Raw genomic sequence first — 576,716 nt, forward strand, 5'->3', positions numbered from 1 at the left:
CTTAGATAGGCACAATATTACGATTGATCTTTTACAAGAAACACACCTGGCCCCGGGACCACCCCTCGAGATGGGCCTCGCATTGTTGTTTTGATCCTACTCTAGCTACTCTAGGGGAGTGACCATACTAATTAAATGGGGGTGGCGTTTACACCCAGCAGGTCTGAACCTGATGTGGGTGGTAGGTTCTGTCTGGTCTGGGGGAGACTCCATTCGTATGACATGGTATTCGCCAATTATTATGGCCCTAACACTGATAACCCGCATGCTCTCCTCCTGTTGTGGAGAAAAATCCAAGCGTTAGGCATCACTTACGTTATTTGGGGAGGAGACTTCAACACAGCACTGCAACCCCAGATGGACAGATCGCGAGCTTCCCCAGCCCACTACACGACTACACAAAGGACACTAAGAGATATTGTGGACAGCAACTACTTGCTGGACTCCTGGAGGTACAAACATCCTGCACTTAGAGAGGGTACACATTATTCAGCGGTCCACTCCACCTGGGCTAGGCATGATTATATGTTCATGTCTGCAGGTATGGCGCATTGGCTAGGCCGTGCGCTCCATTTGGCCCGTACGTACTCGGATCATTTCCCTGTGGTCGAGGAGCTACAGACCCCGCTAAATAGCTCCCTGTATATTAATTGGCACCTCAACCCATCTCATCTTTGTGATTCAGCGTTCAAGGCTGAGGTAGAACAAGATATACAGGACTTCTTTGAACACAATATGTAGTCTGTCTCTAGCATTACGACGGTTTGAGAGGCATTTAAAGTTACGGCACGGGGATGGTGCATATCCAAAGGCGGAGGCGTCCTTAAAACGCTACGCAATTACCTCCTCAAATTGGAGCGGGAGCTCCATGATCTAGAAAAGGACCTTGCTTGCAGTCCCGATGACAATACAACTAAGGCCCACATGCGAGATAAGTTAACGGAATATTAGCTGATTGCGGACATGGAGTGTAGATTTCGGGGGAAACCGCACATGGCACGTATATCTATGGTTAAGGGGATCGCCCGGGGAAGGCGCTGGCGAGTGTGACTAGGCCCCCTAAATTTTCAACTATATAACTATATAATGGAAATACAGGAAGCACACGGTAGCACGCATAGGAACCTCCCAGACCAACTTAACCCTTTCAGGGAACACTATAGTAAACTTTATGCTTCTCAAAGAGGTGCCCTGCTTGATTAAAGATACTGCACTTGCCTGGCTGGGTGATACCCAACGGAAGTTCCTAAACCTAGACCTGGAACTAGACAAAATCATGGACGCCATCATGCAGATGAAGTCAGGTCAGGCCCCGGGATCAGATGGGCTACCAATTGAATTTTATAAAACCTACGCTTCCCTACTGGCTCCTATCCTGAAGGACGTGTTTTATGCGGCATTGGAAGAGGGGTGCCTGCCCCGAACTATGCGTGAGGCGCTTATAACCTCATTGCTTGAACCAGGTAAATCCTCACTGTTGTGTGATTCATATCGTCCCCTGTCTCTATTAAACTGCGATACTAAAATATTGGCAAAGGTCCTGGCAACCCGCCTTAACCTACTGATGGAGCGACTGGTGTTGCCCGATCAGGCGGGATTCATCCCCAATCGTGCCACATCGCACAATCTTAGAACCGTGGCAGTATTCCTCAACGCCACTAAGGCGTTTGACATCCTGGAGTGGGACTACTTGTTGGGTACACTGGGGTATATGGGAATGCCTCTTACTTTTCTCAACTGGGTACAACTACTGTACTGTCAGCCGACAGCTACAGTGCTACTGAATGGGGCCAGATCTTCCCCCTTTAATATTTTCAGAGGCACCAGGCACGGCTGCCCATTATCCCCAATCCTATTTGCATTGGCCATTGAATCCTTAGCTGCCAAGCTTAGGCAACACCATAATCACAGAGCATTGATCTATCCAGCCAGACAACTGCTAATTTCTCTATACGCAGATGATATGACTCTGTATGTTAAAAAACTTCAGGACAACCTAAACCCTGTGTTGCGAGAGATCACAAAATGTGGTGGTATATCTGGCATACAAATTAACTGGTCTAAGTCTGCTATATTCCCCCTTACTGATAATACCCTCCCGCCCAACTAGACTACCCCCTAGTCTGGGAATCTGATGAACTAAAATACCTAGGCATACGAATTACGAGAAACAAGGATACATTGATGAGGAGTAATTATGGGATGGCCATTGATAAGATAACTGACAACATCACTAGATGGATCCATCTACCACTTTCCATGGAGGGCAGAATCTCTCTTATCAAGATGGTATTACTACCCAAACTATTATACCTGTTCATCAATATACCATATCACCCAGGGAGTTTTTTCTTCTTTAGCACACTTAGGACCCAACTCACAAGAATCATATTGGCAGGGAAACAGGCACGACTCAACGTAGCTACACCAATGCTACCATATCACCAGGGTGGATAGGAGGTCCCCAATTTGAATATTATTATTACTGCGCACAGGCCCACTTTGCAACGTACTGGATCCATCCGCCGCCGTTTATGCCCTATCTGGCAGTAGAGGATGGCTATATGGCCCAGACGCCTCCGGTGTGCTACCTTTTTACAACAGTGAAGGAGCGGGAGCAAGACCCGTCACCTGTCGACTGCACAGTGATGGCATGGCGACAGCTCGCTCGAACTCTTGGGAACCCTTTTTTGTACTCCCCCAGAATGTCTTTATTGCATGATCCCAGATTACAGGTGACATGTGAAGAGATATGCCGCAGGATGCTACTTGGACTACAATACCATACCTGGGGGGACCTTTACACCGGAGGTCAATTCCGCTCCATAGAGCAATTTTTTGGAGCGCGCACACCCACGATAATGGACACATTCCTATATAACCGTCTCAGGCAAAGTGTCAGAGCTGCCACCCCCGCATTTCCCGAAGAACCAGACACACTTGCACCCCTACACGCTTTATTGCAAAAAGAGCCCCCCCCCCCGCCATGTCATATCCCTCTTGTATAGACACACACAGAGTGTGTCACCTACTCACACCTTGCGGGCTAGGCAGGCCTGGGATGTAGACCTAACAATACCCTTAACGGATGACCAGTGGGAACTTAGCTGTGTACAGACAGAAGCAATTATGAGCAATAGCAGGCTGTGCCTCATCCATTTTAAATTCTTACATCGTTTGTACCACACCCCCGCCAAACTACATAGGTTCCATCTCAGAGATAATGCTTGTGTGAGCGTTGTGGGGGAGAGGGAGCAGATTTTATACACTTGGCATGGACCTTCCCCCAAGTAGAAAACTACTGGGCACTGATTTTTGAAGGACTATCGGATATGTTGGGAGTCAAGATTGCACCATTCCCACTTGTGGTCTTATTGGGCTTGTCACAAGAAATTAAAACTGTCCATAAAAAGTTTTTGGCAATGGGCTTGCTTCTGGCCAAGTGCCAAGTGGCATGCAGGTGGGGAAGAAGTCGGGCTCCCAAATTCAAGACCTGGATACACACTACGTCAACTTGGCAGGATCATATACATTCCTACGCAGAACTACTGCCCACTAAGTCACGACCGAAAGATATCTGGGGCCCACTCACCTCTTATCTTCTTAGGCAGGAAGCGGACGGGGAAGGGGGGGAGGAGCAAGAGGATCAAGTGGCAGATAGTGAACACCAAACCCCACAGGCTGCACCAGAAGTGTATAACTCTGGGGCAAAAGATAACTTTGCTGAAATAACTCACTCGGACTGAATGTGCTGTGGGTGTTGTACTGTGAGAGTACTATAGCTGAGACTGAGGTATCGAAGCTTAGACCTAATGGAAGTTGTGTTATCTCTAAACCACGTATTACCATGATCTTGCTATTACTGTAACGTGCAACTATTAGAACAATGACCCAATTTGTTGCACTGCTATGACCTAGACTGTATTTCACTGTTATGTCTTAACTTTTGAACAGCACGCAAGTTGTTTGAGGGGGGTAATTTTCTCAACACAATGTGACTGTGGACACGGGAAGGTGTTATTTCTCTGCCTAACATTGTGACAGCCGATTTGATGACTGTATTACACTGATGTACCGTGCTAATAATCAATAAAGGTTTTTGAAACTTTAAAAAAAAAGCATTTCTGAGTAGTTTTTGGGTAAGTACAATTTATCACAAGTGCTACACAGCACAGGCCAGGAGGATGACATGCGTTGAATAGGAGTCCCATGTTGAACAGAATTCTACTCCAAGGCCAAGGAAGTTTTCAAATTTATGGCTGAACGGTGAATGGGGCAATCACAAATATAAAAGCTGAAACACAAATTTTTGCTTGAATGTTCCTTTATATCATGAAAGTAGAAAAGAACCTGATGTGCTGACTTAGAGCCTGATTATGACTTTTGGCAGTGCAGGAGTGGGCAGTCAGTGGCTCAGAATATGCTGGTGGTGCTGCTGCAGCACCACCATGCATATTTTGAGTTTTCCAACTGGGCCACCATTACCACAGGGGGAAGAGCGGGTCTGGAGAAAGACTGAGCAGCATATAGTAATTGTAGAGGTAGATGACTGCCAGTTTCTATTTCTCTATGGGCCGTAAACATAAACAGTATTCTTTTGTGAATGTCTGACGGTTCACACCAAAGCTTAAAGTACTTGTTTGCTGCTATTTCTTTTCTGTTTAATTTCTAGCTTATTTGGGATAACCACTAGAGAAATGTACATATTTTGTTCTCAAATTTTTTGCAGCAACGCTTAAAATGTGGTGTGCTAGTATCTCAAGTGAAAATATCAAATTACCACACTCAAAAAAGTCATGCAAGTTACCGACAGGAGATGACTGGAGCAGGTGCTTCTCAAATAAACAATATCTACACAATCTAGTCTCCTGCAGTTAGAAATTAAGTAATGCAATGTTTTGATTTCCGCGCAATATTGAAAGGCTACTTAAAATTTCACCCAGGTCTAATAATAACATTCACAAAACACTTCATTCAAAAAAATGTACAACACATATCATATATATAATATATATTTCACAAAAACTTTACCATAAAGTAACCCAAATGTGAGGCAGTTGATAACATGGAATACTCAGCTAGAGTGTGCTGACTGTATTATTTAATAACAATTGCAAAATCATGTTAGTTGTATGGATTCAACGTGCATTGGTAAACTCCATAATGTTAATAACGCCCCATTTAACAACCATGCAGGGTGCTTTCCTTGAATACCCATATTTACCGCCATGGTGTAACACAACCTCCTAGATTGCCCTATAACAGCACAGTGGACAGTCTCTCAAATTACCATCGCCCCGGAAAAAGGTGCAACATTTATCACACTCAATATATTCTGACTTCATAGGGGACAGAGTTTATCCGGTGTGATAAAAACCATCGACTTTTAGTTTCTGTCATGGAAACTGGATAGAACTTGTCGATTTTGTTGGATAATGCATCAAAATGTACAAGTCCATTTATTCATCAGGTAGTTTACACCAAGTATATTTCTCGGTGTTTAGTTTTTGCCACACAAATCATAACTGCGATAGTTACTGCACATTTCACAATTAATGGGCCGACAGTAATTGGAGAATCAGCTAGTTTTAGGTTAATACGTTCGTTCTGCCTCAGCATTATTCGGAGTTACCAGGTTGCCTTTAGCCTCTCGACAGATATCTAATTCCCTTTGCCTCGCAGTCCTGTACAGAACTCTTTTCAGTCTGTAGTTAAACACACACCACTGCGATTACAATAAGAACACGTCCACGTATCCGACCCTCCCCTAAATTACCCCATCCCTTTATTTGTACCCAGAGCACCAGATCTCCGCTTCCGCGCACTAACTGACCACTTCCGCACGACTCTGCTTCTGTTTTCCCGCCCAATGGCCGTCTCAACCTCCGCGCTTGCGCACGCAAACTGGCTTCAGTCTTGACTATGTCGCACTGTTACAAATAGACCCTCCCTCGCGCTGCAATACCAGACGGAGCACTGAGGTACTGAACTAGAGTACGAACCTTGCGCGCGCGTGTTTGAGCGCCATGCTGCTAAACAAAACAACATTGGAGTATTTTACTTTCTTTGCAGCGGGCTGAACTTGAAGGAAAATTGCTGTTTTCGATGTTCCTTCAATTTTTAGGGTGGGAAGGTCACGAAAAACGTTTAGTGTAAGCTTAAAGGATATTATAAAACTAAAAGATATCATACAAAAGCTGTACTTGTTCTTTGAAAGAGCCGTCAGTGACACATGTACACTAAATATAGTTATGTTACAATAACCGCAAACATGAGATTGTAATAGGAAATAGTTTACTGCGTTTTAAGTTTCTTTCCTGGTCTCTGCAATTCCTAAATTGTGACTGCTAGTAAGGAAATGAAAAAGTGGGATATTTGTTAGGATGGCTTACACTATATAAGTAGGCTTACCCTTGCAACTTGTCCTTTTTCTTTCATCAATACACACAGTTCTGGAAATGGAAAACATTTACTCTGGGATCCCATACAGTTGAGATCAAGGTTTGGCTGAAAAAGGGTGGTGTAGTCGAGGGATGGGTCATGACGAGAAATCTGACAGTTATCTAACACATTTATTATTTTAAACTCTGACTCAAGGACATTTGCAACACAGTCACATGCAACAGGTCTCCTTACTTAGTCACAAACAGGCAGCATTTTAATATGTCTCGCTGCCAGCGAGACATATTAAAATGCAGAGCTATTTGTGTGGCCAGCCATTTCTTGGGGAGATCTAAAACACAGATCTAGCCACTGTGTTCACTCATCATAAAGCAGCATAGAGGATTAATGTACATGCTACAAATCATAGATTTGTATTTTATGTAGCTAGCTCGGTGGGTTACTGCTTTTGACACAGAGATACATGGTTTACTTGCAGTTCATAAGTTACAATCCTTCTAATACAGCACAATGAGAAACGTACCAGCATCACAGATCGTGGAGATGCATGCAAACTGCAAGGCACAGGTTGAGAATCTTGGGCCAGCTGTGAGAAACATTGATTGAAATAATGGTGGCAAATTGTGGCCACTGTGGGATTTTGCAAACCGAAGACTAATAGGTCAGTTCATAAAATTTGAATCACAGTCCAACCTACCTCACCAATATTGATGTGTTAATTAGTAAATTGAGACTCACTACAATTGTTGGTTGTATGGTGGCCTGCTGGAGTCAGCAGACCTGCATGTTTGTGATTACTTAAACCGATTTTTTAAACGTTGCAGCCCATTTTCTTTCCCCTGGACCACTGCCCACTCCACCAACAAACAGTTGTTTTGCTTTCACAAAGGATGCCAAGGGAACCACTTCCATTTTGTGAAATCCTTACCATACCATGTTGGGAATCAATAACATTTCAATGTTTTGCAGTGGTATTTTGGTCACAAAACATTAATACATACCATAACAAAACACTGTTTGGAAGAGGCGCTCTAAACACCAAATAGCATTTCTTTATACCCTTCTAAATACATTTAATAATTCGATAACCTCTTACAGAATCACAAAATGGGTTAGGTACATTCCAAAAAGCCATTTAGCTGTTGAGGTACCTATGATTTAGTGAACCACATGGTTTGTGACCACTAGATAGCTTTATATACCTAGTCCCTTACTTTTTTTACCAATCTTTTCGTTATTCTAAGGTTGCTCAAAATTGTTCCTTTGGGTGGAGATAAGGTCATATTAGTAAAGACAACCCTAATCACCATGTTACGTTTTAAATCCAGACTTTGTGTTTCTCCTATTCAAGCACTTTTAACGTAGGATACCTACCAGTATGTATGATGAGAGACTCCTACACTCTGTAATCCTCATGTTTTTATATAACATTTCCCACATACATTCCTTACATAGTTGTATTAATTATTATCTCTGTATAATGTGTGTGAATTAAGTGCTCTTACACCCTACCTTGGGCATGGATGTCATTTGGCGGTAGTCAGGGGTCGCATCTGAGACTTCGAGCTAGCACCCTGCTTCTCCTGGCACTTCCTTTGCGACCCCTGGCCGCAGAGGAAGCAACTTTTGCCTCCTCTGAGGCCAGGAGTTGCAAAGGAAGTCCCAGGAGTAGCAGGAAGCAAATTAAGAGATATCAGCTGCGTCCCCTGACTATCCCCAAATGACATCATGGCTTTGGGGTGAGTAGCAATATAAACAAAAGAAAATAAGAGACTCTCTATGGGCAAGGGAGAAACTGTGGGCCCCAGTACACATCGCGGCAGGAGCTGCCAAACACGCACAAGCTGTGTGCCTCTCGGCACATAAATTGCACTGGCCATTCCCTCATCACAGGAGACTGTCTATTGGCACAAGAGAATCTACGGGCCCCAGCACACATCACGGCAGGAGCCGCCACACCCATACCAGCAGCACGGCTCTTGGCGCATAAATTGCATCAGCCTTTCCCACAGATCAGGCCATGCTCAGCCAAAGCCCGGGGAAAGGGCGGGCACGCCTGAACCTGTCAGAGCCCTGAAGATGCTGGTCTGGGCCACGTCCCTTTCATTTGGCCTAAGATAGGTGCTGTGAACCCCTGTATTTTCTATTCTTGCTGTTTGATATTCAGTGTGGCCCCATGGGGAAACGGAAGGTCACAGGGGAGGTTCAAAACCCACCCCTGCTGTCACCATCGAGGGATTTGTCAGTGTAATTGGCAAAGAAATCTAAATGGTTGAGCGTCATTTGTCAATCCATACTCCTCCTCCACCACTGTCTCCAGTGCTTTGCCCTGCCTACCTTCGGACTTAACTTTATTTATTTATTTTTATTTATAAGTTTAATATAGCGCGAACATGACCCAAGTCGGTATCAGAGCGCTTTACATACGGTTGAAGAAGACATAGGAACACAGCTCAAGGAGACAAATCAAGGTACAAGTAGGTCAATGTGCAACAAGAGCAAAAATGACATAATGGTGGAAAATAGGGGGAAGGCTAGGGTGGAAAGAAGATTAGGGCAATATACATCAAGAACAAAAGGGACATTATGGCAGGCGACAGTAGGTCGTAACAAAATACATGTAATATTTAGGATAGCCAAAAAGTCTCGAGGTAGGAAGAGCAAACTTCTAGATCAACGCATTGTTCATTAGTAGTGCTTTCACTTCCCTTTTGAAGGCAAATGTGGATGGAGTAAGCCTTGTCTCCACTGGAAGGGCGTTCCAGATTCTCTGGGCAATGCCCAAGAATATACGATTGTAGGTTTTAAGCTTATTGAATTTCTTTGGCTTGAGCAGCAAGGTGCCGGAGCTCCTTGTGGACCAGGAGCCCCAAAAAGTTCCAGCTTATTTGTCAGGTAGAGTGGGGTATTAAAGTGAAGAGCTCTATGGGCCATACAAGCAATCTTTAATTGGATCCTTGCCTCAAAAGGAAGCCAGTTGAGTGATTTCAGGTCCGGCGAAATGTGATTGGTCTTCTTGAAACCCGTGATGAGTCTCGTAGCCGCATTTAGAGAAGCTCTGATAGGGGCTAAACTGAGTTTTGGCTGTCCGCATCGAGTAGCACTGCCATATTCTAGTCTGGAAATGACCAGTGCTTGCACTGCTGATTTGAAATCCTCATGGGGAAGGTAGGGTTTGAGTTTTCTTAGGATGCACAGCTGGAAGTTTGCTCCTTTGGTAGATGCTCGGATGTGCTCTTGCATGTTTAGGTTCTTATCAAGCAGAATTTCAAGTGATTTCAGGGAGTCAATGAGATGTGATGTGCAGTTGAGCGCAGTGAGATCAGAGAGATATTTCACAACAGTGGGGGTTTGCCTAGCCGGTGCAATGAGGAGAAATTCCTTCCTGAGGGTGTTTAGTTTGAGATGGTTGGAGGTAAGCCTGTTTAGGGTTTTGAGCAGGGTTCCGTTCAGACCATTGATGTCTTCCGGGGTGGATATTTTCATATACAGTTGGGTGTCATCAGCGTACATGTGATATTGGATGTTAGAGGCTTTAAGAATTACTGTCATTGGTTCCAAGAAAAGGTTAAAGAGTGTGGGGGTGAGTGAGGACCCTTGTGGAACACCCAGCATGCAGGGACTGGAGTTGGATAGAGTCTGATTGGATTTGACTCTTTGAGTTCTATTGTTGAGGAAAGAGGCAAACCATTTAAGGGCAGTGCCAGAGATTCCCATTCTGCGTTCAAGAAGGTGGAGAAGATTGTCATGCTTGACAGTGTCGAATGCAGATGAGAGATCGAGAAGAATTAATAGGCAGGCTTCATTCTGCCCAGTAAAGTGAGAGCGTCGTCCACTGTGTGAGTAATGACCGTTTTGGTACTGTGGCCAGTGCGGAAACCCGATTGGAATTGGTCGAGGAGCTGGAATTGCTCAATATGTCTGCGCAGTTGTTCATGAACACATTTCTCCAGTAGTTTAGCCAGGGTAGGAATGTTTGTGATTGGTCTGTAATTATTCAGGTCTTCAGGGTCAGCCCAGGGTTTTTTAAGGATGGGGAGCACTAGGCCCTCCTTCAGGCAGTCCGGGATCTCGCCTTGACGAAGAAATGCGTTGATGATCTTGGACCAGAGCGGTGCTAATTAGCCTATCATTTCTTTATAGAAGTTGGGGGGAAGGGGGTAATTGAAGTGATTTGACGGTTTAATGGTCGAGAGAGTGTTGAGGATGGTAATGTCATCGAGGGGTGTGAATTAACTCCAAGAGGCACTGTTTTTGGGAGAGAAAACAGGCGGGCTGGGAGGGGGCATGGAGAGGGAGGAGGTGAGAGTAATTGTGCAGCAGACCTTAGATCAGATTTGATCTTGTTCGACTTTTCTAGGAAGATGTCAGCAACCGTTTTGCAGTTTGGCTGCGGACATGCGCAGGGCTGAGATTGGGTGGGTGTGTTGTTGGATTGTGTTTTAATCAGCTCAAATAGTCTTTTCGGGCGATTTATTGCTTTGTCAAGTTGGGTTGTGAAGAAGGAGAGTTTCATGGTTCTAATGAGTTTGTTGTATCTACTTCTTTTGAGTCTTACGATTTTTAGAAGATCCGTGGAGGGAGTGGATCTCCAAGTGCGTTCAGCTAGTCTAAGGCTGCGCCTGTCGGCATTTAGGCTGTCATTGAACCAAGGTTTGGAATCCTTGGCGGGTATTCTTTTTAGTTGTAGGGGGGCCGTAGCATTCAGGGCCGAGAGCATGGCATTGTTATAGTGCTCAGCGAGGTCGTGCACGTCCAGTCACAGGGAAGAATAGATTCAAGATGAATGGTGTTGGGATTGGAAATGATTAGATCAAGTGTCAAGCCTAAGTTGTGTGTTGGGTTGTCGCAGAATTGAGATAGAGAGATGTCTGTTAGGAAGTTCTTGAGTGTGTTAACTGCCTGATCATGAGGGTCATTCCAGTGGAGATTGAAGTCACCAAGGAAGATCTGTGGGCAGTGTCGGCCCTGGTTGGAGGAGATGGTTTCCATACTTTGTTCAATTAGAGGGAGATTATCACTAGGGGGGTGGTAGAAGATGTGAAGGGAGCATAAGGGTCTGTGTGCACTAGTGATGTCTATTCCTAAGTATTCACAGGAAGAGAGAATAGCTGAGGAGGATTGTTTTGCTGTGAGAGAGTTGCGGAAGATGCAGGCTATGCCACCTCCTATTTTCTTGACCCGGTCTAGTCTGATAATATTGTGGCTGGGAGGAACAAGTATGTCAAGGATAGGACCAGAGGAGTTGTTGAGCCAGGTTTCTGTGAGGATAAGGAGGTCCAGTTCTTGGGCAAGATCTGCAAGGTCTGCAGCATGTTTAACCACTGATCTGCAGTTAAGTAACATGCACTTAGGTGCGATTTGTGCAAGCTGTCAGTGAGTGGTGGCTGTGTGGAGGGGAGCTGCATGAGATTATTAGTGTTTAGGGCATTGTTGTTGAGTCTGGGTGCTCTGTGAGGGTTGGGTGCGATGCTTTGGATGGGTTTGGAGAAGCATTGCTTAGGACGGTTCGAGCTGGTGGCAGATAGTGGGGCTGTTTGTGCTGATCTAGAAGGGACTGAGATGAATGAGTGTGGAGAGGTGTCTCATCGGAGGAGAGAGAGAATATCTGGTTCTGAAAAAGGATTCATGGACCTGGAGGGTCTAGATGGTGCGTTAGGGTAGGGTTGGTATTCCAGTTCTGGACTTGGGGTTTCAACTGAATCCTATGCGGGGTCTCCTGTGAGAGCTTGTTGGAGGAGAGATCAAGTGCCAACTCTTCGGTTGACTCAATGAGTTTTTGAATGACAATTTTGAGAGATAGAAGTACTTGGTTTATTTCCTTGAGTTTTGTAGCAGGCTCTGAATGTGGATTATGTATCACGTGGAGGGGAGGCGGAGGATTGGACAGTGGGAGTGGTGGGGGAGACCAGGGCTAGTTGAGGGGTGAAATCAGCAAGAGGGGAGATCTCTTTGTGATGAGCGGGAGTGCAAGGAGAGCGAGCAATGGGATGGAGGTTGGGAGAAGGGGGTTGGGAGATTTCCCACTGTGATGTAAGGGATTGCCAGAAGAGTGGGCAATGGGATGGAGATTGGGGGAAGGGGCTTTAGGAGGTTTCCCAATGTCATGTAAGGGAGTGCCAGGAGAGTGGGCAATGTGAGTGAGGTTAGGGAAAAGGGGGTTAGGAGAAGGGAGGTTAGGGGAGGGGAGGTTAGGGGAAGGGAGGTTAGACGAGTTTCTGTTGGAGCACGGGCTAGTCGGCTGTTGAATGAGGAAGTGAAGTAGGAGGGAAATGGTGAGAGAGGAGGAGGTGTAGGAGAGGAGGTCGGAGCAGGGAATGAGCTGTGCTCCTGCGTTAGTGGCAGGTGAATGGTTTGATCGGTACAAGTTGGATGAATTTGGGGCACCTAGTGTAGATGGAGGTAAGGTCCTGTGTGTGTTGGTAATGGTATGATGGGCAGTCCTCAGGTTGAGACCCATTGGGGAGGGATCAGGATCGTCTTGAGACGGGGTAAGGGGATGCCCGCTTCTAGGTTGAGTAGGGGAGACATTAGTGACCAACGAACCTTTAAGAAGGGCAAATCTGTCATCAAAGATATCTAGGTTGAGATCGGACGCCTGAATTAGAATTGTCCCATTGTTGTAGATGGATATTGTAGCCTTTGCTCTAAATGTGGGAGAAGTCGTAGCCAAGAGTCGGAGACCATGAGGGAACTTTTTAGTCGAGGAGATTTTGCGTGAGGAGTGGAACATCAATCTCCATTGAGCTCTTCTTTTAGTCTAGAAGATCAGGTCGCTAGTGATAGTACCTTTTTTGGACAGACGTAGGGGTCAGAGATAAGGGTATCAGGATTAGATTTGAGGAGTCTGTGTTTCAAAGCTTTTGTTGCATTTTTGGAGAGGTTGGTCGGATAGTTAATTGTGTAGCTATTAGTGCCAAATTGTTCTAGTCTGGAATCCATTTTGCACTATGGGAGGGTGGTCGTGAGGGGGCGTGCTTTGGAAGGGTGTAAAGCAGAGAGGTCAGGAGAGGGGAAGAGACCACAGCGAGTTCCTCCCTGATGGTGTGTCTTGAGAATGTACCGTAGATCAGTTGCGGTCAGTGAGGATATTTTTGGTGGTGTGGTAGAACGTGCTCATACCTTCGTGCGAACATCATGTTGTTGGCGCTCTGCGGGAGCTCAGCTGGGTGAGCAAATTAACACTATAACCAGGGGTTGCCACTTTGGGCTGGGAGCGGCAATGATAGTAGTTGACCCAGAGGGATGTCTTGTTAGCAGTTATCCAACACCTATAAGAGCAGGCCTCTATCAGTTTTAGAGTAAGAACAGATAGTGTAGTCAAGCAGTAGGTTCTGGAAATACATTGATGAGCAGGAGGCGGGCTTTAGGCATCCCATGTGTCCAGGGAGCAGCCTATTAGAGAGTTCAGTGATCTGCTGAGTCCTGCTCAGATGCTAGGACCAGTTATAGTGTTCCTGATAGTGTGGGATGGGGGTCAAGATATCAACCCTGAAATAGTACTGATGAGCAGGTCGCATCCATTAAACGTCCATTATGACCAAGGATTAGCTTGTAGGATAGTTCAGGAAAATGCAGAAAACGGCCCTGTGCTAAGTCATGTGCTGAGATCAGGGATGCATGGTACTGGGTTCATGAGAGTATGCCCAGCTATAGCACTGCTGAGCAGGAAGTGGCCATTTTAGAGGGTTCATAGCCCAGCTATAGCACTATTGAGCCGGAATAGGCCATTTTAGAGGGGTTCCTGGCCCAGCTATAGCACTACTGAGCAGGGAGCGGCTATTTTAAAGGAGTTCCTGAATAGTGAAGGCGGTACCCTGCAATAGGCGAAGTTATTCCAGATAGGAGCAGGGAGTGGCCATTTCAGACTTGCTGGGAGATTGGGAGCCGGTAGTCTTTCTAAAGTCAAACAAGCGTGTAACTATGGGCACTTACCACAGCATCCTTAAGTGTAGATAGTTAGGCACAGCAGCCAACAGGATTCAGCGCAGACAGGTCCCTTCGTCAGTATGCCGGGCCCCGGGGGAAGCAAAGTCTCAGACTAGTCTTCCCAGGGGGTCATTCGCGCGAGATAGGACAGGCAGGGGAAGGGGAGGAGTTAGGGGGTGGGTATATAGGTGCAGGGGAGTAAGGGAACTTCCTCTTCCTGCGCCTGGCACCATCGGGAGGGAAGAAAAGAAAGGGAGGTTAGTGTAGAGCAAGTTTTTCGGAAGTGTAGCGTAGTCAGTGGTTCTGATTCAGTTTCCTTCAGCGCCGGGGGCTGTTTGCATGGCAGCCGTTTCCTTTCACACGCCTGAAGCGTGATACTTGGCACGATGTCGGGCGTGACTTCCGAGGAGGTCCGGGCGGCCTTGTTGCTGCTCGCGCGGGCTGGGCGCGAAGATCTTCTCCAGCCAGGTGTGTTGGGACAGGCGTGGGTGGGGGCCACCAGGGGCACGCGTGCTGCCTCGGCCGGGGTTAAGGCTGCGGTTGTGGCCTGTCAGGAGGACGAGCCTGACGCTCGGGGGCAGGGGAGCGATCGGAGGGGGGGGCGGAGCGCCCAGGGACCCGGCGAGGGGCGGGAAGCGCAAGAGCCTGCCCCCGCGGGCCTTCCCTCCGATCGAGTTTCTGCCTGGGCCCACAGGGGCTGTTGTGAGGGCTGCGCCCCCCACGCCCCAGCTTCTGGGGCCTGTTCACGTGCCGGCCGGTGCAGTGCAGGGGGAGGGGCAGGGGGACAGCCTTACACGGCCCACTTTAACATCGGAGGGGGCTTCAGATGGGCACATGAACCCAGAGTTGGACGGGCAGTCTGACCCCCCCACCCTTGGGATTGACTTGACTAGGGACACTGTGAGGGAGGATGATGGGCAGAAGGAGGAGGCCCCCATCGACCTGTCCACTAGCTCCAGGGCGGGCACTCCTGCCCCGGTGGGGGACCCTGGGGGTCGGGGTGGGCCGCCCGCCCTGGTTTCCATAGGAGGGGGGCCTGGCTGGGTACCTGGGATGCCCCAGGTGGGCTTCTTCCCCCCGGGGGCTGAATTTTTCGGCTACTGCCCGCCCCGCCCCCTCAGATTTGGGGCGCACTCTCCTGGGAGGATAGGGCCAGGGAGGAGAGGATCCTGGAACAGATCCGGGAAGTCAGGTGGGCGGAACAGACCAGGGCCTGAGTGGGTGCTGTATGGGGCCATGAGGTTGAGGGCCCGCCCACCCCGACCTCTGAGGAGGAACGGGAAGCGGAGCTGGAGGAGGAGCTGAGGAGAGTCAGGGCCAGAAAGTCGGTAGAGGTCCCCCCACCCCAGAGAGTTATGGCGGGAGTAGGGACGGCCAGGGCGGCTCTGAGGCCCGATGTTGCTGGGGCCCACTCAGGCTGGAGCGACCTGAGGGGCGGGAGGGGATCCAAGCCGGCGGCTGTCGGCAGAGCCCGGGGTGCCTGGCGGGGCGCAAGACGGCTCCAAAATGCAGGACGGAAGCAGCAGGGCAGTCTGCGGCGGCTGTCCCTCCAACGAGGGCTCGGGCTCCCGCGGAACGTGTTGAGACTGGCATGCGTGTGCAGGGTGGTGTGCAGAAAGGTGTGAAGAGAGCTGTGAAGGAGGTGGAGAATGTGCGTTTGGGTCTGGAACCGGTGCTTGAGTTGGATTATGGCGCTGAGAGTGATGAGCTGGAGGACGGGGAGGTGCGGGATGACTTTGAAGGCTTAGGGGGCGCTGCGGACAACGGCGACCTTGGTATTTTGCAGGCCCCGGCGTCGACGAAGACCAAGGCCGGGACGGCGGCGGTCCAGGTGGCAGTACCCAGAGGACGGCCCAGGGATCGGAAAGCGGCACTCACAGGTGAGGGAGCCTGGTGGGCAGCCTGGGATGACGGTCCCCGGGGTGGGGAGGGGCGTAAGAGGACTTGCAGGTCGGTGGGAGTTGGCGATGGTTCAGTGCGGGAGAGGGAGAAGCCATCGGGCGGTCCACCTGAGGATGGTGTGAAGGTGGACGGTAAGTCAGTGACTTTGGGGGTGCAGACGGACAAAGGTGAGGGTAAAGAGGAGAAGAGAGTGAACGTGCCGAAGAAACTGCCATATATGGGGCTGGCTATGCCATTGGGTTTGCATCTCTCAGAGAAACTAAAGGATCGGATTTGGAGGCATGAATTTGTGGATGTCTTTAAGTTACTAAATAGGGAGGTGCAGGCAAAGGAAGGGTCCAAAGAGGAGGAGTGGGAGCTGATGAGGCGCCCTAGGGTGCCGGTGACGATGGAGAACTGGACGTCAGCGTTCTTGATTTATGCCAGTATCTACTGCAAGAAGTATTTGGACAGGGCGATTGCGCTTTTCAAATACATGGATATCATTCGCAAGGCCCAGATGCAGTTCGGGGGTTTTGCCTGGCTGAGCTATGACGAGGAGTTTAGGGCCAGGGTCAGTGCAAATCCTGAGAAGTGTTGGGGGGAAGTTGATCAGGAACTCTGGGTTCAGTGGATGGCGTCTATGCACTCCACTGCATCCACACACACGGCCAGTGGCCTGCCGGTTGTGTATCGGTCTTTTCCGCCGCGTCCCGCCCAAAGCGGGGCGGGTGGAGGAACGGTGCCCAACACCATCGTCTCGGGGCAGCAGTCCAAGCCGGGGGGATATTGCACGGGGGCCTGTTGGAGCTACAATAAGGGGTATTGTTCCCGGTATCCCTGTAAGTTCAAACACGAGTGCTCGAAATGTGGTGGGAAACATGCCCTTACGCAGTGCCTCACCCTCACCACACCCTCGGAGCAGTGGAGGAACGCCAGAGGGCGGGGCCACCCTGGACAGAAGGGCACCTACACCGGTTAGGGTGGAGGCGATGTCTCGTGGCTCTCGTGTTACCCAGATCAGGAGGCGGCGGCGCGGCTCTTCTGGGGTTTCACAGAGGGTTTTAGAGTGGGCTACAATGGTCCCAGGGAGCGCCGTTGGGCCGACAATTTGAGATCTGCAAAGGAATTGCCGAGTGTAGTGTCTGCTAAATTGAAGAAGGAGGTGGAAGAAGGAAGGGTGGCTGGCCCGTTTACTGACTGGCCTTTGGAGGATCTGATCATCTCTCCATTGGGGGTGGTGCCGAGGAAGGAGGAAGGGGAGTTCAGGATGATACACCATCTATCATGGCCAGAGGGCCAGTCAGTAAACAACTTTATTGCAGAGGAAGATTCTAGAGTGCTCTACGCGTCGGTGGACGATGCGATCCGTCTGGTGAGGGTGTGTGGGACGGGAGCGGAATTGGCGAAATGCGACGTCAAGTCAGCCTTCCGTTTACTACCTATTCACCCGGCGGATTTTCCGCTCTTGGGTATGCAGTTTGGGGGGGCCATCTACGTGGACAAGGTTTTGCCCATGGGGTGCGCCATCTCCTGCACTCTTTTCAAGCTATTTAGCACTTTCCTGCAGTGGGTCATGGTGCGGGTCAGTGGGTGCCGTGAGGTCACTCACTACTTGCATGATTTCCTCTTCCTGGGGAGGGCAGATTCCGGGGATTGCGGCAGGGCCCTGTCGCGATTCCAGGAGATGGCCTTTCAGTTTGGGGTACCTCTGGCACCGGAGAAGACGGCTGGTCCCAGCTGTTGCCTCACGTTCCTGTGGATCGAACTGGACTCGGTGCAGTGGCTGGCGCGCCTCCCTGCGGCCAAAGTGGCGGAGATACTGGCATGTCTGGACTGGGCGGTTGGGGAGAAGCGGATTCCTTTGCGAGCGGTTCAGAAACTTCTGGGTTTCCTCAACTTTGCGTGTAGGGTAGTGCGGGCAGGGAGGACGTTCTGCAGGCGGCTCGGCATGGCCATGTCGGGGGCAGTGCTTCCACATCACAGAGTCAGGATTTCCATGGGAGTGAGGGCTGACTTGAGGACCTGGATTACATTCTTGCAGGTGTTTAACGGTGTGTCCCTGGACTTTGATGAGGAGAGGGCGGTCTGGCAATGCCAAATTTACTCTGATGCGGCTGGATCAGCGGGGTTTGGTGTTTTCTGGGACGGGAGGTGGTGCGCGGAGAGCTGGCTGGCTCCATGGCTCAAACAAGGGAGGAGCATTGCTTTCTTGGAGTTCTTCCCTTTGCTGGTGGCGCTGGAGGTCTGGGGGGAGGAATTTCGAAACAGGTCTGTGCTCTTCCATGTGGACAACATGACGGTTGTGGAGCTGGTGAATCATCAGAGGGCGAGGGACCTGAGAGTGCTGCGGCTGTTGCGGAGGTTCATGTTAGCTTGTCTGCGGTTGAATGTGGTGTTTCAGGCTAAGCATGTCCCTGGAGCGAATAATGACATTGCGGATGCTTTGTCTCGTTCGCAGTGGCAGCCGTTCCGGCACCTGGCACCGGGAGCGGGTACATGCAAGACCGAGCTGCCGGCCGGCATCTGGGCCTTGGGGGAGTGAGGATGATTGGACTGGTGGAAGGTTCACTTGCGGAGACCACGAGGAGGACGTATCGTCTGGCATGGTCTGAATTTAGTACTTTCATGAGCTGGAATCTGGATGGTGTTGTGGGCGTTGAGTCTGAAGTGGGACAAGGGCTGAGGCGTTTTGTGTTGGATTGTATTGACAGGGGTTTGACTGCGGCTACGATCTCTGGTAAATTGGCAGGGATATCCTTTTACTGTGTTCTGTTTCTAGGTTTTGATCCGACCAAAGATGTGATCGTGAGTAGGATGCTGCGGGGTTGGGGCAGGGAACACGGGAGTGGGGGGGGGCAGGCTGCGGGAAGCAGTGACTTTTGAGTTATTGGTCCGGCTGGTTGGGGTGTTGCCGGAAAGTTGTTACGACCTGGTTGAGGTTGGCCTTTTTCGTCTGTGCATGGTGTGGATGTTTTCGGGGCGTTCAGGGTGTCTGAGTTGTTGGGTACTAGGAGAATGGCTGGCAGGTTGTTTGAGGAGATTCGGGTGGATGGGGGTCGCTTGGGTATTTGGTTGCGGTGCTCGAAGACTGATCAGTTAGGCAGGGGTAAGTGGGTATGGCTGAACGAGACGGAGGGCGGGGCGGTGTGCCCTGTGTTTGAATGGCATTCTTTCCTGGGGACGGTGAGTGTGGCGCGTGGGGAGATTTTTTGTCACGCATCTGGCGCGAGAGTGACGGCAGGCCAATTATTGGCAGTGTTGCGCAAGGCTTTGCGACGATTGGGCTTGGATGCGTCTGGCTTCGGGGCTCACTCTTTCAGAATCGGGGCGTGCGACAGCTGCGGCCAGGTTGGGGTGGTCCTGGGATAGGATTAAGAGGATTGGACGATGGAAGTCCCGCTGTTGTGAGAAGTATGTGCAGAAGTGAGGTGTTCCCAGGCAGGTCGTTGGTTGAGTCATGTTGTTGTTTCCTGTTTCTAACATCTTTTTCTTCGTAGGTTGCGTGGGTGGACCGGGCAGTAAGACAGTGACATGGATTGTTGGGCACTCCTTCGTGCATTGGGCATCCAAATATGCGGAGCAACAGGTTTACGGCCGTAACCTGGAACTGAAAGGACACTTGCACGAGGTACAATGGTGGGGCAAAGGTGGCATGCGATGGGGGGCACTACTGCCATGGCTCGCGAAGATGATCCCACAGAGGGATGCCCTGATTTGTTGATAATACATCTTGGGGAAAATTACCTGGTGCAGCTGTCCGGATTAGCACTTTTACAACTCATGCAATGGGACCTGGATGTGTTGAAAGCTAGGCTTGCAGGGACCTGCATTGCCTGGACAGAGTTGGTCCCCAGGAAAGTGTGGAGAGGGGCTATGAAGCATGGGGCGATCGAGAAGGCACGAAGGAAGCTTAACAGGGCAATGAGACTTTACTGTGGTGACAAGGACATCAAAGTGATTGCACATGGGGGGATTCGACTCGAGGAACCTTTAGTTTTTAGGGATGACGGAGTACACTTGTCCCAGCTTGGCAATGCTTATTACATGATGAAGATGAGAGAGGTGGTGAGCAAGTTATGGAATGAGGCTATTTGGTGCCGCAGGGAGTGAGTGCGCGTGTGTTTGGTGCGGGCGAACTGACCTGAGAGGGGCGGTGGGGCAGGGAGCCGCCCTATAGGGGGTTCCCTGGTTGGCGGTACTTGGAAGGGACAGGGGGGTCAAGAGCGGGCACACCCATCCCTGGGGGGGGGAGTTCGAATGGTGGATAGAGGCATGACTGGAAGGACGCAAGGAGCGGGCTGGATGACAAGTGATTGAGGGGCAGGAATAAAGTATGGTATGGAGCTTCTAGGGGTTTGTGATGAGGTGAAACGAGTGAAACGAATGAGAGGGGAGTGTGAGTGGGGGTTTGATGTTATTTACTGTTTATGTTTATTATTATGTACAAATTACGCAGCCTGGTCTAATAAAATGGCCTTTTACGCTGACACTGCGTGGTCTGTTTATTGCGCGATGCCGGGCCCCGGGGGAAGCAAAGTCGCAGACTAGTCTTCCCCCGGGGTCATTCGCGCGAGATAGGACAGGTAGGGGAAGGGGAGGAGTTAGGGGGTGGGTATATAGGCGCAGGGGAGGAAGGGAACTTCCTCTTCCTGCACCTGGCACCATCGGGAGGGAAGAAAAGAAAGGCCGCCCACCCACCTGGCAATTGGAGGTGTAGTTTTTGGGTCGGTCTATAGCGTTGCCAGTTTAGGCCAGAGCTGCTCTAGGCGGTACTTGGAAGGGACAGGGGTTCAAGAGCGGGCATACCCATCCCTTGGGGGGGGAGTTCGAATGGCGGATAGAGGCATGCCTGGAAGGACGCAAGGAGCAGGCTGGATGACAAGTGATTGAGGGGCAGGAATAAAGTATGGTATGGAGCTTCTAGGGGTTTGTGATGAGGTGAAACGAGTGAAACGAATGAGAGGGGAGTGTGAGTGGGGGTTTGATGTTATTTACTGTTTATGTTTATTGTTATGTACAGATTAGGCAGCCTGGTCTAATAAAATGGCCTTTTACGCTGACACTGCGTGGTCTGTTTATTGCACGAAAGTGAGCTCCGTGAACAACCAGTAACAGGAGCGTCCGAGAACATCAGACATCCGCTGATGTCCTTGTGCCCTACAGCTACTCTCTGTAGCGGCCAGCAACAAGCCGACGGCCTCCGGTGACCAGCGGAAAGCACGCTCGTAATCAGCCCATTTGTGAAAACGGTTGATGGCATCAGCGTTGCCGGAGGGGGGCCAGAGAGCAGGGGGGATGGTTGAGAACACAGTCGGCCTCCGGTGAGCAGAGGAAAGCCCGATCGCGAATTAGCACCGCTTTCGTCAGCATGGTCAGAGGGGGGCCAGAGAGCAGGGGCGAGAGGGAGATCCGGAGTAGACCCGTGCTTAAGGCAACGCACAGGGTTGGTGCAGGAGTCAGCTGCAGCAGTCTCCAGAAAGCAGCTGCAAAATGGGGATGAGCTGCAATCGGAGATCCGGACTATTGTTAATAGCACCATAGTGGCTTTCCAGAGTACGGCAGATCATTAACACTACTCTTCCAGAACCCTCTTTAAATGTAGAGTCAACAGTAGAGGCTGATTCACCCTGGGTACAGCTGCAGCCCAGTAGCAAGTTCAGCAGCGAGTCAACTAGGGGTCCCATGGTTAAAAGGAAGAGGATTGAGTCTCCTACTAGGTCTAAGAAGCAGCGAGTCAAATGTCCTACTGAAGGGAGGAGCTTAGATGCTGGGCTCAAGGATTTTTCATTCCTGGAGTCCTTCAGGGACCTGTGCAATAGCCTCAATGAAGCCAAGTTGAGCAAACTGGAGTCTATCTACAGTCGCCTGGCTCCCAAGCGTATTGATTCCGAATGGACCTCGTTCATAGGGAAGTATGATGTTTGTTTATTACAAGATATGTGGGCGGTGGAGAAAATGTTTATAAATGGCTATGTTTCATACATTGTGGAGGCGACGCTCCAAACAAAATGTGGGCGGGCGGTGGGGGGGGGCTTTTGGATTTGGTAAAATGTAACATTGCATGTTCACACACAGAATTAGGAATAGTTTTTCCCTACCTAATGGGGCTTCTGCTCAAATTTCTCCCTGGACTGGTTATGGCACTTTTTAATGTTTATACCAGATCAGTACCTGGCTGTAACAAAGTACCTGCTTTGGCTCTGCTGAACGAATACATAGAAAGGTATCAGTCGCAAGCAAAAAATAGTAGTTGCAGGAGATTTTTATGTATCTTTTGAGCCTCCATCTTCTATTAATGTGTTAATTGAGCAAGAAGATGAGCAATGGGAAATACCAGTGGCAGCTCCTCCGCTGAGGCAGAGGAGCGCTCCCCACTGCTCCCGTAACATTATTATCATTTTCTTTTTCCTACTGCAGTGGCTCCATTCTTTCCTGGGGGCAGGCCTGGGGCCCATGACGCCAGAGCACTGCAGGGGGGGAGTGGTGACACTTCAAGTGTGCATGACATTTTGACCGGCACTCTTGGGCTGCCCAAAACAGACATGTGCGCTTGCCATGTTCTCCATCCAGCCATTCCCCATTCTCGTGTGCCAGAGTCTATGTTAGCCAATAACTATAGGAGAGTATTCTGGCCCGAGTAATGTCAGAAATCTATCAGTGGCTTGTATTCTACCTGTCTGATTACAAGGGAACTCATGTCACTCAGTCCCATTTTTATGGCAACGTTCTGTTTATTGGAGTCCGCAAGTTAGATGCCTACAACCAATGGCTGGCCGTGTAAACAACTTAGGAAAAGTAATGTACAGCTAAATGCCTACAACCCGGGGGCTGTCAATGATGAATGGACCATTTTAAGCATAAAAGAAGAAGAGAGAAAGAAAAAATTTAAGAAAAAACAAACAAAATAACAATTCCCACCCTCCACCACCCACTCCTCCACATCCGGTTCACTCAACATTATCATGCATGGCTGGGGTATACTCCAAGGGGCCAATTGTCTGAATCCAACACTAAACGGGTGGTCTATGTAGTTTCCGTGTCATCTGGGGGAGCAAGCGATATCTGGAAGTATTTCGGGCAGGACACTTCCCTGAATTCTACCGAAAGGATTCAGATAAAAGGGACCCACAAATCAGTATAGGCGACCGCTCTGTCCTCGACAGTGAGTGACAACGCTCCATCACTAGAGTAAACCATAATTTGTGTAACCATGAGACATGGTCTGGGATTTTCTTAGTCCCCCAGTCTGAGAGGATTACTTGGCATGTTGCGCTCAATGTTAGGGCCATTTGCCTACCCCTAGGTGAGCATAACGGGAAAGGGGCTGCATAGCCCAATGAGAGTATAGGTGGGGAAACAAGGTATAGCAGTATCGAATACAGAATCAATGTTGTTCAAGACCTGCTCCCAAATCTAGCCAATTTGGGACAAATCCATAGGAGGTGGAGAAGAGAACCCGTCTGCCCACATCCCCGCCAGCATTTCTACGAGCGCCCCTTATTCCATCTGTGTGTTCGTATAGGTGTGAGATACCAGTAGGAGGCTACTTTATAGGCCGTCTCCATACCAGCCATGTTGTGTGCAGTGTGAAATACTCTATAGTAAATGTCATTCAATTCTTTGGTGGAAAGAGAGCCCCCCAGTTCCTCTTTCCAGCGCAACTGGCCCTTTAGATTTAGAAGCAGAGCTGCTGTCCGAGAGTAAAACATAGAGTTCAGTAATGAGGTGCTTAGCAACATCTTTATGAACCAGTCATTTCTCAAAGTTGGGAAGGGGACAAGAGGAACCAGGTTTGTAGCTCTGGGAAGTCACCCAGTGTCGCAGCTGTAAGTGATGGAACGCGTCTGACAAAAAAAGAGAGTAGTCCTGCTTGAGTCAATCAAAGGGGATAACCCCCGAAGGGTCAAAAAGCAAGCCCAACCGTTCACAGTCCTTTTTCTGCCATCGGCTAAAAACTTCTGAGTTATACCCTGGAGCGAAGTCGGTGGTTGTCAATAATTGGCGTGATTGGGGAGGGAAAAGTCATCAAACCATGTTTAAGGGCTATGGAGTCCTATACTTCAGTGTTGTGGTTGTCACCAGTGAGGAATTCAGCCCCCAGGCCCTGTGCTTATGATGCAGCCAGACCTCTTGCCAAATATTAACACCAGCAACCATCTGGTCCATGAAAAACCAGTATTTTAGTGTAGTGGTGTTGCGGGCCTGGAAGTAACAGGCGATCATAGTGAGCCCTAAGCCTCCGTTACCCGTTGTATGAGACACTTGTTTATGATGTAGGCGCAGCTTCTTGCCACTCCAGATGAACCGATTAATGGCGATTTGCAAGGAGCGCAACACAGGTGGTGATGGTATCAATGGAATGGTCTGGAAGACAAACAGTATGCCCGGGAGCACTGTCATTTTAACTGCGGCTATGCTGCCATTATAGGCCAGTCGCAGGCGACTTCACGAGGATAGTGTCTTATTTGTCTGGTCGGGGAGTGCCCCGTAGTTCAACGCCATTGTCTTCACCAGCATGGGGGCTAGCAGTATACCCAAGTATGGTATAGTCTCTTTCGTACAGACGAATGGGAAGCGGGAATGCAGGACAGACTCATACGGAGAGGTGAACAACAGGTTCAGAATCGGGGATTTTTGGGGATTGACTTTAAACCCTGAGATCTCACTGAACAACCATAAGTCATTGAGTAGGGACAGCAGCAAGGTCATCGGGCCCATTAACGACAGGATAATGTCATCAGCATACAGTCTGATGATGTAGCTGTCAGCGCCAAATCGAATGCCTGAGATCTGCGGGTTGTCCCTGACTCTAAGTGCCATAGGTTCCATGAATAACACAAAGAGAAGCAGAGATAGGGGGCAGCCCTGTTAAGTCCCACATGCTATAGAGAACATGGAGGATGACGTCCCATTGACACAGACGGAGACTCAGGTAGTGCTATAGATACAGCATATCCATTTTTTTAAAATACATTTTTATTAAATTTTCCACAAGGTACATTTTGATCACATATGACTTAAGTTCATTATTAACAGTCCTTTCTTACGGTCCTTTAAGTTGAATCACTTATCTCTAGCGTACATTCAAAAACCTTGTTATTATCATGGCAGGGCCGGTACACAAAATACTAACCTATAACATAAAAGAAATAAAAAAACAGCAGTTAATAATACGGTAATACGGCTGAGCCTATTACATTATATATATATATATATATATATATTTGTTTTTAAATCGTCAGGGCTTATCCCATTCCTTTCCTATTTACTGGCTCAACTGATCCTTTTTTAAACCAGTTGGTCAAAGGGCCCCATATCCTATGTCCCTTCTCTCTTGCACACCAACCCTTGTTATTATATAATGCCGTTTCCTGAACATGAATATTTAATACTCGATAAAGCCAAGCAGTATATGATGGGGGTTCTGCATCTTGCCATAATGAGGCTATCAAAAGTCTGGCTACTGTAGTTGTAATGAACACAAAATCTCTATGAATTGTAGATAGTTCAGCCAGGCTATCATATCCAAATAGCATCATAGATGTGGTGATAGTAATCATATGATTAGTTGTTTCTTGCCAAAAGTTCTCAATTCCCTTTTTTAATGAGCTGAGGGAGTTACATGAAAAGAACATATGAATAATATCAGCGGGGCCCTGGCGACATCTAGGACATTTATCCGATTCTCGTTTCCCCCACTTATAAAGCTTGGCTGGGGTATAGACCAAATCAAAGATAGTTTTATAATGTTGTGTCTTTAAATTGGCCGCCAGGAGAGTATTTCTCCCCAGTTCCAAGGACATGTCTAGATCTACCTCTAGATATATTAGATATGTTATGGGCAAATAATCTCGACCCTATATTTAAGGATATCAGCGAGGAGCTTCGGTGAATAGATAAATTCCATGTAACTATAGTTGGTAGGATAAATGTGTTAAAAATGAAAATCTTTCTTAGAATTTTGTACCTGTTTCGTTCCATTCCCCTCAAACTGCAGCCTAATATAATCCAGAAAATGAATGCTATTTTCTCGAACTTCGTTTGGAATTATCATAAAATAAGACAGGTTTTGAGAATATTAACTCTCCCCCGGGAGAGAGGCGGTTGGGCTGCCCCAAACCTACTTTTTTACTACTGTGCAGCTTTTTTACAACAGATGGGTACTCTCTTGGTGGAGGAGAGGATGGGTAGAGAGGACGACCTGTCTTCTATATATCAGCTTGCCATAGGAAAGGAAGCAGAAGGATTATTTCTTAGACAATGGGAGGTGAGCTACTATAAGAACATCTGCTTTAAATGCATTAAAGAAGCCAGGTCGGTCTGGATAAAAGTCAGTAAGACTTTGAAAGTTCTCAAACTTAATAGATATACACCGTTATGGGGGTCATCACTGTTTCCAGCAGAAATAATGGATGGTATGGCTAAGGACTGGGAGTAGGCAGGTATAATACGGGCTCTGGGTTGATATAATGACGAAGCACAGATAATCCCCTTCTCAGATTCAGTAGAGGAGTTTGGAATTGATAAAGGGACTTTGTTTAAGTATATCCAAATGAAGGGGTGTCTAAAAAGCTTGGAAAGGGGATCGTTTAGCCTAGGAGCAATACCTGTACTGGATAAAATACACCGGGGGGCGCCCGGATTGGGGATTTCCATAACATACTGCTGGAAACTGTACCAGATGATTTAGGCAAAACAGAGACACGATGGGCCGAGAAACTCGGGATGCAGAGGTAGATCTAGACATGTCTTTAGATACAGTATATCCATGTGATAAATGTATTTCCAAACCCAAATCAGCGGAAGGTTTCAAGCAAGTATGGCCAGTGAAAGCGGTCACAAGCCTTCTCTGCAGGCCCGGACTGGCCGTTGCAGGCACCGGGCAATCCCCCGGTGCGCCGCAAGGGTGGGGGCCGGTTTTGGGCCCTGGGGGCCATTTTTGTTACAGGGCCGTTTTTGCAGCATAGCTGCAAAATGGCCCTGTAACAAAATCGGCTGAAAACCGGTCCCGCCAAAGAGCTCGATCGCTCCCCCAGGGGGCCGCCGAGCACTTTGCCAGGGCCGGTTTTGGTTCTCAGTCCGGCCCTGCTTCTCTGTGTCAATGGATAGGAAGAGAGCCTGTTTTTGCAATCGTTGGATGATATCAATGAGGTGTAAGAGTCTTTTAGTATTGTCCCCACATTGTCTGGTAGGGATAAAGCCAGAATGGTCGAGATCGACCAAACCTGGCTTGATTGGCTTGAATCAGGAGGCCAGAATTCTGACGAAACGTTTGGCGTCTACGTTGAGAAGAGAAATAGGTCTATATGACCCGCAATCCCCAGGATCTTTAGATGGCTTGAGTATCACCAATATAGACGCCTCCAGCATCGAGTATGTCAGGGTGCCGCCCATGTCAAAAAATGAGTTAAAGTCGAGTTAAGATAGGAGCTAACTCCTGACAGAAGATTTGATCAAATTAGGTGGTGAACCCATCTGGCCAGACACTTCTGAAGGTTTGAGGCAAGCAATAGCTGCAATTACCTCTTGGATACATATTGGTTGGTTGAGTTGGGATGCGAGCTCTGGCGGTTAACATGTCAGGGAAACACTTTGCAGATAAGTCATTGGGTCGCCTTTGGAACTGTCCTAGTCAGAATACAGAGAACTATAAAAATAATTGAAGGTTGTGGCTATTTCTTCATCCATGTGGCCTTCCGCCCCCGCACCTTTCGGATTGAGTTCACAGAGCCGGAAAGGATTTTGTTGCGGAGTCTATGAGCTAGCATGCACCCACAGCTGTAGCTACTTAAGTGGAATTTATGCTTGAGACACAAAAGGGTGTACTCCGCCCTATCAAGGTCAAGGCGCCTCAGAAGGAGTCATTTTTTCTCCAGGTCTCGCCAAACCTTGTGGGCGACTGTACATTTATGGATCGACTCTAGCTCAGAGACTGCCTGTTTTAGTTGCTGGCTGTTAAACCTGTCAGCCCTAGGGTGCTCTACCCCGTTTTTTGCCCTTTTGCCTTGTTTTTTTCACCATCTTTTTTGTTGGACCTAGGTCTCTGGGTGCCTTAGCACAGCCAATCAGTGCTGAGGTGCAGGTGCTCTCTCCCAACAACATGGCTGCCACAGGCTGCCGCTACTGCGGAGTGGCCTTTTTAGACACACACTAGTAGTCAGTAGCAGGCTGGGACATTAGGATACAGTAACACTGCCATCCCGCCTTTTCTGCCCATAGCCTAGAATGTGGAAGCTCCTGGAACCTTCCGAAATAGGGGAGGGATTACACTTTGCCGCCTTTGAAGAGTGGTCACCTGACCTAGGGGTATAAGGGGAAAGAAGGGAAACCTGCCTGTCAGTTGGGGCACCACTGGACCTGGGGGAACCTCTGCAGGAGTTTAGGCGGTTGGGCCTAGGGAGAAACCTACACCACTGGAACTGACTGGGCCTAGGCACTGCTTTCAAAGTTAGGTGAGGGACTCTGCCAGCCCACTGTTCTGGCCCAGCGTTGAGGAACCCAGGGAACCACCTCCAGTGAGCCAAGGGAAACCATTCTACCTCTGAGCCACCAACTCCACCCCACTTCTTCCCCCTCCCAAGAAACTACCCCAGAAGGGTGCTGAAACCATCAAGCGCAGCGAGAAAATACCTACCTACCGTGAGGACTGCTGGGGGATCAACGAGGTAACAGCGCTGCACCATCCAAGCGCTTCCCTGCCAGAACTGTGCCCCCGGCGCTGTCCTGCCTAAGCTGTCTTGCCTTGGACTGCCCAGAACTGTGTTCTGCCTGAACTACTGTCCCCCAAAGCGCTGCGCTGCTAAAAGCGCTATTGCCATCCCCGCAGCTGCAGGAGGCTGCCTTTGTGTCCCACAACGCTGTACTGTTCCAAGCGCTGTGCTTTCTAAGCACTGTGCCTACAAATCACTGGGCCCCCCAAGAGCGATAACTTGCCCTCACCGCCGCCGCCCGGTACCTGCTTTACAGCGCTGTTAGAATTGGAGGTCTCTGGTTGGCACAGGTATGCACTTGTGACAAGCAGGGACCCTCTCCTCTAGTCAGGGCAAGGGACTTACTCCTAGGAACAACCCCAGCTCACCCTCTAGGCGGCGTGGTGCAAGCACACCAGGCTATTCCCAGAGCGTTCAGAGTTAAGCATTTGTAATAACACACACAGTGACCAATTGATACACTACAGATGGACACAAGGCTGGTTTTATGTAAAAATTAATTCTTTTATATTCAGGCTTAAGCAGACTTAATCACAAGTTCCAATAACTCAGAAAAGTTTCCACAATACTAACTGCAGCTTTCAGTTCTTTAGCAATGTCTTTTAGAAAGGTTCTGCGCGTCGTAGCGCTCCTGTACGCTCCTTGCGGTTCGAAATAGAAAGCCTTGCTGAGTCTCACGCGCCTCGCGGACACTCTAGTCTGAAGCATTGTGCTTGGTGCGATGCGTACAGCGCTGCAGGCTCACACTGGGGTACGAGTCGTTGTACTCCTGTGCGACGCGTACAGCGTTTAGAGGGAAAGGTTTTACCAAATTGTACGCGCCTCGCGGACACTGCAGTCCGGGGCACGGCGTACAGCACGACTTGGTTACAATACCTTTGTTCTTGGGGAGTTCGAGGCGAGCGATGCGAAGGCCGGTCAGACGTCCCACCTCGCGGTGCCTTCTTTGTGTTGCGAGCTACGGCTCGAGGGCTCAGTAGTCTCGGTACATTGGGCAGCGATGCGTTGTGGGGTGAAGGCTCTTCTGGCAGAGTCTGCTCCGATCCTGAAGGGGGGTTGATGACAGGGGCGGTGCGCTCCCAAGGTACGGGACGTACACCAACCGCACCACGCGTCGCAGTTGCTCATTCACAGCGGCGGGGAGCGTACAGCAGGACGCCACACGGGGGAAGGCGAAGACAGGGCAAGTCCGTCTTCATGTTGCGAGCTACAGCTCGGGGGCCACAGGATCGTGGTGCTTGGACTGGACAGGTCCGTTCTTGCGTTGCGAGCTACGGCTCGGTGGGGCAACAGTCACGGTGCTCGGACCAGGCGGGGCTGGTCCTTACTTTGCGAGCTGCAGCGCGGCCAGGCAGAAGTTGCGTTGCTCGGCGGGACAGGGGTGCACAGGGTCACATCGCGCGACGAAGGGTCACAGCACACTCAGCTTATCTCGATCAGTGCTGCAGGGACAGGCAGCACAATCAGCAGCTTTTTCTTCAGTGGGGTAGCGCCCAATGTTCCTGGGGCGCAGTTCAGGGAGCAGGCTCACACGCAAGCCCTTGGAGATCTTTTTCAGAGATTGCACAAGTTTGAAATAAAAAGTCACTTCAGTCTTTTCTCCTCCTTGCAGCAAGGCACCCACCACAGGCCAGTCTCTCAGGCTAGAGACAGTAGTCCTCCATGCAGTTTTCCCAGGTCCTTCTCTTCGGGCAAAGTTTCTTCTTAGCGCAAACAGGATCTGATGTTTAGGAGCAGGGCTCCTACTTTTATACACAAAATCCTTTGTTCTTGCAGGCCAGGGGGCCTGAGCCTGGTTCAACCCAGTTTTGGAGCACTTTGTTTTGGAGACTCTTGCTGCTTCTTTCAGGGTGCAGGGCAGAGACATCAGACACTCCGCAGGAGATGGAGCCAGCATTGTGGTGGCAGAGTACAGCCCTATTTAAGAGTCTTGGGGCACTCCTCCCACCCATCCTTGTATAATCTCTCTATTCTCCACCTGGCAGCCCAGACTATCTCCTGGAATCCCCCAGCTCTGTCACTCACAGAAACCAGACAGAAAATACACATCCTAGCAGAGGCGGCCTAAAATGGTTAGGCAAGCAAATGCTAACTTTCTAAAAGTAGCATTTGCAAACACAGGATATTAAAATAAACTTTACTAAAAGAAGTATTTTATTATTCTAAGTTCAGGCACACTAAACTTGACTTTCTACCATGCTCTCTGAGTCTGTTAGGATTATAGAGTGTAATAATTCCAGCAGCCCATTCTGGCCTATGGAGAGCAGGTTGCCTTACAATAGTGAAAAACTAAAATGGCTGTAATTCACTATTAGGACATGTCACACATATCAGGGCTTGTCCTACCTTATGCTTACAATGCACCCTGCCCTTGGGCCTACCATAGGGGTGAATAATATGAAGTTATGGGAAGGTTTAGGGACTGGCAAGTAGGTGCACTTGCGCAGTCAGCATGACAGTACCAGACTGCATGCAGGTTCTGCAATGGCAGACCTTAGACATATTTTACCAGGCCGCTTCTGTGGGTGGCACAACTAGTGCTGCAAGCCCACCAGCAGCATTTGTAGTCACAAGCCCTGGCACTCCTGGGGCACTTTACTGGGGACTGACATAAACCAAATAAGGCAATCATGGAAACCAATCAATGTATACATTTTTCTTATGAAGCACTTGCACTGTGGCACTGATTGGCAGTGGCACAGTGCCCTGAGCAGCTAACACCAGCAAAACATATGAGGCACATCAGCAAAAAGTGGAAGGGAGACTCAGGCCAAGGTGTCAGGTCTAACAATCGCTGTGTCCTGGGAAGCACTAGACTGCCAAATCACCGCTGTGACCCGGGCTCTGCAAGTCTCCCAGGCTGCTTGCATCACTGTTGAGGGAGCGCTGTGCCTGCCAGATCACTGCTGCGGATCGGGGTCTCATCTGCGAAAAACTGCTGCTGTCTGCATCCCCGCTGCGGCCCCCTTCTAGATAAATGTTTTTCGGAGCTGCGCCAACATCTGGTGGACCGCAAGCTGGCCGATCCTCGGGGACTTGCGGAGGAGGCGGATACCTGGGTTAGCTCTCAGGTGTCCCACAAGGGACCCGGGGGAGACGCCCCAAAAGGTGGACAGGGTTCTCCCCAGAAGAGAGAGGGGGGGAGATAAAAGGAAGGAGTTCTCTAGAGGCCAACAAAATAGACCACCTGGGAAAGGGGTAGGTTCCCCACCCCATCTGGTTTCCAGAATTCCCCTTACCCTGACAAGAGTCAGCAGCCCAGAACTGTCCGGTGCTACAAGTGTGGGGAGGTTAAGACACTACAAGGGGGATCCCCAGTGTCGTAAAAGGACCTTAGCCCCCACAGGTGGTAAGAGCCCCGGGGTGGCTAGTGTAGCACTGGGGGAGGAGTTCTCCCTAGATAAGGGAGGGGAGTGGACAGGCTTGACTCTGGTCTCAATCGGAGATAGAGAGATGGTCCCAGTGACGCCGTTACCCTCGAACACTGCCAAATACCAGCAGAGGGTGCGGGTTAACGAGGAGGAGGTGGAGGCTCTGAGGGACACGGGTGCTACCATGACGATGGTGCAGAGACGGCTGGTGTCCCCGGAGCAAGTGATCCCTGACGTATTCCATCCAGCTGTATGGGCTGATGGCAGTGTGAGTCACTACCCTGTGGCTCAAGTTCCCTTTGAGTGGGGAGGAGTCTCGGGCCAATTGAGAGTTGCTGTAAGTCCTGCCTTGCCAGTTGAATGTCTGCTCGGAAATGATCTGTAGTATACCGCCTGGAAGGAGGTGGAGTTCCAAGCTCACACAGAAATCCTGGGGTTACCAGGATGGACTTGCGTGGTCACGAGGTCCATGGCTGTCCTGCTAGGAACTCAACCCGGGTTGGAGCCTGAGACAACGGCCATACCCAATGCTGGACAAGAGGATGTTGTGGAGGATACGCCCGTGAGATGGATGGGGTACCCGCGGAGGTAACCCCGGAGTCCGCGGAGGTGGATGTTGTTCCCTTGGGGGACTTGCCGACCCCTGCTGAGCGCAAGTGAAAGGAGGGCCTACCCAGGAGGAATTCTGTCGGGCACAGAGAGAGTGCCCCACGCTTGAAGGCATGCTGCGGCAGGCCGAAGCCTAAGCGACCAACCAAGTGACCGGCAATTACAACATTTACTGGGAGGATGGCCTCCTCTACAGTGAGCCTAAGGCTCCGGTGCATGGATCTTCAAGGGCCTTAGTGGTCCCCCAATGCTACCGAGCCTTCCTTGGGATCAGCTTTCGCCGTCAGGCATTGCCTTTCGGTGTTTTTTTATACAAAAAAAGGCACGCGATTGGGCAAAGGCGGGCGCATGCCCTGCCTTTGTAACGCCCATTTCCGATGGTGGCTAGCACGCGCAGCAGCGCGCGTTCGCCTCGCTGCCGCGCTCCATGCCCTAGCTCCTCTGTGGTGCGCGCGTACCACTAGTTGCATTTGCAAGAATCCTGCATTCCTTGCAGGATTGCACTTTTAATACAGTGCCTTTTCCAATTCCTAGTTTCACTTGCGTTCAATGATTTGTGTAATAATATGTAGAAAAAAATACCCGGTAAGTGTGAATTTCATCAGCCAATGTAAAAGAACATTCTAAATCTATTAATATTTTCGAAAAATATTATCTTTCTGCTTCCCCACTGCTTCGTGACTTGTTATATCAGCGATATTGTTAGCCTTCAAGCCCCATCGTAGTGTGTTTCCTCCCAAGCAGGCAGGCTCTTCCGCAGCCTTCACAAGGCACGCCTGCTGCTCCCCTGCAGGAGGAGCAGGGCTTCATTACCAACCGGGTGCACGCTCTCCGGCGGCAGTCATGTCCGGGCCGCCATGTCTACCGCCCGCCTGCCTACCTCCCATCAATATTCAGGACCTGTCACTGCTCCGGGAGCCGCGAGGCTCCTCGTTACACCGCCGCTCTCCCGCCACCCCTCGCAAGAAGCGCTAATTGCGGCGCTGGTGGCTTCCAAAGGCAAATATGTAATTTAGCAAAATAATGTACCATGCTGATTCATTTAATGTAGCCCCTGACTAATTATGGTAATTCATTACATCTACAATTAGGCTAAGTAATTTATGGCACTGCAGTCTCTTAAAGCGGAGGATTTATATCGAGTTTTGAGGACGTTTCTGGACTTCGCTGAGACAAGTGTCCTCCCCTCTCCCCTCACTCACTTTGCTCACACACCTCCGCCATTTTGAATGTTTGGTTGACCTGCAGACGGGAGGCATGGATTAACATCGCTGGCAATGTCGTATTCTCATTGGCCACATTTCGGGTCCTTCTGAGGACATTGAAATGCTTTTAACTACACACTGTGTCTTTCTCCAGGCTCCTTTCCAAGCCATGGTGAGGCATTGTTCTGTAAACGTGCCCGCACCTGTCCCAGTAGATAGTGCGTGCCTAAATGCTAGTGAAGAAATTATCCATGGAATAACGCTATCCTGTGGGATTTAGCTAGTCACAATGCACACATGATGTCAGGGCTACCGATTTCTGCTCCTATTTCTTCTTTTTTGCCTCTCATAAAGGATAAAAAAACACAAAGTTGTGGCATTATGGTGACATACAGCCTCGCCTGCAGCAGGGCCCGCTCCAGCACCCGTGCACTTCTGAGACCAATTTGTTTAGCTGAACACTGTGTCTTGTGGCTGCAAATGTTACCTCTCCTTTCCAATCAAAACAAGCATTTGCAATGCAATAGGCCTCGCATTATTAAAGTTTGAGCTATTGGTGTTGCATTATTTAGCAATGCCAATAATTCATACTTTAATAATGCGAGAACTATTGCATTGCAAAGGCTTTTGAACAAGCTGCAGTGCTTTTTTAATACGAAAATAGCTCACAAACAGACATCCCACAGGAGGATCCTACTTGGTTTAATGCAGAATGCAAATTGATCAAAATAATTCTGATAGGGGCGTAGCCAAGATGGCGGGGTGAGCGGACGCTTCTTCCCGCAGCTCCCCCGGCCCGACTGAGCCCAAACCCTTTTTCGTCAGCTTCTCTCCCCCGCTGAAGCTTGGCGGCCGAGAGAAAGGTGGCGGAGACCCTGGGGCACATTTTGATGCAACTTTGGTCCCGATCGCTCCGGCGGAGGCACGCTTAGAAACCGATAACCTAACTGCGGAGCGCCACGGAGGCGGAGCGGTGCGGAGCGCTGGCCGAGAAGCTACAAGAAAACCATTTGCTATCACGGGATTGTCACAGGATGCGCTCTACTAAATTCCCAACTCAGTTTTTCTCCTCTGCTGCTTCTAAGACTGCGGGGGTGGCCATTCTGCTAGCGAGTTCCTTCAGGGGGGAGGTGTTATACAAATTTGCGGAACAGAAGGGGAGGCTATTGGCGTACCGCCTCCGGCTGGGGGACACAACGTTCACTGTTGGCTCAGTATATAGCCCAAATGACCACCAAGAGCGCTTTCTGGACATTGGTGTTGGTGGACGTGACTGCCTCTCCTGATCGACATGTCATTCTAGGGGGCGATTTGAATATAGTTTTTGATTCTACACTCGATAGGTCAGCGCAGCGATACCCGCAAACTGGGGAACTTTCACAGGCTGGGAAGGCTCGCATCACTGACATGGATCTGCATGATCTTTGGCGCACGCTCCACCCCACGGATAGGGACTATTCCTATTATTCACATGCGCACCGGACCTATGCACGGCAGGGCTCGACAAATTCACTCGACCGCTCGCATTTGCGAGTGAGATTGATTAAGGACGAGCTATTTTTAGGTCCTACTCGCCCTTTCTGGCGAGTAGGAATACAAACTTGACACTTGACCTCTGCCTCTGAAAGCAGAGGAAATGTGACAAGATAGCAAGATTTAAAGGCATCTTTATTGCTCACGAAGTAAATGAGCAATAAAAATGCTTTTAAATCTTGTTAACTTGTCACATTTGCTCAGTTTTCAGAGTTTGAGGTCAAGTTCATTTAAGTTAGGGCGAGGAGATTTTGTAGTTTACTAGACCTGCAGGTCTAGAGCTTTTTTTATGATTTGTCGAGCCCTGCACGGTTGGACTACTTCTTGGTTAGTGGACCGATGTGTGCTGCGGCTACGGCGGCGGACATTGGTGTCCTGTCGCTGTCTGATCATGCGCCGATCGTGGGCGCATTTGTGCTGCCGACGGCCTCCCCTTCTCGGGGGGTGTGGCGCCTTAGAGACACCCTCCTACACAAAAAACCGGTGGTGAAGCATATTGAGGAAGCGATTCGGGACAACCAGGCACCTCGCCAGCGACACAGTGGGCGGCGCTGAAGGCGGTTCTTAGGGGGGAGTTCATTTCCAACTCCTCAGCAGAAAACAGGGAGCGACAGCGCAAGAGGGAAGAGCTGACTTCCCAGGTCCGAGAATTGGAACAGGTCCATCGCCGTACCGGAGCTCCTAGGGTGTGGCGGCAGTTGAAGGCTGCCAGGAAGCTCCTGTCGGCATTGGACATGGATAGGGCGGACTACGCGGCGCTGCGTCTAAAACATGCGTTTTACACGGGAGGGGATAGGTGTGGCAAACTCTTGGCAAATAGGCTCCGTATCGTGCACCAACGTAACGTGGTGAAGGAACTGCTCGGCGCTGACGGGGTGGCGGTCTCTGATGACGCCACGGTGGCAGAAACGTTCTGTAGTTTTTATGAAGCGCTCTACGCGGGGGAACCCCCCTCGCCACAAGATGCCACGGACTATTTGGAGTCAGTAGCCCTTCCGGGGCTGGACCCAGCACAGGCGGAACACCTCGAACGTAACATCCACGTGGAGGAGGTGATATCAGCGATAGCCAAGCTTAAACACGGGAAAGCTCCAGGCCCGGACGGTTACACGTCCTTGTTTTATTAAACTTTTTGGCCGGTCGTGGCCCCTATTCTCACCCGCCTGTTTAACTCCTTTTCCAAGCCGGGAGCCATCCCACCGGACCTGTTAAGGGCAACGGTCTCAGTGATCCCGAAACCTGGGAAAGACCGGGCCCTCTGCGGCTCTTACAGGCCTATCTCGCTCCTGAATGTCGACCTTAAGCTGTATACAGGGATTCTAGCATCTAGGCTGGCCCTGCATCTGCCGGGTCTGGTTGAGGCTGATCAAGCTGGCTTTGTGCCTGGCAGACAAACCGTCGATAACACTAAGAGAGTAGCACACATTTTGGAGAAAGCTTCGCGGATCCCGGGTGAACGGATGTTGTTGGCGGTGGATGCCGAGAAGGCATTCGACCGGGTTCACTGACCTTATCTAGAGCAGGTGCTCCGGAAACTGGGCGTTGGAGACAAATTCTGTTCGATGGTCTTCAATTGCTACAAGTACCCTTCGGCGACGGTGAGGGTTAATGGGTGCAGCTCCCGCAGTTTTGCGATCGAACGGGGCACTAGGCAGGGATGGCCGCTTTCCCCACTTCTCTTTGCTCTCTACATGGAGCCGTTTGCCCAAAGAATTTGCCAAAACCCGGATGCGATTGGGATCAGGATGGGGCAGTATGTCCACACGGTCAGTCTTTATGCGGACGACGTCCTGTTGACCTTGGACGATCCTAGACAGGCCCTCCTCGCTTGTATTCAGGAACTAGACGCTTTTTCGAAAGTGGCTGGTTTTAAGATGAACATGGCCAAGTCGGTGGCTCTGGATGTGTCCCTGGCCGCGTATGCTAGACAAGATCTGCAGCGGCTCTTCCCCATGCAGTGGTCATCTTCCCTGGTGCCGTATCTGGGGATTCTGCTAGCGCCCACGTTGCCAGCGATGGTAACGGCCAACTATGCCTCTCTTAGGAGGAAGATCAAGGAGGAGCTGGGCCGCTGGAGTAAAAGCCTGCTGTCCTGGCTCGGCAGGATTGCGGCGGTCAAGATGACGGTCCTGCCCCAGATCCTATATCTCTTTCGGGCCTTGCCGCTCCAGCCTCCTGTGGGCTGGATTAGACAGACACAGGCCGACATCGCTCGCTTCGTCTGGCAAGGCCGCAAGCCTAGGTTGAAGAGGGTTCTTTCCACGATGGCCCCGGAGGCGGGGGGTCTTGGTATCCCGGACCTCCGGAAATACTTCCAGGTGGTGCAGTTGCGCTACCTTGTGGAGTGGAGCAGGTGGGAGTCCGACAAACACTGGCTCTTTCAGGACCAGGCAGTGGCGGGACGCACCCTCCAGGAGGTTCCATTCTTGCGCCGGATTCACCGCCCCCCCAACCTCTATGCTTCTTTCGTCACGCGAGTCCCCTTGAGGGTATGGGACGCAGTTAATGAGGTTCGCGAACTCACCACGTTCCCTTCGCCTTTCACACCGATAGCGGACAACCCTGATTTCTCCCCCGGGATGGAACCAGGCGCTTTCTCCCACTGGAGGGCGGCGGGCTGCCGAGCGCTCTTCCAGGTATATGGACCGGAGGGGGTGGTCCCCTTTCAGCAGTTACAACAGGAGTTCCAATTGCCCGAGTCAGATAGGTTGCGATATATGCAGGTTAGGCATTGGGCGCTTCAATCTCAGGTGCGGGGCTCTGCTGACCGCCAGATAACGCCATACAAGCGGTGGTTGGTGACCCGCACCTCTGATGCCAAGCTCATCACCGATCTTTACAAGTTCCTGCAGCCCCCTCCGTTTCATTTCTATAACCCGGGCAGGGAGCATTGGAATAGGGAACTAGGACGGACACTTAGTCATAAAGAATGGGATCAAATTGCGCACCGAGCGAGACACTCTGCATATCACACAGGTCTCACAGAAACACTCACCAAAGTGTCCACGTACTGGTATTACACCCCGGAGAGGCTACACGAGATGAATAGGCATATCGAGAAGGAGTGCTGGAGGGGTTGTGGTCGGGTGGGGACCCTTACACATGTACTTTGGGATTGTCCCTTGTTAGAGGCTTACTGGAAGGAGGTTCTTGACGAAATTGATGTACATTTTGAAACTGAATTGCCACGCTTCCCGGCATATGTATTGCTGGGCCTCCTGAATGGCCTGATGTACCCGCTGAAGTCCCGCAGGGGCAGGCAAATTGCGATAGCGCTGGGCTCAGCGATTCAGAACATTTTGATCCACTGGCGTACCGCCACGGTCCCCTCCATCACAGGTTGGCTGCACAGGCTTTGGCATGTGCTGGGTATGGAGAAACTATCGCTTATGGTGGCGGGGGACGTGGCCCAATTTGATGAGCTATGGCAACCATTTCACGCGCTTTTGACTACAGAATTCAGGGAACTCACCTGCCCGAGGTACCTCAGACTTCTGAGCTTAACGCCACCGGTGCTTTCACCTGACTAAGGGGACACAAGATCTGGGCTCACGGGGAGGGGGGTGTGGCGGGCGGGCAGGTTGCGTTATAGCCGAGCATTGGACGGGGGGAGGAGGGTGGGGGTTGGGGCGAGTTGGGGTGTTTGGAGGGAGGGGTTCTGGGGGTTGGTGGGGTTGGTTTATTGCATTGTTGCCCTTCCTTTTCTAGTTTGCGGCATGGTATCGACTGTACTCAGCTTTTATCATTTGGCCATTGTTTTTCTTTCCTCTGCAGTAGCTTTGTCCGCTATCGCACTTGTAGATCTATGCTCAGCTCATCACTTGAATGTATGTAACCCTACTCCCCATATTTCCTTACCTCCTATGTTTTGTCTTAATAAAAATGCTTTAAACCTAAAATAATTCTGATAGAGACTGTTAAAGGGTGCAGGCGCACAGACATTAGTGAAACACGACTTAAGTATAAGATAGCACTTGCCAAAGCAAAGCATGATTGGGAGGAAAGGAACTTCCAGGATCTGCTACTGGCTATTAAAACTAATGACAGCAGATCTTTCTGGCACATAATTTCACATGGAAGCCTAGACAAAGTGAATACCCACTGCTATCATATTGAGCTTGAGAAGTGGATACAACACTTCTCTGCATTGTATGCCCCTGAAATTCCAGACACTCCACCTCCCTGTTCGGAATCAGGAGGCCCTAATGAAGTTTCGTTATATCTAGCCCATTGGACGACTACTGAGACGTTATTCTTCAGTTTAGTAGACGCACTCTCTGCAATTAATAAACTTAAGTCAGCAAAAGCTACTAGGCCAGACCGAATACCAGGTGATTTATTCAAATCTGAACTGCAGATATGGACTAGCTATGTTAATCCTCTGTCTAATGCAATAGTTGCTGGGGAGAAATACCAGGCATTTGGCAGTGGGTGGAAATAATTCCTGTTTTTAAGAAGGGAACGCCTGTAGACCATCCAATTATACGCCTATAATCCTAATAGAAAACTTGCAGAGCGTTTTCGTAAGAGAGATCTTTGATAAACTGCAAAAGTGGATAGATAGTGAACTGGTCCTGTCCCTACTCCAAGCAGGTTTTAGAGCCAAAACAAGCACCTCTGATCAAGTGTTTAGGTTCACTCTTATAAATTAGAAATACCCCCTGCTCAGCAACCAAAGATTATACATGGCTTTTATTGACTTGCCCCTCGTGAGAATCTCTAAAGGGTGCTCGCAGAAATGCGGACCCCTGGTAGCCTAGTTAGTCTCATTGCTAAACTACATGACAAGAACTATGGCCAGGTCCACTAGGGTAGCGGGGGTGTTTTCCACCTGTGCATTGGCATGTAGGTTTTAGGTTCCAGATAGCTTCCAGCAGGATGAGATTCCAATCTAAAGAGGGATGATGGTGTTTTGAGTGAGCTCCTTGTTTTGGGCACAGCTGAAAGTGAAAAAAAAAGAAAGCCCCTAGAGCCCCTGCAAGGTGCTGCTGAATGTGTCCTAGTTATGACATGTTACATCGGGACAAATTTTGCATATTTCACAAGAGCTGGCCTAGATCCTGGATTCTATATCAGGATTGGAGGCTTCTGATTATGCTGTCTCCATTTCTTCACTGAACTCACAGCAGCCAATGAAAGTAAAACTACACAAAGTAAAAACATCATTACCCATGAGGCTTTGAACCACGCCTCCTTATCACAGACAATGACAACATCACAAAGTATACAAAATAGAGAGGCACCATCCTGGCTTCCTCTTTCTTTGCTGCTCCGCAGCCTAGATAAGTGCCTCTCTACTTTGTATACTTTGCACTACTGCTGTGATATTACTGTATGCTTTAATTATTATTGGCTTTACAATAGTATTGTGGGGATTGTTGATTTGTGCCTTGGTGTGCGCGTTATTGGCTTTGCAGCGTGACTGTTTAATTTTTCCCCTACCAGAGCGCTGCTCCGCTCGGTTTTGGTCATGCGCTCATTGCCGCTTACCTCCCCGAGGATACAAGCGCGTATTGCTCTTTAGGGTGTGCCCCTTGTTCTGCCCAATACCGCTGTCGCCAGCTCTTTGGTGTTTGTGATCGTGGCTCGTGATCGGCGGGATTTGGCCCCCCCGCTGGGAGTGAGACGCACATCGGAGCCCGGCCGGGCCTCCAGCGCGCACCTCGGGAGCTCGCACGCGCCCATGTGCGCGCGCAGCTCCTGTTCTCTGCCGGATCGATGCCCTGCCCCAGGCTGAAAAGGGGAGAACTATGCAGCAAATCCAGGTGCCTGTGCGGGCCGTTTTCAAACAGATAAGGCAGCATTTCTATACAATACACTTCAGGCTTTGATATTTGCCTTTTCAGGACTCCTGGAAACGAATTTCTGGTGCCCCTATTCTGCCTGCAGCAAGGGGTTATTCCCTCCATTAGTCCTAGAGTGGGACTTTATATTGCTGAATTGACTTTTGGTACTGATTTACTGGCTCCTGGGCCCGGCATTACTCCCAACCGATGCCCTAGCTTATTGTGGGCTGATAATTGTGCTTCCCTCTGGGGAATTTTCTGATTGAATTCTCATATTCACCTGGATTATGGCAGATTGCTAATTCTTATCAAAAACAATTGAGGGAGGTAGAGCAAGTCGTTGGATTCGTGCTCCACAGGGATAGTTACATAAACAAAGTGAATCCAACAGGGGAAGGGGAAAGAGTGATCAATAGTGATTGAAGCACTCAGAGTTTTGAAAAATACCCCTCACACACCAAAAGGCCCCTTGGTGTCATGCTTCATCATCGGGGTCTTCGCACCCCTCTACCGGGATGCGGCGTGCTGCGACCTACGACTACGCGGGAGCACTTGCAATGTTGACTATGTGTGGTGTCCAGTGTGTGGGGTATATTAAGAGTGAGTGGGGGGTGTGTAGTGAAAAATATTAAAAAGTACCTGGCACTGGAGTATAAAAGAAAATTTTTTTTATTCTGAACTCTGGCTGGTACTGTTAAAAAGAAGTGCAGGTCGAGGTCTAAGTTGTATAATGAACTAGATCTCTGGTGTGCGTTGTTGTCGACATGTTTCGGAGACAAGCTCCTTCCTCAGGACGGGGGCACAACCTCCCCTCCCTACTCACGTCTTGTTAAAAAAAGGTGTATTTACAGAAAAGTGAAATTTTAATTATAGGCTAAGTGTGCCTACAGCGGTCTGCTACAAGCACAATGACCTGTAGAAAGACAAAAATCACAACTAATGGTTACCCATGTAGCGGGTAGTTCAAACAGGTGCAGTCACCAGGAACCAAACCATTTGCTTATTTTATAAGCCTGTTAAAAACGGACTCACAACACATACAACATAAAACACATAAAGTACTAGGGTGTACTGTAAGGTGTATTCCTACTTGTGAAGCTTCTTTGTAGGCTTCATGAGCATAGTCAGGACGTCGGGGTGTTGCTTCAATGGCTATCTGTGGTGGAGAATGATGTAGCTGTAATCATTCATTCTATCACACTTACGTTTGTAGAGGATTATCACTGGTCGTATGTTCTGTATCATACTCACAAGAACAGGACTCGCTGGTCACCGTCTTACCCCGCACGCTGCTCCGCTGATGTGGAGTGAGGATGTGGTTGAGGATATTTATACCTTTTCATCCTAATTGGCGCAGGTAAGGGTGTGTTAATTAGGGGTGTTTCCTGCCACTGATTGTATGTCCATGTATCCGACCAGTGATAATCCTCTACAAACGTAAGTGTGATAGAATGAATGATTACAGCTACATCATTCTCCACCACAGATAGCCATTGAAACAACACCCCGACGTCCTGACTATGCTCATGAAGCCTACAAAGAAGCTTCACAAGTAGGAATACACCTTACAGTACACCCTAGTACTTTATGTGTTTTATGTTGTATGTGTTGTGAGTCCGTTTTTAACAGGCTTATAAAATAAGCAAATGGTTTGGTTCCTGGTGACTGCACCTGTTTGAACTACCCGCTACATGGGTAACCATTAGTTGTGATTTTTGTCTTTCTACAGGTCATTGTGCTTGTAGCAGACCGCTGTAGGCACACTTAGCCTATAATTAAAATTTCACTTTTCTGTAAATACACTTTTTTTAACAAGACGTGAGTAGGGAGGGGAGGTTGTGCCCCCGTCCTGAGGAAGGAGCTTGTCTCCGAAACATGTCGACAACAACGCACACCAGAGATCTAGTTCATTATACAACTTAGACCTCGACCTGCACTTCTTTTTAACAGTACCAGCCAGAGTCAGAATAAAAAAAATTTCTTTTATACTCCAGTGCCAGGTACTTTTTAATATTTTTCACTAAACCCCCCCCACTCACTCTTAATATACCCCACACACTGGACATCACACATAGTCAACATTGCAAGTGCTCCCGCGTAGTCGTAGGTCGCAGCACGCCGCATCCCGGTAGAGGGGTGCGAAGACCCCGATGATGAAGCATGACACCAAGGGGCCTTTTGGTGTGTGAGGGGTATTTTTCAAAACTCTGAGTGCTTCAATCACTATTGATCACTCTTTCCCCTTCCCCTGTTGGATTCACTTTGTTTATGTAACTAGATTGCTAATTCTACCAGGAGGAGGTTGCTATGTGTGAGGAACATGGTGATGAAGAGTACTATTACGATGAGTTCATGGAGGACATTATTGATAAGAGGCTTGATGCCAAACTAGATAAAGCCCTTTCTTCTGCCCTGTTGCTGATAACAGAGAAATTGGAGCTTCTGTTTCCCCCTGCCCCTACACTTCCTCCCACAAGATCATCCTCGGTCCCAGGTCTCCTCCCTCCCTCGGAACCCCTGGGTCTCTCCTGGCCTCATGCACATACATATTCAAAGATATGCAAGTCCAAAGAGAACACCCAAGATGGTGCCCCTGCCCCTCCCCCTCCATGATCCTCTCCTATTCCTATTCATGATACCACTACAGATACAGACATGGACACGGACTCCTCCCAGGAGTCTAGACCTCACAAGTGTGCTACAAAGCGTAAACACTCTTCCTCCCCTGTCCAAGCCTCTCCCTTCATGTTTGATCCCTCTGACATTTTCCACCATTGGGCCTCTGACTGGATCCCTCCCCCTGCAGTGGCAGAATACATGCAAACTCACTTACGTAAGGATTTTGATAAGGAAGTTAAAGCTCGTCTGAAATCGGAATGCCCCCGTCAAGACTTGGCTCACAAGGTGGTGCTAACTCCGGACATAGACTCTGCTATGACCACCTTCTTAAAAAAGTACAAAAAAGACCCTAAGAAGGGGATTGATTGTGCCCTGCGGGTGTGCCAAGATAAAGTTCTTGACCTTTCGGGCCCTTTAGCCAAAATTCTTGAGTTAGCCCTCCAGGCACAGGAGACAGTGGCCGCTATTCGCCCCGAAGTCCGGGCTGGTTGGGCGCGAAGGGCGATTTGTATGTTGGGTAACGCTAACTGCGCTTTGGCCTCTGAACGGCACAAGTCTGTATTGCTTAGAATTGATCCTCAATTGGTGGAGTTGGCCTAATCTGAACCGGGCCCTTTGGCTGAAGGGCAACTTTTTGGCAAAAGGTTTGTGAATTACATTGCCAAATTTGTGAGCACCTTCACCTCCCTCGATAAATCACAAGCTTCCCTTAAGAGAGTGCTCCATCAGGTCTCTGGTAGGGCCGGACGTGACAGAGGACGCTCGACCGGCCGCTACACCACCCCAAGTGCTCAGAGAGGCTTCACCCCCAGACACAGAGGTTTCACCCAGGAGCCTGAGCAGGCCGAATTCTACCCCTCCAGGTCTCGTGGTTACAGGGGTTGCTTCAACAAAGGTGTTATGGATACAAAAACTTCGACTCCCAGTCGTCTGATAAGTCCTGTATGTCCGTCAATCCCCCTAGTGGGAAGGTTGTTGCACTTTGTTGTCAATTGGTCAAGTCTCATCACAGATGTGTAGGTCCTTCAGACTGTTCAGGGCTATCAGATAGAATTTTTGGATTCCCCCTGTCAGATGTCCCCCCTCGTCCTATCCTTTTTTCCCTTCAAGAACAGATTTTTATAGACTCCGAACTGCAAGAGCTTTTGGCCAAAAGGGCTTTTGCTGTAGGACCCTACATCCCCAGAGGATTTTGCAGCAACGTCTTTTTGGTTCAGAAGAATGGAGGAGGTCAGCGACTAGTCTTGAATTTAAGACCCTTATGTAGTCTACAGGCATTTCAAGATGGAGGATATCCATCTTCTGAGAGATCTCCTGCTGGAGAGGGACTGGATGGTCTGGCTGGACCTGAAAGATGCCTATCTTACAGTACCAGTTTGCCCCTCACATCAAAAATTCTTGCAGTTTCAATGGAAATGGCAGTGGTATTGCTATCGCACTCTCCCCTTTGGTCTATCATCAGCCCCGTGGGACTTCACCAAGCTCCTGAGACCAGTGGTTTCCCGCCTTCAGGAAATGGGTGTGCGCCTCATTGTGTACCTAGACGACATGTCATTTCTGGCGCACGATCAGTCTCTTCTCCTCACCCACTTAGAGTGGACGATGTCCCTATTACAGGATCTGGGCTTCGTCATCACATCAAGAAGTCAATGATAATCCTGAGTCAACAGATAGAATTTCTGGGTTTTCTGATAAATTCAGTTTCTGCCCAACTTCTCCTTCCCTTGAGCAAGATCAGGTCTATCAGGAGGGAAATAAAGTAAGAATTGTGGGCTTGTTGGCTTCATCGATCCAAGCCATCTTCCTGGGACCCTTGCATTACCGGGCCCTTCAAAGACTCAAGATTTATTAAATTCAGAAGAAATTCCACTACAACCATCTCATTCCCTTATCCCCTGAAGCTCGAGAGGAGCTTTGTCGGTGGCTGGAACACTTGGCCGCCTAGAATGGTTGGGCAATCTTCGGCACAGCCCCAGACGTGGTTGTCAAGTCCGACGCCAGCCGATGGGGCTGGGGCGCTCGGTGTGGAGACTTTGCCACAGGCGAATGTTGGTCCGCAGATGAGTTAAAGTTGCAGATAAACTGCCTCGAACTGTTAGCCGGCTCATTTGCGATCAGGTCAATTTCCCCTCTGAAGAGCAATTGTTGCATCTTCCTCCAGATGGACAATGTGTCAGCGGTGAGATATATCAACCGCCTAGGGGGAACGAAGTCCCGTATATTGGTCAACATAATGAAGGAGTTCTGGCATTTCTGCCTGGATCACAAGATCACTGTCATAGCAGAATACCTTCTGGGAAAGCTCAATCAGGTAGCGGATTGGAACTATAGGTTCCTCAGGGACTACAGCGATTGGAGGCTTTACCCCACTCTGTTTGTCCAGATCATGATTAAGCGAGGCCCATGCACAATAGATCTATTTGCCTCTCGCCTCAATGCTCAGCTTCCCTTGTTCCTCAGTTGGAGACCGGATCCCAGGGTGATGGGTACAAATGCATTTCTTCACCATTGGTGGCCGCAGAGGAACTTTGTGTTTCCTCCGTTCGCCTTGATCTCAAGTGTGGCGGATCCTGTCCGTCGGCAGACGGCTTCAATAGTGTTGGTGACACCGTTGTGGAAGACTCAGTCATGGTTTCCCACACTATTGGAGTTGTTTGTGGATCTTCCATTTCAAATCCCGATATTCCCAATGCTTCTCCAGGACCCAGTGGGGGCCTGCCACCCTCTGGCCCTGCAGAACCAACTAACTCTGATGGTGTAGACGCTCTCAGGAGACATGAGAGCATTGCAGGCCTTTCACAAGCAGCTGCCAATTCATACGGCAGGTTTGGGCTCCATCCACCCGAAAGCGATATTCAGCTTCCTGGAAGAGATGGGTGGGTTGGTGCCTTCAATGGCAGGTGGATCCAGTGGGATCAGATGTGACTGCGATTTTAAACTTACTTTCTGAGTGTGCAGAATCAGGCCTGGCCTACAGGTCAGTTAACAACTTCAGGTCCGCTATCTCAGCAGGCCACGATCATATTGATGGCAAACCTGTGGGGATGCATCCCCTGGTATGTAAATTGCTTAAGGGTGTCAGGGTGGCTAATCCCCTCGTCCCAGGTACTATACCCTATGGGATGTTTCCAAGGCCCTTTCTCTACTTGAATCTTGGCCGAATAATACAGATCTTTCTTTGAAACAATTATCTGCCGAGCTTACCATGTTGCTATGTCTAATCTCCTGTCACAGAGTTTCTGATGTGCAAGCTTTGGATTTAGCAGGCAGAATGTTTTCTCCACAGGGTGTTTCTTTTGTGATCACGAGATGGACGTAAACTATGTCACGTTCGGTGGAGTGTCCTTCTTTCCCTCATAATAATAAACTATGTGTTTTGCAATGTTTGAAATGTAATGAAGAACATACTCTGGCACACAGGTCTGACCCATTGGGTCAGTTGTTAATATCGGTTCAGAAACCGTTCAAACCAGTCTCTGCTGCCACATTAGTTAGATGGGTTATGTTAGAAGCAGGTATTGATATTTCAGTATATGGTGTCCATTCTGCGAGAGGAGCTATGGCCTCCACAGCTTCCATGTTGGGATCTCGTTTAGAAGATATCCTGAAGGCAGCTGACTGGTCTACTGATTCTATGTTTAAGGTTTTTTATTATAAGCCTATATCTCATGTTTCTTCTGTTTTTATTGATGAGCTTTGAACCAGCATAATCAGAAGCCTCCGGTCCTGCTATAGAATACAAAATTTTCCAGCTATCGCATCAAGAATTTTAGATTCTATTGAGGACAAGGAGGCGAGAATTATCCCACCCGTTGGGACAGTTTATTTCAACTGTTAAGATGTTTGATGGTTATGTTCATAACAGTATTAAATGCCCACCCTATGAGAATCAAATTTGTGGGTTCCCTTTCTCAACCTTGTTTCTGTTTTAGGAAATGATTCCAAGAAGAACTGAATGGTTACTCCAAATGGAGACAGGTCATCCCCGTGGGAGAAGCGGATGACCTTAAGATTTGTGGATTATATTCTCCATTGAGAATGGAAAAAGAACTGTTTACCTCTCCATTGAGAGTTGAGACGTTGTTTTAGTTTGTACTTATGGACTGAGTTTGCGCAAAGAAAGAGGAAGTCAGGATGGTGCCTCTCTATTTTGTATACTTTGTGATGTTGCCATTGGCTGTCATAAGGAGGCGTGGTTCAAAGCCTCATGGGTAATGATGTTTTTACTTTGTGTAGTTTTACTTTCATTGCCTGCTGTGAGTTCAGTAAAGAAATGGAAACAGCATAATCCTCGCCTTCGTGTCCTTAATAGAATCTAAAATTCTTGTTGTGATAGCTGGAAAATTTTGTATTCAGCTCAATGATAACAGCAGAATTCATCGAAGTGCCCTTGAGGGGCGTGGCTAGTCACTGAAGTAGGAGGAAGCGGGCTGCGGAGCTCTGCCCACAGAGTTCCCCATCCAAAACAATACTGTGCCCCAGCCTACCTCAAAATTGGCTGGAACTGCAGGGGAACTGCTCCGGAGTAGTGCCCCACCAGCTTGGATAGATCCCGAGCCGAGGTTCAAGTGCGGCTGGCAGAGGTCGGCCGCGGGAGGTTGAGGACAAAATGGCGACACACTGCTCAGCGGTCTCTGATGTGGTGAGAGAGAGAAGCGGAGATCTGGGAAAAACCGAGGAAAGCTGCCGGTGACGTCGACTTGAGAAGACTCTGACCAGGTGCAGATTGTGACCGGTGGAGCAGATTAATTACTGCTGAGATACAAATCCAGCAGTCCCAGCTGTTGGCGAAGAGATCACGGGTCCCCACGATTGGTCTCAGCGCTGGAAGAGAAGTTAGGCAGCTGGGAGTGCCCAGCGAGGTCGAGCTCCTGAGTGGTGCGGGCCGAGGGGGCTCTGGGGCTCCCCTGCGGTGGCAGAGAACATGAGGGCTTGGGAGGACTGCAGAGACAATACTCTACTGGGAACGGTCCACGACGAGAGGTGCTGTAGAAAGGGGTCAGAGACACCTGAGGATCCTGAGGGGGCATAAGCGGCGGCCCGCCAAGACAAAGACAAGTGCAGCAACTGCCCAGTGCAGTAGCAGAGAAATAACGTCTGAAAGGGGCAGCGGAGACCGAGCTGCAGGTATCAGGTATCAGGAACAGCGCAGCAGGGGAATCAGTGAGAGAGGACGGGAAGCAGAGACACAGGGGCCTTGGGTATAGCAGAAGGAGAGGTTGGAAGAAAGTGAGTTTCTGTTGCAGTACCCCCCACTTTTTGCCTAATACCTGATGCACTTTTTCCTTGGTGTGACCTGGGTTCCTGCCAATCAGGTACCCAGGGCCTGTGTTCCTTCTTCAAAAACTGTACTAAAGCCTAAACCCAATTGGCATCTCTGGCCACATGTCAGCCCCTAGTAAATGGTACCCTAGGTACTCAGGGCATTGTGACCAGAGAGGACCCCTGAGGGCTGCACCATTTATTGTGCCCCCTTAGGGGCCCTGTACCCTGACACACACACATACTGCCTTTGCAGGCTGAGTTTCCTGGTTCAGAACTAAACAAAGAGTCGACATGGCACACATCCCTGTGTGCCATGCCCACAAACCCACTGCCCTGGCATACATCAGCCACCCCTCTAGCTGGATGCCCCATGCCAGTGGTGTGGGCACAGGTGCATGAGCCCTGTGCCCCTACAGTACCCAGGGCCATTCCTGGGCACTGTAAGTGCAGTGATGCCATTAAGAGTATATGGTACTGGGAGGTTGTCATTACGAACTCCACAGCACCATAATGGCTACACTGAAGGCTGACAGTGTAGGATTTAATGTAAAAAGCACTACAGAGGGCATCCTAGAGATGCCCCCTGAAACCTAACCTACAATCCACGTCTTGTCTGAGAGTCTGCCTAGGCTGCCACGCAGCAGACATGTTGCTGGACCCCTGGGTGGAGATCTCCTGCTCTCCTGGGCCTGCAACAATGCACATCCTGGGACGAGGTGCCAAGCCTCCTCCCGCTGGATAGGCAGGGTAAGCTTCAAAGGCATTCCGTCTTTTTGAGCTTATCCAGACCACTTGCTGTACTCAGCAACTGACCCCCACCAGTTCTGACCCCAACTCTGGCTGGAAGACTGGCGGGAAACCCTACGTCACACAGGGGGGTTTGCCAGCCTGTGCCAACTCCACCCCTCAGGTGGAAGAGGCAAGGTGATGCACGACCCTGGGCTCCGGCCATCTTGAAGATGGGGAGCCCTGCCCAATCACAGATAGGCTCCTGCCCCCCTCCCACAGGAGAGGAGCAGGCTAGGGGGTGTACCCACCCCAGGACAGGGACCCATTGGTCCCTGCCCTTGCCCTACCTGTAATGCCCCTAAATGTAGTATTTAGGGGCACTCTGAACCTATTTCCACAGATCTAGATTCCGAAACAAGAAAGAAGAACAAGGAACAAGAAGACCTGCTGTGCAGCTGCTAAAAAGAGGAAGACACCAACTGATTTGGCCCCAGCCCTACCTGCCTGTCGACCCTCGAACCTGCTCCTGCTAAACCCTGGCGTCTCCGGTGGTCAGCAACCTCAAAAACCCCGGAGGACCTGACTGCCTTGTGACTCTGACTCTGACTACCTAGGTCTCCCACGAGCAGTGGTACTGCTCAAAGCAAGTAACAAGCCCTGGCATCAGCCCGGAACCGCGAACCCTGCACACTCTGCATCCGCCAAGCCTGGCCTGTGTTGGAGTGGATCAAGACCCTGAGGACGTCCCCCCGGCGATTCTGACCTGGAATCCAGTGCCCAAGGACCCTCCTCGATGACTCCGACGAAGCCTGCAGCCCCAGGACAAAGGACCCCTCCAACCACGACCAGCAGAGGGTAAGATTTCCCGACCTCAAAAGACACCCCGGCACCCAGCACCCCACTGCCCCCTGTGCCCAACTCCTGGGTGCCTACCTATCCTCCAGATCCCAACTTACCGCTCGAAGTGTTGTTTGCTCCAGAAGATCCTCCATCCCCGAGCCTGCAGCCTTTGTTCCCTTTTCAAGATCTCCATTGAATAACATTGAGCACCCGACAGCTCGAAGGCACCCTCCACCCAGCCACCCAAGTGCCCCTGGCAGTGCAACCTGTACCCTATTCTACTTCCCCATTTGCCCTGAGCAAGTGACCAGGAGCCCAGCTCCCACAGCCACGTGGCCTGCTAGCCATCAGCCACCAACCGAAGGCCCCCTGCCTCTCATTGGATAACATTGGGCTTAACTACCTCTGCACCCGGCTGCCCCTGTGCCGCTGAGGGTGTACCAACTGTACCTACCTGACCCTGGGGGACCCCTGAGTCTATGCCCAGAACCTTAACTTCACCAGTCGAGTACTCACCTGAAAACCGATGACTCACTTTCCTGCCATAGGATAACATTGACTGGTTTGACTCGAAAAAAATCTTCCAAGTGTGACGTTTTGAAATGTTAAAATATTCATTTAAAATCAGCCGAATAACGAATTTTGAATTACTCACCTGTGATCAGGAGAGAAGCCAGTACTGTACCTTGTAGCCCAGTACTGAACCGCAAAAGTAACCACAACCGTGTTTGCTAGTAATCTAAATTTCTTCCAAAGGAAACCATTGACTGTTTCTCTGTGAAATTTCTTCTGTCTACTTTTAAAAATTACAAATATTCCTTAAAAATCGTACCAACTACTAAAACGTAATTACTTACCTGTCTTAGGTATAGACCCCACTGCTGAACCTAGGAGTCCAGTACTGGATTACAAAAGTAACGACAACCTACTTTACCTGTGCTTTGAATTTCCTTCCATTGGATAACATTGCTTGTTTTTAACTGAAAAGTTTCTAAGTGTCAACTTTTAAAACACCTTTATATTCCTTAAAAATCATTGCAATAACTAAACGTTTTTACTAAACTGTTTTCAGCTTAGACCCCAGGACTGAATGTAGGATCCAGTCCTGAAGTTACAAAAGTAATCTATAAACTAATCAGCTGCATTTATGCAGAAAAACTGTTGTACTCAAAGAGAAGATGGATACTTCAAGTTGGATAGATCAAGTTACTTTATTTAAGTTAGTTAGTTAAGATATAAAGGAAACCCCATCAGGAGCAGCTGTCCTGCTGCTCAGCCCTCACTCAACTGACATTCACAGCACAGCAACATTCCAATCATCCAACAATCCATATGACATACATACCAGCTGAGCAGCAGGGAAACACAAGTTATAACATATCTCCCTTCGTTATGGGTACAATTGCAAATAAGCAATAAAATGGTTGTCAGTAAAATGCACACCAGTACAAATAGTCAGAAATATTAACACAATGCACCAAAGTACAAATTAACAACACATACAATAAATTTTAACACATCCCGCACCGCATTACTTCCTGAAATGAACAACTATCTTCATCCTACATCCTTATGCCACTAATTATACAAGCTGGCCAGACCAGTATAACAAGCAGGACACAAAGGAACCAACTTAATGCAACAAATATCAGGAAACAACGCGCACACCATAAGTAACAGTACTCGCATGACACATCCATACTACGGGAAAATACACAATCACAACAAGCACACCTCAGCACCACACGTGCACACAACAAGCACTTGGGTAGCCGGGAAACCAGGTGCACACAACAAACCCAAACAGGACATATGCGACAAACAACTTGTGCTAATGAGTGGCTCAACAACCTGACGCCAACTCACACACAAGATCCATTGGGAACAAACACAACCAAAGGGTGACCATATACCACATAGCCCCCACAAACATGAGTAATGAGTGGCCTAACATCTAGAGACACTCACACACAACACCAGTTGTGTAACAACTCTTTGGTGAAACAATCACCGACACCAAAACAAAATAACCAATGAGTGACCATATACAGCATAGCCCTCAAATAACTAATGAGTGACCATATACTGCATAGCCCTCAAATAACTAATGAGTGACCATATACAGCATAGCCCTCAAATAACCAAGTGACCACATAGCCACTACAAGCATGAGTTAATGAGTCGCCAAACATCCAGACACACTCACACACAACGTAAGCTGTGTAACAACTCTTGCTAAATTAACTTCAACACTCAAACAACACAACCCAGGGGTGACCATATACTACATAGCCCCCACCAACATGAGTAATGAGTCGCCTAACATCTAGAGACACTCATACACAACACCAGTTGTGTAACAACTCTTGGTGAAACAATCACCGACACCCAAACAAAATAACCAACGAGTGACCATATACAGCATAGCCCTCAAATAACCAAGTGACCACATACTACATAGACACTACAAACCCTCAAATAATACGCACACCAGAGAACAAATGAATGGCTTAACACCTTGACACCACCTCACACAGCAGTAATGAGAAACCCATCCTCATGCTCCATTAGCATTGCACTAAACTAATTCTCAGACAAACATCCTAAACACTGCAACCAAAATATTTTCACCCTGTAGTTTGTCAAATACATCATCACTTGACTCATCAAAGTGTCCCCAGCGTGGATCCTCTTCATCACTAGGACAGTAAAGTTCTTCATTGCAGATTACTCTTATTTTTTTCTTCACAGGCAGAGTCTAATATTTTCTCCAACTCGCTTCTTAAGCTGAGACTGATTCCTTCCTCTTCCAACACGGTAAACAGGACTTATAACCGCTACACTCACCAAGATTTGAGTCAATATCGCGTTCCTTCACAGAAACGCGATGCTTCAGCAAGACGCTGCAAAACGCGTTGCTCCTCTTGTTACCGCTTCACTTACCGAGTTTTGCGTTAATAACACGTTCCTTCTCTGAGACGCGATGTTCCTGCAAGTGACTGTAAGACGCGACGCGATGTTCCTGAGAGACGCGTTGCTTAGCAACGAAATGTTTTCCCAAAATGGCTGCCACGTAGCGTTGTTGCATCACTGCCGCTTCCTGCTGTGACGCCTACATCCTGCTCTCGACTGAATAACAATACTGAAGGCCCGATTCGAAAGATGTCATGGAGAAGATTCCAACTGTGAGTAAGGCTCGCGTTTCTCTGCTCGAGCCACAGTTTATCATACTTTCAAAAGATGCATTTGGTTGATGTCACCGTTTCTACCGCTCAAGCTACGCTTTAATTTAACTTCCAAAAAGGCTTTTCCTCACAGTTTCAATCGGTTTCGGTCCATTCTCTGCTTGGAGCACACTTTCCTTTAAACAGAAACAGCGCTAATCTCTTCAGCCTTGCCACAGTTTTATTTTCCTTTTAACAATCACAGAGCACAGTTTCCTTTAAACAGTAACAGCGCTAATCTCTTCAGCCTTGCCACAGTTTTATTTTCCTTTTAACAGTCACAGAGCACACTTTCCTTTAAACAGTAACAGCGCTAATCTCTTCAGCCTTGCCACAGTTTTATTTTCCTTTTAACAGTAACAGAGCACACTTTCCTTTTAACAGTCACAGCGCTAGTTCTGCCTCTGCCTTGTCAAAGTTTTTTTTTTTAACTGTCCCAGCGCTAATCTCTTCTGCCTTGACAACATTTTATTTTCTTTTTAACAGTGACAGTGCTAATCTCACTGCGCTAATCTCTTCCTTTTTGACAGTTACAGCGCTAATCTCTTGTGCCTTGTCAAAGTTTTATTCTCCTTTTCAACAGTCACAGAGGTAATATCTTTTGCCTTATCAAGATGCCAATACTTTACTCCACACTGCCACTGGTAAATTAAACACATCCAATCTGGCAAACTTGGTTTCAGGGCGACCGATGTTTGGGTCACTGATGGGGTTTGTTTGCCAGCTAGGGTTACACACGTACTTTTCATCCAAACCTAATTTTTTTTTACCTTTAGTCTTCTTTCTTCCTCTTCATCAGTACCTTTTCCCTTCTTTCCTTGGTCAGAATAAAGTTTTCATATAGTCTTTTTCCTTTGCACGCGTTGATTCTTTTCAGAAAAGTCTCCAAATGTCGCCAAAATGCTGTACTCAAAAAGAAGATGGATACTTCAAGTTGGATAGATCAAGTTACTTTATTTAAGTTAGTTAGTTAAGATATAAAGGAAACCCCATCAGGAGCAGCTGTCCTGCTGCTCAGCCCTCACTCAACTGACATTCACAGCACAGCAACATTCCAATCATCCAACAATCCATATGACATACATACCAGCTGAGCAGCAGGGAAACACAAGTTATAACAAAAACCCATTGGGCTCAATGTTAAATTGTGTTTAGAATTGTGTTGCCTACTGCAACCATTGTAACTACTGTATTTACAAAGTTTATATCCTTTTTGCAAAGTAATGACCTGAGAGTACTCTTATTGAGAAAAATATATTTTGATACCTGTTGGTTCTAAAAATAAAACAACTATATCTTTTGATATAAAAACAATTGGCCTGGAGTTCATTCCTTGAGTTTGTGAAACCTTTTGCTGACTGAATGTGTACAACAAATGCTTTACACTGTCCTCTGATACTGCCTTACTGCTCGACCAAGCTACCAGTTTTGAGAGCAAGGCCAGCCCTGACTTTAACCTCTGTTATACCTCTGGGGATTGCGGACTCTATACACACTGTACCTTACTTTGATCCAGTATATATAGAGCCACTTTCTCACAGAGGTTGAGAGCGGCCTGCAAGAACTGAGCTGGGGAAGCTCAGGAAGACTGACTACTCGCGAATAGTAGAGGAGTGGAGAGAAAGTAATCTGGGAAGACACCCCTGGGGGGACAGAGGCACCAAGAAGATAGCACCCCCAGGATTGTCACTTCACACTGCCAGTATCGGGAGATTGGAGTAGAAGATGCGAGAGACCACGGCAAGCCTGAAAAATAGATCTGGAGCATAGATCTTGCGGAGTTCCTGTGCTCCCTGAACCAACCTGAATTTAGATGAAGAGCAGGGAGACGGAAACAGTTAGACTAAGTGCAGAAGACTCACCGAAGGCACAAAGGAGCTGGTAAGGCCTGGGGATACATTGCCCCATTGAGGGAGAGAGAGAACAGGTGCAGACGAAACCTGTGTTACTACACTACACTGCTGGGCAGTCCATGAGAACCTCAGCACTCAATGGCGATACCGGGCCAAAATGCAGAGAGCAGAGTGCCTTCAGTATGGGGGGGGGAGGGGGGGATGGCAGCGGCCAGCGGCAAAACAGATGATGATGAGGACGGCCCAGAATTTGGGAAAACAAAGCGATACCAAAGGGGATGATGGATGGAGCGTTTGAGCAACTAAAACACTCACCCCCAGTCTACTGATATGGGTTTAATCCATAATCATTCTTTAGCTCACTCCACCAGCCCAGTTCAGACATGACCATATGCAAATCAGTCTGACCTTGTGCCTCATGGGACCAGTCCAGCCCGAACTGCCAAACCATGTCTTCCCTGGACCGGAAACAAGCATCCTGGGACCGGTTTCTGGCTAATCAGCTGTCATCAGCCAGGTTAGCTTGAATCCAGTGGCAAAGTGAGCAAGGGACCCATATCAGGGCATACCCTGCCAATTTAGGGCGAACAAAGCAAAACCAAAGGGGATGATGGATGGAGCGTTTGAGCAAATCAAACACTCACCCCCAGTCAACTGATCTGGGTTTAATCCATCATCATTCTTTACCTCAATCCACCACTCCAGTTCAGACATGACCATATGCAAATCAGTCTGACCCTGTGCCTCATGGGAACAGTCCAGCCCGAACTGCCAAGCCAGGTCTTCCCTGGACCGGAAACAAGCATCCTGGGACCGGTTTCTTGCTAATCAGCCGTCATCAGCCAGGTTAGCTTGAATCCAGTGGCAAAGTGAGCAAGGGACCCATATCAGGGCATACTCTGCCAACTTAGGGCGAACAAAGCGAAACCAAAGGGGATGATGGATGGAGAGTTTGAGCAAATCAAACACTCACCCCTAGTCAACTGATCTGGGTTTAATGCATCATCATTCTTTAGCTCACTCCACCACCCCAGTTCAGACATGGCTATATGCAAATCAGTCTGACCCTGTGCATCATGGGAACAGTCCAGCCCGAAACCGGTCCCAGGATGCTTGTTTCCGGTCCAGGGAAGACATGGCTTGGCAGTTCGGGCTGGACTGTTCCCATGAGGCACAGGGCTGAGTGTTTGCGTTGTTCAACACTCCGTTCATCGTCCCCTTTGGTATTGCTTTGTTCACCTCAAGTTGGCAGGATATGCCCAGACGTGGGTCGCTTGCTCACTTTGCCACTGGATTCAAGCGAGCCTGGCTGATGACGGCTGATTAGCCAGAAACCTGTCCCAGGAGGCTTGTTTCCGGTCCAGAGAAGACATGGCTTGGCAGTTCGGGCTGGACTGTTCCCATGAGGCATAGAGTCAGACTGATTTGCATATGGCCAAGTCTGAACTGGGGTGGCGGAGTGAGCTAAAGAATGATGATGGATTAAACCCAGATCAGTTGACTGGGGGTGAGTGCTTGCATTGTTCAACACTCCGTCCATCATCCCCTTTGGTATTGCAGAACTGGGGAAAGACGCCTCTACTGTGTGGCCCAACCTGAAGAACATTATACAAGCTATCACGGCCTCCCGGGAGGCCCTAGAAATGAAGGTTGATGGCATAGGCACAGACATAAACCTTCTGAAGGATGATCACTGCTGATTAACAGAGAGAGTAACGACCAAAGAAAAGACACTCTCCAACCTCCCCACAGAAGTGACAGAACTGTGGAAATCCCTCAGGGACATTAAAGCCTAGGTACGGGTCCTAGAAGTGAGAGCAGAAGACAGTGAGGGGGGATCTCGTAGGACTAACCTACACATAGTGGGGATGCCAGAGAGAGAGGAAGGAACAGCTATGGTGCAGTTCCTGGAAGACTGGATCAAGACAGAAGTTGCACTAGAGGGGCTTTTACCATTTTATGCACTGGAGCGGGCACACAGGGTCCCATCGAGGATCCCCAAGCCGGCAGCTCTCCCACTATCCATAGTGGCTTCTTCACTTTAGGGACCGGGACCACATCCTCAAGCAGGCTCGCCAGAAAAATAACCTACAAGTGGGTAACAGTAAGGTAATGGTATTACATGACTTCACTAGAGAGATGCAAAGACAGAGAGCCTCATTCATAGCAGGTTAAAATGAAGCTGATGCAGCTACAAGTCCCACATGCAATGCTGTTCCCAGCACGACTGAGAGTGGTTGGCCAGGCGGCGGTGCAGTTTTTTCACACACCACAGGAAGCATGGGATTGGCCACACACTGGCCCGGGATGGAACAGACGGGGGAGCTCCCCGGGATCAGTGCCGAAGAAGAAAGACAGCGGATCAGTCAAAAATGTGGCACCCACCTCAACAGAAGCTGGAGAAGAGCGGCACAAAGCTCTCGAAGCGGAAGCAAAACTTAATCATACGTGTCCAGCCCGAGATCGAGTAGAAGTGACCACGATATGGAATGCTCAGATGATTCACAGGCAAAAAATGCAGCTGGAGACTTGGAGACAGATATCACAAAGATAACACCCAAATCTGTGGATGAAATCATCTAAGGGAGGAAGGAAGAAGCAGAGAGGACACGGATCCTAATGGAAGATATCCTTTTGGAAGCAGAGTTGGGAATGGGGCAGGGTTTAGCCTGGAGGCAAGATCATGGACGGGGTGCGAAGCTGGGGATGAAGATCCTAAAGGAAGATATCTAATGGAAGATATCCTTTTGGAAGCAGAGTTGGGAATGGGGCAGGGTTTAGCCTGAAGGCAAGATCATGGACGGGGTGCGAAGCTGGGGCTGAAGATCCACATATGAAAGACGGGGGTACTTCCAACTTGACAGGGCCCTGGACTGTGTTGGATAACGTGGGGATGTAGGTATAAAATTCTTGCAAGGCTGGCCGTTGTATTGAAATAGCAAGGTAAGTCGATATGTGGGAAACACAAGGGTGCGTTGAGATTCGATATGTAGAGATCTTGTAAAGAGTGGAGGTGTGCGTTTCTCCACACAGAGCGACAATCTGGTAGGTCGGTAAAACTTACAAATCGTCTCTTGAAGTATTTGATGTGTATGTCTCCACGGTGCTACGGGTGTGCGTCTCTAGCAGCCTGTCGCTCTGTGTACCGGGTACACAGAGTGACAGGCTGCTACAGACGCACTTGTCTGAAGATCAAGGCACAACCTTTTAAGAGATGGGATCCAACCTCTTCCCGTAGCACCGTGGAGACACACACATCAAATACTTCAAGAGACGATTTGTAAAGTTTTACCGACCTACCAGATTGTCGCTCTGTGTGGAGAAACGTACACCGCCACTATTTACAAGATCTCTACATATTGAATCCCAACGCACCCTTGTGTGTCCCACATATCGACTTACCATGCTATTTCACTACAACGGCCAACGATGCAAGAATTTTATACCTACATCCCCACGTTATCCAACACAGTCCAGGGCCCTGTCGGGTCGGAAGTATCACAGACGGAGCGACTTTCCCTACGACACTTCAAAATTCTATAGCCCTGAGGAGTCGCGGGAAGATTGTCCCATACGCGACGAAACACGTGTCGGCTGGTTTTCTTTTTAAGAACATTGAAGACACCATATGCCAACGACCGATTCTAAGAAAATAATCTTTTTTGTCCAATGACAGGCTTTGTCTCCGTTGTTTAAAGTATCTACACTGACATTACTGTTTACACATTATTAGAGTGTGCATGGGTATTCTGTCATTTAATATACGCAGTGTTAGCCTCGGCTGACACTTCATGGACGGGTTATAGGGCTTATCCCCTCACCCTTTTGCACCTCAAATTCCACTGAGAATCGCCTAATAAGATTGCGCTAACACTTAGCAGTGCACCCTTTTCTTTTAACCTGACTAAAAACCCTTTTTTCAGACCATGAAAGACGGGGGACCCGGCTAGCGGGCTCCTGAGCCTAGTCAATAATCTCCACAGCCCAAAAGTTCCTAGGAATTTTGCCTTTTTTATTCTCGTTTGGATGGGAACTGGACTACCTTTACCTGTCCTGGGGAGGGGAAGTTGGGGGTCTGTTATGGGGGTTACTTTCAGGGGCCAGGCATGTCAGGGGTAGGAAAGTAGATGGGGAGTTGTTATTACAAGTCCAATGGCACCCCCCATAGACCTTAAGTGCATCTTGTGGAACGTGCGAGGGATGCACACCATGACAAACCGCCACAGGACACATGCATACTTAGTGAGGAGGGGGGGCCGAAATTGCAATGTTGCAGGAGACATATAACTGCGAAAGAAGGGGCGGTGCTACAAAGAAAATGGCGGAGACAAGCGAACTACACAAATAATTCAGCATTTGCTAGGGGGGTCCTGACATGGGTGAGAGCGGGGGTCCCATTCCAATGCACTAAGCAAACACTCGACCCCGAAGGGAGATATGTAGTCCTGTTAGGTAAACTAGATGGGAAGGATGTGACGATTGGTAGCATCTATGGGCCAAACATTGATAACATTTCGTTCATAGCACACCTTTCTAGGATACTGGCACTGGTACTGACTGGAACGGTGATTCTGGCGGGGAAATACAACTGTATTGAAGATGTGGTGCTTGATCGATCCCACCCCCCCTACCAGATCCACCCATAGGTAAAGCAGCGGAAGTGCACAGGAACTGGCAGCAGCAATGGGGACTGATAGACACTTGGAGGGCACAACACTCGGGGGACAGAGATTACTAATTTTTCTCGCACCTACACGAGCTACATGTGAGGTTAGACTCTATGCTGTGCTCCCCAAATGTACATGAGTGTGTGCAGACGAGTGATTATCTGCTGAGGACGATCTTGGATCATAACCCTCTGTTGGTGTGACTTTTCTGGACGAGGAGTAGGCCGAAAATTCCAACATGGCGCCTTAGACCGGAGGCATTAGAGGACCCAGTATTTCAAGCAACAATACGCACAGCGATTGGGCATGTAAAACGGTTGTGTTGTTTTGACTATAAAAGTTATATGGCGTGAGCTCACACAGAAAGGGATAAGCCTTGGGTGCTGCTGGCCTGGCTACCTAGCCGGGCTAGGAGAGGGTCAGTTATCCTGGAAATGAGAGAAGAGCAGGGAGAGGTTTGACATCAACAACAGGATATAAACGACATATTCCTGAGGTACTATACCGGTCTATATAAAAGTAGGGTATGCCACACAACCGCTGAGATAGACGATTTCATGGGAGATATTAAATTGCCAGCAATATTGGAGGAAGAGGTGGAGACACTAGGGAGGGAAATATAGCTGGGAGAGGTGAGGAGAGCCATCAAGGCCATGGCCAGAAACAAAACGCCTGGGACCGACTGGCTCCCAGTTGAGTTTTACTCTACATATGTCGAACTCTTGGGCCCCCAGTTTATGGAGATATATAACCAAACAAAAGCAGATTGGGAAGCTACCAGAGTCCACAAGGGAGGCAGTGATTATCCCGTTTAAACCAGGAAAGTCGCCATCCGATAAAACAGCGTACAGGCCACTTTCAATGCTCAATTTGGATTATAAAATTCTGAGTAAGATCTTAGCCACCAGTATCCTGCCACATATGGTGAGTCTAATACACCAAGACCAAGCAGGATTTATACCATCCCGGAATACTGCAATGAATGTTCGGAGACTATTATGCCTACTTGAAGCCGACTCCTACTGTAAGGAAGAAGCTGTCATCTTTGCAGTAGACATAGAGAAGGCATTTGATAGCCTTGAATGGCCTTACCTGTTGCGGGTGATGAGAAGGTTTGGGTTGGGGTCTGGATTTGTGGCATGGATTGTCTACTTGACATGGAATCTACATCCAGAGTTAGGGCGGTTATGCTCATATCACACTGCTAGAAGGTGGAGCGAAGAACACGGCAGGGGTGCCCTTTCTCGCCCCTGCTATTTGCCTTGGCCATGGAACCCCTAGCTGCTAGAGCTAGGAAAGGATGCTTCTACTGTGGGTTGGAGGTGGCAGGCCAAATAAACCACATTGCACTGTACGCTGATGACTTATTATTATTCCATCGCAAAACAAGGGAGGACCTTCAGGGAGCCAGGGAATTGCTAGCTGTGCTGGAGAGAGAGGCAGTCCTTAGGGTAAATTGGACAAAGTTGTGCCTCTTCCCCACCACAGAGGGTAGAGAAAGACCACTGATGATGGAAGTAATCCTGAGGGAAAATTGATGTTTGTCGTACCTGGGAGTCCAGATATATCATGACCTGGCAGACCTGCTAGAGGGAAACCTGGGGAGTTCATTAAGGGGAGTGAAAGCATGTTTAGATTTCCGGGGGACACTTCCCTTATCTGTAGCAGGCAGGGTAGCCTTACTGAACATGATAACCTTGCCGAGACTATTATATTATTTCGGGGTGCTCCCAGTTTGAATCCTGGTGGCGATTTTTCGGCAGCTCCAGGCATTGATAATAGCATTTATTTTAATGGGGAACGAGGAGACGCAGCCTAGCCCTCACAACACTAATGAGACCAAAAACAGCCGGAGGAGTGGCGGTGCCAGACTTTGAATATTATTATATAGTGGCCCAGCAGCAATGGCTCACGAAATGGATAGCGAGCCGCTTGAGAGGGACGGCGCCACAAAGTGATGCTGCACCAAGCCTGCGTCTCCTGTTGCAGGTGGTGCTGAGGCTCCCCATTCAGGAGGGAGAACTCACAACTGAGCTGAAAGTAATTTGCAAATGCTGGAACAAAAGCCTGAAGTGATCCAAGACTAAGCGCCCATATGCCCCAGATATACCACTGTCTATATGAGACGTATTCCCGCATGGAGAAGATTGGCGAGGTCTAGCGGACTGGATAGGCGCAGGGGTGACCACTGTTGTGATGTTGTACGAACGATGAACCTTCCTACCCTTTAATGACTTCAGGGAGAGATATGATATACCAGGGAGAGACTTCCTACTACATACTACCCTCACAGCAGATATATGCAAAGAGTAGGGAGGGGGAATCTCGAAGCCACCTACGTCAGAGGGGTGTCAATATGTGGTATGCGCGGTGGGGACTTATAAAGCAGTCATCTGTTTATAGAGCCGGCTCAGCCATATGACATTCCCTGTCCTCAGTGAATTACACCAGAGATGGGAGGAGTTTTTAGGGGAACCAATCACCAAAAAAACATGGGGAGAACTGGTAGAATGAGCAAGCAAGGGCACCAGAAACACCAGATTTCAACTTCTTCACTTCTATGTCCTTCATAGAGCATACCTCACACCAGGTCGCTTTTTTAGATATTTCAATATAAGAACGGCAGTATGCCTGTGCTGTAATGAAGAGGGGGCGGAATTACTCCATATGTTCTGGAGTTGCACAGGCATTGGTGACTTCTGGGGTGAAGTGACCACAGTGCTGGAGGAAGTGACGGAAAGGGAAGTAGCCACAACTCTGGGGTACTGTCTTCTGCATTTGTTTCCCCACACTGCTAAAAATAATGTGACAAGTAAGTTCCAGGACATGGGCCTTATATTGGCACAGGAAAGCACGGGGGTCCTAGTGTACTATAGATGGAAGAGGCAGTTTATAAAGTGGGCGGACTGTGAGGGAGCAGTAAGGTTACAGATAGCCAAGAAAATTGGCAGTGAGAAATCGCTAGACTCAGCTAGAGTGTGGACAGCTTTGGTGGAACTGCTAAAGAATCCAGAGGCTGAGGAAATGCAGCAGGGAGAAGCACCAGAAAGGGAAGCAGGAAATTATTGATTATGAACCATTAAGATTAGAGGTGGGAAGAAAAGGGTGGGAACAGCGGAGAACACCCGCACACAAAGGCATGAGGGCTAGAGAACAACATGCTATCCTGAAGGACTAAGAGCAGGCAACACACCTCGAGTAAGGTCCGACAATTGCTATATATGACACGCCTGGCAGGGGTGGGACGGGAAGGGGGGAGTTATTGGCATCTTGCAGGAGGCAGGTAAGATGATGCAGCAGACTTGAGCTCGTACCCCACTGAAGATCATCGATGTTACTAGGCGGTTCGTTTGTTGGTGGTGGGAGTACTATACAAGCTGTGCTGCCAGGACATTAGATTTGTCCGAAGAAGTGACAATGGGATGCAGCAAATCTCTATTATACTTGAGTCTAACTATATTTACATTGCTGATTGTAGGATGCCCAGAGTAAATGTTCAATAACATTTGTTTTAAAAAAAAGGTAAGTTGCATGAAATGGAGCAATACGTCAAATTGATTTTTTGTAAAAGGATTTTATGGTGAATAAAAGTTCTTGTTTATGAAAGAAAAAAAAATCCAGCAAGTGGCCCCTCATTTTCTGAACCGAGTTTCTAGGTGATTTAATTGCAGACATGTCACTATTTAATATTTCTCTCAGTTGGCATTCTTGCAGTGAAATCCCAGATGCATACTTGTCAACTTAACCGCATATGGAGAGAGTTATATCCTGATTGTATTTTTTTTTTTTTTTTGTAAATATCTTTTTATTGCAGCTATGATGGATAAATACACAGTACAATTTATGCCATTCCCCTTGATGCTCAGTGTAAGTTTTGCTCCCACTCCCCAGTATCACACAGCCATTCAGCTCGCACCCCGGAGGTCGAGCGGCAAAGTCGTAGGTACTTAGGAAACTGCGTTAGAACATTCTGTGCGTGGCTACAGCCAACAAGTGGATGGGAAACGGCAACGCTGCTTTTCGGACCTAACACTCCCTCTCCTCTGTCCCAAGTCCAGTTGAGGCCAAGAGTTCCTGTGCAACTCCCTTGAACATATCCCCCTCCCCTTCCCCTAAACCCCCTCAACTTTTCCTACCCCGCCATCCCCGTCCAGGATTCCCCCCCCCAACTTTCCCTGCCCCCTACCCAGCCCTCCCACCCCCCCAGGCGTGCCAGAGTATCACCTAATTGAACTCTCAACCTTGTCACCAAGATCAGACCCGAAGCATGGTACCAGGATCCGTCTGCAATCATCCGTAAAACATCTCGATGGAACGCAAGGGCAGTGCAATAGCCGAGCGGGTCTATGCCGCCCCCGTCAGGCGGGCGTCCCTCTGGAGCCGGGCTATGTACCGGGGATTCCTCCTCCTCCTCGTCCAGGAGCGTGAGATCTAGGACCAGCCCCTCCCACGCCCTGGCCCTCTCCAGTGCCAAGTCATTGTCTATCCTGAGCGCAGCTCGCAGGCGAAGCTCACCCTCACACCTAGCCCATTTAAGCAGTTCAGCCTTCCAGCGCTCTACTACTGGGCCCCGGGATGCCTTCCACTGGGACGTAATGGCCCGCTTCGCCAGGAGAAGCCCCAAGTCCAGGAACTTGCTAGTGACTTTGTTCTTTGATGTGTGTGGGAACCAATGTAGTATGCAATGTGCCATGGTGAGTTGCAGGTCCCTCTCCGTCACCTCCCTCAGGACCTCCACCACCTCCCCCCAGAAGGGCCCCAGCTCGGGACAGGACCAGAACATGTGTCGGAAATCTGCGGGATCCGCCGGGCAGCGCGGGCAGGACGCTGGGTGTGCCGGGAAGTACTTATGTAGTTTATCAGGGGTCAGATACGCCCTATGTAGGACATAAAAGTGCACCAGCTGGAACCTTGCGTTGCGCGTGCCGTTCCGGGCCCCCTCCAGTATACCATTCCAGGCCTCTTCGGGGATCTCAGTCGCCAGGTCGGCCTCCCATTTCGTCTTCAGGGTCAGCAGCGGAGCGGTGGATTCCGAGACCATGCGTCGAGTCAGGCACGTGACCGCTTTGACCGTCCCCGCCATCATTACGACGTACTGACATCCCAGGGACAATGGTGGCTCCGAAATGCCCGCCCCCCAGTGTTTGCGGATCGCCGCCGTTAAAGCCGCATGAAGAAGAAAGTCCCCACCCGCCAGTTCGAAGCGGTCCTGCAGGAGGTCGAAGGGCAACATCACTCCATTTTCGTACAGGTCGCCTATGGATGACAGCCCCTGCTGGTCCCAGCCGCTCAGCCCGCGCCACGAGCCTCCATGCGGAAGCGCCCCGCAGAGTCTAAGCGGGATCTCTGGTGCGTAAGGAACCGCAACACCGCATCTCCGGCGATATCTGTTCCAGCATTTCCGGGCCGTCGCAAACTCCTGGGTGAGGTGGAAGTCCCCCATCGGCAGTCCCAGGACAATCCGGGACAACACCTGGACCGGACCCGCCGGTTCTCCTGCTCCATCCTCCCCCCTCCTGGCCCGAGCCACCCACTGTGTCAGCCATTGCAGCTGCGTCGCTAAGTAGTAGAGCTCGTAGTCCGGCACCGCTAGACCTCCTTCCGCCCTAGGGCGGAGAAGCGTGGCATGGGCCACCCTGCGTCTTCCCGACCCCCACAGGAAGCCGATGACCATCGATCGCAGCCGCCGAAAGTAGCTCGCCGGGATCCAGATCGGGAGGGTCCCGAAGAAGTAAAGCAGCCGCGGGAGGGTTACCATCTTGAGCAACGCCACCCTGCCCATAAGTGACAGTGAGAGCGTGCCCCAAAAGTCGAAATTCTCTCTAGTGTGCCGTATCGCCGTACCGATATTGCCCTCAAGGATATCGGCTCTGTCATGGAAGATCGAGGTGCCAAGGTATCGCAGGCTCCTCTCTTCCCAGGTCACTCCCTCTGTAGTTTGCGGGCATGCCCTCCGTGGGCGGGCCGGGAATAGGTGGGACTTCTCCCAGTTCACTCGGAGGCCCGAGATTCTGCCCAGCGATTGCAGGAGGGCCTTAGCTCCTCGCAGGGAGTCCGTCGAATCCGCCAGGAACATTAGCAGATCATCTGCGTATAGTGCGATGTGGTGGTCTTGACCATAGACGTCCAGGCCCCGATACGCCTGCCCCAGCCGGGCCCGAGCCGCCAGCGGCTCGACGGCCAAGGCAAACAGCAGGGGGGAAAGAGGGCAACCCTGACGGGTGCCCCTGCCCACTCCGCACATCTCAGAGATGATCCTCCCCGTCCTGACCCTTGCCGTCGCGTTCGTATAGAGCAGCCTCGTCCAATCTACGAAGCCTTCGCCCAGGCCCAGCGCTCACAACACATGGAAGAGATACGGCCATTCCAGGCTGTCGAAGGCCTTCTCCATGTCGACAGCAAACACCACTGCCTCATCCCCGTCGTAAGTGTCGGCCTCTAGTATGTGCAGGAGTCGCCGCACGTTAAGCGCTGTGTTGCGGGCCGGGATGAAGCCCGATTGGTCCGCATGTACCAGCATGGGCATGTGAGGGAGCAAACGCGTCGCCAAGATCTTGCTCAGAATCTTATAGTCCAGGTTGAGCATGGACAGCGGGCGATACGCCGACCTGTCCCATGGCTGCTTACCCGGCTTCAGTAGGGGGACTATCAGCGCCTCTCTCGTGGACGCCGGGAGGCAGCCTAGCCGCCTCGACTCGTTGTAAACCCACGTCAGTCGGGGCGCTAGGAGATCCGTGTAGGTGAGGTAGAATTCCGTCGGGAATCCATCGGTGCCCGGCGTCTTATTTCTTGCCATGCTTTTGATGGCAACCCGTACCTCCCTCTCCTCAATCTTGTCCCCAAGTCGCTTTGCGATCCCCTCCTCCAGCTCCGGTAGGTCAAGACCCTCCAGAAAGGCCCTAAACTCCTCCGCCGACGGGAGGACCCTGCTGCGGTAGAGCTCTGTGTAGTAGTCATAAAACAATGCGTTAATTCCCTGTTGATCGAACCTCGCCGCCCCCGCCTGGTCTCGGAGCTCAAGAATGACCGAGCTTCGACGGGACGGGTTGGCCAGCCAGGCCAGGAGAGCCCCCGATTTGTCGCGTTCCGAGTGCGCTCGCGTGAGGTAGGCCTTGTAGTCAAAGCATCGGAGACGCTCCACTGTCGCCGCCACCGCCTCTCGCGCCCCTAGCAGGGCCTCGTGAGTGTCCGGCCGCTCAGGTCTCGCCCTCTCTAGTCTCCGCAGGGTCTCGTCCTCTCTCTCGATGTCTTCCAGTAGCGTTCTCCGCACTCCCGAAGCTGTTGCAATGCACTGGCCCCGAAGTACCGATTTGAAGGCGTCCCATTCCGTCGCGGCCGACCCCGCCGTACCCGCGTTCTCCTGGAAATATGCCTCAATGCCCGTGGCAATCGTGGCACGGAAGAGCTGATCGTCCAGCGCCTCAGGGCGGAGCTTCCAAGCCGGGATCTTCGGGCGGAGCTGCGACCAGCGCAGCCGCATGAGGAGCGGGTTGTGGTCCGAGATCGAGCGCGTGAGATACTCACTGTGGCACACCTCCGCGTGCACGTCCTGCGAGCATAGTAAGGCGTCGATGCGGACATGTAGTTCGTGGAGAGCGGAGAAGAAGGAGTAGTCCCTGTCCGACGGATGGTTAGCCCTCCAGGAGTCAACCAGTCCCCACCGGCGCTGCCAGGCCGAGCGCGCGAGTGCAAGTTTACCAGCTGGTGCATTCGGAAGGGGAGGGTGGGATCTATCCAGGTTAACGTCTGCCACGCTGTTAAAGTCGCCGCCCAGGAGCAAGGGTTCCACCAGAAACTGAGCTAGTTTATTGGACAGTTGTGCGAGGAATGCAGGTTGGTCCACATTTGGGGCGTATATGCAACCCAGGTTAAGGTCCCTCCCGTCCAGCTTGCCGCGCACCATTATGTACCTCCCCTCTGGGTCAATCACCTGTTGTGTGCATTGGTAGGGAATCCCCGCCCGCACCCAGATGGCCACCCCCCTAGCATAAGCGGAGTAGCCGGTGTGAAAGACCTGCCCCCTCCAGCGCCGCTGCAGTGCCCTCCCTTCTTTGTCCAGCAGATGGGTTTCCTGAAGGAAGGCAATGTGTATGCCCCGCCTGACCAGGTATGAGTGGATCTTATGACGCCTGTGCATCGAGTGCATCCCCCTTACGTTCCATGTGAGACATCTATAGCCTAAGTCGGATCCCATGGCGAAGTCTGCCAAGCCCCATCCACTCCATTCACTCTCCCGGCAACCCCCCCAGCACGCCTAGGTCCCCCCCCCGTCCCCCCCCGTCCCCCCCCCAACCTGCACAATCAAACTACCCCAACTCCCACACCCCCGGACAGACAACCAACGTGGAAACCCCATCCAAACTCAAGAATCAAAAAGCGTATCACTACATAGTAGGGCTGGAGTGGCAGCGATACCGGCTCCAGACAGGTCCGAAGCCCCCCGCCCCCGCCCCACTACCCCTAACAACAATCAGGAGAGGCCCCCCGACTCACCCCGTCCCCCACGGTGCCAGTGCGAAGTCCCGGGGGGGGGGCATCCGCATCCCACTGCAGAGCGTCCAGAAGCGGTCCCCCCCCCCCCACCTACATGTCCCATTATCTTACTTGTGCGGCCTAGGTCTCACGCTCCTCCTCAGCCAAGGATACCTTCCGCTGTCTGGGGGGTCACCACCGGCAGGTCCGTCTCAGAATGTTCGTGCCCACTGCTGGAGCCAGGGCTGAGAGTGCTGTCCTTCGACTGCTCAGATGCGCTGCTGGAGGGGCTGGCGTCCCCCTGGCTGATGGCCGCCACCGCTTGCACCGCCTTGGCTCGCTCCTGCTGCCAGCCCGTTGGGGAGCCAGATCGTCGCGTCGGTGTCCCTTCGGCGGAGTGTCTCCTGGGGGGGGCCTGCGGCGTGGGGCCCGCGCCCGGTTCCCCTCTCGCGTCCAGCCAACTCCAAGCTTCCTGCGGCGTCAGGAAAAAGTGAGTGCGATCCCCATCGACCACCCGCAGCCGCGCCGGGAACAGCATAGCGTAGGGCAGGTGCAGTGATCTCAATTTTCGTTTGAGCGCCAGGAAGGAGGCACGCTGCTTCTGCACATCTCTGGTGAAGTCCGGAAAGACCATGACCCTGCTGTTCTCTATTCTCAGGTCCGGGATTTCCCTCACCCTCCGCAGTATATGGTCTCTGTCTCTGAAGTGCAGCAGCCGCAGCACAATCGGGCGCGGAGGCACCCCCGGTTTGGGGGGACGCGCAGGGACCCTGTGTGCGCGCTCAATGGCAAAGAACGGCGAGAGTCCCTCCGGGGCCACCTCGGATCGTAGCCAGCCCTCCAGGTAGGTGACCGCATCCCGCCCCTCTGCGTTCTCAGGGACCCCCACCAGGCGGAGGTTATTGCGCCGAGAGCGTCCTTCACTGTCCTCTGCTCGGAGCTCCAGGACCCGCACCTTCTGGGCCATTACCGCCAATGACGTTTTGAGCTCCGCCACGTCCCCTGGCAAGGTTTTCAGGGCCACCTCCGAAGTCGTCACCCGCTCCTTCAGTTTCCTGTGGTCGTCCTTCAACAGGCTTAGGTCCGACCCGATGGTGTCCATGCGCTTCTCAAGTGCCTCCCGCGACGCCACAATCGCCTGCATTATGTCCCCCAGAGAGGGATCCAGTGGGCGGGTCGAGCTCCCGGCCCCTTCCCCCGGCGGGTCGTCCTCGGCGAGGTGCCCCGGGTCATCCCGCCTCAGGGCCTCGAAGCCTTTCTTCCTGCTGTTGCCCCGCACCATCCTGCCGGTCGGTGATCGTCAAGCGCCCCTGCGGTGGCCACCGATGCTCTCCCTCACTCCGTCCTTGGTCCGCCTCCGGTCCGCCGTGCCTTCCGACCACTGGGACTGCGTCTCGTGGGGTCCAGTTCAAGGGCCAGTCTCCGCCGGCGTCGTGTGGCACCAGTGCCCCTGGTCCGGGCACCTAGAAGGCTAAGGCAGGGTAGGCACCGATGAGAACCTGGTCCGCTGTGCTCGGGCGCCCCCGGTCAGGCCGGCACCTCTTTCCGCCCGGAGCTTCAGGGATTCATGGGGGTGGGGAGTCAGCACCCTGTCTCCTGTTCCCCTCTTCGCCCCCCGTGTGCGCGTGCTGCCAATCCACAGTGGCACAGGCCCCCTGGCAAGGCCGTCACCGGGATATCAGGACAGGTGCCCCTCGTAGGTCCAGGCCTCCACTCGGCCCCTACAGCCCCGCAGACAGTCACCCAGCTCAGGTAGGCGCCTCGTGACAGGGGGGGGGAAGGGCAGGCAGTCCCTCAAACTCCGCTCTCCCCAACGCCACCACCAGGGGGTCGGGTCGTGCGTTGTGCGCTGGTCCAGCGGTCCACGCAGCACCAGGAGCTCTGTCGCCGGCCGCCAACGCGGTCACTCGGTCTCCGCCGGCGCCATCTTAGGGTCAGGCAAGGTCGCCGACTCCCGTCCTTCAGCGTCGCCCGCGAGTGTGCCAGCCAGGTCCCCTCACCTTTGTCCGGTCTCCGGGGGCTGTCCGCCGGCCAGCGGTCAGTCGTCACCGCGTCAGGGGGTCCTTCCTCGCCTCCTGGTACCAGCCGCCAGGCACTTCAGGTCAGGACGGCGGCCGCCATTTTGGGCGCTCTCCTCTCCGGGAGCCGCGCTCGAATCCTTAAGTCCAGGGGGGGTGTACACAGGGGCCCCCAGTCCACCAAACTCACCCTGCGTGCCCCCGTTGCCCTCCTATGTACTTTTGGGGGGTCTGGGTGCGAGCCGGGGTTCAGGATATGCGGTGGTGCGAGGCGGGCACGGAGGAGCTCCGGAGTCCCGCTTCCACCTACATCGGCGCCTTAGCCACACCTATCCTGATTGTATTTATGTATGCTTCCCAGCCTAGCAATCTCCTAGCTGCTCAGCCAGAGTGAGAGTTGGTAGTGGAATGTTGGTGTGGCTGTGATGCATGGAATGCTTGGGTGCCTGTGTGGATGAGTGGTGACAGTTGGTGATGGCTGAGCAGCAGGCAGGCTGCTCCTGGTGGGGCTGGCATAAGAGCTGAAGAGGCTGGTGTAACAGGATTACCAGGATAAAGACTAATGTACCTATTTACTATCCTGCAACCAAGAAGTTAATAAAGTTATTCATAAAACTCAACTCGTTTACGTCTGGTAAGACACAACAGCGAGTGTCAAACTCTTTTATGTCTATTCACCCAGCTGACAACAAAATGCCTCCATACACTTTATATTGGCCTCCAGCATTTCAGACCTATATTGCCCTTCCAAGAAGTGTTCTTTCTCCATTTACCTTCATGAGATCACCCTCCTAAACAACTAATTTCACCAGTGGCAGCTGGCATCTACGGTGGGAGGCAGGCATGCCCGCAAAATAAAATAAATATAAATAAAACTTACCTAATGTGACGCCCTCTGCTAAGGTCCGCTGCTTTCCACAGGAACTGGATGCAGCAACTCCTTTGACCAATCCTGGCATGCAGCATGAGAGCAGCACCCTGATTGAAGGGAGCGGCCTCACTTGGCGCTACACAGCACTCTGTAGGCATGCACTTGCTCTAACCCACGGGTACCCATAGTACGGCCCGTGGGCCACCAGCGGCCTTGTAAGCTTTCCCTGGCGGCCCGCGGACCATGCAGACATCGTACCTGTGTTTTAAAAAAATAAAATAAAATTGTGTAAGCAAACACTGCCGTTTGCAGCAGCCCAGACTCTCAGAGACTCTGCTCTGTGGGGGCCTGGGGATTCCACTGATTGTCAGAGTGGAGATGCAGGGGCGCTAATAGGTGAAATACAACAAACCTTAATTAACATGTAAATGGTCTTTTAAAGACCTGTGAAGTACTGGGGTGCGGCTGTGTGTGTGCGCCAGGAAGCTGTCTCAGCCCGGGCTGAGTGCTGACACACACATGGGGTGAGATGACAGAGGGAGACAGAAGGAGAGGGAGGGAAGGAGGGAGGGAGGCAGGCAGAGGTTGACAGAGGGAGGGAGACAGAAGGAGACAGAGAGAGGCAGTCAGGGGAGACAGAGGGAGGGAGACAGAGAGTGACAGAGGGAGGGAGAGGGAGAGAGAGGGAAGGAGAGGGAGGGAGTGAGGGAGACGGAGGTTGACAGAGGGAGGGAGAGGGATACAGGGAGAGGTAGAGAAGGAGAGGGAGGGAGGGAGACTGAGGTTGACAGAGAGAGGGTAACAGAGAGAGAGAGAAAGAGAGAGGCAGTCAGGGGGAGACAGAGGGAGGGAGACGGATGTACCATGTTACAACGCATACCGTTACAACTACCTACTATTACAACGCGACCATTACAACGCATACCATTACAACGCATAGCGCTTTGAGGTGCTGGATAGTGGTAAGTATAATTTACTATTCTAATTCCAGTCCCTGTGGACCCTAGGGAAGGTGTTGGATAGTAAATTATACTTATTCCCTATCCTAGAGCGCCCCCCAGCGCAATGCCTTGTAATGGTATGCGTTGTAAAAGTCGCGTTGTAATGGTAGTGCGTTGTAACAAATGCGTTGTAACAGGTGTATACCGAGGGGAGACAGGGAGTGACAGAGGGAGGGAGAGGGAGAGAGAGGGAAGGAGAGGGAGGGAGTGAGGGAGACAGAGGTTGACAGAGGGAGGGTGAGGGATACAGGGAGAGGTAGAGAAGGAGAGGGAGGGAGGGAGGGAGACTGAGGTTGACAGAGAGAGGGTGACAGAGAGAGAGAGAAAGAGAGAGGCAGTCAGGAAGAGACAGAGGGAGGGAGACAGAGAGTGACAGAGGGAGGGAGAGGGAGAGAGAGGGAAGGAGAGGGAGGGAGTGAGGGAGACAGGTTGACAGAGGGAGGGAGAGGGATACAGGGAGAGGTAGAGAAGGAGAGGGAGGGAGGGAGGGAGACGGAGGTTGACAGAGAGAGGGTGACAGAGAGAGAGAGAAAGAGAGAGGCAGCCAGGGGGAGACAGAGGGAGGGAGACAGAGAGTGACAGAGGGAGGGAGAGGGAGAGAGAGGGAAGGAGAGGGAGGGAGTGAGGGAGACAGAGGTTGACAGAGGGAGGGAGAGGGATACAGGGAGAGGTAGAGAAGAAGAGGGAGAGAGGGAGGGAGGGAGGGAGACGGAGGTTGACAGAGAGAGGGTGACAGAGAGAGAGAGAGAAAGAGAGAGGCAGTCAGGGGGAGACAGAGGGAGGGTGACAGGGTGAGGAAGGGAGACAGAGGGTGACAGAGGGAGGGAGACAGAGGGGGACGGAGACAGAGAGAGGGAGACAGAGAGAGGGAGACAGAGAGAGAGAGAGACAGAGAGAGACAGAGGGAGGAGGGCAACAGAGGGAGACAGACAGAGCGAGGAGGGCGACAGAGTTAGGAGGTCGACAGAGGGAGGAGGATGACAGAGGAGGGAGGGAGACAGTGGAGAAAGACAGAGGGATGTATACAGAGGGATGGAGACAGAGGGAGACAGAGAGAGGGAGACAGAGAGGGAGACAGAGAGGGAGAGGGAGAGGGAGTGAGACAGAGGGAGGACGATAGAGGGAGAGCAAAAGAGGGAGGGCAATGGAGGGAGACAGACAGAGGGAGACAGACAGAGGGAGACAGATGGAGGAAGACAGACAGAGGGAGACAGGCGGAGGTAGACAGACGGCGGGAGACAGATGGAGGGAGACAGAGGAAGAGAGAGCGAGGGAGGGAGAGGGAGGGAGGGAGACAGAGAGAGGGAGAGAGAGAGAGATGTGTGTATGCCAGGTCTGGTGGCTCAGTGGACGAAGGCATCTGCTTCAGGGACCTGTGTTCAACCTCATGGTCACATTTATTTTGTTTAGCCCCGCCCCTCACCCTCTGACCCCGCCTCCACCGGTGCAGCCCTCAGCCACAAACCACACTATAAATTTGGCCCCTGAGACAAAGTTTGTGAGTACCCTTGCTCTAACCCAATTATCTTAAGACTGTTGGGTTAGAGATGTTTAAATTGTGTATGTGTGGCTGGCCATCGCAAGACAGCCAGCCAAAAAGAAATGCAGACTTCGGTCACTCAGCACAGCCCGCCCCCATCCTGACGCTCTCTTCGGGGCAGGGGATGAAAAATAAAATGCTAATACATTACCATTTTATTTTCCAGCTCAGGGGTTTTGGGTATATTTTGAGTGGGGTGACGCTCCTCCGCTCCAATGAAGGAGTCTCCTTTGCACATCACTCATGTTTTTGAGTCAAGAAGTTGACAGGTTTGCAGATAGATTTCTGAGTCTCTCCTCTCTGCAGAGGACATCTCCCTGGTCCTGTTGTTTTAGATTTTACTTGAGTTCTCAAATTGCAAATTACACATACATACACATTAAATGTTGCTGTCTGTCAAGCTGAAAGAACCCCCTGCATTGCCATGCATGTTAGGCACTGTTTCAAGACAAAAATGAGTTTGACATTTTTAAAAAGCTGCAAACACCCTCAGTGGGTTGTATAGGTACTAGTGGTTGATCTTTGATCCGCTAGTGGAAATTGTGTTACACAGGTTCTGCTATAGTCTTTCTTGTCTATGGATTCATGCACAAACCGAAATGTCTTCGCAATTTTGAAAAGTATTTTCATTACCCTTCACTTGCTTAATGCACTATGGTTTTTATTCACCTGGGATAGGCAATATGAGAGGTATTGCTCACTGGTTAGAGCAGGCAGACCCTGAAGCAGAGGTCAGACCCGGGACCAGGGTTCAATTCCCGACGCGGCAGGGTCTTGAGCTCAAATGTCGATGGACTCGATAATTCTCGCTTCAGTGCCTGATCTAATCATGGGTTCACACTCTGCAACTCTGGGCATTAAGCTTGCTTAATCTCCACAACGGCCCCCCGCGGCGGGATGCCTGGCTTTCACCTTGGGGATGCCCTGTAGGGTCTATCTCACAGGGAAAAGCCTGGACGGGTTCCCAAGGCAAGCGCTTAGAGACCCCTGGGTGATAAGCGCTATATAAATCCAGCATACAATACAATACAATACAATTGCACACAGGTCCATACAGAGAGTTTTAGCCAACTGAACTGTCATGTATAATGTCTGCAAAGGCATTGCTGCAACCAGAACACCTTCATAGTGAACGGCTCACTACTCATGAGCTCTGCCGCTACCTTGAAAGTACGGTAACTTCACAAACCAAATGACAATGCAGTGACTACAATTCGCCCGCCCAGAGCACTGTACACTATTAACTCTCTTGGAATTGTAAGGAAGACCTTTTCTATGACATCATCGAGCCGTGATAGAAGAGTCCATCTCAAATATAAGGCAGAAATCCAACTCTTGGGAATGGTAGGGTGTTTAAACCTGATTGCAGATGATACTTATAAACTGCAAGTAACTCCCATTCTTTTTATGTTTGGAATAGTCTTGCTTTGTTTTGTGCTGGCATGGGCATTCTGTTTCTCTCCATTCTTGAAGTACTAACATATCTGATAGTGCTTGCTGTTTGCCACCAGGCCCCAGATGCATATCCATATCTTCTTTTCCCTCTGGCTTGAGGCTGCTCTTTTTTTTTTTTGTTGACATTTGTTTTATTGTTGCATTAAAGTATACAAGTACAGTGTAAATGATCTACTGACGTGGCCTCAACATTCAGCCACGAACAGCCAAGCGCGCAACGTTTTCTTGTTTTTATACAACTGGTGCAAAATTACAATTTCCATGGGTAATCAGTGTAAATCGTACACACTTGTTCGCAGGTCGGGAAGCAGCGAGTCTGCACTCCTAATGGGGCAATGGGTAACTGCAGGTATGTAGGGTCCCGCCTCGAAAGCGTAGGATCGAGGTCTGTACTGTTCACACAGCGGAGGCACCTAAGAACAAGGGGGACAAAACTGTGGGAGGGAAGCGTGTGGGCGCTAGCAGGGTCCAAGCAGGGGGTTACTGGCGACGGGCGTCGGGGGGGGGGGGGATTTTCACGGAGCCAGTCGGTCTACGCTCCGAGGGAGGGGGGGGGAAGGAGTGGGGCCGGGGGGTGAACACCCCACGTATATGCGGGCATCGAGGTGGGTGACATGTAATATGAGAGTTTGATCAAGAAGTAGGAGGTACCGGGGGACGGTCCCAGGAGGGTAGATACCAGGTAGAGGCTACTGGTTCTCAGGGGTGGGGGGGGGGGGGGGGGGGAGGAGTAGGCGGTTCTTCTACATGTGTGGACTGCCGGAAGCTGTGGAGGAGCATGGCCCATTCCATGGATATGGGAATTTTACGCGCACCCCTGGCTTCTTCCTCTCTAAGGGCATCTTCCTCTGCCGCCGCCCATTTACCAACCGCGCCCCTCCATGCCGCTACAGAGGGACCCTCCGGGGAACGCCAGCGCATGGTTATACATCGGTTGGCCAACAGGAGTGCTAGGGACACGAAGCGCCTGTGTACCGGGTCTCGCTTAGGACCATGAAAGATGCCTAGTGCGCTGGACTCCCAGGTAGCTAGGGTAGTGAGGCCCGTTAATCCCGTCAGAGTGTCGTGCACCGCCCGCCAAAAGGGGTGAAGGTTGGGGCAACTCCAGAACATGTGTCGGAAATCTGCCGCAGGGGAGCAGCATCTGGGGCAGGGAAATGGTGTGAAGGGATAGAACTTCTGCAATCGCGCTGGGGTGAGGTATGCCCTGTGTAGGATATAGTATTGGATGTTCTTGAAGCGGGCGTTTCTAGAGACGCGTTTTGGGGCTTCAAGTGCTTTAGTCCATTCAGAGTCGTGCAGTGCGCGGCCTATGTCCTCCTCCCAAGTAGCCCGCAGAGTCGTAAGAGGAGCGAGTGAGAGTTCCCGGATGGATTTATATAACCAGGTGATTAAATGGCGTCCCACCCCCATATGTAGGATTGTATGTATTACTGGATGCGTGTCTGGCTCGCCAATGCAGAGATTAAAGTGGGGCCGGTATCCATCGAGTAGCTGTCTATATCTAAGGAATTGGCCTGGGGAGAGTCCGTATTCAGCGATCAGGCGGTCAAGCGATTTTAGCTGGCCTTCCTCGAAGAGCGATTCCAGATCCGTGATGCCACAGAGGGACCACTCAGCGAACAGCGGAGCGGTGAAGTAGGAGTCCTGTCTAGGGCTGCCTATCAGTGGTAGCAGCGGGGAGTACGGAGGTCTACCGGGGGACAACCGGTGGATCCGCATCATGCACCGGCGCGCTATCGCCACTTGAAGGGGGTATGTGCGCCGTGGCTTGGTGCCCGGGAGGAGAAGACGAGTGAGTTCTGGGGTTGCGATTCTGCCGGTCGGAGTGACCGTCTCCTGAGGGTAGCGATCCGCCGTCCAATAAGATAGCCATTGGAGCTGTGCCGCGAGGAAGTATGCCTCGAAGGATGGAGCTCCGAGCCCTCCCTGTGTTGTGGGAAGTTGGAGGGTTTTCAAGGCAACCCTGTGACGACCCTCGCCCCAGATAAGGGTCCCTAGGAGGGAGTCGACATCGCGGAAGAAGGACCTGGGTGGTATAACCGGCAAGTTTGTGAAATGGTAAAGGAGTCGGGGGAGCATCACCATTTTAGCCAGGGCTATCCGTCCTATCGGGGCCAGCGGGAGTTTATTCCAGAAGGCGACCGTAGGGCGCAGACTAGCAAGTACTACGCGGTGGTTGCCCTCAAACATGGCTGCTGGAGAATGGTACAAGCGGACCCCGAGGTACCGGGGAGCCTCCGCGGACCACGAGAGCGTGTGCGGACCGAGCTCGACTTCTCGGGGGGGTAGGCTCGGGTGTAGAGGGTAGACTGTGGACTTGTCCCAGTTCACTCGGAGACCCGAGGCATCTGCAAAGTCCGCCAGCGTCGCCCCTATGGGGGCCAGGTCCATTTCGATGTCTCGGACATATATGAGGAGATCATCCGCGTACATGGACACGCAATGTGTGTCATCCGCGAGAGGAATACCCCATTCCGCACCCTCCAGGCGCAGCCGAACCGCCAGCGGTTCGACCGCCAATGCGAATAAGAGAGGCGACAGGGGGCACCCCTGCCTTGTGCCCCGCCAAACTCCGAATGCCGGTGATATGCGTTTCCCGATACGAACCCGAGAGGTGAGATCGGTGTACAGGAGGCGCGTGTACGCCATGAGTGTCGGGCCGATATTGAGTCGGCGCAGGACAGAAAAGAGGTAGGGCCAGGTGAGGGTGTCAAACGCCTTCTCCAGGTCCATGATGAGACAGGCGGCGCGAGGAAATCGGTCACGCACCTGATCCTGAACATGGAAAACGCGGCGGAGATTCTGGGAGGTGTTCCTTCCCGGCACAAAGCCGCATTGGTCGGGGTGGACCAAGGGGCGAATGATCTGCGCGTATCGATCCGCAAGGATTCTCCCCAGGAGTTTACAGTCGGCCGACAGGAGCGTGATGGGGCGATACGACCCCATGTGAAGTGGATCTCTGTGGGGTTTGGGGACGGTGACGATCACGGATTCTCGCATTGAGTGGGGTAGCCTACCAAGATGAAGAGATGCCCCGAACACCCGTGAGAGGCGGGGGACCAACAGGGGGGAAAAGGACGAGTAGTATTCTAGTGGGAAGCCGTCCAACCCCGGCGCTTTATTGCGGGACATGGCCCGTATCGCCTGGGTGATGTCGGACGGGACAATCTTGGCGTCGAGGGAGCGCTTGTCGATGTCCGATATTGTGGGTAAAGTCAGGGGGTCCAGAAAATTGTCTACGGAGGGTTGGGACCTCGTACACCTGTGCATAATGACGTTGGAACGCCAGAAGGATCTCGGCCTGTGAGCGCACCAGCACACCGTCCGGGTTGATAATATCCGTGATGGGCTTGATTTTGGTGTCCTGTCTTGCCATCCAGGCTAGCAGCGCCCCTGCCTTGTCCCTGTCCTTATGCACTCTGGAGGCGTAAGCCCTAAAATTGTACTTCCGGAGGTCAGCGCAGGCGGCCTGGTATTCCGTCTTAGCCTCGGCCGTGAGTACGGCGTGTTCCTCCGAGTCGTCAGGTCGCTTAGTGAGTGCGGCCAGAGCCTGCTCCGAGGTTAGGAGTGTCCGCTCCAATACCCCCACCACCTGTTTGATGCATTCTCCCCTGGCCACCACCTTAAACGCGTCCCACTCCACTAGTACCGACGACGCCGTGTTCGCATTATGTGTGAAGTAGTCCTGTATGCTGGTTTTGTGTGTGTCTCTGAAGACTGGGTCGGTCAGGCAATCCTTAGGGAGGCGCCAGGTGGGGACCGGCGGGTGGGGGGGGGCGCCAGGTTAGGCGTATGATGTGGGCGTCATGGTCCGAGAGGATCCGGCCTAGGTATTCTGTAGATGTGATCTTAGGGAGAATTGGTGTGGAACAGAGGAAGCGGTCTAGGCGGACCCGGAGGTTGTGTGGGATCGAGTGGAAGGAGTATATGCGAGCCAGTGGGTGTAGGTGTCGCCATGCGTCAGTGAGCGCCCAGTGTGTGACCCATGTCCTAAAGAGTTCTGCCTGCCGGGGGGCCGGGGAATGTGCGGGAGGGGGATGGGAGCGGTCTAGGGTGGGGTCCAGCGTGCAGTTAAAGTCGCCTCCTAGTACCCATGGGACCGAAGTGAATTGGGCCAGGACGCCCGTGAGGTGGTCCCAGAATTTATCCTGGTCCACATTAGGGGCGTAAATGCTGCCAAGGAGTATTCCCTGCCCGTCCAGAATTCCCTCTAGTAGTGCATATCTGCCTTCCTTGTCCACCACCCGTCGAAGCACCCGGAAGGGAGTGCCCGGCCTGACCCAGATTAACGCGCCGCGTGCAAACGCCGAATATTGTGTGGCACAGAAGGTCCCTCGCCATTTAGACTGTAGGCGAGTGAGTTCAGTAGCGTTTATATGTGTCTCTTGTAGTAGTGTGATATTGGCTGACATGCGTCTAATGTAGGCGTAAACGGAGTAACGTTTGCTGGGTGTGTGTAGGCCCGCACGTTCAATGTGAGGACGTTAACGTCTGAGCGTGGGACTGCCATTCTTGGGGTGTCGCGGTAAGGGTGAGGGCCCCCCTAGAATACCCGAAAGTCGCCAGCATGTCTGTGTCATGTGTGTTCCTGCGCGCCAAGCTTCCACAATCGTAGGGGAGGGACTAAGGGGAAAAACAACAGATAAAACCTTGGGTGGGCAACAGTCCCAATACTGAGGATATATCACCGGAGGTGGCATATCCAAACTAGTGTCCCACTAGGGGAGAAATACAACAGGTAAATGCGGGGGTGGCAGCACATGTCGCTGCTGGGCCTGTGCGCGGATCGGGCTCTTGTAGGAGAAGAGTCTATCGCTCGGTAGCGCACACAATAATCAGACAAAGCAGTCTAGGCTCCTAGACGTCGCGCAATACAGCGGGCAGCCATTGGAAGGATACGGCAATCAATAGTTCAATGTTCATGACGAGGTGTTAGATTGGCTGGCCAGGGTAGCGTCCAGTGCAGGTGCCGCCAGGAGGGGGGAAGAGATTGGGCCAAATCCTGACATCGTTCCATCGCTGTCTCGGTCTTTCTCTGGAGTGAACAGGTGTGGGTGACCTTCCAGGTCTGATGCTGGGGGTGACTTGTGCAGTTCGGTCACCGCTCGTAGGGCGTCCCGTCGTTCTTGCATGATTTGCGTGAGGTCGGGTGACCCCGTGGGGGAGGACCCCTGGCTTTTGGGGCGGCCAGATCGGGCACGGCTCATGCCCCGTCGTCTAGATCTCCTGGAGTCGTTGTTGCGGGTCTTCTGGGGTCCGGGCTTAGGAAGAAGTGGGCAGTGGAATTCAGTCCAATCTTGTGCTTCCGCCGCCATGGTGAAGAAAAGGGCTTTCCCGTTGTGTAGCACTTTAAGGCGGGCTGGGAACAGCAGGGAGTACTGTAGATCGTTGGCGCGAAGGCGCCGTTTGATTTCCAGAAAGGTGGATCGCCGCTGCTGGACCTCCCGGGCGTAGTCTGGGAACACCATAACGTGTTGATCCTCCACCTGCAGGGGGCCCGCTGTCCGGGCCGCACGGAGCACCGCATCTCGGTCACGGAAGTGCAAGAATTTAGCCAGCATGGGTCGTGGGGGGAGGCCGGGTTTGGGTGCCCGGGCTGGGACTCTGTGGGCCCTTTCGATGGAGAAGTACGGTGATCGCTCGCTCTCTGGGGTGAACGATCTAGTCCAGGATTCCATATAGGTCAGAGGATCCGAATTTTCAATCCCTTCCGGCAGGCCCAGAACGCGGATATTACATCTTCTCGAGCGTCCTTCCAAGTCCACCGTGCGTTCTTCCAGGGCTTCCACTCGGCGTAGGACCTCTCTCATGTCTTCCTCCTGCATCTTCACCACGGGTTGCAACTCGGTCACAGCTCGTTCTCCTTCCTTCACCCTGTCCGCCAGTTTACGATGATCGTCGCGGATCAAGCCAATGTCCGTCGTCAGGGCGCCCAATCTTTCTTCCATGGAGAGGCGAGACATTTCGATCGCCGCCAACACCTGGTCCAGTTTCGCCGTTAGCGTAGGGTCTGTTTGCGATGCATTGGCTTGCGTCCACGTCCTTGTGTGCGGCATCTTTTCGACGGCCGTTTCAGGGACAGCCGTCATCTGCGAGGCTTTTGTCTTCCCCATAGGTGCCGGTAAGTGGGCCACCGGGCCGCCGTGCACTCTGGGCACAACAGGCCGACGTAGCTGGGCCACGGGCAAGTTCAATGGCAGCCGGTCACTCCTGTCTCCCCAGGCTCCGGGACGGCCCCTCCTCGTCTCGGGGAGCGTCTTCTGGTTCAGGGCGTCAGAGGCGGTCCGAGGCCATCGGGGCCGGTGGTTCCGGTGTCAAAAAGGCCCCGTGGGCCCCCCCTGGTGTGTGGCGCGGTGTCAGTGGCGGCCGGGAGGGCCAGAGGTCAGGTGGTGGGAGTTCAAAGGGGCTCCGGAGTAATGGGCGGCCGCTGGTAGCGTCTCGAGTTTGGGAGGGGCCACCCCTGCTCCCGTGGTGAGGCTCGCGCTGCTCCTGGAGTCTAGGACTCTGTGGGCGCCATCTTAGGGTCAGGCACCTAGATCCGGCGATCGGCGCGGGGTAGTGGAGGCGCTCTGGGTCCTCTGGTCAGCCAGCGGCGTGTGCCTCGTCGCCTCACGGAGCCCCCGAGGTTGTAGGGGGGGGGCCACAGGCGCCGAGATCTCTGAGGGAGGGGGGGAGGGACGGGCACTCACCGCCCTCGCTCGTGCATTGTTGGCCACTGGATGGCACACCACCACGTCTACAACGCGTCCGTCGACCTTCCGCGCCTGGTGGGTCGGCCGATGCCGGGGGGACGATCAGGCCCTCGGTGAGGCCACAGTGCCGATGTAGTGGAGCCCCGGTCCGGCGGCCGCCATCTTGCGCGCCGGGATGTTGGATCTCGGGAAGGCGCCGTCCGGCGCGCACTCCGGGGGGGCCGGTCTCGTTGTTGCTCTGGGGCCCCTCGTAGGCGCCCGTCAGCTCTGTCTCTTGGGGCCTCTGATCACTGGGTCAGCTCCCGGCGGCATGAGTGCCCGCCGGAAAGGGTCGCGCCCGCCATCTTGGACCGAGGCGCTCGGCTCCGGATTTGCAAAAGTCAGTCCGTGCTGTTCGTCCGCCGCCGCCGGAGGTCGTCCAAGTGGCGCCCCAGTGCACAGGGGGTCCCAGGTGTCTTATCAGTGGGCTGAGGCTCCCGGCGATCTCGGGTACTGGGCTGGATGCTAGCCCGATCGCGGAGCCTCAGCAGGACACAGCCGCCATCGTGGCTTGCTAAGCCACGCCCCCCGGCTTGAGGCTGCTCTTGTGTTCGATTGCAAACCATGTCCAACATTATAGGATTGTCACCTACCCAGTATTTAACCAACACGGCTGTTATTTTCAGGACAAGGCCAGTAAAAATATTTGGAAAAATTGGCAAGGCCAATATTTTTCCCTTTCAATCAATCAATCAATCAATCAATCAAATGAATACAGAGCAGCCCATAAAAACTATAATCACCTTCTATCTCCTGGCTCGTCCAGATTCTCAAAACATGAACAAGTGGCTGGTATTTTTCACTGGAAAATGTGGCAACCCTGAGGCTCTGTTAATAGTCCCAGGCAGACCCTCCAGGATTTCGCGATTTGCTGCGAAATCGGCACTTTTGTAAAAATGCAGCGATTTTTACAAAAGTGCCCGCGAAATTGGCAGTTTTGTAGAAATCGCGCAGCATTTTTACAAAAGCCGCTATATCCTGGGGGGTCCCACGCTCTGTGAGCCTCGGCACAAACATACCTCAGACTTACAAACAGGGCACGGAGGCAGGGGGCAGCCAGGCCCCCTCGCGTGCTGATGGTTTCTGCCCTTCATTTGGGGAGAAGCGCCCCCCCTACTCCTCCGGTTCATTTTTAGAGCTGGTTTATTTCGGGCTTTTCTTTTTTCGTGCTCTAGCGTATTCTATTCTATATTAGAAGTGTAAGTATTGTTAATGCGCATAGCTCAATAACTGGAGTTTGCACAACATGACGTTTGCTTAATATAAATTACGTACAAGCCTAGCTAAAACCTGAATAAACAGCATGCACTACACCCCCCCCCCTCCCAGCATCAGGGTTGGATTTCCCGCCCGCCTGTTATCCTCGGCTCTGGCAGGTGTCAGGGGCTTGCAGTGGTTTTGGGGTCAGTGTGTGTCATTGCACGAGAAGCCAACCCCCTGGGTCCTCCCATTAGGGGCATATTTTTCTTTTATGGCTGGAAGGGGGGGCCGCATTCTTTTTATCCTTTCCAGGCCGGGCCCCCTGGTTACGGCCTGTGAAGCTCCTCGTTGTGGGTGTCGTGAGTTGCACGGGGGGGCCCCGTCCGCAGTCTAGACTCGCAGCGGGGCTTCTAAGCCCTGGCACGGCCCTCCCTAGGAACAGGACTCATTTCCGCATCATTTGTACTCTGCACCTGCCCCTCGGATCCCAGGCAGGAGCCATGACTTCAGAGGCAGGAGAGTTTTGGGGGCAGAAACCAGACATGCAGGGGGGGTCAGGTGTGGGTGAGTGCCTGTCACTCAATCCCTGCATTGCATCCGCTGGTGCGGCCCTGATGGAGACAGGGATGTTCTCCCCGATTCTGGGTACACGGATGGAGGAGGCCTGTTGTCTTGTTTTGTCTTTATTTCACTTCTTAGGAGGGCACAGGTCCTAAGAAACAGAAGTGGGGGGGTCTAACCAAGTTAGGCAGCATAGCGCGTGACATCACATTGAGTGACATCATTGAGCGCGACATGGCACGTCGCATCACAGGAAGTGGCATCAAGACCCATGACCTCACAGGAATTGACATCACAAAATGTGACACAAAATTTTAGACCTCACACTTCTGTTTAGCCCAACTGGCAGATGAAGAATTGCAATTCCAAGGGATAACAGCCTTCACCTGTGGGCTGCTTTCTCTATTCCATATTCCACATTGCCTAATCAAAGTGGAATACTCTGCTAAAACAGTTTCCATTGATTTAAGTCTGAAAATGAATGCTTATGAGTAAAATAAAGTGCAGCTAAAATGCAGCTAAATTTCCATATTTGTGCCGCTAAATTTCCATATTTGTGCCGCTAAATTTGCGGATCCATGCCGCTATATCCTGGGGGGTCTGCCCAGGGTCCCAGTTCACTAACAAAAATGTAAATTTACTCTCATTGATTTATGACACCATTTGGAGTTCATCTGACTTCTGTGATTGGGAAAACATGAATGTACACTTCTAAATCAAGTCGTTTGTATGCTCTGTTCAACCGTGATGTGCAAATTGCTTTACCAACCAGGATGTCAGGGTCTCCTGCTATGCACATCTGTCTGTGATTGAGTACCAGACATAAATTAATAACAGATGTGTTGGCTGTGGTGAAATAACTATATACATCCCATTCAGGATCGTATGGCTCACATTCATACATAATATGGAAGTACTCTGATTGTTGTGATATGGCTACCATTTTGTGTGGCCTGCTGCCACTACAATGGGGTGGGGGAACACCCCCTTCAGTACAGTTTGCTGTTCCATGAGTCTCACTAATCGTTTGAGTGACTACACACCATGAAATGGGGTATCGGCCATTTGACTTCCTCTTTTATTTTGTATTGTTTATTAGCACTTTTATAGTGCATGGTCTGCCAGTAGTATGGCTTTGCAGCACCTTTCAGTAGTCCAGGATATGTTACATTTCAAAACATTTTTATTACAGACCAATATCTAATTTGGATTTGTTGATGTGTGCAGTCAGTATAATGAGTGTGTTCATTTTAAGGAGTTGTAGGTACAAACACTTTGCCAGTTCATATCTGCATGTTTTAAAACCTGAGTTTGAACTCCTGCTGTTGGCAGAAAGTAAAGGACCTCGGATACTTCATCCCCTAATTTTCATACGGTTACGTGGTGATCGCTGATTGGTCATGTTAGACTCCCTTAACAACTCCATCAACATCTGCCACTAAACTCATTGACTAGCACTTTCACTGGCCGAATGTCTCTTAACGGTCAACACTGCTGTCTGAAAGAAAGTATTCATTTCCATATGCCCCCCTAGCCCTCCAGCTCCTTAGGATTTCACTTGTAGACTGAGCCTTCTTCTTTTCTGTATGTTTATGTAAAATAAACAAACGCATGTTTAGTTATATTGACGTTATCAATAGATTATTCATAACGTTGTGCAAATACCATAAAACCCCTAATTAGGGGATTCTTAGATATTGTATTGTATTATATTGTATTGTATTGTAATTGCATGTATATAGCGCTTACTACCCCTGACGAGGCGTCAACGCGCTTTTTCGGCAATTAGCACACTACTCAGGGACCCATAGAGCATTAGTGTTGAATTAGTATAGTGAAACATGCATTGCCAATAACACAATATGGTTCAATACCTGATTAAAACATAACTTTCTTTCCTTTTTGAAACAACAGGTTTCAAACATGCATAGACAAACACAGAGTAGTTACAATATATATTTTACTTTTTCCTGCAGCCTGCTGTGCACAATAATATGTGAATCCCAAAACTCCAGTTTCAGCTGCATGAAAGCCATGAGCATCTCATGTTTGTTCAATCATCTAAATATAATGTTATCACTTCAGTTTTCTTTTATTAGAATACTGATTTTATTGGAACCCTATGAGCAAGAGTGACATGGGTGTAGGTGCAGCAGATATTCTCAGATAGGAACAGTTTACTAAAACAAAGAGGAGTGGGAGATCTTTGACAGGCTTATTAATATGACATCTTTCTTTGCCATCTCATTTGGAGAATACGAGGAAGAGCGTGACGATTGACACGAGACTCGCCTGCGTTAGAACCAAAATATTTATAATTGTCTACCTGGAAATAAACAGACCAGGATTAAGACATCTTTTTCTGTTGAATGAACCCTGGCAGAATCTCCTTCATCATATGATCACGACTGTGGAAGATCAGCTACTGACACCAATTCCCTCAATGGGGTTTTTTCCTTGATGAAATATTAAATCCTGAAGATGGTCTTACATAACTAACAAGACAAGACCGAAACGTTGACCTGAGTCATCAACTCCCCAGTTTTTATACACTGAAGAACACCTTCATACATATGTTGTGTTTGGTTTTCTTTGCTTAAAATTGTTTTTGGAGCTGATGAAATGTTATAAATTGTTAAGTGAATCTTTTAAACACTGCCTTTCATGACTTTTATTTTAGTTTTGTTCTATTACTTGTCCCCATGATTTACTCTTTGTGATTGATTCAAATACAATTGATTTTTAACCATAACTTCCTTTTGCTGTGTGCTTTTTCGCTTCTCTTTTTCTGTTTATAATTACTAAAGAGATTATGTATACTCTGCCCTAAGAAATAATACAACTAATCTTCTAGTAATCCTGTGGATACATTTGGCTCAATTATTTAATGAGCCTCTGATTCAAATTTCTACAAATTCATCTAAACTATTTGTGAAACAAAATCCCTTGTAGTCACCTTTCACTTAAACCAACCATTGCCCAAGCCTACAAGGTTTTATTGAGTTCCCCACGTCCTTAACACATCTTTCTTTGAAGGCAATGTCTCTGTTGAAGGTGAGTCCAAATGGCTTTATATTAGCTGCTGACTGGGGAGAAGTTTTCTAGGTTCATTTCAGAAAGCCAATCTCGATCTGTGTTTGGTGTTGTTGGTGGTCAGGAAGAATTCTGTCTTTGTGAGGTTGAGCATTCCAGTGTAACCCCAGCCACTGCTACTCTGAGAGTACAGCTGAAGAAAATAAGCGAAGAATAGCACTGAACACTGGTGTTTCTAGTTCTTAGTGTTTAATAAAATAGTCTTTTAGCATAGCATTCTTTTCAGATTATCCTTAGGAACAGTCAGGCATTCCAAAAACCCTGATTAATGCAGGAGGCACACAATTTTCAATTCTTCTTGTAGGCGTTCCCAAATGGAAAGGGGAGACTTCTCAGTCACCCCGAACGTATGGCTGGGTGCCCCGATCACCCGGGAAACCTTTGCAGGTGGGGGGCGTGTCCCCAGCCGGTATGCCCAAAGTGGCGTGGTCGGAGCATGCCCCCGCCGCCTAAGAGGGTTGTCCTAACACCCGCCCGGAAGTCCGTGCACTTTTGGGCGGGATGGGGATGCTGCCCTGCCTCCCCACTGTAAGATAAAAGATGCGGGAATCCAGGCAGGCGTCCTCTTGTTCCTGCCCTCTGAAGGCTGCACCACTCATCGCTCGTGAGCACTCAAGGGAACAAGCTGAAATTTTTTGAACGTTGTAATCGTTGTTTTTCTGTTTCAGTCGTCGAGGCGTATCTGGGATCCGAGGAGCTGCTGGAAAACAGGCAGAGGGAAAACAGAACGTCGGATATGCCTGGAAAGAAGAGTGGAAAGAGCTCTGAGATGGAACGGATGCTTCGCACACTGGTAAACCAAGTGTCGGCGATGGACAGAAAATTTGGTAAAGTGGACCGGATGGGTCGCAGCTTAGCGGCGCTCCAGAAGAAAGTGGAAGCTCAGGCGGGGCCCTCAGGGACACCTAAGAGGATTGTGGGGCCTGCTTTGCCGAACCTTACTCCAGGGGGGGATAAGGGGAAAAAGATGAAAGGAAAAGGGTGTCCTAGCGAGGCCCCGGTCCCGATTGAGGCTCCACTGGTCCAAGTAACCCCAGCAGCCAGCCCGGTACCCGCACCGGATGGGGGATTGCCAATCCCTGTGATTATCACACCACTGGATAAGGATCAGGTACCCCCCGAATTGGCGATACATCTAGCGGCGGTGTTGCCTTCGTTGAAGAAGGGAGCAGGGGGATCCGCGACTACGGAAGATCCAGCTGAGGAGGCTAGGAAAATTATTGACCAGCTCAGGCAGGCAAGGGGCTCAGGTGCAGCGAACGTGCCTTCTACTCCTCTACAGGTGGCGGACCCGGCCGTGGTCGAGAATCGGAATAAGTCGACGGACACGACCGGAGGTACGACAGAAAACGGTAAGAGGTTGCTCCCAATAATGGGGGAGGGCGCTGTACCCTCAAGGCGGGAAAGCCTGGCACAACATGTTCCGATGGCCACTAAAGAGATGGTGTGGGCAAATAAATACTTTAATAGGTTTTCATTATTGATGGACAATCGTGAGTTAGAATATGCCAAGACCAAGAAAGATTTGTGGCACCCCAGTGAATGGAGGGCAAAAATGGCAGAATTCAGGGTGGAAGAGTCTATGATGAACTGGATCAGGGCTTATTCTGTTTTTGTAGCAATTATGGGTGAGCGATCACCAGAACTGTTGGGAGACCTTGCTTGCTACCAGAGCAGGATCACGGGCTTCCATGAGAAATATGGAGGGGACGCATGGAAGGGATATGACGTATCGTTTAGAAAAGCGAGGGAGTTTAACGAATCACTGACTTGGGACTGTTTGGACACTGTATCTTGGCATGCGCAGTTCACGCCGGGCTCGGCGGGTGGATCAGGGTCGAGTGCAAACGGTTTCAGGGCTTTGCAGCAGAAACATCCACAGCCCTTTCGACCAGCCCATGGGGGAGATACTCAGTCTAAATCAGGCGGGAATGGGAATAAGCGAGGAGTATGTTGGGGTTTTAACAAGGGAACGTGTAGCAGGCCGCAGGGAACATGTAGGTTCAGGCACGCCTGCGCAGGGTGTGGTAACATCTCCCACCCCGAAACTAGCTGCCGATCCAGAGGCAATGGTGTGAGAAGTTGGCCCGATATGCAACGTTCGCTATTCTAGCGACCTCTATGTATCGTTCCAACGACCCTTATGGTGTTTGGTTGTAAGTCAACCTATAGACCAGCTATCCTAGTAGCGTGGATACGAGCAGTCTAAGGCTAAAGACTCGAGAGGGCGAGTTAAGCCAGCTGTTTACCACACATGTACCCCTTGAACACCCAGTGAAAGGACACCACACAAGTGTTATGAAAATAAACAGTATATTTATTAAGAATCACAACAGCCCTGTACTCTTTATGAGGACAGGGTACTAAGCACAAACCAAATCTCTTTAGTAAATACTTCAAGTGCACAGTTTAACACAAGTGTCCGGGGACACGGAAAGGTTAAGGCAAGTCGGAAGCGAGGGACTCGGGACCCTAGAGTAAGGAGGCTATGCAGGCACCGAAGTGCCGAGTTACCTAGCCACGAGGGCTGCGGCTGCAAGTCTTACAGGCGTCGGGGTCTTCGCTGACGAGCCAGGAGCCGGAAGAAAAGGAGTTGCTGGCCGGCGACCAGTGATGAATAGTTCGTAGAGATCCAAGCCTGGATCGGAGATTGATGAAACCTGAAAGCAGAGGGGACCAAGTTCGTACTACTAGCCAGTAGTCAGAGGGTACCAGGAAGGCACCGGTTGGCCGTCACCTCGACCAGGTGAGTGGGCGACGCTAGGCTCTGCAGTCTCTCGGACCAGGAGGCGTTGTCGGCGACCACGGTGGAGGTGCGAGCTGTCCCACGACGGATGTCGCTGTCGGCGTCTTGAGTGGACCAGGAGGGTCCGGGGTGCTTCTCGAAAAGATGGAAGCAAGGGCCAGTCTGGAGCAACCAGACCGGCAGTGTTGATTCTCGGATGTCGTCACAGAAGGACACGAGCCAGCGGCTAGTGACCAGACAACGTGCTGAGCAGCGAGCAGAAGGGCCCCACGCAGATCGTGGAGATGCTGGGAGGCTGTACTTCGGTGCTGGAGCGGCTCAGGGTCGGGGCTTCTCGGACCCCAGAGCACTCACCAGAGAGTTACCTCGATGGTCGTGCTGGTTTTTAAGAGCGTGCAGGTTCTGATGATGGCCGGTCCCTCGAGGTCTCGTCGCACCCACAGATCACAGCTGAGCTGATGACGTGGGTAGAGGTCAGAGGTGCCAGGGAAGCCGGTTCTCGTCGAGCTGGGCCGTCGGATTCCTTGAGGAAGGACTTACAGCAAACCGCAGAGTTCTTAGATGGTGCCCGCTGATGCAGGGTGACTACTCCTTAGCCACAAGGGAGAAATCTTGAGAAGAGTCTTGAAGGTCCTTTCGTAGAAAGTAGTTCTTGATTCAAAGATGATCTAATTTGGAAGGGTCCCCGCTCCGGCCTTTATCCTAAAGAAAGGGGTGGGTACATGACTAGGTCCTGCCCTAAGGGTGGGACCAGGAAGGGGGGTAGTTACACCCCTCTCCCCTGCCGGACTTTCCCCAGGCCAGGGCTGTCGCCCCTGGAACTGGTTCTAACCGGCAGATGCGTAGTGAGCACCGGGGTGCCACTCCGCAGTCACCTTCTCGCAAAAGCCCTACCTACCCAGAATACACAAACCCTGTCTGGGACGGTGCGAACACCGCCCTTGACAGGAAACCCTTTGTCCAAGTGCTCCTCGCTGGAAGGACTCCCAGCAGCAGGAGGTCAGACTCGTGTCTGTGGTGGCAGCATCCATTTTGTGGAGCTGAGGCTTTCGTTAACTTTAACCGGGGTTCACAGTTACGTACATGTCGTGTCCCTCTAGAAGGGCGGAATGCTAACCTCGTCGCCAGAGTTGGTGAGAGGGCAGCATCCCGATTCGTATGACACCTTACTCGACATGTCTTGATAACGCGACACCGAAGTTACCGATATGGTACGCGTTATCATGGAACAGCCATTGGGTCTTGATTCCGCAAGCTGCAACCGGGCTCGGCTCGGGCCAGAGCTTAGTTCACACGAGCCCATGCACTCTGCCTTCAGGATTGTCAAGGCCTGCCATAGGAGTGACTGATAGGAACTCGGGTGTCCATTGGAGGGTTAGATATAGGGCTACTATATCTAAAGCAAAGGGTGATTACACGACTTTGCCCCAGCTGTCATGCAGCCAGTTGTGTCAGATTTAGGAGGCCAGCCAGGGGTGGCATAATACATGCTGCAGCCCCTGGCGGCCCTGGGTACACCTATGCCCTGGGTTACAGGGTCTGATAAGGTGGCCCAGTACCAATTGGTAAATGCACCTGGGGCACATATCGTAATTTAGAGAGAGAACAGCCAGGCTGTGGGTCTGATTGGCAGGCCCACAGCCAGAGAAAGTCGTAAACCAGTGAAACAAAAGCAAAAAATCTGGGTGATCATAGGATTGCAGACCCTACTCTCCTACAAATGGTACTGGGGGAAAAGGGGGTACCAAGCAGGATTGACACGGTGCCCCAGATGTCCAAACAATCGCCCATGGATATTTTGGCTTTGACCCCCTGGCTGAACAAATACCCTGATCATGTGTCCGCCGGGATACTGCGAGATGGCTTCTCATATGGCTTCAGGATCCCGGTGGGTGATTTTAGGGGGGGCCCCCTTATGCAAAAACCAACTGTCCGTTACACACAACCCGACGGTGGTTGCCACAAAAATTGCAAAAGAGGTTCGCTTGGGGCTGGTTGCAGGACCGTTCGGTGAACTACCAACGGCCAATTTTGTGTGTTCCCATTAGGGGTAGTTCCCAAGAAGGAGCCCAGAGAATTCAGGCTCATTCATAATCTATCTGCGCCAAGGGGGGCTTCCGTGAATGAGGCAATCGATGCAGGCATTTGCAGTGTGAGGTATGCATCATTCGATGACGCGGTGGTAATGTTGAATCGCCTAGGCCCTGGAGCATTGTTAGCAAAATCGGATATTGAATCCGCATTCAGGTTACTACGGTGCATCCCCACGATCAGCACTTGTTGGGTTTCGCATTTCAGGGGAAGTACTACATGGATATGTGCATGCCGATGGGTTGTTCAATTTCTTGTGCTTATTTTGAAATCTTTAGCTCATTTCTGGAGTGGGCATTCTCGAAGGCCTCAGGGCACCAACATGTGATGCATTATCTCGATGATTTTCTGTTTCTCGGCCCGGCGGGCTCTCGGGACTGTGCACTGGCATTGCAGGAATTCTGCGTGCTCATGCGGGGTTTGGGGGTTCCGTTGGCACCAGGTAAGACAGTGGGCCCAACTACCTCCCTGGAGTTTCTGGGTATTGAACTAGACTCCGTGGAGGGTTGCTTCCGTCTGCTGGTGGAGAAGATTGCCAAATTCAGGGCCTCCTTGTTGCAATGTCTTCGGAATGACAAGGTGACACTGCACCAATTACAGCAAACAGTGGGACAGCTGAATTTCGCACTGAGGGTTATACCGATGGCTCGCCCTTTTTCCCGATCCATTGCCCAGGCCATGGTGGGCCTCAAAGAGGGGCACCATCGTACGAGGCTGTCGGCAGAGGTTCGCCAGGACATGCTCATTTGGCTGGCACTCCTGGCGGATTTCAATGGCCGGGTAGTCTGGAGAAAAGCCCCGGCCTCGTCAGCAGAATTAGGTTTATGGACCTACTCTGCGGGCAGTGTGGAGTTTGGCGCGATCCTTGGTAACCGATGGTCGGCCCAGAAATGGCCAGCATGGTGGGAAACAAGTGGCCTGACGAGCAACATTGGTTTCCTAGAGTTATTCCCCATCTGGGTAGCATTGTTGGCCTGGCCAGAGGAGTTCCGAAACCGCTCGGTGATATTTTGGTCTGATAACATGACTGTGGTTGAGTGCATTAACCCGCAGGCAGCACGCTGCAAGTGGATATTGCGATTGTTGAAGGAAATTGTGTTGCAATGCTTGAAGCTGAGTGTACAATTCAGGGCAAAACATGTGCCGGGAGTACTGAATAATGCAGCTGATGCGCTCTCTCGTTTCAAAATGCAGGCATTCAGGGATTGTTTACCCTCAGCGGAGCTAGTGGCAGCGCCATTTCCCGAAGCATTATGGCAAATCGGCGCCCCGGACTACAAAACCTCGTGGCAGCCAGTTTAGTGCCCAGGACAAGAAAAGCTTATGAAGGGGCGTTCCGCTCGTACTGCGCCTTTTTGGGACCTGCATGGGAGCATAGATGGGGTCAGGAGGGGGCCTTTACCCAATTTTTAGTGGCCCTTCATGAGGAGGGCCGGTCGGCGGCAACCGTCAGTCGGTATAAGGCCGCCATATCGTTTATGGCTCAGCTCCAGGGGATCAGGGACCCGACGGCTGGCGGCGCCTAGAGGGGCGCAAACAGGATACCAGGCATCCGATAGGATTTGACAGGTTGACCACTTTGCTGGCTAAACTAGAGGAGACATGCTCCTCACCTAGTGAGGTTGTCCTATTCCGGGCAGCATTTGCGTTGGCATTCTACGGGGCCTTGCGGGTAGGCGAACTAGTGGCTGCCAATAAAAAAGGGATGCCGAGGTGGGTCTGCGCAGGGACCACACGCAAGTGAGGGCGGATTCCCTGCTGATCACGATTGCCAGGTCCAAGACAGACCAGGAGGCCCAGGGAAGTAGCATTGTGTTGCAGCGCGCTCCGGGTAGTCCCTGTTGTCCAGTGAGTCATGTTGAGGCCTACTTGTAGCAAAGGGTGACGACGTGGGGGGGGCCTTGCTGCGGCATGCTGACGGCACCCCGTTAACAAAGTTTCAGTTCCAGAGGGTGCTGGCGATCACAATTGCAGCTGCGGGCTTGAACCCAAGTGATTTTGGAACTCATTCGTTCAGGATAGGGGCCGCTACAGAAGCGACGGCCGGGGGTCTGCAGGCAGACAATGTTAAACAGTTGGGGCGCTGGTCTTCAAATTGTTTCAAACGTTACGTGCGGTTGCACATGTTTTAATTTACTGAAGAAGTGCACTCACGCTTGTTGTCTTTTTTTTGGATTACAGTTTCACGAGCCTGTGACGCAGGGCGGAAATTGGGACCGGCCCAGTATCAGCTAACCACCACTTCAGGAACAAGGAATGGAAGACGAGTGGTCTGGGTCGTGGGCCACTCATACGTGAGGCGTGCCGCGGACATATTCAGGGCAGGTGATGCGATCAACACATCTGAGGAATATGGTTTCAGGGTGTCGTTCCATGGGAAGGGCGGCTTGTGTATTGACCGACTGCAAAGTTTTGTGGAAGAATTGTTAGGGCGGCACAGGTCACCGCCATCAGTAGTCATAGTGCACATTGGGGGCAATGACTTGGTGAGGTTGGGCAGGCGGGCTTTAATCGAACACATACTTACAGTAGTTAGTTGGTTGGCGAAGACACTCCCGGGTCGCACGATAGCTTGGTCACACATGATTCCGAGGAGGGTTTAGAGGGGTGGGCGTCCACGACAGCATTGAACCATTCGGTAAAGAGGGTCAACAATAAAATGGAGAAATTGTTTTGATCTAACCACCTTCAAAGTATACCTCACGGGTGCATCTGGGGGGACCACTGTTATTCAGACGATGGGGTACACCTGTCTAGGGTAGAGAATGACATATTGATAGGAGACATGATAGCTTGGCGAGTGGGATTGAGGAGACATGACCTACAGGAGTTGTGGGGGGGCCAGATAGTCGGTCAACTATCTGGCCTGTGGCGGTAAGGTCATGATCGGTGAGCAGAATGGGAACCGACTGCAACTATAATCCCAATCCACCCAACCACTCTCGTCCTATATATTGCAGGACTGGGGTTAGAAACGCAAAGATTCTGTCCTGAAATGTACAGAATAAATGTAGTTATATACCCTTATCAAGCCTAACAAATCCATACATGTCAATGAAATGTATGTATTCTAGGAGAAATAAACATTTGCTTTGATTATCTTGAACTGGCACAAACAAGTTCAATGACACTGAATCTAGAGGCTCCCAAGTTCCATCGACTTGTGAAGGAGTTGCCACACACAGGAGGACAAACCTTGGGCGAAATCTGCACCTTAGCAAGTAATGCATACATTACAAAAAACATTCTCTTAAGTTGGAAAGACCATCATGTCATCTCTTTCCCTATCAACCTCCCAAACACAAGAGAAATGGCCTATCGCAATAGTGCAAACGTACACTGGAAGAAAGAAAACGTCTCAGAATTTGGCTTACACCTCATCAAGACTTCACACAATAAATCACAAAATGGGTGGATTTCTACAACTGGCTTATCAATAGATTGATCAAAAAGCCAGCAAGGACTTCCACTGGCCTTCAACACAGACAATAACCCCTTGGATCAAAGAAATGGTAAAGAAACGAAACCAGGCTTTAGTGCATTACAACACCGATGGAGTAAGACAAACAAGACTGACAAAATTGTACTACTACACCAGAGCAGGCCATACAAATCCCAATAAAAACGTGGAGATTCCATTACTCTGTAAGGATCACAAATGCAGAATGCCCCTCAAACGTCCACATAAGATTCTCTCACCAGCAGTGAGATACCACATTCAGATGTCATCTGTTACTCAATCTCCAACAAGCTTGCTTCCAAAACAAAGAAGTCAGAAGACAACATAAGGATTTAAGCAACCAATGCCCAAAATACAAAGAACTGAACAAAGAGGGCATAATGTCTAGAGCACCAACAGTCACTAACCTCCTTCAAACACCTGCCTGGCCCTGAATTCAATGAACTGATTAAGGCAAGCAGACCATCTTGATGTTCGTCAGACCTTCTCCGCTATAATTTTCAAAAACATCTCCCTAATCATGCAAATTGAATATGCATCAAGGAACTTACTGAACAACTCCCTAAACTCTCTAACTCATTTCCCTCTGAACTCAAGTGCTCCTTCTACAGACCCTGGTTAAAAAGCAGAACACTTGACCCATCTAAACTAGCTGACTCTAGGCCAATTTACAAAAGTACTTTTCTAGGAAAGGTGATTAAAACATCTGCCTTCTCCCAGACAGATAGATTTGTGAAGAAACAAATCTAATATTAGACCAGCAATCTAGGTTCCACCCCAGGTATAAACATAGAATCAGTCTTGATAGCCATTTGGTATACCCTGAAACAGTGGACAATAATGCATATATATAGTGAGCGGCAGCACTATTACTTTTGAACCTATCAGCAGTCTTTGAAAGAGCATGCCACCAAATCCTACCATGCAGTCTAGAAAAGCTCAGTGTACTAGAAAATACCATAAATTGGATTTCCTCCTACTTCGGAGCTAGGCAGTCTGGTATCAATCCCACCATTCACTTCATGTTCCCTCACTCCAATCTGCAGCGTCTTTCAAGTCTCAACCCTCTCTCTATTCCTGTTCAACACCTACCTTATTCCATTACAAAACATGCAACATAACATGGCACAACTACACAGACTGGAATGGACCAAATGTTCACACGTTTTCCCTAAACATGGTGATAGAGCAGTTGATAATTGTGTTTCAGATACTGACTTCTATAACTGATCTAAGGCGAAGTTGTTTGGCTACATATTTATAATGACTATTTGTATAACAGGTTAGCTGATATTCAAAAAGGAAAGCTGTTCGTTTGTTTGATTAATGGCTTATGTTGAGCTATGTTTTTTCTTTGTTTGATTAATATATTTAATTTTTCTTTATTGTAGCAATTGAGGAAATGATAAATACATGTATTCCCCTAATGAAGGACTACATATATATAATTCTATGTCAGACCCCTTTTCAGAAGGCTACAGTGCACACAGGGGATACTGGGCCTAACCGTAGTTGTTGAGGCCTTTCACTCCTGATGTCCTGTAGCCCGACCTACTATGGATCCTGAGCAAGTATCCGTCTGCACTTGACTCTCAGTGGTAGCTATGGGTAAGCAGTCATAGGCTCCCCTGCGGGGAAGTGTGGATACAGGTTAGGGAACACAACTCCTAACTCAAGAGCACACAGCAGTATCAATAAATCAATGTCCAGTCAAACACTCATTTTTACATTAAAAAGAAGTATTTTATTTCTAACTCTACACATTCAAAGGCAGGTACTGACATGTATAGAAAACAACACATTTCCCCCTTGAGCTCAAGGCTCTTGTGTGTCTTCGGCAAATCCCTATCCCACTAGCACCTCACAATGTGGTTGAGGTTATTCCCCATTCACTGGTGGCTGCATCCAGGGAATGCTCACTAGTAGGCCTTAACTAAAGAGTCCACTCTGACACTTAGAAAATAGTCAAAAGTGGCTTGTGCCCCAGCGCTCTTAGCCGCAAGTCCTCCAGGGTCTGGTAGGCCAATTACCAGTGTTACTCACTACTGTAGATTTTTCAAACCTGTCTTTCGTTTTTCTGTACAACTGCACAGATGGCATGCAGCTTTCCATTAAACTGAACAACCCTAAAGACTTATACTTGTCTAGACTTGACAAAAGAAGGAATGATGACTAACTACTTTAAACTAAATTCTTCTAAAAACTGAGATTATGACCTGTGGGCAATGGACAAACTGCTTAACCACATCAATCTGGCACAAAGAATTGGCAACACCACTAGAAACATCAAGGAAGGTAAGAAATCTTGGTGATGCCACAGACTCCAACCTATTCCTGTTATCACATTTGAATGAAGAGGAAGTCAGAAGGAATGCACTGTACACAACATGGTCATTGTATGGACTGTGCTCAGTATAGGCCTTGCACAAAAATATAGGTCACCTTGGTGGTCCTGTTAAAATATCTAACCAGCCCACCTGTTCCAGGGCCAGAACTCTCAGGATTCCCAGGTCCATGCATGAGTAGCTCATTCAGTTAATTTGTTTATTTACATTCTAGGATTTGTATTACTGTTTATCCAATTAATACAATCTGGACTATAAGTTCCAGAACTCAAAGAAGAAACCTGGAATATAAAAGTCACTCACACAAGCAGGTTGGAAACTTGAGAGCTCTATGGACCCTAGTACTCTGCCCCAGATTGGACCCATAGAACATTCATATCAGGGCAACCTGCTAATCTGAAAAGCCACGGGACAAGACCTTACATTCAGGTGACGACCATCCACCTTCCCAACCAATTTCAATCCACGCAGAGAGGACATATAACAGATGCAAGAAGAGATATATCATCCACCACTAAGCCTGGATATTGTTGTGATTATTTACTAGTAAGATTCATCATTAGGAATATCCTTCCTCCTTCTAGTACTTACTTTAATGAGGTGGGCACACCTGCCACCTGACAATATGTGACTAAGCTGAACAAAAATTTCATCCAGCAAACACCTTCCCATTTTATTTCCCAGGCTCCACCTACTCACCTAGGATCAAAAGAGGAGGGAGACTGCATAAGGTTCTGTTATCCTAAAGCCAAAAACATCTAGTTCACAATGAAGGGATGGAGAGTAGGAGATAAGTACTGGGGCATGGAAAGGTAATCAGAATAATGAAGATTAATGGTATGTAATTAGGACATTGCCTCTTCAATCCTACCTCATCCCAGCCCTTACTTATGACGTTATACCGAAAGCTAACGACATTGTGACCTGACATAAAATGCCAACTTGTAGGTAATGCTAGCACATCTATATTTAATCTAAAATGAATCATAGCATTACAGAAGAAAAAATCATTTTACAAAGCAGCATTTTACCTTTAGGCCTAAAGTTGTTTAAACATTTTTGATTCATTAAGACCAAACAATAGTGTTTCACAAAAAAACACTCAAGCTGCTGAATGAAATGTCTTGAATAGAGGCTTTTTCTGTTTTCACACAAGAAGCTGCCATTCCACGAGTTGATCACCCCTGGACAGATTCTTGTAAGGACATTCCTTGTGATTGATAAGCAAGAGCGATAAGTCGTAATCCTTCTGCTTAGGTAAGAAGCAGATAGTATACCACCCTGTTTAAAAGGACCAAAGTTAACAAAGAGATTATCGCTCAATCTGAACACAGCTGAACCATAGGTAGATTTTTATTACCCAGTCACATCCAAAAGATGTAACGTCTCTTCCTCAAAAGAGGAAGGATGAGGGAAAAAAGAGTGAACTATTGCCTGGTCTGTATGTAAAGAATGGCCACTTTGTATCACCAGTTCAGACACAAATGAGGAACTAACCTGTCTGGAAAGAACCACAGATAGGGAAATATTATAGATAACAATCCTACCTTTCCCAAATTGCTTCGTGTAGTAATGGCCAATAGAAAGAAAACTTAATTTGTAGAAATTTTAAAGAAACCTCGAGTGGCTAAAAAGGAGGTTACAATACCCTGAGAAAGAAGGGTAAATTTCAAGAAGGTATAACTAGTCTGAAAAGTGGATGCTGAAGACAAAAACCCTTAAGAAACTGATTTCCCAATTGCTTCATATTAGAAACCTCACCCTGTCCCTCAAGAAGCTCTGACCATCTTTATTGCAGCCCCTTGAACTCAAATGGGGAAACAGAAAGTTCTCAGGGAAACCCATCCCGTAGAAAATGAAGAACCACTTGGGCTGATAAGTACAGTCAACCTGAGATTTGCCTAAACACCAGAAGGTACATAACTTCCAATGGTGGTCATATGATTGTCTAGTAGAACAATGATGAGATTCCTGAATAGATGCTGCAAGATGTTGGAGACCCAGCCTTTCAGCCTCCAAACAGACAGTTGAAGAAGTCACCAAAACAAGAGGACTCTGCTGCGGCGATGGGTCTAAAGGTAAAATGTTATGTTATTTTGATTTGTATAGTGCACTTTTCACCCAAAAGGGTACCCAAGCTCTTGGGCAGGTGTGTAGGTATGTTGTTGCCAAAGTACTTATACAAAGATCCATGTCTTCAGCTTTACTGTCGAACTCAAAAGTGAGGAGGAGGCTTTGATGTGTTGAAGGAGGTCTTTCCATGTCTTGGGTGTGATGTAGTAGATTGAGCAACCTCTAATTTTGCCTTTGCGGATGCGAAGAATGTGTGAGAGTGAGGCAGAGCATGGGTGTCTGGTGGGTTGGCCATAGGTGTATATGGCTGTTCAAGTATTCTGGTCCCGTGCTGTGTAGGGCTTTTTATGTGTGTTTGATAAGTTTTAATTACCTGCGCTTGTGAATGGGAAGCCAGTGATCCTTCCTGAGGTTCGATGTGATGTGGGTGCGGAGTGGGAGGTTGAGGTCAAGTATGAGTCTTGCAGTGTTGTTCTGGATGGTCTGGAGTCTGTGTAGGAATTGTTTGGAGATTCTGGTTTAGAAAGTGTTGCTGTAGTCGAGCCTGCTGGTGATGATTGCCTGTGTGACTGTCCGTCTGAAGTTCTGGGGCAACCATTTGAACATCTTTTGTGGCATGCATGTGATGTGAAAGCTGGAGGTGTATTTTGTGGTGAAGTGAGCTGCCATGTTGAGTTTGTCATCTAGGATCATCTTTAGATTTCGTGCATTGTCTGTGAGTGTGAGTGTTGATTCTAGCTCCGATGGCCTCCAAGTGAAGTCCCATTGGGAGGTCTTCAGCCGACGACCGTACTTTTGTCTTGTCGGAGTTGAGCTTCAGGCAGTTGGTTCGTATCCAGTCTGCTTCTATGATCATTCAGTTGGTGAAGTTGGTTCTAGTTGTAGTTTGTTTTCTCCTTCTGGGAGAGGACGAGTTGGGTGTCATCGGCGAAGGAGATGGCGTGATGTCTTGTGATGAGATGATGTTGGCAAGTGGTGTTATGTATATGTTGAAAAGGGTGGGAATGAAGAATGATCCCTGTGGGAATCTGCATATCAGTTACATGGTCTTTGATATGGAGGGTGGCAGGCTGAACCTTTGGGTTCTTCCCGTAAAGAAGGAACCAATCCATTTGAGAGCGAATCCTTGTATGCCAATCTTGTGGAGTCTTCTGATGAGAGTGTTATGGAAATCCATTCTAGAGGCTGGGCCATCTGTCTCAACCGGGGAAACAGGTCATTCCGGACCAAAATGGGACCACTAAGATCAGGTTTGCCTTTTCTTTCCAGTACAATGTTGCTGGTTGCTGGTTGATATGCTTTATTTCGATACATGAAAATATCTTAAAAGCAGTACATACAATAAAAAAGATATACAGCAATATCCATAACAATACATCCAAGAGATTAAAAAGACAATAAAACATTAGGATATGTACAGTTAAAAAAGAGTTGAATTGCTATGTACAATTAAAAAAAAGAATTAAATTGATACAGAAAGCCAATTCGATCGGATCAACCAAGACCATTTTAAAAATTTTGAGGCGCCGCAAACTACAAGGGGGGAAGTGTCTGTTAGTAGAATGCGTAGGACCACTGAATATTGGCGAGTGCCAAATGATCTGCACACAGGTTTAAGCCAACGCTTTCTTGGGTTGCAATAGTCTGGACATTCAAAAAGGATGTGGGCAACCGTCTCCACCCTCGAAGAACATAAGGCACAATAGGGGGAGTGTTGGGAGGTCAATTTACATCTCGATATCAAATATCCTACTGGTAAGGTACCAACCCTAAACCTAAAGTACAGAGCCCTATCAAGTGAGATGGAAACCAAATCAAGATAGGGTTCGTAAGCCACCACGTCTTTAATTCGTAAGAAAGCTGCGGTGGAATTACAGTGTCGTGGGTTACTAATGAGTTTAAAAGAGACCCAGTCCCAGTACAGTTTCTTCAGGGTGGCTTTGGGTGGGGCGGAGTGAGTAACCCACGCTTCGCCCAATCCCAACTCCCCCAAAAGACTTTTAACATCCCTAAACCACTTTATCCTGTCCCAACCCCCCATGGCCATCACCTCGGTCAGGCCCTCAGCGTATGAAGAGAGTTCTGGGACCCTCCACAAACGAGCCCACAACAACAGGGGCCGTAACCGTGCCTGATCCGCGATTGATCTGCATCCCAGGTCCAGTAGTACAGGGACTGTGGGTGTGCTCAAAGGAAGAGCCATTAGGTCTTTCAAAAATGTGCTCTCCACTTTGGCTAATACCTCCAAATTGCAAGTACCCCACAGCTCAGCCCCATATAGTGCAGCGGTGACCCCTCTAGCTTTATAAATGTCAATAACAGGGGCCATACAGTGTTTAGGGGAAGAACGATGTTCCCTAAGTAACACACTGCCCACCCTTTTGTGGCTGAGTAACATTTTATTAATATGCGGGGACCAGCTCATGGAGTCACTAAGCCGGATTCCGAGGTAGTCAAACTCTGCTACCTTCTCCAATGGACAGTTATTCAGGACTGGTGGACGCCCTAATTTCCTGGGGGGATTCATGACCAGATATTTGGTCTTATCAATATTGATCACCAGTCCCCTCAGGGAGCAGAACTCCTGGAAGCGGTCGAGAAGCTTTTGCAGACCCTGGGGAGTTTTTGAGATGAGGAGGGTATCATCCGCAAACAGCAGAGTAGGGATCCGGATGCCCGCCAGGGAGAGTGCATCAGCCGGTTCTTGTTGCAAGTGCTCCACCACCTCATTCACATACAAGGAGAATAGGGTGGGGGCTAGCACATATCCCTGTCGGACTCCCCTGCACACCGTGATCCTATCAGTCCTCCCCCCCCCTGTGCCCCACCGCACCTGTGCATAGTTCCCTGAGTGTAGTTTAGTTAGGAGCAACAAAAGGTAGGGGGGCAACCCCATGTTCTGCAGGACCCTCCATAATTCCTCCCTAGGTACCAGGTCAAAGACAGTCTTCAGGTCTATAAAGGCCAAATAAAGACTGCCTTTGCCCAGCACCACCACCTTCCAGTGCAGGAGCATTAATCTAAAGGCCTGCTCAATAGTTCCAGTTCCCGACCGGAAACCCGCCTGGAGGTCTGACAGGATCATATTATCATCTACCCATTGGAGAAGCCTCCCCAGGATCGCCTTCCGTTCCCTGCCACCTTCTGGGAGGAGTCTATAAGGCTTATGGGCCTATAGTTGGCAGGGCTGTCCCAACACCCCTTTTTGAATATCGGGACAACCTCCGCCCCTTTCCAGGAATCAGGTACCGGACCTCCCCCCAAGATTGCATTCAGCAGGGAGGCAACCAACTTACCCCATTCTTTGGGGAAGGCTCGTAGTAGGTCGCCAGGAATCCCATCTGGTCCTGCAGCTTTTAATGGGACCAGAGTCTTTATTACAGCTTCGACCTCCTTAGCGGTGAAGGCATCAGGGACACCAACCACTGCCTTGACCACCGGGAATAGGGTGTCGCTATTGGCCCTGCCAGGTAGGGAATAGAGGGCCTCAAAGTGGTTGAACCAACTCTGGGCTAGAATATTACATGTGACCAACGTGGCTACCGGCCTATCCCTATTCCTGACCAGGCTCCAAAAACCCCTGGCATCCCTTCCTATACTAGCTGCCAAAAGGTCCGCCCAAAACTTTTCCTCCCACTCCTTTTTCGCTACCTTCAAAGTTTGATAGTAATCCTTTCTAGCAAGCCTAGTAGCTACTTGAGATTTAGATTTAACTGCTCCCACCAAGCCTTTTTTTCATAGCCCTACATTTTTTTGTATACCAAGCCTGTTTGGTAAGTGGTCTCTCCCTAGTATGAGCTCCCAGACTCCTACCAGGAAGAATAAATAAATTGCTTAATTCCCTAGTTAAGTTGCAGAAGGTCAACGAGACCTCTTCAGACACTTGGGAAGACAGGTCTAGTTTGTTTGAAGCTGCAAGCAGGAGACACCCTACGGCTGCCACTTTCTCTGGGGATAAGGTAAAATTAGCCCACTTCAACCGTCGACCACAGTTGGAAATAGTGACTGCCTGGGAGTTGGGGGCCATATGTGGGAGGGGTTTCTCCCTTCCCTTGAGCCACTGGGGAGAGAGAACAAGAGAGAGGAGATTGTGATCACTCTCAATGGTCGAAATGATCTCCATATCCCTTAGATCACCCCATAATCGTACATCAAGAAGGACATAATCTATTCTTGATGTATGATTTGGCCTATTATAGGTGTGGGCCCCTTTCAGGTCTGATTTGGACCTCCCATTGACTGCCCTCAAGTCAAATTCCATATTGAGGGAATTAATCTGTAGAGCCACTTGAGTTCACCTCTTGATGGGGGGCAGGTCAGAGCAGGAATCCCCCGCCTTGAATCCTCCTCATCTGTGCATAATACATCATCCGTATTGTTAGACGGACCGGGAGGGTCGGCCGAGGATAAGGGGAGAGGTCTCCGGGGAGAGCCGTCTCCGACGATCGTACAGACAAGTAACTTCCCCCCCACAGACGGACACCACACAAGGGTAAAGTTCAACGATACTTTATAGGCAATTCTTTAAGTACGATGAATGGTACAAGGAGGTCTGGACTCAGGGGTCCCCTCGATTCTGGTCTCTGGTTTGGGAGAAGGGTAGCGGGACAGTCTTGTTACCAAAAGATGGGAATAGCTCTCAATCCTCGAGCTCGGCGTTCTAGATGATCGGGCCGCGGCGGAGCCAGCAGGTCCCGAGATGGACGAAGGAAGCGACGGTCCGCGGCGGAGCCAGCAGGTCCCGATGAAGATGGTAGTTACAAACGGTCCGCGGCCACGCCAGCAGGTCCCGACGACGATGAAGGTTTACGAAGGTTACGAAGGTTGCGGCAGCGCCAGCAGGCAGGACGATGATGCGCAAGGCAGGGCTACGGCAGCGCCAGTAGTCCGTCAAGGATGAGTTCTTCTCTGCGTCTCTCGACTCCAGGATACAACTGCCTTCCTGCTCTGGAGCTGCCCCAGTTATAGGGCTGGTGCCCTTTGATGTCCGGACCCTCGCACTTGGAGGTCGGGAGGTCCGGGATGAGGGAGTCCAGACACCCAGCAGGGGGGTGGAGCCAGCGCCCGGGGAGGCGATGGGCGAGCGGCACTTGGCGGGGGAGAGCCATCGACGCCTCTTTCTCCCATTGACTTGCCAAGTAGCCCGCTCACCTCCTGGGTGGATGGTGGTGCCGGGATGTCTGAGGCCTGGCTAGGCCCAGGGTTGAGGTCGATCGGGGGCCAGGCGGCCTCGTGGTGGAGTGTCCAAGATGGCGCCCAGGCTGGGCGCGCGGGCCAGTAGTGGGTCGGGCCCACGAGGTCGATATGTTCAGGGGCCGGGGTCCCGGAGGGGACGGAAGACGAGCAGTGGTGGTGTGTGGCACTTGTGTGACCGGGCTCGGGCCTGGTCGGGCCGAGGGGGGAGCGGCCCTTCATGTGGCCTGTCCAACATGCGTCCCCCCCAGCTGAAGGCGGGGAGAGTCACCCATCCTCTTGGGGACTCTCCTCGTCGAGGCGGAAAAACCGGGACAGGCCATCTGCGTTGGCGTGATCTGGCCCAGGCCGGTGCTCCACAGTGAAGTCCATCCCTTGTAGGGAGATGGACCAACGTAGTAGTTTCGGGTTTTCCCCCCCGCATCTGCATCAGCCACTGCAGGGGTCGATGGTCGGTCTGCACCCGAAAGTGTGTGCCAAAGAGGTTGGGCCGGAGCTTTTTGAGGGCCCATACCACAGCGAAGGCCTCCCTCTCTATGGTGCTCCAGCGTTGTTCTCGGGGTAGGAGTCGCCTGCTGATGAAGGCCACGGGCTGATCAAGGCCTTCGGTGTTCACCTGAGACAGGACTGCCCCAATGCCATGGTCGGAGGCATCCGTCTGGACGACGAACTCCCGGCTGTAGTCGGGGGCCTGGAGCACAGGGGCGGAGCACATGGCGGCCTTCAATTGTTCGAAGGCTGTTTGACAATCCGAGGTCCAGTTGACTTTCTTGGGTTGATTTTTGGACGTGAGTTCTGTGAGGGGCCCCACTATGGTACCATAGTCTTTCACGAACCTTCGGTAATAGCCCGTGAGGCCCAGAAAGCCGCGTACCTCGGTCTGGGTGATGGGGGGCTGCCAGGACTGGATGGCGGCAATCTTGAGCTGCAGAGGGGCCACCAGACCGCTTCCCACCTGGTGTCCGAGGTAGGTTACGGACCCCTGGCCAATTTGGCATTTGCTGGCCTTAATCGTGAGGCCAGCCCGCTGGAGGGCCTGTAGCACCGCTTGGAGGTGGTGGAGGTGCTCGGGCCAATGGTGGCTGTATACAGCGATGTCGTCTAGGTAGGCGGCGCTGAATCCTTCGAGCCCTGCCAGGACCTGGTTGACGAGCCGCTGAAATGTTGCTGGAGCATTCTTCATGCCAAAGGGCATGACCTTGAAATGGTAATGGCCATCAGGGGTGGAAAAGGCAGAACGTTCTTGGGCCCGGGGTGTGAGGCCGATCTGCCAGTAGCCCGCCGTCAGGTCGAAAATACTGAGGTAGCGGGCAGCTCCCATGCGGTCGATTAGTTCGTCTGCCCGGGGGATGGGATGTGCGTCTGTTCGGGTGACCGCATTCAAGCCCCGGTAGTCGACGCAGAACCGGAGTTCTGGTGTGGTGCCGGGAGCGGCTGCTTTGGGGACCAGGACTACAGGGCTGGCCCAGGGGCTGTCTGAGGGCTCGATGACCCCGAGCGTGAGCATTTTGGTTACTTCTTCCTGGATGCAGGCCCGTACCCGATCTGGCACGCGGTAGGCCCGGTGGCGGATAGGGGGGTTGTCCCCCGTGTCCACGTCGTGCACACACCAGGAAGTGACACCTGGGGTGAGGGAAAACAGGCTGGCGAACTGCAACAGAAGGTCTCGACACTCCTGGCGTTGTTCCCGGGTGAGGGCCTCCGAGAGTCGGACCCCATCCACGGAGCCGTCTTTCTCCCGAGTCCGTAGGAGGTCAGGGTGGGGCTCGGAGTCTTCTTCGGCCCCATTGTCTGTGGCCATCAGGAGGCTGAGTTCTGAACGCACAAAGTGGGGTTTCAGTCTATTAGCATTGTCCCAGTAGATCCAATGTGTTCCGGAGGTATCCCCTGCGCTTTGGGCGAGGGCTTGTTGGCGGAGTCCCTCGAGGGAGGGACAGGTCTTCTGTTCTTGGCGAAACTGTTCTTGCGTGGGCCCCCCCTCTTGAGGCCACTGGTCGAGGTTAGCGAGGTCTGGAGGTTGAGCTGGTTCTGGGGGGACGTCACGGTCGGTGGTTTCGGCTGGGGCGACCGGAGGCGGAGGCGCCGGCCATTCGGGTTCCTCGGGTCGGGGTTTGGCACGGGCGGCCATGGACCGGGTGGTGACGCATGCCCGGTCCGGGATGCCTAACATCCCCAGGTGTTCTCGTCGTTCTACGGCTGCCCACGGAGAGCTTTCAAGGTCATTCCCCAGGAGGCAGTCCACGGGGGCATCGTCTCGGACCGTTACTTTCAACATGCCGGAGACCCCTCCCCATTCGAAAGGGACGCAGGCCATCCGACACAGACTCTCTGAGTTATCGGCTGAACGGACAGGGCAGAGAATGTTTGGTAGGAACTGTTCTGGGGCCACCAGGTGACAGCGGACGGCTGTCACACTGGCCCCGGTGTCCCGGAGGGCTTCGGCCCGGCGTCCATTGATGCTCACCCATTGGCTGTACTTCTGGGTGTTAGCGGGTAGGGGGACCCGCGGGACCATGTCTTTCCCCCCTAAGCAGGCTAGAGCCATGGCGGCTGGCTCCCATTCTTGATGCTCTTGCTCATATTCTTCTTGTTCCTCTGAGATCTGTTCCTCCCCCAGAGCAGCAGCGGCTACTTGGCGGGGTCTTGGGCTCTGATACTGTGGGCAGTTTGGGTCGTTCGCATAGTGGCCGACTCGTTGGCATCGATGGCACGTAACATTGGCTCGATATCCCGGTCGCGCCGGGGTGCTGCCCCGGTTGGCCGGGGGGGTGGTGCTGGTAGCGGGGGCGACCGGAGCGTTGTCTCTTCCACGTCCTTGGCCTCCTCCTCCTCCTCGGGGACGGTGCTGACCGTTGTTGTTCCGGCTCTGTTCATAGGACCCATTCCGGCCCACTCTGGTGATTTCCCACCGGTCAGCTTCGGCTGCGAGCTGCCGGGGATCGGTCAATCTGCTGTCCAGGAGGTGCTGGCGGAGCTCAATTAAGCAATTGTTCGATAGATGCTCCCATACCATGAGATTGAAGAGTTGTTCGTAAGTTGTGACCTTGCTTCCTTTGATCCAGCCCTCGAAGGCTCGGCTAAAATAGTTTACATAGTCCACCCAAGTTGTACCCGGGATGCGGGTGCAGTCTCGGAACCTCTGACGGTACATCTCGGGTGTGAGGCCATAGCGGGTGAGGAGTGCAGCTTTCATATGGTCATAGGAGGTCATCTGGTGGTCCGGGAGCTGTAGCAGGGCGTCGCGGCCCTCGTTGAGGAATCTCCCCCATAGACCGGCTCCCCAGTCGCTTCTATCGATCCGGTGGGCGGTCATAGCGATTTCGTAGGCCTTAAACCATTGCTGGATGTCGTCCTCTCGGAAGTACTCTCGAACGACATCCTTGGGGATGTGTACCTTTTTCTCTGTTGCCCCTGGGGTGTGGGGTTGCTCGGGCACCCCTACTTCTTTATTCTGCTTGCGTAGGTCGATCTCAGCTAATTTTCGCTCGTGTTCATATGCCAATTTCTTCTCCTCGAGCTCCCTTTGTCTCTGTTTTTCCTCTCTTTCTTCTCGGAGACGCAGGTGCTCTAAGTTTATTTTTTGTTCGGCCAACTTAAGTTCAACATCCATTTTGAGCCGGGCCATTTCCAGCTCGTGTAGTCGGGTTTTTTCTCGTTCCTGGATCTCGTCTTGCGAGAGACCCGTTCTTCGCTCTTCAGGGGCTGTGGTTTGTTTTTCTATTGCTGCGATGTTTTGATCGGGGGTTCCGGCAGCCCCGGTTTCTGCCCAAGACTCTAGGGCATGCTTGAAATCGTCCTTGGTACTTAGACCGGTGGTAGCGATACCTAGTTCGATGCAGAATTGTTTTAATTCACGATGGCTGTACTCGTCCAATTTCTCCATCTGAAATTTCTCGGTGGATCCGCTTTCTTTGTTTGACATCGTGATTTCGTCGTGGGGTGAGCTACTCTCTGTACGATAATGCGGTGATTCGGATCGCGCCGCTGGCCACCAATGTTAGACGGACCGGGAGGGTCGGCCGAGGATAAGGGGAGAGGTCTCCGGGGAGAGCCGTCTCCGACGATCGTACAGACAAGTAACTTCCCCCCCACAGACGGACACCACACAAGGGTAAAGTTCAACGATACTTTATAGGCAATTCTTTAAGTACGATGAATGGTACAAGGAGGTCTGGACTCAGGGGTCCCCTCGATTCTGGTCTCTGGTTTGGGAGAAGGGTAGCGGGACAGTCTTGTTACCAAAAGATGGGAATAGCTCTCAATCCTCGAGCTCGGCGTTCTAGATGATCGGGCCGCGGCGGAGCCAGCAGGTCCCGAGATGGACGAAGGAAGCGACGGTCCGCGGCGGAGCCAGCAGGTCCCGATGAAGATGGTAGTTACAAACGGTCCGCGGCCACGCCAGCAGGTCCCGACGACGATGAAGGTTTACGAAGGTTACGAAGGTTGCGGCAGCGCCAGCAGGCAGGACGATGATGCGCAAGGCAGGGCTACGGCAGCGCCAGTAGTCCGTCAAGGATGAGTTCTTCTCTGCGTCTCTCGACTCCAGGATACAACTGCCTTCCTGCTCTGGAGCTGCCCCAGTTATAGGGCTGGTGCCCTTTGATGTCCGGACCCTCGCACTTGGAGGTCGGGAGGTCCGGGATGAGGGAGTCCAGACACCCAGCAGGGGGGTGGAGCCAGCGCCCGGGGAGGCGATGGGCGAGCGGCACTTGGCGGGGGAGAGCCATCGACGCCTCTTTCTCCCATTGACTTGCCAAGTAGCCCGCTCACCTCCTGGGTGGATGGTGGTGCCGGGATGTCTGAGGCCTGGCTAGGCCCAGGGTTGAGGTCGATCGGGGGCCAGGCGGCCTCGTGGTGGAGTGTCCAAGATGGCGCCCAGGCTGGGCGCGCGGGCCAGTAGTGGGTCGGGCCCACGAGGTCGATATGTTCAGGGGCCGGGGTCCCGGAGGGGACGGAAGACGAGCAGTGGTGGTGTGTGGCACTTGTGTGACCGGGCTCGGGCCTGGTCGGGCCGAGGGGGGAGCGGCCCTTCATGTGGCCTGTCCAACACGTATCAAGGGGTTCGAACGTGCAATTAAGGTCACCCGCCACCAAGATGTGGGATTTAGGGGCACGCTGCCTAAGCAGAACTTCCAGAAGAGCAATGGTGGCCGATTGTGTACCACCCTTCGTTCCTCTAGCGTAGATGTTAAAAATGTCCAAAAGCAGGACACCCCTAGAGTCCTTTAGGGTGATATTAAGGAGGTCGGGAGAATTAGTAGAATGCTCCTCCACCTTACACTCTAAAGAAATCTCAACCCAAATAAGGAGACCGCCCGAAGGGTGTGCCTTCCCTGCCACCGGGGGAACAGCTGGAACAAAGTGGGTTGAATATCCCACCTTGTGACAAGGCTCCCTGCACCAGGTTTCCTGGAAAATACAGATGGAATAACCCTCCACAAGGGTATTCCAATCCGGCAGGCGCAGCTTCCTATCAATACCCGCGACGGTCCAGCTGCAAATCCTAAGGACTGGATCCGCCACAGCTCTCTCGCCACGGAATACGGGACCTTCTCCACCCTCCAGGTGACTTAGGGTTCCTATTCCGCTGCCCCTAATTGATATCCCGCAGGACACGTTATCGCCAAGTACAGTAATAGGTGGCGTTGGGCTGTCGACCAGGATGTTGCCCGCTGCTGATACTTTAAGGGCTGTGCCAACTATACCCATACTCTGTGCCCGGGTAGCCTCCCCATTGTAGACATCGGTTCAGTATCCTGGAGGACTCCAGTCAAATCCAGGCCATGTAACACATGGGTGGAACTGGGGGCCACCTGGATTATCAAAATATGATGGACCACTACTCCAGCCCCTTCCAGGATATGGGCAAATGGGGATTACAGCAGGCCTTGGGTAAAAAAAGGTCAAATCTATTACACCAATGCTGGGACCCCCATTTGTGTCCCTGTGGTTACAAATAACTTGAGCTACTCTACTGTCTTTGAAATTGACTATCAAACAGTCCCCTTCAAATTGCTTTTTGCCATAACCCACCCACCCTACTCTTCTTACTCCCAGGATCAGCCCGTCAACACCCCTTGGAAGTGGTCTATTGGTTTTTAACCAGTGTAAGGTTTTATTTTTGAGTGTTTGGTGAGATTCGTATTGTCCCTCCTTCAAGATTGGTACATTTGTAAGGATGGCAACATAGGGATGGCAATCAGGGAGCAAATTAACCGGGGGGCACTTTGGGAAAGTTTTTTTTTTTTATAAATCTTTATTGTTAGGAAGGAATAGTGGTTAGTCAGCTTCATACAGTCATATGGTATTGGTTACAGTTTGTACATTTTAACTTTACGTATGCAACAAGAAACATCATTATAGTAAGGACTGTGCTGCAGTAAACCATTGAAGACTTGTAGATACATCAACAGGCGGTCCATTCACTTGTATTGTAGTCTTCTATTTCCCCCCCTTTAGTATACGATTCATCGTTAGTATCACGTTTTATAGTATAGAAATAACAAACTTCCCTTCCCCCCCCCAACCATGTGTCATCATTGCCATTGTGTCTCCACCCACTTCCCGCAACAGCATTTTCCCAGCGTGCACTTCGGTACATAGCCAGGTCCAGGCCACCAATGCCGTAATGTAGTTTGAACAAGGTTGACACCCCCTATCCGCCTTGCTACTCCTCCTCCCCCTCTGAGTCCAGGTCGTCTCCCTCCGGCAAGGGGTCACAGATATCTCCTCTGTATACATTCCACGCCGTCCATACTTTGTTCCACTTGCGGGGCGCCGCGCGCAGGACATACACTGCCCTTTCTGTTACCATTAGGATGTCCATGTTCTTAGCCCATCTACTTGCGGTGGGTAGTTCTGGTGCGCCCCACTTCTGTGCTATATCCCGCTTGGCCACTGTCATTGCCAAAGTTGCCCAAATCAGGTCATATCTACCCAGGTCATTGGGGTCCCAGATGTTCAAAAGGCACTTGCGTGGTTCTGGTAATATAGAGAGTTAAAGGGCTTGGGAGATCGAGCGCATTATCTGTCTCCAGAATTCTCGTATTTGTGGGCATTCCCATAGTGTGTGAAGCAGTGTCCCCTCTTCCCCGCAGCCTCTCAAACAAAAGGGATGTGGTGCTCTCAGTATTTTATGCAGCAGTGTCCTGGTATAGTAGATGCGGTGCAGGATTCTAAGTTGCACCAGTCTGAGCTTACTGGAGATTCCAACCTCTTTCGGGGAGGCCAGCGCCTCATTCCACTCAAATTCATCTGTCTCACCCAGTTCCCCCTCCCATCTTTCTTTAAGTTTCAGCGTTGGGTCTTTGAGATTATTGACTTTGGGGAAGTTTTTAGCTCAGGAACTTCCGGTTGAGTGGTCCCGGATATACTGGTGGAGATTGGGACAGGACGTACCCGATCAGGACCCTTTCTAGAGCCCTTCCCCCTCGATGTGCTCATAACGTTGCCAGAGCCCTTCCCTCCCAATGGCTTGACCTTACTAGACTTCATCGCCTGGGGTTCAGGGGGTTTGGGAATACTCGTGGGTGCATTGGCAATCAGGGTAGTGCTCACTGGATTATCCACAACACATATTGCAGGAGCATTTTCAGACGCCTGTAAAGTTACTGTGTTTGCTGTGGATGTTGTTGTGGGAATTGACTGCGGGGAATCTGGGGGCACCCAGTTTCCATCTACCCCTCCCTGACCGTCCTCCCTCATCCTAGAGTGCAATTTGATGAGGGTTTTCAAGGAAAAGAAGTTATCCAGGGTTGTCTGTTCAAACCTGTCCACCCTTTCCCCTAACCCCCTTATTCTATCAGCTATCGGGGACAGTAGTGTTTTCATCATATTTCCAATTTGTGCCAGTGTTATCGGGTCATGGCTGGCAGCCAGTTGACAATTAGGAGGGGGGCTACACATACTTCCTTAGCTTTGGTACCGGGAGGGTGGCCCCTGTTTTCACTAACGTTATTATCCGTAGCTAAAGCCTCCACCATTGTGTTCCTGTACCCCTACTTCCAAGCTTCTTCGGTCTCTTATATAATTTAAAGAAGCTACCTTTACGCGGGCTTGCAATCCTTTTCCTTTTGGCGCGGGAAGGATTCTTAGTTTCCAACACCGGTAGGGCCAATGGAGAACCAGAGCCACTAGGAGAGGATGCCGGGCGTGGTGAGGGGGCTGGAACAACCTGGGAACACAAGTCCAGTCCACTACCACCTATTGGAGCGGGGATGGGTTGCGCAATAGGTTCTCCAGCCTATCAATACTGTCCCTCAAAGAAGCAATTCGTAACTGGTCAGATGTAGGCGGGATGGAGTTGAGGGGACCAGAGCTGCATACTGGTGACTTGACCTGGGCTAATAAGCTTTCTCGATAACTGCAGCTACCCGTGTAATGAACTGGTCCATAGTTCCTATAATAGTGCTAGGCCCCGCCTCTCCCCCTCCCCTCAGGATTTTCCCCGAGCGTGTGGACATTGGTAGTATCAATGGGGGTATGTTAACACACTATACCTGAGTCCAACACTTATAGCCGGGAGTAGCAGATGACAGGGGGGTGTCCCAGCCAGCCTTGGCCAGCCCCGGACTGCCACAGACTGCCCGCCCTTTGCTCGGGCTTTGCTCGGCTTCCCGCTCGCATCCCGCGAGACGTTAGACGAGCTGTTGAAGTAAGGGGCGTTGCAGGCAGGGGGCGTGGCGCACCACCCCTGAGGCTACTGCTGTGCTCCCCCTCTCCACAAAGTCCGCTGCCACAAGTTCTCAGATCTTCCCTCTGTCCTCAGCGCGAAGCGGCACCCGCAAAGCGGGTGCTGCGAGCAGCAGCGCCGGCTCCAGAAACCCACACAGAAGTACAAGCAGAAGGGTCCAAAGTCAATATCCCTGCTCCGTTGTGGGCCGGCAAGGTGAGCGTCCCACAGGCTCACGGGAACAGCCTTACTTTAAACACCTGGACAGGCAGGGGGCATGGCTACCAGGGGGCACGGCCGCAATGTTCCTGGCTGTGCAGGGACTCCTGGCAAACAGAGTCCCTGCCGCGCACCACCCCTGAGGCTACTGCTGTGCTCCCCCTCTCCACAAAGTCCGCTGCCACAAGTTCTCAGATCTGCCCTCTGTCCTCAGCGCGAAGCGGCACCCGCTTCGCGGGTGCCTCGAGCAGCAGCGCTGGCTCCAGAAACCCACACAGAAGTACAAGCAGAAGGGTCTAAAGTCAATATCCCTGCTCTGTTGTGTGGCGGCAAGGTGAGCGTCCCACAGGCTCACAGGAACAGCCTTACTTTAAACACCTGGACAGGCAGGGGGCGTGGCTACCAGGGGGCGCGGTCCCGATGTTCCTGGCTGTGCAGCGACTCCTGGGAAACAGAGTCCCTGCCGCGCACCACCCCTGAGGCTACTGCTGTGCTCCCCCTCTCCACAAAGTCCGCTGCCACAAGTTCTCAGATCTGCCCTCTGTCTTCAGCGCGAAGCGGCACCCGCTAAGCGGGTGCTGCGAGCAGCAGCGCCGGCTCCAGAAACCCACACAGAAGTACAAGCAGAAGGGTCCAAAGTAAATATCCCTGCTCCGTTGTGTGGCGGCAAGGTGAGCGTCCCACAGGCTCACAGGAACAGCCTTACTTTAAACACCTGGACAGGCAGGGGGCGTGGCTACCAGGGGGCGCGGCCGCGATGTTCCTGGCTGTGCAGGGACTCCTGGGAAACAGAGTCCCTGCCGCGCACCACCCCTGAGGCTACTGCTGTGCTCCCCCTCTCCACAAAGTCCTCTGCCACAAGTTCTCAGATCTGCCCTCTGTCCTCAGCGCGAAGCGGCACCCGCGAAACGGGTGCTGCGAGCAGCAGCGCCGGCTCCAGAAACCCACACAGAAGTACAAGCAGAAGGGTCCAAAGTCAATATCCCTGCTAAGTTGTGTGGCGGCAAGGTGAGCGTCCCACAAGCTGACAGGAACAGCCTTACTTTAAACACCTGGACAGGCAGGGGGCGTGGCTACCAGGGGGCGCGGCCGCGATGTTCCTGGCTGTGCAGGGACTCCTGGGAAACAGAGTCCCTGCTGCGCACCACCCGTGAGGCTACTGCTGTGCTCCCCCTCTCCACAAAGTCCGCTGCCACAAGATCTCAGATCTGCCCTCTGTCCTCAGCGCGAAGCGGCACCCGCAAAGCGGGTGCTGCGAACAGCATCGCCGGCTCCAGAAACCCACACAGAAGTACAAGCAGAAGGGTCCAAAGTCAATATCCCTGCTCCGTTGTGTGGCGGAAAGGTGAGCGACAATGTAGGATTCAGAGGATTCGTAGAGAAGGTGTACACAAGAAGAGAATGCCAAGGAAGGGTTAATGCATTTACTTCCCACTCACCCAACTCTGGACACTGGGGGAAATAACATGAAAATAGAACATCGTCGGGACTGCAAATAGAGCCGTCATTGGAGTACCATAATTTCTGCAAATATCTAGAAAAACTAGAAGATACATTGATATTGTGAGAGAGAGGAAAGATTTTGCTAAGGTGATCCACTCTCACATTCAGACTTCCTTGAAGTGGGAAGGCAGCCATGGCTAAACAAGTTCCTTCTGCCCCAGAGCAGATGTGGACAGCTAAGTGAAGTAGGAAAGCTGGGCCTGTTCCTGTTTGTTTGCAAAAGACTTGGCTACTGTAATGTCTGTTTGAATCAGAATTGCGGGGTTAAATGGGAAAACCAGAAAAGAGCTTTTTGAATTGCTGCTAACTCCAGTTGGAGGAGTGGCACAGTCAGTTCTCACTGAGGCCACTTCCCTTGGGCCAGGGACAGACTGATTTGCATATAGCCAGGTTCTGAGCTGGGATGGTGCAGTGAGATAAATAACGGTGATGGATCAAGCCCTGATCTTTGGACTGGGTAAGAGTGGTCTGCTTAATTCAGACACTCTGTTCATCACCACCCCCTTTTCTGAATCGTTTTTGGCCACTATAGGTGTGGCAGGGTATACTCAGACATGAGTCCCTTTCTCACTGCACCATCAGGATTCAAGCAAGCTGGGCCGAAGACAGCTGAAATGCCAGAAACCGGTCCCCGGTAGCTTGTCTCCTTTCTGGTGAAGAATTGGCTTGGTAGTTTAGTCTGCCTTGGTCCCATGATGCACTGGGCCAGGGACAGACTGATTTGCATATAGCCAGGTTCTGAGCTGGGATGGTGCAGTGAGATAAATAACGGTGATGGATCAAGCCCTGATCTTTGGACTGGGTAAGAGTGGTCTGCTTAATTCAGACACTCTGTTCATCACCACCCCCTTTTCTGAATCGTTGTCTGTTTGAATCAACTTCTCGCAACTTGATGTCCCTGAGTTCCCTTGGGTAAAGTACCTGTCAGCTTTCCCTTTTGAAAATGTTAATGTGGATTTACGTCTTATCTGAACCGTGAGATTAATATCAAAAAGTAAAGGTATAAGAATAATTATTGAAAAGTTTACTTCTGAACGAGACGATATTAAGAATGTAATTTGTAACCGCATACATGTCAACAAGTAGATGGAGTGAAATTGATTGTACTGAATTTTGAACCCTGCTAATAGATTTAGAGAACCTGAAGAAACTTTTATAAAATCAATGGCATTTTTCTAACCTGGTGTAGAGTCATTCTTTTTCTGGTGGATAGACGCTGAGTTACTGTTCATGGTGTGATGCAAGCTGTACACAATTTGCTTCTGAGTTTAGCCTTACCTACTCTGCGCCAGGCTACCCAATGTGGACTGGTAACCCCAGGTCCAACATAATTGGTGATCAGTGGTGGGATTAGAGCTTGTGCTTGCATCCACCCAATAGTAACGCAGTGAGTACCACAGGCCTACACCTAGAGTTTTCTCCTAGCGGACTTCCTAATTGATAATTTTTGCTTTTCCAAATTTACTCCTGGTGGTGGGTGGAGGTAACTCTCACTTTACCCCTTTTCTTAACTTCTTCCAAGTGGCTGTCCCTGACCCTAAGTGACAAAATGGAATTTGATCTGGAAGAATTGGAGACCTATACTGCGGCCCAAATCAGAGACTTTTGCCAGAGAGAGAGGGTGTACTTCAAGCGAGGTGCGAAAAAGAGTGAACTTCAAACTAGCTTGAGGGCATGGGGGGAAGCGCACAGAGAGGGGAAGATGGAGGAGGAAGAGGGGGACCGGGACACTGTTATCGAGGTTGATGGTCTGTACTCACCGGAGAGGGGGAACCTACTAACAGGTCCTAGGACACTCTCAAGGGAGGGCAGCAGTGTTTCCGTGAGGAGTTTAACTGAAGCTGAACTAACGAACAGGAGGGAGGAGAGGCAGTTAAAATGGGAGTTGGCAAAGTTAGAGAAGGAGAGGGAGGAGAAGAGGCTGGCTCACGAACTGAGTATCAGAGAGTTAGACCTTAAGGCCTTGCAAAAAGGGACTCCCAGTACTCCTAATGGTGGCAGCGAATCCAAAGACACCAGCAGAGAACCCAGACCCTACCTACCCAAGGACGTAGTCACCAGCTACAGCGCAGGGGATGACATTGCGAAGTGGCTGGCTGCCTATGAGGTCTCCTTAAGAGCCCATGGGATATAGGAAAAACACTGGGGGGTGGTTTATACAAATACATGCCTCCTGCAGGAAGGGATACCCTTTTGGCCCTAGAGCAGGGAGAGCAGACCCACTACCCCACCATGAAAGTGGCGCTGATAAAAAAGTTTGGGCTGACTCCGGAAAAATACCGACAGAAGTTTAGGAGTAGTCATAAACTAGGCACACAGAATTGGGTGGATTTCCTAGACTATGCAAAGAAGCCCCTAGAGGGTTGGGTGCAAGGCAGCAAGGTGGGGGACTACGAGGGGTTGTATGACCCTCAAGGAGCACCTACTCGAGAAATGTTTTCCCGAGCTGCGACAACATCTGGTGGACAGCAAGCTGACCAGCCCCCGGAAGCTTGATGAGGAGGCGGACATCTGGGCCAGTACCCGGGTGTCCTCGAAGGGGACTGGAGGGGATTCCCAAAGGACTGGACAGGGCACCCCCCAGAAGAAAAAAGGGGGAGATAAACAGAGGGAGTTTTCAAGAGGCCCCCAAAACAGATTCCAGGGAAAGGGAACAGGATTCATTCCCAAGGCTAACCCACCGAGAAACCCTCATCCTGACCATAGTCAGCAGCCAAGGGTTGTCCGCTGCTATGAGTGTGGTGGGGTTGGGCACTATAAAGGAGATGTTAAGTGCCCAGAGAGACCACCCCCTCCCACTGGAGGAAAAGCCCCGGGAGTAGCTAGTGTAGTGCTCGGGGAGGAGTTGCCCTTAGATAAGGGGGGGAGTGGGCGGGTGTGCCCTTAGTGTCCCTGGGAGATCGGGAGATGGTTCCTAAGATCCAGGTGCCCCCAAATACTACCAAGTATGGGCAGTGGGTCACCATCAATGGCCAAAGAGGGGAAGCTCTGAGAGACACAGGAGCCAGTATGACTATGGTAAGGAGTCAACTGGTGTCTCCAGAGCAGGTGATTCCACATGTACTCCACCCCGCCGCGATGACTGATGGCAGAATGGGCCACTACCCAGTGGCCGAGGTTCCCTTTGAGTAGGAAGGGGCTGCAGGTCTACTTCGAGTTGCCGTAAGCCCTGCCGTGCCAGTTGACTGTCTGTTGGGGAATGATATGGAACACAATGCTTGGAAGGAGGTGGAATACCGGACTCATTCTGATATGCTGGGTACACCTGACTGGTCCTGTGCTAGCACAAGGTCCGCGACTACCCGGAGGGGGAGTTCGCTTGGGCTGGAGCCTGGAACAAAGGCACAGCCAGCTGCCGGAAAGGGAAAGATTCGGGGACAGGAGAAGCCTGCCTCGGCATCCACGTCCCGTGAGACGGATAGGCCACCTGCGGTAGTGGACCAGGAGTCCACGGAGGGGGATGTTATCTCCCTGGAGAACCTACCCATCCCTGCCGAGTGGCATGTGGAAGGAGGGCCTACCAGGGAGGAGTTTTGTAAGGGCCAGAAGGAGTGCCCTACCCTTGAGGGACTGAGGCGACAGGCCGAAGCCCAGACAGCAGTTAACGTTACGGGGAATCACCATATTTACTGGGAGGATGGTCTCCTCTACAGTGAGCCAAATGCACCAGTGCACGGTTCGTCACAGGCCTTGGTTGTCCCTCAACGTTACCAAGCCTTTCTTTTAGAACTGCTCATGAGATACCCTTGGCAGGACACTTAGGTCAGGACAAGACCTTTGCCCGGCTTGTCCCCATTTTTATTGGCCTCAGATGAAGGTGGCGTCTGACACTTACTGCCGGACATGTGTGTCTTGCCAAGCCAGTGGGAAAACAGGGGTGAAGCTGAAAGCTTCCCTGGAACCACTTCATGTCGTTAGCACCCCCTTTGAAAGGGTGGGCATCGACATTGTGGGACCATTGGATCCACCAACTTCAGCTGGTCACAGCAGGTTTATCCTGGTTCTGGTGGATCACGCCACACGGTACCTAGAGGCAATTCCTCTGAGAACCATCACTGCACCTGCAGTGGCTAGGGCCCTGATGGGGATCTTTACCCGAGTGGGTTTCCCCAAGGAAGTTGTGTCCGACAGGGGAACCAACTTCATGTCAGCACACATGCTGGCTATGTGGAAGGAGTGTGGGGTTACCTACCGGTTTACCACTCCTTACCACCCACAGACCAATGGTCTAGTGGAAAGGTTCAACAAAACCTTGAAAGGTATGATAAGAAGTCTGCCTGAGAGCCTGCGGAAGAAATGGGACGTCCTCCTACCCTGCCTGTTGTTTTCCTACAGGGAAGTGCCACAGAAGGGAGTGGGCTTCAGCCCCTTCGAACTTCTGTATGGGCATCCTGTGCGCGGACCTCTCAGCCTGGTGAAAGACGAATGGGAAAAGACTCCCAGGAAGCTTCCCCAGGATGTGGTGAGCTATATGCTGGCCTTCCGGAGCCAAATGGCTAAGTTGTGGAAGCAAGCTTCTGACAACTTGGAAGCCAGCCAGGCAGTGATGAAGGAGTGGTATGACCACAATGCTCACCCTGTGGAATTGGAGCCTGGCCAGAAAGTGTGGGTGATGGAACCTGGAGAGCTTAGTGCCCTTCAGGATCGCTGGACAGGCCCCTTTGAGGTGATTGAGAAGAAGGGTAAGGCCACTTACCTCGTGGATCTTAAGACCCCCCGGCAGCCCCATCAGGTGCTCCATGCCAATCGCCAAGGTCATCTTGATGATGGTGACTGATGGAGCAGAGGAAGAGGAAAGCGAGCCTCTCCCTGATCTTTTTTCATCCCAGGAAAAGGATGGGTTGGTGGAGGGAGTGATTCTCTCACCATCCCTGACTCCTGAACAGCGGGAGGACTGCGGCCAGGTCCTGGAGCAGTACTCCTCGCTGTTCTCCCTTGTCCCGGGAAGGACCCACCTGTGTACCCATGATGTGGACACAGGAGACAGCCCACCTGTGAAGTCTAAGATCTACCGGCTGTCAGACAAGGTGAAGGCCAGCATCCACAGTGAAGTCACTAAGATGCTGGAGCTAGGAGTAATTGAACCTTCAAGTAGCCCCTGGTCCAGTACGGTGGTTCTGGTACCAAAAGCTGCCCCACTGGGCACCACTCCAGAACTAAGGTTCTGTGTGGATTACCGGGAACTGAATTCAGTGACCAAGACTGATGCTCATCCGATCCCTAGGGCGGATGAACTCATTAACCGGCTGGGAGCTGCCCAATACTTGAGTACCTTTGACCTCACCTCAGGGTACTGGCAGATCTCCCTTACAAATGGAGAAAAGGAAAGGTCAGCTTTCTCCACGCCTGAGGGCCACTACCAGTTCTGTGTAATGCCCTTTGGGCTCAAGAACGCTCCTGCCACCTTTCAGCGGCTGGTGAACCAGGTCCTCTCCGGGATGGAGGCCTTCTCTGCTGCTTATCTGGATGACATTGCTGTCTTCAGTAGCAGCTGGGAGGACCACTTGTGTCATCTACAAGCTGTTCTCAAGGCCAGTAAATGTCAGATCGGGCAGAGGTCGGTTGTGTACCTAGGCCACTTGGTGGGCAGGGGAACGGTGCAGCCCCTCCAGGCGAAGATTGAGGCTATCATGGCCTGGGAGCCCCCCAAGACTCAAACCGAGGTCCTAGCTTTCCTGGGCCTCACAGGATACTACCGTCGCTTTGTGAAGGGGTATGGCACCATTGTGGCACCCCTAACTGAGCTTACATCCAAGAAGCAACCCCAACGGCAAGCCTTTGATAAGTTGAAACAAGCAATGTGTGAGGCCCCAGTCTAAAGGCCCCTGATTTTTCCAAGGAATTCATTGTCCAGACGGACGCATCAGAACATGGCATTGGGGCAGTGTTATCGCAACTCAATGAAGAGGGTCTGGATAAACCTGTTGCCTTCCTGTCCAGGAGACTACTTCCCCGGGAACGGAGGTGGAGTGCAATTGAGCGGGAAGCCTTTGCGGTGGTATGGGCTCTGAAGAACTTGCGGCCAAACCTGTTTGGCTCGCACTTCCTGGTTCAGACTGGCCACCGACCCCTTTGTTGGCTGATGCAAATGAAGGGAGAAAATCCCAAGCTGTTGAGATGGTCTATCTCCCGAGGCAAGATGGCCGCTGTAGACGAGGCAAGATGGCCGCTGTAGTTCTGTAGAGAGTAGTCGCACTCTCACTCTCTCCCATCCGAAAGATGCTGTAGTACTGCTGAACCAGGGATGTGGGGTCTGGTTAACCAGCTTCAACATACTCCGCTAGACGCATTCAACTCAGAGTGGTGGTGGAGCCTCACACCAAAGAAAGCGCCAAAGAAGGTATTGAAGTGGCTGACTTGGTGGAAAAGGGCGCTAAGCTCTGTGAAGTCCGCTGTCAACATGGCTCACAGAGTCAAGACAGATAGAGTGAAGCCTAATGCAGGACTGTTTAAAGCCTCAGCCACTGCAGCAGCGAGAGAGGGAGCGGTCCCGAAGGTTAGCTCTATGAAGAAAGATGCGGAAAACCCTAGCCGTTCCTTCAAAAACACAGCAGCAAAGAAGAATGAAAAGCTAGAAAAGAAATCCGAGGCTGGCCCGGAGACTCGCTCGGGAGTAACAAAATCGGCGAGGGAGATGGCATTGGAAGGGAAAGCGCAGCGAGCGCAAACAGGACAATCAGCTTTTATGAGAGACCAGAAGCGGCAAGCAACTCTACCTGAGTCTTTCACGCCGAGAATTCCCTTAGCGGTACCACGGATCGAGGTCCAGGAAGCTGATCCTTGTCAGGAGAAACCGCTGGTCGAGGTGGTGCTGCCGGTATCAGTTGACGGCGTCCATGGAGATGCATTGGAGGAGAATGCGGAAGCAGCCGTAGGAGCAGGTTCGCCACTCCGCGAGGACGCAAGCGTCAGAGTCGGCTTGGTTGCTGGGCAACCAGCGAGTGTTGCAGAAGCCGGCAGTCTACGAGCAGAGGTTAACGCGGAGGCGAACACAGAAGCCGTAGAAGCGGCAGGAGGCAGAAAAGCGAGCAAGGAGTCGGGTAAGAACTGCAGCCCTGACGATATTGTGTCAAACTCGATAGAGGCTCAAAATAATAAACTGATGCTTGATGCTCTGATGGCTGTAGAGCTAGAAGCACGTAGTAGTTCTATACAGGATGCAGGACCAAGCTGGGGGAGCACCCAGAGCTTAACGGAGCAGAGAGGGCTGTCTAGGAGCAAAGTCGCTAGCAGGAACACAGATAATATGGACAGAAGTGCAAGAGGAGGCTCGCCTGAGTTTTTTTCAGTATATGAGGAGACAGATACATCAAGTGTTAGTGCTAGTGCTACTACCAGTGAGCAGGAGTCAGTGGAATCTGAGAACGAGGAAAGCAATGAGCACACTTTTGACTCAGATACTAGTAAGGGCCCTAATGATCCTGCAACGAAAAAGAAGAAAGGTCGTGGCAGTGGCAAAAGAAGAAGTGGTAGAGGATCAAGGAGCAGTATGGCGAAGAAACTGTCGTGGGACTATGCCGCTACTTCAGAGACTTACAATGAAAGCGAGCTGGATGGAGCAAAAGAAGAAGGGGGGCAGAACACGCAGAATGTAACACTTGAAATGCTGTTTGGAACATTAAAACAAATGCAGAAGGAGGCAAGGACTGAGAGCAGAAGGGCAAAAAGAGACACTAAAAAGCTTCAGGCGTCATTAAGGAAAGTAAGCAGAAAACAGGAGGAGGTTGAAGGAAGAGTCTCGCAAGTCGAGGAAAGGACAAGCAGGGTTGAAGATGAAGTGACAGACTGGCAATCTTTCCAAAAAGAGCAAGTGAAGGTGGTTGAAGATCTCCAATGGAAGCTGGAAAGCTTTGAGAACCGCCAAAGGAGAAACAATGTGAGACTGTTGGGCCTTGAGGAGGGAAAGGAGGGGCAAGACCCCAGGGGGTATGTGATTAAGATTTTGGAAGAGGCCTTTCCCGAGTCAAAATGGCATTGGGATGTGGAAGTGCAGAGAGCACATAGGTACCCACTTTTCAAGAAGGATAGGGGAGGGGGTGAAAAGGGGTTCCCAAGAGCTATGCTGGTTTTTTTAGGCAACTTCCTAGCGAGACAGGAAATAATAGATAAAGCTAGGCCTGACGCAAGGAAGATAGCCGACGGGAACACTTTTTTCTCCAGGCCGGACTTCTGCCACGTCACAGTGGAAAGGAGGTGGAGGCTAAGGCAGCTGATAGGGCCCTTCCAAAAGCAAGGGGCAGAAGCATACCTATTGTTTCCGTCGAGGCTGAAAGTGATTAGGAAAGGTTACACCAGAATGTTTACTTCAGAAGTAAAAGCAGCAGAATACCTAGCAGAAATTTCAGAAGGGGGTAGGGGTATGGAGAGTAGAACCAGATCAAGAACCCCACCAAGGTCTCCCACGAGTCCCCGTAAGCAGCAGTAGATAAGTTTTAATAGTAAGGAATCAGGATGGGAGAGAGTAGCGACTCTGCAGACTACAGGAGGCTACACATAGGCCAGGATTGGCCTATTTGCCTGTAGTAAGGGGGGGGGGGCTCCTAAGGGGGGGGGGGCAAGGGGGGGAGAGGGGTGGGTGGCAAGGGGGGGAGACAAACAGGTTGGTTTTGAGCACAAACACGGTGAGGGAGTAAGTAGTAGGAAGGTACGCAAAATACACCAAAAGATGCATGGTCTAAAATATATAAACATATTCAAGGAGGAAAATGTGGGGGAAATGTTAAGGATACTCTTCAAAGCTTGTTGGGGCAAATGGAAATCTGGATTAGGAAAATCTTTGAAACATAATGACCTGTAGAATAGTTTCATTAAATATATGTGGTCTTAATGAGTTGAATAAGAGATTAAAAGCTGCTGCTTTGTTAAAGTCATTAAAGCCAGACCTGGTGTGTCTTCAGGAAACTCACATAGAGGGCACTAAGGCTTATTTATTAGATCAATTGGGTTTTAATGTCTTAGCAAAAACCAACCTGAATACTAAGACACGAGGGGTGGCAATCCTGGGCAAAAGGCAGGATACACTAGTCAAGAGAAAGTTGGAGGATCAATGGGGAAGATGGGTGATAGCAGAATTAACATTTGTGGGAGAAACTTTTACCCTTGTCTCAGTGTATGGGTCCACTGGTGATGATCCTGATGTTTTTCAATTTTTGGATGCAGAACTTGCACAGTGGCCAGAGCCTATTATTTTATGTGGAGATTTGAATCTGCATGATGCAGATAGTAGTTTTCTAGACTCCAATAGGAAATACGCAGGGAGGAAAAAGAGAACCTACAGGGCTTTGGCTGACATGGTAAGAAATAACTCCTTAGAGGATCCATGGATAAAGTGTCACCCGAATCTGGATGGGAGTACTTTTTTTTCAGCTCCACATCAGACCTTAGTCAGGTTGGATTATTTTTTGATCACACGAGACGTAATAGATGGGGTAAAGATAGAAAGAGAACCTAGGATTATTTCTGACCACAGCCCACTAGTGCTAAGCGTAAATCTGGGGCAAAAGAGAAATAAGGAGCCGCCACAATGGACATTTGATAGAATGCTGCTTCAGGACCAAACATATAGGGAAAAAATGTCTGAATGGATTAAGGAATATTGGGAAATTAACAGAGGTACCTCAACACCAGGGATGGAGTGGGATGCTTGCAAAGCTGGGATAAGAGGAATGACCCTGAGTTATGGTATTTCTGCACAGAAAAGGGAAAGGGAAAAAGTGGTGAGAGACAATGAACTAATTAGAGAGGTAGAAGAGGAGCTTATGATTGCTATAAATATGCATTTACCACTCGAACAGATTTTACTGAGACTAGTTGCACTTAGAGCGGAAGTTATGGACGGGATGGCAAAAAAAACAGTGGAGAAGTACATGGCTAATAAAGAGAAGGCTTATGAACTCAGTGAGAGAGTTGGTCATATACTTGCGGTAAGAGCTAGACAAAGAGGTGGGGTAGCAGATATTAAAGAGATTAAAAATGAACAAGGAGTTAAAGTTAAGGGTCCAGAACAGATTAGAGAGGTCTTTAGGCAGTTTTATATGGCATTATACCAACTAGAAGGAGATGGAGGAGAAGAGGACATAAGGGCATACTTAAGGGAGATAGAGTCGACAAAACTGGAGGAGGCAGATAGGAAAGAGTTGGAAGAGAAATTCAAAGTGGAGGAACTGACTGAGGCCCTGAGAGAGCTGCCATCTGGGAAGGCCGCTGGTCCGGACCAGATCCCAGTTGAATTTTATAAAACCTTTCAATCCTCTCTGTTACCAGATATGTTTAGCATGATGCTGTTAGCACAAGTAGGTGAGTCGGTTCCGCACTCTTGGGGAGGTGCAGACATCATTGTTATCCCGAAGAAAGGAAAGCCGGCGGATGCCCCGGGCGCTTACAGACCTATCACGTTAATGAATGCCGATGTCAAGGTGTTCTCCAAGATGCTAGCAAAAAGACTGTCCAGAAAAATTGAATCCCTAGTCATTCCCTCTCAGCATGGGTTTATCCCCGGCAAGGGAACAACCCACCATACGAGGTTAGCAATTACGGCATTTGATGTTGCAGATACCTTAGAAGATCCAATGGCAGCGGTATTTCTCGATGCCGAAAAAGCCTTTGACAGGGTCTCATGGAGATATCTTTGGGAGGTTTTGAGGTGGCACGGTTTAGGTCCAGGATTTATAAAGGCTTTACAGACACTATATATTAATCCGACAGCCAGGATAAGAGTCAACAGAGGTCACTCGGCTGTAGTTAGCATTCAAAGGGGTACAAGGCAGGGATGCCCTTCTTCTCCTCTGCTTTTTGCCTTATATTTGGACCCCTATATAAGGAAATTGGAATTCAATCAAGAGATAGTACCATTAGTACTAAATGGCTGTAGGATTAAATCATTAGCCTATGCGGATGACGTCGCTATCTTAACTCCAGAACCTTCAGACGCCATTAGGGTAATTGAAGAAGAAGCTGAGAGGTTTGGTCAGTTCTCAGGTTACAGTTTGAATACTACAAAAACACAGATAGTTAAAAATCAGTGGGCTATCTGCAACGATGATAGAGTAACGAACATAGCAACCTATTTAGGGGTACAAATGACAGCGGAAGTAAGTAGAATTGTGGAAAAAAATATGGATCCATTGATTGCTCAAACAAAAAATGATTTGGAAAGAATGAATAATTTACACCTCTCGCTGGTTGGATGTACAAATATAATCAAAATGATGATTTTACCGAAATTTTTGTATGTGTTCAGGGCTGTACCCTTATTGATCGAAGCCAGCTGGTTTAACACTATAGAGGCAATATGCAACAGATTTATTTGGGCCCAAGGTAAGACCAGGAGGGCCTATAGGTACATGACGCTTCCTAGAGAAAAAGGAGGGTGGGGGGCACCAGATTTTCGTTTATATTACATGGCTACGGTGCTCCAATACATTCAAGGCCTTATTGGCGGAAATTCTGATGATGTAGGTTTGCAGCAGATGTCGACAGAGGTTTATGCTGTCGCGTTAGGGGTAAACGCTGAGAATTGCTTTTTAAAATGTATTGACTATAGTTATTTCAAACGGACTAAATTTAAAACCATAAGGGCGGCAGTGACGGTTTGGAATGCATTTTTAAAGAAAGTAAAGATGGGAAGATATAATAGGTATGTCCAATTATTTAATTATAGTTCACTGCCTAAGGAAATTTTTGCTGATTACGTTATGGCAGACTGGGCTACAAGGGGGGTCAGGCAAATTGGTGATTTACTATCACAGGATGGTTTCAAGCAATTCTCAGAGCTGAGAGATACATACGGCCTAGATAATAGGGGATTTTTTAAATATCTCCAGGTCAGAAGCTTTCTTAACAACAAAGTCGGAGGTCCAGCGGGCTTTAATAAAATAGGGATTATGGAGAAAATTAAACTGATGGGGGATTGCTCTATTAAAACTTTTTATGCAGCATTGGTGGAAGAGAAGCAAGATGATTTAGATAAATTTAGTAAGAAATGGGAGGATAAACTGGGAATTGATGGTAGCTTGTTTTATGATTCTCTAAATCTGGGATGTACGATAATCTGCGCGGCCCCGTTGCAATCGCAGCATTATAAAACATTGTATTTCTTGTATTTTACGCCTGCAAAGATTGCAAAATGGGGGGGGAATCAAGGCATCAACTGCCCTAGATGCAACGAGCTGGAAGCAGATAGTGTACATATTTTTGCAACATGCCCCAAGCTGCGATCACTGATTAGTGGAATCGAGGGGTTTCTGGCAACCTCACTGGGTATTGAGATATCCCTTACACCGACGTGGATCATGTTAGGAGTGAATAATGAGGAGCAGGTTCATTATGCTGAATTTATGTTTCTAATAATGGCGGTTTATAGGCTCACAATAGCAAGGGCCTGGCTAGATAAAAGCCCTCCGAGCTTGCAATGCTGGCTAGCAAACACTCTGTATGCATATAATATAGAGGAAAAAATGTACGCTCGAAAGGGGAGAAATGGAAGAAGACTGGGGAGTAGAATTTGGGAGCCAATATGTAATTGGAAAGAGAGACAAAGAAGGAGTAACTAGGAGAGGGGGAAGGAGAATGTTGAAGGTATCGTTACCATCATTGTCTTTGGCTTTCATCTTCTTTATTTTTCTATGATATTTTTTGTGATTGATTGATTATTTTAGATGAATATTTGTATGCGTAAGTTTTCTTTAGGTAGATGTAGTATATAAGCGGTTTGTTCTTATTAATTAATGTTGGTGTCTAAAGTTCTATATTATAAATCAATGTATAAAATTGTGATATATGTAATGCTCATAACAATATGTTGTAGTGAAGGAAAATAAATAATAATAAAAAATATAAAAAAAAAAAAAAGAGATGGTCTATCTCCCTACAGGGAATGGACTTCCGGGTGGAACATCGGCCTGGAGTGAACCACGCCAATGCAGACGGTCTCTCTAGGTATTTCCGCCTTAGTGATGAGAACTCCCAAGGGGTTGGGTAGCTCTCCCCACTTTCAGCTGGGGGGGGACGCGTGTTAGACCTGTCGGCCCTTTGGGTGGTCCCTCCTATTATTTATTTATTTTGTCCCATTTTTGCCTCTTAGTGTTTTCATTTTTATGTTCACTGAGAATTTTTTGGGTGTTGTCCTAGGGGATGGGTGCTTCCTTGTCCCTATAATTTTTTTAGGCCTAGGTGTCCCTTGTAATGGTGGAAATTTAGTCACACAAAATGGTGGCTAGTAACTGCCACAACTGATTACCTCAGGAACTGGCGCCATAGGAGAGTATGGGAAAAGCTCCAGAACCTTCCAGCTGGTTCTGGTAGCCTGAGGTCAGCCTATATAAGGGTCAGAACCAGGGCAGCCATTTGAGAAGTGTCCAGAGAGTGTGGAGCGGGGTTGGTGAGGAGTAAGGCGACTTGGTGAGGAGAAACGCGCACTGTGAGGGGATAGATCGACCTGTGGGCTGGCTGCCTCTCTGCTTTGATGTGACCCCTTTCCTGTCGACCAAACCCTGCCACTGTGGTGACTCCATTAGCGTCAAAATCTATACTTTTCCCCCTTTCTGACTCTGCATGCCCAGTGGGAGTTAAGGAGTGAGGAGAAGCTAAATCCGAAGGAATAACGAACCTTGCGGTGTAACCAGGCTTCCCCTAATATTGCCGGAAGAGGACTAGTCGGCAGAGCTCAGACCCCAACTCGTTGCTGGCACGCTGAGTGAGAGAAACGAGGACCGGCCCCTGGTTACAAGAAGACAGACTTACCGAGCGGAGGTCACGTCCTGCCAGCTGTCATCTCTTCTGTTGGGAAGTGCCCCCCCCTCCTCATCTCCCGACCGCGGATCCCTTCTGTTGAGGTGCGGGCGTGGAGTGCAGCCGGAGGGCAGAAGGGGCTTCCGGAGCTCTGGGGACGAGGCTCCGGTGACGTCGGAAGAGGCGTCGAGATGCCAGAAGAGGCCGGACAGAGGCGGAGCTCGTCAGGGGTGGAGTTGGAGAGAGAAAGCTCGCGTAAGTCGGCAGAAAGCCTCAACGCTCCAGGGGGAAGAAGAATGTCTAACTCCCGTCCCAAAAGAAGAGGGAAGCGGGGTAATCCAAACTTCAGCGGAGCCGTCCCGTGATTAGGGGCAAAGAACAGGCAGTGACCGGGACTCGAAGTCAACACATCATTACGAAGTAAGCAGGGAAGGTGGGGGCGGCAAGAACAAACGTGACTGGGCCTTAATTGGTGGCAAGCCGGGGAACTAGACAATAATAAGCAAGCTGGGGACGGCAGAAACCAGAACATTGACTTTACGAGCAATACTCCCTAAGAACTGGACCGGCTCATCCCAGTGATTATTTGAGCAAGAGTGTCTTTTGTGGAAAGGATTATACCAGATCTTTGTTCAGAACTCAGGGAAAGTACCAGAGGGGAATCCCTAGGGCATGGCTGTGTTCTTATGAAATACAGGTCCTTCACTACAAGTGAGGAGTAAAATATATGGCTAAAGTATATGTATAGATAACCTGCCTGTTTTCTTTTAATCATACAGCTGATTGAGTCATTCTACATGTGTGCCAGTGGGGAAAGGTTTGCCGAATTGTTGTGACTTCTCACAACTTGTTGTCCCTGAGTTCCCTTGGGTAAAGTACCTGTCAGCTTTCCCTTTTGAAAATGTTAATGTGGATTTACGTCTTATCTGAACCGTGAGATTAATATCAAAAAGTAAAGGTATAAGAATAATTATTGAAAAGTGTACTTCTGAACCAGACGATATTAAGAATGTAATTTGTAACCGCACAGATGTCAACAAGTAGATGGAGTGAAATTGATTGTACTGAATTTTGAACCCTGCTAATAGATTTAGAGAACCTGAAGAAACTTTTATAAAATCAATGGCATTTTTCTAACCTGGTGTAGAGTCATTCTTTTTCTGGTGGATAGACGCTGAGTTACTGTTCATGGTGTGATGCAAGCTGTACACAATTTGCTTCTGAGTTTAGCCTTACCTACTCTGCGCCAGGCTACCCCATGTGGACTGGTAACCCCAGGTCCAACAGGCACTATAAATCATTAAAAAATCTATTTCTACAATAAAGGCTGGCAACGGGGATAATTGTAACACATACCAGCTGGGAGGGTCTCTCTCCTCTCTAATCAAGTCAAGTCAAGTCAAAAATACTTTTATTGATTCTTTAAAAATCGTAAAAGGATGGCAAACCATCATAAAACACAAAAAATTAAATGAACATATATATTTTGTTTTAAACATAGGAGAGGAGAAAAAACCTTGGAGTCGTTACCACAGTTAAAGGGCTAACAAGTAGTGCAGTACATTTATGAAAAGTCAGCAGCCAGGTTGTTTATTGGCTGCTTAGCTTAGTTCAATTTTTCCAGTTCCTTTGCTGCTATTTTCCAGAATGTTATGGCATTACAGGAGAGGGGAATAGATAGCCCTCCGAGGCACCGGATGACTGCAGTTCTACATGTTCTTATCTGTTCATTCCTTAAAATCTCCCGAAGAATGGATTTACGGGTTTTCAGTAAAAAGGGACATATACATAGTAAACGTAGTAGTGACTCCTCACCTTGACAACAGAGGCGGCATTCCTTAGAAGGCCATATAAATTTCCATTTTGGGGTCAAATCCTTTGAGGGGAATGATACCATTCGTAGCAACATAAGGTAATGCTTTTTGTGGTAGGAAAAGTGTTCAGTCAAATACTGTTGCGGTTTTAGCCTCTGGTAGGCCTGTATCACAGCCCAGGCATGATGATTTTTTGCAAAAAATTTTTTTATCGGTTAACAAAGAGATCCGCTTGGTTGTGGCGTTCCACGCGCTTTTGAATCCAAAATACGTTACTGATGTAGACCAGGCCACCTCTAGCTGTGATGCCGACAAAGATTCCTCTCTAATCTTTCCACATATTTAGAGTATATAGAGTGTGTCTTACTGCATCATACCTTTCAAACTCTTGCCTCAAAAAAGCAGAAGGAAAATGGGAATTAATACTTTTTAGAGGGTAATGTAGACTTGTAAAACTGGTGACACACTAAGGTCTACGAAGGAATATTGTTCATGAGACGGATGACTAGAAGTAAAAAGTGGTTGGCGCCCACCAAATGCAGTTCAGTTGACAGGTATAATGCATAGAACGTGGATGATGGCTTGGCAGTCACTTCAAATTAAGCAGCATGTAAATGCAATTACTATTTGCCTCATAATTCATACCAACTATTTAAAACAGAGAAGGCGACTTTAAAAAAAAGGAGAACATTTAATTTCACCTTTGATCTGCGATTAAGTGGAGGATTTTTTAAGCAGGAAAACCCTACGATAAAAATATTTTGGGCTTCAAAAAACTGTGATTGCCCGCCCTGGGGTGGTTACTGGCATACAGGCAACTCACAATTTGAATATTTGGGGGGTTGGATGCCAGAGTGAGGGATGTAGCCGTGCTTATTTTGCCCGGTAAGACATTAAAGAGAATATTTTGCTTTCGGGAAGTCCTAGGTGACAGTTATCGTCCCTCTTTTATGCTCACTTTGCTTCCTGGTTTCCGACACTTGCTGCTTGATGGTCGCGTTTGCGCCACTTCGGGCAGAAGCCGAGGCCGGAAAGCAAAACCTTGTTGATTAGCGACGGGAGAAGGCGGAAGAGAGGTAGAAAGGCGAAAGGGGATGGATCGAAAGCAGCGGGGCAGGGGGGCTGCTCGAGGTCAGGGGGCCGCCCGAGCCCGGGAGGTGAGCACGTTGAAGAGGGAAGGACGAAAGAGGGAGTAACGGAGGAACCCGAGCGGTGAAGAATGTAGTTTTGGAGGAAATAATATTGAACCATATGACGGGTTGGATGTTGTTATGGGGAGTGCATTTAGAAAGATCTCAGTGAGAGGGTGGGTGTGCGATCTGAGGGGCCGTGGGTGTACCTACGAGGCATTTTCAGGGGAGGAGGACCACACGTGAGAAAGTTAGCGATCGAAGTCAGGAACAAGTGAAGTTGCAACAATGGTGGGAGATGGCAGTGACAACTGTGGGATGGTGGCAGGGAATAACTGTGACTCGGCTGTCCCAGGAGGGAAGCTGTGACAGGGGAGTAGGGGCGACGACAGGTGACGTAAGACTATAACAGTTGGAGGGCAGTAACAGATGAAACCATCAGTGCGGTTTAGGCAAAGATAAGGGGCGTAGACAAGTGAGAGGATGACAGGTGCCTTTCAGGGGCTGGTCGTAAATACTGACAGAACCCGGTGAGGAAGGGCAGTATCATTTGTGTATGGGCGTGCTGGCTGGTTAGAGTCTGTGTAGGCTGTTACCGAAAAAAGGTAGTTAACTGGCGTGTCACCGGTAAAGCTAGAATTGGTGAATAAAGACAGTGACATGTGATGGGATTGTGACAGACAGGGGCATAGCTTAGTAAGATTCGAGGGGCGTGAATCTCAAATCTCGCTACTAAAAATGCAGTGAGTTGCAGGGTGGAGGGGTGAAACTACCAAGGTTAGGGATGGACTTTTTCCATGAAGAACAGAGGCAGTACTGATTTGCATTCTCTATCTAGAGTGGCACAGTCGATGAAAAGCGATCGGTTGGAATGCTACCCCAAGCGATTGCCACTAGTTAAACTATTTCAAGCATTCATCCCATCACCTTTTCGGTGTTTGATTGCCAATAGTATGCCAGGAAATCTGAGGCCGGCACAGCTTTCCAAGCCAACTACTTCCGTTGACTGTGAATTCTAAAAATTATTACAGATTTGCACCTTTTCAAGGACAACTTTTATGGGTGCAGATTTACTATTTTTAGTTAACCAGTCATCATATGGGCTAATTCAAAAAAGGTAAATTACCCTTTTGAGTAATATACACTTTTAAATATGGTTAATACTTTTTGGCTACTCACAAAATCCTAGTGTAAGTTTACTCAAAAAGTGTACCTACAGTTCTCCAATAAATTGAAGGGCCTGTGGGCTAGTTATCTGCATTTTGTGGAAAATTTTGTAGGACTACAATAGTACTAAAGACGTACTACAAAATGCTATTCACAAACTGCTCTTCTAAAGTACTACTAAAAAAACAGAAGTACTTTAGAAGTGCAGTTTGTGAAGAGCAAACTGTGCAAATAAGAGTGAGCTCGCCAGCAAATTAATAGTGTGAGCCGAGGGTCTGGCTTGGCTGTAAGAGTCCGTGTATAAGCCAAGCCATGAAAACGTTTGTCATGTATACCGTGCAACAAACATAATGTAAAAATATGATAGTCTCTTCAGAATTCAAAAAAGTGTATTTCTTTTAACATGCAAAAGCGTTTTACCTTAGTAAGTAAGTAAGTTACTTACTTAGTACATCAGATTATATCGCGTCATAGACGGGCACTTATTAAAAGTAATAGTTTTTAACATGAACTTGGAAACATTAATGGCTTGACCCCACACCGACAATGCCATTAGTGAACTAAGACAAGTCAGAAGTCATGTAAACCCTAACGTGGCCTAGATTCTTATTGTAGATGGAGTAACATTATAGTTTATTCAGTCAGTAATAATAGGTGCTTATACAGCACACATCCTGAACTCAATTTATTAAAAGTGCTCTCATATTTGATAATAGAGAAAAAGAAGGCTCTGTGAAATAAAATGTTTGTCTAGCATCACACATTTTAGAGAAGCAGAAAAGCTGGTATTGATTTCAGGTTATCTGGTTTCAGATGTAGAAATTCAGCCACCAGATGTATATCTCTGTCTCTATCCTGTTTTACATCAAAGGTCACTGTTTTGTCTTTTATTTTTGGCGCGCAATGAGAAAAAAAAATAGGCAGCAGACGTGACTTGGGCCTCCTGACCCAACTATCAGGCTAATAATACATTTATTTGGAGGGTGTCGCACCCTAAAGACCCCCCCCCCCCCCGAAGCTATTCCTCAGGTGACAGGGATCACATGGAGCAGTAACAGGTGGGTTGGGGCTACAGCAGGTCAAAGAGGATGCTGACAGGTGACTGCACTTCACTGGTTGGTTATTGACTGGTCAGATGAGGGAGGGCAGTGATGGGGATGTCGAAAAGTGAGGGAGGGGCTCAGAGAGATCACAGGTGAGGATGGCTGTACCATGCCAGGGAATGCAGTGGGAAGCTGTAACACGGAGGGAGACCGTTAAGCAGCAGGTCACATGTAGGTACAGAAACATGCGAGACAGTGTGGGCAAGGAATTGTGTAGGAAAATGCCAATGGTGGGCAAACTGTGGCTGGGCACTAAGGTTATGTAAGTCCATGTCAGGGGCTCCCAATCCGCTTTGTTCGAAGGTGAGTGTCATAACCTCCCAGGAAATATGCGGCTTTCCACCTGGCTTAGCTAAGGAGACGAGGCGCGACCTAAGTTGCAGACGGAAATAATGTAGTAAGGGAATTGGCAAGTCGATAAAGGCATTTTGGAAGGATGACCATTTTTGTGATTGCCTGTCATCCAGTCAGCAAGAATGGGAGCTTTCGACTTGCTCGTCCAGTCGTGTAAGTAGGCGTCCACAGTTGGATTTCCACAAGGCATCAACATCTCAACTGAGCCAAATCCGAGGTATTTAACAGGGCCATCTGCCCAGGCAAGCAAAAATTCAGGTGGGAAGGGTGACGTCTTGTCAGTCAATGGAAAGATATTTGACTTTGCCCAGTTGAACTCAAATCTGTTAAATTCCCTGATTAGGTGATTTAGGTGTATATGCTGGTCTCTGACATACAAAGTGACGTTGTCCGCATACATTGGTACCAAAATTCTGCGAGGAGTGAATGCAAGTCCGCGATGAGCATGGTGTTGGCGTAGCCGGGCCTCAAGCGTCTTCATCGCAATCGCAAATAGTATCAATCAATCAATCTATTTATAAAGCGCACTACTTACCCGTGAGGGTCTCAAGGCGCTGAGGGGAAGGGTGTGCTGCTACTGCTCGAAGAGCCAGGTCTTGAGGAGTCTTCTGAAGGTGAGTAGGTCTTGGGTCTGCCGTAGGTGGGTAGGGAGGGTGATCCAGGTCTTGGCCGCAAGGAAGGAGAAGGATCTGCCGCCGGAGGTAGTTCGTTGGATGCGTGGGACCGCGGCGAGGGCGAGGCTGGCTGAGCAGAGCTGGCGGGTGGGGGTGTGGAAGCTGAGTTGGCCGTTGAGGTAGGCTGGTCCGGTGTTGTGGAGGGCTTTGTGTGCGTGGGTGAGTAGCTTGAAGGTGATCCTTTTTGGGGAGCCAGTGTAGGTCTCTCAGGTGGGGGGTGATGTGGCTGTGGCGAGGGATGTTGAGGATCAGTCGGGCGGAGGCGTTTTGAATGCGTTGCAGTCGTCGTAGGTGCTTGGTCGGGATGCCTGCGTAGAGTGCGTTGCAGTAGTCTAGTCTGTTGCTGACGAGGACCTGGGTCACCGTTCTTCTTGTTTCGGTGGGGATCCACTTGTAGGTCCTGTGAAGCATGCGGAGGGTGTTGTAGCAGGTGGAGGAGACGGTGTTGACCTGCTCCAACATGGAGTGGGAGGAGTCGAGGATAAATCCCAGGTTGCGTGCGTGGTCGGTGGGTTTTGGTGCTGTTCCCAGCGTGGTTGGCCACCAGCTGAGGCTGAGGGGGTAGTTCCGAGGATGAGGACCTCCGTCTTGTCCGAGTTCAGCTTCAGTCGGCTGTTCCTCATCCATTCGGCGACGGCCTTCATTCCCTCGTGGAGGTTGGTTTTGGCGGTGTGCGGTTCTTTGGTGAGGGAGATGATCAGCTGGGTGTCGTCGACGTAGGAGATGATATTGAGGTCATGCTGGCGGGCGACGTGTGCAAGGGGGGCCATGTAGATGTTGAACAGCGTCTGGCTGAGGGATGATCCCTGGGGTACGCCGCAGATGATGTCGATGGCTTTGGAGCGGAAGGGTGGAAAGCGGACACTCTGGGTTCTGCCTTAGAGGAAGGATGTGGTCCAGTCCAGGGCCTTCTCTTGGATTCCGGCTTCTTGGAGGTGTGCCTTAAGTGTGCGGTGGCAGACCGTGTCGAAAGCGGCTGACAGGTCCAAGAGGATGAGGACTGATGTTTCGCCGTTGTCAAGCTGGATCCTGATGTCGTCTGTGGCGGCGATGAAGGCAGTCTCGGTGCTGTAGTTTCTTCGGAATCCTTACTGGGATGGGTCTAGGATGTTGTTGTCCTCGAGGTAGCGGGTCAGTTGCGTGTGGATGACTTTCTCAATGACCTTTGCCTGGAACGGTAGTAGGGTGATGGGCCGGAAGTTCTTGAGGTCCTTGGGGTCTGCCTTGGGATTCTTGAGAAGGGGGTTGATCTCTGCGTACTTCCAGATTTCCGGGAATGTGGCTGTCTCGAGGGAGCGATGGCTGCGTCTGCTTTGTTGAGTATGTGGTGTGGGCAGGGGTCAGACGGTGAGCCTGAGTGGATGGAGTTCATGATCTTGCATGTTTTGTCATTGTTGACGTTGGTCCAGGAAGTCAGGCGGTTGGTGCTGGTAGGGTTCGAATGGGGGGTGGAGTCTGGCTTTGTCGGGGCGGTCGAGATGTTTAAGCTGCCGTGGATGTCAGCGATCTTGCGATGGAAGAAGGTGGCCAGCTAGTCGCACAGTTCTTGTGAGGGCGGGATGTCATTGGTGTTGGCGCTGGGGTTGGAGAGTTCTTTCACGATGCTGAAGAGTTCTTTGCTGTCGTGAGCGTTGTTGTCCAGGCGGGTTTTGAAGGACGATCTCTTGGCTGATCTGATGAGGTGGTGATGTCTGCGGGTGGCGTTCTAGTGGGTTGCGTGGCTGTCCGGTGTTCGTTCGTTGAGCCATTTCTTCTCCAGTTTCCGGCATGTCCTTTTGGAGGTCTGGAGCTCTTCGGTGAACCAGGTGGCTTTCTTGCTGGTGCGGCTGTTGGAGGGTTTCTTGAGTGAGGCGAGAGTGTTGGCGCATTCTTCAATCCATTGTTTGAAGTTGCGGGAGGCGGTGTCTGGGTCGGTGGGGTCGGTGGGTGTAGGAGACAGGGGCATTCCTGACAGGTACCCCTGGTCATGGAAAAAGGGGCTGAAACTTTTCCATTCACATGCAGTCGGGCCACCTGTCGGGAATACAGCAGAGGGATTAGTCTAATAAATGTAGGGCTCAGTCTGAGGCACATCAACAAGGCAAGAGGTAAGGCCAGTCGAAAGAATTTAACTCCTTTGTGGCGGTTAAGAATATAGCCGGGGCACGCAAGGTCAGGTCAGTGGTGTGGAGTAGTGCAAAAAAGGTGAGCAGGTTATAAGACATTGATCTATCCAGGATAAAACATGCCTGATCAGGCTGCACAATGGTTGGTAGAAGTGGAAGGAGACGTGAGGCGATGAGTTTGGCAAGGATCTTGTTGTCAATGTTGATCATAGAAAAGGGGTGGTATGATTCGCAGAGGTGACGATCCTTACTGGGCTTGAGGATTGTTGCTATGAGGGCTTAGTACAGAGACTGGGGCAGAACTCTGGAGGAAAGTGATTCTTTATACATGGCAAGCAAATGCGGGGACAGAAAGGGGGCATATTTCTTGTAAAAGGTGACAGTGAGGACTTCCAGGCATAGCACTGATGTCTCTAATGACCTCTTCCATTGAGAAAGGTTCATCAAGATATCGTCTGTGGCCATCTTCTAGCCACTGAAGCTGGATTGATTCCAAATAATTATTGAGGTCTAGGGGAGCAGAGCATTGACTGGTCTGATACAGGGATGAGAAAAATTCAATCATCACCCCTGGTACAGCCTGTGTGCACCTGACAGAGGTCATCGTGTCGCTTGCCCATGGCTTATGGAGCAGTTGGGCAAGAGACTTGCCCGGTCTGTCACCTTCTTCATAGCATCGGGCCCGGGCCTTCATTACGAGGTAGTGCATCTCCTGCTTCACAGCGTATTCCGCCAGCTTGCTACAAATGGACGTAAGTCTGGAGTCATTGCGATCTGCAAAAATCAGAAGTTCACGCTCCCTGATCTCCTTCTGCAGGCACACAAGGTCACCGCACAGTGCATGGAGTACGCCCACCTGCTTTGCGATATATGCCCCTCTAATGACGACTTTGTAGGCCTCCCAAAGTGAAAACTGCAATATCTCTGAGTTGTCATTATGTTCAAAATAGTCCACTACTGCTGTCCTGATATCTTCCCGGAATACCTGATCATGCAGGGCTCCGTCAGGAAGCCTCCAAGTGAATGCGCATTGGGTGCTGTCTGGGAGCTGAAGTTCTAGTAAGACCGGAGCATGGTCGGTCAGTGTCCTCGGTAAGTGAGAAATCCGACCTGTCCAGGTAAGAAAGTCATGAGATGCCAGCCAGAAGTTTATACGTGACCATGATGCATGGGTCGACGTTATACACATGTCTTCCTTGTTGACAGCATGACGGACGCGCCAGAAATCCGTCAGTCTTCCATAATCAATTGTAGCTGGGTAGCTGTGCGGGGGTGTCTGGAGTTGTTTGATCTGTCCATCTCGGGGTTAAGTATCGAATTAAAGTCCCCTCCCCATAGGATTGCGCCGGGCCCTAACGTCCCGGTCAATGACCATACCTCAGCAAAAGCCGTGGTTGTTGTTATTGAAACCTTATACAGAGTGAAGTTTGACTGGATGGTCTTGCAGGATACCATAAAGAAGAACAAATCAGCCTTGCGTGTCACATAGGACCCGGCGCATGCACCATGGCAGCCCCTTTCTGATGAGGATCACAACTGCGCGAGCATAGCTGAAATAGTAAGCTGTATGATGTTCCCCAATCAATCCAGATCAAAGTCGTTCTTGTGTTCCCTCTGTGAGATGCAGCAGATGTCTATAGAGTGGCTTTGCAGATGTGCAAAGACTTTGTGCGCCTTGCGTCGGTCATTTAGGCCATGGATATTCCAAGAACCAACTTAAATTGCCTGCATGAGTGGTTAGGAAAGGAGCAGTAGAGCAGCTATTTTCCTTAAAGCTGTGGGCAGCATCAGTTAAATGTTCCGGCTGAGTGACACTAAGAAAGAAAAGCGATAAAACATTCAGCAGCCAAGTGGTCACAATCGACAACATGTCCTCCCATCACCCACTTTGGTTCCCCAACTGAACCAGATACCCCAACCCCCCCTCTACCACAAAACCCAAACAGCATTGATGTAATACATTACCAGGACTCATCCAGTGGGGGCGAACTAAGGGTCCGGCTTACTTACCAAACCTGAAATAGCTGGGTGACTTGAGGTACAATTTGGAGAAGAGCATATTCCCAACCAGGTATTAGTAGCTAAACCATCATGTTGCATGGGCTATCATCAGTCTTTAGGCAACATCCACAATAGGGTAATAAGAAGGAGATTTTGTACGGCTGCCATCTACCACTGGCCGATTCAGCCCTACAAGGGAACTCCCATGGGTGTCGCAAGTCTCAGTGTTTCATCATGTGGACCATGCATGGTCAGGTAAGTATCCAGAGAGTAGTGATCTGAGATGTGGCAGAGTGCTGTAATTATTAATTGAGTAGGTTGGTTGAAGTTAATCGGTTTCACTGAAATGTGCAGCTTCCTGCTCTCGATCCTTCAGAGGCAATCCTCCTGCTCTCAGCTTGATGGTTATGACAAATTTTGCGGCCTCTTTAGAATTAGTGGAAATGAGAGTTTGCCCCTGGTGTATAATCCGCAGCTTAGCAGGATATAGGAGCGAGTACTTAGCATCAGTGCGCTGTAGGGTGCGCTTGATCAGTATAAAGTCTCTGCATGCAGTTTGCACTGACACAGTGAAGTCAGGGAACATGGAGATCTTGATCCCTTTGTAGCTTAGTGGTCGTGGTTCCCTTGCCAGATGTAGTGCCCTATCTCGATAATTCAATAATCGAGCAATGATGAGGCGATGTTCCAAGTGGCGGCCTAGGACCGAGCGATCTGTGGGCCCTCTCAACCGTGAGCATGGCAGAGAGGTCATCTCCAAAAAGCTTGCGTAGCATGTTTTCCACATAGTCTTCCATTTTGCCCATGTCTGTTGACTCCGGCAGTCCAATCATTAGCAGATTGTTCCACTTGCATCGGGCTTCCAAATCTTCATTTTTACTTTGAATTACTTCCAGTACCTTCTCTATGCTTCTCCCTGGCCCCGGAATGCTCATCTTCGACTACAAATGTGTGATGTTCCAGTTGATCAATGCTGTCTTCATGCTTGTCCACCTTTTCGTAAAGCCGATCAAACCTGTCCCGAAGTAGATCAGTTTTGGTGTCGATGGCAGCCAGGTTCTACTTCAAATCTAAAAACATGGTGTGGATATCAAGGTTGGTAGACGGACTCCCCGCACCCAGTGCCGCTCTCTGTGCATCCTCAGGGGCTGTTCCAATGCATGTGTTTTCCTGCGGTTATCAAATGAGAATTTTAGTTGCTTTGTGTCACGTTTCCCCTTCTTCTGATGTAGGGCACGCTGGATGCAGAGGTGCCCACTCAGTGGCTCTAATGGCAATCAAACAATCGGAGTATCAATGCTGGTAATGGTTATTTACTATTTCAAAGCATAGACCGGAATTGTGAGACAGTTCCTCACTCGCACTGCGACACGTAGTGGAGTCTGGGCATTCTCAGCGCAGTTCTCCAATTTCCCCAGCTCAGTTTGAGAGTCAAATGCAAAGTACAGAGCCCACCATTCCCTGAGTAGCTGCAGGGGGCTTGAACAGATTAGAAGTAGCTCTGATTCAGAGTATGTGGGAACAATGCACTACAAGGCCTAGCCAGTCCGATGGCTGCAGTTATATAGTATTCCGCAGCACACTGGCAGTCATTCCACTTCACCATGTGCCATTTATGCCAAGATTCAGACTCGTGCCTGCCCTCCATGGACCATTTTGGCACAGCACTCCCCCGTCAATCAGTCAATTAAATCAATCAGGGTTTGTAAAGCACGGCTACACACCTGTGAGGGTCTTAAAGCGCTGTGGGGGTGGGAGGGTGCAGTGGATAAGACTAAGTGTTGAGTTCATCCGAAGAACTCATCTTGTTGCCAAAACCCTCAGGCAGCCAGATGATGCAGTATTCTTAGGCTGAGGCAGCAGTGTCCACGCCACAGGCCCTCCCAAACCGCAGCGCTGTCTCTGTGCACTCGCCAGGCAGTTCCAATTGGCCTTTCGCCACGCAGATCTCGGCAGGGGAGACTGCGCCACGGTGGAGCTACAGTCTGGTGTATCACGGGGGAACCATGCCCGCAGGACCACTGTAGGCTATGGCAATTCATCGTGCCCTGTGTAGGGGATAGCAGTTATTGCAACAGCGTGGACGCCTCTTCAATATGGCGGCCTTGGTTGTTGTCCCCTGTAAAGTGCTGAAGGTCTGCTTCCCCGCTAAGCGGGCGGAGTGAGTATAGGTGAGGCGCCACTCAGGAGAGTCTGCTAGGGGATGCAGCCGATAACACTGCAACTGGTAGCCCGGACATACCAGTCCACAGACCAGGGAGGCCGCAAGCAGCTGCAACCCCAGGATTAGGCCTCAGCCTGGGCCATGACGTCAGCAGCACTAATGTTGCCCACCAGTGTCTGTTTCAGCGGGGAGAGCGATCAAAGGATGCAACCTGTAGCAGGGACCTCAGAATGAGTCCGGGGGCTTCGATGTCCCCTGGAAGCGAGGATAAATTACGAATAATTATCTCTGACTGGCAGAGCCTCATATGAGAGAGGCCATCTTGTGGCAGGGCACTCTATCGCCCCCTCATTCTTGGATACAGGTAAAGGGATTGCTTATAGGCAAGGGGGTTGCAGGTGAGATTGATGGTACAGAACAGCTAGAGGGTAGAGACAGACTGGTAATGATGGCCTTGCGTGAGGGGTGGCAATTATGGGTGAGACACTGTTTCATAGAAATGAGTGAAGTGTTGATGACAAATAGGAGCCGGAATCTCAGACAGAAGTGGTCACAGTTGAGGCCATAGTGTCTAGTGATGTGGTGGGGAAAGTAAGATAACTAGAACAGTGACTGTTCTGGTGGTTGCGACAACTGGGGGACATAATGAAAGCTGTCTCCGTTGGGATTGTATGGGGTAATGTTTCTCCTGCTCATAGACTGAGGTCCTCACAGACCTCTCTCTGGGTGGATGTGATCAATGTCTGTTCGCATGTGATCTTTCCTTTCCCTTCTTTTTCATGTTTTGTATTTTGATTTTTTCTTCTTTTTTTGGCCACAGATGGGCCTCCTCATAGATTTCTCTCCGGGTGGAATGATGGTGGGCAGTACTGCTGCTGATGATGATGTAGAGAATGACGCTGATCTAGAGGCAGAGCTACTAGCTCTCACTGGAGGAAAACCACCAGGTGGAAGGGAGAAACCCAAAGGAAAAGGTAGGACTAGTTTGAATTGAATGGGTTTTTGTAGAATGCAAACTGTCACCCGAGCAATTGATGGCACTGACTAGAATCAATAGTAATTTACCAGTCGATTCAACATAAGAGTTGTGCTTTGAGTGCGTAAGTGCATTGTGAGTTTTAAGTGAATTGGCACTAGTCTGTCAGAGCCACTATGTGCGCATGCAGCTTGCACATGCAGGGATGTCTGATCTGAATTAGCCTGTTAAGAGCGTGCACAGCAAAGCATTTTTTTGTCAGTAGAGTTCAGTTTTTACTTGTATGGTCTTGAAATTGCATTGATTTCTCCCCCCTTTCTGCACATATCCGTGCTTTCTGCACACTGCATCTTGTTATTTCCCTCACCTGACACGGCATTGATTGCTTGTTTTTCTTGTTTCTAGTCCCGCTGCCAATGGAGCACATCGAGAGAATGGCAGCCATGTGCATGAAGGATCTGGATGAGGAAGATGGGGAGGATGATGAGGATCTGGAAAATGACGATGATTTACTGGTAAAATGAGGCATCAGTAGGTTACTAGCACAAATGTATCCTGTAGAGATGGTGGTCTGGGCTTTGGCTGCTTCTTGGGGCTCCTAAGGAAAAACAGCCCTAGAAAGTTCTGCTATCTTTCTGCTGAAGAAAGAGGAAGAAGCCCCAGTAGATGCTCGTTCTTGTCTTACGGGATGAAGACCTCATTATTTCTGAATGCTTTTGATGAGGGAGGTGTAGGGTGCATGCCCACTCCAGGTGTTGTAAGGGACAGGGGGATTTGGGTCTTCAAGTGAGTAGATGGATGCCATGACAAATTCTGTTGCTCTGGCGGGAAAGTCATCCAGTGGCTCCTGTTGCTGCCTGGTCAGATGGCTGTCGCAAGGGCTTGTGTTTTTTTAGTTGAAGGAGGTCCTTGGAGCACTCAAAGTTCTATGAGTGTGGAGTACAAGTTATTCGGTGTGCTTGCAGAATGGATCGGTTCCCAATGGGCTCCTAGATGTCTCTTTAGTGGACTAAGAGTCTCGGGCTTATTCTGTGCTATCTGAAACAATTGTGGCTTTGTGTTGTCTCCTGTGTTGTGCTGTGAGGGAGGGAAGGCCCCTGGACCCCTGGCAGTGCTTTGAGAATGTGGGGGTCCACAGTAGCTGCTGTTGCTCGTTAAGAACATTCTCCTCTCTCTTGACCTTGACTGCTTTCTGTGGATTCTTGCTTGGAATCCTGGTGACCCTCCAGAGGCACGCTTCCAAAAGCACTTTCAGAGTGAAAATATTCCCCATCTTAGGTTTTGGGATTTGGAATGCTCACTTGGTACTCTAAAGGATCTTCAACGCACCTTCCTGTTATAAACCACCAATAAACCAATCTAATCTCTTTGCATAATACTCCTCTTTATTTTTCTCTACTGTGTTCTGGCTGTTTCACATTTGCAGATGATTTTTACAGAGGCGATACAGTACTGTAATAAAACCAGTTAATCAGGAGATCTGTACCTTCTCCACTTCTTCAACTGAAGCCTATCGCTCTCCGGAGGAGCAAAGTTCTGCAGCTTATCTATTTCCTGCTGCATCAAACAAGATTAAACTCAACAACTAGGAGGAAGAGTAAAGTGACTGGATTGGATTGACTGGGATGGGTTGCTAATCGCGGACTCTCTCTCTTTTAGGCTGAACTAGATGATGTACTTGGTGAAGATGATGCACCCATTCCCGCTAAGCCTATTGCTTCTCAGGTAATGTCCCAATTTTAGATTTCCTGAGTCTTGGGTGAATGTCAGGCTCCAAGGTGTGATGTCTTAAGACTTGTGGGCACAGTCTGAATGTGACATCTTATTACAACAAACCACAATACAAAGGAATGGAGTAAGAAGATACTCTCTTGAAACCCCTTTGTCAAGAGTAACTTTGAGTGCTCCGATAAGCTGTGTTTTTCTGGGGTGCTTCCAGTTAGCTGGACTTTGTTTGGCCAGTTGGTTCAGAGAGGTAACACTAATCACCAACATCTGGTCTGATCTGCAGGTTACAAGTTAAAATCTGGCAAGGCCTTTTCGGCCTTCTGTCCTTCTGAGGTTGGTAGCATAAACATGGGTAATGGTAAAACATGTTAATTAAGTGGTTAGAAATGGCATAAGTGCAGTATGAACTACATTATAAAACTAAGTTTATTTCAATTTCACTGTTGCGCTACACGATTCCCCTCTCCTTTTGTTAAGATTCCTGACATTCCTCAAATGTTAGGTCTAGCGCTCGATTGACGCTTGTTTGACATCCATGCAACGGTTCAGTCTCCCCCTGTATCCTGCATTGTAGTGCAAATAAGTCCCCTAGAAAGCCATCTCCCCTCATGCATATCAGTTGCTTCCGATGTAATAGTCTGTAACACCTCTTTCAGAATTTGAGAACTATTTCCCCATAAACCGTATTCAATATTTTAATTGAATAAAGACTTATGTGGATCTCTAGAGAACAAATCCAGGTTTTATCCCTTTCCATATTTGCTCCTCTCTGCAGAGTCTAGATACATAGTTTATTTACCCTATGCCAGGTGGCCTGAATTCCGTAAAAGAGAAACAAGACAGACAAAAAAGTCTCCAATACATAACTTTGTCAAACATAGCTATACATTCCCCCCAGCTACAGAAACGCATTTCTGGTGGCACTTGAAAACGATTGTATATTCCAAAACTGCTTATAATCTATGAACGTCTGTGACTTTGAGTGTCTGACTAAGACAACTGGCTGCCTCATGGCCCTGACCATAGCATGGAGCGGTGCTCAGTAGGCTGTTTCTGCTTCAGAACTACAAACAATTTCATAGAGGCATAGTACTTCTCCATAGGTCTTTTCTTTATCCCCCCCCATCTTCCCCCAGTCATCTCAGATTTCCAAACCCATTATCTCATCTCGCCCCCAGTCTTCTTTCCCAGGCCCTGTAGTTTTAATCTGGATGAGCCTTGCTCTAAGATTTGGGGCCGACTAGACATTTATGTTGTAATGTTTTAGTGGAATTGCACTCATTATGAAAATGTTTATGGTTTCAATTTCTGTGTAAATTTTCCTTCCACTTGAATGGAGTGCGCGCTTTGAGGGACATTGTTTACTCATGCTCCTTTAACTTGCAGACTCATAAGAGGAGCATATGTTGATACTTTTTTAAACAATGTATTACAACTTAATCATTGACTTTCTCATTTCCCAGCTGATCTCGACCCCAGCAGCCTCTGGTAGCCTTGAATCCACAGTCATAGAAAGGCTTGACATGTATAAAACCGCCATCACCAATGCTAAGCAGACTGGGGAAAGTTCAAAAGTTCGTCGGTATGAGAGGGGCCTAAAGGTAAGAATCCTTAATTGTGCGATCATCTATGCTCACCATTCCACAGTCCTCATATTTACAAAATCTGTGAACTAATTTTCTATGAAATATTTTCCTCATAGTTTTGCAGCACAGAAATATTTATTATGAAAGTATAGGGTAATGGTAAGCCATTCTGAGATTGTCATTAAAAACTTAAAATGGAAAACTTTGTGTTTATCTACTTCCACTAGTTGCCTGTGACTACCAGCATTCATTTCCACATTCTGTAATAAAAGTTGTCTTGAACTTGGTTTGTCGGTTTAGTTAGAATTTTCCCAAATTAAGATAAACTAATTGGACTAATAGTCTTCTTTCAAAGTCATATGCATCATATGACTCCACAGATCATGATGGAAAAACATAACAGTTTTGAGCTGAAATTAATGTGTTTGGGTCGTAGCTTGATTAAATTGTCCTTTTCAATCTCAGACTCTTGAGAGTATGCTGGCCTCAGTACGGAAGGGGAAGTCTATTAACGAGGAAGAGCTTCCACCCCCAGTTGCACTGGGAACGAGTAGGGGTGCTGAGGAGACCCCAGAAGCATTGCAAGGAACCCTGGTGGAGCCAGCGAGGAATGCTGCTCCCTGCCAGCAGGTGAACTCGCACAGCAGTCTTCCAGCTGAGCCACCATTGCCCATCAGACTTCCGCCAGCAGTGTTACCAAAGGCAAAATTACCCCCTCCTGTACCTGCCAAACCAGTTGAGCCTCCTGTGGCGATACCAACCCCAGCAGCTCCCAGACCGTCCTCCACTAATTCAGGTAAGTGGAATACCATATTCTCAAACTATTGGGTGTCCTCTGGCCTCGAACGCCTTTGAGAAAAAAGCAGGAGCTGCCATTCCCCACCTCCCCAATGTTCCTGGTATCTGCGTAGCGATTGAATTGTTAGTGAAAGTAGCAGAATTGCAGTTTGGGCTGGTGGGGCAGTCGCGGTGCTAGCGGGAAGAAGGGAAAGAGCACTGTACTGCAAAAAGGATTCCGGCTATGCTAGCTATGGCTACAGCAGGATAGCAGGACAAATGGGGTAAGGGCAGATTTAGGGAATGTGCCAATATTGTCTGTAAAAAGAGTAGCAAGGCTGGCGACCATAAAAATTAAGTTGCATAAAACACATCAAGGGAAAAAGTCCTTCTTTGTAATGGACTATCCATTTCTTGCCTCAGGCCCGAGGCTGTCACTTGCTAAGACTCAAGGCAGTGTCCTCCCATTGATGTATCATTAGTGGAATATGATGATTTCTGAACTGAACCTCAGGAACTCTCTTAACGCCTCAAACCAGGTACCTGGGTAACCTCTTTTCCTTCTCACTGAAGCTCTGAGCTGATCCAATCCCAGCCTTGTCCCAGACCAGATCAAAATGAGAATCTTTGCCAGTTGGTCGTTTGCTTTGTTCTGTGTGATCTATGAATGCTCACACCCCCTCACACTGATGGTGAAAATGCCAGCAGGACCCTAAGTTTGCAGGCTGATAATTTAATTAGAAGACTGATCTGAATTTTCTCATACCTAAGCACTGTATTACGTTGATACCTGCCAAAGGCAGTATGGGACAGCCTCCGGTCGGTGCTTCCAGTGCTAGGGTCTCCTTTCTCCATTCTAAGGTGTAGTCGCTATTGGACTCAACAGACACTCTTACTGTCACTTTCTGTTAGGTTACCTGTCATCAGGCTGCGAAAACATAATCACCTTTTATGCATATTCCTTCAAATCTTGGTGAGTATGCCTTCCTGAATGTCACAAGTCAAATCTCCCTTCATGGTTTGTACACAGTCTCAGCAGGTCTGCCTCCTTTTGTGTTATGGTAAGCTTGCCTCGTGCGTAGCTGTAAAAATCTCTCCTCTAGTAACTGCATGCACTAACATACACAGTAATCGTCCAGGCCTTCCTATCTTTGTATTGTTCAGCAGTCTTGTCTTCTCACCATGGGAATTTAAAAGATTAGCTTTTCTGACAAAGTTAAACATGAGCATACCTAACCAAAGACCTTCTGAAGCAGGAACTAGGAAAGGCAATTTCATCCTGAACAGTTAATTATAAGGGTAAGCAAGGACTCTGGAAACATGTTGCCACTTAGTGCTCCGGTTCTTGAGAGAGAACTTTGAACTGCGCTGCCCACTTGGAAGATGTTATGGCTGGATTTTCTGAGTAGGTGGGATCAGCCCCTAGGGGCCCCTCCAACCCAGCCAGAACGTAATCACATCCCTCCTCAGGACCAACTATCCAGGCACCTGGTACCTACCTGAGGATGGGGAACTCGCAATATACAAGCTCATATTATTAAAAACACCACTAAATCTATAGGGATACTAAGAATACTCACTGATTACTAGGGATATCCATACCCTACACCACACTTATTCACATCAGTTGGTCTCGCGGCCACCCTGACCCAGACCGTTCTACCCTAGGGCAGATATGACACACAATCCTGTGCGTCTACACATGGGCCTGCAGAACCCAATGCTCCCTTTTCCAAACTGTTCACAATCCTGCGAAACTACACGCCAGTATCCTCCCTGGCGTTCTCACTTATTCAAGCCACAATCCAGTGGGTATAAGCGTTGGTCTCCCACCCAACGTTCTCACTAACGCCGCATATCAACGACGACCACATTCCTATGAACACCTATATATATATATATATATGTAAGTCTCTTCACTAAGGGTCTGCTACTACAATAATATTATGGGATGGTGTACTAACTTAGTCCCTTAGTTGCAAGTCTCCTCTCTCCCTCACTATTACTTACCTGATCAGGGGTAGCATCTGTTCAAACAGCAATACCTACCAGGAAAGATTACCCTTACTGTATGAGGACAAAGATATACACACTATGTGATTGAGTTATTTCTTGATTTAAGCGCTCCTACTCCCTTTTGATCCATCAGTGGCTCAACAGCAACTGGCTTGAAGCCAGGATAACTTTATCATAAAAGAACTCATGCACACTAATTCACTAATTAATGGGGTCATTTATTATTAGTACAATATAAACCTTTACACAGAACTGACAAAGACTATAGGTAGGACACACCGCTGAAAGAGAAGGATTAAACATAACAGGAACACTCCGCTGAAAGGGAAAGGATTAGTTAGACATCCTAGGGAATAAGAACAAGATTAAGGTGTTGTAAGTGTAACTAATTCAGACTACCTCACCTATTAGAAGGAAGATTTCTCTCTCTGCCTCTGGTGGGATTAGGGCTTTCTCTCTGCCTCTGGTGGGATTAGGGCTCTCTCTGTCTCTCCCTCCTTCACCAAGCCTCTGGTTCAGTTGCTCCAGCTGACAGCCTTCTTTGATGCTCTCTGCACTGCTTTCTCTCTCCTCATCTTCAGCAATCGTCTGCCTTCTTTCTCCATTCAAGAACTGCACTCTATTCTGCAGCTCCAGCAGACATTCTCTCTCTCTCTGCAAGCTGTTCTGAGCTCCAAGCTGTTCTGTGCTCCAAGCTGTTCTGTGCTCCAAGCTGTTCTGAGCACTACGCTGAACTGCACACCATGCTGAGCTGCACTCCAAACTGAACTGAACACCCCTCCTCTCCTGTAGCTCGCTAATATGGAAGCTTGTCCTTTCATGGAAAGTTACGGCCAGTAACCTGCCGCCCACCAAATTCTTGTACCTCCCCGTACCAAGGACACGTTCCCAGCTGGCCAGCCTGAAGTTGTGTCTTCGGAGTGGAGAAAAATACATTCCTTCGATAGGGGCCAGCCTGAACCGGTTCTCTCCAAGCGAACAACAGCCTTAACTATAAACTTTGCCTTTGCCCTGAAAAGCCTCTCAGCTTCATCAAGATGGAGTCCCTCTAGCTCTAGGCCTGTAGGCCTGAAAGGGGTGAAATGCTCCTTAGCTCTGTCAGAATACCTACATAAACTATACCAATGTGTCTAATATGTCAAAGCCAATAGGCAATAGACAGGTTAAAGTCAAGAATAAAGGCATATTAAGCAGCTATCCTCTTCTAGATCTGGAAAAAGGGCTTAAAAGGGCCAACACAGGCTAAGAATACCTATACTAGATGCGAGCAAGACTAATGATCTATATCACTGCTAAATAAAGCCCAAAACTCTGCCATAACAGAAGACCAGAGTGGGAAATGCACATGAAATTTGGGATTGATTTGGGTATCAGCAAGAGGACATGCCGAATGAGTAAAGAGCTAATTTTCAGACCCACTGATCAGTTACCAGTTAACATTTCAAAGTGATGTCATGCAGCACATTCAGTTTAGCCAACAGAGTGCATCTGGAGTCCCAAGCCCTAGGCCTACAGAGACCCTGTCAGTTCACATGGGTGCCTAATATGTCAAACAGTCCATATGCAACAGAGGTTGGCAAATAAAATCATCCTTCGGGTAATTTGCTAGTCTGCAAAGTCATTCGCTCATTGCCTGACATAATTGTTTGGCATGTAGTACTGTCACTAAGCTGTATGTATTGTACATATTTAGACACAAAATACCACATTTGGGTTCCAGATACATTTGAACCGCAGGCAGGCTGATTCAGCTTGTGAAGTTGCTGCTCAGACAGTCATAAAGTAGTAAAAAGCAGTTCAATAAAGGGGTGGGTCTCATATACACGTGTTCTTATTTTCTTTAGGTTCTCAGGACTCTAGCACAAAGGCCCTCCTTTTAGGGAGGCAACGTGAGTACAAACTGGCAGCGTTGAATGCCAAGCAGAAGGGTGACACAGAAATGGCAACTCAGTACTATCGCATTGCAAAGGTGAGTGTGTCTGGGAAGAGCACCCATGCCTGATTAAAAGTATCTTTCCCTGTACTCCATCTAAAAGGCAGGGGGAAGAAGATCAACTTTTGTCCTGCATGCCGGAAAGCTGCACCTCCTTTTGATCTTGGTACCACAGTCTACTCCATTCAGTTTGATGTAACAATATACTTCAACCCTGCTGTATCTGTCTGAATGGGTTCTCCATTCCTCCCCAGTGTTAGAGTTCATTAATGCCCCTTCGTCATTCCTTTGTTACACTCATATACTTTTTTGTTGGTTTTTGATGCCTGTGCATCTTGTACTCCTTCAGGGCATGGATTCTATCTTAACAGCACTTGAACAAGGAGAGACTGTGGATCTGGGCAGCTTGCCTCCTCCGCCAGGTAAAGGGTGAAATCTGTGTTAATGTAAGGCACTCCCATGCTCTCCACAAAAAGTCAGTTTTGTACAACGGATCTAGTGTACTGTCATTTTCTCACCTCCACACCTTCTCTGTTAGTCTGCCCCTTTCATGCCCTCTCTTCCATGCTCTTCGTGCCACAACCCCCCAGTATAACTTTCAGTATCTCTCTATCCTAATGCCTCACTCTTTTGGCCACAACCTACATGCTGCAAAGTGTCCTGTTAATGTCTGTCCTTCTTCAATCCTGCCACATCCTCCTGGCCGTGGGCTTAGAGACAGAATTACACCACTGTTTGGCCTTTCATCTCTCACTATGGTTCCTCTTCCTTTATAGCATGTATAATTGCCACAATGTCAATCCAATTTTCTTTCCTGACTGACCCTGTGGATGGTCTACTTCGATATATTTTTCTGTAAAACCAATGCTACCCGACTGTTTGTCTTAGTTGGATATATCATTCTTTGCTGTGAATAGGCTTTTTGACTATTTTGATTCTATTATTTCTTGAAGGGGTACATATAGTCCAGCTGTCTTGGGTTTCTTTTTTGCAGGAGGTACACCTAGTCTGCATAACTGCCTATTCTTGATCTGTTCCTAAAATTTGTTTTAATATCTCTTTCCATTTTTAGAAATGTAAAGATGATTTTGTTACGTGTTTTTTTCTCTCTAGTGCATAAGCAAGCAATCTGTTTTATGATTTCCCCCTGTGAACTGTTAGGTTGTAATGACATCCGGGTTTTACAGTGGCGCAAATAACTGATTCACAAAGGTTATATACGTTTATTTGTATGTAATTGAAGGACAGTTGGTCATGACGATTAGTAGGATTTATTCTGGATTCAGAGTGAGTTATTGCAATATGAATAAATATAACATCTAGGAACCAGTTATTTGGGCCTCCATTAAACTTTACATTTGTTGCATTTCTCGTTGCAATTTTGCATGTGCAACTGTTCAGTGATTGTTTCCATCTCCTGCTTGGCTTTTCCCAGATCAGCTCCCAAAGCAGAAATTATCTCCATCTCCACAGCACTTAGTTCCAAGCCCTACAGCAGTGATTCCAGCTGGAAGTGCAGCACCTCCAGGTGTCTCAGGTAGGAGCGTTTTTTACTGAGTAATGAGTGAGGTGCTGCAGCACCAACACCTCTTCTGGGAATCCTATCCTGATTATGAGCTCTCTTCTATTCCTCTCAGGAATTCCCCCACCTCCCCGGGACATGTTAGAGGCCATGCAGCAGAGGATGGACAGATACAAAACTGCAGCTGCCCAGGCCAAAGAGAAGGGAGATGACCGCAAGGCACGGATGCATGAGCGCATTGTAAAGGTGAGGAATTGAAGCCATGACCTCATCTGAGTCAGCAGAAGCCTAGAAATTTGTCTGAGGTGGCAGTAGTAGGGGCAAATAATAGATTGAAGAGTTTAAGTGTGAAAACTCAAATAAGAACACAATAAGCATGTAAATTATCTGACAAGCAAACACATTGGCCACATATCTCACCTGGAAGAACAGTGGAATACAACCTTATGTTAAGCAAGAGAAGTAGGATAGATAAAACACACGAGAGATACCAAAGGTCTTAATTTTAATTAAATTGCTATATAGAACCTGTAAAGTGTCCTACATAGGTAGTAGAGCCAGAAGGTTCCTACAAGGAAGAAGAGAAGGAGAGACACAGGAGAGAGGGAGTCGTGAGATATAGTTCAGAGTATGGAACTGTAAAAATGTATATACCCATCAGCCCACTCAATAGTGGAACTTCGTCATCTGGGATTTCACGTTGGAAAATGGTGCCCAATAAGCCCTTCCTCAAGAGACACTTGAGGCTAGCTATTGATGGACCCACTGGTTAAACCTTCAACCAACAAGGATGACAGAATGTAGGCTGAAAAGGTTTAGTTGCAGTGCTTAGAAATATGTGAAAGAAATGAAGGAAAGAAAATTATCCAAGTGATTAAAAATACCTATCTTGATGGCATAAGAAAACTTTAATAGGTCTGCCCATCAAGGTGGTATCATTAAAAGCAGAGTGATGATAGCATGAAAAAATTGCTATTTACCATAGATGTTATGTGGTCATCATGTTTCAGCCTTCATAGGCTTTCGTCAGGACCTATGATTCACTACTGCAACACTTACTTTATGTGCTGTGAATTACAATCTACAGACAATATCCCAAACGGTGTATCATCTGTTGGGCACCATTTTACTCTGAACTATATCTCACGACTCCCTCTCTCCTGTGTCTCTCCTTCTCTTCTTCCTTGTATGAACCTTATGGCTCTACTACCTATGTAGGACACTTTACAGGTTCTATATAGCAATTTAATTAAAATTAAGACCTTTGGTATCTCTCGTGTGTTTTAACTTTACAGTTGGGGGACAAGGTACCAATTGGTCTATAAATAAGTTTTCCCCTCGGGCCCTCCACTACTCTTCTGTTTTTCTTGTTAAGTAGGATAGATAACCTACTGGGCCGGGTAATATATTTTTGAGTGTAGTGAACAGGTAACCTTTCTAAAGAGAGAGTTTAAGCATGTAACTCCCTGGATGGAGAAGAGAGGGTCTCACCCTTGTAAAGCAGAACTGTCAGGAGGCACACCTGTGATGATACACGACTCCCCTTCTTTCTACTGATGTTACTTTCTTTTCTGGTATGCCAATTGCAGGTATCCTGGTACCTTGTTTGGAAGGCCTTTTATTAGGAAAAATTCTCTGTCTCTCTTCTGACACTTCAACTCTTTCCCAAGAATATATTGCTGATTTAGGCCAAAGGCTACATATTTCTGGGCATTGTTCCACTGCTCCCCATTGGTGGCATATCATAGCTCTGCACAACAGGAATTTAAAAATTATCTAATGGATTTGCAAACAGTATAAAACTGTTATTAGTCTTCTGGGTCTCCCCTTCAAAAAGTATAGCAGATGGGTTAACACTTAATGGTGCTATTTTCAAATTACTTCCTTGACCCACCTGCTTACATGGCTTCAAGCTGGCTCTGAAAATACTACTAGTAGTGTCCAGTGTGTCCCTGCATGAGTCTGTACATCCTATTTAAGCATCTCAACCCCCTTGAGTTTTGTTTTATTTTGCCGCATTGCTTGCAATGATATTCTAATTTGGCCTTCTAGTCCACGCAGCCCGAGGCAAATGAGGCCATTTTAATCTATAGCGAACCACCAAAGCCTAGCAGCTGGCCTGGCTTCAGCCACTCCTAACCTCTTGCTGACAAAAAAAACTACAAGTTCCCAACTAAGTGATCAGCTCCTGCAGCTCACTTCCAACGTTACCAACCCACACATTTTAGAATAAGCAAGCAAAGAGACCATTAGAAAGCCAAAAAGGTGAGAAAACAATTGTGATGATGCTGGGTGAAATTCTGAGTTCAGGACCAGCGTATCATTCGTCCACCAGTTCCTCCTTTCATATTTTGGGGTAGTATCTTGTTGCCTAGTCTCGGAGTGAGGAATATAGAACAACAGTCTGCGAAAGCTTTTCTTACTGCATCATTGTCTCTTTCAGCAATACCAGGATGCCATCCGTTCCCATAAGGCAGGGAAAACGGTTGACTTTTCAGAGCTCCCAGTGCCACCTGGTAAGCTACAATGAACTTTAAAGAAAATTAAAAGCACAGTTTGTCTCTTGGTTGTTCAACCTGAATGAAGCTTCTTATTGATTGCCTGTGGAAAGGAGCTTCTTTTTTGCTATGTTTTTTTGAGTGTACGTGGTGTGCAAAAACTGGAGGAAGCATATGGTTGATACCATCTATATCCTGTTGGTAAGCCAATAGCCGTGGTGAGGATAGGAAAGGGAATGAGAAGATAGTTTAAAGAGGGCACTGTGCATGTAGCCTCCAGATTGGTTTATTGTTTCATCAGAATTGTATAGGGCCATGCTGATCAGACCATGTGGAACAACTTCATTTGGTTGTTCCTTTGGTTCCCTCTCTGTTGTGATGTTCTTATAGGTTGTTTTTAGGCCTCGCCGGAGACCATGCATGCGCTGTCCTTTGCAAGATATTTTGTTTACTTACAGGAGGCTTAGAGGCCTGTTGCTTACCATTCGTTGGCTTTACCATTACTCTCATTTGTGTGCTTCTATTTAGTCAGTTCGTGCTGGATTCCATTCCTCTTCTTGTGTTCAACCTTCTCCTGAAGTATGGCCTAAGTCCTGCTTCCTTGCCCAGTGTCTTTCCACTGCTTGATCTTTGGAGCTACTTTTCTCTTGTTGTGGAAGCACTCCATGCTTGTGTTTGTTCTGTCTGCCCCGTCTCGCTGTCAGTTGCGTTACTTACCCCTCTCACTGTCCATTGTGTTGCGTGCCCACTCTCCTCCCATTGTCCACTGTGTAGCTTACCCCTCCTGCCCCCTCCTGCTGTCCATCGTGTTCCCTACTCCCTCTGTTCCCGTTGGCCCGCCCCCAACCACTGTAAAAAAGCTATGACCTGGCCAGAGCAGACTGCACCATAACGTTTTTTTTTTTACTTCCAGCCATGCTGCTGTGGAACATGGCTGAAAAAACATTGACAAAGCCCTCTCTATTGGCAGGAGTTATTAGCTTTGTCAGTACTTGAAGAGTTTTCCTATCACCGTAAATCTACATTTATGAGAAACATGGCTGTGCAGCGACGCATGTACTTCTTTTAAAAAGAAATCTTTTTATTATAAGAAGTATAATCAAGGCACAAGTTAATCATACAGAACGTATAATCATTATATCCAGACATCCACAATTTCATGACAATTTGCATAGCAATAGTCCACACATCATAACCAAAGACAATATTCCATCCATTAAATTTGTGACTCCCCGTCATTTTCGCCATCTGACTCCTCCTCCGCCCGCACCTTAGTGGCTCACAGATGTAACCCCTGAATTTATTCCATTCCACCCAAACTCTGCCCCACATTTGAGGACAGCCTCGATTGACAAACACTGCCTTCTCGGCCACCATATCTGCGTCCATATCTTTGCACCATGCTGCAAGTGTTGGTGTCTCTTCCGTCCCCCATTTTTATGCGATGTTGCGCTTTGCGACTACTATCCCCAGTGTGGCCCGACCAGTGCTGGGCGAGTAAGATCATTTAGCTCCCACACATTTAACAAGCATCTCTTGGGTTCTGGTACTAAAGACACCTCTGTCGTTTGCGATATAGTCCTCATCACCTTTACCCAGTACTTCATGATCTTCGGGCACTGCCACACAATATGATAGAATGTACCCTCCTCCCCGCATCGCCTCAGGCAGTATGGGTGCGATGTTGTTTCTATTTTATAAAGTGTGAGTCTCGTATAGTAGGTTCTATGTAGAATTTTGGCTGCACTAATTTGAATCTGGAGGGTATACCCACCTCCTGCGGGGAAGCCAGCGCCTCCTGCCATTTGGAATCTTCAAAATCACCTACTTCCTGGGACCACTTTTCCCTGAGTGCCACATGTGGGTCAGGGAAATTGTTGACTAATTTTCGGTAGGTGGGAGAAGTGGCCTGCTTATACATGCAGTCCGATAGCAGTCTGTTCTCCAGTGGGATGGCCTCTGAAACCTCAGTACTGGATGGTATGGCCGCCTGCAGCGCATGTTTTATCTGCATGTATCTAAATATTTCTGAGTGCGCTAGTTCATACTATGCTTGAAGATGCTCGAATGTAATTACCTCCCCCTTGTGCCACATGTCACCCACTATAGATATACCAATTGCGCCCCACTGAGCGAATCCCTTATAGTTCCTAAAACCACCCAATCGTTGTGTATCCCATAGAGGAGTGAGTTGGGTTATAACTCTCCTCCAGCCTAATTTAGTTTGCGCCTCGTGCCATATGCTGACCGTCTCCTTTGTGGGTCCGAGAATAGCTGGAGTTTGCCTCTTATTGTAAAGTGCAGACATCATGCCTTCCACCCCCAGTCCATACCTGCCTGCCCTGAATGCGGGGTCCATCTGTGGGGCATGTATCTACTGATTGACGACCTTTAGCTGGGCCGCCCAGTAGTATAATTGTATGTTTGGGAGTGCTATTCCGCCGTCGTACCACCCTTTTACCAGTTTGCTCTGTGCTATGCGTGCTGGTTTATTCCCCCATAACAGCCCGGAAACCTGACCCGCTATCTTTTCGAAATAGCTTGGTGGCACTGGGAATGGGGTATTTTCCAATGCGTACAGGAATCGAGGGAGCACCATCATTTTAAAAGCGCTGCCCTTCCCAGAAGTGTCAGTGCTCCCCAGTGTGTCACATCCCTTTGTAAAAGTTCTAGGGGAGGTATGAGATTTCTTTTTAACAAATTTATCCGAGTCTGCCGTAATATAGAGGCCCAAATATTTAAACGTGTCTCCCGTGATCTGTAGTGGACAGTCCTTTGGAAGTTTAGGAGGCGGGCCATGAAGTACATATAAGATCGACTTGGACCAGTTTATGGTGTATCCTGACGCCCTACCAAAAAGTTCACATATATTTCGGAGCACTAAAATGGATCCTCTGGGGGAGGCCATGTATAATAGGACATCATCCGCATACAACGAGATGCGGTCTTCCCACCCTTCCGTCCATCTAAGTCCCTGGATCATGGGCTCCCATCTAATCCACGCTGCAAACGGCTCCAGCACTAGGGCAAAGAGAAGCGGCGATAGCGGGCAGCCTTGGCGTGTGTCCAGAGTCAATGGAAAGTCTTGGGATATTTGTCGATTAGCCTTCACATGCGTCAGTGGCTTTGTATATAAGAGACGTATCCAGGCGCAGAACTTCGGGCCAAAGCCAAGGTGAGTTAGCAGGGCAAACAAGAAGGGCCACTCAACCATATCGAATGCCAATCGGGCGTCTAAGGAGAGGAGAACGGCTGGTTCCCGAAGATATGGTATACGGGCCATCACTCCATGCAGACGCCTCACGTTCAATGCTGTGTTTCTGCTTGGCATGAAACCGGACTGATCCGGATGTATCAGGGTTGAAAGGTGTGGGATCATTCTGTTCGCAAGGAGTTTCGCAAGGATTTTAGCCACTGCGTTAATTAAGGATATGGGGCGGTATGAGGTACATTCCTCCAGGGGATTTCCCGGCTTTGGGATCGTCACTACAGTGGCTAGGTGCTGATCCGGTGGGAGCTCGCCTATGCGCAGACTGTCACAGTACATACTTAACAGGTGCGGGGCTATTGTCCCTGCCATTTTTTTATAAAGTTCTATGGGTATGCCATTAGGCCCTAACGCCTTCCCAGTTTGCAGCGAGCCAATCGCTACCTGTAGCTCATCCATTGTAAGGTCGGCCTCCATTGTGCGGGCCACCATTGGGGCAAGCTTGGGCATAGCAATATCTTTTATATAGGTCAGCGCCTCTTCTATGGTCATGTCTGATAGTGACGTGTAGACTTGTTGGAAGTGTCGCGCTAACGTGTGTACTATTGCTCGCGGGTCAGTTACTACCTGATCGTCCCCCGTTCTGAGCTGTGTTATCCACTTTTCCTCTTTCTCCCTTTTATCAAGCCATGCCAGAAGTTTCCCGGCCTTATCGCCGGTTTCATATATCTTATGTCGTGTGGCTGATATTCGCAATTTAGTCGCCTCCCTCAGATACTCCCAATGCTCTTGTTGTTTAAGGTGCAAGCATTGGGCCGTGGCCGGAGTTGGGTCGTGGGTATGTTGGGCATCGACACTATGTAGTTCTAATTCAATAGTATTGAGTTACTGCTGCTTTTCATGCTTATGACCTGCAATGGAAGCAATGGCCTGCCCCCTAATAACGAATTTGTAGGTCTCCCACAGAGTGGTCGGAGTTTGGACCGACGGAATGTTTTCCTGGAAATAGTGTTGTGTTGTAGTGACCATAGCTTTTATGATCTTTGGGAACCCGCAAGTATCCAGGAAATATGGAATATATTCGCGGCCGCCAGCTGTGGTAGTATGTGTTCGATAAGAGCACTGGAGAATTGTCAGAAATGCCTCTGGATCTGATCTCAATCTTGTCCACATTTCTCAAACTATCCGGGGATGCAAGAAAGTAGTCTATTCTAGATAAACTATTATGAACCCCAGAATGAAAGGTAAATTGTCGTGCGGTGGGATGGCGATGCCGCCATACGTCAGTGAGCCCTAGCGTGTCCAGAAAGCTCCCCAGCCGAGACACACCCATGGCCTGTGTCCTGGCAGGGTGTCGGTCCAGGGTCCCGCCCACTGTATCATTAAAATCTCCCCCAATCAGCAGTTCCCCCTCCGGGAGATCAAGGAGAAAGTCACTAAGGGCTGGGAATGTGGCGGCATGCAGGGCTGGAGGAATGTAGACTGACACTATATTAATAGGGCGCCCTTCTCATTGACCAACGAGATTCGCGAAGCGGCCGCCTGCGTCTGTCTTCGTTTTATGTATTACTAACAGCCCGTCCCGACGTTGTCCGGGTATGAATTGCTGCCGGACAGTAGTATATTGTTTTGTAGGATTTCGTTTTGATAGCATTTCTTATCTGTGACAGGCCTGTGAAACGCTCCGATTCACAGTGCACTGCTGATGCACTTAAGAGTGCGCGTTCAGTAGTGTGTGAACTCGAGTTTCCCTACTTTATTTTTCCTTGTAATCTTATATAGCGCGAACTCGACAACATGGCATGAGCACAATTTACATTACAGAAGAACACATTCATTTGTGGTAGGCACGGGAAGACAAAGCGATTTGTCTGGAATCACAGGATGTTGAGCTGATGCCGAGAATCGAACGTAGCTCCCCAGCTGTAAAGTTCGCAATTCTAGAACTTGTGGCGGGAGGTGTGTCTAAAAATGTATGTCGGTGCTGGCCATCAATGAGAGAGACCTGTGCATTTTTCAAATGGGTGGTGAAAAAAGATGAGTATGTTGCTGGAGATGTTGGCTGCCGTGCCACCAATGTACTTACCGAGGGAGGGTAAACACCCATTATTCCGCAACTTTCTTTCCGCATACCAAGACTCCGCATACTTTCATTACGAAAGTACCATGACTCCGCAATACCATTATAACGCATGGCATTACATTTTATATGCTTTTACCACGCATACATTTACAACGAAATTCGTTGTAAATGCATGAATGGTAAAAGAATGTTTTTTTTTATGTTTGGATAAGGTAAGTATGGGTATAGGGGTATATGGTTTGGGGAACTGAGGTATATGTTTTGGGGTGTTTGGGTATTTTTAGGGTTCAGGGCTAGGTTTGGGTTTTGGGGTACAGGGTTATTTTTAGGGTTCAGGGCTAGGTTTGTGTTTTGGGGTACATGGGTATTTTAGGGTTCAGGGGAAGGTTTGGGTTCTGGGGTACAGGGTTATTTTTAGGGTTCAGGGCTAGGTTTGGGTTTTGGGGTACAGGGATATTTTTAGGGTTCAGGGGTAGGTTTGGGTTTTGGGGTACAGGGGTATTTTAAGGGTTCTGGGGTAGGTTTGGGTTTTGGGGTACAGGGGTATTTTAAGGGTTCAGGGCTAGGTTTGGGTTTTGGGGTACAGGGGTATTTTAGGATTCAAGGGTAGGTTTGGGTTTTGGGGTACAGTGGTATTTTTAGGGTTCAGGGCTAGGTTTGGGTTTTGGGGTACAGGGGTATTTTTAAGGTTCAGGGGTAGGTTTGGGTTTTGAGGTACAGGGGTATTTATATGGTTCAGGGATAGGTTTGGGTTTTGGGGTACAGGGGTATTTTTAGGGTTTAGGGATAGGTTTGGGTTTTGGCGTACAGGGTATATTTATAGGGTTAAGATGGGTTAGTGTTTAAGGGTGTTGGGGTATTTTAAGGAGTAAGGGTGGGTTATGATAATGGGGTGCAGGTGTATTTAAAGGGAGCAGGGTGGGATTAGCACACGATATGAGACTTGGCATGAAGGGCGGAACGTACCACACGCCCCCAGCATTTGTCAAGCCCCCAGCACACGCCCACAGCACAACGCAGACACGCCCACAAGGGACTACTTTGCTGGCACGGTTCTTTTACCTTTTAAATGTATATGGTGGGCGTCTGCATAGCCTATGTCCTTCTGCTGCAACTGCCCTTTCCAACGCTGTATTGGGTGTTGTGATTGGTTCTGTGATTCCTGAGATTACCCGCCTCAAAGGTTTGGGCTCTCTCTTTATTATATTAGTACTAGCAGCCCGTCCCGACGTTCTCCGGGAGCAAACAGGCTTCAGGGCCCCCGCCCTCCCCAACGTTGTCCGTGGGTCCCCCGGAGCCTTCCTCCATATATTGCAGTATTATACCTCTATGTTTCCTTTGTACGCTTTTGTAACCTGCACACGTCACTTGCTACCTCTTGTATTTGTTGGCTCACAATTCTCACTCTTGTAATGCACTCACTTTTGTAATGCACCGTTTGCTACCTCTTTTGCTTCATTTAATGCTCACCGCTCCTCCCCGCCTGTATTTCACCTAAGCTCACCGCTCCTCCCCGCCTGTATTTCACCTACGCTCACCGCTCCTCCCTGCCTGTATTTCACCTACGCTCACCGCTCCTCCACGCCTGTATTTCACCTACGCTCACCGCTCCTCCTCGCCTGTATTTCACCTATGCTCACCGCTCCTCCCCGCCTGTATTTCACCTATGCTTCCCCGCTCCTCCCCGCCTGTATTTCACTTACGCTCACCGCTCCTGCCCGCCTGTAGCTTTTGTATTTCACCTACCTCATCCTCCGCTCACCGCTCCTGCTTTATTCAGTCTTTACAGCACCACTGCATTCTCCCGGTTTCCTCCTAACGTTTCGGCCTCCTGGCCTTGCTCACAGGTGGGAGACATGACGTTCAAGGCCCCATTGTGCTCCTGTGGTGCTTTTAAAGTTTGTAGAGTCACGTGGCTGCATGTAAATATTACAACTCCCAAAGTGCACCACTCATGTTGTTAATATGCAAACAGAAAGTTCTAATTTTAGTAAATATCGACCCTTTAAGTTCATACCTTTGAAGTGGTGCACTGTTGTTGGTGTGGAATAGTACATCCGGGGCAGCCAGGTGAGTATTCCTCGTAGCACATTGCTTCGTTTTTTTTTTAAGTCTGTTTAAAACTCCATTTCACCAGCACGATCAAAGAATGAAATAATCAATTTTTTAATTCCTTCCAAACGCACGCAGTTGATTTCACCCTTTGGCATCTCCTAAGTAGGCTGGGTGTGTTCGTGGGTCATGCTCCTCGTAAATTACGACACACAGCATCTCCAGTTACCGGAGCCCCCGTCCCTTCAGGGCAGCCTCTAAAAAATGAGCATGGAGCAGCTCATTATATTTATAACAACAAACAGAGGCCCAATACAGGTGAAGGTTTGCTTTATTCAGTCTTTACAGCACCACTGCATTCTCCCGGTTTCCTCCTAACGTTTCGGTGCACTCCAGACAGATGCGCTGCCTGCATAAGGAAGACACAACCGGTGATCAGAGACACAGCGCCTCCGTGGGACAGCGGAGCACTGTGTGAGAGCAGAGACAGACGCAGTGACCATCGCTGGAGACACGGTGTGTGGGGAAGTGTCTGCGTGTTAGGGAGGCTCTGGCTGAGGAACTTGTCACCGCCGGCCTCGGGCCTGAAATGGAAGTGTGAGGAGCCGGAGCCCTGTCCAGAGGGAGGCGGGGGAGCGTGGCCCGGCCAGGGCGAGAGGAGAAGGAGGAGGAAGCAGCAGCAGCTCCCTGGCTCCTGATGTCAGCACGCACGTCGCGGCCGGCCGGCGCTACTTCCAAGGGACTACTTTTTTTTTTAAAGTAAATATTTTAAATAACGTATTTTTTTAAATTTTATATAGCCTATGTCCATCTACATTCCCTGCCAATTAAAACGATGTATCGGGTGTTTGGATTGGCGCTGTGGTTCCCGAGTTTACCTTGCCAAAAGGGTTGAGTTCTCTCTTTATAATAGTAGTATAGATGAGCGGCGACTGCTTTCGAACTAAGATACCCACTCCTCTCGATCCCAAGGAAAACTCCGAGTGGGCTACCATCTTAAACCCCCACCTGTCCAGCGCTCTGCAAGTGGTACCAGTGAGATTCTTCTCCTGTAGTAGGGCCACCGTCGGGGAACATCGTTTTAGACACCACGGGACCAAACCCCTCTTAATTTTGTCACCCAAGCTGTGTACGTTCCACGTAATCAAGGACAGGGGAGCCACCCGCGCGCCGGGGAATTGTTGCCAGTCAGATGTCTGTGGGTCTTTTGCTGCCATGACTGTCAGAGTATATAGAGTGCATCACAGAGGTATGCGAGCAATGCAATTTCCGACCAACGTCTGGAAAAATGTCATTCATGAGTGCCTTTTTGCTGTTTATAAACAAGAAAGAACATAACCATAAAAACAATCTGACTCCCTCCACCCCCCTCCCTGCCTCAATGCTAGACGGACTTAGAACTACCCGCCACCCCAACCTTGCAGAGTGGTCAATAGCCAATCCCATTTAACAGTACTTGCATGTAGGGGGGTGAATAGTCTGTGGAGTACTGTAGTCTACCCCCTCCTTGAAGACCAAATATCAGCAGAGTCTCGCCGCGGCTTCTCAGTAAGTCCCACTGCCGCAGAACCCCAGTTAGGGGGAGATGGCCATGTAAGCCAGTTACCAACTGCCGACGTGTCCGTTACTCTTTTGCGGGCGAACCTCAGGTGTGCCATTAAAGTTCGGTGAAGTCCATTCGTGCCATGGCTTTGTCTTCATTCTTTAGCCTCTGACCGCTGCGTGCTGTCATTCTCTTGCTCCTTTCTGTGATCTTTGGTGTCTTCTTCCACCCTCCGCTGTTGCTGGCGTCACTCCGACCGCCTGGACCCCTCCACTCGCCGCCACCCCTCGAACCAGTAATGGGCCTCCTTCGGCGTGTCAAATATCTAGGTCTTTCCATCCGCTACCACTCACAACTTCGCAGGAAATAGCATGAAGTAAGGTAATTCTCTATGCCGAAGTTCTATTTTAACCTCAAGGAAGCTCCTGGGACCTTTAGAAACCGCCGCTGTGTAGTCCAGAAAAAAGAATACCACTGAGTTTTGAATGCGAATCGGCGGGGCCACTCTTTACTGTCTGTAATATCTCATCCCTGTCGCGGGAATTAAAAATCCGGGTCAGGGAGGTGCCCCAGGCCTAAGCTTACCACCCGGTACCCTGTGTGCCCTTTCCACTGAGAAGAAGGTGGAGAGACCCCTGGGCTGGAGTCTAGTCTTTATGATATCCTCGACATACAGGTCCATGGCCGGACCCTCTTCACTTTTGGGAATGCCTGTGATTCTAACGTTATTGCTGCGAGAGCACCCTTCCAGGTCATCCAGCTACGCCGCCATCGTTCTATTTTCAGCTTCTAAATGGTTGACTTTTTTAAGTAGTGTGGCAGTGTCGTTAGACAGGGTTTTTGTAACTTGTTCCACCTCTGCGACCCTTGCGGTCATCTTTTGAAAATCTGCCCTTAGGAAGGACACATCTGTAGAAATGGTGCCCACCGTCGACTGAACATTAGTTAGCGCAGCCATAATGTCACCTAGCGTCACTTTACTTGCCCCTTCTCCTTCCAGGGCCTTGTCCGGCATTTCTTTGTGGTCCGGCAGGGAAGGAAAGTCTGTGGCATACGCATATTTGTCCAGTTTGCCCTGGGAGATTGTTCGTGGGCCTCTGCCCCCCATTCTTATCGGTTGAACCTGGCGCCGGTTGGTAGTCGCCACTGCCTGCCGCGGGATCTCACTCCACGCGCTGCCTGACGGTTTTCCCACCCGCCACAAGCTGATAGGCACTAAGGCACCGGACCAGTAATGCCCGCACGGCCAAGCTGAGCGTTTTTTCCAGGAGCATCCCGTTAGGCCGAGGGACCCCTTTCCACTTCTCAGGATCCGTAATCAGCTGGGATGTGTGTAGATGAGGCTGCAGTCAAGGGAACAGCGTTCATAGTATCATGTTAGATACGGGCGCTGGGAGCAGGATCAACAGGATTTCCCTGGGGCCATCGCTCTTCAATTTAATCCTGCCGGTAGTTGCTCAGTGCTGCCCCAGGCTTAAAGGCACCCTCCAGGGGCTGTGTGGAAAATGTGCAACTTTAGAAGGAAGGACCCCACCACGAGGCCATGGGGTCTAGCGCTTTGGTCCCTGGAGCGGAGCATGTACCAAGACGTTTTTTTCATGGAGGCCCAGACCCCTGCTGGGCTCTCCGGGCTCTTCCCTTCACAGAAGCTGACAACGCTGCTTCTCCCTCACGGTCCGCTCCTCCCTCCAGCAGTTTCTGACCGAGGTTGAGCCCCGTGCACCTCCAGGCGGGAGCAGATTCACCTCTGGTCCCGATTGTATCATTAACCGCCCCTCCTGTGTTCGCCTTGGGGCGCGCCGATGTCTATGTCGGGCAGGAGCCGGCACTGGGGGCGTCCCTCAGCTCTCCGGTGCCAGAGCAAGGGGTGGGGGCCGGGATGATAGGTGGTCGGCGCCCGACAGAGCCGACCGGCCCCCACTCGCCGCCGACGACTTTACTCAATGAGCCGGCCTATCCAGCCGCCGTGTACTTCCGCCGGGCTCAAGGAGCAGGCCAGTCCCCGGCTGCAGCCACGCGTGTAGGCCGTGCTTCTTCGCACGGTCCCTCCGGCGTACTGGTGGCCTCCCACGCCTGAAAAGCAGCTCAATCGATGCCCAGCTGGCTCCGCTCTCCTCGGCTGCCTTCAAGGTCGGATGATATGCGGATCGTTGAAGGAATCTACACCTACCTCGGAGCTCTTCTAGGCTGCGGCCATATTAAACGGCTGCAGGCCATGCCCTGACGCATGTACTTCTTATTGAGGCCAGCCCTTTCTATCAAGATGTGAACTTTTTGTGATATGTCACAAAGGGTAATCACTTTTTTTGCTTCTATCGATTGTTATAAAACTTTAATTTTTAATGTGAACATAACAGTTCCTTACAACCCCTGCTGTGCCTTGTGTCAGTATGTGTGTTTTCCTGCAAGCTTTATTTAAGTTAGCACTAATAGTCAGTTTGTAAAATTCTGATGCACAGTAATGTCTTTCACATAAAAGCAATGTTACGTTGTGTTTGGAATGTAGATTTTGTTCCTTTCACTGTTTTTTTTATTTTTTATTCAAGCCAACATTATGAAACAAGTTAATGAATCTTTTTGAATTTCTGTGCAGGAACATGTGCCTTAGATATGAATTCTAAGTGCCACCTAGAGGAGAATTGCTGCATAGCATAGTTTTTTATAAAGCAAGTTGAACGTGGGTTTGAAATCTCTTTTTTGGTATTTGATGATCTTCTTTGTCACCCCCTAGAATACTGCATTCTTTTAAAACCAAGTAACTGCTTACTACACCTAAATATTGGTAAAATTTGCCAGGTTGTGACTCCAACCGGTAAGGCTGCTATCATAACTTCCAAAGTATTGAGAAGCAACCTTGTGCCATATTTTCGTGTCTATAGTGCTGCCCACCACATAACCCGCTGTCTGCTGTGTTGTTTGCCCCGTCCCGCTGTCTTTTGTATTACTTGCCCCCCCATCCTCCTGCTGCCCATTGTGCTGCTTGCCTCCTTCTGCTGTCTTATTTGTTGAGGTGCTTGCCCCCTCCTGCCCTCCTCCCACTTTTCTTTGTGTACCTTGCCACCTCCTGCCTCATTATATCGTTTAATAAAAATCTTTTTTGCTTTGAGCTGTGGTGCCCTGATATGTCCTTTGTAATTGTTTGACCACTCCTGAGTTGTTAGTTGGCCGCCCGATAGTCCCGCATTGCTTCTTACCCACTCCCTTCCTCCTGCCTTGTATTTCTGATTGCCCACTGCCAACCTCCCAAGTTGATGCTTGCCCCCTCCCATCCCAGTACGAAAAACAACACTGACAAAGTAGTTGGGCTTGCCTACACAAGAGGTATTTAGCTTTGTCAATTTGTGCTGTGCAGCATGACTGAAAGTAAAAAAGAGAGATATGATGTGGCCGGGGCTGACTACATCATACCAGTTTAAAAAAAATCTTACAGTCATGCTGCACAACAGCCACGCTGCTGTACATTATGGCAAAAACAACTTTGACAAAGCCATATAACTCTCACATAGGTGAGAACTGTTGGCTTTGCCAACGCCTGTTCTGGATTGAAATTTGTCTTTGGTTACTGGCATTCCAGCTACACATCCATTGATTTTTCTAGTTTTCCTTTAGGATGTATATGATGAGAATTTCCATTGTTTATATGTATATGACCAAGATTTGAAGTGGTTTTAGTATTTGGTTAGGGGTTATGTTAGTTTCATCTATGTAATGAGGTTTCCAAATCATTATATGTAGTTTGGATTCCTATTGGTTCTTGTATGTGACAAGGATTTCAAGTAGTTGTTTTCATGTGGATATGAATCTCAAATTATTTTCATATTGTTTGGATTCCCAATTAGCTGCCTGTATATATAAATGGAGATTTCCCTTCAGTTTATGGAATAAGATTAAAGTTGGTTAGTTGTATATCGCAATGCTTCCCATAGGTAGGTTGTGACTGAATAAATTGCAATTTGTTGATTGTGATGACTGGCATTCCCATTGACTGGCTTTGCAAGATGAGGGATGCAATTTGTACTTTGTCTGCATTTAGGGTCAGGTGTATCGGAGGGTTTTACCCATTCTGTGTTTGTGGTAACATGTGTTTATCCATATGGTCCCTAGTTCCTACTCCCATTGCTTAGGCGGGAGTAGAGAGATTTCTTACTGGTTAGAGGTTGTAATGAGATGCTGTCCCCCACAACGAGGTAATTTGCGACTAGGTTTTCCATTAGGTTCTTTGGATGAGGCTTTCTATTGGTTGAATTGGAATGATGGCATATTCTTATTAGACAACTGAATTAATGTATTTCATAACTTTGTTGTGTGTCATGGAACCTCCTGTTGTTTGGCTGTGTTCATTAAGGCCTGCGATCAGGTGTTTTTTTTAGTTTTGTTTAAATTTGCTATGAGCTCTCCAGTTGGCATTTGAATTGAGGTATTGAGTTAGATGTTGGGGTTAGAGACTTCAGTCAAATGTTTTGGGTATGGACTATACTCATATGGGTGGGGTGCTAGTTGTAGTGGCTGCTTGTGAGGAGCCCTGTTGAGTTTTGGTAACAGTCCTGCAGATGGTGTTCGGGAGGAGACTTCTAGGTGAATATTTGGAATGAGGACCTCCGCAATTTCTTTTAGAAGAGGAGTTTAATTGAATGTTTTGCTTAAGCGTTTATATTGGTTTTTGGTATGATATCTAATAGTGGTAAAAATGGCCACTCATTGATTTTTTCCCCTCAGGTTTCCCCCCATTGCAGGGCATGGAGCATCCTGCTGGAGATCAGAGCATTGCAGGGGTTCTTGAATCTGCCATGAAGCTAGCAAAGCAGGATGACCACGACGATGATGAAGAGGAGGATGCAGAGGACGCGCAAAAGGTCTGGCAGGATTAGGTGACAATTTTCTCTCATCTGTGCATTAGTGCATGCAATGCCATTGGCTGTTCAGTTGTAGCCTACATGCTTTTCCAGATTTTTTCCTCAAACCCATTGGTTTGAAATTTGCATGTATTTTCTTTACTTCACATTTTACTGTCTTTCAGATGCAAATTAATTTTCACGTCATCACAGTATTTCCATTTTATTTTTTTAATTCCTTTTTCTGTTTTAGTATTTGCCACAGGTTATTCCTGTCACTTTATTTTTTTAGAGGCGATGTTCAGTTTTGCTTTAGTTGTTACAGGAATTTCTTGAATTGATGCCGTATTTTGGAATATCTAGAATACCCTAGTTAGTTTGTGACTTCACCTGGTGTCAGGCTCCTTTCAGAGGGCTCAGGGCAGAGAGGAGCTAGTGGGTCACAATCATAGTAGTTGGGTGTGTTTGTCACTGGCGTTCTGGGGTCCATCTTACTGTGGCTCTGCAAACTGGACCAGGTATGCTTTTTCCACACTTGACTCTCAGGGTAGTAAGGATGAGCAGTCAAAGGCTTCTCTGGCAGTTAGTAAGGCGGGCAAGAGCTCAGAACTCAACAATCAGACAACAGACAGGCATAGGAAAGGGCTTGTTTAAAACTAATGTTTCCCATGATAAGCTATCAATCAATCAATCAAAAACATTTATATAGCGCATTACTCACCCGGAGGGTCTCAAGGCGCTCGGGGAGGGGTGGTCCGCTACTGCTCGAACAGCCAGGTCTTGAGCTGCTTCCTGAAGGCGAGGTGGTCTTGGGTCAGGCGGAGGTGGGTCGGGAGGGAGTTCCAAGTCTTGGCGGCCAGGTAGGAGAAGGACCTTCCTCCTGTTGTGGCTCTTCGGATGCGGGGGATGGCGGCGAGGGCGTGGCTGGTCGATCGAAGCTGGCGTGTGGGAGTGTAGAAGTTGAGGCGGCTGTTGAGGTATCTCGGGCCTTGGTTGTGTAGGGCTTTGTGTGCGTGGGTGAGAACCCGGAAGGTGATTCTCTTGTTGATCGGGAGCCAGTGCAGGTCTCTCAGGTGTCCGGAGATGTGGCTGTGTCGGGGGATGTCGAGGATGAGTCTCGCTGAGGCGTTCTGGATCCACTGGAGTCTCTTCTGGAGCTTGGCGGTGGTTCCGGCGTAGAGGGCGTTGCCGTAGTCCAGTCGGCTGGTGACGAGGGCCTGGGTGACCGTCTTCCTGGTCTCGGTGGGGATCCACCGGAAGATCTTACGTAGCATGCGCAGGATATTGAAGCAAGACGAGGAGACGGCGTTGACTTGTCTGGTCATGGAGAGGGAGGAGTCCAGGATGAAGCCCAGGTTGCGTGCGTGGTATGTCGGTTTGGGTGCGGTGCCCAGGGCAGGGGCCACCAGGAGTCGTCCCAGGCGGAGGGCGAGGAGCCCAGGATGAGAACTTCCGTCTTGTCTGAGTTCAGTTTCAGGCGGCTGGTCATCATCCACTCAGCAAGGTCTGTCATCCCTTCGTGTAGGTTGGCTCTGGCGGTGGCGGGGTCGTTGGTGAGGGAGAGGATCAGCTGTGTGTCGTCGGCGTAGGAGATGATGTTGAGGTTGGGTTGGCGTGCGATGGTCGCAAGGGGGCTCATGGAGACATTGAAGAGGGTGGGGCTGAGCGAGGAGCCCTGAGGAACGCCGCAGATGACTTCGGTGGCCTCTGATCTGAACGGGGGTAGGCGGACTCTCTGTGTCCTTCCAGCGAGGAAGGAGATGATCCACTCCAGTGCCTTCCAACGTTGCTGAGGCGCTGCACTAGGGTGCGGTGGCAGACAGTGTTGAATGCCCGGAGAGGTCTAGGAGGATGAGGGCCGCTGTTTCTCCGTTGTCGAGCAGAGCTCGGATGTCATCGGTGGCTGCGATGAGGGCGGTCTCGGTGCTGTGGTTGGCCCGGAAGCCAGACTGTGAGAGGTCGAGGGATCCATTCGTCTCGAGGAAGGCGGCCAGCTGCTTGTTGACGGTCTTTTCGATGACTTTGGCTGGAAACTGGAGGAGCGAGATGGGGCGGTAGTTTTTGAGTTCGGTGAGGTCCGCTGTTGGTTTCTTCAGTAGAGCGCTGAGTTCGGCGTGCTTCCAGCTCTCCGGGAAGGTAGCGGTGTCGAAGGAGGTGTTGATGATGTCCCGCAGATGGGGTGTGATGACAGCGTCGGCCTTGTTGAAGACGTGGTGAGGGCAGGAAGCGGTAGGAGATCCGGAGTGGATGGAGTTCATCGTGCGGATGGTGTCTTCGGTGCTGATCGGGGTCCAGGCGCGGAGGGTAGTGGTAGGGGGCGTTGGTGCGGTCGTGGGGAGCGTTGGTTGTGTGCTGAAGCTGTTGTGTATGTCAGCGATCTTGTTGTGGAAGTAGGAGGCGAGGGAGTTGCAGAGGTCTTGAGATGGGGTGATGTCGTTGTTTCTGGCGTTGGGGTTGGAGAGCTCTTTCACGATGTTGAAGAGTTCCTTGCTGTTGTGTGCGTTGTTGTCCAGTCGTTCCTTGAATGCGGTTTTCTTGGAGGCATGGATCAGTTGATGGTGTTTTCGGGTGGCGAGCTTGAGGGTGGTCATGTTGTCCGGTGTTGGGTCTCTTCGCCAGGCTCTCTCGAGGGCTCGGCAGTTCTTCTTGGAGCTCTTGAGTTCGTCGGTGAACCATGGGGCTTTCTTACTGCCGGGTCTGTTAGGCGGGGTCCTCAGTGGGGCGAGGTCGTCTGCGCAGTAGTTGATCCACTTCGTGAGGTTGACGGCGGCCTGGCTAGGGTTTGCAGAGCTGGTGGGAGGGTGCTGGCTCAGGGATGCGGCGAGCTGGTCGGCTGTGATCTTGTTCCAGCTTCTACGTGCAACCTGTTGCTGGTGGTGGTGGGTCGTGGATTTTCTGAAGCTGAAGTGGATGCAGCTGTGGTCCGTCCAGTGGAGTCCGGTGGCGTGGCTGAAGACGATGTCCTTGCTGGATGAGAAGACGGGGTCGAGTGTGTGTCCGGCGTAGTGGGTGGCGGTGGTCACCAGCTGCTTGAGACCGAGGTTCACGAGGTTGTCCAGCAGGGTGGTGGTGTTGCGGTCGTTGTTGTTCTCCAGGTGGAAGTTGAGGTCCCCAAGGAGGATGTAGTCAGCGGAGGGGAGGGCGTGCGGGCTGATGAAGTCGGCGATGTCTTCGCTGAATTGTGTGTGTGGTCCCGGGGGTCTGTAGATGAGGGTGCCTCTGAGGGTGGTCTTGGGGTCGGTGTGGATCTGGAAGTGCAGGTTTTCGGCGGTGGTGAGGGTGTCGTCGGTTTTGGTTGTGATGCGGATGGTGTTCCTGTGGAAGATGGTGATGGCTCCTCCCGTCTGGTTGGCGCGGTCCCTCCGGGTGATCTTGTAGCCCTCCGGGATGGCGATGGCGATGTCGGGCGCTGAGGAGGCGTTCATCCAGGTTTCCGTGAGGAAGGCAACGTCTGGAGATGTGGTGTCGAGGAGGTTCCAGAGTTAGACGGCGTGTCTGTGGACGGAGCGGGTGTTGAGCAGGATGCACTTCAGGTGGTTGCTGCTGGTGTTCGGCTTGGTGGGTACTGGTGTAGTGTAGGTCCGGTTGCAGGTGTACTTGCAGGAGTGGCAGCTGAAGGGTCCGTGGGTGCGTCTCGGGGTGGCTCGGTAGCATCCCGGGATTCGTCCGGTGTTGAGTGCGTTGAGTTCGGTGGAGTTGTAGGTCTGGCGGGTGGGCTGCTGTCTGCGGGGGACAGGGGTCCTGGCGCTGGGTGCGGTCCAGGTGCGGACGGGCGCAGACGGGCTTACCTTTGGCGCACCTTCGGCGCTCAATCGGTGCTCCCGCTGCGCGCTCCCGCTGCGTGCGTCCGCTGCGCGGTCGCTCTGGGGGCGTCCTAAGTAAGGAGCCGGGAGGGCGGGTCAGCTGGGTGGCGGGAGCGGGGCGGCGAATGGGCTGGTGGTGGGCAGGGAGGCAGCGGCGGGAACTCTGGACGGCAGGCGGCTGGGTCGCTCTACCAGGTAGCAAGCGTGGCAGCAGGAGGGGTGATCCGGGCGGCCCAGCGGCAGCTGGGTCGCTCTACCCGGTAGGAGGCGTGGGCAGCAGGAGGGGTGATCCGGGCGGTCCGGCGGCGGCTGGGTCGCTCTACAATGCAGCAGGAGACAGCGGCAGGCGTGGGAAGCAGGAGGGGTGACCCGGCCTCGTCAAAGGCGCAGTGGCTACTGCCACCGATTTATGTGACCAACCCAGGACATGGGCAGTAGTTCCAATACCTGCTATAAGTGCACACTTTGTGCGTCCCTTCAGGTCATAGAACAGGTTCTTGACCTCATCTTACCATGGACATGTCTAAGCCCCAGTGCACATGCTAGATTAACGTGATTGCAGTGCAAAAAAAAGTCAAGACTAGTTTCATATGATGCCCACACATGTACAACATGCAGGGGACATTCCCGCCCCAACACCCATGCTTACTCTTGTTGTTAGTTTTTAGCCTTCTAACCTGTTCATTTGATTGTTTGTTGGTGCTAAACAAGCTATTTGGTGAATGGTTAAAAAAAAAATACAAAAATAAGGTAAATTGTATACTGGTCTTCCTCCAAAAGGATCTGAAATTAAGGGATAATTGGTCAAACTGATTGAGTCTCCTCTTCTAAACCCTTGAAAGTTCTCAAAGGACTTTTTAAAATTTGTTTTTGTACAGCGTACTCATGACCCTCTAATAAGGGTAACAGAGCACTACTCAAAATAAAGGAACAGATCAGTTGTGGTACATAGCAGAGTAGTTCACATTTAAAGGGATCAAGATTAACAGATCAATAATGATGAATTAACCGCTAATAGCCAATATCATGACAGTTCATTATGTTACTTATATGGTTGTCTATACCATATAGTGATGACATGTAGAATAATGCATTATTGTGCTGAATCATGCTTACTCAGGGTGGAGATAATTGAGTCAGCAGGTATCTTGTACAGCATATCTCTTGCCTATAGTTCTTTTAAATAGCATAGGAAATTCAGTGTATCCACATTTACAGGCTTCTTTTCTCAAACAGAAGTGGTTTAAGTCTGAGCCTTGTGATGTTCTCTATTTATCCTTTTTTCTTGGACCTGGTGCCCCTTCCATTTCTTTAGGTCTCGCCTCTCAATGCGCATGCGCATTGAGCGGAGCGAGACTATAGGGGCTTAAACAGAGGTTTAACTAAACTGGCGATTTGATGCTGTGCCCGTGCGCTTAAAAGTCAATGCGCAAGCGCATTGACCTAAAATGCGTGTGCACAGAATCAATTCGCCAGCCATCTGTTCCCCAGCAGCTCTTCCCGCTCAAGCTTCCCCCAGCGTGCGCTCTGTCTCAGCTGCACTCCTCCCACACCTTTGAAGTGAAGTTTAGCTTCACTTCAAAGGCCCCTGCTGCTTCACACTATTCACGGCCACCAGGCCGTGTCTCTCCCTCATCGCCGCTCTCCCCGCTCCGCCCCCTGCTGCGGCCGTGTTGCATTTCTCCTCCCCCCTCCTCACAGCAATGCCCTCCGTCTTGTTATTGATTTATGTTTCCTCTTTTTGCCTCCCTTCAATTATATGCACAGACCTCCGGTCCCGGCGCCAAACGCAACAACTAATCTGCATTCCATAATAAACTTTTGAAAGTCACTTCTCTGTCCTTTTCTTCCTTAATCCTTTTCTGTGACTTTATGCTTTGTGTGAAACTTTGCAGGCAGAGCCATCTACTGGTGGCAACGTTTGGAACACAGCATTGCCGTCACCTCGCTCCCCCACCCTTCAATGCCGCTGCAAGGGTTGCAAGAGTGTCCTGGACTACTGGACGATATTGGGGGGTCAAGGAGACCCGGCCGGCTTAGTGTCACACACACTGTTCAGTGCCCCCCTCACTAGGTTTGTTTCATATCAGCTGCAGTTATTACAAGGATCATGCCACTATAAACAGTGCACTGCAGAGAGACTCCGTCTTACTCAATTTCTTGGCACTGGAGGTGCATCCTTTCGCCGTGTTTCTCTTTGTTTGTGCTTTGCACAGTCTGCAGCAGCTCTCTGTAACGCTCCCTCCCTCTGCTCCCTGTGTGATCCGGCACGTCACCCTTACTTTACTGCTTGTTTAGGGCTTGTGCCCTGATTGTATTTATATTCTTCTGCCCGCAGTCTGTATTGGACCACAGGAGCCATGGTTCCATACCAAGAAGAGAAAGACAGAGCTCGTCCGCGGTTTATATCTGTATATAAATAAGAGTACAATAACTTGTTGTTTCCATTTCTGCGTGACATTTTTATGGGCTTGGCATCTAAGGATGGACCTTACACATTTTTAGTGGCTAAAGTAAAAGTCTTCACTGCTTCTTCACGTCTTTACTCGGACTGAGCCCCCAGCAATAAATGACATTCACTACGGGAACATTAAAATAATCACAGATTCAAACATAACTTAGAAAGTATCATGAATTTGTAAACTGGCTCCACCAAACCTTATGCAAAGAGACGAGCAGCGATAGGCAGGATGGGGGCGCAAAAAAAAAGATCGATATTTGAGTAAAAAAAAGAATCTGATGTGGGTTGCAAATATCTAGTTCGATCCCAGACACGGCTAACGGGCACCACTGAAAGATCGACATATTAAATGTTGTTCAACTGTGTACCTGCGTTTTGAAGCACCAGCTGTTTACAGCACAGAGAAAAGGCAAAACCACGAAAGGAAGCAGTCTTTATAAGACAAACAAAATGTTTTTGGGATTATTTTGCACTTTCTATAAAGCGCGAACTCGACCCGAAGGTATTGGAGAGCTTCACATGAGCACCAGTTACATTACACAAGGACACATTTAATTGTGGTAAGCACCGGGAGATTAAGTGATTTGCCCAGAATCACATGCTATTAAGCCGACGCCGAGACGGCGATCTGGTTTCCCGGCTCCAAAGTCGGCCGCTCTGGCCGTTAGACCACATCCTCTATTAAAATAACATCTGCTGGGACTATGGAGGAAATATCCTTGTATTGTGCTTAAAGACGGTTCGCCCCAGTGTATTGCCAGAGTGATTACCAGGGTGTTCCCTCCAGGTATTTGATCTTTTTTTCTCTCATACTTTGGCCCTGCGAGCCATTGTCTCGAACGGTATCCCCATTTTCTAAACAGGTAAGCGTTATGATCAGTCTGTCTTTATTTATTTTTTAGTGTATTATTGTTCGTAGAATTAAATATTATGCATGTGGCCACCAGAGAGATCCCATGATTTGCGTTTTTATGACAGCTCTGAATGTTTCTTCTATACTTAGTATTCTTGAGGAGTATTAGAGCCTTTTGGTCGTAAGGCATTTGCTTTGTTAAACATTCTAGCTTATTTCATTTCTCTTCTATTTCTGCATGTCAGGCATTTTGTTTTAGCGTGTGTCTGTGTGTGCGTATGGCTATGCCTTTCCATTTATGTCTGAGTGTGTGTTCGTGTATATGTCTGAATATCTTCTTTGTGTGTGGGCATCTTTTAAATTGTTTCTCTATAGGGCTTCTGTGTGTATATTTGTGTGCCTGCATGCCTCTCATTGGGTAAATTTGTGCGTGTGTGAAACTGTTTGCATGTCTGAATTTTCGTCTTTGTGTGTGCATCTGTGTGTGTCTATATCTGCATATGTTTGTGTCGGCCTGTTGTCGCATGTATAAAGACTTGACGTTATTATGGAAAACCGGCAGCCATAACCTTACAAACTTTTTTCGTCTTGCATGGCCTTGATCACGGCTCACTTCACATATGTTTATGTGACTGTGCATGTTTAATGCTTTTAGGCCGGTTTATCTGCATGTGCTGGGTACCAGTGGCTGGGAACAACATAGGGCCGCGGTTAAGAGGATTCACAAACAGCTGGCAGGCACATCCACCACACTGTACATCTGTTGTAACTGACCATTTACACATAATCTGAGACTGTGCAGTTGGTCCTGAACATTAATGCAATAAGATGCGAGTCTTAGAAGGTTAACTTTTTTCTAGGGAGAATGCTAATGCAGGCAAATCCAAGGCACGCTTTAAATTAACCAGCATTTGCAATGCAATAGGTCTCGCATTTTAAAAAGTTTAAGCTATTAGCTTTGCAAATTCAAATGCCTTTTATTTAGGTTTTAGCATTTAAATCATAAATAAAAAGCATTGTCATTTACATTGTCAATAGCTCAAACTTGTTTTTTTTGGATTTACTTTAAGCTAGTGCCTTTATAAATCACAATAACTTTCATTTAAGTTTTAATTATTCGAAAAAAAAATAAAAGCCATTGTTATTTGTAAAATCAATTAATATTTCACCTGTTCTTGCATTTTCGTCACAATAAAATACACTGAACATATTCTTCACAAAAGTTATTTACAATAGTTTAAGCTATTGCTATTATAAATTACAAGAACTTTTATTTAAGTATTATTTACTTGAAAAAATTAAAAGCCATTTGTATTTGTTATATGAATACATGTAAGTCACGTACATACAAAACATGTTGCATTACAAATGCTATAGGTGTCCCATTTGAAAAAGTTAAAAGTATTGGCATTGTAAATGACAAAGCTATTAATTTTGCTATTTTCAAGACCAACACATAACAAAATATTTGTCATTTACAAAACCAATAGCTCCAACTTTTCTAATGCGAGACCTATTGCATTTCCAATGCTTGTTTCTCCTGCATGTAACTGTAGAAATCTGTGGTAAGGATTATTATGCTGTTTTGAAGTCTTTGTTTGAAAGCACTTGCAGTTTTTCAAATTACCCGTTTTAAACTGCACGTGACAGTTCAGTACAGCCTGTTAATGTGTATAAGTTGCTGAAGCAGAGGAAGTGCTGGTCCTTCTACAAGCATTAAAACAGTACGTTTGACATGGTTGTGGCCAGTGAAGCGTTTCTGGTTGTGTTACTACCTGAGAAGGTAAATGTTAGTTGAAATGATTTTTAACGAGTGTGGGCACAGTGCTGGCAAGTTAATGTTCTCCTATTGTATTGGGGTATATGCAGTTTACAAAAGTATTTGCACTTACAGTTCTTAAGTTGTTGCTGTCAAGTATAACTGTCAGTGTAGGACACCTTGTGACATGTTTCATGGTGGTTGGCATTCATCAGAAGAAAGCAGTCTGTTGTTGGGGTTGTTTAATAGGCTGCTAACAATTTCCTTTGTTAAAATATCTCCCCAAACTCTTATGTATCTCAGTGGCTCATCAACGAACAACAGCTCTCGATAAAGAACCTGAAGTAATGTTAGTGGATAAGAGCATGCTGCGTGCTTGTTTGTTTGTATACACTAAACTGATAGCTCAACTACTTGATGGTAAAAACCTAAGAACTGTGACTATAACTACTTTTGTGAACTGCATGTACCATAATGTACGGCACAGGCAAGGCCATTTAAAAGAATGATTTGCTGTCCGAAAAGTTGAAGGTCCGCGTTCCTCTACCTGACTGTGACAGTTTGTAAATGTATAGGAAATGGTTACATTAAGCATCGGTTATTTCAGAAAAGTCGTGTTTTCCTCTTTGCCTTTCATTTATTTGGTTCTAGGTTACCAGAACACCACTTCCTGGTAACTGCAGTTATTAACAAGAGTTCTGCAGTTTTTCGGAACTCTAACTTTCTTTCCTTTGTTATTAGCGTGGTGGACATCTTGTACCTGGGAGACCTGCCCCAGCAGTGAGGCCCACGCACGTTCCTAGCAACAAATCTGCTCAAGAGGCCACAACGCCCCCTGGCTCTGCCAAGCCCAGCCCCAAAGTCTCCACTAAAGGTAATGGATCAGTAGAAATGGAAGAAACCCAGCCTTTGAAAAAGAACTTCAAATTGTAGAAGATCACAGGCCAGTGCTCGATATTTATAGTGGGGTTAGGAGAGCATTCCTTAAACTCCATACACTAGATTATATTGATCACTGTTGGACTGGAGAAGTCCTTGCATATGATGCTCTGTTTTGGGTACCTAATGGTTGTTGGCGTTATCTGCAAGCTAAGAAGATTCTCTGGGGCAAGAGCTCAACCCCGGGGAGGGGTGGGGGTGCACGAGGCATTCTTTCAACCTTCCCAACACAAGTAAAAGTATTCAATGGTCCATGTGTCTTTCCTTACTGTCGAGGTAACATTCTAGGAAATAAGTAGTGTAAGATGTGCTCACTCATTTCAGATTTCCCTACTTATACTTTTTGCTTCCTTGTGTCAGTGTATATATGGTTCTCATCTGGTGCTTCTGTCGGAGTCTTTCTGTCTCATTGGTCCTGTCCCACTGATTCCATGTCTCAATGTGACCATGGCTAGCGTATCCCCTCCTAGTAGTCTGTGTGTCCTAGCTCCAAATGTCGATATTTACCTACCACAGTGCCCATGTCTGCATGACTCTAGTCAAGCTTTCCATGTATTAATATGTTACTGTCTTTGTGTCAATCTCTGTGTCTCTATTGTGAGAAGTTGGCCAGGTATATGCTGTCCACTAATTAAAGTGGAGACCGTCCACCAGTCCAAATGACCCTTATTGATGATTAGGTCAAAGACAACCTTTAAAGAAGGCTATCCTAGTGGTAGCTGTGGAGAGCAGCCTTCAGGCTAAGTCTCGAAGGAATGTAAAGCAGCTTGTTTTACCAGATTAGAACCTCCTGAATAACCAAATGAAAGGAGACCCACACAAGAGATATATAAAATGCATGTATTTATTACTAAACACTCTCTACTAACCTCTTTATGAGATTAGAGCACAAAGTACACAATATTAAATCACTATAGCAACATTAAATAGCACAATACACAGTGGGCTCCAGGGGGACAACAAACCATATACTAAGAAAGTGGTATAACAACCACAACTTAACTAGACACAGTGCCTAGAGCCCGTAGAATTGCTGGGACCCCAAGGAACCACCCAAAGTAGTGACACAGGGGACCCACGGAGGATGGGTGCAGTGTGAGAACACAGTTGCAAGCTCTGTACAACTCTATGGGAAAGTCACGGTTGGAAAATTAAAGATTAAGGACACTTAGGAGAGGACTTCAAGCAAACCCTTTGGAACATAGAAGGTTCTAAGGCCAGCACCCTTCTGAGTACCGGAGTACCTGTGTTACCTATCCCATGGAAGCCGGGTGCATAGGTGTCAAGTGATGTCGGAAACCTTAGTCGTTTACAATGGCGTGATTCAAAGAAATGCTGCTGCCTGGAAGATGAAAAGTGTCCAGTGGAATCCAAGTCTGTAGCAGAGGTGAGAAGAACCTGAAAGCAGAGGGAACAGAGTCTGGGTCACTTCAGGGTGACCCGGGGCTCGGTATACTAATGCCCACTGATGTTGGGTGCTTCACGTGAGATGACGGGTGCTTGACTCTGCAGCCACGGGGACCTGGAGACGTCGATGACGACCAAAGTCCGGAGGGGAGCTGTCCCACGAAGGATGTTGAAGGATGAGGGGTCAGTGTCTAGATTGAACACCAACAAGCCTTGGCAAATGCAACCCACTCGGGCAGAAGAAAGCAAGCTCGGTGTGGACCAGCAAGGTCCAGGGGACTCTCCAAGCTATGGGGAGTCGGGGCACGTCTTGAACAACCAGGAAAGCCCAAGAGAAATCAAAGTTACCTTCTCCGGGACCCACAGGCCAACAGACCATGGATCGCGACGGGACCTCGAGCTGAATCACAAAATACCAGACCACGGAACACTCGTGGAGTGTAGGCCAGAAATCTTCGGTGCAATTACTGCTCAGGGTCAGGAATACACGTAGCCCAAAGCACAGCCTCAGAGATCGCAAAAAAAACATATGCTGCTGCAAGAGTACACAGTGCACAGGGGTTCAGGTTGCACGGTCCCCACGAGGAATACTGGTCTCAGAATTGCTGAGAGGGCGGATCGACCTCAGGGACGCTCAGGAACCCACCTCCTGTGTTGCAGAAATCTTTGGAGTCCTCAGGAGCTCGGGAGATGCAAACCAGTCAGATGCGTTAAAGGTGCCTGCTTCGCAGAGGAGTAACTCCTTTACTCCAAGGGAGTTTCTGCAGTCATCCAGCGTAGTGGCAATCGTCGAAGTACTTGGTTTCTGTTTGCAGAGTTTAGTCCAGGTAAATGTAAGGCCCTGTAGTCCGAGTTCCTACTTTATACCCAAGGAAGGGGTGGGACAAACTCTGGGGACCCACCTATGGGAAATGTCAGGACAGAGCGGTGGTTACACCCATGTCCTTTGTCCAGTTTCGCGCCAAAGCAGGAGCCAATGGCTCCTGCAACCGGTTTGAACTGGACTATGCTCAGGAACACCAAAAGTGCCCCCAGTGCAGACTTCAAACACTCTGAGTGCACCCACCTAGCCCCAGTACACTGAATCCTGTCTGGGAGGTGGTCACACCTCCCTGTGACAGAAAAACGATTGTCAAGCCTTCCCCTGCTTGTGCTTGGCTCAGCAGCAGGAGAGCAGACTCGTGTCTGTGGCTGGCAGCAAGCAGTGTGTCGCATATGTCCCTTTGGGAGGGTGGAATCATACCCCCCGACAGTTACTGGCGGGGAGGTATGATTCCAATGTGTTTGACACCAAACACAACATGTTTCCAAGCAGCCATTTTAGACTTTTAGAGGTTATAATGCACTTAAATATATATGGTTGGCTACATCACAAACCACCCCGGAAAATAGGTTCCGAAGGCTGCAGAGGGGCTCTGCTCATGCAGGGGCACCCTCTCACATAAAACCCAGCACCCTGCCGTCTAAATTGATAAGGCCTGCCATAGGGGTGATTGATAGGTTTATATGTGCAGTGATTTAGGATAGATATAGTGAACCTATATCTAAGTAAGGGGTGCATGCACCACCTTACACAGGCTGCAGTAGCAGGCATGTGGAGTCAGTTTGAATGGTATCTCAGGGGTGGCACAATACATGCTGCTGCCCCTGGGAGGCCTCGGGGGTACCTATGCCCTGGGTATATAGTATACCATATACTAGGGACTGATAAGGGGACCTCAGGATCCAATCTGGAGTGTACCTAAAGTCCATGCAATCAATTTAGAGGAGAAAGCAGCCAGGCTGGGGTCCTGGATAGCTGGATCCCAGCCAGTCTAAGTTGAAAACAGTGAAACAGCAGCAGAAAAGTGGGGGTAACTATAAGAAGCAGATCCTACTCTCCTACATCTATGATTGCTCATCAGGGTATATTTGCATCACTGTTTTTTGGTTCCAATATTAGTGCAGTGCATTGCAGTGCTCGTGAGCCCCATTTCTATTGTACCACAATCAAAGAGTCCTCGTCTTCCATTCCAGCTGTTTCCTTTTCCCTGTCTGTATATAACTATATCAATACCACTCTGTCCCTGTACCAGGGACAGTGTGCATGGAAGTAACTTATGTCTGTGGAATTTAAAAGGGCTAATGGAAAATCCAATAGAGGCATTGATGTAAATGCATTATAAAGGTGATGTTTATACACTTGGGGGGCTTTACGAAATGCTTTGTGGACCAGGAAATGTGTTCAGTTCTAGTACATTGATGAGAGAAGGGAACTACAGGGCATGTGCTTCTAGAGCTTCTAATGCGACTTTACACCTTCTGTACTTTTTAGTCTGAAGTTCAGGGTCACCTGTAGGTCTAGGGATCAAGTGGGCCTTTCTTTTAGGAATTAGGTACTTGCCCCAAACTGCCAGGAACAATTATAAGACCACCTCTCTGCCCCAATAACCTTCTAGATACAACTATAGGCTAGTGTGGAATCTGGAAATGGGAATAATCACTGTAGATGAAGACTAGCACTCTCCCATACCACTGTGCTAATATGCTGTTGTTTGGAGAAATGAGTTTGCTTGTTTTACATGCGATTATCACAGTATCAAAGGTTGCCCCTACACAGAGCAGGCCTAGTGTTCTCCGGATTCCAAAAAATAGAGCGTCACTGATGTGTATTGTAACAGGGGTGTGCCAGTAATCTCTATATCCCAAATGTTGTAGGAACGTTATGGAATATTAGAAGGTCTAGATCCATTCCATTTTATTTAAGAGTGTTGATGACTGCCAATATTGAGAGTGGTATACACTATTTCCTCTGTATGTCTTAATATTACATAGTCAATCCTGTGAGTACTGGTCCTCTATATCTTCCTTATCACACAAAATTGGTGGCCTGCCACACGCTTGGAATGCTCATTATGTTCCTGAACAGACACCAGTCACCTTTCTACTCTCAAAAGTACTGTGAGCAACCCATCACTAGTGAGGTTGGATCTGATAATGCTGGAGATCTGTCTCTTTTCACTGCCTTCCATCTACATGATTATTGTCTCCTTCCTTCACTTTTCATGTGTCTTTTCTTCCTCCTCCCATACTGTTATTTTCCACTGTGTCACCTCTCTTATCTTGCTATATCTCCTCTCCCTCTTTTTATCATCTGACATATTTCTCTCCTATCCCTCTCTTTTTTTCTGCTGTTCTCTCTTTTCTGCCTGCCTCCTTTTGCCCTTCTTTCTTCCTGTTTCTTTCTTCTTTCGTAGCACCTGTCTCCCCCGACTAGACTCTCCTCTCAACATTGTCCTCCCTCATTTTTCTGCCTCAGTTGCCTCTCTCGCTGCCCTCTTTCTTCTGTTATTTCTCCAGAGTCTTTTCCTGGTCTGTATACCTGCCTCTATGCTTCTTGGTGCGCCTCTCTGCCTCACCTTAATCTCTCTTGTGTATCCTTGCCCATCTCTCGTCTGTGACTACCACATATTTTTTTGCATCCCCACACCTATCCATGCTTTCTTTCTCTTTTTTTAGTCCCCTCTTCCCACCCAGCTTCTTCTCTGCCCTCTCCTGGTCTTGTCTCTTCCTGCCACCTAATTTTTTTCCTTATCTCTTTTCCGCCGTTATCTTTCAATGTTTGTGTCATGCTCTCCCTGCCTTCTTTAACCAATTTCCCCATGCCCTGTCTCGATAAAGCTGCCCACTCTCTCCATGTCTCCCCTTTGTTCAAACTCTCCCTGTCACTTCTCTCTCTGTCCGCCCTTCTACTGTTCCACTTCCCTACTCCTATCGTCCTTTATAATATTGCTTCTACCTGCCTTCTCTATCTCCTTACCTCTTCTTTGCTTTTCTCTTTCTACTCTCCATGCCTCTTCTCTCTCATTCCCTCTCTTTCACCCATCCCTGCCTCCATTTTCCTTACATACACTGCGACTGCCCTGTGTTTTTTCAGCCTTTACCTGTCTATTCCCCCTTACCTCCTTCTTTCTATTCTTTTTGCCCATTCTTTCCTGTCTGCATGCTTCTTCCATTTGCCTTTTCCAATTCCATGCTCAATTTCCCTGAATCCTAGCTCCATATGTTCTTCTCTAACCTCTCCCTCACCAGTCCCTCAGCATCGTCACTTTATGCCTCTTTTTTCCCTCTCATACAATTTCTCTTATCATTCTTCTTTTCCTGCCTCTTCTCTCCTTTTTCTGCCTTTTGTCTCCCACTTTCTCCTTTTCTCTCCCTGTCTCTTCTTTCCCCTCTCCATGTTTATTCACTTTATTAATGCTGCCTTTTCTTTCCACTCTGTCATTTCTCTGCATTCTCTCCTCCCCAGCCTTCTCCCTTCCTCCTCCCTCCCATCTCTCCTCCACCTGCCCCCAGTCTGTCTTCTTCTGCCTAGTACTTAATTTGAGCCAGTGGTTGCAGGTGGGGCACACCAGCATTTATTTTTAGGGACCGGCACATGTTTTCCCTCACCAGACTTTGACCCAGAGCAATAAAGAGAAAAAGGGGAAGAAAAAGAGAAGAGAAAGGAAAACAATGACAAACAAAGAAAGCAAGAATTAAAAATAAAAGTCAGTAAGAGTGAGACAAAGGGGAAGTGAATATCTGGTGTTGATAAAAGAGGCATGAGTGGGAGTTAAGACTACGCACCCTTGGCATTCATTAGGGCCAACCCCAGGCTTATGAGCAAATCTTTGGACACCGGCACTTATTCTTTTACAAATCAAGCAGTGCTTTTCCTACTCACCAACATCTTTCTTCCCTGCTCAATTTCTCCTATCTACCAGTATCCTATATCTGCCTTGTCTTCTCATTCTCTATTTTTTCTCATCCCTTGACTTTTTATTCCCCTGCCAGCTCCCCACTCATTCCATCTCCTCTCAGTCTGCCTTATATTTCTATTTCTACTATTTCCTCTGTCTAAGCTACCTTTTCTGTCATCTCTACCTACCACTTCACTTTCTCTGGTACTTTTTTCCAGCCCAGCAGCAGCTAGATTTCCTTGAAGGCCGTAAGAAGCAGCTGATGCAGGCAGCACTGCGAGCAAAGCAGAAAAACGACATGGAAGGGGCCAAGCAGTTCCTGCGTCAGGCTAAAGGGCTTGACCCCATGATAGAGGCATCACAGAGTGGGCTACCTGTTGATATCTGTAAGGTGAGAGTATCTACCCATGCCAAATATATGGATGTGATTGGTCTGACAAGGTGTCAAGTCCTACTGGGACACATAATTGAGTACTGTTGTGTGGGCGAGTAGATGTTAAGAGGCCTTTTCTGACAGTAAACAATGGCCTGAAAACCTATAACAGATTGCCTGAGTTTATGTTGATGGGCAGGCAAAAGTTATGTGAAAACTAATGCCAAAGAAAGAGGATATCTAAAGGGATATTGCTGCAATGACATCACTGAACCTGAGGTGTTTCTTACACTGAATTTGCCCCTTGGTAGTTCTGGCACTGCCATTGCTACCACCTGTAACAGAGATGATGACAAACAATGATATGAACAGAAAGTAAACCGAGCTCTCTGAATTCGGTTTACTTTCTGTCTTGTCCACTCTTTGCCCATCGTCGAGTGATAATCATTGCACATGATAAATTCCGACCAACACCATGTCCCATTTTATTTTGTGTGATAAATATTGCATCCTACCTGGGCCACCCATAATCGAAGCCTATCTGTAATACATGGTCGAGTAAGCCTTGGTTGATTTGCTAAGACACTTATGTAGATGTTTGCCAAAGGGGAGTAACTGCAAGGTTAAGGTAGGTTATCCTAACCCTTCCCGATTACTCTTTCCTGCATTCCCATTTGTTCCACTCCACAGTTTTAATCTCACGAAAGACAGTTGGTTTTAGAAACCTGGTTACAGCTTCCAAGAATTGATGTCTGGCAAATAAGAAAATTCTCATTCGGAACACAAGAAGAGACCTACCTAAGTTGGCTGCTGGTGTTGCAGCAATTGGCAACCGCACTGTTAGGGAAGGGTAGGAATAACACACAACATAAAAAGTTTGTTGTCTGTGAATTGCCTGTAATCACTGCCATTGGGAGAGCAGAAAATGAAGTATTATCAGTTGTTAGATGACCACTCGTGTTTCCCAGCTTAGAAAATGTACATGGCCTGGGTGCACCCCTTTGCTGAGCTTTCTCAGAGAGCAGAAGGCCTACAAACTGGTACTTTCTAGTGCATCAGCATTGAAGAAACAGACACCTAGAAGGGCACATCTTCCAGGTTGGGTGTGAGTGATAAATAAAAGGCTGCAGTGATACATGGGTTACACTCCAAGGCAGCATAATGTAGACAAACCAGCATTCACAGACTATGAAGAGAAGAATAAAAGTGTGAGGGAATACAAAATGAGCATAACAAGAAACCTAAAAACACAAGCTAAGTCACAAACCATTTGTTGAGCATAAAAGTATTTACTGTTTAAGGAGCAACAACAAAGGAACGATCTGCTGGGTTCCTGGAGGGTTGCGTATTTAGTAATGTTCCACAGGTTGTTGACCATGGGTGTTCCAAATTCTATTGTGTGCTGCTGAAATATTTTTGCATAAGGGGATCTACAATAAAAATTCCCTCCAGGCCCTTAAAAATTAGCTTTCCCAGTCGAAGATAATTTGGGAAATTTCATTTTCAGTATGCTGTCTGAAATGAGTTGGGCTTGCTTAGGTTTTGGTCGAATTTGGGAGCTCTGCATTTATCTTCTGCTTGTTGAGCCAATAATTTGAACTTGTCATTGCATAGCTTAGCTTAGCGATTCTATAGTCTCTGAGCTGTGTAACTCTTCTTTCTCCAGATCTTGAAGGACTGGGGCATTCCAAACCCATTCCCTTTTAGGTATCTGTTTTAGGATGACTGAGGAAATGCACAAACTGCACCCTGTTACTAGGTAAGATCTTCTTTGCTTCTGGGCACTTCTAACCTTTCTTTCACTTTTGATTTTAGGTGCCTCAGGCCCCTGTGAATGCTGAGGATTTTACCCTTGCTCCGCGCCGTGGAAGTAACGTTACAGCAAAAACGACAGCACAGTATACCGACTTGATGGAGTTACTGAAGCAGCAGCATGAGGTGGGGCTCATCGCTTTACATTCCTTTCCACCTCTTATCCCAAACAATAATTTTTCCTGTGAGCACAGAGATGAATTTGAGCCCTGCTGTAGCCCCCCCCTGTTAAGAAACCCGCTTATTTATTATATACACCTTGCGCAGTTTGGTTCTTCTTCCCTCATCTTTCACCTCCAGTGTAGCTCATTAAGGGCCCATCATACTATTGTTGAATAGTTCAGGGGAGTTCGACAGGGTTGTGTTTTGGCTCCCACCCTATTCTCCCTCTATATGAATGGAGTGGTTAGTTTCCTTCAAGAAGATTGAGCAGACGCACCAATCCTGGGGAGGGATAAAGTACCGATCCTCTTGTTCGCAGACGACACCCTGTTGGTGTCAAAGACCCCAATGGGGTTACAGCGACTTCTGAATAGGTTCCAACTTTTCTGCGATACCAGGGGGGCTGGTAATGAATACCTCAAAAACAACATGTATGGCCTTTAACCCCCATAAGTCATATAGAGGCAGCCCCATGCTTAGAGGAACACCCTTAGAAAGAGTTGGTACCTTTGATTATCCTGGTATCCGCCTCTCAGACACCACCTTACAAAGATGTTGATGAGCCATAAAAGGGTAGCGGGATCACTTGGGAAGGAACAACGCTCATCGCACAGTAGACGGGTAGCGCCAGCCCTTCAGGTCTACGAAGCAAAGGCAGTTAGCACAGCATTGTATGGAGCTGAGTTGTGGGGATTTGAGAAGACCCACAACCTCTGCAGATCAGAACATAAATTCCTTAGGGAACTAGTGATGCTGCCCAAATATGTTCCCCTCACTCTCCTTACGCATGATAGGGGCAGACGATCTATTGGCGATGTAGTAAGGCTTCGGCTGCTGCTTTTCTGGGCTCGCATTAGCGAACCCAAGAGCTTCTGCCTTATGCAGAAGCCCTTTCTGAGATCATCAGGCTAGACATAGTAGCAAAGTGGGATTGATTTCTAACGCTAGGAAAATGATGTCAGCCATAGGGCTTTGAGCTTAATGGGACAAACAGAACCCACTGAGGAAAGAAGAGCTCAAGCGTCTTTACTGGGAATGGGTGGACCAACAAGAATCTAGCAAATCAAATTTGGGGAGACTAACTGCAGAATTTTATCTTCATAAGCAGGAAAGATACTTGAAGCCCTTGTTAGATATATTTCAGGTCCCACGGGACAGAACTTTATATATCCATTTCTGGTTCGGAACACTCCCTGTCAGTGAAACTAGAGATAATTGGCATACACATAATCCAACCCCAAAGGACTGTCCATGCTGTAAGGCCCCCGGTAGAAAGTGTTGCCCATTTTATGTTCGCATGTCAGGCATACTCCACAACGATGGCAAAGTGGCTAAAACCGATTTGCCGGCAACTGGGCACACGGGAGCATTGCGTTGCACTGCATATTCTTAGATTAGACTCCAGACCGCTCTTTGCCAGTAGTGTGGCCAAGTTCTTAAGCCATGCATGGCTCATAAGAAGGAAGATCCAAACAGGAACGCGGCTGTCTGCAGTAGCATGAGGTCCACATGCAACTGATGTAGGGCTCTTAAGATGGTAACCCATGGCTTATTTAAATACCTTGCACGTGCACTTTACTGTTTTTAGTCTCCCTACAATGCTTCCCTGCGGGGGTCTGCAAATTGGGTTCAACTGAAACTGTATGGTACCAGGAAGCATCCCAGGGCCTCTCCCTATATATTTTAGAATGTAATTTATGTATATTTTTATTCTACCATGTTTTATTATCGATAGCCCTACTATTGACTTGCCGAACAGCACGATGTCCCCTCGTTTCTGCAGGGTATTAGAATGTATTGGTTGTATATACTTGTAACATGTTTTTGTATAAATTGACAAATTGGTTTTACATTTTTTTTTTATTGTTTTTCAAAAAGAAAACAAACAACATTACAATACGTTCCCCTCAACAAAAAGCACATTCAACACAGAACAATAAGAAGAGAAAAAAAAAGCTCAGTTACATCAATATCCCCATATCTCCTACAATCGAACGACTGATGCCAGAGTGTAGATAAAAAACAATAAAACAGATAAGAAACACATCTGCTCACTGATCCTAGTCATGAGTTACATAGTCGATTTGGAATAATAATAACTTGACTAATTTTATATTCTTTTATTTAAAATTGTGTTTTTCTAGCTTTTATGACGTGAGCCATCAAAATAAAGCTCATACAACAACTATTGTTGAATGGTGTTTTTCTGAAGTGGAACTCATGCCATGGCCTCTAACAATTTCTCCATTGTCATCCAGATGTGTATGTCTTACTCAAAGCAGTTCACTCACCTGGGGAACATCACAGAAACAACCAAGTAAGTGCTCTACCACCTTCTCTTGTTCTGCTTCAGCATCTTCATAGTTTCTCCCAGCCCCCTCTCTTGCTCTGTTCCGGACCCTTTCTCTCACTCTGGTCTGGCTCCCCTTCTCCTTGCTGTCTTACTTTGCTGCTGCTCTATCTATGTCTTGCTTTTTTTTGGCCGCCTCTGTCTCGCTGTGCTCTCAACCCCACTATAGAATTCCCATCTCACTTCACGTGATCCAGACATCTTATTCAAGTCCTGGACTGACATTTATCATATAGTTCAATTTGGGAAAGAGTTACTATTAGTTTGTACCCATTTAACAAATTTGATTAAGGCAGATGTGTCCAACCTAATGCCAGGAGGATCTAATCTGGAACAATATGTCTGTGTGAATTCAGATCACTTGTGTGTACATGTATCTTATGTGGATATTTATACAATTTGCCAATTATCTGGATCTAGATTGTACTCCTTTAGACTAGGCACCTGATGAGAATGATTTATTATATCAAATTCTAGGACTGAAAATGTGTCCTACACACATGAAGCTAATGGCAACTCCATTCACTCCTGTGTCCTGGTTGGTCTTTGCTCGCCTGCCTTATCCGAGCTTTTGCAGTACTCTAACTTGATTAGTTCAGAGTCTCCTCCTTTCATCTTGAGATAGATACTTAGTTTACCTTCATCTGTCTTTTTGGGCTCTAGTCCACCTTTTTCCTGAACTCTGTGACCACTGTTTCTCGCTGATCTCTAGACTTTGTTTTTTCTGAGCTCCAACCACCTCTCTGCCACTGGAATCTGACTCCGCCTTGTGTCTTGCTGGACCCCTTTCCCGCCTGCGTCTCTCAGGCCCCTTCCTCTATCTTGCGTCCTCTGACTCTCCATGTCTGCCTTGTTAAGCTCAGCCCCACCTCTTTTCTCTTTGGTTCGGCCTTCCTCTTTCTTGCACAGCTCTGCTCCACCCTGCCCCCTGTCCCTTTGGTCTCAGGCTATGTTCCAAAGCCCCCCTTTAATTTCTACCTGCCACCTCTCCATGCTTTGTACCTCACTCTGTTTATTCCAGATTGGGCCCCCTTTTCTATGTCCACTCAAAACCTGTTTTGCCTTCTTCTCCTGCACTTCCTGCTGCACTATCTTCCTTTCGACTGCTTTTTCTCTATTTTTCTTAGTTCTGTGCATCTGCTGATCCCCCTTCCATTCTTTTTCTCGGCTCTACCCTTCTTGCTTTCTGTTGTGCCCCGCTTGTTTTTGACTCTGCCCGTTTTTTGGATATAGTCTTGGAAATCTCATTTTCTTGCCTCCAGATATGCTTAGCTCTGTTCCTGTGTCACTAGCGTGACACGAGCGCCATGAAACCATTTTGGTGACCGTGCGCGGTATAAATGTTTTTAACATAACATAACAAACTCCCCTACCTCATCCTGGTTGCCTCCGATATCCCACCTCTTTCTGCTTTTCTTGACACCACCACTTTACCTTTGTTTCTTTTGACTCTGCCCCTCTTTGTTGTAGCTCTTAGCTCTGCACTCTTGTCTGGTTCTTCTCATGCTCACTCTTCTAGCCCCTTGTCAAAGGCTATCTCTACTCCTGCCCTTTTGACACTCAATGTTTTAGTCCCCCCTCATTCTTTATGCCCTCAATTTTCAACTGTCTCTGTGCTTCACTGTCCTTGCTCTGGATCCTCTTGTATTATGCCAGCCCCTTCCTCTGCTTTTACTTTTTATGTGCCCCGGCCTCTGCCTAACAAATTCAATGTGTAGAGTGCATTATACCTTGGCATCTCAATGACTCTCACCTGTTATTTTCCTGCTTAGGTTTGAGAAGATGGCAGCAGACTGTAAGAAGAACATTGAGATTTTGAAACAGGCACATGCCAAGGGTTTCCCGCTTCCTAAGTTTCACTATGAGGAGCGAACTTTCAGTATTGTCAAGTAGGTACTCGCCTTACAGCCATTATTTGACTTTGACAAATGTTTCACAGACCTCACTAGAGCTTCCTTCTTTATGACTGTTCCTGTCCTCTCACCATAGCTGCTGTGGCAGGTAAGGCACATGTTTCATCATCATCACCATCCTAATTTGCAGGATTTTGGTGACTCTTAGTGGTGACACACAGGAAGACAAAAAACACACTCAGGACATGTTAGTCTCTCTAAACCTGCTCCTCATACTATGTCGAACCTACCGTTGTTTTTCATCACTTTGCTGTATGCCTATTAGTGGCAGTTGGCATTGGATTGACCTTTCCAACAGCCTGCACCATTAATGAAGTAAAGTCAGATTTTCTCTACTATTTGGAAAAAGAGGTCAGATAATTTTTTAAGATAAAGCAGTGTAATGGCTCTCCCATTTTAGTATTTGAAACATTAAACCTCTTTCGCTGGTCTGATTGAAGGCAACACCACAATTATTACTAAGTCTGAACCAAAGATGGAGGAGAATCGTCATTGTGGACTTTGAGAATTGTAAACTAAGCACTCGACATCTATACAGATTCAGCAACCTATTAAGGTTGTGAAGAAAGCTTTAGCTAAATGTTCTATGCTATTTGAATGGGGGTCGGGAGGATCTGGCCAGCCATAAGGGATGAGAGAAACTATGGCCACATGTATCATTATTTCAAATAGTGATTACCTGATGACGATTCTCTGAGAACCTCATTTAGGTCATCTCTGTTTGTATTTAGGAAACCATACGAGTTTCATTTAGCGTTTCCTAATGAGTCGCAAATCGACCTACCTCATTAATAATAACGAGTCAGTTTGTAATTTGCGGCCAATTAGGAATTGATAAAATCACAGGGATGGGGGCCTGCTGGGGTCAGAAGATCACCATGTCTGTGACACTTTTAAATGAAGCAATTTTTTTATTTTTTAAATGCAGCACGTTTTCTTTAAAGGAAAACTGGTTGCTTTCAAAAAAGAAAAATCAAACGTTTTCTATTCATTAGGTCAAGCCTGTACAGCGAGTGCGCTGCTCTGCGAGCCATGCTGTATTGGAGTATGGAATAGAAGCCCCGCCCACTCTCTGCCCATATTTGTCATTGGCTTGTGTCATTGTCCTTTGTAAATGCTGGCTTCTGATTGGTTAATAGTCTTATTAGTCCTTCCTTAGTACTGCCTTGTCTTCATTCATAACCTCCCATGAGGACTGGCCCTTTTACTTCGGTTGTCACACGGTGAGTCTTTTTAGGTCTTTCCTGGCGTTGCAGCGCAAAGCGCTGCTCTCTGGGCGAGAGATATTGTAAGAGAGCAGATTTCAGAAGGGGACTTGAAGCCCCGCCCCTCATTTCCATTGGCTGGCATCACCGTTTATGCTAAACGGTGGCCTGCCATTGGAAATGAGGTATTTTTGTTTCCGCCCTTTCGCCTTTTTATCCGGCCCATCTGGACTGTCTTGTCTGCTTTGCGCTGTCGCAAAGCATTTTCTCATCTTTGTCGGGGCCATCTGTTTTCACTCCGCCCGTGTTTATTTTTGCATCGCTCTTTCAGTGAAAGTGAAAGCGCAATGCAAATATAAACAAGCGGCTGAGTGAAAACAGATGGCGAGCCCTTGTTCATTCAGGGGTGCAACGTGCTGGGAAACAACTCAAAGTGTCTAAATATACCTCAGCTGTTCGGAGCTGCTTGGAGTCAAGTTTCCTCGTGCCCCTCCTTCACAGAAAGGCTATTTTCATCGGCTGGGGCTGCCGAGGGTGGGTGGCATGATAGCGGGTTTAGCTCCAGCCTTGTATCCCTGCTGTCCTTTCCCATCCCCGCTGCCAGGACATGATTGATCAAGAGAAGAATCAGAAAAAAAAGCAGCTGGCGGTGCCTCGGCTGTTGTGTTTCTCTTTCACTGGCTCCTAATTGCATCGCCTCCTGGTGAACCATGTGTATGTTTTGACAGCTATTGTTCCTTTGAAAGGGAAACCATGGAACACGGGCCCTCGTCTCCAGTGTGCTCGAGTGGTGCCTGAAGCATGGCGTGTGTACACAAGGGGTGCCACACAAGCTAGGCTCACACCCGCTTTAAACACTTATGTGAACATATGCGTGTCAGTGCGGGGATTGAGGGACGGCAATGGGTGTGCATCTCACGCTCATTGCTGCTGACATCATCTAACACCTGCGAGACAGTTGGCACCGCTTGGTAAACTCAGTGGCAGCACCAGAGGCCGACAGCAAAGTTGAGGAATAACCCCAAACAATGACCTCTGTGTTTTTTTAGGGCGCGCTGCATTAGAGCTGCTTGGGAACCTTAAGTGGGTGAGTCACTTAGAGGCACTTTACATAGCAAACAGAGCGGAAGGCAGCCCTCTCTCAGGGCTCAAGAGAAAGCTCGGTACGTGTGCGCGCGACTTTAACTAAGGCAGTACAAACAATGCGGTTCCTACAATCTGTGGTGCCTGAGTGTTGCTAACATAAAGCGTCTGTCTTCACTCTCCAGTGCAGGTTCATGACAAGAAGCTTTAACACTTGGAACCACATGGGTACCACGCCCCGGCCTTCAAACACAAACAGTGCACACTCCACCCTGTGTTAGAAAAGACTGCCCACCCATCTGCAAGTGCTCCAAGACACACAAGTGTGCATTAGCAATGAGCCCCTTTATGCGCCCTTGGTTTCAAACAACTAACATCGCAATATTTCCCGGGAAGTATTTATTTACTCGATGAGTGGTGTTTTTTTAAATTTTTTATTTTTAATTACATTTTACAATAAATTGCCATACATGGAGACAAAAACGTTACACATCCACATTTGCAGTATAGTAAATGTAAATGTACATGCATTTATATAGCGCAAATCGCCCACATCGCAGGCATCTATGCGCTTGCTTAGGGAACCCGTCCTGGTATTCCCCTGTGAGATACCCCGGCAGGGTATCCACAAGGTGAAAGCCAGGCATCCCGCCGCGAGGGGCCGTTGTGGAGATTAAGCAAGCTATTGCCCAGAGTCGCAGAGTGTGAACCCGTGAGTCGAGTAGGCACCGGAGCGAGAATTATCGAGTCCATGGAATTATTGAGCCCAACCCCCGTCGAGGCGGGGAATTGAACCCTGGTCCAGGGCCGATCTCAGCTTCCGGGTCTGCCGCCTCTAACCCCTGAGCCACACTTCTCCAGAGCACATGTTACAATCCACACATGAAAACACACGGTTGCAATCCTTTAAATAAAGGCGTAATCACTGGTTAGACTGTGCAAAGCAGGCGCGTCACGACTCCCATACAGAACCGTGCGTATGTGGACAATGACCTGAGGCAATGAAAAACAAACCCCCCGCACAACAAAGCAAAAAGGAAACAAAAAAATATATATAAAACAAACCCCGTTCCAGTCCTAATGCAAGAATGAAAGACTGATCAATCCAGATACCATCCGCATGTCTGAACATCGCTCCAGGTCTGCCCCAACGCCACTAAAAGGGTCCCCCCTCCACCTGCGCCCCCCCCCCCCATCAGCCATCTCCTCTCAATCAAGGGCAATCTGTGCTCCCCTCGGCACGTGCAAGCAAATATAGGCGCAGTGGCTCCCAGATGTCTTTCGGCCTGGACCTCAAGGGTAGTTCTTCCGCATAGCCAAGAACAACAAGAGAGAAAGGGTATGAATATTCACTCTTACACCCCTTATCTTAATATCATAAACCAACAGAAGAGTGAATAAATAAGTAAAGAGCAATCTCGAAATAGTGTCCGAGGTTTAAAAGAAAAACAAGGAAAACACACAGAGAGATGGGACAATACAAAGTAATTTTAAGAACCCTCACCTCACCAACCTAGTGGTGACATGCTTCATCACTGGGTTCCCACTGGAAAGACCTAATGTCTTTCCAGTGTGCTTCAACGCCTGTTTACAGCGGAGCTGGTTCTTGTGTGTGTTGAGGGTGTGATTAAAGCCAAATTAAGCTAGGTGAGTGCAAAAAAAGGAGGAAAGTTAAAAAGTGCAGATTCGTGACTTTCAACTATTTTATTAATAGTCCGATTTGCACTGGTTAAAAACAGATATAAATGGACCCATAGGTTTGGTCTCAATTATTAAAGACCCCTAGTCCATAGTGAAAAAAATTGGTCAACATGTTTCTGCTTGTTTGGAGCCCGAGTCGCTCAGCTTTCATCAGGACCATATAATGTGATCCTAAGGTGCACCCTGCCGTGAGGAGTTTGTGTAAAAAGAAAAAAAAAAAGTTTTTTTCAAAGGTATATGTTATACTTACGGCTGTAAAGCCGTTCAAGACCCACGAAACAATTTTGCTGGAGTCATGTACCTGTAGGGAAAGAATGTTTCAGTAGTTAGGATGAAACAATCCCAAATATATAGTGCAGTACCAAATAATACTACTACGTCCCATCACCCGGACCGAAAAGCACCCATATGGTGAATTAATCAAGGTGGGTGTTTTAGCAGTGTTCCCATTGTCATGACAGGCAAAAGCTATCATCACAGCCTATTCGAAATTCTGTGGGCCACTGGATTGTATGTTTCCTCAAATATCATGAGGGTTCAACATTCTACCCAACTGTTAACAAAGTGACAGAATGGGAATAATAAGATCGATAACAAAAAGCTAACAAGTGCACTTAAATGATCAATCACAAAAAATGGAGTCTCTGAAGGCTCCGTAGGTAAGAAAGAGTTAAAACAAAAAGAACAAATGGAAGACAAGAGGGTCTCTCTCTAAACTCACAGGAGGCGCTTCAATGCGTATCCTCGTGGGCAAACGTGGTGTGGGGTAATCTTCATGCCGCATATCTGAACAACCAAGTGGCCAAATGGGAAAAAAGCGCTCAGATTACGGTTTCGTAATGGCATAAGAGCATAAGCGCACAGGTGTAATTCCTCTGTACTAACATCGCTGCAGGCGACTCCCCACTGAGTACCTGTTTGTACACCACCGCGGCCCGGACTGAACGCCGAGGTGCCGGCGGAGTTGGTATTCGTACTTCCTGGTGTTACCATGTGACCGCATGACATCACGTGATGTGTAACGAAAAACCCAAGGTGTTAAAGGGGACGTATTTGTTATTGTTCCAACGTTGTTTTTGCAGGAGTCTGAATGCGAGTTCGGCTATCGAGACGTGTAATTAATCAAAGTGTATTTAAAAAGAAGTTTAAAATAGTCATGCTCAATTGTCCTGGTTGTCGGATGTTAATAAACGTTGTCGCGTGTGTAAGATGATATATGCCTTTACCTTGGGCAAAGATGTTTGTAACGGCACCCGGCAAACCATCATCAAGGACAAGGGTTTACTCGAGTATGGCTATACCCACCCTGCAAGTAGAACGAAAACACTGCACTGGCCTCGACCAACATCTGAGACAGAAAAACTTATGAACTAGTCATGTAGATATAACATATACCTTTGAAAAAAACTTTTTTCTTTTCTTTTTACACGAACTCCTCACGGCAGGGTGTACCTTAGGGCGTGTACACCACCGGAGGATCACATTATATGGTCCTGATGAAAGCTGAGCGACTCGGGCTCCAAACAAGCAGAAACATGTTGACCAATTTTTTCACTATGGACTAGGGGTCTTTAATAATTGAGACCAAACCTATGGGTCCATTTATATCTGTTTTTAACCAGTGCAAATCGGACTATTAATAAAATAGTTGAAAGTCACGAATCTGCACTTTTTAACTTTTCTCCTTTTTTTGCACTCACCTAGCTTAATTTGGCTTTAATCACACCCTCAACACACACAAGAACCAGCTCCGCTGTAAACAGGCCTTGAAGTACACTGGAAAGACATTAGGTCTTTCCAGTGGGAACCCAGTGATGAAGCATGTCACCACTAGGTTGGTGAGTGAGGGTTCTTAAAATTACTTTGTATTGTCCCATCTCTCTTTGTGTTTTCCTTGTTTTTCTTTTAAACCTCGGACACTATTTCGAGATTGCTCTTTACTTATTTATCCACTCTTCCGTTGGTTTATGATACTAAGATAAGGGGTGTAAGAGTGAATATTCATACCCTTTCTCTCTTGTTGTTCTTGGCTATGCGGAAGAACTACCCTTGAGGTCCAGGCCGAAAGACATCTGGGAGCCACTGCGCCTATATTTGCTTGCACGTGCCGAGGGGAGCACAGATTGCCCTTGATTGAGAGGAGATGGCTGATGGGGGGGGGGGGCACAGGTGGAGGGGGGACCCTTTTAGTGGCGTTGGGGCAGACCTGGAGCGCATATACACTTAGGCTGTCTCTACAATGCACCAGGTCGGCCAGCCAGTCCTTCAGACCAGGGCGCCTCCCCCTCCCCCACGCCATCGCCACCCTCCTCGCAGCCATAAGCAGCGCCAATCGTACCAACCTGCCATTCACTCCCTTAATGTGTGGCACACAACATAGAAGGCACACTAGCGGCATTCAGGGGAGATCTACTGCCACCATTTCACACAAGCGACTCACTACTGCCTCCCAAAAGTCAGCCACCGGTCTGCAGTTCCACGCCAGGTGCATAAAATCAGCATCATCCTGACCACACCTGTCACATCTCGCAAGCCATACTTATACAGACGTGCCGGGGTGTGATACACTTGGTGTAAAAATTTGAAATGAATAATTCTGAGGTTGCCATTTGCACTCGGCGACCCAGTCAGTCCGCACACATGCTGCCAATTGTCTTCCGAGATATCAGTATCCAGACACACATTCCACTTGGCCCAACTTTTGTCTTCACCCACCACTGATTCATCCTTAATTATCTTATATAATTTGGACAGTAGGCGTTTGTTATTAGGCACTGTGAGAACCGCCTGTAACGACCTCAGAACCGGAGGCTCCTCAGGAAAGGTGACGTAGTGTACCCTGGCCGTGCCTCTCAGACGATCTACCGCGAAACGGAACAGGAGCGACTGATTCCGAATGTGACCAAGGTCCCCCTGCTCTAGGAAGGTGCCATTTGGGTAGACATCTCTAAAATGGGTCATTCCCACCTCTCGTAGCACTCTGACACAATGCCATTCTAATCGCAAGTCTGGTGCATATAATGGTAACTTCTGCGCCAACCGTCCTATACGTTGCCACGCCGAGACCGTGGCATCTATTGAGTTGATTTCCGATTTAGGGGTACCTCGCGAGCTGTGTGTGACAATGCTGTGCAACGGAACCGGAACAGCATCCCCCTCCTCCACTGCGACATGTGGCGTGAAAGTGTGCGGCCTACACCAGTAGTACAGGTATTGAGCCTGTGCGCTCAGATAACATACATAAAAATCAGGAGCCGCAAAACCACAGTCGCTATACCCCCTGGTGAGTATGGACCACTGAACTCTCTCCCCTTTACCTCCCCACACCAATCTAAGCAAATGTCCCCGAAGCGTCTTGAAGAAGGACAGATTAAGCACTATAGGCACATTTACAAATAGATACAGAAACCGGGGCAACACCACCATTTTGATGAGGGCTATGCGATCTGCCAGCGATAGCGGTAATAGCAACCAACCCTAAATCGTGCTCTCTAAGGTTGCGCAGGCCCTACCATAATTCTCCCTGACGACAACCACCGGATCCCGGTGCACCCACACTCCCAGGTATTTGACAGGGTCTGCCGACCATACCAGTGGGTACTAAAGATCAGGGCATCTGGTCACCTCCGTGAGTTGGATTATGAACGACTTGTTCCAATTGATTTGGAGTCCGGATATATGACCAAACCGCACCAGCTCTCGCAGCAGCTGCGACAGAAATCGAGACGGCTCGCGCACAAACAACACCATATCATCAGCATATAGGGAGATCGAGACCGGGCGGTGGCGAAAGTTCAGCGCCGCCTCCCTGTGGCGTTGTCGTATTACACACGCAAGCGGTTCCAGGACAATCGCGAACAGCATGAGCGAAAGGGGGCAGCCCTGTCGAGTACCTCGTGTTATACTCAGTGGCTCGACTCGATGACTGGTGGTTGCCAGGAAAACACGAGCGGTTCTTGACGTAATCCTAATGCAAAGAATGCCACTTCTCCCTGTTAGAGCCGAAGTTATTGCTGGTGATTTTTGCTTTTCCACGCTTTAATCTGTTCCACTAAACGTGAATGCCTCCTACAACTCGTTGAGTCATTACAAAGGAAAGCGTGATTTAAATCGGACCATTAATTAATGTTGTCTTATTTATTTCTAAATAATAAAACCTGCCCATGTATATTGTGGCAGGCTGCCCAAGGCCTCAACACAAGTGCTACGCCCCCATGGTACTAACTCTATTGTTTGTGAGCACCTCGCATGCATTCCTGGCCTTGTTACTCTACTTCAATATACTTCGGTTTTCGGCGGTGGGCTCATCTCTGGCACATTTATTCATCCACCTCACTGAATTCTAAAATCTAGCCGAGGTACGCGCAAGTAGTGCGACGTTCCTCCTCCCCCGGGGTCCCCATGTAGTGGCGGGAATCTCTGGGATAATGCGATTAGTGAGAGATTTCCCCACCCTCACGATTTGAAGGGTTTGCTCGAACGAGATGTTTGCAGAATAATCTTAGGTCCTTTCTGTAGTATGTCTGGAACACAGTCATCTGAAGCGCAACAGAAAATGCGGTTGAGAAATATTTTTCAAAAGGGGCATTATTTCAGAAAAAACAGGTGTCCGCATGCTAGCATGTCCATTTAAACTCCTCCACTAATTTTTTTAAATTTGTTATGAGTGTTCACAAATTCTTCAGTCACGAAGTGCGTATGCCAGTCCACTCCTTTTATACCTGTATCCGGATAGTATGGCATTCAAATGCTGTGAATGTTAAAGACCCCTTTTAACAAAGGGAGCAGGCTCGTTCTTGGGTTCTTTACCTAAAGCCGCACATTAATTTTATTACCCTTTACGTCATGCACACGTGCCCTTCCTTTGTCATAATTCCCCGTACATAGCGGTCGCCTCACTAAGTGGTACCCTGTCACCCCTGCCCCTCTAGACTTTTCGCTATCAGCACATGCTTATTGCGGAACAGAGACACTTTATTGTATAGTCAACCGCAAATAGGCGGCTTTTACAGTAGCACGACTCGAAGGAGGTTAAAGTAGTAATTTCTTCACGTGACTTAAGTTCGGGGTAATTTCTGTTTTCTAAACAGAAGAGGTTGTTTTTCACCAAAAATATGCTTTTATTTCTGCAGCACACATCTTGCTTACATGTCGCCTCTCTGTTTTACTTGTAGCTATTTTATATTAGTTAGTGCTGTTCAGGTACCCTCGCAATCTGTTAACTTGATCATACCGTTCAACTACTGTTATTTTGCAACTTTCTTAAATATTTTGTAAAGCATGATCTGTGTTTACCATCATCTCAATTAAAGAAGGGAGACGCGAGTGATCTATATTTTTACATAACTCTTTGATCCCGTGTAATCATTTCCGGGTGCATGGGCCTCTGTTCACATTACACTGGCGACGTCATCTGAATTGGTGTAGGAATTTATACAGACAAGTGCTTTTGCATCTGAGAAGACTCACAGTATTTGCATGGATTGGGGACAAATATGCAGGGCTGTTAGTGCTACAAATATGGAAAATGGGGTAGTTCTGGTGGGGGCGGAGGCGGCAGAATGGAGGGGGGAGTTTGATAGATACCGTCAGTACCAGTCAGCCTATAGGAACGCTAGAACATATGCATTAATTTAGTAAACTGTCCCAAAAGAAAGTGAAAACAAGGATGAATTTGTGAGCAACGCTGTCCCGTCTTACTGAATTGCCACATTCTACGATACCTACAAGTGATAAGGCACCTACTGCAGAGAACTACAAGTATCTAGTAGCAACTCGTGGGCTAAAATAGGTACAATAAGTCAGCTGGTTAACATGTTTCCTGCTCAGATCTGCATGTAATCTGTTGTTCTCAAATGTGTTTTCCATAAAATAACCTATGGGGTTAATGCGCCATCTGCAGAGTACTGCCAGTAACCTGAAAGTCTCATTCTCTTTTTTGCTATAAGAGAGCTCAGTGGGTTGTTGTTGCAGGGATCCTTGTCTAACCTGCAAGGCTTTAGTTTCAACCCTGTTAAAATAAATCAGTAGTTTAGGCTGCCTCAGCTGAATGTAACCTGCTAGGCTGAAGTTTGATTTCTTACAAGCTTTATCTCAATCTTTCACTTTTGTAAGGTTGATAAAATGTGTGCCATTGAGTTGGATAGTAATATATAAATATCTATTAACTTGTAAAATAATTAAGTTAGTCTTTTGTCCTTCATTAATGTTGAATATTAATTTGATTACCGACATATATAACATACATCGCATACATAACGTCAGTTGTAGATATGTGTTCAAATATAAAGCTTGAGATAGTATATGCTTTAATATCTCAGTTTTCTATTGCATGTGTGACGGCGCTATCAGCCAGCACTGTTTTTTGTGCCTAAATTAGGTTGCAATCTGCGATGCAGTGGTAATGCTTTGTTACGAAATGTAGTCATCTTGTTTTTCTGTCTACATAAAATATTTTCTTTCCCACAAAATCACACTGTTTTATTGTAACCAAACTCGCTCGCATGTCTTCCTTCTCTAGTGGTAATAATGCAGGGCTTTTTATTTCATCAGAAACAGTATTCACAGGAGTCATTGACAAGTTCAAAAGTTTTCAATGTGTTGTCGTGATTACCGTCATATGGGAATGTCATTGTGCTAAAAATACATGGGAGATAAGCTATGTTGCAGTAATGTGCGATAACGTGCTGCATCGCCAAATACTTTTAAGGTCCTAAAGGCGAGACCGATTGCATTGCAAATGCTTGTTTAGTCTGTACGCACCATTTTATTTAAGTAGTTTCTCCTACTGCAAGCATAGCATGCTTTTCTGCAACATTCAGCATGTCATGCGCGCTTTCACTGTCTAGGCAGCCCGGGACAATGGTGGCTGCTTCTTTGCATAGGTCTCGCATTTACTAGAGTTTGAGCTAGTCTCATTGTACACGACAATGCCTTTTATTTATGTGTAAATTATCAAAACATATAAATAAAGGCATTGTCATTTACAATGCCAATAGCTTAAACTCTCGCAAATTCGAGACCTATTGCATTGCAAAGGCTTGTTTTTAAGAGCAGGCAGTGGTCCGTGGAATTTTATTTTTTTACGAACATTCACAAAGGGGAAGGGGTCTTTTTTGCGAATGGGTTACCACCTACTTGAAGTAAGTGGTAAAATGCTAATGTTTTGCGACTGCATTTCAGTCATAAAAATTCCTACTTGCCACTGCAATTCAGTATTGGGAAGGGATGCCTAAACATGCCCCTTCCTAATACCAAATAGGTATCTATTTGCAATTTCAAATTGCAATTTGGTAACATGTTACCGAATCGCGAATTGAAATTCATACATACCAAAAAGCATTTGACTGGTCGCAAACAGCCCAATTCTGCAAATCGGGTCGTTTTCGACCAGTAAAATACTTGATACATGCGGTCCAAAGAGTTTGGGTTGCCCCTTCTATTATAGCTACATTTCAGCAGTGTTAACAAAAGTATTTACAGAGAGAATGTGGTTGGTTTACCCCCTCCCCTTTCTCCAATGACATTAGGCCATATCTAGATCACACTGCTCTCCCATCATTGGGGGAAGAACATGTGGAAGAGCTGAAAGCCTTGAAGAGGTGCTCTTTGTGCTCCAAGTTGTGGTAGCTTGCCCATCAGCCAAGCAACTGAAAAATATAAAAACTCCTGTATAACTTTTCATCCCTACACCCTGTCTAAAAAGTCTTTCAGGGAGTCCTAGCTTTTAGACAAGGCCCTTTACATGGGATGAGGCCAGAATTGTGATATGAAAAAGGATGCCCTCTAGATTTTTAAGTCCTACCATCCTGTATCTTTATTAAAGACTGATTTAAAAAAAAATCTAATATCTCGGCACAATAGGTCTCTTGGGTTATTTGCACCCGTGCTTCTTTGTGTCAACAAGGCATTGACCAGACTATCTCCTGTGCAAACCTATCTTTGAGCCTAGTTGTGAGAAACTGGATTATTAAAGTTGAGAGCAGGGTATTCTCTTCCACAAAATTAGTAATCTAGCATCTTGTTAAGTGAAGCAGGTTGATTGAGGAATCCTGAGCTACCCCTTGGTAGCTGTGACTAAAAATTACAGAATTTGTTCAGAGAAAATGTGTGACCTTAATGATGTAAACAACAGTTCTGTCTCAAAATCAGTCAGTAAAAGTTACAAATCAATGTAGTAAAGAGAAGAAACATTTAATGACTAAAGTTTTGACAAAAATTGGTAAATGGGATCAAGAATCGTTTTTGAAGAAAAGAAAAAAAAAAGTAACAATGTAAATCTTCTGAAGTCACTGTTTTCATATAAAGAGTAACAGCCTCATTTAGAGTTGGGTATGCTGCCTAATGGGCCACCAGGTGAGTGGAGGCCATAGCCTCGGTTGCCCTAGTCAGAGATTCCCATCTCCTTGGCGGGTATCTCCAAGCCTGTCACACCTGTGGCTCCACTGTAGACTCAGTGAAATGCAGAGCAAGTGACTTGTTCTTTTGGCCGCCTCTATATTTCTTTTTTGTTTACCAGAAACTCCCAAAACTAAAGTTTGCTTATGTTGAACAAACTATCAATAGCCCGGATGTGCAGGGAGTTTTCTCCCTGCCTAAAGTAGCCTTTGATTTAACTGCCTGGGACCTCCACGCATTGCAGGGAAATCTTATGGCAATCACTCTACTGTAAACAGGGAGGTGTTCAAGATTGGTGGTTTCCTAATAGGAATGGGGCAGTCCTATGGCACGTGGGCAACGCAAAGCTGGTTTTCTACTACCTCTAAAAGAGGTGGGGGAACTTTTATCTTGGCAGGATTGGTGAACGGCCACCTTCTCATAGTTAACCCACTCGGCCAGGGTCTAAATGACCCCCTATGTGTTCAAAAGCTATTGTCATGTTTACTGAATTTGTAGCAATACGTTCTAATATAGAAACGATAATCAGTAGATTCTTCAAATGCTCTTAAACCTGGAATACCCTTTTGATATATTTTATAATACAAGATGACGAGACACATTGTTAAAGTTTCATAATCCAAGATAGTTCTTTCTGATTTGAGCACGGTGAATTGGCAAAATGGGGAAAGACTACATTCCACTTGTGCTTCATGTTGGATATTGTTGAAAGCAGCAAGCTACTTAATTCTCTAGAATGAATCAGTTGTTTGCCCTATATTAAAAATCATTACATAAGTTAGTTTTTTTAGGAATACTTTGGTAGGGTTTCATTGACATGAAACCGCTTATACTGAAGCTGTATTCGAGCACGGCTACCCTTTTGTTAATTTGATCTTGGGAGATGCAATTACTTTCGTTTCACTGTTGTATCATTGCCTTGTAAATAAGTGACCTGATGAGCTCTGGCACTGGGCTACAAAGTGGTCTGGCTGGCCTAGGCTCCTCACTGGCTATGGGGGAGTTATTTTAGCACATTGGACCAATCACATTTGGTGCTTCCAAATATTGCCTTAGCTGCTTGCTTCCTGATTGTGAGTGTATGTGATTTCCCTCATTGAGGCAATGTAAGAATTTATATTAACTTGTTTGACTAACAAAACGAAACGATTGTGTTGGGGCCTAGAGAAGGAACGGTACAAAATAAATGATTCTGTATCACAAATACAGCTAGACTGTTCTGAGCCCATTATTTGAAAAGCCAGCAAGTCCCTTCATTTTAGTAAAGGTAACAAGAAATCAGTTAATGCCCTGTGTTCAAACAAATAATTGCATCATCTAGTGATCAAGGGAAGCGTTTTTTATTAATATGACATCATTTCAGCTTAGATTGTATATTATTTAATTTGAGACCTCTCTGTTTTTTCAGGATCTTCCCCGACCTGAATACCAACGACATGGTGCTCATTGTGGTGAAGGGGATCAATCTACCGGCACCTCCAGGTGAGCGCAAAGCAGAGTGTACTTGTCAGTAGGATACTGAAATTAACTATGCCTGTTCAGGATGAGCACTGATAGATGAAGAGTATCATGGTGTAAACTTGAGATGGGGAAGTATAAAAGGCTAAACATAATGCTGGAGTATAATAGCACATTTAGAATTGCTACAGTACTCCTGATGAATATACACTTTGAGTAAAGATGTTGTAAACGTTTTTGAAAGCATACTGTCAAGATATAAAACAGTAGATGGGCAAGTGAGGTGGATTGCATGGGTATTGGGTACATGTGAATTATTGAAGGATAAAGAAGACAGATCGACTGCTGAGGGATGGAAAGAGGCCCCAAGTGTGTTAGTGTGATTGAAGGAGAGAACTAGAATGAGTGTGGAGGAGTTGCAGAAGCCATGTGTTTGCATTATTAAGGTGAATACATGACGTCGTCCATTCCTTTGTTTAATATAATCATATCCTTTCACTGCTCTGTTGATACTTCTTGCCCTATCCTCTCTGCTTTGTCATGTACTGTGTTTTTGTAAAGACTCTTTCTGTATTATGGATTTTTCCATGCTTCACGCCTCTGTTGTTCTTCAGTTTTTATAGGATACACCCAGTGGTGACTATTGCTTCATCGTTCAAGCCTTGTCTTATCATTTAGTGTTGATCATACTTTTTCTAGCTCATGAAAACTTTTTCCAATAGACTACGGTAACACTGTTTAGTGAAAGTCATTACATGTCTTTCTTTTCTCTGGGTTTGTTCAAGCTTATATAACCAAGGAACTTCACTTTAAACAATCGCGGAGTGTGCTGTGTACCTTATGTCTGTTTTTGTACGTTTTTTTGTACTCTGAAAATACTCCTGAAAGTACCATACTCCCTATGCCTAGTCTCAAGCTTCAGTAGATTGTGGGAATCTGAGTACTCCCAAACGTTCCTCCTGTTGTACCCTCAATGCCATGACTTCCCTTTCAGTGTATGGACTATTTCAAAACACTCCCAGTTTTGGTTCTTGGTCTGTCTCTTCTGCATTGGTTTGTGCTCAGTGTCTGTCAGAATCTTGGCTCCAAAGGCTGTCTGTATTTCGACCTGTACGTTTTCCCCTTTAGTAAGTGTTTAGGACTCTCTTAAAATATTACTAATGGCAGTTCTTGTTCTAACCTGACGGTCCTGTGTGCATCAGTGATCCAACCCTCACTTTTGATTGCCCTTGATGGGGGCTCTTGCCCTGTATTCCATGTGGGGTTGTGTTCTTTAGGATTTGTCATGCTCTTTCAAATCTTCTGATTGCGTGCTGGCTCTGTCATCGATGCCTTGTCCTGGTTGTAGTGGGGCTGACAGACTCTCTGATTACTATCAGTGGTTCCTGCCATCTCCCAGTGCTTAGGGACTGATTTAGGTCTTAGAGGTCTTACCGCCACCCTGCCGGCAGTCCCAAGTACTCTGCAGAGGTGACGGTGGCCTGCTCGCCGTATTTACATGTTGCGGCAATAGACATACTGCTGTGGTCTTTTCTGCTGGCTAGCAGTACTTCGTCACCGTAAGCCCGGCAAGATGGCGCTAAACCAATTAAGATGTATGTTCCTGATGAGCTGGCGGAGTTCTGATGTAGTGGGGCAATGGTGGCATGAAGACAGGTTAGTACTACTTATTTACATCTCAATACACATATAGGTTGTGTGTATATCAATATGTATATGTAGATATTGTGTACTGGCCATTATTTTTACATATAGAATTGCACACCAACAACATGCACACACCTTTGACTGTACACGCACATCCACCAGAAAAGCCTACCTTAGAATCCTGCGATAACGGGGTGGCTGAGTGTCGTGGTCTCGCAGCAGCAGCACAGTGAGACCTGGACAATGGCGTTGAAGACTGAATCGGTGGTGGGAGCCCTTTTTTGTTGGTTTCCGCCAACCCGAGCTTGGAGCTTTCCTTGCCACAGTTGCCTCATCAGAAAGGCACTTCGTAATCTCGACGGTGGGAATGTCAGCGGAACTCCCTCAAGGAGCCCCTTCATCTTCTGATGCCGTCAACCTGGGAGACAGATCCTGGCAGAGTCAGCTGGACCGCAGCGGCCTTCCCTCTTGTGCCCAGCCAAAATCTAAATCGAGCGGGTGGACCGCCAATGTGGTGGGCGGGAAGACTGCCAAAAAGCTACAGCGGGACCAGTCCCGCCAAGAGCTAAATCGGGCCCTTAATCTTCAGTGGTATTGTTGTATTCTGAATTCTCTGTATGGTGACTCTTGCATTCTTCTTGATGCCTAGTCTTGTACTCTAAAGGAATTGTTGAACTTGAAGTTGTTGAACTCTCAAAAAACACTGCATTGCTCTTGCATTGTTCTCTGTGATGGTGGTGTTTTGTTAGGTGTTTGTTAGACTAAATGAATGCTGGATAGCATTTTGTCCTGATGCTTTATTTTTCAGGACGTTATTGCTTACTCTTGATGGTGGTCTGATCTGAACCTCTTTTGCTCAATGGTTGTTGGGCTCTCACTGTGGCTACACTTGATGGCGACTGTTGCTGTGACCTCCAAGTCCAGTTCTTTAGGATTTGTTGTACTTGTGGAATCCTCCTGAGTGCAGCTTGTGGTGTGTTTTTAATGTCTTGTGCTCAGTGGTTCAATACTCTTTATCTCTGCTGTTTCTCTGTCCCTTGTGCCTTACATTTTCCTAAACGTATTTCCATCTCTTTCTCTAGGTAGCTCTCCCAATGATCTTGATTCCTATGTGCGTTTTGAGTTCCCGTATCCCAACATGGTAAGTGGAAAATGGTGCAACAACTGGTTTGGAGGGTGTTGGCTGGTGAAGGAGAGTTTAGCTTGACTTGGAAGATAAGTTATTCTGGTAACTGCAGTGTCAATTCATAAACTTTATTCGACAATTAAGTCATAAAAGCAGTACATAAAATACACAATTCCAAATACATAAAATTCCATTAAAATGTATACAATAAATATTTAAAAAAAGATTAAACTACAAAGGACTATTGCCGAATGTCATTTATCCTAAAATTCATAAAATCCATAAAACTCATCAATGTATACAGTCCAGGGTGATATTACACAAAGCTCAATTAAATGATACATCCCCTATATTTGCTGCTAAAATAAACAGGTGGATCTTAGATTCTCATTTCACTGACGTAATTGTTTTGCCCGAATTACCCATGCCTATTTCAAAAACTTGGCCACAGCTATAGCAATTGGGGGACTGGGGTCTGTACATAAAATTCTTAATGCCTCTTCATGTCTGCGGGTGCCAATCAGTTTACAAATAGGTTTCACCCACATCAATCTAGGAGCAACATAAAGGGGACAAAAAAGAGAAGATGACTTATAGACTCTTGTTCGTCCCTGCACCTAGGGCATTTATCATTGTCGTTTTCTCCTGCCCATTTAGCTGTAAATGACCTTGTTGGAAGGGAGCCAACTCTAAGTTGAAAATAGAGTTTACGGTTATACTGCTTCTCTATGGCATCCCAATATAATTCCAGCTTCGGTTGGGCCTTCAATTCCAGAAAACAACCTGTTAGATGTGAAGAAAGATCCTTTGTACACGCTTTTAAATTAACCATCTCCCAATAGTTAGCCTTCAGAATTTTTTTGGAGGGGAATACAGCATTTGCAGGGTCATCCCAGAGTTCCCCCATTCCCAGGCTGAATAACAGGGACCTAATGGCCTCAGCCAGTGTATTTTATGGGAGGAATCTTTGGCATTTATTTCCTTTAGGCCCCCCGCATAGTGCTGTAGTTCTTCTGTGGTCCATATCCTACGCCAATTCAGTAGCGGACGTAGGGAAGCAAGATCTTGGACAGATTTTTTTCCAAGATCCCACATTAATGGTGTCAGCGGGGTACTTAGCGGAATGCTAGTTGCCTTTCTCAAAAAAAATTTTTCCACTAGCGTCAAATTTCTTAGATTCTCAAACCCCCAAAGTTCAGCTCCATAAAGGGCCGTACTTAGCACCTTCTTTCCATATATCTCTAATAATGGGCTAATGGGTTTTGATACTGAGGAGTTAAACTTTTTCAGAAGAATACCTGCCTTCTGGTGATCATAAGAGTCATAAGATGTGATGTTTTCATGCCTCTATAAATTTGTTTCAGTTTTTCTCTTTTCATGACTTAGATGGGGTGGCAGAGTGGGCTAAAGAACGGTGTTTGATTAAACCCAGATCTTTTGACTGGGTGTGAGTGTTTGATTGATTCAGATGCTCCGTCCATCACCACCCCCTTTTGTACCGCTTTTGGCCGCCATAAGTGTGGCAGGGTATGCTCAGACGTGAGTCCCTTGCTCACTTTGCCACTGGATTCAAGCAAGCCGGGCTGAAGACGGCTGGAATGCCAGAAACCGGTCCTCGGAAGCTTGTTTCCGGTCCAGAGAAGACATGGCTTGGCAGTTCGGGCTGGACTGTTCCCATGAGGCACAGGGTCAGACTGATTTGCATATAGCCTTGTCTGAACTGGGGTGGCAGAGTGGGCTAAAGAACGGTGATGGATTAAACACAGATCTTTTGACTGGGTGTGAGTGTTTGATTGATTCAGATGCTCCGTCCATCACCACCCCCTTTTGTACCGCTTAGATGGGTGTATTAAATATCCAAGTATAATACAACTGCACTCTTTTCACTATGCTGTCTTCTTGACTTCTTGTTGTTGCTTTGAATCTCTCCATTATTGCTCTAACCATCTTGATTTGTTTTGCAGGAAGAAGCTCAAAGGGACAAAACAAATGTGATTAAGAACACTAATGGACCTGGTATGTAGATCAAATGACAGTGATTGTTTTTTTTTTTTTTTTTTTAATTTTTGAAGACCTTTATTATGCATGTTGCAGGAAAACAAATACGGGCCTACAACCATCCGGCCGGCCACGACATATATGAGCACAGGTGGCAACAATACGGTCTACCGACGGCATCATGTGATACAACAACAATTAATAACAGTTACACTGAAAAGGACGTGCCGCCAGGAAGAAGGATCAGTGAGGTCAAATTTTAAAGTTTTTGGTAAAATAAAACCATAAAGGAGAGGTGTAAAGAATATCCGAGTCCGTACATTGAGTCCACATGAATAGGCAACAATAGAAATGATATCAATTACGTAAAGCTCTTCGTCAAGGCGACAGAACAATAGGTAAAACAAAGCGGACAGCAGTAATCAAACTCGTGTCGCGCCCAGTGCCACCCACTCCCAACCATCCTCTGTCACAGACCCAGAAAGGAAATAAGTACAAGAAAGCGCAGGAAAAGAAGAGAAAAGGCCCATAGAAACTAAATATGTAAACTAAAATCTACCCCCCCACCCTGCACCAACGCGGAGGCTACGGCCTACCCCCCCCGACAATGTGCCTGTCGCCCCATAAAGAACCCGAAATATAGTTCAAGCAAGGAAAGAAGAGAGAAAGGAAGAAAATAAGAAAAACATCACCATGAAATATAGAGAGTGAGAAAAGGCCACCCTAATCTACAACCCTCAAAAAAAAAACCCTACAAGTGGAGCGGGAGGAGGAGCCAAACGAGTCATTCCCAGTATTCCGATCAGCGACAAAGTCCCCATACAATTTACAGTCATTGAAAACCAATTATTAATACAAAAGCAGCCAGGGAAAACTTTATAACATGTGCGACTTAAGCAAGGTTGTACAACTTCCAGTCCCGGTCCCACCCGCCCAGCAATCGGCAGTACATGGAGAACCTAGCCCTGACCCGACCTCGGACAGACCCAGGAAAGAAACACAGGAAGAAGGCCCGCCCCCACCAGGACAAAGAACCAACATGGCCGCCCATCAATGGAAAGAAACCCCATAACACAAAATGGCCAGTGAACGTCACCAATAAATACTGTCTTCGTCGCAATCAAGTTCCACGGTCCATCGGGGAAACACAGGGCCTCCGGGGCACAGGGCAAAGGCAACAGTGGCAAGACCCGGGCGTGAGGCCGTAACACTGTTGCAGGCGGCATATCAACCAGTCCCGGAGACAAAGGATACAAAGTAACACAGGCAAATGTACTGGCCGGCCCATGGCAGACGTCCATAGAGGCAGAGGCAGTCACGACTGCACCGTCAGAAATGAAGGGCCCTACATCCCTCGTCGGCTCGGTTGAAGATGAAGCCAGATTGGGCTTGCCCTCCACAGTACGATCGCCGCGTAGATCGGATGCCATTGCGTCGAGACCTTCACCCAGCGCTCTAAAGCCCGCATACATGTCCAAACGGAGGCTAGACAGGGCGGCCAGGATATCCCTGTAGGAGATCGGTGGTTGGAGCTCCTCACAGTCGTGTTCCCGGAGGGGAACGAGCATATCGGCTTTCAGCGCTCGTCGGGCGACACAACCCGCAGACATGGGTATGCACACCCCCTCAGTCTCCGAGGCAATCAATCCCATCCCGATGCGCAAGGCAGAGAGCAAGCCACAAAACGAGTGTAGCACAGGCCGTCCACAACACAGGGCTCCAAGTCCGTAGAGCCGATGAAGGTCGGACTGCCGAGACTGGGGGCTGTAGTACCACTAGCCGTCACCCCGGGACAGGATAGCAAGCATCCGCCGTTGCACCAAAATGGCCGTGTCCCCTTTATCTTCCGCTGCCAGTCCAAGACAAAGGCGCGTTACTTACGAGGCATCCTGAGGGTCAGGTAGACCACCGGGCTCCGATCGCGGCAGTTCATTGCAGGCAGCTCAGTCAGGAGCTCAATCCGGGGAGAGACGGCCCCCCTCTCAAGGTCAGCGAGTCGCAGGCAAAACGGCCGCTCCACAGCCTACTCGGCTCGGGGACGGCCGGTGGCGTGGTTCTGGGGTCAGGGCTTGACTGCAGCTATCGCGTATCTCCGGTTGCCGGGCAAGCTGGGAGGCCCGGGAAGGATGAATAAAGTCAGCACAGCAGGGCGCATCGTCCGCCGTCGGAGAAATCAGGATATGAAGCAGGACAACAGTGCGGAGGACAGGGAGTCGCCGGAGCCGGGAGCCTACACGTCCTCACCAGTCGCCATCTTGGCTCCTCCCCTCCATGACAGTGATTGTTAATGGAGCTTGTATGTGCCATGAGCAATCACAAAGTGAACCTCCTTGTTTTTCTGCCCCTCTGCCTCTCAACCTCTTAGCTTTCAGCCTGTTGTTCCTCTGCCACTGGACCACCTCTCTTTCAATCTACAGTTCCCTTTATTTCAGCGACTTCGAATTCAGATTCCTGTCCCCTGCCCCTTCATGATCTCATCCTAAACCTTGTTTTTATCCATCACTGGGCCTCTGTGAGAAAGCGTCCTCTTTATGGATGGTTGCCCCCACTTTCTGCTGAACTGCTGATGTGCTTTGACTGAGTGTGCCCTGGGCTCCTTCCAATCAGGTATCCAGGGCCTATGTTCTTTCCCTAAAACTGCATTGAAAACAAAACCCAATTGGCATCTCTGGCCACAGGTCACAGCCCCTGGTAAATGGTACCATAGGTACCCATGGCACTGTGACTAGGGAAGATCTCTAAGGGCTGCAGCACTTATTGTGCCAACCACCCTTAGAGGCCCTGTACCATTACACTCACACACTGCCTTTGCAGGCTGCGTGTTTTGGTGCAGAACAAAGTGAAGAGTCGACATGGCACACATCCCTGTGTGCCATGCCTACAACCCACTGCCCTGGTATAGATCAGTCACCCCTCTAGCTGGGTGCACTATACCAGTGGTGAGGGTACAGGAGCCCTGTAACCCTGCAGTGTCTAAGTCCATTCTTAGACATTGTAAGTGCAATTCTGCCGTTAGGAGTATATGGTGCTGGAAGTCTGTCATTACAAACTCCACAGCACCATAATGCTGCACTGAAATCTGAGAAGTGTGGTATCAAACTTTTCAGCACATTAAACCCACACTGATGCCAGTGTGGGATTGAATGAAAAATGTACACAGAGGGCATCTTAGAGATGCCCACTGAAAAACGACATACCACTAGTGTGGCTACTTTCAGCTGCCACCACTAGACATGTTTCTGGACCCCCGGGGCTGAGAGCCTGCTGCTCTCGGGGGGCCTCAAACAATGCACATCCTGGGATGAGCTGCCAAGCCTCCTCCCCAGAATGGGCAGGGTACACGAAGGGGAAGCTTCAAAGGTTTGCTGCCTTGTTAGCTTCCCCAGGCCACTTGCTGCTTTCAGCAACTTGTCCCCACTGGTTCTGACCCCCATTTTGGACGGGAAAACTGGCGAGAAAAACAAGTGAGGAAGAGAGGTGTGCCCACCTCTGCCAACTACACCCCTCAGGTGGGGGAGGCGAGGTGAAGCACAACTCTCAGTCCCCGCCATCTTGCAGATGGGGGGACCCAGTCAAGCAGGGAAAGGCTTATGCCCCCCTCCCATTGGAAGGGGCCCATTGGTCTCAACCTTTTTACCAACCTACAACACACCTAAATCTAATATTTAGGGGCACCTTGAACCTTGCTTCCTCAGACAAGAAACCAGAAGAAGAAAAGAAGCTAACAAGAGGAGGACGCCCACTGACTTGACCCCAGCCCTACAGGCCTGTCCTCACCTTGAACCTGCTTCAGCGAAATCCCAGTGTGTCCTGCAGCCAACAACCTAGAGAAACCTGGAGGACCTGCCTGCCTTCCATCCCAAAGACTGTCTCCTGTGAACACTGTTTTGTTCAACAACAGACTCCGCAAGGCTCCGCGGGTCTGCCCCACTCTGCACCCGACGCCCACTGCCCGAGTGGCACAACACCAAGAGGAGGACTCCCCGGCGATCCTGACCCGAGATCCAGTGATCCATGACCTGCCTCTGGCCGACGTCTGCAGCCGCAAACCGGAAAGTCCCTCCAACCGCAACCAGGAGCTGCTAAGAAGATCTGACTCGAAAAGGCACCCCTGCACCCGATGCCCCACGGCCTTGGGTGGCCCAACCGACAGTGCCTAACCAACCCCCAACATCCCAACTTACATCTCCAAGTGGTGGTCGCACCCAGAAGACCTTCGTCCCAGAGCCTGCAGTGTGTTTACAAACCGGAGAATCCCCATTAAAAGCTACAGGGAACCCAACGCCAGAAACGCACTCTGCACCGGTCTGCCCCAGTGCCCCTAAGGGTGCATCTTTTGTGCTGGCCTAAACCCCCATTTACCCTCAGCTTAAGTCCAGGAGCTTTGCTCCCACAACCCAGTGGCCTGCTCGTCAGCAGCCACCACCCGGTGGCCCCCTATCCCCTATTGGATAACAGTGGGCCTCAGCACTCTACACCCGGCCGCCCTAGTGCCGCTGAGGGTGTAACAAGAGTGCATCCTTTTTTGTTTTTTAAAACTGTTTTTATTTATTATTTAAACAAAAAAAAGAAATTATCAGCAGGTATATCTCACATAGCACCAGTGTGATACAGTAGGTGACAATCATAATTGGTAAGAATACAGTGTTCGCATTGTAGCAATTCTTCTCCATAAATCCCTTGTCCCACTCTCCCCTCTTTAAATGTGTCCCATACACCTCAACTATTCGTGGGCTCTGAGGTATTAAGCCCATGTCCTTCATATCGCCGAGTTGTATGTCCTCTTCCTCCATCTCTAAATTATAATAGCTTAACCATGGCTGCCAGACTCTCAGGAACTTCCTAGGGCACCCCCTTGCTTTATATACTGTTTGTTTCTGCCCCATATATATATCCATACCAGCCTGCCACTCTTTCATGGTGGGGAGTTCTGCTGCCCCCAGTACCTGGCTGCGTCTCGCTTTGCCACTATAAGTTCTAAATTACTTAGTAAAAGTTTGTATCTGGGTATGTCAATGTCTGATTGTATGCCTAGGAGAACGTACTTTGGATCTAATGAAATTTGTGTTTCTAGTATGTTATTCAGCTCTTGTATTATCCGTACCCAGTATCTACGTATTAGTTGACATTCCCATAGGGTATGTATATAGGAGACTCGCTCCGTTTTAAAAGCGCAGGCAGATTGGCTTCTCTGATCTGCCCATCGCATGGAGTCCCACCCTGTCATAATATACCCTGTGTAGTATTTTAAACTGGATCAGTCATAGCCTAAGCTTGATCGCCGCCTCCCTGGGGTACATCAAAGCTGCCTCCCAGTCTATATCTTCCAGACTAATTTCTTCCCATTTGCTTCTAAGTGTTAGTTAGTTGTCAGGCATATTGTTTATCAGGGTCTTGTACGTCCAAGAGGCTGCTTTTTCGGGTATCTCCTCTTGTAGCAACCGGCCTTCTAATGGAGCATATTCAGGAATATCTATGATGTCAGGTTTTTCCGTTCTCCAAGCGTGTCGAAACTGAATGTATTTATAATGCTGTTTATCTGTCAGGATGTATTCAGCCTAGAGATCTGCAAAGGATATCAACACTCGCCTTGCCTTAATATGTCTCCCAGTGTTGTGATCCCGATTGTGTTCCATCCTTTAAACCCCCACAGCTTTGCTAGTTCTGGTAGTCGCTTCCCTTTCCATAGAGGTGTGACCTAGGTAATCTTTTCCCCCATTTCATATGTCGTTTCGCTTCCTTCCATGCCTTAATCACCCTCTGTGTTGCTGGCAATAGGCCCCGCACTCCATGGCCCCCATATATGTAGAGTATATAAGAGTGTCTTCGGAATTGGAGGCTCTCTAGGGCGTATGTGGGATGTCCCCATTCGTTAATTACTGTGAGGTGCGCCTCCCTATATTACGCCTGGTTATCCAGTAGTGTGATTCCTCCATTGAACTGACTGCGTTGCAGCGTTTGTAGTGCTACTCTGGGGTGGCCTCCGTCCCATAGTAGTGTGCACACTTCATCGTTTTATCACCCGAAAAACCGCTTCCGGAATTTTGTAGTATGTGTTTTGGAGGATGCAGATTAACTGAGGTAGCGTTATCATTTTATACATGGCCACCTTCCCGAGTAGTGTCAAGGGGAGGCGCTGCCACCTAACTACATCCTTGTGAAATTCCGCTAGGACTCTCTAGATGTTATGAGCAAAGCAGTCTGTCACATTAGTGGAGATATATAGTCCTAAGTATTTAAAGCCATATTCTGCAATGGAAAGATGTATCGATATAAAATGTGTGTCTACGGAGCCACTGATTGACTCCCCCCCCCAATTAATGTTGTACCCCGCCTGTCTACCATATTCTTTAACTAAGTGGGGGGGGGAGTGTCGTGTCAGGGCTGGATATGTAGAGTAAAATATCTTCTGCATTGAGGGAGATTTGTTTATCCATCAACTGCCCCTCGGCATCTTGGAACCCCTTTATGTCTGGGTGTGTTCGAATTAAGCATGCCGATGGTTCTAGAACAAGTGCGAAACGCAGGAGGGATAGCGGGCAGCCCTGCCTAGTCCCTCGTTGAATGGAGAAGTCAGCTGATTTGACTCCATTAACCCTGAATCTTTGGGGTTTGTGTACAGTATATCAATTCAGGACCGGAAATTACGTCCAAAACCAAGTTTTAGAAGCACTGGTCTCAAGAATGGTCAGTGGACAGTATCAATGGCCTTCTCGGCGTCAAACGACAGAAGCATCTGAGGAGTAACTCTCTCCTTTGCCATATCTAACCAGTTTGCTAGTCTGCAGAGATTGAGGAGTGTGGTACGTTTAGGCATAAATCCTGACTGGTTCCTATGAATCAGTGACGTAATTATCGTCAATTGTCATGTAGCAAGGTTGGAAGCTAAAATCTTAGTCTCAATATTTAAAAGCGATATTGGGCGGTAGGACCCACAACCCTCTGGGGGTTTGCATGGTTTTGGTATGACCACCATTGTGGCCTGACAAAGATCTGGTGATAGTGTTTCTTCTCCCCTTGCCGCTAGGAACATATTCAGTAGATGGGGACCCAGTAACCTATGGTTTTGTTTAAAAGATTCCGCTGGTAGCCTGTTCGGGCCTGGGGTTTTGCCTGATTTTTGTTTAGTGATGGCGGCTTGTACTTCCTCTAGGGTTAGCTCCGCCTCTAGGGTTTCCTTGTCTTCTTGCCGCAGAGTGGGCATGACTATGTCAATAAGGTAGTCTCTTATGTGGTCCTCGTCTCATATCGGCTTGGCCTCGTAGAGGTTAGTATAGTAGGGTGCGAGTGCTCCCGCTATTGCATGTGCTGTTGTATGTTGCATGTCTGCTTCTACTATCTGACTTAACTAGTTTGCCTCTCTTTCATTTCGGCTTAACCAAGCTAGGAGTTTTCCCGCTCTATTTCTGGAGTTTTCCCGCTCTATTTCCCCGACTCATACAGTCTGTGTTGTGCGGCCAGAATTGAAGATCGTACTTCTCTGTCTACCAGAGTCAGAAGCTCCCCACGTGTGACCTCCAGCTGCCTAAGCAAGCCTACCTCATCATCCGGTGGGATACTACCTTCCAATTTTAAGAGTTGGCCTTCTAGGTTTTCTATTTGTAAAATTTCTCCCCTCCGTGTCTGTGCTATTGTTTCTTGTAGTCTACCTTGAAAGACTGCCTTGTAGGACTCCAAGAGGGTGGCTTCTGAGGACACTGAGCCCGCGTTCTTCTGAAAGAATAACTTCGTCTCTGCTCTAATAACACGGAGCTCCCATGTGTTCAGCCTCCAATCTGGACGCTGTCCGCGTTCCCCTCCCCTACTTTTAACCTCAGCGGTGAGTGATCTGAGATGCCTCTTTCAAGGTACTCTACTTCATCTACTGTCCGAATCTTCCCTGACGGAGCGAAGATTTAGTCAATCCTAGAAAGAGTTTTATGTGCCCCTAAGAAATAAGAATAACTATGATCCAGTGAGTGGTGTTGGTGCCAAAGGTCCGTCAATTCCAGTGATTTCACAAATTCCGCTAGTGGGGTAGAAACAGGAGTTCTGTAGTAGGGGATCTCTGTGTATAGTCATAATCTAGTGAATAGTCCCGCCCATGTGCGTGGACCCCGGCAATCAAAAATAATCTCTTAAGTTGTCAAAAAATGCAGAAATGCAAAGACACTTAAGAGAGCATTTAAAGACAAATAATGCAGCCTATATTCACAGGTTACACTGGCCAGTACTTCAACTAGAAATTCCACCAAAAAACCACACACACACAACACAGCCTGCCTAGTTTCTTCATAGAGAAACTTGCCTCTACCAGTAAAAGCAAAGGAATGATAGAGAGGACGGCATGGACAGACAAGCTCCATAGGCTGCCATTATGTGGCTTAAATAGGATACTGTGCCTTTAAGAGAACTTTCCAGAACTTCACAGTATCCCAGAATGCACTGCAGGTCCCTTTTACTTTCAGTTATTTTTTCCGGCTCCTGCTAACAGGACCCTGGCATTGAGCTCTCCCTTTTTCAAGGGTTTATTGGATTATTTGTGCACGTTTTGGATAAAAATGTTTTCAGCAATTATATCTTGGTGTTTCCCTTCTCTCTTGTGTGCTTGTTCAGGCTTTTTAGGGCTCTAAAATGCCTGCTCTTTTCGACAAGTGCCCCGCATGTGGAAGGAAGAAGTCCAAGACTGATCCACACGACGTCTGCATCATCTGTCTCCCTGAAGCACATGTCCCTGAAGACTGTGACATCTGCCAGAACCTTTCAGCAAGGACCCTGAGGGAAAGGCTGAAGATTAGGCTTCAAGGCCTAGAAGAGAGACGACTGCAGGCTGCAGGTGGGTCTGGGCAGGCTGGGAAGGTTCCCTTTGCCTCTGCTGAGGCCTCTGGGGGGCTCCCCAGAGGCAGGAAGACCAGCAAACGGTCCCGGTCTCCGTCGGCGTCGATGGCATCGACGACGACGTCGAGAGGGATGACGACGGTGTGTTCCCTATCTCCCCGGGGCTCCGGGTCGAGACGGCGTGAAGAATCGACGTCGAAGAGCCTGGTTAGGCCGCCATCAAGACCACCGTCGACGGCGTCTTCGGCGTCGTCGTCGACGTCCGCGTCGAGCTATCGGCGTCGAAGAAGGAGCGACAGGCGTCGGCGCTCGCCGTCGAGGCGACACCGCCGGTCGCCGTCGAGAAGACGGTCGGCGTCGAGGGGATCCTCGGCGTCGAGGACCTCGAGGCGGTCGGCGTCGGGGAGGAGTCGACGCTCGCCGTTGAAGACTGAACGTTCGACGTCGCGGAGGCGGCTTTCGGCGTCGAGGAAGAAGCGATCGACGTTGCGGAGGCGGCGTTCGATGCCGGAGTTGCGGAGGCGACGTTCGACGCCAGAAAAGCGACGCTCAGCGTCGAGAAGGAAGAGATCGGCGTCTCTGAGTTGTTCCAGCTCTCCTAAACGGCGCAGAAGGAGTTCTGGCGCCAGAAGTCACGCTGGGTCTGGTGGAGGGCGCCGGAGACGGCGATCACCTACTGGAGGGGCTGGTTCGCAGTCCCCTCCCCCGAAGAAGACACCAGGATCGGTGTACTCGGTGGTATGTACACCGCCTCGGCTGAAGTCGCCCCCTCCTCCTGTACCTAAGGAGGATCCTCCCATCAACCCTCCGCTACCACCACTTCCTCCCTCAGGACAACCACCACCACCGCTTCCGCCGCATGGGCCCGCTCCTCGGTCGGAGATACCTCCTGTTCCTCCGCCAAGGTCGGTGTCACTGCCTCCCCTTCCTACACCGCCTAAGGGGACGCCTAGACTGAAACCCCAGGATAGGCCACGGAAGACGCCTCCACGGAAACCTGCGGAGCGCCCATGGACTGGTAGATCGCGCTCTTGTTCCAGGAGGAGGGAACGATCGCGCAACAGGTCATCCACGCGGTCGAGACGAAGCCACAGGAGGCGCAGGTCTCATTCCCATACGAGGTCCTCGGAGACCAGGGACTACTCTCCAACTTTGTCGGGGTCACCGGATACAAGGGTGTCACCGGTTGATGATCTGGTGGCTTTTCACGATGTCCTGTTAAGAGGTGCAGCAAAATTTGGCATCTCATTGACGGTGCCCACGCCCAAGACATCGGTAATCTTCGAGACACTGCACCAGAAACATCTGTCTCGCCCATTATTGCCACTGGTACCGGGCCTGGAGGGTCCGGCCATGGACCTTTTTCTCACTCCGGCGGTGACTAAGGCGGCCCCCTCGAGACTACAGAAAAAATACCAGGCTCCCGATTCGGATCTGGCCTTTCTAAGACTGGAACCTCCTCCGGACTCTGTGATTGTGACGGCGGCTCGTAAACAGCATGCCACCACTCCGTCATCCACAGTCCCTCCAGACAAAGAGTCTAGATGGATGGATTTGACAGGGAGGAAGATGTGTGGGACGTCGGCGACCTCCATGAAGGCTGCGAGTGCTACGGCCTTGCTGGGGCGCTATGACCGTGCTCTCGGACTCCCAACAGCAGTTTGTGGAACATCTGCCTCGTGACAAGAGAGAAGATTTCCAGGAGGTGCTAAATGAGGGGATGTTGGTGGCGAATCAGGTCATCAGCCCCGCAGCGATTCTTCCCTCTTGGCGGCGCATGGCTTCTGCCATGGGATTAACCAGCGCCGACACGCCTGGCTCCGCCTTAAGTCACTAAAACCTGACGCACAACAAAGGGTTGCCAATCTTCCATTCTCTGGCGAAACCCTATTTGGGAAACATGCGGATGATGAAATGGCCCGCATGAAGGCGGAGGCCGAAACACTCACGGCTGTGGGTCTGTAAAAGCCCAAGGAGTCAAAGAAATCGTACCGCCCGTTCCAGAGACGGTTCGGGGAACAGGGCAGAGGGCGTGACCAGGCTTCGGGACAGCAACAGCAACAACTGCAGCAGTTCCGTAGGCCGTTCCAGAAGCGCCAGAGGGGCAGAGGCGGCCAACAGTCGACACAGTCTAGGCCCTGAGTGCTTACTTCCCCTGCATCCGTTAACTACTCCGGTGGGGGGAAGCGTTCAATTATTTCTGGCAGAGTGGAGAAAAATTACTCAGGACAAGTGGGTGCTGAATATTGTTTGCAATGGATACAGTCTTCGGTTCACCAGCCCGCCTCCATCGATTCCTCCGGTCGGCTCGCAGTATCAACTGCGCGAGCTCCAGGCGGAGGCCGATATCCTGTTAAGGAAAAGGGCGATAGAAGATGTACCTCTGTCCCAGAGAGGAAGAGGTCTGTACTCCCGGTTCTTCCTGGTTCACAAGAAGGACAAGAACGAGTTCAGACCCATTCTGGACTTGCGACAGGCAAACAAATGGATTCGCAGAGAGAAGTTTTGCATGCTGTCGTTGCATCAGATTTATCCTCAGTTGCAACAGGGAGACTGGCTATGTGCTATAGACCTACAGGATGCATACTTCCATGTGCCCATTGCACACAAACACTGGAAGTTCCTGCGATTCCAAGTCGGCGCCAATCATTATCAATACACAGTACTCCCATTCGGGCTAAAGTCTGCGCCGAGAACATTCTCGAAGTGCATGGCGGTGGTAGCAGCACATCTGAGGAAGAACAAGGTGTTTGTCTACCCGAACCTGGATGATTGGTTGATCAAGGCCTCCTCCTTCTCGGAAGCTCGAGCACACTTCCAGAAGACGTGCGTTCTCTTGAACAAGCTGGGGTTGCACATCAACATGTCCAAGTCTGTCCCGACTCCGGTCCAATGCATACAGTACTTGGGAGCCTCCATCAATACGCTGTCAGCAAGCGTGTCTCCTTCGGAGGAACGACTGTTATCACTCCTTTGGAAGGCTCAGGCTCTTATGACCACTCCATCTACAACAGTGAGGACGATGTCTTCTCTACTGGGATCGATGGCCTCTTGTATCTTCCTAACGCCACACGCACGACTGCACATGAGACCGTTGCAAGAGTGCTTGGAGGACCAGTGGGGTCCGAGGAAAGGATCTTGGGACGACAAGATATGGCTGTCTCTGCATGCTCTTCAGTCTCTGAAGTGGTGGTGTTCAGCGGAGAATCTCCTCAGAGTGGTTCCCTTCCACAAGGACATTCCCTCTCAGACTATTGTGACGGATGCTTCTCTCCATGGTTGGGGGGGCGCACTCCAGAGACTTACAGTTTCAAGGAACGTGGTCCCCGATGGAGTCCACGTATCACATCAATTTCCTGGAACTCAGAGCTGTTCACTTGGCACTGAAGGCCTTTCATCCGTCCTTCCAGACCAACTCTCTGCTTGTACAGACGGACAATACGACCACAATGTATTACCTCAACAAGCAGGGGGGCTCGAGATCAAGCACTCTGTCGCAGGAGGCGCAGGCGATCTGGCCCTGGCTTCTGGCCAGAGGACTGACGATAACGGCTACCCATCTACCAGGTGTGCAGAATGTTCAGGCGGACGCACTGAGCAGACTGATTCAGGAAAACCACGAATGGGTCATAAACGACGAAGTACTAGGAGAAGTCTTCGCAAGGTGGGGGACTCCAGACGTAGATCTGTTCGCCACCGCCGAAAACAGCAAATGCCGAGACTTCGCCTCCAGGTACTACCAGAAGGGGACGCTGGGGAATGCGCTATGGATCAGCTGGTCGAACAGCTTTCTGTACGCTTTTCCATCCATTCCCCTGATTCCGGCGGTACTCATCAAGCTAGCCCGGTCCAGGGCGCGGATGATACTCATTGCCCCGGAATGGCCCAGGCAGTGGTGGTTCACCGACCTGCTTCACCGGTCTCTCCTTCCTCACATACGGCTGCCGTGCAGCCCGGACCTTCTCACGAAGTTCGGGGGGCAGATGTTGCACCCCAACCTCTCGTCTTTGAGTTTGGCGGCATGGCTCCTGAGATAGTGCAATATGGCCATTTGAATCTGCCCGAAGATTGCATGGACATGCTGAAGGAGTCTAAAAGACCTTCCACTCGGACTTCCTATGCTTACAAGTGGAAGAGGTTCTGCATCTGGTGCAAGTCCAAGAACTGTGACCCGATGACGTGCAAAGAAGACGTCATCCTTCCTTACCTTCTACATTTGGCGCAGTCTGGACTTAATGTCCATTCCATTAAGGTTCATCTTGCTGCATTGACGGCCTACAGGAAATGCCCTTCACAGACTTCCTTCTTCCAGATCCCTGTGATCAAAGATTTTTTGGAAGGCTTGAAGAAAGTGATCCCTCCTGTCAGGCTTCCTTCACCTTCATGGGAATTGAATGTGGTGCTGTCCAGATTGATGAAGGAGCCTTTTGAACCTATTCATAAGGCTTTGTTGCAGCACCTGTCCTGGAAGGCGACGTTCCTCGTGGCCATTACATCGGCCCCGCAGGGTGAGTGAAATTCAGGCGTTGTGTTGCCAAGAACCTTATACTTTATTTCATGCTGCTAAGGTTGTTATGCGTACTCACCCTAAATTTCTTCCCAAGGTTATTTCTGATTTTCATGTCAACCAGACTATAACTTTGCCTACGTTTTTTCAGAATCCTTCATCTCCAGCGGAAAGGTCTTTACATTCCCTGGATGTTAGGAGGGTGTTGAAATTTTATCTGGATAAGACCAAAGATATTCGTAGGTCAGACCAATTGTTCATCAATTATGGATCAGTCAGGACGGGTCTTGCTACCTCTAAGCAGTCCATCTCTAGGTGGATTGTGTCCTGCATACAACTTTGTTACCAAAAGGCTAATAAGACCTTGGGGGGTACACCTAAGGCTCATTCCACCAGGGGCAAAGCTGCCACGACGGCGTTGCTCCGTAATGTTCCAATTGCAGAAATCTGCAAGGCCGCCACTTGGAAGTCGGTCCATACCTTTGCTAAGCATTACTGCCTGGACACTGATGCCAGGGCAGACACTGAGGTTGGGCAGGCTTCGCTGCGAAATCTGTTCGCACAATAGTGGTGTTATTTCTCGTTTCTCCACCGCCGCTTTGGTGTGGGGATGGGCTTGCCATTCTATTCACTAGATTATGACTATACACAGAGATCCCCTACTACAGAAGGAGTAGTTTCTGTCCTGTAACTCCAGTTCTGTAGTAGGGGTATCTCTGTTATAGTCATAAGCGCCCGCCCGCCTCCCCGGTGGAGAGAGATATTCATGTGAGGAATGCTGCAGGTCAGGCGTGTTACGCCTTCAAAAAGAACTGAAAGTAAAAGGGACCCGCAGTGTATTCTGGGATACTGTGAAGTTCTGGAAAGTTCTCTTAAAGGCACAGTATCCTATTTAAGCCACATAATGGCAGCCTATGGGGCTTGTCTGTCCATGCCTTCCTCTATCATTCCAGAGGCTTTTACTGGTAGAGGCAAGTTTCTCTATGAAGAAACTAGGCAGGCTGTGTTGTGTGTGTGGTTTATTTTTGGTGGAATTTCTAGTTGAAGTACTGGACAGTGTAGCCTGTGGATATAGGCTGCATTATTTGTCTTTAAATTCTCTCTTAAGTGTCTTTGCAGTTCTGCATTTTTCAAACAACTTAAGAGATTATTTTTGATTGCCGGGGTCCACGCACATGGGCGGGACTATTCACTAGATTATGACTATAACAGAGATACCCCTACTACAGAACTTGAGTTACAGGACATAAACTACTCCTTGTTTGGTACTCACTTCCTAGTTCAAACTGATCACAGACCTCTCAGATGGCTAATGCAGATGAAAGGTGAAAATCCTAAACTGTTGAGGTGGTCAATCTCCCTACAGGGAATTGACTTTGTAGTGAAACACAGACCTGGGACTGCCCATGCCAATGCAGATGGACTTCCCAGGTTCTTCCACTTAGAAAATGAAGACTCTCTAGGGAAAGGTTGGTCTCATCCTCTCGTTTGGGGTGGGGGGTTGTGTGAGAAAGTGTCCTCTTTCTGCATGGTTGCCCCCACTCTTTGCTGAACTGCTGATGTGTTTTGACTGAGTGTGCCCTGGGTTCCTGCCAATCAGGTACCCAGGGCCTATGTTCTTTCCCTAAAACTGCATTGAAAACAAAACCCAGTTGGCAACTCTAGCCACAGGTCAGCCCCTGGTAAATGGCACCACAGGTACCCAGGACACTGTGACCAGGGAAGACCTCTAAGGACTGCAGCAGTTAGTGTGCCACCCTAAGAGGCCTTGTACCATTACACTCGCACACTGCCTTTGCAGGCTGCGTGTTTTGGTGCAGAACAATGTGAAGATTCGAGATGGCACACATCCCTGTGTACCATGCCTACAACTTACTGCCCTAGCTTAGATCAGTCACCATCTTGCAGATGGGGCACCCAGCCAACCAGGCAAGGGCTTATGCCCCCCCTCCCACTGGAGGGTGGCATAATAGGGAGTGTACCCACCCCAGGGATGGGACCCATTAGCCCTAACCTTTTTACCGACCTGTTACGCCCATAAATCTAGTATTTAGGGGCACCTCTGAACCTTGCTTCCTCAGACAAGAAACCAGAAGAAGAAAAGAAGGAGGACCAAACAACTGTGCCAAAGCTCATAAGAGGGGCACCCCCACTGACTTGACCCCAGCCCTACTGGCCTTTACGCACCTCGAACCTGCTCCAGCGAAATCCTGGTATGTCATGCAGCCAGCAACCTCGAGAAACCAGGAGGACCTGCCTGCCTTCCATCCTAAAGACTTTGTCTCCCTTGAAATCTGGATTTATTCAACAACACACTCCAGCTCCGCAAGGATCCGCGAGTATGCCCCACTCTGCACCTGACGCACAAGGCCCGAGTTAGAGTGGCCCAACACCAAGAGATCCAGTGATCCCTGACCTGCCTCAAGCCTCCAGCTGTCACCTGCAGCCTCAAACCGGAATGTCCCCCAAACCGCGACCAGGAGCTGGTAAGAAGATCCGACGAGAAAAGGCACCCCTGCACCCAACACCCCAAGGCCTTGGGTGGCCCAACTGACGGTGCCTAACCAATCCCCAACATCCCAACTTACTTCTCCAAGTGGTGGTCGCACCCAAAAGACCTTCATCCGCGAGCCTGCAGTGGGTTTGCAAACTGGAGACTCCCCATTGAAAGCTACAGGGCACCCAACGCCAAAACAGCACTCTGCACCCGGGGCCCCATGTGCTAAGGGTGCACCTTTTGTGCTGCCCTAAACCCCCATATGCCCTGAGCTTAAGTCCGGGAGCTTTGCTCCCACAACCCAGTGGCCTGCTTGTCAGCAGCCACCAACCAGAGGCCCCTTAACCCCCAATGGATAACATTGGGCATCAGCACTCTGCACCCAGCCGCCCTAATGCTGCTGAGGGTGTAACAAGAGTGCATTCATAACCCTGGGGGATCCCTGAGTCTAACCCCAGAATACTAACTCCCACAACAAAGTACTTACCTGTTAACCGATAACACTATTTTCCTCCATAGGATAACATTGACTATTTTTTAATGAAAAGTTTGTAAATTGGAAAATCTAAGAAATCCTTTAAAACTGTAACTAAATAACCAAAACGCTTTTACTTACCTGTTTACAGGAAATTTCCCAGTGCAGTGTCCAGGTATACTGCACTGTGTAAGAAAAGTAATCTGAAAATAACTTGCATGATATTCTACTAAAAATCCTAAACAAAGTATATGTACTGTGTTCTGAAAAGCATTGCATTATCAGTAACACAACTCAAATCAAAGTACATTTACAATTGCAATTCAAACTGTGTACAAACTGCATTACTACTGTAAAGTATTTATTGCTTACTTGTGCCAGGCTTGCTTGGCTCTAGAAAATAAAATAACTAAAAGAATATTTGTATACAAAAACAATTGCTCTGAAGTTCAGTCTTTGAATGTGTGAATTAATTTGCTGATTGAGTGTGTACAACAAATGCTTAACACTGTCCTCTGATAAAGCCATACTGCTTGACCACACTACCAGGGCCGGACTGGGAACCAAAATCAGTCTTGGCAAACTGCTTGGCCTGCCCCCCTCGGGGGCAGGGAGGGTACGGCCGAGCTGTTTGCAAGGGCCGGTTTCAGCCGATTTTGTTCCAGCGGGCTGATATTGCCGGCCCCCAATAACAAAACCGGCCCCCAGCGGCCCAAAACCGCCCCCTACCCTGGTGGCCAACCCGGGAAGTGCCCAGTGCCAGCCACAGCCAGTCCGTCCCTGCACACTACCACAAATAGAGAGTGAGGTGCTATCTACTTTACCCCTGCCTAGCTTTTAGGTTCCACTGGACTCTGTACACACTATACCTCACTTTGGTATAGTATATACAGAGCCAGCTTCCTACAGCATCCTCTCCACCAACTTTGCATCCCTCTTACCCAGGGAGACCTTAATTTCAGTAACTAATCCAAGACCATGGTTTCATGGGGAAGCATCTTAATGTTGGCAGCAGTCCTACCGATATTACTATAACCAGAGAGAACAATGCTCCATCCTGATTGTTTGGATTGAAAATTGTGGCATGCTTCATTTAACCTCATCAGCGCGGCGCAGATTCCTGCGCTGTGCTGAACGTTCTAATGAGCCAACGGGCTCATGACGGAACGGTTCCGTCATGAGCACAGGCCAACCGACGCTCATGACGGAACCGTTCCATCATGAGCGTCAAAGGGGTTAAGTTGTGTTATAAATAGAGAAGGAAAAACACTTCATGAATACAACAGTCGGGTAGCAGGTTCGTCTCAGTGGCAGCAGGGCTTCTCATAATTAGTGTGCTTCACGTGTCTGCAAATAAGTGGTAGTCCGACAGTGCTGTTCCTTTCATTTGCTCTACCTCTTGCTCTGCCTGCTGCTATGTTTGTGATGCACCTCCTTAAACTCAGTCAGCTATCTTCCACTGGCCCTACTGTGGTACTAGCTAATAACATGGAGGGGTATGGGTTGATGGGTGTGTGTATTTCTTTTTTAAATTTTTTTTTACACTTTTTATCAGTACTTCAAAAAGGCACATACAGTTCTTATAACACAGTGTAAGTGCAGTCCAGTGATATACATTTCTACAATATTATACCTACTATCAGTTGGGTGTGTGTATTTCTGACTAAATGTGAATGTTGCTCAGAAAGTGTGTTCTCAGTTTAGAGAACCTGTACATGGAACAATTAAAGGGGCTGAGCCTATACCTGATGATGACCAATCCATTTAGAGATGTGAATCTATTATTATGCAGATTCATAGATGAAGGGTTGTGCCTTTGGCAAAGAATGGTATTGGAGCTACCGGCTTTCCTGGAATGACTGAATAGGCAAGATATGCATCTTCACTTTACATGGTCTTTCAGTAACGGGTAGTTTCATTTCTTGACTTAGTTATTCAGACCCAGAATTGTTTGCCACTATCCATTCCAAGTATGTAGAAAGAAACTCTTTCCTCCTTTTTGAGTCTGTTCATTGCAGAACGGCTTTGTGGGCAGTATCTTTTTTTTAAAGAAGTAATTTATTCTTTTTCACCTGCTTGTTCGTTTGTCCAAGCCATAAGCCCTTTACTGCAGGACATCAGCCTCATTTCCCTATACCACTATCCCAGGACCATTTTCTACTTTCCAGTTATTCCTGTGTCACAGTCCACCTTCTCCTCTTGATTCACATCTTTCTTCTGCCCTAGAAAACTTTTCTCCTCATTTCCTTTTATTACTCTGTCCCACGCTGCCTTTTCTTTCCCATACTCTCTACCAGAAGACCCCTCCGCCTTCTCCTTGTTTTTGTGACACATTTCGCCCTCTCTTGTTGTGTGATATTCAAGGGTTTTAATTTGCAATTTTCGTTATATTTCTTCTTTCAGTTTTTAAAGAGCAATTTAAGCTTTCTATCAATCGAGGACATCGTGGACTGAAGAGAGCGATACAAGCCAAAGGCATCAAGTTCGAAGTTATCCACAAGGGGTAAGAAAGAGCTGATTGTGAGCTCTATTGACAGAGGACCTTGATGCAAAGTGTGTTTGTTGGCTAGTCATTGGAACATCTTAAATAGTGGACTGCCTGCTGGCAATAATTGTGCCCTCAAAGGGAAAGCAGTATTTGTGGGCCTTCATGGGCCCTCTTTAAGTGGGGGGGGCAGAGGCAAAGGCATTGGCATTCACAGCAGATAATTCTGTGACACTACAGGAAACATCCAAGGGGCATAACAATTGTATTGTAATGTAATTGCATTTATATAGCGCGTACTACCCCTGACGAGGCGTCAAAGCGTTTTTTCGATAGAAGAGTATCTGGCGAATGAAATGGATACATGAGTAGATAGGCTGCAACTACATTGTATACTCTATGGAAAACACATCTCTAGGGGTTAGTGTGATGCTAATGGACTCACAGGCCCCCGGCCCTGGATGAATCAGCAGAGGCCCCGCCGGGCGGTCTAACTACATCCAGGCAGTGGGCCTGAGCAGAAGAGGAAGCATCGTTTTGCTGTGCCTTCTGGTCGGCTGCTGCGATCCCGGGAGGGGCGAGGACACCATGGCACTTGGACACCAGGGTTAACAGCGCCGGATGCTCCAGGAGCTCTGACCGGGAGGATCCGCAGTGTGGTGAGATCATCCTGGCCGGCCCTCCTCACCCTTTGGGGGCTGCATCGAACTGTTAGGAAACCAATGTGGGATCACACTGCTTCACCTCCCAGCGGGTCGCCCCTGAGCATTGTGGTCAATGCAGTTCACCAAGCGTGTATGCTTGCAGGATTGTCTCGAGTAATTACAAAGTTGTACTGGCCATCTCTATACACGTGTTTCTGGATCATTGTCAGTCATCATTAGAGATTAGGCATCAAATGTTTGGGGTTGCTGAGCAGGCTGCCAAAGTATTCTCAGGTCACAGTACCTCTCAAGGCGCGCAGGTGCCTTCCCACGAGCTTGTCAGCTCAACCGGCTCGAGGGAGCCTTTTAAAGAGGAAACCAATGTGGGATCACACTGCTTCACCTCCCAGCGGGTCGCCCCTGAGCATTGTGGTCAATGCAGTTCACAAAGCGTGTATGCTTGCAGGATTGTCTTGAGTATTTACAAAGTTGTACTGGCCTTCTCTATACATGTGTTTCTGGATCATTATCCGTCGTCAGTAGAGATTAGGCATCAAATATTTGGGTTTGCTGAGCAGGCTGCCAAAGTATTCTCAGGTCACAGCACCTCTCAAGGTGCGCATCGAACTGTTAGACCTTTCTCCATGCTCCCCTAGCTTGAAGGTTAGCTTTGCAGTGTGAGGTGGGAGCAGAGGTGACCGGCAGCATGCACACTACCGGACAAGGGCCCTGGGAAAGTCTACGAACCAGAACCCATGCAGTTACTGCCTTGTGCTCCTTAGGGCTGCCCCCTCCGCCCGGGGTCCTACATAATCCTGTGCTGACCGTCTGTGGGGCGCTCCTTCTGGGGGGTGAAGACTCTCTTCTCCACAGGTTGCCTCACACTGTGGGGATGTTACCTAGGGGGTTGGTCAAGAAGCCGGCAGGAAACCCGACTTTTAATTGACCCAGGCAGTCGGTGGTGGGTACTCCTGCGGCTCCCCCTCTTTTTTCCCTCTCACCTGAGCCGATGTCAACCAGGTCAAGCACTCTACCAGCCCCATGCAATAATAGAGGGAAGGGACCTCAGGGAACGCAGCAAACCAAAATGGACAGGTATACACTCCCCAAGGGGGTGCCTTCTGCAGGTAACTATCGGGCACGCCGGCACAATCCGCTTTGGCATCCCCGGAAACGGAGTCGCTCACTCTGCTAGACACGATGACAGCAATTAAGGGGGTGAGAACCTCCCTGGATGCAAGAATCTGCACAATGATTAGTGTCTTGCTAATGAGAGCTGATTTTTTCAATATGGGTGCATTTGTGAAGGAGGTGGAGGATACCACTGCCTCTCTTAAGACAGATATAACTGCGTTGCAGGCCCAGGTCTGTGAGCAGCGCCACTTCCAAATCCCTAGAAGCCAAGCTGGAAGACCAGGAGGACCACTCCCGGCGCAATAACATCCACATCATTGGAGTAACCGAGCGTGTGGAAATGCTGGCGGTTGACCTGCTTGTGGAAGGACTTGTATTGAAGATGCTCCAGCCCCGTGGCCTCTCCAACTACTTTTTGGTGTAGCTGGCCCACCATGTCCCGGGGACCCAGCCAAAAGCAAGAACTCCAGCCTGCCCTATTATTGCTAGAATATTCAATTAACGTGACTGTGAAGTTCTCCTTCAAACGGCCCGCAGCCTCTTCCTCTTAAGTATAAAAATGTTGCCATTACAGTCTTCCTGGACTTTACTTTGAAAGTTCAGAAAATGCTCTGCTGCTTTTTCGAAGTGAAGAAAGCGCTCCGAGACCACGAGAGCAAATATTCCTTGATCTTCCCAGTGACATTCTGTGTTGCGGCCGAGGGTAAGACCTGATACTGGTCCCGCCCTGAAGACATATGGGGCTGGTTGGAGAACCGTTGGGAACCCTGGCTGCGGGCATGATTTGAAGGCTGAAGTGGAGGGGCTGAGGCATTGAAGCAGCAAAATGGAGCTGGCCATCGCCAGCAAGATGGAGATCCCATCAGCGACCCGGCGCAATGACCACTCAACTGGTTGTAATTTTATAGCACTCGCGAGAGACATGAGGGGGTCACCTCACATTTGGCCTCCGTATTCTATAGTTTACATATGTTGGGTTGGGGCGACAAGTGCTCTGCAGAGTTGGGGGAGTGGTAGCTTCTAGACCTACCATGCAGGGAGGGGGGTTATGGTTGGGGGGTTGGTGTTTTATTTCTTATTCTTTCATCTTTTATATCCATAGTAGCACACTGCCACTAATGAAGCTGTGACTGTCCCGGCCGAAGCCCTGTCTCCTCCTGACTTAGGACCTTAATTCCCACCACTCATGGCCACCACACTAACCTCTCCCCGTTTCAAGGTGCTCTCCTGGAATGCAAACGAGCTGTGGGACAAACTTAAAAGGGGAGTGGTATTCTAATACTTCAAAGGATATGCCCCAGATGTTGTGCTCTTTCAGGAGACGCATCTCCATGGGCACTCAATTTGTGCCCTAGACAGATGGGGATACAAAATTGTGGTACACGTGGGATTGAAGACCGCCTGAGAGGGGTGGGCATTGTACTACGCAAATCCCTACCACTCATCATACAGAGTACCTGGCCAGATTCACTTGGTAGATATGTTGCGCTCTCTGAGCGCTTGGAGGGAGAAGTGATAAATATCATCTTGGTTTCCCCGAGATTGCGTGGGGCATTGTTCCTTGACCTGGGTGCTTTTCTGCTTTGCCTCCCTGAGGGTGGACTGATTAGCTGCAGAAATTTTAACCTGGCCCTAGATGACTGCAGGGGCCATTGGCCTCTCAAGACAGAGGGACCCTCCCGCAGGCCGCTTGCCTACTTCCTGACTGATTGACACCTGGTGCATCCGTAACTCCGCGACACAACACTACACATTTCACTCTGGCGCATGGTAGCCTTTCGTACATTGACTACATTCTCACTCTTGAATCACAGCTCCCATGCTTCATGGAGGTCCAGCACTTTGTAGGAGGCATTTCTGACCATTTCCAGATATGGGTGGTGTATGAACATCCACCCCTCCACAACCATAAAAGGATTGTACTCAGCCCATGGTACCTTAAGGTGCCTCGTATCCGCAAGGGCCTCTGTGAGGCCACAGAGAGATACTTTGGCGAGAGCGAGACCTCTGGGGGCTTTCCAATGACCTAATGGGAAACTTACAAGACAGTCATAAAGGGTCAGTCCCTTTCACTAATGGTGGGACATAAAAAAGAAAAGAGGGCATGCATGGAGGGGCTAGAGAGTGAGATCGAAGTCCTAGAGACAAAGCTGGTAGACTCGAATCACACGAACCGTGACGGCGTGCGCCACGCTCTCAGTTTCAATCAAAAGGAGTATAGGGACGCTGCGGAGTAGGCAACAGAGCCAGCTATCATACAGCCCAACAGCATCTCTATGAAGTGAGAGACAGAGCAGGGAAACTCCTAGCTTGTCTACACAAGAAAGAAAATATGAACAGATGGGTCCCTATCATACGAACGAACGGGTGGGAACGAGTTGACACCCGACAGGGAGTGGCGGACGCCTTTGCGGCCTATTACACATGCCTCTACTCTCCGGCCCTCACAGCCTCTGCCGAGGAGTCTCTTGAGCTACAGGCTGATATTCGGCTACCTGGGCTGACACCAACAGATAAGGCGCTCTTGGAGAAAGAATCCGTAGAGGACAAAAAAATCCAGGAGATCCAGGATTTAACCCCACCAGACTGCCAATTGAACTCTACAAACTCACGGCCCCTACTGTTGTGCTTCATTTAAAGCAAATGTATAAGGAAAGCCGGCATTCTGACCTTTTGATCAGAGATTAGCCAGTATCATAGTGATATTCAAAGAGAGTAAAACTCCTAATGATTGTTCCTCATACAGGCCGATCTCACAATTAAATGCTGAAGAAAAATATTGGCAAAAGTGCTTGTCACCAGGCTGCTTTGGGTGATAACGTCATTAATCCATCCTGATCAATCTGGCTTTATGCCAAGGCGCAATACCTCACTTAACCTGAGCTGCCTACATGGCGTTTTGGGACGTGATGAGAGGCTCAGTGAAGATGCCCTCGTACTGTCTCTTGATGGGCGTACAGCCTCTGACACAGTTGAGTGGCCAAACAGGTTTGAGGCCTTACCCTCGGCCCACGCTGTTTGGCGTGGGTATGACTTTTACAAACCTGGCCCTCTGGCCCAGATGACGGTCAACAGTGGTACATCCTCGATGTTCCAGCTGTGGCACGGCACACAAGAGGGCTGCCCACTCTCTCCTCTCATTTTTGCCCTAGTTATGGATCCATTAGTGGCTTGGATCAGGCACGACCCCCTGATCTGAGGACTAAAATGGACAGAGGACTGGAAGGTCCGAATCTCCTTTTACACAGAAAACATCCTGTTGAATATATCTGACCCTGTCCATTCCCTTCACAGGATAATGCACATCCTTACCCTATTCTGCCGCTTCTCAGGATATGCTATCAATTGGGATAAATCCCTCATTTAGCCCCACAACTGTGTCAAGACTGTGCTGCCAATATCACGGCGGGGGGGAGGGGGGGGGGGGGGGGGGTTCCTTATCTAGGGATTTACAGTACAGCGGATCCAGAGTTTTTTTTCGCACATAACCTGGAGCCACCTCTTGCATGCCTCCGAGGAGATATACAACATTGGAGGACCCTGCCTGTGTCACTCTTAGGGAAGACTGCCCTGTTTAAAATGATGGCACTGCCCCGCTTTCTATATGCACTGCACTACACACCTTACCAGGTCCCTCCATCCTACTTTCAGGCCGTTGATAAGAAAATCCGCATGCTGCTCTGGGATGGGGGACCCGCACACATTGCCCTCAGAAAACTGACAAGGGGATGGTACGATGGCGGGATTGCCCTCCCCGAAATACAAGCATACTACTGGGCAGAGCAGCTCATTGCAATTAATCATTGGGCCCATCTCCCAGAAGGGAAGCCAGCTTATCGTATAGGCAGGCAGGCCATGCATCCAGAGAGAATATGCTACATTGACTTGCATGCTTTTTTTACGCATGCCATTTCAAAGCTGTTATTACAACAACCGCTTTGTAACAATGCATGCATTTACTCCGCAAGTCGGAACAACAAATTGCTCTAGGGGGACACTGGATGTTGGAATAGTATAATTTACTATTGCAACTCCAGTCTCTGCAACAGTAGGGAAGGTGTTGGATTTTAAATGCAACACCTTCTGACCCCTAGAGCAAGTTGTTGTTTTGACTTGCGGAGTAATGGCATGCGTTGTAACAACGCGGCCATTGTAACGACCACGTTGTAATGGCATACGGTGTTCCGGTTTTGTGGTAAACAATGTTTACCATCCAGGGGGGATACCTCAGGGCTATTTATGGTAATACACGCCCCAAGTTCTTATCGATCCCCACAGCAGCCACACTCACTCTTTGGCTTAATGCACTCGATGCTTTAGGCTGGCGAGGCAAGCTTACATGGGCTATGCCTCTGGGATAACTGGCAGCTAGGGATGATGGTAAAGCAGCAGGGGTTTGACAAATGGGACCTCATGGGACTCTCCAAAGTGGGTGACCTGCGGAGACAGGGGGGAGTCATAACATTTGCAGAGCTACATCAAGAATATCAAATAAGACATATAGGTGTTGCAGGTGTTCTGCTCAGTAGCAGAACTATGCTTGGGACCATAGAACATCAGTATGTAGGAACTGTCACCATACCACCTCCGTATCTATGAGCGTGAGTCCGAATAGCTATAGTCCTCACTTGCCCTCATAACCTTTCCAGAAAGACAAGTGATTTGGCTCCCCAGAACACAACCTTCTCAAACCTCTAAGGGATCGTGGTAGCAGGACACACTCTTTCACTCTCTCACTTGTACTTGTCCAAAATAAGATAAAAAGAGTCCAAAGGAAGTTTGCAATGTTTATTTAAACTATTGGGCTCTAAGATGCAATAAATGCGTCATAATTAGAAAACAAATGCATGTCAATATTGTCATCAACATGGTTAATAAACCAGATACAATAAAAAGCCATGTCGTTATCTGATAGTGTTATCCCCCACAACTAAAGCTAAGCGGTTATAGATTGTAGATCTCTGGGTTCAGTGGTGGACCTCGTACCTTAGCATACATAGGTGGATGTTCTACATCTTGGCTGAAGCAGCGCTCTTGTCTCAGGACCTTCGGGTGGGGTTCCTTCGGTCTGGACAAAGCTGGACCTCTCTGAAGAGCTATAATGATAGCGAAACACGTGTTGGGAGTTGCTTTTATTCATTTCAGGTTGTCAAGGATGGTATTTTACCAATCATAAGCAGTAATACATTGCTTGGAGTGGTAAATGGCTTTTGTCATTTTACAGCTCAGTATGGATGACACGGCGCTATTCCTATGTTTAAAGACTTTACTGGAAAAATGGCAAAATACTTTGTCCCTTTCTATTTCTGAGTGGATGGCACTGTACTAATCCTATGCTTAAAAACTTTGACAGAAAAGCAGACATTTGATATGTGTGCAAATTTAGAGTGTCGCTGGTGTTGTAGGGTGCTCTATACAGGAGCTGCTCTCCACCTAAACTTGCTTCTTTTTTGGGTGTATATGTGTATATGTATATATATATATGTATATGTATATGTATATGTATATGTATATATATATATATATATATATATATATATATATATATATATATATATATATATATATATACCGCCTTTGACACTGACTTTGCAATAACATCAGGAGGTTTACATTGCCTACATTTAACAGACTACTATACTGCATTGTGGGATCTGCAGTCTGTAAGGGATAGCAAGCATGTGCCCGTATTTACTTTGAGGCAGCATTTCTTTAATCTTGTAAAGAGGTTATCTCATGCGTGAAGAATGTTTACCGGTCCCGGGGCTCCACGCAGTAGCAACTGCTGATATTGATGTGGCAGAGATTAAACGTGTGCCCGAATTAACTTTGAGGCGACATATCATTAACGATACAAAAAGTTACCTTATGTGCGAAGAATATTTATCGAACCCGGGGCTCCACGCAGTAGTAGCTGTTGACAAAGATAAGGCAGAGATTACTTCTCCTTCCTGGACTAAGTCAGATGTTATGTTGTGGCGGGATAGATAAGAGCTCAAAGGAGCTATCGGGACAATGTACAGTCATTAAGGACTTCTACGAGTATGCGGCAGCAGTTTTAAAAATATTTTGTGATAACGTTTTAGAATATACAGGCAACACTGGATGTGAGTTTGGCTGAACTGTTTAAGTGCCCGTATGCATCCCACTGACCAGTACTTTAATTGTTATACATGCTTCATCATATATTTGGTCTACTTTACTGGTAAAATTGCACCTTTTGGTTATTGCAGTGTGCACTATATATTAGTATGTTGTGTCTTACCTGCATTTATGATTATGAAGAGCTTTAGGCAGCGCGAGCATGCTGCATTTAAGCTGCAATGGGAATACACTCGCTATAGTATGTCTTCTATGTTTACCAATTGGGTTAGTGGGATGGGCTATTTAACTTATGAGCTATGCATTGCCAAACTAGATTGACAAAGGCCTCCTGAAGGCTAAAACGCGCCTCTCCTTGTGCTCGTGATTGAGGGCGTCCTGCACTGATAAATAAATGCCGAATCCAATGAATGCCACTTCGTGTCCGTGCCTGCTTTCCATGGATTCTCTGTGGGAGTTGGGTCTTTTGGTATATATATATATATATATAAGTCTTATTTCTATGTGTGAAAATGTGGTCACCCTATATATACAGTTATATTTTAGGGGTACCTCACATGCTGTAGTCACAATGTACTTATGCATAGCAGAGCACAAGTCGTGTACAGGTAACTTATAGACTGCAGAGAAAGTGCACAACATTGTTGGAGTAATCTAAAATCGGAACATGAAGCATTGCATACAAAGATATAGGGCACTGCATATACAGGCCACTGGCACCTATGACTATAGATCAATCTAAAGATACCTCGCAGACTGCAGATGCATTTTACAGAGACCTCATCAGCTACTGAAGCCACAGGATACGGGTACCTCTAATTCTTTAGGTAGAGTCACTGCATTACATGGAACACACATATATTATTACATGAAATACTCTGGAGCAGTAACATTAACCCTTCAATCTAGTAAAACTGTTGTCCAGCGATTATACACAGAATGCTCTGATTCCAATATGACAAATAACCAATTGGGTTGTCTCCACCATAGGGCACAAAGAACAGTCATTAATCTAGCACTTCAGAATTGCACTGCGGACGGCATGGAGCACTATAGCTGGGTCAGGGCTGTGCCCAGTTCAATGTTGCCCTCGCACCCCACAAAGCCCACATTACTGACCGAATCTCATTGCGGTGACCCACTGCAGGAGGGCCTAAGGAAAGAAGCTGCCAGTGTTGTTTCTATGTCAGTCCGAGCACTAACAAAGAGCTGACTTCTGTTGTCACAGTTACATATGTGGGAGGCCCGAAAGAGAGGGAAAAAGTGGTGCTGAAGAGAATTCGAGTCTGGATAAGAGCCGAGTTTCCTTGCTGGAGGAGTGTGTCCAGAACCGAACACCACCATGAAGATTTATCTGGCGTGTAACTCCAATGCCTGTTCTTTTTTAAAAAAAAAGATATATATATAATTCTTTTTATTCAACCATTTGCTCAGATACGATACACATAATTATCTACATCCGGGTAAACACAGGTTTAAACACAATTGTCTTTTCTTACCTAAAAACCAGGGAATCGCAAAGGTCCATCAGTTCGTAAAACCGCCGCCTGTGGCCCATCTGAGCGAGCCTAGCAGCAACCAATGTCATTATTTTGAGGATACGAGACAATGTTTTCAATTCCCTTGTTACCTTTCCCTCCCTCCCCCAAGACCTTCGCCCACTTCCTAGAGTAGCCCCTGCTTTGATATATGACCTTCTCGGCTTGACTGCACCAGTCTAGATCTTGTTCCCAAGCCTCCAGCCTCGGTGGGAGGGCCGCTCCAATGCCCGTACTTGCACGCAGGGTCACGTGGTTTAAATCGACACTCAGGCCTGACTGTACCTACCGCTGGACCCAAAAGCCATAGAGCGGTATGACTTGAGTGATAAATTACTGGAGAGTTGTTCCATCCCAAACACCCTCTCCTAAAGATATGCCTCTGGCAGTAATGGAGCCCTCTAAAGGAAAGGAGTTTTTGTGAGACGTTGTGGAGGACTCTTTAAATTGCCTTTTTAAGGGTATTGAGTGTTTGTGGACATCATGGAGGCTTCTTTAATGGGAAGTGTTTGTGGGCAGTCATGGAAGCCCTACAAAGGAGGAGTGTTAGCAGTCAGTTGTGGAGGTTTCTGAAGGGGAGGTGGTTTATGTGCCTGAAGGAGGCGTGTGGTGAAGGCATCTAAAGTTTTAATGAAAATAGGGCCAGAAGTATGAGCATTGAATTTTGCGACTCGCTAATTGCGACAAATTGAGAGTTGCAAAATTTAATGTACAACAGTGTCTCAGACACTGTTTGCGATTCCCAATGATGTCGCAAATTGCATGCCTCATGAATATGAATGATGCTATTGTAATTTGCGACCCCATTGGGAATGGCTGGCACTCCCAGGGATGGTGGCCTGCTGGGGTCAGCAGACCACCATGTCTGGGACTGCTTTGTCTATAAAGCAGTTTTTTTTTAATGCAGTCCGTTTTCCTTAAAGGAAAACGGGATGCATAAAAAAAGTAACATTTCAGTTTCATTTTTTAAGGGCAGGCAGTGGTCCCTCTGACCACTGTCTGCTCTTAAAAAAAAAAAGTTGCGCATCCATTCCCAAAGGGGAAAGGGTCCCCTGAGGACACCTTCCCGTTAGCGAGTGCCTTACCACCCTTCTGAGAAGGGTGGTAACCTGCAAATGTTTTGCGACTGCAATTGCGGTCACAAAGCATTCATACATAGGTAATGGACTCGCTATTAGGAAGGGACACCCTTGGTATGGCCCTTCCTGATAGCGAGTCGTTAATCCTATTTTGCAAGTCGCTAACTGATTAGTGACTCGCAAAATAGGGTTAGTACATTGGGCTGACCTATTTTGCAATCGCAAAGGCGCCGAAATCCCCTTTGCGACCGCAAAAAACGGTTGTACATCTGGCTCATAGTATTGTGGGTGTAAGTCTCAAAAGGCATGTTTACGGAGTTTAGGATTTATTGTTGCATTTATGACTGTGGTGTGTAGGTAGTGGCAGTTATGATGGATGAACAGGGTTTATGGATTTCTGACTAGGTGAGGCTTGTTTGTGGAGGAGGTCTCAGTAGCTTAAGCCCCTATTTGAGGATTGTAAGAAATTGCTCATGGCAGCTTTGTTAACGAAGGAGTCAAAAAATACATGTGAGCAGTGTCTGAGCAAGAGTGTAACCCTAGACCAAAGAACTTACTGTGTCCAAACTAAGTAAAAAGATATACATTTAAAGTAAAATATAAAATTAGGAAACCATGTTTACAAGCATTTGTAATGCAATAATAGGTCTTGCATTTCCGTGAGTTTAAGCTATTGCCATTGTAAGTGGCAATGCCTTTTATTTATGTTTTAAAAACCAACACGTAAATAAAAGGCATTGTCATTTACAATGCCAACAGCTAAAACTCTTGCAAATACGAGACCTATTGCATTGCAACTGCTTGTTTTCAGAGTGCTCCTAACAATGAGCACTGAGGGAAATTAAAAAGCTTGGGTTTACTTTCATGGATTAACTGTTCATAAACAATGGACAAAGGTGAAGACCTGTGAATGTATGTGTTCCTGTAGCATCAGCCAATTACCACATAATTAGGGAGTTGCAGTTACTGAATAAGTTGCCACATCATTTGCAGATTTCATAATAAAATGTTCTGAGGTGAAATGAATTAATATATACTACCATATAATGTTTTGCGGAATTTGGCATTTTGTCTCATAAATAATTTTAAATAACCATGCCACATAATTTGGATAACCTGGCCATACAACCATAGTGGCCTTGGCAGTTTTAAAGCACTGCAGAGTGTTTTAGGGTCTGACCTGATGATGATGAATCCTGTATTCCACATGGAACCATGAATTATTTCCCAAGTGTGAGTAGTAACTTGCTTCCCAGTGCAATCTGGGCTTTGTTTGCCTGGCATGCACGGAGAATAAATCATTGGTGTGGCTAGTTGCAGATTACTTGATATATTAACTATTCACTGGATTTTATAAGGTTTCAAGCAGTGACACTCTCTTGGAGACCACATTTGATCACAACCCTATATGGGTTTATTTCTGGGAAAATGTTTGACTTATTAGTACTCCTACATTTTTGTATTTTTAGAAGACATTCAACATTTGGTGCATAGCTCCCGTTTCAGTGTCGCCCGTGACTTTCTCAAGCCTCGTTGTGTTCCTCTCTCGTGTTCCTTTCCTAATGCCTTCTTTTGTTGAGGTGTCTGCAGTGCAGACATGCCGCGTAGCTCACACTGCATGCCCGGCCGATAGTAATAGTAGTAATCCGGGGTGCAGTAGTAACTTGCTTCCCAGTACAATCTGGGCTTTCTTTGCCTGGCATGCACGGAGAATCAGTGGTGTGGCTAGTTGGAGATTACTTATTAACTATTCACTGAATTTTATAAGGTTTCAAGCAGTGACACTCTCTTGGAGACAACATTGGATCACAACTCTATATGGGTTTATTTCTGGGAAAATGTTTGACTTATTATTACTCCTACATTTTGGTATTTTTAGAAGACTTTCAACATTTGGTGGATAGCTCCCGTTTCAGTGTCACCCGTGACTTTCCCAAGCCTCGTTGTGTTCCTCTCATGTGTTTCTTTCCTAATGCCTTCTTTTCTTGAGGTGACTGCAGACATGCCGCGTAGCTCATACTGCATGCCCGGCCGATAGTAATAGGAGTAAACCGGGGTGCAGGGCGTTGAGACCCCCGTGTAGTCCCGCAGCAGACATTCCTCAGAAGCATATGTAGCCTCCGTGGTAATAAGTGAGAAAAGTCTGGGCCTAAAGTGCATTCATCATTCAATTATCACCAGCAGCATAGCTCCAGTCGCCAACATCCGAACACACACCAGTGTGCAGCTGAAGTTAAAATGGCACTCCGAATGCGACAGACACTTTATGGTTCCCTCTCACCTGGGCCCCTCTTCAGTTTCTCTTCATCACTCCCTTAGCTGTTTTTCGACTGTCTCCTCGCGGCTGGGTTTGCAAATGTAGTTTTATTTCACAGGAAGAACCGATGCTGCCAGCCATCTTTAGTGTTAGGGTCACAAGGGCAGAGCGTGTGTGAAGCTCACCTCTTGTACTTTTACACCAGTTGTGTCCGCAGAACATTGGGACAATCTTACTTAAAAGTTCCTGAGGAGACGCCATGCGCATGCACAGCGCCTGTCCGTCCGCGCACATGGTTTGTCTCCCTCGCGCACCAAAGCGACGACAATAATCATCAGATGGGTGTTCATACAATAAGGAGACTATGTGGTGCCTTAGCAAAATGCAGGGCTCCCAGAGATAGAGGTGTGCTGTGATTTGTAGGTCTCTCCTGTTTGCTGGCTGTTTCCCTAAACCCCAGCACCACCAGTAGATTGGTCTGATTCCCCTTCTCAACAGCATTTTAGTAACATTTTGTGTTTGTTTCCAGGGGCCTTTTTAAACAGGATCGTACATTGGGGACGGCGCAGCTGAAGTTGGATGCTCTGGAAACACACTGTGAGATCAGAGAAATCATTGAGGTGAGAGTCAGTTTGCAACTCTTCATCTCCTCCTCCACTTCACTGCTTGCCTTGGCACTTCCAGTACTCTTCTTTGTAACAGTCCATCCTGCACTGCTGTAGTGCACACTTGTTTGCTGCCTATTTCTCTTGGCACTCCCTCTCTTTGCTTACTCCCTCTTCTTGTTCACTCCCTCTTGTCATGCCATGCATATTCCTTCTTGCTCATTCTGCACCTGTCTTCTCTCTCTTTTCCTTCTTTGCTGCGGACCTTAGTCCATTCTCTAAGTTCTCAGTATTCATTCCTTTCCTTATTCCTTTACTACTTGGCTTTGGACTTTCTCTTCCATTGCCCTGATCCAGGCTCTAAACGTTTCACATTTGCTCGGCTGCTCATTCGTTCCCTCACTTGTCTACGTAGCCCCTTCTTTCAGTTTGTCTCTTTTAGCCCTCAAGCCATTCACTTCCTTTCACTGTTGACTCCCTCGCTTCTGCATTATCGCTCTCCTTGCTCCACAATCATTACTCTACCATTCCTTTTATCATTCTGTCCACTGTACCTGTTGCACAATTTTGTTTCCCATTACCATTCTATATCATTTTTCCCTGCCATGCTGCAATCTTAGGTTTCACGGGGGTCTATGGGGGGTCTCACCTTCTTGAGTTACGGATCCTCAATTGGTTCTATATCAAAAAAGACATGGGGCCGTATTATAGCTACTCTCCACTGTCCCACACTGCGATGCAGCACACTCTTAAGTGTGTGTGCTGCATCATAGCTATAGTACTGTTGCTCCTGGCATGGGAGCAGGATGTTATTGAAAGACAGACTTGTTGTTTTAAGCCACCAGTCTATTTATCAGTTTGCTGGCAGCAAGTCAGCCTGCATTTCCAGGGAAGCCATAGATACCCCTTCACATGGGTATATTTAGTAACTGCCCACACCTGCATGGGGTCCCTGGGAGGGGTATGGGCGGTCTGTAAGAGCCTCTTTTCGCCGTTTGAGTGGTGACTTTGGGGTAAGTAATGACTCTTGCTCCACTTGTATGTGGTGCAGAGTGCATTGTGTAGCCTGACTGCCTTTTTTGTCTCTGCCCATGTGTCTGTAATACAGCGCTGGCGCAGAGGCAAAATGCTTCCTCATTTGCATGGTGGAGGAAGCGCCCTCATGTGATTGTGACATTTTAAAATGTGCACTAGCACGATGCATATTATAGAAGAGGCTTCATGAGCAACTGCAACCCCCCCCCCCCCCCATCTATAATACCAAAGTGCCCTTAGGTGCAAAAAGTGGGCCCAAACACTCATTGCGCCCCTATGGAGATTACTGTAATATGGCCTCAAATAACCCTCTAGCCTCTAGAGCCGAAAAAAATCCAACCCTGTCCCTCAGATGCGTATGTTATCGGGTAAACTTTCTCTCTCCTGCTCCATTTTTTATTTTTATTTGACTTTTTTTTTCCTTGTGATTTTAACAAGGTAGAAACCTTAACAAGAAAATATCAGCAAAAGAAAGAGCTGACACTGCATCAAAATGTCCCATGTCTATGTAGGTTTCTTCAGCATAGATAGTATACTGTGTCCAAGATTCCCTTATAGACCCTTGTTTATAAGGCCATCTCCCATTCATATCAAGTTGTGCCCAGTTGGAAGAGGTTCCACCAGGTTCCCCCATTGTTGTCCTTGTTAGGGCATCCTCTAGCCTGGTATATGTGTTTCTCAAGTTTCAAGCACCAGTCAATTTCCTTCAGTGGAGCTGTAATGGGAAGATCTTCCCCTGATTTGGAGTGTTTAGCAATATCTGATTTTGCTAAGGTAGGAAAGTTCCCCTTTTTGACATGGTAACTCCCACCTTTTGTTTGGCATTTGATGCATTTTTGACTGAAGTGCAGTGGGTTCCTGCGAACCAGTCCCCAGTACCAGTGCCCTTTCCCTAAAACAAAGTAATTGTTCAATTGTTCCCCAATTGACAAGACTTTAAGCACCGCTGTAAGTCACTAGTAAATAGTACCCCTAGAACCTAGGACATGGGTACTAAAACGGGTCTCTAAGGGCTGCAGCATGTATTGCGCCATCCTAAGGGACTCACCACCAAACTCATGCAGACTGCCATTGCAGGCTGTGTGAAATGGTGCAAACAATATGTGAAAAAACAACAGGGCACAAAGCAGGTCTTGCATCCCTAAGGCAGGGTGCATTATATTACATGTGAGCAGTTATGCCCATCTGCTGTCTAGTTCAATTACTAGATAGTACAAGTGCACAGGGAAGGCATCTTAAGTACATGTATTGGGGGCTGGTCATTATGATATCACCAGCTACATGATGGCTTTACGAAAACCTATGGTGTTTGGTATCAAACACATTGTCTTAATACATCCATACTGATGCCAGTAGTGCATTTATTAAAACATGCAACCAAAGGGCACTTTAGAAGTGCCCCCTGAAAACCTACCAGCTTCTTAGTGTGCTGGCTGACTGGTATCGTACAGCTTGCCACCACAGACATGTTTCTGACCCCCTGCAGGTAAGAACCTGCTCTCTCTGAGGCCAGAAACAATGCCTGCTCTGGAGGAAAGTGTTCACACCTCCTCCAGCAGGATGGCTAGTGAATCTGCATACCAAGGCTAGGGACTTAAAAGCCCCTGCTGACTCAGGATCTGGAACTCTCTCCCTCCATAAACCAGACTTATCACCTCCACTACATTTTTTAAGAAAGAAGTGAAAGCTATCCTCATGGCTAAATTCACCTGAACTTGTACTTCACTTTGGAACTATTTGAGACTCCTCACCTTTGTAATATTCGTTTATCTGACTGTCTACTTGTATTATTGTTTTAGCGGATTGACTATGCTCCCTCATGTATCTACCCTATTGTGCTACTCATCTATTCACTAATACAATGAAGAGGGTGTACACGGGAAATATTTATTGACCTGGCATTGCTACGGTCCCTACAAACTGAGAAAAAACAAATAATAGCAATGGGTCAAAGGCAACTAAAGCTATCTAAGAAACTGTGTATATGTGTTGGGATACAATCTATGAATCCAAAGTATTCAAGGTGAAAATTTGTGTTCCCATCAGATACCCAACCTGTACCGCCCTACATCATTTGGGATCCTTCACCCGAAGGAAGTGGAAACATGTCCACTGTGGATTAGGTAGATTGTAGCCTAATCGTGTAGAAGGATGCAGGGATATGTTGATAGAAATGTGGTATCAGGGGGTAATGAAAAAATAGCAGTGCAAATAATGAAAGTGCTATGTGCAACAAATGAGTGAATGGATTAATATTGGGTTGCAGGAGTGGAAAATAAATTTTAATAGGATCCTACCCACACCCAAGGTTAAAAAACAGTGCAAAGTAGTGTAACAAATAACTACTTAGATGTAATCGAGGTCGACATGTTTCTGCAGGATAATAGGGTCAAAAGATCCCTGACTGCTTCTTCAGGACCTTAACACAAGTTGCTACTGCTGATGAGTGTAATATAGTGATTAAAAATCATATCACCTTAGAACACCGGTCGAGATGATCAGGATAGTCATGGAATCATCATGGACGGACACACACACAAAAAGATAGAAAAATACACAGTTAAATGACGATAGCTAGTGAGAAGAGACAATTATCTCATGAGAATTATATGATTGCCAAATAGTTTTGGTCAATGGTTGCCTAGTAATCAACCTAAGTTTAAAAAGAATCAACTTTGAGACGACAAAGGATGACAATATCACTCACCCACTTTCTGGGGACTAAACTCTCCACCTCACCCGGCTACAGCTCAGGTACAAATGGAGCACCGCTCTATTGAGAAGAAAAGCGAAGAAAACACTATTGAAAGAGGAAGAGCCAACAGGAGTTTAGGCTAGACACACCCTGTCCCTAATACGCATAGATCACGCGTTTCTAAAGTTACATATGTCGACCAACATGGGCGCTTGTTTACAATGACTATGCGTGTACGAAAAAATGGCTCGTATCAGAAGTATTGGCAATAGATGTCATATCGTTACCGGTACATTCTGATCAGTTGAACTATATGCGCTGGAAAACTGTAGTGAGAGTGGTTTATCACAATGACTCATGCAATAAGCAAAACACAAACTGCTTGTGTATCGAGCGTCCAAGTCGAGTGGAAGCTTATGGTCGAGAGTATTTGGAATATGCAACGATACAAACAGACTTTACCGCCACCAAGTGCAAGAGCGCTACGTGATTGTGTGAGCCCACTCAGTTAGTCCCGTTCTGTCTCGAAAGTGCATACCTGTCCGTCGGTACTCCTGACATCTGTCTAGGCTGTCATGTGGGAGGTAACTACACAGACAGGAAGCGGATATTTAAACTTTCTTTTTGCGGGTTACGAGAAAAATCACATGACTACGTGTTGTTGCGCGCTCTAATTCCCCGGGGCTGCTGGGGATCGTAGTTTTTTCATGTGGTTGTTACCGACACATAGATGGAAATAAAAGAAACACTAAGGACGTTTGCCCGCCGTGAGTCATTTATTTTCATCCTTATTGTTTGAGCCGGTATTTGTAAAATGGTACAAGCTAATTAACAAGGTGTTATTTGATTCGTTAATGCCACCAGTAGAACGGAAAACAGTAGTCATACTCTACAGGTAGATGTAACCATGATGTACAGCATATGAACGCCCAACTAGCGGGTTACCTACAGTGACATCCACGGAATGTCTTCATTGAGACCCGTTTTATCAGTTTGTAATTTAAACACCCACCTTTGTTCTCTTCTATGTAGGAAGGTGCTAATGTCAGAGATGTGTTTGGGTATCATTGGTTGTTCTAACACTGTCCAGTGTAAGTCTGTAGGAGCATGGTGGGCTGCTAAGAAATGCTTTGTTAATCTCGTAGCCTGCTTGTTGCAACGTATTGAGCTCTTGTGTTCTGATATCCTCGTTTTTATTTTTCTGGTGGTCATGCCCACGTACTTTTTTTCACATGGGCAACTGATTAAATAGATTAGGTTCGAACTGTTACAATTCGTAAACCTACGTTGTTCCCATGGTCGTTCTGTACCGATATTAATCTGGGTAGATTTACAAGTTTGAGGGCATGCTGCACACTGTCCACATGGATGATGTCCGGTAACTGCGGGCATCTCCCAAAGGGTGCCTGTGGTTCTTGGAATTGTCATTTTCGGTCTTGTGTGGACCAATTTGTCCTTTAGATTTTGTCCCCTTTTAAAAGCAAAAAGGGTGACAGGCAATTTGTCATTCCCAGTGTTGAGGATACCCCAGTGTTTTTTGATGATTTTAGAGATGTGGTTTGACAATGTACCGAATGTTGTGACACGTGTCATATGTTCAGTTTTCTCTTTGGGGGGCATTATTTCTAATAGGCTGGCTCTGTTGTTATTCGCCGCTCGTTTTTTGGACTGATGTATTCGTTTTTTTGGGTAGTCTTTGTCCAATAAATCTTGTGTCAGGCTCTTCGCATGTGTTTCAAAAGAACATTTGTACGTACAGTTTCTTTGTATGCGCAAAAATTGCCCATAGGGCAAATTGTCCCTTAGGGACTTAGGATGGCAGCTTTGATAGTTGAGCAAGGAATTGCGGGCCATTGGTTTTTGATAAAGTTCTGAAATGAGACCGTTGGGTGTGCCTTTAATCAGTAGGTCTAAAAAGGCCAATTGACAGGAGTGATACTCCATAGTGAATTTCAGATAGCGATTCCTCTGATTGAGCCACTCGTGGAACTCCTTGAGTTGGATCTCATTTCCCCGCCACACCACGAAAATATCATCGATGTAGCGTTTCCAGGCTCGCAGACACCTAAGGTATCTGATGGGAACACAAATTTTCACCTTGAATACTTTGGATTCATAGATTGTATCCCAACACATATACACAGTTTCTTAGATAGCTTTAGTTGCCTTTGACCCATTGCTATTATTTGTTTTTTCCCGCTACTCATCTATTACCATAAGTATTCTTTGCTCAAAAGCTTGTTAATCGCTCGCTTGTTTTTCCTACCCCTGTTTTTGTGTTTTTTGTAAAGCGCTCTGATATCTGCAAAGATCTTGTTCGCGCTATATAAAACCTTCAAAATAAAAATAAAATAAATACTGGTGGATTGTGGCACCAAACCCTGCCTGCCTACCTGGTACTTTCCAGACAGCTGCAACAACCCAACTCATCCTGTAGCTTTGGATCCTCTAAAAGCCTCAGAGGGTCTCCAGCACTTCGCCAAACAGACAGCATCTCCTTTGAAGTGGAGGAGCCACTTGCCTGCAGGTACTGACCGCAACGTTTGGTTCACTGTTTTGATGTTCATCAGGTCCACCGACGCAGCAGCTGTCCAGGAAGTCGTCACTGTACTCCAGAAGGTCAGATTCCTCTCCCCACTAAGTGAAAAGACACCAGAACTAACTGGACCCACCCTGCACCAATAGCAGGAGTACCAGACCCCTTGCAGCAACTAAAGCTTGTTTCATTCCAATCCAGACTCCAACACCTCAAAGACCAACTAGAGACTTCAGCATCGCAGAGGCCAGCACAGACACTGCGTGTAATAAATGTAAGTGACAGGGTGCATTATATCACATGCTAGGACATATCTGCATGAGCAGATACGCCCCTGTGATGTCCAAGTCGATTCTTGGATATTGGCAGTGAACAGGGAAGAGGACAAAGAAGAGCTGCAAAAACGAGAACTGAAGACTTTCTGTTGGCTTTCTGAAGCCAAACCCTACCTGCCTGCATAAGTCTCGACAATTGTGAAGAATCCGACTCGTCCTGCAGCTGAGTCTCTACCAAGAAGCCCGGTAGACTGTCAACCCTTCACAAATTGCCAGCAATGGACCTTGGAGTAGAGGAGCTACTCCCCTGCAGTCCGCAGGCACCAAAACAGCAGAGTCTGGTTTACCATGCTGCCACTTCCCGGTCATATAGACGCAGCAGCCGCCCAGAAAGAGGTCATCATGCTCCAGAAGGTCAGATTCGTCTTCCCACCAAGTGAGAAGATGCCAGGACAAAACGGAGCCACACAGCACCAATACCTGGGGTACCGGTCCCATTGCAGCAACCAAGGGGCGGCTCCTCCGTTATGGTGCAGAAGCATCGCCCCACTGGTCACAGAGCCAGGAGATAAAAAAAAAATATATTTTTTGTTGCTGGCATTGCCAAGTGGCCTGGGTCTAGGGCAGGGCAGGGCCATCGTCTATGACGATGGTAGCAGGCTTAGCAGGGAGGAGTAGAGTTGCACACATTGAAAGAGCACATGTCTGTTTGGAAGGTTGTCTTAGGCCCGCCAAACAAACATGCACACATACATTTCCCCAACCCAGCTGTATTGCACAGCTGGGTTGAAGAACAGACCCAGACTCCCAGGCACTGACTGAGCAGCAAACCAGGCTGCTCAGACCAAACCTGGCGCTGTTCTCATGCCAGTTATAGCATGAGAACAATGCCAGGATTGGGTGGGGAGTCTGGGAGCCAGTGTGCGCAATGCGATCCTGGAAGAAGCTTGACTCCAATAGCTGCAGGCCCAGGTAAGTCCTTTTTCTAATACAAGTTATTTCCTCCCCTGCGCTCTGCCCCACCACTTGATTTTGATAGCTGCCTTCACTGCAACCAAGGCCTGTTTTAGTCCAATTCGGACTTCACCGAGACTAAGCAACTGTCTAGGTACGTCAGTGCCACAGAGACCCACTTCCAGAGTGGACCAGCTGTCCTGATTTTTGCCCCCTCAACCAGTGAGGCTAAAACCCACAAAGTCCTGGGGCACACCAGCCCAGCGGACCATCTGCGCTCCTTTGCTCCCAGGACCCTTGTGAGCTGAGCCCTCCATTGAGAGCTCCCAAGTCCCCCTCTGCAGCCTGTTTTTAGGTGGTGCCCTTCTCTCCTTCGGTGTAGCATGTAAGGCTACCAACCCAACCAGAACCTCTGCACCCAGAAGACCCAGGCAGGTAAACTCTAACTGCTGGTGGTACTTTTGACCTTACTCCCCCTACCACTTTAAGTCCTGAAGGGGACCTCCAGAAACCTACCTCAAGTACCTGTATGCCGTATATATATTTTTCTCCCATAGGAAAGCACTAAGCAAAAAGACGCATTTAAGTGAAGATTTTACTTACCTGTGAAAGACAATATTTTAGAAAGTACTTGCTTACGAAGTTCCAGGTGTCAAAATGTATATAAAAATACGAGTTATTTTTCGAAATTAGGGGCCGATTAGGATTGCGGTGAATCCGCATCCTCCGGGCCGTCAGAAGCCACCGCCGGCCCGGAGGATGCGGATTCACTGCTACGGTGATTGCAAAGACCCCCCGCCAGAATAGGATGGCAGGGGGGTCATCTGCGGACGTGAAGACCGTCCACCGCTTTTCCGCCGCGGTCCCGCAGCGGAAAAGCTCTAATATGGTGGCGGTGTCTATCAGACACCGCCAGCCATATTAGGATTCATGCGGGAACATGCTTTTCCACGGCGGGTTTTCTGCCGTGGAAAAGCATGTGGTCTTTGGTGTTTGGGAGCCCGTTGCGGGCCCCCCAGGGTGTTGGGGGTGGGGGGTGCACATGGGGGGTACCTATGATACCCCCTAGCATTTACATGCACAAACCGGCAGGCACCGTGCGGTGCCTGCCGCTTTGTGCATGTAAATGTTAAACATGCATTTTTAACCTTGCGGTGGGTGCTGCTTTAAGCAGCACCTGCCGCAAGGTTAAAGGAACAGGATGTGACCGTCAGGGTGGCGGTCATATCCTAATTTGCATGGAGGGACCGCCGCTGCCCATGCGGACGGTCCCTCTTCCTCGGGGGTGGCGGACGGACGCAGGTCCGTCCACCATCCTAATGACCCCCTTGGTCTCAGATTTATTCTTTGAGTGTATCTCTCATTTATTGCCTCTGTGAGTACAACAAATGCTATTCACTGTCCTCCCATAAGCCTAACCTGCTCGCCCACACTAACACAAAAGAGAGCTTTTAGTGTTAGAATTTTTGCCTCTGTAACCCAATAAGGGTTGCCAGGACTCTCTGCACAGTGTAGTTCGTTGTGGTACACTGTATAGAGAGCCACCTTCAACAAATGCCTAACACTATCTTTGATAAGCATAAACTACTCGTCCATACTGCCACAAAAGGTAGCATTTGGGATTATTAATTTAAGCCCTGTAAGCCAATAAGGGTCGCCTGGACTTTCTACATAGGGCACCTCACTTTGGTGCACTACATAAAAAGTCCGCTTCCTACAGTTCCCAGGCGCTCTCCCAAACATTTTGATGTGAATGGCATGTATTTATTTACATGACAGGGCGCATAGCGTACTTTCAGGAATGTTGCCAGCTTCCTACAGCTAATAATGTACCTAACCCCACTGGTGTTCTCTCTGCTCTTGTACTGCCAATATCGTCTACTGTTCCCAGTAAAAATACCCTTGGTGAGAGATGTATGCATCTTCTTAGTACGCCAGATGGTGTGTTTAATGCCTTCCTCATGAATGTTTTAATTTTGGAATTTTGGGACAGGCCGTCTTATGTGAATCCAGTCTTCCATCTCCTCATGACATCTAGTGAAGGTTAGAGAGTGTATCCTGGCCATTCTTCAAAGCTTTTTAGGGATAAAGTAAATGATACGCAGGTAGTTATTTTGGATCATTCTCAGCCTGGATGATATGACAAGTTATTTGGGGTCTACAAGGGCATCCCTTCAATCACCTCATCGAACGTGCCTATATCTTCCTCCCACCTGGCTCTCAGTGCTGTCAAGGTAACTGGTGAGTTGGTAATGAGAGACTGATATATTTTCGAGGTACTGCCTTTTCCATTTTTTCAGTACTTAGATGTGCCTCCAGAGATCTGATTACAGGTATAACCACTGTCTTGGGCCTGCTTCTGTCTAGTGTGTGGCATAGTTGAAGGTATCTGGAAAATTGCAATTTGTGGAGATCAAATTCTGTGTGTAGAGTGGAAAATGGTTTCATAGGGAGCCCTTCAGCACATCCTCAGTAATGAAATAGAAATATTATCTCATTGTTTAATGCTTTCCAAATGTTTTGTGTGCCTCAGATTGTTGCCCAGCCAAAGGGGAATTTGTAGTAAAAGCATACCCTCCCACTGTGGTCAAGTCAAGTCAAAAAGCTTTATTCGATTTAAAAAGTTTCAAATCATAAAAGCACAATACATTACACAAATTAACAATTAAAACCTATATCAAATATGGTAGTTCACAAAATCCATAAAATTTGTGTTTTCCTAATTACAAATGTTAAATGACATCGGACAGGTTACGTAAATATTATCTGATTCACATTGAATGCAGCTCACAGATTCGTATATTTAATAAGGGAAAACCTTACAAGGTTTTTCTACATCGAAGTACTCCCTTCAAGTACTTGGCTATGTGATCGATAAATCTATAGTTATCTAATAGTTGTAATTTATAGAAGGCGGGTCGGCATTGTCTAAAACCTAACACTTTCAAAATCGGCAGGATCCACCTTTTCCTAAGTAAGTAATACAATTTACAAAAAAATATTATGTGTATAGTGGTCTGGACAGAAAGATCGTAGCATGGGCAAAAGCCCAGTGTGCGCGGCCAGTCATTCACATTTGGGAATGTTACCATAATATGGAAACTACCTAGTCTGAGACGTGTCAATACCATCCTTTCATGACTCCCTTGTATGTGACGTAAATATGGCTGTATCCTTGCATGCGTCAGAAGCAATTGATCTTCTATTACAGAAATGTTAGCATAATTACATTGAAATCTGACCGTCTCCAAAAACTTCACAGATGCGGTCTTTAGATCTTGCATGGTAATGGACCTCATACACTTGGATTAATAAAATATTCCGGGCTGCCTAACTTGGCCACAAAGTTTTTTACGTAATTCAACCAAGGTATACGATTTGCCCGTTGCAAATTAAGACAATCGTTAATTACATCCCGGTTAAAGCCAGTGGCTGTATTGGTCCATATCTTATGCCACAGTAATACAGGTTGCATTTTGATCAGATGTGACAAATATGGCATTCCCAATTCTGCATGGCATATCTACTTGGTGGTACTATTTGGGGTTGCTAGGAGATATCTTAAAAACTTGTTCTCAATTAATTGGAGCAAGTTCACATTAGCAAATCCCCATATTCCGGCTCTGTATAGTGCCGTAGAAATGCATTTAGCTTTGTAGATTTTAATCAATTCGCAGATCGGGCGCTTTCCCAATTTTCTGGCAGAATTGACCAGTGCGCCTGTGGCTTTTGAAAATAGTTATCTTCTCGTGTTAAAATGCATTAGCCCATGAACCCCTGTGCTCAAAAACAATTCTCAAGTAAGAATTTATTTTAGTAATTTCAAGTTTCTTGTCATTAATAATGATGTCACAACACTTTACTCTTGGCTTACATGCTTCATAACATAGGTTTTCGAAATATTTACATTGAGATCCAGGCTGGACATGCAGATTACAAACCTAGTAACAGTTCTCTGTAGCCCTACTTGCGTGCGGCATAGGAGAACGGCATTGTCTGCATACATTAAGCCTCCGATTGACCGGTTGCCAATACGAGGAAGATCTTGACATTCCTGTGACAATGTTTCACCTAGGACGTTTATATACAGAGTAAAAAGAAAGGGGGCTAGCACGCACGCCTGTCTAGCCCCCTTCCTTACTGGGAAATTTGGGCTACGCTCACCTGCCCTACCATAAAGTACATTGGCCTATGGGCCTTGGAACGTCTACCGTAAAAAGTTAATAAGCGGAACTTCCACCCCCATGGACTCTAAAATACTCCATAGTTTCCCGTGGTTAACACAATCAAACGAAGAACTTAAATCAACAAAAGATAAAAAAAAGTTTTCCTGTTTGGCTAGTATATACTTCCTCCAGATCAGGCTCAAGTTTAGGCCCTGCTAAACTGTTCAAAGTCCTTGTCTGAATCCATATTGGAGTTCTACATCACACCCCTGGTTTCGGCCCATTTCTGCAGCCTATTTAAGATGATTCGTCCAACCACCTTCGCGAGAGAGTCCAGCAACAAAATAGGCCTGTAACAGGCTGGATAGTTGCGGTCTCCTTTCTTGAAGATGGGGACTAATATGGACTCAACCCCTCTTTGCAGCATGCCCTTATGACGGAAGTTAGTAGAGGGCCACATAACAGGGGTGTGGCCTTATATAGATCTATAGAAATAGTCAGGGCCGGGGGCTTTTCTCCCTATTCTTGAGTTGATGACCAATAACACCTCATCCACACTGATGTCAATTTCAATTGGATGATAGTTCACGTGACTTATCCTGGTATCACAGGCAGGTGTCAGTATTATTACTGTATAGTTTAGAAAAATGGGTTACCCACTGATCTTCCCCAATGGTGGATTCGATTGAGGTTCCACCACTGGGGGCCAAAAATGGGGCATTCACTGCCTTCCAGAAGCCTTTGCTATCATTTAATTCAGATGCTTTATGGAGTGCCTGCCATAATTCTTTTCTTAGGGTCTCCTTACGGTCTCTGATCATAGTTCTGTATAGTTTTCTTGCCCTCTTCACCTCTACCTGATCTTTAACCTGTCTATGCAAGGCGGTTTTTAGGGCTACATGAGCCTTTGTGCAGTTGGTGTCAAATCAGCCTTTCATGATGTTATCATGTCTTTTATGTACTCTCAGAAGATTCTTCTTGATAGCCAGCGTTATGGCCTGAAATGAGTTAAGAATATCTGTACCTACGTCCTTGTAATCCTGGCAGATTTCAAATTAATTTTTAAGGTTACTTAGGCGTGACCTAGTTAGCATGGTTATATCCACCCCCGCCCATTTAATTGTATACCCATTGGTTCCATAAAGGGCGATGTCCTGTGCTGGATGTTTAATGCGATCCCTATTGGTTATCATATTGATCAGCATATTCAGGGTAACGCTGATCCAGAAATGATCGCTAAAGGCTACAGTATGAGTTGTAACGTTGTGCACTCGTTGGGCATGTCTGTTTGAGACTATCATGTAATCCATAATACAACACGCCCCTCTCCCATTATATGTACATCTGAAGGATAGAGGGGGAGAGCATAGTTCAATGGCTAAACCCAGGTCTGCAGAATATTTAATGTTGTTTAATTGCTTTCCCATGCGAGAATGTAGAAAGTGGCTTATGTCATTATCTTCATCGTGTAAAAGGCCACAAATGCCTCCCTTAGCGTGGCCACACAACGCTGTATTAAAATCCCTGCCCCAGAGTATACAGAAATCCTTGTTAGTTTCCTTTTGTGACTTATCCAGATCTTTAGGAAGATGCCCTAGGACCACCTCAATCTGTGTTACTGGAATGTTGTTGTAAAAATTCAAAAGAACTAAGCAGTAAGAGCTGTCGACATGGAGCTTTAAGATCTGATAATAAGTATTAGTTACCATAAGGTCGATTTTTTTTACATTTATTCTGTAGGAAATGTAGGTGCATAAACCACCCTTCTTCCTCCCATGTTTGGTGGGCACAGCAGGGGTAGAAAAAGGTTTATACCTGTTGATATGTTGAGCTGTGTCTACCCATGTTTCTTGTAGGCATAATACATCGAAATACTGTATAAAATCTAGCCAGCCTGGGTTAGTAAGCTTGGAAGTTAATCCAGCCACATTCCAAAACAATAGATTACTCTTACAAGCCCTTCTCGCTCCTAAGTTATTATTGATATTATGGTTAGGTGCAGTCAAGGATATGTGATCATTATAAGGGGAGTTGCTTGGTGATTCAGGATGTCTACCCTTGGTAGTTTTTATTAGCATTCTCGTCTCCACATTCCTATGTCCTTCGTGGGCATCATTAACAGCTGTACTAGGTTGGTCGATCACTAATGACCTTTGATTTTGAGGTATAAATGTGTTGTGACGGACATGTGTTAAGTTAAACTTGGTTTGATGTGAACCCATACATCTCGCTTGGTCCAGTTCAACAGAATACAGTTGCTTTCAACTGGTTATATTTACCTCAATGACGCTATCCTTATTGTTAAGTCAATTGTAATGGCTGGATTTCCTGTCTAGATGGGATCAGCCCCCAGGGGCCCCTGTGACCCAGCCAAAACGTACTCACCTTCCCTTCTTAGATCGTATTCACAATGAGTAGCTATACAGATAAATATACAGATTGCACCTAAGAATGGGGAATGACAATATACATATATGGAGTTTTTTACAATATCTTATTCACATCAGTTGGCCTCGCGGTCGCCCCGACCCAGACCGTTCTACCCTAGGGCAGATCTGACACACAATCCGGCGTGTCTACACACGGGCCTGCAGAACCCAATGCTCCCTTTTCCAAGCGTTCGCGATCCTGCGAAACATCCGCGACAGTGTCCCCCCTGTCGTTCTCATTTAGTCTTATACCACAATCCGGTGGCTTTACACGGCAGTATCCCTCCTGCCGTTCTCATTAACGCCGCATATCAACGACGACCACATTCCTATGAAACATTATTGGGATGATATCTCAACAGTCTACTTAGGATAAAACTAAAATAATAACTTTGGATATGAGTTCAGATTGTATAATGTACTCCGTGCTCATGACATCAAAGGTCCACTCACTCCCTCTTTATTTGGCTACCATTCGTTTGATCGGGATTTCTCATCCGTTCGTCTTAATAGTGCTCAACTAGAAGCCTCATTTACCAAGATTGAACATAAGCACCAGGTACACAATAATTCTATATGAATTAGGGTATTTATTAACAATAGACATAAATCACATTACTAAGCAGCATTACATTTGCAAAGGGAATAAAAGATAAAGATTAGGGTGCACGCACTATAAGAATAGGTTGGACTTCACCTGGTTAATGGGAAATCGGGACTCGGCAGTCATCTAGGCTCCTGTCTCGTCTCTGGGTCCTGGCTCGCTTTGCAGTCACCCTCAGCCGTCACAAGTACACGTCTGCACCGATAGGCTCAAACTCGTCTGCTCTCCCTCAGGACCTCGGAACCTTGCTGTTAATTAGCTACCGTCTCTCTCTCTCTGCATTAGTGCGCTCCGCGCCACTTCTCGTTCAGTCTATCTTCAGAGAGTTTCGGTCTTAAATCTTTCTCCGACTTCAAAGATGGCGACTTGTCCACCATAAAAGTGAATAATGGCAGAGATGCTAACGGCTAGATGCCGCCTACGGACTAACTAACTCAAAGACTAACACCTTCGCTAATATCAAAGCCCGTTCCTTCATGGAAATTCACGGCCAGTAACCTGCCGCCCACCAAATTCTTGTACCTCCCCGTACCAAGGACACTTTCCCAGCCGGCCGGCCTGAAGTTGTGTCTTCGGAGTGGAGAAAAATACATTCCTTCGATAAGGGTCAGCCTGAACCGGTTCTCTCCAAGCGAACAACAGCTTGAAACTAAAACATTACATTTCACCTAGAAAGCCTTCTCGAGCTACCGGGCAGAAAGCAAAATGGAGTCTGTCTCGTTTAAGGCCTACGGAGCCCATAATATGCATAGCTCCACGAGAAACAGATCGGCATGTTAGCAAATGAGTAAATCATGACTAATACTTATATATCTAACCCCTCACTTAAATTCATAAGCCTTACTCTAAGGGAAATGGCACGAAAATGCCCTTATATCTATAAGACAAGGTCCCTGTCTATCGGCCTAATCCCTATGTTATGGGGGTGATAGGCTGGAGTCACTCTCCATCATTCTTCTTCTCCAAAGAGCTGGCAGAAAGGCAGCCATTACATTACACCCCTTGACTCCAGTCTATTAACCACAAACTAAATGGAACTAACGTCAGTAGACGAATAATATGAAACAAAACTAACTGATCTATGAGCCTTAGTAAGTCTAAAATATTGTAGCAGGGAAGGAATACACTGAATAAAGCAACAAATCGCTATAAGGATGCAGATAGTAATAATAACCCCTCCCAAAATTTGTCGTAAAAAATGCATGTCAGGGAGCCAATTAAAAAGCCAGTCAAAGAAACCCTGATCTATATGTTCTCTAATTTCTGCAGTCAAGTCGTGGAGTTTATTAATATGGGACTGGATATCTTTAGAATGGTCAGACAAATTAAAATAGCATAGACCCTCAAAATCAGAGCATTCATGCCCGTGTTTTAACAACAAATAGTCGATAGCGGCACGATTCTGCAAAATAGCTCTACGTTCACCTTGGGAATCTAATAATAAATCTGATAAAACAGTAGATGTTTGGTTGATCGATTTGACCATCCAGCAGGCCATTTTGCCGATTGTTTTGGCATTATAAACGGCCAATGCAGGAACACCAATAATAGAAAAAGCTAAACCAAGATATTCTGATCTGGAATAAAGATGAACAGAGGAATCACAGTCTTCATGTAATGACATAGAGTCTCGAACAATACGGGAATGTGAAGGAGGATGTGAAGAAAACATTAGCAAACTTAATCTAGTGATGGCACATGGGCCACCAGAAATATTCGCAGGAATATAGGGCCAAGATGAATTCCCGCATGAAAAGAGCCATCCAGCCGGTAACAACATTGAACGATAATGGCTAGTGGCGACAACTAAACTTTTGCAAGTCATATTGTTCTTCACTGAAAAACATGAATTAGGAAGTCTTTTCATACATAACAAACGCTGGTGAAATGAAAAAGTAGTAGCGGCTTGGAGTTTCAACCGCAAACATTCAGAGATGGCTTTAGGATTACAAGTCATCATGAAGCAAAGGTCACCAGGGGTAATGTTAAAAGTAGTGATTCTAGAATTAAGTAGGACATCCTGGTCTGGAAGAAGAGTACATGAGGGACAATACTCATGGGCCAAGAAGTCGCCCAAAATGACATTAGGTCGGGCACTGGATATATTGAATACATGACGAAGTGTATCAGTAGATGCGGGGACAGCAACCAAACAGGTTGATAAAATGTCAGTAACGGACTTCATGGGTGTAAGGCAAAAATGCGGAGAGTTCGTCACTCGCTTCGCGAGTGTGATCCAAAAATTGGAGGACTTCTGCCACGCGGACCGCGCGGCTCTTGTTATCCCATCACTCGGCGTCGGTAGATGCTCTCCTCTCCCGGCGTAGCAAGCCAAAAGGAGTCCAACGACGACACATCCTGCAGCAGCAGTCCAAAGAATGGTCTGAAAGAATACAAACACAGGCCTTAATCATTCTCGTAAGTAACATTTATCAGCTGGGACAGCTTCCCAGCCATCTTGCCCTGGCTTCATCACCAAAACGGTGTTGTCATGACCGGTCGCAATAATATCAGCCTGTTCAGGAGGATTTTTAGGCGATTGCACCCATATTTTAGCTCCAGGAAGATCAGATGATCCGAAGCCTTTTTGTCCTCGCACAGTTAGCAACGTTGGGGCAGAGCCTTTTTTGATCTCACCACTGAAGACAGGCATAATCAATAACTGAGCAACACGGTCAGACTTTTTGATAAACAAATCCGTCTCACTGCTATTAAGCAAGAGAACCTTAATCTCTCCCTGATAATCACTGTCGATCACGCCACCAAGGACTTGAACACCTTTCAGGGCCAGGCCAGATCTAGGGGCAATTAATCCAAAACTACCGGCAGGTATAGAGACACCAACGCCAGTTTCAACAATAATTCGATCCTTTCCTGGGAAGTGTGCATCATTTAATGCATGCAGGTCGAGGCCTGCGGAACCTGGGGTTGCTCTACATGGAGCCATAGCACCGGGGGTAATTTCCCAATAAGCCACAGTGGTAGCAACAGAATTAGGTTTCGCATCAACATGTGGAGGAAACAAACGCATCAGAGGAGATTCAGCATGCAACAAAGGACGATTATTCAGTATTAATAAGGCTTGAAGTAAAACATCTCTCCACTGGCTGTAACGGTCATCAGTCAACTTACGCAACTGCTCTTTCAACAAACCGTTCATTCTCTCAATCAGTCCTGAAGCCTGTGGATAATATGGAATATGAAACACCCAATCGATATTGTTCTCCATACAGAATTCCTGCACCAATCTTCCACGAAAGTGGGATGCATTATCTGATTGAATTTGGAATGGGACACCATAATATAAAATAATCAGCTCCAGGGTTTTAATTGTATTCACTTGGGTAGCATTCTTGCAAGGGAAAGCGACCAAAAGGCCACTATAAGTATCAACTGCTGTACAAATGTATTGACAATTTCTGCTTATGGGGAGCGGACCAATATAATCAATCTGCCAAATTTGGGCGGGCAATTTACCTCGATGTAAGTGACCTCGAACAATTTGAGGCACCTCTTTCTTTCTAGAATGCTGGCAAATGGGGCAATGTAAAATGGCATCTTTAATTAAAGAAAAGGGAATATGAATTCCTCTATCAGCAGCCCACCTGTTAGTGGCTTTCTCTCCAAAATGTCCTGCTTTCTGATGGGCCCATTTCGCCAATCCCGCCAAATCAGAATCTTGCATGTCAACCACTGCCTCAGAAATTTTAGACTGTTCATCTGCAATGTTATGGAAAAATTTGTCAAGGGAGTCGATTGGAGTATGAGCATCCACGTGAAAGATTGTTACAGTACTCTGCGGAAGCATTTCCCAAATTTCTTGCCACAACTCTTTACCCCATAATTCTTTAGAGTGCAATTCCCAATTGTGCGAGTGCCATGTGGGCAACCACACCGCTAGTCCATTTGCAGTGGACCAAGAATCAGTGAAAATATGACATGTACCTGGTAACTCCTGTTTCAAAACTTGGTAAACTGCATAGAGTTCAGCATATTGACTACTCTTACCATCTCCAGTCGTGCTCAATAATTTCTTTGTAATCGGGTTATAGGAGACAGCTTTCCAATGTCTTTTGTCACCAATAAACTTCGCAGAACCATCTGTAAACCACACATGTTTTCTATCCTCCACGGACAGATCATCAAATGATTTACCCCACTTCACGGGAGACTCCTGCACTACGGGAACCGAACGCTCACTCTCAGCTTCATTGGAGGGCGCCTGCGCCACTCGCTCATGTAGAACCGACACACCTTTCGGACCCACGCGTGCCCTGTTCTGAATGTACCATTTCCATTTAATCACACTAGCCTCCTGAGCATGTCCAATTCGATGGGACTTCGGTGAACTCAAAACCCACTGCATGATGGGAATCTCAGGCCTCAAAATCACAGCATGGCCTAAAGTCAATTGCTCGGTATCCACCAGAGCCCAATAACAAGCAAGCAACTGTTTTTCAAAAGGAGAGTAACGCTCACCAGCCTCTGGTAGCTTTTTGGTCCAAAAACCTAATGGCACTTTTTGTCTGCCCTGCTTTTGCCACAAACTCCAATTGGCATACAGACCTTCCACGGACACATTCAAATCCACATTACCCTCACTCACGGGCCACAAATCCAAAGCATACTGAATAGCTTCTTTAGCCAAATCAAAAGCAGTCTGTTGAGGTTCACCCCACTCAAACGCATTCTTTTTACGAGTGATTCGATACAGTGGAGCCAAGATTTGACTCAAATGTGGAATATGTTGGCGCCAAAATCCAAACAACCCAATAAAGGATTGCGCCTCTTTCCTATTTCTGGGAACAGCAAAATCAAGTATTTTACGTTTAACTTGTGGGATCACTTCTCTGTGACCTTCATGCCAATTAATTCCTAGAAATTTCACAGCTTGGGATGGAGTTTGTAATTTGTCAGGATTGATTTCCCAACCTTTTGCTCGCAAACAGTCAATGATCTGATCTAAATGAGACTGTACTTGGTCTTGCGTTTCACCTTGAATCAAAATGTCATCAATATAATGACAAATCTGAACTTGTGGAATCGAAGGCACTTCAGACAAATGTTCCGCCACCAGCCGGTGACAGATTGTAGGGCTATGTACATAGCCTTGAGGAAGACTCCGGAACGTCATTTGACGTCCATTCCATGTAAAACTGAATTGTTCTTGGCATTCGGGGGCAATCGGAATCGAAAAGAATGCATTAGCAATATCGATAGAAGCATACCATGTACCAGGATGCTTTTGAATTCTCTCGATCAATGTAACAATGTCAGGCACTGCCACAGTCAATTTAGGTGTATGTTTATTCAATTCTCGATAATCAACAGTCATGCGCCAAGAGTTGTCACTTTTGCGCACGGGCCAAACAGGATTATTCCAAGCGGATGTGACCGGAGTAATGACTCCCGCGTCAACCAAATCCTGAATCGTAGCTGTAATTTCTTCATGACCACCTGGGATGCGATATTGTTTCTGAGAAATCACTTTCGTCGCTAAAGGGATCTTAATAGGTGGCATGCGTAAACGGCCAACCCGTACGGGTCTGGTCGAAATGTACTGTCTAGTACCAAACTGATAGTAACCATCATCCAAATGCAAAGTCATACCTTTCAAGATGTCAATTCCAATAATATATTCCAAAAGTGGCACAACCAATACAGAGTATTCTCTACGAGGAATCCTACCAATTTTAATCTCAAGTGCAGTTTGAACTGCGGGCGTTTCTTTACCACCCAGGCCGGTAATTGTAAAAGACTGTCCATGAAATTTCCTTGCTTTACCATGAATTAAAGTGGCCTCCGCCCCAGTATCAACTAACGCTCGGGCCCTTTGGATATTACGATGTTTCCAAAAAATCTCAATATCTACATATGGTCTGTAATCTCTGTGGGCCCACCTGCGTACCGGAGCTTGACCTATTTCCTAGTCCTTTTTCCCGCGTTCCGTCAACCAAGACAGATCAGGGTAGATGTTTTCAGTTTTCTTCGGTATCAGAATTTCTTGTTCATATCCGTCTCCAGTACGAAACGGATTAGTGTCAGGTTCAAAAAATTGTGAGTTACGGTCAGAGAGTCTGTTACGATCCTCCCTCCTACGTACATCAGGGGAAAAACTCCTTGCATCTCTACGTCTGTTAGAACCACGATCATCTCTTCCCCTTTCACGATCATCCTCTCTCCCCCTCCCATCACTACGACGGGGGGAATCACCACGTTCTTGGCGCCGATCATCACGGCGATCAAAAGTCACACGTCGTCTCTCATCACCACTGTCATCCGAACCACGATCATAATCATTCTTTCGCACACGACGGGCACCTTCCTTCCGATCCAAACCACGCTTACGAAACATATCCCATAGGATATTATTAGGTTCACCATCGATCTCTTCCCTTTTGACACCATCAGCAATGAGAGCAAGAAACATGTCGCGCCTAGAGAACTTATAGTCCCCACCAGTACGACCCTCAGGTCGGGATTGTCTTTCAGGTTTAAACCATTCACCCAGCTCACCAAGCTGACGAACAGACTCAAGCACAGCAGACAAAGGATTGCCAGTTTGATTAATCAATAGTGTCATCATGACCTGCTTGTAAGCAACAGGAGAAGTACGTATAATGCGGTTACGCACGGAAGATGTTAACAAACCATCCAATAACCTGTCAGCAGTACTAAGGAAGATACACGTTTTCATGACTTCCTCCTTTAAGCGTTGCGACGCATCGCGCAGAGTATACCACGGCTTTTCATCAGAGGGCCAATCAGACTCTGTTGGATATTTATGATTACAGCCATCAGACGCAAGTTGGAGCAAAGAAGTCTGGACATTACCATTAAAATTTCGAAAATGGTCCTGAATAGTAGAATCAGAACTCAAAGAGCAAAATCGTAAGCAATCAACAGCATCGAGCATAATACCGGAAGCGCCAAGCTCATAAAGACGCACCATCCAGGTAAGCAAGGCCTCACCAGGCCGTTGTTTAAAACGTTGCAGAATGTCACTAATCTCCTGCTGAGTAAAATCTTCAATACAGTCAAGAGGGATGCCACCCGGATTACCAGGGGCTTGTTGTAATTTCCGTCGAAAGATCGGGTGAGCAGAAACTGCGGGAAGAGCTTCCGTGGAAGCCCGCATTTTAGATTTAACAGAACAATCAGGGCAAGCTACGTCATCCGCACGGGAAGAACGAGCACGGTCAGAATCGGTAGTCAAATCAATGCATGAAGCAGATTTACAATCACGTCCGGAGCGAGAAGATGCGCGCTTATCACCCTCCTCTGCCGAGGAGTCAGAAGTATGAGAATCCCAGATATTACCGTCCCACTCATCGGGGTTCCAATCCATTCCAGCTTTTGCTACAATCATACGCACTTTACGGGACGACACGCGCCCACGACGATGTTTGTATTTATATCGTGCAATACGGACCGCAGCTCTTTCGGCAATGGTCTGATACGTTTCAAGTTTGTCGGCAAGCAGTTTATTTTGACAACGTAAAAGAGTATGCGAATTTTGCAACTCAACACACTGTCCTTCCGTATCTTTAAATTGTTTCTGTAATTGAACAAACTTCTCATGCAACATTCTGTATGCAGTAAGAACAATCCACCCTCTGCGTCCTAAAATAGGAAGCTCATCACCCTTCACTACTGGCGCTTTCTGTAGGCACGAAATCACATCAGCAGGCTCCGCCTGCTCCAAGAATGAAGACCAATTTTCACTTAAACCAGTAGAATCAGCCCACTCGCGGGCCAAGGCCTCGTAAGGCGTAGACTCCCAGCCGGGAATCTGAATCGGCAATTTGAAAACCGACGGAGATTTTTTCGGAAACATATTAACACGCAAAAAATATATACACAATTATAAACAAAATTTTATACGTACAAGCCGAGCGCAAACCAACGAGATCAAAACAACAAAATGCACACAGGCTTCGTAAACAGTTCGTGACGCCAGATGTAATGGCTGGATTTCCTGTCTAGATGGGATCAGCCCCCAGGGGCCCCTGTGACCCAGCCAAAACGTACTCACCTTCCCTTCTTAGATCGTATTCACAATGAGTAGCTATACAGATAAATATACAGATTGCACCTAAGAATGGGGAATGACAATATACATATATGGAGTTTTTTACAATATCTTATTCACATCAGTTGGCCTCGCGGTCGCCCCGACCCAGACCGTTCTACCCTAGGGCAGATCTGACACACAATCCGGCGTGTCTACACACGGGCCTGCAGAACCCAATGCTCCCTTTTCCAAGCGTTCGCGATCCTGCGAAACATCCGCGACAGTGTCCCCCCTGTCGTTCTCATTTAGTCTTATACCACAATCCGGTGGCTTTACACGGCAGTATCCCTCCTGCCGTTCTCATTAACGCCGCATATCAACGACGACCACATTCCTATGAAACATTATTGGGATGATATCTCAACAGTCTACTTAGGATAAAACTAAAATAATAACTTTGGATATGAGTTCAGATTGTATAATGTACTCCGTGCTCATGACATCAAAGGTCCACTCACTCCCTCTTTATTTGGCTACCATTCGTTTGATCGGGATTTCTCATCCGTTCGTCTTAATAGTGCTCAACTAGAAGCCTCATTTACCAAGATTGAACATAAGCACCAGGTACACAATAATTCTATATGAATTAGGGTATTTATTAACAATAGACATAAATCACATTACTAAGCAGCATTACATTTGCAAAGGGAATAAAAGATAAAGATTAGGGTGCACGCACTATAAGAATAGGTTGGACTTCACCTGGTTAATGGGAAATCGGGACTCGGCAGTCATCTAGGCTCCTGTCTCGTCTCTGGGTCCTGGCTCGCTTTGCAGTCACCCTCAGCCGTCACAAGTACACGTCTGCACCGATAGGCTCAAACTCGTCTGCTCTCCCTCAGGACCTCGGAACCTTGCTGTTAATTAGCTACCGTCTCTCTCTCTCTGCATTAGTGCGCTCCGCGCCACTTCTCGTTCAGTCTATCTTCAGAGAGTTTCGGTCTTAAATCTTTCTCCGACTTCAAAGATGGCGACTTGTCCACCATAAAAGTGAATAATGGCAGAGATGCTAACGGCTAGATGCCGCCTACGGACTAACTAACTCAAAGACTAACACCTTCGCTAATATCAAAGCCCGTTCCTTCATGGAAATTCACGGCCAGTAACCTGCCGCCCACCAAATTCTTGTACCTCCCCGTACCAAGGACACTTTCCCAGCCGGCCGGCCTGAAGTTGTGTCTTCGGAGTGGAGAAAAATACATTCCTTCGATAAGGGTCAGCCTGAACCGGTTCTCTCCAAGCGAACAACAGCTTGAAACTAAAACATTACATTTCACCTAGAAAGCCTTCTCGAGCTACCGGGCAGAAAGCAAAATGGAGTCTGTCTCGTTTAAGGCCTACGGAGCCCATAATATGCATAGCTCCACGAGAAACAGATCGGCATGTTAGCAAATGAGTAAATCATGACTAATACTTATATATCTAACCCCTCACTTAAATTCATAAGCCTTACTCTAAGGGAAATGGCACGAAAATGCCCTTATATCTATAAGACAAGGTCCCTGTCTATCGGCCTAATCCCTATGTTATGGGGGTGATAGGCTGGAGTCACTCTCCATCATTCTTCTTCTCCAAAGAGCTGGCAGAAAGGCAGCCATTACAGTCAATCTATGTCTTCGAGTGACGGAAGTTAATCAAACCTATTATGGGGTTCCAGGGGGCAGGGTCCTGGGGGTTGTGAGAGCCGTACAGAAGGTCAGGTACGCAGGGCTTATCCGGGTGGTCCCATTGAACTTGGAATGAATAATCATCCCTGTCACCAAGCAGCTAGTCATTAATTAAAGCCTGCTGGGAGGACCCAATAGTGCCTTTGCAGATCTGCTATTCCTGGCCTCCCTTCAGAGACTGACCAGGTGCACTAATTAGCCCAGATTAAATTTGACACATTGGATTTTACTTATTCGAGGTATTGTTTAAAAGTCTTGAAAGGGAATATTTGAAAAACTTAAAGGTAAAATTATAATTTTATATAGTACGACTCAAGTGGCATTTTACTGCACATCCATATGTTTCTAAGGATCTCATCTCATAAAGGTGTCAGATTTAGTTCCCAGCATCGGGTGAGGTCCAATACCAGGTGTATTCCAAGATATTTGCGTTCTAGTGGTTTTGCGACCAGCATTTTATCCTACCGATAAGTTGCCAGGTCTCCCAACAGCGGAACGAGAAGTCGACTTGTTCCACTTTACAAGGAGACCAGAGGCCTGACCAAAGGAGTCTGGCATACACTTCATTATTAGCCCTGTACACTTAAGGTAGCACTTAAAAAAGAGTAAACACCTGCATAAAGAAGATATGATCTTAAATATCCCTGTTCCACTCGAAACACTGTACCATGCGGTCTCCGAACATCCATGTCGCTAAGGGTTTAATGGCTAAGGTGGGTAAGAAAGGGAAAGAGGGCCCTGTAGTCTTATTGCCCTTCCAATGTTGAATGGGGTGATAATATGCTGCTAATTTTAACTCTAGAATTCCTGTGTTCGTCAAGTGGGTCACTATAATAGAGGAAATGAGGCCCACAATGTAGTCATTAAAAAACATGATTACCCCAGTCCAGTGAATCAAATGCCTTCTCAAAATCAATACACATTGATGCACATGGACCATAAAATTACCTCATGCATGTTAATGCAGATTGTACTTGTCCAATGCAATGCCTAGTCTCCCTACCAACACAAACCCGTTTCAATCACAGTAAATCACAGAGCCTCTTTCTCCAGAATTCCTGTTTGTGAATGCTTTAGCAAGTTTCAGCAATAATTAGTGATATCAGCTTGTATGATTTACATGGTTTGATTGGCCTGCCATGTTTAAGCAGGCCTGTTACTTTGGCCGATTGGAGATCATCTGCCAGAGAGCCAGTCGATCTAGCTTCTAACATATGCAAAACACGAGCTGTGGTCAAAGAGGCCAGGAGCTCAAAGTATTCCAACAGGGTGCCGTTGAGGCATGTACTTATACCTGTCTGCATTTCAGACAATGCATTTCACAGTTCCTCTGTGAGAGGAGCTTACACTCCACCCTAACCTTATCTTAGAGTTTCTGATGGGACAATCTTATATTGGGGGGACAGACACTCTCCCTTCTATAGGTCTGACTTTATGTAATGTTTTGTGGTATTTTGTGAAGAGTTCTGCTCTCTCAGGTGTATCTGGTCTTAATGTTCCAGTTGGGCCACTGATAGTAGGGACTATTTGAGAGGAAATATTCCTCAGCTTTACCCAATAAAGCAGTTTGCCTGATGCCCCAATGTTTTAGGTTGGAAACTGTATCAGCTATACAGCTTGACTGAAATCCCATTCATATCATATCTATTAGGTGCAAATTTGCATCTGTGGAAAGCTCCCTATAAGAAGCCTATTAGATGTCAGTGATGAACAACCCTGCGTGCAGGAGCTACTATTTAAAAGAGAGTAAACTTTGAACATGTATGTGAAATGTGCTGCAGGGCGGTTAAAGGCATGCAATTTACGCCTTATTGGCATTTGGTCGTAGTAAGAACACAGCCATCTCCCTATGTGGCCGATCTCATTACTTTTATAATAAACATTCTGATGCTTCAGGTTTAGAGTTGATGTCTTGTGCCCCCCCCCCCCCCCCCCCCCCCCCCCACACACACTCCTCCCAAGGCTGCTTGCCTTGCCATTCAAGGATGACGAACCTGTGAGCATGAAGAGATTCTTTGGATCGAAAGTGTGGAGCAAATGTTTATCAATACTTAACTTGGAAGGCAGCCAGGAATTATTTTCTTGCAGAGTCCAGTGCAGGCTTGCATTGGGAAGGGCCGTACAGGGAACAGATACAACTGGAGAAAGGTTGTTTTTTGGTGTCTGTGGAGACTGATCCAACTAAAGCTGTTGCAGATTGTAGTATGTGTGAAAATGCTTGCTCAGTATCAGTGTCTTCTGCTATCCGTAAAATGTACCCACCCTTCTGCTTAATCTCTCAGTTGTTGGATGGACGGCGGCCAACTGGCGGGAAGCTGGAGGTGATCGTCCGAATCCGGGAACCTCTGACTTCACAGCAGCTCGACAAGGTCACTGAGAAATGGCTAGTTATTGAGCCTCTTAGTATGCCACCGGTAAGGATAATGCAGGGGCAGAGAACTGCATGTTTGTATGTTGTTTTACATTATTCGAAACCTGTTCTTTATTGGTTTGTCAAATGATGTGTATCCCCACTCAGTACTGTTATGGTATTGTCACCTCATCTTCTTTCTGCAAGAATTATGACTCACAACACACAATGTTTTGAATGCCATACAACCTTCTTTAAGTATCATGAAGCATTCAAAATTCAATTTTCTAGTATCCTCTGGTTAGCAATGTTTACAAAGTAACAGGCTGGTGACAAGATCTACCATTCAGTCCATTACTGACAGAAGGAAGTTGGGGTGAGTAGGTGCCTTGCTGTTAGCTTGGGGGGGTTATTTGAGGGTGGGGACATCCAAGCCTTGCAGTCACATGAGAAGTGTAGTAAAAGCGCGCTGAAGTCTTGTTGGCCTTCTAGTTCCTTAGATTGTCATATCCATTCTTGCCCTCCTAAATGTCCCATAAATGAGTTTGGTTGTACATGTTTTAGCAAATTTCCTATGTGAACCCCAATTTAGTCAGAATTTGTCGGTAGGGGTACAGATATAACTAATGTTACATGCAGAACCATATTAATGATCTGCGTCTTTGTCAATATGTAGCAGATCCTATGTGAGTAGAGACAGTACAATGGGAGTACATAGGGTGTACAGTATATTATTGTATTTTTCATTTATCTAGTCTGGATGTTTCCTCCGGCTTATACATTCTGATATACACCTGCACGAACTTGTTACTTGAAGTTTAGTTCAGGCAACAGCTACTCTTACCTAAATGTGGTTCACCTTGTTGTGAAGTTTATTGCCCTGTTCTCCTTCTCTTTATTTGATGAAAAGTGATGTATGTATCCCATTTTAGATAATCACTAACAAACCTTCACTATGAGTATCCTCAAGATCTGAAAGCTCTAAATGATGCTTAAAAGAGGACCTCAGTGTCCTTCTGCCATAAGCTAATACCCACCTCCCACCCTTCATGGGCCAGCTTCATTGGTCTTCTTTTGCCATTTGTGCAAAAGTGCTTGACACCAGATCAAAGTAACTTATTTCATGAAGGCTGGTTCACCTCCACCCATTCTCATCATGACCAGACACCTGGTGATCAAAGGTGGAGTGGAAGGATATTGCATTCTAACGTCGCCACAGGCTACTGCCTCAAAATTACAAGGCTAACATGTTGAAATTAGATACCTTTCTTCCCGGATTCATAAGGGTTCTGGTATCACATGTGTGTTCCCTTCATTGTAAAATCACGAGAACGACCTAAGATGCAGGCACAGCAGTTGGAAAGATTAGTTATTAGAAGGCTTGCAGAACAGAAACATGAATGGAACTTTTTTAAGTCTGAATAACAAAAGTAGAGAATTTTGTTTGGTGTGAAAACTTGGGGATTGTGCTACTACATACCTTATCGTGTCTCTGGGATACCTCTGCAACCTGTTGGCAGTACTGTAAACTGTGTTCTGTGACTTGGGATAGCACACAGCAGTTATTCCTCATCGTTCCACCAGCCTCTTGACATCTTGTGACTGACCCAGCCTTAGTACCTGGTCTATTCAGTTGTACATGGTAAAGTTATAGTTGTAGCTTATCCCACTGTTTAAGACCAATATGTGATACGGATTTCAAACTTAATTTGTAATCTTCTTTCCAGGTGGCCCTCCCCAAACCTAAAGAGAAGCCCCCAGTTATGAAGGAAGTGGGAAACAGGTATGTGGCCACAGGATTGCTTTGATGCTCAATGCATTGTGGATGGATGTGGGGATAAGACTTATTCTGAGAATGTGCTTATCAACATGTCTAGATTGCTTTTGGGTCAGAACCACCTAGTTACTGATCAACAAGCATTCTTGTGATTTTTTACTGTTAATCTGAGATTGTATAACATGGTGGATGGATAATGAGAGTCTCATAGGATAGGTGCGTGTGTGTTGGTGATGGAGACGTCCTCATAGTATGAAAGGATGCATGTGTATTGATGTGTGGGTTCTCCTGGTGTCGGAAGACACGTGGTGGTAATGAGGTGATCCTCTTGTAGTATGCATATCTATGTGTGTGTTTACAGGTGTGTTTGTGTGTGTGTGTATGCATGTGCTTGTGTACCTGTGTGGGTGTGTGCACGTTAGTGTACCATCTACATCTACATCTTTTTCTGGGTGTGCAGCAGTGCAGTGTTTGTGTGCTCTGTTTACTGAGTGGCGTGTGCTACTAAGGCATAATACAGGGCACTATACTTGTGAATGTGTTACTATGTGTTATATACAAATATCTAATAAACATCAGCATGTAAATTAAACATGCCAGTTGGAGCTAATGAGCCAGCGAGCATGCAGGGTCTCTTTCTTTCTGAAAGTGGTAACACCATTCCATGTGGGCCAATCTGTCACCTTGCCCACTTTCTATGCTCTGCCGCATCCCTCTAGGAAGAGGAGCAACTCCATTGTCTTGACCCAACAAGAGCATTGTCGTTCTACTATGAGCACACAAAACAGTTCCGGGTGGATGAGCAACTCTTGCGAAGAAAGGTCACTGGAGGAGAGCAGGGTCTGCTTCCTATGGTTACCCCCACTTTTTGCTGTGATTCTCTGGTTTTTCGACTTTAGTGTGGCTGTGGACCTGCTAATCAGGCCCACAGCCCAGCTGTTCTCTCTCTAAATTGATACCATGTACTTTAGGTACATACCAGATTGGTTACTTGGTCACCCTTGTGAGCCCCTGTATAGTGTAACCTAGGTACCCAGGGCATAGGTGCACCCTAGGCCTACCAGGGGCTGCAGCATGGATTGTGCCTTACAAACTGACACCACAGGTCTGTTCATACAGCCTGGGTAAGGTGGTGTACTCACCCCTTACTTAGATATAGTATACCTATATCTATATACATATATAGACACATATACACCTATAAGCCACTCCTAAGGCAGACCTCGACAATCCTGGAGGTAGAGTGCTTGGTTTTATGTGAGAGGGTGCCCTAGCATGAGCTGAGCCCCTCTGCAGCTTTCGGAACCATCTCTTTATAGCTGTTCTATGATATAGCCATACCATATACTCTTGAGTGCATTATAATCCTCGCGGTTAATGCTAACTTTGGTTTGGCTTTATCAAAACATGTTGTGTAAGGTGTCAAACACTTTGGAATACTACCCCCCCCCCCTCCCAGTTCTGTCGGCGGGGGTAGCATTCCACCCTTCTAGAGGGAGAAGACATGTAGTTACTGGTTTACCCGGTTAAAGTTAAACAGAGCCTCAGCATCACACAATGGATGCTGCTGCCACAGACACAAGTCTGCCTTCCTGCTGCTGGACAAAACTCCGGCAGGGGAGGTCTGGACGATAGGTTTCCTGCCCAGGGTGGTGCTGGCACCTCCCCAGACAGGCTCTTTGTGTATTGGGTGCAGGGAGGGCTGCATTCAGTGAATGCTTTCCAGACACAGCCTGGGGCACACTAGGTGCTCCATGCATTTCCCAGTTCAAACCGGTTGCTGGGGCACTCAGCCCCAGCTCGAGCGCGAAACTGGACAAAGGGGAAGGGGTGTAACCACCCCCACTCCAGGTCCACCCATAAGAGGGACCTTCGAGTTAGTCCAACCCCTAAACTTACTATAAGTATAGAACCCCAGTCCCTAGGACTTTAGATTACCCTGGATGAAACTCTGCAACATATATCCCGGACCTTCCAGACATCTCTGACCCCGCCCTTCGCTCACAGTAAAGCTGAGATCTGTGGCGGACACGAGAGACGTGGGACCGGAACTCCTGGAAATCCTGCATTTTGCTACCTGCACCGACTTCCCGAGGTATCCCAAAGTTGTGCATTAGGTGCTTGAAGCCCCAGACCCGATCATCTTTTGCACCGAAGCTCGAAGCCCCACACTCCACGAGTGGCGAGTGGGCCCGCTTTGTGCATTTCCGCTCAATGCGTCTTCACGGTTTCTAGTCCGTTGGCTAGTGAGCCCCCAAGAAGACAATCCTTTGTTTCAACTTGCTTTCCTGGTTGCTCCAGGCTTGCTCCAACTTCCCTGCAAAGGAGAAGTTCCACAGACCTTGCTGGTCTGCACCGAAGCCAATCTCAATATCCTGCGTGGGTTGCTTTTGCCAAGGCTTGTTGGGTCCAATCCGGATACCGACAACGCAGTCAACTAGATCCTTCGTGGGACAGCTCGAATACAGCTCCTGGTCATTGTCGACACCTCCTGGTCCTCGTGGCTGAAGAGACAAACTTTACCTTTTCACCTGAAATCACCCGACATCCGGTGGCATCTTTCTATCGCCGCGCTGGTCACTGGCTAGTGGGCCAGACTCTGTCTCCTCTGCTTTCAGGTTCTTCAGATCGTCGATCCACCCTTGGATCCACCCAGACACTTTTCCTCTGGTTGCCTGCAGCACTTCTTTGCAGATCTCCATTGAAATCGACGATGAAATCCGACACCAAAAGAGACCTATGCACCCGGCTTCCATGGGTGAGGTAACACAAGTACTCTGGTAGTCTTGAGGGTATTGGTCCTCCTAGTGTCTAAGGCTAAAAGTGTTCCATCGTAGTTCATTTAGAAGTGTCCTTAAATTGTAAATGTGTAACTTTTTCGTTTCCTATAGAAAGTCAATGGTAACCCGCGGCTGTGTTTAGACACTGCACGCATCTCCCGTGGGCCTCCTACATCCTAACCCTTGGTTGTTCTGAGTAGCCCCAGCGATTCCACAGGCCCTAGGCCTGCTTTCTATTTCTCATGTGGTTGTTATACCACTATTTTAGTATATGGTTTGTGAGGCCCCTAGGGCAAAACGTATACTGTGCAACTTATTGTATGCTAATTAAATTCCTTCTATTGTACTTTTACCTCTGACCTCATAAAGAGTCCAGAGGGGTTGTGTTTAGAATACATACATATATATTTGATATATACCTTGCGTGGTGTATGTTTCATTTGGTACTCAAGAGATTATAATTGGTAAAACAACTAGCTTAATTCGCTCTCTGAAGTCTTAGCCTGAAGACTGCTCGCCATTGCTACCCCATGGATAGCTTTCTATAAGGTTGACTTTACAACCACCATCAATAAGGGTCCATTAGACTGGTGCAAGGTCCCCACTAGAACTAGTGGACATCATATGCCAGGCTAACTTCTCACAGTCACATGATGCAGAAGAGGACTATATCACTAAGGTTTGTCCTCAATCAAGATTTGCTATGCTCTTGCAAAGAAGCAGCCTTCTGATGGCTGAAGAGTTCATTCTACCAGAGCTATAGCTGCTACCACAAAGTTGCAATGTGGAGTTCCAGTCCTGGACATTTATCAGGCAGCAACATGGGCATCCCTGCACATGTTTACCAAGCATTAGTTCCTCATAAGTCAAGACCGCAGAGACAGCCTCTTTGGCCGCTCTGTCCTGCAGGATTTTCTGGTGTAAACTTGTCCGCAGTTCCTCCTCCGGGTATGGTACTGCTTAGTTATCTATTCAAAGGTAAGGAATCTGCAGCTTGATGTCTCTATCAGATGAACAAGTTACTTGCCTTCGGTAGCGCCTTATCTATAAGAGACATGATCCAGCCTCCGATACCTTACCGCCCCCCCTCTCCCACCTCCACCCCCCTCCCTACACTGTGGACAGGCTTCTAGGGTCAGAGCTGATCCCTTTTAGGGCCTTACTTGTTAAAACACACCATTGCCAGTGCACAACATAAGGCCCACCGACGCACAGTGGTATTGCTAGAAGAAAAATCTTCCTGGTCCAGTCCAATGCCTGGAAAATTCAACGGTAAGGAATCTGCTGCTAAATCATGTCTCTACCAGATAAGGCGTTACCAAAGGTAAGTAACTTGTTCATTAGCTACTGTACACAGAATGGCTACCTAGTATGGTGCCACAGAATTACTCAATTTTCTGTATCTAGAGGAGGTGATTCAGTGAAATGTTTTCCAAATTGCCATTTATTCACTTCACACTATCATGCATAACAGCCTGTAGTGCTGCACCTTTGTGATTGGTGGTTCATCACTTTAGTTATTGGCAATTATAACTGCCAACATATGGCTCATGTGGACTGCCCAAAAGAAGATCCAAGAAGGAATTTGACTAAAGCTAATAGATTGGTGTCTTCATGGACAACACCTTGCCCTTTCCCCATTCGTGCACTCATCGCCTGACTACAGGACAAACTTTTTTAAAGAGATTTCTTCTCCCCATCCCTCCATTCCCACAAGTCCCTTTATGCAGCCACCTCCAGGTTGGGAACTTGATATCTAAAGCATGTGGGATCTTGATATCTCACATATTGAAAATTGTTGGTGCTTTTCTTGTTGACAGCTGTCTGTGTTCTCATACTCTCTGACATGCTCTCCATCTCATTCAATTACTCCCTCAAACTCACGCTTCCAGTAAATTCAGAATCTGTTCTCCAGAGTAGCTAAAATTGCTTTCAGTTGGCAAAGTAAAGTAGGATGCTACTAGTTTAAAAATTTGTTTGGTAGGCTGGAAAAAATGTAATAGTGAGAAACACAACACTGAAATGCATTTTCTTTATAATGCAGTTAATTCAGAAATCTGATCCAGCAATACTGATTTGGTGTTTGTACACTGTCATGTGAAATAAATTACCATAGTGTATGAGGGAGTAATTACAGAAGCGGAGCATAGGGGTGCAAAATATCTGTTTGACAGCAGATACACAGGACTTGCCTCAGCGTCCATCTTAGCACATTCCAAATAGGGAGCAGTGATGTACCTCCATGTTCACATGCAGTTGTGTGTGTCTATGTGGGTGTGTATTTGCATGTCCACATCTGTGCATGTGTGCAGTAACCTGGGACAGTCATTGCAATGTGAGATGATATTTTTATGAGTTACTTAGAAGGAGCAAGTCCTCATGGAGTCATGCACATTCTTATGTATCATTGATTGATCTACTAATAAAGAAGAACTAACACATTCAGGTTTCTAGGCGATCAAACTGGGTCAAACAGAGCAACCAGCATCAGTATAAGTGGCTTAAGTGATTTCTGGAAAGCTAGATAGTCTTTCACTTTACGGATGTCATGAGGCAAGGCATTTCACAGGGTAGCAGCCAAATCTCTCGATGACATCCTCACATGGTACAGGGATAAAGATGTTGAACTAAGCTTTCAACAAGAATCATTTTATGTGATGAAGTTTTCTTCAGAAATATTTAGCCTACACCAGAGACTGCTTGGTGCTCAGCATGAGAGCTGCATCCGGATTGGCCTGAGCGCCCTCGATTTGCGTTCCCAGAGCGACTGGGAGACTTGACTACTATCTTCGAAACCCAGCAACTCAGCTCAGGTTGGAGACAGCTCAGTGTGCATGTTCGTTTGGTCATCCTAAAACAGGAGGCCCAACCCACATGCGCACTAATAGCAGTGTACCTACCACTCTTCCTCAAGGAAGACCATGGATTAGACCCCACCCCCAAGACTGGGGCAGGAAATAAAAATAAAATGATAATTAACCTGCTATCGTTTTATTTTTCAAGATTTGGAGCTGTTGCTGCTGGCAGGGGGGAGCGACGCTCCTCCGCCTTAGCAGGGGAGCCGCTGCTGGTACAAGGACTTGCCGAAGTGGAGGCATGCATGAACACAGGCCCCAGCCACAGTTTCTTGAATGTGTTTAGGATTGAATGTCGGGATCTCATGGTCCAGAGCTGAAAAACCATGATTTACTTATTGTATTTGCATGGTTTTCCAGAACAAGGTACTGATCTAAAAGTGAACCTAACTGTTTTACTTAAGTTACAGTCCATCCAGTGGAGGATTAAGCTTAAGCAGGGTTAGAGGTGACCAACAATAATGTCTGTGTGCTGATCAAGTCTTATTAATTCTAGTGGTGCATCATTATTGTTGGATAATGCAGAAATCCAAAGGACCTGATCAAGACCCTCAAAGTTCAACATAGATGTTTTAAAAAAGGCAATCTGAGATAGAGAGTGGGGCTCACCATATGTCTTAATTGTAGACTTTAAAGGTAGCCCTTGCTTGCTTTCAGAGGTGAACGATTGTGGGGCAGTAGTCTTCAGTCCAACTGTGTGCATCTGCGCCGGTGACCAGGAAGTAGGAGTGGAAGATTGCCTGTTGTTAAGGGACATGTACGCTGGTGACCAGGAAGTGGGATACTTGTCCTGTTGTTGGTGGGGCTCCTGGTGTGTCAAGGTGCATTGCTGCTGGGGGTAAGGGCCTTTGTATGAAAGAAAGTTTGTGAATGACTGGAGATGTTCCTTGTTTTTAATATTTGTTATTTTACTGGTGAGGGAGTTGGTGGGATATGCACACTTCAGCAGGTGTTAAAAATTGTGTGGTAGATTAAAAAAGCAAGTCGAGGGTCTATTTATAGAAAGGGCGCTCTATTCAGTGCATTTTTCACTGTATTTGAGAGTTCTATTCGTACTGCAGCCAGTAAAGTTTCAAATACAGGAAATTGTTAGTTGAAACGCTGCATACCTGCATAAATCTATTGCCAAATTCATCGCTTGCTATGAAATATTTCTTGCATTGTTGTGCTGCAACAAAACATATTTTTTTAATCATGCGTGACTGCAAAATGGAAAAGTCATTGCCTGAGGGTGTTAAAATAAAAACTGCTATTTTCCTAACGTGGTATTTGGTTGTGTTGACTCTCAGCACATATTCCTACTGTTCCCTCAGTTTTCACATTAAGCACGTTCATGTGCTTGAACACGATTTATAGACCCACTTTTGCAAAGGTTGTGCAATTTTTAGCTTCAAACGTGAAACCTAGGCAGTTGACAGCTGTGTCTCTTAATACAGCCTCTTAACTGGGCGGCGGAGGGGGGGGGCATTAGTTGGCTCAAGGAATGAGGAGAATGTCACTGTAAATACAGTAGCTACCAGTAGGGCTGGTGAGAGGCTAGGGGGAAATGTATGAAAGGAAAGAAGAAACAGAGTAAGAAAACAGGAAAGCCTGAGAAAGTAATTAAAGTACAGAGACCTGGGGAATGAGTCTGAAAGGAAGTAAGACATTGAGGAAGAAAGTAGGAGAGTAATTGAAGCAGAGAGTCAGGGAAAGAAAAACAAAATGGGACAGACCGCTGGAAAACATCTCTCTCCTGACTTTCTCTCACTTTAAGTTGCAGATGTAATAAAAGTCTAGTAGTGCTCGTGAAAATGCAAAGCACTGTATTGTGTAAATGGGACAAAATGGTGGCCTAAGATTAAGCAGCCCTGGAGGTAACCAGCAATGATGTCTGTCTGCCAGTCAAGTCTCACCACGAGCTGTGTATGTTTAGCTTAGGATAATGCTTGAAATCAGAAGGATCCAATCAAGGCCCACACTGTGCAAACAGGAGAAAATTGCATAACTCCATATCAACTAAGAGTCAAATACTGACTGTCATTAGCTGCACTCACGATAAAATGCCATGTTACTGCGACACCAAAGTATCATACCATGGTGCATTGCGAGTGGTTTCTTGCCTAAGATTTGTACTCAAGACACACCCTTCAGTACAAATCTCTATGTGCAAATAACTGCCTACGGGTAAGATGCCTACATTACGTATTGTCACTGAAATGACCTATATTACACTTGGAAATATGTGATATTCTTCTTCTCTTAGATTGCACCTAGTTTCATTTTGTACTAGAATTCTATGTAAAGCCAGGTCAGTTTACTTTAATGGCCAGCCCTGTTATGCCACATCTGCATGGTAACAGCAATTTGGTAGTAGGTGTTGCATTGGCAGTAGACACTGCCCTCCCGTCAACTTTTGGCGCAAAATGGCATTTGCTTGCTGAAGTTGATCGGTCTTGTAATTTGCATCACTTAGCATCTCACAAGCTTCTCTGTTAAGCTGTGGTAATTTTGGCCGAAATTCAAGTGAATAAGAAATAGGGAGACGCAAGAGTCACTAACTGAATGAGTCCAAAACACTGGCAAGAGAAGAAGTAAGTTAGTCCACTTTCGTGGCATCTGGAATGAAGGAGACGTTCGTAACTCTTCTTAGCCATTGCTGTGCATGGATCCTTATGGTTGTAGGAATCTGTACACAGGTTGTTTTCCTTCAGTTTCCTTCGGAAGGTGCCCACTTAACTCACAGAAGAACCAAGCAGGCGGCAAAGCAACAGATGTGCTGACATAGCATTAGATGTTCTAGTAGTGTGTTTTGTATGCTGTCGTTTCAAAGTGTAGACCTAACTTGTTTGTAGGTTATTTTGGGGTGCTGCAATCTGGCTTGTTTGCTTCCAGCTTCCCTCCCTGCTCTTTATCACTTCTGCTTTCTTTTTAATTTCCTTTCAGATCCTTGATCTGCTTGGTGGTATAGCAAGGCCAGTTCTGATTGGGCGTTCTCCCAGATTGTGGCATCCACCCAGATTGTGGCATCCATTCTGATTGGCTCAAACTTGAAATTAATTTGGATCTCTCCAGGCTTTGAAGCATCCAGATCGGAAATGTTCTGAAAGGAAATAGTCGATTCTCCTCTTCCCAGGAAATAGTCGATTCTCCTATACCCATGTCCCATTATGTTTTTCTGTCTGTCTGTCATTACTTGTGTCAGAGTCTGAGTTATGTCTCATTGAGTCTGGCTGAGGTCTGTCTGGTTGAACGCCATAGTGCTGTCTGTCTTTCTGCGCTTGTACTGAGATTACTCTTATTTGTCCACCTGTCTACTGCAGTACTTTTACTGTAGCACCCTTACTGATGCCCTTTTTCAACTGGTTCTGTCTGTCAATCTGAACTTGTGCTTAAGCCAATGGCACTCGCTGTTGGTCATTGGTACTGCTTTGTGATACTGCAGTTGTGGTTCAGAAAATGTTTGGGTATGTGTGCACGTCATGTCTCTAAAATTAGCTTTTATGAATTACCAAAGTTATCTTTATTTTCTCCCCTGTCTCTGTCCGCCAAGTATGTGCTGTCAGACGTTTTTTGCATCCAGGTGTCTTTTTCATCTTAACCTTGTCAAAGTGCCTCTGAATATAGTTCCTAGTTCTCAGAACTCAATGCACAAGACACAGCATGGACAAAGTCCTGCACTTTGAAGTGTTGCTTAATGAGATAATGCTGTGATATGGTGCCAGGTTATTCTTGGCAGAACATCATCTGACATAAATGGTTTTGACATAGCAAGCCTGGCAATACAACCACTCGCCAACGCTTCAGTCGCATGTTCTCGGTCTGTGAACATCTCTCCTCAGACCATAAGGTGCTTCCCTTTCCTTCTATTTGCTAGTTGTCCACCTTTCCCTGGTCTAATTTTGTTTGTTGCCTGAGGTAAGATTCAGGGGTTTTATAACTACATACCACCCTGCTGTTAAAACAGTTCCTTCCCATGGTGCTGGGATAGGGCTCATTTTTTTTCTCTGTCACAAGACATAGTCGCCATTACACTTGTGCACACACCATTATGTTAGCCAGGCCGCCTTCAGGCTTCCCACTGGTGGTGGTATCCTGTACTAGCCAAAGCACCAAAATAAAGATACCTCTCTTTAGTGTTCTTACACACCCAAGGTTCTGTGGGCCAAGAAGCTCAGTTTGTGCCAAGCACTCAAATGTACACAAAACGGGCTACATATTCTGTCAAACCATGCACATAAAAGGACTGAGGGGAGTAGGTGCCATCATAATGCCCTGAACTTGAGGGGCAGCCAGTGCCTTCTATGCCAATTGTTCATAGAGTTTAAATGGTGTGTCACAGCATCTCTGGTTAGCATCGAGGCTGCACTGCACTCGTACAGAGCGGGTGACATTTACAGTAAAATTTCTGCAAGGCACAGAGATAACGACCATAGAACCTGGCCACGCCGAAGGCTCTTGGGCACAAGTAATCCCAGGTCACCTCTTGCTACTTATCAGAGTTAAATCTTGTCTGGCTGTTTGACTGCCCCTAAAGGACCAGTAAGTTGAGAGGTACAAAGGGCAAAATAGCATATTTCCTTCCAGTCTCTTGCACCACAGCGTCTAGATGTAAATGAAGAAACTGTGCCAAACTGAGGGTGGCAGCTTGATTCCCCAGTATGTTTTTTCTATCACTTGTTTTATGCAATGAATATTTTTTTTATTGAAGGTAGGACTTTGTTTTTATTACAGAGTTTGTGATGGTGTAAAATATATATTTTTTTATTGTTAGATGCCTTTGACTTCAGGGGTGAATGAGTTAGGGGTATTCTCTTCCCTTGTGTTAGGGATTTAAGCAGCGATTGTTGGGTTGAATAGAATGGTCGACTGCTAGACCTACGTGGGAGTGTGATTCTTGTTATCAGTATGTGTGTCATTATTATTTATTGCTGCTTGTGGTAAAAAAAGAATCTTTCATTTATTGCATGAGTGTGAACGATTTTTATTACAGAGTCTAAGGTTTTTATTTTATTTTGCTCCATTTGAACGTAGATGTTCCTCCTTCCAGATGCTTGAGATGTTCTTCAATACAGTTAAAGGGACTCAAGCCCCCTCCGCACAGTAAAAAGGAATCCAGTGCTGCCCTGCACGCGAGTTCAATTTCCCCTAGTGCCTGTGCAGCTTCTCTCCTGAGCACTTTTTTTTGTGCCCCAAAACACGGTTCCTGCTCACTGAGGAGTACTTAATGATGTGCACAGTGTCGCAAAATCACGTTTGGAGTATCCACGTTCTGCTTCTGCCCACTTGATTCCTCTCCAAACTTTTTAACTTTTTTATGCTTCAAAGAAATGTCTTTTAGAAACCCAGGTGCTGCCTGCCCTTGCAAAGATCCTAGAATCTAACCCAGGCAACTCTTTAATGCCTGAGGCGTAGCCTACCGCATAATGTGCGTGGTGTCCTGTGGCTAATAGTTGAGGGACTCATTTCTTTGAAAACAATGTCTGGATTGGTTACCTGTGTGCCATGTGTCAATGTGATAGCTCCTGTTTGTTTTTGCTGGGATTTTAAATCTAAATCTGATCGCAACATTGGCAGGCCATCAACTGCATCACTGAATTTTTCAATGGAAGGCATGCAGGAAAGAATATTCTGTCCCGGTTTTCGATTTCCTCAAATCAGCCAAATTGAGGCAAGCCAGAGTCTCTCCCTGGGAGTGTGACAGACGTGGAAGAGGCCTTGTGTGGTGCTGGCATCACTGCCTCCTACTGTTAGCAAGGCCATTCTTAAAACAAAAATGTATATGGGTCACTCACAGTTAGTAACTCTATAAACACTGCAAAATCCAGAGCAATTGTGGATGCAAAGCCTACAATTAAGTCGTGTAGCTGTAAAATGGGTACCAGCACTCAGCTCTGGCAAGCATCTGCTCACATTAAGCACTGCATCCAATGGTATTTGGATAGCTTGAGCTATTTATTTCAGCGGCACATAATAGATGGAAAGAAACTTGGCTGGGGAAGGCACCCTTCGGCAGGCACTCGTAAGAAGTTCAGGCAGTGAACATTTCAGAGAGGTTACGGACAGTTTCACTGATCCTCCACAAGGGTAAAAAGAGTGCCTGATATGGACTCATCCAAGGTCCGAGTTTTATGCCAAATGCATTGGTTGTTGTGGAGCGGACCTCGCTTAAAACAGCTCAAAACACGCCTTGTTGTAGAGATTTCCTGACATCTGCGGAAGGAGGCAGTTGGCTAGAAAGGATCAATACTGAATCCCAGCCATTCGATCTTTCTGATTCCTTACTGTCTTGATAATAATACAGATACACAAATCTGTATTGAAGACTAAAGTAAAGGGCGACCTTTCATGTCACATAGACTGTTTTTACTCCCAAGGGTCCCATATTGAAAGCAAATATGGACTCTCAGATATCGCTCTCAAAGGCAATCAGATCCCAAACCCCAACTGATTCATACTAACAAGTCTCCTCAGAGAGTGTGGCAGTTGCAAGGATTGTAGCAGTACGGTTATGTTTGCTTCTTAAGCTCTTTCACAAAGAAAGAGGTCCAGCCACTCTGCTTGAGGACTTGTGACTGTGGTCTTGACTTATGAAATAATAAAAGCTTTCAGTAAAGTGCTAAATATTATAGTTGTGTTATTTCTCATTGTAAATAACAAATGTTGCTTTTCTAAATTTAAATCTACTCCGTTTATAAATCTCAGAACATTTGTAGACTTTTTTGGCCTTGCTGGGATTCAAATTTGTCATCTTGTGATCTCCCAGGTGTCGGGGCAAGGATTTAATTCGGCAATCCAGCTAGCTAGCAAATATGGAATGCTTACTAAAGAAGCAGCAAAAGCATATTGTGAATGTAACTCATGACCAACAGAGGGGCGGATGAGAAAGATTTGATCTAAATCTGTTCCAGTTTAGTACTGGCCAGATAAGTCATTGGTTGTAATTAAAGGACTTGGCTTTTGCTACAAGTTCCTCCTGTGATTCCCTAGTCAACATGCACAGGTTTAGTAAGGTATGCCTCCAAACTGTTGCTCTCACAATCATACCTCTTGTGGGTATGTCAGTATAGTGAGATCAGCAACTCATAGCCACACAGCGGCTATCTCAAAGTCTTGGACAACTGAGGAGGGATTTTTAAATGTGTCCAATTCCTACCATGTCTACAAATGACATCTGCCTAGCATCTAAATAGCGGTTGAGATGGAGGAGAGAGCAGCGTTTTTATATACTATTCCCCTTGTGAATTGTTGTATATTACTTCTGTCTAGAAGTATAGGCAAAAGGACTGTAGACCTCCATGGCCTGTTGTTTGAGAGTACCTTGGGTCTCATAGCTTCCTGCATTCGTATGGTTATTTGGGCTCAGAGCCACATGCTTTTACATCTCACCTGTTGTTAAGGCCAGTGGAAAAACTATTGAGATTCCCACCATATCAGGGCTCGGAATCCATTATTCTGTATTGACTTGCTTCTTTTGATCTGCAGGACCCAAAAGTGTCTCTGAGGACAGATTCTTCAGAGTACGGGTGGGCGCAAAATGGGCATATTAGATATTTGCAGTCTGATGACAGGACATTTTGTTTGAGTATTCTGGAGCCAAAGGTGGTCTTCTGGGCACCAAATCTTTTCTCCCACATACTTATGGGAAAAGGTCATATAGTTATACAGTCACTTCCAAGAAAATGTTTTCTTTGAATAGGATCGATCAACTTTATGCAGATTGATAATGCAGCTGTGGTTCTACTCATTTGAGTTCGCAACACACAATGAGACAGACTGCCTTGATGTTTGTGTACCACAGGCAAATACGTTTTACGTTAGTAAGCTGTGCATTGCTTATCCCTCTGCTGGGGCAACATAGGATTAATCTCTGTCTCTTGAGAGAATGCTTAACACCTTGGCTGCTAGCAGTTTTCCCGTCCTGTGCTGGAAATTCATATCTTACATTATTCATGACGAGCTCAGCTCGTCATCAGCACAGCTCAACCGTGCATCATGACGAGCTGAGCTCGTCATCAGCATCGAAAGGGTTAATGCATGTGCCATGAATGGGCAAGAGTCCCACACTTGGATGTTGCTCCCCTGCTGAACTAGATGTTGTGCATGCCTTTTCCGCTTCCCCTTGATTCGCAGACTGATCTACAATCTTAATCTTAGTTCTCTAGTTTGAAACTTGGTTTCCTAAGAACTCTCAGGGCCCAGGCAGGCTCTGGCTTCCACATCTCCTGAGTGCATTATTGAAGTCTTTTATTCCTCTGTTCTCTTCAGAACCCTAGGAGAAACTTCTTTCTTAGCAGATGGATTTGCACTCGATTATTCCCCGCAATCCAACAAAGAGTCTGCAGTGTGGTTGCTCGGATTATGGTCTGTTTTGATTTGGGCCTATATCATGAGAATCTATTACTTTTACTAGTGTCAAGAGCATTAGTACAAGCCAATACAAGAGCAAGTGGCCATGATTCCGTTATAGGGCTATAAGAAGGCGATTCACCCATTGCCTTGCACCAAAATGTTAAATAGTTCATTAACCCGCCCTGCCTTGCTTATTGTGTCTGGTGTTATTGATATTTCTTTGGACAACTCTTATCTGGACATACTTTAGTCCAACAGTACTCTGCGTGAAAAATCTGATATCCCCATGCTCCTGCTTCCACTCTCTAAGTTTAGCAATGATTATTGTTTATCAGGCGATTGAAATAACTTCTCCCTGAAAAAAGTTAGAAATGATTTGCTTCCATAAAAGCTAAAGGCCATTGCCTTCCTTTGCTTTACATACACCACCTGGAAACGGATGGATGTATTTTTTTATCCCAAAATAGTAACAGCCTGAATCTTCTGAAGAAAAGCATAGACAACAGTGTGGGTGAGGGTCTTGTTGTATTACTCAAGATTTCCGTCATTTGAATTTTCACCATAGTCCCGCTGTAAAGTAATAGAACTACACCAGGTCTCGCAAAAACCTGTTAATGATAGCCCAAGTTACTCTGAATTGCAGGCACAATTTGCAGCGCTGTGGGTTGAAAAGAGTTATAGCTAAGAAGGGGTTTGGCCCAAGGTGGCTGGACAGGGCCTAATAATAATACAGAAGAAAAGTGTCCAAGCCGTCACGTTTAAATGCTGTTAAAGTAATTTAACAGACTACAGACCATAAACTCAATTAGTCTGGACTTTATCTATTTATTTGCTATGTCATTTACTTTTTTAGAAACTTAGATCCACATTATTAATTGAATCAGACACAAGTGGATATGTGTAAATTAGTGCACGTTATAGCAATACATGTGACAAAACGTAAATAAACGAAGAAACATAAATCAACATTGTGATTTGACAAGGCAATGAAAAAATTGCAAACAACAATAAACAACAGAGGCTGTGTACATTAAAAGCCAGTCTAGATTTGCAATTCAAGAGCAGCAGCTGGACCCTCTTTAACAGTCAGCTTGTCTAAAGTATTTACGGTGCTGCTACACACTGGGGAAAGCAATTGCGCCTAGTAGTTAAAGATTTTTACAACATTTCTACTGAGGCAAACTTAATTAAATGCTAATCATACCACTGTTGCCTTTCTGTCAGGGAGGAACATCTTCGGAGTATGGAGAAAGACAGGGGGTCTAAATAACTAACATATAAGAGTTACTACAAGTAACCTGTTCAATTCTACTTTCTGGGTGTGTACATTTATTTTTTGCCAGTTGTATCAGAATGCTGGGCGTTTTATAACTGCTATTGTAAGGGAGGAAGATTTCATCCAATGGTCGTTTGAAGGAGTGAGATATTTGCTTTCTAAATGTGTGCGAGTTCGCTTGTTATTGGCGTACGAAAGTTGAATGTGTGAGAGCTATTCCATAGTATGTCAGCTGAAAGAAGAGTCTTGGTTGTTACTATGTGACATAACTGGTGAATATGTCTTCCATTTGAAGCTAAAAATAATGTATGTATTTACATAAACATATTTATTTCTGATTCATAATAAATATTTTTGAAGAACCCTTGTGCAGAAGCATTTATCGTAGTCCAGCTGCATTGTCAACAAGTGATGTCAACAAGTGATTATAGTCCTAGGATTTCTGTGCATCTTCAGTGAGTGGAATGTTGGCATTGTTGCCTGTTCTGGGGGCACCACCGTAGGATATTAGGGTTATCATGTCCCAGCCCCTACCTACTCTTTGTTTGTAGGGTCTCTTCCTTTTTGAAGAAGAAGAAATAAACAGGTAATAAGGACCAATGGGAATTTTAAAGACCAGGCTCCAATATGTTCCCTACAATCATATTACAACATGTATATCGGAGGGTCTACCACACAAAGTACGCTCAATGTGTCCTAACAGGATACCCTATAACAACCTCAAACTATATGTATCTAAAAAATGATCATCCCCATGGTGATCAAAGAGGGATGCCCATCAGTCACCACACGGAACCGCCCTTCATCATTTGGGATTCCACCAAGACCACTACTGGGATAGCCAATCAACTATCACGGTCGGGGGTCCAGATGTAAGAAGGAGCTCCACCACCAGTCAGTGAGGTCTAACTCTGGTCTTGCTACTCAAGTTCTGGAGATTTGAATATCAAAACTGGGGGACTGATGTTGCAGTGCTCAAAAAGTGTGAAAAAGTAGAAAAATAAGAAAAAAAGGTGATTCTAAAATAGGTTAGGGGGTACTTATAACTTTATTCAGGTATTACCCAACCTTCCAATGTTAAAAAGTAGTTGTCAGTGACAGTCAAAAATATATAGACTGTCTGGATATTCTATGTGGTCGACATGTTTAAGCAAACTAATGACAGATTCGTCGTTGCTTTCTTCAGGACCATATTTACTAATAGCTACTGCAATTAGGTGATAGTGAAAAAAAATACGTGCTCAAAATCGAAATAAGATACAGAGGTCACCTGATATCACTAGGTGTTCTGCTCCCTCTTTACAAGTTTTTCATCTTTGTAAGAGGTATGGACCTCACCCCACCTGGCCACGACTCAGGAAAGAGGAGAAGCACCGCTCTGTCTGTCGGTACTTCAGCGCCGACGCTGAAGTACCGACGGACAGAGTGGTGCTTCTCCTCTTTCCTGAGCCGTGGCCAGGTGGGGTGAGGTCCATACCTCTTACAAAGATGAAAACTTGTAAAGAGGGAGCAGAACACCTAGTGATATCAGGTGACCTCTGTATCTTATTTTGATTTTGAGCACATATTTGTTTTCACTATCACCTAATTGCAGTAGCTATTAGTAAATATGGTCCTGAAGAAAGCAACAACGAATCTGTCATTAGTTTGCTGAAACATGTCGACCACATAGAATATCCAGACAGTCTATATATTTTTGACTGTCACTGACAACTACTTTTTAACATTGGAAGGTTGGGAAATACCTGAATAAAGTTATAAGTACCCCCCTATCCTATTTTCGAATCACCTTTTTTTCTTATTTTTCTAATTTTTCACACTTTTTGAGCACTGCAACATCAGTCCCCCAGTTTTGATATTCAAATCCTCAGAACTTGAGTAGCAAGACCAGGGTTAGACCTCACTGACCGGCGGTGGAGCTCCTTCTTACATCTGGACCCCCGACCGTGATAGTTGATTGGCTATCCCAGTAGTGGTCTTGGTGGAATCCCAAATAATGAAGGGCGGTTTCGTGTGGTGACTGATGGGCATCCCTCTTTGATCACCATGGGGATGATCCTTTTATAGATACATATAGTTTGAGGTTGTTATAGGGTATCCTGTTAGGACACATTGAGCGTACTTTGTGTGGTAGACCCTCCGATATACATGTTGTAATGTCTCTTCCTTTTTGACCATGTCAGAATTGCCTAAGAATCCGAATTGCACGCTGAAGAAAGGACATTCAACATGCAAGCGCACTTCTCGGAAGGTTGAATGTTATTTAGAAACAGATAGGTAAATAGATTGTGGATAGAAGTCTATTCTGACAGCAGACCTTTCAGGACCTCCACGTTTGTATTGACTCCACCTTTGAGGTAACATTTGAATGAGAGAAGTAGTTTTCATAAAACCAGACAGAAGCTTAACACAAAATAATAAGGGTTTACCCTCTATAGAAGAAGGCTTTACAATTTCCCTTTCTGTGAACGTGAAATTGTTCTGCAGGGCAGTGTCCTATCAATGTTGCTGTTTAACCTATGGAATAAATAAAAGAGACTCATGAAAGCCTACTGTCAGTGAGCATCTGTGTCCCGCAATTTAAAACCAAGATGATTGGTTCAAACATCTTGTCTTAATAAACTGTACTGTTGCAAGTACTAGATTTATTATAGCATACACCCAAAGGGCACCTTAGAGGTGCCCCCTGAAAACATCCAGTATCTAGTGTGCTGGCTGACTGGTGTCATTTTGCCTGCCACCGCAGATGAGTTTCTGACCTCCTGCAGGTGAGAGCCTGTGCTCTCAGAGGTCAGAAACAATGCCTGCTCTAGAGGAAGGTGTTCACACCTTCAGCAGGATGGCTAGTCTTTTAGCACATCAAGGCCAGAGGCTTCAACGCCCAGACCTGGGAGATGCCACCTCCTGCCCTGAGGCCCATTTGGCACCAGGACATGTGGGAGAATTAGCTGGTAAGAATGTGTGTTCCCTCACTGGCTAGTGGCACCCCTATGGTGGGTTACCTGAAGTGACCAACGTAGGAAGGGTTCCACTATCTTGTTTTTAGTGGAATTAGGAACTCTGGGTCAGGTTTATTCCCACTCTCCCCATGAAGTGAGTATATAGAGGGTGTAGTCACTCCAGAGGTAGGTAGCCTATTGGGAGTGTACTACTTTACACTCCCCTTATAACCCTAAATTCAGTAATTAGAGGGCCCCCTGACACCAGGAACTTAGATTTGTCAACTGGGAACAAAAGGACAAAGAAGTGCCAAAAAGCGCTAGAACTGTGAACCAGCTCTGGATTTGGTGCCAAACCCTGCCTGCTGCTGCTGTACCGACAATTGCAAAGACCAGACTCGTCTGTCAGCTGTGCATCCTCCTTAAGCCTTGGAGGGCTGCCAGCACTTCGTCAACAGTCCGTATTTCCTTTGAAGTGAAGGAGCCACTTCCCTGCAGGCACCAACTGCATCTGCCTGGTACAGTTTTCTGTTGATCCCGGGCCCAATGAGGGAACAGCGCTCTAGAAGAAAAACTTTGTGGCTCCCAGAGGTCAGACCCAGCTCCCCACTGCGTACTGATCTGCTAGACCCTCCAGCAGCCCCCCCCAGCACCAATACCCAAGGTACCTGAGCCCTTGCAGCAACCAAGCTTTGTTTCGTGTCAGGTCTGGACACCAACCCTGCCAAAACCGATCTACCAACGTGTCCTGTTTGCCCCCATCACCACGTTGACACCGAGAAGTGAGCGCCTCCCAATGCTAGTGACCCGCCAGACAAAACACCTCTGCACCCGAGCCCCACAGCTTGAGTCCAAGCTAACCAACGGTGCCCCCTTACTGCAGAGATCCTTAAGAGCCGAGCTCCCCTTTAGGTTCTGCCGGACTTGTCCCCATTTGCGGCCTTTTTCTTGTTACAGGTTTATACATTGACTTTAACGTGTAATGTTTGAGGCTACCATCACGGCCAGGACCTCTGCACCCGGACACACCAGGGCAGGTAAATCCGAACTGCTGGTGGTTCTTTGGACCTTGGCCCCTAAGCACCTAAGTTCAGAAAAGTAACCCTGAGGACTGTTTGTAAGTGCACCTATATGTTTCTCTCATAGGATAACATTACCAAGATCGAGGCTCATGCATCAAATCTGACTACTGTTTTTCCTGTAAAAATCTATCTGAAAGAAAAACGTAGTGATAGATTTTTTACCTTCGAATTACCCCCAGGCGTCAAACTGGATCCAAAAAGATTTCGACAGCAGTACCCCTGCTCGTCGGATGGTGGCATTGTGTGGCTCTGCGTCCGTCGTTGGCGGTCGTGGTCGCCAAGATGACGTCGCGGCAGCTACTTAGACGCCGCCCTTACGCAGTGACGTCAGTTCTTTCTTTTTCCACGTTAGCAAGCGCAGATCCGGGAAGAGCAAGTACCCCCAGTCACTTTTTGACAGAGTTTTTTCAAGGCCTTTTGTCTCAATTCTTTTGAGACGATCGACTCCTGGTGTCGTAGGGATGCCCAGATTCAAGAACTGCGAGGACTGTCACCGCCTGATGTTGGTGACGGACTCGCACCGCATGTATCTCTACTGCCTGGGGCGTGACCACGACTCCAAGTTGTGCCCCGACGGCTGTGCCATGGCGCCGAAGACTTTGCGGTAGCGGTCCCGAATGTTGCTGGAAGTCTGGTAGTCTGGTCTGCGACGTTCAAGGTCCCGGTCTTGTGCGAGGTCGAGGGACCTGTCGCAGAGCCATCACCATCTTTCGTCTGGATCTAAGTCTTCACTCTCGGGGTCAGGTAAGTCAAAGCATTCCAAGAAGAAGTCGAAGAAGCGTTGTCGCTCTTCGACTTTCCCTCGCCCGTCGCGGCTGAGGGTGCGGGTGGTGCTACCCCCACAGCTCCGGCGGAGCCTGCGACGTCGCCACCGGCCTACCAGCCCTTTCCGGGTCCGTCGGCGATGCCTGCTCAGATGCAAGATTTTCTGGCTGCCATGGCCAGACTATTTGGGTCATCTGGCCCAGCCGGTGCACCTGCGGGCCCCACAGGCCCGACTGGGGGTCCTGCCCTTCCATCGCCGGCGGCTTCGGCCCGGCCCCGGGTGACCCCCTCTTTCTCTCCCAACAACCCACTCCTGAGAGCTTGGTTGTCCAAGCCTCTGCTTCACAGAGCACGTTCCCTTCCGCGCCTCCGGATAGGGAATCAAAGAATATGGAGCAGCTTGGCAAGAAGCTGTTTTCACTTATTCCCACTCTGTGTGGGACACGGTTGCGCAGATGCTGCCCAACTGTCCGGAGGAGGCCCGGACAGGTCTCTCCCAAGCTATAGCAGCTGGGAGAGACGTGGATAAGTTCACCATTCGTTTTAGGCTTGATACCACCGACTCGCAGGGCAGGGGGATTACCACAACGGTGGCGATTTGGCGCCATGCCTGGCTGAGGACTACTGGCTTCTCAGAGGATGTCCAGAACACTTTGATGGACATGCCCTTTGATGGCAATTGCCTTATCGGCAATAAGGCAGATAGTGCTTGGGAGCGCTTTAAGGACTCACAGGCTACGGCCAAATCCTTGGGCCTGTCGGCCACTCGCCCTCCTCCGCCTTCTGCTTTTCGCTCCTATCGTGGCCACCGAAGGGGTGCCCCAACACATTCATTTCAGAGTCAAAGGCCTGCGCAACAACCTAAGCGTGACCGCAGACGTGGGAACCGCCTAGGCGGTTCTGGGGGCCAGCGGGATAGTCAATCCACCTCCAACCTCGCAGCATCCACTTACAAGACTTCCTAGTCTGAGCTTTCAGGCCTATCAGACACCAGTGGGCGGCAGGATTCGCCATTATCTCCCCCACTGGCGCAACATCACCTCGGACAGGTGGGTGCTGCAAATAGTCCAAAGGCCTCCTGCATCCTGCTAGTGGATCATGCCAGATGGCATATGCGGACTCTGCAGTGGGACCTGAAGTTCCAGTGGGTACAGCATCAGGTCAACCTATCCGATCACGTCCAGATCTTGGATGGCCCTGCACGACAATTGCAGTGGTGGCTCACGAATCGCGATTGGGTCAATGGCAGATCCCTCTCCCTTCCCCATCCGGAGCACACAGTTGTGACGGACACGTCCCTCCTGAGATGTGGCGGCGAAGTCCGGGCTCCACACCAACCTTCTGGAGCTTTGGGCGATCCAACTTGCACTGAAGGCATTCCTTGCCTCTGTCCGGGAAGAGTGGTGCAGGAGTTTCCAGACAACACCGCCATGTGGTACTGCAACAAACAGGGTGGGGTCGTGTGGGGTGGGGTGGGGTCGTGGACCCTATGTCAGGAGGCTCTGGGCCTCTGTACTTGGCTGGAACACCTGGCAGGTTCTCTGACCGCCAGGGCAGACAAACTCAACCGCCGGTGCATGATGGATCATGAATGGCGTCTGAACTCGGACTTGGCGCAAGGTCTCTTTCAGCAGTGGGGAGAGCCTTGATTATATCTATTCGCCACCGAAGAGAACGTGCAGTCAGTTCTGCGCGTTGGAATTTCCAAGGCAGCCCTCGCTAGGCGCCGCTTTTCATCGTGAGTAGAGTTGCGGTCTACTATACGCTTTTCCTCATACACCACTTTTACCCAGAGTGCTGAAGAAGATCAAGCGCGACCGAGCCCGTTAGTCTTATGGTTTCGTACTGAGCTCAAAGTGTATGGTATTCCGAGCTACTCAGCATGGCCATCGATCCCCTGATCCGACTGCCTTCTTCGGGAGGATCTTCTGTCGCAGCACCAGGGGACGGTTATCAACCCGAACCTGTCAAGCCTCCACCTCCTTGCGTGGAGATTGAGCGGCGGCAGTTGACGTCCTTTGACCTGTTTGTACTGTAATCTTGGCGGCCAGGCGGCCCTCCACTAAGACGGTATACGCCTTCAGTTGGAATAAGTTTGTGGCATGGTGCACAGCAAAGCCTGTGGATCCCCTTTCTGCCCCTCTTTCAGAGGTCCTTCTATTTCTACTTTCTTTGGCCCAGCAGGGCTCTGCTCTGGGCACTATCAAGGGCTATCTCTCGGCCATTTCAGCCTTTTTACGGCTTCCAGATCAGCCTTCCATTTTCAAGTCCCCTGTTGTAAGTAAATTCTTAAAAGGCATTACTCATCTTTTTCCTCCTGTTCCTTTCATAATGCCTCAGTGGGACCTGAACCTGGTTTTGACATATCTGATGTGTGCTCCCTTTGAGCCACTTCACAACTGTCCTCTTCGTAATCTCAGTTTAAGGACTGCTTTCCTGGTTGCCATTACCTCTGCCAGAAGAGTGAGTGAGCTCCAGGCTCTTTCTTCTAAACCTCCTTTTCTCTCTGTCTATCCGGACAAAGTTGTTCTAAGGACTCGTCCATCTTTTCTGCCAAAGGTTGTCACTGCCTTTCACATCGGGCAGACCATCACTTTGCCCACTTTCTTTCCGCCTCTTTATCCTTCAAAAGAGGAAGAGAGGCTCCACCGTCTGGATCCAAAATGTGCACTCTCATTCTACCTGAACCGCACTCAACAGTCCTGGGTGGATGACCAGCTCTTTGTTGGCTACATGGGCGCCAAGAAAGGTCGGGCTGTGCACAAGCGGGCCATCTCTCGGTGGGTCGTTCTGTGCATAAAGGCTTGTTATTCTTTGGCTAAAAAGGAGCCTCCGGTGGGGCTACGCGTCCATTCTACCAGGGCGACGTCAGCCACTACTGCTTTGGGACGGGGAGTTTGCTTGCATGACATCTGTCAGGCAGCTACGTGGGCTTTGCTGCACACGTTTACCAAGCATTACTGCCTGGAGAGCCAAGTCTGGAGAGACGGCTTCTTTGGCCGGTCTGTTCTCCAGGACTTTCTGGTGTGATCTTGATTCGCAGACCCACCACCGGGGTTGGTATTGCTGGGGTATCTATTCTAAGGTAAGGAATCGATCACTACGTGTTTCTTTCAGATGCACAAGTTGGTTAACTTTTGGTTACAATATATGTGTAAGAAACATTAGTAGTGATAGATTCCTTACCGGCCCACCCATCCTCCCCGTTTTGCGAACTGATTTCTAGGGTTAAGGTCATCCATTTCAGGGCCCTAGTTTTAAGGCACCAGTGGTCAGTATCTTGCATGGCTCTGCGTTCCTGGCGCGGAAAGTCGTGTACAGAACTGACGTCAGCGTGCAAGGGGCGGCGTCTAAGTAGCTGCCGCAACTCCATCCCGGCGACCACGATGCCATTGACGGACACGGAGCCGTACAACGCCACCTTCCGACGCGCAGGGGTACTCCTGACGAAAACTTTCCGGATCCAGTCTGACGCCTGGGCGTAATTCCAAGGTAAGGAATCTGTCACTACTAATGTTTCTTACAGATATATTATTACCAAAGGTAAGTAACCTGTGCATTGTCTAAAGTACTTACCTGATTCCGATGATCTTGGTGTATAACATTATATAAAAATCTGTAATTTTTCTAAATTGGCCTTGAGTTTCTTCTTGAGTGTGTCTCATTTATTGACTCTATATGTACAACAAATGCTTAACACTAGCCTCTGATAAGCCTTAACTTCTTGCCCACACTACCACAAAACATAGTATTTGGGATTATTAATTTAAACCCTTTAAGCCAATAAGGGTCGTCTGGACTTGCTATATAGTGTACCTCACTTTGGTTCACTACATAAAAAGCCAGCTTCCTACATTGGTCGATCAACGGTGGGGTACAAGCCTTTGGATTTGCGGATACCACTTGGTCAATAGATGATTACATGTAAAAACCCAACATTAAATTTAGTCCCAAACAAATGATCAAATATTTTAGATTATTTTCAAAATGTTCCAATCTGAACTGTCAGGAGGACCTTGTGTTAAGTCCCCCGGTCCTTTAGTTTTAGAAATTTAAAAACTGCACTAGTTGGTTAGGCCTTAAAAGTCTGTTTAGAATTTTTTGTCACTTTTCTAAAAAGGTCCGAACTTTCGAAGGGAGATGGTTAAGGAACTCGACCTGACCCCTTATCTGCAGCTTAAGACTCAGTTAAGACGCCGCTGTAAAAACTATAACATTAAAGCTGGCTCACATCTTACCAAGGTCAAGCTCCAGAGGCTTTTGGCAAAGTATGATTTAGCCAACATAACTGAAGACACCAGCAATCCTGAAGGGCAGGAATTGGACAGTGATAATGAGGATATATTCCTAAGTTAACTATAGAGAGTGATGTAGTGCCTACGCATGTCTACCAAAAAGCTGCACCTGGAGCGCCTTCCACTACTGGGGGTAGGTCAGGCAACTCCCGGTCCGGAGTACAGCTAGAGGATGAAGATGTTACCCTTGAGAAACTAGCCAGAAGGAAGCCCTGGAAGCCAAAATCCTTGCTATAGAAAGAGAAAGGGCTGAGGTGGGCCTAGCATCCTTCAATGATGGCAGCACAGACTTCTGATCTCAAAATCCCCAAAGGGATTGTCCCTAAATATGTTGAGGGTGATGACATTACCAAATGGTTTACTGCCTTTGAGAGGGCATGTAAAATGAGGAGTTGTTCTCAGGAAAGTGCTGGGATAGACTCCTGACACTGGATGAGGCAGATGCTGAGTCTTATGATCTCATGAAGGATATCCCAATTAAGGGCTTTGGACTTATCACTGAGGAGTACAGGATTAAGTTTAGGGTGACTCACATGACCTATAGTCATCCTGGGTAGATTTTGTTGACGTCTCAGTCAAAACATAGGTGGTTGGTTGAAAGGAAACAAGGAGCAAGACTATGAAGGGCTTTGCAATTTGCTAATGAAAGAGCATCTGTTAAAATAATTGTGCGCCAAAAATCGACATCAGTGCCTTGTAGATCTAGGGTTAGTTCCTCCCTAAGAGCTGGGGAAGAAAGGTCAAAACAAGGGTGTCCAGGAAGGCCCAAGGATGGAGTGACCAAAAGAAAGGGGTTGCTTAGGCCCCCTGAGGTAAAGATATGGGACACAGAGGGGAAAAACCCAGAGTCTTCTAAAGGCCCCCCAAAACCCGTTCAGAGGGTGCGCACAGAGACACTTCTCAATCAAAGGGCTGGTACTAGGGTAAACACTGGGTTCCCAAAACAGCTTGGTGTTTCAATTGTAAGTAGAATGGTTACCCAACTGGGGACTCTTCTAGTGCTGCACCCATAGGGGTTGTGAGTCTCCTGGTGGGATCCTTGGTGTGCCCTAACCAGGTCAGAGAGCATACTGAAGCTACTTTAGTTTCTGAAGGTGGGGATGGATATCGCTTCCTTGGCTGTCTGGCCCAGGAACCTGGAGAAGTACAGACAAAATCCACATATAAAGGGAGTTGAAGTAGAAGCACTGAGGAATACGGGTATAAGTGTCACCACAGTAAATGGAATACTGATATACCCAGAGCAGTACATACCTGGGCAAAAGTATCCAGTAATCAGTCCTGATAACATTATTAAGGTTCATCCCATGGCTATGGTGACCTTAGAGTGGAGCGGGGTTACTGGCCAAAAGGAGGTGGTTGTGTCCTTTGCATTTCCAGTAGAATTTCTGCTAGGGAATGATCTGGAGTCCTCAGTATGGGATGAGGTAGAGCTGAGAACCCATGCAGCACACACCTGAATGGGTGTGTGTGTGAAAACAAGAGCACAGTGCAAAGCCCAGAGTGAAAAAGAGGAATTGGAGCCTACAATAATGGCCCAATCCTCCAAGAGAAAAGGCTAGAAGTCTGGGAAACCAATGTATACTGATACAAAAGCTCAGGCCCCTTCTCCTCATGGAGAAGACCTGTCTGTCACTGAGGGAACTGAGCCCCAGGAACTTGGGCCTTACACAGCAGAGTTTCTAGGCCCGGGGGGGGGGCTCTAGGGAAGATCTTTTCCAGGAACCAGAGGACCCTTTCCCGCCTGTGACAGCAAGCTGCTGACCAGGAAGAGGGAGATGTCAGCGGCTCCCATATTACCTATTGGGAGGAGGGACTCCTGTACTATGAGGCCAGAGACCCCCATACCTGGTGCCACTAAGAGAGTGGTAGTGCCCATGCAGTACAGGGAGTTTTTACTTGCCTTGGCACATGACATCCCCCTAACTGAGCACCTTGGCCAGAAAAAACTTTAAGAAGGTTAGTCACCCACTTCTGCTGGTCACGTATGTCCCAGAAAGTAAAGGAGTTTTGTAACTCCTGTGTTACTTGTCAAGCCAGTGGCAAGACTGATAGCAAAGCCCCCCCTTAAATCCACTACCACTGGTAAGGGTCCCGTTTGAGAGGGTAGGGATTGATGTCGTTGTTCCCCTAGACCCCCAGACAGCATCAGGAAACTGATTCATACTAGTGGCAGTGGATCGTGCCACCAGGTATCCTGAAGCAATTCCACTTATGATCGTCACTAATAATGCAGTTGCCAGGACCCTCATACGTTTCTTTACTAGAGTGGGCTTTCAAGGAGGTGGTGTCAGACAGAGGTAGCAACTTCATATCTGGTTGCCCAAAAGCTGTGTGGGGTGACGTATACATTTACCACCCATATCATCCACAAACCAATGGTCTAGTGGAGAGATTCAACAAGACCATGAAAGATATGATCATGGGACTCCCTGAAAATATCAGAAGCTTTTTGCTTAGAGGTGCCACAGAAAGGAGTGAGCTTTATAGTCCCTTTGAGTTTCTGTTTGGCCATACTATGAGAGGTCCACTACATCTAGTAAGGGCAGGCTGGGAGAAGCCTCTCAAAAATCCCAAAATGGACGTAGTAGACTATGTGCTTGGCCTTCGTTTTAGGATGGCTGAGTACATGGAGAAAGCCAATAAAAACCTTGAGGCAGACCAAGAGCTCCAGAATCTATAGATTGACCAAAAGGCTGTACTGATGAAGTACCAAGCAGGTCAAAAAGTATTGGTGTGTGAGCCTGTGGCACCTAGGACCCACCAGGACAAATGGAGTGGAACCTACTCCAGCCTAGAAAGAACCGGGGAGGTAACCTACTTGGTGAACCTTGGTACTTCCAGGAGCCCTCACAGGATAATCCATGTGAACCTTTCTCTGACCTCCTGTCCCACAACCCTAAAGATGAGTCTGTTGAGGGAGTTGTCTTGTCAGACACCCTCACTGCCTAATAGCAAACTGACTGCAGGCAAGTCTTAAGGCAGAGCTCTTTTCCTCTGACTTCTGGATAGAGAACCTGGTGTACACATGATGTGACAATTGGGAAAGCCTACCTGTCAAAAACAAAATTTACTGTCACTTTGACCAAGTCAAAGAAAGCATCAGAGCTGATGTCAGCAAGATGCTGGAATTAGGATGATTGAACCTCTGAGAGGTCCCGGGTCAGCCTAGTGGTCTTAGTCCCCAAACCTCATTCAAAGTGAGGAAAAACTAAGCTAAAATGTTGTGTAAACAACAGAGGCCTCTTCCATGCGGTCACTCTTTTTTAGCACACCCCATTCTATGGGCAGATGAGCTCAGACAGGTTATGAGCAGCCAAGTTTCTCAGTACTTTTGATTTGACATTGGGGTACTGGCAGATTTGACTGACCCCAGGAGCAAAAGAGGTCCGCATTATCCACCCCTATGGGAATTACCAGTTTACTGTGATGCCCTTTGGTTTAAAGAATGCCCCTACCACCTTTCAAAGGCTGGCAAATAAAGTCCTGTCTGGGCTGCAGTCAGTTAGTTCCACTTGGCAGGGACACTTGTTCCACCTTAGGAAGGTCCTTGAGGCTCTGCAACATGCAAGACTCACTATCAATGCTAGCAAGTGCCATATAGGACAGGTTTCTGTTGTATACTTGGGCCACCTTGTAGGCGGAAGCCAAGTTCAACCTTTGCAGCCCAAGATCCAGACTATTCTGGTCCGGGTAGCTCCAATCACCCAGACTCAAGTCAGGGCATTACTTAACTTGACTGGGTATTACAGAGGCTTGTGAAGGAGTATGGTACTTTTGGGACACCCCTCACAGAGCTGATCTCCCAGTATCAACCAAAGAAGGAAAACAGGACAGTGAGCTGTCAAAAGCCTTTTGACACCCTGAAGGAAGCAATGTGCTCAGCACCAATTCTAAAAGCTTCAGGTTATACAAAGCAGTTACGTGTGCAGAAAAATTCCTCTGAGCATGGGATAGAGGCAGTCCTATCCCCTACCAACAAGAATGGCCAGGACCAGCCTTTCGCTTTTGGTTAGCAGGAGGTTACTCCCCAAGGAACAGTGTTGGAGTACCATTGGGAGGGAAGCCTTTGCTGTGGTTTGTTCACTGAAGGTGAGACCCTGCTTGTTTGGGACTCACTTCCTTGTTCAAAGTGACCACAGGCCTCTCAGATGGCTAATGCGAATCAGGAGGGAAAATCCAAAACTTTTGAGGTGGTTCATCTTCCTACAGGGTATGGACTTTACAGTGGAACACAGTCCTGGTAGTGACCATGCCAATGCAGATGGCCTTTCCAGGTTCTTCCACTTAGACAATGAAGACTCTCTTGGGAAAGGTTAGTCTCATCTTCTATCATTTTGGGGGGTGAGGTGTGTATGAAAGTGCCTCTTTTTGTCATGGTCACCCTCACTTTGTGCCACTGGTACGGGTGTTGTTCGACTGAGCACTGGGTCCCTGTTAACTAGGCCCCAGTGCCGGTGCTCTTTCCCTAAAACTAACCACATCTTCAGCTTTACCCCAATTTGTAAGTGCATACCCTAATTTGAAAGTGCATCTATGCAGTAAATGTTTCTCCCATAAAATAATATTACCACGTTCGAGGTTTTACCCCAATTTGTAAGTGCATACCCTAATTTTTAAGTGCATCTATGCAGTGAATGTTTCTTCCATAAAATAACATTACCACGTTCGAGGCTCATGCCTTAAATCCGACAGCTGTTTTTCTACTGTTTTTCCTTTAAAAATCTATAACATCTAAAGTACTTAGCTGATTCAGATGATCTTGGTGTCTAAAATTATATAAAAAGCTGTGTTATTTTTCTAAATTGGGCTTGAGTTTTTTTTTTAGTGTGTCTCATTTATTGATTATGTATGTACAACAAATGCTTAACAAGCCTAAACTGCTCACCCACACTACCACAAAAGAGAGCAGGGCCCCTTGTAGCCTTTGTGCATGGGGCGAATGTAGGGGGGGCACATGTTGTGCCCCCTCTGCATGTTTGCACCCGCAGTTACTGCACAGAAAGAAATGCACAGCATGGTACATTTCTCCCTGTATAGGAATGTGCTGTGGCGTTCCCACGGCGCTGACTTTCTATGGCTCTCCTTTGAGACTATGGCTTTAGCGGTCTTGGAGCGGGGCTCTGGCGTGGCGGCCCACTCCAAGATCGCCAAACCCGTAATCAGGCCCATAGCTTCCTTTTGTGTACCTGTAGAAGTAGAAAGCAATGGAGGCACCATGATTCAGATTTCCTATGGCATATAAACACAATGCCGTTGGTACGGGGGGGTGATAGCACACTGCTTTTTTGTTCTATATCTAAAGTGCCTATATAGGAAGTGGTGATCTCTTATTCTTTGCATACCTCTATAACTGTTTTTAACCTAAAACTTTGTTTTGGTAATGTATTCTTTTTTTATGAGTCCCGTACTTTAGCTGAATGAGTTCAGTATTGGTAGCTGGGACAGATGTAATGCTGGTTAAAATTTCCAATCATGAGAAGTATCTCTGACTATATACAACATGGATAGTTAACATTAAAGCTGTTGAATGTTCACCTGTGATTTTTGCTACCCTAGACAGAAGGGCCATATGAAATAATGGACTAAGTCACATTACAGTTTCATTAGGTTTAGTCTTTTTTGGTAGATTATAAGTTGGGCTCCCGGGTCATGGTATTTTTTTACATTTCCGTTTGTATTTATCCAAATTTGATTTTTGCTCATCTGATTGGTATTTATCCACATTTATTTAGTGTTTCAGAACAAATGGAGTCGTATAGTGGTGTATTTTCACATTAATTGATAAACATACACTCATACTTTGCTGCCTATCGCGGTTTAGCAAATTAAGCAGTCAAATATAGCGAAACACTACACGCACAGGTAAATATCAGCATTATAATACAAATATATGTTAACATATGCCTGCATTTAGGGAAATTCCAACCTGTTTTTTAGCTTCCTGTGCTGTCTATCTGCTGAGCTGTTGTCCTGGAAATCAAAAAAGACAGCATAGAGACACACCCACAAAAAGCGCAATTGTCTGTATATTTCCGCTTTTAGAAATAAATACAGACAGGAAACACATTGTTTTCTGTCTGTTTTTTATCTGTAAAAATCAGCAAAAACGGGAAACTGGAAGCCTTAATTATAAGTGGCTTGTGCTAGAAAGGCAGTCACCTGTGTATTTCATAGTATATCACTGTGCCTTTAAAGTATTAATCATGAATGTTCCTAACGGGTTGGAATGATTTAAGGTTTTCGTTCCTACACTCTTTAAGTTCTATGGAGTGTAAAAGTCCTGTGGTGATCCACTTTCAAGGGTATAGTATGGCATTCTATCTTAAGGGTTCCGTTACTCATGAGTTTAGTCCCACAATATACAAGCATGATTGTCTGACGCATACATAAGATTTTATCTCTTCTTAGATTAATTAATGTTTTCCATAATGTTGTTCATGTTTGGAGTGGGAAGCCACTACAGTTTGAATATAATGTCTTCATAATATTCTGTTTGATTCAGTGTGGCACAAAGCCAAATGAGAATGGGGTAGTTCTGTTCTTGCTCAAAGGACATATGTTAACAAGTTTACGTCGGACTGCTGTTTTCTGGAGAAACTAGTTCTGCATTAGGGACAACAGTACAAAGAGTAATATATAGGCTTACAAAACATGATTGTTGTGTAATATTGAAATACCTATGTAAATACCAATTTCCATCAGGATGAACATTACACGGTTCTTTACCACCTAGTTCTTTTGCTTATCAGCAGTCCATGATATATCCACCAGGTTCATAATATTTAAAAGTATTAATAAATGATATGATAACAACATCTTGAAATTTGGGCGTACACCATTGGTTCATTTTCAAGAACATCAACAGTTATTTTCTTCTTTTAAGCCATTATAAAGTATTCATTAAGCCACCCTACATATCATTCATTTTGAAATGTTTGGTCCTCAATACAATACAATAAATTAATACATAAGTATCCCAATCTTTATATTAGTATCAAATAGTCACATTTCATATATATTTATGTTTTCCCTCGAATCCCAAAATAGGTTTCTGGTCCCCATGAGTCTGGTAGTAGAAACAAACAGTTTGAATATGAGGTTTCAAGGGAAGTGCTTGGCTATGCTGCCAAGTTATAGGATAGGGCGCCACTGGAGACACATACTGTCTCAAATGCATTGAAATGATGACTTTAATGTCACTTTGAACTAAACCATTTACAGCATTGCACGTGCACGCAGGTGGGTTTTAAAGTTCTAACACTTTCCTGAAAAATCCTTACTAGAACGCACCTCCATATAACAGACTGTATTAAAAGCGTTCTGTATTATATATGTTTTCCACATGGATCCCAAGCAGATACATTCTCTCACATTATAAAACTATGAAGCAAAAATATGTTTAGTTGCAGCAGAACGACATCAAAGTATTTGACAGATAACAGTGATTTGTGGGACTTTTATTTAGTGTTAACAGTTAGGAGTTTCGTATTGTCTACTCACACATTTGTGGTCATTTGAAATATCACTGTGGAAATGTTCAATACATTTGTATCTGAAAGGAAGGCAGAATTACATATCAATACCTATAGTTGATTAAGGAACGTGAAAAGGTCATGCCTCTTGTTGCGAGAAAAAAGTAAGATCACCATCACGGAAATCAACAATTTTTCAAATATTTTTCTTAACATAAAAATACCGTATATTTCTGATCAACATGTACCATAAAGGAATAAAACATGAAAAGATCGATCTCTTTAGCAAAGACACACAGGAACTCTAAATCTTAGGCCTTTATGTTCCCAGTCGAATTAAAGAGTCAGGGTCATGCTGTATAGGTAGATGGATGCTTGGAGGTCTTGAATGAATATTGATGTAAGGGGGCAAGTCACTAAATCCTCGACAAATGTAGCATGGCTCATCGAGCGTTGACGTGCTTTGACACTGTAAATATACTTATGAGGATCTCATCAGGATAATGACTGACCTAGTGCTATTTGGTATTGACAAAAACAGGAGATACAATAACAACAATCTTCAATTAGCAGCACATTGAGAAGACACCACATGTGACACAGCGCAAGCATACCTTCATGTTCTCATATTTGCAAGCTTACTTAAGCAAACTATTGTCATTAATTAAAATAAACACTGTCTATTGACCTCAAAAAGGAACATGGAGCTGCATGTCACACAAAATATCGCAATTACACGAATGGTGGTAATATCCGAAAATATCCATCACTGGTCATAGACCAGTGTGACACTCCTGCCTCAAATCCAGCAAACTGCTCTGACCACTGGCATGTGTAGGTGGTGAGGCGATCCTGGTGGGAATTTCTACAATATAGGTTGAGGAAGACACAGTGATCCTTGGACCGTCATTTACTAGCTTGTATGATGACTTGATGTCATTCAGTTGATACGTTTACGAGTACGAGGGCCTATGGTCATAGAAACAGAAGTTGACTCACTTGCTCACGTCTCCAAGCAACGCTGAAATGCATAACAGGCTACACAAAATGAGTATGACTGAATGGTGCCTGAGAGAAAAATATGGGAGAGTAAGTAAGTGAGATAACATTTTTTTGAATAAAACATATGCGAGTGTTACAAATTAATATACCACTTTGTTTAATGATCCTTATCGTACTTTTTGTAGTTCATCACTTTCATTTTGACCATAACTCCGCATATTATAATGGAGTATAGATTCAGCATTTTTCTCGCTGATTTTTCCCAACTTTCCACCACATATATCCAGTCGTATGACTTCCAAAATATCTATTTAAAGTATTTTTATGTACAATTGTTAGCAAGGAAGTGTTCCACCAAAGGGGTTGTCATTGTCCTACATCTATTTCCGGATTTATGTTGGACAAAACGTTTTTTTGATTCTGGATTTGTCTTCCCAATACAAAGCTTCCTGCAAGAGGTTTGTTATTTCAGTTGGAGAATCTTTTGTGTTTCACGATAATTCCCTCGTGCTCAGTTCACATGAGCTGTGATGGTTTGCTTACAGCATGTGCAGTTACAACACCTATGGTGGTGAATAGGGTCATTTTTATTCCACATGCTCAAGATGTTTGTGCTAGTGGCTTCCTGTTTGGTTGGTGTTGCTCTGACAATATGATCCTCTATGCTCCTGTTCTTTATAAATGCAACGGGCAATCCATTGGACACACTAGTGTTTACAATATGTACCAGTTCTTCCTGATCATCTTAAAGTGGTCGGTGTCGGCAGTATGCAGTGAGACACAAATCAATGGCACAGGATATCTGCTTTCCTATTCTCTAAGATAGTTTATCTGGGTGTAAGTCAGTCTATTTTTCTGTTGTTCTTTGATGGTTTTCGGAGTTGAAATGGGCCAAATGGAAAATTATCCTTGGGATTTGTAGGATGGAAACTCGCTGTTTAATAGAAGATTTATAGAAATGGGTTTTCTGTACAACGAAGTATTGAGCATTCCATCACGAGACTCAAACATCCGGCCAAGAAAATTACATTCAATGTGACTTGTGTGCATGATTAATTTTTTCATGGGGTGACCGACCTGTAGTTTAACCAAGTGGTGAATTTCTCAAGTTTCTTTTTCTCGAAAGAGCAGATGCAATAGGCATCTAGGTGAAGAAGCCACATATTAATGTGGTTCCTTTGTGGATTGTTGTTCTAGATCTATCACTTTCCACGCTTTGTGTCTAAAGAATGGTCAATTCTAGTGCAAAGGAACAACTCGTAGAAAACCCTTTTCGCTTATAAAGAGAAGTCACCGGTGAAAGTAAAAACATTTTTCCTCAAGGCAATTGTGGCCATATCAATGATGAAACTTGTGGGAACCTTATGTCGTCTAGGACATTCCTCCTAATACAATTCTAGGGCCTCCGGGGCTTCATCTTGGGGAATGGTTGTGCATAATGATTCAACATCAAAGTTTATTGTGGTTTCTTGATATACATCAATTTGTAAACCTATTTGTTTTGATCATGTCGGTCATGTCCCGTACATAGGAGCCTACCTTAGAAATGAAAGGTTTGAGTAACTCAATATATTTGGATACCATGTCAAATAATGAGCTGCCTGCCGCTATGATGACTGTCAGGAGGGCGGGTCAGGTTTTTGTGAACTTCAGGAAAGAGGTACAATGTTGGTAAGAGTGGGTGTTCTGTATGGCGGAAGTCATAATCTGTTCCTCTGAGCTAGCCAGCTGCTAAACCCTTGTCGCTTATGGACTTCGTTTGCTCCTGCTAATAAGATTGGACAGCCAGAATGGTGGTACAGGTTTTTGTAAACTTTTGGAAGGAGGCACAATGTTGACATGCAGGGATGTTTTGTATGCAAGAAGTCATCATATTTTGCTCAGAGCCAAGCAATTGCTAAGCCCTCATCAATTGTGGATTTCATTTGTTTATGCATGATCTTCATGGCTTTCTCTTCTGTTGTCTTACAGTAGTCTGCATTAGAGACCTGCCTTATGCGGTCTGTTATATAGACCATTCTGTTATGTATGATTATGCTTATAATTATGATACCCTGATTGGAAAATAATTCTGATATGGTTTTTCTTTTGGGACCTGTCAGGATGTGCTTATAGTATCTGTTTTTGGATGATAGCATCTCTATTTCAGATGATACCGTCTTCTGGAAATGAATGATCTGTGGTGTAGTTGCTTGCACTGGCAGTATGAAGGTGGATTTGTTGTGCAGTCCTTATGCGTCCATTTGTGTGGTGGTATCACTTTGGTGAAAACAAAAGACAGGGAGTGGTGAAAGCACACTGAACAGCATGTTTGAACAAACTTATTTGTAAGTTGTCACTTCTGAAGTGCAGTTTGGTAAATGAACTTTCTCTCATTAGCAGTAACTTTATATCTAAGCTGGAGGGGCTCTTAGTGATCCTTTACCTGGTGGGGATCCCTCACTATGCAGGTCGGCAGGTAAAAGGGCTCTGCCAATATTCCACACCACCACTCCAAGGGGAATCACCCTGGGCCGAGAAAATTCAGGGCTGGACTGGCCATTACGTAATTTTCCTAATTGACTGGATGGCCTGCCATGATCCAACCATGAAGGATCCTTTGGCTTCATTCTACTCGCGGACTCCTGAAGTGTTGGATTGGTTTGAGCTTTTTTTACAGGGTTTATTTTAGAGACCAGTCTGTCCTTCAAAACATTCTCTTTCATCATCAGCTTTGGGAAAAGGCTTTGCGGTAGCCTCAAATCTAAAAACAGCCATGAAAAATGTTTAACACCCCATTAATACTGTACAGATAGTGTAACATGCCAGTCTGATCATCTGTGGAAATTTTGGCAGGGGAGACAAATTGTGTCTAATAAAAACGCTATATGTTCGAGGCATGTGTGTCTGTAGATACACATGCTTTGCATAAGTTTGCCATCTAGTGTTGGACTTGGATGATTACAAGTTGTTTTAGTTTGAAGAAGTTTTTCGAGTCGCGAGGCTGCGTGGTGATACTGCACATGGGCATTGACTCCATTTTAGATTGTTTCTTTCTGCCGACTGGTTCGGATGTACTCTCTCGCGCTCCAGTTCAAGATCCTTTCAGGCTTCCTTCTGTTCGCCCGTAGATCTCTTTTTTGACGATATTGTCTTGATGGCGTATTCAATCTTGCATTCCTAGACAACAGTTTTACACATCCAGTTCTTCGACTTGCCTCGACCGCCTATGGGCCTTGACTGGCTGGGCCCTTTCCAATTTAACAGCTCTAACTGAAAAAAATGATCTGCTGATGGAATGCACTCCGTTCCACTTCCGTTCGAATTGTCATTCCAAATACCCTCACACTGACCCGCATTCGCTCTGTAATTTATGTCTGTCGCCTGACCATAAGGATGATGACTGTGAAGCCTGCCGATCATTCTAATCTAAAAAGACTCTTCGGAATCGGCACGTACAGTGACTCGAAATGCAACAAAGACAAACGGACGACACACCCAACAGATTAGGTTGACAGAATGAGGCAGAAGAAGCCTCAGCAGCCCAACAGGAATCCTTCTCCATCCACGAAACTGATTCAGAGTCAGAGCTGAGCAAGATCCAGTCATCCCGGAGGCTTCCGAGAAGTGTTGGACCATGAGAACACCTGCCCCTAATCCGTTGCCCAAAAAACCTGCTCCGAGCGATAAACTTGTTTATGGGCCACCACTGGACAAAGCCATGGTGCGCTTAAGTGCAGAATCTGATGCCCCACTCTCTTGGGCTCAGCGCCGCAATATCGACCTACAACAAGGGCTTCAACCTCCACCAAATCAGATTCGGCACAGATGCATCAGACATTCGGTTCTATACCTAAAGATAAAGGGCACAGTGCTTTGACACCGTCCACACTGGCACTAAAAACTAAACCACTTCAGGCACCAAAATGCTACACCTTCAGTCCAAATTCACCACCAGAGCCAATTCTCAAACCATGCAAGAGCACTTCAATCCGAGGCAAAAAACTTTACAAATTAAGCCCGGAACAAAGAAAATTATTCTCCAACCAGCAGCGCCTCAACCCTCTAAGAGACAATTGTCCTTTGAAGAGGCGTTTAATGCTCCAGCTCCCAAGAGGAAGAAAAAGGACATTACCACTAGCCCTTTACGCGTTCCTCTCCCTACCGCTCCAATTCCATCACCACCACCAGTCTCCACTCCACCACCCGCTTCACCACATCAATCTGAAGGAGGCAATTTCTCACTTCATTCACCAATATTAGATGAAAATAATAATATAGGAGATGACACACATCCAGGGTTTCCATGGGACACCTATGATGCAGAACAACAAGGGGCTACAGATCCAGATCTCTATCTTGCACGCCCAACCCCACCAGATGATGCTTCAGCTTATCTGGACTTAATAGCCAGTGCGGCACCGTACCACCAAGTCCCCCCACATAAGGACCGGATTCCTTGGTGGTAACCAATGCAAGGAAAAGGGCTAACTCACCATCAACTGGGGATGCACCTCCCCAGACAAACAGTCAACACTAATTGATGTCTCTGGGAAACTGGTTGCAACCCAACCCGCAGATCATTGTCGAATTGCCAACAGCCAAGCCCTTTTGGCACGCTATGGCCCACTGGGACAAAATGTATGAGCTCCTCCAACACCTCCCAGAGGAATACAAAAAAGGGATTATGAAATAGTTCATAAGGGGAAGTTGATCACTAATAAAACCATCAAGTGTGCGCTAGATTCCACAGACACTGCAGCGAGAGGCATCAATACCAGCCTTCTCTTGGTTTCGTGTCTCAGGTTTTAAACCTGAAGTACAGCCAGCAATACTTAATCTTCCCTTTGACAAGGAGCACTTCTTCGGGCCACAAGTAGATACAGCCCTTGAACAGATGAAAGAAGACACAGAGGTAGCAAAATCTATGAGGGTCTTCCAAACTCCTACTTATTGTGGGTCTTTTAGTCACCCAACTTTAAAACAGGGTTCCAGGTCTGCCTCTACAGACACTTACAAAAAAAAAAAAGGAACGTCATCCACCTCTCAAAGCTTCTACAGACGCTCTTATAAAGGCAACAGTTACAAGGGCTGTGGTCTCAGAAATTCTACCCTAACTGCAAATACACTATACAGTGACTTCCTCAACATTCCTCTTGAACATCCGTCACCTGTTGGGGGACGTCTTCAAAACTTTTACACTGCATGGAGATCCATCACAACAGATCAATGCGTGTTGGACATTATCCAACATGGTTACTGACTGGAGCTCATTACCACTTTCCAAAATCCTACCCAGCAACCACAAACTATCTGTACACCACCAAGCCCTCCTCCAACAAAACATTTCAGATCTCTTACTCAAAGGAGCCTTAGAGCCAGTTCAACTTCAACATCAAGGAACAGGAGTATATTCACTATACTTTCTCATCCCCAAAAAGGACGGCTCACTTCGACCCATTCTTAACCTCAGGCCCCTAAATCACTACATCCTGTCTGATCATTTCCACATGGTCACCCTTCGGGAAGTGATACCAATATTGCAAGAGGGCGACTTCATGGCTGCATTAGACCTAAAAGACCCCTACTTTCATATACACATCATCCCTCACACCGCAAATAACTGCACTTTGTCTTCCACGGAAAGCACTATCAACTCAAGAGTTCTTCCTTTCAGAGTCACCACTGCCCCATGGGTATTCACAAAATGCCTAGCAGTAGTGACAGCACTTCTGTGCAGACAAAACATTCACGTATTTTCTTACTTAGACAATTGGCTTATAAAGGCAAACATCTCTCACATTTGCAGCCAACTTGCACAGGAAACAGTCGCTCTATTACATCAACTAGGGTTCACTATCAACCTACAAAAATCCCACCTACATCTATTCCAATTTCATATACACATCATCCCTCACACCGCAAATAACTGCACTTTGTCTTCCACGGAAAGCACTATCAACTCAAGAGTTCTTCCTTTCAGAGTCGCCACTGCCCCATGGGTATTCACAAAATGCCTAGCAGTAGTGACAGCACTTCTGTGCAGACAAAACATTCACGTATTTTCTTACTTAGACAATTGGCTTATAAAGGCAAACATCTCTCACATTTGCAGCCAACTTGCACAGGAAACAGTCGCTCTATTACATCAACTAGGGTTCACGATCAACCTACAAAAATCCCACCTACATCCATTCCAAATTCAACCGTATTTAGGGGCCACACTCAATGTGCACTTGGGGTTAGCATACCCGAATACAAGCAGAATACAAAACATTCTGACCCCGGTCCCAACAGTTTCAAACCGGGCTTCAAGTCATTGTCAGCACATGAATGCGCCTTTTAGTCATGATGGCATCCTGCATCGCAATAGTCCCTCATAGCCATTTACATATGAGACCACTGCAAGAATGTCTCTCACACCAATGGACATTGTCATAGGGTCAGCTATACGATCTAATGCTGATATACAGCTGCACACATCACCTTTGCAGTGGTGAAACTCACAAAATATGTCCAAAGGGCGGCCGTTTCTAGACCCAGTTTCCCAAGACATTCTCACAGCAGATGCTTCACTGGAAGCGATGGATGGGGAACTCACCTTCAAAAGACTAAGGGCCCGATGTAGGTAATCTCGATTTACCTACTCTTAAATACCGAATCATACCGATTCAGTATTTAAGAGTAGGTAAATGGGATGTAGGTAATTTCTTTTTTTAAATTACCGAATCGGTAAGATTCGGTAATTACCGAATCGGTATTTACCGATTCGGTAATTGCCATTGATTCCTATGGGCCTTGAGGCCCATAGGAATCAATGCCAATTACTGAATCGGTAAGTACCGATTCGGTAAAATTACCAAATTTGCAAGGGGGACAGGGTGTCACTTTGACACCCTGTTGCACCCCTCAATTGTTCATGGGTGCACATGTTGCTGACATACATGCCCTTAGGGCATGTATGTCTGCAACATGGCACATTTTTTAAAGCAAAAAAAATGCTTTTTGAAGGGTTTTCATTATTTACCACCAACTTCTAGTTGGTGGTAAATAACAAATTCTTAAACCCTTGTAGCACTGATTACAGTGCTACCTACATGTTAAATTACAGAATCGGTAATTTTACCGATTCGGTATTTTACCGAATCGGAAAAATTACAGATTCGGTAAAATTACCGATTCTGTAATTTAACATGCCCCTACATCTCAATATCCAAATACCGGTCGGTAACGGCCGAAATTACCGAATTTCTGCCGTTAGTGGTGATTTGCGCTATACAAAAACATAGTAACATAGCATAACATAACAAAACCTTACAATTCAGGTTGTATGGGACTGGAAAATACCAGAGTCTCCATATAAATTACCTCTAGCTTCAAGCTGTTCACCTGTCATTGGAATCATTTGTGCCTTACCTTTAAAACAATGTTGTCCTAATCTGGACAGACAATATGAAAACCCTGCAATATCTACAAAAGCAGGGGAGACTTACTCTCCGCAGTTATCACACCCAGCCCAGATCATATGGTGCTTAGCTGTACATCACAACATTAATCTCCTGGCAGAACATATACCAGGGACAAACAATCAAGTTGCAGACCTCCTCAGCTGGACGTAGCAACAATTTCACGAATGGGAGCTCCACCCCTGAGTCCTCCCACTATACCTTCACAAGTGGGGATTCCTGCAAATAGACTTGTTCGCAACCCCAGAAAACGTGAAATGCCTAAAGTTTGTATTCAGGTTCCCACACCCACTGTCCATGGGAAATGCTCTATGGATGAACTGGTCAGAGATATTTGCCTATGCTTTCCCACCTCTCCCATTACTTCTATTTATGGTCAGAAAGCTCAGGCAGACCTCCTTCACCCTAGTTCTCATAGCTCCAACGTGGGCTCAATAACCATGGATCACTACACTACTGGAACTCTCCCAGTTTTCCCAGGAGAAACATCCACTCAACCCAGACCTTCTCACACAGAACCATGGCAAAATCAGACATCCCAATCCCAGGGAAATTAACATTGCCATATGGCTCCTGAATTCATAGAATTTGGGTATCTTAACCTACCACAACAATGTTTGGAAATTGTTAAAGAAGCTCCGAAATGGAAACGACTTGTTCTATACGGCCTGCATAAAAAAGTATACACTTTAAATGCACAGGTACAAACCATTATATGTTATCTGCTGCATCTTCAAACCTCAGGTTTAGCCTATACATCAATAGAGACAACACGTATCTTTATTCAAGATACCAGTCAGTAAAGCATTCATGGGGGGACTCAAAAGAGTAAGTCCCCCTACACTTCCACCGGGAAGTATGGAAGCTCAACATTGTACTAACAAGGCTCATGGGGCCTCCATTTGTATCACTATTCCTGCCAACTCCAAAACTGATCTTGGAAAGTAGCTTTTTCAATGGCTATTACTTCACTCAGGCGTATCAGTGAACTCCTGGCACTAACCTTAGAAGAACCATTCTTCCAGCTGCACCGAGACAAAGTAGTGCTCAGAACAAAACCCAAGTTTCTTCCCAACGTAGTCTCTCCTCTCCATATTTATCAATCAATAGAATTGCCTGTAATCTTTCTGCAACCTGATTCTGCTGCGAAAAGAGCTCTTCATACTCTTGACGCTATAAGATCTTTAAAGTATTATATTAACAGAAGCAAAACATTTAGGAAAACTAAGCAAATATTTGTTGCTTTATCACTTCCATTTAATTTCTAGACAGATAGTCAAATGCATTCAGACTCATTATAGTAATGCTAAAAGACTTTTACCTGTTTCCCCTAGGGCTCACTCTCCTTGTAAAATAGGAGCCTTTATTGCATTTTTAGGGAACATTCCCCTTGCTGACCGCTGCAAAGCAGCAACATGGTCCACACCTCGCACCTTCACAAAACATTACTGTGTGGATGTTTCAGCATGTCAACAAACCAATGTTGGAGAAGCAGTACTTCCTTTCAAACAACTGTAACCCCAACAGGCTAGCCACCATTTTGGGACAGGGACTGCTTTACAGTCTATGCAAAGCATATGTATCTGCAGCCACACATGCCTCAAACAGATTATGTTACTTACCCTGTAAGCATCTGATCTTGGCATGTAGTGCTGTAGATTCACATGTGCCTATCCTCCTCCCGGGATGCCTGTGTAGGTCACAGTTTACTGCTTTATTTTACTTTAAATCACATTACTAGCATGGACATCTCGTTAGTAATACTTACTCGAACTCCATTCTCACCCGCCTGCAGCGAAACAATGTAGTTGATGCCCAGGCACAGCATCACCATAAGGAGTCACACAGCCTCGTGACTCGAAAAACTTCTTTGAACAAAAACAACTTGTAATCATCCAGGCTCAACACTAGATGGCGGACTTATGCAACGCATGTAAATCTACAGCAATGCATGCCAAGAGCAGATACTTACATGGTTAGTAACATAATCCTTCTCTAGGTTGTTTACAAGAATATGATAAATATATCTCTGCCCAAAACCACCACTCCAGTTCCAGAGCCTCCTGGGGTTTTTCCCAGTGCCCTGTATGACCAATCCAGCTCTGGAAAGGCTCCTGTACCTTTAAAGTTATATGTACACATTACTTGGATTTCAGCTTATTTTTTTTTTCTTGGCAGAGTGGGATACACACTGCAGAGCCTGCATGTATTGGCCTTTGAGAGGGATCGGCTGGAGAAGAAAGTAAGTGGAACAGAAAATGACTTATAGGGAGAGCAGAAGGGTTAAAGGGATGGGAGTAGAACATGAGCAGATATTCTGCTGCTGCCATGTAAATATGTGTTCATGAATCTTGTTTCTTTCCCATGTGTGCATCTTTCTTGCTGCTGATGTGTCCTGGGATTTTAGGTCTTCCACCGATGAGTCCCTGGTGTGTTACTGACTCTCTATTGCTGTGCCTTGAGTGTGTTACCATCTCATTGAACCATGTTGTTTTCTCTCTCTGTAGATCCAGCACTATAAGCAGATGCAAAGCCAGCCCCCCAATGAGCTTCTGGACCAACACCGGGATATCATCCAACGCTTCCAGTGGCAGAAATCTCACCTGGAGCAGGGGGGGCCGGCGGCTAGGAAAGGTAATCAGCTTCCATATGTTCCCTGAACTAGCACATGCTCATCTATGTGCGTCTTAGGAGACCTCTTTTCATGGTTTGGATGGGGGAGGAGTTGATGTCTCACATACTTTAAAGGGGCTTTTATTTTAGTGCCTTAGCGTGGGAGTGGTACAAAGGACAGTGCCTCTCTTTTCACACTGCAGAGCATACATATCTTGTATTGGGAAAGTGCTCGCTCACTTGGGCATGGCTAACCCCCTTTTCTTCAGCCAGATCGCTTCTCTCTTCTGTGGGTCGGTCTATGGAAAACCTCAGTCTTCCATTCCGAGGCACAAACTTGCCTGTGATATCACAGAAAGCAGAAGTCCTCAATCTTTAGTACTTATCAAATTCTGAGGAGGGTTTATGTGCCCTTTTTAAACTTCCAATGCAAGCCAGACAAATGGTATTCACAGCTCATTTTATGATTTAGATTTTTTTAAAATATGCTTGTGATTTAATCAACAAATCTCCTGGATTTCCTTGATCTGCTCCTGATTCCTAGATTGCCTGGGTTGCCACTATGGTGGAAAAGGCTTTGCTTTTGACTGGCTGGAAGAATGATCCCGCTCTGTAATGCTCGTGCCGGGAGGTGGATGGTTGCATCACTCCGTGCATGAGCTGACACTTACATATATGGAACATCTGTTCTTGTGGGAGAGATTTGTTTTGGAGCGCATTTTGAAGAATTCTAGTGCATCATTCTATTGGGAATTTCAGTTTATCCAGTATTAAGGGTGTCTTTCATAGATTCACATACCTGAATCATTCCCCGTCGTCGAGACTGGAGTCTCCGGTACATAGAGAAGTAATGTCCTATAGACATATATAGAGAATAGTAGGCCTAAAGGCCTCACCTTAGTAACACATCCATGTCCTTTTGTAAAAAGGACCAAACTCTAGATAAGAGCCAATCAGCTATCACCTCCCTCTAGAACCTTCCTGGCAGGAGCTTCAGTCCCTCAGATTTTCTACCGCACGTTGTGCTAAGGGAGTCTCCTCTGAGCTCTGCTCAGATTCTGTGTTTTTTCACTTCATTAAATAACTTTGTTGTCAAGGTTTCTTTTCTACTATGGATTATCTTCAAATACGTTCTTTAAAGAAGGCCTGGTAAGGAAAGACTGCAAGGTATGTCGCACTTCTCAAGTAAGTTTTTTGAGAGGTCGTGAAGGGTGACTTTTAATATGGTGTCAAACACTAAGACCAGAAAGGAGGTTTTTTATTTTCTCCAGTGAAAGTGATGAGGCTTTGACCTCAACATCTAGGACATCTCAAAAGAGAAGAAAATCTCCTCAAACTCATTCCTCAGGGGAACGTCCTGAGAAGGCCCTCAAAAAGACCACTCATTGGTCTTCTGGGCAAAGTTCTTCAAAATCTCCTCACTCTGTGGAAAAGGAGAGTAAAGGACTTGCTTTTGGAGAAAAATCATGTAAAAAAGACGACTTCGGAGCCGTCAAAATCACCTCCTCTGGTCATAGGACCCTTTAGGAAGGCGTATTCTATACCTCCTGAGGTAAAGACCAAGAAGCCAACATCGTCAACGAAGAAACCATCCTCATTGCCTATTACAGCCTCTTCGTCTACGATGGCCTCATCTACGATGGCCTAGTCTACGATGGCTCATCTACAATGGCTCATCTACGACGGCTCGTCGACGACGACGGTGTCGTCTATGACTGCTAGTCTACGACGGCCTGTTTACGGCGTCGACGATGGCCTCATCTACGATGGCCTCGTCTACGATGGACTCATCTACGATGGTTTGTTTATGATGGGTCGTCTACGATGGCTCGCCTACGATGGCTCATCTACAATGGCTCATCTACAATGGCTCTCTACGACGGCTCGTCTACGACAGCGTCGACGACGGCCTCGTCTATGACTGCTCATCTACGACAGCCTGTTTAAGGCGTCGACGATGGCCTCGTCTACCATGGACTCGTCTACCATGGCCTCGTCTACCATGGCCTCAGCTACGATGGCTTGTCTATGATGGCTCATCTACGACTGCGTCGTCGACGACGGCCTCGTCTATGACTGCTCGTCTACGACGGCCTGTCTACGGCATCGACGATGGCCTCGTCTATGCTGGCCTCAGCTACAATGGCCTCGTCTACGATGGCCTCCTCTACGATGGCTCGTCTACGACAGCGTCATCGACGACGGCCTCGTCTACGACGAATCGTCTATGGCGTCGCCTACAACGGCCTCCTCTATGACTGCTCGTCTACGACGGCATAGTCTATGACGGCGATCTCGTCGACGGGCTCGTCGACGAGGGAAATTCCGACAACTCTGGAATCTCTTCTAATGTGGTAGAGAGGGCTGCTCAATGTTTTAAGATCTCAATGGTCTCTCAAGAACAGGTCTGCTTCTTGTAGGACTTCAAAGAACCTCTCAAGAAGGCTATACGGTCAATACCGATTATCGATTACCTATAGTCAGAAGGGGTAAAGGTCATGCAGAACCCCTCCTCTGTATCACCAGTGACACCTCAGTTGGATAAGAAGTATAGGGTGCCAGATACAGCACCAGCGTGTTTAACAGGATTCCTAAGCCGGACTCCGTTGTGACACAGGCGGCCCAGAAGACCTCCAGGAATCCTTCGGCCCCTTTGTCGCTTCCTCCTGATAAGGAGGGAAGAAGAGTGGACAACATTGGGAACAGGTTTTCCTCAATGTCGGCAATGAGGGTAAAGGCCGCGAACGCCCTAGAGCTCTTGGGACGCTATAATAGACAATTGTGGGCACACATAGCCCCATACCTGTCGGAGTTGCCAGATTCATCCAAAGAGGAAGTAAAGAGGATTCTGCTAGATAGTGAAGCATCGGCGTCAAAAACTATAGACTGCGCGATGGATATCGCTATGACAGGGTTCCGCCAGTTGGCTGGAGCAGCAGTCTTGCGGCTCCAAGGATGGCTAAAGGCAACCTCTTTCCGTCCTGAGGTGCAAACAAAGATTTTGGACATGCCATATGATAGCCAGTTACTATCAGGCACACAAAATTGACGAAGCAGACACTGCGAGAACTTTGGGCACTCTTCAGTATAAGAACCAGTCCTTTAGTAGAAATAGAGGAAGAGGACAGTCTTCCTACAGAGGAAATGATCAATACAAGTCTTCCTGCTCTTCAGGCCAGAGTAGACTGCAATACCAACAGCGCCAACAACAGCAAAACAAGCAATCCTCTTTTGGGAAGTCGTCCTTTCAAGGTAAAGGACAGCGGAAATAACAAAAATCTATGGCTGCTTCTACGAGAGATCTCTATTATGCTGCAAAAAGGAGCAATAGAGAGAGTACCTCCATCTCAGAAGGGGAAAGGGTTTTATTCCCGCTTCTTTTTGATCCCCCCCCAAAAAAAGACAAGAAGTGGAAACCAATCTTGGACCTCAGGGACGTCAACAAATTCCTAAGAAGCAGTCGTTTCGCATGGTAACGATCCAGGAGGTCTTGCAACTACTGTAAGAGCAGGATTTTAGGGCATCCCTAGACCTACAGGACGCTTACTTCCATATCCCAATTCACAGGAATCACAAAAAGGTACTTGCGATTTGCAGTAGCGGGCAGACACTTGCAATTTCGCATTCTGCCCTTCGGGCTCAAGTCTGCACCGCGCATATTCACAAAATGTCATACCCCGGTGGCGGCATATCTCAGACAGTGCCATCACCAAGTCTTTCCATATCTGAATGACTGGCTGGTCAAGGCTCCATCCTTAGAAGACGTGTCCAGGTCTTCCAACGCCTGTTTAAAGCTTTTCAATTGCTTGGGTCTCACCCTCAATCAGGAAAAATCGGTCCTACAACCTTCTCAGTGCATCAGTTTCCTAGGTGCAACCCTGGACACACGGTCAGCAAAAGCTTTCCCATCCAGAGAGAGGATGAACAAGCTCCTTGCACTAGCTGCTTTAGTAGCCTCGAAGAAAGTCTTGACAGTCCGCCTCTTCAAATCCCTCCTGGGGATGATGTCATCGGGTATCCTCCTGATTCCTCACTGTTGACTACGAATGAGACCTCTACAGGAGGCGCTCTCGAAGCAGTGGGTCTAATGCACAGGGTCATTCGACGACCACATAAAAGTGAATCCTCAGATGGTCGGAGCTCTGCAATGGTGGATGTCATCTCAAAACCTGTCTCAAGACTTGTCATTCCTGCCTCCGGCTGCTCCTCATGTTGTCACAACAGGCGCCTCCTTGGAAGGCTGGGGAGCTTTTCTGCAAGAGCTACAGATAAGCGGGAAGTGGTCTCCTATGGAGAAGAAACTACATATCAATCTGCTCGAACTGCGGGCAGTCTTCCTTGCCCTTCAAGCTTTCCTGTCAAGAATCAAAAAATTCCCTGGTGCTCGTCCGGACAGACAACACCACGACTATGCACTACCTCAACAAACAGGGAGGGACACGCTCGCTGACGCTCTCTCGCGAGTCGCAAAAAAATCTGGAATTGACTCATACTCTACAATGTAACCCTATGGGCGGAATATGTCCCAGACACGGACAATGTGCTCGCCGACGCGTTGGGCAGGCAGAAAACATTGTCGCACAAATTATCGACCAGATCTTCTCCAGATGGGGCACGCCGCAAATCAATCTATTTGCGACGAGAATGAACGCCAAATCCCCAAACTTCGCAAGTTGGCATCCCCAGTCAGGGTCTCTAGGGAATGCAATTTCCATCGCATGGCGCAACGTCTTTGCGCACGCCTTTCCGCCATTCCAGATGCTTTCCAGAGTCCTCAAGAAAATTTAGGTCGAGCCTTGTACTCTAATTTTAATAGCCCCAACTTGGTCGGGGCAACATTGGTTTACAGAGCTCCACCGTCTATCCCTGGAGCCGCCGATCCACCTGCGGCAGTATCCATCTCTGCTCACAATAAACAACAATCAAGTTCAACATCCAGATCTGAAGTCTCTCAGGTTAGCTGCCGGGCTCCTGAGTTCCGAGAGTTCCACAATCTGAATATTCCACAAGACTGTAGAGACATTCTTGCCAGAGCAAGGGCGGATAGCACAACCAAAACTTATTCCCTCAAATGGAAGCGCTTTTGTGTTTGGTGTGCAGATCAAGGCATTCGGCCTTTCTCCTCCTCACCGGAGCAAATCTTACCTTATCTATTACATCTGGCACAGTCGGGCCTAGCCCACTCCTCCATTAAAGTACACGTAGCAGCAATATCTCGTTATAAAAGAACTTCAACAAGTCAATCTCTCTGGTCAAGCAGGTTGAATAAGCAATTTCTAAAAGGATTATACAGATCTTTCCCGCCAGTAAGGATGTTGCCACCTACCTGGCATCTCAATGTGGTTTTTAAACAGCTCCTAAAGCATCCGTTCGAACCAGTACACAGAGCTGACCTAAAGTACGTCTCATGGAAAACAGCACTCCTTACTGGCGCTCACATCTGCAGGGAGGGTCAGTGAGCTACAGGCGTTTTCAATCCAGGATCCTTTTCTACAGTTTTAAAAACGACAGAGTAATCCTGAGAACCAATCCTAGGTTTATCCCAAAAGTCCCGTCGGACTTCCACCTAAATTAACCTGTGGTTCTGCGTTCCTTCTTTCCAAACCCAAGCACAGCAGCTGAGAGATCGCTGCATTCTTTGGATCTCAAACGATGCTTGAAGTTTTACATTGGCAAAACGAAAACATTCAGGAAATCTAACCAGCTATTCGTAGCTTACAGCAGACCTAGGAACGGTCTACCACTTACCAAGCAGAGCATCTCCAGATGGATTTCTGCAGCCATTGCTTTCTGTCATGACCAAGCTGGACAGCCATTGTATTCCAAAGTGAGAGCGCACTCCACGAGAGCTATGTCCACTTCTATGGTTCTCTTTGCAGGGGCGCCAGTCATTGACATTTGCAGGGCGGCAACATGGAAGTCGCAGCATACCTTCACTAGGCACTACTGCCTGGATACAGAGCTGATGAATGATGCAGCAGTGGGACAAACAGTGTTACGCCATCTATTTCAGTAAGGTGAGCCTTCCTCCGTCCCTCCATCCTACTCTGATATGCACATTTCTTTACTAATACTTATTGTGGATGTCTAATGATGGTTCATGCTCACTTGATGTATATTATCTGAGGGGGAACTGCTTACACTTACCTGCCGCCACCGCCGAGAGTCACAACACGCCACAGGTCCTTTGGAGGAAGCCGCCCACCGCCGAGAGTCACACCGGGTACAGCAAATCGCGTCGCCGCTCCGGGAGGACCACAACTCCCGGCAGGCACCGCGGCGGCGCGAAGGAGTGACGCGGAACGCGCCAGCAGGGCGCAGGGCGCCCGATAAAGGGAGCAGCAGACCGGCAGAGCGGGGGGAACTGCTTACACTTACCTGCCGCCACCGCCGAGAGTCACAACACGCCACCAGTCCTTTGGAGGAAGCCGCCCACCGCCGAGAGTCACACCGGGTACAGCAAATCGCGTCGCCGCTCCGGGAGGACCACAACTCCCGGCAGGCACCGCGGCGGCGCGAAGGAGTGACGCGGAACGCGCCAGCAGGGCGCAGGGCGCCCGATAAAGGGAGCAGCAGACCAGCGTCGCGGGACGCGAGCGGGACGCCCGGGGCGAAGCCCGGGCAAAGGGCGGGCCCTCTGTGGCCCTCCGGGGACCGAGGAGCCGGGCCGGGGCCATACCCTTTACGTCCCTCTATCCATCATTCGAGCAGCTTCTTGCAATGTGAGTGAGACCCTGTTATTTTATTTTCATACTTCTCGTATTAAGCTAGCATCTAATCAACAGCCACTATGACTACTAAAGTTGTTACTATGGACAATTTCCTTATAAAGAAGGTAGCGCAAATTAACAGTAACAGGAGGGCTTCACTGGGTCTGGAACACTCACCTGCTATTATTATTGCACCAGAACCCCCAGTAACTGTTTTTGAGAATCCTGTGGCTAAGGAACATTCGGTCCCTGCAGGCAAAGTAACCATTGTAACTGCCATGGTCCATGCAGGCCAGCATGATGAAATTCCTTGTGCTCCTGTTCCCACAGTATTACCCATATCACCTACAGGATTACATGATCGTGCAACTAAAGAATCCCCTAGAAAATTTAAGAAAGCCCGAGTGAGACGGAGGGGGAAGCAAAGTAAGACAAGTTGTACAATTACACAAGGAGGGGGGAGGGTGCCTGAAACTGCACCTCTACTTCTTGAGCTGAGATCTTCAAACTTGGGAGGAATGGGGGATGCTATTTCACAGAGCCGACCCACAGATTCCGTGATGCTTATTGATTTTTCACAATCAGGGATTATAGAGAATACTGGTAACTTTCCCCTTGATCCCACTATAATGAGTAAGCATCTCTTGTCTAGTACGCCAACTAGCCCATCTTTACTAGATTCATCTACAGGGAATGATAATGGAAGGCTATCAGGATCACCAAAAATGCCCATTGAGGCATCTTCTAGGTCATCTATCTCACCCCCCACTATAAGAACAAGTAAAAAAAGGGGGGGTGAGCCATTGTGTAATCGACCTCGGAAGATAAGGAAAGGGGTAGTTCAGACCCCACAGTCACATACTGGGCAAACTTTATTAGGCGAAGAGGCCATGTTGGCCAAAATTTTAGAATTAATCAGGGGTGTGATGCAACCGATTTTGGATAAGACGGATCTAATGTCCACACACTTGAACATTATAGAGAAAAAGGTTGAACAGAACTCCCTCCTTTTACATGACCTAATAAAAGGCCCGGGAAAAGCTAAAACGAATCCCACAGTTAAGACTAACCCTCCTGTAAAATCTAATGCTGTAACGACCACTATAACACCAGCTCCTATAACTCCAGTAGTTAAGAAACCAGTACCCGCGTTAAAAAAGAAATCAGTGCAAGAAAAGGGAAGAGTGGGTAGCCCAACGATTTTGCCATTAACTCCCACGCTGCAACCGCCTGTGATTCAGCCGGCGGCCTCAGTAATTGAAGAACAAACCCAAAAATCTGGGGGAGTTCAAAATCAGGGAGGCAGAAAAGACCCTTCAACAACTAATCCGAGAAATAAGAATCCACCAACCACCACCTTAGCAAAAACGAGCCATACTATAGACTTACCCCCAGATTCTGCCCCTTTTGTCATTGTAATGGCAGGGGTTCCAGAACTTCCTGCAGGTAAATGGGAAGATCATGTTGCCTTACGGAACAAGGTCACATTCTGGCTCCGAGACAACAGACCGTTGCCTGCATCCATCAATGGAGAAATCCTAACTGTAAGGCGTGCCCACTGGGTGGGAGTCAGACCTAAGGATAGAAGTGGTGACGTGATAGTCATCAATTTTAAGGATTATAGGGCCGTGAGGCACATTGGAGACTGGTTCGATGCTAGTAGCAGCGATGCCATCTCCACACATCTTTTATCCTATTTTTATCCCTATGCACCGTCAAAAGATTCTAACAAACAGGGTTGGAATAGGCAGCCATTTAAGAAAACATTATACCGACAGCGGGGTCTTAGACAAGTGGGACCATGGGATATGCCCGGTATAATGGGGCCACCACCTTTGATGGGTTATCCTGTTTATGTAAATGCTCAGGACCCCCATATCCACATGCAAAGGCCGGAGGAGTCCTATCCCAGATACCGGGTATCAGATTATCAATACCCCCCTATAAACAGCCTATACCCACCACACCCCAAGCCCAACCTGCTGCAAGGGAGGCCATGGAATAATAGAGAGTTCCACCCATCCATGTACAATCTACCTATTCAAAATCGCTTCCAGATTTTTAATGGTCTGGACGGGGTGGATTGACAACAAGCTCAGACATCCCAAGAAAATTTGGTTGGGAACAAGTTTCATTCTCCAGTTTTTCACCCCTTGATTAAGGACATAGTTCCCCTTAAAATCACTGAGATTGTGAGTGGGATTCCCCAAGATCTGCCAACTTTACAAAAGGCCCCTAATACTGACAGTTTGTTACCATGCAACAGTAATACCCTGGAACAGATGCAACACCCCATAGTTGATATCAATATTAGGGGAGGGGAACAGGCAGGTGAAGGCCTGGCCCAGAAAGAGAAAGATCCATGTGCACTGTTGTTTTGGAATATAGCAGGGTTTAGGCAAAAAATCACAAATCCAGCCTGGGAGTCAGTAATAAATGGTCAGGATATAGTGGCCTTGCAAGAAACTTGGATACAGGAATCAATCCATGTAAGTGGCTATAGAACCTTCTTTACACCAGCTGTTGGAGGTCATTTTGGAAGAGCTAAGGGTGGGCTGACAACGCTTGTCTCAAATCAACTTAAAATTAAACAAGCTCATTGCCATTTAAACTCCTGTTATTTCCAAATTATAACCCTACGGAATCATAAAGGAGCTGTAGTGTTAATTATTAATTTTTATAACAATGTCCCGAAAGATGATATTCTGGTTGTAATGAAGCAGCTTAAAGATGAAATTCAGTTAGAGGTAGACAGAAATGAAAGGGAGCTGATAATCATATGGGGGGGATTTTAATTGTTCATTATGTACTAAAAGGAATCAGGGCCTATGTGGCCTAATGATTGAGAGAGACATGCACTTGACACACTTTGATCACACCCTGATGGGGGACTTACTAAATGAACTATTATTCATGTTTGACTTGGGGTTTGCCAATGAATCTGCCCCAGAACCCACACCCTTTGCTCCGACTTTCGTTGGTAGAGGCCTATCGACAACTATTGATTTTATTATTACCTCCAGTAACCTCAATCATAGACTCATGGGGGTTACGAACATCCAACTACCCATAAGTGACCACCTTCCACAATCTGTTAAGGTAGCAGATTTGTTCCCAGACCCATCGACGGCCGCGCCTCTTATAGAGACAGCGGTTGATGTTGTCCTTGGGAGACAAAACGGGTACACACTTAAATGGAGTAAAATAATCCCCACAACCTTTTTTGAGAAACTATGGGAGATGTGCTCAAATAGTTTTATGATTTGCCTAAGTGAGAACTCTACTAACGATCAAATTATTGAGCACTTTGGAACAATAGCTACAAATATAAAAAGTAGCCTAAGGGTGGAGGCAAAACGCAGAGGCAAGGGGCCCAAGAGCTGGTTTAATACTGCATGTACAAGGGCTTTGAAAAATTTAAAACAGGCAGTACACAGATGCCCTAGGGATAAAAATGAAATAAGAGAGTGTAGGAACACATATACTCAGGCCCTGAAAGCAAGGAGAACCGCATTGAATAAGGAGGCACTAGATTCCCTCTGTGAGGCCTCGCAATCTAAAGATTCTGTTGCATTTTGGAAAGCAATTAACACTCCTTTCCCCTATGAAACCCATAAGGCACGAATCGAGATTGCAATAGATGAGGACAAATGGGTAGACCATTTTTCAAATCTCTATAAGGCACAGGATGACATCCATGGTGGGGGTATTAACTCTAGCCTGGAAGCACAACAGAGTTACAACTTGATTACAACAATTGATGAAGTGCTTTTAGCCTTGGGGTCAACTAAATGCGGTAAGGCTGCCGGACCTGATGGGATTCCGGCAGACCTATTCAAAGCGAATATTGAAATCTGGGGGCCAATGTTAGTACAACTTTTTAATGCAGCTCTCTCATTGGGTCTAAAAGAATCCTGGTTCACCTCAATCATTGTCCCGATTTACAAGAAGGGGGATAGGAACAGCTGTGCCTGTTACAGACCAATCTCCCTTCTTGATTCCTCTGTAAAAATTTTAGGACGTGTTGTATTGGCAAGACTCCAAAGCTGGGCAGAGGAAAACGATATTATTAGTGATTTGCAATTTGGTTTCCAAAAAGGGATTGGCACAATTGAGCAAGGGTTAAACCTAATGCTTTTGCAGCATAAATATATAAGGATTAAATCCGAACGCTTGTATTTTACTTTTGTCGATCTTTCCTCAGCGTTCGACTGTGTATCACACTCTAAACTGTGGGATATAATGAAAGGTTTGGGAGTGGACAAAAACATTATCTGTTTTTTGAGGGAACTCTACAGTGGAGCTACAGCCTCTGTTCGTTATGGCAGGGGAGGAGAATGCTCCAGGCAATTTAGTATAGGTCGTGGAGTGCGGCAAGGTTGCGTACTGGCACCTTTTTTATTTCTTCTTTATATCAATGGTCTCGAGCGTCACCTGCTGCAGGAGTGTAGGGATATGCCCAGGGTGGGGAGGAGGGAAATCCCTGCGCTCATGTATGCGGATGACGCAGTACTTATGGCACGCACTCCCTGCGCTTTACAAAAACTAGTAGTTAGCTTTGAGAAATTTATGCTGAACCTGGATCTACTAGTAAACTGTAGTAAGACCTTCACAATGAATTGTGGCCTAAAACCAGGTAAATTAATGAAGCGTATTTTCTTAAACAATGTGCCGCTGGATAACACCCCAACCTTTTCTTATTTGGGCATTTTATTCCATGAATCAGGTTCCTGGACAAGCGCTATTAAGGCTAGAACTCTTTTATTCATGAAAACGATCATGGCTTTACAGAACTTTGTTAGGAAACTGGGCAGGAAACCAATAAAAGAAATGTTAACCATTTACAAAGCTACATGCCTGTCTGTGGCTATGTATGGCTCAGGTCTATGGGGATATGCAAATGTTGATCAAATCCAGCTGGTAGAGAATAAATTTCTGAGGGGAGTTCTAGCAGTTCCACAGTGTGCAGCCACATTTAATTGTCACGCTGAACTCGGCCAACCCTACATAACGGACATTATCAGAATCCAACCTATCCTATTGTGGCACAGGGTATGGACTACTAACGAATGCGTTATGAACCGTGCCCTGCTACGTGACACCCTCAGTTTGGACCATGCGGACAGAATGGAATGGTTGAGCTATGTAAAGCACTTTTTGACCGAGATTGGTCTACATTCATATTTCTCGGACCCAACCTCAATGGACACTATTCCTAGGAAGTTACTAAAAACTATCTGCCTGGACCACTTGCTGGATAAGAGGAAGAGAGTGGAAATTTTGAAATCCACAGTACACTCGCACCTTCCTACCCTCTGTGAGACTAATACTGTACAGCCATATTTATCCCTGCCCATGACTAACTATGATCGTTTTCTTTTAACTCGTTTTAGATTTTGTATATTTTTTAGATTAGTGTCTTTTCCATGTACGAACTCTTGGACTCATATTTTGCCCACCTGCTTATGTGATGGTACATCGCAACAATCTGATATTCATATCCTTTTCTTCTGCAAATTTTATACTGCTATACGTAGGAAAATTATAGTCCCTTTTTTAAAAAACATCAATTTAACCAGATGTCGCCCAGCTTTTTTAGAAGTACAGAAAATGGACACGATTTTAACTGTTACTGTGATTTTAAACTATTTAAAAAGTGTTTTTAAATTCAGGAAACAAATCCAAATTGAAACATCATAGACTCCCTATCGATCTACCTCACTGTACTACTAATCATGAGAAGTATCTATTGTAATTACTGTACTACTGTATTTTGTTTTGTGTTTGTTACTTTTATGGTTATTTGCTTTTAACCGAATAAAGTTTATTGACTTTGACTTTGATATTATCTGAGGACTTGTATATGCTGTTCCATCAGAAATGTGCACTCTGCATTGCTTGGTACTCTGATTCAGGCATGTGAATCTATGAAAGACACCCATAATACTGGATAAGAAATGCGTTACTTACCTGTAACTGCAGTTATCCAGTATTGGTGTCTTTCATAGATTCACATGCAACCCTCCCGCCTTCCCTGGAAGGACTCACCTAACTCTCTCAGTGTCACGCCTACTTAGCTTAGTGCATACGAAAATCTGAGGGACTGAGGCTCCTATATCTAAACAAAGAGATTCTATCAATGTGTGGACATGTATTTTATTTGTTGGTTTTACAGTGATGAGAAAATAGTGAAAGTACTCTCTCTTAGGGTGATAAAGATGAGAGCACTGTGTGCTTTTTAAAATACCCCTCACACACTAAAAAAATCCAGTAGTGTCATGCTTCATCATTGGGGTCTTCCCGTCCCTCTACGGGGCGGGGCGTGCTACGACCTGACCGACTACGCGGGAGCACTAAAGTGGTGACAGGACTATGTGATGGTGCAAGGTGTCAGTGAAAGTGTAGGGACCTAACAATGTGTGTGAGTACAAAAATTAAAAATCCTCTGGCTAGTAGAAAAAAACAATTTATTAGCTTCTCTAGCTGGGGACATTAAGAAGGGGGTTTTGGGGTTGAGCCGATCGCTACAACCTGGTCTACATGTTTCGTAGGCAGTCCCCTACTGCCTACTCATCAGGACCTTCTACTGGTCCCTACGGGAATAAGCTCAGTTGCTAAGTATTGTCAGCCTGTCTTCCTAAAAACTAACAGTAAAATTCCACTGCTAGTTTTATGCTTCAGGGCATGAGCTGGCCCCCTGGGAAGCAAAAATTGTCAAAAATAGGTGACCCAAATATGGTCCCTGTAAAGAAAAAGGGAAAAAAAGGGAGACACAGATATTTACATTTATAGCTGTGAATTTTGCGCTTTCATTCTTGTTTGCGCCACAATTTCACTCATCAAATCCATTCACCCATTATACAGAGAATGACTTTTGAACTTTTATGGACAGAGTGATGGTTCAGTCTGCCATCCCCTGGCTGTAAGTAGGTGATACCTAACAGTGGACAAAAAACACACAGATGTTCATAGTAGGAACTGTGGTTTGTCACTGCGCTTACATAATTATCTGCGCCACAATTCTTCATTTCAAATTTCATTAGCCCATTGCCTAAAGCCCTAATACAAGACTTTATGGACAGAGTGATGATTCAATCTTCCATCCCCTGCCTGTCCGAGTAAATTCCCGAACTTGTACGCGCCCACTGTAATTTGGGCTGGTTCTATCTCCACACACACACATCAACGCGACTCAATGCATACAACAACATTTCACAGGATTAAAAAAAGAGGAACCCGATCTTTCATATTAGTCATAAGGTTACGGTCAATGAGACAATAAAACAATGAAAGTCCCCACAAAACAGGGCGCACCCCTGCGTTAGAATGGTAACCATACATACTGTTGTGGCAAGTACGTGGTGCCCCATGAGCTGACAATCGGTAGGATTTCACCGCGGCGCTCTGCAAGAAAGAGAGCCACGCCCTTAGCGTTTTGGTCGAACTGCTTGGGAAGTGGAAAAAAGTGTCTCAAAACCCACTCGTTTTGAGACCTGGGGTAAGGGTCTGTAACTTACTTTGTCCGCATAATCACTAAGTCTTACTTCTACCGATGTTGCCGCTCTGCTGAATGCTCGCGTGTTAGGAGCACTGGATCATTTAAGCGTCAATGCGCGCTGGTGCCGGGTGTGTCTAAACACTAGCGCGCTAACCCAAAATGGCTACCCGTAATGGAACATTGGAGGGTCAAAATGCGGAAGTCTCCCTTCTATGTCTATCGTTACCCACGGTAAAGTGAATTTGATTGCTGTTCATGAATTATGGCAGGGAAGGTTGTACTTATACTGCACAATGACAATCTTAATGCAGAACAGATCACTATTCACAAATTATGACAGAGGAGATTATTCAACAGAAAAATAAAGCGGAAGTCATAATATTATGAAAGGGTCACTAGTGGTGGACCAGGATTGGGAGGTATTGAAGTTCTTGCAAGTTGCTGGAAACATGTATGAAGAGTAATAAAATTTAGCTTGGTATTTTTACGCAGTTCTCTACCTTGAATTATTAAAGGTGTACAGATTAAACAGCGAAATTCGCTGTGGAATATATTTATGAAAATCATAATTATTAGGTGGGTTGAGACTTGACCCCTGTGCTAAGGTTAAGCACAGTAGTCATACACCCGTAGTGCTGTATTCCAAAGGGGGTGGGTTCCACATGCCAGTAGAGGACCTCTGTTATTATCTTTGCCACGATTGGGGATGCCTTAGAGAGTGGGGGTTCTTTAGGGGTACGGGGGTTCTATAACTGGCCCCACGGAATTTCATCGTTCAACCCATTTTTGTTGGACTGGACACGAAAAACCCATCTCTGTTCTTTTTCAAGGAGATGTCTTTCGTTGTCAATCTGTTCAATTACAGTCCACAGTATGTCTTCAGGTTTGTGACCACTTACCAAGAAGTGGTTTGTTAATTTGGTACTGGACTTTTTGCACTTGATTGTGCTTTTGTGTTCACCTATTCTTAACTTCACTGCCCTGCTCGTCATGCCAATGTATTCGAGTTTGCAGGGGCATGTGATAAGGTACACAACATTGGAACTATTGCAATTGCTGAATGTTCTTTGTTCCCATGTTGTCCCGTTGTTGAAGGTCAATTTTTTGCTTTTCCTGGTCAGGCAGCATACCTTGCATCCACCGCAGGGGTAGTGCCCTTGTACAAAGTTAGGATTACCAGTGTTGTTCACCCTGTTGGCCTTTGGCCTAGTATGGACCAAAATATCCCTGACACTCTGTGCTCTTTTGTGCAAGAACATTGGTTTTGGAATTTCCAGGCCCCCGCTGTTAAGGATCTTCCAGTTTTTGTTAATTATTTTGCTCACCTGGTCAGAGTTGGTGTTGTACGTGGTCACACATATGGGTCTCTGCTCTTCCACTTTTTTGACTTTCTCCTCCAGGAGGCTTTCTCTGCAATTGTTCCTTGCTCTCTTATAGGCTTGATCAATGATCCTTGATGGATAGTTCCTCATTTTCAATTTTTTCTTTAGCTCTTCTGACTGAGTTTTAAAATTGGCAACTTCCGTACAGTTCCTGCGAAGTCGCAAGAACTGGCCGTAGGGGAGGTTATCCCTCAGGTGTCTCGGGTGAAAGCTCTGATACATCAAGAGACAGTTCTTGGAAGTACTCTTAAAGTGAGTTGTTGTCATCAATCTGCCATTCTTGGGGAAGATGTTCAAATCCAGGAATACCAGGTTGGTTTTTGTTGTGACACTGGTGAATTTGAGGAATTCATCCTGATAGTTGAGCCATGTCAGGAACTGTTGGGCACTCTTATCATCGCCATCCCAGATGATAAGGATGTCGTCAATGTACCTCTTCCAGGTCAGGATCCTTGGCCGGAAAGGGTTAATGTTGTTTAGTATTTTTGTAACCTCCAGATGGTGAACATAGAGACCAGCTATGCTTGGAGCAAATGTGCTTCCCATGCTGGTCCCATGCTTTTGGAGGTACAAAGTGCCGTTATACTCAAAGAAATTCTCCTTGAGAGCCAGGGTGCAGCATTCCATCACCACGTTTCGTGGTGTTTGGTACTCCCAGTCATCTGTGAAGAGGACATCCTCAATTATCGCCAGTGTTTCATTGTGAGGCAAGCTTGTATACAGGCTCTCTACATCACAGCTAATTAGTAGCTGTGTGTTAGGGTCAAATGACACTTCTTCGAGCAGATTAAGTACATCTTTCGTGTCTCTGAGGTATGTTGATGTGCTTTGTACCATTGGACGCAGGGATGCATCTGCAAACCTAGAGACTGGTTCGAGGACCGACCCGATCCCCGATACAATCGGTCTGCCCGGTGGATTCACAAGGTCCTTGTGGATCTTGGGTAGGATGTACAGGTAGGGGGTCTTTGGGTTTTTTTGACACAGAAATTCCCCTTCTTTGGTGGTGATCCAGTCGTGCGACAGTGCCTCCTCAACCATAGTCTTTATCTTGATTGAGATCCTCTCAGTTGGATCTGATGAGAGTATTTCGTAGTTTCTCTTGTCCTGTAATAGCCTGGTACACTCCTTGTCATATTGATCTATATTCATTAGTACCGTTGCACCCCCCTTATCTGCTGGTTTTATGACCAATTGTTTGTTGTTGCTTAAATCACTTCATTTGATACATTTTGGAAAACGCGTTTCTGCGTTGGGTCGAGAGCTTCCAGATCTTTCATGACAGCTTTTTCGAAGGTCAGGAGTTCTATGGGGAGGGTGTACATCCTACCCAAGATCCACAAGCACATCAACATACCTCAGAGACACGAAAGATGTACTTAATCTGCTCGAAGAAGTGTCATTTGACCCTAACACACAGCTACTAATTAGCTGTGATGTAGAGAGCCTGTATACAAGCTTGCCTCACAATGAAACACTGGCGATAATTGAGGATGTCCTCTTCACAGATGACTGGGAGTACCAAACACCACGAAACGTGGTGATGGAATGCTGCACCCTGGCTCTCAAGGAGAATTTCTTTGAGTATAACGGCACTTTGTACCTCCAAAAGCATGGGACCAGCATGGGAAGCACATTTGCTCCAAGCATAGCTGGTCTCTATGTTCACCATCTGGAGGTTACAAAAATACTAAACAACATTAACCCTTTCCGGCCAAGGATCCTGACCTGGAAGAGGTACATTGACGACATCCTTATCATCTGGGATGGCGATGATAAGAGTGCCCAACAGTTCCTGACATGGCTCAACTATCAGGATGAATTCCTCAAATTCACCAGTGTCACAACAAAAACCAACCTGGTATTCCTGGATTTGAACATCTTCCCCAAGAATGGCAGATTGATGACAACAACTCACTTTAAGAGTACTTCCAAGAACTGTCTCTTGATGTATCAGAGCTTTCACCCGAGACACCTGAGGGATAACCTCCCCTACGGCCAGTTCTTGCGACTTCGCAGGAACTGTACGGAAGTTGCCAATTTTAAAACTCAGTCAGAAGAGCTAAAGAAAAAATTGAAAATGAGGAACTATCCATCAAGGATCATTGATCAAGCCTATAAGAGAGCAAGGAACAATTGCAGAGAAAGCCTCCTGGAGGAGAAAGTCAAAAAAGTGGAAGAGCAGAGACCCATATGTGTGACCACGTACAACACCAACTCTGACCAGGTGAGCAAAATAATTAACAAAAACTGGAAGATCCTTAACAGCGGGGGCCTGGAAATTCCAAAACCAATGTTCTTGCACAAAAGAGCACAGAGTGTCAGGGATATTTTGGTCCATACTAGGCCAAAGGCCAACAGGGTGAACAACACTGGTAATCCTAACTTTGTACAAGGGCACTACCCCTGCGGTGGATGCAAGGTATGCTGCCTGACCAGGAAAAGCAAAAAATTGACCTTCAACAACGGGACAACATGGGAACAAAGAACATTCAGCAATTGCAATAGTTCCAATGTTGTGTACCTTATCACATGCCCCTGCAAACTCGAATACATTGGCATGACGAGCAGGGCAGTGAAGTTAAGAATAGGTGAACACAAAAGCACAATCAAGTGCAAAAAGTCCAGTACCAAATTAACAAACCACTTCTTGGTAAGTGGTCACAAACCTGAAGACATACTGTGGACTGTAATTGAACAGATTGACAACGAAAGACATCTCCTTGAAAAAGAACAGAGATGGGTTTTTCGTGTCCAGTCCAACAAAAATGGGTTGAACGATGAAATTCCGTGGGGCCAGTTATAGAACCCCCGTACCCCTAAAGAACCCCCACTCTCTAAGGCATCCCCAATCGTGGCAAAGATAATAACAGAGGTCCTCTACTGGCATGTGGAACCCACCCCCTTTGGAATACAGCACTACGGGTGTATGACTACTGTGCTTAACCTTAGCACAGGGGTCAAGTCTCAACCCACCTAATAATTATGATTTTCATAAATATATTCCACAGCGAATTTCGCTGTTTAATCTGTACACCTTTAATAATTCAAGGTAGAGAACTGCGTAAAAATACCAAGCTAAATTTTATTACTCTTCATACATGTTTCCAGCAACTTGCAAGAACTTCAATACCTCCCAATCCTGGTCCACCACTAGTGACCCTTTCATAATATTATGACTTCCGCTTTATTTTTCTGTTGAATAATCTCCTCTGTCATAATTTGTGAATAGTGATCTGTTCTGCATTAAGATTGTCATTGTGCAGTATAAGTACAACCTTCCCTGCCATAATTCATGAACAGCAATCAAATTCACTTTACCGTGGGTAACGATAGACATAGAAGGGAGACTTCCGCATTTTGACCCTCCAATGTTCCATTACGGGTAGCCATTTTGGGTTAGCGCGCTAGTGTTTAGACACACCCGGCACCAGCGCGCATTGACGCTTAAATGATCCAGTGCTCCTAACACGCGAGCATTCAGCAGAGCGGCAACATCGGTAGAAGTAAGACTTAGTGATTATGCGGACAAAGTAAGTTACAGACCCTTACCCCAGGTCTCAAAACGAGTGGGTTTTGAGACACTTTTTTCCACTTCCCAAGCAGTTCGACCAAAACGCTAAGGGCGTGGCTCTCTTTCTTGCAGAGCGCCGCGGTGAAATCCTACCGATTGTCAGCTCATGGGGCACCACGTACTTGCCACAACAGTATGTATGGTTACCATTCTAACGCAGGGGTGCGCCCTGTTTTGTGGGGACTTTCATTGTTTTATTGTCTCATTGACCGTAACCTTATGACTAATATGAAAGATCGGGTTCCTCTTTTTTTAATCCTGTGAAATGTTGTTGTATGCATTGAGTCGCGTTGATGTGTGTGTGTGGAGATAGAACCAGCCCAAATTACAGTGGGCGCGTACAAGTTCGGGAATTTACTCGGACAGGCAGGGGATGGAAGATTGAATCATCACTCTGTCCATAAAGTCTTGTATTAGGGCTTTAGGCAATGGGCTAATGAAATTTGAAATGAAGAATTGTGGCGCAGATAATTATGTAAGCGCAGTGACAAACCACAGTTCCTACTATGAACATCTGTGTGTTTTTTGTCCACTGTTAGGTATCACCTACTTACAGCCAGGGGATGGCAGACTGAACCATCACTCTGTCCATAAAAGTTCAAAAGTCATTCTCTGTATAATGGGTGAATGGATTTGATGAGTGAAATTGTGGCGCAAACAAGAATGAAAGCGCAAAATTCACAGCTATAAATGTAAATATCTGTGTCTCCCTTTTTTTCCCTTTTTCTTTACAGGGACCATATTTGGGTCACCTATTTTTGACAATTTTTGCTTCCCAGGGGGCCAGCTCATGCCCTGAAGCATAAAACTAGCAGTGGAATTTTACTGTTAGTTTTTAGGAAGACAGGCTGACAATACTTAGCAACTGAGCTTATTCCCGTAGGGACCAGTAGAAGGTCCTGATGAGTAGGCAGTAGGGGACTGCCTACGAAACATGTAGACCAGGTTGTAGCGATCGGCTCAACCCCAAAACCCCCTTCTTAATGTCCCCAGCTAGAGAAGCTAATAAATTGTTTTTTTCTACTAGCCAGAGGATTTTTAATTTTTGTACTCACACACATTGTTAGGTCCCTACACTTTCACTGACACCTTGCACCATCACATAGTCCTGTCACCACTTTAGTGCTCCCGCGTAGTCGGTCAGGTCGTAGCACGCCCCGCCCCGTAGAGGGACGGGAAGACCCCAATGATGAAGCATGACACTACTGGATTTTTTTAGTGTGTGAGGGGTATTTTAAAAAGCACACAGTGCTCTCATCTTTATCACCCTAAGAGAGAGTACTTTCACTATTTTCTCATCACTGTAAAACCAACAAATAAAATACATGTCCACACATTGATAGAATCTCTTTGTTTAGATATATCGTTTTGGAGGGTGATTCTATCAACTCCTCTGCACTTCCCTGATTGTTTTGGAAGGACTGAGGCTCCTGCCAGGAAGGTTCTAGAGGGAGGTGATAGCTGATTGGCTCTTATCTAGAGTTTGGTCCTTTTTACAAAAGGACATGGATATGTTACTAAGATGAGGCCTTTAGGCCTACTATTCTCTATGTATGTCTATAGGACATTACTTTTCTATGTACCGGAGACTCCCGTCTCGACGACGGGGAATGATTCAGGCATGTGAATCTATGAAAGACACCAATACTGGATAACTGCAGTTACAGGTAAGTAACGCATTTCTTCTCCTCTCTTATGTGGGACATACAATATAGTCTATATGCAGTAACATCTCTTTTTTTGGGAGGGAGGGTGTGGATTGTGAAGACATTGCTGGAAGTTGTGCTTTGTTACTGGAAAGTGTCGATCCCACTGGTGCAAGTATTTCAGCCTCACGTTATCTCCCTTATGCAGAGTACGTGACCCAGCTGGAGCGGTTCTTGCAGCTTTATACTGAGGCAGCTCAACGTCTTGGTCATGAAGGCAAACGGGTAAGACATTTGTTGCATGGACTCTTGGCACTTAAGGACAATGGACAGTGTTTGGGGCGCAGTTCCTAAAAACCCCAGTTTTCTGAGAACTTATTTGCATTTGTTGCTCACTTTTACAGGATGCAGCAAAGGAGGCTCTGTACAAACGAAACCTTGTTGATAATGAGGTACGTACACGCAATGAGCACAGGAAATCAGCCCTTCCTCTGGTCGGTTCCACCATGCCTTTGTTTCCTTCTGACTCCCTGTCCCCTTTCCTGGTAATTTCTATTCAACATTTGGCTGGTTGTTATGTGTACATCTATTTTTTTGTCCAATTATGGTGACCTGCTTCTTTTCACCCAGTTCTGTTGGGTTGATCTACTCCAGATGTTTTGTATTCTCCACTTCCATGTGTTTCACAGGTCATGTGTATACTTGTTTATGGCCCCCACTATCTTGTGGTCACCTGTTTTCTGCCTACTAACCATTTTTTGTTTAACTGTTTATTATTTTTTGCCTACCACCCTCTGTTTCTGGGTTGTTTTTTTTTCAACGCGGTACATGCTTGTCATATGTACACTTATTGTGTCGATCACCTGGCTGACATTTATATACCCGCTTCCTGTCCATAAAGGCAGCACATGTGCGCTTGTTTCCTGTCCTCCAACTATCAAGTGTTTACTTGCTTCATGTCCTCTAGCTTTTTTGCCTTCTTTTGTTTTGTCCTCCATCCACCTTGCTTTCTTCTGTTTCTTGTCATCCAACTGTTGTGATCACTTCTTTCTATTTCCAGCTGTCTTGCGTCCACATTTCCTGTTGCCCAGCAACCCTGAGTTCACTTGTGCTCTGCCCCCAGTTGCCATGTTCTTCCCCCATTTGTTGTGATTTTACCGGTTGCCTGACTCCCAGATAGTATGTGTTTACTTGTTTCGTTCCCTTCACTGTTTTGCGTTCACAACTGTCCTATTGCTTAGCAAATCTTAAGTTTATCTCAGTTGTGTTGTATTCCCCGCAGGTGTTTTATCATCTGTTGCTTTCCTCAGTGCCCTTTTCACCACTGTTCTGAGCTATTTTTGATGTCCTTATTTATCTGCCTGTTTCCACTTATGAACCTTTCTGCTGGTCTATTGTCTGCTAGATGGTTGTTTCCTAATTGCAGTGTGCTCTGTTTTTCAGCTGCAGAGGTTCCGAAGATGAAGTGTCCTGGTTTGAGTCCACTTAAAGATCTTCTTTACCAGACTTGCCTTCTCTTGAGTGTGGTGGATGCCCTCCATGCCCCTTCCCTCTGCTATCCCTTTGAGATACTGTGGTTGCACTACTCCTGGCTCCTTAGGGCCTAGTAGATGTACTGGTTTGACACTAACAGGTCTGGAGGAAGGCATTAATCCTCCTCCTCCTCCTCCATACTTCTAGGGACACTTTGGCAGGAAAACTGCCCTGGCTCCTCATTAGAATTTGCTCTCAGTCTTGCAATGCAAGGCCATGTACCTAAGCTGAAGGCAGGAATAGCACCTCCCTTATCACTGGGTGAAGTTAGGAGGGGAACCTGGCCCTTCATAATGCAGAGTGTCCGTACCAATCTGAAGTGAGCTGGAAGGAGCAAACATGAAAATGAAATTGTGTGCATGACAATCAAGACTTAACGATGTCACTTTATGGCGCCTTCGCCCCACTCATTGAACTATCATACATAATATTATCATGACAAATGTTTTGCAGGAAACCTGCTTTTACGCACTGCCACCCTTCACTCATAGGTCCCACCGTTGGGCACAATGCCCAGCATCATCTCCTTGGTTCTGTCACAGAGAAGCTTGCACAAGTTCACCACCTATGCACACCATAACTTTTCTTAGTTTCTTGAACAAGGATCTTAGTCTGTGTTGACACAGAGTTGCTTGCTTGGAGATCCAACCCACCCTTGCACACCTTGCTTCACCAAACAGTTGAACAGACATGGATGTCATCACACCCTCTGGGGCTTCTTGTACAAAGGTGGTCTGTCAAATGACTTGTTAGACAGAGACATGATTACACACTGCTCTCTCCAGCAACTTCCACAAAGATCTTACTATTGACCCATTACATTACACAGTGGTCGCAAACGCTGCAACACAGGATGATTTCTGCATGACATATTACATACAATGTTGCACATTACGATCGTAAACCAGGTATTGGCCGAGGATATCACCATAAAGCATGGTGCATCACACACCGTGGAATGCACGAGACCCTCCACGTCACTATCACACATGTGCGCATATGCTGCACGAGGATCTAACCATCTTGCTCACCTCACACAAAGATGTTGTCATCTTACACAATGCTCTGTCACTTACCACTTGCATGTCATCATCACACTGCCATCTGTCATTCAGACTTTTCCACAATGCAATGTTTTTCAAAGATTTGTTGCATTTAAGGAATATTCTGAATACTTTGCTGCTCTACATTATTTTTACATGGCATCATATTTCTATAAATTAAAGGGGTTGACAAAGGCATGTGGAAATTCAAACTACTTTGTTTTTTTCTAAAACCTCTGAGTTCTGGAAAGATACACAGTCACTACCACTTTTCTGCTGAGGCTGATCGCTGCTGCTCCTTTTGTCTTAACAAACTCCAACCTCTTGATAATGCTCACTCTCCCAATAAACTCCATATTCATTTGCCCACGTGCTTCATGCTGCCCAATGCCCTGCAAATGCTCCAACTCCTACAAAGCCTGGTGGCTGGTTGACCAAGTGTTTCACCTGGTATGACCTCCTGCAAGCATTTTGAACACCTTTGAAGCCTGCAGAACTCAACTGTTCTCCCCAAGTGTTGCCTGTGAGCCGAAGATTCCTTCCAAGAACAAGGCCCTCCAGCCTTTTATAGCTTCATCAGAAAATCATTGTCAAATAGAACATTTAAAATAAATAAAAGGTCTCAAACTGATTGTGTGGAGAAAGAGTTGTGTGCTCATGGAAACAATTTCATGTGGTTGAGTTTAGGTGCTGGGAATGGGAAGTTATCCTGGGATTGTCACTGGTTCATGGTCACCAAACTTGGTCCAGACAGCTGGTCTGAACTACAGTCACTCATTTTAGTTCAGATCTCTGGTTTGAGTGACGCCTCTGGTTCTGGCTTGGAGACATGGTTTCTGATTAGGCCCCACTGAGTTCTGGATCATAGCTGCCACAATACGGATCTCTTTCAGCGTGACTGCCTGTTTAACCCGGTGAACCTAGAGAAGACAAAAGGTGGTCAGCTCTGTAGCTCAATACCCACATTTATTCTTAAACCATAGCAGTGCTACCACACTAGGCTTGGTGTGCACACCCAACCATGCACATTATGCTTCAGAACCCATGAACTATAAAGATGTCCTCATAGCTGAAAACAGAAATATCCTCATCATGTAAGGGGACAACCAAACAATCACCAGCAGAAGAGTAAAAATGGATTAAGAACAGAATGCAAAAACAACAATTGATGGACGGAATGCAGAACAATGTCATACATCCACCCCAGTACAGAGATCTGGGCCTAAATCCATATTTTTTTTGCTCACCATGCCATTCCAGTTTGAACCTAGCCATATGCAAATCAGTCTTGACCCTGTGCCCCATGGGAACAGTCCAGCCCGAAGCCAGGCCTGCCAAGCCAGGTCCACACTGGACTGGAAACAAGCATCCTAGGACCGGTTTCGGGCTTTCAGCCAAGATAGCTTGATTCCAGTGGCATGGAGAGCCCGGAACTCACGTCTGAGCATACCCTTCCCACTCGGGGTGACAAATGCAAAAACAACAGTTGATGGACAGAATGCAGAACATTGTTATACATACACCCCAGTACAGAGATCTGGGCCTAAATCCATATTTTTTTTGCTCACCATGCCATTCCAGTTTGAACCCAGCCATATGCAAATCAGTCTTGACCTTGTGCCCCATGGGAACAGTTCAGCCCGAACTGCCAAGCCATGTCCTCCCTGGACTGGAAACAAGCATCCTAGGACCGGTTTCGGGCTTTCAGTCCCCTTCAGCCAGGATAGCTTGATTCCAGTGGCATGGAGAGCCCGGGACTCACGTCTGAGCATACCCGTCCGACTCGGGGTGACAAATGCAAAAACAACAGTTCATGGACAGAATGCAGAACAATGTCATACATCCACCCCAGTACAGAGATCTGGGTCTAAATACATCATTTTTTTGCTCACCATGCCATTCCAGTTTGAACCCAGCCATATGCAAATCAGTCTTGACCCTGTGCCCCATGGGAACAATCCAGCCCGAATTGCCAAGCCAGGTCCTCCCTGGACTGAAAAAATGGCGTAAGAACAGAATGCACACATTACAATCACAGCAAGATGTGGAGCTGACACCCGGAATAGAGATACAGCTTCTCTTTGCAGGAAAGAGGACTCAGTTTGTGCAGGCAAAAGTAAGGAGTGGTGCTGAGAGAACCAGATCCAAAAATGCAGCCCCACATCACAGGGAAATAGGACTACACTGAGTACTCGAGGAACAAAAAACAAAAGCACACTCCATATAAACTTTCAAAGCAAGTTATGAAACTGAGAACCAGCTCAGAGAAGGGCAGCCATGCATTAGAAGGAAAGAGGGTTCGATTCATGCCGGTAAGATCAGTGTGTGACAATGAAAACTAGAGCAGAGGCTGCAGCTTCACTTAACAAAGAAGAGGGCTGACCGCATGCTGGCAAAAGCAAGATGTAACCCAAAGAATTAGAACAGAAAATGAACCTATGCCTTAATTCCAACAGCGCCATAACTAAGAAACAGAACAGAAAATTCACCCACGCCTAGAGGATACACCCATGCATTGGAGAGAAATAAGGATTAACCCACAACTTCAACCGCAGGATGTAATATTGAGAGCCACAAAAGAAAATACACCCATGCATTAGCGGGAACGGAGACTGAAATCCTGCAACTTATAGCAAGGTGTTGTGCTATGTAGCAGAACAGATATCACAGCACCAGATCACAGGCAGAAGACTGAAATCATGCACGGAGCGACAAAATGATAATTTAAAAAATGATCACAAAATAGGTTTAACGCTGAAAGCGTCTTTAAATTGAGAATTTAAGGTATTCCGAAAACAGCATTACATTGAGAATTCAAGGTAAAGAAATAAGTGGGAAACCAGCTTTATCACATTAAAATGGATATTATACTCCTCAGAATGCTAACTGAAAGTATACGCTCAATAGAAAAAAAAATTTAGAAAACCTAATGTACTTTACAAGAATCCGTTTTTTACAGCCCACCTCATCAAAGTACTGCCCAGAGACCATCTTTCTGATGGCTAACTTTTCACCTTTGGAATAGCCCCAGGCATCAGAATGAATCAAGCAAATCTTACTGTAATGCTTCCCCGTGTCTTCAAGTGATGATTTGTGGCTCTGGTGTGACCCCGTTCTGACTGGTAAGTCACAGAACAGAGCGCATACAAGCCACCTGTGAACTGTTGTCAGTGCCTTTCTTCCTGCATCCTTCAACACAGTCCCAGAACTTTGCTCCAACTTTGTTGGTTTTTTGACCTGTCTCCATCTTAAGCTGGGGCTCCTGTTCGGGGCAGGTCACGGAGTCGACCTCCCATAAACGTGACGCCAGGGCCCGCTGCTCCCGGTCTTTACCGGACACGGGCCCCGATGAGTCGGCCCCCACCTAACCACCCTTTCCTGTTGTTGGGGCTACTAGATCCCAGATGGAAGCCTATTCTCGGGCTTTACATGCCATCTTTGGGTCACCTCCTCTCCGTGGAGTGCCTTCGGGCCCCACAGAGGGGGTAGGGGCTCAGATCAGGAATTTGCCGGCAGGTTTGTTCTTGGTGCCGTTCGAGTACCTTGACTCCGGTTCCGGTGTCGCTGCGACATCGGGACACGGCCCGGAGGGGCATCCCAGTTAGATGTCCGGCACTACTGTGGAGCCTCCGCACAGCCCCGTGAGACTCCCTGCGCTGGCGCCGGATGCGGCTGCAGCACGGAGCTTGACTCCGAGTCGACACCGTTCATCACCGAAGTTTCCCATCTCGGTGGAGGTTATGTCGATGCTGGCCGGGCAGAAGAGGCCTCTTTGGTGGTCGATGCAACACCATCTCAACGTCCATCGACGCCGTGCTGTCCCCTGCTGTTCCTCTGTTGGTGGAGGACGATGAGGCCCCTGAGGGTTCACCACCCCCAAGGTTGTTTTGATGCTCCTCGGGGCAGGTGCACATGGGTCACCGGCAGGCTTTTGGTCGCCCTCGGGCTGCAGAGCCTCTGCCTTTTGGTGGACGAGTTAGCCTACAACCATCCCCTACAGATGACTTATTGTCGCCACCTAGAATGGCCACGGAGGCTAGTGCAGCCATTGCGAGAGCGGTGCACAAAGCTGCAGATTCTTGCAAATGCAGTCTCCCTCATTCTCTCTGCCTTCTGATCCCTTGTTGGATTTCCTCTACCAGGGCGACGTGGAGGTGGATCCCTTGCTGCCTTTTGGCAGCTCATTATATGACATTCTTCTTGGGACTTGGGCGAGACCCTCATCGGGAGACCCTGTGGGTCGTGCTATTGTACATCGTCATCGCCCGGCTCCACATGACCCTGTCTGTTTGTCCCTCCATCCTAGGGCTCATTGGCTGGTAGTCCAGGCAGCCTCTGTCTCGCTACTTTCCTCCCCTCCTCCGTTACTTCCTCCCACTAGGGATTCTCGCTGGTTGGAGTTGTGTGGCCGCCAGGTCTTTGCGTCCACAATCTTGGCCCTTCGGTCTTTGAACACGTCATTAGTGTTTGCACGGGCTGCTTTTGCCCTTTGGGACTTGGTCAAGCGTCTCCTCCCATCTCTTCTGGAGGGCTCCCTTTGGCTGCTTCATGATTTTTATTTTTTTTTGTAAATAATTTTTATTGCAGATCCAAGCATATGATACGTCAATCACATAGACACCATCAGTGTGAAATCCCCCCCTCTCGGTGCAAGTTCTCCAACCGGTATACACAGCCGTTTAGCCCACACCCCGGAGGTCGGGCGGCGTAGTCACAGAGCATTGCAATCCTCACAATCGGCCGGTTCTGTACATCGCATGCGGGGGGTTCCACTGTCTGCTTTTCAGTTTTTTTTGGCCTAATCCCCTCCCTCCCTGTAGTGCCTATAACTGAAACTTCCCAACTCCACTACTGGCAAGGGAAAAACCACCCCCCTCCCCCCCGTATTTCGCCCTCCCCCCCCAAGTGTCATCAATCGTTCCGGGTCAGGGAGTGGGTCAGTGTGACTGCGATCAGAGGGTCCTAGTTATCTACTGTATGTGTGTGCCTGGAGAAGGAACTGGTATCCCCCGGTCATTAGTGGCCTCAAGCGTCGCCTCCCGCTCATCCTCCTCTTCATCCAGTGTACTATCACGCAGCGCCTGCACCAAGAGTTCCCATTCCATGGCCGCCTCCAGGGCCCGCTCGTCATCTCTTCTACGCGCCAACTGATATCTAAGTGTGCTCTCGCTCGACGCCCATTTCAGAAATTCAGCAAGCCACCTTCGATGTGTCGGGCACGTCCTCGATTTCCACCCCCTTGTCAATTCGCGTTTGGCCAATAAGAGGCCCATATCAATGAACCTGCTCAACATTTTGTTTTTGGGTGTGTGCGGGAACCAATGGAGGATGCTGACAGCTGAGGTGTACTGAAGGTCCCTGTCTGCGACATCATTCAAGGTGTCGCCGATGTCCCTCCAGTAGTATTGCAGGTGGGGGCATTCTCTGAGCATGTGAGTCAGATCCGCCCCTAGTGCGTTGCAGCGTGGGCAAGCGGCGTCCTCCGCCCCAAAATATTTCCGAATGTTGCCCGGGGTAAGATAGGCTCTGTGGAGAATATAAATTGGCTGCTTCATGATGACCGGGAACTGGCACAGTTTTCCATTCGGTCAGCCATGGACCCCACTGACTCTGTGGGTTGGGCTATGGCCAGGTCAGTTGCTCTGCGCCACCATGCCTGGCTGCGCGATGGCAGTTTTCCTGCAAATTTTCAGGAGAGTCTTCAGGATTTGCCCTTTGATGGGGTCTTCCTTTTTGACAGCCATCTAGACTTAGCGGTCCAACGTCTCCTGTCTGGGTTTCCATAAATCCCGTGGTTTTTAGTCCTTGTTGTGGACTTTTACTTTGGTTGCAGTATTGTCACTGTTTTTTTCTGAAATCCATCTATAGGTTTAAGACGTTATTGCCCGGACGGGCGCTACGGCTTATCAGTCATTTTTGTCCTTATTTGGTACAGCTGTTTCTGCATTTCTTTTTGAGTCCTCTGTCTACGAGCTAGTATCAAGAGGTGTCCCTGGCTTTTTACGGGTATCAGACATACCCTATGTGGGGTATTCGTTGGCTATTTTATAGCCGCTTTTCCTTGCACAGGGAGCTCCCGCGGAGTCTCTTCGGATGGGTTTTTTTCTGCCCCCCAGCGTCAGAGGTACTGCTGAAGATTCTCTGGATCCAGTCTGACACCTGGGGATATTCTAAGTTAAGGAATCTGCGCCTAGACTGTGTCTCTACCAGATACATTGTTACCAAAGGTAAGTAACTCTTTCATCAAGTTTATGTCAATAGAGCTAGATGCATACTAGAAAATGGTACCATCTGTACAAATCCTGGCTTAAAGGAGAGACAGCACTATGATCAAAAAATGAACAATCAGGGAAGAAATCAACTCTATTTAAAATACTGAGCCTAATAATAGTAAACGGCAAAGGAGGGACTCATTTGGAAAATGTAGAGTGATTGATTACATTATTGCTTACGCAAATAATTAAAGCATTTATAGTCAGACCCCCTAAACCACCTATCTACCACAACAAAACTCTGCTGTATTTTTTTTACTGAGGAAAGAGTCAAACCACTTAGATACTAAATCATAAACTTAAACTGCCCACTAAGTACAAAAGGGCAGAAGACAACAATGCCTACTACAAATACACCATAAATAGCAATGAGGCAAAGACCCTGATAAACAAGTACTTTCTCATGTTATAGTGTGGACAAATAAAGTCCCTATCAGGCTTTAGAAACATAATAGACATAATAACAAATAGTAGTAAATAAATTAGTGATTATGGGCTTGATTTAGATATAGGCGTCTGGCCCGTGGGTCCACCATAGAGACGGAGTATATTACTATGTCCCCATGGTGTAGAGGGTGCCCACCTAATTTATAAAGGACCGCCAAGTAGGCGGTCATTTATAAAAGCCTTGGCATGAACTGTTCCTGTCACTGCATTCTACGGTTTGCTGCAGGGCTGCGTCGGAAGGACACAGTCCTGCAGCAAACAGTATTCTTTTTCAAAAAGAAAATCCTGAAACTGAATTTCGTTTTAAAATAAAAAAAGTAATGCTCCCCCACCATGGAAGTCTTTACCCATTGCGAGGGATGCATTATAACGATTTTACTGTTCCTTACCCTGGTGATATGGAACAGTAAAACAAGCAATGGCATATCCAAAAGGTCTCGCCTTTAGGACCTTGTAAGTGTTTAGCCATGAAACAGTTGATGTTGTTGCACCAAGGATATTGTGCTGCATAACTAAATACTTATAAGGTCCCAAAAGTGAGACCTATTGGCTATGCCGCAAAGGCATGGCTAAGGCGGAGTTAGGCGCCATCTGTGTTGCTGTGATGTAGTAACTGTATCTGTATGCTATCATGCCACAGATTGCTTTGTACATAAAGGACGCCAGACTCGTGCGGAGCTTGGAAGGGCGAGTATGTTTCCACTTACAGCGGACAACATGTGATTGGCGCACTATATTCCAATTTAGTGCAAATCTGGATTCTGCTGCTGTAAAAGGTGCCGGGTTTGTAGAACAAGAGCCCAAAGGACCTGCAGGATTCTGACAGATTGACTACAGAGCTGCACAGACTGACGAGCTCAGAGGCCATGCATGAACATCCATTGCTTGGCCTCCCTGCTGAAGTGCAGAGCTTGTTGTGATGGTGGTGTAGGGGATACAGTGAGAGGCAGATGATGCTCAGGGTTCTGTAATGAATCTGATAACATTTACAGTCACACCCTAAAGGGAAAGGGGGATAAAAAAAGTGCCCTGTTCTCGCCAGTGAGTGAAAGACCGGTAGAGCTGGACAAGAGGTAGTCAGTCAGATGTCAGGCTGGAGTTAGTCTGACTAGCAGGACTCTAGAGTGATAGTCATAGTTCAGTCCGTTTGGTCAATTCAGATCTAAGTAAGGTCTCTGAAAGGCCTCTGGAGTGAGTTATCTTTCGGAAATGTGACTTCGAAAGATAGGTAGAGCAGGTATCACCTTGACCCTTGGCGGAAAGCAGGCTCTCTTCATTTGCTTGCTCCAACCTAACTTAGGGCAGTATCCATGCCATGAATGATATAGCGCCAGTGCTGAAGTGGGTGGTGGCCCCCTAAAAAACGTGTGGGTACCTGCACTTATTTATATGTTATTATTACACACTGAGGTCCATGAATTTCATGGGGAATGTGAAAGAGGACGAGACGAGTGGTCCGGTGGAGTGGGCAGGAGAGGGTCAGGTGGAATGGGCAGGAGAGGGGCAGGTGGAGTGGGCAGGAGAGGGGCAGGTGGAGTGTGCAGAAGAGGGGCAGGTGGAGTGGGCAAGAGAGGGCCAGGTAGAGTGGGCAGGAGAGTTTGAGGGAGAATGGGCAGGAGAGGGTGAGGTAGCATGGGCAGGAGAGGGTCAGGGAGAGTGGGCAGGAGAGGGCCAGGTGTAGTGGGAAGGAGAGGGCCAGGAGAGTGTGAGGTAGAGTGGCGAGGAGATGGTCAGGTGGAGTGGACAGGAGAGGGCCAGGTGCAGTGAGCAGGAGAGGGTCAGGTAGAGTGGACAGGAGAGGGTCAGTTGCAGAGGGCAGGAGAGGGACAGGTAGAGTGGGCAGGAAAGGGTGAAGTAGAGTGGGCAGGAGAGGGTGGGGCAGAGTGGGAAGGAGAGGGTAAGGTGGAGTGGGCGAGAGAGGGTCAGGTGGAGTGGGTGGGAGAGTGGGCAGGAGAGGTTCAGGTGGAGTGGACAGGAGAGGGCCAGGGGGAGTGGGCAGGAGAGAGTGAGGTAGAATGGGCAGGAGAGGGCGAGGTAGCGTGGGCAGGAGAGGGTTAGGTGGAGTGGGCAGGAGAGAGTCAGGTGGAGTGGGCAGGAGAGGGCCAGGGGGAGTGGGCGGGAGAGTGTGAGGTAGAATGGGCAGGAGAGGGTGAGGTGGAGTAGGCAGGAGAGGGCCAGGGGGAGTGGGCAGGAGAGGGTGAGGTGGCGTGGGAAGGAGAGAGTGAGGTGGCGTGGGAAGGAGAGAGTGAGGTAGAGTGGACAGGAGAGGATCAGGTGGCGTGGACAGGAGAGGGTCAGCTGCAGTGGGCAGAAGAGGGTCAGGTGGAGTGGGCAGGAGAGAGTCAGGTGGAGTGGGCAGGAGAAGGCCAGGTGGAGTGGGCAGGAGAGGGTTGGGCGAGTGGGCAGGAGAGGGAAAGGTGGATTGGGCAGGAGAGGGCGAGGTGTAGTGGGCAGGAGAGGGCCAGGTGGAGTGGGCAGGAGAGGGCAAGGTGGAGTGGGCAGGAGAGGGCAAGGTGGAGTGTGCCGGAGAGGGCCAGGTGGAGTGGGCAGGAGAGTGCGAGGTAGAATGGGCAGGAGAGGGTGAGGTAGGGTAGGCAGGAGAGGGTGAGGTAGGGTGGGCAGGAGAGGGTCTGGTGAAGTGGGCCAAGTGGAGTGGGCAGGAGTGGGCCAGGTGGAGTGGGCAGGAGAGGGTGAGGTAGATTGGGCAGGAGAGGGCCATGTAGAGTGGGCAGGAGAGGGCAAGGTGGAGTGGGCAGGAGAGGGCCAGGTGGAGTGGGTAGGAGAGTGTGAGGTAGAATGGGCAGGAGAGGGTGAGGTAGAGTGGGCAGGAGAGGGCCAGGTAGAGTGGGCAGGGGAGGGCAAGGTGGAGTGGGCATGAGAGGGCCAGGTGGAGCGGACAGGAGAGTGTGAGGTAGAATGGGCAGGAGAGGGTGAGGTAGCGTGGGCAGGAGAGGATCAGGTGGAGTGGGCAGGAGAGGGTCAGGTGGAGTGGGCTAGGTGCAGTGGGCAGGAGAGGGTAAGGTAGAGTGAGCAGGAGAGGGTGAGGTAGAGTGTGCAGGAGAGGGTGAGGTAGAGTGGGCAGGAGAGGGTCAGATGCAGTGGGCAGGAGAGGGCCAGGTGGAGTGGGCAGGAGAGGGCCAGGTGGAGTGGGCAACAGAGGGCTAGGTGGGGTGGGCAGGAGGGGGCTAGGTGGAGTGGGCAGGAGAGGGCCAGGTGGAGTGGGCAGGAGAGGGCCAAGTGGAGTGGGCAGGAGAGAGCCAGTTGGCGAGGGCTCTTCCATACTGCCTACACGTAGAAGCCACTCACAATTTCCAGCCACGAGAAATACCTGCTTAAACTGAAGCTTTTTAGTTTAAAAAAAAAGTTCACCAAGTTGCAATTTTAGAGCAGTGGTCTGTCTTCTAATGGACTTATTTCCGTGGTGTATAAAATGCACACTGTCCATGCAGTTTATGCAATAGCAGTGAAGTCACATTTCTACGTTAGGCCAGATGTGGGAATCACACAGAGGGCTGCTAATGAAGTCAGTTCGAGCGGGCTCCACAGTTGGCATGCACTCAGTTGAAAGTACGGTGCTTATTTCTGTATTTAAAATGAGTTAACACCCGCAGATTTTTGGGCCATCTTTCCAACTGAGCACAGAACATTCAAGAAAAGCATCTTCAACGTCTGATGAAGTCATTTCAGAAGGAGTTTGAGGCCATCTCGAGAGTTTTACATGTATAGTAAGAGAGACTCAAAGGACAAAATATATGTGCCTTTTGTACAAAAACATTACCTTGCATGTTGGGCTCACAATATTTGATGCAGTACACTCCGTCATTGCTTGGAATTTGAGAGGAAGCGATAAGAAAGGCATACAGCGGTTGTGCACGTGCTTGAGGCCAAGAAAAGCTTGTGGGTAACACTTTGAAAAGCCCCTTACTAAAAGTCGAGAAACAGCGCATGCCCTGCTCTAGGCTCGACCTAAAAATGACTACATGTCTGCCCATCTAAATCGGGTGGGCGGTACTGGAACAATTTCCCTGATGGACCTTACTCCCCAGAGCCGTTGGAGAAGTTTGGCCATAGCAGAGACAGAGTAGTCTCCACCACGGCCAAACGTAAGGTCTGCCCGCAATTAGATTTGACAGGTGGACCATTATATTGGTGGGAGGGAACCCTGTTGCCATTGCGACAAAGTACCCTCTCCACCAATATGTAAATCCTGCCCTAAAACACATCCTTACAAAAAGCACAAGAGAAAAAAAGCCACAAAATATATACCTTGACTCTGAATTTTAATTTACCACAATGTATGACAAAAATCAAATTCTGGCATTCATGGAAAACACTTGATATTAACAACCAAAAATAAAAAACGTATGGGTGCCAGACAGAATGCCTGTGTTCAGAGTAAACCATGGGCACTGACAAACTACTTATGCTGATGAGTCATAAAAGGTCACAAAACAGCACTTCGCTCACTGAGAACACTACATTGAATATAAAATTGTGTACAGAGGGGAAAAGGTGGAAAGGAAAATGCTACTTACCAGTATGCATCTGTTCTTGGCATGTAGAGCTGCAGTGTCCTACACTTAGCAATAGATCGCCACCTGGTGTTGGGCTCGGATGATTGCAGGTTGTTGTCTTCTTGGAAGAAGTCTTTGTAGTCACGAGATAGGTGACTCCTCCCTTGGACAATACTGCGCATGGTCATAGACTCCATCCTCAGGTTGTTTTTCGCCATGATGGGAAATGATGGAGTTAGTAGAAGTAAAGAGAAAGGATGTCCATGCGTGTGCATCTAATTAAGATGAGTACTGGAACGGATACAAGTCCCGGGGAGGCGGGAGGGCGTGTAGGACTCTGCAGCTCTACATGCCAAGAACGGATGCATACTGGTAAGTAGCATTTTCCGTTCGAGGCATATGAGCTGCAGATCCTACACTTAGCAACGATTGTGCAACAGTGTCTCCCTTAGCGGTGGTCGCTTGTATCTGTTGCAGCATACTGAAATAGTGTTTTAAAGACACCTTGGCCCACTGCAGCTTGCTGCTTGGCTTGCACATCAACACAATAGTGTTTAGTGAAGGTGTGTATTGTAGACCATGTTGCTGCCTTGCATATATCCTCTAGTGGTATGTTTCCTAAGAAAGCCCCAGAGGCTTCTAGTTTGCGAGTGGCGTGTGCTCTAGGAGGAACTGTTAGTGTACGTTTAGCTTTTAGAGCTTTCCTTTAGAGATGGGATTGCTTTTGTGTGGGGGAGAGAAAGATACAAATAGTCGTGTTGTCTTTCTGAAGGATTTAGTCCTGACTGTGTAGTATAGTAGAGCTCTTCTAACATCTAAGGTGTGTAAAGCCCTTTCCGCAACAGAGTCCGGTTTTTGAAAAAAACACAGGTAACTCTACTGATTGATTTAGGTGAAAAGGAGTAATCACTTTTGGCAGGAATTTAGGAATGGGTCTAAGAGCCACCTTGTTAGGATGTATTTGATAAAATGGTTCTTCTATTGTGAATGATTGTATTTCACTAACTCTTCTGAGAGAGGTGATCGCAACAAGGTAGGCAGTTTTCCATGTTAGAAATTGCAGTTCACACTTATGTAAAGGCTCAAAAGGGGGGCCCATGAGTCTTGTAAGGACCACATTTAGGTTCCATACTGGAGCAGGTGGTAACCTCGGTGGGATTATTCGTTTTAATCCTTCCAAAAATGCTTTTATTGCAGGTACTCTAAAGAGAGATAGATGTTGTCTATTTTGTAAGTAGGCTGCAATTGCTGCTAGATGCAGGCGTATGGAAGAATAAGCCAAATTGGACCTTTGGTGGTGTAGAAGGTAGCAGATGATATTTTGGATGGAAACATCCAGTGGATCAATGTGATTGTTACAGTATATTGCAAATCTTTTCCACTTAGCAGCATAACATGCTCTGGTAATGGGTCTTCTAGCTTCTTTAATGATATTCATACAGTCTGGTGGTAAGTTTAAGTAACCAAACTCTAGGACTTCAGGAGCCAGATCGCCAAATTCAGTTGGCTTGGTTCTGGGTGCCTTATTTCTCCATGGTTCTGTGTTAACAGGGTGGCGTGAGCCGTAATTTCTGATGTGGAACCAGCGAGAGATCCAGTAGCGTGGTGACCCACGGCTGGTGTGCCCATGTGGGGGCCACTAGTATTAGTTTGAGAGACTGCTGTCTGAGCTTGCGTATTACTAGTGGAATGAGTGGGAGAGGCGGAAAAGCGTAGCGCAAATCTGCCTGACCAGTTCATCCATATTGCATTCCCCTCCGACCGTGGGAGTGGGAACCTTGCGGCGAAATTTCGGCATTTTGCATTCTTGTGGGTGGCAAACAGGTCTATCTGTGGATGCCCCCACATTTGAAAGAATGGTTGTAGAACTTGTGGGTGTATCTCCCATTCGTGAATTTGTTGTGACTGACGACTCAACGGTATACACCCGTTACAACGCATCTTTTACTCCGCACTACCATTACAACGCGAATTTTACTCCGCATACCATTACAACGCATTGCGCTGGGGGGCGCTCTAGGATAGGGGATAAGTATAATTTACTATCCAACACCTTCCCTAGGGTCCACGGGGACTGGAGTTAGAATAGTAAATTATACTTACCACTATCCAGCACCCCAAAGCGCTATGCGTTGTAATGGTATGCGTTGTAAAAGTCGCGTTGTAACGGTATGCGGAGTAAAAGTATGCGGAGTAACATGGTACATCCGACTCAACAGGTCTGCTATCTGATTGTGAACCCCTGGAATGTGTTCTACTGTCAGGTGTATGTTTTGAGGAATGCCCATCTCCAAATGTTCTGTGCAAGCTGGGACAGGTGCAGAGCGTGTGTCCCCCCCTGTTTTTGTATATAATACATGGCTGTCATATTGTCCGTCCTTACTAGGACAGCTTTGTTTTGTATTTGTACTTGAAAAGTTTTGAGTGCTAGGAAAATTGCTAGCAACTCCAAATGGTTGATGTGGAACTGTTTCTGTTGAATGTTCCACTGCCCTTGTGTGATATAATGCAAGAGATGGGCTCCCCATCCTGTTAGGGATGCATCTGTCGTGAGCACTATTTGTGGAACAGGGTCTAGGAACGGCTGTCCCTTTGTCAAATTTTTGGTGTTCCACCATTGCAGAGAGCGATATGTACGGCTGTCTTCCAACACCAGGTCTGTGAGCTGACCTTGAGCCTGATTCCATTGTTGTGCTAGACATTCTTGTAGTGGGCGCATTTGTAGTCTTGCATGAGGAACTATGAAAATGCAAGACGCCATCATGCCTATTAGTTTCATAAACACTCTGGCTTGGAGAGAGTGTTGGCATTGAAAAAGGGAGACTAAGTTCTGAATACTTTGAATCCTGGCTTGACTGGAATACGCTAGAGCTGCAGATGTGTCTAAGGTAGCTCCTAGATATTGATGAACGTGCGAAGGCTCTAAGTGCGACTTGGTGTAGTTTATTGTAAACCCTAAGTTGTGCAATGTTTGAATTGTTTGTTTTGTGTGTTGTACACACTGGTTGAACGATCTTGCTTTTATAAGCCAGTCGTCGAGGTAAGGGAAGACATGTATTTGTTGTCTTCTGAGATGTGCTGCTACTTCTGCTAAGCACTTTGTAAACACTCGTGGTGCTGTTGTGACCCCAAATGGAAGGATTTTGAACAGATAGTGTTGTCCTTGTATGACAAACCTTAGATACTTCCTGTGCGCAGGATGTATAGGAATGTGAAAGTAGGTGTCCTTTAGGTCTAGTGTGTAATGGTTGAGAGGCCTGAGGTCGAGAATTGGTCTTAATGTCCCGTCCTTTTTTGGAATTAGGAAGTACAGTGAGTAAACTCCTGTTCCTTGTTCCTCTAAAGGAACTACTTGAATAGCATCTTTATGTAGAAGTGCTAGAACTTCCTGTTAAAGCAGGGTTATATGGTCTGTGGACATTGGACGCTGCCTGGGTGGTATGTTTGGGGGGGGGTTGCTGTGAGTTCTAGGCATTAACCATGTTGGACAATTTGTCTTACCCACCTGTCTGTTGTGATGGAGTTCCAGACAGGTAGGAACTGTGAAAGTCTGCCCCCCATAGGAGTGGAATGCTGTAGGGGAGGCAGAGGGAAGTCACTGTTTGGGAGTGGAAGAGGAGCGGTTGTTATTACCTCTGCCTCTTCCCTTGTTGTTGTTGCCTCTGTATCCTCCTCTAAAGTATCCTTTATTAGAGTAGGTTTGTGTGTTCGTTTTAAAAGATGATGTGGTCTCTGTGCCTGTTTGCTTTGAGCCTCCTCTAGAGAAGAAGCGGCGAAAAGAACCTTTATTTTGGGTGGATTGTAATGCACCCAAGACTTAGCTGTGTCTCTGTCTTTTTTCATCTTCTCTAGTGTGTTGTCTACCTCCGGCCCAAACAACTGGTTTTGATTAAAGGGCTGGTTCAGGATGGTAGTTTGTACCTCTGGTTTAAAACCTGAAATGCGTAACCATGCATGACGTCTGAGAATCACACTAGTATTGACTGCTCTGGATGCTGTTTCAGCTACATCTAGCGCACATTTAATTGAGGCATTAGATATTAGCTTGCCTTCTTGTAAGAGATCTGCTGCCTGATCTTTGTGTTGATCAGGGAGATGTTCCATTAACTTTTCTAGCTGGTCGTAGTGAGCCCTGTTGTAGCGTGAAAGTAAGGCTTGTGTGTTTGCTATGCGCCATATGTTGTTTTCCCGAAGCATCAATAATTTTTGATTCCTTGTCAGGCGAGGGCGTGTCACCAGAAGTTTGGGAGTTAGCTCTTTTACGTGCATTTGACACTACCAAAGAGTCTAGTGGCAGATGTCCCTTAATGAAGACCGGATCAGCTGGTGCTGGTCTATACTTTTTTTCTACTCTGGGATTTAGCACCCTACATCTTACTGGATCTTTAAAAATGTCAGGAGCATGTTTTTTTTGTTTTTTTTTGTTTTTTTTTGTGTAAGACCTTTATTAACACAAAGTAGGTTACACAGCATGAGCCTACAACCCTGGGGCCGGCTCGCCACGTTAGTATGAACTTCATCAGAGCATAAGTGCTTTGTACATAAACATCTCTTCACTGTGAGGTGGAGCCACCCCGTGTACCTCCCGTATGGCTACTAGCTGACAAAACAGATATGAGTCTTACATTTTCTCATTTTAGAATTAAGAAACAGAAAATAACATACCCCAACTAAGACCGTACAGTACTATCCTTTACATGCTAAACTCCAACTGTGACGATAGTAAGTTCCCACCAATTGTCTGCTGCCACTGAGCTTGTCCTCGTGCGCCTAGCATCTCACATTCTTAACTTATTCAAACGAGGTGTTCGTCCTCCTCATTGTCCTGTAGTGAGGTGAGGTAGTCTTCCAAATAACACCATATATTCTTTGGCCTGGACTTTGCTGGTAACTGCTCCTCATAAGTTTGCAGTTTGTCACGGCAGGTGGACATGTCATGCAACCATGTTTTCTTCGTTGGCACCTTCCGACTATGCCAGCATTGTGCCACCTGCCGTTTTGCTAATAATAAGGCTATTGCACAAAACCTGCGCTTCAACGCCCTGAATTGTGGCACTATTCCCAACAAGCAGACCTTGGGTGTGCATTGCACCTCTTCCTTCAAAATGACAGATAATGTGGCAGTGACCTCCTCCCAGTACCTCGCTATTTTGGCGCAGTCCCAGGCTAGATGCGCAAAGCCCGCACCCTCTCTGTTACACCTTTTGCACCTGTCTTCCTCTTGTAACTCGAATCTACGCAGTTTTGTCGGCGTGTAGTAAATTTGGTGTAGAAATTTAAAGTGAATAATTCTCAAATTGCCGTTAGGTGTCAGTATTTGTGTCAGGGCGCATGTGCTGGTCCATTCCTCATCTGTCAATGGTGCTTCTAAGAGTGTATCCCACCGCCCCTTGGCTTTCAGAGCGTGTCCCGCCAGTTCCGCTTGTGCAGCTGAATAAAGCCTAGATACCAAGTGGGACAAGTCGTTAGTTGTGATCAATAATTGTAGTGGGGCAAGGCATTCCGGCTCCGACGGAAACGTCGGGAAATGTTCCCTTAATGCTCTGGTCAGCCTATAATATGTAAAGCGAAACATGGGGGTTGGGTTCTGGATATAACTCAGCTGGTCTGTGCCTACGAATGTGCCCTCTCGAAATACATCCCCTAGCTTGTCAATCCCAGCCCTGCTCAGCAATGTCATTCCAACACTCTCCCTGGTAACGGACAGTGCCTGATGATGGTGTAATGGCATGGCCGGCGCGTACAGTGAAGTTTTATGAGCCAGCTGCCCAAGCCTGTGCCATGCCTTAATCGTGGTGTCCACCGTGTTAATATCCCTGGCATGCAGTGGGGGTCGTGTATGCGAGATTATGGCCGAGAGGGGAACAGGATGTGCATCACTCTCCTCTATAGCCGCATGTGTGAGGTATGGGACTGCATGGTACCAATATGCCGCATATTGCGCCTGTGCACATAGATAGTATAGTAGGAAATCCGGCACACTAAAGCCTCCTTGTGCAAAGGGGAGAGTCAGAGTCTGCAGATCAACCCGGGCCTGTTTGCCCGCCCATATCAGGGTCCTCACCAGGGAGTTTATATGACGGAATATTGCTTGTGGTGGCGTGATCGGAATGTTATTAAACATGTATAGCAATTTTGGCAACACGTTCATTTTAACAATAGCTATCCTGTCAGCCAGTGAAAGTGGCAGATGTATCCAGCGGTGAATGCTGTCCTCCAGCTTTGAGAGTACCACCCCATAGTTTGCTCGCAGTACCTCCTCTGGATCTCTGTGATACATGACCCCCAGATATCTAATCGGGTCTTGTTGCCACTCCAACGGGAAATCCACAGCAAAGGGGGACGTGGTGTCAGTGAGGGGTATAATGGAGGATTTAGCCCAATTGATCGCCAGCCCCGAGTGCCCGCCGAATCTGATGTATTCCCTGAGCAATGGGTTCAGGTGAGTCTCTGGGTCACGGACATAGAGCAACATATCGTCCGCATACAGCGATATGTGAAGCGGTCTGGCTATAAATTGCAAAGCAGAGTCTTTGTAATTCTGTCGCACCGGACAGGCCAACGGCTCCAGTGCTAGTGCAAACAGGAGAGGTGAGAGCGGACAGCCCTGTCTTGTACCACGTTCAATAGGAAATTGATCCGAGACATAGCCATTGATTTTGATCCTGGCACACGGCTGTGTATAGAGCAAAGAAACCCATTGCACAAAACGTTTAGGAAACCCCATTCTGTTCAGGACGGTAAGCATGTAGCGCCATTCAATGGAATCGAACGCTTTCGCGGCGTCAAGCATGACAGCCACCGCTTTAACCGAGGGTTGAAGGTAGTGTGAGAGTGCAAACAGTGACCTAGTGTTATGCGTGGTCGATCTGGTCGGCACGAAGCCAGATTGATCCGGAAGGACCAGACAGGTCATCAGGGGGGATAGTCGCTTCGCTATAAGTTTTGCAAGGATTTTTGAGTCTACATTGATCAGAGATAGTGGTCTATATGAGTCACACTCCTCCGGGTCCTTGGACGGCTTCAGGAGAGCGATGATCATGGCCTCGCGCAGTGTGGGGGGGAGCAACGATTTTTCAAATGAGGTGCCGTACATTTCTACCAAATGCGGCGCAAGGATGTCCACATACTGTTTATAAAATTCCGAGGTGTACCCGTCGGGGCCCGGTGCCTTACCATTCGGAAGAGACCCTATCACCTCGGTCACCTCTTCCACCGTGATGGGCCTAGCCAAGTACTCCCTGTGCGCATCTGATAGCCAGCCAATCGCCACATCGTGTAAATAGTCATACGTTTCTTCCGCTGGAGCTGTGGGCTGTGACTGGTATAGCGACCCAAAGGAGTCAACGAAGCATTTCAATATGTCCGTAGCGTGCGTGTGCATTATGCCCTCTCTAGACTTCACTCTGAGTATTGCTGTCGGGCTCCGGCCTTCACAGATTTTACGGGCCAGTACAGCCCCTGGCCTGCCCCCCTCTCCAAAGGTTCTAGCTACATGTGTGCGATCCAGGTACTTTATTTCGGATTCTAGGAAGTCCGCGTGTTCAGTGTGCACTTCGCGCAACTTAGATAGTCAAGTCAAGTCAAGTCAAAGAATTTATATAGCGCACTACATACCCAGAGGGTCTCAAGGCGCTTAGGAAGGGGAGGAGGATTACTTGTCAAATATCCATGTTTTAAGTTGCTTTCTGAATGCTAGGTGGTTCTGGGTGAGGCGAAGGTAAGTGGGGAGTGAGTTCCATGTTCTAGCAGCCAGGTATGAGAAGGATCTGCCTCCCATGGTGGTCTTGTTGATGCGAGGTACAGTGGCTTGGCTTGGCTGGAAGAACGTAGTTGTCGGGAGGGGGTGTAGAAGGACAGTCGTGAGTTGAGACATTCTGGTCCGATGTCGTAGAGTGATTTGTGTGCGTGGGTTAGCAGTCGGAAAGTGATTCTCTTATTGACGGGTAGCCAGTGGAGGTCTTTCAGGTGACCAGAGATGTGTTCGTTGCGTGGGATGTCTAATATGATCCTGGCTGAGGCGTTTTGGATTCGTTGGAGTTTCTTCTGGAGTTTAGCGGTGGTACCTGCGTAGAGGGTGTTTCCGTAGTCCAGTCGGCTCGTGACCAGAGCATGGGTGACAGTTTTCCTGGTTTCGGTGGGGATCCAGCGAAATGTTTTTTTGAGCATGCGAAGAATGTTAAAGCAGGATGAGGATACGGCGCTGACTTGTCTATTCATAGAGAGTGAAGAATCCAGGATGACGCCTAGGTTCCGTGCGTGGTCTGTCGGGATGGGTGCTTTTCCAAGGGCTTCCGGCCCTTGTAGTAGTAGGGACACATCCTGAGTGGTCTCGTATAACGACTCCAAGTCCCTCATCTGTCGCTCGCAGCGGTGGATTTGGCCCCTAATATCCTTCAGGACCCCTATTGTGGTGCTAATGCAGACTCCTCTGATCGTGGCTTTAAATGCCTCCCAAAGGAGACACGGGTCATCAGTTGACAGTGCATTGATGTCAAAGTAATCCCTGATCGCTTTTTTAATGGTGTCCGCATACACCGTGTCAGTGAGGGCACGTGAATTAAAGCGCCATTGGAAGGGAGGGGCGTGTATCGCGGAATTTCCAGTTGTAGCAGGACCGGGTTGTGGTCCGATAGCGTGCGGGGCAGTACCTGCAGTTGCCGAACCCATAGTGCCAGGTTCTTGGAGCCTAGCCAGTAATCCAACCTGGACCAGCTGTAATGTGATGCAGTTATGTGTGTGGCACCTGATTCTACAGTGTTTTTCAGTCTCCAGAGATCCTCCAAGGCCATATCTTTCATCATGTGACCCACCATTAGGCGTGATTGTTTGTGTTGTTCCGAGGAATTAGATGAGCGGTCCAAGCCGTCTTGTAGAGTCACATTCCAGTCACCCCCGCATAGTATATGTGTGTTATTATGTTTTTGCAGGTGGTCCCAGACTTCCCGAAAGAAGTCCGGAGCATCAGTGTTTGGACCATATACATTAAGCAACGTCACACGCTGGCCCCTCAGGGTACCTGACACTAACACAAACCTACCAGAGGGATCCTGTGTAACTTGGCGAGGTTCGAAGTCAACCCCCCGCTTAATCAATATAATAACCCCTCTCGAGTAGGAGGAGTATGAGGCCCTGTAGACTGCCCCCGCCCACCTCGCCCCCAATTGTACATGTGTGTGTGGTGCTAGGTGTGTTTCCTGTAGGAACGCTATGTCTACATTCCACCTGGCCAGGCTGGCAAAAATCTGCCTGATTTTACGAGGTTGGGAGAACCCTCTAATGTTTCAAGTAAGAATGTTCAAGCTTCTTCTACCCGCATCCCTAGAACCCATCAACAACGAGTAATACAATACATGACAGTTTTACCCATTTCAACACTTCGAAGATTGCTAGCTTATCCTTAGCAGTAATCTCAAGCCTTACAATGGCAGTCCGTACCAATGGGGGACCAAAAAGGATAGACACATTAAACTCTGACGGTCTTTGCGTACATGTGAACAGCCCCTCACCCTTTATCCCACCCACTCCAGCAACCCCAACCTGCCGAAGCCTTACCCTTCCAGTGCACCATTCCCCGGAACTTTTAACCATAATACAGTGCCCAGATCAGAACTCTTAGTGGGTTTTACCCTCACGGAGGTCCGCCAGGAGCACAACTCTTCACCCGATAGATGGGTGCGGGCGATGCTATAAAAACAGTACAGTTACGCAATTTAAGTGATCATCCACCGCCGCCCCCACCACCCTCCAATAACCCACCAACAGCATTGCAATAAGAATAACACGCTAGGGTCTGTACTATCACAACAGCAACTACAGGAAACGGCGGTAATCATCGCAGTCCACATCATGCCCAGTATTCTGAGCGCCCCATATAGTAAATGTGCAAACTCCAGTCTTAGCAGTTATTGAGGCGTATAGAAGCTGGTGCATAGTTGTCATCCTACATTCCACAAGGTCCAGTAACACATAGTGCACTGAGGCCACATGGCCACCTCATCTTAACGCTTACGAGAAAAAGCCACAGCAGTTAATGCGGAGGATGGGAACTGGTCTGCCTGTTACGAGTCAGTGGCGGGTCGTTCTGGCGCCATTTTACTATCAGCCAGCTTAGTGTGAGGGGGGGCATGGCAGTGTGGGGCAGCCATAAGCCATAGTCAATATTAACACTATACAGATAAGCCCCAGTCCCGACTGCCCCACCATTCGCCTACCACCCAGTTATCCAGTCAGTGCGGCACCATCTCCACAGCACTGTACGCAGGAGGTCGGCGCCATGTTCGCCAACCAGTGCAGACATCAGCGGCCAAGTAATAACTGACACAATCGATCAGTACAACACAACTCACCACTGGTCGGCTTGGCATCAATCCAGTGGCTTCAGTCCGAGTCTCGACGTTGTTCATTTTGCGATCTGTCTTTCATCTCGCGTTGCACCTTTTTAATAAAGTCTTGTGCCGCCTTCGGTGTCGCCAGTACAATCGCTTTCTCCTGCCACACCACCCGGAGTCGTGCTGGATACAACATTGAGTACACAATGTTCAGGTCTCGCAGTTTGGCCTTCACGGTGGTGTATTCCTTCCGGGCCTGTTGGACCGCAACCGTGTGGTCTGGATAGAACTCCAAGGAGTTACCTTGATGTTGAATTTTCCCCTTTTCCCTCGCAAGTCGAAGGATCGTGTCCCTGTCGCGGTAATTGAGGATCCGCGCCACTATCGGTCTCGTAGTGGCGCCTGGAGGCGGTTTCGGGGCCAGCGATCTATGTGCACGCTCCACGATGAAAAGTGGCGATAAGGCCTCCGCACCAAATAGATTTTTGCACAGATTTTCAACGTAGTTCTCCATTCGCCCCGTGTTGGTAGTCTCCGGCAGGCCTGTAATACGTATGTTATTGCGCCTCGAGCGCGCTTCCAAGTCCTCCTCCTTCGCTTTGATCACCTCCAGGAGACGTTCCATACCTGCGCACTTGGAAGTGGAGGCCCGTGCTTCGTCCTCAACCGCGGATATTCTGGTTTCGGCCTCATCCAGACGCTCGCCATGCTTCTCCTGCCGAGCTGCCATGCCGTCCATTCTGCAAGTTAGATTGTCCAGCTTGCCATTTATATCCTGCAAGTTGGACTGTATCGCTAACAGGATCTTCTCTATGTTGTTGTTGGTCGCAGGCCCGGCATTATCGCTATCTTCCACCACATCGTCCGTGGGTTTCGCCGGCTTTCTGTTCTCAAATGAAATTTACGGCTGTTGCTTATCTGGCTTACCCATGGTGCCGGTTGGAGATGCTGTCTTCTTGCTTGCGGGCCCAGATGCCCTCGTGACTCTAGCTGCGGTCGCCGTGGTGTATCGCACAGGGCGTATTGCAGTCGCACTCGGTACTGCCTCCAGATTGGGAAGGGGGCACCACTTCCAGCCACCCGACCACGTGTTTATGGGGGAGATCGCCTGCAGTCCTCTCACGCAGCCGCGCAGTGCAGTGTGGTCAGCGATCCGTTTTGTGCCAGGTCCGGTACAGCTTTCATAATCAGAAGGGGGAAAGGATCACTTGTCCTGCTTAAACCTTGGGTTCACAAGTCGAGGAACTGGTATCTCCCAAACATATATGACTCTCATACACGTGTATGTTGATAGTCTCTCTTTTAGCGGTATATACTGTGTCCCCGCTTTTCTACACGTGCGTGCGTAATCATTGAGTCATTTTTTGTCTTGTGCACCCTCCACCAGGAGGTTTGCCTTAGGGTTTAAGGCAGTAGTGATCGTGGAAAGTGGGGGGTAGTGGTGTGGTTATTAAAAATCCGGACAGCCAGACAAAAACAATTTAATAGGTCTGGATTCGGACTAAAACTAAAAATTACTGATGCACTTTGCGAATTGGTAAAGGATTCTAGTGCATTATATAGGATATTTTAAAAAGAGGTCAACATGTTTCAGCCTTTGGTAGTCAGCAGATCTATAGGCTTTCGTCAGGACCAATAGGGGTTAGTGAATGGTGAAAAAACTGAGAGAAGAATAAAGGATTATTGACCTGAATCTTCGTGACTTAAGGTTTCATTGTACCTGTAAAAATAGAAAACACGAACACAAACAGCGACAAACAGGGAGATAGGGTATGGAAAAACACATAATTATGTACAATAGTACCTTTGTTTTTGTAAGGAACTAGAAAATGGCAATACTTCCCGTCATACTCATTTCGGGTGTCAACTCTTCCATTCTCATGCTTCGGTTCGACTTATACTGAGGTGCCCATAGTTCTGACAATAATACTGTAGTGAGGTGCCCATAGTTCTGACAATATCACTGTGCGTGATCTATAGTGGAATATGCTATACAGTGAGGCCGTTTTGTGTTTTCATCTAAAGGCACTGCAGACACTCCAATTTTGCCAAATACTCCGAGTGTGTGGTTTTTAGGAATATAAGCATGCTTATGGTGGCAAAGAGGTTTTTCACGAGTCGTTAATTCAACGTGGTGGTGCGTAACTGCGTTCGTACTGAATACGCTATGCGCGCTTCTATTACAAAAGCGTACATTGTTTTATTCTGGAAATTGCTCCCTCGGGGATTTGAGCTGATCGAGAGAGGCCTTACTGAGGGGGTATTAAAAGGAAGGGGTTATCGGATGCGCTTTCTTACTTACGGTTTTACGTGTGATTAACGCGCATGGGTCTGCCGAATACCTTAGTGCCTTCTTACTCGGTCCTGGCAGCATGTGCTGACTCTGCCTGTCATCACCCGGAACTACAGCGTAATGCGGTTCCGGGTTGATTTGTACTCCATGGCGGTAGCAATGAAAGAAATACTTCAACATGTGGTGTAGGGGGTTTCTTTTTGAAGTACACTCACTATTCTATTAAAAATTAGCAATAAGGAGTATAAATCGGTATTATTATACAATTCAATGGGGGATTTTCATTTGTCAGATCTAATGAGGTAGGCTAGAGTGGGCACATAAATTGTTGCGCATTGGGGAGAACACAGTGGTTTTATTTCCGTGGGTCGTTTTTATCTGCAGTGATGGGCTTGGTTTTTTGGGGTCACTTGTATAGTGCATATTTGGTGATCTCTAGAGATAAACAGAGATATAAGGCCATTAGGGTACCGTATTTATGGTGGATTATTGGGAATGGGAGTTGAAGTCTCAGATCATCTGTTGAGAGATAACCATGGAACAGAATCGTTCAGGCCTAGGGTGTCTGTTTTTAGCCTATGAACCCAACGTTGTTCCTTCTCGAACAATATGTTTTCTGCGTTTCTGTCGATTGTCTCTAGACTTTCCAGGATCACCCAATGGAGATCATTGGCAGTGTGTTGTTTCTCTTTATAATGTGATGACATCTTTGTTGTGCTTTTCTGACAGTTAACATTACTCCTGTGTTCACAGAGTCTTTGTTTTGCCTTACGGTATGTCATCCCAATATATCTCATATTGCAAGGGCATGTAATCATATATACCACGTGACTGGTATTGCAGTTGGTGTGTTTTTTCAATTTCCATATCAAGTTTGGAAGTAACTGCAATTCTTTTGTTGGTTTCGTGGTAGCACAGACTATGCAGGAACCACAAGGGTAGTGTCCAGTAATTGGAGGGTTATTCCATAAGCCCGGTTGTTGTTTCTTTTTTCTCGGTGGAGGTCTGGTATGGACCAGTAGATCTTTTATATTGGTACTCCGTTTATTCGCAAATCTTGGTTTTGGCCAAGTCAGGGTGTTTGATGTTATAATCTTCCAGTTGCGGTTGATTATCTTCTTCACCTGATTTGTTATCGGGCTATAGGTTGTTACACACGTAGTCCTGTCTTCAGTCTGTTTTGGGTGACTTTCGAGGAGGGTTTCCCTCGGTTGGTTTCTGGCTCGTTTCGCACAGGAGTTAATTATCTTTTTTGGGTAATCTCTGGCTGTTAATTTTTCACAGAGGTCTGTTGCTTGGGCTTTGTAGTCTTTTATGGAGCTACAATTTCTTCTTAGCTGTAAAAACTGGCTGTACGGAAGGTTTTCTCTTAAGGGGCGGGGGTGAAAACTATTGAAGGATAGCAGACTGTTTTTTGCAGTGGGCTTGAAAAACGTTCTTGTTTGTAAGGTGTTCTCCTTAGCAAAGATGGTGATGTCTAAGAAGTCAAGACTCTGTGCATTGGATGTGAATGTGAACTTGAGGCATTCATCCTGATTATTCAGCCACCTATGAAAATCTGTTAGTGATGTATTGTCCCCTCTCCAGATTAAGAAAATGTTGTCAATATATCTCTTCCAAAAGAGTATATGACGGAAAAAGGGGTTGTTTGCGTTATGTACGTAGGTCTGTTCAAAGGTGCTCACATACAGACCCGCTACGCTTGGCGCAAAGGTGCTGCCCATAGATGTTCCATGTTGCTGGAGGTAGAGGGTGTTTTTGTATTGGAATTATTTTTCCATAAGGGCCAATCTGCAATATTCTAATACAAAATGTCTTGGGGTCCGGTGGGGCCAATCAATATTGAACAATATGGTTTCGAGAGTCTCTAAAGTTTTCTGTTGTGGAAGGCTTGTGTAGAGGCTTTCGACGTCTAATCCTACTAGGAGCATACTGCTCTCCGAGTACTCGAAATTTTGTAGCATATTGATCAAGTCTCGTGTGTCTTTTAGGTAAGTAGGAGTAGTTTGGTACTGGTCTGCAAATTGTGATAGTGGCTCTAGAATAGAATTGATCCCCGAGACAATTGGTCTTCCTGGTGGTGGCATCTTGTCTTTGTGCGTCTTGGGCAGAGAATAAAAGTATGGCGTGACTGGTGCTTTTGTTACTAGATAGTCCGCCTCTTTTTTAGATATCCAATTGTTACATTCTGCTTCTTCAATCATCAGCGCTATTGTTCTTTGTAGGCGCGCTGTTGGGTCGGTTGTGATCACTTGGTAGAATTTGGTGTCTGCTAGTAGGTCCATGCATTGTCTATCATATCCTTCTGTTGAAAGTAAGACAATGCCTCCGCCTTTGTCCGCAGGCTTTATGACAATGTCATGATTGTCTTTTAGTTCTGTCAGAGCGAGTTTATCACAATTTGCAGACCAGTACTTGAGACCACTGATCCAAACTACTCCTACTTACCTAAAAGACACACGAGACTTGATCAATATGCTACAAAATTTCGAGTACTCGTCGAGCAGTATGCTCCTAGTAGGATTAGACGTCGAAAGCCTCTACACAAGCCTTCCACAACAGAAAACTTTAGAGACTCTCGAAACCATATTGTTCAATATTGATTGGCCCCACCGGACCCCAAGACATTTTGTATTAGAATGTTGCAGATTGGCCCTTATGGAAAAAATTTTCCAATACAAAAACACCCTCTACCTCCAGCAACATGGAACATCTATGGGCAGCACCTTTGCGCCAAGCGTAGCGGGTCTGTATGTGAGCACCTTTGAACAGACCTACGTACATAACGCAAACAACCCCTTTTTTCGTCATATACTCTTTTGGAAGAGATATATTGACGACATTTTCTTAATCTGGAGAGGGGACAATACATCACTAACAGATTTTCATAGGTGGCTGAATAATCAGGATGAATGCCTCAAGTTCACATTCACATCCAATGCACAGAGTCTTGACTTCTTAGACATCACCATCTTTGCTAAGGAGAACACCTTACAAACAAGAACGTTTTTCAAGCCCACTGCAAAAAACAGTCTGCTATCCTTCAATAGTTTTCACCCCCGCCCCTTAAGAGAAAACCTTCCGTACAGCCAGTCTTTAATCCGGGAGTCTCCTGAGGCGGAAGCCGGGAGTGAATCTGCTCATTTTTAAAATTTGTGTTGTGTGATACCTTGTATTTTATACCACCTCCCTGTGCACTAAAACAGCGCTCCTAGCGCTGCAACGAACGCTACCTTCGCCATTACTGAGGGCGAGGTGCCACGGCGGACTCGCCCACCTCAGCTAGCCACGCCCCCTCCTGACACTATAAAGTGCGCGCAGCTGGAATAGCGCGACAATTTAATCCGGGAGTCTCCTGAGGCGGAAGCCGGGAGTGAATCTGCTCATTTTTAAAATTTGTGTTGTGTGATACCTTGTATTTTATACCACCTCCCTGTGCACTAAAACAGCGCTCCTAGCGCTGCAACGAACGCTACCTTCGCCATTACTGAGGGTGAGGCGCCACGGCGGACACGCCCACCTCAGCTAGCCACGCCCCCTCCTGACACTATAAAGTGCGCGCAGCTGGAATAGCGCGACACTTTAATCCGGGAGTCTCCTGAGGCGGAAGCCGGGAGTGAATCTGCTCATTTATAAAATTTGTGTTGTGTGATACCTTGTATTTTATACCACCTCCCTGTGCACTAAAACAGCGCTCCTAGCGCTGCAACGAACGCTACCTTCGCCATTACTGAGGGCGAGGCGCCACGGCGGACACGCCCACCTCAGCTAGCCACGCCCCCTCCTGACACTATAAAGTGCGCGCAGCTGGAATAGCGCGACACTTTAATCCGGGAGTCTCCTGAGGCGGAAGCCGGGAGTGAATCTGCTCATTTTTAAAATTTGTGTTGTGTGATACCTTGTATTTTGTACCACCTCCCTGTGCACTAAAACAGCGCTCCTAGCGCTGCAACGAACGCTACCTTCGCCATTACTGAGGGCGAGGCGCCACGGCGGACACGCCCACCTCAGCTAGCCACGCCCCCTCCTGACACTATAAAGTGCGCGCAGCTGGAATAGCGCGACACTTTAATCCGGGAGTCTCCTGAGGCGGAAGCCGGGAGTGAATCTGCTCATTTATAAAATTTGTGTTGTGTGATACCTTGTATTTTATACCACCTCCCTGTGCACTAAAACAGCGCTCCTAGCGCTGCAACGAACGCTACCTTCGCCATTACTGAGGGCGAGGCGCCACGGCGGACACGCCCACCTCAGCTAGCCACGCCCCCTCCTGACACTATAAAGTGCGCGCAGCTGGAATAGCGCGACACTTTAATCCGGGAGTCTCCTGAGGCGGAAGTCGGGAGTGAATCTGCTCATTTTTAAAATTTGTGTTGTGTGATACCTTGTATTTTATACCACCTCCCTGTGCACTAAAACAGCGCTCCTAGCGCTGCAACGAACGCTACCTTCGCCATTACTGAGGGCGAGGCGCCACGGCGGACACGCCCACCTCAGCTAGCCACGCCCCCTCCTGACACTATAAAGTGCGCGCAGCTGGAATAGCGCGACACTTTAATCCGGGAGTCTCCTGAGGCGGAAGCCGGGAGTGAATCTGCTCATTTATAAAATTTGTGTTGTGTGATACCTTGTATTTTATACCACCTCCCTGTGCACTAAAACAGCGCTCCTAGCGCTGCAACGAACGCTACCTTCGCCATTACTGAGGGCGAGGCGCCACGGCGGACACGCCCACCTCAGCTAGCCACGCCCCCTCCTGACACTATAAAGTGCGCGCAGCTGGAATAGCGCGACACTTTAATCCGGGAGTCTCCTGAGGCGGAAGCCGGGAGTGAATCTGCTCATTTTTAAAATTTGTGTTGTGTGATACCTTGTATTTTGTACCACCTCCCTGTGCACTAAAACAGCGCTCCTAGCGCTGCAACGAACGCTACCTTCGCCATTACTGAGGGCGAGGCGCCACGGCGGACACGCCCACCTCAGCTAGCCACGCCCCCTCCTGACACTATAAAGTGCGCGCAGCTGGAATAGCGCGACACTTTAATCCGGGAGTCTCCTGAGGCGGAAGCCGGGAGTGAATCTGCTCATTTATAAAATTTGTGTTGTGTGATACCTTGTATTTTATACCACCTCCCTGTGCACTAAAACAGCGCTCCTAGCGCTGCAACGAACGCTACCTTCGCCATTACTGAGGGCGAGGTGCCACGGCGGACACGCCCACCTCAGCTAGCCACGCCCCCTCCTGACACTATAAAGTGCGCGCAGCTGGAATAGCGCGACACTTTAATCCGGGAGTCTCCTGAGGCGGAAGCCGGGAGTGAATCTGCTCATTTTTAAAATTTGTGTTGTGTGATACCTTGTATTTTATACCACCTCCCTGTGCACTAAAACAGCGCTCCTAGCGCTGCAACGAACGCTACCTTCGCCATTACTGAGGGCGAGGCGCCACGGCGGACACGCCCACCTCAGCTAGCCACGCCCCCTCCTGACACTATAAAGTGCGCGCAGCTGGAATAGCGCGACACTTTAATCCGGGAGTCTCCTGAGGCGGAAGCCGGGAGTGAATCTGCTCATTTTTAAAATTTGTGTTGTGTGATACCTTGTATTTTATACCACCTCCCTGTGCACTAAAACAGCGCTCCTAGCGCTGCAACGAACGCTACCTTCGCCATTACTGAGGGCGAGGCGCCACGGCGGACACGCCCACCTCAGCTAGCCACGCCCCCTCCTGACACTATAAAGTGCGCGCAGCTGGAATAGCGCGACACTTTAATCCGGGAGTCTCCTGAGGCGGAAGCCGGGAGTGAATCTGCTCATTTTTAAAATTTGTGTTGTGTGATACCTTGTATTTTATACCACCTCCCTGTGCACTAAAACAGCGCTCCTAGCGCTGCAACGAACGCTACCTTCGCCATTACTGAGGGCGAGGCGCCACGGCGGACACGCCCACCTCAGCTAGCCACGCCCCCTCCTGACACTATAAAGTGCGCGCAGCTGGAATAGCGCGACACTTTAATCCGGGAGTCTCCTGAGGCGGAAGCCGGGAGTGAATCTGCTCATTTTTAAAATTTGTGTTGTGTGATACCTTGTATTTTATACCACCTCCCTGTGCACTAAAACAGCGCTCCTAGCGCTGCAACGAACGCTACCTTCGCCATTACTGAGGGCGAGGCGCCACGGCAGACACGCCCACCTCAGCTAGCCACACCCCCATGACTCCTCACACTCGGACATAAAAAGATGTGTCTCGCTAGGAAGCGCAGCGGACGGGCGCAGCGCGCGCCAAAGGCAAGCCCGTCTGGGCCCGTCCGGGCCTGGACCGGGCCCAGGGCCAGTCCCCCTGCCTCCCCCCTTAGCCCTGTCCGCACTTGCTGGACCCCTGCCCAACTACGCCTACTTAATACGCGCCTTTGCTTAACCAGCTCTCGCTGCATCCCCAACCACCTGGAGACCGCTCATTACCATTGCTCTCAATGCAACTTCACTCTTCCGCCCTGCCAATCTTGTCTCTCCCCTTGCCCCCCACCACAGCTACCCTCCTCTAATCAGCGCACCTTGAAAGCAGGTTTGATTAATTGCCGTTCTCTTCCCCGGCATGCCAAATGACATCTGGCTGTCCATCTCGTCTGATGAATGGGATATTCTCTTTCTAACCGAGTCCTGGATCACAGACTCCTCCTCTCCGGATATCTATCTGGCTATTCCCCCAGGTTATGATATTAAATGCATGAACCGGGCTGGAGGTAAGTCTGGAGGCGGTCCTTTTAAGTCCTTTTTTCAGCTGACCTTTACTAAACTTGATAACATTGGTACAATTGAAGCCATGCACTTCTCCGTCTCCGACTCCGCGGCAGTTATCCTAGCTGGCTCACTAGTTTATAATCCCCCCCCTGTCACCTCCCCCTCCCTCACTGCCCTCGTCCACCAACTGGCTGACTTATCTATTAAACACCAATACTTCATTGTACTGGGAGATTTTAACCTTCACATAGACAACCCGCTCTGTGCGAAGGCAACCAACCTGGTGGATACTATGGAGAGCTTCAATCTCAAGCAATTGGTTGTAGGTCCTACGCATGTGGCAGGCCACACTCTGGACCTCATTTTCGCCAATTTTCCACTTATCAATGTTCTCCAGCCCCTCCCTCTTACCTGGACTGATCATTACCTCATTCCTTTCTCCCTCACCCTGGGACGAAAATCTGCCCCAATGGCCCCAAGGAAGGAGCTGGGAAGAAAGTGGCACAAGATTACCTGCGCCACCTTGGACCCGATATTCCATTTTCAGTCGGAGCACCTCTCCCCGGATATCGATGAAAATATCTCTAGGCTGAATACTACCCTCATTGAAGCGATTGATTCCATCGCCCCCCAGAAAATCATCGCCTCCACTAGGTCGCGACCCTCTGCTCCCTGGTTCTCCACTTCCCTCCGGGAGGAGAAAAGCAGATGCAAGGCTCTCGAACGGAAGTGGAGACTCAATAATGACCTCGAAGCCAAACATCTATACAGAATGGCCTTAAAAAAATTCCTTAAACAAAAAAAAAGCGCGATGAAAGACCACTTTGCCTCTCAAATTAATAAAGCTAAAAATTCATCTAAAACGCTCTTTAGCATTGTTAAAGACTTTATTAACCCTCCGGCCAGGGCTCCCCAGAACACAGCGAGTCAGGCTCTTTGCGAAGGACTCTCAGACTACTTTCTCGAAAAGATCAACAAACTCTGTGTCTCCTTCCCCACAGGGCCTGTCACCTTGCCTTCTCCCACCAGTCCCCCAGAGTCCCCGTCCTTTCTTTCATTTAACAAATTTAACCAGGACGAGGCTATCAGACTACTTATTCTATGCAAATCTGGTGCCCCATCTGATCCAGTCCCCGCAAAAATCATGGGAGAACTGGCGCCCTCTCTTGCGTGCCCCTTGCTCTCCGTCTGGAATGCCTCCCTTCACCATGGCTTCTTCCCCACTACTTGGAAGGAGGCCTTGGTGATTCCTATTCTAAAAAAGGCAGACGCAGATCCCACTGTCTTTGCTAATTACCGTCCCATCTCCCTTCTTCCTAAACCCGCCAAAGTCCTGGAAAAAGCCGTGCAGCTTCAACTCACGGAATACTTAGAAGACCATTCCTTGCTGCATGGATCACAATCTGGATTCAGAGCCGGATTCAGCACTGAGACGGCCCTGCTGGAAGTATCTGAAACCATCCGAGAATGCGTGGACAGGGGCGAGGAGGCCATGTTGGTTCTCCTCGACCTGTCCGCAGCATTCGATACGGTCTCTCACCCCATCCTCATTGACCGACTCAAGCAGATAGGCATAGGTGGCACTGCCCTCAGCTGGATTGAGTCCTTCCTCTCATCCAGAAGTCAAAGGGTACTGCTGCGTCCCTTTCAGTCTGAGAAAAAACCTCTGTCATGCGGGGTGCCGCAGGGCTCCGCCCTCAGCCCCCTGTTCTTCAACGTCTATCTTGCCCCCTTGGCCGACGTTGTGGAGTCCTACGGAGTCAGAGTGGTCTCTTACGCTGACGACACACAGTTGGTGTTTTCCTTCAGGGACCACTCGGACTCCGCATTCCTCAATTTTCGCCAATGCCTCAATAACATCAGTGTCTGGATGACCTCAAACCACCTCAGATTGAACGCAGATAAAACGGAGGTTCTGTTTTTCAATCAGAAGACCTCCATCCCCTCCTCCTGGTGGTGGCCCACGGCGCTTGATCCTGCCCCTTCCCCCGTTCACTCGGCGCGGAATCTTGGTTTCCAATTTGATGACTCCCTGTCATGCAAAACCCAGGTTAATAAAGTTACCTCCGCCTGCTTTATGAAACTACGCATGATCAGAAAAATCCTTCCCTATCTCCCCCTGGACTCCCGCCGTACAGTCACCCAAGCCCTCATCACGTCCCACCTGGACTATGCCAATAGCCTCTATGCTGGTGCTCCCCAATACCTGATAGGCCGGCTGCAGATTGTCCAGAATGCTGCAGCCAGACTGATCGGTAACATCCCGTACCGGCAATCTGTTTCTGCTTATCGGAGGGAACTTCAATGGCTTCCAGTGGCTAGCCGCATTCAGTTTAAGGTCCTCACCCTCACCTATCGAGCGGTCAACGACTGCGGACCTACTTATCTAAAAAAAACGGGTTTCGATATCCCGCTCCACCAGATCCCTGAGATCTAATGACCTCCGTCTCCTGATCTCGCCCCGTTTTAGATTATCTAGAACTGGTGGCAGAGGGTTCAGCGTCATTGCTGCCAAACTGTGGAACTCCCTTCCAATTGAACTAAGATTCTGTCCCTCTGAATCCATCTTTCGAGCCAAACTTAAAACCTGGCTCTTCTCCGGACTCTAGTCTCCCCACAGCTCCTCCTGCTTCACTTCCCCTCTCCCTTGGTAAACTCTGGATTTTAGCGCCGGGACACCCCTTCGGGGGTAGCTGCGCGCTCTACAAACTACATAAAATAAAATAAAATAAATTTTTACGGCTAAGAAGAAATTGTAGCTCCATAAAAGACTACAAAGCCCAAGCAACAGACCTCTGTGAAAAATTAACAGCCAGAGATTACCCAAAAAAGATAATTAACTCCTGTGCGAAACGAGCCAGAAACCAACCGAGGGAAACCCTCCTCGAAAGTCACCCAAAACAGACTGAAGACAGGACTACGTGTGTAACAACCTATAGCCCGATAACAAATCAGGTGAAGAAGATAATCAACCGCAACTGGAAGATTATAACATCAAACACCCTGACTTGGCCAAAACCAAGATTTGCGAATAAACGGAGTACCAATATAAAAGATCTACTGGTCCATACCAGACCTCCACCGAGAAAAAAGAAACAACAACCGGGCTTATGGAATAACCCTCCAATTACTGGACACTACCCTTGTGGTTCCTGCATAGTCTGTGCTACCACGAAACCAACAAAAGAATTGCAGTTACTTCCAAACTTGACATGGAAATTGAAAAAACACACCAACTGCAATACCAGTCACGTGGTATATATGATTACATGCCCTTGCAATATGAGATATATTGGGATGACATGCCGTAAGGCAAAACAAAGACTCTGTGAACACAGGAGTAATGTTAACTGTCAGAAAAGCACAACAAAGATGTCATCACATTATAAAGAGAAACAACACACTGCCAATGATCTCCATTGGGTGATCCTGGAAAGTCTAGAGACAATCGACAGAAACGCAGAAAACATATTGTTCGAGAAGGAACAACGTTGGGTTCATAGGCTAAAAACAGACACCCTAGGCCTGAACGATTCTGTTCCATGGTTATCTTTCAACAGATGATCTGAGACTTCAACTCCCATTCCCAATAATCCACCATAAATACGGTACCCTAATGGCCTTATATCTCTGTTTATCTCTAGAGATCACCAAATATGCACTATACAAGTGACCCCAAAAAACCAAGCCCATCACTGCAGATAAAAACGACCCACGGAAATAAAACCACTGTGTTCTCCCCAATGCGCAACAATTTATGTGCCCACTCTAGCCTACCTCATTAGATCTGACAAATGAAAATCCCCCATTGAATTGTATAATAATACCGATTTATACTCCTTATTGCTAATTTTTAATAGAATAGTGAGTGTACTTCAAAAAGAAACCCCTACACCACATGTTGAAGTATTTCTTTCATTGCTACCGCCATGGAGTACAAATCAACCCGGAACCGCATTACGCTGTAGTTCCGGGTGATGACAGGCAGAGTCAGCACATGCTGCCAGGACCGAGTAAGAAGGCACTAAGGTATTCGGCAGACCTATGCGCGTTAATCACACGTAAAACCGTAAGTAAGAAAGCGCATCCGATAACCCCTTCCTTTTAATACCCCCTCAGTAAGGCCTCTCTCGATCAGCCCAAATCCACGAGGGAGCAATTTCCAGAATAAAACAAGGTACGCTTTTGTAATAGAAGCGCGCATAGCGTATTCAGTACGAACGCAGTTACGCACCACCACGTTGAATTAACGACTCGTGAAAAACCTCTTTGCCACCATAAGCATGCTTATATTCCTAAAAACCACACACTCGGAGTATTTGGCAAAATTGGAATGTCTGCAGTGCCTTTAGATGAAAACACAAAACGGCCTCACTGTATAGCATATTCCACTATAGATCACGCACAGTGATATTGTCAGAACTATGGGCACCTCACTACAGTATTATTGTCAGAACTATGGGCACCTCAGTATAAGTCGAACCGAAGCATGAGAATGGAAGAGTTGACGCCCGAAATGAGTATGACGAGAAGTATTGCCATTTTCTAGTTCCTTACAAAAACAAAGGTACTATTGTACATAATTATGTGTTTTTCCATACCCTATCTCCCTGTTTGTCGCTGTTTGTGTACGTGTTTTCTATTTTTACAGGTACAATGAAACCTTAAGTCACGAAGATTCAGGTCAATAATCCTTTATTCTTCTCACAGTTTTTTCACCATTCACTAACCCCTATTGGTCCTGACGAAAGCCTATAGATCTTCTGACTACCAAAGGCTGAAACATGTTGACCTCTTTTTAAAATATCCTATATAATGCACTAGAATCCTTTACCAATTCGCAAAGTGCATCAGTAATTTTTAGTTTTAGTCCGAATCCAGACCTATTAAATTGTTTTTGTCTGGCTGTCCGGATTTTTAATAACCACACCACTACCCCCCACTTTCCACGATCACTACTGCCTTAAACCCTAAGGCAAACCTCCTGGTGGAGGGTGTACAAGACAAAAAATGACTCAATGATTACGCACGCACGTGTAGAAAAGCGGGGACACAGTATATACCGCTAAAAGAGAGACTATCAACATACACGTGTATGAGAGTCATATATGTTTGGGAGATACCAGTTCCTCTACTTGTGAACCCAAGGTTTAAGCAGGACAAGTGATCCTTTCCCCCTTCTGATTATGAAAGTTATCTACGGAGACTGAAAGGATTCTCACTCTGCCTCCCCCATCCCCATGATTATACAGGTCCGGTACAGCGACAGACTGTGGAACGCTGGTGAGCTGGTTATGGCCCGGGCCTCACCGCCTCTGGGGTCATGGGCATTCGCTGTGTGTCCCCACCTCTTCGCGCTGACCAGCCGCCACAGCACAGCCTGTGCCGCATGTACCCCAAACGCGCCAGGTCAGCAGTGCTACAGGCCTCTGAGAGCGCAGTAGTTATGCCGGTAAATCAGCAATCCTGGGATGGTTGCGTGTCGACCGGTGAGAAGGCGATAGTCCTTACACGTCGGTACTGGCCGCCGCCATCTTGTCAGGCATCCAGTCCGGTGCATTCGCAGCAGTACATGGCCCTCCGCTGTGACAAGGGGCGAGATGCGGACACCGGAAGGGACAGGGAACAGGTCCTTACCCCTGAGGCGGTATCGCTGGTGTAGGAGGGTGATCCTGTGTTGTCGGCCCCTCACTGACCGTGCGTCTGTCCTCCGGCGGCGGCCATCTTGTCAGGCAGTCAACGCGCCAAAGCCCTGCACGAAGAAAAACCCCTCAAGACTCGTCCTTTGGAGCGCGCTTCATATCTCGGATGTAGCAGTACATCTTCCCACACCTTCCGATGAGCTTGGAGAGCGGGTAACGGGGGCGAGAACGGCAAGAGATCACATATTTGCCGATCGCCCGGCGGAGCTGCAGCTCAGGCAGCCATTACGCTGTGCGCCCCCTAGCGCCTCCTCAGGAGCATGTTTATTAACCCCTTTAATCATAGACAATATTTGAGTAGACCTTTGAGACTGTTCAAAAGTGTTTAGTAAGAAATCCTCCTCAATGGCATCAGAGTGCATTGACACCCCATGGTAAAGAGCAGCTCTGTTTAATACATGATTAAACCCAAAACTATCTTCTGTAGGGGAAGGTTTTGTTGGGTAGTACTGAGGCTCAGGGATGTCTGGTGTAAAACCGTATGCCTGCTCCTCTTTGGGATATTGGGGGTTGACATTGTCATCTAAAGGGTATGTTACGTCATTGCCCCCACCTAAATCATATTCTTTGTCAGTGTGGTGTGATGATGCAGGAGATTGAACTGAAGAAGTTATAGGTTCAATGTAACGGTTAGGAGAGGAAGAGGGTGAAGGAGAGGAAGGGTGCATTGGAGAAGTTGCACAGTCCTTCTTTTTGGCAGGAACCACAGGTGGAAGTGGTGTGTCTGCTGGTCTTTTGTTATAGGGAATTGCTTCTGGTCTTTTTTTTTTGTATGGAAGTGCTTCCACATGTCCAGTTTTTGGATTAATATAGACCTTTTTCTGTTTAGGATCTGGTTTAAACAGTTCTTCTTGTTCCATAATCTTCTTTGGCGTCGATTTTTTCGGTGCCAATTGAGGTTGATTAGTGTTCTTTGCCTTAGAAGGAGTGATCGAGTCCCGTGGCAATTTTTTCGGTGCCGAAGATGGTCTAGGCTTGTCCTTATCCTGCCTTGGAGATTTTGATACCGATATTGTAGATTTCGGCGTGGAAACATGTTTTGTTGGTCCTGCGGCTCCGGAATCTGGTTTCCCTTCTTTATTTTTGGAACCGGAGGGTTTCGGAGTCGAAGCTTTCGGGTCTGGTACCGTTTCTGGCTTCGGCACCAACCCGAAGGGTCTTTGTCTTTGGGCACCAAAGGGCGTTTTGGCTTCGGTGCCGAAGAATCCTTCGGTGTTGAAGGATGTTTTGGGGCCAATGGAGGAGGTGTAATTGGCACATGATGTTTTTTCGGCGCCGAGGCACCGTAAGGCGTAGTCTTTTTCCTCGGAGCCGAGTCCGAAGGCGGGGCGTCGGAGGGTAAATTTCGGTCTCGACTGGGCCCCATGGGCGGAGTGCCGACCGCTGCCTTTGTCTTGGGTAGTGTATGTTGTGCGGGGGCAGTAGTACTCCCAGGTTGTCGAAATGGAATCGATTCGTCCGAGTCCTCTGCCCCCGATATGATCTGGAGATCAGGCGAGTCTTCCTCGGCGACGAGTGGAGCCTCGTCTTTGGAGATATCTTCGATCGGATCTCCGTCCTCGGAGACTTCTTCTTCGACGATCTCCTCCTCAAAGATGGCCTCCGGTGCTGGCGCTGATCTCCTCATTTCGTGTCGACGGGTCCTCCGATCCCGAATAGTTTTCTTCTATTGGAAGGAGGCACAGGTTGCGCAGGTTGACTCGTCGTGTTCTGGCGAGAGACAGAGGTTGCAAACCTCGTGATGGTCGCTATGAGGGAATTTTGCTCGACATACCGGGCATTTCTTAAATGGAGTTCAGTCCATGAGGCATAGGCCGTACGTCGTCGATAGGCCCAACGTCCCGCGTCGACGCACCGGAATGTAGCTGGTGATGTCGAAAAGTCTATTCGATCTCGAAATAAGTTTATCTAAAGTTTCTCGCTTCGAAAATGCAGAAAAAGTCTTTTCTAGCCGGAGCGGAAAACTTTCATTCGAACCCAGTGGCGGAAAAAAACAATCTGAGGATGGAGAGGAGTCGCCTATCTCGTGACTACAAAGACTTCTTCCAAGAAGACAACAACCTGCGATCATCCGAGCCCTACACCAGGTGGCGATCTATTGCTAAGTGTAGGATCTGCAGCTCATTTGCCTTGAACATACAGTTTTCGGTATTCCATACTAAGTTATAGGCTACAACCCAGCACAGGAAAACTAGAAGAAGCATTGAATCATCTTTAATCAGCGCTTAACCCCTTCGATGCTCATGACGGAACCCAGCCGTCATGAGGCACGGGTGGCCTGTGCGCATGACAACTGGGTTCCATCATGACCACGCCCGCGATTGGAATGTCCAGCAATGGGCAGGAATTCCTGCAGCAGGCAAAGCGTTAAGGAGGCACTTACTTAGTACATGGGCAGAGGTTCTCATTATCCCATCCCATCACATAAGATTTGCAACTGGCTCAAATCAAATCACTATTGAGGTAACTGTTCAGGTAACAAAATAAGGACACTCTTGTCAAGTGCTATAATTGAAAGAATACATTGTTCAAAGAAAAACTCGTCATAGAACTCATTTTGGTTTGGTATCCTTTCCAAACATTGGATAATAGATTACAGTTACTACTGTATAGGCTAATAGACTGATTACCCACCTAACTATTTCATAATTGCCTTTACCTGGTGAGGCTTTGCCACACTTCACAGACATAGCGCATCTAATCCAGCCAACAAATTAAATATAATCCAGCCAACAAATTAAATACCTATATGGCTTTCTATATGCTTACCCAATGAGCTGCTCCTCTTGGTTACCCTAAAAGAAGGACTAGCTATCCTAGCTTCCTGTAACACCAAGCTGTAGCAGACCTTGTAGGTGCCCACCCCATCTTCTGTGATGAAAAAACTAGAAATTGTAGTAAAGAAGATAACTGTTAAGTAACCAGGCAATTTCTTCCTTATTGGCCTTCCTAGCCTCCAGTCTAATTTGAAGGAGATATACCAATGTTCAAAACTAAAAAAAATGGGCCATTACCAATTGGGTCTTAAAAAGCATATCTAAGCAAATACTGCTACATCCATTGATATTGATTTGATTATCAATAACATTACGAATGCTAACATTTCACTGAAGCAAGCGTAAGTGAACAAAATTCTAATGAAAACTCTGCAGCAAATTATAATCTGGAATGAGAAATAAATATATGAGGAGATGCCAATGTTGCAGCATTACATATGCCTTTGAGAGAAACCTTCTTGAAAGTTACCCAAGAGGTGGCCACCTCTAGGGTGGGATTGCATTGTACGCAATTCAACAAGCAGAAAGATTCTCATAGCTGCAGTGGAATTTGAACTCTTAACCATTGGGCAATGAGTCTGGGATCCTAAACACTAGGCTACAAGTGGTCTAAAAAACACACTGCAAGAAGCGGAATTGAGACCTGAAACACCCTGACCAATATATATGTCCCAAATGCACCAGCAGCACTGTGAATAAAATAAGTTGATGCTGCCAAACAGTAAGCAGGAATCAGGCCTATAAAAAGATGACTGGACTTTGAGACTTTCATAATCGACTGGCCCACCAATATGGGATTTTCCAAAATCCATAAAACATAAAAAAAAAAATTGGCAGTGAACCAGAGGAAGGTGGGACCCAAAAGCAGGCTGATGCTCACCTGTAAGAGAACATACATGGAGTAAATTGAAGTTTATACCCCTCCCCCCCCTCCCAAAAAAACACCTCCGGCTTATATGGAAATAATCCTATTGTATCCCTAAAAGGGACACAGAAAATACTGGTATGAAATGTGGCGGTCCTCATTTCCTGCCTTGAAGTGAGAAAGAAGCATACTGGGCAAGAAATCGTCAAATGCATGAGAGGCAAGCGCTGTATAACCTGAAACTCTGGCTCACTAGAGAAACAGAAACTTAAGAGTCTAAATTGTTCTTCGAGAAGACACTCGACCATGGCCAAAGCAGAAATCGGCCCTCAGCATGCTGTCCCATTGTCAGAAATAAACACTGGACCTCAAGTGATGCTCCTACCGACTGAGAACGTTGGAGCATGAACTGAAGAGTTCTATAACTCAACTATTGGCCTCTTTACACAAATGGCTGTAACTAAAACAGTCCGATCGCTGTATTAGTAAATATCTCTAAATCATGCAAAATAAAAAGGCAACACGATAGATGACAATATTGACGTCCATAGATCTGCTTGTAACTTAAAAGACCAAATCATGGCGCTCGACATTTTTCATGCCTCAAATGGAGAGCTCATTAAATACAGAAAACACTGCATCTTCAAATAGACTTCGCCTCACAACCCTGAACCTGCTTCCTTGGAACAGACTGGCTTGAATGAATATGCATTTTATAAAGCGCATAGCTCCTACTGTAAGGAGTCCACCAGTTCTGAGCAGTCAGAAGTGTGCTGAAGAGGAACCTAAAAAAGTAAAGTTCTGAAGAATAGAACAGCTTATAGCAGCTTTTTTGCCCTGTCAGTGGCACCTAAAATAGGGGCTAAACTGAATATGTTCACATGAAAGGTGTCAACTCTTCATTTAATTGTGATACATTGTCAGAGATCATTGAGACACTATGTAATCGTTCACCAGTCGTAGCCGCATGGTGACAATAGCACGACAAATCTTTCCACACATGTCTAAGAAGTAATCAATACCAGGCCACTTTATCAATAATGCTTCTTACCATGCTTGCATAAGATTGTATAAACAGAACTTTCAAATCCACTGTTCCAAACACGAAGCAGTGACACACTAGAGATGTTGCAAGGAAAACTGCACTTTAGAACAAGCATTGGCCTAGCCAAAAGGTCTCGCCTTTGGAACCTTATAAGTATTTAGTTATGCAGTACTTATAAGGTCCCAAAGGCGAGACTTATTGGCTATGCCAATGCTTGTTAATTATGCTATATAACATCTCCGATGCAGTGGAACATGCCTACATTAAAAATAAAAACTGCATCATACTGTGGCGTGTGCACCAACCATGCACGTGCCTATAAAATGAAATGTCGGTCGAACTCGGATTAGCAATTAAAAAGAAAAAAATTATTTGAAAAACTGTTGTGGGAAGCAATTTAAGCATGAAGTTGCCGAAACAACACGGAAGGGGACGCTGAAGCAACACGCGGGCCGGTGGGGACTAAAGCAAAACATGGTGCTGGAAGCAGCACAGAGAGAGCAGGAGGGGATATTGAAGCAACACGGGGTGCGCATTGGGGATTGATGTGTGAGAGGGAGACCATGGTGAAGGGAGTATTTTGAGCTGGGAGAGGGTAAAAGCACATAGGCAAAAAAGCAAAGTGGGAGACTGGAGAACACAAGGGCAAGCGCATCACAAAGGGGAGGCGGTAGAGACGCACACAGGCAAGAGTGCGGCGAGAGAAAGAAAAGCACAGTATGGAGACATCAGGAGACAGCATGCACTCTCACAGAGTGCTTATACAAAAAGAAAAAAATAGCCCCTGCAGTGTAAGTCTCAATGAGTCTTCCGTATCCCACATCGCATACAATACAAAAAAAACATAACTGCTAGCGGGTGCAGCGGCGTGCGGCCATGCTAATTAAAATTTTACAAAAAGATGGTTGGCGCACTGCTGCTGTTGTAAAGCAATCGTGCTTTTGCTAGCTTGCCCCTAGCAGGAGCGGGTGCAGCGGCGTGCGGTCATGCTCATAGATGGTCGGTGCGCCGCTGCTCGCTCCCGCAAGGTGAATGCCACCACGAGTGTGCTTGAAAAGGAGATGACCGATTTCTAAAGGTCATCTCCTAGAGTAGCGCTGCGCGCTGCCTAGGCGAGACCTAAAAAAACAGTGGCATGAACAAAAGCTTCCGATCCTGTTGGGTGAAAACAATGGGATGGCAGAACATGCTGCTGAATTCTTAGCTGCTTGTAATGACAAAGCAGCTCAAAATCCCAGGGAGACGCAATGAGGTGAGATGTTGCGTGGATCAGACCACTGTTTCAGAAAATATAGAGTCCACACCAAGAAGAACTTGACATCCTTTTTAGTGCACCATTAGTAAATGGTATTTCAAGAATACAGAAAGAAAATACTGTAAATAACAAGCATACAGGTAATACTTGTATGTTTAGCTGTGCTCGTTAAGCTTTGTTGCATCATACTTCATTCGAGACTAGTGTCCTTTGAAGCAGTGCTTAATTTCAGCCAGTGGTTTCCGGTGCACAGCACCAGTACTTACGACAGTCTGCCACATGGTGGTACTGACTGTATCATTTTGAGATCAGCACTACAGTTGTTTATTAATGCACTATACATTAAAAATGACTACTAACCTGCCGCTCAAGCCATTCTTATAAATTTGGGTTGCCTGGAATAGGCTCAACTGTCTTATTTGTATGGTCTGATGGTTTGCAGTGTTTGTTCTATCACTGGCTGCGCTGGCAAAGGCAATAAGTAGTGCATGCTGCAATAGCCTCCTGACAAGGGACCTGACACTTTTGTTTTTACAAATTCAGCCCTGCTTTGAAGGAACTGTAAGACATGGGTCTGCTCTTATTTTATAAGCTCTCTTTCCAGAGCAGTATATGTCTGGGAAGAGTGAGTTCTCTCTCTCTCTCTCTCACTCTCACTCCTGCTGTTCCTCTATCCCTAGCTGCTGCGAGTCTGTGTGAATACCTAGGCTATCCCTAGCTGCAAGTATGTATGATGGGTGAGTCTTCTACTGGCTCTGAGCCTGTGTGACAGCCTCCTGTTGGTTCTCGGTCCATATCAGTATGTCTCTGTGATGTGAGAGTCCTCTATCCTCCCACTGACCCTCTGGCTTTGAGTGTTCTCCTTCCTGCTGGCTAGCTGTCCCTAATGATGCTTCGGTGTAAAGGTTACCTCATCTCCCTTTCTACAGCCCTTGTGTGAGTGTGCGAGACAAGTAAATTCTCCCCCCTCCTGCTGGTCCTCTTTTCAAAGAGTCTGTGTGAAGTGCCTGCCCTCTCTTTCCCGCTGGCTCTCTTTTCAGAGCAGTTAGACTGTGATGTGCTAGCCCTCTCCTTCCTGCTGGTGCTCTTTTCATAGCAGTGAGTTGGTGTGAGCCCTCTCCCTCCTGATGGCTTTTTTCAGAGCAGTGAGTCTGTGTGAAGTTAAGTGTGAGTCCTCTCCCTCCTGCTGGTTACCTTTTCAGAGCTGTGAGTCTGTGTGAATTTTAGTATGAGCCCTCTCTCTCCTGCTGCCTTTTTTCAGAGCAGTGAGTCAGAAGTGAAATGTGAGCCCTCTCTGTCCTGCTGGCTCTTTTCAGAGCAGTGAGTCGGTGTGAAGCTCTAGCCCTCTCCCTCCTGCTCACTCCTTTTGGAGCAGTGAGTCTGTGTGAAGGGAAATGTGAGCCCTCCCCCTCCAGCTGGCTCTTTTCAGGGCAGTGAGTCTGTGTAAAGTGCTAGCCCTCTCCCTCCCGCTGGCTCTTTTCAGAGCAGTGAGTCTGTGTTAACTGAAATGTGAGACCTCTCCCTCCTACTGGCTTTTTTTAGAGCAGTGAGTCTGTGTCAACTGAAATGTGAGCCCTCTCCCTCCTGCTGGGTCTCTTTTCAGATATATAAAGAAGTGGTCCTGTCGGGAACGTGTGAATTGCTTTGTTCAAAGAAATTACTTTATCCACAACATTCAACTTTTTGTGAAAAACATATATGATTTAAAAGAAAGGGTTCAACGTCCCTATTGGGAAACAAAACCGTACTGCTTGAACACACCACAAGGGCAATTATTTTCTAGTCAAACATAGCATTTTGTATTGTATGAATATTATGCACACAAATTAATGAACATGGCTGTCAATAAAACAATATAATGCAGGATAATAAAGTGATGTGCAAAAATGACTTTGTGGTGAAACGCGAAGAAAAATGTGCTTGACATATATTATACAAATAAGAGCAACAGTAGTAATGTTGTACTGTCCCATGGATACACGACCCAAGAATGACTTTGTGTTGGGGCCTGAGATACTGCTTGGACTAGCGTGACTGCAACGTCGACGTTTCGACCCTAGGAAATAGCGCAGCTTAATATGCGTAAAGGGCGGGTCTTCATCAGGACAAGGGGTGCAATAGTTGACCGCTGCAATTAATGATTGAAAGAGATCCTATGAAAATGAATAGTGTAGGATCCGAAAGATTTCTGCATATGTAGACACACACCAAGCAGTTGTGGTCTGAGACAACAAAGAATAATCCCAAAAGTCTCCTCCAGCAGGTTGGAGACGAGGTCTCCAGTAGTTAAGGGGGAGTGATTAATTAAACGCCACCAGCTCGCGGTCGTTAAGAAGGGGAGAGAGGGACGTAACTTCTTCTGTCTGCCTCAGATGAGCTTCTGGCTGGTGGAGACTTTTTGGATTTTTCTTAGTTGTCTCAGACCACAACCTATTGCACCCCTTCTCCTAATGAATACCGGCCCTTGACACATATTAAGCTGCACTATTTCCTTTATATTTATGTGCATAATATTCATACAATAAAAAAAATGCTATGTTTGACTAGAAAATAATTGTCCTTGTGGTGTGTTCAAGCAGTATGGTTTGGTTTCCCAATAGGGACATTGAACCCTTTCTTTTAAATCATATATCCTTTTCACAAAAAGTTGAATATTGTGGATATAGTAATTTCTTTGAATAAAGCAATTGACACTTTTCCGACAGAACCACTTCTTTATATATCATACATACCCAGGTTGTGAGGGACACAGGGTCACCCCATTTTTTCTAATGGCTCTCTTTTCAGAGAAGTGAGTCTGTGTGAAGTAAAGTGTGAGCCCTCTCCCTTCTGCTGGCTTTTTTCAGAGCAGGGAGTCTGTGTGAAGTGAAATGTGATACCTCTCCCTCCTGCTGGCCACCACCTGAAAAACGGTGTGGCTCGAGCAATGTGGGGTGGTAATTTAATAATAAAAACAAGAACAGGAAAACCTACCTTAAATTGCAGGCCGTGTTCCATCTCAGGCCTGGTCTTTCCTCTTCCGTGATCCAGCTGGCACTGGGGCTGCATCAGACTTCCTGTCCAATTCCTGCGCTGCTCTCATGCTATGAGAGCAGCGCGGGGATTAGCCTGAGCAGGCTGAAAAGACGCGCGCTCAGTGCTCAAGCACAGGGAGTCTGTGCTGTTTCTCTAACCTGGCTGTTCAATACAGCGGGGTTAGAGAGACCTAAGTGTGCATGTGTGTTTGGCTAGCCTAAGACGGTCGGCCAAACACACATGGGCACTTAGAGAGTGCACATAGCACTCTTCCTCCCCCTCCCATGCCCGGCCCCGCCCCTTCATGCAGACGCTAGCTGAGCTAGCTGCTTCAAAATAAAACGATAATGAAATATTGTTTAATTTTTTTGCTGCTGGCTCTGAGCCAGTAGGGCGACGCTCCTCTGCCATTGCGGAGGAGTCGCCCTAGCTGCTGGCTCTTTTCATAGCAGTGAGTCTGTGTGAAGTGAAATGTGAGTACTCTCCCTCATGCTGGCTCTTCTCATAGCAGTGAGTCTGTGTGAAGTGGAGTGTGAGCCCTCTCCCTCCTGCTGGCTCTTTTCAGAGCAGTGAGTCTTGAAGTGAAGTGTGAGCCCTCTCCCTCCGGCTGGCTCTTTTCATAGCAGTAGGTCTATGTGAAGTGAAATGTGAGCCCTCTCCCTCCTGCTGGCTTTTTTCAGAGCAGTGAGTCTTGTTGAAGTGAAATGTGAGCCCTCTCCCTCCTGCTGGCTTTTTTCAGAGCAGTGAGTCTTGTTGAAGTGAAATGTGAGCCCTCTCCCTCCTGTTGGCTCTTTTCAGAGTAGTGAGTCTTGTTGAAGTGAAATGTGAGCCCTCTCCCTCCTGTTGGCTCTTTTCACAGCAGTAAGTCTTGTTGAAGTGAAATATGAGCCCTCTCCCTCCTGTTGGCTCTTTTCAGAGCAGTGAGTCTTGTTGAAGTGAAATGTGAGCCCTCTCCCTCCTGTTGGCTCTTTTCAGAGTAGTGAGTCTTGTTGAAGTGAAATGTGAGCCCTCTCCCTCCTGTTGGCTCTTTTCAGAGCAGTGAGTCTTGTTGAAGTGAAATGTGAGCCCTCTCCCTCCTGTTGGCTCTTTTCAGAGTAGTGAGTCTTGTTGAAGTGAAGTGTGAGCCCTCTCCCTCCTGCTGGCTCTTTTCAGAGCAGTGAGTCTTATTGAAGTGAAGTGTGAGCCAACTCCCTCCGGCTGGCTCTTTTCATAGCAGTAGGTCTGTGTGAAGTGAAATGTGAGCACTCTACCTCCTGCTGGCTTTTTTCAGAGCTGTGAGTCTGTGTGAAGTGAAGTGTAAGCCCTCCCCCTCCTGCGGACTCTCTATACCTTGCAAGAAGGTCAGTCCTCTCATTGACATCTGAGGCTGTGATGGATGAGCATGCTCCCTCCTTTTCAATCTGTATCACTGACTTTGAGTATGGGGAAGGGCGAGTCATTTCCCTCCTGTTGGTTTTGTGTCTCAGTATTTAAGTCTTTGTGATGGTAAAACCTCTCTCTCCTGTTAGCTCTGAGTCTGTGCAGTGTCGAGCTCTGAGTCTGTGCAGTGAAATTGCATTTCCTGGTTCTGTAGAGGAAGTGAGCACTGCCCTTGTGCAGAGTTCAGGGTACAGTCCTTTACAGAGTACTCACCGGCCAGCAAAGGGTGGGGTCAGAGTTGGTCTGGCTGGTATTGCCCCCTAGGTTTCCGATGTGCTGTTCTGTAGTCTGAAGCGCTGGCTGGATCTTGGGATGTTAATGGTGATTTGTTCAGGGTTGCCCGTTGTGTCCACCACCTCCAGGTACTTGAGGTCCAAGAACGAGGCTTGTGGTGTGCTGGCCACGGTGAGTCGGTTAAACCTAGAGATAACATGGCAAGAAGTATATATGCATGTTGTGGGATTTAAAAGGCACAAACCTATCTACAAAGCAACACTGGTGTACAAAAGGTGGATTGTGTGGGCTGTATGGTTGCAGAAGTCCAGGAGGTGTTTATCAGCATGGCATCCATCATCTAGAGTGTTACTAGCAATATAATGTTTTGCTTGGAGAGGAGGGCCTTTGGTTCCTTCCTAAAAAGGAGGAATTATAGAGCCTTGTCAATACAGTGGAAAAATTCAAATCCTGGTTTAAAATGTATCCTGATATCATATCCTGTGTGTGAGAACTGAGGACATGCCTGAGTGCAAGTGTCAGGAAGACAATGTATCCTATTCCTCTAAGTAAATAATAGATTATGTCTCTGGCGGTTTGTAATTGTGTACTAGGATGAAAAGCATGCCAGCGTAATATATATTTTGAAGACCAAAGTCGCTTATAATATGCTACATAGGGCGGCACCAGTATACAGTTCTTGACAGAGGTATTTATGTACTTTGTAGCATATATTATATATTCACGTTTTAGCAGTCCCTCCAATAAAGAGGTTCAGTGCAGAATAGACCTGCAACATTTTGAGTGGGTGTTCACTTTGGTAGTAATTTTGACCAGAGGACAGTAATAGTTGTAGGAACCTGGGTTTTTGTTGCCGTAATCCCCCCCCCCCCCCCCCCCACACACACACACTCTTTTTGCCTGTTATTTGATGCAACTTTGACTGGAGTGCACCAGGTTCCTGCTAACTAGGTCCCCTGTGCCAATATTCTTTCCCCAAAACAAGCCATCTGGTCACTTGATCCCCAAGTGACCAGACCTTTAGTACGTGTGCCCAAGGTACCAGAGGTACCCGTAACTAGGGATCTACAGAGGTGCTGAAGAGGGTCCCTAAGAGCTGCAGCATATCTTGTTCCACTCTAAGGGACCAAGCACCAAACTCTGTGACCAGTTCATTTACAGACAGTTCAAGTGAACAGGTAAGCCAGCTTAAGATATATACCGGTCACTGGTCAAAACGAGTTTCCCAGCAACATGAGGGCTTCACTGAAAGCTATCGTGTTTGGTATCAAACACCTTGTATTCTTAAACCCACATTGACTCCAGTAATGGATTTAAATAATACATGCACCCAGAGGGTACCTTACAGGTACCCCCTGAACCCTGCTAGCCTTCTAGTGTGCTGGCTGACTGGTCCAGTCCATCCTGCCACCACAGACAGGTTACAGATCCCCTAGGAAGTGAGAGCAGTGCTCTCAGCGATCAGAAACAATGCCGGCTCTGGGGCGAGGCATTATCAACTCCTCCCCCAGGAAGGCTGGTATATCAGCATAGCAAGGCTGGAGGCTTCGAAGGCCTCTGCCGCCTTTGACATGCAACCCAAGGCTTCCTCAGACAGGGGAGATTCCACCCCTTGTCCTGGGCCCATCAGGCCCTGGAGAGGCAGGAAAATTAGCTATGCAGGCGTGTTGTACGGCCAGGCTGGACATACACTAGGGTGAACAAGCCAGAAGTGAACACAAATATAGAAATTCCACCATCTTGTGTGTTGTGGAATTAGGAACTCTGGGACAGGGTGACGCCCACTCCCCAAAGGAAGTGGTAATCTAAGGGGTGTAGTGACCCCAGTAGCCCTTCACGCCCCTTAATACCCCTAAATTTTATTTAGGGGACCCCCTGATACCAGCACTTCGAAGGAGTGGGCAAAGAAAACTGCTCACCCGCGAACCGAGGAGCCCGACTGACTTGGTGCTAATCCTGCCAGCCTACCTGCTTCACCCGACCATCATGGAACAACCGACTTGTCCGGCTGCTGTGTAGACTCCCAAGTAACTCAGAGGGATGGCAGTGCTTCCCCACTTACCAAAGAGACTCCCTTGGAGTAGTGGAGCTACTCCACTGCAGCCACAGGCACCAAAGAAACAAGATCTGGTTCACCGCCCTGCTGCTCACCGGGACAACTGATGCAGCAGCAGCCCAGGTAGAGGTAGCTGTGCTTCTACATCTCAGATCCGTCCTCCCTTCAAGTGTGGGGACACCAGAACTGACCGGAGCCGCACAACACCAATACCTGGGGTACTGGACACATGGCAGCAGCCTAGGCTTGATGTGTCAAGACCAGACACCAACGCAGAGTAAAACCGACTTGCACATTGAGACACTTCAGCGAAACGGAGATCCACATCGTGAGTGGCCCAGCCGACCTGTTGCCCATATGCAGCAGAAACCAAGACAAATAAGTGAATCTGCGACCAGCGCCACCCGATATCCCCAAAGTACCCTTGCACCTACGCTACACAGCCCGAGTCCAAGGGAGGTGATGGCACCAATGGGGTCCTCGGACTCATAAGAGCTCAGCCCACCCTTGGGTTTAGTCAGACTGTACTTCAGTCGCTGCCTGCAGCCTTTTTCTACAGGCCTCCCTCCAACCGCGAGTGACTCCAGCACAGAACCTGATGCCAAGAGACACCACTGCACTTGAGCCCCACCGCCCAAGGAGAAGTGGACCAATAGTCTTCCCCTCTGTGCCCAAGGACCTCAAGGATCGAACCCCTTCTGTGGGTTCCCCCGGACTGGCCCCTCAGTCCCAGCTTACAGCCTCTTTCTAACCTGACCGTTCATTAAAGTGAACAGGGTACCCGACGCTGCGACACACCTCTGCACCCAGATGCCCCAGAGCCTCCCGAGGGGACCTATTGGTTTGGCCTTGGACCTTGCCCCATAGTCACCTTAAGTCCTGAAGAACAGTCCCCTAACTCACTGTTAGGTGCAGTATATGTCCCCCCCCCCCCACCCAGGATAACATTACTGCACCTAAAAATTGCACTAATTTTAGAAAACTGCATTTATAACTCAAAAAGTACTTGCCTGATTCCTATGATCACGGTATCTAAATTCATATGAAAATATGTGTTAATTTTAGAAATTGGTCTTGGATTTCTTTGTTGAATGTGTGTCTCACTGCCAATGGGTGTGCAATATATGCTTAGCACTACCCACTGATAGGCCTAACTGCTCTCACACACTGCCACAAAAGAGAGCATTTGGGAGGTCATTTGTGCCTCTTAAATTCCTTACAGGTTTGCCTGGACTCTTTACACAGTGTTCCTCTTTTTGGTCCATTATATAAAGAGCCGGCTTCCTACAGTAGGCATCCCACCTTGATTCAACTACATCTTGGTATTTCTTTGTTTCTTATGGATGGACGGACAGCTGGACAGACATGTGGATGGACAGGTAGATAGATTTATTTCACATATATAACATCTGCTCTATGCCTTGACTCAAGAAAGGAAAGTGTCTCAATGGTTATCCTCCTCTACTGCCACTAGGAGAGAAGTGGAAAGTCACCTTTTTTTAAACTCAATATGACTCTCCAGAAGACCCATGCTTCAGAGTTTTCAGAAAAACTCATGTGAATGCCTCACTCAAATCAATGTTAATGCCAGACTGCTGGAATGCAGAATAGTTTCTTGTGGGGTGGCTATCATCCAATTACTGTCCTGCAAGCTTTGAGGAACATTTCGGAAGGAATTGAGGCTAAACAGCTAATCAAGTCTGATGCTGCTGAATAAAAAGTTACTTGCCTGCAAAACTGGTGATGCCTATCATTTATTAAAGAATTACATCCAACCCACCAAACCTCTGCGTGGTGTCCAGGCAGGCATAAGGGTATCATCTAACTTCACACAGTGATGACGCCTGCACTATCTGATTACAAACCTCTAACCATTATGATGAATTTTCAAATGTTTTACTACTACACCGGAGTGATATGCTAGATGACATGACTGTAAAACTGCAAGAACCCATAACAGATAAGCTACAAAAGCGATGTAACATAGTATTTGTCCAGGCAAGTTCGGATGCCATTTCCAAGGTATGTGGTGCAATGTATTGGTGTGTGCATGAATAGGCTGTACTTTAAGCTAGCAGTATACAGATGTGCATCAGGACATGGTAAGTGACTTTGACTTGTAAATCCGGACACTGCTTTATATCAGTTCACTGAAAATGGTGTTACCGGAGGACGAGGACTGTGATGTTGGCGGTGCAGTGAACGGTGTTACTGAGGAAGAGGACTCTGAGGTTGGTGTGATTTGAACCATGTTACCTGAGGAAGAGGACTCTGAGGTTGGGCGTGCTGTGAACCATGTTAACCGAGGAAGAGGACTCTGAGGTTGGTGTGCGGTGAACAGTGTTACCTGAGAAAGAGGACTCCCAGGTTGGCCGTGCTGTGAATAGAGTTACATGAGGAAGAAGACTCTGAGGTTGGGCGTGCTGTGAACCGTGTTACCTGAGGAAGAGGACTTTGAGTTGGCCGTGCTGTGAACTGGTTACCTGGCTAAGAGGACTCGAGATTGGGTGTGCTGTGAACAGTGTTACCTGAGGAAGAGTACTCTGAGGTTGGTGTTCTGTGAACCGTGTTGCCTGAGGAAGAGGACTCTGAGGTTGAGCGAGCAATGAACTGTGTTACCTGGGGAAGACTACTCTGAGGTTGGTGTGCTGTGAACCGTGTTACCTGTGAAAGACTACTCTAAGGTTGGTGTGCTGTCAACCGTGTTACCTGAGGAAGAGGACTCTGAGGTTGGGCGTGCTGTGAACCGTATTACCTGAGGAAGAGGACTTTGAGTTGGCCGTGCTGTGAACCCGGTTACCTGAGTGAGAGGACTGTGAGGTTGGGGGTGCAGTGAACGGTGTTACTGAGGAAGAGGACTCTGAGGTTGAGAGTGCTGTGAACCATGTTACCTGAGGAAGAGGACTCTGAGGTTGGGCGTGCTGTGAACAATGTTACTTGAGGAACAGTACTCAGAGGTTGGTTTGCTGTGTTATCTAAGGAAGAAGACTCTGAGGCTGGGCGTGCTGTGAACCGTGTTCCCTGAGTAAGAGGACTCTGAGGTTGGGCGTGCTGTGAACCATGTTACCTGAGGAAGAGGACTCTGAGGTTGGGCATGCTGTGAACTGTGTTAACTGTGGAAGAGGACTCTGAGGTTGGGCGTGCTGTGAACCATGTCACCTGAGGAAGAGGACTCTGACCCTGGTGTGCTGTGCACCTTGTTACCTGAGAAAGAGGACTCTGAGGTTAGCTGTGCTGTGAAACGTGTTACCTGAGGAAGAGGACTCTTAGGTTGGCCGTGCTGTGAACCCGGTTACCTGAGAAAGAGGTTAGCTGTGCTGTGAAACGTGTTACCTGAGGAAGAGGACTCTTAGGTTGGGCGTGCTGTGAACCTTGTCCTCAGGAAGAGGACTTTGAGTTGGCCGTGCTATGAACCCGGTTACCTGAGGAAGAGAACTCTGAGGTTGGGTGTGCTGTGAAAGGCCTCGGAGCTGATGGAAGCGATGCGGTTGTTTTGAAGGTGCAGGCACTCTAAGGATTCTGGCAAGTCTGGGGGAACGTAGGAGAGCTCATTGCTGCCCAGGTCCAGTGTCTGCATGTGGAGAAGGGGAAAGATGCCATCAGATTGTTCTACTGTCCTCCTTTGGACACTAACAAAACTGAAAAGTGCATATCCTAATCTTCACCTCAGGCTAGCCTTGCAATCATGATATTCAAATGTACATGAACCTGTATCATCTTACACCGTAAATCTCATTTTACCATCACTTGCTGTGTCTCAGTTGCTGACTTCACTTCACTGTCTATTCATGCCTTTTTCCCCGATTTTTCTGCACCTCATATCTCATTTTGCCATCCATCTGCACCCCATGTTTGTTCTTTCACCACGCCTTTACACCTGGTGTCTCATTATATCATGCCCATGTACTTTATCGCACTTTATTCTAATACTTCCAATTTCTCATTTTACAGTCCCCCTTCTTTCCATGTCTTGTTTCATCATCTCACTCCACCCATTGTTTCTCTACACTGTCCCTAAGCACCCAAGATGGTTTTTCACCTCCCCTATTCCATGTCTTGTTCCCCTATCTTCATGTTCCCTTAGTCTACCTTCCAGTACCCAAGACCCAGTCCAATTTGCACCGTCCGACAACATCACCTGACCCCTCACTGCAGGACCACCCACCTTCAGTCTTTGCAACTGCTGCCAGGTGCCTGGGGTGATGGCGCCCACCTGGAGCCGGTTGTGCGCCAGATGCAGCTCCCTCAGCTGTGTGAGGTTGGCCAAGGCCTCCTGGGACAGGCTGTTTATCTGGTTCCTCTTTAGAGTCAGTACCTCCAGACTGAGGGGCAGGCCGGTGGGGATGAACGTCAAGAAGTTGCCCGACATGTCCAGGTTCTCCAGCTTGCGTAGCTTCCGGAAGGCCAGCCTGTGGATGCGCGCACTGTAGAGTGAGTTGTAGCTCAAGTTCAGGTCCAGGATGTGATACGTGGCAGCAAAGTCGTTGAGGCGGATCTCTGAAATATGGTTGTGCAGGATCATGAGGGAGCGCGCTCTCTTTGGCAGGCCAGGGGGCACGTGGTCTAACTGGTTGTTGTAGAGGTGGAGGGTGTGTAGGTTACGCAGATTGAGGAATGCATCCCCATGTACCCCGCCAGCTGTCAGCCTGTTGTTCTGGAGCAGTAGGTACTCCAGATTCCGGATGCCACTCACTGCGGTCTTTGGGATGGAGGTGATGAGGTTCTTGCCCAGGTGGAGGATCACAATGTTGGGTGGCAAGCCAGAAGGGATCTCCGTCAGCTGGTTGCTGGATAAATCAAGATATTCCAGACCTTTCAACTTGCTAAAAGGAAAGGATAGTAAGGGTTTGTAATAGGATCGCTAAAGTGATATCCAAGAATACTGGAAGGGGAAGAAGTATGAGATGAGAATGGCAGATGATGTGTTACAGGTTTAAACAGGTGCTAAAATGTCCATACTCACCTGAGCGCATTATGGTCTAGTGAGCCCAGTATTTCATACAGTGGTCTAATAGGTTCTCACAAAGCTGTGGGCAGCCTAAGGCCTAAATGGAAGATTTAGGAGAGCCCTGCTAGTCATGAGAAGACGTGAGGGTTCAACCTACGAGTAAGGGCAATTTATAGACCTCACCTATGGCATTGGATATGCAAACCATCACAAAGGGAGAAAGGAGGGATCTGCAAGAGTGAGATAAAGGAGAAGGTGGTGTTTGGTAGCGGATTAAAGAGGCATGAGGTGGATTTAAGACTATCACCCTTGCTATTTAGCACACCAACATTTAAAAGCACTGGTCGTGGACCTCTGAAGATAGACTGGGGACCGGCACTCTTTCTTTCACAAATACAGCTAAACTCAAATGTTCTCCCCTACACGGTTTGGAATCAATGATTACAGGTTATCACCGGACTTTTGGGTTCACATTTTATCATCTGAAGGATTGGCTGTCACAGCATCTCACCTGGCGATTTCGTTGATTGATTCTCACCTTAAGGTTTTTACTGTTTGCCATTTTCGGCTAAAGGTTTTGAGGCCACAAATTCAGAGGTCCTCACCTGAAGGTTGCGGAATCCAAGCCATCGCTGGAGAGGTTGTTGTTCTGCAGGTAGATCTCCCGAAGCTCTGACTGGCTGCTCAGAGAGCCCTTCGGTATCCTGGAGATTCTGTTATACTACAGGTGAGAAATGGTACAGGTAAGCTGAGCTTGCACGTGCATGGAGAAAACTGTTTTATAAAACACCACGATCAAGAAAGGTGATGAAATATATGACCCTTACTTAACAAGCATGATAATCTGAGTTGGCACCAGAGGAGGGAAATACTTGAGCGCAGCACTCCTGGCGGGATCATCTGAGCACCACCCATGAATATGTGTCACACAAAACTAACAAGAACGCCCATTAACTATATACTGTGGATTGCTTGGCATATTTTAATGACTGCGGCTTCCTTATGTGAACATCCCAGGTGATAGGACTGGATCCGCAGGTTTTCTTCAATAGCATTTCTATACTGGTGCCAGGTGACGCAAGGCGGCTTCATTACGGAGGTGCAAAGATCCACAGTTAATGCCATAATGAGCAATTCAATTACTTCATGACCAGGGTCATTGGTGGAATTATGCAGAAGGGAAGGATCCAATTATGCATTGGGGTTGACTAAATTATATGGCAACAGAAGACAAATTATGCAGAGTAATGACGCACATTTTTTTTCATTTTTATTATCTTGTCATTTTTACACATTAACACTGTATGGGTAAAGATTTCACTTGGCAGAATTTTAACACCCAAATACAGCAATCCGCAGCAAAAAGGTGACCAGTCAACATTTGCCAAGAGCCTTCCACCGTGCTGCCACACGTGTTGCTGTTTTTTTAGTTCACTTTGATTGGTTTGAGATCGATTTTTTTTGTTCAAGTCTGAAGGTTATGCAGCAGATGGCAAATCAAAAATGATGCAGAAACCACTGCAATTCCAAAATCACATTATTTCAGTGGCTCTGGTCATGACCATCGCTGACCTGGTTCAAATATTTTCCACACCAAAATGGAGGCGGATCAAGAGTTCACGGCTTTTCAATGCTGTTTACACCAATTTGACAATAAAGAGCTGGTTGAAGCCCACTTTTTGCATTGTGTTGCGACCAACTTTTCTCCCTGCATTGTGAGGGATGCTCAAGGCCTTCCCACTGTTAAGGGATAGTTTGTAAGCAAAATGTCAGGATCCAACTGCCTTATTAGTATTACTGGGGCAGGATGTGGCTTGTATCCTCTTGTGACCTCCATCCCAGCATTCCAAATTGCAGTTTTCCGAGGGCTGCAACCTGCAGAAACAGAGTGCAAGCTGTCACATCTGGACAGCCTATTTGTTTGCGAATGATTAGCGCCTGCCCTGGGTCTTCATTAAACACTTACCCCCAGATGCATCAGCAACCCAATTTGCGATTCCTTAATAGCGAAAAATACTGATTCGCTATTAAGGAATTGCAAAATGGAATGCATCAAGAAATCACTTAAAAAATAGCGATTTCTTAGAATTCCTTAATTGCGACTCGCAAATTGCGAGTCGCAATTAAGGAATACCTCCCCATTCATTTCTATGGGCCTAGAGGCCCATAGGAATGAATGGGAAGACAATCTCAATGTGCGAATCGCAATTAGCGATTCGCAAATTGAGATTGCGATTTCAAGGGGGCAGGGGTGTCCAAAGGACACCCTGTTGCACCCCTGAAATTGATATGTGCACATATGTTGCGCACACACATGCCCTTAGGGCATGTGTGTGCACAACATGAAACTTTTAAAAATGCACTTTAGTGCATTTTTCAAAGTTTTTGCAAATTACCATGAAGTTGTACTTCATGGTAATTTGCGTGCCCTATTAACGATTTCGCTATTTTTAAAACTTTCATGCATTGCATTTAAGGAATCTCAATTTGAGATTCCTTAAATGCAATTAATCGCAATTTAGCGATTTCTAAAATTGCGATTTTTGCATTTGGGATGATGCATCCCAAATGCAAAAATACCGCTCGCAAAGGGCCTGATTCTGAGAATCTGCCCCTTTGCGAGCAGATTTTAGTTTGATGAATCTAGGCCTTAATTCTTAGTGAACGGTCACAAAGGGTTTCTGCAAGGGTGATGGACTTGGGCGATCACAGATGAACTGGGCTGACAGCAGTTCATCTTTTGGGGTACCTGATCACAAAGATGGAGCTACTATGAACTGAAAATGTCTGAAGCTCTGGTCCATACAGAACCCAAAGAGTAGAGAATCTGGTAGATGCGATGTATGTTCCAGGACTTCTGACACTGCTGTGTATAGTGCATGAGGTTATCAGCACAAACCTTGTGATTTTGATAGCACCAGATTACTCAAAGCGAGCTTAGTATCAGATCTGTCGAAGCTCAGTTACACAGAGCCGAAGCCTCAGCCAATGAAGGAAAGTCCATTGGAACCATTGGATAGGTTCTGCATCCTGTTTGCTCTCTACACCTACATGCTTGGAACTTGAGCGGTTACCCTCTAGCTTTACTCTATGTGTGTTGCTTGCAAAAACGCGGCTGCTAACAAGGGTGTCGTATTTCACTTGGAGGCAAGCTTTTGCCAAGTGGTGTTCTGAGAAGAAGTCTGACTCCTTGAAATCCGAGGCGATGCACAGGCTCGAAATTTGCTGCATCTTTAATCGTAAAAAGGCCTCAGATTAGGTACCAGTTATTTCTGCATGTTTTCTCCAGAACGAGGAAGTGTGTTTTTTAAAAGGTTTACAGAATGAATCCCCTCCAGTAGCCTATGTGTTTCCTAAGTGGAAATGGACTTTGGTTCTCACTTTGCTAATGGGGCAACCATTTCAACATCTTCGTTCTTGTGATTTGAAGTTTTCGTCTGCACATTTGCTCTCCACAGATTCAGATTGGAGGGTGAGTGAACGTCAGGCTGTCTCTTTATCCCCTCCTTTCACTTTTTTATTTAAACAATAGAGTTACTCTCAAGGCCTCATTAGGTGTACAATAATGATCACATGCAATAGCATCCAACGCCAAGGTCTTCAAAGTTGTGTGCGATAAATAATACCTTACCACACCAAAATCCATATGTCCCTGTATTTAGTGGATTTATTCCATGTGGTAAATTCCGTCAGATTTGACCTCCCAAATTTTAACAGGGGTTGCAAGTTTTATCACCCATGATAATTCCAGATTGTGATAAACAATGCACCACTTATATTTAGTTTCATTAGATGCAGCCTCCATTTCATCCTCTTCTTCATTTGCCAAAGGAGTATGAAAAACTCCACAGGCTTGGTAGAGAAGAGATTTGAGACACGTTCGAACTCTTTAAGGCGTCCAGACTAAGGATTTGACAGTGGATGATAGCTTTTCAGACGTTTTCCTGGTATGAAATGAGATAACTGTGAGGAAACAAACTATCTTGAGGTGGACTCGGGCTGTAGCGTTAGATGTGCTACAAAATAGCTAGAAAATACCCTCTGGTAGGATTCATGGCACATTCTCCAGGGGGAGCCTTGTGGATTCACAATAGAACTGTCTTGAGCCACTGGGGAAGAACTATTAAAGATCACTTTTCTGAATCTGTTCTTGGCACCTGAGGCGTTCTCAGACGGAATTTGAGGGAATACCCACACGTATCCATCATAAAGAACGTTACCGAAGGCAAGCAACTTGTTTTTCTGTTAGATGCCTGAGAATGCTGTTTTATTTGGTGCAAAGGTCAGTCAGCCATTTTATATTGCACTGGATGCCTTTAAACATCAGCTTTACTCTGTTGGTTACTTGAGGAAAACAGCTGTTTTTGATGGATGCCTGGGAACAGCTAACCCGCCCCCCTCCTTTCCCCTTTGGATGAATAGCACAGTTTAACCATGCATTGGAACCTCAAATGGAATCTTGGGAGAGACTGCCATGATCTGTGGACGGTCTAGAAACATCTGATCACTCTACTGAATGCCGCAATCATTCCTTGGCCCAATTGTGTTGGATGACTAGGCACTCAGCCCTGTTCTGTTCGATGCATTGGACAATCGTATCGTACCCTCTTCTGTTGTTTGCTTTAATTATTCTTTGGCCAATTTACAATCAACTCTTTCTTGGCTGCTCTGTTTCCAAGAAGAGCAAAGCAGTGCAGAAGCACACAATTGCCTGCTGGGTTGCCTATGCATTAAAATTTGCAACAACTTCGACAAGAAGGAGCCCCTAGGGTATCCAGGCCCATTCCACCTGATCAAAGGTTGATTCTTCTGCTTCATCCAGAGGTGTTCCTATTGTGAACATCTATCAAACTGTGGGATGGGCTTTGGTTCAACCTTTCATCAGGCCTTACTTCCATGACTCTGAATTCTGCAAGTATGGCCGTTTTGCCAAATCTGTGGTTTGTGACCAGAAAGTCCTTTACAGGGTGACAGACATGTACCCCTGCCTGGAGTGCCTTAGCTGCATTGATATCTGGATCCTTTGTCCTAATTTGTGTTGCCATTGGTGAACAACAATCATGCGTGTGCACCATGACATAGGCCTGTCTCACAGATTGCTGTCTTGTTGGACCGGGAGGGGCATCCAAAGCGCCACCCTCATAGTGGCGAAAGGCTGTTGCCATTGCCAGGAGTTAAGTAGCACGAGCGCAGTGGTGGTAGCTTACCTGTGTAGTCATTAGTAGAAGTGAACAGGCCTTTTTACTTGCGTCATTGCAAAGTTCTGCTGCTGTGTGCTTAACTCACCCTTGGCCTACATCAAGTTAGTATGTAGCACAGTACAGCGCCTGTGTTGTATGCAAGTGCTATATGTAAGTGTGTCTGTCAATGTTACAATACCTAGAAGACTCTGGGTTCCATTTTGGGAGACCCAGGGCTGACTGGAGGAGCATGAGGAGGCAGAGGAATCCTCCCAGACAGAGATGTGGATTGCTGCATTCCTGTGAGAGGGGTGGGATGCACACACTGGAGGAGGAAGAGCCAGGCTCTTCAGTACACTCGTCAACGGGTGCTCTTTGATTCAGGAAGAGGTCACTGAAAAGGGGCCTGGACATATCTCAGGAAGGAGATGAGGCTTATAAGAGAATCATAAAGAGTAGGGCTGGGGCTCTGGGCTACTGTTGATGCGCATATCGCTGTGGCTGACATCCAGATGTGAAGCTATAGTCATTCCTTTGGTCTGTGTTGTGGGGATATGGAGCTGCTCCTGCTGTGACAGGCTGATTTCTGTGTGAAAGGCAGGACAGAGGAGTGGGCACTTCAAATGGAAGCAGAGCCCTAACATAAACATCAAAGGCTGAGACCCTAAATCCATCTTGGTGTCTGGAAATGGACAATAAGGAGGAGAGCTCATGGTCCCCAAATCTGTCAACTGTTAAGTAGGCAATCAGACGGTGCGAGGAGGAGAAGCTCTGCATGACTTCTGCCTGTGACCAAGACTAGGGGCTAAAGCCTGCCAGTCTCCTAGCTGGGTGAGGGGACATCACCCAGGGAAATCCAAGACCACCTGCCCCTGGAGCATCAGCCTGCCTGCTTGCCAAGACCATTGTGCCCTGTGAAGAAGAGGAGAGCACTGGAGGGAGCGAGGTCCACTGGGGGATCCTGGAGAGTGGATCCCTTTAGCGAGGTGTGAGGAGATAGCTGTTTCATTGATAGGTCGTTGCCCGTGTGCAGGTTCAACTAAGTGACCCTCTATGTCAGAGGGGGCCACTGTGAAGTTAACTATGATTGGCATCACTGCCATGCCGTGCCATGCCCCATGTGCAGAGTGATGTCAATGATCCTGTATTCAAGAGTGAGCCACCATGAAGATTACTGCTGTGCCGACCGGGCTCTAGCACTGTGTGGAGTGTAGTCAGCGACCCTGTATGCCAGAAGGGGCCACTGTGAAGATAACTTCTTGGTTAATAAGGCTGTGGACTGTGTACGAAGTGAAGAGGGTGATCCCTTATGTCGGAGGGGGCCACTGTTAAGATGAAGCTACTGCCATGCCGATCGGGCTGTCGCCTGTGTGCAGAGCAGGGTCAGTGACATCGTAAGCCAGAGGGGGTCCAGCAGATAAGATAAGGACCGTTGCCTGGTTCAAGCCGTAGTTGAGAGGAGAGGCTGCCGCTGTGACCCGTGCGGCAGGAGACGCATACTGAGAATCAGAACTGGAGCAATCAACACCCCCACCAGTGGAAAGGATCAGAGGAGCTGACTGTCAAACTGAAGGAAGCTGCCTAGATGCCCAGCAACTGCCCCTGCAGAGCCACACGTGCTGCTCACCAACCGCAGGTGCTGCAGCACTCCACAACGTCTGCAAGTGAAATGCCCCCGGAGATTCCAGTCACGCAACCCCTGCAGGAGCACGTAAGACAGATCGAAGGGCTGAAAGGACCCAGAAGAATTTGTTCTACCACGTAGCTCTCCAGTGCTGGGCTACTTTTTACATTTATAAGAGTTGGAGTGGGACTCTTGAGACTCTGAATAGTAGTGGGGTTTGCCTTGAATGTCACCTAGTAAATAGGGAAGTTAGTAAGAGGGAAGTGGAACTCAGAGGCATGCCTCTTGAATAGTAGAGCCCTGACCTCAGGGGACTGTGTATTGTCTGTGTATGCCGTTTTTTACTTTGTTTTCATATATAAGTACTCCTTTTTCATAAAAGCAAGTATTTGACTGGATAATTATTTATTGCTGCTATTAAATGTATTTAGAGCTGTGAGCCTTTGTTTGCCCCCCCAACCCATGCTACTACTTAAAGTGCTGAAGGGGTACTTGGCCCAGTTGCTCAAGGCCTATAGTAAGTTTGGCCCCAGAACATCAGAAGTAAAAGATCTCAACCCCACAGTTGAGCCCATTAGCTCCTGCTTGTCCTGTGGCCTTCTGAAAGGGAGGGGATCTGGCACTCTGCTGCAATAGTTCTTGGTTTGACCAACTCCTCAGAACCACCTCCCTTGGAGTGCTGCTTTGATATTGAATACTGAGGCGAGAATCTGCAGGTAACAATAACCATCAGAAGAACAAGTTACATACCTTCTCTAAATATCCTATTGGGGGATATTTTCTCTACCTACAACTCACCTCCCCATGCTGAGGAGTGCTCTTGCAAAAATTGGTAAAAGGGTGTGATACGGGTCTCAAGCCAACCCCTCCCGTACCTCCCATTCCCGGACACTCACCCTTCGCGACAGCCTCTGAGGTAGCGTCCTGGGACACCAACCTGACAACCAGCTCCCCTCCCCTCTCTGTCTTCCAGGAGCCAATCAGGAACGGGCGACTCCCGGAACCACAACCACCTGACCCCGGAAGTCCCGCCTCGGAATCCCCGCCGGAACAGGGAAAAAGCTGAAGCAAGGACAGAGACGCCGTCGGAGCAGCGATCTCGTGGCAGGAGGCTCGGACCGGCGTTGAAGCAGACCAGACGAAAGAAGAGGTAGAAGAGTGGAGCGAAGACTGGTGGAGTCTAGAGGAGGAGGCTGAAGAGCGGCCGCAACTCACCTGGGAGTTGCGGCGGAGCGTGTGAGTACCACCGAATCCACCTCTGTAGCACATTAGGTGCTTTGTATATAGTGTTCGCCCCTCTCTCCTTAGTAGCACAAGGCCTGGCCTACACTGTAAAGATTTTGTATAGCATGTCCTCACTTGTACAGCACTTAGTACATAGGCTGACCCCTCACGATCCCTCACCTACACCCTGTCTCTTTTTCCCTTCCGAATCCGTCCCGCTACCCTTCCCTCACTGTCATTCTCTACTCCCGTACACTCCCGGTGCTGGTTATAGAACAGTGTCACAGCGAGTCAGGCTGGACTAACCGCTCCTTGTGCTCTTTCTCTTTCCTCCGAGGACCACCCAGCACGTATCCATCTCGGAGGACCCGTTCCATCACCGGAGGGAGAAGACAAGACACCATCGCGAGAGGCCCTACATCCGTACTACCTTTTTCATCGCCTGTACTAACTGTGTTCTTGACACTATTAAAGACCCACCATTGCACACTACATACTGCCTCCTCGCCTGATTTTCCAGCCCGCCCTAAGCCCACGTTCACAGGTGGTGTCAGAAGTGGGATCAGCTGGAAGCATGGAGGCCGTCGTCAAGCAAATGGCGGAGACCCAAGAGCAGTGGGGAGCGTTAATAGAGAGGTTCCTTAAAACAGCAGAAGACGACCGCGGCCAGCTGCATGACGTTCTCAAGGGTCAAGGAGCCGCACACGACCAGGCCATGGGGAAGCTAAGCGACGCCCTGGGTCAGCAGAGACCGGTTGCCTATCTCCCATCGATTGTGCTGCAGAAGTATGTGCCGGGGGAGGATCCAGACTATTTTTTCACCAATTTCGAGAGACTCGCACAGGCAGCCTCATGGCCACCCGATCGTTGGGGTCAGTATCTGGGGACGCTTTTGACCGGCGATCTCCAGGCCGCTTACCAACAAGCCAATATCCAGGGGAACACACCCTATGCCGACATCAAAACTTGCATTCTGGAACGTTTGGGTATCGATGATGAGACATACAGGGTGAAACTGCGGCAAGCTAAGGAAGGTCCGCAGGAAAACCCCAGAGCTCTCTCCTTCCGCATTAAAGACTTGGCAAACCGATGGTTGAAACCTGAGACGTCCTCAAAAGACGATATCCTAGGAAAGATATACCTAGAACAATTCTTAGCTTCCTTACACCCCGCTACTCAGAGATGGGTACAATAACGTGCCCGTCTCACCCTCGACACCGCTGTGGAGATAGCCGCTGCCTATAACAGGGCCCAAGAATTACAACGAGGACGTGAAGAACATCCCAACCGACCACACAACTCGGGTGGAAATCGTCCACCCAGACCCCCGCTGCCACGCAGACCGGAACCACCTCCCTTGATGCCTGCTCCCATATTGTACAGACCACCCCACCAAGGGCCACAATGTTATAACTGTGGAGGCTATGGACACATTGCCCGCATGTGTCCACAAAAAGAGGAACCTATGGAGGTGGGCCTCGTACGGAACTATGCATGTGTCAATCCGGGAGCCAGTCCACCTCCCTTTCATATTCCAGTACACATCGATGGCCAACCTGTTCTCGCCCTAGCGGACACAGGATGCAGACAAAGTGTCCTACGACCTCAAGACATGATCAACCCCGTTGGTCCGCGCGTGTGTATGGTCGATATCCAATGTGTCTATGGCGATACGAGAAGATACCCGACTGCACGCATCCGAGTACAACAACCCGCTGATCCTGGAACCGACCTCACCGTCGGACTGGTCCCAAACCTCCCAGAACAGGCGATCTTGGGGAGTGATTATTCCAGACTCCCCGGACTCGTACAAGAGACCACCGATTCGTTTTCCCGTTGGTGGAAAGAAGCACCTTTCTCTCAAGAGCAGCCGGTAAAGACTCCGGATCATCGACCCAAGAAAACACGTACCCAAAGGCGCCATGAAAAAAATTGTTACTCCAGTGCTTACCCTGTTATACCTACGGAACACCCCTGGCAAACTGACAGAGAATTCAGGGCCGCACAAAGGGAAGATCCTCTCCTGCGGGAAGCATGGGCCAGAGCCTTAGATAATGAAGACCCTCTACATGTAGGTCCCTATTTTTTTAAGAAAGCAGGACTGTTATACCGGAAAGGAGGGCCCCAGCAGAATCCCCAGTTGTTAATCCCTGGTCCCTTTCGAGACAAGGTCCTGTTTCTTGCACACAGCCACCTCCTGGGGGGTCATTTCAGTGACGAGAAAACAAGTCAGGCTATCCTGGAGAAATTCTATTGGCCGGGTATCCATCAACAAGTAAAAACCTATTGCCGGGAATGCCCGGTTTGTCAGAAAAACAGCCGACACCATCCCCCTAGGGTCCCCCTACAACCGCTTCCTCTCATTGATGTTCCCTTTAGCCGGGTCGGGATGGATATTATAGGACCCCTGATACCCTCCCGAAGTGGTTGCCGTTATGCCCTGGTCCTAGTGGACTACACCACCCGTTTCCCTGAAGCCGTTCCCTTGCGACAACCCACCACTCAGAGTATAGCGAAAGCACTCATCGCTATCTTCTCTAGGGTAGGATTTCCTCGGGAGATCCTTACGGATCAGGGCACCCCTTTTGTTTCCCGCCTCATGCGACAAGTTTGTTCCCATCTCGGGATAAAACAGATCAGAACCGCAGCCTACCACCCCCAAACAGATGGATTGGTAGAGCGCTATAACGCCACCCTGAAACAGACACTAAAGAAGCTATTGGCCCTAGAAGCCAGGCGTTGGGAAGAAATGTTGCCGTTGGCCTTGTTTGCCATCCGATGCAAGCCCCAGAGCAGTACTGGCTATTCGCCTTTCGAACTCCTGTATGGGCGCCCCCCCGTACCCTTTTGGACATGGCCCAAGAGGCCTGGGAAGCTGAACCAGACAGAACCCGACCCCTTCCTGAATACGTGGAGAATCTCAAAACCCATCTGGCCGTCATCCGAGACATTGTGCGTCAAAACATGGAAGACGCCCAGAACCGCCAGAAGAGACAATACGATAAAGGCACCAAAACCCGTACCTTTTCCGCCGGAGACCTGGTTCTCTTAATGATGCCATCATCTGATCAAAAACTACTGGGTCAATGGCAAGGTCCCTACACCATCCTCAGACAAGTAACCCCTGTTACGTACGAACTGGAGTTGGACCCCACACGGGGTACGACCCAAATATATCACGTCAATCTCCTTAAGAAATGGGAGGGACCCCGACCCGTTTTGACTAATGTACCTCACCATCTAGCACTCTCCTTTGAGCCCTGTTTCGATCCCGAGTTAAACGCGAAACAAAAACGAGTTCTTCATGAGGTCCTTCTGCCCTCGAGCCACGTTTTTTTCCTCCTCTCCAGGGCATACCACGATTACGGAACATGCCATCCATACTGAACCGGGGAAAGTGGTCCGGTTAAGACCTTACCGAGTCCCCGAAGCCCGACGAGCTGTCATCCAACAGGAAGTCGAACAAATGTTACGTATGGGAATCATTGAACCCTCCACGAGCGATTGGAATTCGCCGATTGTCCTAGTCCCCAAACCTGACGGATCGGTGAGGTTCTGCATAGACTTTCGCGAGGTGAATAAGGTATCTTCCTTTGACACGTATCCCCTACCACGTGTCGACGAAATGGTCGAGCGGATAGGGAAGGCCAAGTACATCTCCACGCTCGACCTATGTAAAGGATATTGGCAGATTCCCCTTCGAGAACAGGACAAGAAAAAGACGGCTTTCTCCACCCCGGCAGGGCTATACCAATTCACTGTTTTGCCCTTCGGCTTACATGGTGCCCCTGCCACCTTCCAAAGAGCCATGAACCAAATATTGAGGCCCCACTCCCTATACGCAAAGGCATATCTTGATGACATTATCATCTTCAGTGACAGTTGGGAAGAACATCTGGAACATTTGGGACAAGTAGTTACTTCATTGGGTACCTATGGGTTTACCATCAACCCCGCTAAAACCACCTTAGCAGCCCAGACTGTCAAATACTTAGGTTTTCTATTGGGAGAAGGAGTTATCAGACCCCAACAGAATAAAGTAGAAGCCATCCAAGCCCTTCCTTTCCCCCGAACCCGAAAAGACCTTCGAGCCTTCCTGGGTCTCCTAGGTTATTACCGACGGTTCGTCCCTAACTTCTCCCAAAGAGCAGCTCCCCTTACTGACTTGCTAAAGAAGACAGCCAAGACCGAAGACGCCCTGCGTAACCCTACTCCTTCACTCCTACGTGCCTTCCAAGGGCTCAAAGCATCCCTGACCTCGGAGCCAGTGTTAGTCAGCCCAGACTACTCTCAACCCTTTCTGTTACAGACGGAATGCATCAGACCAAGGCCTAGGGGCCGTTCTCTCTCAGACAGACGACAAAGGAAATGAGAGACCGATTCTGTTTTTAAGAAGGAAATTGTTTCCCCGCGAAATGAACTATGCAGTTGTAGAGAAAGAGGCTCTTGCCATTAAGTGGGCTGTCGAGAGCCTCCGGTACTATTTGGAGGGGCGCGAGTTCATCATCTACACCGACCATGCTCCACTTGAGTGGATGGCCCGGAACAAAGGACACAATGACCGGGTCCTCCGTTGGTTTTTGTCCCTCCAACCATTTCGGTTCAAAACAATCCATCGCAAGGGTTCTGAACAAGGAAATGCCGACTTCCTCTCCCGATATCCCCTCAGTCCAACCCGTACAAGAAGAACAGCTAGGGGAAGGGGATGTGATACGGGACTCAAGCCAACCCCTCCCGTACCTCCCATTCCCGGACACTCACCCTTCACGACAGCCTCTGAGGTAGCGTCCTGGGACACCAACCTGACAACCAGCTCCCCTCCCCTCTCTGTCTTCCAGGAGCCAATCAGGAACGGGCGACTCCCGGAACCACAACCACCTGACCCCGGAAGTCCCGCCTCGGAATCCCCGCCGGAACAGGGAAAAAGCGGAAGCAAGGACAGAGACGCCGTCGGAGCAGCGATCTCGTGGCATGAGGCTCAGACCGGCGTTGAAGCAGACAAGACGAAAGAAGAGGTAGAAGAGTGGAGCGAAGACTGGTGGAGTCCAGAGGATGAGGCTGAAGAGCGGCCGCAACTCACCTGGGAGTTGCGGCGGAGCGTGTGAGTACCACCGAATCCACCTCTGTAGCACATTAGGTGCTTTGTATATAGTGTTCGTCCCTCTCTCCTTAGTAGCACAAGGCCTGGCCTACACTGTAAAGATTTTGTATAGCACGTCCTCACTTGTACAGCACTTAGTACATAGGCTGACCCCTCACGATCCCTCACCTACACCCTGTCTCTTTTTCCCTTCCGAATCCGTCCCGCTACCCTTCCCTCACTGTCATTCTCTACTCCCGTACACTCCCGGTGCTGGTTGTAGAACAGTGTCACAGCGAGTCAGGCTGGACTAACCGCTCCTTGTGCACTTTCTCTTTCCTCCGAGGACCACCCAGCACGTATCCATCTCGGAGGACCCGTTCCATCACCGGAGGGAGAAGACAAGACACCATCGCGAGAGGCCCTACATCCGTACTTCCTTTTTCATCGCCTGTACTAACTGTGTTCTTGACACTATTAAAGACCCACCATTGCACACTACATACGGCCTCCTCGCCTGATTTTCCGGCCCGCCCTAAGCCCACGTTCACAAAGGGTCATTAAGGTTCTAAGTTAGCTTTATGCAGTACTACATTCCTGTTAATCTTGTCAGTCTTGTTCTCTGCCTCCAAGGCGATCCAATTTGGTGCCTGGAGAAGATTCAAGAGGTATCTGCAGGTGGTAGATGGATAGGATATCCATCAGAAAGATTGTTAGAAAAGGTAAGTAAGGTGTTCTTCTGTTAGTTGCATCTGGTGATTGATGCCCATAATGTACAGGGTGCCTCTGGTTCTGTTGACTCATCAAGCTATTTAGCCTTGTGAATGTGTGTTGGGTACTCATGGGCTCTATTCTGTTACATGCTGAGGCTGTTAACCATGTTCTACTGTATGCATCAGGCACTTACAGGCTTTGTTCAATTAGATGCCCCAAGAACCATTGACCAGTTCTATTGAATACTTTCCTCTTGTTCTGTTTCATGCTTCAGACACACACTAAATTTCTCAATATTATTGGCCTTGTTCTTTTGAGTTTGCCGGACACTATTTATTTAGTTTTTATTGATAAAGTTTTATATAGCGCAAACAAGATCCCGAGGGATATCAGAGCGCTTTACAATAGGATGGAAGGACATAAAATTGGGCAATGAAGGGGGTCACACTCTGAGGTAAAGAGGAGCAGAAACAAATGCTGGCACAATGGACGTAGGAAACAGTGTCTTCGAACAGATTAGCCTAGCCCAATTATGGTAGGAATATATTCATAAGGAATCTTTTTGCTTCCAATTTGAATGCCATCGTTGAGGAGATTCTGCATACTTCCGGTGGAAGAGAGTTCCATATCTTTAGGGCAGCTCCGGAGAAGGCTCTGTGACAAGTTCTCTTTTTGCTAAAGATGAGATGTTTCAAGAGGAAAGTATTGGCGATTCTTGAGGCTCTTGCACCACGAGATAGCTCAAGTTTTTGCGCAAGGTACCTGGGAGTATTGAAGTGAAGGTCTTTGTGCGCCAGAACGGCAATATTTAACTCAATTTGTTCTTTGTAGGGCAACCATTTAAGAGATTTTAGGACAGGGGTTATGGTCTCATTTTGTTTGGTGCCTGTAACCAGTCTAGCTACTGTGTTCAGTGATGCCCTTAGTGGAGCTAGGGTACATTTGGGAAGGCCACGGAGAGTAGCGCTGCCGTAGTCAAGCCTCGGCAAGATAAGCGATTGGACCACCTGCTTGAAATCTTTTTGTGGAAGGAAAGGTTTGATATTTCAGAGTGTTCTCATCAAGAGGTTTGCTCTCTTATACACCTTGCTGATATGATTTTTCATATTTAGGTGCTTGTCCATGGTGACTCTGAGCGATTTGGCTGAGTCTATGATGAGTGGAGTGCAGTTGAAGGCAGGGAGGTGACTCAGCCACATGTCTAGCTTGGGAATGTGGTTGGGAGGGGAGATGAGCAGGAATTCCGTTTTGGAGGTGTTGAGCAGGAGATGGTTCTCAGTTAACCAGTTTTGAGTAGACGTTAGGGTAGTGTTGAGTGAGATGATGTTTTCCGGGGAAGAGATTTTCAAATAGAGTTGCGTATGTTCCGCATACATATGGAAGAGAATGTTAGTGTATTTTAATGAGTTAGCTAAAGGTTCCAAGAACAAGTTGAAGAGAATAGGAGATAGGGCGGACAGGAAATAGGGCAGACCCTTGGGGAACCGCCATGTGACCTGGAGAGGGAGTGATTTGCCTTGACTCTTTGAGATCTGTGGTGAAGGAAGGACGAGAACCATTGTAACACCTGACCAGAGAAGCCCAACCTGTTTTTCAAAATGGCTAGAAGGTTGTCATGATTAACTGTGTCGAATGCAGCGGATAGGTCGAGGAGGATCAGGAGGCAGGATTTGTTTTGGTCAAGCATTTTAAAAATGTCGTCCATGACGTGAGTGAGCGCCGATTCGGTGCTGTGCCCCTTTAGAAAGCCAGATTGATGCTGGTCAAGAAGTTGGTAATTCTCTATGTGAGCACAGAGTTGGGATTGTACGCATTTATCTATGAGTTTCGCTAGGGTGGGGATGTTGGAGATATGGCGAAGTTATTGAGATCAGCTTTGTTTCCTTTTGGTTTTTTTAGAATAGGAGATACCTGGGCTGTTGTTAGGAAATCAGGGATTGTGCCTTGAGAAAGAGAAGCGTTTACAATCCTTGTCCAGGAGGGGATGAGTGCATTCTTGATTTTTTTTAATATGGTTGGGGGCAATGGGTCACTGAAGTGGTTGGATGGGTTGATATTCTGGAGGATCTTGTTGATGTCTTTTTCACTAAATGGGGTAAAGGTGCCCCAAGACGCATTGTTCTTGGTAATCAGGATGGTAGATCTGCACTTTTCTAAGAGGTCAAGGGGTGATATGGCCCTGGGGGAAGGTAGTAGGGCCTTCTTAGAGACGAGGTCAATGGAGAGGAATCTTGCTTTCTCAGTGAAGAAAGCAGCAAGCTTGTCGCAAGAGGGTGTGCTGCCACCTGGGTCAGAATGGTTGAGGCCTGAGACTGATTGCTGTTTGACCAAGTCGAAAAGTTTCTTGGTGCCGTTTGCCGCTTGATCCAGTTGGTGTGTGAAGTAGTCAGCCTTGGCAATCTTGATTTGTTTGTTGTAGAGGATCCTAGCCTCTCTAAGGAGTTTTAGTTGGTCCGAGGAGGGATTGGATCGCCAAGAATGTTCAACTGCCCTAAGGTTGCAGAGTTCTGTGTACTAGTTGGCTTTGTTCTATCAAGAGTGTTGGGCACTCACCCCCTGACTGTAGGATGCCTTCAACCACAGTTGGCCTTGTCCTTCAAGATGCCAGGGGCACCTATTAGCCCCATTCTGTTAGATTTGCAAGAATTTGGATTTTTCAATTCAACAAACAGGTCCCTACAGTGTACTTGCCTAATTTAAGCACAGCCTTCCTTACTACCCCTAGTAGGTGCAAAACATAACTATCTCCCACCTATCCACATCTCCTAAGCTTTTGACTTCACCCAGCGTACCACCCTCACCGCTCTTTCCAAGCACCTCCATCTTCTTCTCTGGCATGAGGTAAATCTGATCTACATGTCAAGGCCCAGGCAGCGTTGTCCCACCTGTAGATGTAGCCGGATGAGTGAGCGTGGCATGTTGGAAGGCACTTGGCTCAGATGGTTGTTGGAGAGGATAAGCGTGTTAATATATTCCGAGCCATTGAATGCATTGGAGGGCAGTCCTTCATCAGTTAGCTGGTTGTTGTGTAAATACACAGACCTACAATACCCAAAAAACAGAGAATCTCATCAGCACCTCATGTAGGGGTTCAAGCGTCGCAGACTCCCCATAGCTGCCACCCCCCCCAATGAACAACCTGTTTACCTCAGGAAAGGCTTCTGTCCCAGGGTCAGCGGGTAGATCTTCGTCAGCATATTGGCGGCAAGGTCTGTGATTTGTAGTGTGCTGGGTAGGAACCTGGGGGCAACAGTAAGCTGCACAGCCGGGTGGAATACATGGTGAGCATTGTAAAGCAGAGAATGCTGGGAATAATACAGAGAATGATGGGTGCGAAGTAAGCAACACTGGGAACAATGCAAGGAATGCTGGGAACAATGCACAGAATACTGGGAACAAAGCAGAGAATTCTGGGTGCGATGTAAGCAACACTGAGAACAATGCAAGGAATGCTGGGAACAACGCAGGGAATACTGGGTGCGAAGTAGGCAACACTGGGAACAATGCAGAGAATACAAGGTGTCACGTAAGCCACACTGGGAACAATGCAAGAAACGCTGTGAACAAATAATAATAATAATAATAAGACATTTATAAAGCGCATGGCTGCACAAACTGTGTGTCCCTGCGCTAACTGCTAACTGAATCTGTCAGAGGGAGAGGGGGGGAGGGGAGAAAGGAAAATAATTATTGAGGGAAGAGGTGTGTTTTTAATTTGGCTCTGAAAAGCGTTTCTGAGGATTCCATACGCAGATGAACTGGGAGAGCATTCCAGTGTTTACCTCCAAGGTAGCGAAAGGATCTTCCTCCCATTCTGGCTCTGTAGATACGGGGAAGTTTGAATTGTGTCATTCCAGAAGATCTTAGGTCTCTGAGGGGACGATGGATAGTCAGTAGATTTCTGAGATAGATAGGTCCTTTATTGTGGGCGATTTTATGGGCGTAGCAGAGGCTTTTGAATCGGATTCTTTCCCTAACAGGGAGCCAGTGAAGTTTGGATAGGGCTGCTTTGAAGGATGTTCTTCTGGGAAGACCTAGTACCATGCGGGCGGCTGCATTCTGTATGCATTGTAGCTGGTGTAACTGTTTTTGGTTAAGGCCTAATAAGAGAACATTTCCATAGTCTAAGTGGGGAGTTATGAGCGCGTGCACTATTGTTTTTCTGGCTTCCGTAGGGATGAGATCAATGATTTTTCGTAGGGTTTTTAAAGTGCCGAAGCATTTGCCTGTGATTTTGTTGACTTGAGATTTTCCCGAAAGATCCGCGTCAATCATAACCCCTAAGTTTCTGACCTTTTCTACAGGGTGGGGGGATCGCCCAGAGCCGTGGGCCACCATGCCTGGGACCATATTGAAGTATTGTTCCCTACCACCAACACCTCTGTTTTGTCTCCGTTTAAGCGGGGGCAATTGTTGTCCATCCAGGTGGCTACAGCAGTCATGCAGCCAGAGAAATTGGTGGCATATTTCTCGCTGTCTGGGGTAAGCTTGAACATGAGCTGGGTATCATCGGCATAGCTGACAATGCCCACCCCCAAGTTCTCTATGACGCGGGCCAGGGGCTCCATATAGATGTTGAATAGGGTAGGGCTCAAACTCGAGCCCTGAGGAACCCCATAGCTCACGTCACGAGAAGATGATTTAAAGGGTGGGCAGTGCAGCTGGAATGATCTTATAGAGAGAAAAGACTGGAACCAAGCCAGAGCGTGGTCTTTCACTCCAATGTCTGAGAGTCGGGACAGCAGCGTGGCATGAAGCACAGTATCGAAAGCTGCGCTTAGGTCTAACATGACCAACGCTGCTGTTTCTCCCTCGTCTACCATCTTGCGGATGCATTCTGTTGAGTATAGTACCGCTGATTCCGTAGAATAGCCAGGTCTAAAACCCGATTGAGTGGGGTGGAGTATATTTTCCTTTTCAAGAAAAGCCATGAGTTGTGAGTTGACTATTTTTTCTATAATCTTGGCACATTGTGGCAGGAGGGAGATGGGTCTTAGGTTTTGAAATTGAGTGATAGGGATGTTGGTTTTTTTTTTGAGAGGGATGACTTGCGCTGTTTTCCAAGCCTCTGGTACATTGCATTCTTGAAATGAGAGGGTTATCATATTTCTTATGTGATCTATAAGAAAGCTTTCCATAATGTCTTTACTTTTGTCCAAAGGGCATACATCGGTAGGGGAACCAGAATGTATGCTATTGATAATGGTGATCAAGTCTTTTTTTCCAGGGGTAGTGAATTGAGTAAGGGTAGGTTTTTGAGTAAGGGGGGTCCTGGTCCTTGCCTCTTTTACTAATATAGAGGGTTTGGGGAAAGTGGCGTGGATTTTCTCGACTTTTTCGATGAAGAAGTCGGCTATTTGTTCGCATATGTCGTTGGAGTATGTGTCCTGCGTATCTAAACACGTAGTGTCAGTTAGTTCTTTATAGATACGGAACAGTTCTTTTGTGGGATTGGCTGCCTCTTCAATTCTGAATTTGTAAAAGGCGCTTTTTTCCTCTCTTACCATTTTCTGATATATTTTTAGTTCCGATTTGTAAATTTCCTTAAGCTCGGGGGAGTAGTTTTTCCTCCATTTGCGTTCTGTTGCTTTGCATTGGGTCTTTGCGATTTTTAGTTTTTCTGAGTACCACGGTTCTGATTTGGTTCTCCTGACAGGGGGTTTCGAGGTCCACGGGGCGATGTTGTCTAATGCCTTACCTAGCCATAGTTCATAGTTGTTCCATGTGTCTTGTAGGGACTGACCTACCGGAAGGGTGTGTTTCTCTAATTCGCTGATCAGGCGTTCAGGGGTGTAATTTTTCGAATTACGGCGTTTTGCAGACAACGGTTTATTGGGAACATTCTTAGTAATGTTAGTAGGGATGAAAAAAATACTAATAGGATGGTCAGACCATATTATTGGGACCGGGGGGAGCATCTCAATACCTTCCCATGTGGCAAATATAGGGTCAAGGAGGTGCCCATGTTGATGCGTTGGGTTGGTGGATAGCAATTTTATTCCCAGCGCATGTAATGCTGATTTGAGTATTTGAGCTTCTTTAGCATTATTGTCTTCAAGGTGAAGATTGAGGTCACCTAAAATCATGAAGTTGTTATGTCTTATGGCTAGCTGGGTGGCTACTTCTAGGAGTTGGTTGCAGAAGGGTGTAGCAGTGCCTGGGGGGCGATATATGAGAAGACCAGTAATGGTGGTAAGTGGAGATAATTTTATAGAGAATGTACCACATTCACTATTCGTGATGGTCTTATTAGTGAGAGTACATTCAAGTTCCTTTTTGAAAATCAGAGCAAGTCCTCCACCACGTTGTTTAGGCCTGTCGATTCTTAGGAGACTGTAGTTCGAGGGCACTGTCTCTAAGATATCGGGGGAGGAGGATTCCTCTAACCATGTTTCCGTCAGGAACATAACATCGAATTCACGGTTTTGTAGCAGATCGTGGATTTCTGTCTTATGTTTTATCATGGACCTACAATTGAGCAGCATCATTTTTAATTTGGTCTTAGGGACGTCGTGGTTCTGGAGAGTGGGGAGCGGTTTGTTACATATATTACAATGTGACGGTAACATCATGTTAGGGTCAATGGTGTGCAGACATGAATTATTAGAGATCTTACCCATTTCTAATAGAGTTGAGCTTGCATATTGGATTCTCAGATGGTAATCTACCCTGTCAGTCTTTGGGGCATGGAGTCCTGCCCCGTGCCACGGTCGGTCGCGGACGGGCGCTGACGGGCTGGACTCTGGCTTGACTCCGGCGCGCGATCGGCGCGCCCGCAATGCGCGTCCGCTGCGCGGAGCCATGTACGTATATTTTTATAGCATCGTCCAAGCGACGTTCCCCAGCGCACCCTCACTAAGATGGCCGCTGTTCTCGAGCACCGAGTCCCCGCAGATGCCGGCGTTTAGATCGGCCACACCCACAAACAGGAACCGGGCAAGTAAGCTGCCCGAACAAGGTGAAATAAGATAAGTCGCTAAAATACACACGCCTTTAAAGTGACCAGGTGCAAGGCAACGTTAGAAGTAGGTGCCAGAGAAAAACGCTAAGGCCTTTTGTAGTTTAGCGCGAGGGAGGGGGAGGACACACAGGTAAATCCAAGACGATTCAAAGATATTTTTAAAAACAGCAGCAAATAAAATGCGCACCTCCCGGCTCAAGCCTCAGGAGAGCAGCAAGCAGTCTGCAGATAAGGTTCTGGTCCTATTTTTATAGCGTCGTCCGAGCGACGTTCCCCAGCGCGCCCTCACTAAGATGGCCGCTGTTCTCGAGCACCGAGTCCCCGCAGATGCCGGCGTTTAGATCGGCCACACCCACAGACAGGAACCGGGCAAGTAAGCTGCCCGAACAAGGTGAAACAAGATAAGTCGCTAAAATACACACACCTTTAAAGTGACCAGGTGCAAGGCAACGTTAGAAGTAGGTGCCAGAGAAAAACGCTAAGGCGGTTTGTAGTTTAGCGCGAGGGAGGGGGAGGACACACAGGTAAATTCAAGACAATTCAAAGATATTTTTAAAAACAGCAGCAAATAAAATGCGCACCACCAATGCAAAGAATACTGGGAACAATGCAGAGAATACTGGGTGTGAACTAAGCAACTCTGGGAACAATGCAAGAAACGCTGGTAACAACGCAGAGAACACTGGGACCATGCAGAGAATACTGGGTATGAAGTAGGCAACACTGGGAACAATGCAGAGAATACTGGGTGGGAAGTAAGCAACATTGGGAACAATGCAAGGAACGCTGGGAACAATGCAGAGAATACTGGGTGTGAAGTAAGCAACACTGAGAACAATGCAGAGAATACTGGGTGCGAAGTAAGCAACACTGGAAACAATGCAATAAACGCTGGGAGCAATGCAGAGAATACTGGGGGCAAAATAAGCAACACTGGGAACAATGCAAGGAACGCTGGGAACAATGCAGAGCATACTGGGTGCGAAGTAAGCAACACTGGGAACCATGCAGAGAATACAAGGTGCCAAGTAAGCCACACTGGGAACAATGCAAGAAACGCTGTGAACAATGCAAAGAATACTGGGAACAATGCAGAAAATACTGGGTGTGAACTAAGCAACTCTGAGAACAATGCAAGAAACGCTGGTAACAACGCAGAGAATACTGGGAACCATGCAGAGAATACTGGGTGTGAAGTAAGCAACTCTGGGACCAATGCAAGCAATGCTGGTAACAAAGCAGAGAATACTGGGAACAATGCAGCGAATTCTGGGTGCGAAGTAGGCAACTCTTGGAACAATGTAAGGAATACTGGGAACAATGCAGAGAATACTGGGTGCGAAGTAAGAAACTCTGGGAACAATGCAAGCAATGCTGGTAACAACGCAGAGAATACTGGAAACAATGGAGAGAATTCTGGGTGAGCAGTAAGCAACTTTTGGAACAATGTAAGGAATGCTGGGAACAATGCAGAGAATACTGGGAACAAAGCAGAGAATTCTGGGTGCAATGTAAGCAACAATGGGCACAATGTGATCCTGGGAACCCGGCAGTATGATGAACCGTTTTCGAGACCAGAGTGTCTGTTATTTCTATTGAAACTATCACACAACTTTGATTCGATCAGCTAACTTGGAAGTATTTGTGTTACCTATGCCATAAAGAATTCCTCCCTTGATATCATACATAGGGACCATTTTGGAGGACTCGGCTGGGTTGACCTGGTGCACTGGATATCATATCAGATTTATTCATCTATAGGAGAAATCTTGATCTGGTTTTAGCATTATTTATTCTTCAAGTGAATGTTTGACATTCCATATATCCATGGTCTTCTATCTATTTTTCTACAAGTAATTGAGTTACCTTGGGTCCAAACATTGTTTTTTGGTTCCAATTGCATACCTATTTTAGGTTGCTGTGGCTGTCCTGAAGAAGGCGCTTAAACACCAATACGCACGTAGACAAAAAATAAGAACTTGTCCAAACATCTAGCCACGTTTCTCCAATAAGCAATAATGAATTCATCTCTATATGTGTTGTTATTTTGTATCTTTGAAATTTGTGTACTGTATTCATTCCACATGTATGTATTACACATTTGTTAATATGGTGTCAAATGTAATATGTCGCAAAATTTTGGATCAGATTGTTTTTATTATGAATCTATACGAATAAAATGTATATTTTAATTCAAATGTTTAGTACACTGAGTCACTTCATATATCAATGAATTGCAATAGGTCCTTGTTTGACCAATCAATTGCCTAGGTATTTACTGTCTTCAGGAATGCTGGGAACAACGCAGAGAATCCTGGGAACAATGCAAGTATACTGGGTGCGAAGTAAGCAACACTGGAAACAATGCAGAAAATACTGGTTGCGAAGTAACCAACACTGGGAACAATGAAAGGAATGCTGTGAGCAATGCAGAGAATACTGAATGTAAAATAAGCAACACAGGGAACAATGCCAGGAATACTCGGAACAATGCAGAGAATACTGGGTGCGGAGTAAGCACCACTGGGAATAATGCAAGGAATGCTGGGAGCAATACAGAGAATACTGGGTGCGAAGTAAGCAACACTGGGAACAATGCAGAGAATACTGGGTGTAAAATAAGCAACACAGGAAAAATGCCAGGAATGCTGGGAACAATGCAGAGAATACTGGGTGCGAAGTAAGCAACAATGGGAACAATGCAGAGAATACTGGGTGCGAAGTAAGCAACACTGAGAACAATGCAAGGAACGCTGGGAACAATGCAGAGAATACTGTGTGCAAAATAAACACTGGGAATAATGCAAGGAACGTTGGGAACAATGCAGAGAATACTGAGTGCGATGTAAGCAACACTATGAAAATGCAAGAAATGCAGGGAACAACGCAGAGAATACTGTGTGCAAAATAAACACTGGCAACAATGCAAGGAATGCTGGGAACAACGCAGAGAATACTGGGTGCAAAGTAAGCAACACTGGGAACAATGCAAGAAATGCTGGGAACAACGCAGAGAATACTGGGTGTGAAGTAAACAACACTGGGAACAATGTAGAAAATACTGTGTGCAAAGTAAGCAACACTGGGAAAAATGCAAGAAATACTGGGAGCAATGCAGAGAATACTGGGTGCAAAATAAGCAACAATAGGAACAATACAAGGAACGCCGGGAACAATGCAGAGAATACTGGGTGCGAAGTAAGCAACAATGGGAACAATGCAAGGAATGCTGGGAACAATGCCAGAAATGCTGGGAACAATGCAGAGAATACTAGGTGTGAAGTGAGCAACACTGAGAACAATGCAGAGAATACTGGGTTCGAAGTAAGCAACACTGGGAACATTGCAAAAAAAGCTGGGCGCAATGCAGAGAACACTGGGTGCAAAATAAGCAACACTGGGAACAATGCAAGGAACGGAGGAAACAATGCAGAGAATACTGGATGTGAAGTAAGCAACACTGGGAACAATGCAGAGAATACTGGGTGTGCAGTAAGCAACACTGGGAACAATGCAGAGAATACTGGCTGCGAAGTAAGCAACACTAGGAACAATGCAATAAACGCTGGGAGCAATGCAGAGAATACTGGGTGCAAAATAAGCAACACTGGGAACAATGCAAGGAACGCTGGGAACAATTCAGAGAATACTGGGCGCGAAATAAGCAATACTGGGAACAATGCAATAAACGCTGGGAACAATGCAGAGAATACTGGGTGCGAAGTAAGCAACACTGGGAACAATGCATTAACGCTGTGAACAATGCAAAGAATACTGATTGTGAAGTAAGCAACACCGGGAAAAATGCAAGGAACGCTGGGAACTATGCAGAGACTACTGGGTGTAAAGTAAACAACACTGGAAACAATGCAAGAAACGCTGTGAACAATGCAAAGAATACTGATTGTGAAGTAAGCAACACTGGGAACAATACCAGGAAGGCTGGGAACAATACAGAGAATACTGGGTGTGATGTAGGCAACCCTGGGAACAATGCAGAGAATACTGGGTGGAAAGTAAGCAACACTGGGAACAATGCAAGGAACGCTGGGAACAATGCAGAGAATACAGGGTGTGAAGTAAGCAACACTGCGAACAATGCAACGAGTGCCAGGAACAATGCCAGGAAAGCTGGGAACAATACAGAGAATACTGGGTGTGATGTAGGCAACCCTGGGAACAATGCAGAGAATACTGGGTGGGAAGTAAGCAACACTGGGAACAATGCAGGAAACGCTGTGAACAATGCAAAGAATACTGATTGTGAAGTAAGCAACACTGGGAACAATGCAGAGAATACTGGGTGTGAAGTAAGCAACACTGGAAACAATGCAAGAAACGCTTGGAGCAATGCAGATAATACTGGGGGCAAAATAAGCAACACTGGGAACAATTCAAGGAATGCTGGGAACAATGCAGAGAATACTGGGTGCGAAGTAAGCAACACTGGGAACCATGCAATAAACGCTGGGAACAATGCAAAGAATACTGGGTGCAAAATAAGCAACACTGGGAACAATGCAAGGAACAATGCAGAGAATACTGGGTGTGAAGTAAGCAACACTGAGCACAATGCAAGAAAGGCTGTGAACAATGCAATGAATACTTATTGTAAAGTAAGCAACACTGGGAAAAATGTGAGGAACACTGGGAACAATGCAGAGAAAACTGGGTGCGAAGTAAGCAACACTGGGAACAATGCAAGGAATGGTGGGAAGAATGCAGAGAATACTGGTTTGCGAAGTAAGCACCACTGGGAACAATGTAAGAAACGCTGGGAGCAATGCAGAGAATACTGGGTGCAAAATAAGCAACACTGGGAACAATGCATTCACACTGTGAACAGTGCAAAGAATACTGATTGTGAAGTAAACAACACTGGTGAAAATGCAAGGAACGCTGGGAACTATGCAGAGACTACTGGGTGTGAAGTAAACAACACTGGGAACAATGCAAGACACGCTGTAAACAATGCAAAGAATACTGATTGTGAAGTAAGCAACACTGAGAACAATGCCAGGATTGCTGGGAACAATGCAGAGAATACTGGGTGCGAAGTAAGCAACACTGGGAAAAATGCAAGGAACGCTAGGAACTATGCAGAGACTAATGGGTGTGAAGTAAGCAACACTGAGAACAATGCAAGGAATGCTGGGAACAATGCGAGGAAGGCTGGGAACAATGCAGAGAATACTGGGTGTGAAGTAGGCAACACTGGGAACAATGCAGAGAATACTGGGTGGGAAGTAAGCAACACTGGAAACAATGCAAGGTACGCTGGGAACAATGCAGAGAATACTGGGTGTGAAGTAAGCAACACTGGGAACAATGCAGGGAATAGTGGGTGTGAAGTAAGCAACACTGGAAACAATGCAAGAAACGCGGGAGCAATGCAGAGAATATTGGGTGCAAAATAAGCAACACTGGGAACAATGCAAGGAACGCTGGGAACAATTCAGAGAATACTGGGCGCGAAATAAGCAACACTGGGAACAATGCAATGAACGCTGGGAACAATGCAGAGAATACTGGGTGCAAAGTAAGCAACACTGGGAACAATGCATTAACGCTGTGAACAATGCAAAGAATACTGATTGTGAAGTAAGCAACACCGGAAAAAATGCAAGGAACGCTGGGAACTATGCAGAGACTACTGGGTGTGAAGTAAACAACACTGGGAACAATGCAAGAAACGCTGTGAACAATGCAAAGAATACTGATTGTGAAGTAAGCAACACTGGGAACAATGCAAGGAGTGCTGGGAACAATGCCAGGAAGGCTGGGAACAATATAGAGAATACTGGGTGTGAAGTAGGCAATCCTGGGAACAATGCAGAGAATACTGGGTGGGAAGTAAGCAACACTGGGAACAATGCTAGGAACGCTGGGAACAATGCAGAGAATACTGGGTGTGAAGTAAGCAACACTGCGAACAATGCAGAGAATACTGGGTGCGAAGTAAGCAACACTGGAAACAATGCAAGAAACGCTGGGAGCAATGCAGATAATTCTGGGGGCAAAATAAGCAACACTGGGAACAATTCAAGGAATGCTGGGAACAATGCAGGGAATACTGGGTGCCAAGTAAGCAACACTGGGAACCATCCAATAAACGCTGGGAACAATGCAAAGAATACTGGGTGCAAAATAGGCAACACTGGGAACAATGCAAGGAACAATGCAGAGAATACTGGGTGTGAAGTAAGCAACACTGAGCACAATGCAAGAAACGCTGTGAACAATGCAATGAATACTTATTGTAAAGTAAGCAACACTAGGAAAAATGTGAGGAACACTGGGAACAATGCAAAGAATACTGGGTGCGAAGTAAGCAACACTGGGAACAATGCAAGGAACGGTGGGAAGAATGCAGAGAATACTGGTTTGCGAAGTAAGCAACACTGGGAACAATGTAAGAAACACTGGGAGCAATGCAGAGAATACTGGGTGCAAAATAAGCAACACTGGGAACAATGCATTCACACTGTGAACAGTGCAAAGAATACTGATTGTGAAGTAAACAACACTGGAGAAAAGGCAAGGAACGCTGGGAACTATGCAGAGACTACTGGGTGTGAAGTGAACAACACTGCGAACAATGCAAGACACGCTGTAAACAATGCAAAGAATACTGATTGTGAAGTAAGCAACACTGAGAACAATGCCAGGATTGCTGGGAACAATGCAGAGAATACTGGGTGCGAAGTAAGCAACACTGGGAAAAATGCAAGGAACGCTAGGAACTATGCAGAGACTACTGGGTGTGAAGTAAACAACACTGGGAACAATGCAAGAAACGCTGTGAGCAATGCAAAGAATACTGATTGTGAAGTAAGCAACACTGGGAACAATGCAAGGAGTGCTGGGAACAATGCCAGGAAGGCTGGGAACAATGCAGAGAATACTGGGTGTGAAGTAGGCAACACTGGGAACAATGCAGAGAATACTGGGTGGGAAGTAAGCAACACTGGGAATAATGCAAGGAACGCTGGGAACAATGCAGAGAATACTGGGTGTGAAGTAAGCAACACTGGGAATAATGCAGAGAATACTGGGTGCGAAGTAAGCAACACTGGAAACAATGCAAGAAACGCTGGGAGCAATGCAGAGAATACTGGGTACAAAATAAGCAACACTGGGAACAATGCAAGGAACGCTGGGAACAATTCAGAGAATACTGGGCGCGAAATAGGCAACACTGGGAACAATGCAATGAACGCTGGGAACAATGCAGAGAATACTGGGTGCGAAGTAAGCAACACTGGGAACAATGCATTAACGCTGTGAACAATGCAAAGAATACTGATTGTGAAGTAAGCAACACCGGGAAAAATGCTAGGAACGCTGGGAACTATGCAGAGACTACTGGGTGTGAAGCAAACAACACTGGGAACAATGCAAGAAATGCTGTGAACAATGCAAAGAATACTGATTGTGAAGTAAGCAACACTAGGAACAATGCAAGGAGTGCTGGGAACAATGCCAGGAAGGCTGGGAACAATACAGAGAATACTGGGTGGGAAGTAAGCAACACTGAGAACAATGCAAGGAACGCTGGGAACAATGCAGAGAATACTGGGTGTGAAGTAAGCAACACTGCGAACAATGCAGAGAATACTGGTGCGAAGTAAGCAACACTGGAAACAATGCAAGAAACGCTGGGAGCAATGCAGATAATACTGGGGGCAAAATAAGCAACACTGGGAACAATTCAAGGACTGCTGGGAACAATGCAAAGAATACTGGGTGCAAAATAAGCAACACTGGGAACAATGCAAGGAACAATGCAGAGAATACTGGGTGTGAAGTAAGCAACACTGAGCATAATGCAAGAAACGCTGTGAACAATGCAATGAATACTTATTGTAAAGTAAGCAACACTGGGAAAAATGTGAGGAACACTGGGAACAATGCAGAGAATACTGGGTGCGAAGTAAGCAACACTCGGAACAATGCAAGGAATGGTGGGAAGAATGCAGAGAATACTGGGTGCAAAATAAGCAACACTGGGAACAATGCATTTGCACTGTGAACAGTGCAAAGAATACTGATTGTGAAGTAAACAACACTGGGGAAAATGCAAGGAACGCTGGGAACTATGCAGAGACTACTGGGTGTGAAGTAAACCACACTGGGAACAATGCAAGAAACGCTGTAAACAATGCAAAGAATACTGATTGTGAAGGAAGCAACACTGAGAACAATGCCAGGATTGCTGGGAACAATGCAGAGAATACTGGGTGCGAAGTAAGAAACACTGGGAACAATGCAACAAATGCTGGGAACAACGCAGAGAATACTGGGTGCGAAGTAAGCAACACTGGGAACAATGCAAGCAATGCTGATAACAACGCAGAGAATTGTTATATGGCCCTTAGGGACATTGTCAACATTGCTAAGTTAGCATGAGCTTGGCTGCCATGTTGCTGCTTTGGCACACGTTACTGCATGTTGTTTTAACACATTTGGAGAAAGCCTTTCCTTGGAGAAGAGCTCCGCTGTTCCTATGATGTAAACCTTACATCCAGGCTTTAAGGTATGGGGTCTGCTGTCAAAACCCAGAGATCTTCCTTTATATAAAATAATCTTCTTCTAGTCAAGGGGTGGGTGGTTAGGCCTAAATGCCCTAGATTCCACAGTTGGTTAAAATGGCTTCTGCCTTTGTATTCTATGGAATTGTAACCATGCTAACTGTGCTGAGTTTATGCATTTTTCTTCTATTAGTAGCACGTATACTTTATAGTAGAGCACAATAGTTAAACATTTTAAACTATTTCAGTGACTCTGCCTATTCTCACTGTGGACAAGTGCGAGTGAGTGAGCGAAAGAGTACGTCTTGCTCCCGCGATTCCTGAGAGAGTCAGGAGTGTTGTGTTCTGGGTTGTCTGATCATTTGTAGCTCCGTGGTATTTGGAGAAGGAATGAGACACTATAGCTAGTCGGTTTGGGATTTTGGGTACCGATGGGGTAGGTTGGTATACCCTTATAAACTGAAGTCCTGTTTCCTTGTGCATAGTTCTGTGTATGTGCAGAATCACTGCAACAGAATACTGGGAACAATGCAGAGAATACCTGGTGCAAAGTAAGCAACACTGGGAACAATGCGAGGAACGCTGGGAACAATGCAGAGAATACTGAGAAGTAAGCAACACTAGAAAGATTGCACGGAATGCTGGGAACAATGCACAGAATACTAGGAGCAATGGAAGGAATGTGGGGAACAGTATAGAAAATCTGAACAATGATGTATGAATGCTGAGAACAATGTAGAGCAATGCAAAGAATATATCTAATAATCTAAGGAATAGTAGGAATATGTTTATGAATATTGGGAACAAAGTAGGGACTGTTAGGAACATTGCATGGAATACTCGGAACAATGTAGAAATACTGGGGTGAATGAAAGGAATACTGAACAAAGTAGGAATACTGGACGCAATGCAACCACAAAAACTGGAAACAATGCAGAGTATACTATAAACAATTAAATGAATACTGGGAACAATATGGTGACTACTGGTATCAATGCTCAGAATACTGGGAACAGTTTAAGGAATACTGCAACAATTCGAGGAATACTGAGACCAATTCAAAAAATACTTGGAAACTGAAGGTAATGTTGGTAACTGCTTGGAATACTGTGAAGAATGTAGGGGATAGTGGGAGCATTGCAAGGTATATAGGGAAGAATGCAAAGAATGCTGGGAACAATGTTGTTGAATTATTGGGAACAATAAAAGGTATAAAGGGAACAATGCATAGAATACAACATATGGAATACTGGGAGCAGGTCGACAAATACTGGAAACAATGCTGAGAATCTGAAAAAAAAGTAGGCGATGCGGAGAACAATGTAAGATGTACCGCAACAATACAGAGAATCTGAGAACAGTGCAAGGACTAAAAGAAAAGCAAGAAACCCAGGGTTTCTTAGAAGGCTTCAGGGGAGATGTAGCACACATACAGCCCAGCTCTGGGGAGGCTGTCTTATTGAGGGCCATTGGTTTGTTTGTCCTAGTACTTTTTAACTAGGTTTAGACTCACCCGCTATTAAACCCACACCAATGACCGTAAATACATCAAAAGGGGCATTCTTTGTTTACAAATGGACCTAAGGAAGTCTTGCAACAGATAGACAAGTTATTGGGCCACTTCAGTGGAATCTTCAAAGTCAGTTACCTTAAAGCCGGGGTGTCCATCGTTGGTCCAGAAGGGCCGGATCCATGCCACATTGTCAGGATAATCATCGACTATGTACAGTTATTTCTGTTTAGATTCAGTGTATTCAAAGGCCTTCGATGTGGAAACCCTGACAGTCTGGCATGGATCTGCGCCTACCACCAATCCGGACCTACGTTGGACACCCTTACTTCAGTCTCTAGACTTCCTTAAGGAAGCAGTAGCTCATACAGGCAGACAGAGTGGAAAGAAGATATTGTGCGTCAGTCACCCACACTCCAGACTTCTACATTTTGATGAAAGATGTTCAAAATTCATGATGGCCGCAGGATTCCCCGTTGCAGGTAATGCTAGAACGTCTTTGTTCTATTTAATTAGGAACTTGACAGGCAGCCCGGGGCTCTTTTGTGCACGAAACACTGAATCCCTCTGCAGAGCTGCCCTGAAAGGCACATTCCCCTCCCGGGAGGAATTACCCATTTCCACTGCTGGAGGCTGGAGCCTTCGACGCCCCGTGAGACCTAAAAACACGCAATCTGGGGACACATGAGGAAGAGTCCAGTCAGAGGCCAAACAGCCCTTAAAAACCTCACTCTCAGCACCCATGGATGCATATATTGACGGACGTTAGTTTAGGCACACCCACATCTGAATATCCCTGGGTGCAGTTCAGCTGAAAATGTGCAAACTCTGAGCTTACCTGATTGCAGCTTGGACCTGATTTCTGGCTGTACACAGTTGCCCTCAGGGTACCCACAGGCACCCGGCCTTTAGTAATGGCGAGCTGAGCCCGGGCCCAGGGCGTCAATATTCTGAGGGGCGTCCCTCTTACCTTGCTCCAGCTTTGTCTGTGTCCCTGCTTGTTCGTTTCTGTCTGATTTGCCAGTTTAAAGTGGTGTTAATCCTTCATTATCATACGCTGGGCGATGTTTTTAACATCACTTTAGCCCTCCGGGGGAGGTCCGGGGATATTTGTGCTCAGGGGCCAGTCCGTGCTCTGCCAGGGACTGACCACGTGGGCACAAAGGGCTCCCTGCTGCTTCATTTCATTAACTACCATCAGCAAGTGCACCAAATTCCTCTCCTCTCCGCTCAGGGCAGGGCGCTATCTTAGCAAAGGCCGGCCCTGCCCATAAGTGAACCTCACACCCTGCAGTTCTAGTTGCAGAAAGTGAAAGAGACGCCCTGAGCGCCCCAGGGTGCAGCTGGGCCTCTTGCTGTTTACATTCAGAGCACCCACTTGCTCGCGGGGTCTGCCCTTCCGTGTTTCGCTCCACGTGTTTACCAACAGTGGGTGCGAGTGGGCCTGGCCCTGGGAGTCTGGCTGTAGACACCGGCTGCAGCTGGAGCCTGGGTTGGAATGTCCGGTTGCACTAGCATGCATGGGTGCAGTGGGTTCTGTTCTTCATTGTCTGGCTGTTCGGGTTGTCACCTTATAAGCGAAAAATACTGGTCACTAGTTATTGTTTTAAGTCTGCAAAGGCCTGCACCTGAACTAGGTCTGGGCGCCAAATTCTGTTCCGTTTGCGAAATTTGCGGAATTTGGGTAATTTTGCGTTCAGCGGAGAACGCAAAATTGCCCAAAATTCTGCGTTCCGCGACTTCGCAACATTTTTTGCTTATTCGCGTTCTCAAATGCATGTTCGCAAGATATTTCCCCCCGAGCACGCAAACAGCAATTGCAAACAGTAAAAAAGCATTGCGAACAAGCGATTCCGCGGGTTCGCTGAGATTTTTTACCGTTTCGCAGAGATTAGAGTAACACGATTACGCAAATTCCACCAAACCCTAACCTGAACCTAAACAGCACATTAGAGAAAAATCGAGGGGAGCGTGGCCAAGCAGCATGGCCAACAGGACATGAGCTCCTTCGGCTCCCAACACACCAGCACATAAATACTGTTAATTATCCTTTCTTAGGGTCCTCGGACCGGATTTGCGGGTGTGTGTGGGTCCCTGCAAACGAGGGGTACAGCCTACACAGCGGTACACCTGGCCGGCGACCTGCAAACTGTCGCGGCGCTGGGACACGAGACTGGTGGGCCGGATCTACACGAGGCCTGGGCTGCGGCCTGTGACGGCGTAGGTGGAGCGCGGTCCTGGTGCTTGCCGCGGCCTGCCCTGGGTGAAGAGTTGCGGCGAGGAAGGCGCCCACTGCCATCGGGGGCTTCCCGGAAGAAACACGCTCCTACAGCGTGTCCAGCCTCTACAGGTACACGGCAGACGACACGAAGGGCGGCGAGGACCCCGGGGGTCATCATCGGCACTTAGCCCGCCTGCAGTGATGTCCGGATCACGCATCAGACAGGTCTGGATGGGGAGAGTGATGCATCCGATGAGCCTTCCTGGGCAGAGCTCCTGCAGGCGATACAGGGGTCCCGTTCCACCCTGGAGAAACAAATAGAGACAGTCTCCATTGACGTGAACTTGTTGCCGGCGGACCTGAGGAAAGTAGCGGATAAGGTCTCTACTGCGGAAGGGGATATCGTCCAGCTGCAAGGGAGGTGGCTTCCCTGAAGAAGACAGTTTCGCAGCTTACTGTCACAACGGGGGCACTGGAGCATAGGGCGGTTGATGCGGAAGGGAGGGCACGCCGCAGTAACATCAGGCTCCTTGGCATTCCGGAACGCTCGGAGATGGGCAATGCGGAGCGATTCGTGGAGAACTGGATCCGCACGACACACTCCCCCGCAGGCCTGTCTGGGGTCTTTGTGATGGAGCGGGCTCACAGGGCGCTGCTCCCGCCGCCGAGACCAGGCGCTCCACCGAGAGCCCTAATTGCTAAGATCCTGAATTATCGGCACAGAGACTGCAATCTGAAAGCGGCTAGGGAAAAGGCGAACCTCACCTTTGAAAATGCCAGAGTTTCTATCTACCCGGACTATACCCACCAGGTACAGGAACAGCGGAAATCCTTCCTAGCCGTTAAGCAAAAACTTCGGGATCTACATCTGCAGTACACGTTACTCTACCCTGCCAAACGTAAGGTCATATCCCAGGAAAAAGCAAATTTCTTTGATGCCCCGGAGGAGGTGTGGGAGTGGCTGGAGATTAGGGGAGATGCCCTCCGGCCGGGCGAACGTGGGGTAGCGCCGCGTACATGGGGGACACGGCCACCGAGAAGGCATGGTAACAGGGCTAGAAATTCATCAGCGGACGCCATCCAGAGGGAGGTATTAGCGAATCACGGTGGGAGACGATGGAGCCCTCCGCCTGGAGTCTTCTGGGGCCGACTGCTTTCCTGCGCTAACTATGGCACCTCTTACGGATGAAGAACTGCTCCCGGAAACTCTTCAGCCCACTACTGATACAGTCCCTGAAACTGTCAGGGGCTCAGTTACTACCTCCCCAGTTCTGCCATAAAGGACGTGTCCTGCTGTGTCCTAGAATGCAATGCGCCGAGGGCTTCGGTTGACCTGCCTGGGGCCATTCAAGATAGTGAGAGTATTTTGGGGGTGACTGGACTAGGGTGTGCACTGATACTGGTGGTGCCCATGCACATCCTCTGATGGTTCAAGTCCCTACATACTGCCTTGAGACAGCTGGATTGTGTCGGGAGCTGGTTTGGGGGAGGAAAGTTCTCTTCTCCACTTGTTGGGTGGTTCAGCCCGGTTGGGCGCATGGGGTGGCTGTGCATGCCCTGGCACCAGCATGGGAAGGGCATTTCTGCATGTTTTGTTGTTGTCAGTAAATTGCTTGTGGGAGGGGGGAGGATGATGTTTAGGGAGGTGTTGTTGGGGGGTTAGTTGCAGGCATCGTATGTATTGCCCTTTGGGCACGGGATCGGGGTGGCTTCATGGGTAGCGGAATTCAGCATGTTAGAGCACATCACCTAACATGGGATATAAGTTTCTGAGCTGGAACGTGAGGGGGCTGGGTACATGCACCAAGAGGTATAGGGTCCTGTCCTCCCTTCACAGGCACAAGGTATCGATCTGGTGCCTCCAGGAAACTCACCTCACAGACAAAGGGGCCCAAAAATTGGGGAAAAAGTGGCGGGTCAGGTGTACCACTCTTCGTTTTCCACATATGCCAGGGGGGTCCTAATCTGGGTGGCCCCTGGAGTCCCGTTTGCTGTCCAATATGTGGAAGCTGACATTCATGGGAGATACCTGCTCCTTAGAGTGAAGCTAGATGGTAGGGATATCACCATACTGAATTTTTATGCACCAAACATGGATGACCCAGTTTTTTTTCAGTCCCTGCAAGGGGTTTTGATCCCAGACCTGGAGGTACCAGTGCTTTGGTTTGGGGACTTTAACTGTGTCCTGGACCCCACTCTTGACAGGTTCCCACCGCACACTGGCACAAAACCACGAATGACAGCGAAACTCAGGGAGGTAATGGGGAATATAGGAGCTCTTGATGTTTGGCACCAGAGAAACCCGACTCAGAAGGTGTATACCTGTTTTTCCTCCACTCACAATACCCATAGTTGCTTGGACAGGGTCCTAGTCGCAAACACAGAGTCAACCATGTCACTTGAGGTTACCCATCAGGCACGTTTCCTATCTGATCACTCTCCTGTAGTGTGTGTGGTGAATTGGGGGGCTCAGTTATATCGTCCCTGGACCTGGAGGTTACCAACAGAGATCCTTCAGGACCAGGTGGGGAAACATCACGTAGAAACCACTTTCAACGACTACGTGGACCTTAATTGGGGGGAGGGAGCTCACCTAGGCCACGAAATGGGACTCCTTAAAGGCGGTGGTGAGAGGGGCGTGCATGGGCCTCACCTACGGAGTTCGGAGACAGCTCCAATGGGACCTACAGGACACGTCTTAGATCTGCAGACCTCTGAGACTCCTGATGCTCTAACACAAGAGGGGGAACAGGATGCTCGGTCTCATATTCACGATATCCTAGAACAGCTCGCCAGATATACCCTCACCCAATATAGACAGCGCCTTCACAGGGAGGGCGATAAAGCCGGTCACCTTTTGGCCTGGATTCTCCGACGGGAGCAGGCCCTGGAGAGAATTGTGGCGCTGCGGGGGCCTACAGGGGGCTGCTACGAGTTCTCCAGTCTCACCTCAAGTGGGTGTACGCCGCAGACTCCGCGTTTCTGAGGCTTCTTATCTCCCTTACCTTCATGGGTTAACCTTCGGTCTATTCCCAAAGCACCGCAGGAGGACCTAGACAAAGCCCTGACATTGGGTGAGGTGCGTACCGCGGGCAAAGTCCCCGGGAAGCGACAGATTCCCTCCTGTATTTTACCAGACATTCAAGGGTACCCTTTCCCGACTCCTATTGCAGGTATTCCATGAGGCTTTTGAAAGCGGGACTCTCCCACCGAGTATGACACTGGGGGAAATATGTATGATCCTGAAACCGGGGGGGGGGGGTCGGGGGTTGACGCTCATGAACCTTCATCGTATCGTCCGATCACGATGATCAACACGGACGAAGTTGCTGGCCACGCGCTTGGTACCATATGATGGTGCAGTGAGCAAGGGACTCACATCTGAGTATACCCTTCCACGCTTATGGTGGACAAAACGATTCAGAAAAGGGGGTGGTGATGGACAGAGTATCTGAATTAAGCAGAGCACTCCTACCCAGTCCAAAGATCAGGGCTTGATCCATCACCGTTTTTTTTGCTCACTGCACCATCCCGACGACGGCTGAAATGCCAGAAACCGGTCCCCGGAAGCTTGTCTCCTTTCTGGTGAAGAATTGGCTTGGTAGTTTGGTCTGCCCTGTTCCCATGATGCACTGGGCCAGGGACAGACTGATTTGCATATAGCCAGGTTCTGAGCTGGGATGGTGCAGTGAGCTAAATAACGGTGATGGATCAAGCCCTGATCTTTGGACTGGGTAAGAGTGGTCTGCTTAATTCAGACACTCTGTTCATCACCACCCCTTTTTCTGAATCGTTTTTGGCCACTATAGGTGTGGCAGGGTATATACTTAGACATAAGTCCCTTGCTCACTGCACCATCAGGATTCAAGCAAGCCGAGCCGACGACGGCTGAAATGCCAGAAACCGGTCCCCGGAAGCTTGTCTCCTTTCTGGTGAAGAATTGGCTTGGTAGTTTGGTCTGCCCTGTTCCCATGATGCACTGGGCCAGGGACAGACTAATTTGCATATAGCCAGGTTCTGAGCTGGGATGGTGCAGTGAGCTAAATAACGGTGATGGATCAAGCCCTGATCTTTGGACTGGGTAAGAGTGGTCTGCTTAATTCAGACACTCTGTTCATCACCACCCCCTTTTCTGAATCGTTTTGGCCACTATAGGTGTGGCAGGGTATACTCAGACATGAGTCCCTTGCTCACTGCACCATCAGGATTCAAGCAAGCCGGGCCGATGGCGGCTGAAACGCCAGAAATCGGTCCCCGGAAGCTTGTCTCCTTTCTGGTGAAGAATTGGCTTGGTAGTTTGGTCTGCCCTGTTCCCATGATGCACTGGGCCAGGGACAGACTAATTTGCATATAGCCAGGTTCTGAGCTGGGGTGGTGCAGTGAGCTAAATAACGGTGATGGATCAAGCCCTGATCTTTGGACTGGGTAAGAGTGGTCTGCTTAATTCAGACACTCTGTTCATCACCACCCCCTTTTCTGAATAGTTTTTGGCCACTATAGGTGTGGCAGGGTATACTCAGACATGAGTCCCTTGCTCACTGCACCATCAGGATTCAAGCAAGCCGGGCCGACGACGGCTGAAATGCCAGAAACTGGTCCCCGGAAGCTTGTCTCCTTTCTGGTGAAGAATTGGCTTGGTAGTTTGGTCTGCCCTGTTCCCATGATGCACTGGGCCAGGGACAGACTAATTTGCATATAGCCAGGTCCTGAGCTGGGATGGTGCAGTGAGCTAAATAACGGTGATGGATCAAGCCCTGATCTTTGGACTGGGTAAGAGTGGTCTGCTTAATTCAGACACTCTGTTCATCACCACCCCCTTTTCTGAATCGTTTTTGGCCACTATAGGTGTGGCAGGGTATACTCAGACATGAGTCCCTTGCTCACTGCACCATCAGGATTCAAGCAAGCCGGGCCGACGACGGCTGAAATGCCAGAAACCGGTCCCCGGAAGCTTGTCTCCTTTCTGGTGAAGAATTGGCTTGGTAGTTTGGTCTGCCCTGTTCCCATGATGCACTGGGCCAGGGACAGACTAATTTGCATATAGCCAGGTTCTGAGCTGGGATGGTGCAATGAGCTAAATAACGGTGATGGATCAAGCCCTGATCTTTGGACTGGGTAAGAGTGGTCTGCTTAATTCAGACACTCTGTTCATCACCACCCCCTTTTCTGAATCGGTCTGAGGAATGGCAATTGGGATGGAGTACATGCCAGGGGTGTCCCCTCTCACCGCTCCTGTTTGCCCTGGCCATAGAGCCCTTTGCTGTCCGAGTCCGGACGGATATGGAACAATGGGGTATTATGGTGGGGGACACATGCAACATCATCTCTTTATATGCGGGTGATTCATTGTTCTATTTGACTGCTCCCAGGGAGGCACTGCCGATACTACTGCACCACTTAGATCGGTTTGGCGAGGCATCAGGGTTGCGACTTAACCGCAGCAAGTCTTTGATTTTTCCACTCACGGGTCTTGACTCGGTGCCCTTGGTAGACTTACCAGACCTCGGGCTGCGATGGGAACGAGAGGGGTTCCGCTATCTAGGAATACAGGTGGCCCGACAGATTCGCAGCTGCTGGCCCGGAATGTGGATCGCATACTCACATCCTTACAGCAGTCGGTGTCCTTTTGGAATTCTTTCCACTCTCTCTGATGGGACGGCTGGCCGTTGCCAAGATGGTGATGCTTCCTCGGACGTTATATGTCCTCCAGAACCCAATGTGTCCTCTCCCCCCATGAGTTTTCCGCACTCTCAATGTGCTGCTCACTCTCTGCTCTGGGCGGGTCGGCAAAGTAGGGTAGCACTCCACACTAATGTACGCAGTTACGAGGAGGGGGGTCTGGAAGCGCCACGCTTCGACTTATATTACTATGCGGCACAGTTGCAGCCAGCATACAGCCCGTTGGTTTACAGACGCGGACAACTGGGAGACGAGCCTCCTTGGTGGTAGTGGGGACGTCCAGTTGCTACAGGTCGTCATAATGCAGGGCAGGAGGGCGGATGCGACTCTTCCTTATGTTGTGCGTCACGTGGCCGGCACTTGGCAGCGGTTTGTTGAGAGGGTCTGCCATAGGGAGCTCCCAGTCTGGATACTGGCCCCTTCATTGACATGGAGAAATACATGTCTTTTCACTCCTGGCGGGAGGGTGTTTGCGAGGTTCTGGCTGACCTTCACTCCAACGAGTCCTTCCTAACTTATGAGCAGGCGGAAGAGGCCTTCTGCCTGGGGAGGGGACAATACTTGCACTATCGGGGACTCCAGGATGTAGTGAAGGTTACCTGGCCCCAGTACCCGGACGCACCACCACTGACTCACACCTTGGACATCCTTCTTTCCTGCGGCAAGGGGCGCAAACTGATCTCTCTTCTGTATAAGGCCGGAAACAGGATTCTACCCCCCCCCCCCCCGGAGCCACCGTCCCGGGCGGCCTGGGAGGCAGATCTCGTAACTACACTGAAACAGGGGCAGTGGAAGTGCATAGGCTCCCTCACGCGCAAGGTCTCATGCAATGCATGGTTTAAACTGATACACTTAAATTTTTTACAACCTAACCCCAGTTTCCCTGAGGATAGCGATGGACCCCTTGTATTGTCTGCTTGCGTTAGTCCCCAGACCCAGGAAAAGGAAGCTCTCATATAAACTCTTACAATTAATGTTGGTGCTCGCCAGACGCAGAGTGGCGATTACTTGGATCGGGCAGAGGGCTCCGGAGGTGCCCATTTGGCTTAGGGATGTCCGGGAGTGGTCCCTGGCTGAGGAAACTCACATGCAACTCATTCGGAGGGACGAGAAACTGCAGAACCACTTACTCGCCTGGCGAGTCATGTGAGCATCAGGGCTAGCAGAAGGGGAGCTTTCCTCCTATGATGAGTCTGACAGTGAGGGCGGTGGGTTGAGTACACCAGTAGGGTCGGGGTCTGATGGTGAGGGAGGGGTTGGCCACTAGGGATATTCACCACCTACAGATGTGCCGGGCTTGGCTACTTCCCCACGATGTTTTACTTGTCTGTTATTGTGTTTCTTCCCCATGAGTCCGTTCCTCCCTGGATGCTGCCTACAGTCCTAAGTGCCGATAATGAGGTCGTCGATCTGTATACATACACTGTAATGATGCCAATTGTGTGTTCTTGTTTATGTTGTGTAAACTGAAAAATTAAAATTAAAAAAAAGAAAAAAGAAAAATCGAATGTATTTGTAACATGACTTTACTACCTGTGTTTTCTTTAATTATTAGTCGTGGAGAGTTAACACAGCTCTAGAACACATTTAAAAGTGTTTTCTATTTATGTGTGCTATTTGAAGTATGTAGAGATAAGGGCTAAAAATACAGGCTTTTCGATTTTCTTATATTTGTACTGGCCGGTACACTAAAATACTGGTGGTGCCGACAGAAAAACAGCCAGGTGGCAACCCTACTACTGTCTGTATACACTGTGAGCACCTATGGGTGCAGCTTGGAGCTTGTTCTGGGTGTCTAGCTGTACCTGCACAGCACGCTCATGGGTGCACCTTCGGTTGGGTCCTAGATGCTTGGCTGTACACACTCTAAGTGCCTGTGGGTGCAGTTTGGACTTCATTGTGGGTGCCGGGTTCCACACACAGTGCGCACTGATGGGTGTAGCTTGGGCATGGTCTTGGTGTCTGCTGTGCATAATCTGTGCCCCATCAGTGCAGCTGCGGCCCACCCCTGGGTGCTTGGTTGTAAAGTCTGAGGCCACCCATGGGTGCAACTGAGGCTGGTCTTAAGCATCTGGGTGTTCAAACAGGCTGAGCACCCACATGGGCAACTGAAACCTGTTCCTGGGCGTCTGACTGCACATCCTTGGGTGCAGCTTGGGTCTGGTCTGGGCTGTCTTTCTGTATGTACACCTTCACCCTTTGAGCAACGACAAGGACAGCTGGGGGATTTGCTTACATACCTTATTATTGGCCAAATAAATATACTGCAAGTTCTCAAGCAACTGGAACTCTTCGTTTGGGAGACCTGAGGGTGGAGGAGACAGGACAATTAGACAAAGAAGCAGACTTCGGGGCATGTTTAGAATTTGGCGGGCAGAGTACTCAGCCACAAATGTGTTAAAGTTCCCAGCCCCTTTAATTTGTGGTTTGTTACTCTGTTTAGAGTCGGAGGAACCGCCATGTTTCTGACGGCAGAGGCTCCATCTGTTGGCCCTTCTAGCAGAAACCTTTGCCCGACAGACATTGGGCAGTCCTTACACGGACATCAGACCATCCACCCTATTGAGAGCGGGTGTTCGGATGTCTTATTGTTCCTATATAGGACCACCAGCCTGGTGGTCCCAAAAAGGAAGAAGAATCAATGATCCCTTCCACCTTCCAGGCGCTGGAAAAAAACTCCAAGCGTTTCAGGCCCATTCATTTTTTGCTTTTCAAGAATAAACTCCTGCTTTGGGAGCTGGTTACTAATAAACAAAAAATGTTTGCTGTGCGGGTACATTGAACATGGTTTCTGCTCAGCAGAACGTTAGTGCTTTCAGAGGAGCCGTCATAGCGTTAGCAGTGGGATATGCTCCGCTCAACAGAGTACATTCCTCCTCTGACCTGGCCGGAATGAGTACTGCTCACCAAAGCCTAAATAAGCCCCTTAGTTTAGGAGTTAAATCTTGTACTACAACACTAACGGCCTTTGTTAGAATTTGAAAGATGAGATACTCAATCAAAATGTGGTGGCAATCCCATCCACCGTACTGCATAGGTTATAATGCACTTGTAATATAGCAGACGGGATGTGACGGGGTATCCCATACGACAAACTCTAAATGAGGGTATATCATGTGGGTTTTAGTCACATATTCCAACTTTACCAACTCTGTGGTGCCGGCCAAATAACTCAATTACCTTGCGTATTGGTTTCCCTATTCACCTCCTACCATCACCAGATGCCTCTGGCATGGAACCAGTGCAGGAAAGAATAAAGGATTAGATATTAGTGGTATTTATCTGGTGGCATATGTTTCTGGAGAAGCAGTAGATTTAAAGACCAGGGAAGGTGGTTAGTCCTAGCACACAACATTGGGTATTTTATAATGTACTCCTCTTCAGTCTAGCCTACCCTGTGGACATAACATGGATTAAAACTGAAAGCAATAGGTATTGTCTATGTGAGAACTACTCGCTTTCCCAATGTCTTTTAGCCATGTTGTACAACAGCATGTCTGCTGATCAACATAACTAAAGGTTAGTGGCGTAGTGTATAGTAAAGTGACATAGAGGAGAATGAAGTAGAATGGATTGGAGTGGCGTAGAATAGATTGGCGTAGAGTGGATTGGCTTAAGGTAGAGTGGAATATACTGGAATGGGATAGAGTGGCGTACAAAAGAGTAGCATAATGTAGGTGGAATAGAGTAGAGTGGCATAGAGTAGAGTGAAGTACAGTGGAGTGGTGTAGAGTGTTGTAGCGTGGCATTGTGTTTGATTAGAGTGGCATAGAGTTGAGAAGAGTGGTGTAGAGTTGATTGGTTTAGAGTGGAGTGACATAGAGTGTTGTAGAGTGACATAGAGTAGAGTGGCATACAGGGCGGTGGAGAAGAGTGGCGTTGAGTGTAGTGGCATAGAGTAGGGTGGAGTGGTGATGAGTGGAGGGGTGTAGAGTAGAGTGATCCAGAGTAGAGCGGCATGGAAAGAGGTAGAGTGGCATTGGGTGACGCAGAGTAAAGTGGCATTGCGTAAAATGTAGTGGCGTAGAGTAGATTGGTGTGAAGTGGTTTAGAGTGGACGGAGTAGAGTAGAGTGGCATAGAGTGGAGTACAGTGGAGTGCAGTGGAGTGGAGTAAAGTAGACTGGAGTGGCATAACATGGCGTAGAGAAGAGGGGCGTGGAGTAGAGCAGAGTGAAGTGGCATGGAAAGGAGCCGAGTGGCATGGAGTGGTGTAGAATAGAGTGACGTAGAGTGCAATGGAGTGGCATAGAGTAGAGTGGAGATTAATAGACTTAAGTTGAATGGGGGAGAGTAGAGTGACATAGAATGGCCGAGAGTAGAGTGACGTACAGTGCAGTGGCGTAGAGTTGTATAGTGGCATTGTGTGGAGTGGCACGGAGTGGAGGGACATAGACTAGAGTGGCGTAGAGTGGATTAGTATAAAGTAGGAGAGAGTGGCGTACAGCGAAGTGGAGTAGAGTGCTTAGAGTGGAGTGGCACAGAGTGGAGTGGTGTAAAGTCGAGTGAAGTAGAGTGGCCATGTGTGGAATAAAGTTGCACAGTGTAGAGTTGGGTAGAGTAGAGTGGCATTGTGTCTGGAATGAAGTGGCATACAGTAGAGTGGCATGGAGTACAGTGGAGTAGAGTGGAGTGGTGTGGCACAATTATAGTGGCATAGAGGGTGGTGCAGTAGAGTTGCGTGGAGTGTCATAAAGTGGTGCAGAGTGGAGTGGTGTAGAGTGGCATAGAGTGGAGCGGCATGGAGTGGCATAGATCAGAGTGGCATTGTGTGCAATGGAGTGTCATAGAGTACAGTGGAGTGGTGTAGACTGGAGTGGCATAAAGTATAAAGATATCGGTGGGGTTGACCAGAGTAGAGTACTGTGGCAAAGAGAAGAGCGTCGTAGAGTAGAGTGGAGGGGCAAAGAAAGGAGTCACAGAGTAGAGCGGCATATAGTGGAGTGGAGTAGAGTGGCATGGAGTGACATAGAGTTGAATGGAATGGCATAGAGTGGAGTGGTGTACTGCAGAGTAGCATAATGCAGAGGCGTAGAGTGGAGTATAGCACCTTGGAGTAGGGTGGTGTGCAGTAGAGAGGAGTATAGTAGAGTGGAGTAGCATTGAGTGGTGCAGAGTAGAGTGGGGTAGTGTAGCATGGTGTAAAATAGAGTGATGAACAGTGCCATAGAGTTGCATTGTGTGGAGCGGAGGGGCATAGACTGGCGTAAAATGGAGTGGAGTGACATAGAATGGCGGAGAGTAGAGTGGTGTAGAGCAAAAGTGGTATACAGTGCTAAGGCATAAAGTGACATAGAGAAGAGTGATGTAGAGTAGCATAGAGTAGAGTGGCATGGTGTGGTATAGAATGGTGTGGCATAGTGTAGAGCGCCATAGAGTACAGTGGCTCGGGGAAGCTTATTGGGCCATTGTGTGGAACAGTTTCCATGGAGTCACATTGTGTGAAATGGAGTGGCGTAGAGTAAAATGGAGTGTCGTGGAGTAGCTTAGAATAGAGTGGCATAGAGTGGTGTGTAGTAGAGTGGTGTGGAGTGGCATAAAGTGGTGTGGAGTACAGCTGAGTGGGGCGGCACAAAATGGAGTGGTGTACAATAGAGTGGCGTAGAGTAGAAGGACATGGAGTAGAATGGCATAAAGTGGCATTGTGTAGAGTGGAGTGGTGTAGATTGGAATTATGTGGAATGGAGTAGCACAGAGTATAGTGGCATAGAGTAGAGTGATGTTGAATGGTGAGGAAGTGGAGTGGCGTAGAGAGGCATAGAGTGGGGTGGAGTGGAGTAATGTAATGTACACTGGAGTGGCATAGAGTTGAGTGACATTCAGTGGAGTGGCGCAGAATGTCTTATAGGGGCACTGTGTCAAGTAGCATAAAGTGGAGAGGCGTAGACCGGCATAAAGTAGATTGGTACAGAATGGAATCGCATAGATTAGAGTGGCATAGAGTGGGGTGGAGTGAAGTAGAGTGGTGGTGAGTAAAGTGGAGAGGCATAGAGTTGAGTGGTTTAAAGTTAAGTGTTATAGAGTTGTGTAGAGTAGAGTGGCGTGAAGTGGCATAGAGTATAATTGTGTGAAATAGAGTGGCGTAGAGCAGAGTGGAGTAAAGTGACAGGCGTAGACTGGAGTCGTTTAGAGTAGGTTGGGGTGGAACTGAGTAAAGTGGCATAAAGTGGGGTAGAGTAGAGTGGAGTGGTGTAGAATAGAGTGGCATAGAGCAGATCAGCCTAGATTGGCCTGGAGTGGCATAGAGTAGAGTGGCACGATGTGGGATGAAGTTGCATAGAGTAGAATGGTGTAGAGTGGAGTGGCATAGAGTAGAGTGACACACAGTGGAGTGGATTAGAGTAGTATACAGTGGAGGTGCATAGAGTAGAATAGAATAGAGCGAAGTGGTATAGAAAGGAGTGGTGTGGTGTAGAGCAGAGTGACATACAGTGGAGTGGAGTTGAGAGGCATGCAGTGGCATAGAGTGGAATGGCATGGCATAGAGTGGTGTACAGCAGAGTAGCATAATGCAGAGTGTCATAGAGTAAAGTAGCTTGGAGTAGAGTGATGTGGAGGAGAGTGGCATAGAGAGGCATAGAGTTGCATTGAGTGGAGTGAGCAAGGAAGGGCTGAGAGTGGAGAGGCACATACTGGCGCAGAATGGAGTGGAGTGCCGTAGAGTGGCGGAGAGCAGATTTGTATAGAGTGCAATAGAATCGAGTGGCATACAGTGACGTAGAGTAGAATAGTGCATGTTGGCATAGAGTGGGGTGGCATGGAGTAGAGTGACGTGGATTGAAGTGAGGTAAAGTGGTCTGACATTGCATAGAGCGGCATAGAGTAGAGCAGCATAGAGTGGAGTGGTATAATGCAGAAAGGCATAGAATAGAGTGAAGTAGAGTGGCTTGTAATAGGGAAGTGTGGAGCAGAGTGGCATAGAGTGGCATACAGTAGAGTAGTCTACAGTAGAGTAGATGGGGTAGTGTAGAGTGGCGTAGAATAGATTGATGTACAGTGGAGTGGCATAGAGTCAGTGGAGGCTGGTGGCATTTGAAAGTGATGCGGTATAAATGCCTGGGATAAGTGCCCATTGGCGTGCGAGTGAGCCTGACCATCCTAAGGGTGGCACAGGGGAGGGGGGCGCACCCCCAAGAAAAATTTGAAAAAGAGTGGGCAAATGGTGCACTTTCAAGAAAATTTGAGAAAGCAAGAAGGTTAATAAAGCAATTGTGAAAGTGTAGTTATGACATCAATAGAGCTTTCATATGATAATGACATAGGCAGCTGTTCATTCAATATAACCACAGAACTTCATAACAGACTTTGAGATAACAATACTGAGTACCTCACAGATGCCTTTCTTTATTGATATACTTTACAAATTAAATCTACTGAAGAAACAAGTTATTGTGATTTGTTACACTGGACACTATGAGACAGCAAAGAATAAATATTACAAGGCAGTAAGGTACCCTACAAAGTACTGTACATCTCATTCAAGGGATGAAGGAATGTGATCACATCACCCACATCCTGGTGGAACTCCATTAGCTCCCCTTCCTAATCTACTACACCATCAAAACCAGCTGCATCATTTACAAACATTGCAAATGATGCAGCTGTTGTTTAGGAAGTAGTGGCCCAGCAAAGTCATCATGACCTACTGAGTTCATGCAATAGTTTTTGCAACTCTGATAACATAGAGCAATTTTACAAATGTTATAAGTATATTCTGACACATTGTGCATAACAGAGATAAAGCCTTTTACCCTCAAGTAGAACGTTACTTCTACACAGCTCTATCAGTGTCGATGTGGACAAAATGGACTGCAGGCACGGTGGCTAGGTAACATGCAATCACCCAAGACTGTTCCCATACTGATTACGGTTTTATCTGACTTAACAGTTTACAGTGAAGAAGAACGTTCGCTGGTCATATCATGACATGATAACATTTGTAGGAAAAAACAAGCATTGAGTAGCCCCTTTAAAATGAGCAAGAGTGGTGTAGCTGCCCAGTAAGTTAGCAAGATACACTAATGGGACCTCCATGTTCCCTGTGCAATGCAGGCACAGCCAAGGCGTAGTAGTCCTTCCCACATAATGTCGGACGAACTGCTATGTCTTCAGGGCCATACTGGCTACCGGGCAGTTTGGAATGCTGCTGTGCTGGGGGCTGATTTCGTTCATGGAGACCTGCGTGTGCTAAACGAAATTTGTTTTGATTTAATTATTTCGAAGCGCACGCAGGTCTCCATGAACAAAATCAGCCTCCACCGCAGAGAAATCAGCCCCCAGCTCGGCAGCATTCCAAACTGCCCGGTAGTCAGTCCGGCCTTGTATGCCTTAGCAAATGCCCACAATATACGACAAAGTATTGACAGATAGTTCCGTTGGTTAAAAATGCACATCCCACAGAAGTTTCATTAATATGCGAGTTGCTAGGTTACTGCTAACTTTAACAAGAATAGCACACCTGATACGTGATTGTCTACTTTGGCAGTGAATCCATATTCAACCCACCATGTACGGTAAAGCAGAACACGAGGATTGCCAATTTAATTTAAAAGCACCACCACAGGACTGGCACAAATACCAGTAGGCAAGCAGCATGATGGGGTATTCGAACTCTGTTGTGACGTATATACTGTGTATTTATTTTCCACAGTCACCAACGATGAACTCACTAATTATTAAACGTACTTACTTACCTGTAGAAGGTAGCTCAGCTCTTTTTCAAAAACGTGCTGTAGGACCGTAGTAGTTACCTATGACTGTCTTTTGTATCACACTGCATGAAAACGGGGTAAAGATAGACAGACTCCTGCCCCACGTGTACACAGTGCATGGAGGCCCACCACGTCTAAAAGCCAGTCCAAGCGTTGCTCCTACTGTTACAGTAGCACCAGGATTGGCTTGGGCAATGCATCCGTACCACTTATTACTGAGACAGGGGATGCAGCTTTGAGTCACCCCCGGCTCACTAATGCGCAGGTGGAGGCGCCTCTAGAGCGCATGTTGGGCTGGCCAGAGAAAGGCACCAGTCCAACCCGACATGCACACTTGGGCCCAGGTGCGCGTTTGCTAACTTGACGAATTCTACGGGTGTCTGTCAATATAAGCCTCACCACCTCAGGCCTGCACTAGCTTCTCCAGGACCTTCCTCAGCTTCAGGCACTCGATACATGCTGCGGTGGTTGAAGGACTTTAACATGTTTAGTAGTTTTCTGTTTACTTACAGTGAAATATACACCTTTAAATGCGGTTCCAGAGGGCCAAAATATGAGTGGGGCAATGCCCCAAGGTCCTGTGGAAGGCACAGCCCCCGCATAAAGTGCTGTTGAGTTGTATTGTGTGGCGTGGAATGCCGTAGAGTGGTACAGAGCACACTGGTGTAAAGTAGAGTGGCATAGAGTGGGGTGGCAAGGAGTAGAGTGGCGTGGAGTGGGGTTGAGTGGTGTGGCTAGCGTAGAGTGGAGTAGAGTAGAGCGGTGTAGAGTAGAGTAGAGAGGTGTAGCGTGCCACTGTGTGGAATAGAGTGACAGAGTAATGATGATGACTGGCATTGTGTGGAATGGAGTGGCGTAGAGTAGTGTGGAGTAGTATAGAGTAGAGTGGCATGGAGTGGTTTGGAGTAGAGTGGCATAGAGTGGGGTGGAATAGAGTAGAGTTGAGAGGTGTAAAGTAGATTGGTGTGGGGTCACGTAGAGTGGAGTGGCGTAGAGTGAAATGGCGCGGTGTGGAGTGGTGTAGATTGGAGTGGTGTAGAGTAAAGTGTCATGAGTACAGAAGAATAGAGTGGCACTATGTGGAATGGAGTCGAGTGGCATTATGTGAAATGGAGTGGCATAGAGTAGAGTGACGTTGAGTGGTGTAGAGTGGAGTGGCGTAGAGTGCCATAGAGTGGGATGGAGAGGAGCATAGTGGTGTACATTGGTGTGGTGCAGAGTGTATTTGCGTAGAAAAGAGTAGAGCGGAGTGGCAGGGAAAAGAGTGGGGTAGAGAACAGTGGCAAAGAGTACAGTGGACTAGAGTGGCACAGAGTGGCGTAGAGTGGAATGGTGTGGCATAGAGTAGAGTGGTGTACAGCAGAGGTGGATAATGCAGAGTGGCATACGGTGGAGTAAAGTAGAGTGGCACAGAGTGGAATGGAGAGGCATAGAGTGGAGTAGTGTACAGCAGAGTAGCATACTGCAGAGTGGCATACAGTAGAGTGGCTTGGAGTAGAATGGTGTGGAGTAGAGTGACACAGAGAGGCATGCAGTGGCATACAGCAGAGTACCATATTGTAAAGTGGCATAGAGGAGAGTGGTGTAGACTAAAATGGAGTGGCATAGAGTGGTGTAGAGTACAGTGATGTATAGTGCAGTGGTGTAGATGGCCATAGAGATTCACTGTGTGCAGTGGAGTAGAATGGAGCAGCGTGGTGGGGCTTAGACTGACATAGAATGGTGTGGAGTGCCATAGAGTGGCACTGAGTAGATGGCAGCTTCTCCTCTGTACAAAAGTCACCGCTATCGTCATTGAACGATAGGCCCACAGTATCATCACACATCTAGGTAGAACGCCTGAGGGTATCTTTTGGGTATATAAGCACCACATCTTCAATGGGCAACCCATAAGAGAAGCTTCCATGCTGACACGAGACACTGGAGTCCCTACATGCAGAAAAACCAGCACGCAGTGGTCTGACATCCCTTACAGGTTGTCGAACTCGAGACCAAGACGGGGTCATTCGTTCTGTCCCATCAGGTAATGGGGTTGGCACTTTCCTAGGGGTATTCTTGGCTTCACACCTATGTACATGCTAGGTACACTTAGCTAGGGTTCGCATCTTAGGAGTATGCTTTATTATTACTATGTATCTATATGCCTGCATATATTCACAGTTTTAGCACCATGGTAGAATTCTATCTTTTATTTACTCTGTCGGTGCTTGCAATCATATGGATCTGTTTATGTCTAATGGTTGTCACAGTACAAGTATTTTATACTAGAATGACAGTGGTTTGATAAATGTTTATTGAAATCGTCCCCATCGTTTATTCTGTATATCTCTCTGAGAAGTGAGCACGAGTGACTGAACAAAAAGTACTGTACTGTTTCCACGATCCCTGAAGTATCAAGGGTTGTCATTTTCGATAATTGCCATAAACTATTCGCTCGTTGGTAAGGTTAGGGAGCTTATAGCGGCACTGTGCACTAGCGGGTCTAAAGGCTAACATATCCTTTGGGGATGTCTGAAATCAGACTGGATACCAATCCCTTAGTTTATGTTGTCTAAACGTGCAGATCCTATATATTATTAGGAACTACACAACTGTGTAGAGTCGATATAGACTAGAATGGCGTAGAGTGGGGTGGAGTAGAGTACAGTAGAGTGGTGTAGCATAGTTCTAAGTAAATACCTATATTTTTCCGAGTGTTGGGATCTATAATTAAAGTTGAACAAAAAACAAGTATAAGAAAATATCAAGCCATTGGACTTGCATATAAAAGGAATCATGCATTTGGACAATCGTGAAACTACCTTGGAACCCCTTTGTGGGTTGGAAATATCACCACATTCAAAGTAGGTGACAATTATCTCGAATTTTAAGAGGCGTTTTAAATTGGAGTCTACAGTATTAGGCCATTGGACTGGAATGGCTTGATATTTTCTTATACTTGTTTTTTGTTCAACTTTAATTATAGATCCCAACACACGGAAAAGTATAGGTAAACTGGCTCTAATTCCAGGCAATTTTGCTTGTAGCTATGGATGCATTAACGTGCTGAAATTTTACGGCATATAACATCACAAACTTGGGCAATAAGGTGGCACTTTTAGTGGATTTTGACAAGTGCACCTAGCTTCTCTCTCTCCATCGTTTTTGGTTATGATACGCCTTTGTATAGGCGTCTTTACACGGACATTAAGGAATTGGAGAATTCTTGTCTGACACTTTGTGCTAACAATTAACAGTCAATATACGTCTAAGAAAAGTAATGTTGACATATGTGTAATGATTTTGACATTATTGAATACAGAAGAATTCTGTATGTTTATGTTTGTACAGCCTTGATGAAGTCGCGGGATCACGCCCCCATTGCGACGAAACACGTGTTGGCTGTGGCTGAAAGCAACAGAATAAAGCCTGAAAAGAAAGAACCAAAAGAAATTGTCTATACTTTGTTTTGAAATGATTGTGTTTGTTCGCTAAACAGGGAAACCTTGTCATAATATAACGTGTGCTTGGGAGCAGTGTTCCCTCTAACCTGCGCGGCAGGGAACCCGCGCACCTTAAAGGCACTGAGCGCGCAGTGTCCCCTGTGAAGCGCGCACACATTCTTGCTGCCGCCCGCTTTTAAAACGCGGGCGGCGAAAAACGGCAATTTACTGGTAATCTAAGGCCTTTGTGAAAGTATTCGTGTTAATCACAGCACCCGTCATGCGCTGCAATCAACAGGAATACTTTCACAAATACCCACTATCATCCCGCAGCCTCTCGCCATTGTGAAAAGACATGAAGCAAGTCCAATAGCACAACGTGTGCTTTACACGATGTGATTTCAGACGCACTTCATTTCTTTTCTAAATAGAGCGCAGCTGGGTGCTGATAGTGGGTCATTGTGATAATATTCCTGTTAATTGCAGCGCCTGATGGGCGCTGTGATTAACAGGAATACTTTCAACAATGGCCCATCATTAGCACCCAGCTGCGCTCTATTTAGAAAAGAAATGAAGTGCGTCTGAAATCACATCGTGTAAAGCACACGTTGTGCTATTGGACTTGCTTCATGTCTTTTCACAATGGCGAGAGGCTGCGGGATGATAGTGGGTATTTGTGAAAGTATTCCTGTTGATTGCAGCGCATGACGGGTGCTGTGATTAACACGAATACTTTCACAAATGCCCACATAATTCACATGCAATGTAATGTCCATGTAGCCATAGCTGCCATTCTGTCCGATTGCTGTGTGTGACAATTTCCAAATTTTAGGGTATTTATGAGTGGCATTTCAACGACAATGATTGACACTTTTTTGCAAGCAGAATCAAGCAATGATGAGCAGGGAAACCTGTGAATATCAGAAATTACACTTGTGTGCGCAACAAGAAACTCCTTAAGATCTAGAAACCGCTGTAACCTTATCAACCTGTAAAAGAAATGTCTAACAATGATATTAAAACTTGACTTTCGACCTTAGCAGGAACATTCCTAATGTTTATTTTTTACACTTCCCAAATCTCTCAGTCCCAGTGCTGCAGCTGGGAATATGGAGACATTGGCCTTCGCTGTCTCTTAGTGTCCATCGCCCTCCTTGGCTGCAGACAGCAGCTGGGAATTGGGATACTTTCTCATGTAGTGACGACGGTGAGAGGGGCTGCTAAGTCCCAAGAACCCTACTTGTGCCTTTTAAAGACACTCGGCACCTCCTCTCAAACTAACACCGACCGGACACAGCCCATGGGGACCCCCGCGACTGGGGCTGGGCAGGCAGCAAGTGTCAAGGTCAGGAGGTGACTGGTCGAACACTGCCTCCTCCTGTTTATTTAATTCTGCACAGGGGCGCAAATGGCAATTAACTCTTGGGGTCCGGGCGGGCAGGAAACTGAGCTAAAATAACATATCTTTTGCAATGCCTGCCTGGGGCTTCATGTTCACTTTTTGGAAGGATATGTACTAGTAATTCTATCAGAAGTACCTCGAGTGAGCTTGCAGTACGGTCTGCACATTGGCAAACCGGTCTCTTATTTTTTTCCAGTTCTTTATTTCAGTTCTTTACGGTGAAGAGAGGGTTGAGGCTAGTTGTCACCAGCCTAGGGAAAGTTTTGTAAGAGTTTTTTTCTAATAAAAGCCTGGGAGTTCCAGGCCTAGGGGCTATAAATAGTGCTTAGGCCCTCGTGTGTCGAAGCAGGTTTCCAAATGGCCCCTGAGCTGGAACAGGAACTGGACAGACCCAAACTAATGTCTCTTGGCAATTTAAGAGCACGTGCCTGTAACTTCTGTTCTTGTTTTCTCTAAACAATGTCATTGGAATGTGCAAGACAAATAGGATGACATGAGGTTAGTGTCCCTTCACCAAGGCCAGTAAATGCTCAAAAGGAGGTGAGTACATTACCACGAACAGCGAGCTCAGTTGTGAGAGGCTGAATACTAAAATATACAATCCTCTGACAGTCTTCATTTTTTTGTGTCACACACTTAACGACTGCAGCATGTTTCATACACTCTAGGAATAAACAGACATAAAAAAGAAAACTGTCAGGTCTGAAAATTCCCAGCCAATCCACATAGGTCAAAGCTAGCCAGGACACTGTATTATTTCAAAACATGTCTCCAGCAGTCCACCCCGGTTGGCGCGCCGACACCTACGCAGCCAGTGGCACAGATCACACAAGCAGGCTGTCACAGAGCTACATCAGGCTCTGTTGACTGTAACGCCGCTGTGTCACTATTAAAAGTAATTTGTTGGACCAGCATCACAGTCTCAGTCATGATCTGAGTGGCCCAAAGCGAGATTAGTACTGTGACTAGTAAATCTGTAGCGCAACTTGTTAGTTGCTGAAAAGGCGCAAAGACTGACTGCAGAACTTCAGCTGCATTAGAGGTACCTGACAAGCGCGTGTTAAGTGATTTTATAATTTACAAAAGTCAATTTTCATTATTAGTGGTAGCAGAGTGAGAGCTAGCTCACTGCAGCGACTGACTCACTTTACTTACTTAAGAAACGCCGGGCGCGATTAAGACGGATGTATGACATTACAACGCATGCTTTTACCACGCGGTATTTACAACGAAAACCTTTACAACGCATAGCGCTTTGGGGTGCTGGATAGTGAATAATTTAATTTACTATTCCAACTCCAGTCCCCATAGACACTAGGGAAGGTGTTGGAAAGTAAATTAAACTTATTCCCTATCCTAGAGCGCTCCCCAGTGCAATGCGTTGTAATGGTTTGCGTTGTAAAAGTTGCATCGTAAAGGCACTGCGTGGTAAAAGTTGCGTTGTAAAGGATGTTTCCCGATTAAAACTCTTGGACTCAGCAGCAGCTGCACAATGGTGTGCTCTGGGCCGCCGAGATCAATGGGTTGGGTAATTTTTCATGTAAAATTTACTGAGGTGCCACTGGCTGCAGCCTCCCACAACTTATTCCCCAGAACTGCAGCCACTTGCTCGCACCGCCGTTCTCTCCGGATGTGATGTCAGTCATCATTTAATGCGGCACTCTGCAATCTTATTGTTACATTGTACCAGCTAGACCTGAAAAGCAGCTCAACCAGCCCCCAAGCCTGGCAGGAGCAGCGCTCATGGAGCAGCGCGCATGTCAAGCTCCACTCCAGCTTTAGTTTCAGGCTGAATTATTAGTGCATGAGTAGCAGCCAGCGCTAGGATTTGAGAGCCAACAGGCCCCTATACTTAGGCGTGACTTTGTATTTAAGTGCGGTGATGCGGACCACCACACTGAAATGCGTTCGTCTAATGCCTGATGTGTGATACTTGGAAGGCCTGCATGTAAATCCAGATGACCAATACTAAATGCAGACAAGCATTGGAAATGCAATAGGTCTCGCAGCATTAGAGTTAGTGCTTTTAGAATTGTTTATGGGGTTTTTTTGTAAATCTTTAGCATTTTTGTTTCCTGTAGCCAATGCTAAAGAATTACAAATAAAAAAAGCCATAAACAATTCTAAAAGCTCTAACTCAAATGCTCCGAGACCTATTGCACCGTGTGAGGGTGAGGGGTTGAGGGTGAGTGAGGGTGAGGGTGGGTGAGGGTGAGTGAGGGTGAGTAAGGGTGAGTGAGGGGTTGAGGGTGAGTGAGGGTGAGTGAGGGTGAGTGTGAGTGAGGGTGAGGGTGAGTGAGTTAGGGTGAGGGGTTGAGGGTGGGTGAGGGTGAGGGGTTGAGGGTGAGTGAGGATGAGTGAGGGTGAGTGAGGGGTTGAGGGTGAGTGAGGGTGAGTGAGGGCGAGTGAGGGTGAGTGAGGGTGAAGAGTGGTATACAATTACGATAGGGTGTGGCTACACCCAATGTTTAGCCCAGGTACCACCTTGCGGGCCTAGCAGCAGTGCGCATGGAGGACTGCATTGCCCCCAGCGCGATGGTTCATATGGCAGCAGGAGTGGAGCAATATGCGGGAGGGTAGGTTAATGATGTGTGAGGATAGGAGGGTTGAAGTGTTTTGTCTGGGGCTGGCTCAATGGTTGTTAGAAAATTGCAATTCGTGAGTGGCAGGCTAAGCTCGGAGGGCGGACAGGATCACAGAAGACGCAAGTTAGTCAATGGGGCCCGCTAGGCAACCGTAGTGGGGACCATAGGGGAAGTGATGTGGCCTATGCACAGAGCTGCCGACTTGGGAGTGGCTCAACATCCTGTGATCCTGCGCAGATGATTTACTCTTCTCGGAGTAAAACAAACCAGGTATTTGGCATGGGGTGACGCACGGAGTATCAGGAAGAAGGTTTCAATGGGGAGTCGGGTTAAAGGGTAGACAAAGGCGCACGAGGGGCGAGCGCGAGTGGCGGGGGGCTGCTGCAGGAGCCTCAGCTTAGGAGTTGTCTCCCAGAGTACTGACGAAGAGGAATTTGGCCTGGAGAGACGCAACGGGGGGAGGGTGGGGGGCATAAAAACGCTTCAATTTCGGAGGCAGGTTAGAGGGAGACAAAGCACAGGAGTGGGAGCGACGAGAGTGGAGGGGTATGGGGGGCCTCGTTTTGGTGGCTTAAGGAAGGGCAGCAAAGCGTCTAATTACAAGGTTAAGGCGGGGAACCAGGCTGCGCACGAGGAGGCTCGTGCAGATAAGAATGGAGTGGGTCGGTCGGGTTACAGTACATTGGGTGTTCCCCCACATGGGGGGTGGGGGGGCGTTGCGCCCCCACCCCCATGTCACATGACCGGGGTCTGCTGGAGCAGGTAGGAGCCCTTTAAACTCCAGCAGTTTCATTAGCTGGATGCCTGCTAGGTGAGTCACCGTTGAGGGGGCGGGCCCTTAAGGAGGATGAGATCTGGGGGGAGGGGAGAGAGATGTACGTGAGAGAGAGAGAAGGCACACGAGGCAGAGAGACACCAATCACACGCACTCGATGAATCCTGATGAGTGGCGCTAAGTTTCCAAGGCGTTTCTTGCGACAGAGCAGCTCTGCAGGGGCCCCTGGCAGGGGCTTTCCTGCCGCCTCGAGGCCCGGGACAGAGACTCACTCCCTCCAGCCCGCAGTGAATAACAAGCGTTGCAGTGAAAATAACGCGCTTATGTTATGCGCGCCTTGCTGTTCAGAAGTAAATAAGTTGTAAGTAAATGGGATGCACTGACCCCATTCTGCAATTTAAAATCCTGTAAGAGATGGTCTCACACTGCCGCTGAAAATGGACCCTAAAAAGGGACTAATGTCTTAAAGAAATGTCTTAAACTCTTTTAACCTAATAAATAATGGTTCCGCTGTCACCTCTGGTAGAAACCTCTGAGCTAAGAAATCACAAATGTTAAATGCAACTACGGTGATGTGCGGCGACTTAAGGAGGGGTAATTTTATGCGCTTACCTATTCCCAAACTAGTGGTTCTGCACTCGTGGCTGCTGGCCTGCGACTCCGTGTCTGCTGTTGGGAGTCGAATCAGCGTGTGATGCAAGGGGGCGTGTTTAGATCCAGAAATGGCGTTGCGCGAGTGCTGTGTATAATAAAGTTATGTGCGTAAGAGATAGTGTAAGCCACGATAAAAACAATAATGAATAAAAAAGAGAAGTGACATATGTTGTTAATCGGACGCTGTGTGCGCTGGGCAAAATAATAATAAAATAAAAACAAGACGGAGGGAAGAGAGGGGAGGGGGGAGGAGAAATGCGACACGGCGGGAAGGGGAGGGACAACCAAACAAGACGGAGGGAAGAGAGGGGAGGGGGGAGGAGAAATGCGACACGGCGGGAAGGGGAGGGGGCGGAGCGGGTAAACCAAGACGGACGTGCACGCGCTTTTAAGCTCAATGCGCATGCGCATTGAGCTTAAAAGTCACGGGCACTGCAAGGAATCGCCACGATTCCTTGCAGTGTGGATAAAGAGTGGATAAGTCCCAATACTCTCGCTTGCTCGATGCGCATGCGCATCGACAGGCGAGACCTAAAAAAGCTCAAAACCAATTTCTTCAAAAAGCACTATATACTCACTTCATCAAACTCAGAAGTGAATTAACGCCATTCAATTCACAGAGCCAGATAGAGTTAAAGCACCTACATTCAAGATAAGAGGAAGCGGAGGGTAATGTGTGAAATGAAGCTTTGTCAAATAGTTCCAGTATGACACGTAGGAGTAGACACCATGTTACAGTGGCGCGTGTAGAAGAATCAGAGAGCTGCGTAAATTGTCAGCTATGCATTTCTCTAAAAGCTCCATGTGTTGTACATACGAAAGACATTGTCTTTCCTTCATCCCCTCGGTTGTTTTGTTTAACCCCTTGCATGCTGATGACGGCCGGGAGCCGTCATGGCACACAGTGCTCGTGTGCTGATGACGGCTCCCGGCCGTCATGACCGCACCTGCGATCGTAATGTGCCGCACAGGCGCAGAATCGCGGCAGCATGCAAGGGGTTAAAAGTTCAAAAGACATAAATAATAAGTTAGTGCTTTTATTGCCAAATGATGCATAAGAAAAAGCCAGAAGTAATCATTCCACAAGATTAGAACCAATACCCCCTTACATTTAATAGATTTACTCCCAAAACCGTCATCTGGTAGTAATAGAGAGATGGCTGTGGGCCCTCATGCCCTTGGGCTTAGGGGCCATTAACTTAAAACCTTTCCCTAGCCAGGCCTTTTCAGGTCTCGCCTATAGACAGCCTTTAGCTGTTGTTGAAGATGTATTGTGGACACAGGGGTAGGCAAAAATCAAACTTAAATACCACCCCCGCCAATTCGATCGGTAACTCAAATGCCATCAGGAGAGTGAAGCTAGTAAGGTCTGTCCTCCCTAGAAGAGGTCTTTCATCCCTCCTATCTATTAATCTCTCCACCCTTTAAGCCTTTCATCCAGCGTCCATTTCACCTGTCTATTCAGGCTCCCATCCGTCTGTCTTTTCATCTAATTCATCTATCCTTCCTTTACTATTCCATCCATCCATCCATCATTTTACCCACCTTTTATCAATCACCCAGCCTTTCACCCTTCTATCCAGGTTTCCATCCATCTATCCAAACAATCACCCTCAATCCATTCTTACGTGAACCCAACCATGCAACTATAACTTTACTCTTCCATCTCTCAAACCTTTCACCTTAGTATCCATCCTTTTATTGACCTCTCCTTGTCGCAGTTTCTTCCTTCTTTTCATATTTCCTATATTTCATTCTTCCTTTCTGCCCTCCCTTTCTCTTTACCTCTATTTTCCCCATTCTTTCTCCATCTGTTATGGTTTCTACCCCACATTTAGAAAAGAAATGCAGCAAGTTTTTAGATAGTGCGATCTCAACCCAAAAGTATTGGAGCACTTTACATGATTTATTATTATATCTTTTTTTGTATGCATGGGGAGATTAATTCATTTGCCCAGAGTCACAGGACTAAAAACCCATCTCCTAAATCGATAGCTTGAACATTAGCCACAACCCCAACCACAAAAGCAGAAGCATTTTCAATATTATAAACAACTTGATGCAAAAAAAAACCATTGACAAAGCCAATAGTCTTGGCTTCTTGTAGGTGTAATGTTACTTGTATTATATATCTGGTTGCAATGACAGAAGCAGCAAAATATCAGTAGGGTGGCACCCTATGTGATGCACATATTTTTAGTGTAATTGCCTTTAAGCCACACCCTAAATTGCATTGGTTACGCCCCTTTGAAAGGTCACCGAGTATTTTCATCCCACTCAAAGCCCTGGTCTACACACGCGGTCAGGTTCTTGGCGCACATAGCCATGGCTGCAGCGCACACAGACCTTACTCTGCCGCACACAGAGGAAAATAATTAGAGGGAACATTGCTTGGGAGTGAAATTCATGTTTAGAAAGCTTTGCTTTTGTTTTGTGGAGGTTAGTGGTTCTCCACACCTTTGAGCACCGTTAACTTAAATTTCCCAAAAAAACTTACAAACTGTGCAAATCTGCCAAGTGGCGCCAAAATCCCTATACCTAATACCACGTGTCGAAGGATCTTCTAACAAAGATCCAGACTGTTTGCTTCCACTGATGAGTGTGGCATCCTCCACATACTCCATTTTTATTACACCATTCCCCAATGACAGTCAGCCATTTTGGAATGGCAAACAAATAATAATTAAGCTCACCAGAAATCTCTGCCAGGTGGCTACCCTCAGTCCGCATGCATGTACTGACAGCCATCCTAGAACACTTTTTGTAATAATTTGACAAAAAGGTTCCAAGATGGCCATTGGTGTGTGTGAATGCATGCTTCTGTACATACGTGCAGCCAGCATGGAATGTTTTTTTCTCATGGTATAACTAAAATCATTCCAAGATGGTCACTGATTAATGCACTTTGAGTGTATAAGTGATGATGCACAGGTAGCCATCTTGGAATTTTTTTTCTAAAACTATAACAAAATCATTCTATGATGGCTGCAGAGTGAGTGCATGTGTGTGGACGCATAGGCAGCTATTTTGGAAAGTTTTTTGTCAAAATATAACAAATATCATTCCAAGACAGCTGCAAATACATGGTAATGCAAACCAAACAAGTACTGGTAAATCCAAAAGGTTTGTGCCTGCATATGAAAGGCAGGATATACTAGCTTTGAAAATGCTTCTTACAAGATGCGCCCAAGTCCCAAGTAGTACACAGTCCTCTCCTCGTCATTAATGTGCTTCTATAGCATGAAAGTAAACAATCACATGTGCACCTCCTGCAATCTTGTGATTTGGTCAAATTGTATGCATTGTAAATAACCAGAGCGTCTTGAATAACTTACTAGGAGAATACACTGTATTGGGCGAAATGCGTGTACAGAAGTGGTGCCTATCCACAATTTCACCACCATCACAAGTTACAAGAAGAGTCCACTTGGGAAGACAACTTGGTATTCTAGTCAGTGAGTTTGGAGAAAGGGCTAACTCTGCACACTTGGTGCTTGAGTTAGTTGGAAGTGAAAATAATATTTGTCTGAGTATGTGAGGCACTGACTATGTACTTTGATCAGAGTTTGGGAGACGGGGGGGGGGGGTAAATTGGACCTACCATCAGATGAGAGGTGGTTGTTGTGCAAGTTCAGAGTCTTCAGGCTGCTCAGTCTGGACAGCTCATTGTAGGGGATCTCCTCCAGCTGGTTATTCTATAACACAAGAGAGGAAAAATATATGGTGAGATCCTGCTGACAGGCACTCAAATCTCCATGTAAACAATAGCTCACTTCCCCCCAAAACTCATGCCATTTCACTTCTACTGTGAAGAAATGATGGATAGGCCACCTTTGGGTATTCGTGGGGCTATCTTTTTGCACTTGTACTGTGCATTCAGGCAGTATTTTTCTAGGTTTAGCGCCACAGCCGGCATTCTTCCTTTTGTAGAACATTCCTTGTCTCGATTTATTTGACACAATACTAGTACTGGAAGTTTATCTTTCCTTTCTATAGCGGTCATGCATTTTGTTCGGCCATCTTGTGTCATGACTGCCATGCAGTTCTTTCAGCTGTATTGTATCAAGGCTACCAGGCGTTTCGTTTGGGCCTCTTGTATGATGGTTGCTGTACACTTGATACGGCCATGTTGTTTCATACCTGTGCGCTTTGGCCAGTCATCTAGCATCATGGCTGTTTTGTTTTGGACTGTAGATCTCTGCGGTCTACGTGCGGTGTATACATATATTTGTGCGTGCAGTCGAATGCTCCAGGTCCTCAAATGCGGTGGATGGGAAACAAGTGTGCTTTATGGTTTGTGGTTATCTGGTCAGTTACACAGACTGCGCTGTTCTGCTGCTGAAGGCCGTTTTGCATCCTTAAGAAGCATTATACATCTATTGCACAATGCTCAAGTTTATAGTCAGAGTGCAGGTTATGAGTCTTGTATTATTGCTCCAGTCTGCACTTAATGTGCTATGTGTTATCTGCGATCACTTTGGTGTTGCTCTCCATATGCCCTCTTAACATCTCTGTTTAATTTATGGAAATTGGGTTTAAATGCTGGTGTTCGATTAAGCCTAATGTTGGCGCTGAATTAGGTATGTTCTGATGCGGCAAGCCAAGGCTATTCACTAATCATCCATGCAAGTTATTTTGTTCGACGTTGCTATCTTGTTAAGTTAATGAGTTTATATAGCGCTTGATTACCCGAGGGTGTCTTGGCGCTGCCTTATGCAAAGGAACAAATACGTTAAAAGAATTACAGGGCTTGGCTAGAGATTAAAAATACATGTTTTCAAGGCCTTTCTGCATTACAGGAGATTTTCAGAGCATTTGAGGTCGAGGGGAAGAGAGTTCCACAGTTTAGAAGTCTTGATATCGTTTTGATGGATTTACAGCTTTTTAGTTCACAAAATGAACATGTGCATGCACATGAGCCTTCTTACACTGCACCAAAAATACAAGGCCATTGTCAAATGTATCTACTGTGCAATGCTTTGCTGTTCATGTCTTTTAAGTTGACCACTTACAACACAAACGTCATGTTCTGAATCCTCTTTATTCCACTCTTCTTTGAGGATACAGCTTAAGTATGCTAATGCTGTCTGTTCACCAAAGGGGCCCTACTCTAAGCTTCCATTGTGTGGTGGCCCAGGAGATTACTTCTTTATTGCATTGTATTTTCTCTCTAGAACAGCTGAGAGCATCACCCCAAAGTGATGCAAATGTAACCAAACACTCCCCTTAACAAAACGCCAGGCCTGTTAGCTTTGCCATTGCATGTGTAAGAAAAGTTAGACCTATTGGTTTCAACAATGCTTCTTACCTTTACTTTGACTTTCAACTTGTTACTGTAGTCATGACTTAGAAATAACACTCTTTTATTGTACATTTCATTCATGTGTGACTTGTCCTTGTAGGTAAGAATGTTGCCTTTACCACACTCACCACTTTGGGCAGACTGTCCTAAGGCCATACTCCCTTGCTCACTTTGCCACTGGATTCAAGCAAGCCGGGCTGAAGACGGCTGTAATGCCAGAAACCGGTCCTCGGAAGCTTGTTTCCGGTCCAGGGAAGGGATGGCTTGGCAGTTCGGGCTGGACTGTTCCCATGAGCCACAGGGCCAGACTGATTTGCATATAGCCATGTCTGAACTGGGGTGGCAGAGTGGGCTAAAGAACGGTGATGGATTAAACCCAGATCTGTTGACTGGGTGTGAGTGTTTGATTGGTTCAGATGCTCCATCCATCACCACCCCCTTTTGTACCGCTATACTCAGAGTCAGAGAAACAGCATCATCATCATGAAGCTGAAGACCAAGGACGCAGCTATCATTAGTGCACGTGCGATGGCACTGGGGTCCAATAGCATAGGCCCACTGCACCACAAATATGGTTGTTTTTTATTAATTAGCCAGGCTTGAGGGACCATTTTCCATGCATATGTTAGTGTCCACAGCACCCTTGCTATAGGAGACATTTCAAGAAGAATGGCTACTCTTAATCCAAAGAGGCTTTGAGCTCCAGCGTTCATTCCAACCGCGGCCTTTGCCGAGGGATCTCACGGCCAATCGCCGGCTCTTTAACTGAGCGCTCGGCATGCTACGTCACAGCTCACTTTGCATTCTGGGAACTTCTAGTGACATGAAAATGCAGATGATTGTTCAGAACGGTAGGCTCTGCAGTGGGTGGGATTATTATTCTTTTTTGTTGTTGCAATTTTATATAGCGTGGATATGGACCAAAGGCATCAGAGCGCTTTACAGCAGTAGCATGATACAAGGGTACAGCAAGTTACAGTTACAATTATTACGTTCAGACATAGTGCATGGGTAGCTGTAACCAGGACGAATGCAGCCTTTGGACAAGAGATGTACACGGTTCAAGCATTGATTAAGATGATGGGGGACACAATAAGGTAGGTTTGTCTACTGGATAGAGTATGTGGTCGTGGGTGACAAACCCAGGGATATTTGACCTGTAAGAAAGTAATGTACTAAAAATTTCATTTTTTTGAGATTCCATGAGGATTTTGTTAAAGCACCCTTGAGTTACGAGGAATCGATCTAGAATGAAGGTAATTGGATAGTTACCTCCCTTCCTCCCATGGACCCGGAAGGACTACTACCTGAAGAAAGAGGTGCTGCACACTCTGCGATATGTTCCTGGGGAAGGTGAGCAGGTTCACACCGCTGCAGTCCACAGAGTCAGCTAGGGCGCAGGTGCAGTTGGCCGGGCAGCGGGTGATGTGGTTCCTGGTGGTGATGCTTGTCCCAGGGTGTGGAAACCAGTGTGGGTCTTCATCATCTTGCCTTCCAAGCAGCAAAAACGAAGGGATCTCCAACAGAAAGATCAGAAGGCTGGCACAGGTGATCTGCTGGAGGAAGGACAGTGGTGGGAGGAAGGACAGTGAGCAAGTAGGGAGGAAAGGAAGACAGCACAAGGAGAGAAAATGTGAGGTGCAAGATTGGGGATCAATGAAGGGAAGGGAGACAGAGAAGGGATCACATCGAAAACAAGCATTTACAATGCAATGGTTTCGCCTTTGGAAAAGTTAGAGTTATTGGCATTGTATATGCCAAAATTTGTATTTATGTTTTTGTTTCGAAAACAGATAAGTAAATGGCATTGTCATTTACATTGCTATTACCTTTTTTTTTGCAGTCACTTGGCACTCTCTAGCACTCCCTAGTACTCTTTATGCACTCTGCATTTCTTATGCACTCTGCATTTCATATGCACTCCCTGTGCACTCTGCACTCCCTATGCAGCACTCTGTATGCACTCTGTACTCTATATGCACCCTGCACGCTCCACTTCCTATGCACTCTGCACTTTTTATGCAGCACTCTGTATGCACTGTGCACTTTGTATGCACTCCACACTTCCTATGCACTCTGCACTCCCTATGCACTCTGCACTTATCATGCACTCCCTATGCAGCACTTTGCATAGAGAGTGCAGAGTGCATAGAGAGTGCAGAGTGCATAGAGAGTGCAGAGTGCCTAAAGAGTGCAGAGTGCACTCCCTATGCACTCTGCACTGTCTATGCACTCTGCACTCCCTATGCACTCTGCACTCCCTATGCACTCTGCACTCCCTATGCACTCTGCACTCCCTACGCACTCTGCACTCCCTATGCACTCCCTACGCACTCTGCACTCCCTACGCACTCTGCACTCCCTATGCACTCTGCACTCCCTATGCACTCTGTATGCATTCTGCATTACCTATGCACTGTGCACTGTCTATGCACTGTGCACTCTGCACTTCTTATGCACTCTGCACTCCCTATGCACTCTCTGCATTCCTTATGCACTCTGCACTTCCTATGCACTTTGCACTCTCTATACACTCTGCACTCCCTATGTACTCTCTCTGCACTTTGCACTGTCTATGCACTCCCTATGCACTCTGCATTACCTATGCACTCTCTATGCACTTTGCACTCTTTATGCACTCTGCACTCTCTATACATTCTGCACTTTTTATGCACTCTCTCTCTGCACTCCTTATGCACTCTGCACTCCTTATTCACTCCCTATGCACTCTGCATTCCCTATGCACTCTGCACTTTGTATACATTCCCTATGCACTTTGTATGCACTCTTTATGCACTCTCTCTGGACTCTGCATTCCCTATGTACTCTGCACTGCCTATGCACTTTGCACCCTCTATGCACTCTGCACGCACTCTGCACGCACTCTGCACTCTATGCACTCTGCACTCCCCCTGCTCTATGCACTCCCTACTCTGCACTCCCTTTGTTAAAGTTTGAGCTTTTGATAAATGGTGTTTTGTATCTTCATTGAATTATGTGTAAAACGTTGATGTGTTTTACTTTACACAGAAATCTGGAGTGCATTTATAATGCAATTATTTGCAGAGAGAGGGAAGGGATGAAAGAGGCCAGGAGTAAGAAAGCTCAAAAGGAAGCGAGTGCAGGATAGAGAGGGAGGGCAGGAGGGAAGGAATAGACGCAGGAGAGAGGGAGGGCATAAAGGAGTGTGAGGGCATGAGGGAAGGTAGGAAAGTGTGAGAAAGGCAGAAAGGAGAGGGCGGCAGGTAAGAGAGGGAGGGCGGAAAGGAGAAGGAGGGCTAGAGGAGGAGAGAGAGGGAGATGGAGGACAGGAAGGTGAAAGAAAGAGGTGGAAAAGGGAGGGCAGTCGAGACTAAGAAGGCAGAAGAGAGAGATAACAGAAGAGTGGCATTGTAAATGGAGAGGGAGATGGAGGACAGGAAGGTGAAAGAAAGAGGTGGAAAAGGGAGGGCAGTCGAGACTAAGAAGGCAGAAGAGAGAGATAACAGAAGAGTGGCATTGTAAATGGCAATGTCTTTTCGCCATGTGTTATGGAGTGTATGCATGTGGTGTGTAGTAGAATTATGTGGGTATGATTGGAATTGTAGCAATGGTGGCATGCTGCGCTTTAGATGAAAATGTTTAAAAGTAAAGTGTGCCATACTGCGATGCTCCAATAGTTAATTGTGGATGCATTAACAATTGATGTGTGTACTGATCGCTGGTGGTGTGTGTGCCTGTAGAAATTGTGCACTGATGGCTGGTGGTGTGTGCGCCTGGTGGAAGCGTGCACTGCCGGCTGGAGGTGTGTGTGCCTGGTGGAAGCGTGCACTGACAACTGGTGGTGTGTGTGCCTGGTGAAAGCGTGCACAAACGTCTGGTGGTGTGTGTGCCTGGTGAAAGCGTGCAATGACGGCTGGTATTGTATGTGCTTAGTGAAAGCGTGCACTGACAGCTGGTGGTGTGTGTGTGGGTGTGTGTTGGTGTTCCTGGCGAAAGCGTGCAGTGACGACTGGGTGTGTGTGTGTGTGTGTGTGTGTGTGGTTGTGTGCCTGGTGAGTGTGTGTGGGGTGTTTGTGTGGTGTGTGTGTGGTCTTATGTATGTGGTGTTGTGTGATCCTCTGTGAGATACCGGGGTCTGTCGTCTGGAATGGAAGCTTTGGTCAGATGGGGGGAGCATGGAAATGTTGTGCTCCTGTGGAGTGTCCTTATTTGCGCGAATGTTAAATGGCATATATGTTAAACAATATTAAATGCAACGTGCGTTTAAAGCTGACAGATGTGCACTGAAATACATGAATGTGTGGAGTATATGACATTCAATCCGAGGTAGGTGAGCACAAAATTCCATCAAGACTATCACTATCCAACAACCACGGCACTGGCATTGGCCACCATTCAGTAACACAACTGGACAAGGGGTGCAACTCACGCCCAATAAATAACATTTGATGCATGACGCATCCGCGTTTCTCACTTACCACGGACCGTCGTTGTACAGTAAAACACGTTTACAATGTTTCTAAAACGTTCTACTGAAACATTTTTGTTTTCATTCGCACCGGAATCTTACGGTTCCACTGTAGTTTCTAGAATCGTGAGAAGCAGCGTGGACAGCCGGTGGCTTTGGGCAGGGGATGGGAGTGGAGCCGTACGCTGTTGTCATGGAAACGAAGCAGCAGCAGCGCCGCTGCAGGATGTGAGGCGGGTCATGTGCTAAGGCAAGATGGCTGCCCGGAGTCCGGAGGATGCTGTCTGAGCGCATGTGCAAGCCTCAGCCCGAGAGTGATTGCCTGACCCCGGCCACCGTGACTGCACCGCTCCAGGCGCTTACAGTATCCCGAGTCTGCCCCTGACGCTGCCGCCATGAAGATCGGCTTCCCGTGGCACAGCTGAGCGTGCGGTGCTTACAGTCAAGAGCACGCCTTTGTGGGCTGACTTGCCCTTAACTTTGTGTTGGTGCAGCATTTCCTGCGGAGACCGCTTTTTTGCGCATTGGCAGCTGGTCTTCACGCGCTGAACCTAAAGCCTTACCATGGCACTGACTATGTTTGGTAAGTCTGACGCACAATTTATACTTATCGTATCTGAAGTGGCTATATGCCGTTGTGACTGATTCGGAGACGGTGACAGTCTGAGATACAGTGCGTGTGTCTGCCGCCTGAGACAGTATGACTGTCTGAGGAGAGCTCCTTCCCATTGTTTCCTCGGGCAGAGCCCATGGGCGTGTACTCCTGCTAATTTTAGCCCCGCTACGGCTAGTCCACTGAATCTTAATAAAGATTTGGCTGTAGGAGTGCTCCATTTCCAGCCGTTGATGATTTTATTATGCACAGCTGTTTAACTGTCCCGACATTTACCTGTATTTCACATTCCCATTGCATGCGCGTTTTATACAAGAAAGTCGGCCAGTGGTTAAATCGATCCTTTTAGCCTCCAGCTGTTTTTCAAACACGTGAAAGTAGAATGACGTTTTCACTGCCATAAGTTAACCCTCTGCCCTGCCACAATCGCAGGCCCACCATCTGAAACAATTTCAGCAACCCATGCACTTCAGCGCTCGTCATTTATTTTAACATGCTGGCCTCTCTGCTCTCTTTCGTCAAGACGTTTGGGACGGCAGGCCGGGGGCACAGGGGCACTCACGGTCTCCTCGGCGGGGATGGGTCTCCTCCGGGAGGCTCTTCGTCGTGCTTCAGGTGCAGCTCCTCCGCCGATTGCCCAATCAGGTCGCTGCTTTGCAGGCGAGCCCTCACAACCACCCGGGAGTCAGCCAACGGCAGTGCGGCTCCCGGGGCAACCCACGATGACGAACCTTGAGCGGCCAATCCCTGCACAGCTTCAGTAGTGACGCGACGGCGCACGGGCCAATCCCGTCGCGGCGTCAGTGAGGGGGCTCGACTCCTGTGGCCAATGGGAGCGCGGCGGCTTCGATCTCAGCTACCGCAGCTCCCGGTCACGAACACAGCTTGCAGAGGGTGTTTCTGGCCCCGGGCCGCGACGGTGATTTAGCGGCCAGAGATTTTCGGGCCGCAGATCGCGGTCAGCCTGCTTCCTCGCCAGCAGATCGACACGGGGGATTATAAGGCACAGGGAAACACCACGGGTCTCCCCTCACCCCTGAATCTGTGCCGATGAGCACAGCGATCGGGCCAGCTCTTCTCGGGGGCGTTCCCGGCTTTTGGCTGACGTATCATGACGTAGCCAAAAGCCAAAGATTCTCGGGAACGCCCCCGTGTCTGGTCCGGCATTGACGGACGCCTCTCTGTTCCAATGGCTAGCCTCCATTTATGGAGCTAGCCAATGAAGCAGAGAGGCGGGTTAAAGTCACCCATACTAGAAACTACAGATTTCGCTGGAGACAGTCTGAGATACAGTGCGTGTGTCTGCCGCCTGAGACAGTATGACTGTCTGAGGAGAGCTCCTTCCCATTGTTTCCTCGGGCAGAGCCCATGGGCGTGTACTCCTGCTAATTTTAGCCCCGCTACGTCTAGTCCACTGAATCTTAATAAAGATTTGGCTGTAGGAGTGCTCCATTTCCAGCCGTTGATGATTTTATTATGCACAGCTGTTTAACTGTCCCGACATTTACCTGTATTTCACATTCCCATTGCATGCGCGTTTTATACAAGAAAGTCGGCCAGTGGTTAAATCGATCCTTTTAGCCTCCAGCTGTTTTTCAAACACGTGAAAGTAGAATGACGTTTTCACTGCCATAAGTTAACCCTCTGCCCTGCCACAATCGCAGGCCCACCATCTGAAACAATTTCAGCAACCCATGCACTTCAGCGCTCGTCATTTATTTTAACATGCTGGCCTCTCTGCTCTCTTTCGTCAAGACGTTTGGGACGGCAGGCCGGGGGCACAGGGGCACTCACAGTCTCCTCGGCGGGGATGGGTCTCCTCCGGGAGGCTCTTCGTCGTGCTTCAGGTGCAGCTCCTCCGCCGATTGCCCAATCAGGTCGCTGCTTTGCAGGCGAGCCCTCACAACCACCCGGGAGTCAGCCAACGGCAGTGCGGCTCCCGGGGCAACCCACGATGACGAACCTTGAGCGGCCAATCCCTGCACAGCTTCAGTAGTGACGCGACGGCGCACGGGCCAATCCCGTCGCGGCGTCAGTGAGGGGGCTCGACTCCTGTGGCCAATGGGAGCGCGGCGGCTTCGATCTCAGCTACCGCAGCTCCCGGTCACGAACACAGCTTGCAGAGGGTGCTTCTGGCCCCGGGCCGCGACGGTGATTTAGCGGCCAGAGATTTTCGGGCCGCAGATCGCGGTCAGCCTGCTTCCTCGCCAGCAGATCGACACGGGGGATTATAAGGCACAGGGAAACACCACGGGTCTCCCCTCACCCCTGAATCTGTGCCGATGAGCACAGCGATCGGGCCAGCTCTTCTCGGGGGCGTTCCCGGCTTTTGGCTGACGTATCATGACGTAGCCAAAAGCCAAAGATTCTCGGGAACGCCCCCGTGTCTGGTCCGGCATTGACGGACGCCTCTCTGTTCCAATGGCTAGCCTCCATTTATGGAGCTAGCCAATGAAGCAGAGAGGCGGGTTAAAGTCACCCATACTAGAAACTACAGATTTCGCTGGAGGAGGAGCCTAACGGCTCCGCCCCCCAGCGAAACCTAAAAAGGAAAGAAACAAGCATTTACAATGCAATGGTTTCGCCTTTGGAAAAGTTAGAGCTTTTGGCATTGTAAATGACAAAATTTGTATTTATGTGTTGGTTTTGAAAACCGATAAATAAATGGCATTGTCATTTACATTGCCATTAGCTTAATCTCTGCAGTCACTCAACAGTCCCTAGCACTCCCTAGTCACTCTGCACTCCGTAGCACTCCCTAGCACTCCCTAGTCACTCTGCACTCCCTAGCCCTCCCTAGTCACTCTGCACTCCCTAGCACTCTGCACTCCCTAGCACTCCCTAGTCACTCTGCACTCCCTAGCACTCCCTAGTCACTCAGCACTCCCTAGTCACTCTGCACTCCCTCGCACTCACTCGCACTCCCTAGCACTCTGCACTCCCTTGCACTCTGCACTCCCTTGCACTCTGCACTCCCTAGCACTCCCTAGTCACTCTGCACTCCCTAGCACTCCCTAGTCACTCTGCACTCCCTAGCACTCCCTAGCATTCTGCAGTCACTCTGAACTCCCTAGCACCCCCTAGCATTCTGCAGTCACTCTGCACTCCCTAGCACTCCCTAGCACTCCCTAGCAGTCACTCTGCAGTCCCTAGCACGACTTAGCACTCTGCAGTCACTCTGCACTCCCTAGCACTCTGCAGTCACTCTCCACTCCCTAGCACTCCCTAGTCACTCTCCACTCCCTAGCACTCACTAGTCACTCTGCACTCACTAGCACTCCCTACTCACTCTGCACTCCCTAGCACTCCCTAGTCACTCTGCACTCCCTAGTCACTCTGCACTCAATAGCACTCCCTAGCCACTCTGCACTCCCTAGCACTCCCTAGTCACTCTGCACTCCCTAGCACTCTGCAGTCACTCTGCACTCTCTAGCACTCCCTAGTCACTCTGCACTCCCTAGCACTCCCTAGCACTCTGCAGTCACTCTGCACTCCCTAGCACTCTGCAGTCACTCTGCACTCCCTAGCACACCCTAGCACTTTGCAGTCACTCTGCAGTCACTCTGCAGTCCCTAGCACTCCCTAGTCACTCTGCACTCCCTAGCACTCTGCACTCCCTAGCACTCCCCAGTCACTCTGCACTCCCTAGCACTCTGAACTCCCTAGCACTCCCTAGTCACTCTGCACTCCACAGTCACTCTACACTCCCTAGCACTCCCTAGCACTCTGCAGTCACTCTGCACTCCCTAGCACTCCCTAGTCACGCTGAACCACAACACACATCAAACTCTCCAAAGCACAACAACTATACACTAGTCCTTACATACACCCACACACACTGGACCATTAAAACTCATACACCAGCCACACACGCCGAACCACATGCATCAAGACAAACTCACAGCGTCCATAAACTCCAAACCACGCACATATGTATAGACACCAAACTACAAAAGACATACACACATGAATCTACACAAAAGGCACACAGGGGTAAGCACACTAATGCTCACACAGGCGCGCATGCCGATAAACACACATACCCAGACCCAGACAAGGTGTACAGATAAAGGCCCCCGCACCACATTTGCATTCACCCATCATGGTCTGCCTACAGTTGACAGGTTGTGTGATCTTGACCATATGACCGCATTCCAGTGTGTGACCCCCGTTGTTCATAGCTTGGTTGTGTATGTTTTAGTATTAAATACATATAGGCCTGTCTGCAGAAGTTTACCGGAACTGTGGTACACTGATAGAAAACCTCCTTTTTGCCCACAGAGAGGCGGCGTCAAGGGCCCTTTGTCACCGAAAGTTCTCACTAAACCCGAGTCAGAAGATGCCCGCGAGGTAGCGCTTATTGTAACAACTGTATTACATAATGCACTGTGAGCCCATTGTATTGGTTACATCATTTTGCCTCCCCTCCCGATGAAAAAGCTATCCTGCTGTAATAAATTTTAAGGAGTAGGAACCGATTTTCATTGACTCTAGAGCTGGGTGGGTGAAGGGGAATTAGGTGGTATGGTCGAATAGATGTTCATCCTCCAAAGGTCGATAACATTTGAAATTTGTGCTTTTTGCAGTTTTTTATACAATTACAGGATGTTTAGCGTCCCCACCGAGACTTGAACCTGGTTCCCCAACTTTGAGGTCGGCGGTCCTCTGCGGTGTAATAGTGCCCCAGGAGGAGGGTAGAGAAGGTGACTACGGCCACCCAAAAGAGGCTGCAGCGGTTCAACCGTGGAGCTCGGGTGCAAAAGACTTTGATTCCTGGAGGCTACGTTTGGGGAGCCTGCCCCTCCTCTTAACAGTTACTTCACGATCTGCAGGAACGCGTGTGTGGGTTAGTTCTAGGTCCCCCTAAGAGAGCGCGGTGAGGCAATGGAGTTCTACGTGTACTCAGCGGATCGCCTGTTCCAATCTCGGTAGGTTAATTCGCCGACTGCAGAGCTCTGTGCGAGCCGGTTGGTTTAAAGGTTCCAATTCTAGTAAAATTGTAGGGTGGGTTAATGCGCCGACCTTGGAGCTCTGTGTATGCCCGGGAAACTGCAATATCGAAGCCCGACAGGGTGGCGGTAGGTGTATAGCTAAATGTACCCTCACAAGTTGGAGGCGGGGCCGGGTCACCTGTAATTCCAAAAGAGCACTTCAAGCCACCCACATAGCTCCGCGGGGACCCGCTGCAGCGCCCAGCGAGCTGCCCCCGTGCCCCATTGTGAGCTGCGCATTTCAGTTTCATTTCAATCGTTGTTACTATCAGTGGGTCATAGAGGTACGCCCACCATCTTTTCAGATATACATTTTTTTCTGTGCTGACAGAAGGAGAAACTAGCAACTCTACCTGCATGGCACACTGCTAGGCTGCGTGATGGTAGTGTGGGGGAGGGGCGAGAGGCGAGAAGCTCGGGGGTAACATGACGCAGCGAGGTTTCATGGAACGGGCAGAGTGCAGGGAACACTCACCACAGACCAGCAGAATAAACTAGGCACCGCAAGGACAATATTTGTGAACAAAAGATTAAACAAGTAAGTATTGTAGATGCATTGTTTCTAAACCGAGGCATAACTATTTACTTTAAAAAATTTGGCGAGGTCACTATCGGCCTCAGTGGGATTAAACAATGAGCTATCGGCATTCAAACTGATTATCTACAGGTCATGTTGCACATCAGTCTTGTTGAGGCGTGGGAAATGTTCTTGGTGACAGTTACCCTCGAGCTATATAAACTTTTGAAATGGGTATCCTTGTGGGCAGTAGCATACCATTGATTGACTTCATACACAAATATATCAGCTTAAAGCACTATGTTTTGCGGTTATGACTGACATTCGGTGTTCTTTAAAATGCATCACTGAACGCCGAGATATTTTTAAAGCTCTCTCCTATCCGAAATTAATCCATAAAAGAAAATGAGTGACTGTCACATTTTAGACATACGAATGGTTGCCATACTAAAACTAAAACAAACTACCGTTTTTCATATAGACTGTGTGGAGTAAACCTCTTGGATTTTTATTTATTTTATTTTATGCGTTTTTATATAGCGCAGACTTTACCCAAAGGTGTCAGAGCGCTTCACAATAGGAACAGAACTGATGCATGAGAAGAACACTACAAGTGAACAAATTACAAAAGCAAACGTTAAGTTACATGAGGCAAAAATGACAATTGTGGGCAAACAAAATACAAGAGGTAGCAAACGGTGCAGTCCACTGGGTGTGCCTGGTGGGGTTAAGGGACAGACACTCTGAGGCCAAGGGGGGCTATAGGTTCTGGTTTCATTTACAATCTGAGAGGCCAGTAATGGCTTAATTCACCCACATGCTATGGGGCCATTTGTGGCACAAAACGTTTATCTCCCCGTCTTCCTCCATGTTCATTGTAAACTGTGTAGTCAGGCTCGCAGAGGGCGAGAGTGAGCGTGTGCCGAGGTTGATGCCCCTATTGCAAGGCAGCTTGACTGACCCCGCCCCGGGTGGTTGTATTCGGGAGTGTGATTTTCATGTCAGCTACTGCGGTACTGAGTGGGCTCAATTACGACATAGCAGTAATTGTAATTTTTGACATAATGTTGGTAATTATGTAATGTTTCCGAGATTCTGCAGCATGACTAAACATAGTCGGTCCGATTCCGAGCGTTGACTCACCCAGGGCTTTCGGTCTAGTTGTTCGTATTCCTAACGTAAGTCTTAGAGATAAATGAGGGATTTGTAAGAGCGTGCCTCGTTGGTGTGTGGGTACGGCACACTGCGTTTCGCTAGTAGCGGGCAGAACGGAACCACTTTGTGTTATGAAAACAGCTGTTTAATCAGTGGATAAAAATATAGAACCTGATGATAACATCTGTAGAGTACAAGGCTAGGACTGCGGAAATGTCTGGAGTGTTCTGTGGAACTTTCATATGGCTCGTGAGACAAGAGGAAAAGAAACCTGATTAGCGAGAGGGATGAGAGGACGAGACAGGAAAAGCATTGGCCGTGTGGTCGGGCCGTGCAATGAAATAATAAAAACAAGGTAGATAGTGGGAAGGGACGTGAGCCAGTGCTTTAAAAGTAATACAAAAGTGCAGGGATACTCGACATCTCATAGCACCTGAGAAGTACCCGTACTCTTTCACTAAAAGCATTGCACCCTTTCTAACACGAACGGCGGGAGGGAGGCCTACGAGGACAGGGGGGGGGCGGGAGAGGAACGGACGGCGGGAGGGGGCGGGAGAGGACACAGGGGGCGTGAGGGGGGAGGGGGGGCGGGAGAGAACACGAACGGCGGGAGGGAGGCGGGCTAGGACTGCGGAAATGTCTGGAGTGTTCTGTGGAACTTTCATATGGCTCGTGAGACAAGAGGAAAAGAAACCTGATTAGCGAGAGGGATGAGAGGACGAGACAGGAAAAGCATTGGCCGTGTGGTCGGGCCGTGCAATGAAATAATAAAAACAAGGTAGATAGTGGGAAGGGACGTGAGCCAGTGCTTTAAAAGTAATACAAAAGTGCAGGGATACTCGACATCTCATAGCACCTGAGAAGTACCCGTACTCTTTCACTAAAAGCATTGCACCCTTTCTAACACGAACGGCGGGAGGGAGGCCTACGAGGACAGGGGGGGGGCGGGAGAGGAACGGACGGCGGGAGGGGGCGGGAGAGGACACAGGGGGCGTGAGGGGGGAGGGGGGGCGGGAGAGAACACGAACGGCGGGAGGGAGGCGGGAAACGTGCCGGGGAAAAACATGCCCAGGACAGCAGCAATCACGGCCGGGCCGGACCAGACTCGGGGGCGTTCCCGGCGTCGCGTGACGTCGGCAAAAGCCAAAGAATCTCGGGAACGCCCCCGTGTCTGGTCCGGCATTGATGGACAGGCCCCTCGTCCAATGGCTAGGCTCCATTTATGGAGCTAGCCAATGGGACGGGGGGCGTGTTCCATAGTGCCTTACTGTACTCATTAGATTTCTCTGGAGGAGGAGCCTAACGGCTCCGCCCCCCAGCGAAACCTAATAACAAGCATTTACAATGCAATGGTTTTGCCTTTGTTAAAGTTAGAGCTATTGGCATTGCTCTTGACATTATTTTTATTTATGTTTTTTGTAAACATAAATAAATAATCTCTTGCCCCTCTTCATGAATGATGAGATTCTTTAAAAGATGTCGGTATTTGTCTAACAAGGTTCCTTTTAAAGTTAAACTGACTGCTTGGAGCTAAGGAGTGGGTGTTCCCCATTGAAGGCGATTCACTTCTGCGGTTCTGGGGAGAAGCCGTTCAATTACTGGTTGCAGGGCACCATTTATGTATTTTGTCATTTATGTTTCTGCTGCATGCAATGCTTAATTTGAACCAGTGGTTGACGGTGGGGCCCACAGGCTCATTTTTGCAGACCGGCACTTATTTTCTTGCATCAGACATTTACTGAGAGCAAGAGAGGGGAAAATTCACAAAAAGGAAAGAAGGAGGAAGAGAAAGAAAGAAAGAAAAACATTGCAAAGGGATAAAGCAGGAACCTGCAAGAGTTGCACTTTACAAATACTGACTAAGATACAGGGGGCGGGAGTGCCACGTGGTGGATTAGAGAGGCATGAGCTGGATTTAACACTACGAAGCCTTGGTATACACAAATTTCTTTGCGGCTTTCTGAATGGAGTTATTTGGAAAGGCAGGCAGGTAGGTGGCAGGCGTGGGGGTTGGGTTCATGCACAGGTGTGCACGCGCCTGCCCGTGTATAGTGACACCCACTGGATAATGTCCCGGTCAGCTGTGCAGGGAGGAGGAAACCCAGAAGGCTGTTGATGTGGAAGCTTATATGGACTCCATATTTCAGTTGCTAGACAGAATATTGTCAGATGGGGCAAATTAAATACAAATACTTTTGTTTTTTTGCTTGCACAGTATGAAATGCTCCACGTCACTCCTCCCATGGGGCCCCCGGATGTGCTGGTGAACAGTCCCGTGTCGGATGCTGGGGGCTGGGTGGATGTAAACAAGGAGACCCTGCAACACAAGAAGTATCCCAATGTGTTCGGAATTGGAGACTGCACCAACCTCCCAACATCGAAAACGGCGGCAGCTGTTGGTAATACTGAGCACTTATTAATCTTTTTAAAGTGTTGTTTTTACCTTTGTGGCCCACAGTCTGACACATTATGTGCAGAGCAAAGCATATCCACGCACAACCTGCCTATAGACGATTTGTTTATCTGTGGCAGCCATGCACGTGTCCTGGAACTGATAAAGATGGACGCAGGTTCTGAACTTGACGCCTTCCCTCTTCGCAGCACAGGGTGTACTTAACACTGAATGTTCTCATGTGACAGTGCAGAGACAATTTTTAAACGTCACCTGTTGTGTTTATTACAACTACTGTGACATCGTGGCTTTCGGGTTCATGTAGCAGAATGATCTTACTGAACATGTGCATGATATCAGATAATTCTGCGGCTGGCCTCGTGAGACCCCGCTGGTTCAAGAATATCAAATATGTGCCTTGATAATTTTTCGGAAGTAAGACTGTGGTTTCCTCTGCAAGTCTTTCTCCTGCTCGCACAGCAAACGAGTCAGTGACGTGGAAACGCCCCGTCCATCTTGACGTCACCTCGTTATACAACTCGCTTGGGTACAGCTGTCGCGCCTCTGCTATCACGCCGAGGAATCCAGGGTAGAGAAATCTAGGCTGAAAACGTTTTCTTGGCACCTTATCGGGTCGCGCGCTCAGCCTGTCTGCTGTGACATGGCAATTTCATGGGGCCTGGGCAGTGACACCTGCCTTTAAAAAGAAGCCAACAAACTTTGTGCTTACAACAATATCAAGAGGGCATAAGCGCTATACAAGCATCCAGCTCCCATAGTATCCCCCTCTTTTCCCGTTCCATAATTCAGCACAGCGCTTTGAAGCAGTATTAGTAATACACAACCACATGACCTAACAAAAACCGCGCTACTGCAACAAACATTCAGTTGTGTGCACCATAACGCAGGCGTAAGGCTTCATCAGCAGGTTTGCAAACACTCAAATCATATCTAAATGGAAATGAGGGCAAAGAGAGATACAATGCTTTGCCCAGTATCACACTGTGTGGTCAAGTGCTGGAGCCGGGAGTGTGAAAAGGATTGCCAGGTCCACATCTCGTCCAGGAGCGCCCTCCTGGGCCGTAACGCTGCCGTGCTAATCCGTATCTGAGACAGGATCACACCAATACATTCAGCCGCCCACGCCTCTTCCACCAGGATTCAAACTAACTACCACCACGGCAGGTGAAACGCAACAAGCGGGGCGAGGGGGTAGATCCGACCTATATTTCTGCCAGGCAAAAGCAGCCGAGAATTACGTACTTTCCACTCCCTCCGCTTGCATTCCCTCGACGTGGCCAAAATGCAGCTCTTCCCGAAAAAAAGATGTAATCCTTGGGGTAGGTTACGCTCCAAAGTCACTCACTAGTGCACACTCTCTAGTGCCATGCTCCACACAGCCTGACCGGCTTCCAGCACGGAGGTTCGAGGCAGACCACGTCGGGAGCTCACGCGACAGGTCCCTGGTGACTGCTCCACAGTGGGCGCATCCTTCCAGAGCGGCGCATCCCTGCCCGGCATGGCCTCACCTGGCCCCGGCCACGCCACCTGTCCAGACTCCAGTGGCCTGCGATGCCGCGTAAGGGTAGGTCGGAGGCAGACTGGTCCTCAGGGGGTGCACAGAGCCACCTTCACGGAGGGGCCCAGAGCCACCGGTTGGTCGTCCCAGCGGTCGAGGGAGGGGGGCGGGGGGGGCGCACTGCAGCCCGGAGAAGCCCAGATCAGCGCGGAGGGGGCCAGGCGTCGCCGCGCTCCGGCAGAGCAGTAAACGTGTCCCGATCTCTTCCCTCGGGTGACCTGCGGGCTCCGCGCATCCGAATGTGACCTCCAGACGCAGCCAGCAGAGGACCGGCCCTGGCACCGGCCCAGGTTGACAAAGGGCGCGGCTGGCTTGGCACTGCTCGCCTTGCCTTTGCACTCTCTCGCCCTCTCCCTCCCTCCGTCTCACCGCCCTCCCTTCCCCTTATCTGAATGTCAGCCCAGTGAGTGATCCGGGAAAACAAAGCTTTCCATTTTCATTTGCTCTGAAGGAGCTATTCAAGTGTAGCAAAAAAGGATCCGTGCCTCCCTCCCCGCACCCCCGGCCGCCCGGCTTATTAAAGGGGCCACTGATAGATTAGCAGGTCCGAGTTACAGATACAAAAACGCCGACTCTGTGCCGCTTTTGTGTACAGTGAAAACTCATTTACTTCTGCAGCCGAGCCTTTTTATTAACCCATTGAGAGCACGTGCAGCCGAGACACGCGGATACCTTTCCAGGGAAGGTCTGGTCGATACACCGCCTGCTGTGCGGGAAGAAACTTTACAGCACGGCTCCTCGGCGATAATGAAGCCGTCATCACTGAACACGCGGTGTTCTTTTCATCGCGCCTAGAACTCTGCGAAGTTTGATTTCGAACCCCTATGAACCCGAGAGAAAGTACGCACTGTACCGCTTTCTAAGCAGGGAAAGGCTGAGCCGGGATTTGAACCCGTGACCCGCCGGTTATAGGCCCCTCCGTCCAATTCCCTACAGTCCAATTCCCTACAGTGCCGGCAATGCCGGACCAGACACGGGGGCGTTCCCGGCGTCCCGTGACGTCGGCAAAAGCCAAAGAATGTCGGGAACGCCCCCGTGTCTGGTCCGGCATTGACGGACAGGCCCCTCGTCCAATGGCAAGGCTCCGTTTACGGAGCCAGCCAATCAACGACGAGGGCCGAACCAAAGCACCCTACGGTTCTCAACAGGATTTCGCCTGCGCGGAAAAGCTGCGCAGAGCGCAGCTTCCGCTAGGCAAAACCTAAAAAGGAGGTAGTAAAGAAAGGCAGAAAGCAAGAAGGGCAGAAATAAATAGTGGGTAGAAAAGAGAAGGAGTAGGTGAAGTGTAGAGAAAAAGAGGAAGAAAAGCGAGAAGACACTTAATGCAACAAGAGAATTAAATAGGAGAAAAGAGGATGAAATGGACAGAGGGGGGGGGGGGAAACGAGAGAAAGAAAGAGTGATAGAGAAGGCAAGATAAAAGCAATGGGTAAAAGTAACGGTAGGGTGATTGGCAGCAAGAGGGGGAAGTCAACGAATAAAAGAAGCAAGTGAATGAGTGCAACGAGGGTCACAGGAGGGCAGTAGTTGGGGAAACGTAGAAAATAAGTAGGTGAGGAGGGGAAGTTAGGGTATGCATGAAAAAGAACAGCAACATAATGTGTAGTACAATGCATTACAGAGCTATAATGTGAACAATTATATACTGGTAACATCTCAGACTATCCAGAATGTGCGGTGCTAGTACTGAGAGCTGGCGTGGCACTGGTACAGCGGTGTGTGGGTTTCTCTGCTGTAATATCAGGGGGTGGTGAGTGGCAGCACTGCAGAGCTGTGCAGTAGACCCAGTGCTGGAAGAAGAGGAGGTGACAGCTCTGGAGGGAGGTTTCCTCAGCAGCCCTGTGGCCAGAGCCTGACCTTTGGTGTGGGGTTGGGGTATTACACCTCCTAATGTATTATCTAGTAAGTAGTTGGGTACAGGTGCTTTTAAGCGGGTATAGTGGGATCTTCGTCGATTTCACCTGGAAGTTTTACATACACTCACAGACAAAAAAAACACATGCACTCACTCTCTCTCTCGTCTCTGTTTTGAAGGACTGAAAAAGTATTACCTATTTTGCAAATTATTGTGTTTTCAATACCCCTAACAGTCCGCCCTCCTCCCCCTCTCCCCTGCCTCTTAAGCCCCCCTCATTCCCTGCGTCTCATATAATAAATGTCAGTGTGATGCGCCAATATGAGTTGGGCTATCTAACGCTCACACCCACCAATCCTACTGAAGTAGAGCCGCGCCTGTCGCTCATCCACAGCCTGGAAAGGAAGAGAATCTGCTGGTCAGGACAGCAGGGCTCTAGACTGGCACGGAGTGTTCCTAACTCGTTTGCTACTGTTCGTTTCAGGCCACGGCCTGATGCTTCTTGTTGGCACGCACACTTTTATTTATTTGACCTACTTAAGAATAAATGGAGAAGGCACAAAACTCTTTTTTTCTCTGGAATGCTATCGTGATTGCCAAAAAAAATAGCAGTGTGCCTCGCGGTTAGAGATCAATTTATTAGAAATAGCTACATAGTTAGCATCTCCTAGTACAATGTGGCCTGGGCATTACATTTTCTTCCGATTAGGAAAGGACGGTATAAATTATTTCTTATAAGGTAGAATTGTAATCGTCGTAAATGACTAAGAATTGAATGCAAGTTATTACTCTGATGTTTACTTCATATAATTAGCAACATATCCTAACTCGTTTATTCGGTGTGCTATCATGCTGTGAATTAACTAATGCTTACATCAACGGTGAAAGGTGGAAACCCAGATGGTGTCTCTTTTCCCCAAAAAGTTTCTAGATTCAAATTTACAAAATTGTAATCTTGCTGAGGCAGTGGAGTAAGCAGGTAGGGCTGGGCCAGATTCTGAGATAGCGGCATATCAGCCATAGCCAGTCAAGGGAGCTGGCCCAGCCCTATATCTGCCCCACAGAGGACACCGGATTGTTCTAAAAACTAGACCTCCCTCCAGACCAGTCTTTACAACTCCAAAAAATATTTAGATGTGAAAGTGTTTGATGCTTACTTCCCTTAAAGCTCTGAAGCAGCTAACTGGATCGCACAAGTCAGTGTATGCATATTTTAAAACGAAACTAATCAGAACATGTTGTAAAGAAGGACCATTCAAGTGACAAGGATGGACAAATTATAACTGAACAGAGATAAAAGCTCCACAGGTAAGCAAGACATATGCGGGTTCCTTAACTGGCACTGGATTGCAATACATAATAAAATTATATGTAGAATGTCACCTTGCAAACATGAAAAGACCATCACATCCCTGGATATAAACTGATGTTTTTAGGTCTAGCTATAGACAACTCTGGCAGTTGAAGACTGCATGTCATCAATTCTTTCAAACACTAACAATAAGAAGTAGACAGAGAAAGAGAGTATGTTTTCTATCATCTGCCTTTGGCTTTGATGTCTTTTTCATGGTTTGCCGTTGTGCTAACATCAAGATCTTGGCATTCTCTGGATCGTTACATTGCCCCATTGTGCTTGGGGATGGCACATAGATAACTTATTTAATTAGTATCGAGCCAGTGTGCTCTCTGATGTATTTACTTTACTTTGCTGATACAAAAACATTGTGCTAGCTAGTTTATGGTTTCTTCATGAAGAAGTGTGTGTTGTTTGGATGAACAAAGCAAACACAAGGAGATGATGGAGAGAGTGCTGAACCTTTTCAAACACTCACTCCCAGTCACAGATTTGGGTTGAATCCATCATCAGTCTTTAGCTCAATTCGCCACCCCAGTTCAGACAAAGCTATATGCAAATCACTCTTGACCCTGTGCCTCATGGGAACAGTCCAGCCCGAACTGCCAAGCCATGTCTTCCTTGGACCAGAAACAAGCATCCTGGGATCGGTTTTGGGGTAACACCCCTCATCAGCCAGGCTAGCTTGAATCCAGTGGCAAAGTGAGCACTATCCATACCCTGCCAACTTAGGGCAAACAAAGAAAACACAAGGCACAAGGAGATGATGGGGCGGAGTGCTGAAAACTTTTCAAACACTCACCCCCAAAACCGGTCCCAGGATGCTTGTTTCCGGTTCAGGGAAGACCTGGCTTGACTGTTTGGACTGGACTGTTCCCATGAGGCACAGGGTCAAGACTGATTTGCATGTAGCTGGGTCTGAACTGAGATGGCAAAGTGAGATAAAAAAAACGATGATGGATTCAACCCAGATCTGTGACTGACGGCGAGTGTCTGAAAGGTTTCAGTGCTCCGTCCATCATCTCCTTGTGTTTGGTCTGTTTGCCATAAGTTGGATGGGTATGCCCAGTCGTGGGTCCCTTGCTCACTTTGCCACTGGATTCAAGGTAGCCTGGCTGATGAGGTGTTTTACCCCAAAACCGGTCCCAGGATGCTTGTTTCCGGTTCATGGAAGACCTGGCATTGCAGTTCAGACTGGACTGTTCCAATGAGGCACAGGGTGAAAACTGATTTGCATATAGCTAGGTCTGAACTGAGGTGACAAAGTGAGCTAAAGAACGATGATGGATTCAACCCAGATCTGTGACTGGGGGCGAGTGTCTGAAAAGTTTCAGTGCTCCGCCCATCATCTCCTTGGGTTTGTTTTGTTTGCCCCAAGTTGGCAATGTAGGAGGGTATAATCTGCTTACAATGGTTACCCCCACTTTTTGATGGTGTTTCACTGTTTTTCGACTTTAGTCTGGCTGGGGCCCTGCTAACCAGGACCCCAGTCTAGCTGCTTCCTCTCTAAATTGATTCCATGTACAATAGGTACACTCCAGTTTAGTTACTGAGGTACCCTTGTAAGTCACTAGTATATGGTACACTAGGTACTAAGGGCATAGGTACCCAAGAGGCCTACCAGAGGCTGAAGCATGTATTTTGCCACCCATGGGAAGTTTTCCAAAATGGCATCACGGGAATGCTACTGCAGCCTGGGTAAGGTGGTGCATGCACCCCTTACTAAGATATAGGTTACCTATATCTACCTTTAATCACTGACACATATAAACCTATCAGTTACTTCTATGGCAGGCCTTATCAATCCTAAAGGCAGAGTGCTTGGTTTTGTGTGAGAGGGTGCCCATGCATGAGCTGGGCCCCTCTGCAGCTTTCGGAGCCTACTCTCTGAGACTGTCCTGTGATGCAGCCAAACCATATACTCTTAAGTGCATTATATACTTTGCGGTAAATGCTAACTTTGGAATGGCTGCATGGAAACATATTGTGGTTGGTGTCAAACACTTGGAATCCTACCCCCCCCCCCCGCCAGTCGTGGCGGCGAGGGTAGAATTCCACCCTTCTAGAGGGAGAGACATGTACACACTGGTCTAACCGGTAATAGTTTAAAAGAGCCCTGGCATCACAAAATGGATGCTGCAGCCACAGACACGAGTCTGGCCTCCTGCTGCTGACCGAAACTCTGACAATAGGTTTCCTATCACAGGGAGGTGTAACCACCTCCCAGACAGGCTTTTGTGTATTGGGGCTGGGTGGCTGCACTCTGAGAGTGCTTTGAAGTAAGCACTGGGGGCACATTTGGTATCCCTGTGCATAGCCCAGTTCAAACCGGTTGCAAGGGCTACCAGCCCCTGCTCTGGTGCGAAACTGGACAAAGGAAATGGGTGTAGCCACCACTCTTTCCAGACCCTCCCATAGGTGGGTTCCCAGAGTATGTCCAACCCCTTTTCTTAGTATAAGTAAGGGAACCCTGGCAACAGGACTTTAGATTGCACCTGGATGAAACTCTAAAACTGAATCCTGGAACTTCGACGCTCTACTAAAGACTAGAGGACGGAAGAATCTCCCTTGGGGTCAAGGAGTGACTCCCCTGCTCAAGCAGGCACCAACGTAGCATTTGCTGGTCTGCATCACCGAAGCTCCCGCCGGACTCCGAAGTATTTGCTGCCCAGGAAGAGGATTTTCAGACTTCTCAAAGGCCGACCCGAGTCCCCAGGAAAGCTGAGACCCGTAGCCCTCACGAGTGACGTGGAACCAAAACCCCTGGACACCGTGCACATTTGCTAGTGCATTGACTTCCCGAGCTTTCCTGAAGTTGTGATTTGGGTTACTTGTAGCCCAAGCCCCAAATATCATCTGCACTGAAGATTGTAGGCCTACACTCTACAAGTGTTCTGTGAGCCCGCTTCTTGCATTTCCCCTTGAGGCACCTTTGCGATCCCTGGTCCGTCGACTGGTGGGTCCCCTCGAAAGTAACTCTACTATTCCTTGGGCTTCTCTGGTTGCTCCAGACGTGCCCTGGCTCCCTACCAAGTGGTGAGTCCCTCAGTCCTTGCTGGTCTGCACCGAAGCCTATCTCTGCTTTCTGCGTGGGTTGCTGTTGACAAGGCTTGTTGGGTCCAATCCAGAAACCGACACCGCAGCACTCAACATCCTTCGTGGGACACCTCGAATCCCGAACCTGGTTGTCTACGCCTCCTGGTCCTCGTGGCTGAAGAGTCAGGCTTCACCTTCTTCACCTGAAATCACCTGACATCGGTGGGCATTCAACTATCGTGCCCCTGGTCACTGGCAAGTGACCCAGACTCTGTCCCCTCTGCTTTCAGGTTCTTCTCCTCTTTGATCCAGGCTTGGATCACACCAGACACTTTCCACTTGGACGCCAGCAGCACTTTGCAGCAGATCGCCATTGAAAACGATGACGAAACCCGACACCACAAGACACCTATGCACCAGGCTTCCCTGGGTGAGGTAACTCAAGTACTCCGGTGCTCCCGTGGGTGTTGACTCTAGAACCCTCTAGTTCTAAAGGGGTGTGCTCCAAGTCCTCTTCTAAGTGTCCTTTATCTTTAAAATTCCAACTGTGACTTTCCCCATAGAGGTGAATGGTGATTCATGGCTGTGTTTAGACACTGCACGCGTCCCCCGTGGGTCCCCTGTGTCACTATCTTGGGTGGTGCCTAGTGGCCCCAGCCTTTCTACAGGCTCTAGGCCTTGTCTCTATGCAAGTCGTGGTTCTTATACCACTTTCTTAATATATGGTTTGGTACGCCCCTAGGGCTCAACGTATATTGTGCTAATTTACTGTGTGTTAATAAGTTTATTGAATGTACTTTTGCCTCTAGCCTCATAAAGAGACTAGTGGGATGTGTTTAGAATAAATACATATATTTTATATATATATACCTGGTGTGGTTCTCCTTTCATTTGGTCATTCACGAGATTATAGACTGGTAAAACAAGCTGCTTCACATTCCTCCAAGAGTTAGCCTGAAGGCTGCTCTCCACAGCTACCACTAGGATAGCTTTCTATATAGGTTGTCTTTAACCTACCATCAATAAGGGTCGTTTGGACTGGTGCAAGGTGCCCACTAGAATAGTGGACAGCATATGCCAGGCCAACTTCTCACAGGCAAGGTATGTCCAGATGTGGGCTCTTGCTCACTTTGCCACTGGATTCAAGCTAGCCTGGCTGATGAGGTATATTAACCCGAACCCTGTCCATAGGATGCTTGTTTCTGGTTCAGGGAAGACCTGTCTTGGCAGTTCGGGCTGGACTGTTCCCATGAAGCACAGGGTCAAAAGACTGATTTGCATATAGCTGGGTCTGAACTGAGGTGGCGAACTGAACTAAAGAGCGATGATGGATTCAACCCAGATCTGTGACTGGGGGTGAGTGTCTGAAAAGTTTCAGCGCTCCGTCCATCATCTCCTTGTGTTTGCTGTTATTTAGATGCCTTAGCCTGTCATACAGTGGCAATGCTATTCACTAATTATTCATGCATATTCACTGTCTTACTCTGCTATCATGATAATGTTGGGCCTGTCATACAGTGGCAATGCTATTCACTAATTATTCATGCATATTCACTGTCTTACTCTGCTATCATGATAATGTAGGGCTTCTTGAGGAGGGGTTTGACTTCGGCGCATTTCAAGTCGTCATGGAACGTGCCTGTTTCGAGGGCGCAGGTGGTGCCCTGGTAGTGTCATCTTAATAGGGTGGGGTAGGAAGCTGTGATGAAGCATGCCATATTACGTGGGTGAGGCTTCTTTATCCAGAAAAACGTTCTGGAGCGGTGGGGAAATGTCAATACTGGGGTGCACTGAGTAAACATTGTGTGGGCCTCAGCACTGAAATAGTAATGGGTACTGCTTTCAGAATTAGGATACATTCTTAGGCCACAGATAGTGCTTAAAGCGTGGGAACTGTCCAGATTCCCAGTCACCCGTGCAAATGATCATGCCTCTGTCCGATAAAAGGCAGCAGTATCCGCACATTCACCAATGGGCTGTACCATGCGTCACTGGTCGCCCTTTAAAGATAATCTATTTTATTTTGACTAAGTCGTGTCATGGCTGTGAACAGCTGGGGGTCATGCGTAGCACAGCAGGAACGTCAAGCTTGTCCACCACAACCAGTAGTCCATCAAGAGAAACAACCCCCATGGACTGTAACTTTGCAAGTTTCTAAGCAGAGATAAATGGAGACTTTAAAGGGTTTTCAACCTCCTCCTGCTCTGGATCTATGCAAAATATGCATAACTAAATATGCTCTGTGGCAAATGCCAGATATATGTTTCGATTTGTGAAAGAACACTAATAATAATCATTCTTATAGCACATATTCCTAACAAAATATGTGCAACTTAATAATAAATGTTTATTTCTAGCCAATGCAACCCATTTTATAAATCTTAGAATAAAGAAACTGTGTGTTCAAACCTGCAAAGTTTCAAAGTTATGCTGAGCAGGTTGCTTGTGACTGTTAAAAGTGGTGCATGATTTACTCAACTCAGTTGTTTAAATAAGGTTGCAAATTGCAACCCACTGTTGGAATACAGATCTCTGCAACATAAGCATTCACCTACTGAGCTGCTGTGCAATAACACAAATCTATGGCCCTGACTTACACGCTAGGCACTGCAGCAGGCACATTAACCCTATGCGCTTTTTTATGTTTCAAACCTGATTGTATGATTCACATATATCATTCCAGCAAATGCATTAACCTGCAGAGTATGTTTATCATTAGGTGCGAAACGTGTTGGCTCCACAGGCCTGTCTGTTCACTTACCCCCCACCCTAGCTTAAACTGTAATATGTTTATAACCAATTAAGTAAGCCAGACAAGGTTTTATTGGAATGTTTTTAACGTGAAGCCATTTTTTCTGGGGGTGAGAGCTCGAAGAACAGATAATACAAAGGATGGTTGTAACTGACTCCGCCCCTCGCGACTCCATTCCCAGTCTGTGCTCCCGGAATAAAGAAGGGTTTCCATTTCCCGCCACGCCTGGGTGCGTTTCCCACTATGGGAATATCAGGGGTGATGGGGCCACGGTTGGGGTATTTTGATCTCTATGCGCTTGTTTCTCCCATACTTACCTCCCCCACCATCGCCCCTACCCGCTGTTTGTTATTTCTGGCCCACACCCCACGCGCTCCTGTGTGCAGCAGTGTTCCTGGCACACAGAAGCCCCTGTCCCCATCTCAGAGACCCACTTAGTCTGAAACTCCACACCTTTAGGAAATACACGTGACCTCTGACCCTTCCAAAGTGGGACTACTGTTATTTGTTTTCAGTCCCAGCCTACATTCGAGCCGCGCAGTCAGCATGCAACTGCGCACTGTGTCCAAGTTCAGAGTACAGAGAATGTGCCGCGTGTGTGTACTTTAAAAGCCAGCAGTATACAGGATCGCCGCGCGCCTTTATACAAATGATCCCCCCCTCCCGCACAGTCCCACGCAGTGCGCACCCTGTACAAATAATCACGCAAGCATTGCGCACTATTCAAAGGATCACACCGCGTGCAGTTCCCACAAAAAAACACAAATTGTGCGGTGCTGGTAACGTGTAGTACGCACAGTACTGTGATCGCACTGTACAGAGCGCAACGAGTTTGGTGCAGGGATTTGCGCAGCGCAGAGAGAATGTGCGGTGCGCAGCATCCTGATCATACATACACCTGTTTTGCCTCCACGACGGAACACGAACACTCCGGCCAGATTTACAAGCCCCTTGCGCCACTTTTACGTCACTTTTAACCTGGGAAAAGTGACGCAACAGTGGCGCACGGGGCTTGTAAATCTGCCCCTAAATGCCCCGCCAGGTAAATCCGCATCGACCCTTTTTGGAATCTCTCGCACCCTTGAAAACTGCAAAGCTCGCGCCCCCCTGGAAGCCTCGTCAGTCAACCCTCCTTCGCTTCGGGGTGCTAGGGCAGGGCTGTGGAGCGGGCTCTGCGCTGTCTTCCAAGCGCTAGAAATGCCCCGCGCCGCCATTTGCGCAATAAGACAGTCCTTCCCCACCAGTGCTAGCTTACCATGCCAGCAGCTGCCCAGGTCCGGCAAGTCCTTGCGTCGAGGGTCTGAAGGCGCCCGACGTGCGTTTCGGCTGTTTCTAGGCGCTGCAGATGGTGCCTTGTCCGGAGCCGCATGCGTAGGCCCGTGCGTCGGATTGCGAAAGGCACGGCACGGCGCTCTTGGACCGAGAGGGGCTGTGCTGCCGCTGGCGCTTCGCACATCTGCACGCGCTCTCGACGTCCTCTCAAGTAAACTTGGCCTCATCGTCGCTGAACTTCCTGTTATTAGCTCGCGCATTCCTGCTGCAGCAGCGCCGCGATTCCCAGCCGTCCCAAGGGCCCCCCACTCCTTGGCTGAGTGTCCCCCTCAGCCCACCACCGCGCCCGGCAGGCCCCTGGGGTGCCGCGGGCCTTGGGGTGGGCAGTGTGACCAAAGGGCAGCTCCCAGGGCGAGGTGGAAAGACACCCTCCAATAGATAGGAGGGCCAGGGAAGAGCCTACGTTATTCATCAAAGCGAGGGCGGGCAGTGAGAGCCCCGGAGGGCCCGGCAGGACTCGCTGGAGTCAGGGAGCTGTAATCACTCGTCCAAGTAGGCTAGAGCCCGGCCACGTCGACGGAGAGCAGCGGAGGGACCGACACGCCGTCTGGGAGCGGGGTCCATAAGGCTCGACCTAATCTAGCGGGAATGTGGGGGGTTTAAGCCATACCTCCGGGAGAGCAGGGCTCCGTGTCACATGACGTAAAACAGAGGGCAGGAGGCACGTTTTAGGAGTAACTATGGGCGACACCAGACTTCACAGGATCCTGTGAGGGCCCAGTCAGATCTCGTGATTGCAGTGGATGGAGCCTGAGAGCCCCGAAGGTCTACTTCTGAGTTTATGAGGCCCAAGCAGATCTGGTACCAGCAGAGCCCCTGGCCAGACCTCCTGCGGACACGAAAGCCTGGCCAGAGTTCTTGAGAGTCCCTAAGATGAAGCCAGACATCGATGAAGTCACTGAAGGTCTTGTCAGACCACTGAGTGACCCTGAGCCGGATCAAAGTCTTAGGAGCCACCGAGGTCAGTTCAGATGTCTAAGGAGCACCCGTGGTCCAGCCAAAGAGCCAGCGCTCCGAGGCAGCCAAGCCTTCTAAGAGGCATGGTGTCCAGCTAGACATACAGAGGGCTTTATCAGAGCTCAGGCAAACCACAGTGAGCCCACAAGAGCGAATTCAGACTTCAGACAAGCCCCTACGGGCAAACCACGTTTCCCGCAGGCCCCTGAGGGCCAGCACAGACTTCACAAGAGCCCTGGGGCTCTTCCCAGCGACTTTCAACTTTGGAGTCAGGTCTGGTATCAGATTTACACACAAAACATTTCCTCTGAGTGCTAAAGATAATTTGTTCCAGAAAGAGGCCACCATGAAGGCACAGGGATTCAGGAACGAGTGAAAATAGGGTGCAGAAGAGGAAAGAGATGAGGTGCAAGATATACGGATGGACGAGATGTGGTGAAAAATATGGTGTACATGTCTAACAGAAGTGAGTTAGACACTCTGAAGGCCACTATGTCTCCCACAGGCCTCAGTAATGTTTAATTCAGTCTCACAATTTCAGAACTGAAACACGTTCAATATTATTTACTTACAACAAAATCATTGTTGTTACTCATTCATGTTACACAGCTGACAACCATTGACAAAGTCAATAGTATTGGACAGTTTTAGGTGTAGGTCAGTTACTGTGTTATATATCTGGATGCAATAATAGAAAGATCAGGTAGGATTCAACATACTGATTGGGTGGCATCACAAGAATTTAGTTTACATGTTTGAGCCAGGCCCATAGCCACACAAAGTCCACACCCCTCCCAAAGCCCCCCCCCCCACTCTTTTCATCCCACTTAAAGCCGTGCATGCGTGTTCGAGCTACATCCAATCAAGCTGGCCTTTTAGCAGCAGCATAGCCAGTGTGCCATGGGCCCCAGTGCAAGGAAGGAAATGGGCCCCCTGGCTGCTGCATTAATTACAAAAATTCAGCAATAATCAGGGTTTAACTGGGCCATCAGGTCTCTAGGCCCTGGCCCTACAGCCCCTGTGTTGTGTAGCTCCCACTAATCCGTAGGATCTTCATGTTTGTGGACAACATAAACTTTGGGTGAGGTGCCTAGACTGATCCCAAGCACCCTCGCAGTATATGTTGGCCTAGAGACCAGCTAGCTCACAGTGCCACCCAAAGCCCCCCTAACCAGGTAGCAAATGGTTTCTGGCAACTACTGAACATGACAACCCTGACTTCTGAGGGATCAGGGTAACAGATCAGAACCCTTCCACTCAGTCACTCGTGCACGGTTGATCTCAGAGAAATATACAGAGAATACACACTGTGACGTTTTCAATATATTTAATGAACCAACGTTATTCTTGTATAGAATATATGTGCTGCGATAATCAGTAGACAGAAACAGATACAAGTGATTTTAAGCACCAAAACAATAAATAGCAGATACAGTTCCACCATGGTGCTAAGACAGTGTGTATATGCAAGCATATAAAACAAGGTAGTAATCAAGCAAGGAACAGAACCTTGTCCGGAGACTAGGCGGACCTACTTTTACATATCCGGAACGCCAGTATTGACTATTTTTATATTATCTGGCTCATGGAATGTACTAAGCCATAGAAGGAATACCCTGTATGGAATCTCCTTATTTATCATATAAGTGCTTTCAAACTTTCTTCTCCGTGAAATGTTCCTGTATTACTAAATTACAGCATCGCAGACCTTCATCGAAATGATTTACATATCAAGAATATTGATATCATAAAGAAACATACAACATAAAATCCTTTTAATCACAAGTATTGGGGAAAAAAGCTCCATATAGTTAAGAAGTACCAGCTCCACAATACGTAGACAGCCGGTCCTTACTAATACAGGAATCTGTGGCTCGATTCCCAGAAGAAGGCGCTGTTATAGCGCCGAAACGCGTGTCGGAATTAATCCTAATCTCGCCACATTACTGTTTATTGGATTAGATAAAGATATCCCCCTACTTTTAACTGTGATCTAGATTGATTGTATATTTTGTGTTTAAAATTAATTGCTGAATTTATTGTGTTTTTACTTTCCTCATTTTTTATAAACATAGACCTTTTTTATACATTTTTCTTGCTTGACATTGCATTTTCTCTGCTTTGGAATGACAATCGACCTTTGTGCCGCTCGTGGGTGCCGCTTCGTGCGTCTGGAGAAGTGCTGTCTTCGGTGGGGCTGCTGTTGTGTTGCGGGGTGAGAAGGGCACTGAGCCGGCTGCATTGAACGCCGCAGGGACTCAAACTACCAGGAGTCCCTGCGTGACCTGTAACACCTGGTCCGCGTTCGCCGCTCAGCCCCGCCCATTGGTCACCGCACAGTCTTAATGGCCCTGCATTCCCCTCTTCATGGGAAATCGACCTTTGTGCCGCTCGTGGAGGAGCCCAGCTGCTTGTGACTCTGTGGAGGTGGACTGAGGAGGACTGACTTTCCGCCTTTGTGCACCCACTGCGCGGGTGCCGCTTCGTGCGTCTGGGGAAGTGCTGTCTTCGGTGGGGCTGCTGATGTGCTGCGGGGTGAAAAGGGCACTGAGCGGGCTGCATTGAACGCCGCAGGGACTCAAACTACCAGGAGTCCCTGCGTGACCTGTAACACCCGGTCCGCGTTCGCCGCTCAGCCCCGCCCATTGGTCACCGCAGAGTCTTAATCGCCCTGCATTTCCCTCTTCACGGGAAATCGACCTTTGTGCCGCTCGTGGAGGAGCCCAGCTGTTTGTGTCTCTGTGGAGGTGGACTGAGGAGGACTGACTTTACGCCTTGCAGCACCCGCTGCGCGGGTGCCGCTTCGTGCGTCTGGGGAAGTGCTGTCTTCGGTGGGGCTGCTGTTGTGCTGCGGGGTGAGAAGGGCACTGAGCCGGCTGCACTGAACGCCGCAGGGACTCAAACTACCAGGAGTCCCTGCGTGACCTGTAACACCTGGTCCACGTTCGCCGCTCAGCCCGCCCATTGGATACCGTGTGCTCTTCATAACTGATCACGGCCCCCCGGCGCGGGATCGCGCAGGAGTGCGCCGGGCTAAGGGCGGGCCGTCTGTGGAGGTCCGGGGCTGAACGGGACTGGGCTGGGCCACCCCCCTAAGGTTTGGTCTTCACTGGATTCTGGAATTCTTACCACAATTGCTTGTCTGTTACCTGTATGTCTAGTAGTTGGCCAGTTTTCATCTACTAGTGGGATTCCCTATGCCAATGACAACACGTTCTGGTAAAAGCATGAGGGGGGGGGGCGGCATAAGTGGCACCATGGACCAGTTTATTACACGTGCATTTTCGGTCCTTGAGAAAGAGATTGCCATTACTGAACGTCGTCTTTCTCGCGAACCTCTTGCCCTCAAACGCTCATCCCAGGGGCACCTGGCATTAGTTTCCTCCCCAGTACATATCGCCGTGCCTTTAGATACTGTCACTTCTGGTTCTGACTGCCCAAGAGTAAATGCCATAAGGGCTAGCATTGATAGGCTCTCTACTATAGAGCAGTGCAAGCGCGCAGCCTCCGTGCATGAACTGTTGCTTGCTGAGCCACCAGTGTCTTCTGCTCCCCTGTGTATCCCTGTTCCCCAAGAGGGTTCTCTTCCCCACTCGGTGGTAGCAGCCGTTAAAGTAGTTGGAGTAGCGCCCTCTAAAAGAAAACGTATTATAAGTCCTCGCAAGGGTAGCCAACTAAAACCCCTAAGAAGTCGAGAAGATATTGCATCAGGGGGTGTGCGAAATCTAAGGGGCCGGGGGCGAGACAGATTCCGTCAGGCCTCAAAGGGTGTTCGGGAGAGCAGACAAATGTCAATTATCAATCTACTCCCACTGCAGGTACCTTACTTGAGGTTCCCTCCATTGCCAAGATTGAGCAATTAATGAAATCCCTGATTCTCCCGGTTCTTGAGAAAGTAAACGGGTTGTCGGAGCGGCTGGACAGGTTTGAGCAGGCCACTCTTGACAACTTTTTCTCCCTCAAGTCCTTAATTAAACTTCATTCTAAAATTCGGGCGGATGGGTTTGCGGGGGAATACCTTTCACCAGGCAATACATATAGATGCTAATGCTCCTACTATCACATCAGGGGAGGCTCCCGGGGCTACTGAGGTGAATGCATCTACCTCGTCCACAGTGGGTACACATGGGGATCTTGTGAGTGCAGGGTCTGTTGACATGGGTGCTTCTGCTCAACCTAAAGTCCCAACGAGCTGTAACAACACCTCAAAGTTGGCTAAAGGGCCTACAGGTCCCGGCAATAGTCGTCCTGCCCAAAGCAAGAGTTCTAACAACAGTAAGGGAGGTAATGGGGCTAAGACTGGTAATGCAATCACCCCTTCTAAATCGCAGACAGTGGAAGAGACAGGAGCAACTATCATTCCCAAAGTTAATTTACCCCCGACTGCCAGCCTTTTGTAGCTGTACTTACTGGGGTCCCCATGCTTCAGTTGGGTAAACACGAATCGTACAATTAACTTAAAAACAAAACTATGTTTTGGCTTAGGGAAAATAGACCTCTGCCCAGTTCATTTGATGGCCGGGTTCTCCACTAGACGGGTTAGCTGGGTTGGCACTAGGCCTAAGGATCTAAGGGGAGATTGTATTCTTGTCAACTTTAAAGACGCCAGGGTAGCTAGGTTTATTTGTAATCAATATTTCAGCGAAGGTAGCTCAGGTATTAGCATTCGCGAGCTTAGCTACTTTAATCCCCATTTAGCAAATTCATGGCTTGCCAGCCCTCCAACTTGGGGGGGAAGGGACAACGGACTTTTTCATCATGACTTTTCTCCCCCAAGATCGTTTAGACAGAATACAGGCCTAAGCCCCTACTGGCCGGGGTGGGGCTGTTGACTTGATGTTTACCAACCTGCCAAGACGCTACCTGTTGTAGCCGTTACATCTGGGAGTTGTAATATGATTATGCCTGGGGATGCACTTGGGTCCTTCCACCCTCCTGAACTCTCTACCCCTCCTTCCCCTGGTGTCCTGCACGGGGTCACACTTGGTTGCTCCCTTCCTGTTAATCATTGTGCACTGTCGGTGTCGGAGGGCCTACTAATGGATCCCTGTTCTGGCCTCAACATGCCCACACTGCGACCCCATGGAGGGCGAGTCATATCCAATAGCCACTTGAGGATTGTTAGTTGGAATATAGCGGGCATCTCCAGAAATTTAGATCTCCCAGACTGGAACATCTTTATTGAGTCTTTTGGGATATGTATTTTCCAAGAGACCTGGTGTCTGGAGCCATGCCATAAAGTTGGTTACACTACTTACTTTGTTCCAGCTATCGCCTCTTCCACAGGGAGAGGACGCCCCTCTGGCGGCCTGCTCATCTAGGTTAGTATTTCTTTGGGCTTTCAGATTAGTCATAGAGAATCCAAGTCTCCTGAGATTTTTAACATCTATGTTAGAGGCACCAAAGGGGGCTTGCCATCCCCAACCCTATCGGGGCTCGAAGATGAACTTAGTTAGTGCAGTTTTGATATGTATGTCATGCTCGCCGGGGACTTTAATTGTACTTTTGAGCCCCTCGCGGCAGATGACATTCTGGGTATCTCAGATGAGGACGCCAGGAGGGGCATCCCCATTATCAATAGCGCCTATTAAGAGGTGGTCCCAACGGGCTAGGCAGCTTAATGCCCTAACATTGGAGTTTGGTCTGAGGGCAGTGAATACAAGAACATCTTCGGACCCTTGTGGAGCCCATACGTACAACAGGGTAGACCATTCATCTAGAATAGCCTACATCTTGTTGGACTTTAAGCTCTGGGCCCAACTGGGGGATATGGCAGTCCTTCCAACTATGGACAGTGATCACAACCCACTCTCTTTGTCCCTGACCCCTTTGTGGTCGGTGTGCAAAGGCCCACAGGAAACGTCTGTGCTGCGAACAACTGACGAAGTTTGTCCTTCGAACTGTGGGAGGCGCCTGAAATGGCACAAGGTTGCCCTGAATGAGGGGAAGGTTCTGGAAATAGGATCGATCATGGCTAAGGCTTTGAGCAGGCTGGAAACCACCAGCTTGGACCATCATGAGGTATCTTCTCTTTTCTGTGACACTACTAAAGCCCTGGGTGAGTTATTTTTAACACAAAGCCGGGGCGCTCCCGTTAGTGAGCGTAGGCGACCCAAGGGCGATCCGGGGTGGTATTCCAAGAATTGTCGGAGGGCGATAAGGGACCTAATTGAAGCAGTTAAAAGCAAGGGATGTGAGCTGATTCGTGCTGCCAGGAAGGAGTACAGGCACGCCATCAGCGTGGCAGGGTATGATCAGACGTGAGTCCCTTGCTCACTTTGCCACTGGATTCAAGCAAGCCAGGCTGAAGACGGCTGGAATGCCAGAAACCGGTCCTCGGAAGATTGTTTCCGGTCCAGGGAAGGCATGGCTTGGCAGTTCGGGCTGGACTGTTCCCATGAGGCACAGGGTCAGACTGATTTGCATATAGCCATGTCTGAACTGGGGTGGCAGAGTGGGCTAAGGAACGGTGATGGATTAAACCCAGATCTTTTGACTGGGTGTGAGTGTTTGATTGGTTCAGATGCTCCGTCCATTACCACCCCCTTTTGTACCGCTTTTGGCCGCCATAAGTGTGGCATGGTATGCTCAGACGTGAGTCCCTTGCTCACTTTGCCACTGGATTCAAGCAAGCCGGGCTGAAGACGGCTGGAATGCCAGAAACCGGTCCTCGGAAGCTTGTTTCCGGTCCAGGGACGGCATGGCTTGGCAGTTCGGGCTGGACTGTTCCCATGAGGCACAGGGTCAGACTGATTTGCATATAGCCATGTCTGAACTGGGGTGGCAGAGTGGGCTAAAGAACGGTGATGGATTAAACCCAGATCTTTTGACTGGGTGCGAGTGTTTGATTGGTTCAGATGCTCCGTCCATTACCACCCCCTTTTGTACCACTTTTGGCTGCCATAAGTGTGGCAGGGTATGCTCAGACGTGAGTCCTTTGCTCACTTTGACACTGGATTCAAGCAAGCCGGGCTGAAGACGGCTGGAATGCCAGAAACCGGTCCTCGGAAGCTTGTTTCCGGTCCAGGGAAGGCATGGTTTGGCAGTTCGGGCTGGACTGTTCCCATGAGGCACAGGGTCAGACTGATTTGCATATAGCCATGTCTGAACTGGGGTGGCAGAGTGGGCTAATGAACGGTGATGGATTAAACCCAGATCTTTTGACTGAGTGTGAGTGTTTGATTGGTTCAGATGCTCCGTCTATTACCCCCCATTTTGTACCGCTTTTGGCCGCCATAAGTGTGGCAGGGTAGGCTCAGACGTGAGTCCCTTGCTCACTTTGCCACTGGATTCAAGCAAGCCGGGCTGAAGACGGCTGGAATGCCAGAAACCGGTCCTCGGAAGCTTGTTTCCGGTCCAGGGAAGGCATGGCTTGGCAGTTCGGGCTGGACTGTTCCCATGAGGCACAGGGTCAGACTGATTTGCATATAGCCATGTCTGAACTGGGGTGGCAGAGTGGGCTAAAGAACGGTGATGGATTAAACCCAGATCTTTTGACTGGGTGCGAGTGTTTGATTGGTTCAGATGCTCCGTCCATTACCACCCCCTTTTGTACCGCTTTTGGCTGCCATAAGTGTGGCAGGGTATGCTCAGACATGAGGCCTTTGCTCACTTTGACACTGGATTCAAGCAAGCCGGGCTGAAGACGGCTGGAATGCCAGAAACCGGTCCTCGGAAGCTTGTTTCCTGTCCAGGGACGGCATGGCTTGGCAGTTCGGGCTGGACTGTTCCCATGAGGCACAGGGTCAGACTGATTTGCATATAGCCATGTCTGAACTGGGGTGGCAGAGTGGGCTAAAGAACGGTGATGGATTAAACCCAGATCTTTTGACTGGGTGCGAGTGTTTGATTGGTTCAGATGCTCCGTCCATTACCACCCCCTTTTGTACCACTTTTGGCTGCCATAAGTGTGGCAGGGTATGCTCAGACATGAGTCCTTTGCTCACTTTGACACTGGATTCAAGTAAGCCAGGCTGAAGACGGCTGGAATGCCAGAAACCGGTCCTCGGAAGCTTGTTTCCGGTCCAGGGAAGGCATGGTTTGGCAGTTCGGGCTGGACTGTTCCCATGAGGCACAGGGTCAGACTGATTTGCATATAGCCATGTCTGAACTGGGGTGGCAGAGTGGGCTAATGAACAGTGATGGATTAAACCCAGATCTTTTGACTGAGTGTGAGTGTTTGATTGGTTCAGATGCTCCGTCTATTACCCCCCATTTTGTACCGCTTTTGGCCGCCATAAGTGTGGCAGGGTATGCTCAGACGTGCGTCCCTTGCTCACTTTGCCACTGGATTCAAGCAAGCCGGGCTGATGACGGCTGGAATGCCAGAAACCGGTCCTCGGAAGCTTGTTTCCGGTCCAGGGAAGTCATGGCTTGGCAGTTCGGGTTGGACTGTTCCCATGAGGCACAGGGTCAGACTGATTTGCATATAGCCATGTCTGAACTGGGGTGGCAGAGTGGGCTAAAGAACGGTGATGGATTAAACCCAGATCTTTTGATCGGGTGTGAGTGTTTGATTGGTTCAGATGCTCCATCCATTACCACCCCCTTTTGTACCGCTTTTGGCCGCCATAAGTGTGGCAGGGTATGCTCAGACGTGAGTCCCTTGCTCACTTTGCCACTGGATTCAAGCAAGCCGGGCTGAAGACGGCTGGAATGCCAGAAACCGGTCCTCGGAAGCTTGTTTCCGGTCCAGGGAAGGCATGGCTTGGCAGTTCGGGCTGGACTGTTCCCATGAGGCACAGGGTCAGACTGATTTGCATATAGCCATGTCTGAACTGGGGTGGCAGAGTGGGCTAAAGAACGGTGATGGATTAAACCCAGATCTTTTGACTGGGTGCGAGTGTTTGATTGGTTCAGATGCTCCGTCCATTACCACCCCCTTTTGTACCGCTTTTGGCTGCCATAAGTGTGGCAGGGTATGCTCAGACATGAGTCCTTTGCTCACTTTGACACTGGATTCAAGCAAGCCGGGCTGAAGACGGCTGGAATGCCAGAAACCGGTCCTCGGAAGCTTGTTTCCGGTCCAGGGAAGGCATGGTTTGGCAGTTCGGGCTGGACTGTTCCCATGAGGCACAGGGTCAGACTGATTTGCATATAGCCATGTCTGAACTGGGGTGGCAGAGTGGGCTAATGAACGGTGATGGATTAAACCCAGATCTTTTGACGGAGTGTGAGTGTTTGATTGGTTCAGATGCTCCGTCTATTACCCCCCATTTTGTACCGCTTTTGCCCGCCATAAGTGTGGCAGGGTATGCTCAGACGTGAGTCCCTTGCTCACTTTGCCACTGGATTCAAGCAAGCCGGGCTGAAGACGGCTGGAATGCCAGAAACCGGTCCCCGGAAGCTTGTTTCCGGTCCAGGGAAGTCATGGCTTGGCAGTTCGGGTTGGACTGTTCCCATGAGGCACAGGGTCAGACTGATTTGCATATAGCCATGTCTGAACTGGGGTGGCAGAGTGGGCTAAAGAACGGTGATGGATTAAACCCAGATCTTTTGATCGGGTGTGAGTGTTTGATTGGTTCAGATGCTCCATCCATTACCACCCCCTTTTGTACCGCTTTTGGCCGCCATAAGTGTGGCAGGGTATGCTCAGACGTGAGTCCCTTGCTCACTTTGCCACTGGATTCAAGCAAGCCGGGCTGAAGACGGCTGGAATGCCAGAAACCGGTCCTTGGAAGCTTGTTTCCGGTCCAGGGAAGGCATGGCTTGGCAGTTCAGGCTGGACTGTTCCCATGAGGTACAGGGTCAGACTGATTTGCATATAGCCATGTCTGAACTGGGGTGGCAGAGTGGGCTAAAGAACGGTGATGGATTAAACCCAGATCTTTTGACTGGGTGTGAGTGTTTGATTGGTTCAGATGCTCCCTCCATTACAACCCCCTTTTGTACCGCTTTTGGCTGCCATAAGTTTGGCAGGGTATGCTCAGACGTGAGTCCTTTGCTCACTTTGCCACTGGATTCAAGCAAGCCGAGCTGAAGACGGCTGGAATGCCAGAAACCGGTCCTCGGAAGCTTGTTTCCGGTCCAGGGAAGGCATGGCTTGGCAGTTCGGGCTGGACTGTTCCCATGAGGCACAGGGTCAGACTGATTTGCATATAGCCATGTCTGAACTGGGGTGGCAGAGTGGGCTAAAGAACGGTGATGGATTAAACCCAGATCTTTTGACTGGGTGTGAGTGTTTGATTGGTTCAGATGCTCCCTCCATTACCACCCCCTTTTGTACCGCTTTTGGCTGCCATAAGTGTGGCAGGGTATGCTCAGACGTGAGTCCTTTGCTCACTTTGCCACTGGATTCAAGCAAGCCGGGCTGAAGACGGCTGGAATGCCAGAAACCAGTCCTCGGAAGCTTGTTTCCGGTCCAGGGAAGGCTTGGCTTGGCAGTTCGGGCTGGACTGTTCCCATGAGGCACAGGGTCAGACTGATTTGCATATAGCCATGTCTGAACTGGGGTGGCAGAGTGGGCTAAAGAACGGTGATGGATTAAACCCAGATCTTTTGACTGGGTGTGAGTGTTTGATTTGTTCAGATGCTCCGTCCATTACCCCCCCCTTTTATACCACGCCATCAGCGAAGCCAAGAAAGAGTGGGACAATCAGTTTTGGTGCGATCTGCAAGAGACTAGTGTTGGGAGGGACTCTAGGGGCTTTTGGGACTTAGTTAGGACCCGGAATAGGCCGGTCGACTCCCTGATAACATGCAATATATCTGAGGTGATATGGTTTAACCACTTCTCCCTCCTTTATACTTCCACCCAGGAAGATAGGTTGGGGCCGTTTGATTTTTCTTCCTTGGGCTTCCCTGGGTTGAGTGAGGATTTATCCTTCACAGCTAAGGAAGTGGAGAATGTGATCCAATCCCTTGTCCCCAACAAAGCAGCAGGCCCTGATGGGTTACCGGGGGACTTGCTACGCCTCAATTTGACTGAATGGGGGAAACCTATTTCTTCGTTGCTTAATGCAACCTACTGTGGTGCCCCTCTTCCAGACTCGTGGATGGGAGCTGAGGTCGTTCCGATCTTCAAAAAGGGGGGCTGGGACGACCCAGCAAATTCTTGTCCCATAAGCTTAATTGATTCCTCGCAGAAGGTGGCAGGAAAGGTGGTCCTTGGGAGAGTGCTCCAGTGGGCAGATGAAAATAAAATACTTTCTGATTTTCAAGCAGGATTTAGGTCAGGCACCGGGACTATCGAGCAGACTTTTAGACTACTGCTCCTATATTGGAAGGTGGTTGTACTAGGCAAATGCAGTCTGTATCTTGCCTTTATTGATCTGCGGACTGCTTTTGACCTAGTGCCCCGTGGCTGCCTGTGGAAGGTACGGTCTGATCGGGGAATGCCCCCATATTTATTGTCCCTATTGATGAAGCTCCACTCAGAGAATTTCGCGCAGGTGAGGTGGGGTAAGCAGGGACAAAAGACTGCTAGAATACCGGTGAATAGGGGCGTCCGCCAGGGGTGTGTCCTTGCCCCCACTCTGTTCTCATTGTATGTGAACGGAGTGGTGGAGCATCTTCTGAAAAATCCTTCTGATTCACCATTCCTGGTGGGCAGGAGAATACCCACCTTATTATTCGCCGACGATACCCTCTTGATCTCAAAATCCCCAATGGGCCTACAGAGCCTCCTTGACAGTTTACAATCTTTTTGTGAGAACAGGGGGTTAAAAATTAACACAGAAAAGACCAAATATTTGGTTTTGAATCCCCCGAAAAGTTTGGACGGGCGCCTGTATTAAATCTGGTGCCCTTGGAAAGGGTCAAGGAGTTTGACTATTTAGGCATCCGCCTTACCGATAAATGCGGTGGAATTCCCATCTCCAAAAGATGTTATTGAGTCACAAAAGGGTGGTGGGGGCTCTCCTTAAAGAAAAGCGGTCATCCACTTTTAAACCCATTGCCCCTGTGTTGGATATTTATATGGCGAGAGGCATTAGTGCGGCTCTCTATGGGGCAGAGCTTTGGGGATCCCTGAATGTTGATCAGCTATCCTGTTCAGAGAATAAATTCCTGAAGGACCTGATGGTTCTCCCACAGAGCACCCACACACTACCCCTGCTTTTAGATATGGGTTGCCGCCCAATTAAAGATCAGGCAAAGCTGCGCCCCCTTCTACTCTGGGCCGGTTTATGGAGAGTTCCCGAACTTGCCAGTTATGATGAAGGGTTGAAGGAGGTTCTATCGATGTCTGGTTGGTCAAAAATAAGGTGGCTGAGGGACGTTAAGTCCCTGTTTGGGGAGTTGGGACTCGGGGAGGCATGGCAGACTAGAACTGCCCCCCCAAGTCTGTCCTGAAGAGAGTCTATTGGAACTGGGTAGCGGGTAGGAGAAACACTGACCCCAACCAATGCAGATCCACCAGCAAATTTATTATGGTGAAGGACGTGGCTCTCCGAGAACCCTATCTCGACTTTAAAACCTAGAGATAGGGCCTTGTATTTTAAATTTAGAACAGGAGTACTTCCAGTGGGCGAATTGACTGCTCGTTGGAAAATCCCGGCCCAAACCACATCTTTTTGCTCTTTTTGTGTACTTAGGATTGAGTCGGTGCCCCACCTTCTATTTGAATGTCCTGCTTATAAAGCTCCGCGATCTAGGTGGCTAAAACCCTTGTGTAAGGAGCTGGGTACCAGAAATTATATTGTGGCTTTGCGAATTTTGAAGTCCGACACCCGGCCCTTGTTTGTATGTCGTTATTATATATGGGGTAACCCGAAGAGAGTCCTAGGACCTGGGTATCAAGTGTTGCAGATATGGTGGTCCTAGACATAGAATTCCACACACAATTATTCCAAAAATATTTTGCTCAGTTATTTTTCCATATGCGAAATTAATTCCTAAAGTGAAAAAACAAAAACATAATAGCCCAAAAATACACAGGTGTCCAATACAGATTTGTTTGAACGTTTTAAAAGTAGAGGAGAGAACTCTACTGTTTATTCTTAATAAAAATCTCCTCATAAGACAGTATACAAATGTACAATATCAACGGTTTAGAGCAGAAGGGGTTACCGAAGAAAGAAAAGTGCATAGAGTGAGAAGTTTTATGTGCTCGTGTAAAAGAAAGAAAGGACCAAGCGGTCAGGGGATATTGAATAGTATAATCGTTGTAGAATCCGTTGGTTTCGATTCTAGACAGAGCCTGCCCTCAAAAGTTAGTTTGCAAAGCAAATGTTATTGTTTTTACAGCGATCACTTCGCTCAGGAGGTTTTGGTCTTCAGAAGGGGTGAGTGGGCAGGGGCATAGGAGATGCAGGCTCACTGTGTGGAAAGGATGTCGACGTTTCGACCCAAGGATAAAAGGGCAGTTTGTATCCTCATAGGCGGGTCTTCATCAGGACGGGAAGGTGAAGGGAAGGAGCGTAGTTACATTGCGTTCATGTAACCCCAGCAGTATAGGCGGACACCTGTAACACAAATGTAAGGGCTAAGTATTTCAAAACCAACAGCATGAAGGTTTAAGGAAAGTACTCCAAAAGCACTCACCCTGTTAGTGGTGCGCCTGTTTGCCAATCGGTCATATTGGCAATGTTGCCAACGTAGCTAACTATACGTTCTTGTCTACAGACACAGCGTGTATACTGCTTCACTGAATATTCAACCTATCATCTTTCGCCGAAAGAGCGAGGGTGAGTTCAATTAGCTTCCATGTAATGTCACAGTGTTCAGTCTTGTCCCTGTTAAGTATATGTCCTTCATGTGTAACTATGTTGGAAGAAACACAGCACTAATGGCTATGTGTGTTTCGTTTTTCTAGTACTCGAGAGCACGTACGCACGGCTCTCTCTTACCGAATTGACCGATTGGCAAACAGGCGCACCACTAACAGGGTGAGTGTTTTTGGAGTACTTTCCTTAAACCTTCATGCTGTTGGTTTTGAAATACTTAGCCCTTACATTTGTGTTACAGGTGTCCGCCTATACTGCTGGGGTTACATGAACGCAATGTAACTACGCTCCTTCCCTTCACCTTCCCGTCCTGATGAAGACCCGCCTATGAGGATACAAACTGCCCTTTTATCCTTGGGTCGAAACGTCGACATCCTTTCCACACAGTGAGCCTGCATCTCCTATGCCCCTGCCCACTCACCCCTTCTGAAGACCAAAACCTCCTGAGCGAAGTGATCGCTGTAAAGACAATAACATTTGCTTTGCAAACTAACTTTTGAGGGCAGGCTCTGTCTAGAATCGAAACCAACGGATTCTACAACGATTATACTATTCAATATCCCCTGACCGCTTGGTCCTTTCTTTCTTTTACACGAGCACATAAAACTTCTCACTCTATGCACTTTTATTTCTTCGGTAACCCCTTCTGCTCTAAACCGTTGATATTGTACATTTGTATACTGTCTTATGAGGAGATTTTTATTAAGAATAAACAGTAGAGTTCTCTCCTCTACTTTTAAAACGTTCAAACAAATCTGTATTGGACACCTGTGTATTTTTGGGCTATTATGTTTTTGTTTTTTCACTTTAGGAATTAATTTCGCATATGGAAAAATAACTGAGCAAAATATTTTTGGAATAATTGTGTGTGGAATTCTATGTCTAGGACCACCATATCTGCAACCCTTGTTTGTATGTGGCATGGCAAAGTTTTTAGGCTGGGCATGGTTGATCAGGTCAAAAAGGCTTAACGAAACTGTTTAATTCTCGTCATTATGTTAGACCGTCTTAGGTAATTTATTGATGCCATACGTATTGTATAAATTCATGATTGTACTTATATGCTTTGGCTTTCTTTTATCCTTTTTATCTTGTTGTATGTACTGCTTTTAAAGATATGTTTTTATCGAAATAAAGCCCATTTGACTGACTGACAAATTAATCATAGACGTTTAGCAACTACAACTGTCTAGGAAGATATTTACATCGAGTAATCAAGCGTTCTCCTGCTATGCAATCCCTATGCGGTGTATGTCTAGAGTGTATATAGGTGTAAAGCCAAGAATACCCCCAAGGGATGATCCAACCCCATTACCTGGAGGGAGAGAATATAGGACCCAATCGTGGTCACAAATTGGACATCATTTACGGAGATGTCAGGTAGCTGTTCTGCAAAGCCACATCATACAGGGATTCTCAGTGTCAGCTGAAGTTCATCCTCTGCTAACCCCCGGAAATGCTTCTTTATTTATGATAAAAAGCATCCTTGCGATGTACACTCAGATTACCATAGTTGTGGATATGTAGATAGCCCTGTCGCCCCATGAATGAAGATAGAATGACATTTGTATATCATGCGTAAAGGCCTTGTACTCGGTGTTCGAGGCATCGTGATAATGTTGGGCGAAGCCAGATGTATAGACAAAGCAGTTTCAGAGAAATTAATCCCACATTGTCACACACGTGAATATGGGCAAAAGGTCACAGCAGTAATGTTATTGGGTAGAAAAGAAGCAATGTAAGAAAATGGCCTGCCTTCCTACATGGGCCTAGCTGGGGCACCTGCTTCAAAGAAAACTATGCCCCGGTCTGTGAACAAGAGCCTGCTACTTTGATGAGCCCTGGAGAAACCTTTTACACATCTCTGAAGTGAAATCCAGCGTTGAATGACTCTCATTAAACCACCTACACATGAAGAACCACTCTGGAAACCTGAAGAGTGACGGCATGGAAAACTCTTAGTCAGGAGACTATGTGGAAATGTCTGGGCAGGGGCTAATACGGATTTCCATATGGGTGGTCCCGGTCTGTAATGGCAACAAATGCACCAAAGCAACTGAATGCTGTGAACCCAGAATAATTGACAGAGGTTCATATTGATTCATGCATTTCAATACATTGTTTTTGTCTTCTTTAATTGGAGCTGACAGAAGCTAGAACTAAAATTTACAAATATGCCATGACTATAAAATGAACTAAGGTGCAAAATGACTAAGCCAAGAGATTGAAGGACAACCAGGCAGTTGAACTGGAAGGTTTCTAAACACCGAGTGAGCAGACTTTGTTTCACTCTTCTTCTGTGGGGTCACAAGAGGCCATCTGCTTTATTTCAAACTGACAATTTTAAATCTCAAAAGTCAATGTGACCTAGTTAAGGCCTGTAGTGCATCCCTAAATCGGCCCACAGGATACTCTTACTGTATACTGTGTGGAGAAGTGTGGCTCACTGGTTAGAGCGGCAGACTCTGAAGCAGAGATCAGGCCCGGGACCAGGGTTCAAGTCCCGACGCGGCAGGGTCTTGAGCTCAATGTCCGCGGACTCGATAATTCTCGCCTCGGTGCCTACTCTAATCATGGGTCCCATGCTGCAACTCTGGGCAATAGCTTGCTTAATCTCCACAACGGCCCCTACAACACTGAGATGCCTGGCTTCACCTTGGGGGTGCCCAGGAGGGGCATCTCACAGGGAGAGCCGGGAAGGGTTCCACAGCGTTATACAGCGCCGGGACACCCCGTTGGGGCAGCTGTGCGCTTTACAAAATACACTACATACATATACAGCAAATGGCAACATAATCCAGGCAGATATTAATGACGTGCATGATGTCTACAAGAATCTCGTTTACAAACTTCTAGTGAGTGCCCATTGCTCTGAAGGGCAGACTTCAACCAGAGTCTGTTAGTGAGAGTATCAATTCTTCAACTCAAAGGAACCAACAACTGCCAGCTTTTGACGCCGAGCAACACCCAAGGCCCGATCTCCTCTCTCGCCACCGCACACAAACCACTGAGCTGCATCCTCCTCAAAGTACGCTCCCTGCACAGACACGCCGTAGAAATCTGGGACCTCCTCAACACTCACATGCCCGACATCGCCTTCCTCACAGAGACCTTGATTAATGCCAGCTCCGCACCAGACATCGCAACCGCCATCCCTGATGGATAAAAGACCTTGAGAAAAGACTACCTCAACCGCCCAGGAGGAGGCAGCACCATCGTCCACAAAAGCTCCCTCCGATTGACAACCACTAACTCGAACGAAGCCTCAACCCCCACACCCCCATGGTGCCCCCCCATGGAACACATATCCACTTCCAGATCCATCCCAACCACAACCCCAGAATAACGCTCTGCGGAACACTCGCCGACAGAACTACTGGACCCGCACCCACTTCACCATTGTCATCCCTGACCACATTGTACCCCACACCCTCTCCTCTACAGATTATATACTACTCGGAGACCTGAACTTCCACCTGGACAACCACAGGAACCTCAACATCACCGCCCTCCTGGAGAACCTCACCAATATAGGACTGAAGCAACTTGTTTCCACCCCCAAGCACACATCTTCGCTGGAGGGAACAACATTCGCTTCAGCCACACCATGGACTGCTCTAGGCCGACCACCACTGCATCCATTTCTCTTTTATGAAACCCACCACACACAAGCACACGCGCCGCCTCCAATGCAGAAGCTGGAACAAAGTCCCAGAAGAACACCTCACCTCCGCCCTCACCTGCATTCCGCCCCAATTATGAAAGACGCCAACCCAACGGCAAGCAACCTCCACCAATGGATCGCCAACTGCGCCAACACCCTCGCCCCACTCCGGAACACCTTGGGGCGACACAACAAGAAAGCCAACTGGTTCACCACGGATCTCTGGGAATCCAAGCGCTCCTGCCGACGACTGGAGAAGATGTGGAGAAACAGCAAAACCCCGGAAGCACGCTCCACCTACAAAACCGCCATCGCAGCACACCACCAGCTCATCAAATCAACACAGAAAAACTTAATCTAAGACAGAATCTTCTCTAATGCACACAACTCCAAGAAACTCTTCATCATGCAGGAATTTGCCAAACCCAACAGCGAAACAACCAAAGTCCCTCCCTCCCAAGACCTCTGCAACAAACTCAGCTCCTTCTTTCACGTCAAGATCAAGACTCTCTACGACAAATTCGACGACCAAGACCACTGCACTGCACAAACCCCAAATGACGCCCCCCAAAAGACCCTCCTCACCTGGACCCTTCTCTCCACAGAAGACACCTTAAAGACTGTAGTGTAGTTCCTATATTCCCAATAGGCTCTGCGTATTGTAATAATATATCCTATAGATTAGATGTAGGACTGAGGTCAACTAGGTCTCTATCGAATATACTAAACTTAATAGTGAGTGCCAGCTAGCTCAGAGGTCACAAGAAACATTCTCGAATTCACAAGAAGGGATTAGTTTCTGACAACCGCATAAACATGACAACTTTGTTTCCCAAGAATAAGAATTGTATCTCTAGTGTCGCAAAAACAATAGAAGAATATGCCACTCAGGCAATTGTGCATGCTTCGTTTCAACAGAGGTGCAGAGAACTAGAGAGACGGGCATTTTCAATAAAAGGTTTTATTGAACAGTCTTCTTTCTCATGCAAGTAAAGTGAACTGCTACAATCGTAATGCAGGCTGCAAAGTATAATGCGTACAGCGAGAATAGTATTATAAAATAATACTATAAAAGCATTGTATGGTTTCTAAGCCATATAAAAATACATACATAAATACACAGAGTAAAATACTCAACTAGTGCTTCTAAAATGCACCTACCCCAATGTACCTAACCTAAGTCTAGTACGCGGGAGGGAGTACATTTTGTGTAGCATAGGTTTGGTTTTCTTTGCCAAGAATCTATCCAAGATTTCTCTCAGGTTCTAATCAGCACCATACCTTTAGTTTAGAATGAAGGAGGTCTGGTATCTCTGTCTCGGGACTCGATTTCCCAACACCCGCAAGGGGAGCTTGGAAACACTGGAGTTGGATTCTCAGCGAGAGAAAGGACAGCTTCTCGATCAGTGCGTCAGAAGGAGGGTCGGCTTCCTTCGGCACTTGCTGTAGCGAGCTGCGTCGGGCAAGTAGATAGTCGAGCTGCTCCGAACCACCGTGTCTTGCTAGAGCAAGTGAAGGCATATTTATACCTTGAAGGTGCCTAGTTTGACGTAAAGTTAGGCATAATAACGTCAGAAAAAAACCCCAAGGGAATAGTAGTTCTTTGTAAAGTCCATGAGTTCTTGGACAAATCAATATTCAAGCAAGGGGAGGTCCCTGACTGCTTAAGCCGATTTTCCAAGAAATCGTTGTGACCTTTTGGTACGGGTGGAAGTAGCCATGCCTGTATTTGGACTGCATTGGGCTATGTCTAAATAAGGGTATGATTTCTATGCCTATATTAGGGCAATGTGAATTGTACCTATATAAGGCCATGAATCGGAAAATTTCGCTCAGATCTTAAAACGCCATACAACACCCACTCCACTTTATTATGTACGACATTACTAAGTTCTAAGCACATAAAACATATCTAAAGCATGATGTGTTAAAACCCCACCCAAAATACAAAAAAATGCATTGCTATTGGTTGTACACGAAAAGCGCATTTGTGCTGTACGCATTTTTAAAAGCAATGTTGTCATTCAAAGCATATAGTATGACATTGGAAATGCTATCCGAATGAATCACTAAAATACATTTATAAAATGGCTCTTAAATACAGAAGAAAAAAGGTCGAGACCATTCCATGACATAATTTATAATTTGTTTTGTTGTGGTCAAGGTCACATATTGTCTCTTGGAAGTATTCAAACAATTCTTGTCTCTAGGAATAGTTCTACTTTAAGCAGATTACTTTGTGCCAAAAAAAAAAAATTCAATTTTGAAGAAAGTCAAATCGTAGAAAAATAGAGTTCCAAAGTTAGAAGCTTGTTTTGAAAAGTGAAGGTCGAATACAGAGTCCCTCGGAACACTGTGTGCAAACTTCAAAAGTCAGTCTCATTGTTTGGAGAAAACATCAAATCTTCTAAGCTGGTAAATAATTTGTCTACTGCAGTAGGTGAAAGTTGGACTACCTCGTTAAGCAGATCGATTGCACAAAAATGAGAAGCATCGCCGTCAGCGTCAGCCGCATTAGCAATGTTCGAAGGAGAAGGTACCTGTGTGCCTTTCGCTCCACGTATCACACCGTCAGCATGTAGCGTCTGTGAGATCCCAACGAATGCCCTCATCAGAATTGGTAGCTGCTGGGGACAACACCGTGCATGAGCTGTTACCGGTCCAAGCAAAGTATCAACAACCGTTGGCGGGACTGATGGGAGTGTCAGACAGATGTCTAACATGCATTCTTCTCCACATAGCAGGCATCGTAGAACAGGTAAGATGCAATCTTGCCAGATTGGTCGGAATGATAGAAACCACGTGGTATTCAGATCTCTTAAACGAGCCAAGCCCAGAATCTGAATCATGCACTCACGACACTTAATTGCCAGGAGAGTGTTCTCTAAGGTAACCTGGTGACTTGACTTGCCGTATCGGAGCAGAAGGAACAAAAATAGTATTCCTGCTACAAGTCCCAAAATGAGAGACAGGCCGCCGAACACAGAGTGCACAACGTTTGGAAATATGCAGAGGTCTGCTTCAAACTGTGCTAACAGTTCAGAAAAAACGGTCTTAAATACATGTACAATACCACTGGTATCCGACATGTTTAAGATATGACCTAACATTTCTGCGAAATGTATAGGGCAGTTTGTCGATAAAAGGGCATGTATCTCTGCAGAAGGCCTTGCAACTTGCAGTTCATATGTCTCTTTGGACAAGGTCAGTGGCACCTTTTTTTGTAAAAGAATGGCTTTCATTCTGCTTAAAGTATCAATTTGTATAGAAGAGATGTTCAGTGAAGGCCATAACGGCGACTCCCCATCTGTCTTCGTTTTAGGAAAATATACTTGCATACAACAAGTGACCCTGGCTGACACAGTTACGAGTTAGGCTATTCTTGGCAACATGCCGCAGCAGCTGTGATCATTCAACATAATATAGCTTCCATTAGAAAGCTGCCTAAAAATTGGATTTATCACTGCAGCTGGAGAACCTTGCAGGGGGCAGGATAAGTTGGTCGAAGAACCATCGCAGGCCCCGTGTAAGTTAATACCCTGACATAAAAGTGTACCGCTTAGTGCGCTTTTGCAGTTTGTACCACTAAGAAATACTTCTTTCCCCCACTCCAACATCTGTGTGTATATGGTAAATCCCAGGTTGACTTGATGTAATCTTTACCCAACCTTTCATATACGCCCGCTAGTATATGTTTCAAACAATACTGAAAATGGAAAATTGTGACAGGCAGAGTGATTGTCCCGTGTATTAGCCATTCTGTTGCAGGTTTTTCCGAAACAGTTAATGGTAATCTTTCCAGTTTCTCAATGCTCAGCACCGTATAATCTGCTCCTCTTTGTGCCAAAGTGTTTTGTTTATCTGTAAGGTTAAATACAGAAAACAATGACGTGGTGTTGATTAGACGTCATGGCACATAGCCAGAACAAAGATTTTGCAACGTCCAGCCTAAAAGCATTATAGAACGCAATTGTGACTGTCCATGCTGTAACATGAGCAAGTCCTGTTCCATTATGACTATGGCAGAGGATACTATGCTGTCCAAAGAATACATTCTGGATGACAGAGTCGTTAACTCATTGTCAACTACAGAGAGGGATTTCTCTAAATTAATATGATCAATTTCTCGTATTCGTTCTGCAGTCTCTGCTTGTGTCGCTTTCCAAGCTTCATTATAAATGGCATATATACCAGCGTATATAAAACGCTTATGACGCGTTTTTTCAGGTCCTTGTAAGAAGCCCCTTAAATCAACGCCATCTTTAAATAAAGATAAGTGTTGTTTTACCTCTTTTAGTGTGGATTTTTGTAGCCACTCAAGGCACAGTTTTCCTACACAGTATGATGTTACTATCCCTGGATGTTGTCCCTGGACATATCTTGGATCTGGGCTAGTGAATGTGAACCCTTGTGTTTTATTCAGGAATCTATCTTGACAGTTGTTTGTGTCTGGATCTGTTTTGTTTAAGTAAAATTGTTTTTACGTCGACCACCCCCTCTGTAGTGTTTTTACTATCAGGTGTAGGTGTAGGTATGGACGGTTTGTTTAAATCTTTTATCTTAGCTAGGCCAAGACAGGATGTTTGTTGGACAGTGTAATTCAAAAACATTATTTGTTCAGGGATAATGCAGGCTCGAAATAAAGCTTCTAATCCCTGCACCTGCCAATCTTTTGTGCCCCAGATAGTTTTTGTCTCAATGTTGTCGGTCCAAAAGTCAAAATCTAATGCGGACAGCTGAGCAAGTGGAGAAGTGTGAATCAATGGTTAGAGCGGCAGACCCTGATACAGAGGTCTAGCCCGGGACCAGGGTTCAATTCCCTGCCTCGGCGGGTCTTGGGCTCAAAAATTCCACGGACCTGATAATTCTCGCCTCGGTGCCTATTCTAATCATAGAGTCCCACTCTGCAACTCTGGGCAATAGCTTGCTTAATCTCCACAACGGCCCCCACAACGCTAAGGATGCCTGGCCTTCACCCTGGGGGTGCCCAGGAGTGGACGCCTCACAGGGAAAGCCAGGATGGGTTCCACAGCGGTATTCGTACAAGCGCCTTGAGACCCTTGCGGGTGGGTAGTGCGCTATACAAGTATTCAATTTACATTTACAATTTACAGCAAAAAAGGCCGCAGAATACATTTGTTTAGTATTAGTCAACATACTTTTCATTCCTGTCTTATTAAAGTAAAATGTATCTGGATTTGAGACATTAAAACCTGAGAAGTATGAAGTTTGTCATAAAATGTTTTTGAGCTACCCTTTGGTGGCGTAGGACAATGTTCCCATTGGTTATAAGTAAAAAAAATTCTAGGGTTTGCAGATCTATGCAAGAAATGATGACCATAGTGAATAGAACAGTACATTTGTTCATAATCTGATGAACCTTCTAAGTATTCATGATTCGTAAATTTTGCAGACATTTCTAAGTCTGACATCATATTATTAACAGTCTCAAAGTCCCAATCATCAGAAAAGGTGCTAGATGAAACAAAGTCACTCAAGGAAACCTTGAATTGGTGTAGAATCTTCCACAGCTCTGAAGGACCAAAGATGTCACAATCAGTTCTGTCCCAAGCTATACCACCAGGTATAGGAACTGCTGTCATGTTTACTGTCAACAAGTCTCTTTGTTCACGATGAGATGATTTGTGCGGCGTGAAGAGTAAGTTGATGTTCTTACTTGCTGTGTCCTTTTTACTATATCTTCCATTTATCAGCATTCCCAAACTTAATACAAGAATTAGCCAAAGTAGGAGAAAAAGTCACCCAACACTATCCATATTTTAATCCATGGTAAAACCAGATAAGCCTTTTCCAGTTGATGAAAAAGTTCTGTTGCTTGTCCTTTGAAAGTTCATTTTGTTGGCATTGTTTCAGGTTCACCGGGATCCTCGGAAAACGTATCAAAGTTAATGAAATAGCCAGAGGCAGTTCTTTCAATTGTTGGTATTGCATCAGGATTACTTGAAATCGCTGGAGCTACTGGATCCCTTGTCATATTAGTATAGTCAGATGCTACATCATTGTAGACAGGTGTTTCTTGACAAACTGTTATTTGGGGCTCAAGAGGCACAAGTTCCATGGCTTTATTGCTTAGTCCTTTTTTTCGCACTGCAGATTCCTCAAAGGTGATGAGTCTCTCAGTTTGAACCTCTTGGATAGTAGCCAGATTTGGTTGTCTACTACATCTTTGGAGTCCACTTGGCCTACTACTTATGATTGGCCACATGATGTGGTTTTACCAGGTTGATAGATATGAACCTGTTCTCCTTTCTTCCAGCAAGGGGTGGTAGTAACACTGTTCTTGATCCGTGGATTGCTAGCACAGGTACTGGTTGTCTTTAAGAAGGCCCAAATTCCTTTATTATTATTTTCAAACAAACATCAACTTCATGACTTATCATACTGGCTGGCATACCAACGGGAACAGAGTAACATATTGAGTATACATTAGGACTAATGAAAAATTCTCAATGTTCCTGGGCATTTGACGTTGTCATATGAAAAGTCATGAAGTTGAAGTTTGTTTGAAAATAATAATCGCAATGTTCATTATTTAAATGTCATTTGGATGTTTTGTTGTATAAATTGTGAATATATTTTTTTTGCTTTGTATGAAATGTATGAAATGTATATATATGTGTTAAATGTCAAGGTGCATCTGTTTTTCTGCCTAAAACACGTTTGAAATTTTGCTAAAAAAATAAAAAATTAAGGTACCTGATCGAACGAAATTAAGTTTTGGTTTGGTCTGAATTGGATTAACTACGTCATACAAATAAGGAGGGTGCAGGCATTAGTTCGGTTTCAACACGCACCTTGGCAGGGAACATCATGGCATATTTAAATCCTTTGTCAGGAAGCCGCTTCTTGACTCCGAGAAAATTCTGCCGCTGCCTCTGAACCGCCTGCATAAAGTCCGGAAAAGAATTGAGGGTGTGTACGGGATCAGTAACAGGTGAGGTGGGATGGAGCGAGTCTGACACGTTGAGTAGAGATTTTAAAGACGGTTTTATTTTTAGATATGCTTTTCGCCTTCTACTAGTCTGTCTTATTCGAGCAAACTCGTCCGGCTCCGTCCTGACTCCTTTGGGGAAGGTTGGAAGTTCCAGGGTGCTTCTACCACGCAGTGGGCGAGAGTCCTCCAGACCGGAAGTCAGTCGTGGTCGTCGGGGCCGAGGTCCTCAACTCCGGGCGTGCGTGTAAAGAAAGGAGATAACAAGGAGTCAGTCTGATGACCCTCGTAGAAAGGTAGGGACCGGGGAGTGAGGGACACCAAGTGAAGAAGTGTATATTATACTGTAGGTCCTGTGCCCTTTGTGCTCGTGAGGGAAAAGGGTTAAGGAGACTATACACTATATACACTAGTCGTTCACTCGCTAGCAGGACTATTATGAGTAACCCAGCTCGCCACTTTGCCCCCGTACCTTTGTGAGCCACGCTCCTCCCGCAGGAGCGTGGCGGGGCGAATCACCGGGTTGTTGGCCTCCTGGCTTGTAGTCCACAGCTGGGCTCGTCAGGGGTTCTTCTCCGCCGCACTCCGGTTCTGCTCTCGCTCTCCAACTTCTTACGCCTTCACTTCCTCGGGAAACGCTGTCCGCGGTCTTCCGGGCCCCACCTCCTTTTGGCTCCGTGACGTCCCAGGGGGGTGGAGTCTCGTCTCCCTCGATGGCAGAGTTAAAGGAGCCGTGTTCCTTCTCGCCTTCGTCTCCCCATCCTTCCTCTGAGGCTGCGTGAGTCCATTCCTCCGGCCAGGGAGAGTTCGGCTGTTTGTCAGAAATAGAAAGGGGAACAGCTGACCACCAGTCTTTAATATTGAGTTCTCCATTGTGGGTGTCAGGGTGTTGTCCCGCCCCGTCACACTGTGGAATTGTCATACTTCAGAGGGCCTCAATTCTGGAGGCTTGCAGGATAGCATCTCTATCTCTAAAGTTGAGCACCCTCGCGATCATTGGCCGAGGCGGAGCCCCCGGTCGCGGCCTTCCTCCCGGAATCCTATGCGCCCGCTCCACCGTCAAGAAGTTCCCCAGCCCCTTCGGTTTCAGATGATTAAGTATAATGTCCTCCACAAAAAGGTCAGGAGCCTGACCCTCGGCCCTCTCCGGAACACCAATGATGCGCACGTTATTTCTCCGAGCCCTTCCTTCGTATTCGTCCAGTTTGCGGCTCGCCATTTCCCTAGAGGCTTTAAGGTTCCGGACCTCTTGCTGCAGCTGCACTACATCGTCCATCAAACTCGCCGTTTTGATATCCACCGACTTTACCTTCTCACTCGTTTTGGTGAGATCAGCCCTGTTAAATTAACCTCGATGGTATCGGTGTGCAACTTTTGGTCTAACAACTCCATCTTTTGTCCAAGGGAGGTTTTAACCCCATCTATGGCTGCCATCACATCCAATAACGTGGGTTCCGATGTGGGGCCCGAGGCCTCTCCACCCCGTCCTGTGGCTTTCCAGACCCAGTAGGCGAGGCCCTGGTTTGCATGTAGCGATCCAACTTATTAGTTTGGATAAATCGGGACCCCCGGGTGGACTTGGATTGCTGATTCTCAGCCTCCGGTTTAGTCGCCATTTCTGAATTGGGCTCGGGACAAGCACTCAATCTCTTGATGTGCGGCAACGATCAGAGACAACACTCAATGCAAGCAGAGCACCATTGACTTCTCTCAGGCCTTGCTAGTATCTTCGCCGCTGGCTTTGCGAATCACAAAACTGGAGGGCCAGCCGGGCTCACTGCAGCACTATCACACATTATCAGCGTGCAATCTCCTCGCCTGGCCCGTTTCTCAGCAACTCAGGTAGGTATCCACCTCCGCCACTCACCTCCAGTCACCAGCGGCTCTCTGCCTCGTGGGCCCCTCAAAACATCTCACAAGGGCCAACTCCAATCCGCATACCACGCCAATGTGACACCTCCACGCCCCACAGGCAGGCCACTACACTCGGGGGGGGTCATTCTCCGCCGTCCTCAGCAGCCGCGCTATAAAGTGGGAGCACCCGGGTCTCCATGCCGCTCACCGCTCAACAAAACGATGGATTTAGGCCCAGATCCTTGTACTGGGGTGAATGTATGACATTGTTCTACATTCTGTCCATCAACTGTGTTTTTTGCAATTTTCACCCCGAGTGTGCTGGGTATACTCAGACGTGAGTCCCAGGCTCTCCACACCACTGGAGTCAAGCTATCCAGGCTGAATGAAGGCTGATAGCCAGAAACCGGTCCTTGGATGCTTGATTCCATTCTGGGAAAGACATGGCTTGGTAGTTCAGACTGGACTGTTCCCATGGGGCACAGGGTCAGAGCTGATTTGCATATAGCCAGTGTCTAACCCAGGGTGGTGTGGAGTGCAAAAAAACGATGGATTTAGGCCCAGATCCTTGTACTGGGGTGAATGTATGACATTGTTCTACATTCTGTCCATCAACTGTGTTTTTTGCAATGCTCACCAGCCCCCGGCACCACTGTCAGCTGCCCACCGCTCATGAGCAGAGTCCTCCAGCGCCAGATCCTCGGCACCCCCACAGCCCACAATTCCAGCGGCAGTGCGGGCACTGGTCTCTCACGACCCCCGCAGATGGCCCAAGCAGCAGGGGGGGGTGGCCGCACACGGGGCAAGGAGGATCAGGCCCTGATGCAGGGCCTGAGGGGCGACTTCCGGTTACCGGCCCCATTGTTGTTGCACTCGCGCCGGGGCCGGACACTAACTCGAGGCCCTGGCTTCTGCAGGCCGCAAACGTGTCACCGATGTTTCTCCAGCTCCTGGAGCCTGATTTAAACGCGGAGAACAACTCCGAGCACCGCTTCACCTCTGCCGCAAATTCCCACCGTCAGGCCACAGGATACTATGCAGGATGTCTCCGGAGGCGGCAGGGGTCACGGGAGCCCAAAGCTCACTCAGCCATCTTGGACTCGCGCAAAGCTCCTCTCTTCAACCCTGGACTATTCTTGAATCCCTGGGGGAGACAACAGAATTGACGCTGTGTCCCCATAATTGAGAAAGCAGTCAAGTACCTGCTTTCAGGTGCAAAGTTTTGACAGAAGAAACCGTTAGAAATATCTAATGTGGTTTTATATTTTTTACGCACAATGTTATTCATTAGTGCTGCACTGTGTGCATTTTGTACTGCAAAGGTTTTACAACAGAAGTTTAAATGCCTGTAGTCCAAAACTAGACGATATGTATTGTCTGGTTTGGAGACAGGAAACAAAGAATTGTTCATTGACGAGGTACATGTTTCAATCACCCCTTAGTATTCAAGATGATCTAATATCTCCCTGACCTGTTTTTTAGCTTCTTGCTTAACTGGGTACTGCCTTTGTGCAGTTGGTTGAGTTGGTTGAGTTTTTAACTGGATTTTATGGTGAGGGGAATCCTCATCCCATCCTACATAATTTTTATAAAATGCTGGAGCCTGGGCTACAGCCCATTTTCTGGCACAGGTGTATTTTAAATTAATTGGAATGTGATTGGAGAAGGTTGGCATAATGATGTCTCCGCCATGTGGGCACTCCAAATTTTGGTGGCCAGTCTTTTTCAGCTAGAAGAATGTCAAGCTTCTCCCAAAGGAGTGCTCTTATTTTTCTAGTAATATCCCCCTCCATCCGGAGTGTTACTTCATATAACTTATGGGGTACCCTAACCCTGGTATCGGCAGTTTCAACACAGTGAATGTACCTCCAACTTGGAAGCAGTGACACTTATAACAGAGCTAGCCACCCTTGGGTTAATTAAGCTCAATGAGGGCTCCACTCACATAGCAGGTCATACCCTGGATATTGTTTTTTCCAACTGTCCTAATGTTTCTTGCAAGCCCCCCACAGCTCCTGCCCTGGTCTGATCATGCATCAATTGAGTTCTGCATTCAAGCACCCAGGAAGAAGTATCAACTCATTAAGGACTCTCCTGCTTTTTTCAGACAGTGGAAGAAAGTCACCCTAGATGGCTTTAAAACCTTTTTTGTTCGGAGCTACAGATATTAGAGTCGGATGGCACTGAAGAGGCGCTAGCCAAGTATAATCTATCTGTCTCCAGTGCAGTGGACCAACTAGCCCACCTGAAATCCCACCGAAATATGCCCAGGCCCCTGCAGAATGCCTGGTATTTCCCTCTACTTCGCAAGCAGAAATGTATCTGCAGGAAGTATGAAAATGTGGTGGCGTCTTACTCATGAGGAGGAGGATAAAGCTCGATTCTATGTGGCCCTAGCTGAGTACCATGGAAAAATCAGGGCTGCACGTAAAGATTATATAGCCCTTCAATTAGGTCAGGCCAATAACGACACTAAGATGTTATAACATATTCTAAAGTCCTTTACGGACCCTAGGGTGTGTGAGAACCCGACGGTTCCCTCACAAAAAATTATGCGAATGCATTGGCACTTTCTTCTCGGAATTTTTTTTGTCTATACATGACAAAATTGTCCAATCAGGAGAACACTCTGTTACCGCTATAATTCCTGTTGAATCTGGTCAGGTAACCACTCAATTGTTAGGGAGTTTTCCCCTGGTGTAGCAAGAGGAGACAGAGTCACTGATCCGCTCTGTAAAATCTGGTTCGCCTCAGGATTTTCTACTGGCAAAAATTACTATTTCTCTTGCCAGCCATTTATCCCCCTCCATTGCTCATCTCCTCAATCTTTCCCTGCGAGAAGGTTTGGTCCCACTAGAATGGAAGACAGCACAGGTTATGCCTATTCGGAAGAATTCTAAGGTCCCGTTAACTGAGTTCACCAACCTGTGTCCCATCTCTCTCCTTCCTTACCTGGGCAAGCTTCTGGAGAAGCATATTAACACCCATCTCTCCAACCACGTCGAGCGGACGGGCAGTCTTGATCCATCTCAATCAGGCTTTCGCCCAAAATACAGCATAGAATCAGCCCTACTAGAGGTAACCAATAACATCAGGATGACCCTAGATATAGGCTATTCCACGATTCTGGTGCTGTTGGATCTGTCCGCCTCGTTCGACACGGTTTCCCATGGGATCTTGCTCAGGAGATTGGTAGAGGTTGGACTCAGAGACTCGGCCCTTCAGTGGATGACGAGTTTTCTATCCTCTCGCTCTCAGGCGGTTAACCTTGGATCCTATCGTTCTGCTACAACTGAGCTGTCCAAGGGAGTCCCACAGGGCTCTTGCCTGAGCCCCACTTTGTTTAATATCTATGTGGCTCCCTTGGCCAATCTGTTGAGGAACAGTGGGTTTATCCCTGTTTCCTATGCGGACGATACCCAATTGCTCTTTCCATTTGCTAAGTTCACCCCTTCAGTACAGGCCGCCTTCTCTATGGGGATGAGAAACATCTCTCAATGGATGAAGACTAATTTTCTACAGTGCAATGTGGGAAAAACTGAAATAATGCTTTTTGAGGAAGCCCGACTATTGTGGACCCCTGATTGGTGGCCTTCAGATCTCGGTTCTCCTCCGACACCAAAAACCTGTGTGAAAAACGTAGGTGTTCGCCTTGAACAGTCCCTTACTATGAAAGAGCATGCCACCCACACAGCTGACTCATGTTTCCATGTGTTGGGCCTTTTGTGCCGTATACTCCCCTTGCTTCCGGACTCTTCTAGGAAGATGCTAACCCAAGCACTTATATTAAGTCGCCTGGATTATTGCATCAGCCTTCTGCTGTCTGTCAATGAGGCTGCACTGGACAGATTACAGGTCATCCAGAACACGGCTGCTCGTTTGATTCTGAACGTGCCACCAAGGACGGCCTCTAAGCCTCTGCTTGCTTTACTTCATTGGCTCCCGATACGGAAGCGTGTACAGTTCAAGGTGTGTTGTATTATTCATACGGCCCTGTTCAATCCTAGCCCCAGTTATTTGATGGATAAATTCATTACTTATGTCCCTCAGCGGTCCCTCCGCTCACTAGGGAAACATCTGCTCACAGTGCCCAGAATCAAACGAGCCAGGCAAGGTGGGAAGGCCCTGTCCTACCTGGGTCCCTGTCTATGGAACAAGCTTCCTGCTCAATTAAAACAATGCACGGAACACCTCCTTTTTTAGGAAACAACTTAATACCATTCTGTTCCCCTCTGACTCTTAGTTGTTAGGCTCTTTTCATTGTGCCCGTCTATAGTGCAGAGATACCCCTTCAGGGGTCGATTCTGGCGCTCTATAAATAAATAAGTAAATGTACTCATTCAAGTCCACTCTCTCCAGATGATCCTTCAAGATCTTGCGAGCTATGGTTACTTCTGCTGCGCTGTCCAGCATCGTCTGGGACCATTCCCCTTTCTTGAGTTGTGTCCTCAAGATCCTCGGCATGTCTGATTTTTAAACCTGCTACCTTCTTTTTGGTGAATTGGGTTGGAACGTGTTGATCGTCTTTGGACTTCACGCGTTTTTCCTTGTGTTCTGACCGTCCTCTTCTTTCCGATTTCTGTGAGGAAGTCTGAAAGGTAAGAGAGGAATGTGTATCAGTATCTTGATATCTATCAGGTTTTCTCAAATTATCCCTGTTCCTGAGGTTATACCCCTTTTCAGAGGGCTCCTTTTGAGGAGATCAACCTCGGGATTGAGAACGCTTCTCTTTAGAAGTTTGTTTAGTATTCTCCCACTTCTTTTTAAGAACAGTGAGAATGTTTTTAATAAAGACCTTTTCAGGACTTTCAGTTAGTTGGGGCTTAACTGGTTTCCCACCCAAACTATCTCTACCTAGTTCTTCATAGGATTTTTCAATTATTCTGGCCCGTTCATATGGTTGCTCAGTTACATCAAATTCTCTTAGTTTTTGGCAGATCGCCACAGATGCTGCTTCACCTTTAATATGAGCTAATATTATAGTTGAGACCTGTTTGAAATCTTTCAGTAGTTTCATACTCAGATTTAAGGCAGGCTCTGCCCCGTATTCATTTTGAATCTGTTTCAGGACATTTGGTATTACCGCCATAGACGGAACACCATGTGTTTTTGAATAGATTGCAGCAAAGACTGTACCCCAAGTGTCGCAGTCCTCCAGGTGTGGTGCGATCCCCATTGGTAAACAGATTGTTAGGATCCTGTGTTTCTCATGAGGGGTAGTATCAGGAAATACTGCCTCAATTTGAGTAATTTTTTGAGCTATCCAGAATGGAATTTGTTCCAGTTTTGCGGGCAGTTTACCAATGACTGATTGTATAGTCTGTGGTGTAATTTTATTTGTGTTCCCCTGGTAAGGGATGTGTTGTGGAATCCTTATAGGAGGTTGGAATGTTAGAGTCCGCATGACATATGGAACCAATTGTCTATGTATTTTTATTAGTTGTTTTAGTTGAACTAATAGCTCTTCACCTGGCATTTCTTCAATGTCAGGATGTGGTGTATAGCTGGTTAGTACCGGCCATGTTGCTCCTGGTCTACCTAGTGGACCGAGCCTGGTAATGTGATTTTGATGTTGTAAGTTAGTACGTTTGTAGTTTGATGTTGGTAAGTTAGTGGAATTTCAATGTCCTCGAAAGGAACGTATTCCGTTGGATGTTCCTCCACTTTGTAGAAGTGAAACACATGTTACTGGATTTGCTTCAGGGAAAACAATCCATGAATAGAATACCTCTGTCTGCCGATATTCATGTGCCTCTATGACAAAAATTACCCTGCCACCTCTTGATGATAGGCCATTTTTTATACGTTTTTATAGTGATGGTTTTCCTTAAGTTTTCCAGGATGATTATAGCAGCCAGGTCGGCTTGTTGGAAACCTGTAATGTCTAAGCCCAGTTGGGTTGCAGCTGCTGCAGTTCCACCGGTTGCGTTATTGCCATTGTTATTCGACATTGTTTAATAAAAGTTGCAGAGCAAGTTTCAAGGAAGCAAAGATAAGGTGCTCAATATTTTGGAACACTGTACCTTCAACGTAGAACAAACCAAAAACTAATACATAGGATTTTCGTCCTACTCAGTTATGGCGGATATTTTATACTTTCACCCACTCCAGACGTCTATTGGAGTATTTTACGGGAAAAATGGGTCTCTGTGAAAAGCACGACTGAGTTACTCTAGTATCTAGCGTTAAATTAGTGCCTTACCAAACGTTGGGCGCCATGTAGTGTAGTTCCTATATTCCCAATAGGCTCTGCGCATTGGAATAATATATCCTATAGATTAGACGTAGGACTGAGGTCAACTAGGTCTCTATCGAAAATACTAAACTTAATAGTGAGTGCCAGCTAGCTCAGAGGTCACTAGAAACGTTCTCGAATTCACTTGAAGGGATTAGTTTCTGACAACCGCATAAACATGACAACTTTGTTTCCCAAGAATAAGAATTGTATCTCTGGCGGGGCGTGGCCAGGCGCGAGCGAAGATGGCCGCCTAGAAGGGGAGCTCCGCCGGGGCTAAGTCTGTCCCCTACAATATCCGTTCTTGATCCGCCCCGAGGCACACTCCAGCGTGACCCTGACATAGCCATTGCAGATCGCTGACGGCGGAAGAAACTCTAAGGGTAAAAAGCTCCCGTATCGCAGGGCCCGGGCGGCCGGCGGAGGCGCTTGAACCTCTGGCCGGGCGAACTGACCACGCAAGCCCCCGGCTTAAGGCCTGACCGCGGGGAGGAGGTGCGCGCCGGGACTGCTCTGTAGCTGCGCCCCGGGGCCAACAACAGCAGGGGGCCCACGGAGGTGAGTGGACCCCTTGGAACGTCCGCGGCCTCTGTGTGGGTCGGACCTCGGCCCCAGTGAAAGCAGCACCGCTCAGGTGGAAGACGCGGCCTGCGCAGCAGTACCTCTGAAGATATAGACCGGGGCCTCGAGTTACTGGGTGCAGAGGGACGATCTTGGAGTCTGTGGGGCCGGGCACGGTGAGAGGAGAGGACACCATAGACACGGCAAAACCTGAAGCCCGGGGCAAAGACTGGCAGGTCTGAGAAAGACCCCCCCGGAGATAGAGGTGTGAGCTCAGGCAACGGATGGCGAAATAGACCCAGTGGCGCAGAGCGCCGGGGGCGGCAGGACTGCGTGAGCAGTCTTGACTTTTGAGCCTTGCCCTTCAAGTGTGGCTGCACTGCCCCATAGGAGGGTAGCAAAAGGTGAGGCAGATCGTGGGGAGGCTGACCCGAGGCCGGCAGAACGCCAGGGCGCTGCAAAGGGGGAGAGGACGCCTGGGTCCTGCGAGAACTGACCGGGGCTGCACTGGACGCAGCGAAAGCCTAGAGGAGGTCGTGGGGGAGGCCCCAAACGCGGCAGAGACAGCGCATCTACTCCAACACAAGGCACAAGAGGGACAGGGCTGGGACCCACGAGGCATCTCCCTGGGAACTAGAGGGGGGACCGCCCTGGAAGTCAGGTCCACCCGCCCTGCTGCACCACAACTGACCTGGAGAGGGGTGAGGCCCACGACGCGACTCTCAGTGCGCGTGAGTCGCTGTTATGAGGCCTAACAACAATATAGCCGCCCAGACCAACAAGCTGGATAAGTATGCAGTCCCGGTGGGGCAGGCCCAGGCCGGGAATGCATCTGAAGCACAAGCAGGCCCAAAAGAGCCGTCTTTGGCCTCCATCATGACGGCGATACAAACGCTGGGCACTAACCTGGAGACGAAAATAGATAAAATTTCGATTGAGGTCAACCTTCTCCGAGCGGACCTCGGCAAAACTACGGAAAAGGCAAAGGCGAACGAGTCCGATATACGAGATCTTCAGACCTCCCCGAAGATGCTGGAAAAACGTGTGAACGAACTGGTACACCAGCACAAGCAAATAGCCCTCAAGCTGGATGACCAGGAAGAGAGAGCCCGCAGAAATAACATACGCGTGGTGGGAGTGCCGGAAGGAATGGAGGGGCCCAGCGTTGAACTTTTTCTGGAGGACCTTATCCTCGCCCACCTCAAGCCTAAGCACCTGTCTAATATCTTCACAATAGAACGCGCCCACCGTGCGCCGGTCCGGAGACCCAAGCCGGGCGCGCTGCCCAGGACAATCATCGCGAAACTCCTGAACTACAGGGATAGGGACGCTATCCTCCAGGCGGCTAGGCAGACGGGGGACTTGCAACATGAGAACGCCACGATCTGCTTCTTCCCGGATTTCACGCTTCAGGTCCAACGGGAAAGGCGTTCCTTTGCGGGCGTAAAGGCAGCACTCCGAGACAGGGGACTGGGCAAAATGATGTTCTTTCCTGCCAAACTGAAGGTCATCGCAGGGGGTAAGTCCCTGTTCTTCACCGTGCCATCGGAAGTGCAGGGCTGGCTTGAGAGGGAGTCGTCGCGGGATCTACAGCAGAGGGATCAGTGGCGACGTCCAGAGTCAGCGCTCCTGGCGGTCAAGGTCGGCCAGCCCCAAGTGAGGGTCTCTCGGGGACACGGATGGAAGCTAGTGGATGCAGACACGCGATATAGAACCCGACGAACAGTAACATATAAAGTTGTGAGATGTTAGACCTATGGGCATGTCTCAACTGGGCTGGTACGGAACTCCGGGGGGGTTGATACACTGAAATGCTGGTGGCGGGACACGAACTGATGTGACTGCGATCAAACTCTTTAGGAGTGTGTACTTGGGTGGAGGAAGGTCGTGCACTGGGGGCAGGCGTGGGCGACGACTGGAGCTGGGGCCGGTGCACTCTTTCCCCCTTAAGGAGTTCTTCGGGAGGGGGAGGTCTCCTCACTACCGTGTTGGGACTGGGCGAAAGGCGCTCTGCGAATTGGGGATGTGGGTAGTTCGAAACCTACAAAGCAGTTAAGCAGGGAGGGGGTATGGGGAGGTGAAAACCTTTTTGGGGACGGGGGAGTTGGGGGGGCCGTTGTGGGACGGGGTGGGGAGGCAGTTTGGGGAGGTCACACCGAGGTATGCTAGCAGGGTTGAGACAAGGGTTTGGGGATCACAGGGACGGCATGGTGCGCACACATCTAACTGGAGATGACATTGGATAAAAGTTTGAAGCTGGTCAGCTGGAACGTCAACGGGCTGGGCGACAAACTTAAAAGGAGTATAGTGTTACAGTTCATAAAGCGGCACCTCCCTGACGTTGTTCTCCTGCAGGAGACCCACCTGATGGGTAACACATGTTAAGCTCTCAATAGATGGGGATACACTTTGATGGCACACGCAGGCTTTAGATCTGGGTCCAGAAGGGTGGGTGTCCTACTAAGACACAATTTTCCATTTACAATAGAACACACAGAGGTGGATCCCCTGGGGCGCTTTGTGGTTATCTCGTGGAAATGGGAGGGTCGCAGGCTTAACCTGGTGACGGTCTACATTCCGCCACGCCTCCAGACACAGTCCTACCTCGACCTGGGGAGATTGCTGCTTTCCCTTCCAGGAGGGGCAACTCCTTGTAGGGGCGACTTTAATGCTGTGGTGTCAGGGGAAATGGACAGGTGCCCGGCTAGAGACATTGGGACAGGGCAGCGATGGCTCTCCAATCTCATGGAAGGGTTTGGTCTGTTGGACCTCTGGCGTCTCAAATACCCTACTCAAGAGCAATACACCTTTTTTTCAGGCCCGCACCACACTTTCTGGCAAAGAGATTACTTACTAGCACCAATGTACCAGGATGTCAGAATCGGGGAGGTCGCCCATTTGGCACGCGGAATCTCGGACCACTCCCCACTGTGGGCACACATAACTGTAGGTAGCCAAAGGGTGGGATGTGTGGCACTGATTAACGCCTGGTATATCAAGGGCGGAGACACAAAAAGAAACTGTCACAAGTTATTGATAATTACTTCGGGGAAAACGAGGGCTCAGTCGACTCTGCCTTGGTATTGTGGGAGGCCTTCAAAACGGTGCTGAGGGGTGAGGCCCTTTCAGCTATCGCGGGCAATCGTAAGGAATGGGAGGCTCAGATCGCAGCAATAGAAACAGATCTGCTGGAGCTTGAACGCGCCGCGCAGGAGGGTGAGGACCGAGAGGCGATACACCAACTTCCACTTAAAACGGCAGAGTATAAGGCCCTGGCCACGGATGCGGCCAAGACACAGGCACGAGACAGGGAGGGCAGGCTCTATGATCAAGGGGACAAAGCGGGCAAGCTCATAGCCTGGCTAGACAAGAAGCAGCAAGCACAGAAAGTGGTGGCGGAACTCAAGACAGATTTAGTGACCGTTATCACGGAACCACACGAGATTGTTAAGGAGTTCGCGGCTCACTATCGACGGGTCTACGGGAGGAAGTCCGGGCGATCGGAAGTGGAGTCAATGGCTTTCCTGAGCGACATAACACTCCCCGTTTTAACTGCTGAACAGAGGGAGACGCTTGAGGCACCTATCAGGGTGGACGAATTAATTAAGGCCATTCATGATTCCGTCTGGGAAAGCTCTCGGACCGAATGGCATACCGGTTGAGCTTTTCAAGCTTAAACCTGACAGTATCGGAGCACCCCCCCTTCAGATGTTTAAGGAGAGTAGGGAGCAGGGGACACTGCCAAAAGACCAGTGCGTGGCCACGATTGTTGCTATCCCCAAGGAGGAAAACCTAAAGAGCTGTGTGCCTCTTATAGGCCGATCTCATTGCTCAATTCAGAGCCAAAAATCCTATCCAAACTGTTGGCAACAGGCTTAAACCCGTCCTCCATACAATGGTACACCCCGATCAATCGGGCTTCATGACCCACCGTAATACAGCGCTTAACCTGCGCCAGCTTTACGGAGTATTGGGTACCTGTCATCGGATCAATGAAGACGCCGTAGTGGTGTCATCGGACGTGGCAACGGTGTTCGATACCCTGGAATGGCCATACATGTTGGCTGTCCTACGGACGCTGGGATTTAGCCCGGAATTTGTGAGCTGGGTGCGTCTTCTATACGCGGAACCGCTAGTGCAGGTGGTAGTAAACAATAAGGTTTTGGACGTCTTCGTGCTTGATAGAGGGACACGACAGGGGTGCCCTCTCTCACCTCTACTCTTCGCTCTCTCCCTGGAACCAATTGCGGCTTGGATTCGGCAGGCTGCCTCCTTGACCGGGATACGATGGGCGGAGGGTTGGGAGGATAGGATTTTGCTTTACGCTGACGACATCCTCCTCTACCTCACGAAGCCGGGTGACTCCTTAGTGAGGGCGCTGAAAATGTTTACTAAATTTGGCGATTACTCCGGCTACAGTATCAACTGGGGCAAATCCCTCCTTCACGTTCTACTTGGAGAACTCCCTTTTATTCCGAGCAAATGCCCGATCCAAATAGCTGCTGAGGGCTTCACATATCTTGGGGATTTTATCCGCTATGAGAGGAACCTTTTGCCGCCGCTACATCGGCCTCAAAGAGACACAGCCACATGGAAAACCTTCCCTCTATCCCTATTAGGGCGGGCAGCGCTGTTTAAAATGATGGCGCTGCCGCGGTTCCTATACGCTCTCCAGAACTACCCGGACCTGGTGCCTCAGAAGTACTTCGCCACAATCGGGGCCATCCAGAGGGACCTGCTGTGGTCTAGCCTGCCCCGCATCTCCCTCCAAAAACTGACGTTGGGTTGGTATGATGGGGGAATAGCGCTCCATGACATCCAGAAGTATAATTGGGCGGCGCACCTCTCGGCCATAAATCAGGGCACATATTGGGCGGGGAACGCCCCTGGGTACGAAATGGATAAGTGGCTCCTTCCAGGGGGGGTAATTATGAGGTGGCCCTTTACTCGCGCCCAGGTAGACATCGCCTAACGGTACCTACCAAACATTCAGTCCAGCTGTGGGACATCGTACTGAAGAAATTGGGGTGGGCGGGGAAACTAACCCTAGCGACCCCGCTCTGGGCTTCTGAGCGGCTCGGCTCTCTCAGATGAACTAAAGGGTTTAGGAAGTGGGATCTGATCGGGATATCGCAAGTTAAAGACTTAGGGGACCCGACTGGGGTGGTATCATTCGACTCATTGCAACAAACATATGACCTGGCCCAAACGGAACTCTACCGATACATGCAGGTCAGGCATGCACTCCAGACCACCATCCCCCCAGGGACACAACTCCCAGAGTCCTCACCACTGGAGGATAGGCTGTTGGACGGCCACATACCGGAGAGGGCAATCTCACTAACATACAAGAAACTCATAAATCATACCCAAGACCAGCTGACTGCCCTTAGGGGGCAATGGGAAGCAGATGGACTTGAACTTGATGATGAGGAATGGCGGGAGGCGCTACCATCCCCTAAGGATGTAGCAATCTCAGCAAAATAGCGCCTTATCCAACTGAAAATCCTGCATCGAGTCTATCTGTCGGGCACTAGGATGGTTCTTATGGGTCGTAGCGAGAGTGGCCTCCGCCGTCGGGGGTGTGGGGAGGTGGGTACCTTCTTCCACATCTTATGGGAATGTCGAGAGATACAGGCCTACTGGTCCCGGGTGCTATACTGCATGCACGAGGTGTGGGGAGTGGAGTTGAGACTTGAAGCAAAGAGGTGCCTCCTTAATGTGTGGTAGCCCCCTGACCTTTCATGTAGGGGTAAATTGTGGGTCACACTTGGACTAGCGATTGTGAAGAGGAATATAGTGAGACTGTGGGGGGCGGCAGCGCCACCTACTCTTAACTCCTGGAAAAAAGATATGGACTGGAGCATGGTTCAGGAGAAGACAGTGTATGTAGCTCGGGGATGCCGGCGGAAGTGGGTGGCGATATGGTCTAATTGGAATGAGTATAGGGGTAATATTTGTGAACCTCCATGTACTGCCCGTGACGAAGAGCTGGCCACCATCTGATTAGAGAAATCCAGCACTCATCCTGAATTTGAATATGATTTGGCGGTAGTGTGATCCCTGTGATTTTAATATGTAATGTTGATAAGTATGTAACCTCGGTAGTGACAACCTAATTTTGTGTTTACGTATGCAAATAAAAAGATTTAAAAAATAAAATAAAAAAAAGAATTGTATCTTTAGAATCGCAGAAACAATAGAGGAATATTTCACTCAGTCAATCGTGCATGCTTCGTTTCAACAGAGGTGCAGAGAACTAGAGAGACGGGCGTTTTTAATAAAAGGTTTTATTGAACAGTCTTCTTTCTAAATGCAAGTAAAGTGAACTGCTACAATCGTAATTCAGGCTGCAAAGCATAATAGTATTATAAAATAATACTGTAAAAGCATTGTATGGTTTCTAAGCCATATAAAAATACATACATAAATACACAGGCTAAAATACTCAACTAGTGCTTCTAAAATATGCCTACCCAATGTACCTAACCTAAGTCTAGTACGCGGGAGGCAGTAAGTTTTGAGTAGCATAGGTTTGGTTTTCTTTGCCAAGAATCTATCCAAGATTTCTCTTAGGTTCTAATCAGCACCATACCTTTAGTTTAGAATGAAGGAGGTCTGGTATCTCTGTCTCGGGACTCGATTTCCCAACACCCCACAAGGGGAGCTTGGAAACACTGGAGCTGGATTCTCAGCGAGGGAAAGGACAGCTTCTGGATCAGTGTGTCAGCTGGAGGGTCAGCTTCCTTCGGCACTTGCTGTAGCGAGCTGCATCGGGCAAGTAGATAATCCAGCTGCTCCGAACCATCGTGTCTTGCTAGAGCAAGTGAAGGCATATATTCATACCTTGAAGGTGCCTAGTTTGACGTAAAGTCGGGCATAATAACGTCAGAAAAGAACCCCAAGGAAATAGTAGTTCTTTGTAAAGTCCATGAGTTCTTGGACAAATCAATATTCAAGCAAGGGGAGGTAACTGACTGCTTAAGCCGATTTTCCAAGAAGTTGTTGTGACGTTTTGGTACAGGTGGATGTAGCCATAACTGTATTTGGACTGCATGGGCTATGCATGTCTAAATAAGGGTATGATTTCTATGCCTACATTGGGGCAATGTGAATTGTACCTATATAAGGGCAGGAATCGAGAAATTTCGCTCGGATCCTAAAACGCCATACAACAAGACAATGAAGAGCATCCACTCCAGAGCACCTTCTGACCCATACATGTAGAACATCTTCTACAGGGCCCACTGCCATTGCACCCGAGCTATGCCAAACTATCAACTGCACCCTAGAGACAGCCACATTCCTTGACACCTGGAAGAGCGCCAAAGTCAACCCCCTCCTAAAGAAGCCATGCACAGACCAGACAGACCTCAAGAACTACAGGCCCATCTGACTGCTTCCTTTTCCTGCCGAAGTAATTGAAAAGGACGTCACATCCAGCTAGCACACTTCATAGAAACCAACAACATCCTAGATACCTCTCAATTCGCATTCCGCAGCAACCACAGCGCTGAGACAGCCCTCCTCACCCCCACCAACGACATCTGTGCCCTCTTCGACCAAGACCATATGGCAGCCCTCATCCTCCTGGACCTATCAGAAGCTTTCGACAGTGTCTCCCACCACACACTAGCCACAAGGCTCCACAACGCCGGCATCCAAGGAAAGACCCTAGACTATTTAAGATCTTTCTGCTCAGGCAGAACACAGAGAATAAGACTTTCATCCTTCCTCTCAGAATCAACAGAGATCAGATGCGGAATACCCAAAGGATCCTCCCTCAGCCCCACACTCTTCAGAGTCCTACTGATGGAGCAAGGATTCGCACGTAACGCGACTTGCTCGCACTCATGAACCTCGCCTAACGTATAATCATATTAACCCCACTGTCCGTCATTTATTTAGCATTTTCCCCAACACGCGGGTGTCCCCGAGAGGCTTGCCTGTGTGTCTTTTCATCCTCACAATGCTTGCACTAAGAGAATGGCTGCTTTGTAGAAAATCCAATCTGCGCATGCGTCGGTCATACCCATGTGATGTGACGCACTCGCATTTTGGAGGGATTGTATTGCTCATGCGCACTGATGAAAAAATGGCCGCTTGTCTCTCACCACGCTCTTTGCTTGCTACCGCTGCTTTCGCCTATCTGTCTTTTCGCACTAAACTTTAATACTATTGATGTTATAAAATGAGGGGTGTGTTAAAATCTATCACGGTGTACAGTGTGATCATTTTTATGTATGATTCTAATTTGTTCTCGCTTACTTTTCATGTACCGCGTCTCTGGGGGCTGGGGCACACATGAGCTACGCCATGATGAAGCTCCTCTCAAACCTGTCATGTGACCTGGGAGAAACCTCACTGCGTAGAAGCTAAAACAAGCCAGCTGGCTCCTGAAGCCCAATGCGCCTGGGAAACCTCTCCAGGAGACTGAATTCTACCTTGAGCGAAGCAACACTGTTGCTATATGCTATGTACTGTATTGTCTTGCTGTATTCCTATGCCTGGGAACGTGAACCCAAGGGGCGGGTAGGCAAAAATTACTATTAATGATGGGAACACTGAATTCTAGGAGGCGACAATGACCAAGTCACCTCTCCTGACCAATCATAATGTGGGAAACTGTCACTTGCAACATTGGTGGGTGGTCTAAGGGTCCCCAAACAGTATAATTGCCCTAGTGTAGCATAGAGAAATTGTCCGACTTGTCCGAGTAGCAGACCTGTCACTGGCCCTACGAACTCTATAGGTGCTCAATCTAGAGTGCTGCGGAGCACTCTGTCCATACTTTCCACAAACTCCTAGGGGTGGAAATAGTCTTAAGTGCTGGCGAAGCACTTTGCTGGGGAAATTCGAAACCCAATCGGGGTTACTGGCGGATTACTTGCAGAGAGGGGTAACGCAGGCGTTGCATCCGAAGCTGTGGGTGTTGGTCGTACCTTGGTGAGCCCAGTCCTGACCCAGAACCTGAGGGGTATCCTGTCCTGACTATCCGTGAGCTGTACCTGCTCGCATTCTGGTATTCCTTTCCTTGAGGGTCCTTGTCCCCGTTCTTCTAAACTGACCCGTGGCCAGGGTTAGTCTTCATTCCTAATTAGGTAAATATTACTCTGTGGGTTTGCGTCTTTCTCTTACTTTCTCTTCTTTTCTTAATAAAGCACTCTTGCCTGTGATATTGCCCTATTGCCTTTGAAAGCAACATATACGCTATTGTTTATTAGACTGTTCCACTTTTTCCCTGCCCGTAGGACGTCACTGAATTGACATATTATAGTAGTATGTTCCAATTTTTCCCTTTTCCCTTAGTATGATTGCAGTGAAACTCAGTAAGAATAGAATAGCTAGTCTAGTTAAGTACTTGTTTTAGGTCCGGTTTTCCTGTCCCTTGCCCTAGTTTAAGTTTGCGGTGAAAACCTATTGCTTTCCAGTGTTCTCACTTACTCTAATGATCCTTGCCCTAATTCATAGTTATATTGTGGCTTTGGTTCTACTGATAGATGTGTTACTATGTATTTGGCTTGTCATTTTGGCATATTCATTCTGAAATCTTTTGATAAACTTTAAAAACTCATCAGGTGTCTGTGGTCATTTACAATAACGTGTGGTTAAACGTACTTGGTATATGCAAAGTTTTACTCCCTTTAGGAGACTTGTCACCTATCCACTGCTAGCTCCTGATCCGTCAGGAGTAATGTGCCTGTGGTAAGTCAGGTACATGAATAGTAAGTGGTGTAAGAATCACCCCCCGAACTACTCATAGTGGCGTGCAAGAAATCACCCGGTTCGCGCAAACTCAGTCCTCTTACTCACGCCAGGGCCCAGTGCGTGGGGAAAATTGGTAAACTTGTGACCCGGGTGACCTGCGCGCTCTATCAGTAATTTTCTGGTAGCAGAGTTATGGTTAGGACTAGTTAAGATAGGTAGATAGGATAGTTGATAAACAAACCGTGAAAATAAAATGTGCTGCTGATTTTTCTATTGCATGGATTCAAATAATTTTGCAATGTTTTAAGGATTTATATGTAAATGTATATGATTTTTGCATTGCTGCTATAAGTGTTACATGTCGTATTAACAAAGAACTGTTTGTAAGCGTTCAGTGTAGTCCGAATCCCCGGGGAAGTATATAGCTAACGGTGAGGAGACTCCGTTTAGCTGGAAAAGTCACTTGTCTAGAGTCATTAGTGCAGGGTTAGGAATACCTGGAAGCACTAATTAGGATCTTCTTGCATCTGAATATATGATAGCTATGAGTCCGTTATAAAACTTCCATTGTGATATCACCTAGAAAGGGTCACATGTGGGAGGAGTAATAGGGTCTCCGAGGCTTGACTGGTAAGTAAAATAGTCCGCTGGTGAAATCCTGGCTCAGTATATATCCCGGAAAGAAGTGGATGAGTCAGAAGAATAACAGGTTCTATATTGCTCGTGTGAGAGGTTAGGCAAAGAAGTCTATCCAGAGTGAATGAAAAGTAGACAGAAGTGGTTTACTTGTAGTGAAAGAAAATTTTTCTATCTATTTAGAACACTCAGACACAGTGGCAGACGTTGTGTGTTATTGACTAAATTTTGCACTCGCACTTTAGGAAAAGTTAAAAGTTTCCGTTACCTTGTGAAGGAGGGAGTCGGTCGGAAGACTGCTCTGACGTCACTCCGTGCCGCGCTGGTATTGGTCAAGACAGCGGGTGTGTAGTGAAGCTGAATTTGTAAAGGAGGGGTGAGTGCCGGAGCGTGAGACCTGGTCTCGCGAAAGGCCGCGCACCCGTTGGACAAGGATTTTTGTATTCACAGTATTGATTGGTTTCTACAAAATAAGAGTTGCGCTAGCATTGGAAGTACAAAAGTAAACAAAATTAATCAGGCCGAGTTAGAAGCGAGCCTGGAAAGGCATATGTGGTATCCTGAGTTCTTACCTAATCCACAAAACTCAGGCTTCTATAAGGAACAGATTATATGAGGTAGACCGCACATGATGTATGGAATAAAAAGAAAAATGTCATTTGCCGACAAGGTAAAGAATTTTTTTAAAACAGACAAGCCCATTAGAACGAGGGAGGGTGTGATCATTCCTCCACCGAATACTCCCGCTTCCTTCATGATGTTTGAAAAAGGGTATCATACCTGTGTATGGCTAGAGAATTGGGCAAAGTATACTGCAGATGACGGAGTCCTAGCATTTCCTATTGATGGTACGTTTAATGGCAGAATCCTGTTTAACTTAAGGACCCGCATGAATGAATTACATCCCAGACCCAGATTAACCCAATACGAAGCCCTAGAAGAATGGGAAATTGAGACTTTGGAAAGAGATAGACCCCGGATGGACAAAGGAGTGAGTAAATGGTATCCAAGGGTCCATAGAGAAACTAAAGAGCAGAAAATGAAACATTGGAGGCAAAGCATGATGGTGGAGGGGTTGTTTCCCATGATGGGGGTATTAGAACAAGGGAAAGGAAAAAGTAAAGAAAAAACCCATCACTCAATGCCCGTAGGGGACTCAGAAGATGAACACCTAGAAGATTTGTTGATGAAAAACCCACCTCCCTATGTAGCAGAGTCAGAGCCTTTAAGTTCACCAAACCCGTTTGCCAAATATCCCAGATGTCGGAGGGATAGCGAGACAGATGGAACGGGTATGGATAGTAAAACCAGTGAAGGGAATGGGTTTTGCAGACCTAAATCCACGGTCCCGAATTATCAGCCGTTTGGAGAAGGCCCACCTCGGTTGGTTACTCCAACTGCCCCAAGTATTTACCCTCCCTTGGTACCCCAAGTATTGCATGACAATTCCGCAGGAAAGGTTTTACGAGAACAAGAGAAGGAAGCCCTGGCTAGGCAGCGAGATGATTTAGTCCGGACCATAGCCCAGATACATCCCCATCCAGATTCCCTGACTATCCCCGTAACCATTGGGCCCGCTATTCCACTTTACAGGGATAACCTGGCTAGTCCTCGTCCTCCTGTTATCTCCCCCATAATGCCAACTCCTAGCATCCCGCCCCCGAGAAGTGAAGTACTCATAGATGATGATCAAGAAAGTGAGTGCGAATCAGTGGTCCTGATGGATATGCCCATTAGGGAACCTAGAACTAGCATGCCGGGGGTAAGAGGTCAGAGTAGGGCAAAAGAGGTTCTGATTAAAAGTACGTCTGGGGTTAGGAGTGCCACGGTAGTATCCCCAGAAGAATTAGACAGATGGACCAAAGAGTTGGAGAAAGAGACCACTCCCCAATCCAGACCATTGGAGATCTATAAACTAAGGATAGAAATAGAAGAGATGATGGCTGGAAATGTAGGATTAGACCGCTTAAACTCCTTCAGTGAAGAAGAATTACTGTTCATCAGTAAAAACCTTACCCGGAATGCTAGATTGCTCCATGAAAGATTAATGGACACAGCCACAGAAATGGGAATCGATGTCAGTCGCTCCAAAATCCTTCAGAAACCCTACAGAGTAGATTTTTCGGACAAAGACTTAGAGAGCTTGAATGTGGTAGGAAAACAGATCCAGATAAAGGAATTATTGAAACTCTTGCAGAAATGGGGAGATGTAGGGAAATGGAGAACCCGGTGGGCAAAGAAAAAGGAAGACAGTAGGGCTAAGTCTCGGGCTTCAGAATACGTGCTAAAAGAAGTAACCCCGACAGAAAAATTGTGTCCCATGAGAGAGGTCCCGGGGGGAAAATATGTCCATGTCCCTTGGTCCCGACAGGATATTGTGTCATTTACTAATGACTTCCCGAAATTACGGGAAAAGCCAGTTGATTGGTACAGACAGGTCGAACGCTTCATAAAAGTTCAGAAATGTCTTCTGAAAGACCTGGATGGGTTTTTCGACATTGTGGTGCCTGTAGATTTATGGACCGAGTGTAAAATTGAAATTGATTGGCCCAGTGAGGAATATGCAAGGGACGACAAAACTGGAGCTCCCTCACCCGAAGTAATGAGGAAGTATGATCAAGTCATACAGTACCTCAAGAAAAAGGTGCCCGCAAAGGAAACAGATTGGACCAGGATAGATAGAACCACCCAAGAACGCGATGAAACTGTCCACTCCTTTTATGAAAGGTTACTGCAAGTATTCAAAACTTACAGTGGAATCGATAATGTGGACATGAAGGACATGACCCATTTCAGTTACAGATTCGTGCTAGGATTAAGGCCTGAAATATCACAATGGATTCGAGACAATAAAATCAGTTGGCAGGGAAAGCCCATAGATGATGTTCTAAAATACGCCAAGTACTGTGAAGATGAAATAGAGAATAAAAAGAAAGCCCTCAAGGAGAAAGTGATGTGGGCACAAGTGAAATTGGCTGAACAGCAAGAAAAACAGTTAAGTAAATTGAATTCTAATAATAATGCCCAGAATACGAACACTGGGGGAGGTGGGAAGCCCCGGGTAAAAATGAGTCGGGAAGAGGCTATGAAGAAATTCCCCTGCCACGGGTGCGGCCAGATAGGGCATTGGAGAGACGAGTGTCCACACCTGCAGGCCGGTAATGCCCCTATAAATGGTTTAAATCCACAGGTGCAGAAAGAGGGGACAAGAAAGAACCAGCAACAGGTAAAGTTACCTCCAGTACCTCGCGCTCCTAGACAGAATTATAAAAATCAGGGCCAGCAGAATGAAAGGGCGGAAATATGGGAAGGAGAGAGTGAAAGAAATGCCGCAATTCCGCAGTACGGTACGTTCCTCTATGATGAACAAGATTGACGAGGCCTGAGAGGGGAGGACAAGGAGTGTGTACTTGGCGCCTCCTTACCGGTAGACCAGACTGGACCATACATTGAAGGAAAGGTTGAAGGAAAAGACGTCACCTTTCTGTTGGACACTGGTGCTACCCGGTCCACTGTGAGAACAGTGGATGTTCCTAACCTACCCCTCTCGGGAGAAGCAATTCAAGTAGTGGGTGTCTCCAATCAAATAATAAGTACTCCAGTAACTGAGCCTATGGAAATCTCCATAGGAAACTTTAAAAAAAATGCACAGATTCGTGGTCTGTGATTCCAGTCCTGTGAACCTGTTAGGACGCGATTTGTTGTGCAAAATGAACTGCACCATCTTTTGCTCACCAAAAGGCGTCGAAATTCAGACCCCCGATGAAGATGGTTTGTACAAACTGATGTTAGTAAGACCTGACGCTGACATTAAACCCTTGTCGGTCGAAGACTTGCCTGAAGAACTCCAGTTAAGAGTGGTACCAGAAGTGTGGGATTTCACGGGAAAAGATGTAGGCTTAATGGCAAACGTGGACCCAGTTAAAATAGCAATAAAAACAAATGCAGTATATCCCAAAACAAGACAGTACAAAATGAGTGCAGAAGTAAAAGCAGGAGTCGCAATTGAAATTACCAGGTTGCTCGAAGCAGAAATCATAGAAGAAGTAATGAGCAGGCCCTGCAACTCACCAATCATTGGGATTAAAAAGCCTAGTGGAAAGTACCGAGTAGTGCAGGACCTGCGCATGGTAAACCAAATTGTTGTACCTTGCTGTCCCATCGTGCCCAACCCTGCAGTGATCTTGTATCAGATTCCTTGGAATGCGGAATGGTTCACTGTCATTGACCTGTGCCATGCTTTCTTTTCCATCCCATTGCATCCAGAAAGCAAGTTCCTTTTTAGTTTTGAATTTGACAACCATATCTATGTCTCCCAAGGGTACACTGAAAGTCCTTCGATTTTCAACCAGATCCTAAAGAAATGTCTTGAGTCCCTAATACTGCCCGGAGAGTCCGTTTTGGTACAGTACATAGATGACCTTTTAGTGGCATCTAAAACTCAAAATGACTGTGTCACTGACACCATCGCCTTGCTGAATCACCTAGGAAAGGGAGGACATAAAGTATCCCCTGACAAATTGCAGTTCTGTAAAAACTCAGTAAAATATCTGGGGCACCAGATAGAGAAAGGGATCCGAAAAGTCACCACAGAAAGGATCAAGATAATTAAAGCAATGGACCTACCCCGAACTCAGAAAGAGGTGAGGATGTTTCTAGGAGTTGTGGGGTACTGCAGGCAGTGGATTGTGGGATTCGCAAATCTAGCCAAACCTTTGATAAAAATGACCAAGAAAGGAGTAGAAGACCCAGTCAGTTGGGACAGTGAAAGCATGTCCGCTTGGGTAACATTGCGAAATTGTCTATGTACCGCTCCTGCCTTGGGTATGCCCGACTATTCCAAACGCATTGAACTGTTCTGTGATACCAGAGAAAATTGTGCGCTCTCAGACCTGACCCAGGAACATGGGCTGGTCAGGCGTCCTGTGGCCTATTTCTCAGCCACTCTAGATCCGGTGGCTGCTGGATTGCCCGGATGCCTGAAAGCAGTAGCTGCTACTTGCGTCAGTCTGGAACAGAGTGAGAATATTGTCATGGGACATCCTGTCACTGTATATGTTCCCCATTCTGTTGTAATTCTATTGACAAGAACCAAGACCCAGTATCTCACACCTAGTCGGCTGACTAAGTATGAGAGAATTTTGATTGGTGCTGAGAATGTAACAATTTCTCGGTGCAATGTCCTAAACCCAGCAACTCTGTTACCTGTTCCTCTGGATGTAGACGACGAGGATGAAATGGAACATAACTGCATTGATCTAACAGAATTCAGCACTAAGCCCCGTCCTGACATACGAGAAGTTGCATTGCTTGATGGGGATCTTACAATGTTTGTGGACGGCTCATGTTTAAGACATGAGAGTGGAGGTCTGTGTGCTGCCTATGCTGTAGTCACATTGACAAACACCATAGAAGCCTCTTATCTATGCGAAGTGAAATCTGCACAGGTAGCAGAGCTCATAGCCATGACAAGAGCCTGTAGGAGGGGTAAAAACAAAAGAATAACTGTTTATACCGACAGTCAGTACTGTTACGGGGTTGTTCATGACTTCGGCCAACTATGGTTACAAAGAGAATTCATGACTTCCTCAGGTACCCCTATCAGAAACAGAAAGGTGGTACAATAATTATTGGAAGCTATTCAATTGCCCAAAGAATTGGCTGTGGTCAAGTGTGCGGCTCACAGATCAGGAAATGATGATGTGACAGCCGGGAACAGATACGCTGACCAGATCGCACAATTTTGTGCCCGACACCAAATGTCCCTCCAAATTGGGTTATGGGGTGGACACAGCTGCCAACTGATGTTGTTTGATAATGTGTCAACGTGGGATGAATTAAAAGACTTGCAACAGTCAACAGGCAGGGAAGAAAAAGGTAGATGGAGTGAGAATGAATGCAAAATGAGGAATGACGGTGTGGTGGTAGACAAAAATGGAGTGCCTGTGCTGCCCGACAGCCTGATAGATCCCATGGTCAGGATGATACATGAACCAACACATATGGGAAGGGACGCCATGTGTCGTGTGTTTGACAAGGTGTTCTACAATTCAAAGTTCAGGAACCAGGCGGAAAGGTTTTGCCAGAGGTGCCTAGTATGTCAGCAATTCAATGCAGGAAAGAATACTGTAGTAGAACAAAGTACCATCGGAAAGGCAGTAGGTCCCTTTGTTAGGATGCAGGCAGATTTTATAACTATGCCCAGATGCAAGGGATATAGGTATGTCCTGGTTGTAGTGTGCCTGTTCTCCCGGTGGGTGGAGGCTTACCCAGCAAAGAAAAATGATGCCTTGACGGTAGCCAAATTATTGCTCAGGGAGTTGATACCTAGGTATGGAATTCCTGAGACGATTGAAACAGACCAAGGTGGGCATTTTGCCAACGATGTCCTAGAAGAGCTCTGTAAGGCCTTTAAAATGAAGCAAAGACTGCACTGTGCCTACCATCCCGAGGCGTCTGGGGTGGTTGAACAAATAAATGGCACGATCAAGTCCAGATTGGCGAAGATGTGTGATTCCACCAAAATGAACTGGACAGAAGCTTTGCCCCTTGTGCTGATGAGTCTGAGAAGTATTCCAAATCGAAAAACAGGCCTGAGCCCCCATGAAGTACTAATGGGGAGAGTGATGCGACAAGCTTGGGTACCTGGACACAAACTGCTAAGCATTACTGATGATTTGGTGCTAGAATACTGCAAGCAACTGGGTGACCAAGTGCGTTCTATCTCCCACCAGATTGGAGAGACAGCTGACGACTGGCCCAAGACTCCAGCACATAAGCTACGACCAGGTGATTGGGTGGTGGTAAAGAAACATACCCGGAAGAGTTGCCTTGGACCAAAGTGGGGAAAGCCAAGACAAGTGATCCTCGTCACCACTACTGCTGTAAAGTGTGCTGGTGTGCCGAAGTGGATCCATGCCAGCCACACAAAGCGGGTAACCGGAGAAAACGCGACTGAAGCTGAAGGCAGCACCGCTGAGGAGACTCCCGAGGAGAGTCCGGATCTCGCTGACATCGAACTGCCGAGCACAAGTCGAAACGTTGATTGGTACCCTGCCGACGACCAGGTTCATGATCCAATACAAACCCGGAAATATTCCTACCTAGACAGTGAGTGGGATAGTCCAGGTGAGACAGAACTAGAGGACGAAGGTCAGGTCAACGAGACTCACATCACACCTGATCAGGAAATAGGCCAAGTAGGGACAGATCAAGACGTTGACACTCCACCTGAAACTCCGGAGTCTGGAAAGGGACAGATAGTGGTCAAAGTTGAAGTTCATGCGGAAGAAAATGAAGAGAACGAAGTGCATGAACCAGAGCAGATAGAAATAGATGAACGTGTTCAGGAATCAGAATCCAGTTCACCCGAAAGCAAAGAAAACCTACAAAGCAAACCTGAACAGGACCAGTTTGAGGACCAGGCAGAAGAAATAGATGAAAGACCTGGAACTAGTCAGACAGGAAGGGAAATAGACTCTGTCAAACACAAAGAAAAAATAAAAAGAGTGCACGAGGAAGGCCAAGTATCCTCGACCACTGAAAGTCACAGAAGCAAAAGTACACCCAGGTACGTCAAAAGGCTAAGACTCCGAATAAAAACAGTCGAAGAAAAACTGAAAGACCGTAAAAGGGCTGAAAGTGAAGGAAAAGCAGCCCGAGGCAAGTCTCTGAGAAAGAGCGACAGAGTGAAGAAACAGAATAGACCAGTGGTTCCCAAACTTTTTTGACCTGTGGCTCCCCTGACCTAATCGGCAGTTGGCCGTGGCTCCCCACCATTTTTTTACCGGTTGGTGGGTGGGTGGTGTGTACCTCCTGTTATCTTCCTTAAAGTATTTGGGACGCAATGAAGGTATTATATTGGTTGGAATGCTTGAATTATTAATCTCATCCACTGGCTGCATCCCAATCCATCGTTTTTTTCCCCAACAGAGTACCTGGTCCCAAACCCTTATTTATGCCAGCTGCTGCTTTCAGTACCTTTTGGTACTGAGACCCGCTCTGAGAAAATGGAACATTGAGTTTGGTCTGTCGTAATCAGTATCCCCAGCCTTATTTTTACACTAAAAAGGTCTATCCTTCCATCTGTGTGCCCATCTATATCCAAACATATTCAACCATTTGCACACCTATCCACCATATATCCTTCCGTCCATCATTTCACTCATCCATCCCTCCATCCACCCTTTCACTCATCCATCCATTATTCATCTACCCACCCTTTCACCCCATCCATCTGTACAATCATCCATGCATTCACTCTTCCACCCAGCCATCCATTCACCTACTCATCCATCCACCCATTCACCCAGTCATTTATCCTTCCACCCATTCACCCTTTCAGTCATTCATCCTCCCTTTCTCTCTCCATCCCCCTTTCACGTATCCATCCATCTACCCACCCATTTACTCATCCATTCATGAATCCATCCATTGATCCTATTACTCATCCATTCTTTCACTCATCCAACATCCGTTCACTCATCCAGCCATCCGTTCTCTCATCCATCCACCCTTTCACTTCACTCATCTATCCATCCTTTTGTCCATCTACCCCCTTTCACTAACTCATCAATCCTTACATCCACCCTTTCACTCATCCATCCATTCACCATTTCACTTATCAATTCATCCATCCACCCATTCACTTGCCCATCATCTACCCTTTCATTCATCCACCCATCCATCCTTTCACACACCCATCCACCAATTCACTCGCCCATCAGCTGCCCTTTCACTCATCCATCCATCCTTTCACACACCCATCCACACTTTTACCCATCCATCTACCCTTCCACCCATAGATCTACCCTTCCACCCATACATCCATCTATTTACATTTTCTCTCATCCATACTACCATTCATTCACTCATCCGTTCATCCTTTCTTTCATTATCTATCCATTCCCCCTTTCATTCATGCATTCATCCTTTCAGTAATCCATCCAGCCACTCAGACATTCCTTCACTTATTTACTCACCCACCTTTTCACATTATGAGCTGAGCCTTTGTTTGCAGAGTGGCAGGCAGAAGAGTCCCATCAAGAATGAACTAAAGCAAGGGGTGGGCTGGTGGAGAGTTCACTATGCCCCTGCACATAGGCAGACTGAAAACGTAGAAGTCATGCATGATGCACAGTGCCAGGATGTGGTGTTGTTTCCAGGGCTTTAAGCGGTGTAGAAAAACTGGGGGGTCTCTTCAAAGGGGGTGTTTGGCGTAATTTAGAGCACAGCTTAAAACACCTAGGCTAAAAATATGCGCTTAGCATAGTGTTCTGCCTCACTGGTATTATGTTGTCTCTGTCATTGCATCCAGATATATAATACAGCAAGTATCATTACACCCCAACAAGCCAGGACTATTGGCTTTGTCAATGGTTGCTAGTTCCTTAAAAAAAAAAAGGAGCAACCATGGCTTTGTTGAATACAATATTGAAAATACTTCAGTTCTAAAATGACAGGACAGTGTTCTTTTAAACTTATTTTACAGGCTTCTTGGAATGAAGTGTTTTCTAACGTTGCAGCGTGGGCGTTTTACTTTTTATTGTACAGAATGCCCTTCTGTACTCTGAGGCAGGAGGAGGCCGCCACATGGTGTCACACCCCAGACTGCCCCATTGACATTCAGTAAGTGGCAATCAGCGGCATACTGAATGACAATGGGCGGGAGGGGCTGCTCGTGCTCCAGGAGGGGAGCGAGGCGCCTCCAGCAGCAGGGGTGAGGCCTCTCACAGGGAGCAGCGCTGCTCCCTGTGATGGGCAAAATTACAGATAGTGTGCGCGGCGCCCCTGGCACCTCATTACGGCGCACCAGGCCGCGGCGCACAGTTTGGGAACCACAGGAATAGACTGTATCGGAGCCCCGAATGGACATACCTGGTGCTGGAAGAAATTGATGAGCCCAATCGCAGTGGCAAAAGTGACGAAGAGTCCATCACTGATCGGAGTTCGGACGAAGACCCTCCTTGAGACAACACAGAGCGAAGCCTTGGTGTATAGAAACAAAGAGGGGTTGCAAAAGCCACCTGTAAGCTAAAATGTCTGATTCAAACGTAGCTGGAAGGTCCAGATTTGGGTGTTGTAAAACTTGCTGTAAAATATGCTTATGTAGTGTAGCTATGCTAATAGTGATGTGGATAGGATTAACAGTCTTTATACCTTTTATGATAAGTAAAGATCCTAACTTGTCCCCTACTGAACCTGAAATATTAGACACAGACGTTGTACAGACCGCAGAAACACCACGAAGTTTAGAACGACGTGACAACTCAGTTAGTTTGAAACACACACGACCAAATTTAGAAGCATCAGATGAGGGTGGACTGCACTTTCACAAGATGAAAAATAGGACGCATCTAAATGTTTTCGCTAACTTATTAGTGCATTATGTAGAAGCTATGGAAATAGAAGATTGTTATGTCTGCATGAAGCTACCCACATCTGTAGCTGAAGGTGTGACATATCACCACTTACCCCTAACTTACGGAATTTCCTGTAGTATATTAGCAAGCTTGTTTTATAGAAGCACTTTACAGTACTACTATTCAAATGCTGACGTAGTCTTTTCCGAACTCCCTATTAGGGGACACCTGAACCTTGTACATATTAGAAGTGAGGTAACCCGGTATATGGGAGAATATTTCCTGACTATAGGTGACGTAGACTTAAACGAAGCACGACAGGCCAATTTGACCTGTTCCTTGCAAGAGCAGGAAAAGATGTTTATAAAAATGGCAGACAGAAGGAGAGAAAAGTTTCAGAAAAAGGCAAATGACGAAAAGGATAGAGTCCCTAGGTGGGCAGAGCATATGGATAACACCTCACATGGCGAAGCTAATCCTGCTTTGTTACTGGATTTTGAACGGAAAGGAAAACTTTGTCTCCATGGAGAAAGGACAGAATATTATAACAATGTATTCATTGGTTCCAGCGAGTGTGAACATAATTATAAGGTAATTGGAGGTTGGGGTTTCAAAAATGGGTCAGAACCTGTGTTTCCCGGAATATATTATATATGTGGGAACAAGGCTTATTTCAAATTGCCGGATCACTGGTATGGAAGCTGCTATTTTGGCATTGTTTTCCCGAAAATATACCATGTGAATAATGCTGCTGGAAGCAATGATGAAGACACTAATGGCTTAGTGCGTAGTAAACGTGAGAGTGTAGGAGAAATCATAGGTGATATTTTTAGTGCACTGATACCTGGAATGGGGGTAGTTCTAAACACACACAGAATTTGCAAACTGTCTACAGTAGTGGATCGGTTATCTACTGACACTGCTGCTGGATTCCTGCTGGTCAATACTGAAATGGTTGCGATCAGATCAATGGTTTTGCAGAATCACCTTGCTCTTGATACCTTATTGGCAAAAGAGGGCGGAGTCTGTAGAATGCTGAAGGCGCAACATTGTTGCACCTATATACCTGACAAAAGTATCGAACTTAAAAGATATGTAAGAAATATAACTAATTTGGAAAAAGAGCTCAAACCATTAGAGGTTGACAGTGCCTGGACGAGACTGACTGGAGGTCTCTCCTCAATAGGTAGTTGGTTTTCTAACTTAGGTAGAAACCTTCTGTGGAAAATACTGATGCCAATAATCGGAATAGGTGTGGTTGTTCTGATCATATTCATCTGCTGTAAATGTCAAAAATGCAGAAAGTATACAGTGAATAAGAGAGGGGTGAAAAGAAATATTGATGAGTTAGAATTAGAAGAATTGAGGAATCAAATCTACAAGAAGGTGAAGAATCACCACTCTCATAGAGAAGCTGAAAGAAAACTCAACAATAAATTTGTCGAGATTGAAATGAAAGATATGGATGAATGAAAGTTGGCATCTGTTTCCTTAATGTAGTGATGATAGTAAATATCATCAAAGAGGGGATTGATGGAGCAAGGATTCGCACGTAACGCGACTTGCTCGCACTCATGAACCTCGCCTAACGTATAATCATATTAACCCCACTGTCCGTCATTTATTTAGCATTTTCCCCAACACGCGGGTGTCCCCGAGAGGCTTGCCTGTGTGTCTTTTCATCCTCACAATGCTTGCACTAAGAGAATGGCTGCTTTGCAGAAAATCCAATCTGCGCATGCGTCGGTCATACCCATGTGATGTGACGCATTCGCATTTTGGAGGGATTGTATTGCTCATGCGCACTGATGAAAAAATGGCCGCTTGTCTCTCACCACGCTCTTTGCTTGCTACCGCTGCTTTCGCCTATCTGTCTTTTCGCACTAAACTTTAATACTATTGATGTTATAAAATGAGGGGTGTGTTAAAATCTATCACGGTGTACAGTGTGATCATTTTTATGTATGATTCTAATTTGTTCTCGCTTACTTTTCATGTACCACGTCTCTGGGGGCTGGGGCACACATGAGCTACGCCATGATGAAGCTCCTCTGAAACCTGTCATGTGACCTGGGAGAAACCTCACTGCGCAGAAGCTAAAACAAGCCAGCTGGCTCCTGAAGCCCAATGCGCCTGGGAAACCTCTCCAGGAGACTGAATCCTACCTTGAGCGAAGCAACACTGTTGCTATATGCTATGTACTGTATTGTCTTGCTGTATTCCTATGCCTGGGAACGTGAACCCAAGGGGCGGGTAGGCAAAAATTACTATTAATGATGGGAACACTGAATTCTAGGAGGCGACAATGACCAAGTCACCTCTCCTGACCAATCATAATGTGGGAAACTGTCACTTGCAACATTGGTGGGTGGTCTAAGGGTCCCCAAACAGTATAATTGCCCTAGTGTAGCATAGAGAAATTGTCCGACTTGTCCGAGTAGCAGACCTGTCACTGACCCTACGAACTCTATAGGTGCTCAATCTAGAGTGCTGCGGAGCACTCTGTCCATACTTTCCACAAACTCCTAGGGGTGGAAATAGTCTTAAGTGCTGGCGAAGCACTTTGCTGGGGAAATTCGAAACCCAATCGGGGTTACTGGCGGATTACTTGCAGAGAGGGGTAACGCAGGCGTTGCATCCGAAGCTGTGGGTGTTGGTCGTACCTTGGTGAGCCCAGTCCTGACCCAGAACCTGAGGGGTATCCTGTCCTGACTATCCGTGAGCTGTACCTGATCGCATTCTGGTATTCCTTTCCTTGAGGGTCCTTGGCCCCGTTCTTCTAAACTGACCCGTGGCCAGGGTTAGTCTTCATTCCTAATTAGGTAAATATTACTCTGTGGGTTTGCGTCTTTCTCTTACTTTCTCTTCTTTTCTTAATAAAGCACTCTTGCCTGTGATATTGCCCTATTGCCTTTGAAAGCAACATATACGCTATTGTTTATTAGACTGTTCCACTTTTTCCCTGCCCGTAGGACGTCACTGAATTGACATATTATAGTAGTATGTTCCAATTTTTCCCTTTTCCCTTAGTATGATTGCAGTGAAACTCAGTAAGAATAGAATAACTAGTCTAGTTAAGTACTTGTTTTAGGTCCGGTTTTCCTGTCCCTTGCCCTAGTTTAAGTTTGCGGTGAAAACCTATTGCTTTCCAGTGTTCTCACTTACTCTAATGATCCTTGCCCTAATTCATAGTTATATTGTGGCTTTGGTTCTACTGATAGATGTGTTACTATGTATTTGGCTTGTCATTTTGGCATATTCATTCTGAAATCTTTTGATAAACTTTAAAAACTCATCAGGTGTCTGTGGTCATTTACAATAACGTGTGGTTAAACGTACTTGGTATATGCAAAGTTTTACTCCCTTTAGGAGACTTGTCACCTATCCACTGCTAGCTCCTGATCCGTCAGGAGTAATGTGCCTGTGGTAAGTCAGGTACATGAATAGTAAGTGGTGTAAGAATCACCCCCCGAATTACTCATAGTGGCATGCAGGAAATCACCCGGTTCGCGCAAACTCAGTCCTCTTTCTCACGCCAGGGCCCAGTGCGTGGGGAAAATTGGTAAACTTGTGACCCGGGTGACCTGCGCGCTCTATCACTACAAGGCCCACTACGCAACCATTGTAAGAAACCACAGGTTCAACATCGTCTCCTACACCGATGACTCCCAGCTCATCCTCTTCCTCACCAATGAATCATACATCACCAGGCACAACTTCCAAGAAGGGATGAAAGCCATTGCGGCCTGTATGAGAAACAGCTGCCACAAGCTCCACTCGGAGTAAGCAGAAGTCCTCATCCTTGGCTACACCCCCTCTGCATAGGATGACATCTGGTGGCCACCCATCCCAACGGACCATGCACACAACCTCGGGATCATACTTCACACATCACTCACCATGAATTGCCAGATCAAGGACGTATCCTCTGTATGCTTCAACACCCTCTGCATACTTTGCAAGATGTAAAAGTGGATCCCCACCGACTCCAGGAAAGCCGTCACTTATGCATTCATCACCAGCAGACTGGACTACGGTAACGTCCTCTACACCGGAATCAACAAAAATCTCCTCCGCAAACTCCAGACCGTGCAGAACGCCAAAGCCAAACTTATCCTCGACATCCCACGGCACAACCACATCACCCAACACCTCCGCGTCCTCCACTGGCTCCCCGTCGAAAGAAGAATAACCTTCAAGCTGCTCACACATGCCTACAAGGCCCTCCACAACACCGGCCCGAATACTTCAATGACCTAATCTCCTACCACACCCCCAAGAGATACTTCAGCTCAGCTGACCTCTCCCTAGCCACCGTCCTACACTTCTACAGGACCAGAGCAGGTGGAAGATTCATCTCCTACTTCGCAGCCAAGACCTGAAACAAACTCCCCCTCCACCTCCGACGGAGCCCGACACTGCACCAATTTAGGAAGGACCTCGAGACCTGGCTCTTCAAATGTCCCTAACGGAGCTGCCCACATCCAACCCCAGCGCCTTGAGACCCTCACAGGTCAGTAGTGCGCTCTAGAAAACCCTGACTGATTGATTGAATGAAACAAAATTTGCAATGTCCAACCTGATTAGGAGGTGATATGCGCATGGTCTAGGGCAGTGTTTCCGAAACTGTGGGTCACGAAACAGAGGAGGGTCGCAACACGATTTTTGGTGAGTCGCAAAAATCCAAGCAATAAATAAAGATGCCTTTAAATTCCGTATTTATCTTGTCATTTTACTGCGCATCAAAGACAGAGGTCCAATGTCAGGGTATGTCTTCTGACATCTTGCCGCTTCTTTTTTAACAGGGTGATTGGTATTTACAAGCCACGCTCACTAATTTAATTATGTGATAATCTTGCTGGGGTACAGGGAGTGTGAAATAAAAAGGTTGCTGAATGTCAGTTTTATACCACGTAGAATTACATGTAAATACCGGTAAATGAACTGTACATGTTCAGCAATTACGAAAGCAAAAATGTAGCACATTTTTTGTAATTTTGAAATATGATGGAAACAAAGATTTTAATAGAATAAAAACAAATCAATGCACTTTAAGTGGTGCTACACCATTGCTAAAATTTCACAGAAACCTCGATTTCCACACGTTATCATTTATGTGCAGTATAGTTTTATCAGAAAAATTGTATGTCTGAGCAAATTTAGTGGCCATTTCAATGGAAAATGTGCGGTCTCTAAATGACAGGGCACTACCACACAATACTTTAGATACAATAAAAAAAATCGCCTGCCTGCTGTCCATTAATGCTAGGTGGGTCGCAAAAGTTTGTCATTCAAAAAATTGGGTTGTTGTTCTAAAAAGTTGGGAAGCACTGGTTTAGGGTATGCCCTCAGTTTGGCTACTGAGGTTCAGTTGCACGTGACATAAAGCATACATGAATGGTTCCATCTGGTTTCAGAACTAGAACTGTGTGAGTGCATCAAGGACTAGAATACCTACGAATTGCTCCAAGCTAGAAAATCTTTCTTTGGAAGCCATCGGTGTTGGTGGTTGTTTGTCTGTGCTGTTCTTGGAAACAGGGTTCTCTAGTTGGCAAGGGGTTGCACCTTTGTCCAAATATGGACACTTCTTTCTAGTCAGGATAAGGGAGTTACACTCCTAAAATAACCCCTGCTCACCACCTTGGTAGCGTGGCATGAGCAGTCAGGCTTATCTTAGAGGTAGTGTGTAAAGCATTTGCATATAACCAACAGTAATACATTTTAAGCACTACAAAAGGACACCACACCAGTTTAGAAAAATATCCAATATTTTTATATACTTAAAGCAAGACCAAAAATGATAAAAATCCACAATACAGTACGTAAAAGTCTTCAGTTATCAAAATATACTTGAAAAACAGTTCCTTGATGTCGATAGCTCCGTCCGGGGCTATCACGGCGTAGTGAGCAAAAAAATCCAAACAGTTCTGGCTGACCGTGGCGTCGCGGGCCAGCTACGGTGTGGGGAAGACCCACAAACAGTACCTTTTAGAACTGCCGGGCGTCGGTGACCTCTCGTTGAGCTTCCGAAAGCATGGCGTCTGCAGGCTTCTGTTTCGGAGGTCGGTGCAGGAGTCGTTGGGGCCCTCGAAGTCACACGAGTTGCAGATCGACTCTTCTTTATTGAAGTCAGTAGCGCTGGCGTCGGTTGGCGTCTGGTGCTGCGGTGCGAAGTGCAGCGGTGGGTATGTGGTGCCCTCAGGTCGTGGTGCGAGCAGCGCCTCGGTGGCGGCATCAGATGGCATCGTCGGTGAGACCTGGGTCGCGGTGCGAAGTGAATGCGGTGCTCATCACGCTGCTGGCAGGTCACAGTGAATGCAGCGTCATCATCGTTGATGAAGCGCTGTTGTCGGATGACGAACTGGAGTCGATGGGGCCGGCGTCGGTAGGCCAAGGCTGCTGTGCGGGATGAGGGCGGTGCGTTGTGTAACTTTACGAGCAGTGTCCGCGAACAACGGTGCAAGCAGCTGCGTAGATTTCGGCATGGAGTGTCGTCGTCGAGGATACCAAGACGTCGTCATGAAGCGAGGCTGTGCGGAGTGCGGTGCCCACAGGTCGCAATGTAAGCAGCGGCTCAGTGGTGGTGTCAGCAGGTGTTGGCGGTTAGACCAGGGTCGCGTTATGACGGTGCCCTCTGCTGTGCGTCAGGACACAGAGTTGGCAGCAGCATCGCCGACATCATCAGGTTGCTCTTCTGTTGCAGCACAAAACACACATTAGAAATGCTAATCCTACCAACTCAAGCCAATTTATCTATTTTCTCTTAATTTGGAGTCTTAAAAAATGCTCGGCTCTCTAAATGTCTGGCTTCCAAAATTTCATAACAGATCTCATTATTTATTGAGAACTTGGCCTTTGGCCCGCTACACAGGACTGCATGAGTGTTGGGCATTTACAGTCAGGACTTTGAGGGGCAACACCATGAAAAACCTATATGGACTTGAAGAGTGCTTCCTCCTGGAAGTTGGTGGAGCATGCTTGCTGTTCTCCAACATCTGGGACCAAGCTATATGATAAAGCATTACTCTGGTCCCTGATGACCTGCATAAAGATCTCCTTCAAAATCTTACCCAACCACATCATGCCTGTCACAGCGACCATGGAAGCTACCCAAGTGAGAAATGGCTGCAACCAAAAGCAGTCCAGACTAATTGACAAGGAGAACGGACACGTAAGTGACTGGTACGGAATAGTGGCCCTGCCAGTCCCAGCTACAAATATGACCTTGACCCGCCCACCATCACACGCCCTTCCCATCTAGGTGGAATGACCCTAAGCCTGTAACGACCCTCAGGAAAAACATTGACCTCTTCTAAAGAGTTTCCATCTTTTGACCTATGCCCTTCTTGGTGCTGCAGCAACCAGTAAACCTTGTACTGGATCCAGTGATTATGAATAATGTTAGACTCAGAGCAACACAAAGTCCCCTATCCGTGGAACTTCCAACCCTATTTAAAGAGAGTCTCAGACCTAGTGGTACCCATGATGAAATACGTTTCCTACCACAACTAGTAGTTCCTGAGATATCACCCTCGTGTCTCTTTCAACCTAAAACTAACGCTGAGGCTCATTTGAACTTAGACAACAAAAATTATTCTGTGTAACCTGACAAATCGGGGGTACTGATGAACATGGACTGCACATTGTTTGGAACCCACTGTCCAGCTCGACTAGAACTACTTGGCAATGGTGGTTTAGTTCAATTTTGCTCCAGTGTCTGCTGTACCGGGTGGATCTTGGTATGTCCGGACAGGACCCTAACAGACTTGAACTGTGTACCCAATGCCCTTGAGTCTTTCAGATCCCGCAGAGACTCCAGAGACTACCAGAGTGATGCCCCCAAACAGGACAGGGGATGACAGTGTGGACAATGAGCAATTGACAATACGGCCAATCACTGATGATCCATGCTTATCGATACATTATCCTACAGCTAAATCCCAGACATTTCTGCCTGTGATGGGGTGACCAAAATCAGTTTCTTCCCGATCAACCTGTGATTGGGAGGGCGAGTCTGTGATATCTATTGCACTTTTAATCATATCCCCAATGCTATGGACGGTAACATAGAAATGTGTGCGGTATGGGGTTCAGAGTGGGCCACGGTCTAGTTGGACGGGTTGTGAGCCACTGGCCTGATGGGAAGCCAGGTCCTCAGCTTTATACACTTGCATTAGTTGAGGCGGTTGCCTCCTTGGGGTGTGCTACGTAAAGGTTTGCCACATTGGGGCAGGCCATCGTAGTTTGGACTCACAGCCTGTAGGTGAGGGGCCGTTACCTGTTGCTAAGAGTTCAAGAGTTTGAAAGCTTGACTGTGGGAAACTGGCTTTATGGTGATAACCTTGAATTTGAGTCACAGTGCACGTGTGTAACGGGAGGGGGCGATGGATGCGGGGAGTGCAATGGGCCATGGGCGCATGTGGTTTCTACTTGATATGGCTACTGAATGGAAATGTATGAACTGGAATGTGAGGGTTTACTCTTACCTTTGGAGGTGTAGGGTCTCCGTGGCTCTCCTTCAGGAGACACATACATGGAGAACATCCATCAGACAGATCATTTCCACGTCATTCTCTAGTTATGCTAAAGGGACTCTAATATGGATAGCGCCTAGTGTTTACTTTGTATCAAAGGGGGTGCTGATCGATCCGGAGGGTAGATAAGCTTTTGGGTTTGGGATGTTGGATACACACAATGTCTGTTTGGTGAACATGTATGCTCCCAATATTGATGAGTCTGCATTCTTTGAAGTGCGAAAAACGGACCACGTGGGCCCAGAATAATTCTGGCAGGGGATCTCAACTGTGTGCTGGATGGTGAGTTGGACCGTCTCCTCCCCAGGGCTAATACTAAACCCGAAATGACAAACGCTCTTCAGGAATTGATAGGGGCTTGAAACTGCACCACGTGTGGAGGACGCTCTGCCGACAGACTAAAACGTAACCCTGTTTTGTGCCAGCCACCGAGACATATAGCCGCATTGATTATTGTCTAGTATCAGGCGCCTTGCTGCAAAGTGTGAATAATGCTTTTTATCTGGTGAGCTATCTATCTGATCATTCTCTGCCCCTGGTATCGTTTAGGATGCATATACGAACACCCAAAGTGCCGTTATGGAGGATGAGTAGTGATGTGTTGTTGGACCCGGGTTTTGCAGGTTGGGTAGCGCGTAGCGGAGGTCCTCAATCATTATTTCACAAAAAACTGGGGTAGTGTGGCCATGAGATTCTTGGAATGGGATGCAATGAAGGTGGTACTGCGCCGCGAGTGTGTGAAAGTGACATAGAGTGTCAAACAACTTACTAGATCCTTCGTTGAACTGGAAAGGCAGTTGAGTGTTCTGGAAAGGGAGACGATTGAAGTGCCTCTTTGTCTGCCTGAATGGAAGGATTGCAAGCAGGAGCTATTAGAAACCTGGGACAGATTAGACAAATGTGTCCGTTCCAATTACAGACCGCGTCTCCATGTAGAACGGGACAAGGCCAGTAAGTCAGACCAGGACCAATTACCTAGCAGATATATATATTTTCAAGAATATGTTACTAATGCAACTGCGATTCTGAAAATATCAATAAAAATCTAAACGCAATTTTTTTTTATTCACAATGATACACTTATAAACTGCAGGAATGCAGATACAAATATACATTTATACAAGCATGATTACAACTAACATTGATGAAACGAGATTAAAACATATTTAAAAAGCATTTCAAAAAGTTAAACAAATTTGCACAAACCATCTCATGGGGGGGAGGGGGCAAATAAACATAGACACACCTCAACTGCTGATTGTATGTTATATTTTGAAAGATCGGTCTTAAAAAGTGGTGATGTGCATTGTGCAAATAAGGGCACACAAAGACCACATGATTTAAGTCTTGTACATGTATGGAACATAATTCGCAAAGTTTCTCTTCCTTTGGTACACCTTCCCATATTCCTGTAATCACACGGAAATGGAGTAAATTTAGCCTTAAATGCAAAGTCTTCACACTTCAAGAGGAAGATTCCAGATAAGGTAAGGCTGAGGCTTTTTCCATATACAACTTTCTTGAACAACTATATCTCTCAATTGCTGTGTACAGAGCAGAAGATCCCTTTTCCTACTTACTTTATACAAGGATTTTTTCCAAAAGCTTTTTAAAAGGGATTTTGGCAGTGGAAGATCCCCAATTTAAACAATTTCAAACATTTCAGTAGCTTTTTTAAGTGAAAATAAAATACACTTTTTTCTCTCAGGATGTCGAAAATGTCCTGTCTTAATGCGGTTCGAATTGACCCCATTTCACTTCTGAGCAGCCTGCCCCCCCACCCCCACTCAGGACTGCCACAAGAACAAGCACAACAGTTGTAGGTAGCCCAAACAGAAGTCAAAGAACACGAGGGGAAGCCAGAGAATTCAAATTACAAATTCGATGCCAGATACGCCCCTCCACTATGTCAAAAATGGACCAATGCTTCATATCCATCATTTCACATGTATAACTCAGTGCTGGCAACATGTTTGCCTTGTAGACCGGCACAGAACATGTGCAAAGTGCTTTTTCTTTTTCCCACAGCTCTTATACAATCTATTAACAGCAGAAACGTGGGAGCGTGCCCCAGTGTCTTGACCCTGTTCCTCATGGGAACAGCCCAGCCCGAACTGCCAGGCAAGGTCCTCCCTGGACTAGAAACAAGCATCCTGGGACAGGGTTCAGGGGCAAGACTGATTTTCATATGGCTGGGTCCAAACTGGGATGGCATAGTGAGCAAAAGAACAATGGATTAAACCCAGATCTTTTGACGGGGGCTGAGTGGTTGAAATTAATCTACCCGTCTACCCACTCCACTCCAATCTATCCCAATCCAACCCACTTCGCTCCAATCTACCAGACTCCACTCCAATCTACCGCAGTACAATTTACCCCACTCCATTCCAATTTACCCCACTCTACTTCAAACTCCTCTGCAATCTATTCAACTCCTCTCCACTCTAATCTACTCCACCCCAATCTACCCCTCTCCACTACATTCCACTCCAATCCATTCCAATCTATCACATTCAAATCCATCCAATCTATCCCACTTCACTCTAATACACCATACTCCGCTCAACCCTACTCAACTACACTCTAACCAAATCTACTCCACTCCTCTTCACTTCAATCTACTCCACTCCATTTTACCACACTCCACTCCAACCTAACCAACTCCACCCCAAACTGTCCCACCCCACTCTACCCAATCTACCCCACTCCATCCTAATCCAATCTACTCTACCCCACTAAAACCTACTCTACGAGGGGCGTGGCCAAGATGGCGAGTGGGTAAGACGTGTCTCCCTGAGTCTTCCTGCTCCCGTCCGCCCAATCTAGCCCGCACCAGCGAATTCTTCCATCAACCACTCAGCATCGGAGGAGGTATAGATCCTGTTGCCCCAATCAACACTGTGGAAGCCCCAAAACTGGAGCAGAAGGGCCCGGCGGCGAAGGAGAAAGATCACCGAGCAGACGCCTGGCCTGGGCAGAAAATGGCGCCGAGCTACGAGTGCTGCTGCGGCCGCTAGCAGAGGTAGAAGGCACGGGGGAAGTCGGCGACCAGTGGAGACGCCAAGCAGACCTGCGGTTAAGGGAGAGAGACAGCGGGGGCCCCCACGGAGTGGGGACCAGAGAATAAGATGTGAGGCAGAGACTGCGGGTCTACAGGCGCCGAACGTGGCGAGACGGCAAAGAAACGGCGAGGTCCCCCAACACGATCACCAGAGCGGAGTGCCCAAGAGACGGGGTGAGGCGCGAGGACCCTCGCTGCGGTCGCCTCACCTCCGGGGATACCGACCCAGGGCTCCGGTCGGTCAGCAAGATCTGCGGCGGAGACGGGACTCAAGGACCGGGCAGTGTCCCCAGCAGAGATCACACGGTGGCGGGCGATAGCGAGAACTCTGGTGATGGCGGTGTTCCCCTGCGGCAGACAGAGAGGGGAATGCCGAGACAGTGAGTGAGCTGGAGCCAGGAGGTGGGCCTGGTGAAGTGGCCGCGAGGCAGCATGAGTCCCAGGTTAGGTGCCGCTCATAGGCAGCGGCGCAGGTGAGATCCGGAGAGACTGTTTCCTGGGGGAGCCAGCGGAACAGGGGTCGAATGCACGTTGATCGCTTCCTCAGACCGGAGCCCTCACTGACAAGGGAAGAGTGAGAGGCATTTGAACGGAGATGAGGGGATAGAAATCGGGAGTGTGCAGGAGTCAGCCAGAAGTAGAGGCAAGCTAGGCCCACTTCACGACGCCCGGGCTGGGGGACCCAAGTGTGACGAACACAGGAGGCAGAGGTAGGGGCAGCCTACAACAGCACACCTAAAGGGGCAGGAGAGCCGGCGACGGTGGCAGGCTTGCGGAGGAGGCCATAGGCCCGATAGAATTGGCGGGCCCAGGGAGCAGCATCTGGGGAGGAGGCCTGCAGCCAGGCCTGGCTTCGGAAAGAGGCCCAGAACGGTGATCGACTGAAAGTCCAAAGACAGGCAAAATCAAGGTCCTGGTGCCCAGTAGAGGGGCCTACAGGCTACGAATACCTCTGAGAGGGTGCTAGTGGCTGCAAAAGCGGCAACGACGATAAGGGACGAAAAATCTGCGGGAGTGAGTAGAGATCTCAAAGTATAGCGCACCCCCAGGCCGGCCACAAGGAGAAAACCTCGCCAGACCTGGCTCGCATAGCACACAGGAAGACAACTGCACCACTGAGATAAAAACCACACCGGGGAGGAACTCAAGACCCGCTAGGAGTTGACGACAAAAAAGGGGCCATGGCCAATGACAAAGAGCAAAAAGGACCGTAATTTAAAGGACATGCTAACCAAGCTACCGCAGCCGGGCAGTGAGGAGGAACGGCTCGCCCCGCTGGATGCAGACTCCCAGGATTGCCCAGTCACACATGCCTTTCTAGAGACACCTTTCAGCACACTAAGGGATGACTTTCTGACGCTGAAGGGGGAAATTGTGAGGGAGATGAAGGAGGTGAGACGAGATATCAACGCAGTGGGCAAAAGGGTGGCATCTATAGAGGACCAGGAACAGGCCCAGGAGAAGAAATAGAACAGCTGCAGCAAGAAGTGATCCAGCTCAAGGAACAACAAATCGACCTCCAGGCCCACGCAGAAGAACTGGAAAACAGGTCACGATGCAATAACATCCGCGTGAAGGGAGTGCCATTAAAGGGAGAAAGAACAGAGGTCACGCAATACCTACAGGGTCTGTTTCGAAGTATTCTGCAGGCCCTGGCAAGTTTCAAAATTAAAATAGATTGGGCGCATCGAGTGGGCCTCCCGCGCCGAGTGCCTGAACCCCCACCTGACATCCTGACTTTTCTCCCAGACTACCAACTCGAAGAACGCATCCTCCGAGTGGCCCGAGATAGGCAGCCCTTACAATACCAAGAACACCCCATTGCCCTGTACCAAGACTTGGCACTAATAACCCTCCAGAAACGCAAGGAATTTAGAGTTGCCCGGCGCACCTGCGCAATCAGGGAATTTCATACTCTTGGTGCCAACCATTCCGGCTAATATATAAATGGCACAACAAACTGCACCAACTTTGCTCTCTACAAGACACATGCAAGGTACTGGGCATTGAAGGTCCACAGCAGCCTGAGGAGGGGAATCCAGTCAGGGCAAGGCCACCAGAGAAAGATGGCAAACAGTCGCCGGACGATGAAGAACGGATCAAGCACGGAGACCAGATCCTACGGCTATGGCACAAGAACGGCAGTCGGTGCTGGAGACGATATCATGAGAGACCTCCCCACATGAAGACTAATAGATCCAATGAAGGACAGATAAGTGACATGTGCAGTGCGGAGGAACAACTGATGGTCAATCAGGTGCCATGCAAGGGGCCGGGTTGGAGGCGGATACACCTGCCGGGAGCGGGGATATGGGGACACATGGCCACATGTTGCCCTTAAACTTTGAAACTACCACGGACTTGCAAAATAGGTTGGTGAGCCCAGACAATGTGGGATTCAACGGGGTTCATGGTTGGGGTTAGGGAGGGAAGGGGGGTTCATGGGTGGACGGAGTTGGGACACCTCTGGGATTGTTGGGGGGAGTATCTATTGTTTGCTTGTTGGGGTTAGGTAGTGGGGGATAGGGTGTCCGGTATTCATATTGTTTTCTTTGCAGGAAGTCCTGAGTGCGCATGGCGCACTGTATCCAGAATCTATTCACTGGCACCCATTGCACCACTCTAAAGAGGGAGAGAGTTGTTACACAAGGGAGGGGGCACACCCCAAGGGCTGCACTAGATCAAATTGTCACCATCTGTTATGGTCAGTAAGGAAGTAAAAATACTCACACTCAATGTTAAAGGGATTAATAACCCTATTAAACGACATGCAATATTGTTCTATTTGGAGAACGAAGAGGCTGACATATGTCTCTTACAGGAGACACACTTCCTCGCCAAGGATTGCCACCGCATGCGCTCGAGAGCATTACCCCAGCAATACTTCTCCTCCGTGGGAGAAAAGAAAGAAGGGGTAGCTATACTTTTATCCAATCGTAGGGGGGGGGGGGGTGAAAGAGAAAGTAGCGGAGATAAAAGGGAGACTCTTGGCATACACTATACAATTCAGATCCCAACTTATTGTGATAGGCTCCGTATATGCCCCCAACTCAGGGAAGGAGAGCTTTCTTAAGGCAGCTCTAGTGGATGCAATGGCTCCTCAGAATCGCATGGCGTTAAGGGGGGTGGGGGCTGAATACGGCAATGGACTCAAGCAAAGACAGATCACAAACTTCCTACTCCCACAGGGGTGAAATGTCAAGGGAGGGGAAGAAATGGCTACCGGAGATTGGTCTAGTAGATATTTGGAGGGAGGCCCACCCAACCTCCACACAATACACCTTTTTCTCCAAAGCACATAGATCCTACGTGCGTGTGAAATATTTCTTAGGTACAGGAGAGATCAACAAGGTAGTCAAGGCAGTAAGCCTCGAACCAGCCGCTCTCTCAGACCACGACGCATTGACTGCGACTATACTACTGACACCGCGCCCTCGCCAGGTTGGCTGCTGGAGATTTAAAGAAAATATGCTCCACAAGAAAACAGTGGAGCAACAACTCACTAAATGCATCCAAGACTACTTCGGACCTCAATGACACTCCAGACATAGCCACTACGACCCTCTGGGAAGCAATGAAAACAGTGGTAAGGGGAGTTAATAGCACTAGCTGCAGCTGATAATAAAGAGTGTAAAGAGTTGAGAGCTTCCCTGTCCGCCCAAGGCCAGGAGCTTGAGAGGGTACATACGGATGGGGCGCCAAGGGTCTGGAGGCAGCTGAAGGCAGTTAGGGCACAGTTGGCTGGGATAGACTTAGACAGGGCAGAGTATGCAGCGGCCAGACTGAAACACTTATTACGTGGGGGGTGACGGCACGGGCCGTCTCTTGGCTAACAGGCTCAGGGCCCAAAGACAACGGACCCAGGTGCCCTCGCTAGGGGAGAGATAACCGGGGATCAAGAAATAGCTCACACTTTCTGAGAGTTCTATGAAAAATTATACGCAGCAGACGCTACATTGGACCATGACACTTCAGCCTACCTTCAATCTATCACTATGTCCGCACTCACCTCAGACCAGGCAGCAGTGCTAGACGCCCCCATCTGGGTCGAGGAAGTAGTTACGGCGATCTCGCGCCTCAAGGTGCTCAAGTCTCCCGGCCAAGACGGGTTCCTTGCCCTATTTTATAAAAATTTTTACCATATCTTAGCCCTGATACTGAAGAGGTTGTCATTCAGGAGCAAACACCCGATCCCTGAGACAATGCTAGAGGCGGCAGTAGTGGTCCTGCCCAAGCAAGGCAAAGATAGGCAGCAATGTAGCTCATACTGCCCCATTTCTCTACTTAACGTAGATTTTAAAATATTTACGGGAATACTCACCTCGAGATTAGGCCCCTACATGCTAAATTTGATGGAGCCAGACCAGGCACGGTTTATTCAATCTCGCCAATGTGGAGGTAATACTAAGAGGATACTCCACCTCATTGACAAGGCCCACCAAACGCAAATGGACGCACTCTTGCTGACAGTAGATGCTGAAAAAGCATTTGACCGGGTGGACTGGAGCTTCCTTGGCCATACGATGACTAAATTTGGAATAGTGGAGAAAGTCCAGGAATGGGTGTGCTGCTTCTATAACAGACCTACAGCATTAATTAGAGTGAACGGCATCTCATCAAGAATATTTGATATACTGCGGAGAACCCGTCCGGGATGCTCATTGTCACCCTTGCTATTTGCTCTATACATTGAGCCGTTGGCGCAGAGGGTCAGGGATAAACCTAACATCCAAGGGATCCCATAAGCACAGTCCCGGGCACACGTGGTGGGGATATAATGATGGTATGGCAGTCTCGTTTGGATCAAAGTTGTTATGGTCTACACCAGTGTAATGTTCAAAGTTATGTAATGAAGCAACAACAGAATGGAATCAAACAACCAGCCGACACATGTTTCGTCACAAGGAAACTTATCCCGTGACTCTTTAGGGCTGGGGAGGATACAAAACATAGGGTGAGGGAAGTTGGAAAACATGTGGAAAATTGAGGTTGAATGGTTGAATAACCCCTAATGGGACATGGAAAGGGGATCACCCTTGGTGTGCGCGAAACCTGTGTTTTAAGAAAACTCATTAATAAATTGTGACTTTAGTGCGTGTGCCGCTCCCATGGTATGAACATCATGACAAAAGCGCGGGAAAAACATGGTAACCAAGTGGCGTGACAGAGTAAACAAACATGTGGGAATACGTGATAATGTGTAGCGGAGTGGGTATCTTGTGCTCGTTTTGGAAAGAGGACCTGTGTTGGATAACAAGAGAACCACACTGAAGCACAACAAGAATCGTACTCAGAAGATAAAACAACGCCGAGTGACAAGGAATTGTGGTCGACTGCTACTCTGCAGTCAATTGGTGATGAAGGCTGGGGTTGGAGGACTGGAGAGACACATAGTAATGAGTAATAGTCAGATTACAGAGGACAAAATAGGTGCCTGGAGGTTCTAAGAGTGAGTCGACCCCTAAGAAAAATAAGGTCCTAACAAAGAACGTGTTTAGGTAAATACCTGTGTGGCGTTTAAAGAATAAGTGGATGCGGTCCCTAAGGGAAGCAAGGAAAAAGGAGAGAGCGAGGGTAAGCGGAGTGCGAAGGCGACATGGTAAAAGGGCCCAATAACGGGAACCAATTAGTCTGGTTAGGAGGTATGGGAGAAAAGAAATCAGACGCTCACCACAGAGCTGGTGATAATTCCGACCCGGTCTGGGCTACAAGGAGGGGCTCAGGTGAGCGGTGAACCGTCTATGGTGCTGCACGTGGCAGAAATGTGAAGTCCGATGTCTCTTAAGGTGTCATCGGGGCGGGTACGCTATGCTGCGGGTGGGCGTAGAGGCTGAAAGATTGAAGGGAAATGAAAAAATGCAAGGATGAGGAGAAGGGACCGGGATGGAAGAAGAGGGTCTTACCCTAGGTGCCGGGTATGAGAACCTTACAGTGTCTACAGACGGAGCTGTAGATGCTTGGAGGCCGTGCTGCGGCAGAAAGTTCCAATGCTGCAAGGATGGAGCGTATTAGAGCCAAGTAAAGGAAGGCAGAGGTTGGGAAAAACAACCGGAGCGTGGGGGGATTCTTACCCTGAGTATGCCTTGTAGAGATTTCTCCATGCTAGCAAGGGAGCGAGAGGGCGGATAAGCCAATCTGATGTACGGGTGGAAGCGAGACAACAAGGAACCGTGAATGGAGACTGCAAGACACTGGGGGGACTGGGGAACTAGGTGACAGAGATAGTCAGCGGCCGTGCCTGAGTGCAGTTTACCTACTATTAGCACGGGGAAGGTCAAGAGACACTGGTTCCGTTGCTTCTTCCGGATGTAGAAAATGGCGGAAACTGGTGAGTCCTAGATATACCAGTGCGGCTGGTGTCGATTAGACAGCGCACTGGCATGTCCTTGCAGGCGAGATGCGTGGAGGCACGTACCAGTGATTGTAGTAGGGTGGTGTGACGTGAAGGGCCAGTGCGCATGTGTTGAAGGAAGGAAGACTAGACCGTACATAAGAGGTACAAGACTGGTCAGAGGATCCTGAGGGCTTTCGCAGAACCACAGGAGCGAGTGCACGAATAGAAATCAGTGCGGAGTGCGCACAAGAAATCGTATACTGGAATCAAAAGTAGTAACTGCTGGAGGTGGTAGAAATGTGTAGCCAAGGTAGTTGAAGTGGTTGAAGTGGTTTGAGAATCCAAGGAGATGGTTCAGGATTGGAGGTGGGGAGGAGGGATGGAAAAATTGAAAGAAAGGAGAAAGTGACTTGATAAGGACATCATACATGATATAACCAAAGATCGTAAAAGCACAGTAGTTGGGCAGAGGCTAGGAGCAATACGACAGGACAGGTAAGAAGAATGTCCTGGTTGGGCAACAGCCTGGAAGATGTGAGGAGGTACATCTCGTGCTTAGTGAAGCACTGGTGCGTGGGGACACACTAAGCATACTCAGTGAGGTGTCGCTGGTCATGTGCTGGATAATGCTCTGAAGAGTGACCAGTGGGGGGCTGTGGTCCCTACCATTGTAAAAAGCTCACACATCCTAAGTACCACGTCATGCATGGAAAACATATGAGTTACGTGTGCATTCACAAAATGAACTGTACGTTGCCAACGTGCAGTTCTTATTGGGCAATCATTCACCCAGGAAGTAATGTAGTTCATGGTCGGTGTTGAGTCCGTGTTGTACTGTCCGTAGACGCATGATCCACTTCGCTTCCAGACGCCTGAGCCTTAGTCCTCTGTTGCCGCCCCTGGCGTTAACTGCAGCCACACGTGTCGGCTGGTTGTTTGATTCCATTCTGTTGTTGCTTCATTACATAACTTTGAACATTACACTGGTGTCGACCACAGCAACTTTGATCCAAACGAGACTGCCATACCATCATCATATCCCCACCACGTGTGCCCGGGACTGTGCTTACAAGACTGTTGTGGGTTCTTGACTCACACACCAACAGGGGTTATTGGGTAATTCCCCCAACCTGGCAGCACCGTACATATTCAGAGCATAATTCACACAACGCGTACTAGTCAGAGCACCAATCTTCCTGGTTATACTAAAAACCCTACCCCTAGATATCATCCAAGGGATCCCATTCGGGAGAGAAACCCATCCGCTAAGCCTCTACGCGGATGATGTGATAACGGCATTGACGGAGCCGAGGGACTTACTTCCCGCCTTAACAGAATTGGATACCTTTGGCAAAGTGTCAGGCTTCTGAGTCAATGTGGGCAAATCGCTCATCTTAAATTTAAATCCAGCGTTTCTTACTCTCAACCCGAGGGAAGAATGGCTGTCCGGAATCCACATAGTGGACTCCATTCCCTACTTGGGACTAGACTTGGCGGCAATGGTGCACCAAACAACTCAGCTGAGCTATAACAAATTAGCACGACAGGCGAAGAAAGACTTGGGCGCCTGGAGCAAACACCATCTTTCACGGTACACAGACAAAATATCGAGTTTTAAATTTCGATATACAATTATATCGAAGTTTAAATATCGATGGTACATAATATAGAAGGTAAGTAATATCGACAGTCTTAATATCGATATTAGTATGATATTAGTAATATCGAAGTTTTAAATATCGATGTCAATTATATCGAAATAAATAATTTCGATGTTACTAATATCAATTTTTAAAAAAAATTTGTGTATATTATATTGTATTTATTATATTTTATTATTTATTTTTAATGTAATTTAATTAAATATTGTCTTTTAGTACTGTAGCGGGTTGTGGGTTTATAGGGGAATAGGGTGGGAAGTAATTTAATTATGTTAAATTAATTATTAATTAGTAGGAATTATTAATTAATTAATTGAGAATTAATTTTTAATTAATTTTAATTAATTGATTAATTGATAAATATGTTCTGTAGCGGGTTATGGGTTTATAGGGGAATAGGGTGGGAAGTAATTTAATAATAATTAATTAATTAATATATGTTTGTAAATATTTTTAATTAATAATTAACTGGTAATTAATTAATATTAATTAGTTAATTAATTAATATAATTTTGTACATATTTTTAATTATTAATTAGTTGGTAAATAATTAATATTAATTAGTTAATTACATTAATTAGAGTAATTTTTATATATATACATTTTTGTTATTCTTAATTAATTAATTGGGAAAAAATAATATTAATTATTACATTTAATTAATTACAGCTAATGTGCTAATATATTTACTTTATTGTTATTGTTAATTAATAATTAATTGGTAATTAAATAATAATAATTAATTTTGGGTAAAGGAGTTTTTTTAGGGTTCAGGGTCAGTTTTCAGTTTTTCGGTAAAGGGGTATTTTTAGGGTTCAGGGTCAGTTTTCAGTTCTTGGGTAAAGGGGTATTTTTAGGGTTCAGGGTCAGTTTTCAGTTCTTGGGTAAAGGGGTATTTTTAGGGTTCAGGGTCAGTTTTCAGTTTTTGGGTAAAGGGGTATTTTTAGGGTTCAGGGTCAGTTTTCAGTTTTTGGGTAAAGGGGTATTTTTAGGGTTCAGGGTCAGTTTTCAGTTTTTGGGTAAAGGGGTATTTTTTCGGTTCAGGGTCAGTTTTCAGTTTTTGGGTAAAGGGGTATTTTTAGGGTTCAGGGTCAGTTTTCAGTTTTTGGGTAAAGGGGTATTTTTAGGGTTCAGGGTCAGTTTTCAGTTTTTGGGGAAAGGGGTATTTTTAGGGTTCAGGGTCAGTTTTGGGTTTTTGGGTAAAGGGGTATTTTTAGGGTTCAGGGTCAGTTTTAGGTTTTTGGGGTACAGTCGTACAGGGTAAAAATAAAATAAATTTAAATTAAATCAATTAAATGAAATTAAAAAATATAAAATTACATTAAATTATTAAGTTTTTAATTTATTTTAAATGTATATGTATTAGTTTTAATTTTTTAATTATGTTTCAATATTTTTATTTAATATTTGTAACATTATATGTATTTTATAATTATTTTTACATTATTATTAATACATTTAAAAAAACGATATTTTTAAATTCGATATTTTTGTACTACGATATTAATTTTTCGATATTTTTGTACTTACCTTGTTAGGGATAGGATTCCTATATTTTTGACTTCGATATTTTTGTTCCGATATTTTTGTATTTCGATATTTTGTCAGACATTCATCTTTCACTGCTAGGAAGAATAGCGCGGTCAAAATGTCACTTCTGCCCAAAGCACTCTATCTGTTTCAAACCCTCCCAGCGGTGCTTCGCAGGGAGCGATCGCCTCACTTCAGCGAGACCTTAACCAATTCATCTGGGCGGGGGCACGACCGCGAATAAGCAAAGCTTTAGGATATGGACGGCCTGAACAAGGGAGATTGGGGATACCGGACCTCCTTAGTTATTCTAAAGCGGCCCAATTGCAGTATTTAGTGGAATGGGAAAGGCCGGAATCCGAAAAACAATGGCTTTTTCAACACCGAGCCCTAGCGGGAATCCCTTTTTGGAAGGTTTCCTTTTTGAAGAAGGCCCAACACCCACGCAGTTTGATGGAGTCCCCAATCACCAAATCGGTGATGTCGGTCTGGGATGGGGTGACGACAACAAAGAAAGTTACAACTTTTCTGTTTCCCTTGACCCCCTGTTCGGGAACAGCGAATTTACACCTGGCATGTCGGACAAATCCTACACAGCTTGATGGGTCACCTCCTGCCGCTCTGTGGGGTACCTATTTGACCTACCTCTCAGGAGTCATACCATTCTCTCAGAGGAAGCTTGAATATGGGATCCCTGAATCCGAGTGATTGCAATATTGGCAGCTGCGGCACTGGGTACTTCAAAAGGAGGTGAGAAAGCAGGGGGGCCGACATCTGACTAAATACGAGAAATGGCTGATTACTAAACTCACCGATAAGGGACCGATCTCCGAAATGTACAATATAATTAGACACGACCCACAATCACAAGCCACACCGAGCCAGAGGAGATGGGGAAGAGAATTGGGGGGGGACCTTACACAGAAGGACTGGGAAGGGATCTATTAGAGGACAAAATATACAGCCCGCAATGTAGCCAGTATAGAAACAGCTATGAAAATAGCCACATATTGGTACCTCACACCAGCGCGCTTTAATAGAGGCAACCCGCACCGGCGTGCCACTTGCTGGCGCGGCTGCGACAATATTACATATACTGTGGGAGTGCCCAATGTTGACTAATTATTGGACCGCGATCCTAGACCAGATAGACAAGCTATTCGAAACACAGATCCCGAGGCTTCCTGTCTATGTTGTTTTAGGCCTTCTTATTCTATCACATATCCACTCAAGAGCACAAGAGGACATCAAATAAGGCCGGCACTGGGGCCACGCTGCAAAACATTTTGCCACTTTGGTGATCCTTCACTTCTCCTACACATACAGGCTGGCTACATAGGCTTTGGTACATCTTGGGGATGGAACGTATCTCAGCTACTCTGAATAATTCCACCGACTCCTTTCAGAAAATTTGGGGTCCATTCCTAAAGCTGCTCTTGTCAGAATTCAATAAGATCACCCAGCCCAAATACCTAAGAGTGTTACACCTATCAGAGCTCTGGAAGGATCCACCAACTTCTCCTACCGATTAGCTAGTGTTGCCGCAGATGCAGATATTGGACTTGATCAATGGGCTACAGGGGCTACCGGACGGGGTGGGGGGGAGTTAATGTTCTGAGTTTCCTGAAGGAGCAGAGCATTACATGATGTAATTCACTCAAGGCTATGTACATGCGTTCTTTCTTTCGTATTTTATGATTACAATATGTCTAATCCTGCCATGAACTTAGCTGTGGATGGTATATCTTTTTACATGGTGTTTTTAATTATGTCTCTGTATGGTCTCCCAATTTTGGAAAATTCAATAAATACATTTAAACCTAAAACCTACTCTACTCCATTCTACCCCTATCTACTCCACTCCAATCTACCCCACTTTACACCAGTGTACCCCACGCCACTGCAGTCTACCCCACCCCACTCCCCTCCAATCTACCCCACTTCAATCATCCCTCTTCAATGTACCATACTCCAATCTACCCCATTTCATTTCAATCTACCCTACTCTAATCCACCCAATCTACCCCTCCACCCTAATTTACACCATTCCTCTCACTTTTCCCCAATTTATCTCACTCAACTCCAATCTCGACTCCAATTCAATCTATCCAACTTCAGTCCACCCCACTCAAATCCACACACTCTACCCCAGTTCACTCTACCCAATCTACCGGGAAAGAGGTGTGGCAGCTTACTCCGGAACCCGGGGGCTCACGGTTCGAACCCCGGCGGCAGATCAGCCTAGCACCATGTGTCTCTGGGCAATAGCTTGTTAATCTTCCCGACGGCCATCAGTGCCTTGACACCCTCAGGTAATTGTTTGCGCTTTACAAATACTGGACATTTGGACATTTACCACACTCCATTTCACTCTACCTCACTTCACTCGAATCTACCACATGCCACCCAAAACTACCCCACTCCAGTCCAATCTAACTCACTCCATCTCAATCCAATCTACCATGCCCCACTCCACCCCAAACTACCCTACTCCAATCTACCCCATTCCAGTTTACCCCAACTTACTCCACTCCAATGTACCCCACCCTAACCCAATCTAACAAACTCAAATTTACCCTACTCCAATCTACCCCACACCACTCTATTCAGCTCCACTCCTATCTATCTCACTTCAATCTACCCCTTTCTTACTAAGTGAACTCTGTGCACTTTAACCCTGCTAACTAATGGTAAATTTCCTGTGCCTGTTTAAACATGATCAGTTTGACATATTACTAATTGGTATATTTATTGTATCTAAAGGTCCCTAGTATATGGTACAAAATGTTCTCCGGGCTGGTAAGTTAAATGTCACTAGACTGCAGCACCTATTGTGTCATTCACTACAGTGACAATGTAAAACATGGCTTCAGGCATACCACTGTCGCCTGACTGTAGCATTGTAAAAACTGCAAACCAGCCCATCAAAATAAATCCTTTGACATGTTAATACCTCCTTTTGAAATATTCGCCCATACATAGACCTTGTATTTTACAAGGCAGCGTGCCTGGTATTTAAAAGTAGAACATGTAGAACTTTAATGTTAACATGTCCTTTTAGTGACTAGGACCCAGAAGCTATTTTCATTGTGGCAGATATAGCCACGGCCACTGGAATTATGTGATCATGCGGCCGCGACAATATTCGCATAAATATAATTAGCCACATCTGCCATATAATCCTTCATCTGCTGCATAATCTGCTTATTTTAACCAAAAGAAAATTGTTTCTATCTCAAACGGTTCAAAAGTTACAAAAAGTGCAGCGATGCTTGTTGCTGCACTTGTCACCTTTCTGTTGCTTATTGCTATATTTGGGTGTTAAACTAGTTCTAATGAGGTAGAACCAATCCCCTGACAGTGTTAAAATGACAAAATAATTAACTTATATTATCCCAAAATGTGCCACATTATGCAGAATAATTTGTGTTTTCTTGCCACATAATTTACTGAAACCTACCGCATAATTTTGCCCTCACATGCGCCATAATTCCAGCTGTCCTATGGAGAAAACCGGAGTACAGATTTAAATTACAATACTGTATCTCCAGAAGGGGACTAGCTATTTTCAATTGTTATTAAAAACCGAATTCGATGTGAAAATCAGCTTTTTAATAAATATTAAGGAAAAGTAATTTTTAGAAAGTTACCTTTTCCCTGCTTGAAGTTATTGGGGGCTAAATTTGCATTTGCACTCCAATTCTGCCAGACAGGGATTGGAATTTGAATAGGTGTGAAAAAGATGTGAAATGCTTCACAGGAGTAAACAATAGGATGACCTGAATGGGCAGAGATGACTCCTCTAAACCTCACCAAATATGCAGGGTAGGGGCTGGGAGGATCGCGTTGGGATATTACAGTGTCAACTCCTGCTTGAGTGTCAAAGCCTGCTGGACACGTCTGCGGGGCTGACATATAGCACTTTGGGGCGCACTTGAGAAGCAAATAACAGGGAGCCAAGATAATTATTATGTATTCACTATCTTGTTGCTGAAGTACCTGTTTTGTTCCCCCCCCCCCCGTTTTCTGTCTCAGGATTTTACATATAACACTAGGGAGCATTTGAAAGAAAGGGAAAAGGGATGCTAAAACAATTCTTGTAAATCTACTGTCTAGTTGTTGGAAAACCCTACGTTTGTTCTGCTAGACATCTGTCTGAGTTTATTGTAGGTACAGTGGCTTCCCCATAGTGGATTTAATTGTTAGATGATGGAAGACACTGGGATTACATTGGTGCCACACAAACACCCACATACACAATGTTGGACCTGGCCCTTTGGGCAGGTTCACCCCCAGACTTTTTGCTTTTTCCTAGCCTGTTTCTGGAACCTGGTGGTGGTGATTTTAGGCCTCTCCGCACTTTTTCACTGTGGTACAGTGTAAAGTGCTTGAGCTCTCTGTGTATGTATGGTGAGTGACCTGCCCTCCCATAGGAATGAATGGGGAATATGTATGCCCATGGTAGTTCCTGATGTGTGGGGAGTGCAGGGGCAAGTTTGGTATGTATGAACTCGTGAGAATAAATGCTGCAAAATGATATATGCGGCATGACTGTGTCTAGTCTAGAAGTACTACTTTTGGAAGTTGGCATATTTGTGTAAGTTGTTGCTGGCGTGTGATTGGCTGGTGAGCCTGGCCCAGAGTGCCTGGGCCTGCTTGTGGATTGACTGTCTGGTTTGAGGATGACAGGGGCTGGAGAGCCCAGGAGGTTGTCTGAAGTCAGCCCATGGATGAAAGGCAACATCTGCTGCCAGGGAAGTGGGAGGAGATGGCACCTGATAGTGAAGGGCTGTGCCTGCCTAACTACAAAGCTGGCTCCACCTCCCACTGGGCGACTGTCACCTCTGTCCCTGATACTGAAGGAACTTCCCTATAGCCAGTTCTAGCTGGTTCTCACACTGCCTGCTTCAAAGGACTTCAAAGACTTTTCACTGTATAAGAAGGGGCTGTGCCCCCTTCCAAAATGTTCTTGCTTCTAACTTGAATCTGCCAGGGGCATGCTGCTGCTGGGGCCCAGGGGAATCCCTGGGCCCTGCCCAGCCCCTGGACACCTGATGGACTGGTGGGGGACTCTTCCTGACTGTCCCCCTGCTTACTGGACTCCTGAAGGACTTATTGCTGGGACCTGCTGTGTGCTGTCCTTGCTGGGGGCTGACTGGACTCTGCCCCCTTTGTTCCAGGGGGGACTTTATTGTTGGACTTGCTGTGTCCCTGGGACCCTTCTTGATGCAGGGGTCGTTCCTGTGGGCTTGTCTATGCCCCTAGCGCCTTGAGAGTGCTCTTTGCGATATTACGGGCGTTTTTAGCGTCTCACGCCCGATGCGTGAGACTTGGCAGGTGCCTACCCTGCGATGTTGCCTGTATTTGGATTATCTATCCTGCGAGTGCCCACCTCGCTTATTTTGGATTTATCGTCCTCTGGCAGGTGCCTACCCTGCCAGGGACCTTGCCGCGATATTGTTTACTTTCCACGAGGGAGCCCACTCCTCGGGAAACTGTGCCCGCCTGCCTGCCTAAGGAGAAGGGCCGCTGCGCTGCCCGCAGCGACCCGGAAGTGTTTGGCCGGCCGGCCAATCCCAGCGCGGCCGGCCGGAAGTCCCGCCCGTGAGGCCGCAGCACGAAGGGAGGAGGAAGGCGCCCGGGAGATGGCGGCTGGTGTCGCTGGTACGGGGCTCCCATTGCTGAGGGAGCCCCAGAGGAGCGGAGCAGTAGCAGAGGGGGCGCGAGGCACATTGCCGGTGCCTGCCCCCGCCGCGGAGAAAAGAGAGGAGTGAGCCGCCGCCCGGAAGAGCCCCTCGCAAGAGCCCAGTGAGTCGAAGGGCTGGGGGGCTCCGTGAGGGCCACGGTGGGTGCCTGTTGAAGGCACAGTGACGGCGAAGAGCGGCCCCACTTGGCAGCGGGCCGCTCCAGCATTTGGGGCATGATATTAGGAACTTGAGAGCTCCGCCACGGCAGAGAAGCAAGGGAGGGGCGCAGGACACATTGTCGGTGTCCGCCCCCCCCGCAGTAGCGCGAGCTCGTGCTCATTGTAGAGAAGCCACGAGGGCTTCAAGGGCGGCCCCGGTTGGCAGTGGGTCGCCCCAACGTAGTCTAGAGCCCAGAGAGGCTCCACCGAAGGCACACAGTTGTTTCAGGAGTCCCTGTGATGGGCTTGGGGGCCATGCTTGTGTAGAGCCCCGAGAAGGCCTCGGGGGCCATGTTAGTTAAAGGGGGCGTCGGGGCACATTGCCGGTGCCCGCCCCCCTCCTGCCTGCGAAATGCTTTTGTTTAGAGCCTCTGTGGCTCCAACGATGGGCATGTCTTGTCCCAGAGCCTGTGTGGCTCCAACAGCGTGGCGCAGTTTGCGTCTAAGGGCCAGTGAGGGCCCTGGCACATTTTTGAAGTTCCCCAGCTGCCCAGCAATTAGTGGGCAGCTGCACCGTTTAGGTTTTGGGATGATTCCAGGTGCCCAGCAAGTAGTGGGCACCTGCTACGTTTAGGCGTGCTCTTGGACTGGCGCTGCATGGCAGCGCACCCTGACATTGAGACTCAGGGCGTCTGAGCCCCCACAAGGCCAGTTGGCCTAGGGACTGCCACAGGTGGTGGCTTATGTAAGTTATGCGCAATGTGATTTCTATGTTTTTAATAGTAATTGCCTACTGTGTGTTTTTGCGCTATTGTGTTGTTCTGGCACCTCTGAATGTTTTTAGGCATCATGTGTCTTTCTTTCCATGCGCTGCACCTCTGAATGTTTAGTCATCATGTGTCTTCTTGCGCTGCACCCCTGAATGTATGTTATTGCATCATGTGCTTTATTCTTAACACCTCTGAATGTTTTAGGCATCATGTGTTTCTCTTTATTACTCCTCTGAATGTGGTTCATGCATCATGGGTAATGTGTTCTGGTATACCCCTAAATGTATTTTATTCTTAGGTGGTTGTCCTTTTTAATACAGGTGGTCCTAGTAAGGTCCTGGTTCCTGTTACCAGTGGATACTGGTTGTGATCTTTGTGATTAACCATTTTATGTTGATTATTTCTTATTCTAGAAGTACTATATCTGATTCGGACAGTGGCCCATGTGGCCCTGTCTTGTGAATAATCCCATGTGAATATTGCCCGTGCCAGTTGGCACAATGTATATGTGTGATTTTATCTGATGTGTTTTTACAATACAAAAGTTATTTTTATAATAACCTTGTGTGGAGTCTCTTTTGTGGTGTGCCTAGTATGTTGTTGCTGTTGTGCGCTGGCGCAAATGCTTTACACATTGCCTCCGAGTTTAGCCTTACTATGAGCAGGGGTTATCTTGGCGTGTGACTTCCTTGCCCTGACTAGAATGGTGGTTTCTGCCTGGCTTTGGCTTCAGCCTTAGCCTACCAGAAATAGCCAGTTCTAACACACACACATCTACCTACCAACCTCAGAGCCCTAGTTTAGTGTGGCAGAAGACTTTTACCATCTTTAAAATGCCCAAAGTTGGTGTGGTTAGCTCCAGGAACGATTACCCCATTATTTAGGGGATAAACAGGAGTCATTCCCAGGCGCTAAACTGCGCCAGGCATAAAGACACCATCTTTAGGCAGAGGACTGCATAGGCTGTTTGTGACCTGAGAGGAGCCCTGAAGGACCAAACCTGCTTCCTCTTGCACCCAGGACAACGAAGTGGCTTCCAAGGGTCATAATGCTGATCTCCTCCTCAAGTTAGAGAGATAGAACAACCACCCAGCTGACAGTGACAGCTAGACCTCAACTGGACCCTGTTGTTGGCCTCTGCCTAACACCCTAAGTGCCTCTCTGAAGTACTGTCAGGCTAAGAAGTGTGCTCCCATTGTGGGTTGGGACTAAAAGCACTAAATCCGAAAGCAAAATCTTTGACCAGGATGAACATGAACGGTGTGCCTGACCTGCGCTCAAATTGCACCTCGGTTCTGGTCTACTGCAACCATTGACTATTATTGGCAATTTATGCTACTTAAAGTTTTTTAAATTCACATCTTCAGTTCCCTTTATTGGATTTTTGTCATTCTGGTGTCATCTTGTTTAATAAGTTTTACTCTTTTTATAATTTGGTTTGAGATTTTTATTGTGTTGCACTTCAACTGTTTTACTGTTCTAGTACCCATAAATATTTTACACATATGCCTGCTCTGTACCATAGCTATCAGGAGGTTAATTCAGTTCACCCTGGCAAGGGTTGTGAGTATTCCCTGAGGTGGGTAGTCACCCCCAAATAATAATACCATTTTAAACTCTGACTGATTGAGTACAGGCACTTATAAAGTTTCCACCATCCCAGGGTTCCCATACAAGTCAAGTCAAGTCAAAGGATACATGTACAAAGCAAATAAAAACTCATCCCAATTTACAGGGTCCACGAACATCTATAGGTATACACACAGTAAACAATACAAGGTACAAACAGCCCATAAATAAATGACCAGTGGGTATTGGATCAATCTCATTTAATACTCATTGAGTAACCAAACGCACTGACACTGAAGCTGGCAAGCCTTTTCCTATATCTGATGGCCGATATTAAAAAGCTTGCAACCGCCAAACAAAGCATGGGAGAGGATAACATTTGGAGGTAAGTCAGAGCCGGCCTCACTTGAGCAAACTGACGATCTTTAAATAGTGGTAAGATGTGAGACCTACACTGAGAGTCATAAAAACTGCAGAAAAACATAAAATGTAGTTGTGACGAGGAGGGCCGGATCGAGGACAGTGCAAACTCAAGTGTTGTCTGGGATTATATGAACGATTCCCTCTCCCCTCTCTTACTTCAGCAGCCTGAAGCCTGGAAGGACTCAGAATCCCAACACTATTCCAGGGAAGACGAAAAAGGCCTGTGTTACTTTAACTGGGCCGAGTTTTCACTAACCCACGCCCCCACGGATGACGCGGAGGACGCAGGACGTTCAAATTCAGGAAGCGGATGGAGCCCAGTGTGTTCAAACACCGGAGGAGGTGAGGAGTTCGAGACCATGGAGAGACCGGAGAATTGTGATGAGAGTAGAAGCACAGACAGAGAGCCGACCGGAGTACCATCCCGGAGACCACAGGAGCCAGGAGGCCAACGACCCTGCGACTCGCCCAGCCACGCTTCCGGAGAAGCATGGCTTGCACAGGTACGATCGCGTATCTCGGGTTGGGCGGGCAGGAAGGGAAATGCTAGACCTTAATTATCTTGCACCGGAGTTCCCGATTTCCCTGCCCTGAACACCACCGTCACCTAGCTGTTAGGAGTGTGCACAGTGTGTCCCATCACATTCACTACCCTTCCATCACACGTTTCACTATTTGAGCCCCCGACTGAATCCAGTCTCTCCCTTCTTTTTCTTACACGTTGGACCATTATGAACCCCATACCACGGAAGACTTCATCCTGGAGTGGAAAAGACGGGGGGAACAGCTCCCCAAAAATGTGTGTTTCACCCGACAAGGACGCAGACCCACCCTTTCCTTACTACAGACTAACACCTCGAAGGAAACGTACCTTAAGACCAATAAAATCCAGTTTAACCCATTCTGGTCCCCCTACGTTTTCCTTTAGCCCGCCACAGTAGTGTATCCTGGTTTGAAAAATTATCACATGGGCATGGTTTGGCGAATCAGGCTTCGAGTAGCCATGGGGAATTGCCAATAAACAAGGGACCATGGGACAGCTCGTTTTGCGTTCATATCCAGATCGCCTTTTGCTACATCGCGGAGTTTTCATCGCTGATGTTACTGCATCAAGGGTTGACCAACGGGCTACCCTCTGGAATAAATCACCTCTTGATCGATCCCCTTCCCCCCCCCCTGTCTTGATAAAGACCCGCCGCGACCACCAACTGGGGCGCGACCACCAACTGGGGCGCAACCAGGGTCGAAACGTCGACGCTCTTACATTTGGCCAAGCTAACTCCAGGAATATGGACACTAACCACTTGTCTTCCTTGGAACATTTACTCGTATAAAACTGGCCACAAAACGATAGAAAATACATCGTTCTAACTTCCCCCGGTCCCTTTTCTGTGATTTTATTGTAAATAAATGTTTTTGTATATAAGTGTCACTATATGCATCGCACTTGTCACTTGAATCACCACAGTCACTGCTCACGTATTTGATAAGTACTCGTCAATAATGTAGTGGAATGAAGTAATTCCAATATATTGTCTCTTTTATCCGTTTTTAATATATATAAAAACTTTGCCTATCAGAGAGTTTTGCTTGTTTGTGTGTTTTGGAGCTGTCTTCAGCCTACCCCAAAGAGATTGTCAATACCCAACAGAACCACTTTGTGAATCACATATACCCAGGTTCTGAGGGGCACAGGGTCACCCCATTTTGTTAAAACATAGGATAACATAGGCTGCCACCTGGGCATTCCTGAGGTTGGCAGCTCTATTATGGGACAACCAAAATATGTCATGTTTGGTATCACACAACGCGCCTCCTAAACTCTGACATACATCTCATGCCATGGGTGACGTGACATGCACCCAGGTGGCGACCTTAGAGGTTGCCCACATAGTTGCCCCAGCTTTTCTGTGCTCTGGCTGCAAGCCGTCGCTTTCCAGTGCCTGCTGCCTCCAAGACAGGATTCTTACCTCCTGCCACGCAGTGTTATCACTCCCAGGAGTCAGGACAAATGCTTGGGCAGGAAGGTGGACACGCCTCCCTCCAAGCAAGCTGGTAAAGTGGCACATCAAGGCTGTGAGCTTCAAAGGCTTCACTGCCTTTGATATGCATCAGGTCAGACTCCCAGTGGAATAAACTGCCCTTCCCCTATCCCAGGCACTTTTGCACCCAGGCAGGAGGGAAATTTGTTACACAGGGAGGTGTACACCCTCAGAAGGCTAGCCACAACTCGAGGGTGAGCAGCCTGGTTTGTACACCACAATTTGATATGTGCCATCTTTAGGAATGACAGAATTGAGAGTTCTGGGTAGAAAAGGTGAACTACACCCTCAGAAGTGGTCACTTCAGGGGTGGACTAGCTACAGGGATTAGCTGTCCATTAGCTACTAGCTCCCACACCCCTACCTCCTCTAAATCTAGGATTTAAGGGACCCCCTGACACCCAAACCTCAAATCTGAACCACTTGCATCAAGGAAGGACCAAGAGGAGACAGGACTTTGCCCACAGCACCAAAGCAAAAAGGGTTACTTTGTCCCTGTGGAAACAGATTGGCACAGAGTGAACAAGCCTCGTTATTGGCTAAAACTTGGCACTCCCTGGCAGAGGGACCCCCTGTGGAAACCAGAAGCACCCTCAGACTCCCCTGGGCTAGTGGCACTAGTTCCCTACAAACTACAGGTTAAAACACTCACCAGGCTCGAAGAATCGCTGGCCATCAGACCCTCTGTGGGATTGCCCAAATCCAGGTGGTCAAGTACATTATGGGAGATGTAGTCTCACCTGCCACAAAGTTCCAAGCTGCTAACTCATTCCCCAGGACTCAGTGAAGTTCCATACCTTTTTTCTGTGCTTACCGTTGCGAAGGCTTCTTGGTTGCCAATCCAGTAACTAACCCCAACACTCGACGCAGCATGTACAGGGAACACTGGGCAACCTCTATCTGATGTCAGTAGCTGTGTACCAATTGTTTTTGTGCATGTTGTTTCTTGCAGCACCGCGTAAGTGGTAAAACCAGCATCCCCATGTCTCCCATTCGGCACCACAGACAGCCAAAACAATTCTGCACCTGGACTCCATGGGGTAGGTACAATTTACCTGACTGTCATGCCCTGGCCCCGGGGCCAGCATGACCGTAACCCTGTAAGGGTTTCACTTAACTTGACCTGCAAGTGACAGATTGTCACTCGTGGTTTTCACTAATGACTGCAAATATTTTTCATGTATTATTTTGCACTGATTTAACATCTATATCTCTAGTTATATGTATGCTATTCCGTTTGTTTTGGTGTCCAAATTAAGATAGAAAACACTATATTTTATAAATTGGTGTTGCATTTCGATTGATTCGTGGCAATTACTTATCGTCCATGTTGGTACTACGAAATGCTTAACACATGTTCCTCTAGCAAATTCGAACTGCTCTTTGCCACTCTACCAGGCCAGAGCCAAGGATTTATTAGTGTGAATACAAGGACCATCTTTGGGGTATTGTGATAGTATTATACGGTGAGGTTAAAACCCCGAACCTCATAATATTCCACTTTCCTACATTGTGTGAGTGGTTTTGTGGGTGTGTGAGTGGCTGTATGGGTGTGTGAATGGTTGTGTGGGTGTGTAAATGGGTGTGTGAGTGGGTGTGTGGGCCTGTGGGCCTGTGAGTGGCAGTATGAGTGTGTGCGTCAGTAGATGTGTGGACCTGTGAGTGGGTGTATGTGTTTTTTTAATTGGGGTACTGGATCCGCAGATTCACCCGAATCCAGGTGGATCTATGGATCCTCACATGCTAAAAACAATAAACATTTCTGGACAATGTCTTGCTCATGAAGGGTCCCTCACAGACCCCTCTATCAGTCCCATGGGGTCAGGGTACCTTTACCATGAACCCTTCTATCATTTTTACATTTTATTTTCCCCACTGGGAAAAGTGTCCCAATGCACAAAATGGTAGCCACAACTTTCCTCTCTGGCTGCGGCCAACCAATCACGGCATTGCTATTGGCGTATGGATCCGCGTATGATCCGTGTCTTCAGATATACATGAATCTTTTTACTTTAATAACCTCAAAGTTACTGAACAGATTAACACCAAATTACAAACAAGTATTGGCATAGCCAATAGGTCTCGCCTTTGGGACCGTATAAGGGTTTAGCCATGCAACAGTTGAGGTTGTTGCACCAAGGATATTGTGTTGGATAACTAAACACTTAAAAGGTCCCAAAAGCGAGGAGACCTATTGGCTATGCCAATGCTTGTTTTACATGTCTCTATAGCCATGCTGCTCAGCTTCAGGGGTGCTGCACAGCATTGATAAAAACCATTGGCAAAACCAAAACATGCAAAAGGCGAGACATTGACGTTTCCAATGCTTATTGTGTTGATGTCACTGCCAGCTCTCCTAACTTCATTTGACAACAAAACTATTTTAGAAGCTGCTCCGCACTCAGTGAGTGTAAATAAATATCTACCAAAACAAAGAAAACAGAGGTCATAGTGTCCTGCTGAGGTCACAGCGCCTCACAATCTGTTTAATCTTCAATTTCCACCAAACTACAAAATCCGTGGAGGGGCAGCAGTCTAGTCGCCAGAGTAACTACCACACAATCTGGAGGGCCTAAATCTCCCCCCCTTCTTCTGCTCCCATTCCCTGTAAAGTTCAGTTCACTGTGTCTGTATTTTTTGGTCGTCTTTCCAGAGTGCATTACAATGTACCGCCCTCAGTTCACAACAGGCGACCCCGAGACACTTTCACAAAGTGACGTATTCCCTCTAATTAAGGCTTACTTGGAATGGAGCATTCATAAACGTAATTGAACTCCTCTTTAGCAGCTGCTTACTGTGCTTCTTCCCAGCTGAAGGTGTTGTGAAGGTTTGTAAACACGCATTAACATTATCGCACGGATAATGAGCGGCCACGTCACCACTATATGGTTAATTCTGAGGTGCCTCACTCGTGAGTTTACACAGATTTACATGAAATGGCCTATATTTATACACAATAAACGTCCCCTTTCACGAGTGACAGTCAGGAATTTAAAATGCTCCAATTGTAGCGTTTGGTTTCAAAGCGCTCGATCCCCACGGGAGGAATCCATTATGCGAGCGCTAGTGAGGCTATGTAAGGTAAGCGAAGGGACACAAAAAGTAGAAGAATGAATTCATGAGTGAACAAAGAAAAGATTAATGTAATGTTTGCAACATATGAATAGAACAGTCTATAGTAACAAGCATTGGTCGCGCGGCCGTAAAAGTAAAGCCACGCGGCCGCGGAAGTCATCGCGATCGTGATCACGGTAAAAAGCGAAAGTCATCGCGATGACGCGCTCTATGACTGCAAAAATGAAATTTAAAAAACCGCGAGTGGTGACGCGAATTGTGCGCGCACGGCGGGAAAAAGTGCTGTGCCCGTCGCACTCGCTTGTGCGCGTAATAGCAAACTGGTGGCCGGCAAGGTAGCACTTTTGAAGCAGCTACTAAATGTCTCGCCAGACAAGCGCATGCGCTGGCTCTAGTGAGAACTAAAAAGGCACTGTTTTTGGACCAAGAGCTAGCTTTCTGACCAATCTATACTACTATTATAAAGGAAGAACTTTGAACCTTTGAGGCGGGTAAACTCGGAACCACAGCGCCAATCCACACACCCGATACATCGTTGTAATTGTCAAGGCGTGCAGATAGACATAGGCTATATAAATTCAAAAAATATAAGTTATTTAAAAAATTTACGAGAAAAAAAATAGTCCCTTGGAAGTAGCACCGGCAGCGACGTGCGTGCTGACATCAGGAGTGCAGGGAGGAGCGGCGTCCAGGAGCGCGAGGAGGAGCGGCGGACAGGCTGGGAGGAGCGGAGGACAGACGGGGAGGAGCAGCAAGGAGCGGCAAGGAGCGGCGGACCGGTGAACTCAGGAGCGCGGGGAGGTGCGGCGGATGAGGTCAGGCTCCGGGGGACCCACAGACAATGTCGGGGCGGGCGGGGGCCCTGAAGCCAAGGTCAGGACGGGCTGCTACTCCGGGGGACCCACGGACAATGTCGGGGCGGGCAGGGGCCGGGGCGGGTGGGGGCCCTGAAGCCTGATTGCCCCCTGACAAGGTCGGGACGGGCTGCTAGTCTGGAATAATTTTGTTCCGTGGTGCGGCTGTAGTTGTGTCTAAAATCCCTGTAAGAAATTGCATGTGGAAAACGTGTTTTGCCTACCCCCTCTGTTTTTTCGGCCCCCGCTTGATGGGTCACCCCAAAACTTTCCAGACAGCAGCTGAAGTGACTGGCAAACTAGTTTTGAAAAATTCGTGAAGATTTGTCAAACCGCGCCACAGTTATTAGCAAAACAAAAAAACACTTTTTCTATATAAACTGGGTCTTAACTAGAACTACCTATAATACCTTCTTGTTTAATATATATCAATAAATTAAACAAGGCTTCAAATAAGAGTACATACAGTCTATTAGTATGAGTCAACTAGTACAATTTGTCGATGTTTTGACTCTAACAGAAGCCATTTGTAAAAGGGTCATCATCAAGGCAAAAAGTGGTAGCAAATGTTCATATTGCGATGAAGCACTGTAGATGAATGAGAAAATACTGTTCCCCGGTATCAAGACACTCTGGAAAAAGATCCAAATTTAAGAGCCATACCACCAATAAGCTAGTAAACACCATCAGAGCTTCATATTAGAGCTGCCCACACTCGTTCGCTTGCAGATGGACAATGACTCTTGAAGAAGCTGTCTGATGACCAGACAGCACCTTCAAGAGCTGCGTCTGCAATATTAATGGCAACTGCAGTGGTGGGTATCGCCAGGGCAGCCATCGCCGGTGGGCAGGACAACAGGTCTGGCCAACTTCTTCCACTGGCAATAAAGGAAAGAATAGGGAGGAAGTAATATATCGACATTTTATCACTATTAGAAATACAGCAGGAAGAGCTAGATATAAAACATGTTAGCATGAAGGGGAGAATAAGAAAGATAAAATATTGAAGGAGAGAAATGTTAATAATTTCCTGGGTGCATTCAGAGTACTGGCTACAATAACGGCGCAGACTTTCTCCAGTAGCACTGCAGACTTATTTCTGTATAAGCAGAGGATTCATGAACCACAGATAATATATGTGAGGAATGCCGGGCTGATCGATGACCAGAGTTATTCTCTAATTATGAAAACATGTTTGATGATGGAATAAGACCATGAGGAAGTGTTGGGTTACATTCAGGAAATGGTAGCAACTTGGGAATTGCAAGTGAGGCGTGGCTAGTTCTTTGGTTTCTCAACATTTAGGCCCCGATTATGAGCGGTTTGGTGTTTTCCAACCTCTATTTGTATACGGGTTGAAATTACGGGTTGGGTGGTATTTATGGCATCAATAATTCTTGGGTGTATTAAATATCTAATTCTTCATTAAATGTTGGTAGGTCAAACCTGCTGGAATTTAATAGGGGAAAAGTGTTCAGTATTTACCACAGTGTGCAGCTTTTGGAGCACCAAGCATTAAAAGCTGCATTTTATTCTTCAGAAACTCATAACAGAGGCTGTTTATCACACCATATATGAAATTTACCCCACGTTACTGTTCTTTATCTGGTGCGCACCCTGATTCAGACAAACTCAAAGTCAGGGAAATCATGAAAAAAATCAAAGCATTTACCAAATTCAGCTCCATTTCTGGGCGAAATGAGATACCAGAGGATACACAGACTGCCACAGTATGCTGGGTGCTTGAAAAGAGAGAAGTTCCATGATGCCCATCATACAAGTTCAAACACACCTGCGCTAATTGTGAGTCATTCAGCAGGGCAGTGTGACAAATGGAGAGATTCCCTTTAAGAAAGATTACTCCCATTGTATGAGTTTAGTGTGCATCCTCCTCATGGATAAGAAGGCTCTTAGCTCTCCTAAATGACTATCAAGGGCAGAAGCCATTTTGTTCATCAATAGATTTGAAGACACGTTTTAGAGTATCTTACAATGGTCCCAAAGTGGTAGAATCTGCAATCATCTGATGTCTATGCAGGAAAGGGCAGTGACAGTAAGAGCCACAATTGACAATGAATCCTTAGTAGGAAGAATCCAAGGTCCATTTTAAAAAGCCTGCTTCTGATCTGCATTTTGTTGTATATTTCCCACTAACGGTGGCACTTAAAGTAACCCTGGCAATTCAAGCTAATTCACAAACTGTCTTTTCAAGAAAGGAGTTAGTAAATAGAGAGACTGAGCAAGACCAGTGCTTAGTGTCAAATGCATTAGTGTATGATAATAACCCGGGGCGTTGGACTACGCTACGCTCGCGGAGCATGCATAGTTTGTGCTACTACGCGCTACACAAAATGCACGTAGCACAGTGCAAAAACGCGTAGCAGGCATTTTTTGCTTGCTCGCGGTTCTCAATGTCTAGTAGGCAACCACGCGCGAGCAAAATCAACATCCCGGCGAGACTTTTTCCACGTATGTGATCAGCGACATCAAGGTGCTGATCATAAGCATGTAAAATAAACATCCCAGCGAGATTCTCAACGCGGGAGGTCAGGTTTCTTATTGCGAGTGGTCGTGTATGGTCACGACCGCTCGCGATGAGAAATTACCAGTCCGCTTTGAGAAAGCTGCTGCTCGAGTGCAAATCTACTCGAGCGGCAGAAAACGACTGCTTGCACTGTGCAAGATGCTGCTTGCAATGATTGCACAGTGCGGACAAGCATCCGGCACTGTGCAATCAGTGCGAACAGCATTTTCCCTACCGCACTACGCAGTTCGCATACCTATGCGTAGCTTGCGTAGTGCAAAGTGCACTTCGCGTAGTGCTACTATGCAAACTACACCCAGGGTTAGATGATATGATCAACCTGGTTACAGCAGTAGGTAAAGAATTACTATTGGCGAAAGCAGACAGTGAAGCTCCTGCTTATACACCCCAGCAGAGTTTACCTCCTTCATTTTCAGTCTTATGTGACATTGATAAGTGCTTGCTAAAGGTTTGTTCAATTTCCTGATTTTACTTAGAAGTGACTCTTGACCCCACTCCCCCTCCGCACAGCACCGCCTGTGTCTTCCTGCCCCAGCTGGCGCTGCTAAGTTCGAGGCCCTCCACCATCCGCAGGCTACCACTTGGGCCTCATCCCTGGTGGCCATTGGTAGGCTTTAGGTAGGTTTGTTCATCCTCCGCTTTATTGCTTTTATTGTATTGCCTGTATTTTCATTGTTGTGTCTGTGACTGCTGTTGTCTGTCTTCCCCTGCTGCCTGTACGTGGTCCGTGCCCATTTTTCTTCCCTCTGTTCCCCTCACTGTCCCCGTGCTCTCTCTGCCCGGTCTTTTCTTCTGTACCACTTGCTGCCCCCGTGTCTCTGCCCGGTTTTCCTTTCTGTTCCCCTCGCTGCCCCGTGTCTCTTCCCGGTTTTTCCTTCTGTTCCCCTCGCTGCCCCCGTGCCTCTCTGCCCGTTCTGCCTTCTGTTCTTAGCTGCCCCTGTATTTCTGTGTTCTGTATTTTGCCTCTGTGCCACTCATTTTACCCTCATTTTTGTGCCCCTTTTGCCTTCTGCTCCACTCGTTTTTTGGGCCCGTCTGCCTTCTGTGCCACTCGTTTTTTCCCTCGTTTTTGTGCCCCTTTTGCCTTCTGTTCCACTCGATTTGTATGCCCTTTTGCCTTCTGTGCCACTCGTTTTTCCCCTCGATTTTGTGCTCCTTTTTCCTTCTGTTACCTTCGTTGCCCCTCACCGCCCTGTCCCCAGCGGCCCCGCCACCCTGACGGCCCACTGCCCATTCGCTGTCCCCGCCTCCCAGCTGCTCCTCCCTCCCACGTCCCCGTATATGCCGGCCGCTGTGCCGCCGCGCTGAAGGCAGGCCTAAGGCAAGCCCATCTGCGCCCGTCCTGCCTGGACCGCGCCCACTGCCAGAATCCCTGGCCCCCACACCCGCCACGACGACCACCGCCACTACGACACCAGCACTCTGCACACTCTTAACTCCGGACGGAGCCACACCTGCTTCAAGGCCGCCCCGAAACGCACACAAAGCCCCTTCACCTGCCGAAACTGCAGCTACACCTGCCTCAGAGCCGACGAACCACCAGCTAAGAAAGACCCCAACCACCTCCTATGCATACTACTGAACACCTGCTCCGCATGCAAGCATGCCGTCGAGCTCTGGGACATGCTCGACACAACATCCCCAGACGTCGCCTTCCTGACAGAGACCTGGTTTAACGACTCCTCTGTACCCGACATCGCCATAGCCATCCCAGATGGCTACAAGATCACCAGCAGAGACCGCACCAATGGAGTCGGAGGAGGAATCGCCATCGTCCGCAAGAACAGCATCAGGGTCTCGACTAGCACCGACAACGCGCTCCAATGCAGAGCATATGCATTTTCAGATCCCCACAGACCCTAACTCCACCCTCAGAGGCACCCTCATCTACCAACCCCCCGGACCCCGCCCCCAGTTCAGCAACTCCATCGCCGACTTGATCAGCACGCAAGCCCTGACCTCGACCGACTACATCCTCCTCGGAGACCTGAACTTTCACCTTGAGAACAACAACGACAACAACTCCACAACCCTGATCGATAACCTTGCCAACCACCGACTGAAGCAACTCGTCACAACGCCGGCCACACGCTCGACCTCGTCTTCTCCTCAAGCCTGCACTTCTCCGTCAGCCACACCACCGAACTCCTCTGGAACAACCACCGCTGCATCCACTTCGCCTTCCAGAAGGCCACCACACACCAATGCACCCAACAGATCCCCCGCCGCTGCTGGTGCAAAATCACCGAAGACCAACTACATGCAAACCTCACTCCCAGCACACCCACCGAACCCTTCAACACCGACGACACTGCCCACAGCCTCAGACGCTGGATCACGGACTGCGCCAACACCCTCGCCCCGCTGAAGAAACCCCCCAGAGAGACACCAGCAGGAGGGCCAGCTGGTTCACCCCAGAACTCCTAGCCTCCAAGCAAGCCTGCCGGAAACGAGAGAAGAAATAGGACAGTGAACAAACTCCGGACAGCCACGCAGCACACAAGCACGCCATCCGCAACCACCACCACCTCATCAGGGCGGCCAAGAGGACCTCCTTCAAAGACCACCTCGACAACAACGCACACAATAGCAAGGAGCTCTTCAACATTGTGAAGGAACTCTCCAACCCCAGCTCCAACACCAACGACATCCCGCCGTCGCAAACCCTGTGCGACTCCCTCGCCACCTTCTTCCACCGCAAGATAGCAGACATCCACGACAGCTTCAACACCCAACAGACCGCAACACAACAGACCCTCCGCACACCATCGAACACGACCCCCTGCTAGCCTGGGCCAACATGAGCATCAATGACACCATCAAGACCATGCGCACAATCCACTTCAGCTCTCCGTCAGACCCATTCCTGCACCACGTCTTCAACAGAGCAAGCAGCTCCATCGCACCCCACCAGCGCAGCGTCATCAATCTCTCCCTCGATACCGGGACCTTCCGAGAGATCTGGAAACACGCCGAGATCAACGCCCTACTCAAAAAACCTAAGGCAGACCCAAGAGACCTCAAGAACTTCCGGGACCGCAGCACTCATCCTCCTGGACCTCTCTGCCGCCTTCGACACTGTCTGCCACCGCACACTAAGCGCACGCCTCCACACCGCAGGGATCCGAGATAAGGCTCTGGATTGGACCACCTCCTTTATCTCCGGCAGAACCCAGAGCGTCTTCCTCCCCTCATTTTGTTCCAAAGCCTCCGAGATCATGTGCAGCGTACCCCAGGAATCCTCCCTCAGCCCGACGCTATTCAACATTTACATGGCCCCGCTCTCACCCGTAGCCCGACAGCACGACCTCAACATAATCTCCTACGCCGACAACACTCAGCTGATCCTCTCCCTCACCAACGACCCCATCACCACCAAAGCCAACCTCCACGAAGGAATGAAGGCCGTCGCCGACTGGATGAAGACCAGCTCAACTCGGACAAGACGGAAGTCCTCATCCTCAGCTCAAACCCTTCAGCCTGGGACGACTCCTGGTGGCCGACGGCACTGGGGGCAGCCCCGACACCCACCGATCACGCACGCAACCTGGGAATCATCCTCGACTCAACGCTCTCAATGACCAAGCAAGTCAAAGTCGTCTCCTCCTCCTGCTTCAACACCCTCCGCATGCTCCGCAAGATCTACAGATGGATCCCGGAAAGACAGTCACCCAGGCCCTCGTCAGCAGCAGGCTCGACTACGGAAACACCCTCTACGCGGGAGCCCCGAACCAAGCTCATCAAACGACTACAACGCACCCAAAAACACCTCGGCACGACTGATCCTCGAAGTACCACGCCAGGCCACATCACCCCCCCACCTGAGAACCCTGCACTGGCTTCTTCAAGCTCCTCACCCATGCACACAAGACCGGCCAGCCTACCTAAACAGATGGCTCTCCTTCTACATCCCCAACTGCCAGCTACGCTCCGCCGACCTCCAACTCGCCACCGTCCCGCGCATCCGAAGAACAACCACTGGTGGGAGATCCTTCTCCCACCTCGACGCCAAGACATGGAACACCCTCCCACTGAGCGTACGACAGACCCAAGACCTGCTGACCTTCAGGAGGATACTCAAGACCCGGCTGTTCGATCAGTAGCGCCCCCCCAAGAGCCTTGAGACCCTCGCGGGTATGAAGTGTGCTTTACAAATGATTGATTGATATTGAGTGGGTGCTACACGTGACAACGTTTTCAGTAAAAACTGGGATCTGGTAGACTGAAATTAGCTGTGCTGATGAAACAAACATGGGCTTCTAGAACTACAACAAACTACTAACAGTACCTAGAATTCTTTCCAGAACCCGCACAGTTAGGAAACCTGAGGGACACAAGTGAGCTCGCAGCAGTACTACAGATATTTGTGCACTTTGCCTACAATGGAGGTTAAACTAAGTCATGGGCTTCGGTGCAACTGGCCGTTGTAGCCATTTCCCCAAGCAAACACATGATGGACCTTACCAAAAGCCACCAACCGAAGGTGGCCTTGACCGGCTAGGGCAGGATATGGATTCTGAAAAGAGACAGCAGGTTGCCTATCGAATTCAAGAGATTGATTGATATCTTAGTGCCGGTTGAGAGTGTCAATGGCACATATATGGTAATACTGTATAAGGGAGTATTTGCCATGTAATTGCAGGGCCTTTAGAGATCTGAAAATTTGAGTCACTATCCACAAGGCGTGAACTGGGATATAGAACATGGCAATGAAAGCGTAGGGCTTGGAACCAGGCAGCTGATCAGAGTGGGAGAGACAAAACCATGCATCTAGCCTCTGTGACTGACCTGGGGTTTCACCCTTTGTTTTAAGCGTTACAGTATGATTAGACCTTCATATGGTTTGGCTCTACTAAAGCAAAGAGATGCGCCCCCCCCTGAAGTTTTTAATTTCTAGAAGTCATGCTTAAGTCATTATGACGGGCTAGACATGAATCCGATCACTTTGACATCATTAATTTAGAATTGGTGCTGCATTTACTAGTGCAGAAAGGCTTGTTCGAGGGGGGCATTATGAATATCAGCAGGTGAGAATCGAAGAGCTGCCAATAGCACTCTATTTTAATTTAGCAGGGAGCTAGAGGACAAGTGTTCAATAGTTCATCAAGTAGTGTTGTATTGACAGGTGCCAATAGTTCAGGCTTTACTGGGCAAGAAAGTCCTGTCTGATATTCTGATCGTCCACGTGGTGGGAAAGCTATAACTATTCTGGAAATGGTCAGTTGTTTGCCAACATGAATGTAGCACTGACCTGTACTTCAAAATTGCTCGGATCTACCTTTGTAATCTGGTCAAATAAAATTGGAACTCAGCATCTAGGTTTTAAAACCATTGTGTCTAGAGTTTTAGCGGTATCGTCCTAATCAAATACAAAAAATGTCATCTTA

General features: G+C 47.6%; 2 protein-coding genes across 4 annotated transcripts; one reads left to right on the top strand and one right to left on the bottom strand.

The window, feature by feature from the left end:
- The first annotated feature begins 132,426 nt into the window (after positions 1 to 132,426).
- On the top strand, positions 132,427 to 337,611 carry CC2D1A (coiled-coil and C2 domain containing 1A). 2 transcript variants are annotated; one of them, XM_086963634.1, is made up of 29 exons: positions 132,427 to 132,571; positions 142,933 to 143,086; positions 143,494 to 143,603; positions 144,748 to 144,813; positions 146,280 to 146,417; positions 146,868 to 147,198; positions 151,040 to 151,164; positions 151,478 to 151,550; positions 152,564 to 152,665; positions 152,766 to 152,896; positions 155,094 to 155,166; positions 168,751 to 168,887; positions 178,484 to 178,616; positions 185,028 to 185,200; positions 186,998 to 187,120; positions 189,415 to 189,473; positions 191,279 to 191,395; positions 205,214 to 205,287; positions 207,993 to 208,051; positions 210,001 to 210,052; positions 228,734 to 228,833; positions 242,099 to 242,189; positions 268,892 to 269,023; positions 270,687 to 270,742; positions 313,160 to 313,223; positions 313,489 to 313,615; positions 334,613 to 334,689; positions 334,809 to 334,856; positions 335,848 to 337,611. In XM_086963634.1, exons 1-29 carry the CDS (start codon positions 132,509 to 132,511, stop codon positions 335,866 to 335,868), a joined length of 3,009 nt encoding a protein of 1,002 aa, XP_086819760.1. In that variant the 5' UTR covers positions 132,427 to 132,508; the 3' UTR covers positions 335,869 to 337,611. The 2 variants fall into 2 exon arrangements, with proteins under 2 accessions (XP_086819760.1, XP_086819764.1); XM_086963638.1 differs by lacking the exons at positions 313,160 to 313,223; positions 313,489 to 313,615; positions 334,613 to 334,689; positions 334,809 to 334,856; positions 335,848 to 337,611 and adding an exon at positions 279,297 to 279,856 and having other exon boundaries at positions 132,474 to 132,571.
- PODNL1 (podocan like 1) lies at positions 337,116 to 478,632 on the bottom strand. 2 transcript variants are annotated; one of them, XM_086963641.1, is made up of 11 exons: positions 478,418 to 478,632; positions 453,776 to 454,021; positions 450,768 to 450,861; positions 431,859 to 431,923; positions 407,864 to 407,973; positions 407,602 to 407,758; positions 391,500 to 391,615; positions 390,112 to 390,769; positions 389,369 to 389,517; positions 383,870 to 384,076; positions 337,116 to 337,900 (listed from the first exon to the last, which is right to left on the bottom strand). In XM_086963641.1, the coding sequence occupies exons 1-10, from the start codon at positions 478,616 to 478,618 to the stop codon at positions 383,917 to 383,919; spliced, it is 1,956 nt and encodes a 651-aa protein (XP_086819767.1). In that variant the 5' UTR covers positions 478,619 to 478,632; the 3' UTR covers positions 337,116 to 337,900; positions 383,870 to 383,916. The 2 variants fall into 2 exon arrangements, with proteins under 2 accessions (XP_086819767.1, XP_086819766.1); XM_086963640.1 differs by having other exon boundaries at positions 453,776 to 454,024.
- Positions 478,633 to 576,716: the final 98,084 nt, after the last annotated feature.

Source organism: Lissotriton vulgaris, chromosome 1_1, assembly GCF_964263255.1.
Source record: "Lissotriton vulgaris chromosome 1_1, aLisVul1.2, whole genome shotgun sequence".
NCBI lineage: Eukaryota > Metazoa > Chordata > Amphibia > Caudata > Salamandridae > Lissotriton > Lissotriton vulgaris.

What these genes read in the sequence shown, in the direction of transcription:
- PODNL1 (XM_086963640.1), bottom strand. Translation starts at nt 478,618, where the DNA reads ATGTGCGAAGCGCCAGCGGCAGCACAGCCCCTCTCGGTCCAAGAGCGC. An exon ending in TCATCCGGCTACATCTACAG is followed by an intron (nt 391,616 to 407,601) that starts GTGGGACAACGC and finishes TCTCACCTGTAG; the next exon opens with TATAACAGAATCTCCAGGAT. An exon ending in CTCAGAGTTCTCTTCCTCAG is followed by an intron (nt 384,077 to 389,368) that starts GTAACCGGGTTC and finishes TGTTATCTCTAG; the next exon opens with GTTTAACCGACTCACCGTGG.
- CC2D1A (XM_086963634.1), top strand. Translation starts at nt 132,509, where the DNA reads ATGGATCGAAAGCAGCGGGGCAGGGGGGCTGCTCGAGGTCAGGGGGCC. An exon ending in CTAAGCCTATTGCTTCTCAG is followed by an intron (nt 144,814 to 146,279) that starts GTAATGTCCCAA and finishes CTCATTTCCCAG; the next exon opens with CTGATCTCGACCCCAGCAGC. An exon ending in AGAGCTCCCAGTGCCACCTG is followed by an intron (nt 155,167 to 168,750) that starts GTAAGCTACAAT and finishes TTTTCCCCTCAG; the next exon opens with GTTTCCCCCCATTGCAGGGC.